Genomic DNA, 576,716 nt, shown 5'->3' with positions numbered 1-576,716 from the left:
GGATTCATATCACTTGATGTTACTGCCATGTTAATTTAATACAGTGTTGTGCATTCTACACAGCTGCTACTTAGCTAACTAAGAGACAAAATTGATGAAGGCAGTCCTCCATTTGGGAACAATTGATGTAACAAAGCTTTCCCACAGGAGAAGCAAAAAAGAAAAGAAAAAACCCTCCTCCCCCTTTCACATTCTCTTTTTCCAGTCATTTTCGTTATTACTACTTTTTAACAAACTCCTGAATTAACACTCTCTAGCATGAAAGCTTTTAATAACTGAAACTTTAAGGAAATCTGAAATTATTCTCCACAGATTTATGCTAAAAATGTCCCGGGGACAAATATCCTCAAAATATAAATGCGGATGATCACATATTATTATAATTTATTTCATTCCCTTCTAATGAAATAGGAAAAAATATTAATTTGGGGGCAAATCAAAACAAATTATCCTGTGAGGTTTTGGCTGGGTGTGTGTGTTGTGTTTTACGAAATTTAATTCTCACGTGTTTACTTTGTTTATTCCATGTATCTCATGTACTTAGTTTAAACATACATGCAAGTTCAAAACTGCAGGATCTGGAAAATCACCATCACAGTTTTGAAAATGTGCTATACACTGAGCTTCAATTTAAGAATACCTACAAAAATATATTTGCTCAGTAATGACATGTCGGTGTGGTAGAAACCTTAAAAAAAAAAAAAAACCTTCCTTGCAAGGATTAGAACTATGTGTTTCCTAAACTAAAAAATCACGGTTTAAGATTGATAGCACCATGTTATATAGATTTTCACCAGCATTTTAAATCCTTAATTCTGTTAAATCATATATTTCTAGTAACTTGAAAAAGCAAGCTCTCATGTTTCATGTGCAGTCACTGTCCCTGCCATAAGGCAACTTTAGGTTTCCACTTGTATTATCTTACATTGCTGGAACAGGAACATGATTCCTAGATGCAGAACTGTGGCAATGGGTTATGATCACCATTGATTTTCACCTATTACCCATAGCTGTGGGTAATCTGTGGCCCCCGCCCTTTGGAACATCTTGCCCCCGGAGGTGAGACAGGCCCCCTCACTCCAGGCCTTTCGGAGGGATTTGAAGACTGGCTCTGCCATCTGGCCTGGGGCAGGGAGGGAGGATATCAGAAATGGGGTTGGCTGGCCCCTTAGCGGCCTGGTGTGGCCCCTATCGGCCTCTTGGATTTTTTAGCTTTTTTAGTTTTGTGATGCTTCGTTTTTATAACTTTTAATTGTATTTCTGATTTTAGTTTGTTGTAAGCCGCCCAAGTCCCCCGTTGTGGGGAGATGGATGGGGACAAGTCAAAATAATAATAATAATAATAATAATAATAATAATAATAATAATAATAATAATAATAATAGCATGGATGGGCAATGTACAATCTCTCCAGAATCCCACCTATCTTGAATTTTAGTTGGCATGACCAATGGTTGGCTTATCAGAACATTTTTATGGAGAGTTTCTGCATTTAGACGTCATGCTTAGCTTAGCTCTAAACTAATCCTAAAATCAAGGATTGCTAGTTTGAATGCTACATGATTGATAAAGAAGACCTGATAGGTGCTTTTGCACCAATCAAGACTTAGCTTACCATGAAGTGTGATTATAGGATTGATAGCTTTAAAAATTCATGCTTTAAATTTTCAATCTAAAATTTCATATTCAATATCATGAATAAGATTTTGTCTCCCAAAATTTTCATTCAGAAATATGCATGATGAAACTGGAGAAGAGATGAGTATGTTTCAAAATCCACAAATGTTTTAGTTTTGCCTAAGAGTAATGAGTAATGTAATTTAAATAAGATGTAGATATGATTTAATGAGATTCTAGTCTCAGTATAAGAAAAACTCGATAGTTATATAAAGATTTTAAGTTCCATGTTCCTGGGAAGATTATTCTAGCAATATAAAGGAGAAAGACATTATTTTTCTTAACAGTGGGGCTACAGTGGTTTACTTTTCTAGAAAAGTTAGTTCATTTTTCAGTGGTGAAAGTCTTCAGGCTAGTTCTTCCATGAGTATAAATTGAAATCAGTTGAGCTATATATACCTTTTAGAGCTCTTCAAAATTTGACCCCTGAGGTACTAAGGTCTCTGTTTATATCTCATAAGGAAAGCAGAGCTTTAGCAAGTCTTAGAGAAACTGTAAAATGTAGTTCCTAATAAAGTCGCTACAATCAGGATGTCCCCATTTAAATATTGCCTCTGCCATGACCTCACTCAGTTATTGCTTGCAAGAGACAATTTCTCACCTCACTCCAGTTCACAAACCTCTCATGTGAAATATGAAGATTGTAATACCAAGTAAGCGGTATTTGTTATAAGGAATAGCAAACATAATTTATCTTGAACAGTCCAATTTTTTCTGCCTGAGGCAGAAGATAAAATGGTGCCCCTTTCCATTCAATATATTGGAACTGATTTCACTGCAGTTGAATCTCTCTTCCAAGTGGTGGTAAAATATCTTCATTGATTTAACCTGAAGACAATAAACGACCTTAAAGGGTACAGGGATTACTCTAAAGATCTCAATATCCAAACAGATATGTGAGAGGAAGTGATTCTGGAGGTACTTAGCACTTTGACTTTGGCTTAGAAACAATGCTCTTTCATTTGCTACTAAGGGTTCCTTTATAAGTTATATAACAGAAGCCAAAACTGTAAAGCAAAAAAATTAAAAAGTGGGAGGGTGAAGAAAACTATTAAATATTTGCTTTTTTGACAAGTCCTCCCAAGGCCCATTTAGTATGTCTACCAGTGCTGAGAATACTAAATATATCTCAATCTAGATTTTAATGTAGGTATGGCTAATTCATCACAAATTCTCCAAAATGTTTCATTCCTAACTTAAACTTTCTTTCTAGCCCCTTAATGTTCTTCAATATCTTGGAAATGATGTTTGCTTTAAGGCCTTGTCATTCTCCAGACTTGCAGTTCTCCAAACATCTTCCAATGGAATAATAGCAAGTTTCAGCCTGATCTATAACAATATTTTGTCAACCCCCATCAAGATTAAGGGAGGAAATAAGACCATTTCAGAAGAGTTTTGAGAGCAGGGGAGGGGGAAAGCATGAGAGAGAGACTCAGAGTAACTCCACCTTAATTATACTAGGTGTAAACAGTGCAGGAGAATTACTTTGGCAGGCTTTCAAGATTCTGCTACATTATCCTACTAGCACTAAAGATCTTCCCAGAAATCCAGGTGGTCCTTGGTTCCTGAGTTTGCCAGCCTTGCTGGGTTTAACATGTACCAACCATCCCCCATAGAGCTACATTAAAAAAAAAAAAGCCTGTTAATTTGCACCCCCAGTTTATTAGTAAATATAGCTCATAAACCATCTGTGCCTATACACAGTGTTCCTATTAGCCTTCAGCCTGAACCTTTCTCTTGAACATGCTTTATTCCCTGTCTTTCAGCTTCCCGTTAACCATTACTCCTGCAGTTTTGCACTCTGCCTCCAAGAGACATATCATTTCTTTATTAAGTAGGGAAGGGTTGCTCTTATTAAGCTAGAGGGAAGGAAGAAACATAACATCAAATTTACTTCAGAAAATAAAATTAATATTTCTTTCCAAATAACCCTAAACAAATTCTGCAATGAACATAGAGACAGAACATAAGGAATCATATCTATTAATATCCTTATATTAAGTGGTAAGAGAGGAGGAGGTTTTTTTCTTCTTATCCACACAGGGAAATTCCATATTCATATTTTCAAAGCATCCTTCCAAACTGATTCATTTTGCAATCCCAACAGCATCTTATAAGCCATTACGTTATAGTTATCCCTATAACTCTTGCACTGATTTGGACATTTATTCACTGAGAGTGGGTTCACACATCACACTAATCCAGGAGGATTCATCTTGTTTCAGCTTAGCATCTTTAGTAGTCTCAACTCTTGTGTTTTGTAAAACAGAGTTTGTAGGTTACTACAATATGGGAACTCAACAACTATGACTTATTCAACAAACCATGTTTAAATCAAATTTGGAATAATAGTTCCTGGTAGTTCCAAATAGTTCCTGGTAGAAAAATACTGACTACACCCAACTTCTGTTCACATGTATCCAAGATTGGGAGACATGGGAAGGCAATAAAGACTTTATATAAGAAAGGTGGAATGGAATAAACAACAATACATCTGGACAGATTAAAATGCTACAAAAGAGCAATGCTATACAAATATTTCATCCAAGACTATGCATTATTTGTTGATGAAGATTCTCAGTCATCCAGGTGGAATTATCTGGAGGTTGAGTCATGGCAACTGGAGTTCTTTTCTTTTGGTTAGATATGTCTCACTGCTTGTCCAAGCAGCTTGTTCAGTCTAAAAAGTTGGTTGGGGGGACCCCATAAATGTCTTCCAGGGTGGCTGCATTTCTCACTAACATGATGGGTTCATTAAAGGGACAATAGAAGATGTGATTAGTAGAGTAGACATCCAAGCCCATCATGTTAGTGAGAAACGCAGCCACCCTGGAAGACATTTATGGGGTCCCCCCAACCAACTTGTTAGACTGAACAACTGCTTGGACAAGCAGTGAGACATATCTAACCAAAAGAAAAGAAGTCCAGTTGCCATGACTCAACCTCCAGACTATGCATTATTCCATATTAAGTTCTATGTGCCTAGAAGTCAAGAATTATGCAGGATTCTGTTATATCATGTAGATATTGTATGCGTGTATGTATATATATATATATATATATTTATATATATATATTGTTTTTAAGTGCAAAGATAGTCAAAGAGTTATGTGATTTTTATCATGGTGTATGTACTGAAATAATGGCCAGCTTCAATGGTACCTCTGAGCCATTTATAATTTGTAAAATAAAGTTTCCTCACGATACAGTGTTGATTAGCTATTTTACTTGCTTCAGGCTTTAGGATGTGTTATCTATTATTACAAAGGCACTGAAAGCCTGCCACAAATTATAATATCATTCCTTTTATGATTTCTCTCCCATCAGCGTTTTTGGTTTCAAGCGCAGAAATGATCAAAAAGCATCAGAGAAATTTCACAGATGATTCTAATCATTTGGACTTGGATTGCCAGAAAAAGGAACCTGCTTCAGGAACCAAATATTATGGATTCTTCTGCTAGGGGGTTGTACTAGTCATTCTGTGAGAAATCCACATTTTGACTAAGACCAACATAAGTTAAGTTCAAGGAGATGCAGAATGTATCTACTGTAGCTGAATCTACATTGAATACTATCTCAAAATATGGACTTTCAAAGTTACCCATTTTACACACACAGCAAATACTATGCATTTTGAAAGTGTTTGGGCCTCCTTTTTGCACAGCTATACCATCTTCTACTGGCATAAACTTCCATAAAAGATCCCACCAGATTCCATATAGCAAACAATATGATAATGTATATTGTTTACATAATATTGCATGATATCATGAAGTGATTGCATACAGCAAATTGAATGGCCTCTTTCAGTGCCACCAGTAAGAAAACAAATATGAATATAAAGTAACCCAAATAAATGAAGTAACAAGCCCATTAAATTATGAGATTATTATACAGCACACAGAATTAAATCAAACTCAGTAGCCCATGACCAACTTTGTCTAGGCTTGAAAATTAAGCAAAGTCAGGCCTGGTTAATACTTGGATGGGAATTCCATCAGGGAATTCCAGTAGGCTAGACAGGAAGATTAAAAAAGCTGGAAGAAGGCAATGACTTACCACTTCCCTTGAGTTCCCAAAAAATCTGCATGGATATGTCCATGTGATCACCAGAAACTGAGTTCAGCTCCAGGATGGCAATGGTCATCATCATCATCAACAACAATACAATGACAATTTAGATTTGGAAGAGCATTGGGCAATAAGTCCTCAGTGTTGAACTGCCATCAACACCACTCATTTCTTTAATTTCTATGCTTCAATTATCTCACTGGCCACAAACAGGAGTATAAGCAAATATAACCTATTGCTCTTTTGCTTTCTCACTATTTGTCACTTATAAGCAAGCTCGAGGGGCTTTAGGTTATGATGCTGACATAATATCAGGATTCCAATACAGACATAATTAAAGAATTGTATTTATCTACTATATCTAACTTACAAACAAATGAAGGTCAATGACTACCAGAAAGGAAAGGTAAACATAGACCTCAAAAAGGCAAAAATGTGAAAATACAAAAGCAATTTCAGCTCATACCTGCTAATTGTCCACAAGTTTGAAGACTAGCATACCATGAAAACTGTTAGTGTGAGCTTCAAAAACCAGCTAAGCCACTGGCATTCAACATACTACTATTAAAAGTGAAGGCTGAGGTGCAGATTAATAATGGAGTCTAGCTAATTTTCTAAATGGGAGCAGACTAGGCACATAGCCATGCATCTTTCCAAATGTAACTTACAGATTGAGTTAAAAGAGAAAAAATAAACCTGCAGGTGCAAAACAAAATATATATAAATTTTTACAGGCACCAACTGCAGCTGCCAAAGGAAAAGTTGAGGCTTAAAAATAAATAAATCTTACTTATTATGAGGACAGCGTATACTCTCAGACTGAACAGAATGATGATAATAAATAGTACACGGCTCCATATTTTTTCCCCCAAGAATTCTGTTAACCCCCTCCTCTTTGATAGGCTTTGATACAAGTTATGAAATTCTTCTTTACGAGAACTCTGGGGAGAAAACCTATCAGACACAATCTCTCTTGATGAGGACAATCTGGACCATTTAGCAGCAGGATAATTAGGGTTGCACTCTGACAAATTCTGGGTAAAACACTTCCCATTCAGCAGCAGCTCTGCCCTACTTAGTGACTGATTGCTTGCCTCTCATAATTTGCAGCCCTATGAGGTCACTAGACAGTGACTTCACCACTTGCATTTTACACACAAGATCCAAAACCAAAAGCATCTAACTCACACTCAACCTCAACAACCTCAATCAGCAATCAATAGCAGTACAAAAACTGCTTTTGCTGTATTTTGCCTGTCAACGTGGAATGCTTCTTCCTTTTCATTCTCATGTCAGAGGCAGTAACAGAATTGGAAGGTCTTGTAGCACCAAGCACAGGACACTAGGCAAATGGAGCATTTTACCAATGATGATTACCCCCGCTTGTTGGTACAGGATGATTAGAAGGAGGAAATGATCTTCCCCAGGAATTACTGGGGGAGGCAGTGGCAGCAAGGCACTGCAGCAGTAATTTCAGTCAGAATAGTGTAAATGTGTTGTTGCCTTGTGACTCTGGAGAGACATGGCTGCTGACATCAACCAAAACCAACAAGAAATCTAACTCTACTGCCTTCTCCCAAGGTTTTTATTCTCCTTCCCGCTTTCACCCCGTGCAATCTGCACAGCAGTAGCTGACATTCCTCAGTAGCAAACCACTTTGATGGTAACAACTGACAATCATAGTCTGAGGACATTAAAGTGCGTGAAGTTACTTTTAACCAAGATTTGTCTTAGAAAGAGCGAGGAGGTGACCTTTTCTTGGACTGGGATTTACTGTTGTATTTGGAAAATATCTTCCAGGCACCCCAAATCACCATGAGTGTTCAGATTTATATATGGATCCCTTCTTTTAATTAGCCCATTAATATTTTAGTTCCCTTTACAGGATCTTCCAAAACCAACACAAAGTCATCTGCAAAAGCCCTTAACTTATAAGTTTCTTTTAAAATCTTTACTCCCACAATCCTCTCATCTTGTCTTATATCTCTATTCAATATTTCCAGAACTAACATAAACAAGAGAGGGGACAGTGGGCATCTCTGTCTTGTTCCTTTTTGTTTCTCACAGGCTTTTGTTAAATCTCCATTAACAATTATTTGTGCTTTCTGTGAAGTGTAGATCGATCTTATCCATTTTATGAAGTTCTCTCCAAAATTCATATCTTTCAGAACCTTTAACAAGAAAGCTGAGTTCAAATTGTCAAAGGCCTTTTCTGCATCTAAGAAAAGCAATGCAGCTTGTTTTTCATTATGTTGCTCCAAGTATTCCAAAATGTCCAACACATTTCTGACATTGTCCTTTAACTGTTTTTTAGGTAAAAACCCACATTGATCCTCATGAATAAATTCTTGCAAGATTACTTTCAGTCTATCAGCTAGGATTGTTGTGAACAACTTATATTCGTTATTCAATAACGGTATCAGGCTATAGTTTCTTGTTAAAATCAAATCTTGTCCCTCTTTGGGTATTAATACTATATTGGCCTCTTTCCAACTCTCTGGCATCTTTTCACCCTGTAGGATAGAATTCATCGTGTTTTATAAAGGTTGTAAAAGTTCATCCTCAAAACATTTATAATAAGAACCTTATAATAATCCATCTGGTCCAGGAACCTTTCTTTTTTAATCTTTTTTATAGCTTCAGAAACTTCTCGTATTGCTATAGGTCCATTCATAATCTGTCTCTGTTCCTCTGTAAACCTTGGTAAATTTTGTTTCCTTAGATATTCATCTATTTCCTCTACAGAGATGTCACTTTTTTTATACAAATTCGAATAATATTGATGAAATGCTTTTTGTATGACTGCTTTGTCCATGAATATAGTATTTCCCTCTTTTAATTTCAATGTCATTTTCTTTTCTTTTTCTTTTTATAATTTATATGCTAGCCACTTCCCTCATTTGTTTGCAAACTCAATTTTTTTTTTTTTTTTTGCTTTACATAATTCAATCAACACAAGTTCTAGTTTTTGTTGGAGATTTATATACAAAACAATTCCTTTTTTTTTTTTTTTTGCTGCTGCAGAAATACATTTTTCACTGAAATTTTTATGAATCAAAAATTTTATGTCCTTTTTTCTAATATGTGTCTCTTGTAAGTAAATTATATCTTGTTTCAATTTTTTCAAATAATGAAATATTTTTTTCTCTTTTGAGGAGCATTTGCTCCATTTATATTCTATTACAAATTAAGTATTTGTAATCTATCATCAAGCCAAAAGTTTATAAAAATCTATGCCTGTAACACCTAATTCAGTATCATCTCCTTCAATTTCTTGTTGCATCTGTTGGAGTTTTTGTGTAGTCTCCTCTGATGCCTCCATTTGTATCTCCTCCAATTCCTCTTTGAATTTTTCCAAAAATTCCCTCACCTTCTGAACAGAATTTAGTCAAAATCTCTATTGTTTAAGGGTAAAAAATCACACCGTCCAATTTGTCCCATCAAAATGGGATCTTTTTCTGCTTTAATCTGTCAGTAAAAAACAAACAAACAAATGAACAAACTCTTTTCTCTTATGCAAAATTGTAGTAGGAATTTGTTTAAGAACAATTATATCTCTATTATCAATCTTCAATCTTGCATTAAAATGCTGCTGCAAAAATTGATTTCTTGCCTTCTTCCTGACAAAGTGCCCCAAAACGTCACTTAGAACATTTCTTGTTCTTGCAAATCTGGAATTTATTCTATATACTTTATCAACTTCTGCCTCGATGTCCTCCTCTTCCCATCCAAAAAATTTGCCAGGGCTTTAATAATCATTTCTCTAATATCTTTATCAGAATCCTCTGGGATTGCTGTACATCTCAAACAAAATTCCTTCTTTCTCAATTCCAATAGAGCTAGATTATCTAGTTCTCTTTCCAATTCTCTACCTATAATTTCTGTCTTACTCTCTAAAATTTCCATTTTGTCATTAACTTGTTTTACCTCTATAGACACTTGTTTTACAGAGTTTTACATTTCTTCTTAATTCATCTCCTCTTTCATCTTTCAAGTCTTTCATCCATTCTTTTTCAAAAGCTGTCAATTTGGTATCAAGTGATTTAGTCAGTTTAGTATCAAGTGATTCTGCCAATTTATTACCCAATTCCTGAAACATTTTCTGAAGCAAATCTACTGTTATTCCTTTTTCTGCAGGTTGCTCCAGTGATCCTCTCCTCCCCTCCATTCTTGGTTGTCATTATAATATTGTAATCCAGAAAAGAAAGTATCTCAAACAAAGAAAAAAGAAAAGGACAAGCTTCCCCTTTTGTGTGTGTATGTATGTTCCTGTACCTTTAATACATTTGTCTCTAATGGCATTCTGTAGTTCCAATTAACATCACAATCCATATCTCCATGGCTATAGTCAGCATCACAGCCTGGTTCATATTACCTTTATCTTTTGTTTTGCAAAATCTGCCAATTGTCTTCACTTTTTAATAGTAAACAGAAAATATTCCCATGAAGGTCTCATTCATTTGTCTAATTTAATTCCAATTTATTCAAAAGCACTTTCACCAAAAAATAATCTTTCAAGATAACTGTCCCCTTTATTCATTTTAAACTTTCTTAGATCAGCTCCTTGTTAAGCTTTGTGCCATTTTTTTTAAAGTCTTTAAAACTCTTTTCTTTCTTTATTCCTTTGTAATCTGAAAGGAATTATAACTCACCAGGTGAGGTCTTATCCTGCCACTCTCTCTTTAGCTATAAATATCCAAAAGTGGTTAAGAAATGAGGCAGCTGAACTTTGTGTCCATATAACAGGCTGCCTTTACGGGTATGAGCTTGATTGAATTCCCTCAACTCCTAGCCACTCAACTCATGAGCCAACCACAAAAACCTCAGTTCCTGCAGTCTACTCACAAGGAGTGGCTGTCTGGAGTGCAAATGGGTGATCTCACAATCTCTCCTTTATCTTGAAAGACTTGCACTAGCTGATCTCCACTGACCTGGCCACTGAGTTCCATAGTATTACCATCCCCACTCCTTCAGGGAGGACTAGTTCACCATGATCCTCACTGGAAGTTCAAGAAATTTGTCTCTACTGCTTTCTCCCAAGTTTTTCATTCTCCTTCCCACTTTCACCCCTTGCAATCTTCACAGCAGTGGCTGACATTCCTCAGTAGCAAACCACTTTGATGGTAATGACTGACATTCATAGTCTGAGGACATTAAAGTGCGTGAAGTTACTTTTAACCAAGATTTGTCTTAGAAAGAGCGAGGAGGTGACCTTTTCTTGGACTGGGATTTACTGTTGTATTTGGAAAATATCTTCCAGGCACCCCAAATCACCATGAGTGTTCAGATTTATATATGGATCCCTTCTTTTAATTAGCCCATTAATATTTTAGTTCCCTTTACAGGATCTTCCAAAACCAACACAAAGTCATCTGCAAAAGCCCTTAACTTATAAGTTTCTTTTAAAATCTTTACTCCCACAATCCTCTCATCTTGTCTTATATCTCTATTCAATATTTCCAGAACTAACATAAACAAGAGAGGGGACAGTGGGCATCTCTGTCTTGTTCCTTTTTGTTTCTCACAGGCTTTTGTTAAATCTCCATTAACAATTATTTGTGCTTTCTGTGAAGTGTAGATCGATCTTATCCATTTTATGAAGTTCTCTCCAAAATTCATATCTTTCAGAACCTTTAACAAGAAAGCTGAGTTCAAATTGTCAAAGGCCTTTTCTGCATCTAAGAAAAGCAATGCAGCTTGTTTTTCATTATGTTGCTCCAAGTATTCCAAAATGTCCAACACATTTCTGACATTGTCCTTTAACTGTTTTTTAGGTAAAAACCCACATTGATCCTCATGAATAAATTCTTGCAAGATTACTTTCAGTCTATCAGCTAGGATTGTTGTGAACAACTTATATTCGTTATTCAATAACGGTATCAGGCTATAGTTTCTTGTTAAAATCAAATCTTGTCCCTCTTTGGGTATTAATACTATATTGGCCTCTTTCCAACTCTCTGGCATCTTTTCACCCTGTAGGATAGAATTCATCGTGTTTTATAAAGGTTGTAAAAGTTCATCCTCAAAACATTTATAATAAGAACCTTATAATAATCCATCTGGTCCAGGAACCTTTCTTTTTTAATCTTTTTTATAGCTTCAGAAACTTCTCGTATTGCTATAGGTCCATTCATAATCTGTCTCTGTTCCTCTGTAAACCTTGGTAAATTTTGTTTCCTTAGATATTCATCTATTTCCTCTACAGAGATGTCACTTTTTTTATACAAATTCGAATAATATTGATGAAATGCTTTTTGTATGACTGCATTGTCCATGAATATAGTATTTCCCTCTTTTAATTTCAATGTCATTTTCTTTTCTTTTTCTTTTTATAATTTATATGCTAGCCACTTCCCTCATTTGTTTGCAAACTCAATTTTTTTTTTTTTTTTGCTTTACATAATTCAATCAACACAAGTTCTAGTTTTTGTTGGAGATTTATATACAAAACAATTCCTTTTTTTTTTTTTTTTTGCTGCTGCAGAAATACATTTTTCACTGAAATTTTTATGAATCAAAAATTTTATGTCCTTTTTTCTAATATGTGTCTCTTGTAAGTAAATTATATCTTGTTTCAATTTTTTCAAATAATGAAATATTTTTTTCTCTTTTGAGGAGCATTTGCTCCATTTATATTCTATTACAAATTAAGTATTTGTAATCTATCATCAAGCCAAAAGTTTATAAAAATCTATGCCTGTAACACCTAATTCAGTATCATCTCCTTCAATTTCTTGTTGCATCTGTTGGAGTTTTTGTGTAGTCTCCTCTGATGCCTCCATTTGTATCTCCTCCAATTCCTCTTTGAATTTTTCCAAAAATTCCCTCACCTTCTGAACAGAATTTAGTCAAAATCTCTATTGTTTAAGGGTAAAAAATCACACCGTCCAATTTGTCCCATCAAAATGGGATCTTTTTCTGCTTTAATCTGTCAGTAAAAAACAAACAAACAAATGAACAAACTCTTTTCTCTTATGCAAAATTGTAGTAGGAATTTGTTTAAGAACAATTATATCTCTATTATCAATCTTCAATCTTGCATTAAAATGCTGCTGCAAAAATTGATTTCTTGCCTTCTTCCTGACAAAGTGCCCCAAAACGTCACTTAGAACATTTCTTGTTCTTGCAAATCTGGAATTTATTCTATATACTTTATCAACTTCTGCCTCGATGTCCTCCTCTTCCCATCCAAAAAATTTGCCAGGGCTTTAATAATCATTTCTCTAATATCTTTATCAGAATCCTCTGGGATTGCTGTACATCTCAAACAAAATTCCTTCTTTCTCAATTCCAATAGAGCTAGATTATCTAGTTCTCTTTCCAATTCTCTACCTATAATTTCTGTCTTACTCTCTAAAATTTCCATTTTGTCATTAACTTGTTTTACCTCTCTAGACACTTGTTTTACAGAGTTTTCCATTTCTTCTTCATTCATCTCCTCTTTCATCTTTCAAGTCTTTCATCCATTCTTTTTTCAAAAGCTGTCAATTTGGTATCAAGTGATTTAGTCAGTTTAGTATCAAGTGATTCTGCCAATTTATTACCCAATTCCTGAAACATTTTCTGAAGCAAATCTACTGTTATTCCTTTTTCTGCAGGTTGCTCCAGTGATCCTCTCCTCCCCTCCATTCTTGGTTGTCATTATAATATTGTAATCCAGAAAAGAAAGTATCTCAAACAAAGAAAAAAGAAAAGGACAAGCTTCCCCTTTTGTGTGTGTATGTATGTTCCTGTACCTTTAATACATTTGTCTCTAATGGCATTCTGTAGTTCCAATTAACATCACAATCCATATCTCCATGGCTATAGTCAGCATCACAGCCTGGTTCATATTACCTTTATCTTTTGTTTTGCAAAATCTGCCAATTGTCTTCTCTTTTTAATAGTAAACAGAAAATATTCCCATGAAGGTCTCATTCATTTGTCTAATTTAATTCCAATTTATTCAAAAGCACTTTCACCAAAAAATAATCTTTCAAGATAACTGTCCCCTTTATTCATTTTAAACTTTCTTAGATCAGCTCCTTGTTAAGCTTTGTGCCATTTTTTTAAAGTCTTTAAAACTCTTTTCTTTCTTTATTCCTTTGTAATCTGAAAGGAATTATAACTCACCAGGTGAGGTCTTATCCTGCCACTCTCTCTTTAGCTATAAATATCCAAAAGTGGTTAAGAAATGAGGCAGCTGAACTTTGTGTCCATATAACAGGCTGCCTTTACGGGTATGAGCTTGATTGAATTCCCTCAACTCCTAGCCACTCAACTCATGAGCCAACCACAAAAACCTCAGTTCCTGCAGTCTACTCACAAGGAGTGGCTGTCTGGAGTGCAAATGGGTGATCTCACAATCTCTCCTTTATCTTGAAAGACTTGCACTAGCTGATCTCCACTGACCTGGCCACTGAGTTCCATAGTATTACCATCCCCACTCCTTCAGGGAGGACTAGTTCACCATGATCCTCACTGGAAGTTCAAGAAATTTGTCTCTACTGCTTTCTCCCAAGTTTTTCATTCTCCTTCCCACTTTCACCCCTTGCAATCTTCACAGCAGTGGCTGACATTCCTCAGTAGCAAACCACTTTGATGGTAATGACTGACATTCATAGTCTGAGGACATTAAAGGACAAGAAGTTAGTCTTAACCAAGATTTGTCTTAGAAAGAGCCAGGAGATGACCTTTTATTGGACTCAGATTTACTGTTGTATTTGGAAAATGTTTTTCAGCCACCCCAAGCCAGCTCTCCACAAGTGTTCAGATGTATATATGGATCCCTTAAAAAAAAAAAAATCCCTTATCCACTGAGTTCAATAGGGAACTCAATAAGGACAAGTGGATTTGGGTGGTTAACTAGCAAGCCACAAAACAAAGCTTCTTGCCTTCTGTTTCAGGCTTTTGTATATTTTGTATCATTTGCATTCTATTTGATGGAAAAGAAATTGCTTATTTATTTTTCCAAGAGGAGAACTTCTCATGGGAGTCATGCCATTCCCTTAGTTATGAAGGGGCTGATACCTGACCATGGTTTCTGCCAAATTACTCATATTTATTCTTGTTGTACAACTCATTTTGTACATAGGAAACACTTATATACACACACTCAGATATTTCAGATTGATATAATAAAATCAATAGATGATTGAACATAGCATAATTTATAGCAATAAGGGTGCTTGGGCAGCTTTGTCCACAAGCTGGTCCCTGCTGGCATTCTTAGCATGCCATCTCCATTTCAGGTCATTTAACAAATCTGAACCAGCTACAAGATGTGTCATTCTCCCTAGGAGACACTAACCTGAACAGAACACTACGTCGCAAAAGGAGGAGCAACAAAGATCTGTTCTGAGAGCTTTTGCATAGTCCTTGTTCCTAAGGAAACCAGCTTCTCTCTCTTCTCTTTCTCAGTTCCTGTATTCATCTGAGAATTATTTCTAGATACAGTCACCTAAACAGATTGAGTATGGCTGTTGTGATTTAAAATGTTTTCCCCTCCCCATTTTAAATCTCTGTTTTGTGATCAGATTTATAGGCATTGGAGAAAGGAATCTGCATTTGAATAGTGAAGAGGCATGAATTCATAAGCAGGTATTTTCTGCAGTGCATAAATTTCATGCCATCACAAGGCCCTTTCCACAGGGAGTCCAGTGAAGCAACACAGGCCTTTGCCTAATCTTTAAAGGGGAAAATAGTGTAGATATTCAGTAACTAGCTTCTGGTCATGATAAGGTTTTTTTTCCTGTGAACTAATCAAGTTATCAAAAGAGAAACAGAGAAAGAAGCTTCTTTGATAGGTTAAGAATGGATGCTATTATGATCAACAGGTTGGGAATTGGCACCCATCTGGACTGTTTGGGCAAATGCTGGGATTGAAAGACTTGAAGAATTCCCTGGAGCTGATGCCAACATTCCTTTTATACATCAACCCACTCTGTTCAATATAGCCCAAGGGTAATAAGGATGGTGGGAGTGGCAGGCCCTTCAGTGTTGTCTATATATGATAGTCTACCACTTCCTGATTTGGCACACTTGTAGGAGGGGGCAGATTGTAAGCAAAAGAGAGAGTAGTAGTGGTCATCACTTAAAGGCTGATGGCACTAGAGGGCAACTTGCCCAAGGTGTGATCAAATGTAGCATCAGGCCTAATTATCAGTCTAGACAAGCTTTACAAGTTAGCATGAAACCTTTGGAAGCATTCATGCCTTGGCCTCAAAGTACACATGAGCATTATGTAGTTGCCTTTCCTTTAAAAAAAAAATAGAGTAAAGATGCAGTGGACTGAACTATATTAAAGCAACTGCATGTATGTACTGTATATGAGAAGAGAAACTCCTAACTACAATGGTCACTCACAAGCAATCAAAGGTGCACTGGAATAAGCTGGTTTAACAGCCTTGCAAAATGCAAGGAGAAATAAGGCCAAACATATTTGCAGGGCAAGTATATTCCAGAACATGTGCACTACCATTAAAAAGGCCTACTGCCTGGCACATTCCCCTTGGTACCTCTTTCAACAGGCTCTCTCTAGATGTTTAGACTGAACAGGTAGATTCCATTCTGGCAAGGCAATTCCTGACCTACCCAGTGCTATGTCATATAAGGTTTTAAGGGTAATAGCCACTCTTTGAAGCGGTCCCAATAGCCTAGCAGCAGCCTCAGCAGTGACCTTAGCATTGGCACCATTCTGCAATAGCAGATTTGTTTTGCTAGCAGTCTGGCTGCTGCATTCTGTACCAGCTACAGGTTCTGTGTCATCTCCAGAGGCAGCCCCACATATAGTACTTTACAGAAATCCAACTGCATGGTAATTAGAGCATCATCAATGCTTACTTCCAGTTTCCATCATCAATGCTTACTTCCAGGTAGGGCTAGAACTGGAACTAGAATCAGTGATGATGGCTGTTGTATTATGTATGACCCAATCACAACTGCGTGTTCTTCATGGCCATCCCCCAGCTCTTGAGTGATAGTGGCCTTAAAATTGGGCTTTTTGCTCATTCAATCCCAGCACTACCATTCCTTTGAAGCACAAGTTGAAGATAAAGTTTGCTTATTATCATTATCTCCTGGCTTTCCCTGTGTACCCTCCCCTGCCCCCACCCCATCCCTCAGTTCCTGTTGTCTTTAGACAGGCTATTTTTGAACATGAGCTTAGTGTTTTTTCAGAAGAGCAGTAGACCACTGTTCAGAAATAGCCCAGATCACAAGCATGAAAGAATGGTTGTGCCAAGCAGGAGCACCAGTAGTACAACTTTCTGATTCACTCTACACCTCATGTGCAGCTTCTCTGCCGAGCAACTTGACAGGTAGCTAAACACACCTTCTAAGCAGCCCACTCCCTTCATTAAGAAGAATGATGGGTAGTTTTCCCCCATCAGGTAAAAGGAGAAACAGCTGATAAAACCCAGCTTCTTTGCTTGACTTGGCCTGCAAGAAATACATAAGGACTGCATCTTCACAAGCCTCATTATTGTTGCAGAATAGAGGTTGGCATTGGGGGCAGCATAATTTGTGGTGGCATACTTTTTCTGCTAGCTCACAGATTGGTGGATGGGACTTTAATAAATCAGTCTGGAAGGAACCTAGATAAAGTACATATGTGTATATTGTATCCACAAATATACACATTTATATCTGTGGAGTCCTTGGGGTTCTCTGAGCTCTTTGTTTATATACAGTAGCTTGCCCTGTATATAAACAGAGAGCAAACCCCATTCCCTTCTAGCACTGAAGATGTTACCTAGATGGGTAATGAAATGTCTGCAAGAAAACAACCAAGCTCAGAGAACCCCAAGGACTCCACAGTTCAACCCTGATATATTCTCTTCTATTGGTGCATCTATATCTCTTTCATATGTATTGGAGACTCTAGAGCAAGGAGCAAATTCAGCCGTGGTTCCATTGAAAGCAATGGGCAAATTGACCAGTGACACTGAGCCTCATCCCATGATCCCAATTCATATAATATCTTTCATGTAACCTTTTTTAGTATTTAAGGCATCTGAGGTGAAGATACAAATTCCAGCTTATGTATGGGATTCCTAACTCATTTTAAATTATAGTGTAGGTTTCTATGCACATTTCTATTGGATATACATATTTATTCCTTTTCCTCTTTCATCAGAGTGAATGAGCAGTCTCTTTGCATAAAACTACTCTATATGCTTTAGCTTATAGTAACTCTCTCGTACATATAGACACATCTCTAGGGAGATAGATCACTATGAGCAATCATGATGCTTTCATTGCTGGTTATAAAACAATAACTCACTCAGCATCTGATTAGTACCACATGAAGGAGCTGAGAATGGATTTTGCCTTGTGTCAACAGTGCTAGAGATAAACATTTATTTTGATTCCAATTCACACTCTCTCCCCTATCATAAGCTTCAGTATAAGGACAGTGAAGTAAAATTGGAAAGCCAGATTATTGCAAAATCCTGAATTTGTGGAGAGATCACTGGGGAGAAAACAGCATCCACATGTCTACCCCAACCTTTCTCAACCTCCATGCATTTAGGAAGGAGATCTAAAGTGAGGATGTAACCAGTTTCACTGAATGTGTTTATGGCTATATGAATGAGAATCTGAATGCAGTTTTCTGAGAGACCTAAAGGATTCCAGATTGTTTTGACAACTATTCTCACATTCAGGTGAACATCTCTCCTTGATACCTTTCAATGAACGCAGGGAAGATGGAAAGAGAATGGGGCAGGGGTGCATGCACATCCTCTTGGTCTCCCCATTTGGAGCTCTGCATGCATTCAGGCAAATTCCTGAATGGTCTGCTGTGTTCTTCAAGCCAGAGACCCTAACTTGTTTCTTGAGGGAGGAGTGAAGAAGGTAGAACATACAACATGGTCCAGCATTCTGTTCCCATACTGACCAAGTAGTCTCAAAACACTGGCTTGGGAAACCCAGGTTTTTAAAACATTCTTCTGTTGTAAAAACTGCCCTTTCGTTCTTGTCCCATGTTTCCTATACCTATCCAATTCTTAATATGACTTCCTTTGTTCCATGATGAATCTGCTCAACACTTAACCTTAAACTAATCTATGAGCCACTGATAGCCCCAACCTCTTTTTTTATGTGATTCCTAGAAACCCTAAAGATTTCATCCTACTCCCCAAAATTGTAGCATTCCTAAATAACAATGGCAGGAATTCTACACCCACCCCTTTTTTTTTAAGGGAAATGGAAACAAAATAAGTGTTTCAAGGCTTAGCAGAGTAATAAAAATTTTACAAATCCTCCTCTGAAAAGACTACCTTGCAATGATGGTTTATGTCTTCATCACTTCCAGATAGTGTATTGCAAGATATTTTATATGGGGCTATCCCTGAAGGCAATTCAGAAGCTGCAACAGGTTCAGAATTGGAGGAAATAGGATAATCAGTGTTACAGTTTGTTGAGTTTGTTGTGTGGTTGCAGTCAACCTGCAAGCCCAATTCAAGCTGCTGGTTTTAAAAAAGTCCTACATGGCTCAGCCTTATGTACTTCCAGGAGCATCTCTTCCAACAAGACCACCTACCCTGCATGTTCATCTGTAGAGGGTTTGCCCTGGGTTCCCACTCTATATAAGGAGTACCCAGAGTACTTTCTTAGTGGTAGTCCTCACATTATGGAATATGTTGCCCTTTGGAGTTAAGAGATCCTCTCCCTCTACTTGCATTTCATTAAGCAGCTGCAACTATATTGTTCCAACAAGTTTTTTGAAATGGATTGTGGACTGAGCTGAGCTTCTAATTATTACTCTATTCTGTTGATGTTGTGATGGTTTTATTTTTTTTAATTATGTAAATTGCCTTGGGTAGTTAGAAGTAGGGTGGTATAGGAATGTTGTTACAAATTAATTAATTAATTAATGGGAGAGAAAAGCACTGAAAGATGTTACTTGTCCCCTCAGGTGGCATTAGAATATCCATGGCTGGTCCACTATGGCCTTGGCTCTTTACATAAAGTCAAAAGATAAAACTACACATTGCACATCTAAATAATATTGAAGCACAGACATTTTACCATTTTAGGATTGTCTGTCTTCCTCCCTCCCTCCCTCCCTCCCTCCCTCCCTCCCTCCTTCCTTCCTTCCTTCCTTCCTTCCTTCCTTCCTTCCTTCCTTCCTTCCTTCCTTCCTTCCTTCCTTCCTTCCAATTTTGCAGTGTTTTATCAATACAGGTATGCTTGCTGATACAGTATATAGATGGGTAGCAGGGAGTAGAAGAGAGATACATGAATAAAGCTGGAAGAACTGAAATGTGTAGCAAGTGATCTGAAGAATGTTCTATATGATTTTTAAAGTAAAACTGCTTTAATGAATTGATTGTGCCAGAAACAACTAGAAATGTGTACAAATATAGCTAAAGAGGCTTGATTTGCACTTGGGAGCTCCTGATTAACCTGGAGGTCAAGACTTTGATGTCCTTGATATCTCCACTGGGAACTATGATTCAGTGGCATGAAAGAGTGCAAAGTGTCAGAATTCTAAAAAGTAATATCCTCAAGAAATAAAGTATTTCCAATTCCCAGTTGTTCTGTGGTTGGGTATAGTACTGAAGAACCCATTCTCCTGCCATGTTAAGTAGCTTATTCTAGTTCTTCTTTCATAAAAAGAATTAATGGTTTGCGAGGGAAGCTCATTTTTATGAAAAAGAGAAGGAAACTCTTGTCATGATTTCATCTGCCCCATACCTTATGGGATGACCATAATTACAAGAGATTAAGGAATGCAAGCACAGATAGCATTCTTTAAGACTGTGAGCAGATAGTGCCAAAAGCCCTGCCTTTAATATGTTCCCTGCAATTTATTTCATTTATCCAGGCTTGTTATATCTCTGCTGTTACTTTTTAATCATCACTCCCACTAGGCATTGTTTTCCGATTGAGGCAGTAACTAAATGAACCGAGAATTAGATTTGCATTACATCAGCAGTGGGCACTGCAGATATTACTGACATACTTTAAAAAGAAAGAAAGAAAGAAAATTCAGACCAAACAAACAGGGAGCATTTCTTTTCCAGGAATGGATTCCAATTCAACTATTCAATGATGGAACAGCAGCATTCAGGTGACCCAGAAGGTTTTCCGTGAACAAGCTATTATACAAGATCATTAAATGATATCAAATTACCTGCTATTCTAAAATGTTTTTCTTTCTTCCTGGAGATTGATTTGATAGGGAAAGGAAAAGGATTGATCCTGGTATTGGAACAATGGCGAAGCACTTTAAGATTTGTTCATTTTCTGATTTAGGCTCTTTTCCATTCCAGAAAATCATGTGTGGGAGTGCAATCAAACACATCCAGAGGACATTAGCTTGGAAAGGCTTACTTAAATAATTATTTCTCCTCTATACCACGGCAAAGCTTCAAAGATGAGTTGGTTTGATCTGAGGTTGCTTTGAGTGAAGCATTCTTCAAAGCTGCTCCACAAAGCAATGAAACCTTCCACCTCTTAAGACTGAAGTGAAGCTGCCATGTTGTTTTGCTTCACATCACTCCAACTGTTGCTTCCTCTGGCACATCCTAGAGTCAGAACAAACTTTCTACAGAAGCTTCTTCCAACTATTGGATGTGCCAGAAGAGGCTGTCAGAGCAACACAAAGCATTTTGCCAAGACCAAATATGTTGCCTCTGTGCCTTGATGAGATACATGGCCTCCCCAGCACAAAGTGCCTTATAACTATCTTCTTCAAGCTGGTCCAGCCTATTATGAAGTTAATAATGAAAAGAAGGATGGGGAATATTTTGTTAACCACAAGCAAAGCTGAAGTTTTGGTAGTCAGAAGCTACAATCCACTGATGGGTGGGATTGTGACCCAAATGTGGGTGGAACCAAGAAGACACTTTTGTAAAATAAAACTTGTTTACAAAATGAAAGATTAAGCCCTCACCTGAAAAGGTTTGAAATTTGATTTTAAAAACTCAGGGCAAACCTTAGCTAAATTCTGGCTGCAAATTGCACTATTGAATTTCAGCCATCCAATGTGAAGAATGTTTGAGGAGCCACATGAGGACACATGAGCATGTTTGCAGCCAGCAGGCTACAGCTTATCCACCTCTACTTTAGAATGATGTTATCCTGGCATTTTAATGGACAACAACGCAGGGCTTCCTCCCTGCCCTTTACAGTGGAGCTCTTTAATATGTAGCAGTTTCCCTAAACATTTGGGTTATGCCAAGCTTTGAAAGGATGATTTTATGGAGATGAGATGGATTCAGCCTTCAGATGATCAAATTGTTGAAATGATATGAGTATTCAGGGGTGGCCTTTGAAAGTGATCTTGAGATTCAGTAGACCTTCTGGTTATGTAGAGCCTCAGGCATTAGGGAAGCTTGCCTTCCTTACGTGAACAAAGCCAAAAAGAGAAAGTGTGGTGTGGTGGGCTTTCTGAAACTGACATGAGTAGCCAGCCAGTGAATGTTATCCCACTGCAAACCTGCCTACTGGAGTGTGGGGCAGGGGGTGGGGTACGGGAACACTGCTCTGAAGTTTGTGATTCATTCTGCTCAAATTAGTCCAGCAGAGATGTTTGAAGGGAAAGAGAAACATAGATTTATTTTTCTTAAACCTTGCTTGCTCTTTCTTTTCTGAATCTCTACCATTCCTTAAATCCATATTCTTTTATCCTTCTCTTTCTTTAACTTTCAGTGGGTTTGTCTGATCTGTAGTATAGCCCTTCATAATGGGTCCAGTCTGTTTTCAGTTTTTCAGCTGTCTCCTTCAGTTTTTTCTTTCATTCTTCCCACTCCACAATTTTTATTTAAAAATCCTGTTTTATTTCTGCTGTTGCCTACATTTTTCTCCTCTTGTAGAGTGAGTTGAGTGCATCAATGGTTCTAAGGCAGTAGGATTGCTATTAAACTGTCCTGCATATAATGTAGACTTCAGCATTATACTGTACTATATGTACAATAGTGATAACAACATCTTTCTCAGTTTTTTTTTTAATTTTTACAAAACTTAGTGGGTTATTAACAAAATAAGCTAACCTTGCCCACAAGCCATTCCAACAAGCAACCCAGAAGAGAAAGCGGTCAGAGGATCATAAAGAGGATCTTTAGTGAGAGGTCATTTTTAAAAGACTTTAAGTTTTAAATCAGTTGCTTTTTTTTTTTTTTTTTGGAAGGAGTTTTCTTTTTTAAGTGTTTATGTTATGTTTAAGGCAATTTCTGCACTGGTTCAGCACAACTTTTTAATAGGCTGTTAGTTTAAAAGTGGCTATTCTGGAGGGATGGAAAGATATCTCACTAGGCTTATATGCTGCTTGAATCATATCTGACTCTGAGCTTCTGTATTACATCTACCTTGAAAGAGGTACAAGAGTCATATTACAAAAAAAAATTGTGGTGAAACCATTGAGAATATCCTTCTAAAATTTTAGTAGGGTTATTGTCCTCTAAAACACCTCTTATCTTCTCTATTTTTATCCCATGCTGGCAAAACACGAGGCAACTGCTGTTATTTTGACATTTCCTCGTCATAGCCTATGGTCTCATAATGTATAGAACTGAATCTTGAATTGGTTCAGAGCTAATCTTCTCATCTTTGAGTCTTGAATTACTAATCCCCGTTGAATCATACCACCTTTAAATCTTAGCTGACCCGGATCTTGGCTGCATCGTATTCCCTATCATTATCAATACGCCAGATACAGCAAACAATATCAAGCTAATGGACTTGTTTACTAATTTGAAAGCATTTTTCTGACAAGAAAGATCACGAGCAAGACAATCAGCAGAATAATTCTTGTAGTTAGTCATATCCTGAGTAAACCTTATCACATAGGTATACAGACAAGGACCAATCTATAAAAAGAATTCTCATCTGAGTGTTATCAAACTAAAATAGAGTGAACAAAAAGAAATGCAGACAAAAGGATTAGGGTTAGAAACATAGGCTAACCTTTTAAAATTGTTTTAAATCCCTTAGGAGAAAATGTGATTATTCAGTATTAGTCTTGATTTCTATTATCTTGTAGGTCTTCAAGGACAGATTGAGGAGATAGAAACTCACAAAATGAAAGCACTGTCCTGGCACTAACATGATAAGAGATGATATTTGTTCCACTTGCTAGCTTCAGTAACATTATAGTAAGAATTTGGACATCAACTGAATTCTCTTTTTTCATTCTTAGAAAATATTAACAATATTATAAAAGTTCCATAACAGCATTATCAGATTCAGTTCAGATTCAAACTCCAAAGAATCTTGCAAGACAGTTAAAGGTCTATATTAAATATTTTCCCAGCCACTATCAAATTACATTTGCAAAAGAAAAATTAAAAAATCCTTGTCTCTGTAGACATTCTGAATGTCACCAGTCCCACAAGTTTCTGCTTTTCCATGAAGATCACCGATAAAGTGAAACTTGTTAAATATCTAGTTCTCTCAGTATCTTCCATCTTATATAAAAAATGTATACCCATTGAATTCAAAGTGTGTGTGTGTGTGTGTGTGTGTGTGTGTATGATTTAAATTTATTGGCCATCCAACTCCAATGGACTCTGGGCGGCATACAAAACTAAGAAAACATAAAAACAACTAAAAGCATTGAATCACACAGACAGCCCAGACTAAAATAATCTAATAGACAGCAAAAACAGCAAAACAAAACAGGGGCCATCGAACAAATCATAAATGTCAACCCCAGGCCTGGGCCCAAAGCCAGGTTTTCAAAGCTTTCCAGAACCGCAGGAGAGAAGGTGCTGTCCTTATCTCTGTGGGGATGCTGTTCCAGAGGGTGGGGGCCACAACAGAGAAGGCACACTTCCTAGGTCCCACAAGATATCAGTGTTTAATGGAGGGGACCTGGAGCACACTCACTGGTACTGGGCAGGCAGAAACAATTGGAGACAGGCAGTCTATCAGATATCTAGGCCCTATGCCATACAGGGCATTATAGGTAATAACCAGCACCTTGAATTGTACTTGGAAGCCAACTGGCAGCCAATGCACCTCGCATAGCAGTGGTGACATATGGGCAACCAAGAGGCACCTGTTACTGCTCGCACTGCTGCATTTTGAACCAGCTGTAGTTTCCAGGTGATCTTCAAGGGCAGCCTCATGTAGAGCACATTGTAATAATCCAATTTTGAGGTTACCAGGGCAAGAGTGACTGTCTGAAGGGCCTCCTGATTGAAGAAAGGGCACAACTGGCAAACAAGATGAATCTGGGCAAAGGTCCTCCTGGCCACAGTTGCCATCTGCTCTTCAAGCAGTAGCTGCAAGTCCAGAAGGACCCAAAGTTGCACACCAGTCCTGACTGGGGAAGTGCAGCCCCTTTCAAGACCAAAGATGGTGACATCCCTGGCCCAGGAGGTCCAAACAGCCGCAGCTACTCAGTCTTGCTAGGATTGAGCTAAAGTCTTTTCTGCCCCATCCAGACATGAACAGCCTCCAGGCACTGGGTCAATACATTGACAGCTTCACCTGAGCCACTTGGGTTGGAGATGTAAAGTTGAGTATCATCAACATATTGATAATACTGCAGCCCAAACTGGCGGATGACCTCACCCAGTGGTTTCATGTAGATGTTGAACAGGAGAGGGGAGAGCATCGAGCCCTGAAGCATCCAATAAAAGAAGGACCATGGACCAAGTTCTACGCCCCTGTCAATACTGACTGGAACTGACTGCTAAGGAAGAAGGTGAACCACTGGAGCATAGTGCCTCCCACTCCTAACCTCCTCAGCTGGTCCAGAAGGATAATGCAATCAACACTATCAAAAGCTGCTGAAAGATCCAGGAGCACTAGGAGAGATGCACCACCCCCATCCCAGCTCCGCCAAAGGTCATCAGCAAGTACAGCAAGCATGACCAACTCTGTCTCTGTACTGTACCCTGGCCTGAAGCCAAACTGAAATGGCTCCAGATAATCCGTTTTCTCCAAGATCCTCTGTAGCTGTCATCTAACCACTTTTTCTAAAACTTTCGCCAGAAAGTTACAATTGGAAACTGGCTAATAATTCCCCACAGGGAAGTGTACAGCAATGACTTCTTGAGGAGGGGGCATACCACCACCTCCTTCAAGGCTGGTGGGGTCATCCCCTCTCTCAAAGAAGCCAAAACCACCACATAACCCATCCCATGACCACCTCTTGGGCTGCTTTAATAACCCAGGAGGGTTAGACCCAGGAGGATCTAATAAACAGGTAGCTGGATTGACAGACAAAAGGACTTTGTCCACTTCCTCAGGTAGAACAGAATCAAATTCAATCCAGATAAGATTACAAGACTGTTCTCTGGGCAACTCATTAGCACTTGCCCAGTCAGAGTCCAACTCCAAGTGAATCTGAGAGATGTTGTCTGCCAGATAGCATGAATATTCCTCACCACAGCCCTGCAGATGAACCTGTGCTGCCCCCCCTCCATTAGGGAGCAGGTCACCCCAAAACAGGGCCACTGGGCAGCTATCAGCAGACACAATAAGGGTAGAGAAATAGCAATGTTTTGCTGCCCTTATCACCACGATGTAGGCCCAAATATGGGCTCTTGCTCGTGTTTGGTCAGATTCACTGTTTGTCTTTCTTCAAGAGTGCTCTAGGCATTGCTTCTGGCATTTCATCTCCTGGAGCTCTTTGGAAAACCAGGCAGTACCCCAGGATCGCACAGAGAGAAGTCGCATAGGAGCCATCTGCTCCAGGGCCTCAGCCGCATGCCTACTCCAAGCTGCAGCCAAGGCCTCAGCTGAACTGACAAATCTTTTGGAAAAACCCCAAGCTCCCTCTGGAACCCAACAGGGTCCATCAGTTACCTGGGGTGGCCCCAGAGAGGCAGAGGACAACCAAAGAGTTGCAGTGATCTGTTTAAAAATTGAGATGATTCCTCTAGAATCTATGATCCACATATGCCAGCTCTATTTCAGTTTTCCAGCAATTCCCTGGCTGCCACAATCCTCTTTGGTAACCTTTCCTTGTTCTGGAAAGCCAGAATTTAAAATGGTCTACCCCAATGTGGGCTCTCATGTAAAGCCCTTCTGGCTTTGGGGCTATCAACAGTCAGTAGTGGGTATTTGATGATGCAATGGTATGTGGGAAAGACCTTGGGAGATGGGGGGAAGAGAGACTGTCTAAGGAATGGTCAGATAAGAGACAGCATAGCCTGCAGCTGCATAGTAGGTGGAGCAAGAGGCTCAGAAGGGACCCTCCCTAGTTTCTCGGGCTGTAAAGGTGAAGATGGGAGAATTGCACTTTCAGACTTTCAAGATTCTGCTAATGTAGCTTTACAATTAAGTAGGATTAGCTTATCTGGTCGTGTTTCCTGTCTGGTCTACCTGGTAAGGCTGACAAATATAGTTCTCCAGGTAGAACAAGGCAAATTAGGTAATTAATACTGGCAGTATATAAGCAGGAAACCTTTCACTCCAGCAAATTACCAATTCAATATTACCTGTCCAAAAACCTGTAGAGTTCCCCCCTCCCAATCCACTTAAGGTCTCGCCCTGCACAAAACTGGAGGAAAGATAAAACAGTACCTTCTTTGCAGAAGATGTGACCTGGAGGAGCCTGAAACAGTAGCACACATGTTCCATTGATGTCTTTTCTGTAGCAACTTGCATCCTACCCTTTTGACTCTGCTGGCTAATAGAAGTGCTGCTTATTCTGAGGATGATCCCATTTGCTTTTTATTGTCAGAACTGAACCCTAACATTTCTAGGAAAGTTGCAAAATTTTCTGAATTGCTCTACACTAGAACATATTCCCCTAATTTTTGGAACTTATAAACATACATATTTTTTTTTATGCTTTCTTTGCTTTTTGCTTTGTTTTTAGGTTTTCTGATACATCTCACTTGTCACTGATGACAATAAATTATGTTTATTTATATGAACAGAAATAGAGAGATAGAGATAGAAAACATACAGACACACTCTCAGTAGTTCAACACCAAGTATGTTATTATTTTATTGATACATTTATAAAATAGTTAATCGGTTTTAAGTATTTTGATTTTTCATATTCTACTATTTGCATTTATAGTGTTTAGCAGTCTGAACTATTTTATTCATTTCTATTGATGGTTTAGAAAATGTTTGTGTATTTTGATTTGTATAAAATGCTGGCCAGTGACCCCAGTAGATACCACTAAAGATACTACTCCTAGAAAAGCACCCAAAGAAAGCTGGGAATGTTCTAGGACATCCTTATTTATTGCTTTATTATAAGGGATCACCTTCTCCCAATAGTTTCTACCCATCTGATTCAGTCTAGTAGATTGGGGAAGCCACAGATCCCATCGGCTGGTGGGGACCAGAAGGCGGGCCTTTTCAGCAGTAGCCACTGCCCTTTGGAGTGTTCTTCCTTTGGAGCTCAGGATGGCCCCAACCCTGCTAGCCTTTTGCAAGGCTTTAAAAACCTTGCTATGTGCCCAAGCCTGGGGTCCCGAAAATGTTAGGGGCCCCACTACCTGTTTGCACTGTTAATTTTTATGTAATTATTGTGATAATTCTCAGATGCCTATATGTATAATTTGCAATTGTTTTAATGGTTTTAAGAATTGAAACTGTTCACTGCCCAGAGTCACTTGGATTGACGTGGGTGGCTACAGAAATTGCGGATGGATGGAAGGAAGGAAGGAAGGAAGGAAGGAAGGAAGGAAGGAAGGAAGGAAGGAAGGAAGGAAGGAAGGGTCGGTGGGTGATTGCTGGCAATGGCCCAGGCTGTTCAGTTTTGATATTCCAGACTTTGGATTTCTGATCAGCACTCAGCTGAACTAGTAGGAACCAGATGTCAGAATCTTGATACCAGTAGGAATGGATTATGCTCTATTTTACTCATTTTCTATCACTGTGAGTTTTAACTAGCGCATTTAACAAATATCAGCCAAAGAGTGATCGGTCCATGGCAACAGACTGATGGTAATGTTCTCCAATGCCAGATCACACTGCAACTGCTTCAAGACAAAAAACAGATCTAGTGTGTGACCTCTGGAATGTGTTGGACCTTCTATCATTTGGGACAGGTCTATGGTTGCCATGGAGGCCATGAGCTCTGAGCTGCCCCAGACTCAACATTGCCAGGTGGTAGGCTAATGTCCCCAAGGACCATGAGCCTCAGGGACTCCACCACTAACCCAGCAATGGAATCCAGCAGCTCAAGCAGGGAGCAGCAGGGAGGGCAGTACCCCAGCAATAATCCCAACTGTTCCTGAAGGCCTAATTTAAGCCAGAGAATTTCACATCCAGTTATGAGTGGAGCAGAACCTCTTAGAGACCTCAATAACTCACGGATGACAATAGCCATCCCATCTCCTTTCTCCAAGGTCACGGCTGGTGCCAAACCTGAAATTTCAATTTCTATTCCATTTTTTTCAGAACTTCCAGGGATATATATGCATTTTCTTGTTATGCTAATATAGAGAAAGTGATTATTATATATAGGGGAAAGCAATGTCCTGGTACAATGTGGATACTAACTGTCCATAATCACTATGGGAATCCCAGATACCATGAGTATTTGGATTGCTCATTTGCAATTTAGAGGACAAATTTGGAATTGGAAGGGGAAATCTGATGCCACAGACCTGTCTCCCAACAATATCCAAAACTGTTTCCAAGATTAGGATGTTCACCTTTAGATAGAGGGAAAAGGAGGTGTGCCCTAGTTGGCTAATATGTATGGCAAGACAAGCCATATTAGAAACATAGGAAGCTGTGTTATAATGGGCCAGATTATTTGTCCTTACTTTCAGTAGCAATTGGAAATGTTTCTCCAGAGCCTACATGAAGACAGCAAGACTGAACTTTGAACTTTCTGTATGCAAACTTCTTGTATCTCACTAGCATACAATTACTCCCTTCACTCATTTTAATACAAATTTAAATACATTTTTTAAATTTAAAAATGCAATAGAGAAAAGGGAGGAATGCAAACATCATTCTTACATAATTTTTCACTTACTGCTAGGAATTAGAGGTTATTGTTCCTGCCATTTTGAAATGGGAATCAGATGAAAACTTTAGCGCAAGTCTTTGAACAGGCATCAATGTTAAACAATAAAGGGCAGTGTTAAAGACTTCTATACCCTCTAGTAGAAGCCCAGAATGTTTTTTTTTCCCCTTAGTAATCACTTTTAGGAGAAGGAGGAATTCTTCTAACGTTGTACAGTAAACATTTCAATGGCCATAAATTGTTACAGTTATTGATCACCAAAATATACCTTGTTCATCCAAAATAGGTTTCTCTGTCTCTTATTACACACATTTGTATGGTAGGTCAACCTTAGCAATAGTTGTGTAACTTGTTCTCATATTTTTTTCAGTTCTGAATTGTTACTTATTCAATCTATATACCTACTTTTGATATTTTATATTTGAGTTAAATATTTAATTAGTCAGGAGATTGACAGCAATTCAATATATATACAAAAGCCAAAGATTACAAACCAAAAGAAAATCTATTAGAAAACCTGGCGGAAAAATACGCCTGGAGATCTATCTGTATATTTTACAGTGTAAATAGTTTCATGTGCTTGGCTTGGCATTTGGAAGAAACATCCAATATAGCAGTAGCTAATGTTGGATAATACATTCAACAGGTACCTGAATTTTGAAACAGAAGAAATTATTTCTTTGTTTTCAGTCTTCATATATTTGCAATGGGTAAACAACTTTTCTTCCAGTACTCCTGTAGCTGCTGGCCGTGATTGCTCAGTCAGCAGTCCTGAGTCCTGTAGCCCACCTGTCACCAGGTGTCCAGGAACTTCAACACCTAGTGTGGTCCTTACTGACCTGGGTGATTACTGATCTGGTATAGGTTTCTGTAAATTACATCTCACCATGTTGTTTATGGGAGAGACACTCTTCGTCTGGCTTCTCTGATGAAACCTGTTCAGTATGGTTGAACCTCTGGCATAGCTCTCATCCTCCTTGGAGCATGCAAGCCCCACAACCACATCAAGGTAGCACCTTCCTGGGGGATTATTATTATTATAGTTGGTTGCACAGTCAGCCAGTTGTTTAAACTGGATTTGGCATTTTTATCTACCTATCGAGTCCTTCCCAAGGACCTGGGATAGGCAGATGTTGTTTGATGGTGTTAAAGGTAAAGGATATAAGTTGTTCCCAGTAAAGCTGCCTTTTGCAATTGACTGATGGTGATGTTGTCAATGCCGATTTTCTTGAAGTGGTGCTCCAGATGTTTTGGGATTGCAACTAAGACACCTATAACTATTGGTACTATCTTTGCTTTCTTTTGCCATAGTCATTCTACTTCTATTTGCAAGTCTTTACATTTTGTGATTTTCTCCAGTTCTTTCTATCATCATCATCATTCGGGGGGGGGGGGTTATACTAATCTTTCCCTAGATAAATCATAAACTTTCCTGAATTGTAATAAGCAATAACAGAATGGTAAATGTTGAATTTTCTCTCACTTAGTAAAGGTGATTTTATGCAACTTTGTTGACATATAATTTTTGTAGATTCTTCTCCCTACAAAGCATGTAACATAGCAGGATCCAATGAACAGTTAAGATCATCTAATCTTATGCAGTGGTTATAGAAATACATGCAGAGTCAGGAACAACACAAGTCTGCATTGGTTCTGAGTCCAAAGTAGTTATGGGCAGTGCTGAAATCATGCCAATACATGGCTAGGTCATCTGCGTTTTTCTATCGAAAATGTGGTTTGTTCACATACTGAATTTTTCCAAGGTTTATATAGTCATAATTAGTGAAATAAATGATGCTTAATTGGGTTCACACAACATGCTAAACTATAAATATTGGTTTAAAACCATGAGGGCTGATTTTACTGTTCCAAAATAAAATAAACATTATGACTTAATGTACTATGCAATCCAGATCAGTGTAAGTGGCTGGAGAAACACAACAATTTACCATAAATGCTGACTACAGCTGTAATAATAACACTGTATTTCAGTTTCCAATATTTCTGTTCTAGTTGTGTAAGGCCCACAATTTACATCATGTAAAATCTTCTTAGTGACACACTAATTCAAAGAAATATTTTGTTCCTCACATATGCATAAGTAATCACATGCGTGCGCACACGCACACACTACTCACATATCATGTGCTTCATGGATTGTTTCTTTTCATATTTCAGCTGTTATCACCAATAATTTGTAATCTCAACAGTAGTGTATAAGATTGTATATTAATCCCAATCAAAGTTTAGAACAATGCAAAGTGTTTTTAGGTGCTTAATTTCTAGGCAATTAATTCCAGCTTTCCTCTTCAGTGCTAAAATCTGTCAGCTTGGTGTGACATTTCAAAACATCAGTTACCTGAAAAATGTCTACCCTGTAATTACATATCACACTGAAGAGGCATTTGTTTCAACTCACCCTTATGTGAAAATTGCCCAACAAAATTGTTAGAAAGGAATAATAAATTGCTGATGAGAAGCAGTCTGCATGCAGAAGCAATTTCCAGTGGATACCTCTACCTATCAAGCCTAATATCTAACCTTATCTATATAAAAACTACACCACATCATTAAACAAGTGTGTGCCCTTGTTTATGTGTGACTCTTATCCAGACAGCATTTGCTCTTGATTTAGGGGGCGGGGCAGTATATTCAGGCCATTACAGTTTGTCCATTACAACTGATTCTGAATATTCAAAACTGGAGCTGGAAGTAGAATTGCTCAGTTTATTTTCTATGGATTGTAATTAGTTAGCTAGTTCTATATCCAATCATTCTTCTGGAGACTCAAGGCACCATACATAGCATTCCATCCTCCAATTTTTCCCACAACCTTATTCTTGTGACGTAAGATGAGCTGAGAGAGAAGGACTGGCCCAAAGTTACCCAGTAAACTTCCAGAGCTAAAACAGTGCATTTGAGCCCTGACCTCCTTACTCCTAGTCCAACACTTTAATCTGCTATACCAACCACTGTGCATTTTTTTCCTAAACCAACTTTAGAAAATGCCAATAAAAATGCTTTATTAATAGTCTGTCAATGCTTCTGAATTCTTCTTGCTGCTCCATGTTAGCACCTGACTGCCTTGCACAATACAGCTACTGCTGAAATAGAAAAATCAATGACTCTCATCGTTTTTGGATATGTTGAGAAAGAGTACTCATAGATGGGTATCTAAATAAATTATAAAATATAGGTTGTTTTGGTGACAACGTGGTACAGTTCACTATGAGGTGTCACTGAAGGCATGTATTTTTTGTTTTCAGATTTCCTGCCCAATAAATATTGGCCATTTGAGCATTCCTTTCTCCCAGGTCTGCATTTTGGATGTATAAACTAGCCTATACACAGCCAACACAAAATGTAGCATACTTGATTCCTTCACATTTAGCAAGTGAGGATGCTGTTAGAGAAATGAAAAAAATGCTACATACTGTCTGTTGTGAATTGGGGGCCTATCATTGTCATCATCAACAACAGGAACATATTTAACTTTATTAAAATAAAGGGAGTTCTTTAAAAAAATTACTGTTACTGTTCTAACTATGATGCAAAACAGATGTTGCATTGTTCACTATCTAGTGTGTCTATACATTAATCAACCTCTTTATTTAATAGGAATTACATTATCATGACACATTGTAGTTTTTGTCTCTTAGCAACAAGCTTTTTTTTTTGTCTCTTCATCCAAGAGGTGTTACCCAGTATTTTAAAGTACCATTAATCCTTTGAATATTTATTATGACTCAATCAATCTTTTCCTTTATGTGAGTATGAGTTCCAATAAAAAGAATTTGATTCATTTCTCTCTCTTTACATAATTAATAAAGAGATGGATACTTTCAGTCTAACCCTCACCACAAGTGAACTTGTGCCACTCACAAAGGAGCAGGTTTTGTAGGCATTTAAGGGTCCATTTTACAATATCTTTAAAAACCTTTAATGTTTTCCAAAACCATGTATAGACCAGCTTTTCATTTTGGTTACATATATGTGTGCATCTCATTTTTAGCAGTGATAAATCTCAGGATACTAACATTACTCAGGGTTTAGTTTCCTTGGACGTAGGTTGGTAAAAGTAATAGAGATGTTATGATATAAAAATTATGTATATGAATATACTGCATAGTCTGGGCATAAGGTGAATATTAATAGACTTTACATTCCCAAAGATAATGTTCATCATCAAATTTCTGTAGGACCCCCCCCTAAAAAAAAACCATTAGATTTCTGCAAAGAATATAGGCAATTGCCTCCCTTTCCCCCCTACTGATCATAGAATGACTCTCTGCTACACCCGTACAGCCATCTCATTCACCTCTTCCTACTGATACCCAGGAGGAAAAAATAAAGTATTCTCTACTTGTTACTAGCCAATCCAAGTCTTATCACAAACACTTGGTCATAGTATTATAGGCCATAAATTGCCAGTAAATTACAATCAGCAACTCCCCCTTTGTTATTTGAAAAATGGCTTGCTCAGAAGTTCCACAGAGAGGCAGTGTTCATTTACTGGACTTTCAAATGTGTTGCAGCTACACCAGAAATAGATTGCCTCGACTTTCAATATAAAATGACATAATACAATTCCATAACACAAGTTCATGGGAGTAAGCTTCATAAAATCCAGTGAGAGCTGTTGTGGACTAAACAGACATAGGATTGCAGTGCAAGAATGTGATGACTGCCCACCTTTATACCATGATATGGAAGACCTCTTTGTTTGGCTTGATGAGTCAGAATTTATTCTGATAGTTTACTCTGCATTAATAAAACCCTTTTAAAAAATTTGCTCCACCTCTGCAAGTGGTGTTAAAGAGACTATTTAGAGCTATAACCACTATTTAATGATATCACCAAATAAATTGTTATTATCGTTGGATAAATAAATGTATTTTGTGGCAAGAAAGGAGAGAATAAGGATGCTTGTTTCAGCAAAAGCAATATCAAAGGCCAGATTGGAAGTAGCCTTTGACAAAAAACTCTGCGCGGAAATATCAGTGTTTCCCTCCAATGGTTATTGTCTCACTTGGCAGCATAGGCGGTCAGCTTTAAGCTGCCATTTAAATTTCCCACTATACTTCCAGCTCCTATGTAATATCATTCCAAGTTGTTGCACAAAATGTAGATGGAGCTCATGTTCAGAATGCCATTTAAATTTCCCACAATTTCGTAGATGTTTGAGGGCATTCTGCAAAATTTTGAAACAGAGATTCTTAGCCAGCTACACAGGGGAAGTAGGTGACGCTAATCCTGAATATCATGTAGTCCAGCTGTCAGTTCCATAATTCTAAAAGTTAGAAAGAAACTAAAGATGAAAATAAGAGGTAAAACTTTCTCTCCTGTGAGTTTTGGAAGCTAACTGGGAAGATATATTTACTTGTGCATTAGATTTTTCTTTGTTGCTGAACTTTAAATGGACAGGAAGATCTATGCCTTAGAAAAATAAAAGCAAGAAAGAATGCATAAAAACTAAATGGCAACATAAAAATAAATAAATAATCTTTTTGGTTGAACCGTATTTAATCTATATTTACTAGTATCTAGAAAATGCCTTAACTTTATCCTGAGATCAGGCAAATTTGTGTTATAAATACTTGTTAGTGAAAGAGAAAAAAGAGAGAAAAGTGAGTAAATAAAAACAAATTACTCCAAAAAGACTTATGCACCAAATCTAGAATAAAAACTTGTATACAGGATGCATAATGCTGTAACTTTATATTTTCCCAGAATATCTGTAACAAAGCATAAAAGTATTGTGAGACATTGGCTGCGTGCTCACAGCATAGTGAACCTGGTACTGAATTAACCCATATTCTAGGTGCTGACAATACATTAGGCATGATGATGACGATGATGATGATGATGATGATGATTTGTATGCTATTGAATCTCTTAGGCTCATGGCAGCTTGCAAGAAAGTTACATTAATTGACGGACTTAATTCATACAAAATAAGCCACCAAAAATAAATTAATAATAATCTAACTGAGGTTGACACTAATCTAGCATAGTATGCTATGCAACCGTCTAAATCTTTATCTGATTATTTAATTACTAATGTTTGCAAAAAAACAAAGGCAGAAGAAAAAAATGAAGAATTTGCATGAATAAGAGACTATTCAGTTAGTCTTATGTACAGACTCCTCTTCACGGGATATGTTCAAACAGAGGGTAGGTAGCCATCTTGTCTGATATGCTTTCATTTGGATTCCTGCACTGAATGCTAGCATGACATGACAAATAAGAAACTGACACATTGTGTTATGCATGCTTATAAGTGTCAGCCCTACAAGACAGGACAGATCAAGAAATAGATGCTACATACATCTAAAACTACCTTTATTAGAATGGCTTTAGCAACAGAATCTTGCAAGTCTGAACATACTTTCCATCCTTCTTCTTTTATCTTGAGAATTGGGGGGGGGGGAAGGTGTCTGCTTGAGACATTTTTGTAAACTTCTATCTTTATATAGGTTTAAGCCACGTTTATCTGTTCATTGGATTTTCCCTCTCTCTGTCAAGATCATCCGCTATACTCTTTGCATCAAATAATATAATGATCCTGATGCTGGTATCTGCTTCTGTGAAACAGATTCAGTGATTGCTATTGAATAATCTTTTTTCTTTATCTGTTGGCCTTTTCTACTCACTGAGTGTGGAATCATTATTTCACAACTGGTCAACCAACCTACTGGCCAGCACAGTAAAGAAGCACATTGATAACAATGTGAGCTCAGCCCTGTTGCAATCACAAGCCTGGAAAAATATATAACCATTAGTTTGTAACAGTTCACAAATATAACCAAAATGAAGCTAAAGTACAATTTCCAACCACTACCTCCCCATCTCTTAGATCCTAATGTCTCTGATTTATATTCCAAAAGTCAGAGTTGGATATGACTCTCTAAAATTTGTACCCCCAGCATAGTTCCAAACCACCTCAACAGAAAGCCATCAGTATTACTGGATATAGCATAACATTTCTGTCATGAGCTCCTTAAATAAATTCTCTTCCAAGGAGGAGCAGGAACAAGAGTGTGAGAAAGATACAGTGAAGTATTTGGCAAGTCCAAGGATTCAACAGGAGAGTTAAAACAGGCAACATGGCATCTTGACATTATGATTGAAATCCTTATGTATTAATATCATTCACACATACAAAAAGGGTGGGACTTCAGTCATAACACCACAATTGCTATCTTGCCTGTGTTCACACATACATATAAACACACATGGATGCTAGTGTACACAGCCATAAAAAAAATGCAGTGATGTTTCTGTTGGTATATTAATCCAGTGCTGATTGCAAAAATAAGTAATTCATATGCAATAATTATGCATAATGCAATAATCAGGTTGGATTCTTTTTTTATATTTGGTGCAATGTCATCAAGCTCAACAATTTTGAAAGATAATTTAGAACAGAATGAAACAGATCTTAAATATTGATTTTTCTTTCCTGCCACAGTTTTTCTGCCAAGTGTCACTAAACCTTATTTTTATTGAAAGTATATGGAATTGACTTTGTATATGATAAAGCTGCCAGGATACATTATGCTTTTTACTGAATTATATATCATTTCTTCTTTAGGAGAATGGCAGACTAATCTGTAGAAGTAGACATCAGTGTTGAAAATAACTTTGTATTAAAAAAAAAGTCTAATACAGAACTGAATTTAACCATTTATGGGCTCTAATTCTGCACATGGATTTAGAGAAAAAATGTGTTTCTCTTAATATAAAGCTTAAAAAATAGATCTTGTTTGTTTTGTTATAATAAGACTGGACTTTAAATTTGATAGAAAAGTCTATTAATTGTCATTCTGTTGAATGATACTTATAATATTGGCTATGTTTGCTAATCATTTGATTTGAGTAACTATTAAGATCATCTTATATGTAATATGAATATAATGTTACTTTGAAAATTCTAGTTCACTTTTACACAGCTTGTAAATCTCTTATTTTATTTATGCTTTGTTTCTTTTGTTTCTTGCTTTTGCTTTAACATATCTGTCAAGATAAAATGAAAATGATTTTAGAAAGGTTCTATTCACACATACCAGCAATTCTCAGGAGAATGCTAGGTTCTGAAAACATTCCAAGGTAGGAGGAAAATGTGAAGCAAAACTAGATGCTGACTGTTAGATGAAGACTGAAAAAAATAGAAGCAAAATAAAATGGAATGGATTTCCTTGGAATAAAGTATACCAAGCTAGAGAGAGAGAGAGAGAGAAAAAAACAACAGTGACAGGAAACTGCTAGATTACTCAAAGCTTTTTGGAGTAATGGGATGTTTGGAAATAGGTTGTTGTATTTAACTCAGCCAAGAACCAGAATCAAGTCTGAGCAAGGTCAGCTATGCTTGGGTGGAAACAGAAGCTTCTGGGGGTGGGGAAGACTTTCTGGGGGTGGGGAAGACTTTCTGGGGGTGGGGAAGCCTATTTTATTCAGATATTGAAACATCCTGCCCTTTGCCTGTAGCTGACAATGTCTTGTTGATCAACCCTTGATTGGTTGCTATTTCTGTACCCTTGATCTATAGTTGTGTTCACACAATATACTGATCACAATCTACCCAGCCATATTTTAAACTTGCTGTGTGAATTGGATATATGTTTTGTTTATGCACACCCAGACAATTGGATTGAGTTAGCCATGGATTATTTAACATTTATGCCAACACAGCCAGTTGATGTTTTCTCCTGGGTTTTGACCCTGACTATTTGGCTATGCTTTTGCTTGGCTATGTGGACGTGATATCCTCAATCTCTGATGAACAGTTTTCTCACCTACTGTTATCTAAGCCATTAAACAAATTGGGCGATATTGGGCACCTATTATAGGGCCATGTTCTCTATCATCAACCATTTTGCACAGAAATAAAATAATGGTAAAACCCTCCCATTCCAGAGCTTTAGAAATAAAGGCCATGGTTACTAGCTTTGGTAAACACTTTTATTAAAGAACTAGAGCTTTTTCCCCCTGTATCCTTAGGCTCTAAAAAATGAACAGCCATTTTCTGCTGGGTCCCCTAATTAGCACACTGTGATAAAAGATCCTCTTTTTTTTGGCACAGATGAAACAGATACACCTATAAATGAATCAAAATGATATCACTATTTAATCAAAAAGGTAGTTCCTGACTGTGTCCATCTATGTACAATTGTCTACAGTAGACATTTTTTCCCACATTTTGGTAGCTATCAAACAAAATTCAGTTATCGTGTAATAACGTATTATGGTCTTTAGGAAAGTCATTTACATAGAAGATCTTGGAACAACTAGGACAAAACTTTGATGAGTAGAATTATAATGGAGTTGTGTTAGTCTCTAATATAACAGGCATAGGGGAAAGAAAGACCTAAATTCCACTTTTTCAAAGCCATAAGGGGAACTTCATTAAATCTACCCTCTAAAACTATAATGGGGATGATCTTAAGCCATGCTGTGTAATCACTCTGCAGTATTCAGGAACAGTGAGCAACTCAAATTATTTCAAAGGTCTAGAAAAGCTGAATTCATTCCCTTTAATTTTACTAGCTAGGATATTACTTCATTCATTCCAGTATTCCACTAACATCTAATATCCTTTGTTTAAGGATTAATTATTCATATCCTAGGGAAATGCTGCTTCCTGGAAAAGTATATATAAACATAATTGTTCTTGTATGATTCACTTCCAACTCAATTAAAATTTGTCAACTAAAATAAGGGAGGCAGTCCTCCCAGTGGCTAATTTCAATCAAAAATTAAAAATTATAGTCTGCCCCTGGCCTCTGCCTTAGGAAGAATTATTTCCATTTGGAATACTGTATCTGATATAAGTAGTCCTTGTTTAGCGACCACAATTGGGATTGGCAACTTGGTCGTTAAGTGAAGCAGTTGCTAAGTGAAACTGCAACGGTCCTTATGATCTTACTCCAGCTTTCCTTTACTTCACAGACCTGTGAAGGTTGTAACTAAATTGATATAGAGTTGCTCTATCAGTTCCATGAAGATCACATGGAAAGTGATATATATCAACAGGGATGTAAAATTCTGCTTAAACACATCAAAACAGATGTGATTTAGTGTTGTACTCATCTATTTTGCATGAAGTAGTAGAGTTTGAAAATACAGTCCCCCATTACTACTTGTTAGAATAGTTGGAAATCATCACAAAGTATATTTAAATTGGAAACATACTAACATGAACAGTCTGGAATATTCCATATTAGAGAAACCTATTGAAAACTGCAAGAATTTCACCAACAGTTTATAATGATATTATTATCCTAAAAAGCCTGAAGGAGAGATATTTAATGCAGAGCTATCAGCTTTGTGCTATATATAATAAACAATAGAAATGTGGTTTTATATTACTGAGAAAGAAGCAGTACTATATTTTGAAACAGATGAGAGTTGTCAGATCATGTGAGACTTATGAATCTTCAGCATAATTTTAAAAATACTCTTGCAAAACTGTATAGTCACTGCAGTTGTAAAACCTATTAAGTATCTTACATGTAGCTACAATAGAAAGGTTAACTCATAAATTTGGGGGTTCAAACTAAAATCAAATTGTATTGTTCCCAGGTGCTAGCAAATGGAAATAAACTATATGAATATCATCTCCCATTTTGGAATGAACAGTGTATTTATTTTTCATTGAGAGGGAAATAATTCACTTGTATAATTTTACCATGATAATGGAAAGTAAATTGATTCCCTAAAGATCACAATGCAGTAGGAAAAAAACAACAGTATAAATATGCTATATGCTACAACACACAAAATACTTTAGGTCTGTTCTGCTGCTGCTGCTGCTGCTGTAACCAGCATTAAAGGTTTGAGGAAGCTTCATAGTTATATCTAAGCATTAGCATTCAGGCTGACCTAAAGAGCCTAATTTGATGAGGTGGTATCTGTAAGAGCTGAACCACCTCGACTTGTGCATTGCAAGTGCTCTTTTCAATTCCTTCATGTAAAAACTATGATTCTCCCAATTCTTCTTGAAGTTAGTATCCACCATCTTTTAAAATCCACGATTCCTCTCACCTAGAACATGAGTAGGGAACCTGCAGGCAGGTTGAGCTCTTGGCAGTGGTTGTATAGCCTATAGCTGGTGCCCATACCTGTTGTATAGTTCTTCAGCTCAACACCCCTCAATCAGGGCTGTGAGATAAGGACATTTCCCAGTACTACTGACCTCTCCCTTGTTTCCTTTCTTCAGTTTTCCCCTCAACAACAAATCCTGTGAAATAGGTTGGGTGGAGAGGGTGTTACTGGCCCAAAATCACCCAGTGAGCTTCCATGAACCTGAATCCAGGTGTCCCAATCCAACATTTTAACCACTACCTAAGTCCTATCCAAGGCTTTAACCACTACCCCATGCCCGCCAAATGTTGAGAATGTTCTTTAAAACCAGGCATATTTGTGCATATTACAGATTTTCCATACCCCAAATCTCAGAGGAGGTAGGCTCCTTTCCTGAATGTTGGCACTGTCAAAATTTTGTGTAACTGGACTGCCTGATGCTCTCTTGATATGCCCACATTCATTTCCTATACCTCTTCTTCTCTTCCTTTGCTTCTAAGGGCCTGTTCTTTAGCAGGCATACAAAGAGGTCTGAAACGGGGATTAGATAAATGGCTGCTGACATCACAAAGGCACCAAGTCTCAGTATAATGAGTTAAAGCAACGATGTTTCAAAGAGGGAATGGAATTTCACTGATTGCTTGCCAAAAAAAAAAAGACACAGAAGACCGTGCAGATAACAGAGAGACTTGCAGGTGTATTCTATCTTAAATATGAAGATCTGAAGAATTTGGGGAAATATTTCAAGTTCAGGATTCCTTCTTTCTTCTGAGCATGTATCCTTAAGGACAGTGTGGATTGCAGATAAGATTGATTGGCTGTAATTGTGATGCTGTCATATATTCAAAATCTTAACACAACTAGAAAACTTACAAATGTATTTAATAAAATATTGATATGCACGTCTGACAGTGTTTCTCCTCTGCTTCTTTTTCTTTTAGCTTCAACAAGCAAGCTCGTTAGCTTATCTAGTAATGATCAGATGTGAATTGGGATACTGTCCAGCACACATTACTAATTTACATGACAATGACAAGAGCAAGATTTTTCTACCAGACTAAATTTAAAACAAAGGCTTAACCAGTGAAGAAACATTAGGAATAATTTATGATGGCAGACGATGATGAAGCTGTATAATACTGTCTGACGGGAATGTGGAATTGATCCTACAGTTTCCTGGATGGAGTAATGAAGCCAGTCATCTCTGAGCATTCTGAGGAAGATACTTCCTGTAACGATATGAATGAAAACTAGATAAGGCCAGTATACAAAATGCAGCTTGACCTGTAAGGATATGAACATTTGAGAATGCAGCAAGCCAAGCTTGCCATGATGTTTTTAATGATGTTGCAGATGGGAGATCCTTGGCTAAGCTGTGTAATAGCTCATATGAATATGAAACTGCTTTACTCTGAGTCAGATTCTTGGTCTACCTACTCCAATTTTCCCAGTCAGGTGCTTAAAGATGTGTTAAAAGTATCACTCCTGGAAATCCTTGTCATCTAATGGCTGTGCTGGAGGTTTCAGGTTCAAAGAGAGTAGTCTGTTCTAACAGATGCCAACTCTCTAGGACTTCTTTTCCAGTTCTCTTCTTTGAGACACTTGTAGTTCAGATATCACCTACTCCTGCAAACAAAGCCCACTTTTCTATTCAGCTATTTGAAGTTCAACTGAAGTTACCCTAAATCCAGGCAAAGTTAATGTAAATGTCAAAAACATTTCAATTAAGCAAGGTTTCGTAAACTGTGAGTTGTTCACAAATATATGGAAACATATTCTAATAGTTGGCTTATCTCTCAATTCTCTGAGTTGCTCTGATGAAGCAGCTGCTCTTAGGATCCAACATAAACATCATGGCTGTATAGGCATAGCAATATAGTTATTCCTTAGGTCAGAAATGGGCAGCTTGTGGTCCTTCATATGTTGTTGTGTCCGTCTCTCACCAGACCTAGCCAAAATAGCCAAAAAATCCAACAACATTTGGAGGAATACACATCAGCCTTCCCTGCCTTATATCTTTTCTAGAAGATGGCTCAGTACCAGAATAATAGCTGCCTTTAAAATATCTTCATACAGTCATTGTGTTGCATTAAACTCACACTGTTTTGACAGGGCTTAATAAAGATGAAGTAGATGTTTGAGAGTTGGGCTCCAAAATATCTGGACAACCACCAGGTGGCAGAAAAGGTTTTTTTTGGGGGGGGTTGGTATTTTGTGCTGTGTCTAGTGATCACCCAGATTTTTGCAACCCAGATATTTATTTATTTATTATTAAATTTGTATGCCGCCCATCTCCCCCCAGTGGGTGACTCTGGGCAGCTCACAATTAAAATCAGAAACCCCATCAACAATTAAAAATCCCCCCATAAATACTTAAATAAATAATCCTTTAAAAATCAAATCTAAACAACAAACCCTGTACATAAATACTAAAAACATTCAAGATGACGGGGGGGGGGGCAAGGTCACAAGCCAACTCCACTGGTGTGAGCCCCCATCTGGAACCCAGGCCTTCTGGGATAGCCAGGATTTCACCCCTTTCCTGAAGGCCATGAGAGCAGGGGCACACCGGACCTCGGGAGGCAGATAGTTCCATAGGGCGGGGGCCACAGCAGAAAAGGCCCTCTGCCTAGACCCCACCAGTCGAAATTCCTTGACTGGTGGAGTCTCCAACATGCCCCTTCTGCTGGACCAAGTGAGGTGGGCTGAAATAACCAGGGCGAGACGGCTCCTCAGATAACCTGGTCCTGTGCCATAAAGGGCTTTAAAGGTGATGACCAACACCTTGAATTGGACCCGGAAGCAGACTGGCAACCAATGCAGCTTGTGTAACAGCGGTGTTATATGTGCCCTCCTAGGGGCATTCAGAACTGTCCGCGCCACCACATTCTGCACCAGCTGTAGCTTCTAGATAGTCTTCAAGGGTAGCCCCATGTAGAGCGCATTTCAGTAATCCAACCAGGAGGTAACCTCTCAAAACCTGGTTCTTTCAACAAGCTTGGGGATCCCAGGAAAATAGGGAGCCTGTGAGATGGCTGCACTATGTGTAGGATGCTGGTCCATTCTCCCACTATTTTAGATTGTTTAAATTGTTGTATTATAATGTTGTTTTATAATTGTTTTCTCGATTGCTTTATTGTACATGACCCAGAGTCACGTACATGAGATGGGCAGCTATCAATAGAGGTGAATATGTGTAGCACACAAACCAATAAAATCACTCCAAAATATCCTAAGTAAACCAAAAGACCCAGTAGCACAAGAAGAAAAAACAGGAGTCATCTTCAACATACAGTGTAAGGACTGTAACAACCACTACATAGGACAGACAGGCAGAAGACTAGCAGAGCCCATCCACGAACACCAACTAGCAGTCAGAAAACATGATGAAAATTCCTTAATGTCACAACACATGGACAGACTCAACCATACTTTTAACTGGGAAACTCAGCATTTTAGACCAAGCTAAATCAAAAAATGCAAGAGAATTCTTGGAAGCTTGGTATTCAGACAAGGCAGCAATTAACAGACACATAAACAGCATCTACATACTATTCAAAAGAGACAAAAGACCAGAAGACCATCAATCACCACCCAGATAAGCAAAGGTTACCACCAGGCACACAATCAAGCAGTAAACAGATGCTAATCAGGGAACTACCAGAGGAGCAAAACAAACCCCCCACCAGCACTGGCAAGGCAGGCCACAGCACATAAATAGAGAGCAAACCCCATCCCATTTTAGCACTGAAGATGTTACCTAGCCAGGTAAAGAAACGTTTGCAAGAAAAGAACCAAGCTCAGAGCATCCCAAGGACTCCACATGGATAGCTATATAAATTTAATAAATATATAAATAATATACCTAGAGGAAGGGTTTCATGCTAAGTCAATCTGATCTTTTTAGGTTTTAGAACCATTGGAGTGTGAAAAGGAAGAGATAAAGTTTACCTAGAAAGTTGGTTGATTCTACCACATTCTCAGAGTTGAACAAAGAATACATGCTATGTATTTTGGATTATTTGTGATGTGCTGCAGATCCTACCTTTAGAACAAGTGTCAGTGCTACTTTCTTGGTCTGAAAAGAAAGGCCTGTCAATTTTGAGTCAAACAGAAAAAAGGAAGTGTGCCATCGCTAAGGTTGGGAATAAACAAGTTCCTTTTGTTTCACAGCCTCTCACATGCAGAATGGTGGAGGGAATACAGAATACATTTGCTGTGCTAACAGCAGATTCCTGAAGCAGCACCTATGAGCTAAGGAGAATGTTAGCAATTATAGATCAGTGAAGGAGAAAAGTCCAATTACCTTGATCATATGGCTTTTGATGCTGCCACTTCTGATCCCCTAAAATGCCTTTTGTACTCCACAGCAATGGGGCAACTGTTTTTACAGTTAAAAGATGAAGGAAATCATTTGTAATGCCTCAAGAAACTACTTGTATGAAAGCCTATCAAACACAACTATTTTCTCAGCGAGTCTACTGCTTTGAAAAATTGTAAAAGGAAAAAAAAATTAGTTTGGGACCAAGAGCCTTAAGTTATATCACATCACTGCTTTTCATTAATTCCGGGGTATGAATTCCTCTTACACTGGTTTCTCATTTACATAATTACATCATCATCATACATAATTTCTTTTACATAAGGTTGCAGTAGATACAGGACTGGCAAACTGACCTTTGTTGTCTTACTGTTTATTTGTAAAGTTATCTGCCACAAAATGGCTTATAGCCACATTTATATCACCTTGGATTTTTAATTTATTTCAGAAGACCAACATATTGCATGGATTAGCAAAGTCAGCTGTACTTGCTTCAGGTGAGTCTTGCTTAAGCAAAACTGCTAAGTGAACAGATTATAACAGAGCATAATCATCACTAACAGACCCCCAAAGCTTAAATGTGCTCATTCATAGTATTTCAAATGTTTATTTCAGTGTGTTCTGCCTTTAAGGGACTGATCCAAGCTGCCTAACAGCAGATGCTTTTGAACCCAGTTGCAATTAAACGGAGCCATAAAACCACAGAAAAAAGACCAAAACAAAATGCAAACAGCTATCAAAAATAATTTTACAGCAGCTCCTAAAATCAGTCTCAAAAAGAAGAAACTGTATGGATCCAAAAGACCATAACAATTTTTTTTCAAAGGAAAGCCTTGGCCATTCTGCTCAAATCCATTCACTAAATATGCACATTGTCCTCTTGAAGCAAAGCTGCAAAAATCCCAAAGTGAGGTGTTGTTCTGATGAATATCCTGTGGCTGATGGTTGAATGTAACACTTGGGCAAAGTGGGAGCACACCAAAGAAAATGATGCTAGTTCTCTGAACATTTAGGACTCCTAGGGCTGCTGGAAATGGGCTTTTAAAGCAACCATGGAAAAGGAGTTGACAGATGAAAAGAAAGAGTAGGAGGTGTAAGAATAATACCATTCCAACACATCATTCAGAAAGCATGAGAGTGGATGACTTTAGAGTTACAGGAAAGAGATTCTGAAGAAGAAGAAGAAAACCTCAGAGCTTTAATCTGCAAAATATGATAGGCAATGTTAAGGCTGCTGCACTCCAATCTTTAAATCAGATTTGGCCTGAACAAGAGACAGCACCTTCTTCAACACCTCTCAAAAAGAGGATCATAGTCTTGCAATGCAACTGATGTAGCTGGTCACCCTGCAATTTTAATATTGAATGACATTCACATACAAGCCATTGTTTGAATACGTCAGTACAGCTGTGTTCAGCAGAGCAATAGCAGCAGTGTGTAACGTCAGTCTGCTAAGAAAAGAAGCTGCATTTGCAGCACTTTCGTAGGGAAGAGGGAGAAAAAGTGTCTAATATGAAAGGGTTAATCAACCTGTCAATCTAGATCAGTGTTTCTCAATCTTGGCAAATTAAAGATGTGTGGACTTCAACTCCCAGAATTCCCCAGCTGGCATGAAGTCCACACATCTTCAACTGCCAAGGTTGAAAGCACTGGCTTAGGTATTCCCAGTTGATGGAACCAGGGTAGCATATCTACCACATCCTTGGGTGTTCCTCTGGAAGCATGTGCTCCATTACTATTTTTCTAATAGCTCAAATTATAAGGAAAGACTTCCATGAGTGAGGTGGACTCTTCTGCCTGCATTTGTGCAGCTTTCGTGGCACTGTTATTGAAGTTGCTTGCCACTGGCTTCTTCTGCCACTTGTTTGGACTTAAACCAGCAATCGCCCTGGATTCCCAGATAATCCCCTAACCAAGTACTAATCAGGGCTACTCCTGCTTAACTTTAAAAATCAGTCAAGACTGACTAGGTGCTGCCATTTGCTGAGTCTTCTTAAACATTGCCTTACCCATATGTGTGATGTAGCTCTACCCAATATGTGGTCTTCAGCTCTATCCCCACAGTGATAAACACGGCTTTAGCCTTCAAAGTGTTTCCCATTCTATCTTATAGGGACAGTGGCTGAGTTCACCATTATACAAAGCATAGCTTATTTTAATTCTAGTTTGTTAAATAAGCCACAGTGGTTGGATTTATACAATTTATTAACCCCAAATTACATTAATATTATAGTTTAGAATGTTAAAGAAACAAAACAAATTGCATCATGTTCTCATTTTCTTAAGACTTAATGAATAGGTGAGTCAAAGTATGTAGAGAACCAGTCTGTCCATCCTGCCCCTTATAGCCCTGTATTCTGATTGCCCCCCCCCCCCACTTCTTCCTCTTTGTGGCCTTGAATTTAGGCAGGTCTGAAAAGGAACTGATTGTATGTTGGATGTGAGCATAGTTCTTGAACTTTGCTTTATGATTATCCTCGACTGCATACCTAGTAACCTTTATTCAATGAATGACCGGCACAGTTAGGCTGCATACAAGTTTGAGTCATCTTAAGAGAACACAGCTACAACTCCCCATGAGTCCTAACTGCCCCAATGCACAATTTTAGCCTTCATGCTTCCATTAAGAACACTTAAAAAGAGCTAATGTAAAATCAACTAAAATAAGAGGAAATGCATTTTTTAAAATGACATTGAAAAGGGGGGTCTTCAGAAAGTTGCTTTACTGAACGTATGTGGCTCTCCTTTGACCCCTTTTCAACGTAGACTAGTTAACATTAGATCTGAGTGGTTGAACTAGATGAAAAGAGAGGAAGAAAGCACTAGTCGTGGACATTTTAAGACTTTTACCTGTCTGACACTGTGTTTATAAAAGCTATATAAAAAATGAAGTGTGTATGTACATGCGCGTATGTATACACACACACACACACATATATGAGCAGATAAATTAATCATATTTATTTAGCAGTGAGAGTATGATCTGAGTTAAGCAGTATTCTGTGGACTGCTTCTGTAACAGTCTTAAACTGAATCTTCAAAGCACAGGTATATATATATATAAGAAAGAAAGAAAGAAAGAAAGAAAGAAAGAAAGAAAGAAAGAAAGAAAGAAAGAAAGAAAGAAAGAAAGAAAGAAAGAAAGAAAGAAAGAAAGAAAGAAAGAAAGAAAGCCAGTACCTATAAACAGAGAAATATATTCTCTTTCTCTTATATCTGGAAAGGTCAGATATCCATCACATTGCCCCAACTGCCTTGGAGGCAGCATGAGATCACACTCTAACTTCCTGCAATGCACTCTTGATTTATCACTCCTTTAGCTCTTGGCGATACAGCGTTTATTATACGCTGTTCACGTAAGCTATGATATATATATGCAGAAAGATAAATGTTGTTCTGTTGTATCTCCTACAGTAAGCCAGACATTCTAAAATATTTGAGAATGCTTCCATCATTCTGAAATACCATCTGATGCTGTGAATTGTTTGTGTTGGCTTTCAGCATTTAGGCAATCATACCCTTGGTACAAAGAAAGATCATTCATCCTGCACAGACTTCTAAGCATTACATTTGCTGAGAACAAATCATTTCTTTATAAATATGCTTCCTACTGGAATAGTGGTAGTGAGGACTACACCAAGACAGAAACTAAGGATGGTTTTTGTCCTTACAGCTCTAAAAATGCAAAAGCAAGACTCATCTGGGGTGAACTCTGCTGGGGTACTATCTTGAACTCAGAAGGAGGCAATGAAGCTGTCTGGGTTTCTTCTGTGCTATGTATATTATATTACTTACTATGTATTGCTCTCAAGAGGCTCCTGATTTGCTTTGTTGAGGACTGAATTCAACATTTTTCTGTTCCTTCAGTTTTGCTGAGCCTATTTTTCTTTTGAGTCAAGGAAACTTCCTAGTTCCTAATTGCCTTTATTCTACCTGTCAATTCAGAGGCACTCTGTTAATATTTTTAAATATTAGTTTCAGTTAAATGAAGATACAAATATCTAACAGCCTCCGTGCAGATCCTCCCTGAAAATATAATGTGGATGTTCACTTCCAGTACAATCTTTCTACATGCAGCTGATCTTACTTAATTACTCAAAATTATTACTATGAAAGAAGTTAATACTTCTTACTAGAAATTGATAAAATTAAAGGCTGCTTCACAATATGGGTAGGCAATTGGTAGTCAGAGACATAATGCCACCATTGTGACCTGTAGCCACAGATAGCCTAAGTGCCACATGGTTTTGTAGTTGAGTATGGGGAACTAATCACAGATGTTCATCTATTCACACACATTGGCACATGTTGCCTTTAAAAATATTCACATACCACACATACAAGTATGTTTCATGTTTCCTCTCCTAGAAATTAATTGCAGGTCATTGGTTCCTCATTAAAAGAAGGAAACGAACAGTGGGATCCTCCTTGCTTTCCATCCATAATTAATATATGCATGTATTTTCCAAATTTGTACCTACATGTTCCTAGTAAAACATCTGATTGATGCTGGGGCAACCCCAAAGGAAAACTCATTGATACATATTAGCGTACAGTTACTCTGCTTTTTTAACACAAGACCCTTTTATCTACCAGAGAGGTCTTGAATCTGATTTTCATTTTGTTTGTAAAGTTCACAATTCTTACCTAAAAAAAAAGTCATTGTAAATCATTGTAGAGTATAATTCAGTAATCAACAGAAGAGACACTGTAAAAAAGAACAAGCATAAAAGTTATTTCATTACCAGAATATCAATGTGCAAACTCCAGTATATATAAAATGCATCTTTCAGAGTCCTACATCTATCAAGAGGCATCACTAAACTTACACAGAGGTAATTTGGCCTTCTTCTTAAACTTTATTCCCTTGTCACATGAGTTTTTTAGAACAAGGAAATGCTTCTGAACTCTGATACAGATTATTGCAATAAACTATTCATTATGATAATACAACCTCTCAGATTGCTACATAAATTTAGAAAAATGAAAAGAAGTCATTTTGAGGTTGCATGGCTGACAGTGCATTATGTTTCAATGAATGCTTTTTCTCCTGCATGATTAAAATAATGTTTCACAATCTATGACACTTATCTGCCAGAAAATACACATATCCTAATCATGAAACTTAACAATTGCCTATATATGTTGAAAAACAATAGCCATGGCTTTAGGGAGAACTGAACCTGATCCTGGAGGCTTGCAGGTTTCATTCTCAGCTTCCTTATGAAACATCACTTAAAAGTCACAGCCTAAATCACTGTATACATGTATCAACATGTGTACAATCAACAGAGCCTAAGGCCTGGATTTCAAACTAAAGTATAGTTTAATGAAATCTGAAAGCAGGGGTATACTGGCTTTTTATGTCAGCTCCTGCTATTAAAACCAATCCCTGTGATACTTTATGGAAGTAAAAGTTGGCCTTTGAAGAAGCAAGATAGGACAGCCAAGAAAACAAAAAACAAACAAATGGATCATTGAACAAATCAATCCAGTCTTCTCACTAGAGGCACAAATGGCCAGGCTCAAATTATCGTACTTTGGACACACTATGCAAGGACCTAGCTGTCTAGAAAAGGCTGTAATGCTGGGAAAGGTGAAAGAGAAGAAGAGGATGACCAGCAGCCAGGTGGATAGTCTCAGTTATAGTGGCAATGAATGCACTGTTAGAAGGCTTGAAAGACCAGGTTAGATAGACCTGTGGACTACCTCCACAGATAGTCATGGAGAAAATCTGTGGTTGCTAAGAGTCACCCCCAACTTGATGGCATCTATCTACTGTATCTATCAATCATCTATCTCCATCCACATTTGTATAGCTATCCCAGAACAATGTTATCCTAGCCTTTTTCAAGCATTGTGTGTAAGACTTTTTCTAACACACGACTGGGAAGCAGATATAGTCCCTCCTTCCAGTGTTGATATACGTAGAGTAAATACCTACAAAGAAAGGGGTATTTGTATCTTTGGATATTTAAACATAGCTAGATATTTATGCTGCATGTACAGATGCTAGAGATTTAGCTATGGTGTGTCTTCAGAAGCCAGAAGTACCTGGTAAGGCTGCATTTCCCATCTCTGTGTTAGAATAAGAACTTCACAGAATATGTAAAGAAGGAAGAACAGTATTAATATTAGCATCCTGTCATGGAGAACTCCTTTACCATAGAAACAGAATATAAATGTGTAGACTTCCAGTTTTGTTTTATTTTTTACATCCTTTTTTACAAAGGATTCATAGGACTGCCTCTCAAGTGATTGTAGAGTTTAAATGGCATTTTTGGCCATTTAAAATTGAAGACAGATGCAACCTATCATTGATAGAGGCTTTTCATAATTAATAAGCAGATCCCATCAGAGGAGTGGGAAGCAGACAATAGCACTAATGGATCATTAATGGATAACTGCTTTAACTTAGTGGTGTTTTCCAGATAAGATAAAAGTTGAATTAGAGGGCATCTGGTCAGAAAGAAGTGTGTTTTTTATAGATGTTTCCTTCTTTCCACATAGGAATGCATATATAAGAGCCAAAATAAGCCCTGTTGACTAATATAAAAGGCTATTTTGTTCTTAAAATAGCCGAAAATATGCCAACAGAAAGCCCAGAGGACAACAGTAGCCTCCAATTCATGCTTTCCTGCAATTCTGTAATTTGGAAGTAATATATAGCCATTATGACTGGTAGTCATTGGTAGCCTAAATGTATCTTTCTACCAGCTAAAGAAGATGTATGTATTTATATTTTAAAACTATAAGGAGTCAAAACTACAATCAAATAATAAAAGAATAAAATCCACCCATCATCAAATTAAACATAGGATTCAAAAGATTTCTATGAAGAAACGGAGAATGTAAAATTGTAGATTGACATATATATTACTAGATTTGCACAAATGAATACATGGAGACCAATTAACAGAATAACTGTCTAACTGTTCCCTTTTTTTATATTCTTATGCAATTAGACCATTTAGCTGTTACAGCTTAATTGCTATAGGGATGTTTTCAAGGATATGTTTGACATCCAGGACCTGGGTGGATATCAGAAGTGTGTTCAACAAAACTGAGCAAGTTAATGCAGAAATAGAAAGAAAAGGACAGAAGGGAAAACAATATCAAGTGGTAAGGACTAGCAAAAGATGGATGTAGCCCTCTCAAACTAGAACTCTCCTTGTCAGATGCATAAAGTGATCATCTTCCCCACAAATATCTAATGGTGTCTGACTGAAAGGCAAGTGGTGGGAGCATCAAGATGTGATGATTGCTAAGTAGGTACCAAAGTGTACTCATCTGGGTTGGGATACGAACTTGGCTAGCTCCCAGCGCTCAGTGACTTAATAAATCAAATCCCATTTGCTCCTGAGATTCACTTCTCAGTATCTTGATGCCAGATGTGGATGCTTTTCCAGGGATTAATTTTCTCAAGGTGGATGTCATTTCCCCTAGCAGTTACGTTTCCCAGGATTCCTTGCACCTTGCCATCCTGCCTTCATACACTGAGCATACTCCGTTCTAATTCTGTTCCCTGTTGCCAATCCCAGTTCTCAACTATTCTGATATGAAGTTTGTTCATCTCTAATTATTATTCCTTAAAGTTGTGATGTGGCTATCAGTTTAAAATATCTTTTCAAAACTGATTTCATATGATAATTTATTGAAACCACATAGTAACATGCCAAAAGATAAAGATGTCAGAATGATAAAATATCTTGGAAAGATAACATACACCAGCAAGCATTAATGGAAGTGCTTTATAACAAGCACTTGCTTTTTTTAAAAAATGAAAAAGCACTGCAGTACTTTATTTTTGTAATACCATTACTCTAGTAGTTAGCAGATACATTCTCATCTTACAACAAGATATACATGAAGAGGTGTTCCCGACAGTAAGCAAAATACAGTATACATTACAATAGTTAATCTCTGTAATATCATGTACTTTACTTCTGTCATTCAGGAATTCAACAAGCATTTCTCCTTTTATTAAGGATCCAAGGCCAGCCTCTTGTGGAGGGGACACACCACCGCCTCCTTCAAAGCTGAAGGCACCACCCCTCTCTCAACGAGACCAACACCACAGCATGGGCCCAACTACAGGTCACCTCCCTGGCTCCTTTAGTAACCCAGGAGGGTCTGGATCCAATTTACAGGTGACCAAAATAACAGTGCAGTGAACCCTGTACCCTTCCTCCAGGGTCACCATCTCAAACTCATCCTAGGTCACACCACAAGACTGACCACAAGCCTCTCACCCAGTCCTGCCCAGTCAGAGTGCAACTCAGAGCAAATCTGAGCCACTTTATCTGCAAAATAGCTTGAATATTCTTCCTTTGAATGTTCAGTGATTAATCTTGTTATTTAAAGACTTCCTCCTAACCATGGAGATCAGAAGAATCCATTAGGGTGAAGGAAAGTCAGTTAAGTGTATGGTCAGAGACTGAGAAATGTTTTAAGCTGCTCCTCCATAGAAAGAGAACAAGCTGGAGATCATTGACAGCTCAGAAAACCACCTTCTTTTCATAATTAGTAATACTTCCTACTTTTAATTGCCATTTTAGGAATTAATTAAGAGGAAAGAAGAGAGAGAAATATACCCTTCCCCATCTGTTTTTTTACCCTTCTTAAATTAATTACGGTTCTGTACCTCCCTTCTCCCAGAAATCCCTATTAGTAATATAGTGCCAATATTATATGTATTAATATATTCAGCTAAGGAACAAGATACCAAAAATAATCTAATAGAGAATAACTGTGATATGGAACTCATAAAAAAGAATATTCCTATTACAAAGGGTTTAAAAGTCATATACTCCAAATTAAACTCCAGTGTATAAGCTTGCAATACTTACTATGCACAAGAATTAGATTCAGGTGGGGTAGTATTCCAATCAAATAAAGAAGATAAAACTTGATTAAAATCCCCAGCCATAATTATCTGGTCTATAACCAAGGTAAAAAAGAAATTCAAAACATCCATGTAATATTTCTGGGAAATCCTTAGTAGAACTGTAGTAATTGGTAAATGTGTTTATTAAAACAGTCACCAATTTTTTTTTAAAAAAAATATCCTCCTGGATCACGTATTTCTTGTTCCACCACCATTTTTGGGCACTTGTTAATCATAATTTCTATACCTCTTGCAGATTTTGAATATCCATTTATAAATTCTTGTCCAACTCATCCCTAGATAAGAGATTCTTCTCTTGAGGAAGGTTATGAGTTTCTTCCAAGGAAACAAATCTTGAAGTTGTACTCAATTTAGTAAGTTTCAGCCTTTTCTTGCGAGGGGGACATGGTGGCGCAGCAGCTTAATGATGCTGAAAGTTGCCGGCCAGAAATGGTCGACACTTCAGCGGTCCGAGCCCAGCTCCGCGCAGCAGAGCGAGCTCCTGCTTCCTCCCCAGCTCCTGCCAACCCAGCAGCTCAAAAACTGATGTGAGTAGATAAATGGGGACTCTCACCCCGGTGGGAGGAAAAATGCTGGCGGCGCCTTGCATGGGAGACGGGACCAGTTGCCGGGAACGCAGAAGCCATGCACGCCCAAAAAAGGCACGAAGCAACGGAACCCCCGCCTCCTGCGCTCACCAGCTGGGCTCTGTTCTAGGAAGGAGGCACTGGCAAACCACTTCCGAAACACCTTGCCTTGAAAACTGCAGGGACTTGTCCAGGCAGTCGCCACAGAATTGGTCACGACTGAGTGCGGATTAAAAAAAAAAAAGCCTTCTCTTGCAGGGATATTTAAAACCTTTCACAAAACTAGTAACAACTTCAAGTTGGGTAAAAATGCTAAAAGATATGTACAGATGCATACATGTACACATATCCATATTTCTGTAGGTCAAGAGGGAAAACAAGAACTTGGGGTTATGTCTTGAGATTTCAAAAAAAAAATTTTTTTAAAGCAAAGACAGAGAAAATCTCCCAAAACATTGAATAATAGCTAAAAAAGGATATCCATGATGACTTCCAAATAGATTGGACCGTCCACTGGAATGCAGCTAAGACCTAGCCCTTTCCTTACTCTCCTGACCACTGGCAGCCATCCCCTGCCTCTTCCCATTCATACATAAGATCATGGCCAGTGATGATACTGTTGGGACTAAGAAAACACATAACCTCTTTTTCAGATCAATCCATCATTCCCCAACACTCTCTCCAGACAATCTCAAAACTCCACCAAACTTAACATAAAATTCCTGACAATTTATTTCCTCCTACTTTTGACCCAAAACCTGTTCACTTGCATTCAGAGTTCCTTATGCCCAGGAATACATCCCACACCATCACTCCACCCATCTTTTGGGGAATGCTGGGAAAAGCCTGCTTATCCCTAGCATCAAGAAACAAGAGCACAGGCCAACAAGCTGCTCCTCTCTGGTGCAATATGCCTCACCCTGGCCTGCCTTCAATTATAATTTTGCAATGGGTCAAATGGGTACCAGTTCCAATTACTTGTCAATATCTCATGAGAGCTAAAGCAAGACCCATATCTCAATGCCAAGTTTTTGGGTCATTTGTAACTCCAGGATCCAGAAAAAGCCTTGTGATATTTCAAGGCTAACTAATTCCCAGAGGAATCCCTCCTCCACCACAGATGTCAGTATGAGATCAGGGGAGTCTTTCACTCAATAATAACTCTTGCATTTTTATAATAAATGGAAGGAACAAAGTCATTTCAATGGTAACACTTCTCCTAATTACAGACAATGAGTGCTTTAATTCAACTAGCTTTTAAAAACACTAGCATTTAAACATGTTTCCTTAATATGAATATTCAGAATTGAAAAGCCATCCCTGTATGGCTGGGTCTTCTTTCTTCTGAAACAGATTCAAGCCTCAAAAATTCTCTTTCCAGTTTCATTATCTCTCCAAAGCCTGCTGGTTTATGTACATCCATCAAACCAAGCCTCATTTTACAATTTATTTTTCCCTCTGACCACATGTTCTGCCAACCTTTTTCTACATAAAAAGAAACACTCAAATGTTAATTTGTAATAATTGATGGTCATATCATCCAGGATGTAACTTATTAAATAATTCTAGCTAAGACCCTACATGACATCAATAAAGGGCAGCAATTACAGGCATTTTAAAACTGACTTGGTGAAATGTGCAAAGATTTTCCAGATGAAATAATGCCATTTACAACAGCCCATTCATTCCCCCACCACCACCGCAATTAACTGCATATTATGTGAACAAATTTCTTCATCTCCTTAGACCTCATTATTCAGTAAAAAGGACAGAATTAAAAATATAGGCTATTTCCTACTACTGATACACAGTATTACTACTTATTTATGTCAACTAGTATGGCATACATTTTTAATACTGAAATTTAACTGCATGGAATATGCATTTTTAAAAAACTTGCCTCTCTAACATGTGTTCATTTACAGTGCTTTATTTGTAAAATGGGAAATGCCAATTGTCAATGCATCTCAGGTTAGCAGTACAATTTGGCAAGCCAAAAAGGGAGATGGGATTTTTTTATGGTGGAACCAAAACAAGAATAGAAAACATCATCATCTATGGAGAATCCAATAGACCTTGCACATATGCAAAATCTTCCTAGTATAAATAAGAAACTGTTTTTTTCTTTTCTTTTTTCTGTCAAGTAATTCTATGAATCCAAATCATTTGCATCTGATAATATACTCTAATCTCTAGAATTGGGTCTGGACATCCCAATTTCTTTCAGCCTCATGGCTGAAAGACATACTGCTTCGTTTCCAATTTCAGCTTTACAGTAAACCAGTGAAATAGGTTAGGCTGAGAAGGAATGACTGGGCACTTGAAACTGGGTTTTCCCAATCCTTGTCAAACATTTTAAATATTATTACGCATTAACATTTAGCCCCACGGTAATAGTAGTAGCACCCAAATTGCCTTGGACTCATCTTAAAAAGCTAACCAAAGACTATTAGTTCTTGCAGGGGTGAGCACCTGGAAATCCCATGGCTATAGTCTAGAGTGGGAAGTCAAGAAAATATTCTGGAAGAAGACACCAGTAAACAATAGTTGTCAAAGAAAATTACATAGCTGGCAAGAGTCAAACTAAACTTGAAGGAGGTTTTTCTCTCAATAGCAAGAGCAAAAGAAGTAGCACCAGCATTCAAGTTTAGAAAAGGTAAAATTGTTTCAATTGCTAGAATCCTCAAATCTGCAGAAAATAAGCCCTCTTTAGGTATCCTATGCCTGGATAAAGCCAACCTGTACACAGGGGAGAGTAACTCCCTCTCTCCCATATTATGAACCATATGAGGGTTCCTGTGCCCATGCGTCCAGTGAATCACATGAAGACCTCACAACAGATATCCATGCTACATATAGGGTCCCCTGTTGGAGAAAGATGTCAATACAGGTGGTCCTTATTTAACGACCACTCATTCAGCGATCATTCCAACTGACAACAGCAGTGAACAAGTGGTAGTTATGACCGGACTTTGTACTTATGGCTGTTGCAGCATCCCCACGGTCACATGGTCACAATTTGCGACAATGTGGAAGCTGGCAGGAAGTCAGAAGTTGCGGTCATGGGAGGTCCTCACTTAATGACCCACACAGTTCTCATTTAATGATGGCAACTGGGACTGCCAGAACTCCCATCGCTAAGCAGTATGGTCATGTGGTTTTTTGACTTACGACTGCATTGCTTAACAACAGAGTTTCCAAACCAAATTAGCGTTGTTAAATGAGGACTACCTGTACTGAGATGCAGCAAGAAGGGTCACTCCATATCACTTTCATATTGAATTGAATCAATTCCATAACTTGAGTGGAATTATTTCTGGGGATACATATGTCCAATTGTGCTACACACGTATTTCTTGCAAGATATTATTTATCTCTAATTTGGTTAAGCTTGTCCATTCTCTTTCAGTCTTTCCTAGATGGTGTTTTTTAAAATAGACAAAATGTTGAATCATGCCACACACATCAGAAAATGCAGATACTTTCAGAAAACATTTTCACCACTTCTTGTTGAGAAATAGTTTGTGACCTCAATCTGAATAGATGTCATATCATAATGTGATAGCGATAAATTTGCAGATAATGGCATTTCTTCTGTTACCCATCTGTATGGGCAGAATTTGTAAGTGCACTAGTTCTGGTATGCAAATAAATGCATAACTATTTTGATCTGAATGCTGATAGCTGTATTAGGTAGCATTGCCTAGCTATTTGAAAAGAGGTATTTATAATAATTTTTGTTGTCATATATATATATAAACCCAAAACCATGATATATGATTAGTTTTGATTGCCAAAAGTCACTTTGATCCTGGTTAATGATAGCTGGTGTAATTTGACTATTTCTTCTTTGAAACAAGCATAATGCACTAGCACTGTAAGTGAAACAATGCTGTAAAAAAAAAAGATGAAGGTCATGTATAATGAAAAGCAAATCCCAGTGTTTTATAGCTTAACTGATAAAATAAGACTGATAATTCACCTAAGATCATTTATAAGCCAAACATCCACTTCCTTTTCTAAGAAAAAGAAAGGAAAAATACTAAAAGCATATTGAGACATACAATGCAAGGTTAAAGTCAAAATTTAAAAGGCTGGCTTTGCCTGCAATTGCCAACTTTTTAACTTTCCTTGGGTTTCACTTGTTACAAAATAACATGCTGTTAAAAGCATAAGATCATTCTGGGCCTTTTGGAAACCCTAAATACATTGCGGCCCTAGATTGCTGAGTTTTTTCCTGAAATAAAAAGAGTATAAATATTCTCGTTCTTTCCTCCTCCTCCTCCTCCTCCTCCTCCTCCTCCTCTTTAAATTTTGCCTTTGAAATGTCTGAAATGTAAGCCCCAAATAAATAGTTGTTACCATTCAAAGAAAAGGTCTGTATGTGTAATTTGTCATTTTCCCCAGCCTTCTCACTTTTCTCATACTAGCAGCCATTAGTGAGAAAAATATGATTGTGAGAACTGTAGAAGGTGGGAGAAACATGCTGGAATTAGCCCACCCTCCCCAACTGCCTGCAAGCCAAAGTTGTCGCAAAGTCCAAAGTGTCATAGCCACCCTCCACACTCTCACTTACATATCATTTATTTGGGAATCATTTTCCTCCTCAGCTTCTGTTTATGGCAGTGTTGTCCAAACTTAGCCACTTTAAGATGAGTGGACTTCAACTCCCAGAATTCCCCAGCCAGCATGGCTGGCTGGGGAATTCTGGGAGTTGAAGTCCACTCACCTTAAAGTGGCCAAGTTTGGACAACACTGATTTATGGGGATGAAAAACTGCTGTCAGTATGGGAAAGCTTCTCATCCCTGAATGAAGGTAAGAAAAACGTTTTCAACCCTGGAAGAAGAGGAGAATCCAGAGAAGAGGAAGAAGCTAGTTATAGCATGGCAACAGCACTACCTCCATGTCTCACCTTTGGTAGCATTTTAGCTGCATCATCATTCTTTAAAGATTATTTTTCACTTTTGTTTATGAGATTAGGCTTGGAACTCTTCAGATATAGGTTCAATAGGTGCTAGAAATAGGTTGAGAGGGGTTTCTTTTCAGTTCAGTGACACAGTGAAAGTCTTAAAAGAAGGATGTCTGTCTGGCAGCATCAACCCTCCATCTCTTGGATCTGCGGCAAGGGTTAGGGTCAGCTATTCTTTGATGAAGAATGAAGCACCTGAAATGTGTTGTATCAGTCACCTTAAGACATGGACCAGCAACATTTGCAATTCAGTAACTTGTGCAAGGAAAGTCAAAAGCTGTCTTTAGATTATTTGAGGGGTTTAGCTGTGGTGTATGTATTAAATAAGAATAATTGCTTGTATTTCAAATCTGTACTTTACTCAGCACTCCTAATCCTCAGAGGCACTGGATAGGTTAGGACAGGGTGAAGGTTAGGATAGAATGAAGGTTCAGAGAGCCTTCAAGTTAGGTAAAATAGTTCAGAGCTAGGCTTCTCCATCGTTGCCCTCATTCTCTGGAACTCCTCCTGGTAGAGCTTCAGTCCACATAATCCCTCTGTGCTTCAAGAAGCTTGCAAAACCTTTTCTCTTTTCATTGACACAGGAGGAGGATGCTTTACCACATGCAGGTGGGATCTGTGGCACACATGGCCTATTTATATGGATGTTAATTCTGTGTGTATTGGGGGGTTGTGGGATTACTGTTAGACACCAGAGCCTTGGAAATGGGTGACATAGCAGTACAGTAAGTACATTAATTAATAATTAATATTTGCAAATACCAATACTTAGATTTCAGTTCATAAATCGTCCTCTTCCTGGGTCTTACTGCAGTTGAGGCTCGTTCGACTGAATCTCACTTGGCTGAATATACTTCACACTTCAATAATTAGTCTCTGTCACACATAGGAAAGGTTGTAGTTTACCATTCTCATCATCTTACAAGTTGTTCTTTTTGCAGGATAAGGATGATTACTAGGTCTAGGAGCATTACATCATATGGTGGTGACATGATTTAATCTTCCAATCAATACAGGTTGAAGTGATCTAGCCAAGACATAAATTTAGGACTTCACTGAAAATAGGTCACTAGGAAATATGACTAGCATGGAGAGAATGCTGTCATTGCAACATACATTCCTGTGTTTTGCAGCTCTCTTAGAAAGAAGCTAAACTGTCTGAAGTCCATTACAAACTTCCTATTTTCCCAAAATAGGGGAATTTTATCCTTCAAAATTCTATCAGCCACATCTCTAACTTATTTAAGAGGTGCTTAGCATAGTGTTTTTCTTCCCCTGATAGCAGACTTATGGGATGATCATTTGAGGAGTCCTTTGGAGATCCTTTCTTAACTATGGGTACTGATATAGATTTTTCCAGAATTCTGGAAATTTCCTGTGTTGCTGAAAAGTCTAGCAAGTAGTGGAGCCCACCATTTGGACTAGTTGTAATTAACTCTGGGATTATAAAATCTGGTCCAGAAATTTTCCCATTTCTCAAATGCCCTTTCAGGATCTGTATTTCCTTTCTAGGGTCAGGGGTCATCATGGAAATTTACTTATAATGTGAAATATAATAGGCTGTATGGAATGGTTATCATTGTAGATTAAAGAAAAATTGTTTTCTGAAGTCCCAGCAGAGAATTCTTCAGTAAGTTTGGTCATCTGTGTTCCTGGTGGCCTTCATTTCTTGCCTCTTCTTGAACCTCTGGGTTCTTTTGTTTTGTTCTGCTGGTTTGTATTCTCTCTTTATCTGGTACTGGTTGGGTGGGGGAGTTTTCTCATTACTTGTTCTATAATTTTTGTAAATACCCCAGAATGTTTACTTAAAAGCCTGCACCTCACATTAACTTACACATTAACATTTTCACCAACTGGATTATATGAAGAATTCACTTCAGAGTGTGCTGCTAAGAAATCTGTAAGAGAATCAACCAGAATGCCCTAGAGAGAAATAATCTCAGATGTTTCCATCACTGACATGATAGCCTTTTGTTTAATAAAACTCCAGGAGAATTAAAGAGAAGTCCTGTGCTATTTTCTCAAGTTTAGACTATCTCACCTTATGACTGATTATATGGAGGTGATTATCAACTGACTGAGAAATGTCACCATTTTTAACCGCAAGCAAATTCAGACAGAACTACAGTGGTAAGTGGTTGTTGGCCATTTGATCCCCAATGATAAGATATTTGGGGAAATAGATTTTCTAAAACTACATAGTCTACAGCACTGCTTCCATTGGAGGAGACATAAGTATATTCTCCAGGGGCATCTGAAGGCAAGATTCAAAGCCCAAGCAGGTCAACTGTAATAGGTAGGCTATTGAACAGTTTATGCCACTATCCTTGGAAAAATTATAGGGAGTAGAGTACTTATCCCTCCATTCACCCAATTTCCACTGGCTAGATGCTGTCAAGTCAACACTTTGAGTTAAAATCACCTAGAAAAATAAGAGGACTTGGGGAAAACTCATTATTGTATCCATTACATATAAATCTAATTGTTTCCAGATGGACCTGATGCCATTGGAAGTTTGCTTCAGTGAAGATCGATATTAATAAACAAGAGCTCCCATTTCCTGGTTTGTATTTGAAAAGCCATACCACAGTAGGGCAGATCAGATAGCTTGATTAATTCCATACTCTGAGCCAATCTGATGCAGCATGCCAATCCTGCCTTGGACCTACCTTTATTATTAGCTGAGTAGGCATGCAGAGAATACACTTCATATCCATTAATATTAATTTCTGCTTGGCTCCATGTTTCTTGAAATAATAAAATATCCCATAAATTAATTAAAACTTATGACCTTCCTGTCATTCTTCTTCCTGTTCCAGCCAACTATATTCCATGTGAGCAATTTCAAACTTTGGTTTTTGCTGAGCTCCCTAATAGATAAACTTTGGTTTATTTCTAAATGTGACTCCATGGTATCTGATAGTTTATCTTTATTAGGGCTCCCTGAATTATGTGGCCCTGCTGTTGGCAGTTTGTTGGCAGAGAACACAGCATGATGTTTGTGGTATATCTCCTTAAAGGAGATGACTCCCTTGCTACCATCTGTGTCTATAGATGCTAAATTAACAGGATGGTATCCCTTAATATACCTGATGTTTGATCATTTTTTACTATTAGTGCTCCTACCCTTCTTGAGTTCAATAGATTAAAGATGAAATTATCCCTGTTCAGATTATGGGGTTACACTGGCTGGATCCCTATTTAGATAATCCATGATTACACTGGCTGGGTTAGGTAGCATAAGGTCAGGGGAGTAATTACCCATCTGCTTTCCTAATTGGGCAGTTATAACCTTGTCTGCCCTTATTACATTTACATGAAAAAAAAATGTTTTCCTAGCATAACCACCTAGCATAACCCCAGTGTAGTTATCATAAGTCGTATCCTCCTTTCATTTCTCCAGATAACTTGACCCTCTAAACTGTGTGTGGGACTTGGATTTTCTGAATGAAAACTAGAACAGAGAATTTGGTACATTTAATACATTTGTTTTTGTATGTTTCCATCCTACATTTTTCCCAGCCCACAATTATCCAAACAGATGTAATGAAAATGAAATAACATTGGATAATGCATTGTCAGTCAAAACTAATAATCAGATCTAACCCTCCATTTCATCATGAAGAACCCAACAGTTGCCTGCTGCAACAACAAATTCTATAGGAATTCTTTGAAAGGTAGGAGGAACCTTGGAGAAGGAGAAACGCCAACTTTTTGAGAGGTTAGAAATCTGTATTCCACCCAATTTCTTTCTGAAAATGTAGACAGGTAAGAAGAAAGTAGTTGATGGGGTACATTTGCTGTCTGGAAAAAGTGTGTGTGTGGGCGTGCACACCTTTGAGTCAGTCTTGACTCCTGGTGACTGTCCCTGCAGTTTTCTGGGCAAGGTTTTTCAGTAATGGTTTGCCATTTCCAGCTTCCTGGGGCTGAGAACAAGTGACTGGCCCAAGGTCAGCCAGCTGGCTTCATGTCTAAAGTGGGACTAGAACTCACAGTCTCCTAGTTTCTAGCCTGGTGCCTTAACCACTACACCAAACTGGCCTGGATAGTAGAGTCCACATTTTCAACATTCTTTTTCAGTGAATTTTGTTGTTTGTCTTGAAATGTAAGAGGACCATTGGAGGGAAGGACTCCCAACTTGCCGGAACTCTTACTTGCTTTTCCTCAGAGTATCAGCCATTCTCAGATGTTTTGGCTCTCCATCAGGTAGCATCACAGACTTCAGAGGATGTGTGAGTAAATAGGAGTTTGGGAAAACCGTGATATTAAAATGTTTTGGTGAGAGAGCGTAGCTTTCAACCTAAACACCTCTTCAGCAACTTTACATGAAGATAATGATACTATTGCTCAGTGTGAATTGTGTTTACAGGTTATGTAGTCAACCCTTGCAATAGCCTTGAATGGGTCAGCCAATGGGGACAGGGACTGAATAAGATGGAGAAAGCAATACTTTGAGTCAAGTTAGATAACTGTTTGGCTTTGGATCATTAAAGAGCACTAGTTTATTTTTAACAAGTTGTAAATGTCAAACAGAATTATTTCCTTCTTTCAGAGGGCAAAAAGCACAATAGCTGCCAAGAGAAACGTCAGAGCTCCATAGTGAGTCTTTCAGGTTTTCTTCTTTATGGTTTAAAAACTGTTCTCTTAAGGTGGTACAACTCAGATAATGTGCTATAGTTTTCATATTGCAATTTTTTGAATCAATCTCAGGCCTCGGAGTCAAATCCTCACCTTCATAACTGGTCACTAGTCTTCTGTTGTTTTTGTTCTCAAAACTGAGCTTACCCTTTCGTTGATCACTTTCTTTATCTAGACTATTTATCAAATTCTTCAAATTTATTCTCCCCTTGGGTTGAGAAGTTCAGAGCTCTTGATATTTTGAGTCTTTAATGTGATGGTGTTTCTTATTAATTCCTTTATGGGATGTCTTACGCTTTCTTAACTTTTCTGCTCGGTCAGATGTTCTGTAATTAATGGAGTCAGTAGAAGAGTAGTATTGACTTCAGTTGGTGTCCTTGCCCCACTTTTATGTGATCTATATTCCAGTGGACCCAGCATTTTTGTAACCATTTCAGCTATAGTTGTTAGCAGAACTCTGCATTCTTTCAGAAAAGACATGATCAGTTGATTTCTAGGTCCCACACCAATTGATTTTTGCCTGTTGCTTTGCTAATATATGAGGCATCAACCATAGGCATGATTGTTGTTCATGTTCTTCAGAGTGGGCAGGCTCAATTACAGATTTTAAAGGCTTATCCTCTACTTCATTTGCCCCATCCTGTTCACCATTCACTACTCCATCTTGCACCTAACTCACTGGAGAAAGCTTTAAATTGGCTGTCAAAGTAGCTACCTTTTCAGAGTGAGTAATCCCAACAGCCAGATTGTTTACTGCTTCATTATGTACTAGAGTACAAAGGTAAAACAGTCCTATTGGCAAGTTTTATTAGTGTATTAAAATATATGTTCATACATCAAACACTCTACTGATCAGTCATTTGAGGTTGACTCTAATGCATTCTCACCCTCATCAGCAGGTATTTGAAGAGTGCCATGTGGGGAGAAAAAGTCTGTGATCTTTAGCTGGTTTATGCAGCCACCATTATCCTTGCTAGAAGCATTCCTTTCTTTAATATCTTTAAGAGTTGGCACCAAGCCTGCTCTTCTACACCCCCTCTGGCAAGGACCATCCTGTTGTGTTTTTCAGGGAAAAATGCAACCCCAAAATACTAAGGCAGAAAGCAGAAGCAACAGGACTGATCACCTTGTTGTTGTTTCTTTCCCTCCTAATTAATCTTTTGTGTGGTTGCATATCACTTGGAAGGTTTCTCTCTAAATTGACTTTTGACAATTTCCCAGGCCCATTAAACAGCCTAACACTGGAACTTCCACTTGTCTAGTTGAGGAAAATGTGGTGAACAACAGACAGACAAATGCACGTAAGTGTTGCTAAAAGACAGGCATAAAGTGTTGCTTTTTAACCATCCCTAAACTTGATTTGACCTGAAAATCATTTTGCAGTTCACAATAGAGAATAGGAACCATTTGGAATTACTGGAAGCAGCTTCTGTTGCTCTCAGACATTAATGTCCAGTCTGTATTTCCTCCCTCCCTTCCTCCCTTCCTTTTTTGACTGGGATTCTTCTGAAATCAATCAGTAAACATGTACATTTATATAAATTAATGTGTTCTGGGATTTATTCTTGGAAATATGGTAACCCTACCACCCCTTCTTTAAAGTCCAATAGACTGCTGGCAAAATCCTATGCAAAATAAGACCCAACTACCCAACTATTTTGGACTGCAGTCTCATACAGTTTGAAGACATTGACTATAGTGAAAAGACTGAATAAGTTATCCTCCTCACTACCTCCTTTATCAGCCTTCTCATAAGGAAACTAAACCATATCTGAACTTTGTACCATGAGATAAAAGTGTTTCATTATCAATTGATCAGGCAATATAAACAGTTTGACACTTTAATTTTCCATTCTAGAATATCATCACTATGATTAAATTGGAGCTGTTAGATGGCCATGTTAGATCAGGGATATTTACCTTTGGTCTTTAAGGTGTTTGTGACTTTAAAAATATATTAATTTTAGATTAATATTTTTAACTATAAAAATAAAAAGTTACACAGACCAATTTTTGATGCTTTGATTGGCTGCTTTAGTTCAAAGAAAATGTTTTTCTACTTGCATGCACAAATACCGTTTTATTGTCTGAAGCAGAATGGAATGGCCACTCCAATCCAATCCTTTGATTTTGTACTTGGCTTTGAATGATGTTGTGATTAAAACTTTGCCAAATAGCAAAAGCCTTTTCAAAGTTCTGCACAGCCCAGATATATATGAGTGTCTGTGTACAGAAACTTCTGTATCAGCACACAAAGAGGGAGAGGGCAGAATAATTTGAGAGAGACACCAAAAAAGGGAATTTAATTTGTTTCTTTTTTTTTTAAGCTGGTCCTCATTGCTATAGGTACCTGTATTATATACCACAGGAGATGTAAGGACAAAGGGAATCTCTCACTGAATTTCTTGAAGTCTTTGTGTGGGTGTGTGTTGGTATGATTAGAAGAGTTAAATTAGGGAGTGAGATCATAATATCGGGAGTAATAACTCCTGAATTGTTCTCATGATTTAAACTGAACAGTTAGGACTATTAGATCTGGTATAAAAAATGGCTACCATACAACTTTAACTGTTTTCTCTCATCAAGTGGTTAGCCCACCTTTTGCGGTCCAGATGTGCTAGGTCTAGAAGTGACTATGAGTCATGGACCTGGGGTTGGGCAAGTGAGTGAGAGAAATAAACCTCCTATTCAAAAGGAAATATAATGGTTTCTAATTGCAAGGAAATCTCTGAGCGTATTCAGCTGAACACACATATAACTTCCCTTCAGCTCTTTCTGAAAATGATAAAAATCTTTAGAGCTACTCAAAATCTTTTAGCTTCTATGAGTGCATGCTATATGCCTGCACAGGGCTATTTATGTCATTGGGAGAAGGATTTTCATAAACTGCTCAGCCAGTAGCCTCAAACTCTGAGCTCTCAATTCTTTAGTTGAAAGTTTCTGTGACGGTGACTTGAGAAGCTGCATGTTTTAACCTATGTATTTGTTATTGGTTTCCAGGGGCTTCAGCAGGCATAGTAGCAACACAATGAGGTCATTGGGACATTGCCAGAATGTTCTGCCATTTCATGACATGTGGGAGAGAGTCAAGGTTCCACGCCTCAGGTTCATTAAGCTTCCTGGAGGCATGGTCATTTGGATTGTGCATTGGGCATGCGTGTGCATGCATGCATACCAGTTTCCATATGGATGTCCTGAGACAAGTGATGCTGGTGGATCCATGCTGACTGGGGCTGATTTATTCATACTGCTTACTTGATGAATATTCCTCTTTTTTTGGAACACCCAAGTAAGACTGAATTCTACCGATGAAAGTCTCTTTTGAATCAAGCTTAATCCTTCCAAGCCAAGCTTGAATCCTGGTGAGGACATCCATGTTGTTTTCCAGGAAACAATATAGAAGCAGTTTACTGTTGCCTTCTTGTAGGATTTTCTTCTTCTCAGTTTAGCCTACAGCCTGGATAGTGCCCATGGGTCTCCTTCTGAGTACTAACTATGTCCAGCCCAGCCTAGCTGTGTTACTAATTAGTCCTATGCACTATAAACTTTTCCATGTGTACCTGTCATGAGTGTGCTCCCAATTTTAATTCAGAAAAATATCACACCTTACTATCAGTATTGAATATAACTTACAAGTGTTTGTTGAAAAGCCTTGCAGAGATTTTATATTTTTAGCTTATTTTTTTTTCCTAATAATGGTCTCACCCACTAATCCAGAATATGAAGGAAACAATTATCTCTTACTAAAGAGATTAAAAATATATGAGATATTAAAGCAAGTACGTTCTTTTCCGTGACAATGCAATATTTAGATTTATTTCCCAAGTGTCTCCTTTGTAAAAACTCTATGGCTCCTCGCTGCTTGTAGATTTTAAAAGAAGTTATAGATTGTGTTCATTCACACTGGAGAAGAAGAGTGAGTTATTTTGTATTTATTTTTCTTCCTCAGAATGTTAAGATTTAATATGTCTCCAGCCTTAGTTCGGCTGTTTCAGTACAACAGTTTTATAGCTACTTACTGAAATCATGGCATATTCTGACAACTGATCCATAAATTCTGGATTATTAAATGTTTCAGTCCAAAGATATGGAGAATTTTGTTGCATTGATAAGTGCATTCATCAATCCTTTATTCTCTTCAGCAATTGCAAACAATTTCTTTTCCTGAAAGCAGAGAGCCCTAAACATTCAGAACATGGAATTTTGTTTAAATAGATGCAATTATATTCCAATGGCAGTATAGCTGTATGTTGCATTTAATTGGATGTATCATATTATAATAATGGTGCAAATCAGTTTAGGATAATGGAGTAATGAAAGCTTTAAAACCTCTGTGTGTAAGTCCAAGCCTCTAATCCTGTTGAAGTGAATTGGGTTCAAGCCCCTTCTAATTTAAAGCATAAATTGTATATATTTACAGATTTGTTTAAATTATACTTTACTGTCTTCTTCTAAGACTTGGTATGGATAACAATAGTTATAGAATAATATAAAACTAGACCACTTACTGCTTGATAGAGAAATTCTCTATTTTTTTCCTATCAATTCTCACTCAGTATGATATAGGAAAATGTACTTTAGAAATTATTTCAAAGAAGAGATATTTGGAGGAATCCTCCTGGTAAAATATAGTGTTATGATATTTATTTTTGTTACCAGGGGCCTATTACCTGTAAGTGTCCTGCCTTTCATTGTACAATTATTTCTCTTGCCATCTATAGCCTCCTTGGCTTCCTATGGATCAATTTAATCCCAAGGAAAGACTTCATGAGGGAATTCCCCCCATTGGACCTTTTCAGTTGGAGAATGTTTCCTTTTCCTGGAGAAATTCAGAGAATTCTGAATAGAAATTCAGAATTTGAATTTTCTGAATAGAAATTCAGGGAATAGGAGATCCTATCCTCTTCCATTTGTTTAAGGGGAATCAGCCAAAAGCTCCTCTAGACTCTGACATTGCCTTCAACAGGAGAACAACAGGAGAAGGAAAGTAAAACTTCTCATTGTCCTTGGTGTTTAAAACTAGATTCTGTCTGATTTTTGCCTTTTGAGACTGGATTTTGGAGCCAATTTTAGGTGCCACTTCTTTAGAGTAAGGAAGTAAGGTATTGTCTGCTTATCATTCATTGATTACTCTCTTTGAAGTTCTCCAAGTAAATCAGGACATCCCAGTAGGGTTATGTTCATCAATGTAATTCTGTTAATGGAATGATACCCACCAGCAGAATAGATTATTCAAAAGGTTGGAGGTACCTTCAAAACAGATTTGACAAAGTAGAATGGAAGGAAAATGAGAAAGTTCACTGTACATGAGGAAGTCCTTCAGATATCCTTGGATGCAGCTCCCAAATTACAGTATACAATTTTCAATAGTTGGAATGTAAATATTTTAATTGATGCTAGATCCCCAGATTTGGTCTTGAGAACTGAGGGGGCTTCCTAAGTGCAACTGCAGCATTTGCAGGAATTAAAAGGAGGAGGAAATAAAGGAAAGCAAGGAAGTGAATGGATGCCTGCTTGAATAGCAGTTGACATAGCCCAAATGTTTCATCCTGATTTCCTATGTCTGAAATTTGTTCAGTGCCTACATCTGTTGAATTTAGGCTTCCACACTCAATAAATCAGATAGTCAGTGCCAATTGAAAGATAATGAAAATAATTATTCTTCCTTTTAAATATTTGCAAGAAGCATATTAAAGAGAAGTGTGTAGGTCTGTGTGTATACAAAATTATGCTGTTATCATCATCATCATCATCATCATCATCATCATCATCATCATTTTACATTTTGAATTCTGATCCTAGTATTAATACCTAATTTCATAGATATGTGATGAGTTGTTTATTTGGGCTGGAGAAACATATCTCTTTTTGATGGCACCATATGCAAATAATAAAATAATACTAGAAATGAACAGAAATGGCTTGAGGGGCAGATTACTATGTATGATTGTAAGATATGAAAAATGACATTCCGAATCCATTAGTTATTGGCTGCAGAGTGTCATTTTATAACAGATGTAGAGAACAATCCAATAATAATTAAAATGGCAAGCAAATGGAAAGTTCAAAATAAACAAATTGCTATTCACATTCTGTCACCTGAGAAAAAAAATCCCCTTCAAGAGATGACATCATGATTATATAGTGTAGACAGGCAATTGGATAAGCATGAAACAGTTTCTAATTTAATATTTAATAATCTACATTTCAGTAGTACAATGAATGTGCCAAAGCCTGAATACGTTTTAACTGTCTGGAAATACAAGAAGTGGGCAGGGTATGACACCCAGATTTTCAGCCAGATAGGTATTGCCCAGAATGGTATTTAGATGAGCCAATGGGTGGGCACTCTGTCCCTAGAATCATATGAGCTCAGTACCATTCAGCTATCATTCAACAAAATGTCATGATTCTATCAGTACTTCTCACGCCAAATGGTTGTTACATCTTACATTCCTAAATCATTCATTTGTGCCAGTCAGATATAATCAGCCACTTCTCTCTCTTTTATTCTCTCCCTCTTCCTCCTGTTTGCAACTCAAACATGTTCAAGTTAGAAAAGTGAAGAAACCTATTGATTTGTCTTGTTAAAGAACTGTGTACCAGAAGCAAATGTGCTTACTCTTTCCACAGAATCTTGGAGAGAACCCGGAGCCATGTTTCTTTGGTGAGATTCTTCATTGCTGAAAGTTTTGTTCAGATGCTTGTAATACCTTCCCATTAATGAAAATAAACAAAAACTCATTTTCCATATTATCAGGCTTTAGAAAAATTCATGATATGTTATTCAAAGTACTTCTAGCAACTGCCTAAGAGAGAGCGAGCAAGCAAGAAATAAAACACTCAAAAAGGTATGTATGGTTCCCATATAATGGCAATCATTTTTAGTAACATAAAAATAATTCATTTATTTTATATTTTACTTACAAATAGAGAAAAGTTCTATTAAGGCAGTTTTAAGGATTTCCCAAGAATGTCTAGTTCCTCATTTTGAGTATTAGCTGCATTGACTGTGAGGCTCTTATTTTTCTCACTTGCTTTTCCACTTCTCTTTCAACAAGGATCTTGAACATTTTCCATGCTTTAAACCTGGAATTATATGCAATCTCATATTGCTCCTAGCTTGTCCTAAGTAACCTGTGTTTAAACAAAGTAATATTTTCTTAAGTTTTGACATCACAGGAAACTGCGTGATTTCAAAATAAACTAATAGTTTGATCTTTGTTATACAAAAGAGACATGGGGAATAAAGGAAACGCACAAGCCTGAAGTTTATTCTCATGGTAGGAAACCATTTCTTCCTATTATGTAGACCCTAGCTTATAAAATAATTAAGAGAAATTTTAGCCTCTCCTGGGCCTATAAGAGATGGCTTCAGACTATTTATTGAGATGTGCATTATATCTGGATATACCTTGACTCTCAAGCATAAATAGGGTACTTCAGATATATCTATGTCCGACTAGTTGCTATTATATTGGGGCTAGATACTGACTTGCATGGAATTGCAGTCCTAATCTGTGTCTCTGAAGACTGGTGATCAGGTTTCTTCAGCATAGAGGGGCATGATATATCCAGTGGCTGAAGACTGACATGATACCTATTTAGAGGCACTATGTCAAGAAGGGACTGTAAGTTGTCCATTCTAAGATCCAAGGTCAATGTTTGCAGGCCAGTATCACCATCAGGAGTGTCAGGCCATATTTTCTATTGGAGGCCATGTTTCTTCAGAGATAATATGCTGGAGGCTGTATGGTGGGTTGGGCTGAAATGAGAAGTAGGTGAAGCCACCAAAGCCAGAAGTGAGCAGGGACACTAATTCTCAGTCAGAGTCTCTTTTTTTAAAGTTTCTGATGCTTTCTTTTTTCACTCTTTTATTTTCTTTGCTCTTTCTTCTAAGCAGCAGCCTATATCAAAGAGGAAAATATCTCTTACTGTAGCTTGGACCTGATCTTTTGCAAAGGACTTTTGAAATTAGGCTAAGAGCTGCATATAGATCTAGGGTGCAAGTTGCCCAGCTCTGCATAGATGGATGAACCAAAATTACAGGTAACGTTCCATAGCTTTTAAACATTGTAATGCTCTTTTCCTGGGTGCATATTTCAGAAGTGGGAGACAATGCCTAGGAAGGCTGGGGCAAAAGGGGCTGATCGTGCAGAGGAGAAGGGAAGCATAGGGGTCAATCAGGGGGGCTTGCAGCAAGGGCTTCAGTCCCACTGCAGGAACTTTTCTTGTAATCCTACACAACTGTAGTCATAATGGCAAGCATGTTCAAATATGTGAAATAGTCTTCAATTCCCTTAAGCAGCATACCATCAGACTCCACTGATCAACCATAACTGTACTGACTTGAATAAAATGCTATGACAGCAGAATATGAAAATCTTTTCTGACTTCTGTGCAGATGCAGTTTCAAATACATGTAGCTCATGTTGCAATGGAACTTTTTTTAAAAGACCATAGCAACACAATCTCATGAATATTAACTATAAAGTAGGACCTATTGTATTTTACAGGTAGGAATGCATAGTATTGCACTCTGAGTTAATGGGAAACTCATATTGTTCCATAAAAATGTAGTAGGAAACTGTATCAAAATGCTTTAAACTAAATAAATGATGGGTAGTGGATATTTACATACATTTCAAAACTGGTTTAATATATTTCCATATGCTTTTATTAATCAAATGGTCAAATATCTATCTACCAACCTGTACTTTAGCCTGTTCATCTATATCTATATCTATATCTATCCATCCCCACAATCACACAAATATACATGCACGCACACACACATACATACACATATACACACACACACACACTATCAATCAACAATTTTCTTAAAAGAAAACATAAGTAAGCTGAAGTTGGTGCTTGAACGTTGAACGTGCTTTGGAAAAGTCAGCCTTGCTCATCTGTGACATACATATATTCGTTCATAAGCAATGTTAAGTTACATGTTGTAAAGAATTATTCCAAGATTGTCCCATGTGTTTTGAAAAATGCACTTTAAGATTCATCTAGGAAACCATGTTATCTTAATCTTACCAAACCAGTTCTATCTGAACAAGAAGCGTTCTATCTTGATCCAGAGCTGCCTGGTTTATTTGTTATCCTTTAGGTGAGTGGTATTAATTATGCCTGAAATCAATATAGTAGCTAGACAGAATTCAGAGCACCATTTGTTTTGGAACTGCCAATAGACACCAAAAGTGCTGGCATAGATCATCCAATTCCAAATGTGAAGGGTAGTGTGCACATAGTAGCCATTACAGCATATACCTGAGAAACAGGCGAGCTCAGTTATTACTAACGAAGTGAATCAATTTCACTCATGTCTTTAATTGTTTTCCATGCTAAATGTCACTTTTCTGCAGTAGTTCACAATGTACTGCTGGATTCTCCTTAGAAAATACTTCCAGTACACAACTCTGAGGCAACAACTGACCAAAATCGGTACAGATTTGTTCGAGTTCAGTTAAACTGATCAAAACATTGGGGATGTTTATAAGACTGGAATTGTGAACTCAGATAGTTGCTGCTTTTCGAAACTCAGTTTATAAATGATGTAATTTACATGTTATGAAGTCCCAAGCACACAGCCTGAAGAAACAAATGAGGTTTTAGTTCAGTCAAAGCTCATGCCCTTTCATCTTAAGTTCCACTGTAGACAACCTCTTTCCCCTATTGTTTCATTTCTTTTTATTGTAAGTATCGATTAAATATTCTCCATTTCTAGTCATAGTGAGAAGTTGCAGTAACAGGCAGTTTAAGTTACTTTGGTTTGGTTTGGAGGACAGAGAGATTGGAACTGGTGAGCTGTTTTGGTGTATGTTTCATATTTGGCTTATTTACAAAATTTGTAAGTAGAGTACATCCAAAAGCAAACAGTATGGGCACTCCTTCTAGGCAACAGATCTGCTTCATGCCCTACCAAATACTTCTAACTTTCAGTTTCATGCCTCTCATCAGATCTGTTGCCAACTGGCTCATTTTGCTTCTTCATGTATGCCTTGGATCAGTCCCTTTCTTTATCTGAAATTTTCCTGCAATAAAGAATATGGAGCCCCCCCCCTTTTTTTTTTGTCTCCGACTGCAATTAGACATATGGAGCTGAAGACAAATCCAAGTTAAATCTTATAAAGAAACGAAATCCTTAAAATATGCAGAGATTCAGGTGGAATGAGAAACTATATATTTGGGACAGCAGATCAAAAAACTAACTTTTAGCTGTCATCAAAAAGTATCTAGCCTTCCTAAATGTTAGGATGAACAATGTCACTAGGTTTGTGTACCTGTCAACACCCCTTTGGTGGCTTTCATCCATCACAAAGATTGAAAACTTATCAGCTTTCTTCTAGGGCTTTCTCCCTCTTACAGTCTTCATGACAATTTTCTGCTTGTTCCCGAATCATATAATCCTTACAAAAATACATCCATCCTTTCTATTTCCTCTGTAAAACCTTGGCTCATTTCTTGAGGCTACTGCAAACTTATCCTGATCTAAGTCCTTCAGCTCAATCTAATGCCCATAATGTTCACACATTTCATCACTCTTATCCCTCATTAAATCCTATATTTTGTTCCCATTTTATAAACTGAAATCTGGTTACAGGCTTCTTATCAATAATTTCAAGACATTCCTTGACTGTGGTTCTTTATTCTTCCTTCCCAATTCATCAGTTCTACAGTTCTCACTCATCGCGTTCCACCAACTCAAACTTGCCAAGCTCTGCTGCTCCCTCAAATGACTTCATCCTCTGTTATTTGCTCCATTAGGGTGGAATTCTTTTCAGAATTGCCCCCATGATGTTGCCTACTTTCATTAAATCTTTCATAAAATCCCCTTCTCCGGTCAATATTTTGGCATTAAAATCTTAATCCCAATATTTTAATGCCATATATAATCTCCTAATGTTAGTACCTTGTAGTCAGGTGCTGCTGAACTACAATTTCCAATTTTTCTCCTCACTGGGAATTGTAGAGAAGCAACATCTGGAGAGCTACAGATTACCCATCCTTGCCCTACTATATATGCATGCAACTGAAATGATCAAATATTCCTTTTGTTATTCCTTTCTCCATTTTCTTTCAGTTGTTCTATTTTAACATTGCCAGCCATTTGACTATCTCATATTGTATAAGCATGGTATAAGCATGAAGTGGAGGAAAAATGGGAAGACAACTGAAGTCCACTGGACAATACAGGGTTTTTTATTTATTTTATTTATTTATATTTCAAATTTAGTCACTGCCCATCTCACTCAAAGATTTTTTGTTTGTTTGTTTTTTGGGGGGTTGGGTTTGGGTTTGGGTTTTTGGGTTTTTTTTGTAAATCAACAAATTATCTCCAGCACATTATTTCTTTAATGTGTTTGGTTGTCTACAATTCTTTGTAGGTTCTTTTTACAACACTTGGCAATCTAAATGGTGAGCATGGGATCTCTTCCCCACTCTCCCCTTCTTAGCATATGTTCTTGTGCAACTGAACTTGGAAGGTTAGAGATGGCATTTGGCATTCATTAGCAAGTTGCACACTTCAGAACCTACATACTCCACCTGGTAATAAAAACTAGATGGTCTAATCCAGTGTCAGGAGAAAACTAAAGTAATATTTCTTGAATATTTGTTAGACCCATGTTTAAAAAATGGATGATACTTCTGATTGAGAAAAGTACTGAAGAAATCTGTAGCTATAGTTGTGCATTTTCTAAAAGATAAACAGCAATCCATTGTCTGCAAGTGTAATAATGATTATAATAATGATAACAATACATTATCTTGTGTTTGAAGACTAAGCACAGAACAGTAACTAAGAAATTAGAATATGGAAAAATACAAAATGGAAACATTAGAAACTTAGGCAACCCTGACTCTAAGGAAATAGCAGAATGCCAGCCAAATGACAACTTAACAATAGAAAGAATAAATAAACCAGAGCCTATAACTAAAATGACTAAAACTAAGTGATGTACAACCTAAAAACAAAGGAACCCTGTCATTGGCACCAATCCAAAGACCACAAGTGCCCAACCTATTCAGGTTTAAGTCCCCTAAATAAGAAAAATTGAAGCCTTGACTTAAACACTAAAACGTTATGCAACAACTATCTAACTTTCATCTCCTTGATATTTCTTTTAGTTTTAATAGGCATAATCTGAAACTGCAGACAGTTCTCTAGAGGGCCTAGTAGCCTAAACTGCCTTTTAATTCAGTGGAGACAAACCAGACATTAGTCCCCCTTAAATGCTGTGTTAGTGCCACCTGGAAAATCTAAGTTGTGTTTATATTCAACTGGTACCCAATCAACAACTAAGACTTGTGTTTCTTGTTTGTATTTATTATTACTGATTTCTGGCCTTATAAACCTAAAGGAACCAAAAATCAGAGCTGGCATGAGATCAAATATTGTTGTGGAAGAAAACTGCCCTACATGAATCACCATCAAAACTCTGGAAGCTGTCCTCAGGTAAGTTGTCCAAGTTCTGACAAGGGCTTATAAGGATTAGAATAGACCAATGGGTACATTTAGAATTTCAAGAGCATGTCATGTGCTCTCATATAAATTTGCAGCCCTGATGGAGAGTGCCCACAACAAAATAATTATCAGATTGATCATGGATGGACACAAAATAAATTCATATGCCAGAAGTCAAACCTGGGAAATGGTGCCAAGCCACCTCTTTCTTTAAAGCAGTAGTATGTTTTCTATCATCCCAGGTGACATATTAATGTCCATCAGTTCTAGACTGCCTAATCCTGATATAAGTTGAATTTTCTATGTATTTATGTTTTTTACATCCTTGAAATATCCTTTCATGGATAAGGAAAGGGGGATGCAGACATTTAATTTAATAAAGCCTCTGTCTTCTAGTTTTGGTGCAAACCTTGAAATCTGAAGAAACCATCATTCTGCCATTTTCACTCATGAGGAAGGAGAGCAATGAGAACAGTGATTAGAGGTATGCAAAATATTTCTGGGTAGAAAAGTTCTAACCTCAGAACACTCTTTATATCTGTCATCTCTGTCAACATCTGTCCTAACCTTGAAATGGACTATTCCAAGTATATTGGATGTGGTTTGACCTTAACATGTGCAATTTTTGTCCTTAGATAGAAATCAGAATGGGACCTTGTAATCAAGATCAGAAAAGCTCATTAAAAAGTTTGAACCACCACTAGAGTGCTATGAACTAGCCGTTTTAAGATTGGATCTTTAAGATATTCCAGTGACCAAATAGAGTGATCTGAGGTCAAAAGGTTTGGCATACTTCCAGTATTGACCTCCTACACTAACCTCCTTTACTTGCTGAGTTTTCAATATACATGTTAATAACCAGCATTACCTGAAAAAAGTGATCTGATTTGCTTTAGGGAAGGCAGGCCATATCTATTTTTGTCTATTATGAAACCTAGGTATATGGATCCAGCCCAGAAAGTTGATAGTATACATAATTCCAGGAACTGGACACACAGGGCAGATTCAAATGGTCATTCAATGAACAGGAGGATACTTTACATTTATGGCACTGGGGATGGGTACTGTATTTTTCCGACTATAAGACGATACTTTTTTCTAAAATCCTTACCCTAAAAACTGAAGGGCGTCTTATTCAAGAAAGTCAGCCGAGAATCACGCGGTTGCTAAACTGCCCATACTTTGTTTCTGCAGAGAGGCTTCCTCCTGTTGCTAGCCTCCAATCACGAGTGAAATAGCTTGTCTCCCAAACAGACTTCCTCCATTCACGAGCCTGAGGTAACTGACGTCAGCTGATGCTGAACAAACCAATTAGAGGAAGGCTGTTTGCAGAGACAAGCTATCTGCAGTTTCACTCATGCTTGAATGTAATCAGTTATGCAAAAGAGCCTGGAAATAGAGCTGCAGAGAGACGGTTTGGACCTCCTCCCACTGAGTGTATCAGGTCAATGTTAACTAATTACTAAATAAAAATGTGTTCTGCACTATCTTTAAAATATTGATTTTTTAATTTTGGGCTGGAAAAGTGGGGGTCCTCTTGTACCTGGGGGCGTCTTATTGTCGGAAAAATACAGTATATGTGGAGAAAAAAGACATAAAGCAGACTATACTAAGTGTTACTCTGCATCGAGACCCTATTCCTTAATGTTACACATTAAATCTTTTTTGAAAAATGGTAGAGAAGCAGATAGTCTCGTAGTATTGAAAATATGATGTTAGATGGTAGGTAGAACCGGTCATGGAACAAGCGATTGGTTCAAAACAGGGAAAGGAGTACGACAAGGCTGTATACTGTCACCCTGCTTATTTAACCTATATGCAGAGTACATCATGAGAAATGCCAGGCTGGAAGAATCACAAGCCAGAATTAAGATTGCAGGGAGAAACATCAACAACCTCAGATATGCAGATGATACCACTCTAATGGCAGAAAGTGAAGAAGAACTAAAGAGCCTCTTGATGAGGGTGAAAGAGGAGAGTGCGAAAGCTGGCTTGAAACTCAACATTAAAAAAACTAAGATCATGGCATCTGGACCCATCAATTCCTGGCAAATAGAAGGGGTAGAAATGGAAGCAGTAACAGACTTCATTTATCTGGGCTCCAAGATCACCGTAGACAGAGACTGCAGCCATGAAATTAAAAGACGCTTGCTCCTTGGGAGGAAAGCTATGGCAAACCTAGATAGCATATTAAAAAGCAGAGATATCACCTTGCCGACAAAGATCCGCATAGTCAAAGCTATGGTTTTTCCAGTAGTAATGTATGGCTGTGAGAGCTGGACCATAAAGAAGGCTGAGCGCCAAAGAATTGATGCCTTTGAACTGTGGTGCTGGAGAAGACTCTTAAGAGTCCCCTGGACTGCTAGGAGGTCGAACCAGTCAATCTTAAAGGAAATCCACCCTGATTGCTCATTGGAAGGATTGATAATGAAGCTCAAGCTCAGATACTTTGGTCACCTAATGTGAAGAGAGGACTCTTTGGAAAAGACCCTGATGCTGGGAAAGATTGAAGGCAAAAGGAGAAGAGGACAGCAGAGGATGAGATGGTTAGATAGCATCACTGAAGCAATGATCATGAAGCTGAGCAAACTCAGGGAGGCAGTGAAGGACAGGAAGGCCTGGCGCGATATGGTTCATGGGGTCACGAAGAGTCGTACACGACTTAACGACTGAACAACAACAAGATAGATGGATGGATGGATGGATGGATGGATAGATAGATAGATAGATAGATAGATAGATAGATAGATAGATCTGAGTCATAGTCAAATATATGCATATAATATTATCTGCAGTTAAATGCACCCACATAAATATAGGTGGAATAATAAACAGTAGGCTCAGAGATAAATATTTCTTCCCCTTCCCCAATCACTTGTACATACTTCTATCTCAGGATAAATACTGCAGTCTATGGAAGCTTATCTGAGACTAAACTAATTATTCATCTTTGAAGTGCCATAGGACTCTGCTATTTTTGTTGCTTGTCTTCTCTGGAATGTGTTAGAAAAAGGATCTATATGAAAACCATCCTTATTGGAGTATTACTGGAATAGTGCAAGGTGATTCTGCTCTTGTTTAAGCCTTAGAGGAACTTTTAATCAGAGGTAGAGAAATTCTTTAACTATTTGTATCTCTTACTTTTATTTATTTAGAAGACCTAGAGGTGTAATGCTCCGTTAGACATTGTTACTGTATTTCAGCAGAAACAATGCGTCAAATGATCTTTTCCCCTAACAAACTGCCATAGCATTTCACACCAGGCTTACATTTTCGATAGAAGGTGGCAAATTCATTTTTGATGTCCCTTCTTTTAATCAGTGATGACAAACAGGTCATTAAAAGATTGCTTGCTGGACTGAATATCTTGTCATTTAGCACCGCTCTTTGAAAAGAGAATATGAGGGTTCACAGAGATCATTAAAAGGACTACCACATATTTCACACATCAGTAAGAAACCAGGGGGAACAAGAAACCTCTTCAGTTTCATAAATGCGTAAGAGGCTTAGAAGGAATGGAAGGTATGAGTCATAAAGAATAGAGAAGTTTTTTTTAAGCCTTTCCATATTATACAATATAATTATTTTAATCCCTCTGTAAAAGGTTTAAGGTTTCACTGGACTAATAAATACACCAGAAATAGAATTTGAAGCAACACCTCATGTGATCCAAAAACCTTTCAACCACCATTAATTTCAATAACCTATGTGATTCAGATCCCCGGAAGTGCACAGATACAAGCATGTTAACAGGCATTACTGTACTCACTTGAGTAAAATTAAAATTAAACACAATTGCCACAATCTGAAAGAATATGAGCAGAACAGCTGGGGCTATGTGTGTACAGCCCATTCAAAATAACAAACACGTTGCCAATCAGCTCCCGACTTCTCCTGAATCTCCCCCCACCTCCAAAAGACCTAATCACTGGCATAGGAGCATTATTAAAAGGTCTCTACCCCTGAAGCTTAAAATCCTATGAGGCTGAGAGCCACAGTTCCCTAAAAAGTCCATGGACAAAAGTGGGTTTGATATTTGGGACTGCAATTTGCTTAAATAAATTGCCATCCTCTTCACAAGAAGTGCTTCTATCAACTAGCGTTCATGGCACAGAACAGCACATTGCACAAAAGCATAAAATAAAGTGATATTTCACTGTTCAACGCATCTATTTTTCTAGTCTCCTGCATAAGGCCACCTCTTAATTATGCACATAAGGAAAGAGATCAGCTCAACAAAAGAAGGCGTTAAAATGTTTAAAATGCATATATCGTGTAATGCTTAAAAGCAAAATAAAGAGAAACAGTGCAAACAACAGAACAATTTAGGCTATTGTCCTGATAACTTATTAACTGCCTCATTCAATAGCAGCAAAGTGTGTGAGGAATCACATCCAGCACTGGATGTAGAGAAGATGGCAAATATCACGCTTAGATTCTTGCAAAAAAGATTTGCTTTATATTTGTTTGCAAGCAAACTGTTAAAGCAAGAGTGTTTGAAATAATGTCTTAAGCCTCTATTGGTCTCCCCATCATCCCTATCAGATTTATTGTATGGACATAATTTTATTCAATTCTAGATATCTGAGAATTGAGACATTTTGTCTTGAATAAATCTTGGCTTTGAAATTGAGTCTTGTCTGCAGGGTAGTCTGTATTTATCAACTCTTACAACTGAACAACAAGGAAGCTCAATGTGAAATCCATTGTTGTCTCACGTCTTGGGAAAAGATTATTAAAAACCAATTAACTTCTACTGTTTCCCTCTGTCCACTCAAAATGCATCAATGTCATTCCATAGTTCCATGTTCACCAACAACTGAATTTTACTTCTAAAATTTTCCTAGTGCCATTTAGGTTTTAACTATTTTTTCCGCTTGAGTCCCCCTCTATTTGCCATATGTTTTCCTGCAGAAAGAATATTCATTGACAAGAACCCAGCCATTCAGATATAGTCTATCTAGATTCTGTAATACTCTCCATAATATCATAAGTGCAACTCATCTACCCTGATGATTCTCCCACTTTTCTCTCACACCTCTTTCCTCATCAGGCACCAACTTTTGTGCATTATTGGAAAAGAAGAAGAAGAAAAAAAAAGGAAGAATTTTTCTCCCTCTGTCATCTCACCAAAGTCAGAGAGAAGAAGGTGATAGATCGATCTCAAATCCTTCATTCCCCAATAAAGAGAACAATCTACAATTAAGGCAAGGAGGAGGATGGGAGGAAGAAGAGGAATATCTTTGCTGCTTTGTGATGAACTATGAACAAAAGAAAATTATCCAGTCTATAATGCTCTTTTAGGTTTTGAGACAAGCATTACAAGTCAGCCAAATAACTATTTCTGATCCTGGAAGTATAAATGCTGAGTGCATAACAAATTCCAAGGGGGAAACCCTTTTGAGGGAGAAGAGAAGGACCTGTCAGATTGGATGGTGCCCTCAGGCCTTACATTACCTATCATTCATCCATAGCAAAACTTTTCAAGTGAAATTCCTTTCATGCTGATGATGTTTCATGAAAGCATCTGTCTGGAGATCTAAGATGTATCTCCTAAATGTTCCCATTTCTGATAGGATTTAAAAACATTTATAAATCTGGAGAATATGTTAGGGCTCTTTTAATATTAATGTCTCCTGATGGTTTGGCGGGTGGGGAAGTGCTGCAGCTGCTAAACTGGGAGGAGGGAGTCCACCTGGTTCCTCCTGCAAGATGAAGAAAAAAGAGAATTAGCCTGAGAATAATATACAGTAGCTTCTCTCCTTGCTGATGTTCTATTGTTAAGGGGATTGTTGAAGGCCTCAGATAAAGGTTACTGGCAAAAATATTGTGATTTTGCTCTGTAGCATTTTGTCAGCTTGCTAGACATTACTTCAGGTGAAATTCATAACAAGTCATTTCGAATTACAGTGAAATCTCAACTGAAGGAGTCTTAAAGATGGATTAGCATTATACACATCAGCAACCAAGGGTTAGTTTCTATGTGAAGAATACCCTTAACAACACTTTCTGTTTTCTCTCTCCTTCATCAGCAGGGAATGCCTGAAATAAACGTATTTGGGAGTGGGGAGAAAAAATCTGTTTTTAACTGCTTCTTTTTTTTTGGCCAGTCTACCACCAAGTGTTAACAGTAACAATAGGGACATCCACAGAGGAGGGTCAAAAAAGTCAAGATGAGGTCATATGGGCAACACATATAAAATATGACATGGATTTGATCATGCCATTATGACCTCCATGTTGACTTTTGACTGACTCTCTCCCCCATGGACTCCCCAAGTAACAACAAAATATTTCAGGTAACAACAGAATACTTCATGGTAGTCTTTAGGGGGAAAGCACTTTCTTTGGGCATCTCTACACTACAACTATTTTCATCCCTAAACCTTCAACTGTAGTTTGAAAGTCATCCACGATTGTCTTTACTTTGATGAGATGGCTGCATTGTTTTTAACATTAATTCTCTCCACTATCTTTTTATTAATAATGTTGTTGATGTCTTTTAATTGTAGTTTTTAACATTTGGATTTTATTCTTGTTTTTATTGTAAGCCACCTAGAGCCACTTTATTGTGAGATGGGCGGCTATATAAATGTGTTAAATAAATAAATGCTCCTGCTCACTTTTTTTAAAAAAAAATTCATTATCTTCATATCCTATCTTTATTCCAGAAGCTCAAGGCAGCATATATAGTGCTCCCTCTTTCACATTTCCCTCCCCCACACAACAATCCTGTGAGGTAGGTTGAGCTGAGAAAGAGAGAGCTCCACCCCAAATCACTATGTGAACTGCCATAACTGAGGGCAGCTTTGAATTTGAGTCTCTTTGGTTTTAGTCTAAAACTGAGGGGATTTTAAAATGCTTTAAAATGCTGAGAACAAAGAATGCAGATTGTTATTCTGTCCCAAATCATCACAGGTCCTGAAGCTCTCCCTGACCTGTCAATCCACTTAAAAAGACAAAAAACTGCTGAAGAGAAACTGACAAATATTGTCAATTTCAGCTCAGTAGTTTTGCCTGGGCAATTGAGAGTGCCCACCATCCTAGCATTTCCCTTACAATATCTGAGATTTAGAAACTGGAAACAAGGGTGAAGCAAGAGTTCCTTCCAATAGGGAAATGAAACCCCAGCATCTTAAATAAAATAATAAATACAATACAATAAATAAAACCATAGCTTTTGCAACCATTTCAACTGGACCACAGCTGAGCTAGAAATAAACTTGACATCATACAAATAGAGATGGTGTTCTAGGAGCACAAAGCTCCAGAGTTGCTTTCAAAATGGCCTTAGATCCAGTCTGTAGTCATTCTCAATATTTAGCTTCTGATCTGGAGATTGATCTTTGCCCGGTGCTATCTTTGTTATTGTCAAGCACAGCACAGTCATTTGTGGTTTCCATCTGCACAACTTTTTCCATATAACCCATGCAGATACAATTCAGTGGCTACCTGAAGAATCCAGAGACCCTGAATACATGTCCCTCTCCTTTTTGACCTAAACTTTTGCCCTCCGCCCTCAATATGAAAAGACTCATACGGATTTCAGTGGCCTTTGGAAACAAGTCCAAATATTAAACTGGTATTATTATGCATCATGTTGTTGAGGATTGGCAAGGCAATGCTCACAAAGAATGAATTAACCTCCTGAGGCTTTCTATTAAGAAGGATTGTGTCTCTTCAAAAGATAATTCTTCCATATTTGGAAAGTGAGTGGGATCACTGGAGTGCAATGCACAGCCAAGAAATCTTCTACCAAGGGAAGCACAACTATCATCACTGCAGAGACTTGTTCATGGGGGGAAAAATGCAGCGAGAGAGAATAGTTTTTCCCAGTAAGTGTCTTGATTTATTAACAAGGCCAACTGAAACTTTACCTCCTGTGGAAGGAAAGAAAACTAGGCAGAGGTTATGCTGCCAAATATTATAGATTTAGAAAATGAGTCTTTCTTAGTTTTGACAGAAAGGACATTAAAAAAATGATAGCCAACCAGTATTGTTCTGTTTAATCTTATCTTCTGTTCCCCATATAAATGGTGCAGTTCTGTCTGCTTTCAACCTAACTAATCAAATAGATATGATGATCAGAACTCTTATATCTGAATTCTGGGGGAAAAAAAAAAGGGTAGGCAATCATTTAAAAAAAAACTGCATTTGCTGAAATGTCCTACTCTCAAGGACACTTCATTGCATAGTAAAGACCTTCTGTCTGCAAACCAGTTGCTGTTCTCCAAGTATCCTCAAGGCCAGATTAAGTCCTCTTCCCCATCTAGTTCAATATTAATTTTTACAGTAATTTTATTAAAGATTACAGTTGCAACAATAGAACTAATACAAACTAAAAAAAGAATAAAAATAAAAGTACAAAACAGAAATAGAAAAGAAAGAAAAGGTAAGAACATCGTAAAGAAAAAGAAAAGAAATATACAAAGAAGTGACTTTCCCTTCATCACAAGTATAAACAATTTTAGTAACTTATCACCTTTACTTAAAATACAACAAATGATCTCTTCTTCCCATATCCCATCTCTTAACTAAGACAAATCCATAAGCATCATAATTTCAGTCCTCATCAGAAAAACCATTAAGACAGCAGCCAGTTTCTTTTGTATGTCCAGTGTAACATACAAATATTTTTCCATGTCATTCTTGTACCCTGTCATTTTTAAATCTACTTTCAAGTCAGTCTGAATCTTGTCAGGTAGAACTTGTTCCTTTTCCATAACATCTTTTAAACACAGTCTATCTATAGAGGCAGACAGTCTTAAAATTAACTTCTGGGTCCATTGTTCAAAAATATCCTTCAGTATGTCCAATGTTAAAATATTTTGCTTCATTCTGTAATTGTGAATTGAGTTTGAGTGTTCTTCTCCTTTAATTATAATCTTTAGTTCGCTCTAGTTCCTTCCAGTGTCCAATTCTTAAAGTCTGATCTTACTATTTTTTAAAATTCAAAACAAAAGCATTTTCCCACAGGAAGGATTCTTATAATTAATTCCAAAATCTTATTTCAAATATATCTGGACCCTTAGTCCATTTGTAACTTTCTAAAATCAAAGTTTTAATCACCCTTTTGATGTTTATTCCAATTTTTTTCTTTAAGTCTTTAAACTTGTATTTAAAATTTCGTTCACTAAGGATTGAAGGAAACCCACCCAGTGTTTTCAGACTTCTTGATCCAAAGGTTCATAATAGCTGAAAAGCAGTTAACAAGCAATTTCCAAAAGTGATTAGAAAAGGCAGCATGAGAACTTAGTGTCCTTTCAAAGGCATCAACCATGGTTTGAGCAAGATGGTTACTCCCTTGTCTCCCAGAGCTCTAAACCTGCCAGAGACTGTTGTTGTGTAGTCTCCTCATGAGGAACAACTGTCTGGAGCACTTGTGGGTGATCTCAAGTCCTCTCCTTATCTGGAGAGAAATTAATCGAAGACCTGGTCTACTCACCAGCTCTTCATTCTGCCATAGTCATCAGCTCCACCATTTCTTCCCTGGAAATCCAACAATGAGATAACATTTGGATGTGGCTCAGGCAGACACATCTCTAATTCTCTGAACTATAAGAAGTAGGAGGAGGTATAAACGAAGTACGTGAAAGGAGCGTCCTTTTGAAGGCACTGACAGTGGCTTGAGCAAAAAGATGGCTATTTCCTCATCTCCCAGAGTTCTAAATATGTCAGAAACTGCTGTCTTGTGGTCTACTCACCAGCTCTTCATTCCATTACAGTCGTCAGCTCCACTTTTCTCAGAGCCATCTTCAGTCTCCCATTTCTTCTCTAGAAGCCACTCTCATTCAATATTAAGAGCAGAAGGAAGTCAACTTTTTTAGGCATCGTGGCCTCCAAGAGCCTGGAGTGCTTTGAAAGGACTTCATAAAGAGGTTTATAAAGGGCTTCCATGCTCCTCACCTTTTCTACTAAAGGCTATGTCACGGGAAGCTATTACATTGCAAACAGAGGAGAACTTTTTTTGTTGGTGTTCAGAAGTCAAACAGTATTTGTGTTGTGCAAGAGATGGAGTAAAGAAAATGTGTGGTGTCCATTAAAGAGAGAGAGAGTTTAGTTTCTATTGTGAAGGAAAGAAGGAAATATCATGGGTGTGAGAGAGAATGAAGTTTGGTCCACCACAGACTACTTCTAATATGCAATCCCTAATCACCTTCTCATCAAAAATGCAGCTTTTAAAGGAAAGAAGATTTTCCGTTATCCACCTTAAAGATACAGTCTTTTCTATTCTTTCTTATACCCATCCCATGCCTGCCTCAGCATACTGATGGTTTTATAATGGCTTTTGTCCCACACCTTAACTAGCATTCTATCTTTTACCTTGCTTAAAGAAGTACGCAATGCAAACTAATGGATGTATGTTCAAAATATTGGGTTTTCATAGACCCTACTCCTAGCTAAATGTACATTGCATTGAATTAGATAGATAGATAGATAGATAGATAGATAGATAGATAGATAGATAGATATAGTATATTACACAGGTGCATATAGAATTAAGCCTTATTTTGCAGGCCAAATAATGGATTTTCTCCAGCAAAAATCAATTTATGTCAATGGAATTATGGGTGAAATATAAAAAAAGCAATGCATGGGGCAAATACTACTAGAAACTAATTATCATGTTGATGAACCAATTTTTGCAGACAACAGAGAGGTGTAAAATGTTGGCCTCTGTTTATTGGAAATACAGATCTAAATTCTCTTAATTATTTCAGAAATGTGGAGCAACTCTCTTGGTGAACCTGAAAAATAAGTCTTGACGCTGAACCTTCCTCAACAAAAGTACCTTAATTCATATCTGCCTTTGAATTCAGAAAGACCAAAAAGTCTGTCAAAAATCTGCTTTATTTAAAAGCTGGAAGGAGGCTTCAATTATTCTAAAGTGCACCTTTTTATTATTTCCATTTTGAAATCCTGCATAATTTGGAAGCAATATATTAGTGACCTCTAAAGCCAATGGAATGTGGTTCTCTTAACAGCTCCTTAAGAGAAAAACATTTGAGAATGCTGGTTTCCCCTTGTCTAGTACAAGCTGTTGCTTGCCTCAATATCTGAGAGTCGTATGCCTCTGGCTTTTAAAGCAGAGAAACAGAGTAACCAATGCTTTGCAGAATTTGTTTCCCCTGTTTCAATGCTGCTTTATTTCTCTGGCATCCTGCTTCTTTCTTCCATTAAAATTGAAGTCTAGCATTTATTTCCACTCAGAAAAGAGAAACCACTGATCCCACAGCTGAACAGGAGAGTCCAAATAAGGAAGCCACAAAGGAGCTTTAGTAAGTGGGATGAAGATTCCCTATCTAAGCCTTCTGGCCCTCTGCCATTTTCCAAGCATCAATATAATTTAGTCAAGCTTAACATCTGGTAGATTTATTCACTTCCATTGTATGCAGCTGGAGACCCCTTTTCCCCAAAGGATATTAAAAAAAAAAAAAAAAGTGAGAACAGTAAATGGTGGTGCTTCTTACTTCCACCCTGCCAGTCTCTATGCAGCAGGGGTTTTGAAAGGAGCATCTACTTCTTTGGCTCTGCTTTAAAAATTCTGCTGGGAGGGCGAATGTAAAGATAGCTACTCCTTGTTCCTTTTTTCCTATACTGCTTCTCTGAGAATTGACAATTGAGTATAATTATATGGAAGAAAAGGAAAGGGATAGGGAAAGAAAATTTATGAAAAGTTAAGGATGAACAGATTCCTCTATTTATTGTCTGTACATTCAAGCATAAATCCATTCCATTCTCTTTTCAGCTATTTAAAAAAAAATACCAAACCAATAATTTATTGAAAATATGCAACATCACCATAAAATATTTATCTTTCTACAGTTTTCCCATAAATATTCTGTGTGCGTGTGTGGGTGTGGGTGTATTTTGGGGAGGCTGAACTCTGGCACGCAAATTCAAAGAAACACGCAGCCTGAAGGAAAACTGTTTGCTGTGTCTTAGTGTGAGAAATACGAACTTGGTCAATTCACTGCCCTTCCTGCAGGCTGACATCTCAATGAGCCCTCCTATCTTGTTTGTTCCTTGTATATTTTTGCAGCTCGCTTATTTCTTTTGTTTCCCAAGGGGCACATGGCTTGTTTACCCATTCATAAAATTCAGAAAACATCTTAAAAATAATTGTGAAGCTATACCAGGCACAGCGGGTTAAGAGTCTGGTACTGATATAGTCATTGCAATGTAATGGGACCAGTCAACCCCAACTAAATGTTTTCCATGTAAGCAGTACTTTTTAAAACAGAAAACAAAAATGTATATTCACCAAACACTAGCAGAAAAAACTCAGTCAGATTTACTTGTCCATTCTTAGGATTTTTCCCCACTGCTGAATTGAAGTAGTATTGACCCATTTTGGAGTTAGCCGAAAATAAAATTGGCATGGCATATCCCATCCCCCTTGCTGATCCTTTCCTGCCTCTACTGGCCCTGTTTCAAGTCACTGCTATCCTCTCACTTCCCTTTAGGATAATAGGTATCGAAAGCCTATATAGATAGATAGATAGATAGATAGATAGATAGATAGATAGATAGATAGATAGATAGATAGATAGATAGATATACACACACACACACACACACACACACACACTTTAGGATTGCACATGGATGGTGTCAGAATTAAGGGGAAAATAATCCTTTAACATTGCTACAGCTAAGGACAGTTTAAGCCTGTCTTAGTCATAGGCAGGGGACAAGATGAAGGCAACTTCAGGGGACATGGCAGAACAAAGAGGTTGCTGAGGCAGGTTTGTGCTATGATTAGGTGGAAGGGAGGAAAAGACCTGTGCCTTTGAATGAGCAATGACAAGTCCCTGACCTGAGTTCCTGCCCTAAAACAGCACAACTCTCATCCCGGCTTGGAAGGGCATGGGTTGACTTTTATGAGAAAGGAACACTTAGGAGTGGCATAGAAAGAAGATTTTTTTCCCCATTGAATTAAGGCAATTATTCCAATCGATGAATCGCTTCTTTATGTCTCACCATGTGCTTCCATTCTATGTGCTTTGTGGATCATATCCTAGCTATAGAAATGGATTCGGTTTAATGGAAACTAGGAGCCAATCTTTTCTACTTTTGCCATCCTGTTTATAGGCTGCGGAATGAAGAAGGGGCTGCAATTATTTGAAGGGGGGTACGCAAAAGCCTCTCTCTGTTCTGTGCTGCCAATTGCACACACGGCCAGCACCTGATACAAACTTTAGGTATTTATTGCTGTCATAAATCCTTAACTGTAGTGATATAAATGTGTTGCCACCTGTAAACTTTCTGCTTAGAGAGTGCAAACACAAACATTTACTTTTCAAATAGTGCAGAGAGACCAAATGCCAGTTCAGAAACAATCCCAAAATGGTCAGGTTCGAGTACAAAATTCAGCCTGGTGATCCAAGGAATCCACAGTCACAGGCAGAAAGGGTGGAACACAAAGAGCCAGTCAAGCTGCAGTTGCTTTTATGTAGCCCCTATTAACAGCTTGACTAATTTGCAGAGTCATGTTTCGTTCTTTCAAGGAGACGGCTTAACTTCTTTGCTCTTCTTAATTGGCTGGGCTTGGGATCTTGATCTAGCCTGCACCTGTGACTTTCCAACTACAGGCAGTCCCTGTTTAGCAACTGCCTTGTTTCGCAACCATTCACCGTTACAATGGGGATGAAAAAGTAACTTTACAACCAATCCTTGCATTTGCAACCTTCACAGGTCTGTAAAGCAAAGGAAAGCTCAAGTAAGATCATAAGCAGCATCATGGTTTCACTTAGCAACTGCCTTGCTTAACAACCAAGTTGCCAGTCCCAATTGGGGTCGCTAAATGAGGACTACCTGTAACTCTCATGGTGCAGGCTGGTGTCAAGCTGTTCAGCTTCTGAATCTGAAACCTCAGACTGCCCATAAATCTGTCATCCCCAGGACTGCTCTGCCTCATTCAGACAATCTAGGGCATCCAGTAGTTACTGCCTCCAACTGGTATTTGCTGCCATCATCTCCTTTTCTTCCCCTCAGCTAGGAAAATAGGAGCAAAAGCAGGAAAACGCCCTCTGTTAATTGAAAAGACACAAGGGCAATTTAAGACTTATAACTGGTAGTCTGTCTACAGAGGCCTAGGTGTTCTAAGGAACTATTACCAGATTATAACCCCAAAGCCACAAACGAATACCAAAAATGTATGTATAAAATAATATTTAGTTTATTAAGAGTATGGGGGGGGGCATTGTTAGGCTTAATGAAACAAGAATCTGGATTCAAGAACAAATGTGAATAAAGAAACAAGTGGCGGGCTTACCAAAATCATAAATGAACCTCATAAAAAATAGCTGTTTAAAATAAGCAAGCGAGGCTCAAGCCTATCATATACAAAAAAAATAATAATAATAATTTGCTCTTTCTCTACTAGTCACTGTATTTAAATATTTGTGTGGGTTCAATTCCTTTCTGCATCTTGGAAGTCTCCAGCTCAACTGAAACTGAAGCTTTCAAAGAATAAAAGGCACAAGCAAACTTCTCCCTAGCTATTTACCCTCAAGCAGGGAGTTGCATTTGTTCAGGAATCTAGCCACCTGGCCCTCCTTAGTTCCATACTGGGGGGGGGGGGGGGAGAGACGGGATTATTTGTAGTCAGTTGTGTGTGCCTTCTGATTTAATGAAGGTCTCTGGAGCTTGCCTTGCCAGAGGTGGCTGCTTTAGGGCAAAAAAGTTTAGAGCAAATTTGACCATACTCCCTCTCCTCCATACATATACACTTGCTTAAATTCTCATTTACTAGATGGGAAAGTGAAGTTGAAAGGCCAAGGGAACAGATATTGGGCTTAGAATCAATAGAAAGTCATCTCAACTCCAGTTCAGTGCTTTCAAATGTTGTAAAAATAAAATAAACCTAATGTTACTGGCATTATTTTAAAGTGTGTGAATCCTTTTTGAGAAATAGTTAAATAAATTTTACTTTCTTCGTTACTTCATTTAAAATCCCACTAAAAGCTACTGTAGCCAAGTACATCCACCACAGCAGGAAAACTGTAACCTTTCCAAGCAACCTGTGAACCTCATAAATGATGGAATGGTTATTCTTCCACCACTAGTCCAATTAGATCTCAGATTATGCATGGCCTCCAACTAAGTGCCAAGCTGGGCCTATACAACTGATCAACGATAACAATCAGCAGCAGAGGCCAGTGGCACAGAAGGGGTGAAGCTCTAGCAGTTAGGGAGGAAGAAGTAAACATTTAAACAAGTACTGAATTTAACTCAGGGATACAGAACCTTTGCGTCCATAGGTTAGTTTAGGATTCCCAGCATCCTTCGTTATTGATCAAATTATTGATCAGAGTAGAAGTACACTTCTGAAGGACTACAGAGTCCCTATCCCTAGTTTCAGCTACAGCCTAGCTATTGATAGATCACTGAGTGTTACAACTGTAGAAATGATCTGGTACATTTGAAGCAATGACTTTTGGGGAGAGCATTGAAAGAGTGAGCTGTCCTGCATTTAGCTGTTTTGTTATTATATTGGGACCTCTTCACTGCCTTTTTGTTTTTCATTAAATAAGCGAGAGTTATTGGTTCTAAGATGACAAAGTTGGCCATTTTTGAGATTCTATATCCAGTCACAAAGCACAGATCTCTAAACCTCCACTCTGTAAACCAAGCAATTGTTATTACAGCAAAAATGTCCATTGGATTGGTTGGGCTGATATTATTTGATCCCTACAAATCAGGAGGCCAAAACAAGACCATCCAGGGATCTATATCCTCCAGCAGTATCGTTTTCTTTGCAAAATCCTCAGTCTGCCAATAAAAGAGCATCATGTTCCAGAACCAGCTGTTTATGTCCAACATTATTGCACCAAATTTGTGTAATGTCACGTGGGAGAAACATTCAGTAGATGAAAAGTCTGGCAATATTAAATGGAAAAATTGTTTGCTAATTACTGACATTGTCTTTCATATGGCAGTAATCATTTTGATTCTAACATCATTCTCAAAGGTAATATTAGTAAAAAGGCTCCTTTTTAGGTGTGATACTGCTGGCTGCGTGCCCATCTTTTGCTGGTCAAATATGACATCCATAGCCTTAGGTTGACTTTGCTGTGACAACTTCGTGTACAGGGAAAAAATATACCAATATGAGATAAGATAATGATGAAACTTATTCAGCCTCAAAGATAATTGTGGTTTTTAATGGAATTCCATTCCCCCACCACTTTCCAGGATTCTACAGATGGTTGATGTTTGAGCTTTCTCCTCATGTTAGCTCATGAACAATGTTCCAGCTTAGCTCAAAACCACTTATTGTATTACTATAAGTTTCTGGGTAAATATGTCAATTAAGGCCTGAGCTAAAGAAGTTTGATTCTTCCTTTCAGTAGGAAGGCAGAAAACCAGAAGGACAGTTTTGGGTGATTCTGAAACAATACCATTTCCACGGGTGAGTGAATGGAAATGTCTCAAGCTTTGCAAGGCTGGCATACTCAGAAACAAGAATCACTTCAGTTTCTGGAAAGATCTTTGTTGCTAGTAGTGTAATATAACAGAATCTTGAAAGCCCATTGGAGCAATTCTGCTGTTCAATTTATACCTAGCACGAAGTTGGCAAAATTGTTGAGTCTCTTTCTCCTACACCAAGGTGTCTCTTTTATAAGAGTCCCTTTTCATCTTCTGTGTTCCCAGAGTCTGCTAGACATTTCATCACAGTATGACATGGGAAAAATCTTTGAAGACTTAGGTGGATTTTCTTGTTCTATATCCCTTTTGTCACAATCTACTTATATATGGAAAAGGGACTGCACTTCCTTTGAATCAGTTGGGGAACATAGCTTTACTTTAAGTGAAACCATTGATCCACCAAGCCCAATGTCTTTGATATCAGACTATAGCTGTCTAGGGTTTCAGGACAGAGTTCTTCCATTCCTATGTGGAAATGCCATGTATTGTATCAGCTTTCTGGATGTAAAGCTGATGCTCTGTCCTTAAGCTGTGCCAAATGAAAATGTTCCAAAGGGCTGCAAGTCTGAAATGAGAGACTTCTGAATTAGCAATGCAATTGGAAAAGTGAACCAGGTATCAAATCAACCCATTACCCAAAGAAAGAAAGGTGGAAACCATTCCTCCCTCCCAGAAGGGACTGGCTACTAATCCATCACATGGCATCAGGAGGAGAAATAGGCATAGCAGTTTGAACCTTGATTTCACTATAAATAGATCTTGCACTGGATACATGACAGTTGATGGAATTCTTTTGTAATGGTTTCTTCAGCTTTTCTATAATAAATCTACTTATCAGACTTTCTTGTACCCTTGAGTGCCTTTCTATGTATTTTCAGCCCAGCTTATTGGAGAAGTCTGATCGTAGGTGTAGTTCAAAATCCTGGCCCTTGATCTTTAATGCCTTAAACAGCTTAGGAACTGACTCTCTTGCTGTGAATCTTCCTGTTACTTCTATCAAAGGACAGCTATGTTGAAGATACCCCCACTGCTAGAAGCTTGGCTATCTGGTTTGAGAGAGGGGGCTCCCTGTGAGGTGTGTTTCATTCCACATTTCCAGTAGTTAGGAAAATGGACAGAATGCAGAATACTCAAATTCTGAATAAATAAATACATTCCATAATAAATAAAGGAACAAATAATAGCGATGGATTTCTCAGTCAAATATAGAGTGAATGAATAATGTTATATTTCATTTAAATTAGAAATGATAAAATCAAAGTCTTACACTTAATGTTCTATGTTTGGGTGTTACATGACAAACGTTTATGTCAGATATCCTATCTCAGACTGTTGCTTAGACCTGTAAATGGTACTCAAAGGTAAATATGTGAAGCATGTTCAATTAAGAGGAGAAATTTCAGTTGAGAATTCCGCTTTGATCCCTGGTAAGATTGTTCCATGTTTCCATTGTAAGTAAGATTTCTGTTTGATTTGCATGACACTGTAATCATCCAGGCATTTCAATTTCAGTTAACACTGGAGAAGAAATGAATGACTGCAGGGAATGCCTTTTTAAAGAGAGTAATTTCAGCTATAAAATAATCTGCTAATTTGCTTTGTGTGATCTCATTACTACACAGATTTCTCTTTAAAAAAATTTGATCAAATATTTCACATAGCTCAAGTTGCCTCCCATGAAATGTTAAACTGGAAAGTGTTACTCCTTATTTAGACTCATTGAATATAGATGCTTTGATAGATGGAAAGGTTAAAAAAAAAATCCAAAGCAGAAACATTTAGCTATGTGAACTCCGTTTCAGTTATTATTATTCAGAGATGAATAAGTCATCTTAGCTGTGAACTTGGTAATTAATTCCTTGTACTCTTGAACTGAGTGGGAATGGAGTACATCTTTTTTCATTTCTGTTCCCAGACCATGCTGGTAACTGCAATAGCAAATCTCTGGAGCCTCATTCCATTGGGCACAATTTACAGGAAGCCAAGGGAAGGGTCTTAAAGCAGGAAACAAATCCAAGCCAAGCCAAGCCTTAACAAAGTTATCAGTTTTCTATTTAACTCACTAAGCATGTGATATGGAAAAGTGCCTCTATAAATTTAAAGGCTATTACAAGCATTCTGGAAAATGTTATATTTACATGGCAACCAGTTTATTATATTTACATGAACATCTGTTGCAGGTTCACTAAACCCCTAAAAGCAGATGGACATAAAGAAAAAAACCTAGTAATTAACAAAGCTATATGTTGATTAAATCAGCATGTGGTTAATTTTAATGATGGCTGATTTTAGTGGGGCTTGCAAGCAAATCTCTAAACTGATATGTTGATTGGTCACAAAAGCATAAAGAGAAGTTCTTGTACATTTACAACAATCTATCACTAAAGGGCCTAGTCTGCTCCATTTGAAGTTAATAGTAGCAAGTAATTAACCGATGAATTCGAGTCACGGCCATCATTGCTTTACAACTAGTGTCCTTTAATGTAGATATGTATTCCAAAAGGAGTTCGTGTAACTAGCCAGAAGACATATTGAATGTCTGAATCTGTAATAAAGAATTTCATGTAAGGTTATTTGTTTTTTCTTGCTTTAAAAAACATAGCACTATCAAAGATTCATGTCTGTAGCTAATCTACTAGACTCATTGGTAGTCTAGAGAAACTGGACTGAGTGAAAGTCTAACACAGATTTCTGTAACAAAATTAGAAATACACAGAATAAATTATGTCCGGTCTGCCAATTAGTTACTCTGTACATAAGCAAGAGCTAAAATAGTGTTAATCCTCTAATCATACATATTAATATGGCTTTCAACCATATTAGAATGTGCTGACTCGAAAAATCAATGGTAATGATCCAAAAGTAATATTTATTGGCATCATTGCATTAATGGCTCAATAAATACTTGAATACTTATGTTAGAAAATTGGCTCATGTTATTCTGCACTAAAACTTCTGAAGTAGTTTTATGTAGGTCAGATTTAGCTTCTTTAGAATGCAAAAGAATTGGAAATTTATCCAATAATATTTGCATTATTTAGGAATGTACATGTTGAGCATTATGACAGGCAAAAAAACAAGGCTGCAGAGCTGCATCTATACTTTCAATCCATAGGGTTTGCATCCTAGTCATTTTTCTCTCTGTCCTTCTCTTCCCAACTGCAAACTTTTCTAAAGATGGATATCACATGCAGAGGGATTCCAAATGATCACCTTAAAACTGAGAAAAAGACAACCATTCATTATGTACCATCAAAGTAACAATCCCCCCCCCCCAAAATATGTTTTTGCTTTTTCAAAAGAAAGCTGGTCCTATTGTGCATTCCTCCAGATTTGGAAACCTGAACCTAAAACCAACGGGATTTGGGTAACTCAGAGGCTCAGTATAACAACTTTAAATGAGCTAAAGATGGCGACACTGTGTATGTGGATGTTGTTAATGGTGCTCCGGAGAGATTGTGTAGGAAGATTTTTTTTCAAGGTTTTTTGGACATTGAGGTTGGTTTGTGGAAGTGGAGGACTGTGCCAATAGGAGGGCTGGGTCAAGAGGTTGGAGAACTGGAAGAGCAGAGAGTAGAAAGGTAAATAGAGAATGGAGAGTTGGTTGGAGAGCTGGACGGTGAGCTTGGAGTTGAAGACGGAGGAGAGAAGATGGGCAAATTTCATGGATGATTAGGACAGTCTTCGATGGTGGTGCCCAACCCCCTGGACTCCCAATGGACCCCTTGGACCCCAGTGGATGGATTGGATTATACCAGTGGACTACTTCCTTTGTGTTGTGATGAACAGCCAGAGCCGAGTCTGAGTCTGTGAACCTGAGAGTTGGCTGCTGCAGCTTTAGAAGATGGTGTGGACCCCATGATGGTGGCAGAGCTTGCAGGGAAGACAAGCTCCCTTGGCCCTCGCTGAGGCTGGCGGCCGGACCTACTTGCATGGACACTGGCATTGTGGAGTATGATAGACAGCTGGCTGGACCTTTAACTGACTTACTGGGTTTTGAGAGTCTCGGACCCTTGGAGGCAACATTATTTGAGGGACTTCAACCTGCCATCCCTAGGGGTGGGGTCAGAGGTAGCTCAGAAGTTCATGGAAACCATGACTTCCATGGGCCTGTTCCAGGTCATCCAGGGTCCGACTAGGAATATCAGTGCCATACCCAATTTGGTGTTCTTGTTGAAGTGGTGCTTCTTTGATCTGGAGTTGGTGGACCTATTTTTGGTCCCCTTGGCATGGTCAGATCATGACTTGGTAGCTATGAGCTTTTCTTCGGCCATACCCCTCCACAGGGAGGCTAGACCTATTAGATTGGTCTGCCCCCAGAGACTGATGGACCTTGATGGGTTTCAGAAGGAGCTGGGGATCATAATTGAAGACCTGCTGTGTAGTACTGCTGAGACCCTAGTCATAGACATCTGTTGCATACAAATATCATGCATGATAATTTATTCAAGGGCAGAAACAGAAAATGTAGAAAAAATGAAACTGTAGCATTGTCAGATATTTTCATCAGACAAAAGAGAGGTTGGGGGGGGTATAATTCCACATCCCATGGGGTAAAATTCCATCCATTGGTCTTACACCTGACTGTGAGATGAATGGAACTCAATAAGATTTATATCTGAGTAGACATATTTTGTATTGCATCCTTCATTTAGTGCAATAATGATGAATCAATGTGATCATTGCTTCTTTTGTACTATTTTAATTCAAGAATTTTCAGCAACTTTATCAAAATGCTCCCGAGCAAATGACAGAGAATTTCAACTGCGTACATACAAATGCAATGCATAAAGAAGCGACAAGCACAAAAACAGCCAAGAGAGATATGATCCTAATGAGACAACAGGAAGAAAAGCCAATCAGTAGCTCTAAATTCATCTAGAACAAATAGTTGAAAATCTGTGATCAGGTAACCAAGAGGAGTAACTCTGGGTGCCAGGTCCTTCTGGAAAGCATTTTGTTTCATGTAATATTAGATGGCCAATGAAAGCAATTAGCTTTCTAATACTGGCATGTTTCACTAAGGTTGAATATTGGCTTTGTTTCTGCATACCTAAACTTTTACATTCTTTTCTCCCCAATTAATCCAGCACATCTCTGGGTTACCACTGCCCCCTCCCAAGGTTAGGGCAAAATATCTTTCTTTGCTCTTCTTCTAGTATGTGAGAATTTTTGGTGTTGTTACATCTCATGCAATGACAGTCTTCCCCAACTTGGTACATTTTTTGTGTGCTGGACTGCAAACCCATCACTTGGCAGCCTGGGGAATTCTAAGCTGAATTATAGTCCAATATATATGGAGGGCACCAATTTGGGAAAAGCTGGTGTAGCAGATTTTTATCTTACTGAGCTTTAAAATGTTGTTGTAACTAATGCTTTCCTGAAGATGTTGCTGCAAATAAGAAAAGTTTATGGAACATTTAGACTGTAATCTTGACAAAGGAGAAATATAACAAAGTGACCTCTTCCTTAGGCAGAAGTTCAGTTCCAATTAAAATGAATTAACTGTCTAAAAAACACAACAACCCCAAAATGCTAAATGTAAAGCTCAGCGATAAGAAATCCCACCATATGCTACAGCACCTCTTTATACTCATTCAGTGATTACAAGGATCAACGAAACATTGTTAGAAATCATTGTGGTTCATATGTATGCTACTGCAGAGATTAGATTAATTAAGCTGATAAATCCCTAGCACAGATCAAAAAACATTTGACAGTGAATGAGAAAACCAAGGGAAAGGCAAGCAGGTTTTGCCAAGAAGCTTCCATCGGTCCAGAATGATTGGCAAACCTGCAGCGTTGAAGAAAGCAACAGTGGACAAAAATGCCAGGTAAGTCCAGGCTCAGAAGTCTGATCTGTATTGTGAAATTGGCTCTGAGAAACAAAAGAGACTTATCACTGCAAAAACAGGATGATGCCTGTCTTCTTCATGAATGAGGAGCTTTCCCTTTCCTTCTCAAGAAATATGATGCTCTTAAATGCCATTGAATGAATTTTAGTGGATCCTAGTTTGCCAATGTTCAATATAGTTTGAGAAAAGAAGGAGAATATGGCAATAGTCCAGCCAAGGGGCTTCTTCCAAAATAGATAGAAAGAAGAATGACTCTTGATTTAAGGTGAACTCTGTGGTATCCCTGTCTACCAACTGCTGTATTCGCCTTCCTCTTCATTACATTTGCGCAGATATTGGCACCTTTCCTTTTTTTTATTGCTTTTTCTTTCCATTAAGATGGTGAGAGCTTTCTCAGCATCAGGCCAGACACCTGGATTGTGAAAAAGAAGAGGTAAGCACTTTCATTACATGCCAGTTCATAAATCCCACAAAAAAGTTTGTATCCTCCTTAAAGCAGGTTTCCTTAAGTATGTCAACTCTCATAATCCCCAGCCAGCATAGCATTATTTTGGAGAATAAAGGAAGGAGGCTATGGCCATGTTGCAGTATATCATCACTGTGGTCAAATTGTTCGTTTTCCACATGTGTAGTTAGGGAGAAAGCAAAAGAGTACTAAGTATAAACAGAAGGGATGAAAAGAAGAGAAATCCTTGACAATATTCCTAGGTTTGGGACACTCTTTACCTTTTCTGGACATATCTTGCAGTCATATCTGGAGACAAAGAAACTGGACTAGGAGGATCTTTGCTCTGGTCTCAATAAATAATTTTTTATGATTCTGAGTAATGCCCAGCCATTCTGTTAGAAATGTGAGGGAAAATATCCCATGTCATAGCTAGCAAGCAGGAAATAGAAGGCTAAAAAGAAAAAAGAAAAAAGAAAAGGAATGTAACAAATGCTGAAGGGAATCTAGGACTGGAGAAGACAGCAAATTAGACATGAAATTGCAATGCAATTTGGCAGCATAAAAGGTCAATGCAATTTGAGACCGCATATGCCAAGAATTCCTGTCACAAACCAGGGAGGTTATGGCCTATTACCAATTTTGCATACTTAAATGTCTTGGCTACTGGAATGAGCTTTGTCAAAAAAAAAGAGCCATTTAAAATGTCTTGGTGTTTAACCAAAGTAAATCACAAACATTTCCGACTTTTCTTTTTTAATCTGAAACAGCTGTATTCAGACAACTCATCTATTCATCAACATCCAAATCAGGCCCTGCAATAGAAGATGAGGGACAGTTTCAAGTGCTCTAAGAATTGTCTTCTGGACCAGCCAAAGTCTAGAAAGTATTTTCTGGCCTTACCAGGTACCCATAACATGATTTCAGAACTGAACTCACTGAAAATGAGTCATGCTGATTAATTACATTTGTACTAGATATATTTTAGAATCTAAAACTCTTTAATAACATCTTCTTACCACTTGGTTATCACTTTCCTGTTTATAAATATATCTTTTTAATATGATTAGTTCCATCATCTGGCCTGTGTCATCTTTTCCCATTCCATCCCATATACTTCTACTGTATAAATGTCAGAAGACCAATAAAGAGCATGTTAGCATATCCACTCCCCGCAGAAATGACAGATCATCAGCAAGACCTTACCGAGAAAGGAATGGAGTGATCTTGAAAATGATTCTGTAACTCCAGAAGACAGGATCCATCTGACTGTTAATCTGGCCACCTGCTTATTAGAACCATGTCCCTTTTGGTTGGTTAAGGCTTCTCAGGAGGTGATATGTGGTTGGATCCATGCATTGCTGAATTCTACCTTGAAAAAAGGGGGTGATTCTGCCTGCTTTGAATGATGCAGTGGTGTACCACTTCCTCAAGAAGCCATAGCTGGATCCAATAGTTCTGGACAATTTTCATCCTGTCTCCAACCTTCCCTTTTTGGGTAAGATTGTGGAGAAGGCCCCTTAAGGAAACAAATTATCTAGACCTATTTCAGTTGGTTTTCAGGTCAGGGCATTGTTCAGAGATAGCATTGATTACACTTGTTGATGACTGCGGGAGGAGCCAGGACAGGGGTAGTGTGACCATCCTAGTTCTTCTTGATTTCTCAGTGGCTTTCAGCACCATCAGTCATGGTATCCTTCTGGACTGGTTATAGAGTCTGGGAATGGAAAGCATAAGATTTAGGTGGTTTTCCTCCATTTGCTCTGACTGGTTCCAGTCAGTGTTGACAGATGAGGAGATGTCTGACCCAAAGCCCATGTTTGCAAAGTCCATTGGGGTTTGATACTCTCATCTCTCCTGTTTAACATATACAAGAAACTATTAGGCAAGGTTATCTGTCCAAACAGGATCAGGTACCTATCAGTATGGTAATGATAATCACTGGTTCTGAATGGGGTGGTGGTCCCTTGTTCAGAGTTCCTCCTGGAACCCCAGCTCCTGCTCAGTGAGCAGGTGGCAGCTGTAGCTAGGAAGGCCTTTCCCTACCTGGTGCACTAATTTCACCCTTTCCTGGACCAGGAGTCCCTTTTCAATGTCATCATGCCGTAGTTTATTACCTGTGGACTATTGAAATGGGCCTGTTCCTGAAGACCACTTGGAAGTACATCTGGTTGTGAATGCAATGGCTCAAGCTGGGTATACCCTAGAACACCTTTGCAAGCTACATTGGTTACTAGTGAGATTCCAGGTGCAGTTCAAGGTGCTGGTTATCACCTATTAAGCCCTTCATGGAATAGGGCCTGGGTCTATAAGGGACTACCTCTCCCTCATCATTTCTGCCCCCTCTGTAAGATATGACTAAGCAGGTGCCCTCTATGTCTCTCCTTAAGCAATGTCATCTGCTGGGACTTAGGAAGCCCACCTTCTCCTCCACGGTGCCTGCCCTCTGAAATAACATCCCTCCATAGCTTCAGAATAACCCTTTCTACCCAGTTTAGCTTTGGTGCATTCAACAGAATGTATGACAAAGGCTTTAGATATCCAGGTCTTACCAATTCTTAGACAATTTCTAACCTGTCTTTTTCCACAAGTTCTAGGAAACTTGTTGTTGTTCTGAAATAGGAGTATAGCTTGTCTCAGCTATGGTATATTATTCCTCTTCTTATGCTTAGTTCTATGCCACGTCATTTTGTCTGTTTTTTAGGTATTGTCTTGGTATTAATTGTACACTGCCCAGAGTCCATGCTGAGTGGGTCAGCCTTTATAAATATCATAAATAAAGTGGATGTTAGAGCACTTACAGATATTTGCCTGTACATATGAAAGCTATAAACAGCATAAGATAACCACCTGCCCTGTCCCACGTATTTTTGCCTCTTGCCCCTTCTCCCGGATTTCTTCTCATACAGTAAAGGATTCTGAAAAGGCACTGTATGCTTTACACAGGAAGGCCTGGGAAAAAAAGAGAGTATGTCAAGGAAGAAGGAAGGATCAAGATAGCCCCTTCTACCCAGTTTAGCTTTGGTGCATTCAACAGAATGTATGACGAAGGCTTTAGATATCCAGGTCTTTTCACTATTAATATTTTAAGAGACATCTGTAACATAGAGACATCTCTATCTGTAACATAGAGATGTCAGAAATTCATGATGGTCTTTGGCAGATTTTATTTTGGAAATTAGTCTTTTAGGTTGTAGATTTTACATTCATCACAATAAAGCTTCTCATTTCTAAAATGCATAGATGTTGCAATGGTTTTCTCATCTAAAATAACACCTCTTCAATGTCAAGAAAGTTAACATCACTTTAGTGCAGACATTCATAAACAATTTTCTAGCAAATTCTTAGTGGAGACAAGAATGTATTTGCCCTGACATAATATTGAAGTAAATAGACTTTCTTTAAATTGAAACAGATTCTTTTCTTTTTTCTTTTTTTTTTGTCTTGTGCACTGGAGTGAGATTCATTTCCTAATCCTTTGAATTGGTGATTGCAGGCCATGTCACCCAAGGTTTTTCCCCTGCCTGAAGATTATCTCATGTACACTAAGAAAAGGGTATTATCTAAATACCTGCACCACATGCTCTATCAAAGAAAGTGAGGGGGAGTAATGTGCCATTTTGTTTCGACATGTCTTCTCAGTAGCAAAAAGTCTAAGATGACATCGCTCGATGGAGGTGAGGACAAGACTGTAGGCCTCATTTCCCCCTTTTCAGTTTCGGGGAGTAGAATTTTAAAACTGGAGGTTTAATGTGTCTGTGTTACTAGGTTTCCTGACAAAAATAGCAGATCACACTGTTCTTAACTGATATTTTGCTGCCTTTTTGTGGCATTGCCATGTTAATTTCGGGGGGGCATTAAAAATGGAGCTGGAGTGGCATAGAGTCCAGGAGAGATGCAATCCATATAATTTGCCCATCTCTGTTTTATACAGAAGGAATATGCTAACTGCTATCATCCTTCTGTCGTCATTCTTGACTCCTTCTACATGTGAAGGGCAACTGCTTGCAATTCCCACATTAGCATTCTTATCCGCATAATTTAGCCTTCACAAATGAAGGCACTTTTCCACCACAGACAATCAACTGTATATGTAGAGAGCCATGAGAAAAGCAATGGAGGGACAGGGCTTGTGCACTTAGGACCACAGTTCCTCCTCACATGAAGGATCCAGTGGTGTCTGCGGGGTGTGTGTGTCAAAACAATCAAGGTGGTGTTGCTGCAGCATGATTAAATGTGCAATATTGACAAATATGCCAAAGGGGTGAATCTTTTATCACGTTTCCATGACTGCCCTTTTGCCTCTTTTGACGTGCTCCCCAGCACATGCCTAAAGGACCAACCTGTTTTAGAACACCAGAAAAGGATTGAAGGGTTCAGGTCAGGGTTAGAGACCAACTAACACTATTTTATCCAAGGCTCCCAAAACATGTAACCTGCAGTCTCCAAAGTTAAAAGCATAGGATCCTACTATGATAGATTAGTGCTTCATTCATCAAAGTGTACAAATGGCAAGGTTCAGGTTAAGATAGTCAGATCAGTATTATGATTATGAAGAGCATGATTATGGAGAACTATAATCATGACAATTAAAATGCCCTTCATATATTAGAGAAAACTACAGATATCAGTTACAGTTTCATGGACTGCGCAGAAGGAAGAGGGAATTAAGATGCATTGTCTATACCTTCCTGGTGTCAGAAGAGAAGGGGAGGTAATATACAGATTTGCCATGGGCATCACAAACTCACTGTGAAGCAGAATAATTATTATCTTTATATAAAGCATTGCTTGTATATGTGAAATGCAGAAAGTTTCTTCTTTCATTTTTACATTATAAATATATTATAAATTATAGATATAATTATACATGGTACTATTTATACATTAAAGCTGTAGAATAACATTTTATACTGAATTTCTGTATTACGTTTTGTGCCACTCGGAGGTGTCATACCAAAACAAAATGCAAACTGACACCAAGTATCAGCTGAATATTGCAGTCTCTAAATTCTTCTCTAACTGGGTTTCAGTCCAGGCTTTCAAAGATTTCAAGTCCTTTCTTTGTCTCCTTGGCTTTGATGGGATTTAATTTGACTCAGATTGGCTGTGACTAAGCCAAGATATTTCTAGACTTTGGGGGGAAAAGTTCATCTTCTTCTCAGTCAATGCAAAATGAACCAGTTTGTCAGCACCTTTGCTCACCACTAATGATTCTATAAAAACTGGTTCAGAAGTTGACATCTATAAAATGAATGAATAAATAAATCACCTATGTGACAACATTCTGTTGAACTAATCTTGAGATAACTTTTTTCAGCCTTTAAATAGAATAACTGGAAAACACACAGATGACCTTACATGCTTTTAATACCTAGTGCCTGCACTAGCATATTCCACTGCATTTCTGGAGGTAGAAAGTCTTGTGCCTGAGATATTTTGTATTAACTGTACGATACCTAAGGCAAATTACAAATAATATTTTATTATTAGAGAAAAATATTTTCTTTTTTCCCCAGCATGTCACCTATCCAAACTCAGGGGATTAGCTTTACACCACCACTAGTATAATGAATGTCTCCTTGGTCAATCTTATGTTAGAGGCAACAGATTAATGGGAATCGAAGACAAACTACACTTTCCTGAATAGTAAAAGAGTAAAAGTTATTCAAAGGGATACATGAGATAGTCTGTCCTGGGAGCTTTTGGCACCATCTTTGACTTTCCAGATAATTAGAGGTGTTAATTTTATGGTATGTCAATCTGCTATCTTTTATGGATGTGTCATTAGCTAGTTAAATGCAACCACTTTTAAGCATCTGGATTCAGAATGATTTACAGCCTTGTTTTATTTGTAGCTGAATAGTTTCAGAAGGGTTTTCCTAAAGAATTTTTTTTTTTTTGCTTGTGAAAGGAAACAAACACAAAAGTGCAGGAAAGGTATGCTTCTGAAGCAATATGCCAGTATGCCTGTAAAACCAGTATACTTCTGAAATGCCCAGAAATGTCCTTCTACTGTAATTTCTTCCTGAATGTTAGAGCTCTGAATTGCAAGGCCTGGCTTCTAGATTAGAGATCCTGGATGAAGGTTCTCTACTCTGCATATGAGATTTTGCTATAGCTTTTAGTCCGTTCAGTTGCTTTGTGTCTTCCCCCAATATGTTTGCGTGCATTAGTAAAACACTGCAAAATTATCAGTGGCATTTGACTGTAAATACAGTGGCACTGAGATTGGTTTTGCAAGGCATTTTACCACTAAGCAGGTACACACATGCATATCAGAGAAATATGACATAATAGGTATGTTGTTTCAGCCATTAACAGTGATCGCAACCATAGTTGCACAGATTTATTATTCCACATACACGGATCAATGTGTGTACAAATGTGAAAAATAATAATTTTGAGACATTCTTTTACAGAAGACGCTACAGGACAAATGAAGAGTATTTGGACCCAGCATTTCCAAAGACATTCTGGAGCATTCTGACCTGCCATCTAGAGTGCCTCCAAGTACAGTTGTCATATGCACTTGTTGCTCTTTCACCTCCTCTTTGTTCTTCTGGGGAGCCAAGTGGGACTACTGAGAAGTAGGGGGACTTGGTGAGCACCAGGGTGTGAGGAGGAAGAGGAGCAGTGTAAGTGTTGGACTTGGGTGGCAGCAAGAAAAAGAATAGTAAGTTGTGGGAAAGCAAGCATTATGGTGAAGGTTAGCTGGGAAGAATGACTAGTAGGGAAAAGCAAGATTAGGGTACTCAACAGAGGGAAGAAGAACCTGAAATGCCATGCATGGCTCCAGGGAAATAATGCCATGCTTGTATGAAAAACAACTGCTGGAAAGTAATTGGGCAAGAAAAGAGAAGAAGTAAGCTTGGACGTAGAGCATATGGCTTCCTGACTGGGGCCTCCTAAACCCTGGCAGCAGCACCTCCCATAGTCCAAGAAATAAATGGAGACATTTGTACCACCTGCTGCTCTTTCAGGAACCAAAGGGATTCTTGAGTCAAGCTTTCTGGAGAACATACCTGGAAAATTACCAGGCACCGTGACACATGAACAGAAAGAGTGAGTATATCTGTGCTCCTCTGTCTGTAGCTGTTTTGCATGAAGCTCCATTATTTTATTTTATTTTTTCTCTCTTCATACAAATAGCATCAACTAACGAGGATGCTAAAACGATACTATGCTGTGCGTATTTCAACAAGGCAAGATGCTGGTGGAAGAATCCCATAAGACTATCACTGCTCTGTGATGGGTCAGAATTAACACACCTTTTGTCTCTAAGCTCTTCCTAATAAGGAATTGGAAATTCAAGACTCTCATCCCCAGTTGTTATTTAGCTGAGGGAAAGGAAACAAACCTTTGTTTCATTTCCTGACTGTGCACCTTTGATTACCACAGAGATTTGTTTCTCACTAAGCACTCTGGTGAACTTCATTATTAGCTGTTACCAATTTTATATGAGGCATCTGACCATTAAAAATTCCTTTTAACATAGTACTGAGCACTTAATGGCACTTAAAGAAGCAAATGAAGCTGCATTACAAGAAGCCCCTAATCAGGAGGCCAGAAAAGCCCCAATCATCTGGAGGAGTTTGCTTCACTTAATAGCAGATATGATTTAATTTTAAAACAGCTAAATTGAAATATTGCTGAGGATGTTATACAAATCAAGTGCCGACAAAGGAATTAAAAAGTTGGGTCTTACATCTTAAAGTGGAGGCTTTCGTTTAACCACAGAAAATCAAAATGTTTGGGCGAAACAATAGCTTTAAACAAAGAGTAAAATAACATTCAATATGGAAACATCCTCAATTAAATTGAATTAGGATCCAGGTTCCACATCACCTACTGTACATTCAAACATGTTTGTCAAGTATGGCCATAGGCCATATTTGCTGGGCCCATTCTGCTGGCATCTGGGATGAATTGGTTCTCTTGCACACTTGCCAGGGCACATATTTTAGGGGAATAGCCAATCTATTATACTGATTCATAGGAAGTCATCCAGAAAATGAAAACGTGGATCACATGCTTAACTCTGAATATCCCTTTGTTGCTGGATTTAGCCAAGCAGAAGATGGAATTCTAGGAAGATGCTGGGAATATGAGAATTTATTTATTTAAAGGCATTATTTGACAGAATGAACACAGGCCCTGGTTTTTGTTTTTGTTTTTGGTTTGGTTTGGTTTGGTTTTTGCAGTGGGTGGGAGGTGTCTGCGCAAAATATCCCTTCTGTCCTCCCTCTTTATGCCAATGGAAAGAAAATGAGCTACTCTTGTTTTACAGGTGCTATAGTTCTTCATCCTTCCTGGGATATTTCTGAGCCTGGAAGATCACTTCCTTGTGGACTTGGATATCTTCCTGCGTCAAACCATATTTGCATTCTACACAGATATGTGTTAAGCAATAGATCGCAATTAGCTTTAGTCATTTGGCGGTGGGGGAGGGGGGAGGCAGCTTTGTTTAATATTAGAACAGATTCATTGTGGCATAATCCAAGGCATTGGCACAGTATGAAAAAGGAACGGGCCTTCCCCTTTAGAGAAAGCATCAAACTCCTTGACCGGGCTATGGCTGTAGTCTAAATTGCACAAGAATACTAGAATACCGGAAGAGCCAAGTGTGCAGAATCATCAATGGACAACCAAGCCTCTTAAAAATACTTTCCCTTTTATATTAATGACCAGTGGGGATTTTCTGATGTTATGGAAGTCACGTGGTTTGAGAAGGGAGATATACAGTATAGATAAATACACAAGTGGAGCTACAGTAAGTCAAAGACCAGAAGTAGATGGAGCTTTTTGGTTGGTGTGGTTTGTGCTGTTGTTTTTCCCCTTTTGATAAGTGACGTCCCTTATCGAATGTCATTTATCATTTCATTATGGGCTTGAGATTTCAGAATACTTTGCCAGTTTCTCATTTGTGGCTCTCCGTGACAACTTCACATGCCAGTTCTGAAATTGTGGCAGCCATGCAAGGTCAGTTTTAGATTTCAAGGAATGATTTGAGAGAGGGACCTTTTTTCACCCATGTGTCACATGTATCTCTGTTAAAAAGCAGACAGTGATCTCAATCATATTTGATTTCAAATAGCCTCTCTCAGTCTGCCCTAAATGAAATCTAATTCGGTCCCCAAACAAAGCAAGAGTGTTTCTGGAATCTGTCACTCATTTAGACTGCTAAATCATTCATTGGGCTTTACAGTCATCTATTGCCCTTACTCAGATCTCTGAAAGATGCTTCTTAGCCTCCCAGAAATCAGGAAATTCAGACTGAAAATTTCTTTAAGCCACAGGAAAATGTATGGCTGGGAAGAAAACACATTGTAACTAATCCAGCTATAGAAAGCCCACTCTGCAATATTGCCTATAAGCTGTTTGGTTACACCACATTCCATGTGCCTTATAGGTTTACTGGAATGAATTCTGGTTGTGGGAGAGTGAAGTATATTGTAAGGCTGATTGGAAGATTGGATTCAAAGATTTAGTTGAATCACTTCTTTGCACTGAATCTTCTAATCAATTCTGCAATTTAGCAAGCTTACGCACAGGCATGCATGCACGTTTATCCGATCAAATCAACTCTTATTTTTCATACCTCGCTCCTGAACTTAACTGAGCATGGGAGTGAAAGGTGGCATCATGAGAAGCATTGCATGCTGAAGAGGGAGCCTCACTGGGAGGAGAGAGATCAGAAAAATAGATGCATGACAGAAACAATGCCAAATATATGCATTTCTAGAGACGCTGATGGCTCAGTAATGATGTGCTAAAAAACACAAGAGGATTTGTTCATAGATGAGAAGGAGTATATGGTTTCCTTTTAAATTCCACAGGTAATAACATTGTGCAGGTGGGGATAGGTGCATGGAAAAGAAGTACAGGAACCTTTCCCAGCTTCTTCTCTGTTGCACAGCCCACTGAAGTAGTAGAAGATTATTCTGGATACAGAAAACCTTGTATGGGACCTGAGAACAAATACTTCTCCTGTGAAAAAAGTGTACTTAAGAATCAAATGCTTTTGACTTTCTTCCAAGGTCTTCAAGTGCCAAATAGCTTGTTTTTATTTTTGATCTAGAAATGATATAGTAGGAATCTTCTTAATTTTTATTCATTTTTTAAATGGAGTTCTGTGCGTGCACAGCTTGTAGAAGTTTTTCATTCCCTCACATCATCTTCTGTCCATTTAAACCAAACGGAGCAAGATGCAGCCCTCAGACTAATTTCGTGGGACTCTTACCCTTCTTCTGTAAGAGATCAGCTCAGACCTCTGGCAAGAGGTATTTGTCTTTTCTCTGCAGCTTGTTGCTTGGGGGAGCAGGGGGTAGAGAGAGAGAGAGAAGAGCCAGATTGCTAGATTTTTATCTAGAAAAGAGTTTACTGGAAAGGGGAGAATTCAAGGAAAAACAAGGGAAGGTGACAGAATTCCAAATAAATCAATATACTAAGTCTAGCTGAATTAGTTCTTCAGTGCATGTTTGCATAAGATCTTGGATTTATGTCCAGAGTTCATTGCAGAGAGAATGGTTAGAAAGGGACTATAGGGGGTTATTGATTGGATATTATTAAGCAGGCTTTCCTTAGTGGGGCTGCCCCACTCTCCCTCCTTGAGCACCATCGGCTGTTTTATAAAATGTGGAGTGTCAGCAAAAGCTTATATTTTATTTTATTTTATCTCAGAATAATTTAGCAAATCTTTGGCTGTGGGTTGCTGATATCTCAACAGCAGTTTCTTGAAAAAAAATCTTCAACGTTCACTATGTGTTTCAGTTGCAATGTGTTCCTGCTTACATCTCAGCCATCCAAATTTTCAATCAAACCCTTGCAAGCAAACTAACTTTGATCCTGTTTTTTTTCAAAGTGCCCTGCCATAACAGCTTTTGAATGGCATGATCAAAATAGTCCAACGTGGAGGCCAATTCCCAGACCAATTATAGAAGGAAGAAGAGAAACATTTTAAGCAACAGCAGTTGAATTCAGAAAGTATGACATGAAAATGAGGATATTTGCCAGAGAAAACAAACAAATACCTGGAATAGTAAACTGTAGAGTGATCCACCAAATCCTTCAAGCTGGTAAGGGATTACTCTGTGTGTGTGTGTGTGTGTGTGTTTGTGATGGATGTGTATGTAGCTTGGCCTTCATTGTAAACCCTGTGCTATATAAATGAGTGATATATTCAACAAGTGAGCCTTTAGAGCCCAGAGCTGCAAAATGTTAACAGTATGAAATAAATGGATGTCAACTTTTCGTTCAAATGCTGATCATCACTGAGGGATGCAAATGTAATATTTTGACATGTTGAAATTAACAGTCACATCAATTGTTCACAGCCAATTTTCATGTGAATGTGTAAGACCCACTTTTTTTTTATTATTTGGAAATCCCTGAAGCAGATAAAATTAAAACTCTAAGGTTAAAATAAATAGAATAGTTCATAACTCAATACATAATGAAGCAGGAAAGAAGGACTATGTACAGAAGATATTCCTGATATGGCATTATGTTCACAGTTTATTATAGTCCGATAAATCAAATGGAAAACAGTATAAACGCTTATAAAAATACAACTACAAGAATGAAACAGTAGGATGAAAATAGCCAGGAGCCCCAATACCATGTCTACACAGATCTTATACAGTTTATATCAAATTCTAAGCATCCTAAGGCTGATTGAATAATTAGTTTAAAATAATCAAGATAAGGAAGTAGGGAATATCATCTTTGGAAGCAAAGACACCTGCTTGTCCAGGGACAAGAGGTCACAACACCTAGACATCAGGGTTACGATGGGTTGGTCTTGCCAGTGTTATGAACATTTGCTACATGTGCAGCAGTTTGACCTTGTGTATTTATGAGGACAGTTCTGCACAGGGTTGCCAACGATCACAGCCTTCTGGGTCCTATCCAGTTCACAAAGTGTATGGGGCATACCCTTTAACACCTCTACAAAGCACCTGTAATTGTGCTATTATTTATTGATTTATTGATTTAAATTTACTGGCTGCCCAATCCAGTGGGCTGTGAGAATAACCTTGAGGGAGAGGAGGAAAAGCAGCAGCCAAGGCAACCATCTGATGAGAGAAATCTGAGCCCAGAGCAGGAATGGAATTTGAGAAAGTGTCTCAGACTTGACCCTCCCTTGTTCTCTTTAGAATAAAGATGGGGGGGGGGCATGTTCAGAGTTGCAGGACTGTGTTACTGCAACCCTATAATAAAAATAGTTTTAGTATTCATGACTTGGGTGTTCAAGTCTGGTCTACCTCAAAGGGCTGACATCACCCATCCTGAATTCATAGGACAGAAACATTTTTAAAATGTATCATGAAGCCAGGTGGGCATAACAGTTGCAGGGTGGAAACCAAGTCCTATTAAACCAATTGAAATTGCAAATCCTTAAATGTGCAGATGTGTCAGTAACACATCCCGGCAAAATAATTCAGCAAACTCCATAAGATTATCAGCATTCCCATGTCAAAAACAAATAATACCCCCGCCCAAATTCCCAGGTGACAGACCTATTGATCACCCAAGAAATTAGTATTCCAAAGTATAGAAGGGAAAAAGACCAGGCGTCTGGCTATCTTGCAACCCAACCTTCAGCCATGGAGCAAAGTGCTCAGAGGTCAGCTGAGCAGGGCACATACCTGCAGCAGCCTCATGAAGCCAATCAGAGCTGGGCAGATCCCAGCCAATGCCAGCATCATCCCTGAAGTGACCTTGATTATCCATATGGTATGGTTTATGGTGGGAGAAGAAGAAAACCACCCCTTCACAGCAGAAGAACTTCCTAAGATGGCTTCCACCATGGGCTGAGGCTGAGACCGAGAAGACATGTTCATTGAGAAATCTTTATGCTATGGTAAGTGGGATGCAAAGGTGAGCCTCAACACTGAGTAGGTGCAGCAACTGACTTATAAGCATGGCAGCTGCTCAAAATAATATGCTACATCATCATTGTTGTTGTTGTTGTTGTTATTATTATTATTATTATTTATCGGCTGTCCAACTCCAATGGACTTTAGAACTGATTACTGTTCTCATGAAACAAATGAATGACAGAAAAATCCTTGAGGATAATATTTGTTTTCTGTCTTTATTGATTCACTAAAAAAAATTAAATCCCCCCAGAAACCTCTTCTAACTGTATATTTAGAAAATGTAAGAGCTGATCCCTGCCAGTACTGCAAAGATACATTTAGAGTGATTCTTTGTTTTAAATAGATGGTTATAGGGAAACCTTGCTATGTGAGAAAAAGTCACAGTCAAGTCTATGAAAGCAGTATGAAGACTTATCACAAACTGCAATGAGCAGCCCTTTTACTGAACCTTAATACAAGCTGTGGTCTAATGCCAAAAATATTCATTTCAAAAAAGCAAGGGCTAAACTACATTTTTAATTATGGCAATTTGCTTTCTAGCTTACACAGAAATTAATGGACCCCTTATTAATAAGACCCAGTGTATATTTTAGTTCTTATTAGATATTTATTCTTCATACAGAAACTTCTCACACTAGTATACAGTGATAGAGAGAAGCATGTTAGACCAGAACCTCCAATGTCCAGTTTCTGTCATAAACCGCCTAATTTCTCAGTAAATCAAGCATACAGACATTGTGAATCAAAAATGCCCTCTGCATTGGAGATTTTACCATCATCTGATTCCATGGCCTGAATAATGTCAGCTGACTTTACAAACCAACTGGCAATTACCTAAGTTGATTACTAGGCATACCATATCTGGGCTGCAAAAATCCAAATGACCACGATGTGGCAATCCAGAGAGAACTGTCTAACTATTTACCATTAACTTGTCATTTCTCTGGTGTTTGCAACTAACCTTTAGCATGCCTGCAGAACTTGACAATGGTTTGTTTTCAACTATGTTGTTTTTCTCTTTCAATTATCATCTGCTTGTGCCATAACTGGACTCAGCATCTACGACCTGTCAGAGATCTTGAACAAAATTTTAACCCTGACTTTAATTGCATGAGCTTTGGAACTGGAAGAATGCTACTTATGTCAGTTTGATCCTAAAAATCTGCTGTGTATTTGCCCATATGTTAAAAATGCTTCATAATGACTGAAAGCAAACAGAATTTATTTTTAACAGGCTATTCTTTTAATTTTTTTGCCACTTGTACGAGTCATTTTACATGCAAATCAGCGATAAACAGAAGTCCATGACTCGTTCATAAAACATCCTGGAATGGTCTGGTTTTTTTCTCTTGGAATGTGCAGATCCAGCCACTCTGGAGGGTGGTTGTCATTTATTAGAATATCATGAGCCACTTCATGGTCTAAAAGAATCAGTTTTGGAAAATAATGAAAACATTCCCCCATCCTACCCCTAATGGCTAGATTCACACATTATGGGAGAAAAAGGAAGGTTCCAGAAAACAAGGGAACATTATGGGATTAAATCAATAAAAAGGACATCAAATGGAATCCAAATTTGAATAGTTGAAGGAATAGGGCTAGAATGAGAAAGCTTCATAAAGTCAAACAAGAGGTACCTTTCCCATCTCTTCAAGATAGAAGTCCTATAATTTGGAAGATGTTACCAGAAAAGACATTTTCCCCCGAACTACTTTTCATCTGAGCTGAATGGAGAAGGCATTTCAGTGATGGCAGCCCTGGCCACAGAAGTTCTCTAAAGTGTTTGAACCAACTCCGAAGCCAATTAGGAAACCATGCAACTGGAACGTATGTTTCTACTTTCTCAACTAAACTAACTTTTGCCCTCTGCTGATGAAGATGCACGCATATTCATCAATCAAATGGGAGGCAAAGATATGAAACAAGAATCCCACAGAAGGGGCCACATACCCTTGTATGCCCGCATTGACGTAAACGTATCAAAAGCCCAGCTGCCCGGAGTTTCTCGCTTCATTAAAATGTCCTTGGTAAAACAACATAATTCCTTCGTGTCATCATGTTTTGCCAAATGGAATCATGACCTCAGCCGTGCAGAGAGGAGCGGTACCTGAATGTAAGCCCATAGCCAATGGCACTATTAAAGATGACAAGGCAAGTACAAGCCAGGTCTAATAATGAGAGACTTTTGACGTTTTTTTTTAAAAGATGTTCAACCAAACATTTAAAAGGTTTCATTTGTATTAGGTCTAGAAAGCACCCCTGGGGCAGGCTTAAGTAACTATGCCATTAGGCACAGAGCTGCAAATTGCCTATTAAGCCTGACTGAAACTGTAAAATTGCTTTTCACAATGCAAATTAATGTAAATAAGAACAATTGGTTACACATATCACAGACTATCAAACTGTCGACAGATGACGCAGTCTGCTTGTTCTCCTGGAATTAGCATGGTTTTAAAGCTATATTTAGCTTATATGGTATCCTGGGTATCCCTATCATCAGTTCTTCCCAAAATATTATGAACTGCTGAATCCATGGAGTAAACCGTATTTGGGGGAAGGGGTGTCTATGACAGATTTCAAATCTTTTTAATTGTTTCATTTTTATTTTAAAGTTCGTGGTTTATTTGTTTTGATTTAGGCCCAACAGAAGCACAGCAAGAACATTTGAAACAGACAAGCCCTGAAATGTTCCATACCAAATAGATGAATCTTCAAATAGTTAGATTCAAAGTCCCACGGTATACTGTCTCTGCTCATATATTGTTGTCACCAAGAACTTTAGCTTTATGTGAGTTTTAACACATCTAGGCCATCACCGTTTGACAGATAGAGTTTATACTTTGCTGCCTACTGAACTGGCCTCTCGTGAATTCTGATATCTTGACAATCAAATGTAAGCATTACAGTCGTCTGAGAAAATGCTTATCATTTCATTCTTTTGATGGTGCCATGGCATTTGGAAACAGGCACACTAGCTGCCTGGACCTACGAAAGAGGTACTCCAACTGAGACCAAGCAAATGAGGCATGGTGAGATCTTTGTATAGCCTGCTTAAGAAATTTCAGCAGCCATGGAGTTTGGGAAAGAAAGCATGAAAGCAGATAACACATTGATGCTGGGCAAGAATGAATCCATTTATCATATACTCCATTATGTTTAATCTTAAGCACTCAATGATGAAGTTTCAGCCTCCAACAAATAGTACCCAGGAGAGGAATTGAAGGCAGCTATCAGACATATGTGAACAGCAGACAAAGAACTAGCTGAGTAATCCTATGCATGAATTAAATGTTATTGTTAGGATAAGATTGCTCTTGAACTCCCTAGTGTCTAGAGTTCCTGCAAAATTCTAGCAATGGTAGTGGTGTCATGTGTTTCCTGCTCCTTTCTCCTATCCTATTTTCCAAAATTGGATTTTTAAAGCTTCCTATTAAATAAGTTGAACACCATCACAATTTAAACAGAGAGTAATGTAAAGATTATTTTTATGATTATATGGAAAAATGTACGGAGCAGCAAATTTTGGGCACTGTATTTCCTATTTCACAATGTCCAGAGCTGCAGAAGGGCTTCTTGGAGGAGGAGGAGGAGGAGGAGGAGGAGGAGGAGGAGGAGGAGGAGGAGGAGGAGGAGGAGGAGGAGGAGGAGGAGGAAGATATTGTTTGCATATTCCCTTATGCTAGTAGACTCTGATGGGCACCCAACCTACCAGTATCTTTCACAGTCTTAAAATTATGGTCCACACTGACCCAGCCTGGCTTTCTTCCAAGCCATGCATAATAACAACAAAGATGCAGTGAAGTAGTAAACTGTACCATCCAAGTGAAATCTGGAGGAATTTCTCATATCCAAGCAGTACTTTCAGATTGATTTAATATTTCAGGTAGTAGACCAAAAATTAAATATTACACATTTGGTTACAGTTGCTATTACCAGAACAAAATAAAGATGCAGTGCAAAACAAAGTGACAATATCACCATGAATAATCCCAACAACAGCAATTTCAAGGATGGTAAAATCAAGCCATTCTTTGCCAACTATCCCGTGCACTTAATATTCTGCTGGACAAATGACATTAAAAAGTTGCTATGGAAATGAGGGGGTAATAGACCAACAACTCTTCTGGAATTGAAAAGGGGATATTCTAATCTCCAGCACTATATTGCCATGTGGACTCCATAAATGCTCAGCATGAGTTGAAAAAGCAGGACATTAATTTTAGTGGATTACAGGACTGTTTGATGATTGTTGTGATCATCATGACCATCAGCACTTCACCATTCCAGAACATATGTTAAAAATGTGTATTATGATGGCATATCATGATGCATATCATTTATTGCAGTGTTGTCCAAACTTGGCCACTTTAAGATGAGTGGACTTCAACTCCCAGAATTCCCCAGCCAGCCATGCTGGCTGGGGAATTCTGGGAGTTGAAGTCCACTCATCTTAAAGTGGCCAAGTTTGGACAACACTGATTTATTGAGTCATTTTTTTCCAGCATGCAAAGTGGCCGAAAGCATGAACTTTAAAAGATTAAATCAAAATAACAATAAATACTATAAAAGATGTAACAATTGAACACAGTTTATTAGCCCATTAGTGATTTCTGGATTAGCTGATAGCCTAGAATTTTCTTTCACTTAGAATGGTTTACCATAGCTCTAGGCAACTGTGAAACAGTCTGCTTCAACTGGGCCTTCAAACCCTTAGTGGTATCATTAGAAGCCAATGATCTGAGCTTTTTCCTGCATTCTCCTGAGGCTACAATTCCCAATTTGAATTCTCTTTGTAAATTCTTCCAGAGCTAATGGTTTGAGCTACCTAAATCAGACAGGGCTTCTCTCCTGTCAAACAGATAGATTGGATTTTTAGAATTGAATCCATTGGAAAATAGGCTGGCAGTGGAACCACCCTACAAACGGTTGGCCCAGAAGGAACAGAAGACTTTCCACATGATAGTCTTAGTGCAAGGATGCATCATGAAAAGTTATGTACAACTTCTGCTTTGGGGCTTGTCATTAACAGTGGAAAATAGGATTTAAATCATAAGAAAATATGATACCATTGTCCCTTTGCATCAGCATGCATTCCAAAAATAAAAAGGTGTGATATAAATCTAAAAAATAATATAATTTACATCATGTTAGACATTTGTTCTGATAAAGTCACTATTTATAATGATAATACTTATTATTTACCAAAAAAAAACAAACCCTGATTGTAACACATTCTTTATGAATCATCTGTCATAGGTACATACTTTCTATAACTGTTTAAGACAATCAAAGTCTTCCCCTAACCTGATCCTCAGAAATTTTGGAGACAGAACTCCAAACTTTCTGCCAGCACATTAGCTGGAAATTCTGGAAGTGATCATTACAAAACATCTAGAGGAATAAGATGTGCCTTCTCTGTTGCTGTGCCTACCCTCTGGAACAACATTCCCCTGAAGATCCATACAGCTTTGAACTTGCTGTCCTTCAAGAGAATCTTGAAGATTATTGAGTCTAAATTGTTTGTTATTAATTTGGGGGGTTTTGTCTCAAGCACTATTGTTGATTTTAACCCATGTAAGCTACATAGGATAGGATAGGATAGGATAGGATAGGATAGGATAGGATAGGATAGGATAGGATAGGATAGGATAGTTGAGAGGGTCTGACCTAGGAGCGAAATCTGAATCAACTCCTCCACCTCCCACCCACACCCCCCAGTTTTACAATCATTGTGAGAATTAAATCTTGTATGGCCCATTCCTGGCTGGAAAACAATTTTCCATGATTTAACAATATGTAGCCAGGATTACTGTAATTCATATTCCACAGTTCTGCCAATGTCATCATTAAAGAAACGGCATTTGCTTCTGAATGTAGCAGCAGCAGCAGCAGCAAGTTGAGTAATCTTTAGCATCTTTTGAAATGAGCACACATTACCGTGGTCGTCAAGGCTTTTTGCTGAGAAAAGACTATAAGCTTTCCTTTCAGAATTACAAGCCTATAATGGCTAGGGGATTGATTATTTCAGTCAACTTTTTTTAAATACAATTTCACTATTATGGGTCTAGCCTAGCAATCCAATAGGTGACTTAGGACCATTAAGTCTGAATGATGTCCAATGGAGGAAGAGGAGGATTAGAGTGCTCTGTGCAAAGATCAGTAATTATAATGCTGGCCTATTTATTTTGTCTCTATCTCTAAAAAAATTATTCCACTGGAAATACAGCATTAAAATGTGTATTCCTTTTCCTTTCTATTCACTTTCATTCCAAAAGCATTTGTAGATTTTTTTTAAAGAAATCCACATTCATGTTCTTTATAAACAATGCTTTCTACTATAACATTGTGTCAGATTAACTATCAATTGCAAATCCAGAATAAAGCTAATCCATACATTCCTTGGATACCATCTAGTTACATGTTAAAATATGCACTGATTTCCATGGGGAAACTATTATATAATTAAATGGTATGGGATTGTAACTTTTTAGTAAAACATCGGAAAAGTATAGTCCTACGTTCAATCTCAGGCATCATTCACTAAGGAAAAAGGGGGGAAAAAAAAAAGGCTGAAATTTTGGAAAATTCCAGCTGATCACCATCACTAAGCATTTTGCCCACTATCAAGCACTTTGCCCAAAATAAGGATGTTTGTGACTGGGTGGTAGTTGGCAAAATCCTCTGGATACAGGGAGGGATTCTTCACAAGTTTATAGATCACTGTCTCCTTTGAAACTGGTAGCAGGAATATATTATGCAAGAATGCCCTTAAAACACCCTGGATTGACCTTGTCAGCCTTTTTGGCTCGATGTAGTGGGCTGTGAGAATAACCTTGAGAGGCAGGAGGAGGAGCCACAGTCTAGACAATGGTCAGAGAAGAGATATCTCAGCCCACAGAAGGAATGGGAAAGGGGGAGAAAACATCTCAGAAGGTACACTCCCTAGTTCTCTGGAAAGTAAAGGCAAGGGAGAGAAGAAGGGCTTTCAGACTTGCAAGATCCTGTTACTGTAACCTTATGATAAAGGTAATGTTAATACTCATGGTTTTAGTTCCTTGTCTGGACTACCTCAAAGGGCTAGCGCTTACTCAGATAAGCTAAAATGGGGAGGAATTAAGCAAGCATCAAGCAGACAAGTGAGCTACATATGTCTTATCCATATCCTTAAACCTCAAAAATTGAATCAATTAGAGCAGACAGTGTACAATAAACCTCATATGTACTATATCAAAAGTAGTGTTAGCATGAAGACAACATTATTTCAGGCTGCCTTGTAAATCTGTTATGGCAGGTCTTTGAGGTCTCCAAAGGCTTTCTGGGAAAATGACAGTAAGCCCTGGATAATTCTTATAGGTTTTGCTGGATATCTACTTAAGGACACAATGCTGGTTACAAAGTATCTTTTTGCAGCATTCAGTGTCATACAGTAGGTACAACTTTGTGTATTAATGTATGTTTGGTCATCCCCATAATGAGACTAGTTTCATTTGTATTCTAGTCATCTCTTGCCCTGTTTAATCACCCAGAGTTCCTTGGATAACCCAGATGAAGCCCAAGTTCCACACTACAGAATAATTGTGTAAACGGCCCATTCTGTTTGTCTGTTCTATAGGTCAGACGTTGGTCTGATCTTGACAGGGACTTCAGTCTATATCAAAACTTCCCCTCATATTCTGAGGTAAAATCTAAATCAAATATGTGCTCTGTCCTATCTGTTGGTCCAATGAAGTTTGAGACATGCCCTACTAGGACAACTTCAGAGTGAATGTTGAAGTCCCCTGGCCAACCTGGTCCAGTACCATACGTAAAACTGTCTCAGTCAGGAGGGTGGACAGAAGCGTGAGTGGAAACCAGCAGCGTCCACAGTCTGTCTCATTGATTCAGTACCAAGTAAATGTCCTTGTAGCCTGATCAGTTTGGAGAGATTTCTTGGTGTATAATATCTATTTACCACAGTGTTTCCCCATTGCACCCATGTGTCCAATCAAGGTTGACGGTGCACTGAGAAACTAGGTGGCCAGAGTTGGGACAAATCTGTATCATACCAGTACCTCCAGCCTGGCCTCAGTAAAACGCATCAGATCAGATCCTTCATCCCTAATCATGAATGAAGTCTTATTATGAACCCACCTGATATTTAGAAGCTAAATCATTAGGCACCTGGGGACAGATGCCATGGCGACCTAAAGCCATCTGTGTTATGGCTGTTTAATACCTTCTTCCAACCCCTCTCCCTTCCTGAGTGGTGATTACCTGAACTGGTAAGCTGCCAATCTCTTCCCACTTGCCAGCTATGGTAGAAGAAGACATTAGAAGTACACACTGCTTTCTTGGCATTGAATAGGTCATCACCATAATTGCTTCTTCACCATGTGCTCTTTCCTAGCCATCCTCTTGGCCCTAAAGGTGAGTCACGGATGGCTCTGAGATTTTAGTCTTCCGCTAATTGTAAAAGATTCTTCAAAAGGAATTACAGCATTAATAGATGTTCCTAAGAGACTGATATTTTGAGACTTTCAAAAATAGGCAACTCAGTTCAAATAAACATCTGGAAAGAAATTTTGTAATAAGATGATAAAAAGTAGGAAGAACTTTGACATACTTACTATACTCTTTACAGCAGCTGCACCACCATTAAAGGGCAATTTTGTTTTAATGAACTAGATTAAAAGCCCTATCTAATTTTAATAGCTAACAGTTTTTATAAAAAAACAATCAGTTAATACTAAAACTTTAAGTGCAAAAAAACTGGCTGAGTATATATTCAAAAGGAAAAAAAACTTAATTCATGTAATTTTAGTATTCCATATATTCATGATAGGGATGATTTATTCTCATATGTAAACTTTCCCACAATGTAAGTAAAAAGGTTTCATGCTACTTATTTAAAACTATCCTGCAAGAGAAATCCCAAAATGAGCACGGCTCAAAAACAATATATAAAGATATGCACAACACTCAAGCCTTTGTTCAGCATGGCATTTCTTGATCAATAAGAACTTTTGTTAGAAATGTAATAGCTGAAATCTCATCTGTGATTCTGGATATGCTAACTATTGATTCGATGTCCTTGTAATTACCATTGAAAGTATATGCAAGCCTACTCAGAAATCAACCCCTACTGAATTCTATGGGATTTACTCACAGGGAAGTTTGTATTCAATTGCAACCTAATATTTCCCTTTCTATGCTACTCTCTTTGGACTTGACTAAAAAGAAGTCAAAACAAAGACTGATCGTATTTTTCTCTGCAGCCATTTTTAAGGTGTTGGCTTTCTATTCCCACTTTTCATGAGGAGGTGAATGAGACTGAAGTTTCTAGTATTATTCCTTCTCTTGAATTCCTACCACTTGGTTCCATGGACCTTCGTGTTAAGGAAACCCAGGTTCAGGTCTCTGTCTGACCACAGTCAAGTGATTTGGGGCCAATGTAGGGCTTCCTTGTTAAGATGGGTGCTACAGAGAAGCAAAGAGTCAGAGTTTTCTGTATCTCTTTGCTGCCAGCTAGTGGCTGTCTGATTTTTGCAGGCAAAAATAGGAGTAAATAGTCATTTCTCACAATGGAGGCATGCAACCAGTGGCATCTCCCAGGGGTCTGTCCTAAGTCAGGTACTTTTTAATATATTTATAAATGATCTGGAATTGGGTGTGACTACAGGTAGTCCTTGTTTAGTGACCACAATTGGGACTGGCAGCTCTGTCATTAGGTGAAGCGGTCACTAAGTGGGAAATCACATCACCATGACTGTGCTTTCCTTTTCCCCATTCCCCCATCCTTTGGAATGTTCACCCCGGCGCTGGAATAATTAGCAAGAAAGGAATTAATATTCGTATTTACATCCATTGGAGAAGAAGGGATTACAAGAGAGTAAGCAGGCACACAATGTGGAATATACATTAAAAGGAGCACGCTCGGGGCTGGGAGCTGCTAGCGCACTATGCAAACAGCCCGGTGTATTCCCCATTGTGTGCCTGAAAACTCTCTTGTAATCCCTCCTCTCCAATCTCTCTGATCTGCGAGAGGGTGGGGGAGAAAAGAAACAAGCAATTTCTGTAGGCAATCTCTCCTGGGTCTGATCTGTTTTCTATTTCCCCCTCCATTTCACGCCCTTTCATTCACATTCCAAGACTATTGTAGCACACTGGTCTGTAACATTTGTTAGGTGTTTATGAGTCTTCATTTGTTTATCTTTTCCTTCCACACTATAACAAAACCTTTAAGCCCCGTGTACGTTCACTGAAGCCATTATATGAATAAGGCAGTGCTAGTTCAGACCTCTGGGAACGCTTTTTGGTTTATAAGAGTCCGACAGCTTAGAAGGCTGTACTGTAGCTTCATACCCCTCTTCCTTTCATTTGTAATTGTGTTTGTTTTTAGTGACAGATTTGAAGGGGAAAGAACCAGACATCTTTCCAATACTCTATTATTTTGATATAACAGTTAAAAAAAAAAAAAAAAAAGGTCTGGGGGGATGTGCCACCCGAGTCAACCAAATCTCGAACCCTGAGTCAAATCCATTGACTCTGCACTGGTTCTGTGTTTCCATGAAGCAGAGCAGTATTCCTCCAAAACGATCCAAATTGAGTTGGCAACACGACGAGACTCCTTTGTGAGCAATTTGGTGCTACTAAACATTACTGGATGGCCTCACCCACCACTTTTAGCTTTTGTTTCTCTAGGATGAGGACTATGGGAAAGGAGAGGAACCAAGCCAAGTGGGTGATATATCTATCTTCCAATTAGAGGAAACAGTTCACCAGGAGCTCTCCAAACACACTGCTTTGAGGAGGAATATTAGAACTTGCTTGCAAATGCCATTTTATTCTGCCCGTCAGCCAATTTATAGAACCCTTTTAAATAATCAGATAGTCACAATAAAAAAAGTGTAACTCCCAAATCCCTATACAGTACCTATTCTTTGGTAATCTGGCCAGTTTCTTAACATAGGGGCACCTTGAATCTGTCAAGAATTTTCATAGATATTCCCCACCCACCCACCTCCCAATATCTGTAAAAATTGTTATTGCACAATCCACTTGCACCTGTCAGGCTGAATTTGGCAGGCTTGATTGCAACAGAAGGGGGCAACCAAATCTGCAGTTTAAATCTAATTCTGCCAAAATGAACCCCCCCCACTTTTTTTTTTTTTTTTTTTTATGGAACAGCAATAGTTTCAGGTTTTGCTAGATTTGTGAGCAGGGTATTTGTTTTAATTTCACTTGCTTCTTTGATATTTGTTTGCATTATTTTATCCTGTAAACAACATTAGGAGTATACTTGCAATATTTTAAATAACTGAATAATAGATATAGATTTATCAGATACGCTTCTAGCAAACAAAACATTTTGCTGCATTGCCTATTTCCATCTTTTCTTCTTTGTCCTCCCCCCATCATCAATATTCCACCTCTTTTCCTTTTTCTCCTTCTCCTGTTACTCATTTATTTGCTATATTTTCATACTACCATATTACTGAGGACTCATGGAGGATATATGCTGGAAACTCCAACTGTTTCACGTTCTAAAAAGGGAAACATCAAATGCTGTGTTTTAGGGATATACAAATCTCATTGAACCAAGAATGGAATGTTATGGAAAACTCTGGAACGTTCTACTTCTCCTGCCTATGCAGATCCAGCTATTCCAGAAGTGCCCCAGAAGTAAACAACAATCCCTTACTTAAATATATAAATATTTATAATAACTTAACTGCTCCTAGCCTACTTTTCCTAGTAGAAGGCCTCCAGTCCAAGCTAATTCCTGATTCTGTTCTTTCAGGCCACATAATCTATTGGCTACATCTTCTCCTATTTACCACTTAGACTCCTATTGTACCACAATGCTCGCAAGAAAGTAACCCCTGCCTATTTTATAGAATTCTTTACTACCAGAGGTTCTTCTAGTTCCCAGTTTTCAGGTATAAAGTGAACAATCTTTCCTGGGTTTAGGAAGGTTTCTAATTTGTTCTTACCCTTCTGGAATGATTATATATATTAGGATTGTGAGTGCTTTGCAAATGATTTGGAAGAAGTGTTTAAGACCTCATGTGAGCCCAACGCTTCCCTGCTGTTCACTAAAGCAATCCCCTTTTAAGAGTTAAGCTTTAAGAGTTTCAAAAACTTTAATGAATCAACCACAGAAGGACTATACTGCATTTTTTCCTGAACTTGAAAAACTAAATACTGTAATGTTGATTACAATTCATATGGAAAATGCTTTAATTTTTTTAAAAAAATAATCCAATAATAACAATATATTAGGGTGAGCTGCACTTCTGTACTCTATATTATCAGATCCATCTTAGTTAGCAGTTTCATGCATCTGAAACTTCCCATTGTTAGAGATATGTCATGAGGAAAGTAAATTTAGTTCCTAGGATAGGGTCCAGGGATCACAGGATATGCTGGATTTCTCTGACCAAGGAGGAATGCCTATCCCTGTCTCCAAGGTTAACTCTTGAGAAATAATGGGAAATTCCAATCTTGGAAAACCCCATAAGGGAGCATAGTTGGGATATATGGAGCAGGAAGCACAGGGCTAAGAATCCCTCATATCCAAAGTCCTTTAACACTCCACTCTGATCCCAAATGCCCAATAAATGTAGAGTACCTTATCCACCCATTCTTTATAGTGGGATATCTAAATCTATATATACATTGAAGCTGGAGGAACTAGAAGGAAAAGTATGCTATTGTCAGGCTTCTTCCCAGCAAGCTGGACTGGAGCAGATAAGCAGGCACACAAGATGCAAGAGAAACTAAGAAGCTATTATGGAAAAAAAAATCCAACAACTGCTGTGGATCAAATGTGAGTTCTATTTTTGTTGTAATCAGTGGTCAAATTCTTGTACCCCCTTCTGCCTTCTTGCTCCGCATAAAGGGCTAAAAGTGAATTTCTTTTGGGCATGATGGACCGTTTCCATCTGTTCCTTGTTTTGGCAATGGTCAGATCTGAAATCAGGCTTTGCTTTTGACCATGTAAGAATTACTCCCACACCTTGTTCAGCATCCAGTTTTTGTTTTTGTCAGCAAGATGCTTAGAAATGCTGGAAGACTCCAAAGACAGCATAGAATTGCTCTCTAAAGCTGCTGTCCTATTCACACTCACTTGGAAGAAGTCCATTGAAGGAAGTGGGATTTTCTTCCAAGTACTGAAGATCAAGTTGTACAAATAGTTCTGTTATTGATAATTACTCCCACAAGGCAGGTTATTATTATTTGCTCTGCTTTAAAGCTCTTTTAGTGCGAGCATGGTTTAGTACAAAAGGCCATTTCATATTTCTTCTTTAACTACACATACGCATACACATATTGGACCATGATTCTTCAGACTTGAAGTATGAATGTATCCATATCAAATACATTTCAGATGAGAATCGTGAGAACTCAAATTATCTAAGGAAACAATTAATTGGCTATTCTGGACAAGCCTATAAAAGGAAGGGACCAACTGCTGGCTTATATACTATACTTGTACTGAAGTGCTTAACACTTGGAGCAGGGCAGGAACACATGCATCTTGAAAATGATGACTTCTTATAATTGGATCCTTGAGCTTATCTTAGTAGGAATTTGGGCAGAGACTCAATTAATGGATTACAGCATTGCATGTTCACAATAGTCACCATAGAGACTATTCATTTATTGCTCAGTGGCATTTCAATACGCCTCTCCTAAAAACAAGAGGTTGATATTTTTCTGGCTAACTGTTGTGCCAGCCTGGTGTCCTTCTGTGTATGTTGGTGATAAATAAATATGTGAATATGCACACACACGCGCGCGCACACACACACAGGTCAAGCAAATGACTTTCCCTTTTTGCAATTAGGAAGTCAAAAAACATCTAATGTGATTGAAAATATGCTTCCCACTCAAAGTGGCTTTTGATTGCAAAGCAATTTGCACAGCTGGGCAGGCCCCTAGGTGGTCCAAAGTGTGATAGGCAGGTGGTCACCTATTAGAGAGTAAAGGAATATGCAACCAATTGCCTATCTCCCTGGGATACGATGTTGCCAGCTATTAGCCCCTGTCACCATTGGTAGCAGGTGGCCATAAGTGCAAGTTTGGCTGTAAGGTAGATCTCTCATTATTAAATATTAACTAGCTAATTATGGCAAACTACAGTTTGATCTGCTTCTTATGGAAAAGGCAAAGAAAAATTATCTTTAGAATTTCTGCATATGAAGAGCTACTACAAACACCTCTGCAGGAAAACTCAGTGAGAAACCTATAGATCCCAGATTCCTCAAATCTCTAGGAATTTGAAAGCCACTGAAGGATGCCCAGATAGCAGGAGGATTGGACAAGTGTGGTTTTTATTACATTTTAGAGCCAGTTGTCACTAGAGGAAATAACTTAAAGAGTTATTTGTACTACCAAGTGAATTAAAGAAGGAATAAGAATGACTTTATACACTAATGATAACTTATTACAATAGAACAGGGTGTTTTCTAAAGCTTTTATATTAATTGAAATGTTGCATTAGGAGACTTTCCCCATTGCTGAATTGAAGAGCTCTCTACCCATCTTGGGGTCAACAGAAAACCATATAGGCATGAAATTTGATATCCTTGTGGCTGTTCCCTATGCATTGTTCAGGCATAATGAATGGACAGTCTAGAACACATCCTATACTACTGTAGTTAGGGCTATTAGCACCCTTCTTGGTGCGGCCATAGAGTAGAGTAGAGATAATAGCATCCCACTTCCCCTGGTATGTTGTAGAACTGGATAGAGAAGGTCCTCTTTCACCCACCACTGCCTCCACTGCCCTGTGTTGCTATTGGAAGAAGGATAGTTCTATAACCATGGAGCAACATATATGAAGAACATGGTAAGATGCTCTAACCCTGCTAGCATGGGTTCTGATTTGTTTAGGATCATAATTGTTTAGGTTCAACAAAGGAGAAGAAAGCGGCTTAATAACAACTGATTCCTGGGTCAAAGCTTAAACACAAAAGTCTACAGTATTCCCCTCTCTTATTTTTTAAATCACTTCACAGTTTCTAGCTGTGACTTTTGAGGCTCGAGACTAGTATTTTACAGGTCAGCCTATATTTTTTCTCAGATGATTCTCTCCTCTAGGCACAAAAAGCTTGAGTGACCTCCCACTCAGGCTAATTATCCCTGAGGCAAAATAATTCCATCCACTACCCTTTTAAAAAATAGCAAGAATCCATGCGAGACAGAAGTATGCACTAACAGAAGATTATTGAAGAGTAAGATGCAATGATAAACAGCAATGAGGCACTCTATGAAGGAGTGACTTTTCCTTGTGAAGTATAGTGAGAAACCAAGTATATAATATTCTATCAGTTTTTCCACTCAAAACAAAGCCTCCCACACAAGGAAAGCAAATATGCTGTCTTCTCCTCCTGTTCTGCCTTTATGGTGTAGAAAGTGACAATTCTACTGAAGAGGACAAACATATGATTCCTTCTTTTCCCTCCTGTCCTGGTTCTCCTTCAGAGAACAGTTGTTCTTGCACCACCACTGTGGCAGGAAACTGACATACTGCTCCAGGAGCAGGCATATGATGGGGAATGACTGTGCAGAACATCACTAGAAGATTTGGATTCTACAGCATCTAAGCATCATTGCTTATGATGGGGTCAGTCATAATGTCATCCCTTACCTCTTCACATTATTAATGTCCTCAAATCATAATAATCATGCTGACTAGACAAATCAACTTTCAGCTTTTAGAGATATGTTCCTATTTACCTCTTGGAACAGAGTATCATATAGCACGTTTGCAAATTCAGAGAAGCATGATAAATATAGACCATAACTGTGTGGATAGGACTACAAAATAAAGGCTAACAAGCCATCTGCTTCATGACACATGCTTTTATAAATGTCATGAAACATAACTCCATAAAACAGTATCATGGGAAGGGAGCATCTCTTCTATTGCAAAGGGCAACTGCTCTTTTTATTTTCTTTTTCTGCTTTTTGATAGGACTTGAATCCAGGGGTAAAAAATGGAAGAAAGTAAACCAGATAGAAGTGGAATGCGTAAAACTGGTAAAATAGAGCCATGTGGTTGGGGTAATTAACAAATGTAGTAAATTAATTAATTAAGGTGACCCACACATTTATTGCACCTCTCAACCACTTTTTCATAGTGGTTGTGATGCTTCCATTGGTCAAGTTGAAAGTGGAAATTTCCAGGGCATGTCACACTACTTAACAGTCTTGCTTTATCCAGCTAGAGGCATCTTTAGCATGTGGTTTAGGACAGCCAAACCACACTGGGAGTGTTGGAAGCTATATTTGTTGTTGTTCAGTCGTTAAGTCGTGTCTGACTCTTCGTGACCCCATGAACCATATTGTGCCTGTCCTTCCTGTCCTTCACTGCCTCCCTGAGTTTGCTCAGTTTCATGCTCATTGCTTTAGTGATGCTATCTAACCATCTCATCCTCTGCCGTCCCCTTCTCCTTTTGCCTTCAATCTTTCCCAGTATCAGGGTCTTTTCCAAAGAGTCCTCTCTTTGCATTAAGTGACCAAAGTATCTGAGCTTGAGCTTCATTATCTATATATCTATATATCTCTAGACAAACATTTTGAGGAAAACTGATTTACAGTGTTATCTTGATCACACTAAAGCATTTGGATTGTTAATAACACATACTTAGTCCTGTGATCAAGACTGATAGATGATGCATTGGACTGGATCTGCAAGATCCTGAAGAATTTGACTTATAATTCCTAGTCTGTTGCCTTGACTGTTGAGCACTGCTGGTTGACTAGAACATTACTTATGGAACTATGAAAACTTTTGAAAAGTTCAGATGCATAAATAGGTGCATGTCTATGTAAATGTGTGCACACATACACATACTATACAAATATATTCAATTTATACGGCTGCCTGCTCAGCATATGACTGGGCAAACAGCAAGTTAAAAACAATAAATTAACAATAAAATGGAAACACATCATATATGGGGCAGCACACATTTCCACAATAACAACCATCTAAAAACAGGCTCACCTAGCTTCCTGCCCCAGGGGAAAAGCCAAATTTTTAGTGCCTCATGAAAATCCATCTGGGTCAGACAAGCAGAAATATCTGGAGACAGTTGTCTCATAAATGATCTGGCCCTATGTCATAAAGGGCTTTAAAGATGACATCCAGCACCTTGAATTGCACCAAAACCCTACTGGGAGTCTATGCAAGAACTGGTGTTTTTGGGTATACTGAGGTGTGCCCACAACTATCTCTGCATCTGCATTCTGGACAAGTTGTAGTTTTTGACTGGTCTTCAAGGGCAGAGTCATATAGAGTATATTGCAATAATCCAAACAGGTGACCAGAACATGAATGACTGTGAGCAGAGCCTCCCAATCCTGGAATGATGCAATTGGTGCACAGTATGTGTTTATGGAAGGAACCTGCTAGCCATGGCTGCCACCTACTCTTCAAGCAGGAGCTGGGAGTCTAGGAGGACGCCTAAGTTGCATACCCATTCCATCCCGTTCCAGTGATGAAAAAAACCCAGATCGGGGGGAGGAAGAACCTAAAATCCACAACCAGTCAGTCTTGCTAGGGTTGAACCTAAGCTTGTTTCTCCTTACTTAGTTTCCACAGCCTCCAGACATTGAAAAAGAACCTTGATGTCATCACTTGGTATATCAACACTACTTTCATTTCTTAGTCTAGAAGAAAGAATAAAAAGTTCAACTCCTGCACTAAAAGAGTCCTATATTTGTTTTCATTTCAAATAACTCATAAAACACTATTACAAAGCACCAATCTCTAAGCTCATGAACAAAGCTTTCCCACTCTGTTTCTTCTTTCCTTTCCTTTCCTTTCCTTTCCTTTCCTTTCCTTTCCTTTCCTTTCCTTTCCTTTCCTTTCCTTTCCTTTCCTTTCCTTTCCTTTCCTTTCCTTTCCTTTCCTTAGCTACACACACATAGTTGGAAATAAGTTTATGTCATTGGTGGCAAATTTCAGCTCCAAAACCACAAATTCTGTTTCCATGCCTCCTGGAGACCCCTTTATTGAAAACTGAAGATACAATTTCTAGCCATTTTGAGAAAGAAAAGAAATGAAAAATATAGGGTAATATCAAATTAAGCTCCTGGCCACCAAAAATTGCAAATCCTTCATTTAAGTATTTATTTAATGGGTTAATTTATATTCTGGCCTTCTGCTGCTTATATACCTCTTAAAGAAACTATCAGTGATTAAACTAAGCATTAAATACAAGAAGAAGAGGGAAAGAGAAAAAAAAAACCCAGTAGAATAGAATAAAAACAGAAAGCTATAGAAGATAAAACAAAGATATAAAATAAAACACATTTTACCAAAAGAAGCTTAAAGAAAGTTTTATTGTATAACATACCACTGGAGTTGATCCACTAAAGGTGGATCAAAGTTTATCTTGCTGAAAGAGTTCCACAATTTATAGGAGGTCTTCCCTTTGACCCCCATTAATTATGCCTCCTCCACCATGGGGATACAGACCACATCCTCTCCATCAGGCTGGTACAGGAAAAGTTAAGGAGTTTAGGATGTTAAAAGTTATCCCCAAACCTTAGAATGATATATGGGAATGCAATGTAGCCTTGCAAAAGATGTGTAATAATATTCTATAAGCAATAGTCACTACAATTTTTGATGCTGCATTCTGGACTAACTGCACTTTCCAAAGACTCTTCAAAGATGGCCCTATTTAGTAAGCATATTGCAAGAATTCACAGGGATACTAGAAAATCATGTATCATCATGATTAGATTAGTTTGATCCCTAAGACCAAGCAGGCTTTTTAGTACCACCAGCACCAGATGATGATGATGATGATGATGAATCTTCTTCTTCTTCTTCTTCTTCTTCTTCTTCTTCTTCTTCTTCTTCTTCTTCTTCTTCTTCTTCTTCTTCTTCTTCTTCTTCTTCTTCTTCTTCTTCTTCTTCTTCTTCTTCTTCTTCTTCTTTTCTCTCTCTCTCTTTCAATATCAACCAGTGATTCAAAGCACCTATGCACCTGGATATTGCATTCTGGCTATCACATGATTATAATAAGACACAGACTACTATACACTTCACACCATGATATGCCACTCTGTTTTCAAGAGGAAGAGAATATCCCATATACAGGACTGTATGTCTTTCAAGTTTAGACCCCACTGCAAAAGTGCCTCAGCCATAACAAGCAGCAGCTTCCCAGGAACATAAGTTTTCAAAGAAAAAGTACTTGTCAATTCATGTTCATAATTAGGAAGACAGGGGGCTTGGACATGAATCAATATCTGGGAGAGCACCTGACAGAGAGAGTTTATGGACCTTACTAGTAATGGTAGAAATGAAGTTTTTGCTGCTTTTGGAACTTAGCCCATTCCGTGCCAGCCCCTGCTTTTTAAAATTCACTGTCATATCATTGTTTGTCACTATCTTCTGTATTGCTCTAACCTGTGCAGCAAAAGTATTTAATGCAATTTATTTTTACTGTCTGCAAATGCAATCCAGTGGGAATCTTTCCAATCATAAACTATGAGATTATAGTTCAAACTGCACCTCTACCACCAATGCACCAGTGGGACTTTCTTTTCACTTGGTACTTATACAATGTAACATTTCATTCTTGTTGTGGCCAAATCACGGCTCACCTAAAGCAACCAAATCATTGAAGATACAACATAATTTTATTAGCATGCGAGCAGTAACACAGTATATACTGAGCTCCCAGCAAAGCATTGGCACTTTGCTGAGTAGCCTTGATCAAAAGCAGAACCAGAACTTATGGATCTTTGGCCTACTACATTTCAAAGACAAGACAAAGGAAAAAAAGCAGACACAGTGTAAATTACAGCATGATATTGGAATGTTTGAGATAAACCCCTCTGGGTCACCTTATTTGTCCCCTCCCAGCATGCTAGCCATACTGCCTCTGCGATACAGTCAGTGAATATAATCAATTTGGTTTGCTGGGCCATGGGTTCCTGACTAATTCTTCTCCCTGTTGGCACTTAGGGTCAATTCAGTTTGCGGTCAATATTTTCTTACAAGGGCACTTTAAGCAGTTCACATGTATGGAAGGGGCATTTCGTAGGGTTGGTAGTGAATACAGCATACATGTGTATGGGGGGATACCTTTTTACCGCCACATTCCCCCATTTCTTTCCTTCCCCTTCAGATGTGCAACATGGTGAAGGAGTTCCAGATACCTAAGCAACAGAAAGCGATAATGAGTATTGTGACAGCAGTGTCTACACTGAGCAGAACAGAAAGAACAACACATTTTTATATCAACATTATACATACAAATGTGATATAGCTAAATAGAAGCACAAGGAAACTTAGAGATATATGACAATAACTTGGGCTTCAAATTATCTTCTATACTTTGTGCAATACCTACTCAAGCAAACTATTGTGTTTGTATCCTATATCAGTTTTAATGCCTTAGGTTAATCACTCAAGGGCCATACTTTATTCATACTGAGGTGTTTTTCATCAATTACTTTCAGTGTCAGACCATGAAAAGCTCACTCCACATTTAAACATTTATAGATCCTTTCTGCAATTCATATACTCTTAGATGTGGCAATAGTAGTCCTAAAACAATGTGAAGCAATCCCTCTTGGTGTAAATCCAGCAAGGGTTTTTCTAGATAAGGAGGGCCACTTCAGGGTACAGCTTCCTGAAAGTTAAGCACACAAACCAGTCCTGGCTGCTACCTGGAAGCCTATCTGGGGTCTTCACATACTGCAATACAAATGAATAGCATCTCCTTGTATCACATTTCTATTACCTTGAGGCACATGGGTTTGACAAATAAACCAAAATCCAGTAATCTTGCAAACTCTCTATTTGGAACAATATGCAATAGGCATTGATTTGATACCTTTGGCTGCTATGATTCCAATTCAGCTGATGTTTCTACTATTCTTCCAGTCCTCTGTACTCTTACAGGATCCTCTCCCGAGGGTTCTAACGTGGTTTGAAGGCTTGTTGGTGCCTTCAAGTCAGTGTTTGACTCCTGGCATCTGCCTGGACTAGTCCCTGCAGTTTTCTTGGCAAGGTTTTTCAGTAGTTTGCCATTGCCTCCTTTCTAGGACTGAGAGAAAGTGACTGGCCCAAGGTCCCCCAGCTAGTTTTGTGCCTAAGGTGGGACTAGAACTTATGGACTCCCAGTTTCTAGGAGGTGGTGTAGTGGTTAAGGTTTCTGATGCCTTAACCACTACACCAAACTATGGGATGGTTTAGGGGAGCTATTCTGTCTTAGCCTGAGACCTCAGTCCTAAAATAGGAGATACTAAATCTGACCCACATTCCTGAGTTTATGATGAAAGAAATAACAGAGAAATTCAAAAAGTAGAAAAGAGAGAAAAGGTGACATCAGGGAGTCATAAGAGTCTACCATTATTTTCTACTTCTACAATTCAGTGGTGACGTTGCAATAGCATTACTTGTATTGTCCTGATAATGATGTTAAAAATGAGGACATTATGGATGCTTTGAAAATGCTTCAGAACTTGTGTGAGTGCAGCACCTCTCCTGATATTCATTAAAGCAATCCCTCTTTTTTTTTCCAGGTTCTGCATAAAGTTGGCCAAAATTACAGCTGCTTTAAGGAATCCATTCATTAAGGAACTATGACTGCTAAAGCAGCTGCACTTTTGGGGGTGGGATGGTTCACGTGTAGCCCTAAAAAAGAGGGCCAGCTTTAGTGAATAGCAGGAATTATTGAAATCCAAAACAATTCTTCCCAATTATTTTTGAAGGCTACACAACCCTATAACATTATACAGATTTTGACTTTTAAAAGTACTGTACTAGATAAGTAGGGTTATTCTGTATCCCAGCTAGTTGGTCTTTGTCACTTGCTTCATACCTAGCTCTGGGTATTTAAAAAAATACAACAACAAGCCTTCCTAGGACTCAGAATGCAAGATAAAATTACACACACACACACACACACACACACACACAGAGTATATCTTATTACAATTGAAAAAATAAAAACTAATACAAACTAAAAAAAGTAAAAGAATAAAAAGAAAAATAGTGCAAGAAAGAAAAAAAAAGAAAAATAGAAAAGAAAAAAATAAGATCATAGTAAAGAAAAAGAAAAGAGATATATAAAGAAATGATCCTTCCCCCTTCCCCCCACTAAAATATAAGCAATTTTAGTAACTTACCACCTTCTCTTAAAATACAACAAATGATCTCTTCTTCCCATACCTCATCTCTTATCTATAAACACATCATTGAAGCCTCATCGTTCAGTCCTGATCAGCAAAAGTACATTAAGTGTTTTCAGAGATAACAAATCTATTTTAATCTTGATCATATATATCAGCTTTATATTCCTTCCTTTTACCTTTAACCATCTTGATATTTAATCCCTTCAAATGTTCTAGAATTTGCCTTTGTCCCTTCTCACAAAATTCTTTAAAGCCCTCTGTCGTAAATCCAATATAGGAAAGTTATCCAGGTCCATCTTTTGGTTTGTTATTTATGTCCATTTTAATTAGTAAAACATCAGCTGGTTTCTTTTGTATGTCCAGTGTAACATCTTTTTCCATATCATTCTTGTAGCTTGTCATTTTTAAATCCACTTTCAGTCAGTTTTGTCCAGTAAAATTTGTTCCTCTTCCATAACATCTTTTAAACACAGTCTATCTATAAGGGCAGACAGTCTTAAAATTAACTTCTGAGTCCATTGTTCAAAAATATCTTCCAATGTTAAAATATTTTGCTGCATTCTGTATTAGTAAGTCAGACTTTAATTGTAATCTTTAGTTCCTTTTGGTTCCCTTTAGTGTCCAATCTTCAAAGTCCCATCCTATCTTTTTTTTTTTTTAAGAATTCAAAACAAAAGCGTTTTCCCATGGGAAGGATTCTTAGAATTAATTTCAAAAGCTTATTTTAAATCCATCTTGACCCTTAGTCCATACTAATTGTACTCGTTATGTACACATAACGAGTACAATTAGTATGCGAACCCAGTGTCCTTTTAAAGGCACCAATCCTGGTTTCAGCAATCTGGGCTGAATCATCTCCTCATCTCCCAGAGCTCTAAACCTGTAAGCAACTGTCTGAAGCACTTGTGGATGATCTCAAGTCCTCTCCTTGTCCTTAATTCCTCCAGAGAGGAATTATGAAGAACCAGTCTACTTGCCAGCTTTTCATACTGCTGCAGTCATCACCTCAGCTCCATCTTCAGTTTGTCATTTCTTCCCCAGAAGTCTCCAGAATGCAAGATAAAATGTTGATTGGAATTAGCATGGTATTGTTGAGTTTATGTTTTCAGTTTCTTTATACTATGTTTTTATTTTTTAAATTCTGTCTGCTACTTTGGGTATTCATCAGTATGAAAAGATGAGATAAAATCAAATGAATGAATGATCAGGAGGTATTTGATCCCTTCTTTTTCTGCTATATCAGAGAAATCATATAAGGCATCCCAAAGCTCCTTCACCGGGTTGTAATTTTGTTTATGTGACAACAGATGAAAACCATACATAGGAGATAAGCATATTCATGGTATTAATTTAATCTGAATCAAATTTATATTAAATATATTACACTTCATTTTTGGCCTCACTTTTGGAGTGTAGCTTTGCCAGTGTATCAATCAAACCTTTGTTTGAAAAGGTTTGATTGATACACTGAAAATGTGATCTGAAAAAAAATGTGATAAACAAACCTGTGCCTGCTTTCCATTGTTTAGTCAATGTAAAAGAGTGTATATTATTATTAGCAAGATCATGCAATAGATTATTATGAACACAAGTGACACTATATTTGGGGAGAATTCAGATATTCTATTCAACTTGCTCATGATGTGAGTAGTGATTTTCAGGTGAATTATAGCAGAGAAGCTTGCTACCACCATCACTCAATTATTCAACCTATAATTTGAAAACTTGAAAAAAGTTTCTGTTTGTTTTATAATACCATTCTTGATTTTCATTTCTTTTTCCTTTTTTGAACTGCACAGCCTGGATGAAGGAAGTTATAGCAGATGCCATGTGGAGAAACATCTCTTGGGTGGTTTCTAACATTCAAATCCCAGCTCCTAGAATTCAGTGCACTGAATCAGCAATAACAAGCAAAACTATTGGAACTCATTAAAAAACTTCCTAATCAGTCTGTTAATTGAGGCTATCAGCTTCCCATTATACCGAGACAAATTAAGCAGGTTAAAATGGCTCTCAAAAAACATCTGCTGAAGCAAGTCAAAATTAATGATAAATAAAATTGAGTTCCCTTTGTGGTTGGTTTTCTTCCCTCCTCTATCCATCTGTACCTATAAAAAGGCTATCACAAGAAGCCATTCATTACTTGTCAATTCCAAACCGCTTTAGAATTTAGCCTTCCTAAAATATCTCTTCAACAACCTTTTCATCAAAGACAAACAGAAGGATTTGTTCAACCACTGAAGTACTGCTTCCTCAAGAGAGATAATGTAATGTGATGTATGTAACAATATGCATAGAGCTCAGAAGCAAAACTAACTATAGCAGAGGGAGGAAACCAGGAGAAGGAACAGGAAATGAAGATAGTATGGATTGTAAGAGAGGCAACAAGATCTCAGTAGGCCCAATAACTGCTTTTTAAGAATCTATTTTCATAAAATACTGTGCTGATGTTAAGTTGGAAGTTGTTCCATTGAATATCAATACCCATAAAACACAACAGATGGAGTATTGCATTTTGGCTGGGGAGCAATGGAATTGAGTTTCTGTCCAGCCATTTCCGCTCAGCCTAAACTGACTGAAAGGTATTATATCCTTAATTTCTTGCAGGAAGGCTATGATGCAGATTTGTAAGTTGTTGATTACTTGTATAGGAGCTAAGCTCTACAGAAGACCATTTAACCATACATTTGGATAGGCACCACAAACAAATCAACCTAATCCCTACAAAGAATCATGTAACAGAGATTTGCTTCATTCATTAGTCATGGGACCCCATGAGTGTGGCTTCTAACTGTGAAAATGTATGTAATTGTTGCTCAGAAGTAAATCCCACCAAGTTACAATGGACAAATGCCCTAATAAGTGGGATTTAGCTTGCAACCTAATCTGATGATTGAGGAGAAAATTAATCTTTTCCAATGACAATGAAATAAAAAACAGCAAGTATACTCACAGTTTATCTATCAACATCTCCTCTGAGAAGAAAGCATTGTTATCTACCTCCCGCCATCAGTATAGGAGAGATTAATAAATGGAAATTGGATGTGGTTTTCATTCATTTGTAAATGCCTTTTTTGGAGTCTCTGAGCAGGAATTGCATACAAGGAGGAGGAGACATCCATAACCTTCCAGATGTCACTGGATTGCCTTAGCCCCAGCCATAATTATTGATAATTAAGAATGGTAGGAGTGCAAAATGGCAGGGAGAATTCTGCAGATGTTTCAAGAATCTGAGACAACCTGCATGCCTCACATTGCTCAGATGTCACATTTGTCACCTGCTCACCAAGAGCGAGCTGATTTTTTTTTAATTTTTGGCAATAAAAAATTTTGAAGGAGGAAAAAAAATTCTCTACCCACCCTTCAAATTAGACACACAGAGAAAGCAAGAGCAGTCCTCTTCTTCATCTCCCTTCATCCAAGCTGTAGCACTGAACTGAGAGCTACAAGAACAAAATGTACTGTAACATCTGGGAAGATTTCCAGATTCATCTTGCTGGGAGAGATATACTCAGCACAGCATGCATTGAACAAGGTACTTTCCTGTCACTTTGCCACCAACCTCACCAGATAGAGCATTGAAGATTCTGGCTGATGCGCTAGAAGATAACTTTTTTTCCCCTTCTACAGCCAAGTATCATCAAGTTTCTTGGTAAATGAGCAAGTCTTGATGACACTGATAGACATGTCATTGTGGAGTAATCCCCTCCCCTTAAAACAGCTTGAGAAAGCTTTGCCTATATTCGCCAGTGGATGACAAATAGCTCTGAGAGTTCAGCTGCTTCACTGAATGCATTTTTCTACTTAGGATTTTGCTGGAATTTTTTTGTGTATGTGTGTGTGCGTGCTGCTGCTGCTGCTCCTACAACTGGGGATTTTTGTTTGCTAGTTTATGGTATTCTCAAATCTACAATAGCCCAGGAGCCATTGGCAGGAAGTCTCAGTTCTCAGCAGAAGACCAAAACTACAATATTGTTTTTGGAGCAATAGTGAAGCAAACAATCATAGCTATTTAAGTGAAGATTTTGTAAAGGGGCATTTTTCGTAAGGGTTATTCTTTGTTTTGGTTGGTTGGTTGGTTTTTTTAACACAATTTATAATGAATGAATCTTTGGTTAACTCAGGATAAGAAATATATTGAAGTATCATCCTTCACCAACCTTTTGCTTTTTCCAGTTTAGGGAGAATAACCCAAACAAAGCTAAGAGAGAAGATGATTTTATATATAAAATAAGACCAGATTTTTAGGTGTTCAGTATAGTAAATTGTATTATCTGTTCATCACCTCTGAGAATAGATAGAGATAGATACTCATCTAAATAAATTGATCTAGTAAAAGAACAAAAGGAGAGAAACAGAGAGAAAAAGAGGAAGACAGGTTGGTAGACACAGTGAGAGATACTGTTCATCTGTTAAGATCAAAATCTAATATTGTACAAATAAACAGTATCAAAAGTTAGTGGATCTTCAAAAGCCACATGTATCTTTCAGAATACAGCAGTGATGAATCACAGTAATGTTCTCATAGTATCAATCCAGTCCCTCAGCACAAAGGGTGAACACTAAGAAAAAATCATTTTCATAGATGGTTAATATGATACACCTCAAGCAAAGTCTAGAGTATTACCTGAGCAGTCCTACCTTGATAGGAACAGATTCAAGACAAATCTGAAACCATTACTGGGGAAAAGAAGTACATTCAAATAGGATTGTTTTCCAGATGTATCCCACATGCGATTCCCCTTCATTGCAGCTAATGCCTAGGGCAATAGTAGCTAAGTATGAAGGACAGAAGACAGGTAATTTATCATAAGTGATAGAGTATATTACCCATTGTTTATTAGTAAAATATGGTACCAGTGAAACTGTAGCTGTTCCTTGAGTGTGAATATCTGAGTACCTGTTGCCTGATGTCACAACATTTTATAATCATCTGGAAAGATATTTAAAATACCAATAATATCAGATAAGTTTGCCAGCTAGGGTTGAATTCCAGATGTCATACTATTGTCAGCCATGGAGTAAGTTTCAGGTCTGTGGGGAAACAGAAGAGGTTATCACTGATGTGACTATCCATGGTTCTTTGGAAGACCTAATTAGAAGTTCAGAAACAATAAAATATACCATTTTTAAATTATGAATCATCCAGTGCCTAGGCTGGTCTCTGGAGGGTCATTTTCACAGTAAATTAATCTTCCCAATGTCAGGCTTAAATTATCAGCAGTGACATGCTTGGCCACTGTATTAGCAATTGCAGCAACAGCAACTGCAGCAACAGCAACAGCTCCGCGGCAGGAAGGTGTGGTGGTGACACTGACATTATCGAAGCTGACACTGTATTAAATTGGTTTAAAATTAAAATAACTCTCATGACAAGCAAAATGGGGGGCAACTCTTCAGAACCTAAGACTGTCGTTTAAGTTGTAAGTTTGGTGACTTATTCTGGACGCTGGAGAAAGGGGGAATCTAATGAATATTACCTTTCGGGGAGGGAGGTGGTGGCTTGTCATGTAACTACACTCTGGTTGGGTTAGATATTTAAAAAGCAAACTAAGGAGGCCACTACAACTTGCTGCTTATCCTCTAAATATAAGTCAGTTGTCTGGCTTCTTCCTGTCCTAAGGGGGCAGACACTTACTATTATTTCTCTTTCTTCAGTGGAAGTGAACGGAAATTCCTTTCTTCACAAACAAAGCTAGGAGACACAGTGTGGATATTGCTGTGATGGCAGTCAGCCTAACTCTGCTAATACTGAACAGATTGACAAGAAAGAGAACGGAGAGGAGAAAATAATATGTCTTTCTCCATGAGGTGGATACAAATCTGTAGGATGCAGCCTCATGATCTAACAGACAGGAATATTATGAGATGTTTTCTTTGTGCACAGATCACAGCATCATGATACAGAGATTCAGATTAATAACCCTATCCCATTTTAGGCTTAGCCTGTTCCAGGTGGGGAAAATAAAAGCTGAAAGCAGTTTGCAGTCAACCCAGAAAGAATGATCAATAGCTTCTGCTTTGTGGCCATATCCTGCCTGCAGACATGAAAACAGTTGACAAAAATTGCTATTGGTTGTAAAAAGTTCAGGGAGAACATTTTCTTTATTTGAAAGAATGTACAAAGTCAGTAATGTCACAACGATGTGAAGTTGTGCAGGAGTCCCTTCAAGCCCTTGGTTCCTTCATGGCTTTCACCCAGGAGTTCAGACAGGTACCAAAGGCATGAAGGGTTCACAGACTGACATGTCTTCCCAACATGAACTACAGGAAGCAAACATGCTACTTTACCTACTTTACCTTTACCTTTCTGGAATTTGATCCTGGCTATTTATGGCAATTAGTGAACGCACTGCTGTGACATTAGGCTCTAAGATTCATTATAAAGACTGATGATTTATAAAAGCCACAGGAGAACAATAGAGAAGCTGCTGCTTGATATACTGAAGGATTTCCAGTCATCTTTGCTTAAAAGCGAGGAGCAGGAATTGGGACCTGTGGCTAAAGGATTGAATTGTTTCCGGGTAGTGGATTTTAGGACAATGAACTCCATTGCCTGTTTGCCAAGCCAAGGGATGTGCACTGCATTTTCCACTGCCTTGCAGGAACAACTGTATGCAAAGCAAGAAGCAAGAACACTTCATTATTTTGAAATGGTTTTTCTTATAAGGTTGCTCAAGTCAGAGCCTATAGCAGTTACCTTGTCGCAGCTGCTGGAGAATATACTTAAACTGCTTTAATAATGAATAATGGTGGATGCAAATGTAAAGCTATGTTGTGACATTGGTCAACAGATCCAGTTTCCAGGTCTTTCCTATATAAATTCCATAGGAGATTAAGGAATAAATAGGAGGAAAACATAAAAAAAATAATGATATTGTTTTCTTGAGAAAGTGTAGGAGACCAAAAAGAAGTGTCGGCATAATTAAAATAATTTGAAAAGAGAGTTTTATATTTGAGGCTTTCTGCAGAATGAATACTACCATGAAGATGACAACAGTCATTTACATTAAAGCAGAATTGAGAGATGAAGACAATAAGTTCAAAACACCTAAGTAGGAAAAAAATATTGTAGAATCTACAACAGAAACACAGCAAGAACAATATAGTAGAGGAGAAAGAAGTGAAGATTTCAAGTTCTAGACAGTAACAATAATTAAAATTATAAACAGCAAAAGAAGACGAGAGAGACCAAAGAAGAAGCCAATATGTTATGGTGGTCAAGTTGCTGGACCAGGACTAGGCGATCCAAATTCAAATCCACAGCCACTTATGGAAATGTATTGGGTAGCGTTAAGTCTCCCTTCAGCCAATCACACAGGGTTGTTGTGGGAATAAAAAGAAGGGAGATCCTAATACAAGCTGCCTTATGCTCTCACAAGACATAAATAAATCTAAAAAATATATAATTGATTAATCTGATGACAGGTGACTTAAAGAGAAAATGGAAGAAGGTAGGAAGTTCATAAAGTGAACATAAAAAAGAAATAAGGGAATCCAAGATATGGCCAGATATAGGATTTGGGAAGCCTACTATGAAAGCTTCTAAACTGATCTAAGGAAGAATCAAGTTGGAAAAATAGTGGGTTAATTAGACTGAGGAAGGAAAAAGGGAGATGCTGAGAAAACCAAAAACCACAATATGTAGAAAAAGAACTAAAAGAATCAGGAAGTCAGTAAACAAGAGAAAGAGTAAAAAATTGTACAGCATAATGCACTGATAGGGGACGCGGTGGCACAGTGGCTTAATGACGCTGAAAGTTGCCGGCCAAAGATGGTCGACACTTCAGTGGTCCGAACCCAGCTCCGCGCAGCAGAGTGAGCTCCTGCTTCCTCCCCAGCTCCTGCCAACCCAGCAGCTCGAAAACTGACGTGAGTAGATAAATGGGGACTTTCACCCCAGTGGGAGGAAAAATGCTGGCGGTGGCTTGCACGGGAGATGGGACCAGTTGCTGGGAACGCGGAAGCCGCGCACACCCAAAAAAGGCGCGAAGCAACGGAAACCCCGCCTCCTGCACTCGCCAGCTGGGCTCTGCTCTAGGAAGGAGGCAATGGCAAACCACTTTTGAAACACCTTGCCTTGAAAACTGCAGGGACTCGTCCAGGCAGTCGCCGCAGAATCGGTCACGATTGAGTGCGGATGAAAAAAAAAATGCACTCATACTGACATACTGATCCCATGTTGCTAACATACTGTACCTTCACCTTTAGTCAAAATGTAACCATTCAATTTGATTCACTTGTATGATTATATTGCAATGCAAGGGTAGTAAACACAGCTTGCAAATTCACCAACTAAACTAATAGTTGGATGATCAGCAGACTGCCTGTGAGTCAGGTCTTTTCAAAGGCTTTTGGGTTCTGACCTATTCCTATAATAGACATTAACAAAGAGAATATTAAATAGCATCTCCTTAAAATAGTAATTCATAACTTTAATGTATCAAACTGAAACAATTTTTGCTATTTTTTCAAAAACTAGCTATATTGAATTTTTAGGGTATTAAATATAATATCTAGTATTATGGAGTGCTAATAGATGAATTGGCTGAAGAGGATTAATTAACTAAGATTCTTTACTCAATTGACAGACTGATTAAATTGTTATGCCATGTCAAAAATTTTAATGAATAGCTAAAAATAAAGCTACAACCAATCAAATAATTACCAAAATGCGTATAGCAAAATTCAAGAGCTTGTCTTTACACTCAGTAGCTATCCCATCCTATAATCACAAAACAAACAATGCAAAAATAATAAATGAGTGCTGTAATTTGTCAAAGATTTTATGGCTGTGAAAATATGCGAGAAATTATAAATTGGGCTCTGTATTAAAGATCCTAAATCTAAGAGCAAAACTGTGCTGACTTGTTCGTGGTATTCAGCACATAATGATGACAAAACTCTAAAGGGAAAGAATAAAAGAACTGAGAGGGATGTAGCATGGTGTGCTAAAATTCTGTAGATTGAAAGAAAAATCAAAACTGAAAGTTGGAAGTATTGAGTTTGGAATTCTATCAAACAACTTGGCAATTTTTGTTCCCTTTGCTGACAGGGAATTTAAAGATATCTGAAGTGCACTATCATTGGGTTGGATTCAAATGCTCCCTAGTCCACAATATTCTTGTTTATTATGGGTTCGTAATTCCAAGAAATTGTCATTAGAATAGGAAATCAGGCAGATACCCTAAGATCAGAACTAGGCCAGATAGACTGAGATACACAGTGAAGGAGCTTCAGATAAGAGAAGAAATGAACTTATCAGGAGCGCCTATATAAGTCCTCAAAATTGTAAGTATAAAAAGTGACAGGGATATGTACCATGACATTTTCTTTTCCAGTCTCAATCTCCCCATATTTATTCTGAAGTGGAAATGCAGCTGCACCCAGCTAAATATCTTGCCTTGCCAGATCGCTGCCTTTCTGCTTTATAGCTTCTGGGTAAACATGGGTGGAGTTGGTAGAACCACAACACGCTTGTACTGGTCTATGACTGTAATAAACTGATTGATTGATTGGACCACAACACGCAGCTCCATCCTCACAACTTTAAACTTCATAAAGGGGCTATCACACTCATATCCCATAATCAAACAATCTATTTCCACAGAAGTCAACTAAATCCCTCAAGGAGGCTTCAAATAAGATCTGAACACAGTAGCTCATACTCTCATTATACATTCTCTGCATCTGTGGCAAGCTATGCCTCTGGGTATGGAACTTCCATCAAGTTCTCCTAGATTATTCTGAATAGCATCTAGGTTAATATACTCTAAATCTTCATGCTTTGTTTCAGACCAGGACACATCACAAGACATGCAGTTGTAAGACAGGATAATTGTGCAGCTATTCATGCATTTTATTTGCCACTAGGCCATATTCTAAATGTTCCATTTCTGTAAGTCCAGCAAGAATAAAAGACATATACAGGATTTTGTAAAATTAGAACTGCAATCTTCTACACACTTCTGTCAGAATAAGTTGCATTATGTGCAATGTGCCTTACTTTGGAGATACATATTATTGTATTATATTAAACCACAAAGGATGGCATGTTTTACAAATAAGCATCATTCTGCATGACAAAGTTGTATGAATATGTGTTTTTTCACATGCATGCATGACAAAAGCTAAATCTTCCTGGCCATATGAATTTATGAGATTTGTTGAAAGCTAAGTGGATTTGGGTATTATAATACAAATTTGGGGAAAGGATTGTGACATTGTCCCCCCACCTCCCACATGCAGTCCAAATTCCCATTCTTCCCAAGCTAAGAAAATAATGACAGCATAAATGTAATAAATAAAGTACTTGATGAATAGTGAGGATAACTCCATGCTACCCTAGTTAGCATGGTTAAGATTTTCAAGAAGGCACAGAAGAACATCTGCCAAAAATCTCATTGGCTCCCTAAGTCCTGCACTAATGACAGTGGAAAGTCTATTAACTTATAAGTCTGTGATGGGAGAAGGTAGTTCAGAGGAAAGACTTAAATGATTTCCATTACTCCTCTAATAGGGAGCTTTTCTGTGTCCTTTGGAAGCTGATTTTATGCACTCGTGTGAAGCAATAAATAATTTCCCCAAATGCCTAGTGACATCTCAGGTGACAGAGGAGGGTGGCCAAAGCCATAAATACTGAAATGGATGTTAGAGGAACAGAGTCTAAGTGGGAGACACTTTAGGGTTCAGGGAGTAGATATAACTGCTCAGAAACAATAGGACAGAAAACACAGAGGGAGAAAGAAGCCATGAAAAGCGGCATGAGGTGCTAGGCATGAGGAGAATGCCAGAAAGGAATCTGGACAATTAAATGAGCTTCAATAGAAATAACAGGGGAGCTATAGCTATCTGCATTAAATCGAGGGTTTGGTTGCTTCTCAGACATTTCTGTTTATTAAGCTTTGTTCTTCCTAAAGGAATTTACTTCAGGCCAAGAAGGAGCTCACAATACACACCAATATTACTCTCACTCTTTCTGAAGATTTCCTGGCAAAATAATTAAAAAAAAAAAAAAAGTACTGAAGAGATACTGTTTATGAATTATTGAACTTTCCATTTTCCATTCACATTCTAGAAAGCAGTATGAAAGTGTGAGGAGAGGAAGTACCATAATGCATTGAATTTCTCTATGCTTTATTAAAGTGATACATCAAGGAGTGGGCAAATCTGAGATGCACAAAAATGGAACATTTGCTTTCTGGAGAGGCCAGACAGAGATTATATTGTACATTATTTTAAATTCACTGAGTAGTTTTCCACTCTGAAACCTACCATTTAAGATCAGTTCCAAATCATTTCGGTCAATGCGAGGAAATTTACTTATATGGAACATACATAGGGGGCTAGACATCCTAAGAGTTTTATATTGTTTTTTCATGAATTTTATCTTTGCTGTAAACTGCCCAGAGTCATTTCAACAAGATGGGCGGTGACAAATTTGATAAATAAATAAATAAATAAATAAATAAATAAATAAATAAATAAAAAATAAGAGTTATTTTAAGATGTCTACCCTAGACACACATCACCTGTTGATGTCTGGCTTGTTCCCTACCTTGTTTTGAATTACTGCAACACAAGGTTACACACACACATGACACCCCAAATTATTCCCAATTCTAAACCCTTTAACTATGGGGGCAATAGCTAAATGTTACCTTATGCCAAAATCCAGCAAAAGTGAATAAACAAATTGCTGAAGTGCACATGAAGATAAATTCCAAATCCTGGAGAACACTCATTTAATGGTCAGATTTGAAATGGCATGATGTTGTCATTTGGAATATCAATGCAAAATAAAAATGTCATTTCTAACTCGGGGATGGGCATAAAAAAATGGTCCCAATTTGTTCTATGTTTTATTGAACTAATTATGCATCAAAATAGCCATTCAAGCCATAAATATAATTTCCATAATTGATCTCATCCTTTTGGTTTCTAATCACTCTTGCCATTATCAGATTTCTATGCCCTTGAAAAACAAGGGCAAATTGCATGCAACTGTGACAGCCTAGTTTAGACAGAGATATCCGTGTATGGTTTTTCTAAACTGCTAGTCTGAGGGATGTCAACCAAGCTGTGCACACTGGGCTTACTTCAGCCTTAACTGGGTTTTTACAAATTTCACAAAAACTACCTTTCCAAGTGTAAGCACCTTTAGGATTAGGCAAGGAAAGCAAACATTAGTATTTAGTTGACTCTTTTTAGTGATTGTTTTCAGGGAGGAAAGAAGGCTGAAACACAACTAGGAATTTCAAAAATATTCTAAATATGACATCAACCCACCAATGGATGAAATAAACAAATTGATGGTATGCAGACGTATAGGAACAATGGTATGCAGATGTATAGGCTCCAATATATGGAATACAGCTAAGCAGTGAATGGAATCACAGCAATAATGCTTAATTATTAAAGCTAAACATCTATTCTTTTTTCCACAGTCTATATTTATTCTTTTAATCAATGTGTAAACAGTAGAAAAATCTACTCTTGTTAAGTGCTTAACTTTTTTTGAGTGTATAACATAATTATAAGTGAATTGATAAGTAATGAAAGCATTAGCTGTTGTATAAAGATTATAGTTTTGAAGTCTGGTTAACACAATTAAATTTGATGTTTGTTTCACTGTCTTACTTTGAATAATGATAAGGCTGCTTCTGTGAAAATCCAAGCAGTACATTGATAACATTCTTCTAAATAAATAAACATTGTACTAAAGGTCTAATAACTGATACTATTCATTAATAAAGTGCAGTTAACAACCTCATTTTACATCTAACTTAACAATCTGTAGCATTTATATTAAGATATAGGCTTGAATTAGCTTTCCAGCATAACGTTTGGCCTGGTGAAAGACTGGCTGGGTAGAAGGAGTTAAATAAATAGTTATTGGAAATGACATCAACTGGGTTCACACTTCATGCTGATTTGGTTTTGGTCAAGCATGCTGCATGAATCTAGCCAATTTGTGATTAATACCACAGTCCTCACTTACCAACGATACTTGTGTCCAGGAACTCTGTCACTAAGCAATGTGGTTGTAAGGTGCAATGTCACATGACCATACCAACTTACAACAGCAGTTCTGGCAATCCTGGTTGTTGTCGTTAGGCAAATCCGGCCTGGTCACAGCATCCCAGAGCAACCAACACGAAGCCAGCTGGGTGACCTTGGGCCAGTCATTCTCTCTCAGCCCTGGGAAGCAGGCTATGGCAAACCACTTCTGAAAAACTTTGCCAAGAAAACTGCAGGGACTTGTCCAGGCAGTTGCCAGGAGTCAAGACTGACTCAAAGGCATTAAAAAAAAAAAAAAAAATCAGTCCTTCTGGACCAAAAAAAAAAAAAAAAAAGATAGAATGCAATATATCTAGGACAGAGGCATTTGAATTATTCATTGCATATAATTTATTCAACCTATTTTAATGTATTATATTCAATAAGACATTCAACATATTTTGTACATTTTCTGGCCAATTCTAGCAACACTACTAAATGTCTCTCTGTGTTACAGTATGGTGACAACACAAACAATGCAGCCCTGTATGTGTGACCCCAGGAGCCCAATTAAATTCCATCCACTTTGTTGTCAAGTATGTATAATCCTTTATCTCTTTATGTCTGGGAATAAGGTTCATGGAAATCAAGGTAATTTACTTCTGAGGAGACAGGTATAAGAGGCACTGTAACTCAGACTTGTGACTATCAAGAATTTGTTGTTTGTTACTTATATTCCTCTTTACCTCCCAAAGCCTAGAATTGTGCTCAAAGACAGTATATTTATTCATTTATTTATTTAACTTAAAATTAAAATATTAAAATTAAAATGTATGCCACCCCATTCCAACAGCTCTATGATTTGGAAGAAATGCTTCAGGCTTCACATGAGCACAGAACCTCTCTGCCCTTCATTAAAGCAGCCTCTCTTTTTTCAGCTTTCAGTGAGGGTCTCAGAAGAGGTGCTACTGCAGTAAGAATTGATTTATTTATACAGCCTCACCCTCGCCCTTGCCCCCAGGCATTCAGAAGCAATACTCTGAACAACCTTTCCCATCATTCCAGAAGCACAACTATGGCCTTGGCTTAATTGTTTATTTCATCATCTGAAAAAAATCACCTAGAGCATTCAGATTTCTCTTGGATTCCATAAATCTTAGCAGTTGCAGCCGGCCTTTATTGCTACAGACTAGGAGGGTAGATAATTTAAAACCTCACTGGCAGACCTCTTCTTCCCAGGGTTCCTAATAAAAGATAATTAATTAGGCTGCCATCTCCTAATAATCTTAGTCTGTCTAGCTGGGACACTCTTGGCTCTTCTACCCAGGATTTTCTTTCTCAACCAAGGTCTAGAAAAAGGGAAAGGAAGGTGCTTCAGTTCTTCCTGTCCTGTTGAACCTTTTGACCAAGCGAGTTAGGAGGAAGCTTTTCTGCTTATAATTCAGTGAAACTCCTAGAAGAACAAACCAGTGAGTCTGCAAGAATTCCAACATATACAGACAGCCTAAGGTAATCATAAAACGACTAGATCACAGATATGTTTAATCAGCTAACAACATTAGCCCAATATGTCCTAAGCCCAGAAACACAGAATTTAGCAAGCCTTGGGCCATATCAAATCGGTTCAGTCATCCTATCTAACTAGTGGCTTGAGATCTTAGGTTTCCCACAATGATCACTGTACATTGTAGAGAGGTAGTTAGAAAGAGATCATCTTAGCCTTGTGCTTGAATAAGCAGGGCCTCTTTGCTCCTCCTCTGCATTTTTTAAGCACTATCCTCAGTTTTATAGAATAATTGAAAGCCAGTCCTTTTGGGAGACTGAGTTTCTGTGCCCAGTCAGATAAAATGATGTTGTTCTATGTCTAGCCAGCAAACCCATCTTCCTAATGACTCTTAGTGGAGTTATAAAGATGCACTTCAGTTTTCACTGGCTGTATAAAACAATATTGCATGCAAGAGGGTTTTTTTGAGGGGGAAACAAAAGCTGAATTCCATTTATTCAGGCTTTTTAGGATAACCTTACCAGATGCTTTGGAGACATAAAGAATAGAATAGAATAGAATAGAATAGAATAGAATAGAATAGAATAGAATAGAATAGAATAGAATAGAATAGAATAGAATAGAATAGAATAGAATACTTTATTGGCCAAGTATGATTAGACATACAAGGAATTTGACTTCGGTGCAAAGAGCTCTCAGTGTGTTTGCATAGCATCAAGAAATAAAGAATAATAAAAATAATAATGTTATACTAAAACTATGCAGTCAGAAGAGGAGAATTGGAGGAAGAATAATGATGCCATACAGAAAAACTAGGGAGTTGCAGTGACAGTGGATGGATGTTGCCCCACTAACATTGGTTTACTTCAAATCTACTCTACAGTATTAGTGAAACAGCCCCAATGGACTGTCATTACAGCCATTAAGTCATGATTCCCTTTGCCAGCTTAAGCAGGGAAGATAATGGGAAGCAGGGTGGGTGGTACATCAACAAAATATACCAATACCAAATATGGTTCTGGTTTTATGGCTCAGAACCAAGAATAAATCTTTACACTCTGTTTCCAAAGGTGGTTCTCTGGTAAGTTTTGATAGATCACTACAATACCTTCTTGTTCATTCTCTGACCTATATTGTTCTGTACCAAATTCCAAGCTGGGCACAGCTATGACAGACCCAGCTTGACATTTTATCCAAGCCACATTTCATGATACAAACCACATTGGCTCTGCCTGGGGAAGATGCACAATCATCTCATTCCTCCAACTCTTCTGACATTTAGATTTAGACATTACAATGGCTGTAATGACAGTCCATTGGGGCTGTTTCACTAATACTGGAGAGTAGATTTGAAGTAAACCAATGTTAGTTATCCATCCTAAATGCCTCTTCTCCCATAAACCACATTATATTAGCATTCTTGGGCTTCCTTCTACAACCCCCTTCATGCAGAAACAAATCATCTACAAAATCTGCAGCATAATTATCCTACTCTATTTTATTCCCGGAAACTAAGTGCAATACAAGCCAAAATGCAAAATGAAATACTAAAGCAGGACCACATGCTCACTCATGCCTCCTTCTTTAAGTTTCCTTCAGTTTCCCTTTTCCCTGAGGACCTTTCTTTTATGAAAGACTTTCCAGAATGGTTAAGATTTTGGACTAGGACATGGAGAAGCAGGTTCAAGGCCTGCTTTAGGCCAGTTACTTTCCCTCAACCCAACCTACCGCACAAGATTGCCATTGTGGAGAAGAAATGAAAAAGTTCCTTGTGAAGGTCATCCTCAGTGGCTCTCACAGAGACCTATCCAGAAGCTTTTTACAAAAGCCTCTGCTTGTTGAGTTGTCCTGACTCGACCTATTCATACCACTTTCAGCAGTATAAAAATATATAGTTTCAACTTCCCTTCATATAGCTCTCAAGAAGTATGAAAAGGGGGCTTGCCTATTTAAATGCCAAAGGCAAGGCTGATACAGGTTGCCATTACAGATGTTAGATTTCAAGATTAAACCATGGTTTCTTGGTTTGCACATAATAAGACATTTTGAATCAACACAAAGAAGAAAGAACTAAAGAAGACAGAGTAAGGGAAGGAAAAAAATTGTACTCTGACTCAATACTTATTCTTAGCTTTATAGTGTGTTAGACTGAGACTGTAACACCTAAATTGGCCCCATGTCTTCTTTTTAAGCCCACATTTGTTTACAGTGCTAAAAAAAATAGTTGTGTCATAGAATATGCACAGAAACAATATAACACATATCTTCATTTTGTAATTAAAATTACTTGTCTTTGGAAGGACTGTGCATCTATATTTTTGAGAGGTTTTCAAAAATATCTTCCTTCAGTCTTTCTTTATACATTTACAAAGATGCTGAAAAGTAAACAAACAAATGATAGTCTTTTGAGTAACCATCAAAAGTAGGAGTGCCTAATTAGCAGAACTTTTGACTTTGGCACATCTAACCACTTCCATATGGCTGCCAAGAAAATTCAGTGCATGTGTCCATATAGTGTCAGCAGTGGCGTGTGAATTAAGAAGGTCTTTTAGGGCTATGCAAATCCTTCAAAAGACATTCTATGGAAAGGGCAAGACTCTGTGAAAATAGATACCGGCAGTGTCCAGGAGGAGGTCAACAAGTGAAGATGGCAAACAGAGCTATGTTATCGAAGTCCAGCTCCTTTTTAATAGGCTTGTGACACACATAAAAAAGGGGCAGGGCTATGACCGTGCAAGCCCTTGCCCCACGGATACCCTATATGCCATACCTTTTTCCAGGCTCCTATAGCGACTTCCAAAACCATTTCCAGCTGTTTTTGTATCCTTTTCTCTTTTGGTTGAATTCTAGATTGTAACTTTCTTAGAGCACAGATCTGTTTTCTTTGGCTATGTAAATTACCAAATACCCTGATAATAAATTTTATTGTTGTTATATATTGTAGCAATACATGACATAGTTCTCTGAACAACCATTAAATATATTGTTATTATTAGTGTTGTGAGTCAGGGCAAGTTACAAAGACAGCCTGAAAAATATTAATCAGGCAGATGCTGTACTTCTCCCCATCTGTGTGTCTATTTCACCCATAGAAAGCACGGCTCCTCTGGGGATTCTTACTTGACAGGCAGCAGGAAGCCATTGCTGTAAAAATGGAACATTACGGGTGAGATTTCTCTGGATACAATGCCTTGTCATTCACCTAGAGCCAGTAGAGTTGTTTATCTGTATTGTTACCAGTGGGACGAAGAAGACAAAAAAAAAAACAACAGAGATCGGGTGACAAAACATATTTTTTATAAAATAGAAAAACCCACTCCCCTTCAGCAGTGACCAGTGCAAATCAGGGCTTCAGATGTGTGAATGTGTATCTGCACAACGTACATACATATATTCACATACACACATACATATTTGACATAATATCTCATAATATCTGATGGCTCATAGCTGAATGTGTGGAATGTGTCCCAACACAGTGCTGGCTGGGGACTTCTGGGAGTTGAAGTTCATGCATCTTAAAGTTGCTGAGGTTGAGAAACACTGTCCCAACAGAAAGTATCATGCCTGATTTGATATGGAAGTTCTGTTGGTTGAAATAATGCATTCACACACAGAGCTCACTACTTGATTCTACCTCAGAAAGATGTGTGGCATGGATGTATGGAATCGCCTCTATCTGATTTCAGATTCACATTAATTTCCATTAATATGGACAGAAGCTAAGTCCAATAGTCATGTATAAAACAATAAGATAAAATCCACTGTATGACACACATATTAATAATTAAGAAGTGGACTAATATGTTAATGGGTCAGTCCCATGGTCTTAATAACTTTCAGTGCATTAGTACCCCAGAGCAAATGTTTAGGACTGGTTTGTAAAAGTATTAATTCCCCCGCACCATGATGGCCCCACCTTCAAACCTGGTAGAATGGAGAGTTTACCATGTTGTAGAGAAGGTGATTGATACTGAATTCTCTACAAGATAATTAGATGCTAATGTCATCATTTTGCCAGAATGAAATGAATGTCACTTCATAGCACTGCAGTGTAATACTAATTTCAGAGGGACTATAATGTCACCTTGAAATTTGCTCAAGATAATGATGATCCAATTGCAGTGTTACCCTATAAGTTCAGATATTCAGCTCCAGAATGGGAAAAAATAGACTACTCTTTTAAAAACACAAACTGATTAGTAATTCCAGATGGTATTCCATAAGAAAATATAGACATAAAGCAAAAAGAAGTGAATAAAGCACCTTGCATTATTTGGTCATGACACTTCATTCAGAAATAAAATCTCAAGAATTGCAACAAAGGTAGTTTGTATTTCTGCATTACTATGCTGCAGAGAATCCAGCAAGTGTTAAGGTATTGGATATGATGGTAGAATTACAGTATTCCAGTTAAATCAATGCAATTTAAAAGTACTAAAAACTGGTTGGAAAGTGACCAATATTATTTGCATTCTTTTTGTTTTCTTAAAAATAACATAGTGAATGGAGGGCAGCCAGCAATTAGAGTCCATCATTTGGTCTGTGCCTTTAATACCTGAATGGCGTTTTTTGCCAGGCAAGACATAACATTTTTTGAGAAGTAGCTATTAAAAGGTGTTTCATTTGCATGACTGTGATCCACACAGTGAACACCACAGACAAAGGCAGCAGCAACTCAGAAGTTTATTATGACTTTATTGCTACCATTGAATAGTTTAACTACATATGATTTTAAACAAGTCACCTGCAGCTTGGTGCAAGGAATTAAATATATATATATATTTTAATTGTAATGAAAGTTGTCAGAAGGATGACCATTTTCAATCAGGGAAAGTGGGGCAAATAATTTCCTTCCTTGTCATGATCCAGGCAGAAATCCACCCAGTACCATACTTAGCAGGTGAGCAAAAAAAATCCTACCTGAACTTTTTTCTCCGTCACATTACCAGGAGTGGAATGGAGTAGATGTTTCTCAGGAAAACAGTGGATGAGGAAAAATTACATCTTGCATCCTTACATACTGATTTCTTCCTCCTCCTCCTCCTCCTCAGCAGGATATTTAATGCCATATATACTTAAGCCCTAAGAAAAGCTGCTTTAACAGATGAAACATTACATCAAGTTCAAGCACTTCTTGAATGGATTGGAGAAATGCTATATCGGTAGCTGTCAAAAAATCTTCTAACACTTCTCTTTCCCCCTCTTCTAAAAATAGTTGCTACTAGGGGATCATTTTGTACTCAAGATATAGGTTTATGTCTCATTTCTCACATACATTCTTCTTAGAAATAGTATGTTGTCTCCAGGCATTAATGAGGCCAAATGCAAATATGATCTACCATGAAACACCACAAAAATTCCTATTCACAAGCACTGTTGGAAGAGGGCACATGAGGCTGAGATTCCAGACGTAACTTTCAAGAATGAAAATGTTCCTTTTTTTTCCCCACTGGATCTGAGGTGATGAGGATAGGAATAGGACGGGAATGGCAACTCCATAAGTGGAGGTCCAGAGGAAAAATTTCCTCTGATCTTTTCCCAGCTGGCTGATTATTCCAAAGTCCATCCCCATCCTCCTGAGGATCACCCCCTTACTTCTGCAATTCATGTCTACAATCCTATTTCTTGGAACTGCTCTACTTCTTTTTCTATGGTACCATGAGCACTGACCTCTGAAGATCACAAATAAAACATGAAAATATTACCTTTGGCATCTTCAGTTTTCAACCAACCCATCATTTTTTCCCCTCAAGATTGTCCATTCTGTTCTGTTCTCTTCAATCTATTTTTGAGGTTTCCCACCACATTCCATAGTCTATCACCATTTTGTCATTAGTGTTATTTGGTGTCATTTGATTTTATCCTTTAGGGTTTTTTGTTTGTTTTTGAATTGCTGCAAACTTTGCAATTCCTTTTAGCCCACCAATATCTCATTATTGTGCATGGATGTTGCCATTTTAAGCAGTCTGAACTTGCTACTAGTATATTGAATTGCCATGCTTCTACATTGAACAGAAGTGTGAATAGAGGCCTTCACACTAAACTTAAAAAAAAGAAAAGAATCATTATTAAACGACTGAGACCAACTAAAAGCATCAATAAGTACAGATAAAGAGCTATGGTCATTTCCCACAGTGCATCAATCTTTTCTGATTTTTATAAAAGACAGTAATCAAAATCTGGGCTCATTAGCCACTCCAAAACAAACAAAACCTTTTCATCTCTACTGGATTCTAGCTAGTAGCCTGAACCTCTGCTCCACCAAATTTAAAGAAAACACTCAAAATATAATGGGGTAAAGTATGAAATGGCAAAAGAAGAAGAAAAACTAAAAATGTGCAAAATGTGCTCAAAGTATGTATGTAAGCCTCCCACAAGCATAGCTTATTTCAGGAGGAAATCATTCTTCAAGTAAGGAGATGCTGACTAACGTTGGTGATTTGCTGCTGTTTTCTTCTTCAGTATAGGCAAGAGATGAGAAATGTCAGATGAACTCCAGTGATCGGTTACTTTAGCAGAAGAGATCCTTGCAATAAGATCACCAAACAGAGCTGTGTGGCTCTCCCCTCCACACAGATGTGTCTCTTCTTTGGATCCCAGTATCTGTCTTTAAAATTTAGTTACTGAACACTTTCAAGGGCAAGCAAATCAAGGTTTCAGTAAATAAATGTCCCTGCGGTTTGTGAGAAACAAGCCCATATGTTTGATGCTGAAGTGTTTTCTATTGGGAACTCTATGGAAACCCGATTCTTGAGAATTAGATGATTTCATGCCTCATAAGTTTAATACTAACTGGCGGAAATCAAAAGGAATTAACTTCTTTTTCTCTCATGCACAACTGTGTCAGAAGTGGAACGGCCCACTGTTGTGCCAAACACTAATTTTAAGAAACAAAAGGGAGAAAAGTCGTAAGCACTTGGTACTTTGGTTGAACTTCAAGCAATGATTCTGTTGTGTGCTGCAGTAGTGGTTTATGTAGCGTGCCGAGAGGAAACAATGATTCCTCACTCCAAGGAGAAAAATAAAAAGCTTTATATAAACTACTAGGAAACATTTCTAAAAAGGCTAACAATAGTAATAATCATAAAACTTATATAGAAATGCTTTACTGACTGTTCAAGGTTGTTTTTATGGGTTATCACAGTCATGTTTTAAACAACTAGAGTAAACTTCAGATTTTGCCGAATGGTGAACTGGATCAAAAATAACTTTATTATGCCAAACTAATTAACAAAAGGAAAGCATGTAAATACATATATCAGTATATTAAAACATGAAAACATAACTTCATATTTAAAAATCATACTAATAATTTCAAAAAGACAGTTGAGGGAAGAGGTGAAGAAAACACCTGGAATGGAAAAATATGGTGTAAACTGAATTTCAAAACCTTTGACCATATTGATCAAAGGTTTTCTTTTTTGCCTCTTTGTTAAAAATAGTTAATTCATATGTTGACAATCTAGACTTACATGTAATCTGTTGCTGAAAGTCAGGTATAGATTTCTCTTTCCATTGAAATACTCTTTTAGTCAACACTCATGTTGAGTCAAAGCAAGGTTATTCTGAATCTAAATGGGTCCAGTTCTGAATAGGGGTGTCTACTAAGAGGGTGAGGTCCAAAAGGAGTCAGGGCTTTGATTGTGGTTGTGACTGTCATCTTGACTTTTTTTGAAACCAACAAAAGACCCTTCATTAGGGTTTGAAAAATGTACAGAGACACATTTATGCATTTCATCATATATAAGAACACAAAGCTGCTATAAATAAGGCAAATACTAGAATGAGGAGAGGAGTGTCTATGTTTTATGAGTGACAGCTCTAATGTCTACTCACAATGAATGGGTTTACCAGGATTCTCCAATCACAGTGCTTTTCCCTGTTTTGTTTTATTGCTTGAAAAAAAAGGGGGGGGGGAGAGGTGAAAGGACCAATTTTATGAGACTAGATTCAGCAAATTCAGCAAAATTGACTAGCAGGGGAGATAAAAGAAAGGGCTCCATCCCTTAGCATTTATTGTGTTTGCTGCCACAACATCAGAGCAGATAAAATGTGGGTGAAAATCCTCTAGCCTGCCAGATTTTTGGGGACTGCAGTTCCACCACTCTGATCTTTGGATATGCTGGCTATGGAAGATGGTTGAGCAGTATCTGGAGAGGGGCAAAAGCTACCTAGATGTAAGGGCATTTTCTGTGTTCATTGGGATCAACCATGTAGTTACTATTTATTCTGAGCGGGGAATCTCGATGGCATGTCAGTTCTTCATCTGCCTAATCCATGCCACAGCAAGCTACAAACCAAACAAGAATGAACAAGCCACAAGATACATAGAGGATGCTTTGCTTTGATGATTCATTGTGGACTTCTAGGCATTTTCTTATTGCAGTAATCCAATGCTGCCTTAACTTCTGAATCCTGTTACAAAGACAATGCCCGGGAGATGCCTTAGTTCACAGCAGTATTCCCAGTTGCCCGCAGCAGCGTTGTAAGTGCAAAAACCCTGCCCAGCTCTTCACAGTTCTGTCATAACTGGGCATGCAACTTTTGATATTTAAACAATCAAAGTAGCCATTTGCACATCTTCGCCACTGAACTCCACAGAGTGTTGTGATAATTTAAAGTCTTTGCTCCAAATCAAGAGAGCAGAGCACACTGGAGAATTGCTTGTATTCCCATCATAAGAGACATTCAGAAAGGGTAACCAAAAGTCATCACCGCAGGTATGTGACCTGGTTTGCAGTACAATAGCATCTCAGTACATGAATGGTATTTAGCTTTGTCACTTATATTTTCAAAGCAGATCTTTGTATTATTAAATTGCCCCCTTCCTCCTCCCCCTTCATGTAATTCTAATCTTTTGCATTTTTATGTACTCAGTTCCTTAGGAAGGAATATATATATATACTATAATTGAAATGCCTCTTGGCTTTTTTGTATGATGTGTAGAGGGATGGTATTTAAAAGTCTTGTTGGATTTTCATTTTCTTTATTCTTGTTGTGAAGGTGCCTGATGCCTATTTTCTTTTTATTTAAAGAAATCTTAAAAGGGCAAATACAAATAACCACTGTTTTCATAGGAAATGCCATTGATCACATGACTCATCCTTCAAACATTTTTAAAAGTTATAAATCATTCTTGGCCTGGATTTTGAACATATAGTAAGCCTGAAACTACCTGCTATGCTTTCAGAGTAAGAAAACATTTAAGAAATATAGCCTGCAGACAGCCAAAGATGGAACTGGTTGTTCCCCCAAATAATTGATAATATTTCATTATTGATTTTCTCTGAATTAATGCTAGGTTGTGAAATGAGTTACAACTTTTTTCATTTTTGGAAAATATATTTCTTTTCATTTTTATGGTCTAAAAATATTGACAGCTTTCAGCAAGGCAATATATATAAGGAAATGTTCTATTATTCACCTGATCTCACTCCCTTATATCACAAGAGTAAGTTTCATTACACCTCCAATGACCTGCTCTCCATAGTTGATGGTTTCATTAGACTTTTCTATATTAACTTACATAATGTGAAAATTGGGAAATGTTTCATTTCTCGCATCTTTAAACATATTGTGTTAAGTTATAATAAGACAACAAAAGTACAAGTTCAAACTATTCAGTGAGCCTCAACATAAAGATATCAATCATAATGAGAAGTTGTCACTTTTAGATGTTAGTGATGCACTTTTAGTTATAAGAAATTTTCAGAAATTCACACTATTCTGCACTGTCACTTTCCTTCCTCCTTGCTAATTGAGAAAAACCATATGTGCCATATCTGAAAAGCAATACTGTGATAGAAAATTAATTTGAATCAGATCTAAGTGTAATGTTCTGAATTTGGATCCATTCCACCATTGCTGGACAGCAGCCACACAGAAACAACCTCATTGTGTGCAATGCAATATATAGCAAATATGTAGTGTATGCCGAGTGCTACATTATGTGCAGTAATTCCCACAACACTATTAGACTGATCTGTGTTATTATCTCTATTTATGGATGAGTTCCTGAAGCCACTGTGACTTGGCTAAAACAGGTTACTGAATTCATGGAAAGATTTAGGTTTAAAGAAAGTGGGATAGAACTGTCTAAAATTCTACACAGGAGCATATGCTAAAATTAAAACGGCTTATGATGATTTTCCATTGGCAGAAGAGCCTTACAGAATTATTGTGGTATAGTGTCAATCTAGAACTAAGAATACTCAAGTCCAGATCACTTTCATCAATGAAGCTCATTGTGATCAGTTATTGGCTCACTGAGTTATTGAAATGGGAGAACAGGAATAGGAAGTGGGAAAAGAAAACATAGTACATCATTTTGAGTATCTTGGGGTTGGATAAAAACATAAGAATTTGTATAAGAAACTTAAAAAATAACCCTTCCTTATACAACAGAAATTGGAATGACCTTGTTCTGTGTTCAGTAAAAGATTCATTTTAAGCATGAGAAGATGAGGACAAACAGTAGCCTGGCCATCCATGTGATGAAAGCCTTTTAGAAGTAATCCTTTGTCAAGCAATTACAAAATAAGGAAATTGAGCCATATGAGATAGTATGAATGTCACAGGTCCTTTTTAAACTGTACCCCATTTGATTGATTCAGACTCAAAAGATCCATCAAAAGCACTGGACCCTAGACACTTGGATTTTTATAACTGCCTATAAAGGTTGGGGAGATGTTTATTTTGGAAAAGAAAAAAAAAGCATCCAAGGTATTTACTATTGCTATTATACTATAGTATACAACAGTGTTTTACTGTTACAGACCCTGGTCTGTCTTTGAATCCTCTCTCTCTCTGGGATTTTTTCTATTTTTTCCCCCCTTTGCTTATTAATGGGTAGCATTAAAGCCCTTGCACCATCCCAACTTGGGTTTCCTTCACTGTGCCTCTTCTTTTTCCTCTGGACCCTTCAGTCACTATGAAGAAAAAACACCTTCTTTTATTTGTCTGCTTTCTCTGTTGCTACTGCAGAGCTTCCAAAACACACCCATCTCCTCCCACCTCTTCCCCCCACCTGTTTCAAGGTTGCAGCTTTTATAAGCAATTCTGCCACGGTGATGCTGGGGAGAAGGTTCAAAGAGGAGGGGAGGCAAGCCAGCCAGCCAGCCAGCCAGCCAGCCAGGTGCCTGCAATTGTTCCTCAACAGCCTGCTCTTCCACAATGAAGACGACACAACTTCCATTATAGCGACACAATCTATGTGTAGATTAGCTACACGTGTGCAGGCATATAGTTTTTAAACTAAGAAAAACTGTAAATAAGACTATAACTTAGACCCCAAACATATAAGATTCTCATTCACACTGTTTGGTGGGCAGTGTGAAAGGGAATTCCAAGATTATTAGTGAAGTTGATGACATTAGCAATTGTCTCACTCTTAGATGATTTCCATGGGCGAAAGACAGAGAATGCAGCTACTGCTTGATCTCAGTGTCCATGATATCTTCCTGGATATCTTTGTGAGCTGGGCTGAAGGCACTGTGTTTTATACACAAGGATTGCATGAAAAGTAATGCCTCCACCTATGTAACTTTAGTTTATATAGGGATGTTTTAACAATAAAATAGAAAACATCAGTAATGTGATCCACATATTCCTATGAAATGCCAAGGTTCAGAGTTTCTCTTTGAGTGATCTCCTGATTGTCCTTAATCAGTTAATCAAATTTTCTGATGTGAAACTATATGTTGCCCACTTTGTTCTTGATCACACAAATCAGCTGTTCCTGGTTCGCCATTTTTACATTTTTGGGCTTAGTAACACACAATACTCATGTCAGCATAGTCATCACAATAACCTACATTTGGTGGTGAATTTCAAGTGGAGGGACTCTTTCATCAATCAAAAATTCAATCATGGCATATTGCTGAAAGTACCCAGATGAGTAGTCACTGCAGGCTTTCATTTCACCAACAATAGCAACACCACCTTAGGAAACTTCCCACCAACTGAAGTGAAAAAATAGATGCTAAGGAACATTTTAGAGCTTGTAATGCCTCAGTACTGCCATCTGTTGGCAACTTAAAACACTGGTGGCATTACTTTTAATTCAACCCGTGTGTGTGTGTATGTCTGTGTATGTCTGTGTTTGCGTGCACGTGCATAATTTTTAAGAAAAAAAGGAATAACTATACACACACACACACACACACAAAGGGAGAAAAGAGGCAAAAAAGGAAAAATTAAGCAAAAGCAGATAAACAGAGGAGTTTACAAGCATCATAGAATCAGGTTAAATTTTTCAATACTTTACTAGTTTTAAATAATTGAATAATTATATATTTAAAACTACAAATCACTCTTAAAATCCAAGTAATACATGTATATGAATATCAAAAGTCATAGATATCATAAAATGAGATTAAGAATTAAATATTTTATGACAAGAGAAACCCAAATTTTGGATGTGGTACAAGCCCACATATAAAATTTGCCATGTGAAGTATTGTCTAAGACAGATGCTCTGAGTTAAACTGCTGGTCTTGTTTACTTTTGGTTTACTTTCATTTGGAAGCCCACTGCCAATGATTTGTCCTCCTGTGGCTTTTCTGCCCCATTCCCAATACCATTTGGAATAGACAAAGCTATGCAAGTAGTTAATCACAGTGTCCTGGATCTGGACAAACAGAACAATAAATCTAAAATTCCATCTTACTGTCTCAAGGACCTCTTTCATAGTTCTTTCACATTCCCCAATTACCTCTATGGAATTACTTCTGATACACCCAGAATAGCATTCATATGGACAAGGTTTAATGCCTTACCCTTAATGCTGATGGAGGAGAAATACAACATCCTTTATGTAGAATGTTTCTATGGTTGTTTCTGTAGTCAAATCAGGAGGGGATGTTTTACTTCACTGACCTTTATGCCACATCTCATAACCAAACTCTTATTCACTGTGTAGATTGGTTTGAAGGTAAAATTATTTGTTTTGACTTTCCTGAAATTTCCAGAAATGTAGTGAAGTTTTGTTCAGCTGCAGTTGCTGTTAGAAGTCTCTGGGTTTGATTCTTATGCTGGTTAAGGGCAATGAACTTCCACATGGTATATTTAATTTATCTCTATTGATTATTCTATTTTGTTCTGTTTTGATTGAAAGCTGTTAGCATATGATCACTAATCTCCTGTCACCTGCTTCTTCTTGTGGTCTGATTTTTTGGGATAAATTTTAAAAGTGGCCAAACTCCTGACTGGCTTATCTGGCCAACTACATTGCTCTACCATTGTTACAGCAACTGCTTTGGCTGACAATTAGGGGACAAGTGAGCTTTTGACATAGAAGATTCTAAAGCAGGTGGCACCAGGATATCTGGTGGAACTTCACTGTTATAGACCTGATTGATTGTTGACATTGTTGGGGAAATCTACTCCATGTGCAAAGAACTAGAGTATCATCCTGTTGGACATTAATGGTGGGCTTCTTTCTCTACACTGGAATGGTCTCTTTCCTGAAATTTGAATGTGCTTATTGTTACACCTTGTAGGTGCCTGTTTAAATGATCTCTCTTTACCCAATCCTTCTGAGTATGAATGGTGGATGATTCCTCCTCTCCTGCTCCCCCTGGTTTTATTTATCCTTCTTTGTTTTTACTGTATCTAGCTTTTAAAATTATTTTTAGTGTGTATTTTACATTCTTTAAATTGCTTTGAGAAACAATATAAATACATATAACAGCAACAAGCTAATAACAATGTGGGAAAATGAACATGCATGACATTTCCACCATTCTGTCTGCAATCCACTTATGACTTGGTTTCTGTGCTTAAATTGATTGGTACAAATTTAAAACAAGCTGATTATCACTTTGATAATATTACAAGCAGTCCATGTTCCTAATCAGCTAATCAAGTTTTTAAGCATAGCTTTATGTGGGAAAATAACATTTAAACTTAACAGTATGTTAGAGTGTTCCCAATCGGACAAAGAAGTATGTTAAAGCAGTTTGGGAAAGGGACTTATACAGAATAAAACACCATATATATTTGAATGATGGGGGCCAAAAAATCCCTTATTTTAAAGGCCCTACTTCTTAGAGCTGTTCAGTGCTTCAGATGTGAGAGGAAAGACCTGCTTCAGAACATGTGGGAGCATGAACACAGCTGCTGTGACTCATTAATGCAGCCACATCTTTTTCAGACTTACCAGGCTGCTGTGCAGAGATTTCTGCTGCAGCCACACAATAATGGGAACAGATGCAGCTTTTCTAATGAATCTGCAACAGTGCTGTGTTTACTCTCCCACGTTCTGCAACACTTCTTCCCTATTAAATCTGAAGCACTGCACAACCCTACGACTGTCATTAAAATTAGCAAGAAGTGAGGGCAAAAGACATCTAGTGAATTTGAATGTGGGGCAATTCAAGGCACACAAAAGGAAATATGTTTTCATACAGCGCATAATTAAGTTATGGTATTTCCAAACACAAGATGGAGAATTGCCAGCTTGGAAGAAATTAGATACATTTATCAAGGGCAAGTCAATATGTGACTACTTAGGCATACTCTGGCTATAGTGTCTCCCCTAGCAGTCAGTATATCTCTTGATATAATGATATATTTGACATAGCAGTTGCTGGAAAATATAATTAGGAGGATTCTTCTGCATCAATTGCTCATAGGTATCTGGTTACCCACTGTGGGTTCAGAACACTTGACATTGGTCTGATTGAGCACAGTTCTTAGATTCTTTAAACAGAAATGATATATTTCCAGCTGGAGTGCTTCTCTGTATAATTCTTGCTGAGCAATTTGATAAGCTTTCTACATAGTCCTGATATTTTATTGACTTTATATAGAAAAAGATTCTATAGTGAGTCCACCAAGGAATTCTTGCCTTTAAAATGACAGGCTCTGTACTGCCAATGTCACACCTTCAAGCAAGCTTCCCATCTGTTTATTTTCAAAGTGAGTCATTTGTGTTCATTTGTATAAACATACATTCACTGCCTGTTTAGACTGCTGCAAAGGTGCTGGGGGAGAGTTGAAAGCTATGATATCACATGCACAAGCCTATTAGCAGCACCAATAATTGTAGCTGTCAACAAGCAGAGCTGGGATGCTCAGAGGTCAACTAAGAAGGGACAAAAATACCATTGGGATTTTTCCCAATGCTTCCACACTGACCATACTCTTCCAAATATATAACATTGATCATTAATTTGTTTTTATAGTTTTCTGGTGCTTTGTAACATGAGGCTATGAGAAAGGACACCCTTTCACATATGGAATGTTACATCAGTGGTCAACCAGTTGAATTTGTGTTGGAAAATACCATGCCCCAAAGGTCACAGCTGAGTAATAACAACATGTTTTGCATCTAACCGGTCTCAGTTCACATCTTTTCATTTCAAGTGAAAGGATTTACTAGGAAAAAAAAAAAAGCTTATGTGGATATGCTGAATAAATAAAATTGGCTATGTAAGTGGGTCACTAGTTGTGTTATGTTGGCTAAGATTAAAAAGAAATAGAAGCAACAACATTCTTATTAGGCTAGCTGAAGATTCCCAAAACTGTTGCAAGCTTTCAAGAACTATTTATCTGGCAAGATAATTACCATCTGGGAGAGAGGGGAGTAGAAAGGGATAGAGGAAGAATATACCTGGTGTATAAGTCATGAAGAAACAAAGACTTCTTGGAAACTGAAAAGCTTGCAAGGCAAGGCAGCTTTTTGTTGGTCTGAAGGCAAAACTAATCCAGACCAAATTTTTAAAAAAGCATGCATTGTATAGCATAAAACACGTCTCCAAGTCTCTCTTTCCACACCTTTGCTATGTAATTACATATGAGATTTCCGTGACCAAATCACAATACTGTTGGATGTTCCTCCTAGGTCAGTGTTGTCCAAACCTGGCCACTTTAAGATGAGTGGACTTCAACTCCCAGAATTCCCCAGCCAGCTCATCTTAAAGTGGCCAAGTTTGGACAACACTGTCCTAGGTTATGTGACCAAGGACACAGCACTAATGCTAGCAATAGTTTCTGAGCAGTGTTTCTAAGAACAGGTGTCAAACTGCATGGTAAACAGCCCTGCTGCCTCCCCAAAATAAGCCAGAACATTCATTGTTGAAAACAATTTAGCTGATTTTCTACCCAAAGAATAATCTGGGGATTGTTATTTTGCTTTTCAACTGTTTTCAATAACTGTTATAACAGTTTACTTCTCAGGATGAAAAGCCAAAATTAGATTTTGGAGGGAAAAAGTTTGGATAAAATATCCAGATTCAGCAATGGAAAAAAGCCAATTCATTCCTAATATATCCCAGAGTTCAGACATGAAATCCTGGCTTATCTACCATGAACTATATAATATTATTGGTTCCATTCACCAAAAAAAAAAAAAAAAAAAGCGTGGACTGAAAGACTACTATGAACAAAAATAAAACTACTGTCAGCAGTATAACACTATTAATAACTGTGCTTTGACTGTAGGGAAGCCAATCTTATGAGGCGAACCTTAGATTTTCATTGTTTATTAGCCCATAGATTTGATTCTGAAGTGATCGTGATCTAAGAGGTTCACATCTGTTTGTTACACTATATTTGCAGAGGCCGGGAATTTTAAACATTTATTCTTGACTTCCTGGCAGCCAGAGCACTTGCTTCAATTTCCGCAGGGCATATTTTCTAAAGTATGTACTGCTTTTGTGTAGGGAATAGATGTACATTGTTATGTGTTGTGCACCCACATGCCTATTTTGTGTTATGTGATTGTAGCAGGAAGCTCCAATTTGTGGCCAGTTCCTTTTAATGTGCACAGGGCTTTGCTCGGAAGCTATTTCCATGTAAGAAATACACAGCTGAAGTAGCATAAGCTCGTAGACTGTTGCAATCTGGGAAAAGAAAAAAAAAAAAGGAGTATTTTAGTTATTTAAATAATTCCATCTTTAAAGCAAAAGGATTTTTCAAATTCCATGCTTCTGATGGACTCTGAATTAAATACTTCCTGTAGGTAACTACAATTCATCATAGCTTGCTGGTCGATCTTTAAAGCAAATCTGATCTATAAAAATCAGCTACATTTTTACTCCCTTTGTGATCATCCTTGTTATATTGTATCTGTTTAAAAGAAAAAAAGCCCTGGTCAGGCAAACAAAGATTCATTTTATCAACTACAAAGTAAAATTCTCCTCCAATTTGTTCAAGTGTTTATTAATATGAAAATCAAGTAATAATCAAATATTTGGTGGCTTCATCAAACATGGATACCTTTATAACAGCATCTTAATGATTGTGTTTCTGGACAGCTATTAACATTTCCTTCACAATTAAATGAGATTTTTGTGGCCATTTATTTAGTACCGCCTTTTAAAAAGACTGAATGATGCTGCCATCTACTGGAACGTTCTACTGAAAATTTATATTCAAAGATTAAAAATACATGGCATGAGTACATTCTTTTATATCATACTATGTATGTGTTTAAATAAGACCATAATATAAAATACTGAGTCTCAAAAAAAGGATTGGTCCCAAAATCTCATTGAAGGTAATGTTCAAAGCAAAGTGAAAAGATTCCTTTTCAGATGAAATATCTGAGGAATGTCAAAGAGGGACTAAAGGGTTTTGTACTTTGAGGTGAAATTGGAGATTCCTTTTCAAGCAAAATGCCTGTCTGAACTCTGAAGGAAGCAATAAATGTTTATAGTTCAATCCCATGTATGTCTACTCTAAAATAAGTCCCACGGAGTTCAATAGGACTTGCTCACGGGCCATTATGTTTAGATTTGATGACTACTGACAATACTCTGAGGGATTTTGGATATTACTACCTGGAACAAGGGGTGAAAATTACATTGGAAATAAATACAAACATTATCTGTGAAAAGTATGCGTCTTTCAGCACGTGGTGATATTCTCAGTTTGCATAATATACCCTTGTTGATCTCATCAAGAACATTTATAGGGTAAATGTAGCAGGCAAAATCAGATTTTTTTTTTTCTTTAACTGGGCTGCTTAACTGAATAAAGCTCACATTTCTATGTCAATTGAGAATTGATTTTGAATGAATCAAATCAGCCAACATGCCCACTGTTGCCATATTTTCATGATAATTTAGAAATTTCTCTGGGGAATGATAACACAAAGGAGATATTCTCTCATCCCATGTGTCTTTTTAGAGAAGAAAGGAGAGATGAAAAAAGAATAGAATGAGTTTCAGATATGACAGTAGCCATTAGACCTGGCTGACATAAACATGATGGGGCTTACACTGTTTGCCATAATATCATCTCCTCCTCCTCCTCTTAAATTTATCATTAGGATCATTGGCTGGGCATATACATAATTAAATTATAATAATTTCATGATTTTCCCTTAAAAATACTTTATTCATTTCTGCAGTGAAATGGCAGTTCTTCCCAAGACAGACACATATGGCTATTTATTGTTGTTAGAGTTGAAAGCTTCTGTAGGTCCACTGGATCCAAAGCCTAAAATTGCCTTGGTGAACTGCACTGAGCAACAGTAAACCTTTATGTAAAATATGTGGGAGATTCTTTTTCCCAGACAAAAATATAGCACTTTACCAAAAAGAATTTCACCTCAGCTGCTTCTATCTTGCATAGAAATAACTAACTCTTCATGTAATGTACATATAATGTACATATATTACAGCATATAATGTACATGGATTTACAGCAGTATTTATTTAGAATAAAGCATAATAACTTAAAACAATTTCATGCATTCATGTAGAACTTCCTATTATTTAAAAAAATCATCCAATCTCTTTGGTTTCTCCTTGACATGACTATAGCTGATCATTTTTGCTGGCCTTGGAAAACCTCACATTTTAACTAGTCTGTCATGGGTCCTAATACTTCTCATAAACAATAGTCTCTGTTTAATTTTCTATCTTCACATCAAATATTTTTCTACAGCAAGCATTCTATTTTTTTCATGCTCATTTTTCATTTCCAGATAAGGTTCACTAGAAATTATAAGAGAAGAAAATTGTTCATAAATACTAGCTGTTTTCAAAGCAGGTTTAACAACAAGCTGTTCAATAGACAGTACAAAATTGGTAGATTGGAAAGAGAATCTAGAAAGATAGATATTGAAATGTAGCCATAACAAAGGAACACACACATGTACTAAAACATAGCTTTTGAAAGCTAAATTGGAAATTCAATTAAGAGATTAGAGCAATAAAATTTCTTATACTTCTGTAGGGATAGAAATAAGGTAGCACTTATTGAAGAAGTAAAGATTACACAACCTAGTCTGCATCATCTTAATTGCAAAACTGGATATGGATAGAGGGGGGAGACTATGGCATGTCTGGCGTAAGAAACTGCAATACCAAATCTCCTTTAAGATAGAATAGGAAGACTGCCTTATAATAGGACTACAAGACAGGAATATTCAAGAAAAGGAAAAAAAGACATAATAGACAAAATACAAATAGAAATTAACATGTCAGAAATATGCTGGAAAGCCTTCACAGAATATTTAAATGGCACAGAAGTAAATGAAGATAATCTGAAATATAAAGAATCATTTTGTTTAATTTATATCAATTAAGAAAAATTGTATTTATTAATAATCAGATTAAAATTATTTGAGAGGCATCATATAAAATAGCAAAATAAATACAAAATAAAAAATAAACAAAAACTATGTCAGTGTTTTCTAGTCCCTGTTTATAGTTTGTAATTTTGTGCAACTGTCAGCCCGAAAAGGTAGAACAGACTAAGAAACCAATGCTGTATAGATCAGGACTACTTTTATTGTAACAGTTATAGTATCAGAATCTTGCAAGTCTGAATGTGCTTTCTCCTCCACTTTATCTTCGTGTGAACTAGGGAGAGGTTTGTCTGAAATGTTTTCTCAAGTTATTTTCTTGGCATGGACTCAAGTCCAATTTATCTGACCATTGCTTCCTGTCCTTTAAGGCCATTCCTCCTGAGCTCTACAGTAATGGACCAATGTAGAGAAATATGGAGATATCCTTGAAGAAGATATGCAGCAACTGTTAAGAAAACATGAATTTAGCCCAGAAAAATGGGAAGGGCTAAAAGAGAAACTCAAGACAGCCTTGCACTGACTTTCTTTGGTATAAAAGAGAAACCTGCATCTGTGCCTAAAAACTGAAAGAATGCTGTTATTGTTATTCTACACAAAAGGAAATGTAACAAGAATGAATACAATGGGGAGGGGGCATTTGTGTGTCTCGGAGATGTTTGGCAGAATGCTGATTAAAAGAGAAGAGGAGACAATAAGCAAAATTTGGGATGTGTAGTGCCGCTTTATAGTGAGTAGGGTGCGTGTAGCCAGATTTCCGCTGTTCAGGAAATCACTCAAAAAGTATGAAAGTGAGAAAAAAAGTTCCCCATATATTTGTTGAGTTAGAAAAAGCATACGGTACAGTAAATAAGCCTGAATTATGAAATGTTTACATGAATATGAAAATAAAGGTTGGCCGCTGAATTACAAAGTAGATTATGAAAGTATAGCATGCATGAGAATAAAGAGAATGTTTAGCAAATGGTCAACTTTCAGCAAGGAGTAAGACAAGGCTGTTTGATGTTTTTTTGGTTTTTAATGCATTTATGGATAAATGCATAAGGAATGCTTATGTTGACATAGATGTGATGGCTGGGGACATAAAAAGTGCACGTAGTTCTGTATGCAATGATGTTTTGTTGCTGGCTGATTATATAGAGAATATAATTGAGGGCTGAATTGCCAACAAATATGTGAAAAGTGAACATGTCAAGAGGAAGGGAAGACTATGGAAATTATGGTTGGATGGAGTTGATGAGATCCTCAAAAAGAGAGAGTTGAGAAGCTTAAAGAAAAGGCTGTTATGGAGCAATATATGGGCATGGTGAAAACAAGGATGATTTGCAAGGATAGAAAGGAATGAAGAAGTATCATAGATGATGTTTATATAGTTTTACCTATGTTTCTTATGCTTCTAATGCATTTGGCTTACTAATTCATACTCCTTTTCTGTCCTGTGCATAAAGTTGCTTACCCCAAAAGGGAACAGCATGATGGATATACATGTATGGAAATATATGACCTTACATAAAAAGCCATTACTTTATAATTACTACCAACTGTATATAAAAGTATGAAAAAATAAAAGTGCAAAAGTGCATTATTTTAAAGGAAATTAACAAAATTCCAGAAAATTAACAAATTAACCAGAAAAAATTGACTACAAGGAATGGTAAAAACAGCAAAGCTGACATCTGGTTCAGAAGTTGAACAAAAAGTATATACATACAGTATATTTAAAAGAAGAAGTGTTGATTTATTTGCATGCCACTACAAGTGGTGAGAATGATCCATAATCAGATCTCTACTAGTAGATCTACTCCATCAGACCTGCTCTTTATGTTTTCCGTGCTGTTTTGTTTTCCTGCTGAAAATCAAGTGGGAAATAGTTCAGTGGTTTACCATCATATTTCTAAATATGATCTTGGGGATTCAGAGGCCACAAATAAAGGGCCTCAGGGCCACAGACAGTCAATAGAGTGTGCATTGTCCATCCCTACCTTAAGAATAGTATCCAGGAAATGTCTGGGAAGCAGAAATTAGTCACATAGCTAAACACTGGGTGGAACAAAGCCTGCTGTAAACTATTCAGTAGATTTCATATGATAAATAATTGTTTGTTAACCATTTGATCTCAACTACTGTTTCTTGACCTAGAGAAAATATTTCAAAAGATATCACATGTATAGAAGTGCTGAATGCCAAAAATGCCTTAGGGAAAGAGTAGGCATGAATTTCTGATGATAAAGATAATCCTCTCTTAAAAAGCCACTGGGGCTATCAAATGGAATATATATGATTTACTGAAAAATGAAATTACGAGCAGAGGTTGAAAGTTAAAATCCATGTTTTTCTCTGATGAACAGCAATGATGTAATACACTAAGTAATTTTATTGTTTATCTAGCAGCTAATGGTCTTTTAAGTGTGAAATAATACCAAGCCAGGATATAACCTCTGTTATTTTTCCTGACTCAGCATGCTCCATCCTACCCTTTTTAATTAATCTTTATAAATATTACCTTCCTTTCCTAGCATTATTTCCCCACCATCACCAACACACAGATTTTTTTGCCAAAGTCTGCAACAAGGAATAATGATTTGGTTCTTTGTTGTAGCTTCCTCCTGGCTCTAAGGGCTTGGACTGGGGCTGGCAAGACAGCTACAAAAGATTCTCTGCCAGACAGAACCATTAATGTATACTTGGAACAGATTCTCCAGTACTCAAGGCTATGAAAAAAATGGCTGAGAATCCATTGACTCAAAAAGATGCTAGGAAAAGGCCTACAATTTAAACCTTGGCAAGTATCTAAGGCTTCATTCCTGTGTTCTGCAATAAGCAGATTTTCTCTATGTCTTCTTTCTTGTCTGCAATAAAACAAGTAGTATCTCAAATCTGTGAAGTATGGTTGACTTTTGGAGAATTGATATTAACTGCAGTGCCTGGTGTGAAGTCTGGCAGGGCTTCCAGATGACGCAAGAGAAATATTATGCTTAGAAAAATACATTCAGCTTCACATGGTCCTTATGAGAAGACTGTGAACAAAATGTGAGCAACATTTCAATATATGAAGCAGGCAGAAGGCTAAGCTTGAATAATATTTCACTTTCCAAAACTGCAATCCCTGTGGACAAACTATTACTTCATCATAGAATCTTAAGATTTTATATATATTATATTTTAAAAAGCGGGGGGGGGTTGACCCTAAAAATAAACAGTATCCATTTCCTTATCTGTAACCATTACAGAAACATAAATAGAGTTCGGAGCATTATGGGCTTAGAAAAGAAACAATACCTAAGAAGAAAAATTGGCAGGAAACTTTGGGCAAGTGATACTTGGCTTGGCTAATATAAATTTGGTTGGTGATACAAATTTGGAAAACAAGAACAATATTGTAACAAGTAACCAATCCTTAGCACTGTGTGCGTCAATTCATAATTAGAAACTGAAACCCAAACAAAAATCTCAACTGAGCATCACAAGAATATGACATGGTATATAAAACAGACAACCACTATAAAGAAGAAAACTGCTTCTTTACAAAGGAAATGGCAGGAACATCCCACTCTCTGCCGAAATCCAGAATGGAATCACACAGGGGGATGTTAAATTTTCATTTTTTCTTTTTTAAAAAAGTAGCCATTAATGCATGAGTTATGTAATGTGTAGCTTGGTCCCAGCTCTCTATAATACCATTCTCTGCATCCCATATGGATATACAGGGCAAAATAATAATTAAAAGAGAAGATCTCATCATGCCTATGGCATTACATCTAAATTGTGAAAAGAGCACTCCACAGAAAATGAAAGGACACATACAAAAAATGGTGGAGGTCTTTAAATGGCAGTACAAAATTAAAATATGTTGATGACTGAATTAGTAGAAGCAAAGAAATGCCTTACATCTCTCCTAGCAATTGCCTGGGTTTTCCATTCCTGTCCATGACACACATGGAGAAATATATATACAAAGAATTAAAGCAGAATCAACTAGAAACATAATTAATTACACATAGGAAAGCAGCTAATGAAACTAATCAAAGTACACAGCGTGTTAATGAAAGTTAGCAGCTGGGACCAAATTATTGCATTAGGCATAGCCAGAGAGCAACTGAAAATACATTCTATCGAGAGCTAATAGCTTATGGCATTGTTCTATATACAGTTACGAAGGAATCACTGAGGCAAAGCTCCAGCAGTCCTGCCTGCAATAAGTATAGTTAACATGTTTAATTGCACTCATGCTACTTGGCTACATTAGCAACCAGTGAATTTTCCCCCAATTATTTTTATATGGCATTGAATAATTTAATTTTAAAGTTAAATACAGAGGTAATTGTATGCATGCTTCAAATGTTTGCTGCTTAAAAGTCAACATTTGCTAACAATTAGCACAACAGGCTACAGCTGTGTTTTCTTCTTCATTTGGAAATGCTGAAATATTTCAATTTATGTATTATATTTAATCATCAACCTCTTTTTTCTGAGTTATCTCTCAAAATTAACACTAAAAGAAACAGATACAAGGTTAGTTAGAAGATGATTTAGATTTTTATCTGAAACATTTAAATGACACATCAAAATTAGGTTTATGATCACTTTCCATATTTTACATTACCTTCTTAACCATCATACTCTGCAATAGGCACTGCAGTGCCAGAACTGCCAATGAGAGGTAATGTATATAATTCTTTCATGCAGGGTTCCTTCGTGGCTTTAAGTTTTGCCTTGGATTGCTCAAATCTCTCCCTTGCCATTACACGCGTCACATATTTCCTAAATGTTTTCTCATGCATGTTTTGTCTTTGTAACATGTGTTGCCTGTGGGAAAAATGGAAAAGAACTCATAATTTTCACCAGTTCTAACTCAGACATTGAAAACATGACCATGTGTTCCACATGAATCCCTCCCTTCCATTGTTGTCTTTATCAGGCTTGGTAAATTCAGTATGTTCTTTTATTTTTCAATTTTAATTAATCAATTAAACAATGTCACACATTTTTAATGACACAAATAGAAGCTATAAGACCTTTAACCATCCTTTTTTTTTTCAATTAGTGCCCCCAACTATTCTGTGTGACCAAAGCTTGTTAAAAGAGCCTTTGGAGATTCCATTTCAAGAGTTCTTGTGCAGCACATCTGAATTCTTTTGCTGAAGTAGGAATGGGATTGGACAATCTAAATGGAACCGTATGAATATCACTTAGCTTCCATAATGAAAGAATAGTAAAATATTTTCCATGTATCTATGACCAAATGCAAAAGTCAAATGGACAGTTGCAAGACAACCATAGATACTTAATGGCAGGGAGGAATGTATTTACACATTTTAGCATAGGGATTTATTTTACAAATTACCATGCTTGTTACACAATAGGTCTAAAACAAAAGTAACTATCAATAGGCAAAGACTATTCATCAGGATACTAACAAAATATATTGTGATATTCAATACCCACAGTTCAGAAATAATGGATGCCATGCCTTGATGTATTATTAAAATTATATAATACATATAATTATACACATGATATAATGAATGGCACTGTAGTATTAACTAATGTTCTCTAAGAAATCTTTAGAAATGCAATTTTTTCTACTTGCAATCTTGTTAAAATTTGGGATACTTTATTTTTAACACAACGATTTTATCCATTATACCCCATTTAACAAATGGGACAGCAATAAACTGGTTAAAAATAGCTCTCTCTAGTTATAAATTGACAAGAGAATGATGAGAGAGAGCAAGTGGTAAAGCAGATAGTGTATTTGTGTAGTAGGGAGCTATACCTATTAGAGGAATATCAACTTGTGTAAATATCATTCCTAAAAATTATTAATACCTGATATAATTGGTGCACAATGCATTGCATGAATTGAACGATCTCAGAGGAAATTGATGAAAAATCAAATATCCCATAGAATGTCTTCCTTTATTAAAGAAGACATCTTTTTTTCAATAACACTTAAGCTTTCATATCTGAATCAATGTACTGAAGACTCCACTTCAGGCTCTGCTAACAAGTGCTTATGTATTTATTTATTTACTATTCCTTTTCTGTTGCAGCCCTTATCCTATGGAACATCCTCCCCTTGAGATCTGACAGCCCCCACCCTTCTGTCCTTCTGGAGAGCACTTAAAACCTGGTCCAGGTGTTGGGATAGGGTGAGACCAGGGTGGGATGAAGATGTGGGTGAATTAGAGAAGTGTGGCTATGGCACCAGGTTTTTCTGTTTTTATTTTTATTGCTGCTATTTTTATACTACTATTATACTTTTTTATTGGTTGTAAGCCACCGAGAGTTGTTTTAAGATGGGCGGCTATATAAATCTTTACAATAAATAAATAAATAAATTTCATTCGATATATAGCCTGCCTTTATTTTGTACAACTCTAGGCAGTGTTAAATAGATTTAATATTTTAGAATTTATGGTTGGGCTTTTTTGGGGGGGGGGTTACTATTTTAATATTCAGAATGTTAGTATAGAACCAATAAATAAATAATCAACCAGGGACACATAATGCTATAACATTTTAGATGTGGAATATACTCCATTTCATCCAAAAGGAAGCTGTTAGAACTTCTGGCTTCTATTCTTCCACCTGATTTTCCATAATATTCCCTCTTTCCCCATAGGCCACAGTCCACCCAAATCAGGAAGTCAACAGGAAGCATTTTCAAAGACTTCTGCAGATTTGTGGGGGAGAGAGATGATAATCTGAATCTAACTCATATCTTGAATGAGGAAATATATCGGTCAAAATTGAAATTAATGTCTCATTCCCCTCATTCCAATTGCTTTCCCTTTTAAAAAACAATGTAATTAATTATGCAAAAATAATAATTTTCAGTTAATTAAATTCACTTTTACAGTTTATGCTAGATTTTTATGCATCAATGTTTCATTAACTTCTTTCTGTAAAAGTAACAATAAATGTTGGCAAGAATAGACATTAATTTAATTAATTTCCTACAAAACACAACTAACAAATAAAGACTTTTAACTACCATACATTTTTCCTGCTGTACGGAATAAGCCAATGCAGAGGGTAATAGAGAAAAAAGAATGACAGTTCATATTACATTTCACCAAAAGATTATTTACTGACTTAATCAGGCAAAAGAAAATCTGCTGAAAAACAACAGAGTTGCCCATGTGGCACTAATGTCATAATTTAAAAACAGTAAGATTGTTCAGGTGTAAATGGGCATAATTTGATATTCGAAAACTTTTTGTTATTGTTGTTGTTGACAAGGTCACAGAAACTGAAATTTAACTAATTGTGAGGCCAGAGCTTCAGTTGGTGGCTGGGTAAGGGGGACCCATGGATAACTGTAAACCAAGCAAGAAACTAAAAGAAAATATTAAAAAATCTGAAATATCACTCATAGAACTGAACTAGAAGTACTTAGTAGCAGGTTTTATTACGTGCAGAATAAAATAAGAATTGAAACAATAATACATTACAATTAACCACAATTTCATAATATAAAGTAAGGCATTTTAAAACTAAAAGGTCCATAAAAATAGAATGTCTACACTTTTAAAATGACAGGTAAGGATTTATTTATTTATTTTAACACAAATTCCAGGTAAGAATTCACAGTATTTATTTTAACATAAACTGGGAAATACAAAGCAAGAAGTTGATACTTCCTCTTTCTCTGGCTCTAATGCACTAGAAAGCTGCAAATCAAATTCACTTTTATAAATACAGAAGGAGGGAAATGGAAATCACTCAGATTTCTTCTGTCCTCACTTTATACATGCTTTATGTTTTAGCAGTCTCTGATGTGCACAGTAATTGCTAACAAATGTTCCTGGCTGATGTCAAGAATTCCTAAATACTAGCTTTTTCCATAAATTACTCTTGTAATTAATTAGTGGCTAATATCCAATACCTAAGAAGTTAGACTAGTGGGTAAAATCTTTGTCGAAGCTGCACCACTGTTGTGACACATTGTGCTGAAAGGAAGTTTAGACAGACAATAAAGACAGTTCACTGGCCTTTTTAATTATGAGATTTTGTACATTTTATTATATATAAATTCTATGGAAGTTTGTTTTTTGCTCCTGTAATTCTCGTTTCTTGGTTTTACGTTTTATTTATAATTGTCCCAGGTATCCCTGGTTAATCTGGTTAAAATACATGATTCACCAAGCCCTAACTTTGTTACACTTTGGGCTTCCCTTATCTTATCCAAAGAATGTATTTCTTATACAATAATGTTTTTCAATTACAACACCATTCATAACAAGAAGACAACTGTATGTATATGTATACATACATATACACTCTAACACAAAGAAATAACCAGCTGAATTACAAGTTCCAATACCAGTTTAAGCTTTAATATTTTTATTAATCATGCTTAAGATCCAATTTTTAAATAAATCATTTTAAATAAAATATGAATAGTTTGTAGTCCTCCACAAATATTTCATTCTGTAAGGATAATCTCCTGTCTTATCTGGCTTTTGAAGCAAACGTAATTATATCTTCCTGACAAAATTAGCACTGAGTAATATTTTGCATCAATGACTATTTTAATGAGAAAGTATATCAAACCCATGAAACATACCAATAAGGCCCAGTACTGAGTGAACAGTTCATTCTTATGTTTAGCATAATTGTTTAACTAGTTTAATTACCTCATACCCACCTATATTAGCAAAACAATATAACAATAAGCATTTAAAAGAGAAATGGGATTATAATTAAAAATGGAAGAACAATTTCCTTAGACTCCAAGTCCAATGGCAAGTTAAGTTGGAAGTTGGGCCTTTGCACACCTTATCTTTGCTTTTCTACATAAAACTAAAGATTGTTTATTGATTTGAACAGGAAAAAATAATAGTGCTATTATACATGAAGATACAGTTGTGAAGGATAAATCCTTCTGCCCTAAGATATTGCTGAAAGCAGTTTCATGAGGATAAAAATTTCTCAAAAAACATTTTAACTATCAGCTTTATGAATGTCTTTGGCCCCTTCCCAAAATTGTGGTGGCTAACTACCCATCCTTGCTATTCCTATCGGCACTCTCCATCCTGCCTTTGTTGCCAGTCATTGCCAGTCACCTAACCTTTATCCATAGTAATAACATGCTTCGGATCCCCGCGGTAAAAGAATTCTGATTAGCGGAGTCCAGACGGCGGGCCTTCTCTGCTGTGGCCCCCGCCCTGTGGAACATCTTGCCCCCGGAGGTGAGACAGGCCCCCTCACTCCAGGCCTTTCAGAGGGACTTAAAGACATGGCTATGCCATTTGGCCTGGGGCAGGGAGGGAAGGAATCAGAATTGGGGTTGGTTGGCCCCTTAGTGGTATGTTGTGGCCCCAGCGGCCTCTTGGATTTCTTAACTTTTTTATCTTTTTAATGTTTGGTTTCATAACTTTTAACTGTATTTATGTTTTTTAGTATGTTGTAAGCCGCCCAGAGTCCCCCATTGTGGGGAGATGGGCGGGGAAAAATTAAATAAATAAATAAATAATAATAATAATAATAATAATAATAATAATAATAACCCTAGCAGATTTCACACACTTTAGGCTGCTTTTGGGTGGAGTCAGAAAAAGGGGAAAATGTTATGTTAGCACTGGTACAGCTAATGATAACTTAAGCCCATCTCATTTATAGGCTAAGAACAAGATGATGGCAACATCAACGGGACTTGGCAGAAAAACAAATGTTTCCAGGTCAAGTTTGTGGTGTGCACAGTTGTCCATGGCAGTAAGGAAAAGGGAGACAAGTGACAAACCATGCATCATAATGCAAACTCTGGCCTTTATCTACATGCATGAGATGTCCCAATGAATATACAAAATAAAGAGTTTTTATTGTGACATCTTGACATACGCTTCATTAGTTTGGCATCACCTTGGTGTGCATGGGCTCCTTCAGGGCCATGGTTAAGTGAAACTAAGGACATTTCATTTATCTCTATCAAAGAAAAGCTATGAGAGGCTTCAGAGAGAAAGTTGTTCACCTATACCAGAAAATAAATGAAGCCAATACCAACAATATGAATTACAAAAACATTTCCTATAATAGATATTATTTCCATCTATTTTATTCATCATTACTTCCCAAAGAATTATAGCTCAGTGAAACAGGAAATGTTTTGCATGCAGGGAACTGGTTCAGTCCCTAGCGTTTCCACATTCAAGGTTCTCAAAATGTTATTTTGAAAAAAAGCGGCCTGTGAATGAACTTTCTGTCTGTCTGTCTATTTGTAATCTCATTTTATTCTTTGGATATTATACGATTGCTTCTTAAGTATTATTTTTTAGAAGCAGAATGTCTCAGAATGTTGCAGGGGTATAAATATTTAAATAGATCCATATTCTATTTATTTGAACCCTCCTTAAAAAAAACTCTTAGATATTGCACTATATTATATATAACATTTATACCTCCCAAAGCAAATAATCAAATAAACAGACATACCTTTCCTCCTGAAAATGTTTATACACCTCTTTTCGCTGTTTTTGTTCTTGTACAATTTCTTGAAAAACTTTTTTTTTTTCATTTTGGTCTTCCAGGCTTTTTCTCCACCCATCAAGTTTTAATAAACCTCTAGTCAAAGAAGTATGCTGAGTGCTAAAGCGCTGAATGAATGAGTTTTCTATTGTCTTTCCTTCCTTCTTTTCTAAAAATTTATTATATTTTTTTTTCATCTTAATAAACAACTTGGATTTTCTTTTTTTGGACTCTTTAAAATGATCTGCAATCTTCATCTTTTTCTCTTCATAATTCTTCTGAATATGCTCTATTTTTCCCTCATGTAACTGACGGATATATTCTTTAGCTTCACTTTTAGCAATCAACATCCGCATAACATCTCGCTCCTTCTTAGCTTGCAGATCCAATTTCTGACTTTCCCAATATGCTTTTTCAATGGCATGTAAGGGGTGAAGTCTTACAGTTCCGTATGCTTTAGCAAAGACTCTCCTTTCAATGCTGCCAGGATCATGCATTGGCAAAGTTTGTGGTATAGGATATGTGATGTTACGCATGTCATGAGCAATATCAAAAAAATCTTTCTGTCTCTCTTCATATATTTTCAGTTGTTCATTCAGTGAATAAAAAGGCATTTTAGATCCTGAAAGTCTAAACGTAGTTGCCATCTCCTTACTTTCCATTTCAGTTTTTTCTCCCTCTATGAAATCTAACATGAAACAATTCAATGGTTATATTGTTATATCATAAATGTTTAATTTACTGACAAATTCATCATAAAAGTGCCAATATACCATTTATTGCCATGATTACAACTACATCCCATTGGAAGAGCAATATTGCTCTTCCAACTGATTTTAGGCTTATATGAATGAAGCAGGAAAGAATTACCTTACTATGAAATTCAGTCCTGAAATTTACAGCTGCCCATAACTCAATGGAAAAAACTCAACATTGTTGATTTGTTTTTACTCTCATTCACCTAATAAAAAATCATTCTGGACCAGTTAAAGCTCTTGTGAGAAACTCCCACAGAAACCAATCAAGCAAATTAATCAAACTTATATATTTCATTGTTTAAAGTTGGGTACAACTGCAACAATCTTTAATCATTTTCAAAGGTGTTTTGAGTCTAATTTATTCTCTTAGCTTCTGATTTAAAAGCTTCATGCTAATTACTTCTTTGTTCCTGAGCATCAACACTCATTCACAAATTGCAATAGCTAAGTCTCAGAAGTGAGGAACATTTAAGCTATCCTCAAGGACCCTTCTAGGATCACCCACAAAAAAAGCACCCACTGCAAGTCAAGTCCATAATTTTGTCCAGAACTTAAAGAATGTAATTCTGCTCTAGATGTACCTTTATCCTTGAGTCCTCAATCTTATTTGCTTATTTCCATGCTTGCCTCTCCTACCACCCACTAGATCAGCAGTGCTCCCAAGTTTGATGGGCTCTTGACATATTTCCTCTTCCCCTATTAGTTTGTATACCAGAAATGGAACAAATAATCCTCTCTTCCTTCTTTCCTGTATTGTGCAGTCTGATACTCCAGGAAGCAACTTCTGCAAACTACTTTACTCGGGTAAAGAAAATGATATGTTTCAGTCCTCTCTAATCCTGGCACTTTCTCCTCTCTTACCAGCAATGATCAGAGCAAATCCCATGTGAGGTTTGGGGCAATGTTTTGGAGGGACTCAAATGATAGTACCAGCAGAGGTAGTTGCATCTTTGTCTTTAAATACTCTTCTTTTGACCTCTGTTTGATGGGTATTATTTTTTCTAAATGCATTTCTTTACAAAAATATACTGCTCTTATTCAAAGAAGCTCAGAGCTATATGACCTTGGGTCAGCACCCTATCGTCCAGGCCTAGAGGTGAAAGAGCAATAGATGTTATTGTGCCCAAGCCTGCCCTGATTCATCAAACAGATTTTAAATTTCAGATAGCACCTAATGGCTATCTATTCTCTGCATGCACTGAGGATTTTTTCATTATTTTTTACCAGTCCTGCATATTTTACTTGTTTAACTTCTAATCATTTATAGGTAGATCCAGGTGGTAACCAGAAAAATGAGTAGGACTTGGAGAGACAAAGGAAACAGCAATTAGTTTCTGGTCCCCTCTAATAAATAAGTTTTTCCCTTAACATTAATTAACAACTATATGCAAGACACAGTACAAAAAACCACATGGAATTACAAACTAATTAAGACATACTGGAAAAAAATGAAAGAAAAATAAAACAGGAATTTTGCGTAATGGTATCAACATGGGTAAGGAAAAGGTGCCTGGCAGCAGATGGTGCCAAATACAACCTGGGAAGCTGTCCCATTTGGTGGCAAGCCAAGTCTGATTTTTTTTTTTACATCATTGCTGCCAAAGCAAACCAGAAACTGAATATATAAATGACTAAAGTAGACACACCGCATTTCATTTCTTCTATGTAAAAAGTGATTCAACATTTTGTTTGCTTGTCCTATGGTAAGAAGATACTTTAAACAAAGAACAATGTACTTGTTCTAGTACATTGAAGAATTTAAATATAAAATATTTAAGAGAGAATATAAAACTTTTTATGCAAGATATGTGACACATTTCTCTCTGTTATTGTCCAAGATAATAGATATTACAGCAAGGTTTCCTACTTAGAAATAAATCAGAATTTTTTTCTTAAAATTATTTATGTAGATAAAGAAGCTGCCATGTACTTATGGATCTCCCAGTCTATTGTCAGTATTAACAGAACTGATTAATAGACTAAAAGATCTGGGGTTTTTTTTCTTGTTTTCCCCCAAATCTCTGATTTTTCTAGAAAGGTGTTATAATTAATGCCAGCACTTTTATATAACAATAGGACAGAGTTAGAACAGTAATATTTTTATGAAACAATCATAGCGTGTGAAATCAGGCATTAACAAGTCCTTAAAGTTGTGATATTTAACTGAGAATTACTATGCAAGAAATTTTAACTTTCCTCTCATTGTACTATCAAGAAGTGATAAATGAGAATTTTAATTCAATAAGAGGACCAAGAATGGACTATTTAAAACCCAAGAAATGTATGTAGATAAATACACATTAGGAAATTTATGTACACAAATTAATATATTTCCAAATCAAGGAAGTCACTTTGGGGTAGTTGTTAAAAGATACCAGACTTGAAGGAGTTCTAGTCCTCACACAGGCACAAAATTAGCTGGGTGACTTTGGTCTGGCAAGGCACTTCTGAAAATCTTGCCACAAAAACTGCAGGCACCTATCCATATAATCACCAGGAATCAGAATTGGCTCAAAATATGCATTTTCTTATGACTTTCAAAGACATATTAGGTCTAGGAACCTGTGAGAAGTGGTTATGAAAATTCGAGCCAACCTTTCTGCCAAGTTCCTATGTACTAGAACTGAATAGAAGTTTACCGTTTATATCATTCTAGAAATGAATTATTTTACTAGTGTCTTGTATGTTAGTGGATTTAGTATGTGTGATACAAAAAGAGAAGAAAATATCTTCACAGATTTTCAAAATAGCAAAAGGCATCTGATTTATTTTCTGTAAGCAGGCAAAGTTGTAAGGAGCAGGTGTGAAGGGATATCAACACTTGTTTCTGTTTCTCCACAAATAAATCAGGAGTTGCTCAAAACCATAATTATGCATTTTACCTTTGATTTGAATTCACTTATTAATGGTCTGTGAAATAAACCTGGCCTATACAGCACACGTTTTTCATTTCATAATTGTCTGGCTCCTTTTCTCTTTCACTTATTTATCTCAAACCCACTGTATCTCTAACTATTCTTATCCCTATCCCTATGTTCAAACTTTCTATAAACTGTGGGTAGGTAATTGTCTTACAGCCAAGGGCCATACTTTTTCCCCTTATTTCTTCTGGTTATATGGGCCCACAAAGGACAAAATATTAATGCAATGACATCATAGAAGGGAGTAGGGTTATTTTTGAGTAAAATAAGTATATTAAGTCTAATGCAGTGTTTCTCAACCTTGGCCACTTTAAGGTGTGTGGACTTCAACTCCCAGAATTCCCCAGCCCCATGCTGGCTGGGGAATTCTGGGAGTTGAAGTCTATGCAGCTTAAAGCGGCCAAGGTTGAGAAACACCGGTCTACTGGAAGTTTTAAGAGCCTAACCAATAACTAACTAACTAACTAACTAACTAACTGCTGTACAGCTTCATATTCCTTTTGTAGAAACACAATTTTGTTCTATGCCTCTGCCTGAAAACTTAAACCAGAAGTCTGGTTATTATTTTAACTGTGTCCACCATTTGGAGTTACGATGAGGATAATAAATTTCAGTAGTAGCGGTTCACCAAAGTAACAAAAAAAAAAACAAAACTTTTAGATATTCCTCCTGAGAAAAGGATATGAGATGTTAAATTTAAACAGGCTATTATCCAGATTTTGCCTGTAGAAATGCAGTGTTCCAGATAATGAAAGCACTACTAAAGATAAGCCACTGTTCTGAAGATCATCAAAGTTATCAAGGGGAGGTAGAAAGAATTCTTAGGGGGTAGAAAAGGTAAGCCATAAATCAAATTGTAAGAAAATAACCCTGTAAGAAAAAAAAGTCACAGAAAATTACAAAATGTACATTACATCTTTGCCAAACACTGTTCATGAATTAATGTTTTTAGCTATTTTATTGAATTTTTTTCTTCATTGTCATAATATAATATTGATATGCCACAATGAACTATATATACTGCAAAGATGGCACTAAACATAATTGGTATCAGTGAAGATGCAACTGAAAATGTAACTATAAACTTGCCCCGTAATGTTTCTCATCACTGCACTGGCATAACTAAACAGAGAAGAAACCCATTTGCATGCATAGATTTTTCTCTTCATTAACACAACATAAAAGATTAATAATGAATTTCACATTGTACAATAGCCATTTTTATGCTCTGTAATGTACTAAAAACAAATTAAAATAACTATGTTCTATATAGTAATAATGATATTTCTTGTCAATTAAAATTTAGTTAATCTTTTCATTTGAAGCCACCTTGTACAATGGCCTACAAGGACCCAGAGATCCCAATAGTCCTCTAAAGACTTTCTGAAATCCAATTTTTGGAGGCTATTTTTCAAAATATTCAAAATATTTAGTTATCATCAATATTTGATAATTTTTTTCCAAACAACATCATTTCAGATAGCGCCAAGGGCAAGTAAACCTGTATTTTATTAACTTTTATTCTGTTCCAGCTCTTCAAATTACATTCCTCCTAAATCCTGATTTTCAGTTAAAGCTAACTAGCTGTCCTACTAAACAGGTGTGGCCTGTTGGGTTATCAGAAAGATCTTAACACCTAATCCTGTGTGCTATTTTATTAATGAAACAACATAATGGATGCTGTCTGAAGTCCACAGAAATGCTTTTAGCAAAAGACTTGGGTTTTAGAATATATCACTCACTGTAAAAGCATCTATGATATTCTTCATAAAGACATGCAGGTGCTTCATAAAGTGTAACTTGACATAAATATCTTTAGATAATGTCCTCCAGTTTAGGCCCTACTCTGAGCTGCCTCAGGAGAGATAATGGCATAAAAATTAAAGAAATAATATAAAATACCATGATATGGTAAGGATATGAATACATCTGATTTACAACTTTTATCTTGCCTTAAATGTTTAGTATGTTGTAGCCAAATTCATATTCGATTGCCAGTTCATATTTAACAGGGCTTGAATAGTGCTATTGATAATGAAGTTGCTTGGCTGTTGATGATTCATACAAGACAGGAGATACCCAGATGCCATTTGAAAATCAGCATTACATTTTCCTAACATCACTGGTAAATTAAAAAAAAAAAAAACCCACTCAAATAAAGTTTAAAAATTGGCAAAAAAGAATGCATTTATATCTATTTAAATAAAAGAACACAGTACTGGAATAGTTCTGGGATGTCATTCAGCATTCACAATTATTTTCCCCATATTGACAATGGCATATCATACTAACCTCTTTGGGACTGGGGGAACAAAGTGCTTTGGAGAGAGATGGGCATGCAAGCAGCATATTTCAACAACTCCTTAAATCAAAGTAGCCTTTCCCCAGGAAAGCACAGATTCTTATATATGCAGAATCACATGTTTCCTAGTCAGTCCTGCAATTTATTAAATTGCATTTGTGTGCATTTGTGTGAAGTCTAGCTTATAAATATTTGGCCAGCAGCTTGCCTTGTGTAGGAAATTTGTTCTAAGAATAGCAGGTCATATCTAAGTTTGGGCCATACATAGAGATAACACAACTTTTTTTTTTCCAGTTTTATATGTCCCAACTAATTTTGCTAATTTTGCAAAATGCCTGTCATTTTATAAACAAAATGTATTAACAATCTCTTCCTGATACACTGCACGTAAAAATGCTGATTATGTTGATTTATCTAGTCTTTTTATCATAAACTTTCATGCAAACATTTGTATGTAACATTAAAGCTTAAACACAACAATCTTAAATGGATAAAATTTGGATGAATAAGAGAATATAACCATCAGATATCAAAGTGAAAGAATTTTCAGAAATCTGTATGTACTGTAGAAATGGCACTTGTTATAGAAGTTAGGTAACTAACCCTTCCCTGTTGACCTTGATTTCTTCTGTTTAATCTTTTTCTTTTCTTCCAGTTTGAGTATGGTTGAGATAACAGGATGTTTTAATCTTCTTAAAGTCAAATGAAATTCTTTAAGATTGTTCATATCTATAATCTGTTAAAATCAACATTTCATTCATTAAAGATTTGAGAGAGCAAAATATCAGAATTCTTCAAACAATATTTGTTTTGCCACAGCTTTTTATTAGCTTTATTACTATACATTTAATGATCCAGTAAAATTATGCTAATTCTTATTTTCTTCATTTTTAGCCTTTTTTGAAAAATTGTTTGTCTCTCTAGGAAGCATCACGGTTTGCATGGATGAATGAATACTTGTTCCAACCTCACACCTCTATGCTCCTTGAATAAATTCCAGCTTTTAGACTAAACAACCCTTTCACTCATCATCTGTTACACCAAGATGCATCTCTTTGCAGCAAGTAGATGACAAGGGCACCTTAGCTTTATCTCTGCAAATAAACAAGAAAAGCTCTCAGTCTGAGCAGAAGCACATGCTACTCTTAGGGCATTTTAAAATTACTTCAGAGCTGCCTGAGTTGAAAACCTCTGTTTTATACACATCTACAAGTAGGAGCTATAGTTAAATGCAGATTGTTACTTCCAACCTTTACAGTAGTTTATCAGTGGAAGACATGGGGGTGGGGGTATTGTTTAATTAATTTAATTAACATAAATATTGATAAACATTAGAGAAGGTAATTCATAGCTGCCATATTGGAAAAAAACAAGAGTTTCTGAGGTCACTAAAGCCTGATTGTATTCTTGCTCGCAGGATGACTGAAGTGAAGGAGAAATGGGTTTTGTTGCCATTCCTCCCTTATCTGGCCATTTATTTTTAAAAGGAATTTCCTGTCACTGAAACCAATGGAAGGAGCCAACCCGTGCCCATTTGGGCAGATCTCAGGAAACTGGAAAGACTTTGGATATAATGGGTCTACATTATCTCCCCTGCCCCGTAAGCTTAGTATTCCCTTAGCACATTTTTGCCTCTTTCCAATAACTGAATTTTCAGTGAAAAAAAATAGCAGGATGGGCTGGGCTGACAGGGAATAGTGAATTGATTCCCACCTTTATCTCCTTGAACTTTGGAGGATGAAACCTGAAAACCCATACAGATCTTAGGTATTCCGTTCTAGCACTGAAGATGTTACCTAGCTGGGTAATGAAACGTTAGCAAGAAAACAGCCAAGCCCAGAGAATCCCAAGGACTCCACAGATCTTAGGTATTCCCTCAGAGACCATGGGATTCCAACATTAGCCTTTTAACTTTTTGTTTGAACTGATACAGATGGACTGGTAAAGAACACCAGATATTGGGGGTGTACACTGTTCTTTTGTTTAAGAGGAACACTCAAAGCATCTTACTATTTAAAACAACATGCAGGAAAGTAAGAAAAAAAAGAAAATTAAAACATGAAGAATAAAACTCTTGAGCATTAAAAGTCTGTCAGAAGAAAATTGTTGTTAGAAATTTCCTAAAAGCAGAGAGGGTAGTTGCTAAAAGTCAGCTCTCAAAGCTGAGAGCCAACAGGAGAATGTGACACCTTCAGAAGAAAAATTGAAATAGAAGAAAATCGAACTAATAAGGAAATCCCTAAGATTCAATTTATAGTCTTTTTCTATACAAAATTATGGCATATGACAGCTGAATTCTTGCATTATCTAGTGTCATTTGCTGTCCCTAAACCATTATAACAATTTAGTTATCGTGAAAGATCCATGTGCAGAAGCAAGCTTTTACTTACAGAACATTCCACAGAATGGAAGTCTTGGGAAAAATTAGAAAATACAAGGGAAAAGCAGAATTTAAACAGGTAGCTTTGTGGAAACTAATGTTAGTGAGTTTGCTAAAGCTGTTATTGTGGGCAATGACACTATAAATTGGAAGACTTCACATGACTCTTTATTTTTTCTATCATTCCTTGAACTTTAAGACTGTCAGCCTGTAGGCAGGGTTTGTTTTAACTAATTTATATTTTTATTGGCAGTATTTAAAAATTTAATTGTCTTATCAATAACAGTGCAGTGATGCATCTCAAATGCTATATGTATGTTTGATAGTTCAGCTTATGCCAAGCCATAAAAAAAAGAGGAGTTATGAAGACAAACATATCAGAAGCTGTGTTTGGTAGCTGAGTGCTTCAAGACATTGTAGAAAAGAGGAACATATCATTTCGAAAGGAGTTTTATAGAGACATATTTCTGAAATGTATATTCAGACTTTGATGATGCCTACATGGGAGAGCCACAGGCCACCATCACAGGAAGCAGTAGCAGATGTTGCTCACCACAGCTGAAGTAATTGCATGTCAATTTAAAATATATCATTGCAATTCCTAGTAATGAACAAGCCTTTTTTATTTCAATCCATTCACTCTGACACAGATTGCAGCCAGTTTGATTTAATAACATTTGCTCTTACTTTTGAATGTAATTTAGACATATCAGTGCTGAAATTCATTCCAATAGTTTATCCAAACAGACTGCCAGGATTATTTCATATCAATAAAGAATATCAATTAAGACATAAAATAATGCTAGTATGCTTAACTATGTTTTTTAGAATTCTACATTATATGTTTACATCTGTTAGTTCAGAGTAACATTTTCTCAATTTACTTTCTCAATCATTTTTCCCCCAGGATGCTGTACTGACTAATTAAAAAATGCAATCCAGAAACCAGCAGATTTAAACTAGGTGCAATTATTCAAGTTCTAAACATTCCCAGTTCCTTCAATGTCCACATATGGCTTAGTTTTTACCCCCTTGATAATTCTTCTCTGCGCCTGATCCATTTTGTCTGAATCCTTCCTAATGTGAGGTGCCCAGAATAGGACATAAAATTCAAGGTACATTCTGATTAAAGCAGAATGAAATACAATTATTACTTTGTGTAGTCTATAAACTATACTTCTGTTGATGCATCCTAAAATGGTATTTCCCTTTTCTGTAACCATAGCACACTACTGACACATATTTACTTTGAAATCAGCTACTATTCTAATATCTTTCTCACAAACCAGTGATCTGTTATTCTATATCTGTGCATTTTAGTTTCCTAACTACAGTGGTACCTCAGGTCACGAACGCTTCTGTTCACGACCAATTCGGGTCACGAACAGCACCGTTCGCAAAATTTTGCTTCCGTTCGCGAACGCCAGATCGGGTGATGAACAGGATCCGCGGCCATTTTCCCTCCCGTGACACGTGGTCGTGGCTTCCTGTAGGGAGGGGGACTCTCCCTCCAAGCAATAACCGCCTCCCCACCCGCTTTCCTGTCCTCCATGCCAGAAGTCACGTCGAGCAAGGTTAGCGTTCTCTCTCTTCGTACTGTACTTTGTGTCATATTTTTGTGGTTTAAAAAAAAAATACATATGGTTCAGAATGGATTAACCGTAATTACATTGAACCTTATGGGAAAATTTGATTCGGGTCGCAACCAAAATCGGTTGGTGACCAAATTTGGAGGGGTCAGAATGTATTAACCGTATTTACGTTGAACCTTATGGGGAAATTTGATTCGGGCCGCGACCAATTCGGGTCGCGACCAGAGTCGCGGAACGAATTAAGTTCGTGAACCAAGGTACCACTGTACATTATTTTGCATTTCTATTTGTTAAAGTTCAGATCATTCAACCCATTTCTTTAACCTATCAAGATCATTTTGAATTTTATTCCTGTTTTCCCAAGCATTAGCCCAATTTTCAGCATCCACAAATTCATCCAAGTCATTGATAGAAATATTGAGTATATGGGCCAGGACTGAACCCTCTGGCAACGCACCTGATGGCTTACACCAGTTTCATGAGAAAACATAGTTGAATTCCCTTTGAGTATAATTTCTGTATATTCTCTTAATTGCCATAATATCTAGCCCACATTCATCCACTTTGTTAGTCATGGGTACTTTATGAAATGCTTTACTGAAATCAAGATTTATTATATCAACAGCATTACCACAAGCTACTCCACTAATTACCCAATCAAAATACAAGCTAAGGATATACCTCCAAGCCATATTCTTAAATTCATGCTGATCTGCCAATCCCCAATTGCTGTAAGGTGTCCCAAGTGTCAATGCCAGACCGACTGGTTTGCAATTCCTACTCTGCCATCCCACCCTTCTTTCTCCCCTTTATGAAGTCTAGAACACTTGCTATCCTCTGGCATTTTACCAATTCTACTGGATTTCTCAAATATAATTAAGAAAGCATAATCTGTTCTAATCAAAAACTCATACAGATATAAAATGTACAGAAGAAATAAAAGGAAATTAAATGTCTCAAGAGTTACACTGACCACAAGAGTTTGTCTGGGTCCATTCTGACGTCTCAGAAAAAAGCCCATTTGGAATCACACTTGCTTTAACTTCAGTGCGAAGTCATATTTGTGCTTCAGACTGGTACAATTTTGAAAAATACAAAACATTGCAATTTTGGGGGATGATATTTATGAGAATAGTAGAAGCTTTAGAAACAATTTCAGAAAGAGGTGGAGAGGTATGGAAGCTAGACTCTTTTAAATTGTTTTATTTGTTTTGATTGGAAAGAACTAAAATACCATTTCTGTCAGGATAAACTCTATCAAATTCCAGACAGATTGAGGTAGGTTGCAAAAGACGTTGGTAGTTAAACAAAGGGGTAAAAAAACCCAAACCATTAACACCCCCCTGGCACTGTTTGCTAAGTGGTGCCAATGAAAACTAGAGCAAAAAAAAAAAAAAAATTGCCAAACTGAAAGACCATCAATGAAAGGAGTATCATTCTTCGTCAGATTTAAATTATATTTATTAAGATGATTTTTGAAAGATATATATATGTATTTATTTAAAGGATTTATATGTCCACTCAACTCACAAAAGTATGATTCTGACCAATGTACATTAATAAAAACAGAATTACAAAATTCCTAATAAGAAAATTGCCAGAAATCAACAAGAAAACACAGAGTTCACATGTAAATGTATATGTTCCTAAAGCATAAAACTACTGAAATTCAACCACAACAAGTATTCTGCTTCAGAGATGTTCCACAAAATCTTCCAACAGTATTCAGTGCCATTCAGAAAGCTTTGTGTTCAGTGCCCTATTTAGTTCATTTCCACATATTGTAACTAAAAGTTTTCTTCAAATGGTTTTTAAAAAATGATGAATTGTTCTCTTTATTAGAGAGTAAATATGTAAATCAGTCAATTTCATTTCTCTCCATCCAGTTTTATGGGGAAATGCAAACAGTCACAATTTCAATTCAGTTGGGGAAAATTCTAGTCTGAGATTCTGGGAAGCTGCCCCAGTCATTGTTAATAAAGCTGAGCTAGATGAACTAATGATCTGACTTGGTATAAGGCAGCTTTGTGTGTTTAAACAAAAAAAAAATCATTTAAACTATAAAACTATTGATAGAAACTCCATTAAGAGTTTAATTAAAATGTCTTCTGATAGCTTAATGGTTTGTTTTCTAACATTAAGCTTGCTGAACTAATAATTGGACACAAATTTACCTCCAAGTAAGTACTGTTTGGTATAAAACTCTCCTTTCACATATATTGTGTTCTTAAAACCAGGAAATAAATAAGGAAAACAAAGTCCCCCCCCCCCCAATTGATAGAATCCCAGGGACTCTTGAATTTCTTGGAGACCCTCTCAGATCTCAAAAAGAAGAAATAGGTTAGACCTTTCTCACTAGTATCCTAATAAGTAGTTTCCTAGGCAGGGCTCTTCCCACCAAGGTAAGACTTTAAAATGGGTGCAAAAGATTGGACCAAGTAATTTAAGAGCCCCCTCCTGCTTTTTGTACATCGGTGGCAGCAACAGCAGCACCACAACCATTATCATTCAGAAAATTTATTGGACTTCACTAGCATCCTGGCCTAACACCTGGGGGAAGAGCCAGGTCTTCACAGCCTCCTAGAACATCCATTGAGATATTTCATCAAATATTTGGCCAACCTATATAATTACCTTCCACTGCTTTTACCCAGAGATTTTATATACAAAAGTGAAGTAAACAGATTCAAACTCTCCATATTTATTCCCATTCTGACATACCCAAGTAATAGAGTTTTAGTTTTATCAGAGCAGAACACTCCACTATCAAAGAATTTTGATCAGTACTACGCATTGCTTTGCTATATTTTTAATGCTTTTCCCTGGATCTACTAACTTTTTTGCTACAATATGCAAATTGCAGATTACTGTAGTTTCTAAATTAAAGTATAAATAGCATACTTACTTGGATTCCAGGTGTACCTTTCTTAAGTTTTGTATGCTGTTCAAGCTTAACACTATCAGAGACAGAGCTACTCATGGAAGCTACGTGTTGCTTTTTTCCACCTCTGATGTAACGGTTATACCGCAGAACTTCACATACAGGACTCAGGCTATTAAAAAAATATTTGGCAATTTTATCTCAAGGAGTAAAAACTGGATTAATATTTGATACATTCAAAACAATATAAGTAATATGAACTTGATTTTTATACATTTTTCTTGCTGACTTTATATGCTGTATATATTTTCTAAAGCAAACAACCAGAAAATTGCCTGTCAAAACATTATTCTTATATTATTGAGAACACATAACCAAAAGCTGCATCAAACTGCTACTGACAAAAATACTGTGATCCAGTTGTCTTAATTTTATTTTAATAAGCAACATGTAAAATTCAGTTGGATACAATCTCTTTCAACCTCATATTATTATTTTAATGTAATTCTATGCGTGTTTATTCAGATATCCAAATATAGACAACAGGACTTATTCCCAGGTAATGGCACCTATCACTCTAATAACAGGACTTATTTGGCTCTAATTTACACATCACTAATATATATTATCATAATGCCCTCCATTAATCCATATACAAAAAATAATATATGTACCACAAATTTATGCACTATATTTCAACACAAGGAGAATGGCTATTTGGCCAAAATTAGCTAAAACAACCATTCAAGGCAACAAGTACATAATTCATGTTTAACGTGTATACTTTATAAGAGAATGACATAGTTAACCTATCATCTCTGTGCCCTCACTTACACACACAAATAAGTAGGGACTAGTATGTACTGCTTGTACTGTATGTGCTTATTCGTGTACTTATCCCTAACAATAGGGATAGAAACTGAAATGCAGAAGTTTACATTTGCCAAATCAGGAATGGATGAAAATACTTTAAAAATGGTAAGACAAGGAATTAGTAAGATGTAGCCAGACAACCCTAGGCTTCTGGTGAAAATGATAGGCCACATGGGTCATAAATAAAGCTGAAGTTCTTATAATTATCTTATTCCAGAGGGTCTTTAATTCCTGGTTAGGCACAGATATTTGAAAAACACAGTGTGCATAAACTGCCCTCCAGTCTCCAAATGTTCATTACAAATTCAGAAAGTATCTAAGTTTCAAGCTACTTAGATAAGTACTATGTTTATTTATTCCCCATCTTTTGCCACTCTAGGCAAAATTTAACAAAACGTAAATCAAAAATAGAATATACAAAGTTAAAAGAGAGTTTAAAATTAACAATAAAATAATTACTAAAACCATCTAATAATCACAAGACTGGTATAAATCAGGCCTATAGACATTTCCAAAATTCCGAGAGAGAGGAAGCCAAACATAATGCCTAAGGAAATGCCTTCTATAGCCTGGCAGTAACATAGGAAAAGGCCATCTTCCAGGTGCCAGAAAAATGAGCCTTTGACAGTGGTGGCATCTTCCCTTTACACATGTTCTTTAGGGAAAATGAGGGGGCTTGGCACTGTTCTTCTCCAGATTGCCTCAAGGAGATTATTCACTGACCATTTCATTCACTAACCATGTCCTGTCATTCTTCTTTAGAGAGGTTTATTTTCAATTGAGATCCTCAGCATTCAGTAACAAAAGCCCTTATTTGACTTTTTTTTAGCTTACTAATTTATGCACTGCTGCATAATTTGAGTGTCATGCAGGAGTCTTATTTAGAAGTGGACCCATTTTACTTCCAAGCTGAGGAGCATTTTTATATATCCTATAATGATAATACACAGGAGCTAAAATAATGCCTCATAATATGCAGTGTATATTCAGAAACTGGAGTACCTGGCAGTTCAACTGAATAGTATTTGTTTAATGGGCTAGGATCTATAATTAGAAAGACATTTCAACTGTACACTGAAATACCAAATTTGAATATCATTTAACTAAAACATTTTCCTCATCCAACAATCTTGTCAGCTTTCACAGGAATATAACATACTTTATAAATTTACTCATAGCTCCCATTGAATGTTATGGGCTTTAGTTCAAGTTTCATTTGAATTGAATTTATTTGTATTTATTTTATTTAAACAAAGTATATAACAGTCCAACTTCGAAATCCAACTCTGGGGGACTAACAAGGGATTAAAAGCAAAACAAGGTAAAGAATAAACATAAAAGAATCACAACAATACAACGTAACGCAACATAAACAGCAGCCCAAAATATACTCAAAAGGTTAAACCCATTTTCCAGATGGGTTCATCCAATGTCCTAACCCAGTACTCAGGGAAAAAACCAAGTTTTTAACACTTAAAGAAAGCCAGCAGGGTTAGAGTCATCTGAACCTCAGGGAATATGCTGTTCCAAAGGGCGAGCACCTTGGCAGAGAATGCACACTTCCTGGGTCTCATTAAATGGCAATTGTACCAATGGTTATTATAGACTATAGGATTATATTGGGTAGCCTTTGTCAGGCCAGCATTTCAGTCTCCCCCTCCTCCGAACTTCAAAATATGGATAATAATACAATCCATCTTATAAGGCTGTTGTAAGAATGACCAATTATATTTTTCAACTTAGTTTTTAACTTGATACAGATTTGAAGATGATGCCAGCACTTACTCTGATCAATATCACAGTGGCTAGGAAATCAATTTTAACTGTCTTTATAATCATCTTATTTATCTAGCTTTAGCCCAAAGGTTCATGAGTGGACACATAAATGTTTACTTAAGTAACCTTGTTTCCTAAAAGGGTCATAACAATTTAGCAGCTAAGTGTCCTCTTGTGAAGTTATACAGACAGAGTAGGGACAATAATAAGTTTTTTTTTAAGCTAATTAGCACAATGGATAAACTTTTCATTATTATATGTGTAAAAGCATACTATTAAGATTATCATTTCAGTCTTAAAATATGCATGCTGGTAATATCATTGTTATATTTCTATAATACCAGAGCTGTAGGAAAAAAGTGAATGACACAGCTGCATTTGTAAAGTTTTCAACATTGTCTGTAGATGCACAGCATGGTGCCAACATGTAAAGGCATGCATTTTGTATTACATATCTTCTGTACTCTCTCCAAAATGCATTGGGCTCATGGAAAGCACAACCGGAAGACATTAGTTAAAAACAAGTAAATTGTCACTTCCTTAAAGAAAATGTGACCTTCTGCCAAAATGATGCAGTACCTGTCACTCTTCATCAGAATAATAGCTTGACAAGTTTACTGTTGAAATATTTCATTTTTCTTGCCAAATAATGGTGTGTTATCAAACAAGATGGTTGTCAACATTCAGTCTTCTTTTAAGCAATACGATATATAGACAAGCAGTTATAACATGATTACATGGCTCTCTATTCTAAATGTTCTGAATTTTCCAAGAAGCCTCTTCAGGAAAACAAACAAACTCTTAGAACTTTATGGCAACCTCTCCAATCTGGCACTACTCAGATATGTTAGGACTACAATTCCTAGCATTCGCAAGCTGGCTGAGAATTCTAGGGACCGTAGCTGTAATGCATCTTGAGCATGCCAGCTTAAGGAAGGCCTTTACACAGTAGTCAGCACCAGTATGCAGCTACTTTTCACTGTTTATCACAGAACCTCAGCAGCACCTCTGCTTCAACCTTTGCTGTGTTTGCTATTTCTTCCTTCTAACCCATTAAGCCCTCTTTCCCAGCCACTGGGGCGTCTTCATTCGCTCCTGCAGGCCAGCCCTCAAACCTGAAGACATTATTGCAAAGCTGCATTACTTTTCTATCCTCTTCCTGGTGTCTCTCAGTTTCATCATATGTCTGAAAGTGGAAAGGATTCAGGATTATGTCCCTGTAGTACAGCCTTATGGCAGATTTAATGATTCCTTTTTTTGAAGTGCCAAGAAGGTCTACCTGAACTCCTCAAAGAAAAATATATGCAGTTCCTGAGCTAGTTGGGCTGCCTGAGTCCTATACAAATGACCAGCCAATCCAGCACAGTATGAGATTCATTGATCTAAACTGACAACCTTTCTAATCTTACTCAGTATAAGATGCTGGAATTGATGGAGAGTATTTTGACAGATGTGGTTTGCTTGGTTTCTGAATGCTTCACAGAGCACCATCTGTGTACAAATAATACAAAGGCACAAGTCAGTGCTTTTCATCTTATAAATTATGATGCTAAGCATGAATTTACCATCATCTGGTGTGGGGCATAGTTCACCCAGTACATAAATTTAGAATATCTTGGAGAATACACTTTCTTTCAGATATCACACTGAAAAGACCTAAGCAACTTTAATATCGATAATAACACTTCAGTAAGTCATTCTCTTCACCTTGTCACACTTACCACAAACCACTATGCATACTGCTCCCCGCTATATCACAACACCCATTACTGCTTTTTGGTAGCATATTATTTCTGACATACAATAAGAAATTAAGATGTTTATTTACATGTATAGGAAACAGCATCAGACACAAATAACAATGAAAAAATAAATTCCTATATATACAAAATTGCACTCAAATCAACAATGATAGTATTTTGTTCCTCTTCTCTGATCATCCTCTCAAAGAACTATGCTTCTGGAAGTCAGACTCTATATTTCATATGGCATAAATTTCTTTGATGCCTTGAATGAAAAATTCACAACTATAATGTTCTTTGTGTGGTCATGTGATCAATCAAATAAAGTGACTTATTCATCTGAGAAGCACTTTAACAGTTTTAGTAAACCATAAAGGATGGAAATTTCCAAATCAAATTTCAGATTTCCACCAAGTAAAAATCTTATGATGTAGGACTGTTACATCTGTGCTGCACCAATCTATATAACCACTAGATGTCAACAAATAAGCACCTAATAAAACTCTCTTTTCTGCCCTCTAGTGATCATCAGAATTATTGCAGATCTGGTAGCACTATTATAATGGATACAATATAATATACTAAATAGGCCTTAGAAAAATTGAAAAGGGAATATTACTTAATTTTTTAATTTTATAAAGTTTACTATTTGTTTTCATCCATATTCAATAAGATTTATAGATTTAGAGCTGAGCACACATTTATCACACCAAAAGAAGCTGTATATAAACAAGACTCTATTGAGAATGTCTAATTCAGAAGGTGGAGGTAATTACATGCAAAACTGCAGCAAAGGCCTTTTTCTCTCCATTAGCTCTTTCTGCTGATCTTCTCTATCCTTTACAGATCAGTTCTGTCTACTGCACCTGCTTTTAATCACTTAGGAAGCATTATACAGCAATCCTAAAGCCAGTCAAAGCCAGTCGAATGGCTGCTGGATCCATAAAGAACACAATTCTGTTGAGAAAGTAGTGCATCTGCCCTGGAGGTCCCCTGATGTGCTTATAGAAATTTCTGCAAGCACGTACTGCTGCTGTTTGTACTGGCAATGGGGCATTCTATGAATATCTCAAGGTAGGATATGGTATCCAAAACACCTTCATTTCCCAACCCATCTATGAATCAGGCTTGCAGCCTCAGCAATGATGTACTGGTATTCTTATTTTCCATCCCAACAGTAAATTTGAGAAATTAATAACAACGAGAAGGAAAACGCTCCTCCTGCTTGCTTGGCCAAACAAACTGCTAAGTTTAGGAAATGGCAGTTCTTTCATTTTAGATTCTCACATATACCTTTCTTCTCAATATTGATAAAGGAGAAAAAAAGATAACAGAAATACAGGGTGGAGAGGAGTAGACAGTAGCTACTGTTTCCATCTATTTGAACACAAGCCTCTTCTAGAAAAACTTCAGAAATGTGAAAAGTTACCTCACTTAATGATGGTATATTTGATATAATGAATATTACATGGAGACAGGCCCTTCATTTCATACATATTTATTAGACAATGAAGTTTTAAAGGATTCATTTACTCATGTTTTAAGATTACATTTGAGAAAAATTCTCATTAAGAATGGAATGTCAATTCTGCCTGCTAGAAATCTGCTTGACTACTTTTGCTGAATATAATTTAGTTTGTTGTTGTTGTTGTTGTTTAGTCGTTAAGTCGTGTCCGACTCTTCGTGACCCCATGAACCATATTGCGCCAGGCCTTCCTGTCCTTCACTGCCTCCCTGAGTTTGCTCAGTTTCATGCTCATTGCTTCAGTGATGCTATCTAACCATCTCATCCTCTGCCGTCCTCTTCTCCTTTTGCCTTCAATCTTTCCCAGCATCAGGGTCTTCTCCAAAGAGATCTCTCTTCGCATTAGGTGGCCAAAATATCTGAGCTTGAGCTTCATTATCGATCCTTCCAATGAGCAATCAGGGTTGATTTCCTTTAAGATTGACTGGTTTGACCTCCTAGCAGTCCAGGGAACTCTTAAGAGTCTTCTCCAGCACCACAGTTCAAAGGCATCAATTCTTCGGCGCTCGGCCTTTTTTATGGTCCAGCTCTCACAGCCATACATTACTACTGGAAAAACCATAGCTTTGACTATGCGGATCTTTGTCGGCAAGGTGACGTCTCTGCTTTTTAATATGCTATCTAGGCTTGCCATAGCTTTCCTCCCAAGGAGCAAGCGTCTTTTAATTTCATGGCTGCAGTCTCCGTCTGCGGTGATCTTGGAGGTGTACTTTGTAGAATCAATTGTTTTGCATTAATCAATATTAATACCAAACATTAAATGTTGTGTTAGAAAAACATATGCAGTTGAGTGGTGCAGAGTAGTCACCATATGTACATTTGCTCATAGACTAACATAATTGGAGACATATTCATCCTGACTAAAACTAGCAGGGCTGCATCTTTTCTCATAATGCAATGGTTATTGTTGAAATTTAATGTTAGAACTTCTGAAAAAGCATTATTTACATGTGTGGCCCATTTCTCCTCTCAAATCTTTGGTATGATCTTCAAAGCATCCTCTTTGTTTTAAAAAAACTGGTAATGCAATTTGTACCAAAGTTTAGTATTTATCCTTCTTGAAAGTAAATGTCTACAGTGTTTATGGTTAGGTTAACAATTAGGACAAAAATATTCAGGATGGTATGAATTTGAGGATTACAGGAAATTGTTAAAGTTAACATGAAAATTATGATGAAACTGATTAATTTACATATTAAATTATATTTTTATCTGTTTAACTGCCCCATTTCATGATAAAATGGTTTCTATTAGTTGATTCTGAATACTTTATCATAATTTATTCATATTATATCTAGCTGTCACTAACCAGAAGAGCTGCTTATGGCTACTTTCTATGCTTAGCCATGGATGTAACCATGTATGTTCATGGTATAGTCAAGTGTGCTTAATTATAAACAAACCATGGATGGATATTTTGCTAGCCTCGCTACTCAGTTGAAGGAGACAATATCTGAATCAATCTTAGGGTTTAGCATGTCATGAAAAAATGTTCTACCTAAATATGTCTTGTCTTAAATCACTTAGGCTCCTATCATAAGTAATTTTACTTACCTGGGAATTAACATTACTGCACTCAGTGAGATTTACTTCTGAGAAAGCACATACTGGATTATATTGTTAGTAGGTTTGTGGCAGAGTCAATAATTGAATTAGGGAGTTCCTCACTCTCAGTTTAGATATTTTAATTAATACAGACATTTTCCCACTTGTACCTAAACATGACACAAACATGCCCTGGCAACTTCTTCTTTTTTTTTTTTTGGTGCTGTGTCCACATGACATTGCTTTCATTTTTCTCTTCGTTCCTTAAGACAGGCTTAAATTTTCCTTAGCTGTACTGATATTAAAATAGTTATTCATTATGAATGCTTTTATGCTGCTTCTGTTTAGATTCTAAACTACTCACAAGCAGCAAAATACAAATACAGTATTAATAACCATAAAACAAACCACAGTCATAAAAATCATGGTAAGACTTCAGTCATAATAATTCATAATCCTACCATAATAAAACAGGGCCAGACATTATCAGAACCTCCCACTACACACCCAGGTACTTATTACTCTTCATACATCCATCTCCAACTATGTGCTAGAAAAGCCACCTTTTCCAAAGCTTTTTGTATACCAAGGGTGAGTATACAGATATTACATCTGAGGAGAGGATATTCCCTAGGAACGGAGTGTTTGCAAAAAATCTATGAGGCTTTTCCATCCATTACTCTGCTGATTCAAATATGGGTGAATAGCACTTCACTTCAGCAGCTTGAATTTTCATTATCAGTACTGGTGTTAAAATAATATTACACACACCCAATTCCAAGTCTGCCCAAAACCAGCCTCAGGATGTTTGAAATCTACTAGGCTTTGTCACTCGTTACCTTGGAGGAAAGTTAGGTAACTAACGTGACTAAATGCAGATCCATTGAAGGAAAGAAATTTCATCCTGCTATGACTGTTGATGATTCAAAGATGGGTGATTAGCATTTCAACTAAGCAATGGAGAAAGGCTCTGTGGCACACCCATTTTGATGTTGGCCAATTCCTTGTTCTCAGAAAATATACATTACCATGTGGTACGCCCACACACCTAAATTATCATATATAAAAATGCTAAAATAATTTTAACTGTCAAGAACTATTTCATAGAAATTACACATTCAGAATCAGACAGCCCAGTTGTAATTATTTGTTTTTGGTGAATAGAGATGCTTATCATTTAATCCTTATTTGAAGTTTTCTTTACTAAATTTAAAAATCTGTAATTACTTTGTATCTAATGACTCTACTTGTAACTTTTATATTAATTTTCTTCCTAGAAACAATGGCACATGTTATGATTGTTATAGACATTAATCTATTCATAATAATTCTAATTGGATTTCAATTTGCAGCCACTTCACTCAGCAGTTATAAAGCTAGTTTAGAAAAGTATAAATTGCACAAACCAAAAAAAAGAAAATAATGATGGTACTGTATATAATGTCAACTTACTTACTCTGAGAACAAAAAAGGAAAACCTCAGAAATCCTTATCAGGGAGAAAGGGCAGAATTTTACAGTACGTATTATGTCTGGGGTCACATGCATTGCTTTTGTGATTTTTTAATTAATAATTCTATATCACAGATTTGTTTCAGTTTATGCAATAAACTTAAGGATTCAATCTTAAAATGAGGCCAAGTATGTTAGTCCAGTCAAGATTTAGAATATCTTTGCTATACCAACTGGTTTTTCAGCACAAACATTTCATATAAATGTTCATAGAGCAGCAGGGACATTGATGGAAGTTTTCAGAATTAAAGAAATAGCAATTTTTAATGGCTTAACTCTATGAATATAATAAACACAATGTAGAACTATTAAAATCAGTACACTTTCCAAAGGCTATTAGTGGGGATGCAAACTGCAGAGTCTTGTTCTCACAACACTGAAATAACAAATAACAGCAAAAGTGCTTAATCAATGAATCAGTAACTATATATTTCAGTTCTAAATCATTCAATTAAAATCTGTTCAGGATTTCTCCATACACATTCGACAAGGCAACTTGAATTAGATACTTTGGTCTGCATGAAAATATTACATGATTAAAATTAAGTAAAAATAAACTTACCACAATGTTTTTCTAATTAAATGTCCTCTGATCCACCTCTGAATAATCAAGATTGGAGAATGATGAACTAGAACCTGATTGATCTTGGAAATTATATTTCTTACTGTTTTCATTTCTTCCTGAAATGTAGTATCCTAAAAATAAATCAAAGCAATATAGCAATGTTCTATCAAACTGCATTAAAGCCAACTATGCTTTAAAACTTGTATTTTTATATATTTCTGAAGGCAGTTATTTTGGATAAAGCATCCTAGTTATTTCTTTATATATTTTGGTAATAGATTGCCTTTATGTAAACCTCTTGAACTGAACTCTCCCATTCTCCGATTATATTTCCATTTATCATAGGAATAGAGTTTTCCATTGTTCTTCTTTTGCAAGAAGTACTTCATATATTTCTGCTGTACCGTGCAGCAGTTTTTCTCCATTTTAGTTTGCCTGGCTTTTGTCAATAGCTGTCAATACTAGAAGCGAGGATACTCACAAGTTAGAAGTTGATACCAATACTGCTAAGTACTAAGCAAGAGTAACAAATTCAGTAGAATTGCTACTTTCAGCATCATCCCACTCTGTCTTAGCAGGATGGATACAATGAATTATAATTCCTCACTAAGTAAATCTTCACTGATTCATATAAGGTCCTAATTTCTCTTATCTTGTTCAGTATGCACAGCTATCCTAAGGAACAATATAAAGGTGTTTTTCAGATCCCATTTGTATAAATCTGTTCCTATTTTATCTCTGACTGGGATTGGTAGCACAATGCCCAAGAAAATTGCTCTACCCCTGAACACCATCTGGGTGCATGGGATCTATATCTGCTAATTTAAGAACAATCTTTGTTAAATTGTTTATCAATGTACTATATATTTAATAAATCTCTCTGTGTGTGTACTTAAAGCATGAATGTTCTTCCATGATTATTCCCAGAAATGTATAAATAACTTGTTCTTAACAATTTTGAAGTGTAATATATTTTGTCTATCCAAGTATGTCATGAATAAAGATTCAAAAGGGATTTTTACGAATAGCACTTTTTTCTCAGTACAGAATTCAATACTTCAGAATTCAAACATAATCAATTAAAAATATTGTTGCCTTTCTATATTATTTAAGCATTCTAATAAATAAATGTTTCTTATTAGCATATGTCATCAGAAATGTGACCCATTTTTACTGGAAGCAAACTTCAAAGCAATAACATGTTATATGCTATTCACTGAAACTGAGCTGAGAAATTTTTCCTAACGATTAATTAGGATAAGTCAGGATTCATCTTTTCACAGGAAATGAAATTGTAAACTTTGTCTGCAAATCCATTCCACCATTTATAAAAATGCTGATCATTTGAAGTGTAGCAAAGTCACTTAATTTTCTGAATATGAGATAGTACTATAACCTGAAACTAATATTGGTTTATAACAGGGAATAAAAATACATCAGATTAGCATATTTTGGAAACAGCAATCCAGATCCTTTCCCAGAGTTGCTCCCCAAGCAGAGAGAGAAGTTTAGGTCTACCATACAGTGGTGCTTTAAAGTTTGTGAAACCCTTTTGCATTTTCATATTTCTGCATAAACATAAAATGTGATCTGTTCTCCACACATCCTAAAATTAGACAAAGGGAACCCAATTAAACAAATGAGTCAAAAACATTATACTGTACTTGTTCATTTATTCATTGAGGAAAATGATCCAAAGCTACGTATTTGTATGTGGCAAAAGAATGTGAACCTTTGCTTTCAGAAACTGGTGTGTCCCCTTGGGCAGCAATAACTGCAGCTAAACCTTCCTGGTAATTGTTGATCAGTCCTGCATCAGCTTGGAGGAGTTTTAGCCCATCCCTCCTTACAAAAGAGCTTCAACTCCGTGATCTTGGTGGGCTTCCTTGCATGAACTGCCTGCTTCAGGCCCTTCTACAACATTTCTCTAGGATTAAAGTCAGGATTTTGACTCGGCCACTTCAAAACATTAACTTCCTTTTGCTTTAACCATTCTTTGGACTTACGACTTGTGTGTTTTGGGACATTGTCTTGCTGCATGACCCACTTTGTCCTGAGCTTTAGTTCATGGACAGATACCCTGACATTTTCTTGTAGAATTTGCTGGTACAATTCAAAATTCATAGTTCCATCAGTGATGGCAAACAGAAGCTGCAAAGCAGGCCCAAACCATGATACTGCTACCATCATGATACTGCTACCATCATGTTTCACAGATGGGATAAGGTTCCTATGCTTGAATGTAGCATTTGCCTTTCGCCAAACATAATGCTTTGCATTCAAGCTAAAAAATTCTATTTTGGTCTCATCCGTCCACAGAACATTCTTCCAATAGACTTCTGGCTTTTCCATGTGGTCTTTTGCAAACTGTAGAAGGGCAGCAATGTTCTTTTTGGAGAGCAGCGGCTTTCTCCTTGCAACCCTACCATGCACACCATTGCTGTTCAGTGTTCTCCTGATGGTAGTCTCATGAACACTGACATTCACCTATGCAAGAGAGATCTCTAGTTCCTTAGACATTACCCTGGGGCTCACTGAGACCTCCCGGAGTATTACACACCTTGCTTTTGATGTGATCTTGGTTGGTTGACCACTCTTGGGGAGGGTAACAGTGGTGCTGAACTGTCTCTATTTGTACATGATCTGCCTGACGGCGGACTGGTAGGATCCAAACTCTTTGGAAAGTTTTGTAACCTTTTCTAGCCTGGTGAGCGTCAACAACTATTTTGTGGAGGTCCTCAGAAATCTATTTTGTTCGAGCCATGACACACTTCCACATTCTTGTGTTGTGAAGCTCAAACTTTGATAGTGAATACCCAGAGTTCTGTTCTTTAAGACAAGACTTCCCACATTCACACCTGATTATCACCTGACTCTAATTTCCCCTTCAAATGAACTGATAATCCTCAAGGTTTATCCACTGTTGTTATCTAGAAATCAGCCAGATTTTTTCAGCCCAGATATGTTATATCTAAATATGGATATATCCCAAGACTTCCATTGATTGGAGCTGAAGACTTTTATTACACAGGTCTCAGTCATTTAATGTTTGAATCCTACAAATGGGCATTCCGGGGCAAAGAATGGATTGCCTAGAGGCAACTGTGAATCCTCTAAAGTCAAGGCTTCTTCATTTGCAGAAGATTTCACAAGATCACCTGCCCCTCTAGGCCAGCCTGCAGCTTGCACTAATAATTCACCACTCATATTAGAAGAATGGAGGAGAGAAAAAAATATCTCCCATTTAATTCTAATCCTGAATGGTACAAACCAAGAGGACTTTGGAAATGGCAAGGAATAAACCACTTTGCACCTCCTCTATCTACTTGGGACAAAATCCTGTAATACTTACCAGAGATGGCTCCCAATGAATTCAATGCAATGTACTTCTGAACAGCCAGATACAGGTAATAGGGCTATGCTAAAAGCAACTCATGTAGAGTTATGACCACTTTCCACAATTAATACTCACACTGAGGTTTTTTATTTTTTTCTGAGAGAAGCAAATATTTCACAAATACACTTACAGGACTCCTCTTTTGAGAGGCAGAATCTTTGCCCACACTGAACTCTAATGCTAATTTGTACTGGCTGGAACACAGGTAAAAGCTACAGAGTGTTACAATATATCTGAACCTTAGTATTCCTAGGAAATCATACATAGTAAATTAAATTACTCTATGTTTACCTTTCCAGAAAGAGGGCAAAAGTCAACAAAAAAGTCCAGAGTAAATGGTTTGTATTTTTCAGGTAGTCTCCAACCTTCGGTTATTTCTTCATCAGAAATGACATAGTAGTCTAATGCCTTGAGTGAAAAAATGCTGTTAACAACAATGTGCCTATAGGCAATTTTCAAGCACAGTGGAGTGTTAAATAAGGTCAGTGCAATAAGATTAGGGCAAAAGGATAATGAGTGCACGTTTTCCAATGTTGAAATTCCGTTATCATGTAGATACAATAATTTTAAATTCTTCATGTTTCCCCAAAACACTGGACCAGGAAGTACTTCTAGCTGAAATAGTGTTGAAAGACAATTTTAAAAGGGGGGGGGGAGAAAAATGTTTTAGTAAATATATTATTACACTTGAAGAGTACAAAATTCTTCAAAAAGCACAACCATCAGATCTGGTCCATAACTATAATTTAGTACCAAAAGCTTGCCTTTTCAACTAAGAAAGAAGAAAAGCCCAGCCAGTGACCACCAACATACCTTTAAATCTGTAAATGTTTCCAATACAAAAATAACACAAAGGACCACATTCATGATGGCTGTGTCTAGACCAGTGTTTCTCAACCTTTATGATGCATGCTGGCTGGGAAATACTGGAAGTTGAAGTCCATGCATCTTAAAGTTGCCAAGGTTGAGAAACACTGGTCTAGGGGAACAAAGGAGAGGGAAGGGGAATCACCAAAATAGCTCAGGGTAAAACTACAGGCAATCAACAATGCCTACAGCAATTGACAGTGCTGTAACAGTGTATCAGTTAAAGGGAATGGGCAGAATCCCAGAAATGAAGCAGTGAACTCTCAGCTATGCTAGGAGAATCTCCAGGTATATTGGAACTTTAAAATTAGAATGATCCAAAAAAACTTCCTGAAATTACAAAATTCACCTACAGCATTTTTTTTAAAGAGCATTAAGAAGCTTCTTTATTAGAAATTATTAATGCCCAGACTTAGAAAACTTAAAAGCAATGGGGATAAATTGGTATAATCAGCTCTAGCTAGAGACATTTTTATCTAAAGAGACTTCTAAGATATTTTTTAATGTAGGAATTATTCTTATACAAGTTGTAACAGAAATAGTATATGGTCTATATAGGCCATTCTGTGTTGTATACATTTTAGATTGTGAATTTATTTCTTTATAAAAATAGTGTACTTTTCACAAAGTAAAGGAAATATCAACAAACAAAATTATGATAGAAAATGTATGTTGCATTGTCTAAAATAAGCATCAAAGGTAAAGACCTGAAACAGAGTTGCATGGGTGTTCAAAGGCATGATTAAGATTGTGTATTCACATAACACAGAGGGACAGAACCTGACATTATCATCCAAAGTCTGTAAACTTGAGCATTCCAATGGAATGTTTTAAAAAAGAAGTAAAATTCCACCCTTCACAGAAATATGAAAGAAAAAATAATGAAAAAATACAAGACATGAAACAAGACAAAAGAATCTTGATCAAATATTTTTCAGGCTGCCATGAGAATACTGTCATCTGGAGTGGGGCTATTAAGCATGAAACATTTTGAACTAAAAGAAAATACATCAATTTATAGTGCTTCAGCCACTTAATTTTATCAACATTAAGCCTAGAAATAAACATTAAATACTGAAAGTAATCTGACTGACTGCCACAATCTTTGAATATGTTCCCAGTGAAATAAAACCCTGGTTCCCTTTAACCCATGGTCATCACATAAAAAGTACCACTGAAATTTCTCAGGATACATTACAATCTATCTTAGTTTTCATTCAAGAAATACATATATTTCCAAAGGTGCTCATTTGGCCAGTTATTCAATAAACAGTTGGAATGACCAAAAGAATCATAATTGATTTAATGATCCATATGCAGTTTCACTAGAAAATTCCATAAAAATAAGACACTCCTAACTTGATGCAAACATTAGGAGTTGGTAAAATCAAGAGTTAGCTATGCTGAGTATACAGGACCATTGGCCATGTCATTAATGGACACTCATTTCATAACACCAGGAAAAGGGACCCTATGCATGGCATAGATTAGATTATTTCAACAAATTACACTTTTGAGGCCATTACTACTCACCTGATTACTATGGAGATCCAATTTAATTAAATTAATGCAATATTCAAGTGCATCAATATTTGTAAGGAAGTTACAAGACAAATCACATATTTTGAGTGAAGCACAATACGGCATTCTTCTCAAATCATTTAGGTACTGTGCACGTAGCCTAACCATAACAAGATCTCGCAGCTTCTTTGCATCACTTTCATCAGCAGTTCGGCCATATTCAAGTAGTAGTTTTTCAGAAGCACAGACAAGGTATTCTAAAAATTCCTCCTCCATAGTTATCTCTGTTATGGTTTATCCATGAGAGATCTAAAGGGGAAAAAGGATTACACAGTATGTTACATTTATTCAACTTTCCTTTTTTAAAAAAACCTTCAAATACACAAAGTAAATATCCAACTGTTTGATACAATACCCCCTGCTTTATAAAAAGACCAACCACAACAGGGAAATGAAGAAGAAGAAGAAAACATATTTAAGAGAGCATTTAAAAACATGTAAGCAACTGGGGGAGAAATGCCATTTTACACTATCAGATAAACAAAACACTACAGATTTATGCCACCACAAATGGGGCATAGAAATATTCTCAAATGCAAATTAGTGGTTTGTTTCATTATATGACATTTTTCCTTCCTGGGTCAAGTCCACCCAAAGAAACAAGCAAAAGTAGTAATATAATGACACTTTAAAAATTATATAATTCAGCCAATATAAATAGTATTTCCAGAGTTTTGGAATATTGATGATATAGATAGCCATATGATCAATAAAACACATAAATTAAAAGCTATTTGAAACAATTTTCATTTCAAAGCTTTCTAAATCCTGAAAATGCACAGACAGATTATTTCATAAAATTATACTCGGCAGAGGGTTTCAAGGGATAGGGATTCTATTGAGAAGTGTCCCACAATCTACAAAGGTGAGTCAACTATCCATGGCGTCAAAATGGCTACTTAAAGAACCATATTTTTTTTAAAAAAAAATGAAAAAATTGCTGTTTACCATTCTATTTATTTATGTGATGGTTTTTATTCATTACCCAGGCTTATATGTCACTTCAATCAAAACCAGTTCTAAGTACTATGTACTCCAATTCAGTAAACAGATTTCACAATACAACAGGATACAAACAATAATGTAATTTAAATCATACTATGCCAAGGAATAAGTTACTGAAAAGAGATAAACTATCACTTACTGCAGAGGGGATTCCCACCTCTCAAATGTAATAGCTTTCCTAAATACCAAAAGGGTTGGTGCTGAATTACAGCCTCTATTATTCCTGAATTTCATAAATTTAAGCCAGCAATCTTTTCAAGTGTGAAACTGAACTGGCACCAGGAAGACCTAGGTTCTAGTCTGCTATCAACCACAGAAGCTGATTGACTGACTATTGGTCAGTCATTCCTAACTCCCAGAGGAGGGAGTGCTATGTATACTATTTTGAGTTCCTGAAGATGACATATAAATCTAATAAATAAATATATTATCATTATGCAATATCATATATTTAAACTTTTCCAAAAAATTGACAGAAATTCAATATTTGCATTTGAGATTTTCAGGATTTCCTGGCCTTATGAACAGCAGTAGTTAAAGTTAAATAAATAAATCTGTCAGGCTTAACGTGAAGTCATAAATTCAGTCCAAATTTCATGCATGCATAGGCAGACTCACTGGGCAGACAGTGTTGAAAGGAACAGCAACCAATAAAGAGGGAGAATCCAAAGTCAAATCATGTAAAATCCCGAGGACAAGTCTTGTCAGCTAGGACCTCCAAGACAGGAACCCATGGAAGCCTTCATGGATCAGCATTGTTCCAGCAATCTCTGGTAAGAGTGAAAGAGGGCCTGCAATTTCCAAGAGAAATAAGTTGGCCAACCTTAGAGTGCTGGAAAGACTATTCCTAAAGAAAAAGCTTTTGGGGGGGGGGGAACTGGTTGTCCACAAATTGCGGTGTTATCTCTAAGTTTGTAGTTTAGAAGTGGTCTTTCAGATCAGTTATAATTTGGGGCTGTTTGCTGGATGTCTACACCAATCTTTGGACATCTGCAGTACCTGCTCCATATAAGACTTGCTCTCTTTGGAAGATAATGCCCCTGAGTGGTCTCCCAGTGTTGGACCCAGAAATGATACTAAGGGCTGATCAAACATCAGGGTATTTGAAGTGACTGATAGCTAGAGGTCAATATATTGGTGGTGATGCCAAAGTAGATTCACAGCTTACAGTGACAGGGTTCAGAAATGAACCCAATAAAATCTCACTGGTGCCAGCCACTACATTTTCTGAATTGAAGGATGGTAGGGCAGTAGACTATACTGTTAATAATTGGATCAATGGCTCTGGCAGGAAGAACAGAAGCAGGTCACCTTGCTGGCTCCTGAATTTTGGCTGCTTTGGTCTTACAACATCACACATAACATCTAATGGAACTGTTATGAAATGCAGGGCAGATATGGGGTTGTCCCAGTATTAACAGGAATAGTATAATCCACTATGGTACCAGAAATGTTCCAAATAAATTTGTCTTTGAGGGAAATCAGCTCAATTATTGTTCCATCATCAATTATAAATCCCAAGAGAAGAAAAGCTAATAAAATTCACCATTCTAAGGGTGATGACAATCCATAACAATTGCAATAAACCAAATTAGGAGAAGCTTTATAGTCCAGAGAATAATGAGACATAAATATCTGAATCACACTTGAGATGTTTATAATGTTAAAGGGAACAAAGCTCCAGTATCTCTCCCTTTCAGTATTGATCAAATTTGCATCTTTGTTGCTAACTGGAGAAATACTGGCAGATTTCCTGGGATTTGGTAAAGGAAATAATGATGGAATTGGAGTCACAATTACCAGCCCAGGAGTAGTAACGGGAAAATATGTTTCTACCATAGTATGTTTAGAAAGAAATGTTGGGTTGAATGCCTTCATCTTTTTCTTTACTGAAAAGTCAGTTCCATGCTTTAATATTATTTCTTCTTGTGGGATCACTTATTTCTAGGTGGAGAGACTGCCATGACTGTACTGGTGGCAGTGGTCAGATCATTTGGAATAGATGGGATTTCAAGGAAGGAGAGGGTTTAGATCCAGTAGGGTCTCATGATTGCAACTGTGACTGTTTCGAACTATTATCTGGTTCTGCCACCATCAAAGTAATTAAAGCCAAGATGAGCAACTCCTTCAAGCATGTTTTATACATTTCTGGCAATAGACACCAGTATTGACTACATCACCTTTACTGAAGCAGAGAAGGAAAAGTGAATGCCAATCTGTTGACAGAAGTTAATCAATTACATTACTTGGAGGACTTTCAAAAGGATGCTGTAGCAATTATAAATATCATGACATGGCATGAAGCCCAAGAGACCAATATCTCTATTTCTTCATCTCAAAAATTCTTGTCTCCCTCTCTCTCATTGGAAAAAAAGGGAAAAATAGAGGGAAAGAAGAATGATAGGTACAAAAGTAAACAGAAATTAAACAAATTTGAAAACAGAGATTTCAACTGTGCTGTTTATGTGGGAAATGTACAGAAAGTTTATCTACAATGTTTATTTATTTACAATGCCTATAATTTACCCCAGTCCTGCAGGGCTCTGTGGGGCATATAACAGAATAAAAACATGTAGTCATGCAGCCCAAAAATTAAGTATAGAAGCTGAATGTCCCCACTCAAGACTATTAGGGGCTAAAGAAGCACTGAAACAATGCAGTTTATACAATATTTAAAACATAGGGACTTCAGGAAGAAATTCTATAAAGGGGCTGTGTGTAGGGGCTGCCACAGAGAAGGCCTTATCATATGTAGTTCACATTTCATAAATCTCATGAATTGGAAAGGACTGTCAACGGGGTCTCTCCAGATGATTGGATCAGATGGGCAGATTCAATCCAGGCAAAGTGTGGCTGATATATCCTAATGCTGTGCCATATGGGGTTTTAAAAGTAATGACCAACATTTTGAACTGGGCCTAAATGCCTACTGGCAATTAATGCAGTGACTTAAGTATATGTGTCACTCTACATTGGTGGGATTGTCTTGCTGCCATATTTTGTATTAGTTGTAGCTTCTGCTACAAAAGCAGCCCTACACAGAGGTCACTGCAGTAGTCCAATCAGGTGGTGAATCAGGGTGTGGGTTACTGTGGTCAGGATGTCCTGGTTCAAGCAGAGTTGTACCTGACACGTGAGCAGAAGCTGGGTAAAGGCCTGTCTGCTTATGACTTCCACCTACTTGCTATCTGAGCAGGAGGTGAGAACTCAGAAGGATTCCCAAGTCATAAGCCACCTACTTCAGAGAGAGTACAACACTGATCAGAGTAACAACCAGAACCAATACTACTGAGTTATACTGACCAACAAGTAAAACTGATAGAATTTAATCAAGCTTGTTTTACCCCATCCAGATCCTGACAGCCTTCACACGCCGGTTTAGGATTTGCTTAGCATCTGTGGCTTGTTACCAACAACACAACTGCATATGTCCTAGGGAACTAATGGAAGAATGGGAGCATGTGTAGACTGGGCAAGCTTCATGCCTACAATTCCTCAGCCATAGCAGATTTCAGATAAGGATTTTGTGCAAGGCAAAAACTAATTGTTTAATGCAGAGAGATTATAATGAAGAATAAAGCTGTAACATGATTCTAAATGAAGTTCCTCAAAACAATGATGGCTGGTTAAACAGAGTTAGATTAGGGATGGGATTATGCATATTAAATCCAAGGGCCTCTTCACTTTATTTCTGTTCTCTCAATAGTAAAAACACTGGAAGCAGCTTCTCTATGAAAAGTGCGTCTCTATGAGATGGGAGTGAACAAGTTTATTGGAAGAAACAGGATGGCAACTGTATGGAGAGTACTCTTTTGGGCCTGCAGTCTACCCTATTGCTATAGAGTAGTTTCAATACAGCAATCAATCTTGCTCAATTGCTAAACATTTTTTTAAGATGTAATCCTTTCTAATTTGCACCATCAAAATCTCCCTTAGGTCACTGGAGATCGCTACAGAAGTAATTTATGACTTCTCTAGTCTTAACTGAGCAAGGCATAAAATTAAATGAGACTGTACTTTAAATTAATTTTATAGATCCATTCACCTCATGTCAATATGCTTTATCATGGTTTAAAGAGATGTCAAATTAATATTTACAGAATTAGCAAAGAAACTTCAAAAATATATTTCTTCTATATTTAAAGACAGGAAAACCACTCACAGTTTCCTACCTACAATATTATTTTAAGGGGCAGATAAAACAGTCATTTTGTTATGACCAAGACTAGTTTCAGACAATTCTTTAAAGAGAATTCTACCTTATTCTTAAGACTTCTTTTATTGCAGGATTTGTGCATGGTAAAACCACATCAAAGGGCACCACTGCTTCATTTTCTTTCATTTGCACTTTGTACCCTTATAATCTCCGGAAGACTAGGCATGAGCTCTTAAAATTAAAAAGAGAGTAAAAGTATCTGCCAAGAATCATAATATAAAATGGGCCATGGCACAGAAAAGAAAAAATTTACACACCAATAATCTTACCTCAAGAACTTTTCCTTAATGCTATTGAGACTACATACCTAGTCATAGTTACAGTTGAGATCCATCAGCAGAGACAAAAACAAAAAAACCCTATAGAACTGTAAAGTTTATTCAACTAAAATTAACTGATACATTTACTTTGCATCCCCAGTATTAAAATTAATGTAAATATGTAAAAATAGATTACCCCACCTGAAGAACAAGAAGCCTAGGCAGAATGTGCTTCCTGGTCACCTTTTCTCTGGTTCTTCAGAGAAGAGCATAAAAAACTTGTTTTGCTGGAAAAAGATTATGCCTGTGGAAAAACTGATAAATCAGTAAGTAAGTAGCTTAAATAAGGGGTTCCAAGTGACAATGACAAATGAATAAAATTTTTACCTCAAGCCACAAACACAACTAATACTGTTTTTATTTTGTGAACTGAAATAAATAATAATAAATAAACAAATACATTTGTGGACTGGTATTATTTTTGCTGAAGGCTCAGAAAATGCAATCACCTCTGTTGTAACAGGAGGATAGATAACATTTGGTTGTTTTTAACCCAGTGATTGCAAGAATTAAGGCCCATCTGGGTCATTCTCTTCAGAAGGCATTAGTTTCTGAGAAAGAAGCAAGCTGATTTGTTTTACATTATCAGGACTGTTCCCAATTATATTTCTATTACCATATTTCTATGATCAAACATAGAAATAATATAAGCTATTCAAATCACAAATCTGTAAAGAAAGGAATTTTTTTTTACACAACTGGTCCCTTCAGCTCTGGATAGCATTGGAAGGGTTATCTAGAATTCGGCGGGGGGGGGGGTTCCCCCTCTAAAATCCTAGGATTAAACTAGAATCTTTTCCTAGTAAAGCATATACCACTGACCTGTGAACCTTTAAGAGATCTAGTATATGCACACATATTGTTTAATGCCTTTGTGCAGCTGTGTCTACAGTACAATATGAGGAATACCCTATTTTTCTTTAATTTAGGGAATTTGCTTTGGCTGTACCTCATGAACCTTATGCTGATGTAGAGGTACCGTATCTGGGCTGCAACTATCCAGACAACTGCTAGATGGCAGCAAAGAGCTAGAACTTTCAGTATATACAGTATTTGATTTCTATTTGCAGACATCTGGGTGTTGGTTGCTCAGATATGGCAGCCCTATCAGTAGTAATCCCAATTATGTTAATTGGATTTATACTCTGGTCCATGTATATAGTAGGTGTAGGCTACAAGCTCCTAACAGCAGCAACAAGTGGACAAGTCTTAGTTGCTGGTGCCTTTGTCTGCACATGAATCCTCCTCTCTTTGGCTGTACTTCTCAAATATTATCCAACTACACTTATAGCGTGTTGTGTCAACTCAGCCTGTGTAATTAGTTCATGATTTAGGGCAGAGCTTCTTAATTTTTCTTCTCTCAGGACCGCTTCCCATTTTAAAAATTATGGAGGACCCTTTTGTTTATATTTATCAATATTTACCATATTAAAAATTAAAATTGACACATTCGCTGCCATACAGCTTCTCACAATTGTTTGATGGGATTCTAATATTGCATTATTTTTCAACATAGGCTGGCAAATACAGTAATGTTCATTTCACAGATCCCTGACAGGGTTTTGGGGGACCCCCAGGGGTCCTAGGACCACACTTTAAGAAACACTGATTCAGGATGTTAGGCAAACATCAAAAATTGAATTGAGCTAATCATGAGCAATCCAAGGAAGACTAGGCCTAGTAACCTCCCACCACCACCACAACCAAGGGTAGAAAGCAGCCTGGAAAAAAGAGCAATTGCTGCTGTGAGGAGTGACCAATACTGTACTTCTTTTTGCTCATACCCAGGCAGCGTAATTAAGAGAATTAAGCTCGCTGGGCCCAAAGAATCTCCTAAGAGAGATCGCTCCTTCCGTGACCAGATGCCTCTGCGTGAGAGATCATCCCAAAAGGAAGCAGTCCTCGTTTCCTTTGCACGGTGCTCTCTTAGTAAAAGATATTTGGGGGGAGATGGGGGAGAGTCAGAAGGTTTCCTCCCTCTCGGTTCTCCCCAAGCTCCGCAGCTCAGCAGCAGCAAAGGTTTTCTCTGAACAGCCTCAGCCTCCGGATCCCTTCGCTCTCTCTCCCCTCCTTCCAGTCGTCTTTTCTCCATGCTCCTCACTCACCGGCTCCTGCCCAACCTAAGCGGCCCGTCGCCCTCCTTCCCGAGGGACAGAAAGCGGACCAGACTCAAGGGACGCCTCCGGGTTGCCGAGCAACCGACCTCTTCCGCGACGCCCAAGGCCGGCTCGGCCCCGCCAAGGAAGAGGCGGTGGCATCGTCGGTCTCAGTGCGGAAGCGCGAAAGAGCTAGGCGGCGCGCGACCCCAAGATGCCCCTGGCGGGAGACGCGGAAGCGTGGCGGCGGCGGGCTACCCAGAAGAGGCTGGAGAAATTCGCTGGGATGAGAGGTGGCCCAGGGCTGCCTGCTGCTGCAGCTCGGGCGGCGGGGAGAGCTATCTTAGTTTGGGGCTATGGCAGCACCTTCTTTGGGTGGCTAGTCGGGTGGGCGGCTGTGGGAATAGGACGCCTCTGTAATTGCTAATGCAGAAAGCGTTCAGAATCCACCTCCTCCCCACCCCCCACTGTCTCAGTGGGTGAGAAATATTGGGGTGGCTTAAAATGCCAGTATGTTGAGCGTTGTGAGAAGGCCCTTCTGTCAGATTTCCTTGCAAACTATTCGACAGCACGCTCACGTGCCTTCTCACGGAACAGGCTTAGCACCCTTTTGTTGCCACTCCTAGAGCGGGATTTTAGCCCCCGGTGGAAAAATGGCACAAATTGTAAATCCAGATTGTGAAGAACTGGAGAAATGAAGGGTGCTGCTTGACATCCAAACCTAATAGATTATACTGAAAAGGTTGGAGCACATACCCTATCTCTTCCAGGGGAATGGCTGCTTTTTCCCTGCCTTTGCCTTTGGTTAAAAAGAGATAAATGTGCTCATGTGACAAGAAAATGTGCAATATTTTTCATTTCATCTCTTTACTTCTGAGAGGAAGGGTGTTGGTTTGTATGTTCATATCCCCAAAGATGTTAGTTGCTCTCATTTGGAGAGAAAGTTTTCTAGTGCTACCAGTTGATGCTGAAGAAGAATGTATAGTAATCTTGTTCCTAAGGGGAAGGAGCAGAAATCTAAAGTGAGAGCAGGATGACTTAACAATATTGGTCATTTGACAAGGAAATCCATGCATCTAATGAAGACATGTTCTAACATTCATCGTAGACTATACAGATACACCTTTATCTGACCTTTTCAGTATAACTCCATACATTCTCTGGATTTGCAATCACTAAACCATGGTTTACTTAACCATGGCCTCTTAAATGCTGTTGGCTGGATTTCTCAACATGCTAAGCTGAAATCAAACTGTTATAGTTTAGCATGATGTATGAACCCTGCTTCTGTTTCTGATGAGGTTTTGTAATCCGTTAAAAGTACTTTTACTTCTATGTGGTGGCAAGTAGTTGACACACAACTAATAGTTACATTCATATATAAATTGTATTTCAATTTGGATATGAATGTAATGTTGTAAAGGAGTGAGGCTCTCTGTAAAGGACTGAGCACATCAGTTCTCATACAATGTAGGAGATACAGTGCTCTCATCTTGAGAGAGCTAAGCATATCTAACCAATAGATAGACCCTGGAGAATCTATACATGCAATAAGAGCATTTTAGTTCTGTGCAAAGTAGGGGAGTGTAAAATTCACAGATTTGGGAACAGAATATTCCAGTGAACTCCAGATGTTTCTGTTCCCCTCCCAACCACATTTACTTCTGGAAACTGTCAAACCCCTTCCACAGTCCCCAAGCCTGAATTTTGCACAGCTATTGGAAAGCATTTAAAGGAGGTATTTTTCAATATGTTGGAGTGCATATAAAGCACCTCTTTTTGAATGGCTAAAGCACTTTTGTCTTTTGCAGGCTCACATGGACTTTCTTATGTCCAGTAAAAATTTTGCTAAAAGAGCAATCAGGAAAACATTGGTGCTTATGTCTGATAAAAATAGGGAGGTTGAGATTAAGACTGCATGCTTTGAAAATGATTTGGAAGACTGCTTTGGAATGCACAGGAATGCAAGCGCGCCCCCTTTTTAATACAGCCACATAAAAGACACAGCTATTTGAATCAGTCAACTCATTAAAGAGATGCTGCATTTATGTTTCTACACATTCCAAAGCACCTTTTCCAAATCATTTTCAATGCATGCACATCTTTTGCTGACACTTTAGGTAGCAAGAAGGAAAGCATTAATGGACAACTATATATTAGAATCAAGTGAACTTGAGACTAAGCAAGAAAATGGCTAAAGTTCAGTAGCTTATTGCAGCATAAGTAGAGTTGTAGGTGGGATATGGTAGAACTGGAGGAATCTTGGTTTGGGACAGCTGGAAGGTTATAGGAAAGTTGAATGGCCAGGAATGGCTGAAAACTACAAAATCTAGCCAGAGAGGTAAGGAGTAGGAATCCCGATTCAAGGTTTTATAGTCTTGTTTGGAGTGAGACCATTTGAAATCAGTTTGGCAATTGTATCCTGTGTAATGACATTTTTTTCTTTCCAAACAGGTAAAACTGTGCAGACTGGAGAATTTTGGGATGTTGTTGTAATAACAGCAGTTGATAAAAAGCAAGAAATAGCTTATCAAAAACAATTATCAGAAAAGCTGAAAAGAAAAGAATTGCCCCTGGGTGTAGGTTATCATGTTTTTGCTGATCCTCCTGGACCAAAAATTGGTGGGTTCCTATACTGCAATTGAGAGAAAATTAATAATTTTAGCAAAATAAAACAAAACATATACTGTACACACATATACCCATACACACATTCAAAGTGTAATCCAGTCCTAGCCATGGTGCCATGAGCATTCACAGGAAGGATGAGCAAGGCACGTGATGAAACTTATGCCAGAAATTGGGATAGAAATCCATAAGAGCAGGATTTGCACTGTGAGGTCATAATGTAATCTCGGTTTGCTGCGGATATCCATGCATGATGCTCTGTCAGCATCATGACTAGTGTTGAACTTCAACACATGGAGAACAGAAGGACTGGAAAGGCTGCCATCATCCAAACTAAATTAAGTACTTCTGTTTTCTTCCATTAAAATCCATGAGATTTAAAAATACTTTACATTAGCTGGCTTCTGCCTCAAGTTTGTTAAGTTTAACTTTTCAATCATCTGGTGAGCAAAAACTGAGGCAGTTTGTGGTTAAATGTTCAGTATAATTTGATTAATTTTCAGACAGATAAAAAGGTTCTCCTTCTGGTGCATATTATGACAGCTGTATCTTTTACTGAGAGATTTCCAGAATGTCATTAGAAGCTGAATTATATTAATTAAACTTCCTAAAATATGTTCAAATACTATTATTATGCTTCTTTTGATTCAAATGTGAAATTTCCATCAGTATTAATGAGCTGGATGTTCTTTTGGACAACATGTCATTTGAATAGATTCTTTTAAGGTTCTTTCCAGTTTAGGTAGTATTCTTATCAAATTTTATGGTGTATCAGACTGTGAAACCTTTTCCTTTAGAAGCATTCAAGGGAGAAAAAAGAGATCTGGACATGGAGATGATACATTTGATGGAAGCTTCATGATTTGTACTGCGTATCATTCAGTATCTTATAAAAATGCTCATGGCTAGTGAAAATTATTTACATTTTCTACTCTTCAATCCAAAGTTCAAAAATGTTTTTTTTTTCAATTTAATTTTGAAACATTTCACAGTAAGATCTTGACAGAAGAGAGTACTTCTCATAAAACTGGTTCATTTTAATCTTGAGAAGATAGTCTTTTCATTTCATTTACCTGATTTGGCAAATAGATAACATTTCCATAGCTGTTGTTTGTAACTCTAACATCAGAGGTCACAATCTAGAATTGCCAAGCATCTTCTCCATGGCCACTGTGAAAATGCAAGTAGTCAATGTTTGATGAGATTCAAGATTTCAGAGGTAATAAAAGTATCAATTTTAGGGAATAAAATGAAGTATTAATTCTTATGTAAATGCTCCTATATCAGGTTTACCTTTGGTCTGGCATTGAATATAGGTTATGAAGTTAAATGTATACATTCTTCAACTACTTTTATCCTTTAAGTCAGTAGAGAAGGCAGGTCAAAATCAGATAATCCTTTAGCAAAAATAGAGCCCAAATGTACATATGTGATCATTTATCCTATATTTAAATATTTGCATACCACTTGTACATGTTTTCACCAATGTTATCTTCATAATTTTATGAAGTAGTCTAGGCTGATGACAACTGATCCAAGTTTACTTAGTAAATGTTATGGTTTTGTGTGATTTGAAGTAGCATGTCTTTGAAAAGATAGATGTATCAATTGATTATAAATGAACCCTGTTAAGTGGTTTCATACTGCAAATGAATATCCCTGATATATTAAGTCTTTTGTTATTCCTAAATTTATGTATTGAAATATTTTGTAGGAAATGGTGGATCAACACTTCATGCCCTTCGGTGCATAGAAGAGCATTATGGAGATAAATGGGATACTCTCACTATCATATTAATTCATTCTGGTAATTTTTATCCATCAAATTATACTTCTCTTACATTATGTAGGGTGCATGTCTGTTTGTTTTTTCCCTGAAGTGAAGATGAATTGGGTTTCTTTCCACTACAAAATTATACTCAAAGTCAGATAGGCATATTTAGGGTTAAATCATAACAAGAAAATATGGTTCAAATTCTGCTCAAAATTCCTTAGAGAAAGGAAGGATTGTAGAACAAATAATAGTATTAATGACCCACAGAAATTCAGTTATTTATATTCACCTAAAGCTGGAAAGGATAATGTATGATATTGGTATACAGTATTGAATTCAGAAATTCTTTATGATTTTTGGCATGATGATTTTGCAACTCACTAGAAAGCAGCCATTTTAGTGTTACCATGCATTAGAATATGATGATTTTCTTTGATTTCTTAAACTGATGTTTGGAAGTAGAAGTAGACAGACAATCTGTAACTTCCTCCAGACAATGTAGAAGTACTGAAGATAGGAAAACAACCATTTTAAATGAAGGTTTACAGCAAATAAGTGAATTGCATAGATTGAGAGTTCTTCCCGAGTTTTCATAATGGAAATGCAGGATGCAGGAGTACCTTTCACCAGTTTAACATGTATATTAGCTGTAACCTGTCTGAAGAAGCCTGAATGTGTCTTGGTAATGCATTAGGCTCTCTATGTGAGGTAGCATTTAAAGAGAATTCAGCAACACCAGTTCATGCACAATGAAGCCATCCAGGTGTTGGTGGGAGTTAAACAGCATCACCTGCGCTAGATACAAATGTGTTTCTGAGTTCAGTACAAACTGCTAGTGTTAACCAGGAAAGCTTTGAGTTAAGTTTCCGCCCATACCAATGTGCTCACAATCTTTCTTTCTTTGCCATTTTTATAATTATTTTAACTCTTTTATTCTACAACTTTATATAAATAGCAGATTTATTTTTAGCATATACAATTTTTAAAAATTGTTTTGCTGAAATGTTCTGTAGACTCTGTAGACTGTCCAATTAAGGTGGTTTTATTTAGAAAATTCTCCAGGTCAATGCATCTCTGTTCACTTTCCTTGGGTTGGGCCTGATAGTCTCCTCTAAACAATTGCACAGACATTACTACTGGTTATATCTACCCTCCTGCTCTGCCCCCCATCATTCCCAAATCTGTTTTAGAAGGTATGGGGGACACTCTGAAACAAATGGTAAGGATTTGCAGAGAAAAGGAAAAAATGGCAGTTCCGTTGCATGAAGCAAAGAGCATTTGCATAGCATTGGACTAACCCTGTATTTTACAGAAACAATTGAAGCAATGACTATCTTAAAGTATGCAGTGTGCTAGTTTGCTTTTTGTGCAGCATCCAAAAGTAACATTTATGTAAAACTAAGGAATAATTAAGAATCCTGTCATTTCAATACGGTTGTATAAATTGAGGACAGCTATCAGAATTTAAATCTAAGCTTTTACTTGTTTTGTAAATATTTACATGTTTTTTAAAAAAATATTATAACCTGCTCTAAGCTTTTGGGATATTTATAAAACTAAAATCCACTACAACCTGGGTTTCAGATAGTGAATATTCTAAGGGTTATCAGAGGAAGTTATGAATAAGTGTGTGTATTTTCACAAATCTGTTTCATACATCAGATTAAAATATTTACACAAGATATTATAAGAATCAGCCTTGAGTAAAATTCTTTAGAATCTGGCTGTATATGAATATGAACACATGCAAGTTTTATTTATATTAAATAATCTTTAATTTTTGTGTTTTTATAAAGGTGGTTATAGTCAACGTTTACCGAGTGCCAGTGCCCTGGGAAAAATATTCACAGCTTTGCCTTATGGGGATCCAATTTACCAAATGCTTGATTTGAAATTAGCAATGTACATTGATTTTCCTGCTTATATGAATCCAGGTGTTTTGATTACATGTGCAGATGATATTGAACTTTATAATATTGATGCAACAGAAGTCCTAAGGTTTGATCAGCCTGGATTTACTGCATTAGCTCATCCTTCCAGTTTGACCATTGGTACAACTCATGGAGTATTTATATTGGAGCCTCCGTTACATCTGACAGAAAAAGAACTTGAATACAGATCTTGTCATCTTTTTCTGCATAAGCCTAGCATTGAAAAAATGTATCAATCTGGAGCAGTTTTTAAAAGGAGTAATTATCAGGGATCATCTTCTGGAGAACTAGGAGATTCACTTGTGGAATCTGAGTTTGTATATACAGATAGCTTATTTTACATTGATCACACCACTGCAAAACTACTGCTAGCATTTTATAAACAGATAGGCGTACTTTGCTATGAAATAGATGCATATGGTGATTTTATGCAGGCATTAGGGTCTGGAGCAACAAAAGATTATGCAAAAGTTGAAAAAGTTGCAAAAGAATCAGGTCTAATAGAAATAAGGGAGAAGATATTTACTGTACTAAAAGGTTTGCCTCTCAATGTTATACTCTTAAATAACTCCAAATTCTATCATATTGGGACTACTCGTGAGTGTTTGTTTCATTTCACTTCTGATAGAAAGATGAAATTGGAGATGGGTCTGCTACCAAATGTTTTTAGCATCTGTTCAAACACTGCAGAAGATTTGGGTAAATCAGCATGTATCATTCACAGTATGCTCAATTCAAAGTGTTTTGTTGCACCTGGTTCACTAGTTGAATATTGTAGATTGGGATCTGAGGTTTCAGTGGGAACTCATAGTATCATCAGTGGCTGTTCCATTGACACAAAAGCAGACATACCACCAAATACTTTCATGACAACCCTGAGCATAACAATTGATGGAGAATTAAGGTATGTGAGCATGGTGTTAGGCATAGAAGATAACTTGAAAAAGAATGTGGCAAATCTTGCAGATATACACCTATTAAGTTTTTTTGGCATTGGTCTTATACAATGCTTAGAGCTCTGGGGCTTGAGAATTTCAGATGAGCTCTTTTCCGGGAACAAGTCATGTCTAAGTTTATGGACAGTTAGAATCTTCCCTGTGTGCCCCCATTTAAGTGATTCAGTGAAAGTGTCATTAGGAATTTTAAACTCAATAAAAAATAAGTCCCCATTTAAGCTAGATGGTTTTAAGCTGTTGTCTATTGAAGAAATGCTTTGCTACAAAGATGTGGAAGATATGCTGAAGTTCAGGCAGCAACTTTATGAAGAAATCAATCTGCAGAAACTGAAAGAGAAATCTTTTATATAAAAGTGTTGAAAAATCATACTTTTCCCCATATTTTAATTCAATGAGGGCTAATTGCTTTCAAGGTTTCCAAACCCCAGAAGCAAGTACTATGCATATTTTTGTGTTTCATTGAAGTAGAAATAATGAAACTGCATTAAGACTGTTATTGTAGCATAACATTAATAATGCAAAAAAATGCAGATAAACTATGCTTTTGATGAAAACATTAATGAAATATTTCAAATCTATAAAAACACAAAGGAGGAAATTTTCTTTGCTCCATATTATGTTTTCAGTTTTTTAATTCAAGTGGGAAATGGAAGTTATTAATTAGGAATTTGATTGAAAACTACTTAAAACTTTTACAAAGAAAAAGTTACCTCTGACAACAAACTTACTCCTTACAAGTTTGTTCATTATAAATAGGCAATAAAGTTGTATTGTACTCTTAAATGTATGTTCATAACACTATTCTGTGTTTCATGTGTAAATTTCATCTTTATCCTGACATCTGTTTACAAGGCTGGGGTCAGGTGAAGCAAAATAGATTGAAATGTATAAATTAGGTAATCAAGATTCCTTAAACACATTGTTTAATTAACTATGCTTCATTGCTAAACATGAAATGTTATTGGGACAACTGTCAAATTTTTATCAATTATAGTTTCAGTATAGTTAAACATTATAAATAAAATACCCAAGCTAGATAAAGATTATTAATAGTGCCAGGTACATCCTGGCATTATCATTACCACATAATTATGGAATGCTTTTTCCAAACAGGTTAAATCCTAATTTAATATATTTTGGGCATCAGGGAAATGCAAAGCAAGTTTATTCAGAAGGAATAAACTCAGTTCAATTACAGGCTTGATCATCAGAATTTTTGGCAAGTAATATTTATAGTTAGCTTTTTAAATTCTTAAATATGCAGCTTCTTTTGACCCATTTTTGTATAATCATGTTATGATAAAAAGGTGATTTTATAATGCCATTTTTGTATAATGATCATGTCAAAATAATAAAAAGGTGATTTTAAAATGCCTATTTATTTGTTTAGTTGATCTATATGCCTGACATATATGACTGGGTGGCTTACAATAAAATAGATAAAACACACAATTAAAAAAAAAAAAGACAGCAGCTGGGAATCATAAAAACCACCATTAACATGACCAGGAGATGGGCTCCATCACATACCCAGGGCCCCAGGTCCAAGCATAAAACCAAGTTTTCAAGGCCTTGCAAAAGTCCTGCAGAGTCAGGGCTAATCTGATCTCTGGAGGGATGTTGTTCCAAAGGGTGGGCACCACAGCAGAAAAGGCTCTCCCCCTGGGCCCCATCAGCTGACATTGCTCAACCAACAGCACCTAGAATGTGCCCCTCCTGCTGGATTGGGTAGGAAGACAGAAAGCTGGGGAGGGGTGGTCCTGTAAATAACCCAGTCCCAAGCCGTGAAGGGACTTAAAGGTGACTACTAGCAATTTGAATTGTACCTGGAAGCATACTGGAAGCCAATGCAGCTTGCAGAGCGGTGTCACATGTGCCAAATAACCATCCCCATTAACTGCTTGCACTGCCACATTCTGCGCTAGCTGAAGTTTACAAATACTCTTCAAGGGGAGCCCCATGTACAGCATGTTGTAGTAGTCCAGTCTGAAGGTCACTCTCTAAGCTCTCTGACATCTATCTGATGAAATGTGACATATTATTGTTTTCAACAAATAAAATAGCTTTTTTAAACAAAATTAATTATAGTATTTGATTTACATGTTTCTATAGTTTTCTTAAACTTTTTTGAAAGGCTAATTTAAAAACATAAACCATAGTTCAGAATCTAACTAAAAGTTTGAACAAATAAAAACATTACTACTGTGTGAAAGTTCCAGGCATGAATCCAAAGCATAGAGCATTTTCAAAATATTCAAACTGCCTCTCAAGTGTCTTAAATTTGAAGCAATCCAAGCAAAATCAGTCTTCTCACAAAACATCAAATCCACCTTGTTTTTTATAAAGTTCATACATCTTTTTGTTAAATGTTACTACAAAAACCCTGAGGTGGAGAGAGGATTCATTCCTACCTCATGGAGAGCCATGAGGAGAAAAGAAGGAAAATGAGGGAAACAGGAAAAAAGGCGGGCTCCAAGCCTCTCCCACACAAAGCAGCAAAGCTAGGCCGCAACTTTGTGCTCGTGTGAGACAGGCTTGGTTGAAACCCCATATTTTCCGACACTTTTAAGCTTACTCAAGCTTTACGAGTTATGCTTAAAAGTGAAAACATAAGGATGAAGGGAAAGGAGAAAGAAACAGTTAATTTGCCTGAAATGCCACGCCAAGGCTGCTCTGGACATTTCGGTTCAGGCTTGGGGGTGCAGGCTCTGAGTTCTCCAGCAGTTGTGGTGGCTGGCACTACCGCCAGGGTGATGAGCTACCCTCGTGGTGCTCGTGGGCTGTTGGGTGTTGCTGCTGGCATTCATCCCAATGCATCTGCCTTGCCATGCACTTTTGAATAGTGGCTTATTAGATGGCCACCATATTCTACCTGACAGTCGGGCTCAATGGTGTGCAGCTCCGACAGACTTTGACCACCATTATTGGCTCGGTTGTGTCAGCTTGGCATCTTTGGACTGCTACTGACTCCACTGTGCTGGCAGAAAGTGAGGCACAGCAGGAATAGGTTGCTCTTAAGGCTAGGCCTGGTTGATGGGGGATTGGTCATCTGATTTGCACTGGGCCTATACTGATGCTATTGTATGGCACCTTTTATTTCCCAAGTCTCAATAAAGCCAAATAAAAAGACTTGAGACGAGGCTTCTTTAAGATAACAGATGTATTTTGATCAAGACACAGCTGGGTGACCCCAATCAACACATTCAGAAGAGAGGTTGATGAAATCACACCTTACAACACAAACATCAGAGACTTTATAGACATGTAAATCTGTAATCAGATAGTACATCCCCTCACACCCATACAAGGGATTTTTGGGACGGTCTGAGCAAGTGAAAGGTGGTTCTTAGGAAGGTAAACTTAAATGTAACTTATTCTTCTGGTTACCAAGAGAATGGCATACAAGATTTTTCTTATCTCTCTCTCTGGAATGCAGGGCCCCACGACTGTTGCAAAAGCTTGGTAAAACAAACAACTTGTATTCATCTAATTGTTTCTTCGAAGACAATCTGGCATTCAGCAAAGAGATAATTGGGGGGGGGAGAAGAAACCAGTGCTCTTTACAAAGCAAAAGCAAGTTAACCCTTTAGAAATAAAATAGAGTGCACTGTTACAGGTATGGTTAAACATTGTGTGAAGCATATATAAAATTGTGTATATATAAAATATAAAATTGTATATCAAAATAATGCCCTTCATTTCCTCCCTTTGCTTTTGAACATAAGATGCTTCTTATGTAGTCAGTTTCACAACTTGGGTTGTGACCAAGCCAGCACATCTAGGGGTTTGTGTGGCTGGTAAAGTCTATGGTTTCAAATCTTCTGTTCCTGAATTAGGCCTCTACCGGTGGACCTAATTAGTCCTTGAAAAGATCTGCTGGTGAAGCTAGAGAGCGCTGCAATTTTAGTTTAAGTCCATCAACTGAGGAAACTTGCCAGATATCTGGGGGTTCCTTCACCTGCTTGATCCTGGATCCATGCACCCAAGCTTTGATGCCTTCAACTTTTACAGCAGTGGGCGTGCTCAGGAGTACTTGCTTCGGCTCGGACCACTTTGGATCAGTGCAAGATGGGAACAGCTCCTTCACTCTGACCCACTGGCCTGGCTGGGCGATGGGTGGTACATCAGGAGCAACTGGCAAGGCGTCTCGAACCTGTAGTGAAATAAAAGATAGGACGTGCGCCAGCTTCTGCAAATATTGAGAAATGTTCTTTTCACCTGTCCATGCAGTTAGCACTTCATGAGATACAAACGGTCTCCCATAAAGCATTTCAAAAGGTGACAACATCAGTGGCCCTCTGGGCATGGCCCTAATACGTGTTAAAGCAAGGGGCAGCATCTTTGGCCAGGGGAGCTGGGTTTCTTGACAGAGCTTTGCAAGCTGAGTCTTTAAAGAGCGGTTCATACGTTCCACTTTGGCTGAAGCCTGGGGCCGATAACTGGAATGTAGATGCCAAGGAATGTCCAAGAATTTGCTAACTTGTTGAGTGACATCAGAAGTAAAGTGTCTCCCATTATCTGACTCTAACCCTTTAGGGACCGAGAATCTTGGGATGATGTGTTCCACCAGGGCCTTGACCACTTCTCCTGCACGTTGAGATGAGGCAGGAAAGGCTTCAGGCCATCCAGAGAACAAATCTACAAAGACCAAAAGATGATTTTTGGGTCCCTTTTGGGAAGCTCAGTAAAATCCACTTGCCAGGCTTCTCCTGGGTATTGAGCAGTACGAAGGTGGCCTGAAGGAGTAGATTTACCACTCCTTGGATTATTTCTGTGGCAGATAGCACATTGAGCCACAGCTGTTTGGCAGAGGTGCCTCAGCTTCTTGTTACTGTATCTTTGAGAAAGCCACTTGAAAAGAGGTTTGGGGCCACAATGGGCCATAGCATGACTTCTTTTGACAACCATCCATAGGATTTGAAGAGGTAACTGAACACGATTGTTAACAATCCACCATCCATCCTTCCACTTTCCTTGTGGATCAAGATGATCTCTTTGATCATAAAGAGGGGGTAGTGGGTGATCAGGCTCTATAGGAATGAGGGGTAAAAGCTGGTGAATTTCTGCAGGCATGACATCACCCTTACGAGCAGCTTGTTTGGCCCAATAATCAGCAGCACGATTGCCTCGGGAGATTTCACCTCGATCAGTCTGGTGACCTCTGCAATGAACTATAGCTAATTGAGTAGGCAAACGCACAGCCATAGCTAGTTCTTCAAGCAGTGGTTTCATCTTCAGAGCTTTTCCATCTGCCCCCACATAGCCCCGGGCTTTCCAGAGAGCTGCATGTGTGTGTGCAGCTAAAAAGGCGTATCTGCTGTCAGTGAAAATATTGGCTGTCTGCCCTTTGGCAAGATAACAGGCTTCTATAAGGGCTAACAGCTCAGCTGCCTGTGCTGACCAGTGAGAGGGCAGCTTACGTAACAAAATAGGTCCATCAGTGGTGACCACAGCCAAACCTGTCTGGCGGACCCCATTTTCAATAAAGGAAGAACCATCAGTCCAAAACTGACATTCTGCCAAGTTAAAAGGTTCAACTTGGAGGTCAGGGCGAATTCCAACAATAATCTCTAAAACCTGATGGCAGTCATGGGGGCCTTCCAATGAGCTAACCTCCTCTGATGGTCGAGGCAGGAGGGTGGCTGGATTGAGCTGCTCACAGCGAAACAGTTTAACTGAATCATTTTCCAAAATTAAGCTGGCATATTTAGTCAATCGGGCTGAAGTGGCCCATGCAGGAAGTTTTTGTTCCAGTAATGTCTGTACAGAGTGGGGTGTATATACATCAACTGTTGCTCCTAAAGAAATCTTTTCTGTCTCTTGAATTAAAAGCGCTGTAGCTGCAATTGAGCGAAGGCAAGCAGGCCAACCTTTTACCACAGCATCCAGAGTTTTGGATAGATAAGCAACAGGAACCTTTTCCGGGCCTAATTTCTGGGTAAGGACTCCTAGTGCACATCCTTGCTTCTCAGTGACAAATAAATCAAAGCCTTTAGACTGATCAGGAAGAGCAAGGGCTGTAGCTCTAGCAAGAGAGTCCTTTAATTCCTGCCAAGCAGATTGATGTTCTCCAGTCCATTCCCAAGCCATATTTTTCTGTGTGAGTTGGTACAGAGGCTTGGCAAGGAGGGAATACCCAGGGATCCAAAGTCTTGCATATCCAGTTATGCCTAGAAATGTTTGGAGTTGTTTGATGTTTGTTGGCACACTTAGGGCTTCTATAGCACTCAGGCGACTCTGATGAAGCAGCCGAAGGCCCTTCTTGAGTACAAATGATGCGTTGAACAAGATCCACATATTGCTGTGGAGACTCACGATAAGGAGGCAATCCTTCTCTCCAGTTAAATAAATCACTGGTAGTGAAAGGAGTGTGAATAAAAGCCAATTGGTTGCCCATTGGTACTTGTCTAAGAGGGGCAAGGAGATTAGGGTCCTGCCCCCGTAGTGGAGCAACAAAAATATCAGGAGAGTCCGTGTTGTAAACAAGTCCTGTCCTGGTATGTGAAGGGCTACTCACAGCCGTTGGTGACTGTGAAGCTGCCACTAAAAATTCTTGAGAAGCTGGCTGAAAAGCAGCTGCAGAGGTTAAAGGCAGTGGGGGGGCAGTCCCAGCTGCGGGGGTTGCTGCAGCAGCAGAGCCCGTGGGGGCTGGCAATGGAGATGCCTGAGGAGCTGATGCAGGAAGCGGAGGAGGGGCCGTTGGAGTACAATAAGGGGGGGGAAATTCCTCCTCCTCCTCCTCCGTTTTGTGCTTTAGCTTTGTTTCTGTGTCCTGCTCAGCTCTCGGCTGCAGGGAAAAAAGTTTTACAGGGTTGGTTTTCAGCCCACATAGAACTTGAAGGTCTGGGCGAAGGAAGAGGTTAAAGAAAAATTTAGCATATATCTCTTCCTCAATTCTGCCACTTGAAGCCAAAAAGCTGGCAAAAATATTTATGAACTCTCCATCAACAGTACCTTCTGGTGGCCAAAATCCTACATTTGGGCCAATATAATAATGTGGCCAAACGAGTTCACAAAAAGTTTTTAGTTTATTCTTTTTAAAACTCAATTTCATTGCAACTCTGGGTTTTAAAATGTCCCAGTGCTTAAGAACACGCTGCAGCGGCGTAGGGCTTTTTGCCGGCATAAAGCTTTCTGCCGCGGCTTCCTTCCTTGCTGTTTCACTCAGGCGGCTGTTGCTGTTCCCCATAGTGCCACCTAGTGGATTTTCTTCTTTTTCTTTTCTTTTTCCTTTTTCCTCTTTTTTTTTTTTTTATTTTTAAGCCTTCTATTGCTGTGAGTTATGGTGCGTGCTGCCTAGAGGATTTCTCGGGTCTTTCCGTCGACTCGGGATTCTTTGAGAGGCACAGGAAAATTTCTCGGGCTGCCTACTCCCTGTTCGTCTTTCCCTCGACGCAGGGCCTCAGCTCGGGATTTCTAGGAATTTCTCGGGCTGATTTTTCCTTCAATCAGCTCGGGGTCTGGCCAGAGTACCCTCCCTAATGTGAAATCCTTTTCCATCTAATAGTGCACCCTCCTACCTTGGAATCCTCCTCTAGGACAATATATTCCAACACACACACAAATCAACCACGCGGATCGTCGTGGCCTCTATCGCCTCACATGGGTAATAAGAGGAACCGCACTAAGATCCTCACACACTCACTTCATGGGCAGATCTCTAACAGAAGTTTCCCATGTCTCATTCACGCACTCACAAGGCACCACTCCCCACCTAATAAAAGCATACTCACCCTTCCCAATCCGTCTTTATACAACGGAAGGGAGAAGCCTCAATTTTGGAGCATTCAGGCCCAGCAGGAGCGGAGTCTGCCGACGGCGATCAGCACAAGGTCACTGGAAAACTTTCCAGGCGCGCGCTTGACATTGATGGATGGTCTCCGTCGATTTTCCCCGTCCGCTGTTGTGAAGGCAATGAGGGGGGCTTAAAGCAGCCTCCCCAAGGAATCCCTGCCTTCGGGACTCCTGGCTGGCTCGCCAAAAATGTATGGCACCTTTTATTTCCCAAGTCTCAATAAAGCCAAATAAAAAGACTTGAGACGAGGCTTCTTTAAGATAACAGATGTATTTTGATCAAGACACAGCTGGGTGACCCCAATCAACACATTCAGAAGAGAGGTTGATGAAATCACACCTTACAACACAAACATCAGAGACTTTATAGACATGTAAATCTGTAATCAGATAGTACATCCCCTCACACCCATACAAGGGATTTTTGGGACGGTCTGAGCAAGTGAAAGGTGGTTCTTAGGAAGGTAAACTTAAATGTAACTTATTCTTCTGGTTACCAAGAGAATGGCATACAAGATTTTTCTTATCTCTCTCTCTGGAATGCAGGGCCCCACGACTGTTGCAAAAGCTTGGTAAAACAAACAACTTGTATTCATCTAATTGTTTCTTCGAAGACAATCTGGCATTCAGCAAAGAGATAATTGGGGGGGGGAAAAGAAACCAGTGCTCTTTACAAAGCAAAAGCAAGTTAACCCTTTAGAAATAAAATAGAGTGCACTGTTACAGGTATGGTTAAACATTGTGTGAAGCATATATAAAATTGTGTATATATAAAATATAAAATTGTATATCAAAATAATGCCCTTCACTATTTTGGATCCACAGCCAGCCCTGATTCTTTCTTCACTCAAATTTGTGCACTTTTCGGATTTTTCTCTTCCAAATCTCTAGATTGTGGATTTTTGGGTGAACCCAGTGTCCTTTATCAGGCTTTGCTTGAGGCTATGAGCTTGTTTTGAAAACACTTTACTGTTTACTTTAATCCCACTTACGGGGATTAACACTCACTGGGTGGATTAGGTATTCTGCTGCTCAGAAGATCTCTATAACTTTCTTGTGTGTTGGCTTGAAGATCTGCAATTGATCAATTTCCAATTCCATGTAGCTTAATAATACCTCATCCATTTAAAAATATGTTTTCTATTGTTCTCTGTTTTCCATGAGCTCACTTCTTTGTAGCTTTATTGCATATCTCACCATGGAGAGTGGTAAGCAGGATTTTACCATTTTCAGGGCTTAGTATTTCTTCTTTTTCAGGACTAAAAGTAGATGATCCAACAAATGACACTACAGCTTGAATCAAGCACACTTCCTTCAGTAATGCAAGTTAGTTGCAAGTTTACTTGCACTGCAGAATATTGGGGACACTGATTATCTGAATAGATTCAAAATATTGAATTTTGTCTTTAATTTCTCATTCTTAGGGCAGCATTATCCATATGAAAATGTGTCTGTGTTCTGCAAATGTTCCACTTATTAGTTGCAAGCTCTTTTCTTGTCTAATTTGTTACATCTGGGCAATTCAGCTCACCAGAAAGGGGTAGTGGGTGGGGGTGGGGGGCTTGAGCTTGCTCCCCTCAGACTCAGTGTTTGGCACTTGGAGCGGTAGATTTTTGCTTGAGACAAACCCTTGTGACACCCATGGCTGGGGTGTTCCTGCAGAGCTCTCCCTATTTTCTACTTCCTGTTTGGCAGCCATGGGAGGTAAATCAACTTAGGCTACCTGGACTAGGGTGCCCCCATGTAAGAGACTGGGAGGGTGAGGAAAGCCTGGCCAGCAGTGACAGTGTTGGCTGGGGAGGGGCTGTGGTGTTTGGGAAGACTGAAAGTGTCTCCTGGCACTGTATTCTGTTTGATTGGTAGTTATTTTTTTCCTTCTTCCTTTTTTGTAATTTCTATATTGTTTGGTTTTATGATTGAAGGGGGGGGGAGGTTGAGTGGTTGCACCTCTTGCATATTGGGGTATACATGAGTGGCATATGGCCAGACTGTTGAGTGGAAGGGTGGGGGGTGGGGGAGAGGAAAGAAGTGTATTAGCTCCCATAGTACATAGGATTGAGGACATGAGGCTGTGAAGTAGGGGGATTTTGGTGGCAATATCTCCGCTTTGTTGGTCAGGAGACGTATAGTGGGACACACCAATTAAGCCATTTCAGGGGAAGAGAGACCTTCAATTTGTTGGCAACCCCTTTTTCCATTTCAGCTGTCTCTACCTGGGACATGCTGGCCAGATTATCGGGGTACCTGGCCTCAAGTTGGTGTTAGTTAATGCCAGGTCTGTCTGTAATAAGAGTGTGTCCATCTATGATCTAATGGTGGATGAATGGGCAGGGTTGGCATATAACACTGAGACCTGGCTGATGGAGGGCAGGGATGTCATAAATCTGCCCAGACAAGGTTTCAGGTTTTGCACCAACCTCAATACCAGAGTGAGTGAGATGGGATGGCATTGATATTACACCAGGGTCACTGTTTCCAAGGTGGCTGGGTGTGAGTATCTCTTTTTCTGGATTGGCCATAGGACAAGCTCAGGGACCTTTTGGTGTACCAGTTGTCCTGTTGCCTTTTAGGATGCTTTCTTAAGGTCTTGGACCTGTTTGCTGCCTTGGTGATGGACATCTCCCCTTTATTGGTACTGGGGGACTTCAATCTCCAAATGGATTGGTCTGGATCTAGTAGAGCTCATGAGTTCATAACCTCCATGACAACCATGAGCTTGTCCCAGGTCATTTTGGCTCCAAATCCTGAAGGCAGCCACACATTAGACCTACTTTTTGCCTCCCAGCACTGCTATGTGATCGAGATAGAGGGGTGTTACCATTTGCCCTTTGTCATAGACAGATCACTTCCTAGTCCAGATATGATTGACTGCCACCTATTTTTTCCACAGGACCCGGCCCATTTGGATGGTGTGCCCCAGATGCTTTATGGATCCACCTGGTTTCTGGCAGGCACTTGGGGATTTCCATGACAATCGTGCAGGTGAGTCAGCTGAGGGCCTGTTCACAACTGACCTGAGGAAGTGTCTCAGACCCTTGAAGAAATTGTTCCTGAGGCGAAATTGTTCCTGTCTCTGTCAGCCAATCTGGATCACTTATTGGTTCACCAAGGCCCTCCAAGAGATGAAGTGGCAGAAGCAGGTAGAAAAGAATGAAAATTGGATCTGACCAAGCACAGTTACATGTCCAAACCTGGGCCTACTCCAGGGCGATAAGAGAGGCGAAACATAATTATTTCTCCTCTTACTGCTTGGTTGTGTAGAGAGTAAGGAAGATGACCTTGACAGAGATATGCAGGCTCCATTGCCTAGGCAAAAGGGGCTAAAGCATTTTTTAAGTCCAGAATGTCCAGATATTGTTAGAAATTTTCTCAGACAGACACCTCCCTAATTCACTGAACTATCAGAAGGAGAAGGAGTTACACACAATTAGACTTGCAAGATTCTGTTATTATAGCCAATCTCAAAAAGTACTGTTGTAGACATCCCGTGGAGTTGTATTTATTATATGTATATGTATATATACATTTTTCTCATATCTGAAAATGCCTTCCATTGTTCTCCACCCATCCCCACCCCTTCATTTTGTTCTTGCAAAAGTCTTGTGAAATAGATTAAGCTAAAAAATTGAGGCCAGCACAAGGTCATACCTGAATCAGTAGTTGAACCCAGGCCCTTCTAGTCCTCATCACATAATCCAACTAATGTATCAGATTCCTCTCTCTTTGTTGTGTTATATAAATAGGAGTAAATAAATTAAGTGATGTAGATTTTAACATGCCTCTGGATTCACAATTTAATAATAAGCAAGGTAATTAAAATGATTAAAGACAATTAAAGCAAAGTTATGGCATTTTCAGTTTTGTAATGAAAGTCTTTTAAAATATTACTCAGTTCATGTTTTTATAAATGATAGCCATGTTAGCTCATGAAACAATAATAATAAAAATATCAATTTCAGGTTAATCACTATTATTATATTTATACTTTAGCCCAAACACCCAATGCTGCTAAAATGATGACAATTTCTAAAACAGTCTCTACCCTCAGTTTATAGAAACCATGACTCAAAAGAAAAGCTTAGAAGGAAGAAGGCCAGTAAATGCCACTACGTTACATGAAATCTTAGGATCTTGTGTGTCATTTTGTATGATGGGAGACACAGAATGGCTAAAAAAGGTTCAGGCCCACAAAGTATAATTCCATCTGGTCTCTGAAAAGCTTAGCAGTTAATAAGTGAAATTCCACAATAGCACTCTATGTTAGTAAACTGTATGGTCTCCTTTTATGGTTCCAATTTTGCAGGGCTCATATAGCTACTCTCTCATAGCTTTAGAACAATTCACTTAAGATCTTAACGTAGATCTGTCTGTTTCTTTGTCTGAGTTTAGTTACTGCTCTTTGTCAGGTTTAGTTACTGTTCTTTGATTTTTCAGGCTTCTCAGTGCAATCTAACCTCTTCTTCAAGATTAAATCCTTGTGTTTCTGTGCACTGCAGCACCAAGTACCAATTCAATAAATAGCCTACAGTTCTTTCTCTTACACAAAGCATGAAATATTCCAATAGCTTAGAGCAACACTACCTGTCCCTTCCTGACCTTGCACAGATTCCAGAAGCTTCTCTGTTAAATTGTTGCTGTGCTCACTCTTTCCCTTTTTCTGTCTCTGAAAAACTGCCACCTTTATAACTGGTCAACTTTCTAATTTTATTTATTTGGGTAGATTCAGCTATGATTGTGCTGGATCTCATTTCCCCCTCTTGCACATTTTGTTTGTAAGCTTAATGAATTATCATTCAAAATGGAAAGCATAAAATTTGGAAGAATTCCTTTGGACCATATCAGAGCACAGCATTTCTGTAGCATACATTAATTCAGATCTTTTTTCAACTTCTATGAAAGCCTAAAAATAAGGTATTTTTTTAATGGTCATAGTAACTTTAATGAGTCAAAACAGTTCTGCCATTTTTTTTAAAACAGTACACAACCCTATTAAATACTACTTTGCTACTTTATATAAAACCTTTTATCTTACTCTTGAAATATCTTTCCATTTTGGAGGCAATCATAGGATGTTAATAAACAGAACTGTTGTTATGTTAAGATGAAGGATATTTTCCATATAGAAAATTAATTTTGAAAATGTAAACTTGAAGGTAATATATCAGCTGTAAAACTTGATACTTATCATTAGTTCCTGATTCATATCAGCAAAATTATTTACCGATAAACGTATTGATTTATTTTTGTTTCTCTGTGTTCCAGATTTATTAATTTGATACTGTAGCCTATTTGCAGTAATAGTGGGTTGCTTATGCATTTACCTGATGATTGCAATCATGCTCAGAACTGATCGTATCTAACATCCATATAAATAAAGTATGAAAGCTTACTTATACTGCAAGTATGGCATTTACTAAAATCCACATCATCGTATTTGATAAATAAATAAAGTTTCTCAAATAGGTGCAGTTGTCCCACAATAAGTTTATAATGTTCAAACAGTTTTATGAATGTTTTTAAATTATAAACCATCTAATAGCTGAAGCAATCTGGGTGGTTCAAAATCATACAACAAGAAAATAATAACAAATATACAATCAAATATATACTCAAATCAAATATAAAATAAAATAAAGAGACCATACACTCTGGCCACTGGTAAGGCAGTTATCAAAATCTAAAACTATGTGAATTAAAATATGATTTACAGGCTTAGGACAAGAAAAAGATCTTTGCTTGGTGCCAAAATATGTTAACTTCAGTGCCAGTCAAACCTCTCTGGGAAGGCATTCTATACATAAGGTGCCACCATAGAAAAAAGTCCCTTGTAGAAACCCACTCCTTTGGTGGGGGTGGGGGTGGGATCTAGCACAGAGCCTCATTAGAAGATCTTAAACATCTGGGTAGGTACTCACAGAAGAAGCCACTCCTTCAGGTAACCAGATCCTAAGCTGTTTAGGGCTCTAAAAGTCAAAAACAATACTTTAAATTGGGCCTGGAAATGGAATGGCAGCCAGCGTAGATAGTGAAGTGCTGGCATAATATGTTCATATCAGCCAGTCCCAGTGAGAGGTCTAGCTGCTCTGTTTTGAAATAACTGCAGTTTCTGGACCATTTACAAAAGCAGCCCCTTGAAGCACACATTGCAATAACCCAACTGAGAAGTTACCAGAGCACGAGTAACAGTTGCAAGACTGTCTCTGACCAGATAAGTCTCAGTTGGTCAATCAGCAGTCAATCACTGACTTAATTGGTCAATCACTCTGTGGCAATGATGTAGCCAAGAGTGTCCCAAACTGCAAACCTGCTCCTTTAGGGTAAGTGCAGACCCCTCCAGGGCAGTCAGGACACTACTCAGTTGGGCAGGTGCATCACTCAAACAGTATCTCCATTTGGTCTCAGTTTGTTAGCCCTCATCCAGTCCATTCCCCTCCCCAAGCACTGGTTCAGAACACCAATTGCTTCACCTGCATTAGATAAAAAGGAGAGGTAAAGGTGGGTATCATCTGCATATTGATGGCACCTCAGCCCACATCCGTGGATGACCTCTCCCAGTAATTTCATGAAGATGGTAAAAAACATAAGGAATAAAATGGATCCCCGAGGGACTCCATAGCCCAATTGCCAATTACTAACTGTGTATCATAAATAACCAAGTTCACACAACATACTAGGCCAGAATGTGATTTGTTTTGTTATGGCTTATTCTGATATTTGAATGCAGCCATTAAGCTTTATGCATGTGTGAACCAAGCGATTAAAGCATGTTCATGTCTTAGAACAGTGTGTGAACCCTTACTACACATTTATCATAAATAAAGGAGGTCATATTTAGGATGGTGAACAAATACTTCCCTGTATAAATCTGACTGAATGTGACATGCCTCAGATAATAAATTCTTAAGGTTAATTTTTTTTCCAAATTCCCTCCTGATATTCTTTGGTGCCAGCTATAATATGATGCAATGTCTCACTAACAATATTTATTGCCAAAACTGTCCTTACCCTTTATCATGTGTCATTCAGAGGTTTAAACCTTTCTTCCTCCATTATCTCCCATGGTTTTATCCTTCAGATATTTCTGTTAGACTAACATTCAGAGAGGTTAGGTAGTTAGAAGAATCAGAAAAAGAAAGCAGAAAGGAAAGGAGTTACAGCTGCTTTTTGTACAGAATTAAAAATTGAAATTGAGCAGATAGTTCCCTACACACTCATGTACACTTACTACTACATAAAATGTTGATAACTCACTTGATAATACCTGGAAAAATAGTTGATGATGAATACTGATATTAAAATTAATATTTTTCCATGGTCCCACTTCCATGAGCAGCACAAAATGGGGAAAGGGGGAGTACCATGTACCTGGTTCATTTGAAATAAGGGGTCGTAGAATCCCTAAAACATTTGAGCACTACATGTATTTTTTACAAATATTCAAGTTGAGGATAAGAGAACTCAAACAGCATATCACTTCTACCAATTCTTCTATTGTTTCCTGACATTTATAATTTTAGTTGACAAAATGGCTCATTTTTTTTTCACTCTTCATACCTAGGCAACAGCTTTCATTTAAATACTTTTTTCAGTAGCATTTAAACAATAATCAAGAGAATGTCTCACACATCTTCAGAATTAATCCAAACATTCCCCCCAAAAAAATTTACAATGAATTCACTCATAAAAAGTGTGACTGAATTTGCAGAACAGTGTAAGAGATTTCACCTATGATTGTTTTGATACTAATTATCTGATTCCATACTGTTTATCTAATTCCATATCCACCAGGATACATTTGGAGCCATTTCTGTGGTGGCAACAGCTGCTGTAGATACATCCCGAGGTCCCTCATTGTTGTTTTAGTTGTTCTTTGCTGTGCGTGAAGTTATGAAATGGGTTAAAAGTGTCTGTAAGTACTTTTGCTGTGTTCAACATTATTTCCACTCCAAGCATTTAACATGCTTTTCTGCAGTACAGACATTTTGTAAACACAGCAGTTTTATATAGCCAGAGGGTGTCTCTTAAATCGCATTTCAGGGTTAAAGGCTCATCCCATCTTTGGTTTTCCTTTATGCCTCTTTAATTCACACAATTGTTCTTCCCCCACTAGTTAATTTTACAAGGAGAATCACTGATGTTGATAAAAAAAAATACAAATATTTAGGGCAAGAGGGAGGTGGGTTTTGTTTATATATTTTGTTATATAAAACTGTTGAGGCAAGCTTTTTGTTAGGATTTAGCTGTAAAATAACATAAGTTTGTAGCATCTTCTAAAAAGAAGATTTCTTTTTCTAAAGATGCCACTCCTTTGGTCTGTCCTTTGGATTCTCTGTTGGTTGCTGCTAGCAATGGCAGCTTGTTTCCTCCTTGCTGTTTCCTAAGCCCCAAGAGAAGTGCTTCTCTGATGTTTCCAGCCTTCAGGTTTTCTGGTCAATGTTTTGCTTGCTCTTTGCATTAGGGGATCCACAGTCAGCCTTTTGCAGTACTGGTGGCTATTTGGCTTCTCTTGCATCGTGACCTCATCATACAGCAAGTTTGCCACCACTACCATTTGAAAGCATTGGCCTTGTCAACTTACCTAATTGAAGATTAGATAATAAGTAAAATGGGTTGTGGTTCAAGGCAAAACCTAAACCTGGGAATGATGGTTTTGACTCATAAGATGAACAGCTCCAATCTACTTTCTGCTGAATCAAAAACCTGACTCTGGAGGGTGGAGGAGGGGAATGGTATGGAGGAACTCTATTGGATTCACGAAATCCATCCTCATATCCAGATAATCTTGGCAATCTGACCACTGTGAGTTGGCCCAAGCCCAGCCTTTGAATGAATAGTAAGTGAAAGGGAGATTAGGAATTCTCTAGCAGAATAGAGAGATTAGGAAAGACATATGGGAGGTGGATCTCAACCAAATTGTTTACACAAACTATTACTGGAAGCCTCAGGAGTGTTATAGAAGTGGTGTGAACTCCATTTTTTCCCCAAGTTAGTCTCTGAAATTGGGAATGATTCAGGCCTGACTACTCTTAAATCAACATCCCCTCCTCAAGGAGTCATCGCTCAACCCAACTAATCTGGATAGTTTTTGTCCAGTCTCCAACCTCCCCTTTTTAGGGAAGGTTGTTGAGAAAATGGTTGCACGGCAGCTTCAAAGGGCTCTGGATGAAGTGGATTATCTGGACTCCTTTCAGTCAGGATTCAGGCCAGGATATGGGACTGAGATGGCATTGATCACGTTCATGGATGACCTCTGGCAGGAGCAGGATGGGGGCAGTGCTTCCATTCTTGCTCTTCTTGACCTCTCGGTGGCCTTCAATACCATTGATCATGGTATCCTTCTGGACCAGCTTTGGGAGTTGGGGGTGGGCAGCACTGTATTGTGCTGGTTCTCCTCCTTCCTCCGGGGTTGGTTCCAGTTGGTGTTAGTAGGAGGGGAGAGGTCCAGTCCACAGCCCCTACTATGTGGGGTGCCACAGGGCTTGTTTCTCTCGCCCTTTTTATTTAACATCTACATGAGGCCGCTGGGTGAGGTGATCTGACAGTTCAGGGTGAGGTATCATCAGTATGCTTATGACACCCAACTTTATATCTCTTCCCCAGGCTGTCTGAGTCATGCCATGGATGTCCTATCTCAGTGCCTGGAGGCTGTTGGGGCCTGGATGGGGTGCAATGGGCTTCAGCTCAACCCAAGCAAGTTGGGTTGAGTGGCTTTGGGTGTCTGGGCCTCCCAGTACCAAGGTTCTTCCATCTTTGGTTCTGGATGCAGTGGTTCTGCCCCAGACAGACCCGGTGTGCAATCTGGGGGTCCTCTTGGACTCACGGCTCCTGCTGGAAGAACAGGTGGCAACCGTGGCTAAGAGGGCCTTTGCACACCCTTGGGTTGTGCATAGCTGCGCCCGTTCCTGGACCAGGAGGCTCTACCCACTGTCACTCATGCCCTTGTGACTTCCTGTTTTACCAGGAGTGGTAAAGTTAATTGAATTGATCCCACCTCCCAGTGACCACATGAACATATTCATGCGGTTTTCTTGGCAAAAGTACCCAAGCGATTTATCACTGCTGACTTCTGGGATATTTCTTTAACTTCCCAATTTAGCCTAGACCCCTGGAATTCCCTCATGATCTCCTGTTCAATTACTAACCAGGTGCAATCCTGCTTAGTTTCTGAATAAAGGCAAGGGTGAATAGCTACTGCCACCTACTGAAGCAACAGAAAGCTACTATAAAAATGATTAGGTGTTGTGAATGATACAATTTTTTTTTAAGGAAAATCTGCTCATCCCTCTCTCCAATTAATGAAGAAACCATGGCATATGTGAACTAGGCATGTCTTTGTGCCATCATTAGCATAAAAATCAGATTATGCAGTCAAAATGAGGACAATATTAGGAAAGGAGATGTCTTGTCATGACTGCATTCCTCAAGAAATAATTATTTGATTCTTTGATTCTACATTTACATTCAGAACAGACATGTGGAAGATTGGTCACATTCTTATGAAGCATTATTATATAGATGATTTTAGTTTTACATACAGCCAAGCTGAGTGTTTTATTCATGTCAGCTTGCTTTATTTAATTACTTTAGATGTGTCATGAAATAACCAGGCTAATAATGAAAATTATCCTAGTGATTTTCTTGAAAAGACAGAGATTTTGGCATGCTGGAATTTAATGCTATGTACTTGGAGAAATCCAGTAGTAATGTATGGCTGTGAGAGCTGGACCATAAAGAAGGCTGAGCGCCAAAGAATTGATGCCTTTGAAGTGTGGTGCTGGAGAAGACTCTTAAGAGTCCCCTGGACTGCTAGGAGGTCAAACCAGTCAATCTTAAAGGAAATCAACCCTGATTGCTCATTGGAAGGATTGATAATGAAGCTCAAGCTCAGATACTTTGGTCACCTAATGCGAAGAGAGGAGTCTTTGGAAAAGACCCTGATGCTGGGAAAGATTGAAGGCAAAAGGAGAAGAGGACGGCAGAGGATGAGATGGTTAGATAGCATCACTGAAGCAATGAGCATGAAACTGAGCAAACTCAGGGAGGCAGTGAAGGACAGGAAGGCCTGGCGCAATATGGTTCATGGGGTCACGAAGAGTCGGACACGACTTAACGACTGAACAATAGCAACAACTTGGAGAAAAGGCTTTATTTGTTTTAGTAAATTCTTCAAGAAGAAATTGGGAATTATGAAGATAGTATTAGAAGTTGAGAAAAATAGACTAAAGGTAGACAGTGCTGTGCTAGAAACTCAGGAGAACTTAAGAAGCTGGTTGTTGGAAAATGCTGAAAGTAATTTGGATATAAAAAGACAATTTGTTGACTTGCAAGAATGCACACACACACACACACACACACACACACACATACACATGCATGCATGCATACATACATATATCACAAAATAGCTTATTAGTCCATCCTCCTTTTTTTCAGCCCCAATACAAGTTTTCTATCAGCTTGGTGGATGCCATGTGGCAGACGACTCCCATGCGAATGCCATTCTTATAGAGTAGTAACAAAAATAGCAGGAAGGGGATATTGCATACTTATTTTTATCTTCCATCACCTTGACAAGGCAAACACCTGTTTAGTTACATAAAGGGCTGATTTCTTGTATTTAAAACAGTGTGTTTCATTGTTATGATCCTTGATGTATTAGATTATAATGAAGATAACCTGAAAATAAAGGAAAATGTCATATCCTTTACATACAACTGATACAGACATTTCCAGTGCTAAAAAGTCCAATTATCTACTGACTTTGGCTGAAGCTGTGTTAAGCATTGTTTAACCAAAATGAAATTCAAAAAGAGAAATTTAGATTTGGCTTATTTATAAAATCAGATCTGCCAGATATACATTTTCAGAAACAAATGAAACTTTTAAAAATTTATCAAAGAAGTGTATGTGAGTTTAAACTCCTTTTTGAAGATACTATCATACCAAATGATACTGTTTAATATTTGTTAGAAAATTGCCTGTTTTTAATTAAAGTGCATTAAATGTTTATTGAGAAGATTTTGAACAGTAGGCAAAAGGACTGCTTGCAAACCGCCTGTGAATATATCCAAAATAATTATGTGGCTTCCTTTCTATTCTGCTTATAAGAATCACTTTCCTTGTCAAAGTAGACCAAACCCCTCTGGTTTACCAGTCATTATCCAGCTGTGACTAATGAGATGTTGAGAAAAACAAGTGATGAAAGATGCAGATGATGAAGGCAGAATAAAAAATATTCTCAATTTAGATTATATTTTCCTTATCATGGCTAAATTCTATCCTTGATAAATCTGAATAATCCTTAACACAAAACAAAACAAAAAAAGGTGGTCACATCTTTATCTGATTACCATGTTCACAACTTAATAACATACTATTAAATTAAATCTTAAATTAAATTAACTGTGTATTGCTTGAATAAATATTTACATTAGGCTTACATTTCATTTGATGATCCCAAATCTAGAACTTGTATTATTTTGTTTGCTATACCATTCATTATTTTATAGACCTTCTGACATGTTTGTCAGAGCAGAACAATCTTAGAAAGGATTATGAGATATTCATTATGAATATTCATCCAGGGAAAATTCAGGATATTCAGGATATTCAATAGATCATATTGCTGTCTAGCTAGTTGGAAGCTTGTTAGCATATTCAACAAGTGTACTTCAGAATGTTGTTCTGGGTACTTACTTCAATAATACTCATTACCAGTGAGACCAGAAAGACTTGGTGTGGATTTTGCTATAGAATTATGCTGAGCTGAATCAAGAAATGCCTGTCAAAAGGTAATGCAAATGAATGGTGTAAAAAGCTTTGGATCAAAGGCTGAATGCCTCTGGATAACTGAATATAGACAATACACATTTGACTTGTCAATAAATACCCTGTTGGGGAAAAAAAAACGCAACAAAAATTTAATGACTAGTGATCTTCTCAGGGGTCTGAATTGCAAAATGGAACAGTGCCAGGGGCAACAGTCTGGCCTAAACAACAGTTGCATCAATGCAAATACACTTTAATCTGTTGATTAAGCTAATACAATCAATGAAAATAGACCAGCATTGGATGCTAAATTCATAACTCTTCAAGTTGCCTAGCAACACAGACCAGTGTTGAGTATATGTTACACTTCTCCCATTCTATCACCCTCTCAAATGTTTAGAAAGCAATTAGAGGGATGATAAAAGTACATGTTACTCTTGGTTTATGGGCAATAATTGACTAAAATACTGGAGCATTTGCTTTGTGAAACAAGTAAAGGACTTTTTCAGTTGGCAGTGGTGTAATGTTTCAAGCTCATATTATTGTGGTTGGTGTTTCTGAGGTGAACATTTTTATCCCAAGGTATTGTCAAAGTCAATGCTTTCTAACTCTGTCAATTGTCATTTTAAATAATTAATCTATATATGCCAGCATGAAATAAGAAACAGCTATAGGAAAGATTCATAAATGAATGAATAAAATATTGGAATAAAAAAATGAACACACATATAGGAAGAGATGATTAAAGATTTGCAAGCCATCCATGTAGATGAAAAAAGGATATACCCTTAAATTTTAAAGTCTTTCTTTAATTCATTCTTCTGTTTTCTAGCCCTTAGAGGTAGCCAAGGTTATATGGTACACAAAATTCATTACAGCGTATTCATCTCTGGTAACAAAATCAGCTACATTAACCTAATTTAGAACCATGACTACATATGGTGGGCTTGTAGTAAAATGTTATAAAAACCAGGGGAAAATAATGGCTGTGTACTGACATTTATTTATTTATTTATTTATTTATTTATTTATTTTTATTTATTTATTTATTTATTTATATTTCAAATTTGTCACCACCCATCTCACTGCAAGCAGCTCTCATATTTCTTTTTGATTAAAATCATCTAAAGGTAACAGGATTGTGTGGTAGGTCTCTGCATTATCTGCTATATCTGCTATATAATCTGACAGCAAGGATTAAATAATTTGCAAGACATCCATGATGATAAGTGATATAGATATACACATATGTATGTATGTGTATATGTAGAGTTTTGGGGAGCAAACTAAAAAAACCCTAACCCAAATACATTGCCTAGAGAAATAAAAACACTAGGCTCAGCTATTATCAGTTAGATACTGGGAACACTCAGGTGTGAGTAATGTTCGAATAAGTAATAACATAGTGAAAGTGTTAACCTAAAGAATACTAACTAGAGTGCTAGGAAATAACAGACAGAACTGGGAACTCAGGGCTTTTAAATAGAGGCTGGAGAACTATAATGCCTCTGATACGGTTTCTTCAGTCCTTTGTTTCAACACAAGGGTGCCATTGTCTTTGGACCCATTACTTCACCAGCTCAACTTACCATTTACCTTACTATGCACATTAATACACACATGCTATAACTCAATGAATCTGAAGCAAATCAGATGGATATTATAATTTGCATTAAGTCTATAAACAAGGGACTCTAATACCTCTCCTCTTTAGACTTGTCTTTGCCTCCAGTGTCGATCAATAAACCAAATATATATAAAAAATTCCCCTCTCATCCCTGTGGGTGGTATGTGTCTTCCTCAATCTCAGGTTCTCTGCCAGAGACCTGGGAGTCTGAGGGTTCTGCGCAGTAACTTAGCTGTTCCTAGCACTGCACTCTTCTGGACAGAGAACTCTGATGTTGTTCCTGGGATCTGTTGGAGCCATTCTCCCAGCTTAGGAGTCACAGTCCCAAGTGCTCCTACCACCACTGGGACCACTTTGGCCTTTACTTTCCACATCCCCTCTAGTTCCCCCTCCAGGCCCTGGTACTTCAGCTTCTCATACTCCTTCTTCCTGATGTTGCAGTCACTTGGCACCACTACATCTATCACCACCGCTGTCTTCTGGTCTTTGTCTACTACCACGATACCTGGTTGATTGGCCAGTACCTGCCTGTCTGTCTGGATTTGGAAGTCCCACAGGATCTTAGCTCTGTTATTCTCCATGGCCTTCTGTGGAATCTCCCATCTGGACTTGGGAGGGTCTAGGCCATACACCGTGCAGATATTCCTGTACACAGTGCCAGCTACTTGGTTGTGCTATTCAGTATACACTGTTCCTGCCTGCATATTACACCCTGCCACTATGTGTTGGACTGTCTCTGAGGCCTTTTTGCACAATCTGCACATTGGGTCTTGTCTAGTGTGGTAGACTGCTGCTTCTATGGATCTGGTGCTTAGTGCCTATTCTTGTGCTGCTATGATCAGTGCCTCAGTGCTGTCTTTTAGTTCAGCCCTTTCCAGCCACTGATAGGATTTCCCAATGTCAGCCACCTCAGCTATCTGTTGATGGTACATCCCATGTAGGGGCTTGTCTTGCCATGGTACGTCCTCCATTTGAACTTCCTTCCATGTCTGCTGCTGCCTCAGGCATTCTGTCAGCAGCTCATCTTTGGGTGACATATTAGTGATGTACTCCTAGATGCTCTGGGTTTCATCCAGGACAGTGGCTTTGACACTCAACAGACCCCGCCCGCCCCCTTTGTGGCCGGTGTACAATCTCTGGGTGTTGGACTTGGGGTGGAAACCTCCGTACATTGTGAGGGCCTTCCGGGTTTTCACGTCGGCAGCCTCCATGTCCTCCTTTAGCCAGCTCACTATACAAGCAAGGTATCTGATGACTGGCAGGGCGTATGTGTTGATGGCATGGATCTCATTCTTCCCATTGAGCTGGCTCTTCAGGACCTGTCTTATCCTTTGGTGGTACTTGGATGTTGCTGTCTTCCTTGTCTCCTCATCATGGTTCCCATGTGACTGTGGGATACCAAGGTATTTATAGCTGGTCTCTATGTCTGCTATGTGGCCCACTGGTATTTCCACCCCATCAGTCTTAACTACCTTCCCTCTCTTTACTATCATCCGCCCACACTTTTCCAGTCTGAATGACCTCCCAATGTCCTCACTGTAGACCTGTGTCAGGTGGATCAGTGCGTCAATGTCTCGTTCACTCTTAGCATACAGTTTGATGTCATCCATGTAGAGGAGGTAGCTGATGGTGATTCCACTCTTGAACTTGTACCCATATCCAGACCTTGTGATTATCTGGCTGAGGGGGTTTAAGCCTATGCAAAACAGCAGCAGGGACAGTGCATCACCTTGGTATATGCCGTACTTGATGGCCACTTGTGCAAGCTGTCTTGAGTTGACTTCCAGTGTTGTCTTCCACAGTCCCATTGAGTTCTTGAGGAAGGTTCTTAGTGTTCTGTTGACTTGTATAGCACTAGGCATCCACACATCCATGTGTGTGGCATTGAGTCATAGGCTTTCCTGTAGTCAATCCAGGCTGTGCTCAGATTGGTCTGCCTAGACCTTGAGTCTTGGGTGACTGCTCTATCTATGAGGAACTGTTTTGAGCCTCTGGTGTTGTTTCCAATGCCCTTCTGAGCTGTGCTGATATGCTGGCCCATATGGAGTTGCAGCTTGACAGCTATGTTGCCTGATAGAACTTTCCATGTTGTGGGGAGGCAGGTTATTGGCTGATAGTTAGACAGTGGTGTTCCCTTGTGGGGGTCTTCATGATCAGCACTGTCCTTCCTTGTGTTAGCCAGTCTGGGTGGGACCCTGCTGCCAGCAGCTGGTTCATCTGTGTTGCTAGGCATTCGAGCACTGCTATTAGTTTCTTTAGCCACTAGGTGTGGATCATGTCCGGGCCAGTTGCTGTCCAGCTGTTCATGTTCTTGACCTGCTGTTGGATGTCTGCTACTGCGATGGTGACTGGTTCCTGTTCTGGGAGATTGCTGTGTTCTGCTTTCAGGTCCTGCAGCCACTTTGCACTGGTGTTACGTGTCTTCTCTTTCTCCCATATGTTCTTCCTGTACTGTTCAGTTTCTGCTGCTGGTGGCTCAGCTGTTACTGTGTGGTTGCACTCTGGCGGGAGTACACTTTGGATGGTTCTTTGGAGAACAGGGCATATATCTTCTTGGCCTCTGCTTCTCTAGTGTATCTCCTTAGCCTGGCAGCCAGTGCTGTGAGCCTTTGTTTAGCAGTCTCTAGGGCTTCAGATGGATTCAGGCCCATATATTTTTTCAGTAGCCGAGTCTTATCCTTAATCTCCACACCCTTCTGTGGGTGACTGAGTTGCCTTGATCTTAGCCTCCAATCTCATTTTCTGGGGGGGTAGGGGGGGGTATATACTGCTGTTTTTCTTGAACATGTAGCCAAGCATTTCCAGGATTACAGCAGCTGCAGCATATACTAGTTCATTGGTTTAAGTTATGGTGGTAGTAGGGATTGCCTGGAGGACTCTATTGGCATCTTCTAGCAGCTGCTGTGCTCTGTAATGGAGGGGGTGGCAGTGACATTCCAGCTTCAGGTGTTGGCTGTACATCCAGTTGTTCTTCCAGGTCTGCTTGAGTCCAGGTTGTAATGTGGAGTTGGTCTATCTCAAGTTGTGAGAGCAGCTTCCTCTTCACTATGTTGAAGCACTGGGTAACTAGTTGTTTCTCAGTTAGTGTGGATGTAGGCCTTCTCTCTATCCATAGTTCCTTCATATGTTTCATATATCCCCTCTCATGAGGTCTGCTGTTGTAGTAGCATTCCATCAGTTCCAAGTTCTATTGTCCCATCCATGAATGGTTTGTTCCAGTAACCCACTTATCATCAGTTTGTCCTGGTTCCCCAACATCTGATGCAGACCCTGTTAATCTGGGTGACATCCAAGCCGGCATGACTCTCTTAGTTCATGTCACTCTCATATTTGATGTAAGCAGGTGAAGCATTAGGGGGTCTTTGCCCAAGGACCCCTACTGATAAGGATTTGAACCCCGGTCTCCTGCATCAAAGGCGGTGCTCTAACCACTATGCTATCCAGACACTATATATATATATATATATATATATATATATATATATATATATGAAAAAATCAATAATATAAATATATATATTTCTGAGTTGCTATCTTGCATCTCATTCCAGTTGGTGGAATAAACACCACAAGCCAAAAGCCCCTGCATTAGATAGTAAGAAAGAACAGTTGTTTGCTGAAACTTTTATTTACATTATTTTTTCAAGTTATACACGCACATACACACACAAAGATGAGAAGGTGAGAACCTCTGCACTAAACCAAATAAAATATGCTTATCTGAAGCAGTTCTCTTATCTCCTCAACCATAATTCTTATATCAAAGACTGACCTCCTCCACTACCAAGCCATACAAAGAATACTATTTTCTAATATTCTATTAATTGGAATCGATAGATTTAATACAAAAGAAGTCATGCAAGGTGGGTTTTCAGGGAGAGGGTAGCTGGAGAAAACATTCTGGTACCTACAGTTTTCCACAGCAAAGCAAATAAAGTCTTTGTGTAAAGAGATAGAAGTGGATCTTAATCTCCCAATGTAATGAATTTCAAAAAAATTTGAAAACAAAATTAAGCAACATCTTAATTTATATCTAAAAGTAATTGCACTTTGATAGCACATTATACTGTACTTTGTTAGATGAGAAGTAGGAATCATTGGGTTACATTCAATCTAAGAGTGGGATGGAATGATGCTTTAAAAAAAAGTCAAGCAAATCTTGACAAATCACAAAAGAGCAAGAGTATGTTGGTCTTTGAGAATGCACTTTTAATATTTTGTTTTATTCTGTGGTTTTTATTGATTATTCTGTTCTTGATAACATACACTGCATACATACATGTGCCAAATAGGGTGGCTATAAAAATTGATTAAATAAATAAATAATTAGTCTCCCCACTTTCCTTTTTTCTCCCTTCTTTGGGTATTTTGGATTACATCATACAAAGTTTTGCAATTAGCTGAGCTAATATACAAAGTTAAGAAAAGGGAAGGGATAAGAAGTGTGGCCAAAGGATATTTCACATTAGAATAGATTGAGGGGAAAGGACAGTTCTTTGAAGAGAAGAAGTTATGCATTATGAAATAATCAAATGGGTGAATTATTTTAATCTGGGCAATCTGTTTAATTGATTACTGACATAATCATAGTCATGTAAAGCCACAGCAGAGATTAAGATCACTTCTCAACAGAGAACTCTCTTCTCTTCTCTTCTCTTCTCTTCTCTTCTCTTCTCTTCTCTTCTCTTCTCTTCTCTTCTCTTCTCTTCTCTTCTCTTCCCTTCCCTTCCCTTCCCTTCCCTTCCCACCACTTTTCCACACAAAGCCATTGTGAAGTGTTATTCAAAGCCTCCCCATTATTTTCTTAAACTTTAGAGCAAGTAAGAAAAAAATGAATTGCTCTTCTTGTAGTACTGATTCCTTGTATTACAGGGGAGGAGGGATAGGTTGTAGCTTCTGTTTTGATATTTAAACAAATGTTAAAAGGCTAAATTTCTTTCAGAGTGCATCTTGGGTTTTTATCCCAGTGAGATTACAGCAAGACAAATGCTAGCCACAAGCAAGAGCAAGCTAGCATTTATTCTTTCTTTCTCCTCAAAAATCGGTGTGATTGGGGATTGTACTTCCTTTTTTAAACATAAGAGGTTTGTTTAACCTTTAAAAGGCTTCTTTCCTATAAGACACGGGCTTGATCATATAACATATGGTGTGTGTTTTTTTTCTTTCATGCAATAGTTCTACTATAATTACCACTGGAAAGCAGGAGTGGTTTTTGTGCAACTAATAGTGGAAATGAGTGAAAGGGGCTAAGGTTTGTATGCTTGTCTATTCATAAGAAGAGCAATATTCCAAAAACAGAACAGAATTTGATGTATGTGTGTTGGGGGGCCGGGGGGAGAAGCAAGCTGGCAAAAGAAACATGCAATCTGAAAATGGGCTGGATCTGGGTGGTGCTGCAGAGAAAAGAATTTCAGGAAAAAAAATCTCACAATGCCTTCCTATGGAGCAGTTAGGCAATGGTTGTGAATGTTACCAACTCCTTTCTTCTAAGCCCCTCCCTCTTGTCCATCACATGACCTAGAATGGCAGTAATTTTAAGAACATCCTTTCCATACCTTGATGTTCTTTCTAGCTAAACATCTTGTTTGAAGGAAAATAGATAACAGGGATCTCTGTTTCTCGGTTAGGAAAAAAATGTGAGGCCTGAAAATTTACCTGTCAAGGTTAGTAAAATAGAGTTTTTATCTCTAGGCTCCATCACAGTTTGTCCACCTCTAGTCCACTTTGAGCCTGGCTGGGCAACCTACAAGGTCTTAGATTTACAGGGTGCACCAAATCTGATCAGGATTTGCTAAATCTCCTTAGCAGACCGAGAAAGTTGAAGGTAAGTTTTCTCTCAGGAACATGATATTTAGAAGACTGGAAGAATGACCTAATGTTTTGACATTTGATGGTTTCATGAAAGCATCCCTATTCAGGGTTGGCCTCAGAGTGTGGTCAAAAAGTTAAGATGGTGGCCATGACAGTATGATCAATGCACACATTAAAACACACACAGACACACAGGTGGAGCTTCAATCACGCTGTTGCAACTGCCATCTTGACTTTTTTAAACACTCCCTACAAACACCCTTGTCCACATTCATAATGTTATTATCAAGAGTGTTTATATCAGGCTAAGGAGAAGTGAAATTTACTGTATTGATAAAGGCAATTAAAACTCTCTTCCTTGAAATTAGGTGGCTGAAAAACAGTGGTTAGGGAAAACCCAAGCATGAATTAGTTATGACCAAACTTACATTTTTTTATAAGATAATGCAGAGCAAATACTTTATTGTTCAAAGGTTAGTGTATTTCTCTCCACTTTGCTTTGCACTTGACTCCCTTTGCTGAATTTTAGGGATCTAATTAAAAAAAAAAAAAAATCATCAAGCCTGAAATTTATCTCCTCCTGGCTTCGCTTATGTACTGAATTTGTGAAAGTTGTTTAGCCATATATTTCCATTTCTGATTAGAAGCTGATTCATATTGGCAGATGTATGCATTTAATAGAGACATAAAGATAGTGATTTCAGCACAGTGGTATATTTCATCAGTATGAATAAATACCTTTTTATTGTTTTGCTCGATACTTGATAGTGTATTCCCTGCTTTCCTCTGTGCCATTGTTACATGACATTCCGTTTGGCACTCAGTTTATTTTTAGGCACAAGACTATCAAAGTGTTTTTTTTTTTTTTTTCCTTTTCCCTTAGTGGGATTGTCAGTGATCTTGAAAAGGAGTCACATTACGTAGCACAAGAACGTTCTTGAAACAAAGAAGAAATATTGAACAAATGGGAAACTATAAATCTAGACCAACCCAAACTTGTACTGGTAATGTCTTTTGCTTTTTTTAAAAAAAGAAATATGAATGTATTATCAATAATTCATTTTAATTTGCTCCCTGGTTCAAATACCAGGTATTTATTGTTGATAGTCCAGTTGAAGAATGGCATGACTGAGAAATAGGTTTTCCTTTCAACTGAAAGGATGGCAGAGTCGGGACTGTACTGATTTAACTGAGATGTTATATAAGCCAAGCTATACAAAAAATCAAAATTTTAAAAATTTATACTTTGTGCTTTCCATATTTATATAAACTTATAATTATCTAGAATAATATATCATTATATAATAAAATATTTCTTTATAAAATACAATTGTTTGAATAAACAAGAATTAACACATATTTCTGAGATGGAAGAGAAAACTACGACATATTTAGAAGTGATCAACCAGGGATTTTCAATATAAAAATGTGATTTTCAGATACCCAAAGGTACTTAAGTCAAGATATGTGTAACTTTCTCTTTTAATTGTAGATGAATGGAAGAAAAAAATTAGTGAAGCATATGCTATAATCATTGAACGATTAGAAGATGACCTGTTAATCAAAGAAAAGGAGCTTACGGAGCTGAAGCACGTCTTCAGGTAAACAGTTCTCTGAATGTTATTTATTAAACTGTTTAAGAACAACATTGAACCAGATTTGTTTTTAACTTCCATTGTCACATATTGTTAGGATTAAGGAGGCCATTAAAGTACTCTAAGAAAGCAGAACTAGACAAAGAAAACAGAATCTAATGAAGAGTTTGTTTGTTTATATTTAACTGTACCTCAGACTACAAATACCATAACAATAGTGAGCAATATTTGATATGTATTCACCAAATCTATACACACACACACACACACACACTCATTTATTTGCAACCATAGGTTTTAGCAAAATTTGTTTAAAATTACAACAATCCGTATCAGTTCAATACATCCCCTCTAATATTAACAGCACTATTTGTCAACATTTGCTTTCGTATCTTCCTTGCAGCCATTGCAAACAATGCAACTTGTTTTGTTACATGTTCATCTACATCAGTGACAGAAAATAGATTTTTTCTTCTAGACTGATTCAGTTGGATTAGTAAAGGCATGATAAATCTAGCTCTAGGTTCCTGATATAATTTGCAGTGTAATAAGTAATGGATCAGATCTTCCATGTGTGAGTTATTACAAATACATAAACGGTGTGTAGTTGGTAATTCTTTATATCCTCCATCTAAATAGGCTGTTGGCATTGTTTGAAAATGGAATTCTGTGAAAGATTGTCTCAGGGAATGGAATGTAAGAGACTGTAAATAATATAACATTCCTTGTCCATCTTTAAAAGATCAATACCACTTGGCCAACTTAAGCTTATATACCTGCTCTCTATCTTGTCTAAAATCTTTAAAAAATAAGTAGTCCTTCAATAGTGTATGATAATTTATGTCATTCATCACTTCCTGATCTAACCATAATTGTGAAAATAGTTTTAGACAAAAATATGCCCATCTATTATTGTTAAATTGTTTGTGGAGGCATTTTTTTGCCAAATAAGCATTGAGCATAAGGACTAGTCTCCTATAATATAAGATTATTGCTTTCTTTACCATTATATTAATTGATGGAAGGCCCATTTCTAATCTCAACATTGCTGCTGATATACATGTAAGGCTAAGACTGATCTCACAAATTTATTCTGAACCACTTCTAATTCTTCTAGTTTACTGAACCCCCAAATTGGGGTTCCATATATCAACTGTGAGATTGTTTTTCCCTGGAAGATCTTAAGCTCAGGTTGTACTAACCATCCTCCTTTTGAGTAGAAGGAGGAGCAAATGGCTCTCATTGATCTCATGACATTTGTTCTCATTGATGCTATATGTGTTTTCCATGATAGTGTTTCAGTAAACCGAATACCCAAGTACTTAAATGACCTCACTTGTTCTATTGCCTTACCATCTAATGTCCATCTATGTCTCTTTGGTCTTTTGGCAAATGCTACTACCCTGGTTTTTGGAATAATTTATCTGTAAGTATTCTTTCCTAGAATAAATGACAAATTCTGTCAGGATTCTTCTCATTCCAATTAATGTCGTCAATATGAGTACCATATCATCTGCATACAGTAATATAGAGACCTTTCTACTTCCAATTGATGGAGCATAAAAGGAAGGATTATTAAGGTCTTCTACAATGTTGTTTATGTAAAAATTAAAGAGGAAGGGGGGCAGTATACAGCCCTGGTGGACACCTTTTGTGGTTTTAATCTGCTTTGTTAGGGAGCTGCTCTGGTTTATCCAAACTTGCATGTAAGTGTCTTCATATAATCTATATATTAGGTAAAGTAATCCTCTATCTATATTAGTAGCTAAAAACTTCTCCCATAATTTTCCTCTATTTATTGTATCAAAGGCAGATGATAAGTCAATAAATGCTGCATACAGGCATTTTGAGGGGCCATTCATTGATTTGTGAATCAGGTATTGTAAAGTGAAACACTGATCTATAGTACTATGGCCCTTTCTGAAGCCTGCCTGTTCTTCTGCTATAATCTGCCTCATAACTGCCCAATCAATCTGTTTAAAAGATACCTTGTATATAACTTACATCCTATGTCAATGAGACTTATAGGGCAAAAGTTAGCACAGTTTGTGAAATCCCCCTTTTTAAATATTGGGGATTACTACACTGTTTTTCCAACCTACAGGGATTTGCCCAGTGCCATTGATATAAGTAAACAAGGAGGTGAACATAGGAGCCCACCAATCAGGAAATGCCTTGAAAATTTCTGGTGGTAACTTATCCTCTGGCAAGGCTTTGCCAGCTGTCTGTTGTGAAATGTTTTTTTTAACTTCTGCAGCAGTTTCTGGGGGCCATTTTATTTATCTGTATCCATTAACTGTTGGTTTGATATTCTAATAGCCTCAAATTTATTTTTAAAATAAGCTATCCAAACTTCAAGTGAAGTCTGTGCTTCTGTTATTACTTTTATTTCTCTCTGGCCTTGGGAAACTAGTTCCCAGAATTTTGTATCACTGTTTTGTAAACATAATAATAATTCTTGCCACCTAGTCAGTGCTTAATATTTTCGGCATTTATCCCTCACTGTTGCTACCCTATCAAGTGATTTCTCCTTCTTAATTTGTCTGATTAATCTAGGGAATTCCTTTCTTTCATGTCTACATTCATGGTTAAACCACAAAATTCTGGTTTCATTTTTGCTTGCCATGGTTTACACACCAGATGTTTAAAATTGCCAACCACATCCTCATATATGATATTTGCATTTTCAGGTTTTTGAATAAGTATGACCCTCTGTTGCAGCATTGTTGGACTATATAGTGCTGATCTTACAGCTTTGGCCAAGGGGGGTGTCCACTTTAATTGTTTCTGATTCTTTATAGCATCTTCTATATTGTGACTCTCTTGTGCTATGTTATTTCCACATATCCACATTAGGTCCAGGGCAAGTAGTAAGTAATCACTCTCTGGTCTATCTATAATATCAAAACACTGTACTAATGGAATCAATGAGGGCAATATGAATATATAATCAACAACAGCTCCCCCTCTGTAGCTAACTGATGTATAAGAACCCCTAGATTGATCCCATTGTGATCCATGTAAACTGACCATTTGTAATTTATACATCAATTTAAGTAGTTCTAGACTGTGATTATTCTGGATCTTATTGTGTGATATATGACCCAGAGGGAAAATTACCTCCATTTCAAAAAAGCCTTTATCCTTTAAGTTCAATATTTCCAAACCTGGACCAATTCTAGCATTAAAATACCCACAAATAATTAAATCTACACTTGTGGGATGATGTAACATATCAACTAATGGCTGTTCCAGGTTATCCCAATTAACCTGTTTTCTGAGTGGCACATAAATGTTAACACATATTAACATTCTCCCTTTAAACTTCAGCCTCAGTATTTGAATTTCATCTATATCATAATTTCCAGGATTAATTACTTCTATTCTCACATCAAGATGTACTGCAATTAGGCTCATTAAACCCCTTTTAGCACGTCCCATCTTTTGGTTCCTCTTGGCCCATTTATAAAAACACATATAGCCAAGTAATGCTATCACATTATTTCTCACCAATCAGTTTTCTTGGAAAAAAATCATATCATAATCTTTTAGAAAATGAAAAAAATCCCCATCTATACCTTTACCCACCCACCCAGCACATTTAATTGTAGATGTCTTCATGTTAGTTCTTTGTCAGCTCTGTTGATTAACCTCATTTTGGATTTGGCTCTGATGATTATTTTGTCTACTTTTCTTGCAAAGTTGTTCTTGTGTTGAACTATGACATATCTTTTGGCCTCTGGTCCTTTCTTTCTTTGAAGTATTTGAATCATCCTCTGGCTATTTCACTTATTCTATTTAGTTTTAAATTCCTTGAGTATCTTTGTAAACGCAATTATTTTTAACCCCAGGGATATTTTGTGTGAACTTGTATATTGCATCCAGGGCTTCCTTGAAGGGTCTCAAGTTCGATTCTAGTTGCTTTGCTCCGTGCACTTCTGCAGTTGTCTTGTAAACTCCTGCACTATTTATCTTCATTGTCTTATCCATCTCAGCTGGCAATGGATTTCATGATGCTCTGTGAATCATGATTATGTTCAATTGTATAACTATGTTCATTAACAGTGCATGTTGCTTTGCCAGGGCACTATCTTTTGGTAACACACGTGTTATTCTGAGGTTTATTTCGGCACTACTTAAGCTTTTCCCCCGTTCTGTTCTTTTCTTAGCCAGGTTGTTATATTCAATATCCTCCACTTGTGATATACACTTTCTCTCCTCTTTCACACAGATATTTCTCTCTCGCACATTCATACATCATTTTTGGCTTTTTCTCCTTTGCACACTCATACACATACAGATGTGGGATTTGGGACTGCACAGGATTATTTTGTTAGTCAATACAGTGTTCTGTAGTGTCTTTGGCTTTTAGATGTCCCATAGATGCCATAGTAAATGGTGGAAAGTCATATCCCCTTAGTTTTGTTTCTGGAGAGCTTGTCCACCTAGTGATATTGCTCATATAAGGTTAAGGGGGTTAAATTTTCTGGGCAGAATAATAACTTCAGCTGGTTCCTCTTCATATCATGTAAGTTTCACTCTAATTATAACTGTGAGGCATCTGAGTTTTCTATATTCCATTTTCCTCAAAATAAGAAACCTCCTTTTCATATTGTTTGCAATTTATATTTTATTCAGGTTTTGGTTGATGATCTATTTGTGAATTTGAATAGTGAGAAATGCGGTGTATTTACATGCAAGTCCATGGAACACGACGCTTCAGCATACAACTAAATGCTGCATATTGAATGGGAAGGGACCTTAGAGAGTAAATTAATTAGTTTGACTTTTGCTATGACCTGAGCTGTCTTCATTGTGTGTATTTGTGGATTATTTTTGGCAGGAAATCTATGCTACTCATCTGCAGGAAATGATTGGATGTGCTGGGTGGTAGCAGTAACTTCTAGTGCAGTCTTTCAAAACATTGTATAATAATTCTGAAGCTTAAATTATATGTACACCTACCTATCAACCTGGGTCATCATATTTTGGTGAGAGGAACTGTTGTGCTGTCGAGCCTCATGCTTCCCATTTTCTTTTGGTTTTCCTGAGGCTGCATAAAGTGCACCAGTATAGTTCGATTAAAACAACAAGGGGGTACTAAAAACAATGAAAGTTTGTTTTAGTTTCACTGTTTTACAGAAGATGCTACTTGGGTGTCAGAATACCAAGTGCCAAATGTGGACATTCCTGCTTGCAGCTCTGTAGAAAGGACCACCATGTTTCTATAAAATGACAGTGTAGTGCAGGGAGGAGGATAGAACGGAGCATGGTTTGGCCTTATTCTGTGCATGAAAGGGATGTTCATGTTCAGGAAGGCAAATATTGGACTTTGGTTATAGGCAGCCCCTGAGTAGCATCTTCCATCTTTGCAATGTGTTTGTGCATTCTGAAGTATATTGTTGGAATGTATCTAAAGTGCTACATAGTGCTAAGGGGAACCCTTATGCACTCACTTGGATTAAGTTTTGTTGAACTCAGTGGGGCTTAATGTCGACAGATCTAGATTTGTGCTGTAATTTCATTGTGGCCAGTGGCTGGATTGCAGGATTGCAATTATTTGAAATATGTTCAGTTAAGCTCAGTGATTAGGAAGTTAAATTCTGTTGAAAGATGCATCGTTTCAAGGGTAGAGAGAGAATATGTATACAGTAACCAATATTAATCCCAAAAGCAGATAGCAAAAAGTTGCAAGCAAACACCCCCCTCCAGCATACAGCTTGAATTTTGTTTCTGAATCCTAAAAGAAGGGAATACATCCAGCAAACAAGACATTTATAAGCGAGTCTGAAGCAGGATTTGACATCTCAGGAGCACTTTTCCCTAAATCTAGATTGAGAAATACTTCTAAATAATGAAAGCTGACTGAAGATGCTTCACTATAACTATCTTATTTGTATACAACAAAATAAAACATGCCACTTTCATTACAAAGACAAATCAGGGCCAATTTCTGATCCAATATCATTTATTTGTATTTATTATTTATTATTAACACTTCTGTGCCACTCCATTCCAGAGATCCTTGAGAATTTGATTAGAAATTCTAATTTTGAGAATTTGAGGATCAGTGCAAAGATATGATGATGATGATGATGATGATGATAACAGAATCATAACTATTATCTTTTGACCATATCAATTCATCCAGTCCATTTACCAATGTCTTTACTGGTAATAGTAGAAATCATTTAAATACACCTTCAACCTTCAATGCTGTTGTTTGTTTATTTTAAGAAAACTCCTCAAGTAATAGCTGGGGTAGGAAATATTTTAATCAGGGGGAAATATTTTAATCAAGTATTAATCAAGATAAGCTTGAATGAATTAAGAAACTCATATATAAATGAAAAATGAGATTTTCTATGCAATTGAACAATAATTTTGTAGGAAAAAGGCAGTGGAGAATGAAATCTATAAGAATTTTTTAAAGTGATAATATAATATATAGCTTTGTAGTACAACAATATGCTAAAAAAGTTTCCATTTAGCAAATGCAGCCAAAGTAATCATTTTAGTGTGTTAGTCATACTGACACTGCCTCCAGAACTGTCATGCTTACAATCTCATTTGTATCCAACCCATTTTTGTATGCTCAGCTTTTCTTAAGATATGAGAGCAGGGTCCAACGGAAGCAAGATCAAATGTTAGTCTTTAATTTGAATAAAATTCTGAAGGTTTCACAATCTCATCATTTCTCATTGTGTTTTCCTAGTTGCTACAAGTTTATTGTGCCCACAGTGGGAGTGAGGGTGAAGAAATGAGGTAGCCGACACAACAGAACTGGATGAGTAAAATAATCCAGGCTATAACTTTAGTAATAATGGATGACATGTAAGGGCAAGGGCACAGACCTTTTCTTGCCAAGTAGGAAATGCTGAGTAGGCATTACCTGAATTTTACTTTATTTATTAGTGGACTCTAAGTCACCTTGCAGAACATAAAACCTTCACAAAGCAATTCTATTCTTCTTCTTCTTACGTTCAATGGTCTATGAATGCATGGATTCCACTGTCATCCCAACCAAAACATCATGTGACTCCAGCCCTCATTATTTGGGGAATGGAAGGAAGGAAAAGAAAGAGAAAGAAAAAAGAAAAAAAAGTTTTCAAAATATTTTAACTTTATTAAATATCATCACAGATTTATAAACAATGTACTGATTGTAATCAGTATATTTTAAGAATTGCTATTTTTAGGCCTATACAAATTGGCCATAATCCTCCTTGAAGCATGATCTCAATACAACTGTTGGTTCATTCTAATTTGAGATGGTACTTCAGCTTGGAAAATCAAGGCATTCCATGTTGATATTTCAAACTTGATACATAAATCAACTTATATATTTAAAATATGCTGACTTGCTAATATATGCCCATACATCCCTTTAATTGTCAGCATCAAAGGAGAAAGAACATTCCTAAACTTCAGGTGGGAAGATATATAACCTTGCATAGGGATGATACAAAACACCAGCCTCATCTTATTTATATAGTCATAGAATAAACTAAGAAGAAGCTTTCATTCTGGTTATCCCAGGAAATCATTACACAACTGATGACCAATCACTGGTCTAAACTAAGGTAACTATATAGCCTATATTCTGAAATCTAGACCAGCATTCAAAATTTAAAAAGAAGAAAATTTAAATACTTTTTGAAGCAGTGATGAAGTTTTAGGCTGAATAGCCATGATCTACTTTTCCTTTGTTCTGACATTTTTTCCAGCAGCTGGTAGCTGAACCTTCAAAGGCAGGGTAAGCTGCTCTCAACAGCTCATAGACAACTAAACTGGGCTGACTGGGCTCTTGTATTTGAACCTGGCAAGCTGATCTCTAATTGGTCCATGTCATGGGAGTCCAAGACAGCTGGTTCCTGATTGGTTCCATGTCCAATTAGTCCATGTTGAAGAATTCCAAGAGTACTGGTTTCTGATTGGTCTGTCTTTGAACCAGGCTGCTGGTTGGTTCCTTGTGTAGGTAAATTTCTGATTGGTTTATTCTGGAGAATTCCAAGACAGTTAGTTCCTGATTGGACTGTTTTTGAGCCAGGATACTTCTAGGTGTTCTTTCTGGTAAGGTTACTGCAGATTCTTTTTTATTAGATAAGAGCTATTAAAATTAGTGTGGTGTAAAGCTGGAATCCATGCTTTATTGATTTTCAAACTCTCCTCCTTTCTGTTGAAATTGTTGGAATGTTTATAAATCTCAATAGCCTCTCTGTGGAGTTGCACGTGGTAGTTTGATATGGCTGCCAGTACCTGTGTGTCTTGGAATTGGACTTTGCATTCGATATAAAGCAGAGCATATTCTGCTACTGCTGATTTTTCAGGTTGTCCTAGGCAATAATACCCTTTATGTAATGTTATGTTTTTGTTTTAATTGTTCTTATTACAGGGTATATTGCCTAGAGTCTGAATTATTGGTTTGGTTTATAAATACTGTGAATACATAAATAAATAGACAAACCCAAATGTTCATTAAGGAATTGGAATGTATTATTTTGATCAAATTTACGTTTTGGGCAACTTTGCCACCTCTGTTGAATGTAAAGCTAGTCGGAACACAGGAAGGGCAAGGTCAGGCTTATGAAATTAGAGGTAACCAAGATTAATTCTGAAATTCAGTATCCTCTGCTTACTGATGGCGATACTGGTTGGGAATTCTGGAAGTAGTGTGTAGTAGTAGTTAAGGAGTTACATTAGCACTAGGGCGACCCAAGTTCAAATCCACTGTCAACCATGGAAATTCTCTGGTGAATTTGGCCCAATCATTCTCCCTCAACTCAACCAACCCCACAGGGTTGTTGCAGTAGGAAAAATGGGAAGAAGGAGTACTGCGTATGCTGCTGTAGAGAACCACAAAGATAACCTTGGAAAAACTATGCAATGGCAGTTAGCAAAACATGACTTAAACCCAGGACAGGAAGAAAACGTTAGAAAGAAACTCAAAGTAGCTGTGCCTCAATTCTCTTGTATATAAGAGAGAGGGAAGGAAAATGCTGTCAGGCTTTCAAGATTCTGTTACTATAGCCTATATCAATAAACTAGAGTTCCAGTATTACTTGTGGAGTCTGTTTCCTGACCTGGCCTGCCTCCAAGGGCTGACGGCTGCCTTGAGTTCCTGAAGGGCAGGAAGGATAGAAATCTAACAAACAAAGGTTGGTTTAAGATGTTCATTTCTCCTCTTCGTCTGAGATATTGTGACTTCCTAAGGGGTCCATATGAAGAGAAGACTGAGAAAACTGGAAACAGCCACATCCACAGCAAACTGCAATAATGTCAAAATGACAATATGAAACATCATCACCAAATGCCACCATTATGTACTCACATCTTGACATCTGATGCAAGTTGCAAATTGCATCACTTGTGTGATGATGTCGTCACACCCATTTTGTCATTTGCACACGTACACATGCACACACCCCTATGCAGTAAGGAGGGAGAGATGTATGAGGTTTTCATTGTATTGCAAAGAACAATTGAAAACTTCAACCACCAAGAGCTGTTTTCAGTTGGGATGGGATACCAATGAGATATATAAATACATAAATAATACACAAGCCACTCTCTGCAAACACAGAGGGACTGACAGAGATGCATCATAATGCAGGAATAAATGAGTGACTATATTTCGCATATAATCAGGGCTGGTTTGTTTTAAGATAAGAACTTTAAGGGCATCATAGACTCAGCACTCATACTCAGATATAGACTGACTTCTACCACATTCATGCAGTTAATTTGCTGAGTGTGTAAGATGAATATAAATTTGCCAAATGTTCCACCCATCTCTCCTCTCCGTCTCATCTGCCTGTTAATACTGAACATTGCCTCTGCCTAACCATGGCACAGGCACGCTCTGGAAATCTTTTATCTGCTGTCCCCCCACATTTCTTTCATCAACCCGTGAGTGAGACAGCCTTGTTCTTGGCTGTAACAGTGTTGAAGGGGTGTTTCCTCCCTTATTTGGACATCGTCCTAAGGCAGCCTCAAGGTGTATAAAATCTATTAGGCTTTGCCATCCATTACATTGGAGGGGGTTGGCAGTGACTAGGAGGAAACACAACAGAAGGAAGGCAGGATCAGTCCCAGGGAGAGGAAATTTCATGCCACTATTGGCTTCGGCTTACTCAAATAGTCCTGGATAGGCCTTCAAATCAGCACTGGAGAAAGTCTCTCAGATAGAAATCATTGATCACAAACCACCTTCCTTTCTTTTTCTAATTACGGTGTACCTTTTAAGATAACGCTGTTGAATATTCAGAAAAGTAATCAGATGCTTAAGGAGAGAATATTTAAAACAAACATACACCCACAAATGCATTGGTAAATTGGTTGTGTTTTTATTTCTTATGTAAGAAAGAAGAGAAGGAAGAGAAAGAAGAAATTGGTTCAGAACTTTTCCACAACTTGTTTGCCAATTGATGAAGTAATTTGGGACACATTGCAAACCATAGCAGCTTTGTAATCCAGTTTTTGAATACATTTTGAAACTTGATATTCTAATAAAACCTCATCATTATTTTAATTATTGTTTCTTTTTCTGTAACAATGCAGTCCTAAATCAATTGAAAATAAGGATGGGAGGGAATGTCCAGTGAAAATACCGATAAATATAAAAAGCACTACTTACATGTATTTACTAATTAAGGATCTTGGTGAAGTTCAGTTTATATATTGTGTTTGTGCTAGTTTTCCTAACTATATTTTCATTAATGAATTCTGTTTTGTTCCTCTGACATACAATAGTAAAAGGAGGTCAATGAGTACAGTTAATGAATCATAAAACTGCAGATTCTGTAACAATTTTAGTCTAGCCTGCATTTTTGCTAAAACATGTGTGTAACAGGTACAAATGCTGCAGATCAGTTTTTAATAAGATCATGTACCTATATATCCTACGTGAAGATCATGATATTAGAAGTGCATTACTAATAATGACTTCATTTTAATTATTCACTTCATCCACAAACTTCTTTAGGAAGCACCATGAAATCCTTAGGCTATATTAAAATATACCATTTCAATAGCAGTAGAGGAAAATTAAAAGATGAATTGAGCTTAGAATTTTCTAATACATCACTAATATTCAGTGGCTGTAGAAATTGCCAGCACAGTTGTATGGTGCAATTGTATAGAAAGTGAGGGAAAAAATTGGAGAAAATAGCACATCTCTCTTAAGGTTGGATATTGTTTAAAATGAAACTCTTTTAATTATGCCTATAAAATGGAATCTTCAGAGTAATAGTAAATTGCAATGAAATGTCTACAAATGTTTCTAGATACGATTTTTTAAAAAATCAACCTTTTCATAAGCAAGCTGCAAAATAATGTTATAATTTTTTAAAAGCATTCTTTGATCCATATTTTCCTTGATATGAGATATTAAGGTTTTAAGGCAGTCAGGCAGTAACATGGGTTAGCTACACAGAAGGAAGAAAAGAAGCACTTCTCAGAGTAAAGGAAGGAACCCCATCTGAGGGAAAAGCTGCAGATTGGGCAAAGGTGTCTCTTAGGATGCTCATATTTCACCTGATCATTGCCTTTCTGTCCTGGGAGAAGTGTGGGTCAGGGTTCCTGGCACCAGAACTTTAAAGTATTCCCTACTGACATCCGCAACAGAGAAAGGCATTGGTTGTGCTCTGATTATGATATTATCAAGCCAGTGGAAATCTATGGCTGGATTCCGTTCTCCAGTCCTGAACCAGCTTGGTAAAAGTGCTTATGAAAAAGGTCTTGGAAGGAATAGCAGCAGGATATGCCTGCCAAAAAACAAACAACAACAACAAAAGAATGGAATTTTAAGATGAAGAAGCATATTTTCCAAATCACTGGATGAAACCATTCCATTTATTCTGTTTTGGGCTGGCCCCATCTCAAGTACTATGTTCTGTTCTGGGCACTACGTTTTAAGAAGGATTCACAGCAACTGGACCTGGTTCAGAGAAGGGCAATTAGAATAATCAGGGGACTAGAAACTAAGTCCTATGAAGAGAGACTGAAGCAGGTGAATATGTTTAGCCTTTTAAAAAAGCTGAGGAGACACCAGGATATGATAGCAGTCTTCAAATACCTGAAAGGATGTTAGTCAAGACCTGTTCCTTCTATTTCTAGAACCCAGGACAAAGAATAATGGATTTAAGTTATAAGAAGGCAGAGTCCTACTGAATGTTAGAAAAAAGCCTTCCTAACAGTAACAGCCATTGACAGTGAAACCAATTAACAAGAATGGTGCTGGGTTCCCCTTCATTCAGTGTGTTCAGGTAAAGGCTAGGTCTACTTTAAATTGGATTCCTGTGCTGAGCAAGGGGTAGGACCTGGTGGCCCATAGAATCATTCTTTGCTTCTATGATCTTAAACAATAGTTAGCAAAAAGAAGATCACCATGAATAAGCCTTGGGTCACATCCTCCCTTCTGTCCTCTAGCCTTCCCTAAGAGGCATTTGGAAACTCTTACTATCATTTTTCTTGATAAGCTGTATCCGGTTAAAGATCATGCTACATTTGTGTGGTCCTCTCCTTCTGCCTTTCTTTGTTATACCTCTTTAGACATACTGTCTGCCAAGCGAACAGATCAGCAAAGGTAGTCAGTACTAACTATGGGTAGTTCTAGGAAGCCAGCTTCAGAAAGCACACTCAGAAACTGCTTATAAGGAAACCTAACCAGGTTGTTGACTGAAATGGCACGGCACACAGTTATGTGAAAGTGAAAGGGAATGCTTGGTAATTTCTCCTCCCAAATTGCAGAAGGAAGACTGGTTAGGAAAAGTGTTTTGAGCTCACTTTAAACTAGAATCTGTGCCTCTTCAAATGCTGTTGATTTTTCAACCAGTATCCCATTTCTGTTCACCCTCTGGCTGGACTTGTATGGAGCTCTACCTTTACAACATGTGTAAACACAGCCATGGTCTTTCCCCAGATTCAGGAGGGTTAGTATTAGGCTGACTTTCCTCCTGACTATACCAATGAAGAATAACACATAACAAATGACTATACAATGACAAATAACAAATGACTATACAAATGAAGAATAAATAATAAATACTAGATCAAAAAATATCAAAACTGAAAATAAACTACAACACAATAAAGCAGGGGGTGGGAGGGAGGGACAAGATAGATCCCCACAATCAGTCAGCTGGGATCAAAGGCACATTGAAATAAAATATATTTAATTTGTTTATGGAACTGCAGTAAAGTGAGGGCTGCATATAATTTCTGCAATAATTGTGAAACAATATTTCACAAATAGGGGTACTACAAAGAAGGCCTGCAATCTCACCCTTGTCCCATGTACTTTCTGAAATGAAAGTAGTGAATAGCAGTTAAAAGACCTTTGGTTTTTGAAAATGTTGTCTCCCATATCTTTCTGAAAGCATGACATATTTTCTCCTTTTTTAGAATTTTCCCAATAAATGAAAACACACCAAAAGATGACAGTTAGAGTTATCTATGAAACCTTTTTCTTTCAGCTCTGATGAAGCCTTCAGCAAAGTGAATTTAAATTACCGTACAGAAAACGGGCTGTCTCTTTTGCATCTGTGTTGTATTTGCAATGGTAAGTATTTCAGCCAGTATAATCCTTGCTGCCATGCTTAATTATTTTACCTGTTTTTAATAAATCTCAGAAAAGCTATTATTATTTTTTAATTTTCAGCACTAATCCAGTTGAATCATACATAGTGATCAGGTAACAATAGCAAGATTGCTTCAAAAAAATGGAAAGAATTACAGATGATGATGATGGTGATGATGATGATGATGATGATGATGATGATGATGATATTTAGAAAAGTCGTCTTTTGGGCCATATGCCTTAAACTAAACAGTTATAAATTAGAACAGGAACAAAATTAAAAAAGAGCCATGGGGAAGAAGCAACCATAGTTTTCTGCTAATGTAAAAATGGGCCATTACTGTATTAATTTTAATAAAGAAATAATAAGTTACAGGTTTTATAGTATCAGTATTGAAGAACTCATCCAATGATGTATGACAGAATGTCCTCTAAATGTTATGGGCATTTTCATCTTCTTCTGTCTTCCGTACAAGATGTATATGTATATGCACATTCAGAATCTATTCTGAGTCACTTAATCCTCCATAGCAAATCAGGACGGATGGTTTATAAGAGCTGCAGGGGGATATGGACAATCTCTTGTATTGGAATATACCATTTTATTAGTCAAAAGGCACAATGGAGTTCAATCCAAGTATTATTTAATTTATATAGTTTATTTTCCAACACAGTATAATAAGGGAAATGTCCAAGTGATTTCATCGGACTTCTAAATTCAAGTATATTACTAATCTGAAGGATACAGATTTTCATTTGCTTGTATCTGATATCTTTAAGTTACTTCTGTGGCCAATATTTATTTCACAGGACATAAAACACATATTCGAACCCTTATGTTGAAAGGACTGCGTCCCTCTAGACTGACAAGAAATGGATTTACAGCTCTGCATTTAGCAGCTTACAAGGTAAACAGTATTACATTAATTATATCTGATTTCAAAAGAGCTTGATTCTCGTGTTTCCTGGAGGATATTTTTTTCAGTAGATCATTCCATGACAAACTTTAATCAAGGGGAATATCCATTAGTGCAATAACAGAAATATGGGACCTTAGACAATGTCACATTATTGATCCATCTAGCTCAGCATAATCTTTACCAGCCTTTGCCAATCTGGATGTTTGTGACTACAACTCTCATAATCTTCAGCCAGTGTAGAAAATTGTAGTGCCAACACACTTGTTTGGATAACACTAATCTATATTCAGTAGCTGTAGTTCAAGTTTTCTTAGAAGTCCGTTTTTCAGACCTACTTGAGATGCTGGGAAATTTCTGCACACAAAACATGTGCTCTACCACCAAACTTCCCATGATATTTTTCTAAATAGTGATGTGCTTTTCCACATTTCAGGACAATGCAGAACTTTTAACAGCTTTACTGCACAGTGGAGCTGATATCCAACAAGTTGGTTATGGAGCACTTACAGCTCTTCATATTGCTACAATAGCTGGTCACCATGAGGTATGCTCTCTTACATGTATGTATTGTAACAATAGTCAGAATCAAAAACAAGATAGATGTAAAATGGGTTGTTCACAGTGGTGGTCAACCACATCAAAAGGGCAGGTGTGACTGGGTGCTGGAAGCCCTGCTCCTTTTTAACATGCATTGTGTGTATCACATGTAAAAAGGGATGTGGTTTCAATTACCCAATAGCATCTGCCATTTTGATGTTGATCTATTCCTTTGATTTGGAGCACTCTTCCTAATGATTAAGTAGATTTATCTTTCATTTAGAGATGATTTGTGGTGCTAAATGTTACTGAGAGTTTGTTTCAAGAAAAGGATTTAGAAATGTTTTTAAATTTCTAAAACATAAATTTAGAAACATAAATTTCTAAAACACCTTAAAAATAATTGCTCTTTTCTAAACTGAAATGCTATCTATAAATGTCTAATGTATACATGTTTTTGTATACTTTTCTGCTGTAAAATTAAGACGAATATTATGTAAATACACTGCCTGGAAGCTGTATGGGTTTGGAAGGGGAAGAGCTGTCTCTGATTCAATCTTACCATGACCAAGTGGCTGTGGGTGTTTGGACCAGCCAGATCTGGGGATGTTCCATCTGTGACTTTGGATGGAGTAGCACTTCCCCATTCAAATGTGGTACACAATCTGGGGGTCTTCCAGTAATCACAGCTCCTGCTTGATAAGCAGATAGCAGCTGTGGCTAGAAAGGCTTTTGCACAGCTTCATCTGGTGCACCAGGTGTGCCTTTTCCTAGATCAGGAGGCCCTTCAGCCAGCCACTCACATTCTGGTCACTTCACAGCTTGACTACTGCAATGTGCTCTACACTGGACTGCCCTAGAAGACCATCTAGAAGCTTCAACTGGTCTAGAATGTAGTAGCATGAGCAGTGATGAGCATGCCTCGGCATGCCCATGTAACATCTTTGCTTCGCAAGCTGCATTGGTTGCTATTTTGTTCCCAGGTGCAATTCAAGGCCCTACATGGCATCAGACCTGGTTACTTGAGGGACCGCCTATGTCCCATAGAATCTGCCCAGACAATTTGTTCTGTCAGGATTGGTACACACAGGATTCCTTCCATTAAAAATTGCCATCCAGCGCACTTTCTCTGTAACAGTGCCTGTCCTGTGGAATGAAGTTCCCCCCAGTGGCCAACACCCTGCTGTTCTTTCAAAGCCTTGAAGACCCACTCGTCACCCAGGCCTTTGGTGAAGATGATTGAAGCCTATAGGCCAATTGAAAGCGATGTGTTTACATAGCCTTTTTAAAGGCCATCGTGGATTGTATTGGAAAGTGAATACTATAGACCAGTGTTTCTCAACCTTGGCAACTTTAAGACCTGTGGACCAATATTTAAACAAATATTAATTCTTTGGGAAAACGATAATTTAATTCTATCTTATCATGAGATTGTTACAATTGTTACGTGATTTATATGTTTTAAATTGTTATTGTAGATTACCCAGGGACTACAGTGATGGGTGGTCTAAAAATTATATAATCAAATAATAAAAAATAATAATACATTTTACAAGGCTAAAACGTAATGAGAGGATAATGTCCTGAGGGCTTCAAAAACCCCACCTCTTGCATTTCCGCTGCTGTGATTTTTTGAAAACAGATACATGCACATAACACAAAACAAAAAAACATGAATGGAGTGTGAAGCACTGACTGAATGTCCCTTTTTGGCACACTCTTGGTCTGTTGGAGAAACACTCTGTTATGTTCTCACAGTGCCAAGCTACAGGTCAGCTTCAAACTGTTTTTGAAGAACTGGAGAGTGGAAGCAGCAGTGTGGATGGGCCATTAATTACACATTGGACAGATTCAGATGATACACTAACTATGGTTTATGGGTATATCATGAATGCAGTTGATTGCACATGTAGCTCCTTTCTCTGGCTCTGGGCAGGACTGCACAGCTTGCCAACTGCCATCTTTGGCTTTGCAAACATTTTAGGATTCTTGTCTCATCTGCCAGCATCTCTGCTCCAACTAAGTAGAAGGCCTATTCCTCTGATTAGCAGAGCATAGAAGTTACGAGCAGATGACATGGCAACCATAAAACAAATCCAAAACTAGCCAGCAATGGCCATTGGGAAGCTCTGTCTGGCTGCAGGAAGGTGCCAGCTCATACATCCATTTGTGTTCACAACAAACGATATGAGCATATATTCCAAACACAGTTCTCTTATTACTCTGTTTCGTTTATCAGTGAAACTTCAGTTTTCAGTCAGAGACTATACCAGCCTTTCTCAACCTTTTGACCCTGGAGGAACCCTTGAAATATTTTTCAGGCCTCAGGCAACGCTTGCACATTCAGGCTCAAATATAGGCCAGAAGTTACAAAATTGTTACATTTATTTCATGTGCAGGCCTACATATAGGCATTAACAGTGTTTTTAAATTAAAAATAAAGAATGAAACTTACCTTTTTAATGTGAAACCTGCGCTTGTTTTTTGCTGCACAAATACTCAATTCTGGGCCGAACTTGGGTTTTGGAGATCAGCTGTGTGAAATTTTTGGCGTTTGTGGGTTGTGGTTTTTTTGGGCTATTTTGGGCTACTTTTAAGGATGTGTACAGTTTTTGAGTGATATATCAAACTGTCATGAATGTTAACTGCAAAATGCATTGCAGGGATGCAGATGACACCAGCACACTGAGTTCAGTCAGCTCGCCTCCTCCCCTCTCCCTGCACCACAAGCACCTTGTTCCCTATATCCAGCTTCCCCTTTCTCACCCTTCCTTTCCACTAGGACCCCTAAAGGGGGGGCTGATGCCTTGCAACCTCCAACACCCCTCCCCTTAATATTTGGACTTCTCAACCTCTCCTGAACCTCTCCAAACCTTCCCCACTTGCACACGCAGGCACAATCCCTGTCCCCGCCTGAGGTTTGCGCATGGTCCGGCAGGCCAACCCAGTGTTGGAGGTTGGAGGGTTTTTGTTTGGTCTCTGCTTATCACTGTGATCTCCCAGGGAACCCCTAGTGACCTCTTGAGGAATCCTAGGATTCTATGGAACCCCAGTTGAGAAACCCTGGGCTATACTGTAGAAATTGTTAATGTATAGATTCTTGGAGACTTCTGGGGAAGAAATGGCAAACTGAAGACAGCTCTGCTGAGACTGCAGCAGAATGAAGAGCCAGTGAATGGACCAACTCTTCACAATTCCTCTCCAGACAAGGAGATGACTGGGAATGCCCACAAGTGCTCCAGACAGCTGCTGCTTGCTAGAAGACTGCAAAAGAGCAGTCTCCAGCAGGTTTAGAGTTCTGGGAGATGAGGGAATGTCACTGTAGCCCACACTGCAGTTCGGCGCTCTCAAAAAGGACAATGGCTTCTCCTACTTTCTTTCTTAATCACTTAGGAAATAGCTTGTTAACTACACAGGAAGTCAAAAAAGTCAAGATGATGGGTGCAGCAGTGTGACTGAAGCCCCACCCTTTTGTATGTAACATTGTCACACCCACAAAAGGATCAAGGCTTTGATTGTGGGGTCATCATTTCCATCTTGATTTTTTTTACACACACATCCCTACCTCAACACTGCTGGGTAAAAATAAGGAGAGCAACCCTTCTGAAATCTGTTGAATGAGAATAATGTATCACTAAGATGGCATACATAATAATAAAAGTCCAAAAGCTCAAAAGCAATACCTTTATTATGCCAGCTGGGTTTGTATGATAGTTGAAAGTATTTAACTTTCCTAAAACTCTTCAGCAGATAGGATGGTTCAAAGTCAAAAGATACAATTGTTTATCATCAGTGTACTGATGATATCAAGCCCCAGACTGGTCGTTGACCTCAGCCAGTGGTTTCATGTAGATGTTGAAAAGGAGGGGAGAGAGAATAGAACTCTGTGGGACCCCACAAAGGAGGGTCCTGGGGCTGATCTCTCCCCACTAACCAACACCAACTGAAACCGGCCATGGAGAAAGGAGGAGAACCACCATAAGACAGTGCCCCCCCAACCCATGAAGCCAATTCAGAAGGATACCAATAGCTGAATTTACTCCATCCAACTCCCTGTGATAATCTCTACTGTATATCATAGTAGAGTGTTGCAGCATCACTTGTAATAATGAGAAATGCTGAGTTTAGACAGTCTTGGGCTTATTTTATACAACACATTAAGGTTCATAGAAGACATACAGAGCTCTTCACCAGATGAGCTGTTGCAGAAAGTGATTCCTGATGTAGAAAGATTAAAAACCACTACATGAGGCAAGTGTTTATAAATATACCTGTCACGATTCACTGGTCCAAGTCTTCCCAAAACAGAGATCACAGAAAATAATCTCTGTTATAAAATGCTTGGGTGAGATATTTATAACAGCAAATCATCCACAAGATCTAGTAATATTATTTGCAAAGTTACATTAGTCAATAATCTCTCCAATTATACATTCTAGTGTTGCTTTGAAATGTGTGAAAATGCTTTGCTGTGCCCATAAGAAATACCAATTAACTCCCTATGTTTCTAGGCAATGAGAAGGCTGTGTTTTAAACACAGCCCTATAGTCAGTTGCTGTCATTCCCTTTAAAAAGGGAAAGAGAAAAAAAGTGTATATCTAATGCAGTATTTCTCAACCTTGACAAATTTAAGATGTGTGGACTTCAACTGGGGAATTCTGGGAGTTGAAGTCCACACATCTTAAAGTTGCCAAGGCTGAGAAACACTGATCTAAATACCTATCCTTGTCACTCTCACAAAAGCAAGCACCTTGTCTCTGCCTTTTAAGCTTATCTGTATGTGTATGTACAGGTATACGTATACGTATAGGTATACATGTGTCTGTATGTATCCATGCTGTTTTCTAATCTGCAGTAAAGTGACTTCCAGGAATTGAGGAAATGGATAACTTTATAGCCTGCTGTAAATCACTGTTATTGATGTGCACGTGCAGTACGTTACCGATTTCATATCTTGCTGGAACTGAACTGAGTAAATGTCAGGATCAGGATCTAAAATGATGTGCAGTGTTATAAATCGATCTACTGTTTGATGATGATTAGAAATACATCTAAGAACTGGAAAAAATGTTATTTCATTTTCTTCTCCAGCTTTATGTTGTTATATCTGCAGATTAACTAGTCAAATACCTCAAATTTAAGATTAGTTTGAATCATTTATATTAAAGGCATCAAGTCCAAAAAGTCTTGGAGTTTTAAGATGTCCGCATATCATAATATTGGATATGTCCATAGATTATAACATATATTGCATATTATTTCTTACTCTTGATATTCAATTATATAGTAAGGAGAAACAAATTCGTGTCAACACTGCAAACATACAGTATGAGGTCACTCTGTATGTGCCTTATTCCAAGTATCAGAAATAATCTTTCCCTGCCTGAGAAATATATCCTTTCTTCATTTGAATGTCAGTCTGACATTCAGAGGACAATCCTGTGCATATTTACTCAGAACTAAGCTTCACTGAGTTTAAGGGAACTTAGATCCAGATAAATGAGTTTAGAACTACAGACTTACTATTGTTTCTTGGTAAAAAATGGTTCTCTTTCTATCTTTATATATACAGAAATACCCAGACAGAAGGCACATACAATATCTAAGCATAATATATTCAGGTACTGTATGTTATATCAAGTATGAAGGATGCACACATATAAAATTTGGCATGTGTTCTTTCTGAATTAAGAAATGCAAGAGGCAATTTATTCAGCTGCTAGCTAAAGCCAAGGTTGACTAGGAGAATATCATTCATATTTAGTATTCATATATCAACAAAGATGTAATGTCATGGCATAACTTACATTTCTGTTTATATACAAAATGATTACAGTTAAGATAAAGTGCTTTCTAAACCACAGTGGCACTTTTATTTCTAACAGCAAAGTTTTACTGAAACATTCCATTAATTTAAAATACTTTTATTTCATTGGGACCATCTCATAATCTTAAATCCTGGCCTACTGCATGTTCATTAAACTCTAGTTAATTTCTTGGGATTATTTCGTTCTTCTCATCTAGTGTATTCAGTGGTGTGCTACCTGGGGATAAAATCATTCACTGTGTAAGAACCTTATGCTATCATAAATTTAGTAACAGCTGCAGCTCTGGCATGTTGGCAGGTTTGGATGAAATAATGAGATGAAATCCATCCAGTGCATAATTAATATGCTTAGTATTTCTGCTTGTATTTTATACTAAAACCAAGCCCAACCAAATGGAACTACAGTAACCCAGAATTAATTATTCTTTCCACATTCACATCTTATTACAAAGAGAAATCAGATTTGCATGCTGATAAATATGTTGATATGTGTTCATGAAAATACTGGGATGTTGCATATTGGTGTTTCCCACAATTTGTACACATATTAAATGAATGGGAAGATTCAGGCTGAAAGGAGGGATACAACATTTTAGTGTGGCAGAATATATGTATAGATATGGGTGTCCCAGAAGGTTTGCAAGGAAGCAAATAATGACTTAAGTCTGATGACTTCATCACACAAATGCTACAACTTATGTAACCACATCAGACATCATAATATATATACACAATTGCAGCATTTGTGTGATTGCATCATCATTTCTATGTCATCATTTTGATATCATCATGGTTCATTACAGATGCTGCTGTGAGCAAATAGTTCTCAGCCATGTGATGACCTAGAAGTAGGGTCTGACCATCCTCTAGTTTGATGCAAGATCAAACTGAAATTGAAACTTGTATCATACTGCCACCCACCACCTTCATTCCAGCTGAACTTGCCGTAATCTCAACAATACCAAGAAGCATTTTGTATAGAACTACACAATAGATTTGATACCTGTGACCAAATGAAGGTAATGACGTGGAGAAGCACTTGCTAGAAGTCAGAGACATCATCAACATCTTGACAGAAACTATCTGCCCTCAGATGAAGAAAAAAAGTCACCAAAAATGAATAATGGATAACAACATTGACTTGATATAAGAAAGAAATAACATCTAAGTTTGCAAATCTAACAAGACAATACAAGCAAATAGCCAGAAAGATGCATTGAGCCTTCCAGGGAATATTACTGATTCAGAACATCACTTACACCAGTCCATTTTGCAAAGTGCCCTCTTGAATTGCTGTCAACCATCCTTGTCTATATCCCTGTTGGATAAATATGCTATATTACCACCACTTGGTCTAGTGGTTAAGGCACCAGGCTAGAAACCAGGAGACTGTGAGTTCTAGTTCTGCCTTAGGCATGAAAGCTGGCTGGGTGACTTTGGGCCAGTCACTCTCTCTCAGCCCAACTCACCTCACAGGGCTGTTGTTGTGGAGAAAATAGGACAAGGAAGGAGTATTAGCTATGTTCGCCGCCTTGAGGTATTTATAAAAATAATAAAAACGGGATAAAAAAATCTAAAAATAAATCCTAGTTAAGTAATGAAGATTCAGCACACAATGTAGATTGTTCATATTCAGCTATAGAATGTGCAGAACTTTAGATTATGAGCAAAAAGAAAGAGTGCTCCAAAAGCCGAAGTAGGAACTATAGAGTTAACAATTCCAGGTTTTAAGTGCAGCTGAAAGAATGTGCAAACCCAATGTGGAAATGTTCAACATTTTAGGAACCTTTGGGTTAAAACTGTTGGCTGTACCAACTGGAAACACGCTTTTCAATTGATCCACAGTTTTAACTGTTACATTGTTCTCTAAACACCATCATACAATAATGTAGTTCTTTTCACAGCATTGAAATTATTACTGCTGGAAAGGCATTTAGAGAATTTAGCAGTGAATATCACAAAATGTATACAAACGCATGAACAATGCAGTGTATAAACATTATTGTGGCCTCCCTGGAATAATGTCTGGTTTTAGTGGTTTATTCAATCACTATCATGGTGGTATAACCTCCACCTGACAGGCAACCATCAAGGTCATCCAAAGTCTGTTCAACTGAATATTGGCTGTTACACAAAAACGTTGTTGTTATTTTTATTATTCACTGGATAAATTATAAAAATTCAGGAAAAAAGTATAAATAAAGTAAAATAAAAGCATATACTTTAAAAAGGTAAAAATTATATTAAAAAATCAGAAGGCATCATTAAACATAATTAAAATATCAGTAGAACAATATAAACGTCGTTGCCTTTCTAAACCATAATAGAGATACCATAGTTTGACCCTATAATTCCTTAATATGAGTGATAGTAAAAAAGCCCTGGATTATCTAGATTCTTTTAATTATTAAATATATGGATTATCTAGATTCAGATAACCTCAATTGTCTTTAATTTCTCAAGTAACCCTGAAGTAGCACAGTTTCCAATGGCATGTTTCAGCTCCAAGTTCATCCAACCACCCATATGTGGAAGAACTGACCACCAAAGATCCCACTCCTTTAAGCATAAAACTAGGTTTGGAGATACATTATCTGGATTAAGAATTTCTTCCTCAGTCCCAAACAAGGAAGAACTAGAACTTTAATTTAAAAAAAATAGTTTAGCTTTGTAAAACTTTCTTCCAAGGATGTACTGCAATTTTAAATGAGATTAGTATGACCTGTGCTTTAATTGACATGTGGGTATGAGGATGAATATCTTGCCACTCGAGAAATCTCATATTCATTCTACATAAAGCAAGAACAGTAATTGTTTTCCAATTTACCTCCAAGCATTTAGCTATACTTCAGGATATTCCAGCATAGCAATTACCACTTAATGTAGACTGGATTTTGTCTAACAATATGGAAATGCCTACCCAACTATATCTAATTCTGAAAACAGAGTGAACTGCATTCTTTCAGCAGCAACATCATGGGGTAAATAATGAGCTGCCAACTGGAATTACAAGAAGAACAATAAGCATTATGAACCTTATGTAAAGAATCTACATCTGTCAGACAGTTGTAAGAATTAACTTGAGCCAAGTGATTTTTTCCCCATTTCTAATTTGAGCTTTGGTTGCGTACAGAACAATTGAAAAGATGTAAAAAAGGAACTACAGTAAAACAGGGCTATAGAAAGAAAAAAAAATGAAAAATCAGGAAATGTTGGTATAGCCAACAGGTAAGTATTTAATTTTTTAAATATGTACATGCTTATTTTTATATGTATCTTTTAGGTTTATTGCATTCTGGAAAATTTTGCTGACCGAATAAGGCTGGGGAAAGGAGAAAGAACTGATGGATGAAGTTTCTGTGGTTCTAGAAGTGAGGAGGAAACAGGGCACTGAAATTATAGGACACTGTTAAAAAGCATGTAAGGCTCAAGTAGTAGAATGTGAGGGGTGGAAAGAGATAGTCTATAGCCAGGTCTCCCATCTATGCAGAATCATATAACTATGACCATGGATTGTGTAAATTCACACACATCTTGAATTCAAGTTGAATATTGTGGCTCTTTAAAATCATGTGTTAAAAATTAGTGCGATGCAAACTGAAGTCCAGCCTGTTTTCTTTGGGTGTGCTTGACCAAAATAGTTAATTTGAATTGTGGAAAGTCCTAACTTATTCATAGACAACAAGGATGTTTGGGATACTGCCTAATCACATCAGCCTGGTTTCACTAGCAGAAGTAACTAGGGTATTAGCAATTCACCAGCATAAAAAAGGCTAGTCTTAGGGGATATTGGCACTGCCAGATTGCCCTTTTATGAGTAAGGGCTGCCAACGGTTTCCTGAGGGCAGGAATGAACGTTGTCATCTTCTATTCTAATTCAGCCCACCATGAATGCAACCTCCACCTGTATTTTCCTCCTCTGGGTTATAAATAGTTTTTTCCAGCTTGTGCTAGCTCAAGCATCACTGCTCGGTTTGCCTGCTGTACTTTTTATGTTTTAAGCAAACTCCTGCAGTCTATTGCCTACTACCCCGAAGCAAGAAAAACCCTGCTTCAGGTCTTTCTCAGTAGCTTAGTGCTTGCAACGCTTTATCTTTGTTTGTTTGTTTGTTTGTTTGCTTGTTCAATTTATACAGCCACCCATCTCCTTTTGTGACTCTGTGCAGCTTACAATTAAAAAAGAAACAACACCTAAACAAAAGCAAAGAAATAAAGCAACTGTACAAACAATACAAATGTTAAAATAATTAAAACAATTTAAAATATATAGTGCTTGACATGCAACATTTCTCCAATTCAGACTCAGCAGAATCTTTCTTGCTTGGTCCCTTGCTTTTTTGCTTTGCCTGAACTCCCTACTCTTCTTCTGGACTTTTTCTTTCTTTAGTAAGTTCACTGGTACCCCAGTTCATCATTTTTCTAGTGACATGTGATCTGGGACTGTATCACAAGTGACTGGAAAAACAATCCAATAGTGCACTGGTAGAGTTATTAAAAAAAAAAAAAGCTGAATGAAAAATGGGGAACCTTAGGGAAGGAAAAATAACTTTAAACTTAAACCATTATGTAGCCCCATGCTTGCAGCCTCAGATCATTCTTTCGTATCCGGTGGCAATGTTGTAAAACTCAACAATTTTGGAAAATGATTCATGTAAAATGAAGCAAATCTTAAAAGTTGAATTCCCACTTCAACCTGCAATATTTTTAAGTGTTTGACCCTTTTTATGGAAAAAAGCTAGCTACCTCGTGGGAGCATGGTTCGATGTCTAGAATATCTCTACTTCATATCTCAGAAGTAAATCTGATACAGAATTTAATTCAAATCAGAAACCATTCCTAGGTTACAATTTAATACATGGATTTATACCATCTCCAAAATTTGGGTTTCTCTCAGCACAAAGTCTATATTTTAATTTTATGGGATTTATAAATTAGAGTAGACTTTTAGTAATATGGACAGAATTTATTGCAGCTCAGATTTTCATTTTATGATTTATATTGTGCTGGCCATGGATTGGGATATTTCTCTTTGCTTAGAGCTTAATAGCAATGTTCAAGCTTTTAGAAACAATAATATATTCAGTTATTCACAATCAATTAATTACATAGTACATAATTATAATTTCTATGACATTTGTGAATTCCTTGTTTAATCATTTGAATTTTATTCTTTTATCCTTTTCTTTTACCCTTTTTCATTCCCTGTTTTCTTCTTTTTTTTCTAAATTGTCTAATAAAAATATATTAAAAAGAAACAAAGAAATTATCAAAATGCCACAATAATGATCTTTGCCAATAGGCCTGAGTTGCAGTACTGGATTTTCAATTATTAAATGTTTTGAATATCTTGGAGCACCACCTTACTTCTCAGGATGCATGAAAGTTCAAACTGATTTTGCAACATTGATAGTCCAGAGATTGTTAGTAGCCCCCTTGAATTTTTTCTGTATTCAAAGGGTTGGGTTGTTACTGGCTGTTATAATTAGCAATTATAATCATAATTACCAATTATTGGCAGAAGGAAAAGCAAAATTTCAGAAGGCTTACTTCCATATATATTTTGTAATAATTTCTAATTCAGGAAAAACAGGCCACGCTATTAAAGTTGCATTTCCTTGGTCTGTCTGTCTCTCTCCCTCTCTCCCTCTCTCCCTCTCCCTCTCCCTCTCCCGCTCCCTCTCTCTCAATACTTACTCTGCATAGGTTATGAGCAAGTTGTAGCAGCTAAGAATTGAGGTTATAGCCCACCAACAAGACACAGGCTCTCAGAGGAAATTTGAGAAAGATTTATCAATCTCAGAGGAAAACTTATTTATTTATTTATTTATTTATTTATTTATTTATTTATTTATCAAATTTATACGCTGCCCACCTCACAAATAAAAACCATAAAAACAGTAAAAAAAAAAAACTTACAAAACAAAATTAGAAGGCAGATAGAGCATCCTCAACTCACCAGCCACCCCCGGTGTTGGGAGCCCCCATTGGATCCCCAAGCTAGTCAGCTGAGCCAGGTCTTAATGCTCTTCCAGAAGGCCAGAAGAGTGAGGGCCAATGTCACCTCAGGGGGCAAGATATTCCACAGGGCAGGGGTGATGGCCGAAAAGGCTCTCCTCCTAGATCCCACTAGTCAAAATTCTTTAGCCTGCTTCCAAAATGCAGGAGAGGAAATGCTCGATTCAATATCTTTCCACGGACAAGTATTATGGGGCATATATAGTAACATTCCATACAAGGAGTATATCTGACCTTGTGAATTAGGACGGATAGAAAATGTTGTGCATGTTTTATTGTCCTGTACCGCTACAGAGAGTGCTACATCAAGTATATCACACCTCTTTTGCTGCAATTTCCACACCATTCAGAGAAATTTTACACTTCTTTACCTCTTTCAAACAAAAATAATTCTGTCACACAAAATGTGGCAAAATTTGGCATGACTGCATGTAGAGTCCAAGGGGAGACAATATCAAGATTAGCTTTTATGTCAGCTGGTGACTGACAGTTGAGCATAATTGAATTCCTACCTTCTTTGTATTGTGTGGCCTGTAATGCTGCTGTATGAAAGAGCACAAGGTGAAGAATACCTGAAGCCATTTTATTTTCTTGGAGTTTTACTCATTTTATGAAACCCCAGTAGTTTTGCCATAAAATTTATTAAGAGATTATCAGTTTATAGTATAGTATTTTAAATAGCACACTAATATTTTAGTGTTTTGGCATTTCAAGTAAGTATATTTTAATAGCAGCTCATTACTGCTATTATTTTTTCCGATATATTTTCTGTACTCATTTTATTTTTAGCCTATTTATTTGCACTTTTATGTACTCATCTACATACTCATATTTCTCTTTTCTTGTCTCAATCTCTGTTTGTATTTTACCATTTTAATGGGGTGGAGAGATGCTCGTCAAGTACTATAATAATGGAATGGAATGGATATTTCTCCATGTCATGGTGATGGTATATTTTACTGAAAATGTTCCCCTATGAAGGTACTCTATACTTGAAGGAGTATCTAGTTTCATTCCTGTCTTTTTTTAAGATACGAAGGAGAAAAGAGTGGGAGGCTTGAAATTATTCATGAAAAGTAAACATCTGGATCCCTAACAGTTACCTCAAGACTTTTTCTAATTTCCTTATTATGATAAGATGTATTCCAGTGTATTTAATTTATAGAAACTACATCCACATTAACTGCTATAGATATATATGGGATATGGGGTCCTTGTTACTTTTGTTAGGGTGATTTGTAAGTACCCATGCTGAAATGAGGGTTACCAGATCTGGATGCAAAAATCTGGACAACACTAAATGGGAGCAAAGGATTGGAATTTCTCTACCTCTTTGCTGCCATCTACTGGTAATCTGGATTTTTTGCAGCCCTGATCTGGTAGTTTAGCAGAAACTATGTATAACATCTACTTTTGAAGTGCTAGAATGTAACAAGCTTCTGGGTTTCTGCACTAGAGGGCAATAAGACAGACCTTGTTATATCATATTAGGAAAAAAGGCACAATTCTCTGAATTCAGAAGAATGTATGGAGAAAAATAGTTTCAGAAGGATGGTTAGGAAGAAGATGGTTTAAAGTCATGTTATCACCTTTTTGATAACAAAAAATTATCAAGATAAAAAAATATAAAGAAACAGTAATGGAACAGGGATAGCTACAGCAGCTACCACTTTATAAGGAGATTAGCAAAGGAAGTGTAAGAAAATATGGATCATTTTGTAGAATTTACAAAATGAACTTCTAATTGTTTCAAATGATTTTATTCTATGTTTATTTAAATGTGAATTGAATTATACTATAGTTATTTATGTTCTTGGTCATTATTATTTTTTATATGCCACACAAAGGATTACATTGCCAATGTAGAACAATTTATTCATATATGAAAATCTCAAGGCCCCATACTTAATTGGAGATACATAAGTACAACTTTTGATAATATTTAAAGCTGTCACAATTGTAGAAATCAATCTGATGCATTCAGCCATGTATATCACATCCATAAGAAGAGTCCTACAGGGTCCACCATCTTCTTACACACAAGGCCCCACTAGTCTCCTCTGGGAAGTGAGACAACTCCTGAGGGAATTTGCAAGATGGGCAACCAGTTGTACTAAATAAGGTGCAAAGGAGTCGCTTTAATTTACTGATTTAAGTTTACTTAGCATTCGGATTGATATTAGCATCTTGCTATCAAATCTACTCCAAAACCTATAGCCCATTTCCATGACCTCACATTTCCTAAATCATAATTAGTGAATAAATGTGAGTTCTGCCAATAATTTTTGATTTGGGATAACTAGGCAAATTCCTTGGTAATTTCCAGATTCTGAAAAGATTTGACAATATACAAGTTTGAGCTTTAATTTTTAATTGCAAAAGGAGGACTTGGAGGGAAAAATGACCCAATTAAACCTCATGTTTCATTAAAAATATAACAAGTTGAAATCTAATATATTTTTTTGCTTCTGGGCCTTTTAATAAAAGCAACTAAATTGCTGTATGTTCTTAACATTGTACAGATAGGGAAAAAAATCATTTTGAAATTTTGCCCCTCTGGCCTTCCCTTCCCTTTTTCTCCCTCCTTTCTCTTGCCTTAAAAAAATCATCTTTCAGTTGTCCACACAAGGAATATAATCTTCAGATATAGACCCTGCACATATTTTTTTTAAAAAGATCACCAACATTTACCTTCTGTTCAACCAATTGTCATGAAAATCCTAACTATGATGATTATGTAGTATTAAGTAGCTATGATGTCCCTGGTTTGAAATTTACTTCTGCTGAGAACTAAGTGGATTGGGGAAATCAGTCTCAACACGGGAGAATAGTCATAATGGCTTACAACTTTGTGATAAAGATTAAAATAAGATAATTGCAAGCACTAAAGAAGATTTGGACTCCAATTCTCAGAATCCCACCCAGAATGGCCAGTTAATGCAGATTCTGCTAGACTTGAGAACCATAAGATAGCTCTTTGTTTTTAACTTGGCCCTGAACAGAAGCATTTATTTGCAACTTGATTATGATGCAATCTAAAAGCCTATGAAGAAATAGAGGGGCCTAGAGAAAGGAAGGGAAATATATCAGTCTCAAACTGGAGCTGAGTCTGGCAGATTACTTCATGCCACATCACCTGTGACTTCTGAAAAAATCAGTGAAGACACTTATTTCCAATAGACAACAGAGGTTAAAAGCTTGCACAAAATTACACAACATAATTCTTACTTGGTATATATAAGTCTTTTTTGTAGTTGCACTAAATATATTCTATTTGCCCAAGCATCATTTTAAATCAAGGAAATAAAATAGGTGCGACTCTTCATTTGCTAATAGGGAACTTATTTAAAGTCCATTACTGATGAAAAAGGGTTAATATTTTTCTTTTGTTTAATCAGTTGATCAGTTTGATCTGGAGTAATTAAGGATTCCAACTTTTCTGTTTATCCCTTTTTATAAATTTTGAAATGACATTCTTTGAAAATTGCGTAACATTTAATATATGTAGAAATGCTAACATTCTTCCTTAAGAAAATATTAAAGAAATACAAATACAAAATCCAAATGGTGTTGCCCTCTCCCTGCACCAGAGCAGCCCATCCTGGTTGATACCATAACATAACTTGTTTGGTGTCTCTGGTATATGAAACTGGTCTGCTTACCACCTGCACCAAAACTGCCAACTTTGGTAATAAAATTCCCTGCAGCCTGTCCTAAAGCTTTGGAGATCCTTCATGCACACTCAGGGGCTTTGGGTTCAACACCTCACTTTGTGTGAGATGGGTGGCTATATAAATACAACAAATAAATAAATACAAATAAATAAATAAATGTGAGCTGTGGGATTCTCCAGAGCCCATATCCAACCTGGGAGACTCCTTGGTTCTTAGACAAATTTACATTAACTGATATATAAGGCAGACCTGTAGAAGGCACCACATATTATAACATGTGAACATAAACAGAACATTTTCTGGTTTTCTATACTGCCTCCCAAAAGAAATCAGTTACTTTTCAAAGGCTTACTTTTTATTGATTTGCATATCCATACAATTACATAACTATAAATTATTCTAATAGCAAGCTGAGGTAGCAAGTGCTATAGCCCTGAGCCTGGCAAAGTAGAGGGAGATATCAATATGATTAAGCAAAAGTACAACTCTCAAAGAGAAAGGAAAACAAACAGCAACAATGACCTAACAAGGACAGAGCAAGTTCAATAGGCACTCAGTATAATATCGTTATGGTAAGAGTAGAAAAGAAAAATGGAAACACTGTTTACTTTCATCCTCATTTGTCAAGGAAAGCTGCAAAACTGATCAGGAGCCATCTTGAGCAGCCTGGGATCCAAATTTCAAACAGAATTCAGGTGACATGAGAAGAGGAAGAGGCTACCTTGAACAATTTTTTATTGTTATGATGTTAACACAGTATAGACAGGCTATATTTACATTATCATAAGAACATTCCCAACAAAGTGGAAAATTGGGAAACTGCTGGATTTGTCAGGAGGTTTTGTTGGTGGGGTTTTTTTTGCTCTTCTTTCACAGAATCTTAGAATGTAAGTGTTGAAAGAGACCTTGGAGATTATCTAGTTCAGGGTTCAAGGATGGCTGGCTAGGGAATTCTGGGAGTTGAAGTCCACTCGTCTTAAAGTTGCCAAGGTTGAGGAACCCCGATCTAGTTCACCCCCACCAAATACATAAATCCATTACTACAATATCCTTGATTGATGGCTACCTGGCTTCTCTTTAAACACCTCCAGTTCACCACTTCCTGAGGCAGTCGGTTCCATCATTCAATACAGCTCTTAGAATTTTTTTCCTGATGTCCAGGCAAACTCTACTTCCTTGTAATGTAAACCCATTCATTCTTGTCCTGTCTTCTGGAACAACTCTGACCAGTTCTGCCCTATATTCTTACATGATAGCTCTTCAAATACTTGGAGACAGCTATCAAGTCTTTCTACAGTGTTTCCTCTCTAGGCTAAGTCTACCAATTCCTCCTCAAATCTTATCATCTTGGTTTCAGTCATCTGGATATACACCAGTTTGTCAAAATCTTCCCTAAAATGTGATACCCAGAAGTTGATGCAATATTTTAGATGCAGTCTGACTAATGCAGAATAGAGACGAAATATAACTACCCTTAATCTTTTCTGTTCTGTTCTGTTGATGCAGCCTAGGATAGCATTTGCTTTTTTTGCAGCTACATCATGCTGTTGATTCATGTTGGCTTATGATCTACCAAGACACCTAGATCATTTTTGCACGTACTGCTGCCCAGACTAGTCCCATTAACTCATGCTTTTTATTTTCCCTATCCAAATGTAGGATTTTACATCTGCCCCTGTTGAAATTCATCTTGCTGGTTTCTACCCATTGCTCCAGCTTATCCAGATCCTCCTGAATCTTGATATAGTCCTCTAAGGTGCTATCCCAATTATCTTTGTATCATACGTGAATTTAATAATCCCATTTTCTAACCCATCTTCCAAGTACTTTGTAATATGTTAAAACAGCAGAAGCTTAGAAAGGAACTTTAGTATGCCCCTTGACACTTTGCTCCAGCTTATTAATGTAACACATATTAAGTATGATTGTACAGCCAGCACTGTACCCTTCTAAAAGTTGTACTTCTAACAAGTGCTATGCTCCAAGTTCTCTTTCTCTAACATTATAGATCCCAAGATGATGTGGTCTGTTCCTTTCAAAAGTTCCCAGTGCTTTACCTATTACCTTTTACCTATTGGTTAGGATCAGATCTAGGTCAGCCAATCCCCTTCTGTCTTCAATTTCCTGGAATATGAAACAGATAGCAAGACCTCTGAGGAATGTTTGGAACCTTGCAGACTTGGTCAAGTTACTTTTCCAATGGATGTCTTGGTAGTTAAAATCTTCCATTATGACTTTGTCTCTTTCCTGAGAATGCTGTAATCTGGTCCAGGATAATCATTATCCAGATTGCCTGCCTGGCTTGGCTGTCTATAAACACACCCCAGCATAATATCATTGTTATCATCCCTTTTTTGTATATTTTCCAAATACTTTCAGCTGGATTCTGGTGCTCTTTTTGGTTTAGAAAATTGGAGAATTTCTAACACCAGGGGCCCAACCCAGCCCAGGTTAAACCAAATGCCCTGGTTGGAAGAAATGGAACACCAGCATGAAAACAAGATACAGAGATAGCATTATACACAAATTACCATTGTGACTGAACCCATAGTTCAGCAATGCATTAACATGCAAAATTAAAAAGACTATTAGATGTGATAAACTGTTGATGTATTATGTGACAGAAATGTTATGGAAATCAAGAGAGCTGAAAGATACATTAAATATATGGTGATATTTTCTCCATTAAGCAAATTGTAATTAGACACTCTAAGGATTAATTATATTAGCAAGCTCATTCAGATGCCAGTATAAATTGGGAAAACATTATATTTTGGAATATTTAAAGTGTTTACATGTTTTAATATTGAATATACCCATTATCTAATTGTATTTATTAACAGCACTTATAACCATATATATTTATAGCACTATGTTTCAGACTTTATATACTTAAGAATATATATATATATATATATATATATATATATATATATATATATATGTACACACACACACACACACACAATTTTATATATTATAAACAGCTGGATAGCGTAGTGGTTAGAACACCGCCTTTGATGCAGGAGACCAGGTTCAAATCCCAGCTGGTACCTATCTTACCAGTAGGGGTCCTTGGGCAAAGACCCCCTAATGCTTCACCTGTCTACCTCAAATATGAGAGTGACACAAACTAAGAGAATCATGCCGGCTCGGACGTCGCCCAGATTAACAAGGTCCACATCAGATGTTGGGGAACCAGGACAATCTGATGTTAAGTGGGCTACTGGAACAAACCATACATGGATGAGATGAGAACTTGGAATTGAAGGAATGCTGCTACAGCAGCAGACCTAATGAGAGAGGATATATGTAACGTATCAGGGAACTATGGATAGACAGAAGGCCTACATCCACACTAACTGAGAAACAACTAGTTACCCAGCGCTTCAACATAGTGAAGAGGAAGTTGCGCTCAAACTTGAAATAAACCAACTCTGCATTACAACCTGGACTCAAGCAGACCTGAAAGAACAACTGGATGTGCAGCCAACACCTGAAGCTTGAATGTCACTGTCACCCCCTCCATTACAGAGCACAGCAGCTGCTAGAAGAAGCCAATAGAGTCCTCCAGGCAATCCCTACTACCACCATAATTCAAACCAATGAACTGGTATATGCTACAGCCACTGTAATCCTGGAAATGCTTGGCTACATGATCAAGAAGAACAGCAGTACATACCCACCCTGGAAAATGAGATTGGAGGCTAAGATCAAGGCAACTTGGAGAGAAGTCAGTCAGCTGGTGGAACTACAGAAGGGTGTGGAGATTAAAGATAAGACTTGGCTACTGAAAAAATGTATGGGCCTGACTCCATTTGAAGCCCTACAGACTACACTAGAGAAGCAGAGGCCAAGAAGATAAATGCCAGCAGCGTAAACTGAACAGTACTGGAAGAACATATGGGAGAAAGAGAAGACACATAACACCAGTGCAAAGTGGCTGCAGGACCTAAAAGCAGACCACAGCAATCTCCCAGAACAGGAACCAGTCACCATCACAGTAGCAGACATCCAACAGCGGGTCAAGAACATGAAAAGCTGGACAGCACCTGGCCCGGACATGATCCACACCTACTGGCTAAAGAAACTAACAGCAGTGCATGAACACCTAGCATGAACACAAGGAAGGACAGTGCTGATCATGAAAGACCCACACAAGGGAACAGCACCATCCAACTACCGGCCAATAACCTGCCTCCCCACAACATGGAAAGTTCTATCAGGCATCCTAGCTGCCAAGCTACAAGACCATATGGGCCAGTACATGAGCACAGCTCAGAAGGGCATTGGGAACAACACCAGAGGCTCAAAACACCAGTTACTCATAGATAGAGCAGTCGCCCGAGACTCAAGGTCTAGGCAGACCAATGTGAGCACAGCCTGGATTGATTACAGGAAAACCTATGACTCAATGGATCGGTGAATGCCTGGCACTATACGAAGTCAACAGAACACTAAGAACCTTCCTCAAGAACTCACTGGGACTGTGGAAGACAACACTGGAAGTCAACTCAAGACAGCTTGCACAAGTGGCCATCAAGTGCAGCATATACCAAGGTGATGCACTGTCCCCACTGCTGTTCTGCATAGGCTTAAACCCCCTCAGCCAGATAATCACAAGGACTGGATATGGGTACAAGTTCAAGAGTGGAATCACCATCAGCCACCTCCTCTACATGGATGACATCAAGCTGTATGCTAAGAGTGAGCGAGACATTGACTCACTGATCCACCTGACACGGATCTACAGCAAGGACATTGGGATGTCATTTGGACTGGAGAAGTGTGGCAGAATGATAGTAAAGAAACGGAAGGTAGTTAAGGGTAGTTTTTTTATTAGAATTCCAAAAGTATGATCCTTTGATATATCTTCTATCTGTTAGGTAGCCTATTCCAAAGTAGCTGACAGTTGAAAGTATTTGCCAGTTCTGGATAAATTGTACCTAGAGGACATGACTGATAATATCAGGGTGTATTAAATTGGGGGGAAAAATGGGCAGTACTCAGAATTCATCATATTTTGGTTTGGATGGCTTAATTAAAAGAAGGTAATGATAACAATATTAAGAAAAAAAATTCCATATTCTTCAACGTTTTAACACAGAGACATATAGAAGCTTTAGGCCCAATGGGCTTTAATTGTTAAGCTATCTTTCTCTTTTTAATTTCACCTCCAAAAAGTCAATAATAATTGATCAGATTGTGTTAGAAGACTATCTTTCACCCTTGCCCAAAAAAGAAAATGTGTAGTTTATCTTCTGTAGCATTTGTGGACAAAACTCTCTAACCCTTAAATAAAACCTTAACTGATGATCTCTTGTGGAATTGGACTTAATTTGATTCAAACACTATTGATATCATTTTCTGTGGAGTGATTTAACAAAGCAGGAATAAAGAAGAGGCAAAGGTTATATTGCTAATAAAATAAATTGGTTAGGAGAAGAGAAACTGAAATGTAGCTAGTTTCAGAGGTCCCAATTAATGTGATAGTCCCATTATGAGTAACCTTTTTGTTTCAGAGCAATTTTAGATATTAAACTGTGCTTAAGGACCAGTCTAAATAAATAAATAGAAATGAGAGAGTGATCTAGCCAAAAGGGAACATTTTAGAGTCCCACTGATTGCAGTGGGACAAATCAAAGTGAAATTTAAATTTCTAATTTTGGCTAGATCAAGCTGTCATTTATTTAGATTTTTTTCCAAATAAATAATAGGCTTCTGAGAGTCAGAAGTGTAGTGGTTAAGACCCCAAGCCAGAAACCAGGAGATTGTGACCTAGTGCTGCCTTAGGCACCAAGCCAGCTGGATGATCTTAGGCCAGTCACTCTCTCTCAGCCTTAGGAAGCAGGCAATGGCAAACCACTTCTGAAATCTTGCCAAGAAAACTGGAAGGACTTGCCAAGGCAGTCACCAGGAGTCAACACTGACTCGAAGGCCCAATAAAAAGCAAAAAAAGAGGCTTTGCCAAGTCACAGTTTTTGGGTTTAAAGACCAGTCTAAATAAATAAATAGAAATGAGAGTGCTAATATGCTAATGTTGGCTAGAGCATGCTGTCATGTATTTAGATTATTTTCCAAATAAATAATAGACTTCAGCCATGTCACAGTCTTTGTTAGACCTTCAGTTTAGGACAAGTCAGGAAAGAGACAGCATAAGGATTACAGGAATACTATTTATTCCTGTTGGATATGTATTTTATTTTTATTTTTTTTATTTATCACATTTGTATAATCACCCATCTGACACAGTGATTTTGGGCAGCATACATAATAAAACAATCCAATATATAAAAACCATTGAAAGCAACCAATTTAAATTAAAAAAATAAAAAAATGAAACACAAAATGACAGAAAAGCATACAAAACAGTATTGAATCAGCTATCATATATCCATCTAGCTGGCTTCACTCTATCAAGGGATCCACAGGCCAGATGACAGAACCATGTTCTGAGGGCCTTCCAGAAGGCCAACAGGGTTGTGGCCAGCTTCACCTTGGGGGGAGTGATGTTCCACAGGGTGGGGCCACAACAGAAAAGTCTCTCCTCCTAGGTCCCACCCAACAAAATTCCCCGGCTGAGCGGACCCATAACATGCATCTCCCACCAGACCTGATGGGACAGGTAGATGTAACTGAGGAGAGGCGGTTCCTCAAATAACCTTGTCCCATGCACCAGCTGAAATTTCCAGATACTCTTCAAAGGCAACCCCATGTAGAGCATGTTACAGTAGTCCATTCAGGAGGAGACTGGGCATGAGTGACTGAGAGTAGAGCCTCCCGATCCAGTAATGGGCTCAACTGGTGCACAATATGAAGCTGTGTAAATGTCCTCCTGGCCACAACTGCCACCTGCTCTTTGAGTAGGAGTCGTTAACCCAGAAGAACCCCCAGATTGCACACAAGGTCTGTTTGGGGCAGTGCAACCCCATTCATCACCAAAGATGACAAATCCCCAGATACAGAAGGCCCCCAAACCCAAAGCCACTCAGTCATATAATAACAGAATCTTGAAAGTCTGACAGTTTCCCTCTATTCCCTCTTATACCAAACAGACTCAGGTGGGGTTATTTTGAGTTTGTTTCTCAGGCCTTCTATTTTCCAAGGACTGAGTAATTTTTTATTTTTCTTTGCTTGTCCCTGTATACCTTCATCAAGGTTATTTCCTCATCCCCAATGCCCTTATGCTGTAATATGTATATATCAGACAGGACCCAGACATAGAAAGGTGGGTATAGCCTATGAGTGAATTGACCTAAGGAGGAGACCAGTTTGCATTCTATGTTCCTTACTACATGGGGAAAAAAATAAAGCAGATCAGTATATTGAGATGTTTATGCAAACAATATGGGATGTACTGACTTTGTAAGATTTTATGCAGGACTTAAAAGGGAATCAGCAATGGTTTCAGTAGCTAGGTGCCTTCTAAGATATTGCTCTAGGATAGTGGTTCCCAACCTTTTCTATGCCCCATACCCCTAGGAAATGTTTGATTAATGTTTGCACCCCCTACAAAAGTAATATCACATCTGAAGATGAAGAAGTCTAATTTCTAATGCAGGTGAACAAATTGAACTTAAAAAAATAACCTTTTAACTCAGTGCATAAAATTGTCGTACCCCCTGAAATTCCATCTCGCACTCCCTAGGGGTGCGGGCACGCTGGTTTGGGAACCCCTGCTCTAGGAGATACAGTCTGCTTGTATAAGTAAATAGAGTGCAAGAGTAGGCAATCTGATGCCCTTCAGATGTTTGGGCTGCAAAAGCCATAATCTTTTGCTATTGGCTGAGGGCCATACTGGTTAGGGCTCATGGGAACTGAAGCTCAAACATCTGGAGGACACCAGGTTGCCTATTATTACTATAAGAGTTGTAGTTTGAGAAACATAGTCTCTCAATAATTAAATATCCAAGAACTTAAATCCTGCTAACATTTTGTGTGCCTAAACATGTGGAGTCAGTGGAGTATGCCATCTTAATGGAGGCGTGAAGTAGATGGGGTTTTGTTTGTTCATTAATGAAAAAAAGATCTGCCAGCAGAACAGGCCCTTCATACTCACTGACCATATTCTAAATTTGGTCTGGAAGGTTGGGAATTCTCTAGAGAAGATCTAAGGTAGGTGGCAGGGTACAGGATGCTAGAAGGAAAAGGCAAAGAGGGTTCTTGTTGCATGATCATTAGCTTGCATTATTAGCCCAGAGCAATCAGAGACACTGAGATCCCAGGACAGTGGAAGTCAATGTTGCTGATAGGACTGACAAGCTATAGAATGTGTATGAGCGAATGAATTAAGCCCCAGGTACTGAACAGAAGAATAAAGAATAGATTTGTGGGACAATAACAATATCAGAAGGGTTTTTAACTCTTATGTATAATTTTATCTTTCAGACATGATGAAAATATGAATCTATGGGGGCCAGGGGTCTTTAGGAATCGGATTTTACAATTTAATGTTAGTTGATTTTACAACTATGTTCTTGTTGTATATAATCACTATCATTTTATTCCAAAAAAAGGGGAAAGTTAACACTTAGTACTTGGCTATCTTCACATGTCATTGCATAACAAATATATTCTGCTTAGTTCATCTTGCAAATAGAAGCTCTTTCTAAGCTTTGTAGAGAAAACTTCTGAACTGTATCCTCTGCATCCTCCGATACCTTAATTGCATCACAAATATCTTTACGGCCTTCTTAATTGCATGTTTACTCTTATTTGTTTTTGGTACCATTTTACAGTATGGATCTTATAGTTGAAAAAATAATTGGGGTTGTGTGTGTGTGTGTGTGTGTGTGTATGTATAACTAATTTTTAAATATTGTCTTAAAATTAAGATTTGTGTTTGGCTGTCTTGCTATGTTTGTTCACTAATTGTTGAAAGGAATTTTGATATTGCTGAGGAAGCTCACTTCAGGTTTGTTTCACTAACAAAGATTCGCAAATACCTCTGCTCCTTTGCCTCATCCCTTTAAATTATAACCATATTTATGGATATATCAACCAGAGCTTCCAAGAAGCTTTCTTCATTTGTAGATGAAACCTACAATATTATCCTGTAATGGAAAAAGCCATACAAAGCCTATTACATTCAAGCAAATCACTTAATCCCTTGGCAGAGGATACCCTGATATTCTGAAACCTTCAAATCAAGTAATACAGGCAATACCTTGTTCATCCTAAACCCACTGCCTACCCCAATAGTTTCAAATTCATATAAGCCTGTGGCTAGAAGGTAGTTCTTACCAAGCATTTCATGACTGAGAAAGGAGCAGCGTTAGCGATTCTGTGAGTTCTCAGCTAAACTACGCAACTTGGAATAACCTTATAAAGAGAAGTATATACATAAAATTGCAATGTGAAACCAAATGAATTTGTTGGAAAGGCAAGTCTTCTTCAGGTGATACATGACTATAGAATCTAACATGTGAGGAGAATTGAATGGCTTCACTTTCTCCAAGTCATTCTGGTGATGGTACTGAATTGCTGATCACCACAAGCCCAGCAAGGTTGTCTGCAGTGGAAAGTGTTTGTATATATAAGAAAGATTCCATGTGAGTTGAAAACCTGAAAGTATCAATTTTCAGCTCAAGTAGTTCTAGCTCAAATATTTGAGAAGGCATCTTACTGAAGACAAGTGTGCAGTTCTGATGGATGACACTTGTTTGCTGATGTCATAGCAGAAGCATCTCCTGATAAGGACATAAAGTAGTTTCCAACCTCCACATGATCAGCTCTACATGATCAGCTATTGGGGTTATGTGAAGGTTTGAAGGAATGCTTTGCTTCAACAAAGATTCAAACAAAGCAACCTCTGAAAGCTACTTTGTGAAACAACATGGTCTCCTCACTTTTGAGAGTGAGACAAAGAGAAGCAACCATATTGGTTCACTTTGTTTTGCTTCTGAGCCCTCTGAGTTTTATCTTGTTAAGCTCATGCTATGGGACAAGGCTGAGAAGAGTCTTCCTCTTCAGATGGCCAAAGTACTTCCAGGCTGGGAAGGACTGTGATGTGCAGTGAAGGTGAGCAGACTGGGACCTCCTTTGGTGCATGCCATGAATCTGAAGTTATTTCAATTAAACTTACTTAACTGCAGTTGAAGACTTTGCTATGCCAAGTTTGATCATAAATGGGGAATTTTATTTACAGTGTTTCAAAAAGATGTAGGATCAAACCACTTGTCTTGGAGTACAGGAATTAGAGTTCTTGAAGCCCACATTATATTCTATTTTATGTACAATCCAGTGAACATTCTGAACATTTAAGTTGATGTGAAATTAATGGACCTATTTAAAACTAGTGTTTTATGAGTTGCACTGGCAGTTGGTTATAAAATATTCTTCATCTTTCAGTATAAGAAGTATGTTACTTTTCAGCAAATATTCCAGAAAAGTCTCATTTATACCTTGTTTTTTATCATTTTTAACAAGCAATGATGCATAGTTTAGCACTATCCTGAGTGAATATTGGCCTTCTCAATGAATGTGAGAATGCAAGATAAAGATCCCTCTGTGCTTTAAGAAACTTATAAAAACTTTCCTCTTAAGCTAAAAAAAAAATGTATTTACTGTATGGTGTGATACAGAACATTCATTTAACACACACTCACACATGCACACATATACAGCATTCCAAAAGTAACATTACACAAACACAATTATTTAGTTATTCTAACTAAAGTATTTCCCTTTCCATTTCCTCCTAGGCTGTTGATATACTTCTACAACATGGTGCTTATGTTAATGTTCAAGATGCAGTTTTTTTCACCCCTTTACACATTGCAGCATATTATGGTCATGAACAGGTATCGCAAAAGTTGTCACTGTTTGGTCGTAGATGGGGACTTTTACGTGCAGCGTGTTTAAGAAAGTGACATGGCCATGGGTTTACCCCACACATGCATTTGAAATAAATTTCATTTGAAATAAGCAATTTCAACCTTTCTTGCAATAGCTCAAGAGATGCTGGGACCCAGGCCCTGAAGTTCTGAGATTGGATCCCACTCATAACTCCTAAAATGCTGTCACAAATGGCTGCTTAGAATAATCTTGTTCTCTCAGTCAGTAGGTGGGCACCCTACCCCTTGCTTCCATTGTTATGGAGTCCTAATCAATAGTGCCATTCAGAACAATAGAGCGTGGATAGTAAGTGAGGGCCACTGCTCATTGTTCTTGCTGCTGATGATGTTTGACTCTCTGTGATATGCATTCATGCTAGAAGAAGAATATGGTATTTAATAACACCCAGGAACCTTGGGATCTTGCTTGACTATACAGACAAGTTCTTTAGGCACTGTATATTTCCTGTGGTGCTGAAATGCTACCTAGATAAAAACAGAGAACCATCCAGAAGTAATCTGAAAAGTGAAACCTACAAAACAGGCAGCTGAAAAGAATCTAATCATGCATTCAGTTACAGTAACGGTATGTGCAATGTTTGCTTTTCTGGAATGCTTCTCTTTGTGATTTATATAATTCAACTCATCCAGTTACATTAGAAAGATCTTTATGTGTAGGACTTTGAGGCTGATTTACTTTGTTTTGGTATAAGTTGCTTTGGAACAAATAGTCACAGTTGGTGAAATTATGCTAAAATGCATATGGTGCTTTTATGATAAGAGTTTTGGCTTTAGAATGTAAAGTATAGCTAATTTCTGGGCAGTTGATTTTATTTTACTATTTAGATCAGTAAGTAAACTAATAAGCTGTTGCCAGCTCTTACTGTGTCATTTTTTTTAAAGGAATGGGGACTCCACCTGTATTAAATAGTCTGCCAACATGCAATTTCATTATAAGTCAAGACTACCAATCTTGATTCTCATGATAACTGTTAAATGCAGTATAACATCGTTTTGATGTTACAAGAAAGAACAGTCCCTAATACTAAGGCATGTAATAATACATTTTCTTTTGATTTCATAGAAAATGTAAATATAGCTTTCAAATGCCATGCTGACTTATAAAATATTGTCAGGTAACCCGACTCTTGTTGAAATTTGGTGCTGATGTGAACGTGAGTGGAGAAGTTGGAGACAGGCCTCTTCACTTAGCTTCAGCCAAAGGATTTCTCAATATTGCAAAGCTTTTGATGGAGGAGGGCAGCAAAGCAGATGGTAAGTTATTAGAAATATAATATTGATGTTGTGTTTTAGAGATCTCCAATTCATAATATATCTGATTTCTTAAATCTATATGTGAATTGCAATAGTTCTATTCACTACAGTTTCTGGCCATATACTTCCTTCCTGTGGTTCTTTTCTTTCTAACTTGTCTTGATATTCTTCTACTCTTCTTCTTTTGACTTTCTGATGAGATTGTTGCATTAGCTTCTACAGTATATGCTTTGTTCTCTCTGCAAACTGAGCCACTGAGGTAACAGCAAAAAAGGTTTAGACCAGACTAGGGCCACTGTATCTGAGCTTCAAAGATTCAGAGAAGCATAATATGCAGCAGAGTTAGATTAATCTGTTCCTCTTTGCTGCTGTCTGGTGCTTTTCTGGATTTTGGCAAGCCAGAAATCTTAGCCTTATATCAAACCAACTCAGCCAATGCCAGTCCATGATCTTTTTCAGTGACACCAGGACTACATCACCATCATCAAACCGCCTGACCTCTACAAAATTCCTTGGGATATTAAATATTTGGGATTGAATTATTCTGCTTTGTTGACTTATTTTTACACAATAATGGTATCTTATTTGTAAAGCACCATTAATGTAAACTGTAAAGTAACCAGAGACAGAAGAGGAAACAAGCAGGTACTCAAAAATTCTAAATTGCAATCTAAATGTCACCAATGGTAGACAATGCATTAGAGGACAAGAAGAAAAATAAGCAGGATAAACATAGTCAAGTGCAGATTCAGTTCAGTAAATAATTTGTTTAGAATATATTTAGGACTACCAGATCTGGGCTGCAAAAATCAATGTTAATATAGAGTTTTGCAGAAAACTCTAACTCATCCTAGATACGATAGCCCAAATACAATATCAGATCAGGCCATTTGTCCATCAGCCCAACGTTGTCTATTTTGGTTGGCAGCTGCTTGGCAGCCTCAAACTAAGTTTGCATCATGTACTATTTAAATCCTTTTTAACTGGGTTGACCAGGAATCTTCTGTAAAGAAAACATAAGCTGTATCTCTGAACTATACTACTATCACTTCTCTGGGGAGGCCAAAAGTCTGAAGGAGTCTGGTAGCACCTTTTCAGATGAATATATTTTATTAAAAGGCATAACCTGTTGTGAACTACAGCCCACTTTGTCAGATGCATGCAGTGGCTCAACTGATGTTGGATTTAAATTGGGGTGAAGTGGAAGGAAAAAGCAGGGAGGGAGCTTTAATGGTGTCTCTGGGGAAGGTGCATTAAAGATTATTTAACCAAAGGCTTCCCAGAAAAGCTGACTTTTCAGAGAAGTTTTGAAGAAAAAGAGAAGAGTGGCCACAAATAGCCACTCTTTGCGACCTCTTTCTTGCGAGGTAGTTCTAGACACAAAAGGATTACTGGAGAATTGGTAGCAATCTTTAACAAGGAAGATGGTGGAGCTGATCTCTATGACCACCATTCTGCTATTGTAGTGGGGGGTTTTTTGCAGAAAGAAAGGGCATGGTGTTCATTTAGGAGTTTCACTCTTTCTGTCTGGTATCTTGCACCTCTTTCCATAGCAAACAGACCTTGATTAGATGCATTTGCCTCTAGAATGGAGATGCAGCATCCGTTTTTGCTGCTTCAGTGCTGTCTCTGCAGCTGCTGAAAAGACAGCATCTGCGCTGGTGTCTTTAAAAAAAACAAACCCAATACTTTTACTCTTCAACCACTTGCTTAATAGAGAATTTCATCACTTACATAGCTAGTCAGTCTGTGACTCCATCTTCGGTAACTGCCCTTTTTATATTAAATATGCTGATTCAGGAAAGATTCCTGTGGGACCAACATCCATGTAATTTTCTTGGCAACAGTACAAAAATGGTTTCCCATTGCTTTCTTCCAGACATATTTAACTTTTCAGTGTAGCCTGCAACCATGGAATGTTGCCAAGGTCTCTCAGCCAAGTACTAACCAAGCCTGACCCTACTCAGATATTTTCTTAAAAGACTTCTCCAGTTTTTCCCAGACCACCCTGAAGCTTTGGTCTTCCCATTCTTCTGCTCCTTGTTTTTGTAGTATCATTCTGCCGTGTCAGATTGGAACTCACAGTGGTATATTCTCTTCCTACTCAATAGTACTGTCGGTATGAATTTAACATATTCTCTGTGAGTTCTGAATATATTACATATCTCCTACTCCTTCATTAAAAACTGTAGGAGCAGCATGACTCAGATTTGTAAGTAATTCTTTTTTCAACCAAGAGTCCTTGATATTTAAAGCTTGATGTGTGTGCACTGAACCAGTATAATTATAATACCAGGAGATGGGGGAAGAATAGAAGAAGAGAAGATATGTTCACCCACCATACCAGGTTAAAAAAAAAAGGTCTTGTTACCAGTTTGTTAGTGTATTCCTAAAGAGAAGAAATCAGGACATTTTTACAGATGATATATTTTAAAAGAAAAGAGGGAGAATGAAGCAAGGAAGCTAGAAGATGAAAATGTTGTATTCTCAAAGCATCATATCTAACACTTCAGATCTCCATGGCAACTGAGGACAAAATTGCAAGCTTTAAATGAAGAAAAATAATTTATTATTTACAATTAGCCTTTGAAATTCACACACACATTGCTTCAGTACTTTGACCTACCTGGTATAACATGTGTTGACTGGTCAGCCATTTAAGGCCAACCTTTCAGATCCAGAAAACCAAGAAATAGGACCAAATGCTATTGAAGCAGGACAAAAAGGTCCAAATGTTGCCAAATGGGACTAAACATTTGCACAATGAAAAGCGGTGTCAAGGGTTTCCTTCTCTTTTTCCTCTTGGGAAAAAATCATAAGGATTTTGTCACAAACACCTTGGCCACCCATTTTTAAACAACGGTTGGGAATTTTAACTAAAAATTATTCTAGCAACAGTGCTTAAGAGTCTGACTGTGAGAAAGAAGGAAGGATGCTTAGGAGGGGATATGTTAGGGGCCTATGACTTCTATCTTCATCTGGTCCAGATTGCAGTGGTGTGGGCAGTGAAGGGCATGCCTCAGTATGCCCATGTAACACTTCTGCTTTGCAAGCTGCATTGGTTGTCAGTTTGCGTCTGGGTACAATTCGAGGTGCTGGTCACTACCTATAAAGTCCTACATGGCATAAGGCCTGGTTACTTGAGGGACCGCCTGTCTCCCAAAGTATCTGCCCAGCTGATCTGATATGGCAGGATTAGCACACTCCAAGTTCCTTCAATTAAACAATGCCATCTATTGGGACCCCAGAGGTATGCCGTCTCTGTAGGAGTGCCTACCCTCTGGAATGAGATTCCCCTGAGATTCAAATGGTCCCCACCCTACTGGTATATCGAAGGCTCCTGAAGACTGGCTCTTTGCCTAGGCCTTTGGCAAGTGTGATTGAATCCCCTTTTCTTTGTTCCCATCCTGGTTCTTTATTTCTGCCATCTTTGCTTTTTTTTTTTTTTTTGCTTTGTGTGTTTTCTTGTTTTAAATGTTTTTAACAATTTGTAAACCACTCAGAATCACTAGGAGTTGGGTGGCATATAAATTTAATCAATCATCATCATCACCACCACCATCATCTTTGCTGGGCCCTAGTTCTTAATTTCTGTCCCATTCATCCTGGTTTAAATTAGATGTGGCAGAATGTCTAAATGGAAGGAATTATTTTTTCAGCTGCTTTCTAAATCTTCAGCAGTGAACCCAAAAAGAAGAAACGACAGAGATTTGGGCATGAAAAATATTTCTACTGACAAAGATTTAGTAAATTACTGAAATACGGTTTAGATGCTTGCATGATTGTGGACTGCTTTTCTTTTTCAAATGGGTGAAAGTTGATTTCTTCTCTCCAACAGAGTCACAGGACTCTTCAAAGTAACCATTATTGCGTGTATACTTTGGGGGAAGGTGGGTTGAGTAGACAAAAGAATCTATTTCTAATTCATGTCACTTTTACATATATTGCTTTTACCAACCTGTTCCATTCCATTAATTTGTGTCTCACGTTAAAATTTACATTTAATTTCATATTTTAGATGCATTTTCAAAAATCCTGAGCGAAGAAAAACAATATCAGATATTCATAAATTATACAAACCACTAGATAAGTTTGTATAGGCACACATTCCTATATGCACATTAACCCAGAAGATACAGATCTGATTGAGTTTTATTAGAATTTTTAAAGTCTTAATTTCTCAATAGAATATTGCTTGCAAATTTGAATCTAGCCAATGCAGAAGAATGTTTTAACACTAGTTTTTCAAATGTGCTTGTTGAATGATTAAAGCAAAAGATGTCTGAATGGATGATGCTCAATTATCATAGTGTCCTCAATCTCCAAAGAGAATAGTGACAGCCCAGAGGGTTCTTCACCTTCAACTCTAAAAGAACAGATATATATATAATGCCACCTACCTGTGTAATTTCCAACAATTACTAAACCTCAGCCTGAATGAGGAATAATCCTGGCCTAAGAACTGCACCATCAGAGAAAGACCAGCTCCTTTTTCAGAGTATTCCTTAAGAATCAGGTGAACAATTTCAACTCACTTTCAATTTGCTATATTTACTAAAGAATAAAGCAGAGAGAAATCAGAAGTAGTTAGTTTCAACTGAAATCAAATAAAACTAAACTAAAGCACTGCTAACTAAAGCTTACCAAACTAAATACCTAATTTATCAAGGACCTTAACCTTTGAAAATACTGACAAAGTGATTCACCAAACAGGATTTTAGAGTCCTAGGGCTTCCCTGAGCTTGGTTGTTTTCTTGCAGACATTTCATTACCAGGCTAGGTAACACCTTCAGTGCTAGAAGGGAGTAAAGTTTCCTCTCTGTTTATATACAGTAGCTTGCCCTGTCAGTACTGGAGAGGGTGATGTTTTTTCTTTTGTAGTTATAATCTAAAAACTAATGTTTTTTCTTTGGTAGTATTAATCTAGGAACTACTGTTTTTTCTTTGGTAGTCCTAATCTAGAAGCTACTGTTTTCTCTTTGGTAGTTCTAATCTAGAAACTATTGTTTTTTTTCTTTAGTAGTCCTAATCTAGGACCTACCAAAATAAAAACAACACCCCCACCCCCAACATTGACAGGGCAAGCTACTGTATATAGAGAGCAAACCCTACTCTCTTCTAGCACTGAAGATGTTACCTAGCCAGGTAATGAAACATCTGCAAGAAAACAGCCAATCTCAGAGAACCCCAAGGACTCTACAGTTCAACCCTGAGCTACATATATACTCTTCTATTGGTAAACAGGATTTTCTAAGGGAGATGGGATTGTTTTCAAGGAGGGAAATTCAACTTGACCAATCAGTGGAATGAACTGATTAGGTCACTTGGAGGTAATTCTTATAGCACCTGTTTTATCATAAAGATATATACACATTTCAAAAAGAAAGAAATGTGTATATACACAAAATGCACATTTCAGGTACCTCTTGTTATTTAAACAAACTGTGTTAACATCCATTCAGCGCTGGGGCTGGGGGTGGCTGGGGAGGAAATCAGTTTACTAGATAGCTGTACTCACAGGAAATATAACAGAAATATGTTACATATTTTCAGATAGTAAGCAATATATTACACATTGACAGATACTGTTCTTCAGAGGGGGGGGGTTTAAATATGGCATTTGCTAAAATCCTTATTATTTATTGATTGGTTAGATTGATTGATTGATTGATTGATTGATTGATTGATACATAGACTTATCCCTGCCCATCTCCCCGCAATGGGGGACTCTGGGCAGTTTACATCAAATTAAAACAAATAAATACATAATTAAAATTTATAAAAAGACAAACACATCTACACAAATGGAAAGAAGAGAAAAAAATCCAAGAGGCCAATGGAAGCCACCCTAGGCCTCTAGGGGGCTAGCCAACCCCATTTCTGACAACCTCCCTCCCCGCCCAGGCCAGATGGCAGAGTCAGGTCTTCAAATCCCTCCGAAAGGCCAGGAGTGAGGGGGCCTTTATTTATATCCTACCTTCCAAGAATTCAAGACAGCTTGCTTCACCAGAATGTTAATCCTGTAAGGGTTGAGAAAGAGTCAAACCAGAAGTCACCCAGTGAGTTTCCAGGGTTAAGGTTCAATTTGAACCTGGCCTCCCAAACCTAGCCCAACACCTCCATCATTTGGGTAACTTGATATATGGTGTATATTGTTCAGTTTCCAATTAATTATGGTGAAATATTTATTTTTAAATGTATGTAAAACATCTCTGTGTTTTCCCAATTGATGTAATTATGTACAGCCAGTTATATTATTAAGTATAGCCAGTTCTGATTAGATATATCACTATGATATGATGATTAGCAATATCAGGATGATATATAATCAGTATGAAATTCCTAAGTACAGAGGAAAGATAGTATAAATCAGGGAACATTACTTTGAATTGGTTTTGTTTACCCTTAATGCTATCAACACATAGCAAATTTGGCTATATTTTCTCATCATTCCATAGAAGTCAAACAGAATTCAGCATAATAAAGATATCAAAGCAACAGCATATTGAGTAATAGTTGTTAAGTGAACAAGTAAAGGAAATGTTCAGTAGGTATTTCAGGATCTCAGAAAGTGTTAAACATGCATATGGACATATAGGCACATTCACAATATGTACACATCAATATTTGGAATATATGAATGAACTTCTTTTCTATTATTTTTAAAACCTTGAACGCTTGCACATACTTTTGGTCAGTCCTAATAAAAGTATTGTACAGCTGCGAACTTTGGACCTTATTCCCATGAAATAGTGGCCTTATTTTGCTTCTTAAATTTGCAGTACTGTTAAATTCAGTTTGCCTGTGGTAGTCAGAAGAGGCAAGCCCTTTATCATTTTTTTATCTATGACACATTTGACTGTTCTTACTTGTTACAAGCAGCTGTTTCTTGTAACCCCATATTTTATAAGTGGAGTGCACTATAATGTCACTGTTTAGTTCAATATTGGATTTTGTAAAATCCATTATACAACAGCAGGCTGTCTTATTCATACACAATAGGAACTCTCTCAAGTTAAGGTCAAATGCTGCCAGTGCTGTTTTATGTTTAAAATCTTTACCCATGTGGGGAATCCAATGGTAAATTGAAATGTTTCTGGAAAGATAGTTTTTCTGATACTTCGTGTTTTGCATATCCTCAGGCATATGAGACCTGAATGTTGACACCACCTTCCCAGAGTAGTTTATCCTTGAGGTCATCCTGTCCATGTCAGAAAAGAACTAAGTGAGTCAACATGTTGCCCTCTCATCCTGAGGTTGTACCTGCCTAGATAGCTGATGTACAACACTGACAGGAAAAATAAGATTCATGAGGATTTTTCAATATTTCTGTAAGCCACTCCACATATTCTTATAAAATTGGGATATTTAAACTTTCAGCTCCTGTTCTATTGCACTATATGCAAACTTCATATGCTGTAGAGGAATGTATGTCCATTACTAAGATTGTCCCTTGATCCCCATTCTGGGACTGGCAGACTACACAATGTGTATAGATGTCCATAAAGGAAGTATCTGAGGAAATGGAATATATAACCCTAAGGTTTGTTTGTTTTTTAATATCTCCATGTATAAAGTCTCTGTGGCTAAGTTTGAACAGAACCTGTCTCTCTAATTTCAAATACTATGTCTCCTTTCTACAATCCTACTGAAACTATGAAAGACCTGTTTTGTGTCAGACTTGATATGTCCAACTGACTCTGTTTCTGTTACTTCAGTTTCTGTATATAATGAAATGCAAACTGAGATGCCAGACTTCACTTAATTTTTCCTTCAGCTAGCATTAATATTATCCACTTATATCCACTTACTTGAGAATCTCATCAAATTCAGTGGAAATTACTTCTAAGTAGATATGTATGGGAGTGTATTGTATAGAATCTGTAGAGATCTCTGTAGAAATGTTCCTGCATGCAGGTTGCTAGCAGTTTCAGCTTAATCCATGTTTTCAGACTCTTATAATGCTGAATCTCAGTAGCTGGTGCTATAATTGCAAAGCAGGCACCAAAATTGAATCTCTACGAACCAACTGTTTTAATTTAGGGATACCATATATTCTAATTTATACTATACTACATATTCTAATACTAATACTATATATTATAATTTAGGGGAAACTATATATTCTAGAGTACATCTCATAGATCTCAAAGGTAAATAAATGGGCCTGCTGTTTTCTATACTGGGACCCAATTCATAAACACTGTTGAAGGTTAAAGTCTGTACCTGAAATTTAGTATAGAAGACTCTAAGAAACACCACCAAAGTCACAGAAATAATTTTTTAATTGTGCTTTTGAAGATTCATCAGAAAACATGCCTGATTAGAATAGATAGAATATAGAATGTTTCCCTGCAATACAACTTTCAGGTTATGAAAGTCTGTGATGGTTTTTATCAGATTAAAAAAAAAAAAGATTGGAAGCACAGCTAGGAATGTATAAGTCTATCTTGTCATTGCCACAGAGTTTTACATTTCCATTTTTATGGTCATGAAAATCCATGCTCTATGGAATGTCAGGCAAATCTTTGCTTTTAAGTATTGTAGGCTTAAATGAAATGTGCATTAGAATTCAGACACTATCAGCTTCTTTCAATAGGACATGCATTCAGGCAGACATCCCCATTTCAACCCCCCATTTAGCTTGCATAAGTGCTTGCATATTTAACTACCAATATATTTTTAATAGAAAGTAAATATGATGGAATCAGAGAAATGTGGATTCAAGGTAATTATTCACATGAAGAGAATTCGAACATTCTTATTGGAAACCAATCTATTCAGACTATCACAGCATCTTAATTGCAAGATACAGATCAACCTACATCTCATTAATGTCAGAATACATGTATTCAATCATTGTATCAAATTAAGCATTTTTCATACACAACATTGTGCATGCATTGTGTTCCTTCATATATGCACTTTTAATGTAAATTTTCTCCAGATAGTCATATATGTCTACCCAATATTAAGTCAATAAATATTCTGAGAAATCAGTGACAGTGTAGGAGGTAGAGAAGACATTTTGTTTCCAGGGAATGAGCACACAGAGCAAACAAATAAGGATATGCAGCAGATTAAGCAAGGCAAATTGAATGGAAGATCTCTAATTTTTCCCTCTAAATAGGCAGTAAGTTCTCCCTTTAACTTGACAGCCTGATACAGGAACAAGAAAAATGTTTCTTCTTTCTTTTCAATGGATGTCGTCTACAACAGTGAAGTGAAGATGAATTAACATGACCCTGCAGTCATGATCTGCCATGCTTCTGGCATGTTGTGTGCCTGCCTGAAAACAGTCTGGCATATATTGGCAACAACTGCAAGATTCCACTGATGTTTGAAGAAAATATAAAATGATTAGAGCAACAAATAGCCACACTTCAGCTCCTAAGAGAAAAGAAAGGTTGATTAAACCAAATAAGTATGGGCTTATGGGAAGGAAATCATAGGGAAGTGAATTTAAGGCACATACCAGTAGACAAGAATGACACCCAAAAAAGTGTGTAGAACTGAAGTACTACTGTGACTCAGAAACTACTCTAAGGCCCTTACTTAAGAAACAGGGGAAGAAAAAGAAACATTGTTGAACAAGAAGGTGGGTCCCTAAAGAACAGAGGAGATATGCCTCTTCTGGCAAGAAGACAAAGAGAAAAGTCACTCTGCAGTGTGGAACATGTCTTGGACTCAGTGACCTAAATGGCCTCTTCCAGTTGCATGAAGCTCTAACATACCACTTGTGATCTTTTCACCAAAACCCCAGGTTGGTAAAAAAAGTTACATGTGCAGTGAGAAATCCAAAATCATACAGCGGGAGTGGATAATACTATTGATAGGAATCCTCTCTCTCCTTGGGTGATAGGTTTTGTTCACCTTTCTTGCTTCAGTCTTGTAACTATAGACTTCAGTTGACTCCTACACACACAATCACTAAGTGTAGCCAAGCACAAAGGAAGTCCTGAAACTGCTAGCCATTGTACAGTGACAAGGTAGTTTGTTGCTGAATATTTTCAATACTTAATCAATCTAAGTAGCATGCTGGTTATGCATCTCTTAATTACCTCTTTCAAATATAGTGATGACACAAAGTGACAATCGACAGAATTTTAGCCAGAGATGTTCACAGCTTCCTGTCACAGTCTGAAATTAGGTAATATACTGTAAGTCTAGGACTGCTAGAGCTGCATTGAAAAATTCAGACCAACACTAGACACCAGCAAAGAGTTAAGAGTGTTCTGTATCTCTTTTCTAGTGGTTATCAAGAGTTTTGTAGCCCAGATCTCATAGCCCTAGTAAATCATTGCTATATTTTTCACCAAATCTTTTTCTACAAATGGGCTCCTCTCCAGGCTTTAATACATCCCTTTATTTTCCCATAGCTGTATAAGGCCTGGCCTATATTTTTGCATTTTCACATTCATATTATGGACCTCAGTTACTTCCAGCAACCAGATAGCATGCAAGGTGAGAATATGATATGCATCATGTCTCATATCCCTTGCTTGCTTTCTTCCTGATGACATTTGCACTAGGCATTTTATCTAGAATATTCTGTTAAAATAGGGATCTGTTATGAGTTACATATTTTTCTTCATCTGCTCCATTTTTTCATATAAGCGAATATGTCAGAGATGGAAGGTTTTCAAAACTGCACCTGGGATTTTGACTGCCAGCTGAACTACGGCAAGAATCCAGCAAAGGACCATGGGCGAAACTCCAAATCCTTTGATGTACACTTATTGCCAGATGAACAGCACAGATGTTTTTTTATGGTGATTGCTGCTTTCTTACCACTTCTTTTTAAACCTTATTATTTGAACTGAATATTTTGTATGGATCGTCATTTTTAAGAAATATTTTAACTAAATTCAGTTTTATTATTCTTGTTCCTTTCACATTCTGTACTTGTGTTATCTAAGAGAACTGTTTTTATGAGAATTATTTCAATGTTCTTATTTAAAATGCTTTCTAAAACATTTTTAAAATTTATTCTACTATATAAGTAAAGGAGTATGTGAAGAAACTATTGTGTAATTTTATGAACTCTTAGTACTGCTAATAAGTAATGCATCCATTTTATTTTTGGCAAGATTACTGGATTCCATGCCAATATATTTTCCATACCAATGTAATACAAAAAAACAAAAGCAGCTCTTTTTCCAAACTGTGTTTGGATTCATTGTTACAATTCTGAAAAAGTCCAGCCTACTTAATTACAAGCTTTTGAAATCTGATAAACTTTCACTGAACTGACTTCAATGTCCAAAAAAAATTGGAGTGGGGGAGAGATGCAAGATATTGATTGGAAATGAAATGTGTGTTTTAAGCAGTACTGTTTAGCAGAAATAATGTCTTTCAGAAGCATTCCTGACCTCTGTACATCAATTTCAAGTGGGTTATTGCATTTATGAGAAATGAAAAACTCATCACTGCAAGCCAGGAATTGGAGAATTTCTGTCAAAAAATAAAAAGCATGCTGTTTCCTGGATATTCTTTATAAATACTTCACTAGATCAAATTCCCCTAGGAGATTAATCCAGTGTTTCTTATGAAGTATACCAATGATAGCTCTTGATGGAAATTGTGAAATTCTACTTGGATGTCAGCTGGAACAAACTTTGAATTTAGAAATTCCAGAGGCATCTGGAGTGATGGAAATTTCTGAGATTCTCCCATTTTTACTCTCCTGATTCCATCTCATTACTTTTCTAGGGAATAGAGTAGGCAAAGTAACTACTGAAGCCAGTTTTAAAATGCAGCAGTTTAACACATAAGTAAACAGGAACAGCAGTGCTGTTTCTGAGGTCATACAAGCTCAGAGTAAAGATAGTGTCCTGGTTCTAAAAAGTGCTGAAAACATACAAGAACTCAGTAAACAGAGTTCAAATCTGCATGGAAGACAGATAAAAGAAATATGTATGTATGCCAAAATCAGTATTATTAGGAAGGCTATTTTGTTTGGTATTATAGATCAAAAAGGATAGAAAAGAATTCTCCCTTTGGTAGGCAAAGGCCAAATAAATACACTTATTTTGCACTTATAATGTGTGTGGTGGGGGAAGAGTAAATGATGAATACCATCAGCTTCAGATTAATCATGAATGTCAATGTCAATTAATCAATGTCATTTATATGCAAATAATCAGCCTAGAAAAAGATTTATTTTCAATTTCTCTACAGAACATTTTTAGAAGTAACTTTATTTCAGCTCTTATTCCTATATACTTATGTCCATACACGTGTTTACATTTACCTTCCCTGATTTGAATAAGTCTTTGACATAGGTCTCAATTATTGCTGATACTCAGTATGAGCATTAATGTATTTTAAATAAAGTATGAATTCTCCAGGCCACAGAACATTGTTTCCTTACACTGAATAGCTTTGGTTTCTCATTCATTTTGTAATAACCTGGGTGCTTGTTTCCTTTAACACCTGCCTTTTGGATCATAATTTCGCTCTGCATAGTTAATATGTAAGGTAGCAGGATTCCTGTGAAAAGGTCATTAACTCAGTAATGCTTTTTTATTTTCATTGACTGAAAACCCCACAATAATACTCAGCAAATATAACTGCAGCAAGAGTTGATTACAGTACAGACTACGCAATTACATGAAAAAAGCATAAAAGATCAGCTGTGGGGTGCAAAACTCTTGTCAGCCACTCATAGTATTTGAGAAACAGTGTGTTATAACAGTGAACAGGATAGGCAGGGTGTCTGCAGTGTACAGTAAAAAAAAAAATCAAGATGGTGCCCACAACATTGTGATTGAAGTTCTACCTGTTTTTAATGCTTACATACATGCAACACACAAAAATACATGTGGATCGTTGATCACACCATTGTGTCTGCCATCTTGACTTTTGTGACCACACCCTATGGACACTTCCGTGTTGGGCTTGCAGCTAAGCTAGATCTTATAACTGGGTCCCCAATCTATGATTTTTATTTTGTTTTATAACAGATTAAGCAGTGAATACTCCTTTACCAATGTAGATGAGAGAGCAAGGTGCTGTTTGGAAGAATTTAATCTCTTTCCCCACTGTCCATGCAGGTCAGAATCATCATCCCCATATGGAGAACAATAAACAGGATCAGTTGCAGGACAAGTTGGAAGAGACTATTCTCCTTAAGGACTAGTGTAGGATAACTTTTGTTGGTTTTTATTTTCTTTCATTTAATGTATTAGATTTGGCCACCCACTCCAGAAGACTCTGGGTGGCTTACAAAAAAAAAAAAAAAAATGCAAAACCCACATAAACAGGCAGCCTGGACTAAAACAGCTACAACCATAAACAGTACAAAAATACAACAGGGGCCCCACCAATACGTAACAATCACAGTTAAGCCTAGGCCTGGGAACAGAGCATTGCTTCTCTTCTACTTTATATTTCAGAATTACTCAAGAATTAATGGACATAAACCAGGGGTATGAGCTCAGTTAGAAACTGCCACAGAGCCCTTTACATCCCATGAAATATCACTATGGACTAGTGTTTCTCAACCTTGGGAGCTTGAGGATGTGTGGATTTCAATGCCCACTTCTTCTGGGAATTGAAGTCCACACATCTTCAAGCTGAGAAGGTTGAGAAACACTGCTATGGACATTCAGTGAGGATAAATTATTCCTACTAATAGGAAACAAACTGGAAAAATAGAAAGGGGGTGCAGTCCGCTGAAGTTCCAAACAACTTCATTAAGTTCAAGTTCAGATGGATGAATCTCTGAAAGACAGCTTCAGATTTCTGTTTGGTGCCTCAGTTGCAGCTCAGTTGGGTTGAAGATTTTCTTCTGGATCAGCAGCCAGAGAGAGGACTTCCTATCATGGCTTTGGGTCAGATAATATTTCCTTTTTAGCCAAAAAGGGAACTCTCTCCCCATAATAAATTAGTTTTGCTTAATGTTTTCTAAATCAAATGTCTTGATTTAAAACTCCTTCATTCAAATGCACAGATTGCTCATGATTTTGATTTGGACAAGTATGTGTTTGCTTTCCCTTGGAGCTTGTGGTTAGTTTACTGGTCTGGGACAGTGTAAAAAACTATGCTCTTTTATTTTCTGATCTTTGGGTAAGCTTTCATCTGGATTGACCAAAAATCTCTGAGGAAACAGTGGATGTATGTTCCTGTCTTATGAGATCAAATTGTGTAGAAGGCCACTTGAGTTCATCAGATTCTCTGCATTTCTGATGAGGATTTCATAATCTATACCTCACATCCATGATCCATGAGAAAGCTTGATTTAATTATAGCTACTTATTTTTTTCCTTCCTTGATTTAATGGCAGTGAATGCTCAGGACAACGAAGATCATGTTCCTCTCCACTTCTGCTCTCGATTTGGACATCATGAAATTGTCAGATTCTTGCTCCAAAGTAATTTTGAAGTCCAGTCCCATGTGGTTAACATTTATGGAGACACACCACTACACTTGTGAGTAACAAGCAATCCAGGGCCTTTTTTTCCTTCAGCCTGCACTGATTTCCAGTTTTCCTTACTAAAAGCAGTGTGTTGATATTTTTCTCCCCAGGGCTTGCTACAATGGAAAATTTGAAGTTGTAAAGGAGTTAATTCAGCTTTCGGGAACAGAAAGTCTCACTAAGGAAAATATATTTAGTGAAACTGCCTTTCATAGGTACTCTGTTTTATGTTTGAGTTTTCCCTTACCCCAAGTCAAAAAAGTTACTGGATTATTCTGTCATTGACAGGCTTTACTTGTTACTGGAAACGTTACTGGAAAAGCCTGGTGACCCTAATTTTATCTCCTTTTCCTGTGATGCTCACCTTGTCATTCCCAGGCCTTGATTTATGCACTTATATTACTGTTTTCCATGCTACAAACCATTCTGCAGCTACAAAATACATCTGATGAGTCTCAGGACAAGGCAAATTTGTACTAAGTATCATTAGTGAGGAAAACATCTCGATGGCCAGAGCTATAAAGCAAAGAAATGATACAAATACAACACCCAAAACTTAAAGATAAAACCGGAAGTAATTTGTGCAAAGCAAGTAACATGTTTCCTCCTACCTGCTAAAAACTTTAACTTGAGCAACAGGACTTCACTGCATTAGAATTGCATCAACAGTATATGCAGAAGTTCTGAATGTATTTGTATTTTTAAAAACCTTATATCCTTACCCTTTTTTTTTTTTTTTAGAGCTCACTGGCTTATATTGAAACATAATTGCAACATAAATAATAAAATCTGGGTAAAACTGTAAAAATCAGAAGGTAGTTCTTTCTTCAAAGAGGTGCTTTCTTTCATTCATATATGCAGTGTTTTCACATATATGGCTCAGCAGAGGCATTTGGAAGTAAGGGTGGACTTGCTTAATGTAAATGTTGTGAATCACCATATAGGAAGAGGCATACACACACACACACAAGATTTCTCTATACATCTAAATCTTAGGTAGTTATTTCTTATACTTTATTGACTAAGTATTTTCAATAACTGATTTATTTTTGTTTTCAAAAAACTCCTAATTCTTTCAGTGCATGTACCTATGGCAAGAACATAGAACTGGTGAAATTTCTTCTTGATCAGAATATAATGAGTCTCAATCATCAGGGTAGAGATGGACATACAGGTAGGTTGCTAAGGATCAGACTGTGTTGTGTTTGTGCAAGGACTAGGGAGAGAAAAATGGGTAACAAGGATTAGTAGATTTCTCTCCCATGTTATTTAACCAACATATGAAATCACTAGAAAAACTCGTGGAGGGGGGAAAAGCTAATTTTCTCCATTATATTGATGGATTTCTTTCCTGTGAGCTCAGGGATGAACACTGCGAAAGCCCACTCTGCAACTGAGCTGTAAGAGATAAGGCAAAGGAAAGCAAGCTGCAGCTGAATATGAACAAGACAAAATTGTTTCCGCTTCTAGGCTGAATTGCAGGATTTGGCAGATTTTGTCACAGTTGCCCTTAGGTATCAAGTTCATAGCTTGGATTTGGTATTGGTGCTAAAGAGCCAAACATTAAATGAGTGGCAAGGAGGAATTTCTTATCAGCCTTGCCTCCAGTCCATTCCCCTGCCCAAGCTTCAGAATGCCAACCGCTTCACCTGCATTAGATTAAAAGAACAGCCAAAGCTGGGTATCATCTGCATGTTGATGGCACCTCAGCCCACATCTCAGTTGACCTCTTCCAACAGTTTCATGAATACGTTAAAAAGCATATGGGATAAAATGGAACCCTGATGGATTCTATAACCCAGCCACCATGAGGCAGAACAGTAATCCCCCAGCACAACGTTGTTGAAATGGCAATCCAAGTAGGAGCACAATCACCTAAGCACAATTCTAAGATGATCTGAAATGGTGGTGGCTGGTGCTTTCAGGAAGTGCTGCATTATCTCTGTGTAAAGATCATCAGTGGGCCTCCTGTTGCTGGTTCTGCCACAGATACTTTTGATATCAGTAGTTAACTCTATTTGTCTGTGTATGTGTGTATGTGATAGCCTTAGTGAACACAGTGAAATTGGAGATGAGACTTGCAGTTTACTTCCTTATTCCAATTTACAAGTGGGCTTAAAATATATCTTATTACTAAAAAACTTTTGAATATTCCAATGTTGCATACTTTTTAATGTTTTTAATGGTTAAACTGATTTTTATTCTGGATAAACATGTGTTAGACACCTAGCACAGCTGAGAGCAAGGTAATCTACAGTGAGGCTCTAAAAAGTAAAGATTGTGGTGCAGCCTAGCAATCAAAGCCCTGTTCTTTGTCTTCCATGTGTCACGATGCATGTAAAAAGAGATGGGGCTTCAATCATGCAGTTGTGTCCACCATCCTGACTTTTTTGCCCACACTCCACAGATGCCCCTGACTGGATGTATATACCACATGCATTTTTAATTTTTTATAAATAGAGAAAATATCAGAAATATGCAGGATATGAAGTATATTCAAGTTGAGGAAGTATGAATTCCTCAATTTGAGGAATTTTTTAATATGTTCATATTAAAGTGGAGTTAAACAACTCTCTCTCCATCGTGGAGTAACCCTACCTTCTCCAGGGCAGTAGTGTAGGCTGGGAAGTTAAAAAGACATTTTGGTAGAAGGAAATGTCAAGAAAACTGCAGAGACCTATCCATACAATCAACAGGAATCAAGCTCACCCAAAACAAGTCTCCCCTTCTTTCTTAAGCCCTTTAAATCCATTTTATTATTCCATAGCCCTTTATACTGTTATGAAAATCTTGCTTATAACAATGCTTGTTTCCTCCTCCTCCTCCTCTTCCAGGGTTACATTCTGCTTGCTACCACGGCCATATCCGTCTTGTCCAATTTCTACTGGACAATGGAGCCGATATGAATCTAGTAGCCTCTGACTCCAGCAGGTCCAGTGGTGAGAAAGATGAACAAACCTGTTTGATGTGGGCCTATGAAAAAGGTAATATTATTTGGGTACTCCGCTTTATGTATTAAAAAGAAAGCTTTACAAATCAGAAGAGCAGAACAACTTACAGTCTACTGAAAATGGCTGTCCATATGCATCTGCTCCTGACACTAAGAGAATGCAGAAGACCAAGTATTGGATTTATGCTCTCAGAAATGCTAACACGGTAGCCAAAGCTTGAATTCCACACCAATTCAATCTTGACCTTTCTCAACACCTATAAAATAAAAATCCAAAAATCCATAATTGCATCCCTGAGTTCAGAAAAGGCAATATCTGTCTGTAAAGTATAGACAAGGCTTTTTAAAAGTCTTTTTTTCTCTGTTATCACTGAACAAGGTATCACAGACAGCATTACAATGCGGTTATCCATGGAGTTCATTACGAAGTCAAGGACTACTATTGATTTTATGTGGAAGGAAACTTCGGTTCTCCTGCAAAGGGCAGGAGCAGAAACCTCCTTTAAAGACAGATAGCTATCCTTGATTTCCTGCAAAAATGCTGCAAAAAAGCTGCCTATTACATATTTTGCAGGTCTGGCCTGGTAACACCTCAGCTCTACTTCTCTTTGTCCTCCAAACTTAGCTAGAAAATAGTTGAATTCTGGAAGCTATTTCCTTTATGCCTATCCGTTCCTGAGCCAAAATATATTTTGACATTAAAATGTGCCCAAATTCACATAAGCTTCTGTTCATTCTGAAGTCAACAGCCATTCTTGACAGTGAAATTTTTAGAGGATATAAATTCCAGATTGTAATCTCATGTCATTTGGAGTAAATTCCAGGATACTTATGAGTGTATTTCAACCCAGAATTATTTAGCTGAATAAATATACTGGTACATTAGAAATAGCCTCTTTTTTTATGAACTGCCAATTGCTTTATCAGTTGACTGATTTATTACATTTACATATTCTCTGAGCAGCATTCAGCCAAGTTAAACAAAAGTAAAATATTTAAAACATTCAAAATATTGTATTTTTTTAAAAAAAGAAAATATTGTTTTTAAAAATTCTCCTAATCAAAACATCCTAAAAGAATTACCAACTCAGATTAAAACCAAGAGCATTATTTATTCATGTTTATTATTTAAAAACAGAGCAAATGATGCCTTACATTATGAGAAGAGATTAAACCTGGCTTTGAACAAGGGCACAAGTGTGTGTGTATGTGTGTGTGTGTGTGTGTGTGTTTCCTCCCAGAGTTTCTCCCAGTGTGACTGTGATGAGGTATATTATTGCCATATAATGTATCCAAGAATGCAAGAAGTTTCGTGGTACCTTTAAATTCTAAGATAACATTTTATTCAACAGCAATGCTGTTTGATATTTCATGATGTACTTTTGAAACAGCCATCCCTTCTCAGATTCTTTGTTGGCAATGTGGTACTTCTGTTCTTGTTTGCTTATAATGACAATTGCTATTTTTCAGGACACGATGCTATTGTCACCCTTTTGAAACATTACAAAAGACCCCAGGATGAATCCCCTTGTAATGAATACTCTCTACCTGGAGGAGGTGTGGTGTCATTAAACTATTCACTTTGTGTGGCTAAAAATAACCTAATAGATACTTTGTTCGGAAGAACTAGATAGCTGTGAGGCCAGTCAACGTAAACAGCCCTGAAACCGTGCAGCAAGAGTTAATAGCATAAGCAGAGATAATTGCTGACTGCAGAACCTAATCAGTTTCTTAAGGGCCAGATGGAATAATAAGGTAGGAGAGAAGGATGAGATCAGCCCCTTAGCAAGAGACTATTATAATGCACCTGGAGAACAAGCAGGACACTGAGAAAGGAAAGGCTAGAGAAATATTAGATTATGGTAAAGGAGAAGAGGAAAAACAGGGGCTTCACCGATGGCTGTAGGCTGAGAGGATAAGAGGCTCAGGAAATGAGAACCTAAGTGAATAAGAACAGGATTGCCAACAGTTTATAAGGTAAGGAAATTCCAGGAAGAGCTAAGAAAATGGAAGCTATAGAGAATGCAGAAAATCAGTCAGGTAACACTATGTAAGATATGGCTTCCCTCCTACAATGTCTACATAGAAAATGAGTAATTATAGACTTAGGAGTCTATTCACTCTTTCAGTAAGCAAGGAAAGATGAGGATGCTCTGATCTCATTATGCCTTTATAGTAATTGTCGGTAAATGGTCAATTATACGTAGCAGAGGTCAGTCATTGATCTAGTAGGTCCCACCATGTCCCACTAACAAGAGATTATATCTCATAGTCTATTTAAAACAGACAACAAACCTGAATCAAGTTTTAATTTTGAGAAAACAATTTTACCATTCCATATTACATGTATGCTTAGGGGACAGAGGGAGAATCCATTTTGTGACTTTTTCTGTTATTTTCCTTTGATGCATTTCAAAGGATATTGCATGTTATGACTGCTGGCTTCAGCCTATTCTTTGAAGTTAGTTTTACAGCAACCAATGATAAATGTACCATAAATAAGAGTGATTTGATTGATTATGTGCCATCAAGTCATTTTCAACTCCTAGTGACCACATAGATAGATTTTCTCCATGACGATCTATCCTTAACCTGTTCTTTCAAGTCTCCCAATGGTGCACTCACTGCCACCGTTACTGAGTCCATCCACCTTGCTGCTGGTTGTCCTCTTCTTCCCTTTCCTTTCCCAGCATTAGAGCCTTTTCCAGAGAACTGGGTCTTTGCATGTGTCCAAAGTATGATAATTGGAGCCTGGTCATTTGTGCCTTGAGTGAGAACTCTGACTTGATTTGTTCAATGATCCACTAGTTTGTTTTCTTGACTGTTCATGGTATTCTCAGGAGTCTTCTCCAACACCAAAGTTCAAAGGCATCAATACTCGTTTTATCCTGCTTCTTTAAAGTCCAACTTTCACTTCCATAGAGTATCACAGGGAATACCATGGCTTGCATAATCTTTGTAGGTATAGACACATCATTTGAATATATTTTCCAAGGTCTTCATGACTGTTCTATCAAGTGCTAGTCTATGGTGTATTTCTTGACTGCTTGTTCTATTACTGTTGATGGTTGATCCTAAAAGGCAGAAGCTATCTACCACTTTGATATCTTCATTGTCAATTCTAAGGCTGGTTATTCTACCTGTTGTACCTCATTAGTTTGGTCTTCTTTATATTTAATTTTAGTCCCATTTTTTCACTATGCTATTTGACTTTTAGTACTAGGGCTTGCAGATCCTTTGCATTTTCGGCTGTCAGAGTAGTGTCATCAGCATAATGCAGGTTATTGATGTTTCTTCCTCCAGTTTTAAAACCATGCTCATCTTCTTCCAATCCAGCTTCCCTTAATATATATTCAGCATGTAGGTTTGAATAAATAAGGGGGGAGTATGCAGCTTTGTCACGCTCCTTTGCCAACCTGGAGCCAGTCTCTTTCACCATGTTTTGTCCATATTGTGGCTTCCTGACTTCTATATAAGTTTCTCATGAGGACAATGAGATGTTCTGGGATTCCCATTTTTTCTGAGCTGATCAGCGCAATCAAAGGCTTTTCTATAACTGATGAAGCACATACTGTTATTCTTTGGCTTTCTCAATTATCAGCAATAGTGCCTTATGGTCCTCAGCCTTTTCTAAAGCCATCTTGAACATCTGGCATCTCTTTTTCCATGTATGGCTCTAATCTGCATTGGATGATCCTAAGCATTTGCTGACATGTGAAATTAAGGTTATTGCACAATGGTTTGCACCCTCCTTTTTTTGGTATTAGAATGTAGATTGACCTCTTCCAATTGGTTGGCCACTGTGTTGTTCTCCAGTTCTGATGGCATAGCTTGGTTAGAAATTTGACTGATTCTTCTTCTATAGTTGTCTGCCATATTCCAGTGGGTATTCCATCAGTTCCTGTAGCCTTCCAACTTGGTAGTGACCAGATTGCTGATCTAACTTCATCTTCTAGTAGTAGAGGTTCTTGTAAGTAAGGAATATTTTGGATGTTGACATCTCAACTGTATAGTGTTTCAGTATATTCCTTCCATCTTCCTTTGATCTCCTTTGAATGGATTACTATCTGCCCATTGGTATCCTTTAGCATACCAGTTTGAGGTTGGAACCTCCTTCTGAGTTTAGATGTTATTGTAATATTGCTTCTTGTCTCTTCTAACAGCTCTCTGAAACTCTTTGTTAAGTTCTTTTCTGAGATTTTTGTCTTTCTCGGCTTTGGCTTCTCTTCTCTTCTTGGCAATTTCCACAGTTTGTTCTGACGCCCAGTTTGCTTTCTTCTCTTTCTTCATTTTTGGTGGTCTCTTTTCACATTCATCCTTAACTATTTCTAATTCCATAATTCATATGGTTCTCTATCAATGAAGTTCAGGACTTCAAAGCAATTCCTGATGTTCTCCTTGAAACTGATGGGTATATGTTCAAGATCATATCGTGAAACTGGCTTTCTTTTTCTTCTTTAGCTTAACTTGAAGCTTGCATGTGAGCAGTTCATGGTCTGTTCCGCAGTCAGCACCTGGCCATGTCTTTGATGCTATAATTGAACTCCTCTACCTCCTTTTAGAAATAATATAGTCAGTTTGATTTCTACATATTCCATGTGGTGATGTCCATGTATAGAGACATCATTTTGGTTGTTTTGAGGCAGTGTTAGCTATGAAGAAATCATTGGAGTGGCAGAAATTGATAAGTCAACCCCTGTTTCATTTCAGTTTCCTAAGCCATACAATCCAACTACATTTTCCTCTTTCAAGTTTCCAACTTTGACATTCCAATCTCTAATCACAAGCAGCACATTATTAGGATTCAGTTATAAATACAGACATCTTTTCTTTAGTTTCAAATATCTACTTTCTGAATAATTTTTATTATTCCTTTCTAACCAATTCCTTAAGAAGTCAGATTTCTTCAGACATGGTATGAAGAAATTTGTTGGTTTAAGCTATGTGAGAGGCTCATAAAAATTCAGCACAAAATATCAGCTAGGAAACCCTTTCTTAAAGCAAATTAATTTCTGTTGTACCAAGCCCAAATGATAAACTTTGCTAAGAAAATGGCTAATGCAATAACAATACTGAATCCAGTCTTAATTCTAAAATAATCAGTGGATTGTTTTAAAATTGATTTTAACAGAGCCAAGTGTAGTATAGGGGAAATTAGCTAGTGAATGTCCTTCACAGATTCTGCATGTCTCCGGTAGGTAATCATGTCTTGTAAATAATGATTGTAAGCAAGAAGCATGGTTTATAAAACCCTTCTTTGAGTTTATGGGTCATGAGACTCATCCAGTTGCTCCATAGTGGAGGTACCTGGTCTGAGAGCAGCCTTCATTACAAGGTAATGTCAGGTCCTTCCTTGCAGATCAATTAATGAAATAACATCCAGTAAAACTGCTACTTTTCCTCTCATTTAAGAGTGGTTATAATGTCAAAATCTCTCAAACTAGGGTGATGAGATCTTCTTGTGCAGCACAAAGTATTCTAATCTCTCCTCTCTGAAAGCACTCCAAGTGAGGAAGCTGTTCAGGGCACATTCTATGCAAGTAATACCTTTCTCCCATTGACGCTGTCTAGAGGGTTCCCTTTCTCTGATGTAATACATTGAATAATTCAGGGAAATAGATTGGAATGCCTTTCCTCTTCAAACTATACATGATTATTTCTTAGGATCATCTGTACTTCAGATTATGATTAATAAAAACTTACAGTCCCATCAACTTTTTTCAGTACCTGCTGTTTGCTGTGAAATATGGCTAAAAGCAGCCTTTTGAATCTTGTTATGGATTATCTCCATTACTGAAGTCTCCTTAAAACCCAGTCTTGGTCTTCTAATGTATAAACTGGAGTTCATTTTGTGAACCTCAAAGTATTTCTATATAAGAAGTTTTCACCATAAACATAGCACTAAAAGTTTTAGTAAAACACTAAATCCTTGGGTTGCATACATCTTTACCAGCTTATTAAATATATGAGTTCTAACACTATAGCTGTTACAAATCTATCAAGTTTCCTCAGCTAAAATGAAATTCTATAAAATTCTAGATCAAATGTAGAACCTGCCCCTGCCTGCAGTTACTTAAAGCAGCCATGCCTTTTCCTAGGATTGCATTTAATTCAAGGGGTGGCAAACAGATGCTACATTTGTATTTTTATTCACTTCAAAGGACCATTTTGTCTTCAAAACCTAAACACTGCATAGACCTAAAATGTACCAGATATGATTACGGTGTCCCAGCCAGATAATTCTCATATCCACCTCTGTTTTTTCAGCAATTTTATAGTCATTTCTTTAGTTGTTCTAACTTACTAAATTAGTTTTGTGTCTTTTGGATGTCTTCTAACAACTTATTTATACAATAGTACAGTACTTTAGTTAATTTTATTTTAATTGCCTTATAAAATTGTCTATAATTGAGCTGATGGCCGTAATAAAGATTTGATTGATTGATTTTTTGACTGACTGACATCATCATTGCTTTTCAAAGCATGAGTAAATAATTATTGCATGAGCTAATTTGTTAGCTTAAAGAGAAAATTATTTAAAATACTATGCATTTTTTGTAAAGACTTGTAAGCTTCAGTTTCCTTTTTTTATTTCAGATGGATCATATGTGTCAGTTCCTTCTCCTCTAGGGAAGATTAAAAGTATGACTAAAGGTATTTTGATTACTAAGGATTTTCTTTTTAATATCTCATCACAAATACATTTATTATAGGCAGGGCAAATTTTGGAGAAACTGGTTTTATTTATTTATAGGGGTTTTTTCTCATTCTGAAGTTTTATTAAGGCTGAAGTGGGTTAGATTTGTCTTCCCAACATATCCACGGGGACATTTAAATCGGTGAGAGAACTACTGAGCCTTTTTATCTTGGATGGGATACTGCCTACACTACCTGTTCCTCAAGTGAGGCTTGCCAGCTTTTCCATTCAAATCTTCCATGTATTTGAGACCTTGCAAGAAATTTAACAGGCCGAGCCTTGGCAGCATCTCCATACTAGGGACAAAAAATATACCTTCCATTTGTTCCCCCTGTAAGATACAAAAATACTATCAGAAATAAGGCAGGAAACCTAAGCACTATAAGCTCAGCAATATTGAAAATTGGTAACACCAGAGATGAGGCCAAAATAGAAAATATATTTTATTTCAAACCTGAAATAAACCATTGCAACCCAAACGTTCTGTTGAATTTGAGTTGGCCATGGGGTGATGGGAAAAACTCAGACAGATTTGGGTGTTCTGTGTTGTGTTGAAACAAAACTCAAAACGATTTCGAGAAATAGTGAAGACTCAAAACTCTCTTTGAATGCAAAAATCTGGATGCTCGCTAGATAGCAGCAAAGAGATACCAAAAGCGCTGGCTCTTTGTTGCCACCATGCAAATGTTTGCAGCTAAAATAGGGTAGACAGCCTAGTCTGCCTTGAATTAAGAGTAGCACAATAATTTGCCTTAGAATGTAAGCATTAATTGAACTCTGTGTTTTTGATCTCATACAAGATACAACCCTTTCAGATCAACTATCTGTTCCAGGGCAGGAACTCATCCTGGCATAAAATACTACATTCTAGTCAGTCCAGTAAGGGGTTATTTTAAGCAATGTACTGAAATAAAAGTCAACCTCAAAACTCAGGGCAGATCCATACTTTCTGCTTGGCCCATCACCAATATGGGCCACTCCCCGCTTGCTGAGTACAGGAGAGAAAATGTCATCCTCCTCCCACTGCCACCCCATTGCAAACGCACGTCACACCTGGGCTTTCCAGCTTCAATTCAAAACTGCTGTTTTCTGACCCAAGCCAACATAAACTCTTCACAGTGGATGGTCTCCAGCAATTTGTTCCACTCCAGTAGCAGCCCAGCTCCATTTAGCTGCAGTGTTTGGCGCACCTCCTCCCCTCCAATCGGTAGTTGCCACCCTGTGCAGCCATTCATCCTGGGCTGCCGAGCTGTTATGTTATCTGCTGGTCAGCAGTTACTATTCTATTTTTTTATATATAATCTTGAGGTTGTTCAAACAATGGTCCATTAATGGAACTATCCTCGCCCCTAGACTCTGATGCTCCATTCAACCCTTACATTTCCCAGTGGGTACCCTTTCTGTTTCACTCCAGGCTGAGTGAAGCATTGTCCCCTTCCTTTCCTACCCCCTCCCTAGAGTACTGTAAAGCTTCCCTTCTCTTCCCTTCCTTGTAATGTATGTATGTATGTATGTTGGAATGGAGTAACAACATTATTTCTATAAAGCTGAATTATCAGTAGGAATGAAATAACGACCTGTTCCCTACTGCTTTGATTATTGTAGCATGACAGCAACAATGGTACCATAAGGGGGAAAAGGAAAAACAGAAGAGTCTGTGTTAGTATTAAAGGTGATAATGTGAGAAGGAAGAATGAAGGCATCCATGTGTGTAAATATCTTGGGAAGAAGGCAAAGCAAGGGTAATAGTGAGGAGGAACAATCTCTAACAGGAAAAGGCAGGCATTGGTACAGCAGTCCACACAGGAGTTGATCGGTGAGATTTGCCTTCCTTGTGTGGATGGGAAGGGAAGAAGCAGACAAATGATCAATCAGGTCTTAGACTCTGTTGCCAACTCACTCAATCCAGGCTGAGATTTCTGAAGTTGGCTTAAGAAACAGAGGGGAGCAGCATGGCAGACAAGCAGCTTAGGTGGCAGTGCAGAATTGCCAAAAATCCTTCATTTAGTTTTAAGGTTGGAATTGAAGCTAATTTTCAGAAATGGTTTCAATTAACACCAATGCATTGTATACAGCAGTTAAAATAACAGCCTTCCAAACACAACGGTCAATTTCTACTTTGCAGCTGAAGCAGTCAATTTACTCTCTTTCTTGCTGCAGCTTGTTACCAAGACAATATAATGTGCATAAACATCTACAGTCATTTTTCTGGCTAGACTCAGTCCAAGGCTCAGGACTGGTATACACAAAACAGCTTTTTATGAGAATTAACTCTATACAGACAGGAAGGGCAAGAAGCAGGGGAATGACCAATCAGGTCTTCCGGTGGGCATAATCCAGGCTGAGACTAGCTTGGTCCTGTTGCTAACCTAATGCAACCCAGGCTGGCATTCTGAAGCCGACTTAAGAAACAACTGGGAGCAGTGTGGGAGAGAAACAGCTTAGGCTGCAGTGCAAAATTGCCCTCAGAACCGTTGACTAGTGTTTCCTCTTTGGAACATTCTCTTTCTGGAGGTTTGGTGGCACCCTACCTATTGGCATTTTGTCAACTAGCCAGAGGAATGTTGTTTCAATGGGCATTTGGCCCTTAGAGTAGTTATAATAATGGGATGCCTTTGAAAGACAGTGGTAACTATGTATACGTCATACTTTTGTTTTCTTTGTGACTTTCCAGTATCCCACCCCAAGTCCTTGTTGACTGGGTCAGGGAATAAATATTGTTAAATAAATAAACAAACTGGGATGGAAGGCTAAGAGAGAAGCTCTCAAGGCAAGCCTCTAAAAAAAAAAATCAGAAAAGGAAAGCTCTCTGTTAATTAAATACATGCACGTGGGTATCTAGTGTTGGTAGCAGTTCTACCAGACAGACAAAAAAACTAATTGGAAGAATGGATTTCTTCAAACAAGCAAACAGGGATTATTGAGGGAGCAATGGATTTTTAGGAGATGAGAATGCTCTTTTACATTCAGTAGGAGGCTTTGAAAAGCAAGGAAGTGAAGGGTTGGGGAAAACTTCTCTCACTCTCTTTCTCTCTGACTAAAAGTACCACCCATTCCATTACATTAAATCAAAATTGAAATTTGAACAGAATGGACCACCGATGAGGGTTAGGAATGGAGCACAATGTGCTGGGGTCATTCTCCTTTCTCTGTGGGCAGTTCCAGTGTTGGTGGGGGAAATTTAGCCTGACCCCCTGATGTGTGGGGTACCTCAGGGATTGATGCTCTTCCCCCCTCCCCCATTTAACATATACATGAAACTACTGGGTGAGATCATCCTGTAGTTTGGGGTGAGTTATCATTAATATGCTGATGATACTCAGTTGTATACTTTGACCCAAGTCAACCAACTGATCTTGTGAGCTGGCTGTGCCCATTCCTGGATCCAGAGGGCCTCCAGGCAGTCACTCATGTCCTGGTCACCTTGTATATGGACTATTGCAATATGACCATGTAATACCTTTGGTTTATGAATTAGCTTCCAGGTGTAATGCAAGGTGCTGGTTATCACCTATAAAACCTTTCATGGCATAGGACCTGGTTATCTGAGGGACTGTCTATCTTCAGAGGTTTCTGCCCTTTCTGTTTGGTCAGACAGAACTGGCATGCTTGGTCTTACCACACAAACAGTGTCTTCTGAGGGGACCCAGGAAATGGGCTTCTCTGCCACTGTGTCTGCTCTGTGGAACAACATTGCCCTAGAGATACCTATGCCTTCTACTCTGCCTTCATTCTAAAAGTCATTAAAAACATAGCTTTTCCTCCAGGGACCTCATAGGGTTTTCTCTGCTGAGTTGAATGTTTGACTGTTCTGGACATCTTACGTGTCTTTTCTGTTTCCCTTAGGGTTTTTGTATTGTTGTTATCATTGCAAGCCACCCAGAGTTGTCTGGAGTTGGGTGGCCTAATAAGAATAAATAAACAAACAATATTAGCTCATAACTCATTCTTCAGTTTCTCTCCAATGGCAGTTAGATCCAGAATGGTTCTCTTACTGTGACATGTGTTCTTTAAATTCTTGCTGATTCACCCAGATCCCACTTCCAGGCTAAACCAATAACACTAGGGTTATGACTAGCTCTTTCTGTTGTACCAGTCCAGACAGGAGAATTCAGAAGATAACACCCCAGTTATAAGAGACAAGAGAACAATGATTATGTCACCTAAAACAGAACAAAATACTCAAAATATTTGATATGCAAAGCAGTCATATTTTGGTCCAAAACAAAGCATCACCATCAAAATATCCCAAACACAAGTATTTTGTTCTATATATGAGCCACTTAAAACAGCTGTATTCAAACCATTTTGCACACCTCAAATAAGAAAGTGCCTAATTCCATCCTGGCCTAATTTCAGTAAGAGGGAGGAAAATACAGATGAGGCAAATAATAATGTGGAGTGAGATGGAACATATAAGGATGTCAAAGCAAGTGGTAAAGTCTACCTTATAATAGGCTATGCTTAATAAGTAATATTTAAAGGTACTGTGCAATAATCAGGGTTTAACATGTATAAGCCACTCCACATACAACATTTCCACTATTTCCAAGTTAGTTGTGAAGCTTCATGCTCACATTCCATTATCAATGTTGGACAGAAGAGACTATCAACTTTCTACCGGTGAGCTAAGGGAATCAGTGTAGAAACAGATCTAGAGCAGAACCTTTGAAATGAACAGAGAGAGTTCTCAACTGGCAGGAAATCCTGCCTTGTCCCACCCCTGGCTTCTCATACCTCCTTCCTATACTGCAGTTCACATGCCTTGGTGCCACACCACCATCTCTCTGCTCTCTTTAAAATAAGCGACGCAATGGTTTTCTTTTTGCTATATTGGTGCAATAGCATAGTGGAGACTATGAGGCATATGGCTCAAGCTGAGTGTTGATTTGTGTTTCTGCATTGTCCGTTGGAGGAAGCAGTTGTCAGCTGAACCATGGAACTCAGAATGTCCCCATCAAGAACTACTGTTGTGGTGGGGACATTCTCAGGACTCTTTGTAGGGACATTGTGGGGAGGCTGTGTGGAAGTACCTTAAAAAAGATGTCAGTGATTTAGATGGTTGGAGGTTTGGCTTAAATTCAGTAAGAACTGTAGTTGTGAAAAGTTCTGCATGGAGCATAAATTATTCATTTACATTATTGCAATATTTCTTATGTCACTGAGACATCATTCTTACTGAGAATTGGGTTTTTTATGTATTACAAAATTAGTGATGATAGCAACATAAGTGTAAATTTTATTTGATTTAAAACACCTTAATTTTAAGAGAGTCTTTAAAATTATGTGTATGTTTGAGGCTAAAATGAGTTGATCGTTCTCATGATGCATGTCCTTTATTAATTTTCTTCCAAAATAAAAGCTCTGGGTGCCTTAAGAGTTTTACCCTACCCATGTAATCAGAAGTCATATTCAAATGTTTCTTTAAGAAATGTTTTGATAAACCTCTTATAGCACAGCATGTGGATCAATAAGTTAGTCTGCAAATTCAGTTGTGTATCAAATCCAATTCCAGGAGTCACTGAACAGTAGATCAGAATGGCAATAGAAACAGCTTCGTAAGCTTCTGTTAGACAGAAAGGGAACTAATTCCTTGTATAAAGGATTTTCTGCAGCCATTACATGAAGCAGATAGAATATGCATATGAACAGAAACACTGTTCTTTTAGTGATAAGCTTCTAAACCCAAAAAGCTCCAAGACAGATAGGATGTTGAAAATCTGTTTATTATATGGATTAATTGTAAGGTACTAAAACAAAGAGTAGCAGAGGTACTGGCCAACCAATGTATAATAAAAAAAAAAGAGGTGCAATTTATTTATTTGTTTTATAGTATGAAAATTTGTTTTATAGTATGTAATTTATTTATTTGCTTCTAAATTCAATGCTTTTACTAAACAATTTTCCTTTGCAGAAAAGACAGATGTTCTCCTACTCCGTGCTGGTTTGCCATCCCATTTTCACCTCCAGCTTTCAGAAATAGAGTTTCATGAAATTATTGGCTCAGGTAAAAGAAAGTGGAAAATATGTTCATTTTAGTATACACACACATACACTTATCAGTGTGTTCTTAATCTGTTGCAGGATCATTTGGAAAAGTGTACAAGGGAAGGTGTAGAAATAAAATAGTTGCAATCAAGCGGTAAGCATTAATAGTATTTTCTATTCAATTATTTTATTAATTAATGTTTTTGAAGTTGCATTCTTAAAGCTATTTTTACATATATATTCCTTTTCTTTCTTTATCTATCAGTTACCGAGCCAATACCTATTGCTCTAAATCAGATGTCGATATGTTTTGCCGTGAAGTTTCCATTCTGTGCCGACTCAATCATCCCTGTGTTATCCAATTTGTTGGTGCTTGCTTGGATGATCCAAGTCAGTTTGCCATAGTCACTCAATATATATCTGGAGGATCCCTCTTTTCACTGTTGCATGAACAAAAAAGGTAAATTGACCTGCACCAAGTAAATAGCTCTTCCCAATCATTTTAATGTAGAATGGATTGGCCATAGGTCAGCACTCAAGGAGAGTTTCATGCATGGCTGTCCTGTGCTTGTCCAAAGGCCCACACTGGCCCTAGCTATAGTTGGCTGGAAGAGAGAAGATGACCAAAGTAGACTGAGCTCCTTAGTGATCCAGTGTAAAAGGAAAGATGAAGGAAGGAGATGAGGCAATGAAGGAAGGACTGTGGAAGATGAAAAGAAAGGATATAAGTGACACTGGGATGAAAGAAAGTAAGAGAAAAATAAAATGTACTAAAGTAAAATATAGGCCAGTTTTTCTCAACCTTGGCAGCTTTAATCTGGGTGGACTTCAGCTCCCAGAATTCCCCAGCCAGCATGCTGGCTGGAGAATTCTGGGAGTTGAAGTCCACAAGCCTTAAAGCCACCAAGGTTGAGAAACACTGATATAGGCAGAACTAGCAGTTGGGAAAGCAATGTAAGTCAAGAGAATAATGAGGTTGCATCTTACAGCAGAGAAATACAAACCAGACAGGCAGGAGTACCCTGAATGCAGGGACATTGTCAGGCAGGGTTCAGAAGCTATAGAGCCAGCCAAAATTTCACCTTCAGTCCTGAGCTGTGCTTTTCAAGTCCCCAGTAAATGACTGCCACCACCTAAGCATTCCTGGTAATCATGTCTTTCCTTTCATCCCAAGAACATTTAGAGAGGCTGAAATACATATCTTACTTATATTTTCTCCCATGACATACCAAGGCACACAGAAACAGTTGCCTGTTACAGAAGACCCAATGAAGAAATAGGAGATTTAAGCCCATAGTGATCATTTGCCTGATATAGGGGTTTTGTTTTTATCTGAGTCATGGATTGTTTAATACATCTCTCCACAGGGAGGCTGTGACAATTACCTTTGAAAAAAATTATTGAACTTTTCTCAGTCATATTGATACAGATTCCTCAATGAAGATAACCAGTTGGACAAATAGTCCATGTCTACATTTCATTCTGGCAGCTGTTGTTTCAGGGGACTTTCTTGCTTAAGTCAACTGTCTTTCTATAGACATGGTTATAAGTATGAGGTGCAGACTTAGGCATCCTTTCCTTATCACAATGAAACCAATATGATGTCCATCATGACATCATGACACAAGCTCTGTTCTTTTTTTATTTGTGTTGCAATATTGCATGAAAGTCTTTCATCCTTGCCCTCCAATGGACTGCTGTGCATACTGAAATGTCACTTAATGCCATTACCACCATTATTAACCATACGCCGCACTCTCCATCGCTGTGCCTGGTTTAATTGATTTACTCATGATGATTTCAGGGATCTTACTGGAGATTAAAAAAAAATCTAAGAAGGAAAACACTAAATGAACATCTCCCTTCCTGATTTGATCAGTCTCTCCATTCCACAGTTTCAATAGAGTTGGTTCAACATCTGTATTTTTAAAATATGACTAAAAGCAGTCAGCTAAAAATATTTATGATTGTTATGTAGGAAATAGTAGCTGAATCATAACGAATCTTAAGCAAACGGGTTTCTACATTTGGCCATCTATTCTGTCCATATTGATTACCAGATACGTTGGCCGTCTGATTTTGCTCTCTAACATTGCGATTTGCATTAGACAGAAAAATACAGGAAAGGATTGTGCATAACAAGTGGGTTTAGGCTTCCTTGATGAAAATAACAAATCTATCCCTTTTATGTCTGCCTCAGGGGAGCTGCCATTTACCATGAGATTAAGTAAGGCATGAGCATAAAGATAAATCCCAGGAACAACAACATGCACTGAGGTTGGGGGGCAAGGTGGACAAATAATGAGATCATGATATCATTTCACAAATAATGCTACTTACATACTTGCATCAGACATTGTGACATGATTGGCACAAACTGCATAACTCTATTCTTTACACAATGCACTTGTCATCATTTTGACATCCTAGTAGCCTGTAATGCTCATCACGAGGGGTGCTCTACCTCAGTGTTGTCCAAACTTGGCCACTTTAAGATGAGTGGACTTCAACTCCCAGAATTCCCCAGCCAGCCATGCTGGCTGGGGAATTCTGGGAGTTGAAGTCCACTCATCTTAAAGTGGCCAAGTTTGGACAACACTGCTCTACCTGGTCTTTCCCCCTGTTCTCTTTTCTAAAAATCATTGGGCTATCAAAAACTATTATTAGAAGATATTGGAAGAGGAGATAGAAAACAGTAGAATAACTTATCTAAGTTTTAATTAAGAATAAACCTATTTCAAATTTGAGATAATTTCTTATTTTAAATTGCTCTGAGAGACAAATTGATTTGCTTATGACAAATACTAGTTATCAGTCTAGTTACTAATCAGGAAATCTGACAAATTCATTTCACCTGTCTCTAATTTGACAAAAACAAATCTTTTTCTTTTCATTGCAGGAACCTTGACTTGCAGTCAAAATTAATCATTGCCGTAGATGTTGCTAAAGGCATGGAGTATCTTCACAACCTTACCCAGCCAATTATACATCGTGACTTAAACAGGTACATTGCTCTTTATGACACTCAAATCAGTTACCATAATTCTACATGTATGTATTATGTATGATGACAATATCTTCAACAGTCAAATGCTAAAATAGAAACTTTCATTTGAAGATTGAAGTACTTTCATAACTGAACTTATATTGCTTTAATAAACTGACCAATACTGTGTTCAGACAAAAGACAGTTTGATAACAACGGCTTGAACAGATTTAAGGAGTACCTGAAAATGCACATTTAGGTGAAGTAAAAAAAAGAAAAAATTGGGGAATACCAACCATCCATATTCCAACTTTTCCTTCAAATGAAATAAAGACCACAGCTCTGGTACCATTTTGTTGAATGTGTCAGTTCTAAGAATGCCTACATAAAATTCCAAAAAGAGGACTTAAACATTATTTATATGTAGTTCCTATGGTCCCTTGGACAACATCCATAGGATTGATTATTTCCATTCCGTCTGATATTAAACTTTGGCTTAATATCCTTGGATCAAATCCAGCATGGAGTCATCTTTCTCTGCCACTCTCTATGACTATCTGCATCAAAGACTGAAAGGAGTGTGGTGACTTGAGTTGCACTGAGACCAAAAAACCAGAAAACCTGGTCTTAATGTGTTCTCTCCCACTCCACACAATAGAAACTCTTTAAAAATGGAAAAGGGTGAAAATATACTGATGTATCTCTCCTCAGTTCTGCCCCGCTGGTCTTCAGAGCATTTGGTCAGAGTAATAGAATTGTTCTGCCTGACTGTCTTTTGTCTCATAGCCAGGATTCCTTTACTAAAAGGAAGTTCCAATAGTACAGAAGAAACTGCCAGGGAGAAAATGTGATATAAATAGTCTGTTGCCATTCTCACTCCATGTTTCTCAGTGCATGTGACTAGAAAGAAAAGGCAAGTAGAACAGGAGAAAGCCAACCACTGTAGATATTGCATGGAAGAAAGTGTAAAGGTTGAAGAAGAAAAAAATTAGATCTGTTTATCTCTCATTGAGAGATAACTCACTCATCACTGGGAGATAATTGATTCCATTTCAGCTTCTTGAAGTAGACCAGGCCTGTCCCTTAGCTTTTCATGGAGAACTCTTATGCTTGTTGTTCAGACGTTTTATAGATACTTTAGATGTTTCTTATCCTGTCTTGTTGGCAGGCTCTGCCACTTATATAGGGGGAGATGAAGTAGCCCACTGACTTGGAAGTGATCTTCCCTAGCTCATTTCTTAAAACCTCCTGCATTTTTTGAATTTCATTGTAATAATTAATTCCTAATCTGAAAGGCATCAACTGTCTCTCACGCTTGAGATAATTTTGGAAGTAATTAATTCATCCATCCTGATTTATTAACTCAGTGGGAGTGCAGGTGATTATTATTAGAACAGCCCCCCAACCTGCTTTGCATGACAGACATTTATTGAATCTGATATGTAAGAAAACCAAAATGTACCATTTGCGAAGAAAGAAAGGTTTTGATTCTTATGTTCTGCTGATACTCTCTTTAAAATTTTATTTATTTATTTATTTTAGCAATCGAAAGTAAGTCCAAGCCAATATTTTTCACTTTCAAAAATACAGTTTTCCTAAATTAAATACTTTTCCCCCTTCAGACTACCTCTTCTTAAATCAACTGAAGTCAAACAAACATAACTAAAATAAAATGCTTTCCACAATCAAGGACATACTCATACTTGCAGAAGAAAGTTGCTAAAACTAACAGCTCCCAGTAGTATTTGATGTACTTCTCCTGAGAAGAGACCTTCCTTGATGGGATGGGAGAAATTGAAGATGGAGATAAATCTGGTTTATAGTCAGGAAGATACTCAGGTTACACTTTTCTGAGCAAAGGACAGAGAAATTCACTTTTGTAACCCTTCTTCTCCTTACGTCATTCTTAGATCTGCCATCTTATATAAACTAAATAAATAGTTGTTGCTATTTATTTATAAATATAAATATTTTTTTCAGGCATGTACAAGGTTGCAAGAACAACCACCATTAGAATAATTATTTTATGTACATTTTTGTCTCATGTCTGGAGATGAACTCAGTGGAAGCTCCAGAGGAAAGCTCATGGTGTTTTAGACTATGGCTGTATACATTTACTCCTGATATTTGATATTAAATTCAAACTTATATCAGCTTGCCATGTGGATATGAATAAGAATATTGGTCATAACAAACTCACGGGCTGAGATAAATAATAAACACAATTATAGGATTTTTCTTCCTTCCAACTGCCTGTCATCTTTGTCTATTAATCTGTAGCAAGCTCAAAGCTTTGCAATACATTTAGCTGCATTGAAAGATTCCAGGGCTAGTAGCTCCTTTGTCAGGGAATGAAATGGGATTTATCTCTTGAAGCTTTGTGAAGAAACAGAAATGTCTTGCATTTCTAGTCTGTGTTAGTAGTGTGTTCAGGTTCTTGTATCCACAGAGTATTAAGAAGAATGGTATAGTATAGTTCATTACATTTTAAGATCAATATGAGACTTCCATTCTGTTTTTAGCTTAAATCTGTTGTATGTATGCCAGCACTTCTGGCAAGATAGGAGAACAAAAATGGAAAGTCAGCTCTCCGTGGATGATAAAAATAATCATCATGTCTGTATAGTTGCATGGAAGACTGAATGCTGTTCATGGTATAGACCTAACTGCAGGATTATTAACATTCTTACTTACATGTTTCTAATGGCTCAAAAATTAGGAACAAAGTGCAAGATGGTGGAGGTTTCCTTGGCACACAATTGCTTTATTCTGCTATTATGTCTGAATATAATATATTAATAGTAGTAAAATATATGCAGAGATGTATTCCAGCTCTGCTCAGTATGTCTCTATCTTCTCTGCATTAAGTCAAGTGATCCATCACAAGCTTCTATTGATGTTCATATGAACACTCAAATAATGCTATTAAATATTAGCTATCTTATAATATATGCAAGTAGAAGCTTCCTGCAGATCTTCATAGTAATATGGTAAGTTTCAACATATTGCAGGTATAGTAGTGAGTACAATAATCATGGTTCTCCTACTCACGTTAGTGTGCTATACAATATTATTGAGTCATAATTCCTACTAGCTTATTCAGATCCACCAAGAGAACAACTTAAATCTAGACTTGTGTGCTCTTTTATTTATTTAAGAAAATATATATAGCCTCCTTCTTACATACAAAGTACGGGAAGCTAACAATTGTTTATTAAAACAATTTAATAAAACCTTTACAATTCAAGCCAAAAACCAGAATTAAAATAATCATAATAAATTCAAGGCACCATGTAACACATTCAGCTACACAAACTGTACCTGTTTGGGCTCATGTAATGTCCTGGCCCAGGACCTGGGGGAAAAGCCAAGTCTTCAGAGTCTTCTGGAAGGCCAGGAGGGTCAGAATCTCAGGGAGGAGGCTCTTCCATGGGATAGCCACCATGGCAGAGAAGGGATGACTCTACGTTCCACAAGATAACTTTGTTTAATAGAGGGGACCTTGAGCATACCCACCATGTCAGATCTGATGGGACAGGCAGAGACCCTTGGAGATAGTAACCCCAAGTAACCTGGCCCTGTGCCATGCAGGGCTTTGAAGGTGATAACCAGCACCTTGAATTGTATCCAGAAGCATACTGGAAGCAAATGCCATTTGCGTAACAGCAATGTAACCCAGATAAACCTGGGTAAGCCTAAAACTCTGCATGCTATTGTATTCTGAACTAGTTGAAGCTTCCAAGTGTTTTCTGAGGACAGCCCCATGTAGAGCACAATGCAGTAATCCAATTGGGGAGTGACAAAAACATGAGTGACAGTGACCATGGCCTCCCAATCTAGGAACAGGAACGTAAGATGGGATTTGTGCTAAAGCCCCACTAGCTTTTTGAGGACTCCCAAATTGTGCAGCACCTCTGTCTGGGGGAGTATTCTCCATTGAGAGTTGGAGATTAAAAATCTCTGGATCTAGTGTGCCCCCAAAATTCAGATCCACTCATTCTTGGTAGGATTGAGTCACAGCTTGTTTATCCCCATCCAGACCCTCACAGCCTCTGGGCACTGGTTAAGCACCTTGACCGCATCACTTGTCAAGCCAAGGGTGGACATGTATAACTGAATATTATCAGCATACTAATGATATTTCACCCTGTGCTGAGAGATTACCTCCTGTGATGGAATGCTTCAATGAAGGCCACGCTTGGGGAGATAAGCATTGCCTTAGCCCCCAGCAGGAGCATGGGAAGGTTAAGAAGATGGGACTGGCACCACCCTAAGGAATTTGCGAGGTTTTGCTTGCTGGCTTGAGAAGTTTAGATTCAGTCTGGCAGGATTCTGTCTTGTGGTTGGAAGCTAATAAAAGCTATTGAACTAGACCTGTACTGTCTCGTGGAGTTCTTTGGGCTGAACCTGACATCTCCCCCAGTGGTGTCAAAATATTCTTATATATTATTAAATATTTGTGTTAAACAGGAGTGGTGTAGAGTCAAGCCCAGAGGCACCCTATGTAGAAGGGGCCTAGAGTTAAACCTCTTCCCATACCAACACTGAGTGAAACCAGCCCCAGAGAAAGAAGGAAAACCACTACAAAACAGTGTCCTCCACAGTTATCTGATATGTGTGTGCGTCTATGTGTGTGAATATTTGCATATATAAATGCAGAATTGCATATAAATATGGCTATAGGGTTTAGAGGAATACCCCAATAAATATGGCTATAATATTTAGAGGAATACTAATGGCAGCATTCTAAAAAATATGAGCCTGAACTTCAAATATAACTAATGGCTGATACAGTAGAGGAGGATCAATGTCAGGAGACCCAAATCTGCATTCCGAAGTACAGCCTTTTGTAACTAATTATAGTTCATTAATCAAATGAGGTGGAAAACCTGTCATTAAGCTTTTGAATAACCATTTCTGAACAATTCATAACCAGAATTTCTGCACCTGACAGGCAGTGAAAATAGGAACTGTGTTAAGTATTTATTGTAGTATAAAATGTTCAGTGGATGCTGCCTGTGTTAAGTCCTTACATTGTTATATATTTTCAGTGATCACTGTTCCCACATATTTTGCTGTTAAAATATTCCATCTTAAACACATTCTACAGAAAATTACGACATGAAACACCAGCCTGATGCTACAAGCTCCTTTTCTTTTGACTGGAAGAAAAGTAAAAGAAAAAGTAAATCTAAATTTTCCATGCCTGATACATATGAATTATGAAAAGTTATATTGGAAGGAATCATTTGTGTGTGAAAAGTAAGAATATGTGGTGTCTATGTTGCATTCTTTTTTGTTCTGATGATGGATGTTTTGGAAATTTTATATTCCTATATCTTTTCACATCTTCTCATTTTCCTTTCTTTCATTCATGGCCACCTTGGGTTTTGGAAAAGGAGAAGACTACTTCCACATTTTCTTCCTTCTTGTTCTCTATCCTTGAATTAATTTTCTTCCTTGCTTTCCCACTGTTATTCCAATGTATCCTCAGCATTACTAGATCTTTCTCTCACCACAGACAAGATTAAGTTTCTCAGAGCCCAACTAAGATTGGCCTTTACCTAATCATAAGTATATAATTGTTTAAAATTCTTCCTGTTTAGATTCCTCAAGACTTTTGTTATGTGCTTATATCTCCATAAGCCCTGTTTATCACTGTATCTAACCCTGTCCATTGTATTTAACCTTTATTGCTCTTAATAGCTTAATCCCATGCCTACTAAAACATCATCAGGATGTTCCCTCTGTTGTTATTTCTCTTATTTCTTTTCCTTTATTTGTATTATCCTATTGATTTAAAGTTTGCCTATGCAACAAGAAATTTATAAAAACTTACAGGTGAAACTCGAAAAATTAGAATATCGTGCAAATGTTCATTTATGTCAGTAAGGCAACTCAAAAGGTGAAACCAATATATGAGATAGACGCATTACATGCAAAGCAAGATATGTCAAGGCTTACTTTGGTATAATTGTGATGATTGTGGCGTACAGCTTATGAAAACCCCAAATTCATAATCTCAGAAAATTAGAATATTACATGATATCAATAACACAGGGATTGGAAATAGAACAATATCGGACCTCTGCAAAGTATAAGCATGCATATGTACTCAGTACTTGGTTTGGGCCCCTTTTGCAGCAATGACTGCCGCAATGCAGCGTGGCATGGATGCTATCAGCCTGTGGCACTGCTGAGGTGTTATGGAAGACCAGGATGCTTCAATAGCAGCCTTCAGCTCCGCTGCATTGTTCGGTCTCATGTCCCTCATCTTTCTCTTGGCAATGCCCCATAGATTCTCTATGGGGTTCAGGTCAGGCGAGTTTGCTGGCCAATCAAGCACAGTAATCCCATGGTCATTGAACCAGGTTTTGGTACTTTTGGCAGTGTGGGCAGGTGCCACGTCTTGCTGGAAAATGAAGTCAGCATGCCCATAAAGCTCGTCTGCGGAAGGAAGCATGAAGTGCTCCAAAATCTCCTGGTAGACGGCTGCGTTGACCATGGACTTAATGAAGCACAGTGGACCAACACCAGCAGATGACATGGCTCCCCAAATCAACACAGACTGTGGAAACTTCACACTGGACTTCAAGCATCGTGCATTGCGTGCCTCTCCATTCTTCCTCCAGACTCTGGGTCCTTGGTTCCCAAATGAGATGCAAAAGTTGCTCTCATCAGAAAAGAGGACTTTGGACCACTGGGCAACAGACCAGTTCTTTTTTTCTGTAGCCCAGGTAAGACGCTTCTGACGTTGTTTGTTGTTCAGGAGCGGCTTGACAAGAGGAATACGACATTTGAAGCCCATGTCCAGGATCCGTCTGTGTGTGGTGGCTCTTGATGCACTAACTCCAGCCTCAGTCCACTCCTTGTGAAAGTCCCCAACACTTTTGAATGGCCTTTTCCTGACAATCCTCTCCAGGCTGCGGTCATCCCTGCTGCTTGTGCACCTTTTTCTACCACACTTTTCCCTTCCACATAACCTTCTATTGATGTGCTTTGATACAGCACTTTGGGAACATCCAACTTCTTTTGCAATTACCTTTTGGGGCTTTCCCTCCTTATGGAGGGTGTCAATGATGGTTTTCTGCACAACTGTCAGGTCAGCAGTCTTTCCCATGCTTGTGATTCCTACTGAACCAGCCTGAGAGACCATTTAAAGGCTCAGAAACCTTTTGCAGGTGTTATGGATTCATTAGCTGATTAGAGTGGGACACTTTGAGCCTAGAATATTGAACCTTTTCACACTATTCTAATTTTCTGAGATTGTGAATTTGGGGTTTTCATAAGCTGTACACCATAATCATCACAATTATACCAAAGTAAGGCTTGACATATCTCGCTTTGCATGTAATGCGTCTATCTCATATATTGGTTTCACCTTTAGAGTTGCCTTACTGACATAAATGAACATTTGCATGATATTCTAATTTTTCGAGTTTCACCCATATATCGTAAGCTGTAGGGAGGAGTATGTAGCCAAATATGGAGAGAAAAACCTGTGATACACTTCTGCCAATTTCAGGATTTAAAAGGAAATGTCATAGCCTTTCAACCTGTCTGCAAGTGCTGCAAATTTTCTTAACAGGGATCAGTAATGAACCAGACAACAATGACAATGATTATGACTTCCTTGCATCAATACTGACTTCTTCAAACTGGAACGTACTTCTAGAGAGGCAGAGTTGCTTGATTTTTTTTTTCCTTAAGTTGCAGAAGCTTCAATGTTCTCCCATTATATCCTGATAGAGAATTAATTCTTACTTTTTAATATAAGCATGCAAATGAATAAATCAATGAATGATTTCATGCAATAAATATAAAAGAGAGATTTCTCTCTTTTCTGACTCTCCACTTTTGCATCTACAGTGGAAGAAAAGATGTACGACAGGGACATAGCCTGTCAGTATTATTGGGCACTTCTGTATTTTTGCCCATTCTGCTTATAGAAGAAGTACTCTCATTATAAAGCTGTTTCTACCTGTATTGCTCCTATATGTATAACAGTTATTAAGTAATTCAGCAATATCCTCTAGGTCATATTTGTACATGAAATCAGTTCTTGAAAAACAGGTACAGAAAAGTTTCTTCAGAAATGTTTCATGTACCCAAGCCTTTTTTTCCTTTGATCGACTTAGGTAGGATGGCCAAGCTAAGTGTTTAAGGAAAGCCATAGAAAATGCTTTCAATGAACTATTAGCTGCAATGAACTAGTAACAACTTAATGAGGTAAGAAGCATATGGGTTTCTAATGTAGCAGGATAATCAGCAGGAAAGACCCCTAAAGCGGGAGGAAAACAGTTTGTAAAATAACATTTGGATACAGGTTGGAAGGGTGCTGGCTTTAATGTGCACTTTCTCTGACATTCTCCATGTGCATTGGATTACAAAATAACTCCCATTATCTGGCTAGGAATGATTGGAGTTGAAGGCCAACACATCAGGAATAGGAAAGCTGATTTAGTGAGTTTAGTGATTAACTAGATAGTGAAGGGGATGTTCCAAGGAGATGTATTTTATCTATACTGGTATCCCTAATCTTTTTGGACTAGTTGACACATAGAAATGTTTCGGTTACATTGTGAGCACTCTAACAGAATGTCAGCCACAATGGAGAATTAATGCTGGAGAGATTGCACCCTACCATCATCACCTTAAGTATCCCTGAATGCTCCTTATCATTATGGTTTGCCTCCCCCCTAGAAGTGGGCCCATTTTGAAACAAAGCACTGATCTGGCTTCCGATTTAATGTTTGGGTTAAACAAATTGAAATTATATGCAACCAGGTGAATTTAGAATCTGGAAGACACAAATGGAAGTGTTCACAACTACATTGGTATCCATATGCCATGTTGTGTCCCAGGATCATTTCAAATTCTAATTAGGGTTTATTTTTAAATCATATAATTATTTTTCACTATCTAATTTCTAACTTCTCATCACAATTAAGATTTGAACAATCCTGTAGAGCTTAACTTGAAGCTGATAGCTTGTTATAAAGGACAAGTATGCAACTTATGGTTCACGAGACTATATTTTTTAATGTAATGGAACAGGGAAATCATTAAATATATGAAAATTATGTCAATTATATTGAATTCATTTTAAATTTAAATTAACTTTAATTTTTATCCTGGCCTCACCCACTTTTTAGAGTGTGACCCATTTGACAGACAAGTTGTGGTCTGTGGCACCAAAAAAGTTGTGCACCTCTATTAAAAGAGTTTACTGATAACCATTTTCCCTTTCTGTCAATGACGTGGAATAATATAAATATGGGAATGATTATTAACATTTAAGTACTTTGAAGAAACATTGTTTCTTATATGTACACTTGGTGAAATCTGAAAATCAGATAGTGTTCACAGACTGAGTTAAATGTGCTTGCCTCATTAGTTGATACAAAATAATATTCTTCATTCGTACATTCACATTTAAGAAACAACTCTAGCATAATTTTGTGGTCTTGATGTTATAGGATTTGAAAGCTAACAAATGCTGTTGATCTCTATCAACTTTTGAGAAAATCGCTTCTTTGTCAAGAGAACATGGGGTAATGAAAGCACCATAATAAAAAGAAAGACACTGTAGCATATCAGACTTATTTTAAAGCATAACAGTTGAGTATGTCAAGACCTAGCTTTCTTCATGACTAAGCCTCATTTATGGGTCTAACGATTTGTGAAAGTTTGTAAGAACTGGCTTGGGGATTCAGATAAAAGAGTCTGTGGCAACTCTGTAGTAATGGGTATAGGTGTCTTCAACTCTTTGTTATATATATATAAAAAAATCCTCTCATAAAATCTTAAAATAGCAGTTGCCTTTCATTAAAGCTTTAGTGTATTAAGGTTAGAAGGATCCTTCACTGACCCCATTTCTTTGGAAGAGAAAAACACATTTAATAGGCATTGCCTGTCTGTTGCTGTGAAAGACACAGTATCTGGCAGATTGAAGAACTACTGGATTTTGTAAAGGACAAGATTGATTACATGCGTCTTCTAATTCTTTTTCTAATTCTTTTTTCTTTCCACTGTTTTCATAGAAATAATGGGAAAGGGTATTCTTGACCACACTGTCTTCAGATGGGATGGCCTTAAGAGCAAGACAATTTAGTACTGAATCTGATGAACTCTTTATTAACCTTGTCTGGGCTCTGCTGAATTTCCCCCCCCCCCCCCTTATCTTTCCTGAATGCAAGACTGAAAGAACTACTTTTCCCCACATTCTTTTCCAAAGTTTAAAGTGCCATTGAAGCTACAGTGGTTTTAGAGAGGCTTCTTACTTGCTTTGTTTCTATTGGTCTTGTGGTTATTTTTTTCCTAGATGTGTGAGTGTATAAAAATGGGGGTGGGGGGATGCAATGCGCATGGAAGAGGCTGACAAATATATTTATGAGAAAATTCTTCTGCCTTTGAAATAATTGATGAAGCAGCTTTTCAAACATATTGAATCCGAAGAGATTTGGATGATTGTATTTGAGAAGTCAAAAGCGAAATAAACTTTTCTGACAGAGATCACTCTGCAAACTAATAAGGTATCTAGTAATGATATTTTTATCACTATAAATCTGTCTGCTAAGAGTATAGCAAAGAAATGTATATCCAGAGCAGGAATTGTGAGACACCTTTACCAAATGAAGAGTAAGACATACTTTAAAGATCTTACCATAATGGTTAATATTCCTCTTTTATCTCACCACCTTTCCTTTTGGAACACAACAGTACAAGTGAGTTAGCACTTGGAACATCAGTGAAAAACCATTGAATATTTTTAACCTTTAATGTTTTAAATAAAACTTAATATTTTCCCTTGACAAGTGAGCGTACGAGTGGGTCAAAATCATTCTGCTTGTCATACTCAAATTGTCTATACATTTTGATAAAAAAAACAGGTGCAGGAGCTGAAATTGAATTTATTGGAAACGAAAGAATTCTGGTTATATTGCATGAAGTCAATTTACTCTTAAATTTATCACGTTCTGTGGATTTGCTTAATATGATGCTGAAATCTTGAAGGTATTGATTTATGGAAGTCCTAATTGGGAAATTTAAATTTTAACTGTTTGAAAAAAGAAAATGAACTCCCCAGTTTTCCTTGTAACCTAAGCAGTAATATGGGTAATGCTGTGCTGTTTTGTAAGAGCTATCAATATTCTTTGCACTTTCCCTTTATCACGTGACCTGCTACCAACTAGTTCATTTCTTCCTTTTCAAATACTATTCTCTCCTCTAAATCTATTTTGCTCAGACAACATTTCTGATAAATGTCATATGGGAATTGCTGTATCTACATTCATACTCCTTTATGTTATAATGTGTGTGCCTTCACAGTCCATATAACTTGAACGCAAATAGAGTAAGTAGATACATAAACCTTTTCAAGTATTTTGATCTCTCCAGAGTTATAACATGGTCAAAAAACTCTGGAGAGAATCTTGGTTCCCAGAATCCTTCTGGTTCTAAGAAAATATTGTCAGATACTCTTGGCTTTTTAAATATACATGGAAATTGTGTGTGTGTGGGGGGGGAATACTTTGTGCAAGTAATGAGTGGGTGCTATGATTTTCATAATATCTCTATAAGACAAGATCCATTTTAAAGAGAGGAACCGCAAAATTGGCTATTCTCTCAGCAATATTAAGTTATGATAGAATCCACACAACAGAAAAACCTTATTGGTTTAATGAATGTGGAGAGTGCCTTAGGGCTTATCTGCACTGCAAGGTTGCCCTATTGCTGGTACAGGCCAGGAACCATTTTTTGGATGGCAAGAATGGATGACCTCATCTCCTACTCACTCTTCATCCATTGCAAAAATGACCTCCAGATGTATTTTCCTGCTGTACTTTCAAAGTCTTGTTTTTCCTGATTCACTTACCTCAAAGGCTGCTGCCCATTTTGCCTGAGACACATTTTTTTCCTCTTGGCCAATCCCTGCACTTTGATCAACCACTTCAAGAGGAGAGGAACACTTCTCAACTGGTTCAATGGTTGCTATGGTCTCCATTATTCTCCAGTGCTAGTTTTAACAATGGTGGTACAATAGCAGAGTTGTTATAACACTTGCCTTGCATATAGAACATGGCTGGTTCAAAACCTGACTTAAAAAAAAAAAGCTGACAGATGCAGCATTTCATCATTTCTCCATTTCCTGGAGGTATACCTAAAGTCATTAAAGAAATGGTGAGATGGTGGACTGGTTGTCTTATTAAAAAGAAAAAAGGAAAGGAAGCCCAGTGGCAAGGGTAGGTAGACTGGGGGGCGGGGGGATCCTGTGTTTTGAACAGACAACGTTCTGTGTACAAAGCAAATTTATAACCACTATATTCTTCTTAAGACTAACTCTAGAAGGCATTAAAGACTTACAGGGTGGAAGAAAGGATTTTTTAATTTTATTTTAAAGCTGGGTTTTTTTGTGTGCCTGCATATATGTGCATTTTAATGCTTTAATTTTGTATATATAAATATAACTTAATTTTGTGTAGGTATATGTAGATATGTGTATTTTGCAAGCTGTTAACAGAGTATCCCCATCTGGACAGGATTTTCTTAAAGTGGCTCAGAGTCAACCTGGCATGAATACAGGTCAGAAGCAGCTTAAGGATGTAGCACAGATACTCCCTTCGTAAAAAAATAAATAAATAAATCAGTACTTACTCCACACGAGAACACACTCTTATAGATATACTGAATGTTGGAGGATCTTCAGTGAGTGCATTTATACATTGGCTAAATAATATACTGTATATACTGTAAGAAACCCTGCATCAAGTTGTGGAAATACACTGGTGTAATGTATTTCCCCAGTATTAATTCCACCTTTGGGGAACTTTCAAGATTTAATACATACATGTTGTAATACATATAAGATTTAATACATACATGTTGTAATACATATAACATTTAATACATACAAAGAATGCAGAGGAGGTTTCCAACAGAATTCTACTCTGAATTTTTCAAAGCCCAAAAGATAACCCCAAAACAGAGATGGAGTAAATAAGGAAAACCTTTTGATATAATATTTATTGAGTAGATAGTTTCAAAAAACACAAAATCCCAGAAACTCAATGTATGTATTATGCCTTGAGAGCAGTTTTGCAGTTGTCTGTCAGAGACAGGATTTACTAAAGCCTTGCAAAGGATGGGAACTTGGTCATTCATCATTCAGACATGAAGAAAGATATAGAAAAGGGCAATACTAAGGCATAGGAGATTGACTTCATTGCATCACTTTTCTTAATCTTTCTAAGGCTGAAATTTGCCTAGTGCTTCTTGGATCATATAAGCAGTTCCAAAAAGAACATTTGAAATTCTCCTGCATAGCTATCATTAACTGGTTTAATGGTCAATCTCTTTCTCAGGGAAACTTATTATTATAAGAGGACAGCCCCTTTTAGCAGTAAATATGTCATTTCATCAAAGTACACTTCTCAAAATTATAGTTGGCAGAATCAAAGACAAGCTTTTGTTTTTAGTCTAAATATGTGTATATGTGAATATTCTCAGAGCCTTAGAAATATTAATTGAAAGTGAAATAAATCTCTAATTTTTAACTTTGTATTTACTAATAGTAAAACTGGGAAAATAATATCCTTTAAATCCTGTGTTGATTTATGCATGTCATCATTAGTAACGGTATTAATAGTAAGTTGTAATAAATTTAATAGTATTTTATCTGTGTAATCTATAATAATTATTTACAGTACTGCACATATTACAAAATAAACCAACACAATATACAAGATTTGGGGTACATTTATCACAGAGGCAGGGAACTTTTTAGTGGTTGGGGTCTGCATTTCATTTTTGGCACACTTTTTTTCCCCCATCTCTACCAAGGGGCACAACTGAAGTTGGCAGAGATATTTTTGAATGTGCAGGGATTAGGAGAGGACAAATGATGAAAAACGTGTATTAAACATTTCAGGGGCTTATTATATTATTTTGCTTTTATTTTAGTAAAAGCAAAAGAGAGAGAGGAAAATTTATATCACTGAAAATCAGTGATCCTGCCCCCGAGTTCCAGGAATGCACTTTGAGGAAGCTTTGGAACAGAGAAAAGGGGGTATTGCTTGTTGCTAAATGTGCTACAATTTACCTGAAACATGTTCATTCCTCCTCTCAGATTGTTCATTTAATGTAATCACACATTAGAATCCAACAACCTGTTCCTGGATTAGAACTAGATTTTCAAGCTGAGAGGACTGCATAACATCCATATACAGTGATCCTGTTATAGCTGAAGATAGTTCCACTAGCAAGCTTTTTTATTTTGGTTTAAGCAAGTGAAAATATTTCTCACTAAATCTCTACAGCAAGAATGGATTTCGAAAACTGCTTTCTGGATGACTTTGAAGCCAGCCTTCACTGAAACAAAGGAGGTTGTTAAACAGTACCAAACTGTTGGACTTTTTTGTTTTGTTCTACCACATAAATAGAGAGTATTTGAAAAGTGGAGATTCGAGAATACTTATGATGGTGAGGAGGTTCTCCTACATGTCCTTACAGTAGGCATAATATTTTATATCTGCAAGAGTAGGACTTTGTGCTATGTGCAAGTATATGATGGTCATTGAAAAGAGCAGTTCTACGGTTCATGCTTTTGCAGAATACATCATAGGTTGTCAAATCAAGCACACACGATGAAGTAGACCACTGGATGATGACTGAACATTTTTCATTAATACATTTTACTGACAGCTATTTGAGAACCATAATATAGCAATCTAGACTAAGGGCAGTTGCCTACCATATCCTCCTGAACTGCTTCATTGACTACATTATGAGATATACCATCAAGACATTCAGAAAGGAAAAGGATTAGGTGCTTAGTGTGTCTATGAGAAATTTCCTAGTTCCCCATAAAAATTATCAAGCAAAATTTAAATCGAAGGAAAAGTAAAACATTTACCAATCTTTGTTTTTAGAAAAAAACGGTTTTCACTATCACTAGGGTTTTTTAAATGTTATTTCTAATAGTGAAGTACAAAAAAACTATAACAGCAACAGAAAAAAAGAGATAAATGATGGTTATTCAGTGAAGAAAAAAAAAACTATGATTATTAAAATAGATGTGAAAAAAATAAAGCCAATTAAAGAGAGATAAAGTTCTACATAATTCAAAATTAATTTAATCCATAAATTTATTAAATTAGACTATATAGAAAGAATTGCTTCATCTTCTCATTGTTAAAACACAGAGACCTTACAAAGATAAGAAATTGATTTCCTGGATTCATTCCTTAAAGTCAGGATAGTAAGTTTATTTCCATTTAAGTAAAATTATCCTCTTTGCCATGACCCAGGTTCAAAAGAGCCAAAGGTCGTCTTGAAGGAACAATTCCATATTTCAGGCATATAGTTCAAGATGTCATTGAGGTACTTAGGTATACTATTTCTTCTCAAAATTGTATTGATATGTGTAATGATTTGAAAACAAGACAAGTCTGTAAAACTAGTTACAGTATTCCAATTCTTCATTCCACAATTCAGATATGTAGTTAGTACCAACTTTCATTTTACTTTTTAGTTCCTTTTAAAACTGAATTGCTGGTTTCTATGCAAGTGCTGCATCTCTTAAGGATCCTAAAATTGCAAGTACCTTGAAGGTTACTAGGGTGTGTGGACCATAATGTGTTTCAATTGTATATGTTACCCTTTCAACACACAACCTCTCAAAATCTTTAAAAGAACCATTAGAAATCAACTAACTTAATGTATTGACCCCTTGTTTAGTCCAAATATTCCAGTAAAACATCTTCTCCATTACTGTGAAATTTAGTGATTTGGGATCAAAACATAATTGCTTACCTAATAATGGCTTTCAGGGCTGGAAAAAAAGATTGTTGTTTAATGCATCTGAATCTTAAAACTTGCCAAGATTCCAGAGGTATAACATACTTTCCAAATAGGTCTAAAAAGGGGAATATTTATAAAAGGTCTTGTTCCAAAAGAACATACTGTACATGTTAAAATAAAAGCCATGATTTAGTTGAAAAACTGGTAGGTTGAAGCCACCTTTATCATACAGTAACCTTAATTTGGCCAAGGATATGTGAGGCATTTATTCATCTCTGTAACGTAACTAATAGGGATTAACACTGGAATCCCTCTTAAATTAATTACATTAATCTCAATGCAGTATTCATTTTGATAACATTAATTTTGCCCCAAAGATATAATGGAAGTTTTAATATTGATTTATAACTATTGAAACTGCATTTATAGATTTAGACATATTTAATTAGACATATTTTGATATATTTCAAGAAAGACATAAACCCAAGTATTTCATACAATGTGTACAAATTGTAAATCCTAATCTCTTGCAGTAGTCTAAAAATATAGTAGATCCCAAAGGCAGAAAATTAGGCTTGTTCTGGTTAAGGTTATAACCAAAGTATAATTCATATTATTGTATAACTTCAATAAGCTTTTGGTAATATTGCTGTATAATTATTAAGGATAACCATAATATCCTTAACACATGAGAAATTATATTCAGTATTGTAAGACTGTTTAATAGAGGGAGCCAATGGTTCAGGAACCAAATTGAAAATTAAAGGAGACAAGGGACATTCACGATGGGTGTCACAGTGTAACTTGATAAGTCAAGACACAACTTTATTTGTAATAACTCTAGCCAGGTTTTGCTATTACTAGTGAAATGTAGAGTCCCTTTTGATTCATTTTTTGCAATGATGAAGAAAGATTGAAAGGAAGATAGATTTTTTTCTTAAACCAGAATAAAGTAGTGTATTTAAAAAAATTGGATCACAATATCCCAAGTGAAATAATGGTTCTTCATAATCCCACCAAAATTTTGTAGTAATGATACTGTTATGATGAACAAGTTCATCCCAAACACCATTTCCAATCACTCATTCCTTTGACCAAGCTAATCAGTGTTGATGATAAAATTTGCCTATTTGTTTCTTATCCAGCCAATCTCTACATTTTTTTAAAAAGTATGTAGCTCCACAAAACCATAATTCCATTTCTGTATTCCAAATGCAGAAGAAAAGAAAGCATTACCTTCTGTGAAGGCATTTTTCAGATAATTTCTCCCTTTAGCACTTTGCTCTACCTTAGCGTATTTTAAAATGGGCCTGTCTCTGTCTGAATAGATGACAAAGAGTGCCTCACAATGCAATTGCATTTCACTGGGCCTCAGACTGATACACTGCACAGGAGAGTTAAAATATGTTGCTGTTTGAGTTTCATTCCATCTGTACAAACTCAGCATTAAATCACTGCCAACAATAGAGATGTTGCAGGGCAAACTGGACCATGGGGATTCTATTTTCACAGGCAGTAAATAATATTTAGACTCCTATCTTTCATAAAAGGCCAATGAAATGAGGTGTCCAAGGCTCAGCTATAAACACATTTATTTCTGAGTACTTGCCAATAAAGCATGTGATGAAAGAAATACAATTAATAGAGTAGACTGAAAAAGAGGCAGAGGATGATATAGAAGAGGGGCAGCCATGTTAATCCCAGTTTCTAGGATAGGCAGGACAGTGGAGGTGCTAAACTAGTACTTACAACCAGCAACAACATGAAGGCCACCCACGTGAAGCTAAGATGGGAGTACCGCTGATCAGTGGCTCATCTACCAATGGAGATTATGTTTAATTTGTTCTGAGTGGTATAAGCAGTCACTCTGAGATCTAGCTTTTCTTCCATGGACTAACCATGGATCATAGGAAATTGTCCCTACTGTATTAGACCATTGGACTATTTAGTCCCACCTTAATTGAAATACTGGGCTAAGCAGCTACCTGGGGCTTCAAGTTGAGTTTTGTAGCCAAATCTGCAGATGCCAGAAATTGTACCTGCAACTTTGTGTATATAAAGTATGTACTACACCGTTAAATATTATTGCAATTTATAAATTAGACTTGGCAAGACGGAAAATAACAGGAGATATTGAGCAATTACAAACTTCCTACAGTTCTAGGACTAGTGTCATGGCTCCCTTGGATTTCCTGGGGAATAAGGATGAACGAAGGATGGTTATGGAGGCCACTGAATCTACACGGTCCATATGATTGCTAGCAGCACTGAATCAAAAGGTTGAAAAGTACATCAGTGTACTTCTGTCAGTGATGTGTGCAAGGAGGTTCAAGAAGAGTTCAGTGGGGGTGCAGGTGATGGTCTATTTGGAAAATACTATTACTCCTGAGTATCCCTGCATTCTGAGCAAAGCTAATTCCTACCAGATAGACTGAGACAGAAGTTTGAGAGCTATGATATAAAAAGCTTTCACTAGAATAGTCCAGTTCAGGAAACAATGTCTGTTTCAGCCTTGCTCTGATTGTCAAGGACTCTGACTCAATCTGCTTGCCTAGACTTCTGAAACTTGACCAGGCCCTTGATTAACCCTGTGCCCAGTCTGTTGTACTGACAAGGGCTGCCTCTGCTAGTCTGAACTCCAGACTGGGCTTGAGCATCCTTGCTGTATTCTTCCTACTGTAATTGGCTCTTGTGTCTGTGACCTTGGCTTGGTTGAATATGCTTTTTTGCTAAGACCCTCTGAAACTGGGCAAGTGCTACAGCTGATGGCATGCTCCTGTGTGACTCAGCTGGGGATGGGAGTGGAAGGGAAACAGCAACATATTTTTAAACATGCAAAAACCGATGGAAAGGCTGCTGTTCTAACTGCAATGTTCCCATCTCATTAACAGCCATAGGATAGCAATGGGATGCAGAGAGGAATTATGCTTAAACATGTTTATATGTTTATTTTATTTATTTATGTATTGTTTTAGGTTGTTATGAAGCTTTTAACTGTTGTTATGTTGTATGCCGCCCAGAGTCATGTGTTTGTGAGATGGGCAGCTGTATAAATATGCTAAATAAATAAATAAATAAATAAATAACTACAGCAGTTCCAGAGCATGGGAGTGCTATGGATCTGTGAATGGACTGCTTCTCTCAGAGTACTCAGATTGGGAGGTCAAAAGACAATAACATTCTGACATCAAAGGAATAAAGAACAGAGGTTTCTTCAAAGGTTGAGAGAGTAACTGAGGTTGGAGCTTTCACTTTGAGGGAGAACCATTTTCTGCTCTCTGAAGTATGCTATGAACCCTAGAATGACCACAGAAGTCCTACTTTAATGGCCTATAATGGATGGTTGATGTTTCCTCAGTTTTAAGAGATTCATTTGGAATCTGTATGATATCCCTCAGAGCTGGAGGAAGATGACGTGCTAGCCTTGTTAAAGAGGAGATAACGTATGTAGCTCAGGGTTGAACTGTGGAGTCCTTGGTGCTCTCTGAGCTTGGTTGTTTCCTTGTAGGTGTTTCATTACCCAACTAGGCAACATCATCAGGGCTAGTGAGTGTGGGGTTTGCTCCCTGTTTATATACCTTATCAAAATTTATATAACCTTATTAAAATTTGTCGTTTGGTAGAGCTGGAAAAAGAGACAGAAGAGTGACTGGGATGCAGAGTTCCGTTTTTGGATTGCTTTCAGATGCAATTCATTGACTGTGAATTGATATCTTATACGAGAAAAATATACAGCACCCTTTTGCTCATCTATATACAGTAGAATCTCATTTAACCAACCTTTGCTTATCCGACATTCCGTCTTATCCGACGCCCCTAAAAAAAACACAACACGCATAAATTGGCGACGAGAAAAGTGTGCCACTTGTTTGCGAGCATGAGTGTACTCTTTCTTGTTGCTCCTGACGGTGCGGCGCCGCAACACAAAAATCGATTGCAACAGGCTCAGCGGATTGGGGTTTGTTTGTTTTTTTACCGCACTCAATCGTTATTGTGTGTTATCCGACATTTTCACTTATCCGACATTCTGCCAGCCTGTTTATGTCGGATAAGCGAGACTCTACTGTATTTTTTATTCAACAAGAATTCTTAACAAATAATATATTGTTTTCTTTGATGCATTTACCGCTCGTATATTATGCTGCCTGTGCACTGGATCTGAAAGCAGTCTATAATACCACATATTATCATAACAATTTTTTTGCAGTGTGCATGCTAATAAAGCTTGAGAGGATGTTTATATCTAGGTCGTATCAAAAGATGGTGCTGCTAAAATACCGTCAAGTGTGATTATCGTCTAATTGTATTGCTTTGTCCTGTAGTGAATTCTATTGTAAGAAAGAAATTCCCTGAACTCAGAAGAAGCTTTTAAAGGGTGTTGGGGACTATAAAAATCTACAGAAGGACAGGGACAGAGAGAAGTGATCTGTAATGTTCCAAAGAATATTCTCTAGCTCTGAAAGTGCTAGAGAGTCACAGTTAGTGACAATGCCAATTTGAATTTTTCCATTTGCTTCAGAAGTTCTTCTCTGATACTTAATGTAAGACAAAATTCTGCCATTGTGAAGTCAACATTCAGAAGTCTTCATACCCAAAGAGAGAGCTGCTGTTTGCTGTGACCTATATGACAAATAGGGACGTGTAAAAAACTTCCATTCAGAACCTTCTGTAGCACTTTAGATAAGAAACCATTTTGGTTCACAACCTTGGGCAGGTTTCATGTTCCAGTTGGGATCTCTGGAAGAGCTTCAGTTCATTGTTTTCCAAAGTTTTGCATATTTCTCAGTTGATAATAATGGGGAAAATGGTAAGCTTTAAGTTTTGTGCAACTTGAATGAAGTTGACAATAATGACAGCTGCTTCAATGTAAGGGAACTTTACTGGGGGAAACTGTTTTCTTTATATTTGAATGCAAAGTATCTAATTTTGCATTATTGAACTAATACACAAACTGAATTTAATTAAGGTTCACATTTTTCCAAATTTTGGAGGGCAATGTGCTAATAACATTGTATATTAAGTCTGTACAAAAGCATGTGAACTAGCACATACAAAAGTGTAGCTACTAGGAAAATGATTTGAAAAACTGGTCATTCGGCAAAGCTACCAACAAAAATATATATTATGGGGAGCAATGCCATTCTCACAGTATCATCACACCAGGAGCTGTGTGTGTCGCAGGGGGAATTCCTGGGAATATAGTTTTATGATGATAACACTGGAGTTTGGAGCCAGGCAGTTCCTCCCTGGTAGAAGGTTTATTTCATTCCACTCACACACACCCTGGCTCCCTACTACTATTTATATACTACTACTACTATACTGTTGCATAGTATAGTATATTACTATTACTATACTACTACTATACTACTATTACTATACTACTATTATACTACTATTATTATACTGTTGCCACACTATTTCACACAGCTTTTAAAACTGAACAAAGAGGATGCTTTGCACTTCCCCCCACAATGAGTATCATATTTTTGTGAACTGACATAAAAACAAATGCTGGTGGAGCTAAGGATGAAGATGAAAATGGCAAGCAGGGCTGGAAAGAGCATTGGTCAGCTTATCCAGAGGGCATGGCATTTTACAAACAGTAGTGAAGATAATCACAGATCAATGTGAATCAGTTCTTCAAATTTTGTGGAGTTAAAAAAGTAATTATGTGAAAGTGCCCTATATTACAGCTTCTTCTGCAACTGTAATATTCAACCAAGGGCATTATTTTTAATACTATTTCAATATCACTTACAACTGTAGCCTAAAACAGCCTTTACCAATCTGGTATCCTCCCCAAACTGATATAAACAGCCATTGTGGCTGGGAATTATGGACACTGAAAGTGCAAGGTTGGAGAATGTTCTCCTAAAAGACTTCCATATATTGCTGGAATGCTCTGTAATCATTTTTATAAGATAGTCGGTTTAAATAAGAGATTCTCAATAAATGTCACTGCTAATTTGTAAGGGATCAAGCAGTTACCTGATGCATGTACATATTTTGTCCTGCAGATTCATTTGTGTAATGCATGGCGATTTTGGTGATGAGGGGCTGAGAAGGAACTTATAAAGATAAAGGAGCTTAAAAATAGAGAACAGATGGCACTAGAAGAAATAAGGGGAACTAATGTATGAGGAGGAACACAGATGTTTTACAGGATGGAACTGGTTTCACACACCAACCCTGGCTTTAGTGTAAGGCTTTTCACTATAAGTGGCAGCTGGGGAAGGTAGAAAATATAGACAGTGAGAATAACTGTTTTCAAAACCTTTAGCAAATTTATTCTTACTCATAGGAGGGCTTCTTTTCTCCTCAGTTGCCATGCTGGCCTGCCTGGGTCACCATGGAGACACTAAGCCTTCACGGGGGCCTAGCCAGACCTTCCTCTGGCTTCTCTATCATCTCCCCAATGAGACAGCAAATGTTCTGGCTTTGTCCATCTATCTTAGGTTGTGTTGACCCAGCACTACTCCTTTCAGGCTGAGGTGCAATCTTATTGAAAGTAAATTACCAACACTGAGCACTGTTCACAGAGTAGATAATTGCAAAGGGGAAATAGTGGAAATAGTAATAATTTTATTTCATGGGCATTTATAACTAAGTGTAATACAGATAAATTTATATAAAAATAAACCAATAGCACAATAAAACAATATAATAATCAGTTTAAGGCATTTCCTAATGAAATATAATAAACAATATAAACAATTCAATATTAGTCCAACGTGAGTATAAATCTATAGCAAATAATGAGAAATAAAGTTTTCTGACTCCATAAACCCTCTGCAAAAAGAAGTGTTTTTAAGGGCTTTCTTAAACTTCAAGAGATTGAGTTCCAGACATAATTCAAGGGAGAATCTGTAGAGAGGAGTGAAATGGAGCCAACCTAAAATGTGAGGTGGCAGTTTTAACAAATAGAAAAACTTATCATCCTTGATTGCACAGTTGAGCGGACCCCACAGAAGCGTGCATTGCAATCTTTTTTTTTTTTTTCAAATAACTAAGTACTCCTGTACAGGAATGGGAAGCAATTTAAAATGATAATGTTCCTGAATATCCAACCAATGTAGGAGTTGACCAAGGGAGAGAGAAAGTGTATCAGGAGAGATCTAAGATCATATCAGCTACACTATTCTGAGTGCGACCCAGTCGAAGGAATGCTGAGTTAGGAATGCCTACTAAGAAACTACTACAGTAATCCAGACACAACGCTATCAAGGCATGGGCTAACTACTCACCTATTTTTAAAGTAAAGTATGAATAACTTCTCCAGATACTTAGATGATAAAAATTATAATTTCCTGTAGTTTTAAAGTAAGCTTCTCATCAGTAAGAACTGCCAAATTACATACCACAAACAATGGCTGCAACTGACAATCCTGAAGAGTAAAGGAAACAAGCAAAGGTGTGAGAGAGGGATGACTGGGATGAACAACAAGCTCAGTCTTTTCCAGATTTAATTTCAGGTAGTAAGAATTGGAAACCCCAGTTAGCCAGTTAGAGAGGAAAGATTACACTGCCTTATTGAAAGCCAAGGCAAAAGAATAACCTTAATATCACTGGCACTGATATGGTAGTTAAAATGAAAGGAAGAAATTAAAGAACTATTAACAATGTCCACAAAGTAAACAAGGGTGGATCTAAAACTGAACCCTGAGGGACGTCCACAGACACCTGGAAGGGCTAAGAGTAGAAGTTTGTCTGGGATTTCCTGCTCTGAGCTTGGTTGTTTGTTTGCAGACATTTCATTACCAGACTAGGTAACATCATCAGTGCTCTACTTAAGCAAACCTGTGCAGTGAGAAATACAAGACTGAAATCAACAAGAAACTACCTTATTGGAGCCTAATGAACTCAGAAGAGATAACAGGATTATAACAAGATTAATGATAACAAGATAACAAGACCAAAGGTATCAAATGCCTCAGACTATTTGTCTGAATTATTATTTGGCCAATAATGATTTCCTTTATCAATATCAACAAGTTGTATACATACAAATGGCAGTTATAGTAGCAGCCGTATGATGGCAACAATTGGTGGCCACATAACATCTTGTTTCTGTAGGGTTTTCCTTCACCATCAAAACCCAGCAAATTTCCCAAACTAGGTTTTTAGGATGGGATGACTATTGTTGGCAGGATACTTTGTGTGCCCTTAACAAATGTGTAACAAGACAAGTGTTGGGCCATGTTGACTCTCAAACTGAGATTCAAATCCCATCATTGGTATGCCATTAATCAGTTGTTTCTCTCAAGCTTAACAAGTTCATCTGGAATATAGGGCAATAAATTGGGAGAGGTAGAGAGAAAATCATGTACTCTTCCTTGGATGAAAGAGTTTGTTGAATGAATTCTATGCATATTCTATGACTCTCTGTTGAAGAAATTAGACTAGGTTAGCAACAGCTTGCATAACAGAGCCCACGTTTTGAAATAGTACTCAGCTGTGTTAAGTCTTCCCAGAGGCATGCCTCTTTAAACTCTTTCACCCCTCTGCAAATAGCAACAGAAGCTTTGGCAATAAGCAATATCTCCTTATTAGCTCACCCTTTCACCCAAAGCTAAGATGCAGGATAACTTATCTCCAGACATGTGAATAACAGCACAGGCTCTATTAGAGTTCTCCCCATGGGCGTTTCAGCTGTTCATTCCTGTTTGGCTGTGTCTTGGCTCACATTTCCTAATAATGAATGGTTTCTCTGGCAGGGTTACGTGGACTCAACTCACAGAAGTGAAGTCCTTGGAACCATGTCAACAGTCTTTCCATGAAACAATTAATCATGCATCTGGACACTCATGAAATTCAGCCAGTGGAACCTACACCATCAAAAAAAAAAAAAAAACTCTGACAGCCCAATTCAATGGTTTCCCAGGGCCTTCCCAATGTGGCAGCACTACTGGGGATAAAACATGCCAGATATCAGACAGATAAATTCAGAAGCTTTGTGCAAGAAATATATTTATAATTTTGAAGTCATTTAAAAATAACCACTACTTTCTCCTGTTACGTGGTGGAAAAATTCTGTGACATTGGAGAGCAAATCTGTAGTATGAAACCTACCAAGTTAGAGAAGATAAGGTGCAAAGGCTTCTGTGGTAAGTCTCATAAAAATTATAGGTCGCTCAATAAATTGGAAACCATTTGGTAATAGTCTGGAACTTGACAAGTTGAATGGATAGGATATTGTGAAGGGAGGGTTTGTCTGGATATGCACAAAGGCTTCTCCCTTTCAAGTATTCTGCTGGTTTGCTCTTATTAACACCTTCAGTTGATTTCTCGTAATTCAGTGCTCCAACCAAATTAAATTTTGGCTGATTCTTGGGACATTTGGCTCTTAGTCCAGCCATTTCATTACCCTTAAGTCCATTAAAAGACAAGTGCTAGCATAACCAACAATGTCTGTCACATCTTCTCACTGGCTGAAAATGACAGCTTTCCAGAATTTATAGGTAAGAATGAATGCAAAACCCTTCAAACAGTGTAGCTAATGAAAGAACAATTCTTTCTCATATGACTGACTCTTGAACTAAACATTATACCTTATTGCCAATTGAAATTGTGGCTCTCTCAGAATTTGGAGGAAAGATCTCATTGTAATGTACGCACTAACTCCAGAAGTGTCAGACAAACAGAATCATCCCATGGAGCCTCTGAGGAGACACCTATTGGTTCTCCCCCCCCCCCCATTTCCCAAAACTCAGAACACCCACACCAATTTCCTGTATGGAACTACTTGGAATCCAAAAGCAATTCTTTCTCCTGTGTCAGTGAATTCACCATCAGAGTTCCGAGGAATTTCTAGCAAAATGCTCTCTTTTGCTTATCATGCAATTCTCAATATATAGAATTAAAAGGAGAGCAGATGGGGAGGGGGGGAGAGAGATGTATACTGTCTGTCTTTTCTCAGACACCAAAGCACCCACTGAAGCTTAAGAAAGCACTAGATTTATTTCTGATCACTTTGAAAGGAACCCTGCTTCCCTTTGAGAGAGAGAAAATGTTTCCAAACATCCATATTTGTCCCAGAATTTGTCCAGATCTAATACACATTTCTTCTATTCTTCCACATAGCAAAGAGGTAGAGCTCGTGCATGATGATGCGACTCTTTTATGATTCTACAGACGCTGCTGTGAATAGCTTATTAAACCTTAAAGCATCAGTATTAATTTCTTATTTACTTTGGACATATAAGAGATTATTTGTCACATGTCCAGTGTCTAATTATTACATGAATTTTTTCATCTAAGTATATGCAGACTAGAGAAAAGCAGTGCCATGAAAATCTAACATCAAAGGCAGCTGCACTAATGTGGTTTACAAAAATGGTAAGGGGCTTGGAGGCTAAATCCTACAAAAAGCAATTAAAGGAACCTGGTGTGTTTAGCTTAAAAAGAGAAGGCTAAGGGGACACATGATAGCCGTCTTTCAATACATGAAGGGGAGTCACAGGGCAGAGGGTGTGGATTTATTCTCCATAGAGAATAAGACAGGAACTAAAGGATGGAAGCTTTACAGTGACAGATCTAAACTTGAAATAAGGAGGAATTTCCTGTCTGTGAGAGCCATTAAGCAATGGAACATTGAATGCCTCCTGAAGTTGTAGGTGCTCCATCGGTGGATGTTTTCAAGAAAAGATTGGACAACAATTTGTCTGTGATGGTATGAGGATTCCTGCACTGAGCAGGAATCCTCATGGATTAGATTAATTAGACTAGAAGACTCTAAAGTCTCTCCCAATCCTGTGATTCTATAAATCTGTTTTTAGAAGCTTTTTAGAAGCTCCTCTGTTCTGCCCTCACTTGCATAGCTATGCAGGAAAGTCAATATTATACAGAATGTAATTCAAATATTGATAAAACCAATAGGAACCTTTCTAGTATGAGTGGTCTGTATAATGTAATAAGCTATTAAGTCCAAACTACTTGGGAAATGTAACCACTTACTTCCTTAGCCATTAGCTATGATGATCTACTGCATTATTAAGTGCAAAGTATACTTCAACTGCAGCCAAATTATAAATTAATGCTGAGCTGAATTGGGGCTCCAGCATTCATGGGAAGGTGGCAGGGTTTTTTCATTGTCTTTGAGTTGGAAACACTTGAATCTCATAAAGAGTATGGACAACAGGAAGGGGAACTTGCTGATGACCAATTATCTCATTTTTCTTATTTTCTTTAAAATGTCTCCATCAATACTACAAGAATGGGAAGGCTTAATGTTTCTATCTTCTTCCATAATGATCGCGCAACATAAATTGGCCACGTGGTCAGTAAGAGGTCTTATATCAAATGGAAAAGGAGAAATGACTGTGGATAGGAGTAATTCTTTGACTATCTTCTTTCTCATTTTCTTTATATATTTAATAAAAGATTTGGAAATGTTGCTGAGCTTTAGATTATTACTAAATATGGGTTAATTCTTTTGCAAATTAATTCCTTTTATATTATTTATAAAAAATGAAAACCATATCCTAGAAGCCACCCCTACAAAGCCCAAAACATCATATAAGCTAAACATTCCTTTTTGTTTTGATGTCCTTTATCCTTTCCAACAGGGCATGTTTCATCTTGCATGGATTTTATATCTCTCAGACTCAAAGGATAAAATATCAGGGAAAGGGTATTTTAAAGGCGATGTCTCCCTATACTACAAATACAGCTTTGATATTGAAGTGGAATAGTCCACTCTTCCTGCAAAATCTGTATACCTAAGTCCCCCCTCCTTTTTTTTTTTTTCATATAAACCTTCTTGTTCTATTTATTGGGTATCTGTAACAAGAGTAGATAACATTTTGAGATGAGACCTTTCTCCTTCCTATCCAAAAGGAGCACACAATCATTTTTAACAGGCTTTGCTGCCAACAAGAGATCTGTATCAGCTGTGATGAAGTGAAACAAGAAGCCAGTTATGGCAAAAAGGGAAATGTTTTAACATAGCATATCTAAACATACATGCACAGCTGAGATAAAGGAGATGTGGAATAGGATGGATTTTATGAATAAAAGTAAAGAAATAGGTGATAACCTTCCAGTTACCCAGTTATTCCAGTTATCCAGTCTGTGATACAAATATTGCACTAGGCAAATGTAATACTAAAAAAAAAGGGGGGGGGAGTTTCTTTGCATCCCAATGGATATCTGAAATCTAATAGATGCTCTCATTCATTTCAGCCAAATTTTGTGATAGTAGAAAATGATAAAGCTATACCAGTGAATAGTGAGAGTTATCTAAATGTGATTGCCAATATATATTTGGGTATAAAAATATAAATTTGGATATTCATAATAGTTATTCAGAATTGTCAGCTTTCCTGTATGAATATTGATATTGCCCCAATTTTGGCCATAAACAGGCCCTGTGAAAGATCCAGGGAGACCTGAGCCACCGGTAGCTTTCCCTGCCCCCAGTCATAAAAACGAATAAAGGGTGACACATAAAAAATAAGGCACTAAATGTGATCTTCATTTTCAACTCAAAGACCAAGTCAAACAGCCCTCCTGCCTCCTCCTACCAGCCCACTGATTGTCTTGGGGAGAGAGGGAGAAAGGGAGAGGGAGAGGGAGAGAGAGAGAGACTATCTGTATGTATGTATGTGTGTGTGTGTATATATATACTGTGTATATTGCTGTTAATGATCCATTAGGCCAATCCAGTTCCACTTTTCCTATGATTCCTATGATCCAGTTAGATGACATGTATTCATTGAGACACACTTCCTTGAGTGTGTCTAGTAAGGCAGTTTCAGAGTAGAGGCACAAATAGAGTTGTGTTTGTTGCCTTATGTCTGACATGCTAGATAGTAATGTGATTGTCAGACTATCATCCAAGTGTGAATATTGCAAATGCCATGGGATTTTGATGGATTTCAATAAATTAACATGTGATCAACAACAAATTGTTGTCTTTTAATGAAAATATGGAACCCATCTGTATAAGAACTTTCAAAATCAGAAAATTTTAATTACTAGTTAGCTTTAATTTAATTATAATTGTGTTTAAGGAAGTTCCTTATAAAAACTAATAATTACAAACATGTAATTATTACTAAATCTTAAAAATAGTGATTATTTGATATCATTTTAACTTATGGAAGAAAAGCTATATAAATTAAAAAGAACCCCTGCTGAATCCCTTCTGAATTTTCACCATATTTATTATTTATTTATAAGTTTAATCCTTAAATTTGGGAATGACCTTGGGAGATGGGGGGAAGAGATGCTGCCTAGGGAATGATCAGATAAGAGGGAGCATAGCCCACAGCTACATAATGGTAAGAGAAAGAAACTCAGAAAGGAACCTCTCTAATTTATCAGGCTGTAAAAGAGACAGCAGGAGATCTGTACTTTCAGACTTGCAAATTTCTGTTAATACAGCCTTACAATAAAGTATTATTAGATGAGTAGAATTAGCTCATCTGGTCGTGGTTCCTGTCTGGTCTACCTGGGAAAGCTGAGATTGCTTCATTTCCAGAACTTTTGAAATTGAACATAAAATTGTCTTACATTTAGACCCCAACTACCTTCACCCCCACCAGCACTTTACATTGCTCTGAGCAAGGGAACAAAAGATCTTAGATTGCATAGAGTGGCAATACAAACCATTCAATGCATATACAAACTGTGAAGAAGCATAATATTAAGTACTAAACTGTTATCAGTATTTTTTTTTAGTATTCAAATAATCCATATCTTTTAAACACTTAACATGAGTGGATGGAACTAATCTTCTTCACATATTTAATATGCTTTAAGTTACATATATTATCTTGACAATACCCTTTCCAGCATTATCTACAATTATGTCCAGGTTGGGTAGAAGTCACAGGTTTCCATAGAAGTCATAATGACAACATGTTTTCTATGCTAAGCCAATGTGTTCCCCCTTTTCTCTTCTTGATGCTCTCTTTTTCTCTTTGTTTTTTTTTAATTTTTTTTTACTCATACAGCAGGAACCTGCCAGAGTAAGGACAGGTTGCCTTGCCCAAGATTCATACTGTATGTTTGCAAAAGCCCTTTAAATATTAGCCAGAAGGATCACATGTGGCCCAGGGCTAGAATTTGTTCATTCTTGTTTTCTATGTTCACCAAAGTAAATCCCACTGTGTAAACTGAAACAATTCCTGTATAAAGTGAGAATTAATCCTCAACAATTTATGGCAGCTTGAATCCAAACAGTCCACTGTATAACACAGATAGGATATTGTTGGAAGATTCAGCCCTTGTATTTTCCTTCTTCACATAAATGACAACATATTAACGGGACATTTCTCCTCTTCCCCACCCTCATAAGACATTCTGCTCCCTTGTAATATGCTGAATATGAGCAGACTAATTTTAGAAGTAATATAAAAATGAAATTGCTACTGTAGGCTAGCTTATAACCTTTATTCCCAACCCATTGTCAGCTCAATTGACAGAAAATTGAATCTACTGCCGTGTCTTCTGTTATTAATCTACAAGTTTCTGGAGCTACTGAAAGAAATTCAAGATGGAGTGAGCATGAGCGTGTTCTGCTGCCACCTTCTCTTTCTTTTTCTCCCCTGCAATAAGAAAGCATCATGTTGAAGACAAACAATAAAACAAGTGTAAGTTCCCTAGTACTTTTAAAGGACAGAATGGTATTGTGTTATAAGGCAAATCCAGATCTTCTGAAGATATTTTTTTAGGTTCCTTAACCCCACTTAAGTATCGCAATGCTCTTGAAATCTTTAAGTGATCACAGTTTGTGTCTGCCTTTGAGGGATGTAGCCAAGAGACTCAAAAAGATTGATTTCACTCAAGGGTCACTAGCATCCTGTGAGGATTAAGGGACTGTCAAACTAAAAGGTTCTCACATTTTCTTCCTATCTTTTGAAAATTAAAGGACTTTTTATTTAAAAGAAATTGCAGTTATACTACTGAGCATCCACTGTCCAGTTAAACTTTCAGTTCAGAAAGACAGTGTCAGAAGTCTCTGCCAACGTGTTTCCTTTTAAAAAAATGCTGAGGAAATAATAATGCTGTTTAAGATAAAATAAGATGTATAAAACACACTATCATTATCTACCCTGGCAGTTCTCCAACCTGCTACTGTTTGTTCTTCTTAACCACCGTACCTTAGTACTGTAGTATCTTTCTAGAATGAACATGTTCAATTAAGCTCATAAATGTAAATGAAAGGTATAGCTAATCTATATCCTTGAAAACACAAGAAAGTGTAGATGAATAAGGATGACTTAGTTGAAGTTTCAAGAATCTACACCAGTTCATTTTACAAGTAGATGTCCTTGGTAGAGATATGTAAAAGAAGCCTCTATAAGAAATACCATGAGTGTTTTAAAAGAATACTTGTTTTCGTCAAGACTCCATAGACAGAGAAATTGGATTTCACTTTTAGAGAAAGTTGGCAGCATCTCTAGTCCTTGAGATCTCAAACTGTGGACACAACTAGACAGCCATTTTAAAGTGCTTTCCTCCAGTCTGTGAGCGGGCAGAAAACAATTCTTCCTCAGCAACTTTGCCAGCAAGTGGTGCTGTCCTTATTGTTCTGTATGGGACAAGTTAAGGAAAGTGTTTGATGGATTCCCCCACCTTTGTTTCCCTTCCCATCAACCATCACCTGCCAGCTCTCCATTGAGTGGGATGGGGTGGGGATGGGTGAGTGTAAATGGATACATAGAATGGAGTATAAGCTACCTGTTTAATTGCCCAATTAACAGATCGCAGTCATGGAATTGCTCTGTACCGTGTTAGCTATCAAATGGTGTAGGTCCAGCAGATTTCAGAAAAACACTAACCTTGTGTTCTAAGGCAGCCCAGCTGAGAACATGCAGGAGGGAGCGAATGATAGCAGGTCAACTCCACTCTCAACTAGTGCTGCAAAGGAATGGAAGTACTGGCAGTGAATGACTATGGCCAACAGGGTCTGGAAGTACCCTATAGAATAGGCAAAGTGGTGCTATTCTCACCACCACAATACTAAAAATAGCAAGTGGCTTGATTGCAGTGAGGTATAAATTCAATCAATCTATCAGTCAATCAATTTAACTGCCACAGAAAACCTCATGTCCACAGAAGCAGTGGAAAATCTGTAATGCTGCCATTGGTGACTGAACAAATTATGCACAGCTGGTAGAACCTGGCTCTTTATTCCACCTTAAATTGACTTTCTCATGGGACTCTTTCAAAAGAATGGTAAGGTCATGTTTAAAAAGCAGTCTAGAGTTCTTTTTAAAACAGTATACATGTGGAGCTTACATAAGACTTGACAAGCACTTCCAGAAACACTGGGCAGATCTTAGATGGGTAGGTGCTTCTACAGAAGCCAGGGGTCTGGTTTTTCCTGCAGCCTAAGCAAAATGGCCAAGGGTGCCTGAATTTGAATTACAAATTTTAGCCTAAAGTGTTGTGAGAACCAAGTCTTTAACCCAGTTAGTTTATGAGTCATTGTGTCACACAAAGCTAGACAATTGGATTAACTGAATAAATCATAGGTAAGATACTAAAGTGCTGTGAGCATACAGGTTACCTATCTTTCTGTCCACAACTATTAGCAATTGATAATCTCTATGCAGTGGGATGTTTTGTTTTGTTTTGTTTTGTTTTGTTTTGTTTTGAGCAATCTTGCATAGGATTAGCATGTAGGATTTTGATCTTAGTGTCAACATTTACAACCTTAGGGCTGTTACTTTTGGACCACAATTTATGTCTGCATTGATGAACAATTCCAAAGAAATTTCATCTATGCAGCCTTGTAAATTTTCTTAGATCACTTATCAAACTTTTCTTTCTTCATAGCCTACTTTTGCAATTGTCTACACAATTCTTTATCACATGATGGAAGAGAAGTCCATCTGTAATCTTTCCAAAGGGTGTTACTCTGACTATCTTTCAAGACATGTTACTTTTTATTTATATGTTTGTTGAACTGGTAAATTCAGGCAGCGCAAGGGGGAGCCCTGATCCAAACTAATTAAACCTCAAGATCCTGGAGAATAGGTTTGAGATTCAGCAGTCATGCAAAAGGGATAAAGAGAGTATTCATTTATTAGCAGCCTAATGTGCAGAGTAAAATCAACATAGTTCAAAATAGTCCTGGTTTTCTGTTCTGCTTGTATAAACTATCATGGAAATGCAGCCGCTGAGTTGATTATGACATTTGTACAGAAGTGTGAATTCTTGTGATACACTTGCTCTCCAATCAAGTAGTAAGGAAGGGCAAGGTGACCTTGATTTGTCTCAGTGAAGTGCCAGGTGCTGCAAAGGTGACCTCATTTGCCTTATCTGAGACAAAAAGTCAACATGGTTTGCTCAGCAAGGCACTTTTCCATCCTTTTTACCTGTGGAAAAGAATGAAGCAAGATTTTGCTTTACCCTTAGAAGTGAGGGGGGAGTGTTGCTTTGCAGAGCAGCTTCAAGTGAGTAATTCTCTCAAACATTCATTGAAGTGATGCAGTGCCCTTAAAATGACACAGCCAGCTGGTACATCTTCCAAGTGCATGTTGAGGCAAATCAGAGTTTTGGTGGTTGTAGTGTTTCAAATATTAATTAAAACACTTATTTTTTAATTCAAATTCAGTCTTATGAATTGAATCTTAGAAATATCTGTATACTACCAAAACTCTCGGTCTGTAACGTTCAATTGGGTGAAATGGTCTGTCATAGGGCAACAACGTTTGAACCAAGGTACCTCAAACAGCCTAACTTACAGAATGTGTATAAAACCTGGGAGCCATTACTCCTGTGGGATTGAAATTTGTGGCTGCTTCAGCACTGCTGTGCTGCCGTGCTGCACAGTCAGCCCAGGTTACATGACTGTCATACATGTATCCCTGACCTCTTTCCCACCTTCCCCTGTCCCAGTCGGCTGGCAGCAAGGCCCAATGGGTGAGTGGTGACTGGCTGCTTTGGAAATGAGGCAGAAATTTGAAATCTCTTAATGGCGGTAAGCATTGAGGAAAGGATGAGGGAGTGACTTGGATGCTTGCTGGCAAGGTAGGGCTAGCTGGGGGATGTGGGTGGTCAATGGGTGAGCCCTCTTCTTCCCTTGGGGACATGTTGGAATGGGGAGTGGGGGTGCAGTTTTCCTCATGGTCTGCAGTTCCCTTTGTTCTATCTCCCCCAGCAAAATGGCAGGCAGTTTTGTGGGCCAGCCAAGGAGGAGGAAGAGGCTTTGCCAGGGCTCTTCTGAGGGTCATGAGGGGAGGGCAAATGGCACAAGCCTATATTATATGTGGGAGGGAAGGAAGGAAGGAAGGAAGGAAGGAAGGAAGGAAGGAAGGAAGGAAGGAAGGAAGACAGACTGATGTTCCCTGCCAGCTTCCCAGAAGCAAAATCAGTGGGGAAGCCAGCAGCAAGTTGTAAGTCACTCCCACTCCCACTGCTTTTTTGTCCTTGATTATTCTGTTTCTCTGTTTAGGTATGGAAATACCTCTGAAACAATGACCCAACAGGTCACGGGTTGTCTAGTGTTTAATGTTTCCCATATTACCCCCCACATCCACATCTTCTATAAAGACATAATATTGATAGTTGCAGACTAGGGCTGAGCAGGCAAAAAAGTGCTTTGGAACCTGTGGGCACAAATATATCAGTCTGCAACTCCTTCACCCATACAAATCTTTCCCAGGGTTGTGCTGCAACTATAACCTCACATTCCCAGGAAAAGATACAGCTGTTTTAAGGAGTTGCATGCCATGTGATCTAAGGCATCTTTTTGCCTTCAAAGATCTGCACAGCCCTAGCACAAATAATATTTAAATAGAGTTTCTCAGTTTCACAATGTAAAATAAGGACATACGGTGGCCAGTAGCTTCTTTCTAAGGCTCAGTGATGGCAAATGCCAGCACAGCATGTGAACCCTTACTTTCACATTCTTTGGCCAAAAATCATGCCACTAAACTTCAGTGATGCTATTTTGGAGTGATTGAGGAACCCAAGGGGCTACATGAAATCTAGATGTCATGGATGGCCCATCCCTATTTTATATGATTTCCAAAGAAATCACTGGATGAATAAACCCAAATCTGTCAAGGAGAAAAGCTCTAGGGTTAGTGTTGTCACCAAAGTGTCTGTGTTCATATGGGTGACAGTGAAATCCATAGTGTTCATCTAACCATAGTGCTGTCCTAAAATGAATCCAAACAAAAGTACAATTGGAGGCTAAACTGGCTGTCTGTTATGACACCTGGCCTGACTGATGTGATGTGGATATAATGAAGACACTCTCTTTAAATGACTGCTTTAAAGCTACTTTTAAAGAATAGCTAAATGAAACAGATGGGCAAATGCCTCTCTGACATCTGAGTTATCGTATCATCTTTCATTGAGCAGATTATTTATTTATTTATATTTCAGATTTAGTCACCACCCATCTCACTCAAGAGCAACTCTGGCGGTTTACAGTAGCACAAGAATAAATATTAATTAAAATACAATAAAAAACTATGTTCATACATAAATAATGGCTTCCAAGATACTGATGGTAAATAAAGGTTATGGGAGCATCTTCAAGATGCCAGCCAACCCCAGGGTTGGTTGCCACTCTTCTCACCCCATGCAAGTTGGCAGAACCAGGTCTTCACCCCTTTCCAGAAAATTGGGAGAATAGGAGCCAGCCTCACCTGTGGGGGAGAGTATTCCATAGGGTGGGGGCAATGGCAGAGAAGGGTCTCCTGGGCCCCATCACTCGGCATTCTTTTGTCGATGGGGTTCGTAACATACCTTCTCTGCCTGACCAGGATGGGTTAATGTATTGGGCATGAGACAGTCCCTCAAGTAACCCAGTTCCATGCCATGTAGGGCTTTAAAGGTGATAACCAACACCTTGAATTGGACCTGGAAGCAAACTGGGCACCCAGTGCAGCTCCCGCAGCAAAAGTGTAACATGTGCCATCCTTGGGGCACCCAAGATTGCCCATGTGGCTGCATTTTGAAGCAGCTGTAGCTTCCAGATACTCTTCAAGGATAGCCCCATATAGAGTGCATTGCAATAGTCTATATGGGAGATGACTAGAGCATGAGTGACTAGGGCATGAGTGACTGACCAGGTATGCAGTCAGTATGAATTTGGAGGTTGAAGTCCACACAGCTTAAAGTTGCTGAGGTTGAGAAACACTGATGTAGACAGCTTTATATTTGCTTTAGTTACTGGTCCAGTTATACTTTTCTCTAACCTGTGCAAATTAATTCTTCTGAACCTCTCATAACTAAACAAACCTTTTCAAATTGTTATATATGCTAGAATCCATAAGCATTTTTGGCCTCTTTGCTGAAAGTTCATTGGTGGGATTATTTCATGAATCACTGATTTGATAGCTAATAACAGGTTATCTATAATAATCTATAAATAGTTTTCTCCTCCATTTGAGAACTTGGAGCATTCATGGGAAAAGGGAGAATGGCATATCTTGAATTCCTTCAAAGTAGGCCTAAGCCTTCCAAGTCCATGTTGCAACAACATTGGAACATCAAAGTATTCTTTCAGTGGTGCTATTAGCCAGCTTCTAAGATGCAATTCAGTTGATTTTTCTATGTATGATCAGCTGAATATTAATCATCTAAGTTTGTGAGTGTTTACATGGGCTGGGCAGCACTTTGGAACTGAAGAGAGAAAGGAGTTTCAGTTTCCCAGGATCCTGTGGCTGTCGTCTGAGCTGTAGGGCAAATGGGAAAATATGTTAAAAGAACCCAGATGGATTCAACTTAATTCATTCATTTATTTTTTCAGTTTATAGACCAATCCATTTCTGAGTGACTTATAATTGAGTGGTAATTCAGTGGCTTAAAATTAACAAATTAAAATTAAAATAAGGAAAATGAAGAGCAAGATCAAATCAATAGCATTTTAGGAGATAGGGATCTGTTCCCACAATTAAGTTGGGTATTTTTCAACATTCCTACTTGTCATCTCTTAAATATAATGCAGCAAGGGACTCTTGTTCCCTTCCACATTCCTAATTTTATTTGTCCTTTATTTGAAATTCCATACCTCAGATCCCAAATAATAAATAAAATCAATTTGGTCACATGGTGATAGTCCAGCTGTAGTAGAATCCAGTGCCTCTAACTGTGCTGGGATTCAGAAGCTTAGAAATTCATACTAGCTTTGTTGTCTGGAGATTCATGGAGTTGAAGTCCCAACACAGTTCAAGAACATGAAGTTACAAAAGACTAGTAAAGTCAATGTACTATATTTACGTCTTTCTTATCAAGGGAAGAAAGAGCCTGTAAATGCAATTCCCAAGGTATTCTAGACACAGTGCTACTCATGGAAGGGATATAAATAGACATCACACTGGGTTGATTATGATACTTCAGACTTTCTAAACCTTACATAAATGTGCAAGAAGAAAAAGAATATATACCATGGTTCACACAGTTCTATTCTCCCTGCAAATGTTTAAATTGGGGAGCCTCATAATATTTGTGGGGATATAATATATGGAGAGTTGCATGTGACTATGTTTTGCATTTATACACTTAAATTCTAGAAAAATGAAGTTTGCCTAGTTACTTTTTCTAGACCTGCTTATATTTGTTTCTGCTCTGTGACTGGATTTTTGAACCAGGATTTCCTTCACTCATCTGCCTTTTATGATATTTGTATTGTCAGCCTTGATAGCTGATAAACAATCAGCAAAATATTCAAGAAAAAAAATAGAGGACTGTTGGCTCTTCTTGATTTATATTGATCATTGCCATTCTCTGTATTGTCTAATTTTGAGTCAAACCATATGGAGTAAACTCCATGCAGTTCCCACAAGAACCAGCACTATTGAGAAAGTGCAGCAGTCAGTGGCTATGCTAGACAGATTTCCTCATCTCTTCCTGATAGTAAAATCTGGCTGATGTCTGTCGTACTGAGGCACTAGACAAGCTGTCAAACAAGGCTTGTTAATGCTTACATCTTTCAACTGAGTAATTAGGCTATCACCCAAGCTCAACTGAAGGACAAACCCAGTATATAGAGTAAAGGCAGGAAAGGCAGTTGCCCTGGGTCCTGCAGGCAGAAGAGGCCCACTGGGTTCCCCTTGCCTCTCCCCTCTTGTCCCACCTTCAGTAAACTTGACTGCATACGGGAGAACTACTGTATCTGCAAAAAAATCAGACAACCATTAGTCATAGCAGCAAAGAAATACATTACGCTCCAACCCAGTGCTGCCATCTAGTGGTCAGCCGGGGGGTTGCAGCCACAGATGCAGGCCACACCCCCTGCTTTTTGAAGCCCAAGTACAGGGACCAAGAGGACTTCTAGCAGAAGAATAGGCCAGAAAGAAGGAAGCAGCAACTGAGAAAAAAGCCTCCACCACTGCAGCTGTCACCAGTTAGTCTTCTGCTGCCACAGCATGTTCTGGCAGTTTCCCCAGTGATCCATCTCTCTTAACTTCTCCCTCTTTTTCATTTCCTCCTCCTCTTCTTCCTTGATCCTGAAGAAATAAGGGAAGAAACAGGGAAATAAATAAGAGGAAGGGAAAGAAATAAAGGGAGAAATTTGGAGTGTAAAAGAACATTCTAGCTGTTTGCTACCATCTAAAGGTTATTTGGGTTTCTGCAACCTAGAGGAGAGGCTTGCCTACCCTCCTGAACCCAATTGTTCTGGCTCAAAGTGCACTGTTTCAGGATATCACCTGGTAATGTCTAGTGCTCTTGGATGGTAGAAGTGAGTACCAGGTTGGATGGAGATTAATCCCTGTGTTCTGTAGAAGCCATTTTTTTTTTTGTCTGCGCTCAGTCATTGCTGACCCTGCAGTGACTGCTTGGACGAGTCCTTGCAGTTTTCAAGGCAATTGTTTTTCGGAAGTGGTTTGCCAGAGCCTCCTTCCTAGAGCAGAGCCCAGCTGGCAAGCGCAGGAGGCAGGGTTTCCGTTGCTACGCGCCCTTTTCGGGTGCGCATGGTTTTTCGCGCTTACCGGCAACTGCTCCCAACTCCTTTTTGCAAGGCGCCGCCAGCATTTTTCCTCCCACCGGACTGAGAGTACCCATTTATCTACTCACGTGAGTTTTCGACCTGTTGGGTTGACAGGAACTGGGGAGGAAACAGGAGCTCACCCTGTTTAACGCGAAGGCTGGACTCAAACCGCTGAAGCGTCAACCATTTCTGGCCGGCAACTTTCAGCATCATTAAGCCGCTGCGCCACCGCATCCCCCTGTAGAAGCCATACAATATATCTAAATTCTGCTGTTCAGAAGGAAGCATAAGGAAAATTATTGCAATACAGAGGTGAGTATGAAGAAATCTTGCCATCAGATAGGAAGCTAAAATGCTGTAAAATGAAAGAGGCCAGTGTAAAAAAGTTGAGTTGGAATGAATATTTTAACAGAAATTTGCTTTGCACAACAAAATACCTTGAGATGTGATCTTCTTTTTCTGAAGCCATTTCAAAGTTTATTATTGTCACCATCAAAATAATTACATCTAATCCTGAGTTTCAGATGACTTTTCTAGCATTTCCCTTCCAAATATTCTTATTTGTAACAACAAACCAGCACCCCACCTAGATCATAATTTCATATCCTGACTTTTCTATGCATGTGAATCAGTAACATTATAACATTATGTCAGTAACATTCCCTGAAATGCTTCCATGTGGAATTATAAATTTAAACAAGAAATTTATAAAGCAACAACTCCCATAAGGAATAGCTAAATGCCTTATTACTAGTAGTCAAGCTTACTAGCATCAGTTTCATATGCTATAAACTACAGTAGTGAGACGGCAGAAGAAATGAAAGGAATATTAGCCAACCTGAAAAGAAATATATCTGATCCATATAAATAATATTATATGCTGTTTATCAAACACTGATTTTTGTTAGACCCCTGTAGGCTGATTTAGAAAAGTGTCTAAATTTGGCTGACTGCTGTTTATTAGGTATAAGCTTAGAAACAAGCAAGAAACTCTGCCAAGATGTCTTATAACTTCTGCCTGACCTTCTGAATTCAGATTTCTCCCTGAACTAATCTCCTTTCAATGAAACCGGGTCAGGGTGTACTTAACATGTAGTTCCAGCATTGCAGTCACATTCCCAAACAGTTCTCTTCTTGACCTGTGATAGGGAGAAGAGTATGAAAACATGTGACCACTGAACCATTGCCAAATTTATATCCAGGTCTAAAGTACACAACTGCCATGTTTCCAATTAATTTAATGACATTTTAACAGTCATTCCTGCCTTTGTGTTCACCTCATGAGTGTTTGAGCAGTCAAACAATTTATGGAATATAAATTGCTTCATAGACTATAAATGCCTCCTGTTATTAATGGGCAATTCAATATTAATACAAGGTGTTTCAAAATGGGTTGTATTACATACGGGTTCAACTATTACTAAGTCTGACTCTACCCAGAAAAAAGAAATTCCATTTTCAAGTATAATTGGACATAATCATTCAAAATTAATTAGATATGAAATAGGTCAAATCTGGCTAGTGAAGCAATTTTATCTTGTTTTCCATTGTCCCCATCCAATATGAATCCAGCATGACAAAGAATTGTCCACAGTTTGACTCATATGTAAAAAACCTTGGATTTCTATATATATTTTAAGTAGTTTTTCTTTCGTTCACTTAGAATTTTTTTATATAGTCATTTACTTTACCTATGTACCATCCAAAATGGCAAAGTCCTTCATATTGATTGACATATAAGACGAAGCAGGCAAATATTTTAATGGGAGAGTGTTTTACAGACTGTAGGCCACCCTGGAGTTGGCCACATAATGTGGAAGGCAACAATCTGAAAATAACTGAGAAGGAATGTATGGGAAAACACACTCCTGACTTTTTATTGTACAGCCTAATCACTCCGTATAAGGACTTAAACTGTAAATATATTCCCAGATCTAGATAATTTTCTGGAAACCAATATGCCCTTGGAAAATACAGATTTTGGCCATTTATGACCTAAGCATTGTATGGGCCAGGTAAGTAGAATATGGCAGCAGACCAATATGTCAGATAAAGGAACTAAAGGGACATGAAGAAAATGTAAAGGACAGCAGTTGAAGTTTTCAGTGTTCTAGCACTGCCACCACCCTAGATGACAAATTAGGGGACAACTAATCTGTTCTAAACACTAACCTGATTACTGAAGTATTGTAGTAACACAATAACTTTTGTATTATTTTTGGCATTGTGTTTTCTGTTGAGATAACAGCACATCAGCACATACATTAATGTAAGAAGATTGTGTCTGTAATTTCCCATGCTTAAACATGACTGATAATTTCCACAAAATGCACATTTTTGCCACACCATCTAGCACATCTGTCCCCTCATCTGTAAAACTGGTAATGCATTTCTCCAGTTCTTTTGCATCCAAAGCTGTGCTGTAAATTGATGAGGAAGTATCTCAGAGAACTACTGAAAAACATTTGTAAGTCATCCCCCAAAATCCACATCTTGGGTTGACAGCTTTGGGAGCACCAGACTTGCACTACTAGAGGGATAAACCATATTACGGTCAAATAAAAAAAAAAATGCATTTCTTCAAGAACAAAAATAATTCTGCAGAGCCGGATGAGTACAGAATATAAAGTACTCATAACATACAATGTAAATTCAAAAAACGGATATCCTCAGAATACTAACTTTTAGAACTTTTAGAATACTAACTCTTAGAAGCTCCATGTTCAAAGCTAGTTGTATGTGTAAATTCTGTAGGTGCTGATTTTACTATCTTGTTATCCTTCTATGAAAAAATAGAAATTGACCCTACTATCAATTGTAATCACAGAGGAAAATAGGAAGTAAAAACACGATAAACGAAATAGGAAGTAAAACAAAATCAATGAACTCAGACTTTACAAAGAAACTCAGCAGTAGCACTTGTGATTTGAAAACAAAGCCATTAACTTGGGCTAAAATGGCACCTATCTGCTCTTTTCTGCATCAGAGATTTAAAATCAGAATAAATAGGTAAAATAAGTTGGGACACAAAATTGTGGGTTTTCTATTTGTTAACCATAAAATATCAATATTAACATAGAATGTGCCCTACGAAAAGTTCAGTTGATTATTTTGGACAAGCAGAAAGTTTAAAATGCAGAATTGAATCAGGAAATCACTATTTATTTGAATCAATAGCTGTTTTATTGATTTATTTTATTAGATTTATATCCCACATTTCATTCAGAAGCTCAAGGCAGCATACAGATCATGTGTGTGTGCACACGTGCGCACACACGCACACTCAAACACCTGTTTTTCCCCACAACAATAAACCAGTGATGAAAGTTATGCTGAGAGAGAAGGACTAGCCAAAAGTCACCCATTAAACTTCTGTGGACGAAGGTAGACTAGAATTTTGCTCTCTTCACTCCTAGTCCAACATTTTAACCATTACACCATACTGCCTTTCCGTGAGCTGAATCTGCATGACTTCATTTATACAACAGAGAGTTGAAATCCTTATTTATTTATTTAGCCATTTTTTATAGCTGCCCATCTCTCAAAATGTAACTCTGGTCAGCTTACAAGCATAACAATTAAAACCATATGACAATTCAAGAAACACTCAAACATAAATAAAATATAAACATGAAAAACCACAAGCTTGCAGAGAACAACAATCACTTAACCTCATCTAGCCATTTTGCAGGCTTGCCATGGGATCTCCAAAGCTGATGGAGGGAGCACATTTGAAGGGCTTTCCAGAAGGCTAGCAGGTATGGGGCTAACCTTACCTTGGAGTGAATGATGTTCCAGAGAGCAGGGGCCACAACAGAAAGGGCACATGACAGATGGAACTCCTTAGGAGAAGGGACCTGGAGCATACCCTGATGGGACAGGTAGTTGGAGCCAGGAAGAGACAGTCCTTCAAATAACCTGGTCCCATGCCATGCAGGACTTTAAAGGTCAAAAACAGTACCTTGAATTGCACCTGGAAGCAAACTGGAAGCCAATGCAGCTTGCAGAGCAAAGATGTAACATGTGCCCATCCTAGGGGCACAAATCACTGTCTACCCAGCCCCATTCTGCACCAGCTGAAGCTTCCAAATGCTCTTCAAGGGCAGGCCCATATACAGCGCATTACAGTAATCCATTCTGGTGGTGACCAGGGCATGAGTGACAACGAGTAGAGCCTCATGATCCAGGAAGGGGCGCAACTGGTGCAAAACACAAAGCTGTGCAAAGGCTCTCCTGGCCACGACTGCCACCTGTCCTCGAGCAGGAGTCAAGAGTCTAGAAGGACCCCCAGATTGCACACCAGGTCTGTCTGGGAGAGCACAACCCCACCCTGTACCAAAGATGGTAAATTCCCAGATCCAGAAGACTCAAAAATCCAGAGTCACTCAGTCTTGCCAGAGTTCATCCTTACAGTCTTATGTTTGAAGAAAAAAAAAATCTTAAGTGTTTGGGAAAGCAAATAAAATCCATAGCTAAGGAATTAAGATACATGTTTTCTTGGAATAGTGGTAACCCAGAACCCAAGATCTGAACCGAAGTGTAGATTGTGAGTGCTGCAGATGTTTTCCTATGCATTCTAGCAAAGCTTCATCAGCGCAATGGCCCAGAAGATACATCTTATAATGAAACAATATTTAATTAGTATTGATGTAGAAATGCAGTATTTCATTTCCCTTTTGGATCATGCCAGTCTGGCATTCCTGTCTGAGCCTATTGCAGGGCCAAACCATGTCCAGAATATTACAGATGTTTGCTTTTCTGAAAGATTCACTTGCGGATAATAGCTGGAGTGGCTAGACCTGTGTTGCTTGGGAAAAGGGAACATTTTTGTATTTTCCTGAACATGTTTTGCATGTTGTTATTTATCATAGCATTTTGCAAAGTAAAACTATCAAGTGACGCTTTTCTCTTTTTATATTTTTTTATATTAAACACTTTCCTGCAAGTAGCATGCCTAAATGCATCCAGGGAATCAGTGGCCACAATGTAGCTACAGTAAATCAGTCTGCTAGGCAAAGTGTGGTATCTTATTGTAATTAGCCTTTAAGGGAAGACTCTACTCTTCATGGATTAATGGAGCATGTCCTTTGTAATGAACAGCAGATAAAGGCTGAAATACATTGAATGGCATAAGCTGATCCAATCATTTGACACAATTATCTCTAAAAAGCATAGGAAGGGATTTAAAGATCTGCTGGTTCTCCTTAACAACATGCAGCTCGTTAATAATATCCAAGGAGACATAGTTCCTCAAGTTGAAAGTAATTCTGATAGGTTGCCTGTAGTCAGTTTTGGTGCAGACACTAGTCTATCCAGATGGGGAGCTACAAACCTTTCGATCAAGGATTTTTCCCTTCAGTGCAACTCTTTGGAATTTCCTACTCAAGGCCCAGAATCCTAAAAGAACAATCACAGCATCTTGCATATTTTAATGAGAAATTCCTTTTGTAAATAATACAACCCAATCCCTAGATATAAAAATAGGAGCATATAAAGACGATAAAGGGAAATCAGTGATCCCACATAGAATTTTAAAGAAAATCAGGAGTCTATATAAGTAAGTTGCATATTATTTGCAGGAGTATAATTTGGGCTCCAGAATACATGCAGTATTGTGGATAGGATTGTTTAAGACAGAATTCCCATTAGGTTAAGTGGGGGGGGGGGGGTTCCCTTGCATATCTCTCCCTTTTTTCTCTTGGGAGTTACAGTCTATTTTATAGAATGTTCAGATAAGTGAAAGTTGGTCTCTTAAAGAAGGTTGACTATTGTCAACCTTGGACTATTGTCCAATTAAGAGATACATTCCATCTCTGATAAGATTTAATCAGGAAACCCCAAATACCTCATGGCTGAACCCTTCTCAATGACCCCATAAAGCTATGAATCAGTTCTAGCTGTTAAAAGAATTGTGTGAAGAACTCTTATAACTGAGATGCATACTAAGAATGTATACATATTGTATTTTTTTCAGGCCTCCCACCATGGTTCTAATTTACCAGAAATAAATTAGGGAGGATATTGAACATAAACATATTGAGGTTTGCTATAAAAGGAATACTTCTATTTTTCCTCTACCTTCTCCATGTATGGATCACCATGTTCTGTTTTGTTTTTTAATCAATAAGTAGATTGTTCAAGTTGACGAAAAGGCAGGGCAAAATGGTACTTCATACAGGTTTATGCATTCTATTTTATGAAAAGGTAAAGAGTCCAGAAATAGTTCTCTTCACGTTTGGCTTCCTCTGGAGAAGAGAGAATTAGAAACTCAAGCACAGCAAATTAAGCTGAAGTTGACATGCAGTCTTGAGAAGCAGCAGATCTGCAACTTCAAATCAGATTTCTAGAGAGAAGAATCCCAGCCAAGGCTGGGATGGCCTTCAAGCACTCCAGATGTATCTCTGTACCCAGAAAAATATATCTCATTATCATTAATTCTGAAAAAGAAATCTGACTTCCTGAGCCATTAGGAAATTCTGCTTATTAGAATCTTAGATTCTAAGAAGGCAAAGTGGAAGGTATAGTCAGACAGTAAGCTCTTTGCTGAGAAACAACTAGATGCATATATTATCTGCTTTCCTATACTTGATATATCTTTTTCTCACCACAAGTCATTCAATCTGCATTATGATTTAGAAATTCAGGAATATTTGAGCTGTATCTTAAATAGCAATTATACATTCAAAGTAGAACCCATAGCAGTGTCATATATCAAAATTCTCTGTGGAAAGATTACAATGAGAAATTGAGAATTTACCATACAGCTTATTCTACAGACAGTATAAACATACAACGGACCATGAAATGACTGCACATTTAACACCAGAACCTATTTCACTCTTTAAAAGTGGTAATTTTGTATATTGCAGATAAATTTTCATTTTTAATAAGTTATTAATTAGTGATAATTACACTGCCCTGTATAATCAACTGCACTTCTTTTCCTGTCATTCCTGTTAGGTTTTATCCCATCCTGTAGTATGTATACAAGAGTCTATAATTCTTTTGTAAATGTCATTGCAAATGATATTATTTTTGACAAAGTTCAAAAAGCTCTGAAATTTCAGGGTGAAAAGCTGTCTTGTATCCAGGGTAGAGTACAAAGATGAAAAGAAAAGCATAAGCACTTGTTAAGGGAGCTGCCTTTGAGCTGGGCAAAAGCATAACCCTTCAGCTCCTAATTAGCTACACCATCCTATATTCAAGGAACACCAGAACCCTCCGGCATGGCTTCAGATCTGTTCATCACCTGAAATGTAAATAGAAAGCTGGTACACTTGTTCCAAACTCTGCAGCAGGAGTTTATTTTTGTGGAGGTGCTATGTATATATGAAAAGAAATGATACATTTCAGCCCATAAGGGTGTGAGAAACAAATAACTCTAAACCACTGTGATTTCCTTTGAACTTTCTTCTTTTTTTAAGTACCAGTTTTCGGTACATCTTCAGATACAAGTCGATTTAAACTGTTGGAGGCTCATGATACATCCTTGAAGCTTCTGTTTGCTAGAGATAGGATGAGCCCAGTTTTGTGTTGCAAAGTTGCCAAAAAATGAGTCTGTTGTAATGAAGTACATCAAGTCTTGTTCTGGATAAATAAAAGCTTCTCATACAGCAACAGCTCTGCAGATGGAACATTCTGATGCTGAAGCTTAATGGCTCCCTTGTGTCTTTTCAGCAGAAAAGTTTATATGTCTGAATATCCCAATTTCTATACTTTCAACTTCTCTAGACCTTTTGTCTCTGCTTTACTTAGTCTTATTTCTCCCTTTTTGCCCAAACTCACTCTGCCTCTTCTGTCACATCAGATATAAGTGATTGTTATGAAATTCACCATGCTGACTTTGGAAGTTTTAGTGGCATAAGCTAGCACAAAAGATGGCCCAGATAAATAAGCAACTGGAAACACAGTTTACTTTCTTCTTAAATTTTGCTGGCAAGTTTTGGAGCTTGCAGTGAGGAATTATGGTGGACTGACATCTTTGAAGGAGCACATCTGCTGGTCTGAGAAATCTCTCTGGATCAAATAGAGATCATGAGATAACCTACTTGTACACCAGATGGCTGCTCCTCATGAGTAAACTGCAGAAACAGTGTTTGCAGTCAGCTTGGGAATTGAGCAGCTGGAAGTCCCAGAACTTCATCTATGCTCACAACTGTGGGGTAACCTATACGGACAATAAGCCCAGCCATCCTCATTTCTTAATCACTTTGGGAAATAAGTAATCTACAGATAGAGATTTCCTTTATGGAAAAGATAAGATTAATTTCATTGAGTTAAACCTTCTTTCAGGATTACAAAAATAAAAAGAGACTTTAAGGATTTAAAGATTCAAGAATTTTTTGCAAAAAGCTTAACAAAAAGATTTAAGAAAGTTTTAAAATGGATAAAGGGGACAGTTACTTTCCTATTTTTTATTTTTATTATTTTTATTTTTGACAAAAGTGCTTTGGCATAAACTTGAATTACGATAGTTAAAGAAACCAGACCTTTGTGGGAATGCTTTTTGTTGACTGTTAAAGATTGCATCTAATTGATAGACTCTACATTAAAAAAAAAAAAGGTAATTAATTAGACTGTGATGTTTCATTGCTATGGTGATGTGGTTTGTGATGTGGCTTGAAGTTATGGAGAGCCATTGGAGATGAAAATGTTAAAACCACAGAAAGATAAAAGAAGGGGGAAAGTAGGGGGGAGCTTGCCATTTCCCTTTGCTTGTTTGAGATATTTTCACATTTGGATTATAGTATATTATGGCAACTACTAGAAAAATTGCAAGAGAGGGCAGGAGGGAATTGCTAGAGCTGCAGAGAAAATAATTACACCAGATTTGCTTCAGAAATTATTTGAATAATTGGGCAATAAGATAGAAGCTTTTGAAAAAAGAATGGATGAAAGACTTGCAAAGATGAATGAGGAGATGAAAGAAGAAGTTAAAAAGATATAAAGTTTTATAAAGCAAGTATCTAGAGAGGTAAAACAAATAAATGATAAAGTGAAAATTTTAGAGAGTAAGAAGTTATAGAAATTTGGAAAGAGAATTAGATAATCTGGCTTTATTGGAACTGAGAGAGAAAGGATTTTGTTTGAGATTTAGAGCTATTCCAGAGGTTACTGATGAAGATAATAGAGAAGGGATTATTAAAGTCTTGGGAAATTTTCTGGTTTGAGAAAAGGAAGATATGGAGACAAAAATTGATAAACTATATAGAATAAATTCTAGATTTGCTAGAAAAAAAATGTTCCAAGGGATATTTTGGTGCATTTTGTTAGGAAGAAGACAAAGAATCAAGTTCTACAGCAGCATTTTAATACAAGACTGAAAATGGATAATAGAGATATAATAGTTTTGAAAGAAATTCCTATTAGAAAGACTGAAAATAATTTTGCAAGAATTTATTAATGAGGATCAATGTGGGTTTTTACCTAAAAGACAGTTGAAGGATCATTTTAGAACTGTGTTGGACATTTTGGAATATTTGGGACAACAATGAAAAAACAACCCACATTGATCTTTTTAGATGTAAAGAAGGCTGTTGACAATTTGACCTGGACTTTTCTGTTTAAAGTTTTGGAAGATATGAATTTTGGAGAGAATTTTATAAAATGGGTAAAATCAATTTATACTTCACAGACAGCTCAAATAATTGTTAATGGACATCTAACCAAACCATGTGAGAGGTTAACAAAAAGGAACAAAACAAGGTTACCCATTGTCCCCTCTCCTGTTTATTTTAGTCCCTGAAATATTGAGTTGGATGAAAGGGTGGGTATTGCTGAGAAATACAATACTGAAGTTAGAAGAACATGATCTGAGATTTGGGTGGCATGGATATTTGTGGTATGACAAAGCTAAGATTAATGTAGATTTTAAAAATCATTATGTCAGATATGCCATTCTGAGAATATGGAATAAATACAAATCTAGGTTATGCCCAAAAACACCTTTGTGGCTCTCAGCCCAAGAAGCATTTAATAGATGAGAGATGATAAGTAGACATAAATGTTTAATTTATCATGATATATTAGAATTTTTTCAAGGGGAATGTAAAATAAAATCAAGTGAAGATCTGATAACATAAGGATATACTTGTCAGTGGTTTTCTTATGTACAATTATCAGAAAAGTTTAAAGTAGATAAAAGATGTTATGGTTTTGAACAATGTAAGACTGAGTTTGAAATAGAATTATGTACAAATGATGAACATGTTATTGCCAACATGTATAAACTTTTGTTGAAATTTGAGACAGAAAAAGAACAGGTGAAAGAATGTATGACAGAATGGGCTAAAAATTTTGGTTACAATATACAAATGGAACAATGAGAAAATATGTGGTTGAAAGGATTGAAATTTACATTATATTCTAGTTGTAAAGAGAATTTTTATAAAATGATGTACTATTGATATATGTCTAGAATTTATAAAGGTACTTCGAATTTATGCTGGAAATGTGAACATGAAGGGACATTTTACCATGTTTGGTGGACATTTAAAAAAATCCAGAAAATTTTGTGTTTTTTTAATATAAATTTTATTTTATAGTGTTTGGTGGACATGTGAAAAAGCCAGAACATTTTGGTTTTTTCAATATAAATGTTATTAAAAGTTTTATTAAAATGTTGGATACAAATACATACACTAATTCAGAAGATTTTAAAGACTAATGTACATTTGAAACCAGAGGCTTTTCTTTTGGGACTAATGGACAGACAGCTGGAAAAAAATTCATGGAACTTTGTTTTTATATATGACAGCTGCAGTGAGATTATTATACGCTCAAAAGTGGAAAGGTTCGGCAATACCTACAATGGAGGAATGGTTGGGGAAGATTATGGAGCTTGTAGAAATAGCTAAATTGACTTCCCTGATTAGACAAAAGACAATATCTACATTTATTGCTGACTGGAAACCCTTTATAGACTTTTTGCAATAAACAGAAAAAAATGAACTGATGATTTGTGGTTCTGATGATTAAAAAAACCCCTAGATAATAGAAAAAAGAGAGCTTTTCTTTTTGCAACCATAGAGTGATCATTTTGTAGCCATGTTTGTATTTGCTGCAAAGAAAATCGGAAGCTGCTTCTTTCTATTGCACTTTTGTCTTTCTTCTTTCTCTCTCTTTTCCTTTTTTTCTCTTTCTTTATATTAGTTTTTGTTCGTTTTTATCTTTTTAAAGTTTTTAATAAAATTTATATTAAAAATTAAATTTTGCTGGCAAGTTTTGCGCTGATAAAAGTGAAAAACTATCACAACTAACTAAGCAGCAGAGCAAGTAAATATTGGCACAGAATCAGTCCTGTTTACAGTTCCAGTTCTGAACTGTAATGCTGCATGAAACCTCAAAGCAAACTCACCAGACATCAATTATGCTCGATCAAATTTATGTAGTTTGAGCTAGACCTTTCAGTGCTACCTCTTGACATACATATACCCAGAGGCAAATTACACAACTAATAACTAGTGGAGAAATTGTGGTCAAAACAAAAAGCCCATTTATTTTAAAATGAATACAGTAGCATTCATTTACTGACCCTTACTTCCTAAGCTTGATATAGCAGCAGTAGGCCCATGATTAGACGAAAATGTGAGGCGCTGCTGAAACTATGCATCTGTGGGGATACTGCAGTTTCTTTAATGGGAAGGGATTGAACTCTTTCTTTGAACTGAGATAGTGAGTGTGATGGTGATAGAATGGAAAGAAAAGCAGGTGATTTATGGGTGAATGAAGCACAAGCATCACCCTTGCAAGTCATTCCCTTTACTTTATCCCCATTATACTTCTAGTTTCCTGGGTCAGGGGGGGAGGCATTTTTCATATCCTCAAAGTTGCTTTTTTATTATTTTTAGCATCAATCAATAAAACTAGTAAATAGAAACGAGAGCTAAGAATTGGCCTATGGATGGGATTATAGCATTTTTAACAGGTGTGTGCCTTAGAGCATATAAATACATGCAAATTCAGTTGTAATAGTAAATGAGAGACGTCTGAATCTTAATTAAGTAATTTCATCTTACACATTGGATTTTGTCATTTCAGAGATGCATTAACAATTTGCCACTCTCATGCATGAATGGTTCCATTGTGAGGCTGAAGAGGTTTTTTGCGCTTGTCTCTTTCAAAATCCCCAACATTATTTTCCAGAGTTGCTCCTGGGCTGTTAAGAAAAGCCGCAGAAGTGACTAGAAGCACTTCTACCCTTCCTGATTTAGTTTTGTAGCAGCATGTAGTAGGACCAAAAAAGAAAAGGCTGTCTGACATATGAACCTGTATGAGTTGCCTGTTTTCAGTTATTGCCCTGGAAAGTAGATGGCTACATCCATGTAGTCACTTTTGAATGGAGGGAGTCCTTATGTTTGTCATTTAACCCAGTGTTTGGGGTTCTGGTGAAACACTTAGCCATAAACTGACCTGTTGGGTAATATATAGTTACCTATATATTCAGAGTGTGGTATGAATATAGTCATATTGTATTTTCTGGCCAATATGTCTTTGAAATAAGTACATAAAAACTGAAATCTTATGCATGCTGACATAAAAATAAACCCAGTTAGTTCTCAGCAACCCTACATGGTTTTTTATTTTTAAATGACAATCTGATGAAGCCTAGTAATAGAGGTAAAATTTATTTTATTTTTTTCTAACACAAGGGATAATATTTCACCTGGTTAATATATGTTTTGAATTCCAAAATGTCTAAATTCACCTTTTTGTTGAATATGGACATTTTATTATTTTTATAATTTTTCTTCCATAACATTAATTTAAGAGCTGGACTTATAAAGAAGCAGGGGATCTGCCAGGAGAGGAAGAAGGGGGTCAAACAATGAAATACGTACAAATGCAAATAACTCGTAAGTCATGCAAATGCCATGAGTTATGTACTTGCATCAGACATTGGGATGCAAGTTTGTGATGTGTGCATTTGCATGATAACACTGCACACGTGTCTCCATTTTGGTATCATCATGGCTTGCTGTGGATGTCAGTGTAAAGAGGCCTTTATTTCTGTATCTAAAGGTACCGAGGAACTTTAGTTCTATAAGGCATGCTGGAGATCTTCATCCAACTACAGCTGTTGAGATTTTTGAAGGCAGCTATGATTATTAAAGTAGTACAAAATTTATGTTTATTGTATATGTACTCTTCTAAACTCAATATCCCCTTCATGGATCACTGCCTTGTCGTGGCGAAGGGGCTTGCGTAACTCAGTGAAGCCATGAGCTATACCGTGTAGGGCCACCCAAGACGGACAGGTCATGAAAGAGAGTTCTGACAAAATGTGGTCCACTGGAGAAGGAAATGGCAACCCACTCCAGTATCCTTGCCAAGAAAACCCCATGGACAATGTTAAAAGGCTAAAAGATATGACGCCGGAAGATGAGCCCCTCAGGTCGGAAGGTGTCCAATATGCTACTGGGGAAGAGTGGAGGGCAATTCCAAGTAGCTCCAGAAAGAGTGAAGCGGCTGGGCCAAAGCCGAAAGGACATTCAGCTGTGGATGTATCTGGAAGCGAAAAGAAGGTCCGATGCTGTAAAGAACAATATTGTATAAGTACCTGGAATGTAAGATCTATGAACCAAGGCAAGCTGGATGTGGCCAAACATGAGATGACAAGATTGAACATCGACATCTTGGGAATCAGCGAACTGAAATGGACGGGAATGGGTGAATTTAATTCGGGTGACCATTATATCTACTACTGTGGGCAAGAGACCCTTAGAAGAAATGGAGTTGCACTCATAGTCAATAAGAGAGTGGGAAAGGCAGTAATGGGGTACAACCTCAAAAACGACAGAATGATCTCAGTGCGTATCCAAGGCAAACCATTCAATATCACAGTAATCCAAGTCTATGCCCCAACCACTGATGCTGAAGAAGCTGAAGTTGACCGCTTCTATGAAGACCTACAACACCTTCTAGAACTAGCACCAAAAAAAGATGTCCTTTTCATCATAGGGGATTGGAATGCTAAAGTAGGAAGTCAAGGAGTAATCGGAATAACAGGCAAGTTTGGCCTTGGAGTACAAAATGAAGCAGGCAAAGGCTAATAGAGTTCTGTCAAGAGAACAAGCTAGTCATAGCAAACACTCTTTTCCAACAACACAAGAGACGACTCTACACATGGACATCACCAGATGGTCAATACCGAAACCAGATTGATTATATACTTTGCAGCCAAAGATGGAGAAGCTCTATAAAGACAGCAAAAACAAGACCAGGAGCTGACTGTGGCTCAGATCATGAGCTTCTTACTGCAAAATTTAGGCTTAAATTGAAGAATGTAGGGAAAACCACTAGACCACTCAGGTATAACTTAGATCATATTCCTTGTGAGTACACAGTGAAGGTGATGAATAGATTTAGAGGATTAGATTTGGTAGACAGAGTGCCTGAAGAACTATGGACGAAGGTCCGTAACATTGTACAGGAGGCAGCCACTAAAACCATCCCAAAGAAAAAGAAATGCAAGAAAGCAAAATGGCTGTCTGATGAGGCTTTACAAATAGCTGTGGAAAGAAGGAATGTGAAAAGCAAGGGTGAAAGGGAAAGATATAAGCAACTGAATGCAGATTTCCAGAGAACAGCAAGGAGAGATAAGAAGGCCTTCTTAAATGAACAATGCAAAGAAATCGAGGAAAACAATAGAATGGGGAAGACTAGAGATCTCTACAAGAAAATTGGAGATATCAAAGGAACGTTTAGTGCAAAGATGGGCATGATAAAGGACAAAAAAGGCAGGGACCTAACAGAAGCAGAAGAGATTAAGAAGAGGTGGCAAGAATACACAGAAGAACTATACAAGAAAGATCTTAATGTCCCTGATGTCCACGCTGGTGTGATCGCCGACCTTGAGCCAGACATCCTAGAGAGTGAAGTCAAGTGGGCCTTAGGAAGCATTGCTAACAACAAAGCTAGTGGAGATGACAGTATTCCAGCTGAGTTATTTAAAATACTAAAAGACGATGGTGTTAAAGTGCTGCACTCAATATGCCAGCAAGTTTGGAAAACGCAACAGTGGCCACGGGATTGGAAAAGGTCAGTTTATGTTCCAATTCCAAAGAAGGGCAATGCCAAAGAATGCTCAAACTATCGCACAATTGCACTCATTTCACATGCTAGCAAGGTTATGCTCAAAATCCTACAAGCTAGGCTTCAGCAACACATGAACCGAGAACTACCGGATGTACAAGCTGGGTTTCGAAGAGGCAGAGGAACTAGAGATCAAATCGCCAACATTCGCTGGATCATGGAGAAAGCACGAGAGTTCCAGAAAAATATCTACTTCTGCTTCATTGACTATGCAAAAGCCTTTGATTGTGTGGATCACAACAAACTGTGGCAAATTCTTAAAGAGATGGGAGTACCAGACCACCTTACCTGTCTCCTGAGAAATTTGTATGCGGGCCAAGAAGCAACAGTTAGAACCAGTCATGGAACAACCGATTGGTTCAAAATAGGGAAAGGTGTACGACAAGGCTGTATACTGTCATCCTGCTTATTTAACCTATATGCAGAGTACATCATGAGAAATGCCAGGCTGGAAGAATCACAAGCCGGAATTAAGATTGCAGGGAGAATCATCAACAACCTCAGATATGCAGACAATACCACCCTAATGGCAGAAAGTGAAGAAGAACTAAAGAGCCTCTTGATGAGGGTGAAAGAGGAGAGTGCAAAAGCTGGCTTGAAACTCAACATTAAAAAAACTAAGATCATGGCATCTGAACCCATCAATTCCTGGCAAATAGAAGGGGTAGAAATGGAAGCAGTAACAGACTTCATTTATTTGGGCTCCAAGATCACCGCAGACAGAGACTGCAGCCATGAAATTAAAAGACACTTGCTCCTTGGGAGGAAAGCTATGGCAAGCCTAGATAGCATATTAAAAAGCAGAGACGTCACCTTGCCGACAAAGATCCGCATAGTCAAAGCTATGGTTTTTCCAGTAGTAATGTATGGCTGTGAGAGCTGGACCATAAAGAAGGCTGAGTGCCGAAGAATTGATGCCTTTGAACTGTGGTGCTGGAGAAGACTCTTGAGAGTCCCCTGGACTGCTAGGAGGTCAAACCAGTCAATCTTAAAGGAAATCAACCCTGATTGCTCATTGGAAGGATCGATAATGAAGCTCAAGCTCAGATACTTTGGTCACCTAATGCGAAGAGAGAACTCTTTGGAGAAGCCCCTGATGCTGGGAAAGATTGAAGGCAAAAGGAGAAGAGGACAGCAGAGGATGAGATGGTTAGATAGCATCATTGAAGCAATGAGCATGAAACTGAGCAAACTCAGAGAGGCAGTGAAGGACAGGAAGGCCTGGCGCAATATGGTTCATGGGGTCACGAAGAGTCGGACACGACTTAATGACTAAACAACAAAAACTCAGTATTACAAAAAGGTCCAAGACTTTCATGGGAAGGCTCTCTAAAGCTTATTTCCTGAGACTTGTGAGTCTCTTGGGAGAAATGCTATTATCAATGGTATGCATGCATAGAGTTGAAATTTATTCCTTGGCATTATAACTCCCCCCGTTGCATTCCCCAGCGTTAAGTAAACTAAAAGCAAAGCATTTTTGTTCATATTACCCTCAATAAATGGTTTTAACCACAAAACAAATCTCATAATTCACCTCTTCAGTCCCAGTGGTTACAGGACAAATCCACTAGATTTAGCAGTAAGCTTTAAATACACCTCCACTGACAGATGTACAAAAAGTTAGGGTTCTGCTATTCTTTACCTTATTGGAGCTTCTTGTTGCTATGGTTTCGAAGATTTAATTGAAATCAATTTTGTTTTTACTCACTCTGTATGGTTAATGCATTTGTTTCCATTCGTGCTATTTACGATGTTTGGAGCCTTCAAGTGAAATTTTGATGGTGGGGAAGATGATAAACAAATACAAGGACAAGGCACCCAGGTTAATGTACATACTTTTTAAAAAATAAAAGCAACATATGTAAGAGCAATGAAGTCCTACTGCTTTGCTGTCAAAAAAGGGATAGGCTGATCTCTAATAAAGCCTTGCTGAATATAGAGACATTGGAAAAGACACAGAAAAAGCCAATTGTATTAGAGATAGAAGCACTTTTTGAAATGAAAAAGAATAGGATATTAATGGATGGAATGAGAACTTTATGAAATTATGAGCAGTGTAAAGAATATAGAAAAAAAAGTGGGTCCTGTCTTTCCACTTTCTCTTTCTATCTTATGATTACCTAGAGATATTGGGGGGGAAATGTGGCAAATCAAAGTGGACAAAAGCAATTTATTTTCATATAATTCTTTATTATAGGATCCATAGATTCAAAAATATAGAGATGCTATTTAGGATAGGATTAATTGCTAATAATTGCCAGCAGCATCTTCTGGTGGGGGGGGGAGGTGGCATGGTGACAGTCATGGCACCATGATTGAAGCCCCACCCCTTTCTAGTGCACTGATACCTCATACACATATGAATGAGTGGGGTTTTCACAATACTGAGACCACCCTCTTGTCTATTTTCACCCGCCCTGCAGACATCACTGATAATAGCTTTTATGAACATCATCAAAACCTGTTCAACATTGTCAGTCTCCAGCAGGGATAGCTAGAGTTCAGTGGTGTCCATTCCACTGGAAACCATCCCCCCCCCACTCCACCCAAAGAAAGCCATCAAACCCTTCCCCAGATATGACCCTTGAAATCCTATCATTTGTATGATGCCATTATGCTATTGCCAAACCCAGTGTAGTATTTGACACACCAACACCCACACACCAATTGTTACGTTCACCTCCAAGTCATGAAAGGTTGCCTGGCATACTCTCTAATACTCTCAAATACAGCATTGGCCCCTTCCAGAATTGTGCATCTACTGCTCCCTTAATTTCCAGACAGCGCTGTCAATGATGGATACTGCAGTAGAATACATCTGGAGGACAGAACCGTTTGCAGTTATTTTTTACCAAAATTGTACCCTCTTTGCCTTGCATAACTTCCACATGATTGGATGAAGGAGCATTCACACATTGTTTCCTCCATGTGTTGACTGCCAAGACTGTTTTAAGGGGATGACAAATTTCCTGATGCTTGAGGCTATTGCCAAATTCCTGAAATATCTTCTGCATTTTCCCTGGATCTCAGTTGTTTTTGAGTGAGCTCACAGTGGGCAGATGTGTTCATAAACGAATGTTTTAATGATGTGATGAGATTAAAAATAAAATCTGATTTTCACAAAATCCTTGGAGAATTTCCTAATGTGCCAGGGGCTATGCCTCTTCACTCATACAGGTTAATCACTTTCAGTAGTGCATCATAAAGTGATCCCACTTCACTGGATACCTAATTTTCTCAGTATGGCGGGGAGGCACTATATGCCTTTTGGGAACAATTCTTTTGAAAAAATGAACTATATAAGAGGAAGTAGTAGTTGCCTGGAATCAATGACAATGATTAGAGAGCCAGTTTGGTCTAGTGCTTAAGACACCAGGTTAGAAAGCAGGAGACTGTGAGTTCTAGTCTTGCCACAGTCATGAACGACACCTGGGTGACTTTGGGCCAGTCACTTTCCCTCAGCCCAACTAACCTCATGGGATTGTTATTGTAAGGAAAATAGGAGGAGGAAGGAGTATTGGGTACGTTCGCCACCTTGAGTTATTTATAAAAATAATAAAAAGGTGGGATAAAAAAATCTAAAAAAAAATGACAAATCTTTACATTTAAAAAAAATAATCTGTGTAAAAAGGCTTAAAGTAAACAAATGCCCAGTGGGCAACAGAGAAATGTTTATCCAAAAGGAAGAAAACTGAATTTAAGATAGTTGCCCACCCCCCAAAATATTGTAAGCACAGACAAAACTCCTGTGTGCTGCCCGGCTTTCCAACCTTGTCAATTTAGGACTGCCAACACCAGATGAAAGGTGAATATTCACCCCCCCCCCTTATGTGTGTGTGAGAGAAAGATACTTGTGTGTATGTGTACATACACCTCAGCCAAAAGCCACATCTCCCGTCTGCATATACCAACCATATACCAACCATTCTGTCACAGAAACCACTTTCATACACAAGTACTCACATACATATCCTCACGTTCCTTTCTTTCTAGAAGTACTTTTTAAAAAGACATGGATTAAAAAGAAGGGAAGGTCTACTGAGAAGAAAGGAGGCTACAAATACTGGAAATGAGGGGGAAAGTAACTGTACAGGGACTGAAAAGAAACCCTGTTGAAGCATTACAAAAATGGGCTAAATTGAATCAGAAAGAAGCAGGGATAAGCTGTTCCTCTCCTAAATTGGACGGTGATGGTTCGACTTATCTTTAAAAGCACCCATGTTAGCAAGGTCTGCAATCATTGGCATCTTCTCTTTATTTGCTTCATTTCAGTATCTTCTCAGCAATTGTAAAATAGGGTGGGGAGTCGTTTTACAAGTAACTGTTTGGGGCCTCCTGTCTCTACAATACTGCAACTAGCATATGCACCTGGTCGGAATACAGTTTCCTTGGCTACCGAAGTCCTATCCAACTAGAAGCTTGAATCTCAGCTAATATTAAGTATCTGTGCCCTGTCAAGCTGGCCAATTAACAGGAAGGAGAGTAAACAGAATGTGTGATCAAGGACAAGGCAAGATCTAAAGTCAGGAGCTTTTGAGGGACAGCATTCAAAAACAGCCACACGTTTAAAAAAGAAAAAGGGAGATACGTATGCAGTGAGCATATCTAGGAGTAAAAAGTAATGAGGAAGGCAAAATTCGTCAGCAGAGGGATAAATATGTGAACCATCAATCAGATGGTTGCAGAGATACCATTTTAGGTTTCGGCAAGAAGGGGTAGGTAAAACAGGCAGAAGAACAAGATTCACAATGCAGTGGAAGGATTTGCTTTGGGGTATATTGAAGATAAAACTCAATATGAAACATATATTTTAAATTTATTTAACTGCTGAACTTTGTACACCTCAGTAAGTATGGATAGATAGACACTCCTGAGAAATGCGATATGGAACTGAGTCCCCACCTTATTAAGGCTTACTAAATGGCATCTGTGATTGCTTCTTGCTCTTATGCCTTTTAGGCACATCAAGAGCCATTTCATAGTTTAATTAGCTGTGGATTATATCATAATTGGACAAATATATTGCATTAAGGAAAGGAAAGGAGTGAAAGGCTTGGGATAGCCCAGCTATATGTTACATACATTGATTCAGTTGACAGGATTTATTCTACAGTTCAGCTAAGTAATTGTACCTGAATATACAAGCATAAAAAATAGCAAGAGAAATAAATGCAAATAGAATTGAAGGACTGGGGAATCCCTTGATTTTATTTATTTGTATATCAAATTTGTCACTGCCCATCTCATTGAAACAACTCTTTTCCATCAACGTGTTAACTGTGGGTAAGCTTGGAATCTCCCAGCTGATCCATCTTATGGAGATCTTATGCTGCTGAGTAAAGCAAGTGCAAGCAGGTGTTGGTGGAGCTGCAGATAATCTCCTACTAGCGAAAGACTGACTCTTTTCCCTCACTTGCAAATGTTTGAAATACCATGCCATGAATCTTGTCCCCCCCCTGCCACTGACACACTGATCTATTGCAGATTTGAGTTTTGACACGAATGTTTCCTTTTCATCCACACAATAGAGGTTTTGATGTTCTCTCATAGTGGAGGACATAGGGCAGTGAAAGAAATCTAGAAGGCAGGTGCGCAATACTCATTAAGCTCTCTTGCTAGCATCTGCCAATGCAATCAAGCCATTCCAGAGCTAAAAAAAATTCTGCATGTATTGGAGAAGGTTCCATCATTACAAACCAGAGTCTTTCTGAAGGCTATTCTCCCCAGGGCGGTTGCTGCAATGATTTTAAAGATTACCTTGTCATGAAGAGGTAAGATCCATGTAAATCCTTCATAGTTTTTTTATACAAAGAGGAAGAAAAATCCTAGGAATGTGTGATGAGAGTCTGTGAAATTAAATCAAGTTTTCAAAGAGAAATTAGCCTTTTGAAATCAGCTCTAAATAGCCTTCTCCTTAGGAAGCTTTTATAGGTGTTGACAGTAGTCTGCTCACAGCTGGGTTCTGCAGTCTTTTCTTACACTCATTTATGCCATTGTAAATTAGGAGTGGCCCACTTTAGCTGAGTGGAGCTTAACTGAGAGGATAATCAGGTCTTCTGATTTTATTGAAATGTTATCACTGGGTTCAGTCCCAAATGTCACCATCTTCATTGCTCCTAGGTAATGCTGTCACATAATTAATAAGACTGTTACAGATGATCTTCCACTAATTAGGCAATATACTTGTTCTACTTACTAATTAAAGAATGACTCTGACATTTGGACTTACTAAACTGTCAAGCTTTCAGGTATATGTGTGTGCGTGCATACACACACACACAATGTTTTATATGTGTGTGCAGGTGTGTATGTATGTACACACACACACGCAGGTATGTGTGTGTTTTTTCTAATAATAACTACCTGCAAAACCCTAAAGGCTACTTGGTAAAAAATAAGACACTGCTTAGGTATAGTATATGAGAGCATGATATAGTTTCTTGCACAAATTATTAGTATTTTTCTATACGTCTAATCATATTTATGATGATATATATATTTCTCTCTCTCTTTCTCTCTACAGTCACAATATTCTCCTATATGAAGATGGCCATGCTGTTGTTGCTGATTTTGGAGGTAAAATATTGGGGATTTAAAAAAAAATCATAGTACAGTTTCCCATACTCTAGAGCAGAACAAGATGCCATAATGACTTTGGACTGGTGGACACTTTGGAATTTTGACAGCATATCCCAGGTTGCTTTTAAATAATTGGCTTTGGCGAGTCATTAAAAACCCATTTGCCAAATGTCAGTGTGGGGAGGAAGTTTTTTACAACTATCTCAGGATACTTCTTGCTATTCCTAGATTATGTTTTTTAGGCAGAAAGGACATATAGGAATCTATTTTTTTTTTTAAATAAAGGTGACGGTGGCAAGTACTAAGAGAGCTTTTCTGAGACACCACACTATGGACCTCAGAACCACACTCCATTCATGAAACAAGAAATCTGTCTTCTATGCTGCATTTTGTGGTTCAGCAGATTTCTTGGGGGATTCTGGGAATCATAAATTGGGTTCTGATAGGTCCATGAAACCCACAGCCTCCATTTTGCCAGCCCTATTATTCAAACTACCTTTTTTAGGAAGACTTAATTAAAATTAACTGTAGCAAAACATTCTCAAGATACACTGTATTTCTGCATATTTTTCACTTATGATAAACTTGAAAAATAGTCTAGATTGAAAGCGGACAGTCTTATTGTCTCAAAAAGCCACACGTAATGGTAGGTTGAGGGGAGGGGCTTCTTACCTATCACAACACAGAAATACAAGCAAATCTGAGGCACACAGTCTTGTCTCCCAGTCTCATAGCTAGAGAGCTTTCTCCTCTGTTATTATCTTCATTCACACCCCACCCCCATACATACATCTCAGTATACAGGCAGGGGAAGTTTAAAATGCCTTTGTAACCTCCCACAATTTAGCTAATTGGTGCTTGCCATAACGGATGAAGAAAGTCTAGATCAGTGTTTCTCAAGATGTGAGAACTTCAACTCCCAGAAATCCATACATCTTAAAGTGGTCAAGGTTGAGAAACACTGTTCTAGATCACTGTACTCCTTGGCTATTTCCAGCACCAATCAGCTGGGGAGGAGATGGTAACCAAGTTGGGAAGGCTTGTAGATCCCATGGAATACCAGCCAAAGGCAGCAGTGTGCCCTTATATAATCCAGATGCCTGTTCTAATTTGGATCTGCCACTGGTTCCATTTTCAACATGCAAATACAATATTAAGGTGTCTTGCCATTTCTAGAAATATGGATAAAAACCTGTTTATAGGTTTTTGTATTTGACAGCCCCACTAGTAGCCTCAAGATGGTTTTGTTTAGCTTTGGCATTCCCTAAATACGTGGACTTCAGCCCCCACAATTCTCAGTAATGGTTGTGCGATTGTATAAGATGATGCTGTAAAAATTGTCATTCCCCCATCTCACCAAACCTATTTTTGCCCCAAATCTGGAAAAAACTCCCCACCCTCCAGCAGTAATGTGGATGTATGGAAGAGGGTTGCAGTAAGGAAGCAGAATTGCCCTGCTTTAAGCTCTATTGAAAAAAAAAATTCTCTCAGTAGAAAATTTGATAATGATTTTTATCCTTAATTTTTAAGGTATTAATGACTCCATGTTGTTTTTCAAGATTACATGCACATGAGTGAAAACTACACAGATAGCAGTTTCTTGGCAAGCCTAGAGTTTTCAGTTATATTTTACCATTCCACACATATTCTTAGTATTGCAGGTCCAAAAAGACAGGTAGTTATTATCAACTATTCTGGGAGTTAAAATCCACACATTGAAAAAGTACTCAGATTAGTGAAGATTGCTTTAGAGAAGCCAGAATTCCAGAACAATGAATGAGCTGGTAAAGAAGGAATGGATCATGCCATTCCTCCTCTATCAGTCCACTTGACAGAAGGCATTTTCCCCGAGACTGCTGCAACAGTGATAGGCTGATTTTTTTTTTTTTGGTTGATCTTATAGAGGAGAAAGTCTTTCTTCCATTTCAACAAGGAAGCATACGACTATAACTTCACAGCTGGAGATTTTCAAACATTTTTTTAAAAAGAAATGCAGGGTTATGTATTTCATATGGTGAATAGGTTGCTATTTGAAGGTTCAAGCTGAATCTTTAAAATCATAGAAATATCGGGAGTTGAATCAGCCAGGGGGATTCTTCCATTAATACATCTTCTGCTGCCCACAGATCTTCTAAGTCTATCACATATAGGGAGAAGTGTGTGTGTGTGTAAAAATGCTAATTAGACTGAGTGAAAGAATGGCAAAGGCCATTATAAAGGAACAAAGAATTAATGCCTCTGGTTCTTTATCCCTTGTTTTGTTCATGATTGTAAAGATACAACATTTCCATCTAGCAACTCTTATCTGTAGGTCTTCATATAAGAGGACACTGTGATTAAAATAATTTGAGTGAGATGGTGGTGACTAAATTTGAAAAATAAACAAACAAACAAACAAATAAATGCCTTTAAAATGCCAGAAATAAGAAGAGCTTGTACAGGGTTTTCTGCATTAGGAGTTATTACAGCTGACACTGTTAAGGAGCTTGGATTGAAGCACCTCTTTTTGGTGGCATTTTGAGGCCTTGATTGCTGAAGTATTCAAATAAAAATGTGTGTTTTTACGAAATTATATGAATTAATGTTATATTCTATGAAACATACCACACTGAAACCCAGCTATGGTATTACTGCATTTCTGTTTTGTTTTCATATAGCTACTTACTTTTTTCCCCCACTAGCTTATCTGCATTAAGTGATACTGATTTAAATACTCTCCTCCCTTTGTCTTTGTTTTAATTTTTAATCTCAGAATCAAGATTCCTGCAATCTCTGGATGAAGATAATATGACAAAACAACCTGGGGTTTGTCTTTTGTTTCTCTTTAACATTATTATCATATTCATATATAATATATAATATTACACACACACACACACACACACTCACCCCAAACCTAATATAAGTGGATTTTCTTCTTCCAAAGTCCAGGCTACAGTATAGTGTGTTCCATTGTTTCTTTTCTACATTAATTTTCGGTAGACTGCTTGAAATCAACAAAGATTATTGGGTAAAAAATGTTCTTTCTGCTTTGCTTGCAGAAATTGGCTTCTAGTCTGCATCAGTAATTACCCTAATATTAGCTTATATTAGCAATTGTTGTTCAGAATCATACTGTAACTCTTGATGGACAAGCTTCCCACCCACTCCTGTTTACATCATAATTGTTTTACCCTTTCCAAGCTTTCATAAAGAACTCTAAAGAGAAAAAAGTTGGGTTTTGCACTGAGAATTCTCACAGATACCTTGCAACATTCGTGCCTTTCTGAGAAAGTCCCTTTTCTCAAATTATCTTTGCAAAATAGAGTGGGAAACAGTTGCCTGGGAGGGGAGAGCTTAGTTGCAGTGGTAGAAACCCCACAGATTAGTGAAGATATGAACCAGAACCCTCTGAAAATTTCCTCATTTCTTGTTGCTATATAAATACCTTGGTCAGGCTTCTTGCAAATCTGAGGAACTAGGATTTTTGCCATTACAAGTAGTTCTCGCCTAATTACCCTAGCTGGGACTGAAATTTCCATCACTAAGTGAAGTGGTTGTCAGTGAAACATCACGTGACTACATTGCTTAGTGACAGCAATTCTGGTAGTCCCAGTTGCAGTTGTTAGGTCAGGACCGTGCCATTATTAGGTGAGGATCTCACGCTTCTCCTACACTGCCATGCTCAACTGCCCCCATTCACCTATCTCCCCACCATCTTTACCCTTCTGGCCATCCTGCACTCTGCCACCACCCCCTACCCCTGCCATCCCCCACCTCTCCCAGCTGACCTTCGCCGTCTTCTTCCTCCTGCTGCTGACCAGGCACGCCCAGACAAGGCAGCTCCTGGCCCTTTTCCTGGCCTTGCAGAGGCCTCGCAAAGGCTTTGTAAAGGACCAGCAGCTGCCTTGGCTGGGCACACCTCAGCAGCAGCAGAAGAAAGGAGACAGCAAAGGTCAGCTGGGGGAGGCAGGGGATGACTGGGGTAAGTGGCGGAGTGCAGGGAATCCAAAAGGGAAGAGATGAGGGTGAGATAGGCAGGTGGCGGGAGTTGAAGCGCATGCTGCAGCCATAAATGCAGGCAGGCTGCCAAGTGCCTGAATTTTGATCACGTGATCACAGGGGCGCTGCAATGACTGTAACTTCGAGAACCGGTCATAACTATCATTTGTTCAGCACTGTTGTAACTTCGAACAGTCACTGAACAAATGGTCATTAAGCAAGGACTACCTGTAGTCATTATAACTGGGGTTGCTGACTTCATCCTCACTTGCAAAGAATCAAGCCAGGGGCTCATTTGGAGTACTGAGCTGCTCAAGAGCACTGTCACCATTTCCAAGGCTTAAAAGGGGACAGAGAAGCCTATCAGAGGCCACTGTGCCTAAGCCTGAAACTGACAGTGAACATACAGTAATCTGCACATATGTGAAGAGACATAGTATTCAATCATTTGTAGATTCAGTGTTATTAGTGTGCTATATTTCTCAAAGAACACATGTTGCTCCTCTGTAAAAGGACATGTTGCAGAACTGATTGCAGACAGTCTTAAGTAAAACTGTATTTCAGAGTAGAAACGTGTACAATGAAAAGTGTTCTGGTTTTTTGCAGGCAATGAATCTCATAATGCAATCTATAATGCATTTGCTGCACGAATTAGTTTTAATATGGAAACAACCCAATCACTATCCTTTCCTTTCATTCATAGAATTATTTTGTTAGCATATTGCCAGAAAACAAGCAGAAATAAAATAGAGAAGAGATGGGCTCCCTTGTGAAGAAACAAAACATACAGTTATTGCATTATTGATGTTGTCTTGATATATAGAATCTGCGCTGGATGGCCCCTGAAGTATTCACACAGTGTACGCGGTACACCATAAAAGCTGATGTTTTCAGCTATGCCTTGTGTCTCTGGGAACTGTTAACAGGAGAAATTCCATTTGCTCACTTGAAGCCAGGTAAGATGCTGAGCCAGTTTAACATCAAGGTTGTTGCACAATGAAATAAATGTTTGCATATAAATAACATTAACTTGGTTTTAGAGGAATTATTTAGAGGCTTGCTTCTTTGTTTATTTATTTATTTATTTATTCTGTTTCATATTATGGGGTTTCAGTTTTCACATAAAAAATGCAGAGCCAGGGTACTACAGTCAAGCCATAGTACTCCTTGAAATCAGGACCTCATCTAGGAAAAAGAATTACACAGGCAACTGAAGAGCTGATGCTGACAATTTGCCCTTAGGTCCTTCCTCCAAACGGAGCTTATCAAATGCATGACATGGTTCAGGCTTACTAGAATTTTAATATTCTTTTGCTACAGGAACTGGTGTCTAAAAGATAGCAATATGTTGATGAAAAGGTACTACAAAACAGAAGCAGAAAAGTACCACCTCACCTTTTATATAAAAGTCTCTATGACATCACAGCCAGACACTTGTGCTGGGGGACCTTCAAAGCTAAAACTGGGCATTACATGAGTGAATCCAGTGTCAATTTTAGAATTTTAGAATTTTAGAATTGTATAATTTCAGAGGGACCTTGGAAATCATCCAGTTGACTCCCTGTTCAGCACAGGGTCGGTATCTGGATGCATAGTAACATTTGCCAATTCCGGAATATATTTGAATGTTCTTTTAAAGATTTGGGGGTGGGGGGAAGATGGTCAGTAACCTTCAGTGCATTTGGTGGAATCTGACTCTGATTCTTTAAAAAAAAAAAAAAAAGATAAAAGAAAACCATGCACATTTCACTAACTTCATTTGGATCCAAATACTGGTTGCTGTTACCACTGCCTACTGAACCTAAGAGGTTTCTGGGGAAATCAGCCTACTGTAGTGGCTGAGGAAGGTCTATGCTGTAAATTGGTTCTGTGGAGCTGATCTGCAGAGAAGTATAACAAAGAAGGCATGGGGCAGAGAAAGGAGCATCTCTAAGGAGAACAGCAGTGTCTTCCTTTTCCTTCTGCCCAGCTGCCTTTCCCTACTGATTTTTTTTTTCAGGTTTCTCCTTATTGTTATTAACAGCCAAATGCGTTCACAGTGCCAACGGTCTTCTAAACACCAAGAAGCTTGCAGTCTGAAGAATTCCCCTGAATCTTCCTGTTCTAACATGTATCCATTGATTCTCACTAATTAGCTTCACTTGTCTTGCACAACAGCTCTCCATCCCATTTCTCCATTGGAGATGGCTGATCTTTTCAGAGTCATTATTCCTCCAATGCATTTAAAGTTATATATTTATTGACCCTATGTTCTTATATTTTGTCAGTGAAATCTGAAGAAAATTCCTTTATTTCCCTTCCTCCTGAGAGCTTATTAAATCCAGATTCACATTTCTTCTGACATTTATGGAATTATTATTGTTTCCTTAGTCCATTCTTTTTTTTTCCTTCTCTCTTTTCCTTTTTAGCAAAACTTTTTTTTTTTTATTGGTGGCTTTGCTGGCATTAATTTCTTAAATCTCTTCAAATAGAGGAATGAGGTTTTGATATAGAGTATGGATGGCCATTGAAGTAGCTTTGCAACTAAGTTCACGTGTTTCTTTTTTTTTATTAATTTTTATTAAATGAATTTTAACAGAATGAAAACAATACAAATTTAAAGGAAAAGGAAGGTAAAAGTAAAGTAATTAGTAAATAAGAAAGAAATAAAAGAAAGAAGACAAGAAAAGTAAAAAGAAGTAGCTTCTGATCTTCTTTATAGCAATTATAAACACATTTATATTTTATCCTCTCTCTAAAGTTACATCATGGCACCCTTCTTTCCATACTTTACCCTTTCTAATCATCAGACCCATAAATCATAAGTTCATTTTTTTCTGTTTTCAGAAAAAAAAATCCATAAAGGGTTTCCAATCACTAAAAAATGTAGTTGTCATCTTTGCCCTAATCAAACAAGTCAGTTTCTGTCATCTTCACCAACCATTCCTCCATTGTGGGTATTGGGTATTTCAGAGTCTTTCAATCTTTGTACATATAATAATGTCACTACAGTTACCATGTATAAAAACAATCTTCTATAAGTCTTTTTTAGCTGTCTATCCATCAAGAAAAGTTCTGGTTTCAGTTGAATATTAATTTTTAAAATGCTTTGTATCATTGTATGTACTTAAACCCAAAATTTTCTACCTTTTTCACAAGTCCACCAAGCATAATAAAATGACCCTTCAGGTTTTCTACATTTCCAACATAGATTTGAAGTACCTTTATACGTTCTATATAGTTTTTCTGGTGTTACATACCAACAGTACATCATTTTATAAACATTCTCTTTTAAGTTGTAACATAATGTGAATTTCAGTCCTTTCAGCCACATATTTTCCCATTGTTCCATCTGTATATTATAACCAAAGTTCTTAGCCCATTTTATCATATACTCTTTAATTTGTTCTTCCACTTCAAATTTCAGTAAGAGTTTATATGTTTTGGCAACTACATGTTCATCATTTGTACATAATTCAGCTTCAAATTCTGTCTTATGTTGTTCAATTCCAAATATCCTTCTCTTTATTTTAACTCTTTCTTTTAACTGTACATATGAAAACCATTAAAAACTTAATCCTTCTGCATTCAATTGATCTTTTGTTTCATCTTATATTCTCCATGTTCTTGTTCTAACAGCTCTCAATATGTTAACCATTTCTCTTTGCCTGCTGTTTCTTTTCTATGAAATGCTTCTTGTGCTGAAACCCACAAAGACTTTTTTAGGCACAGCCTGAGTTTGCATCTATTCCATCTTCTCAATATGGCACTTCTAAAATAATGACTTTTAAAATCTACATTAATCTTAACTTTATTCTACCATAAATAACCATGCCATCCAAACCTCAGGTCATGCTCTCACTAAAATTCTCTTATTTCTCAGTAATACCCATTCTTTCATCCAAACCAAACAGCAGGCTGCAAAGTACCATTTCAAATCAGGCAATCCCAATCCTCCTCATTCCTTTGCATCTTGAAGAATTTTAAATTTAACTTTTGGATTCTTCCCTTGCCATATAAACCTAGATATATATTTCTGCCATTGTTTAAATGCTGCATCAGTTGACAAAACAGGTACTGTTTGAAACAGAAACATAATTCTAGGTAATACATTCATTTTTAGCACATACATTCTCCCCAACAATGACAGCTGTAATTTTTTCCATCTTAACATGTCCTTCTTGATTTCATTCCATACCTTAACATAATTATTTTGAAATAACACACAGTTCATATTAGTCATAATAATACCCAAGTATTTTACTTTTTTTTCAACCTTAAAACCATTTTTCCATCAGTTGTATTTTGTCTTCCATTTTCATATTTTTTGTTAACATCTTTGTCTTTTGATTATTTATTTTAAAACCAGCTAACACACCAAATCCTTTAATTTTTGCATTAATATTTCTATTCCTTCCAAAGGGTTTTCCAGAATAATCACCAAATCATCAGGAATTGCCCTTAGTTTATATTTGTCTTTTAATCTTCACTCCAGCAATTTTATCATCCTGTCTTATATCTGTATTCAATACTTCAAGAGCTAGAATGAACAAAAGTGGAGATAAAGATAAAATCCTTTCTCCTCCATTGTGATTTAACAAATTTCCTAACATATTGGCTGGTTTCACACAACATGTTTAACCTGAATTAACTCATTTTCTGGGTTCACAATATGCTAAACCATAGACTAACCAAGATGACTAGGTTAGCACAATATATCAAGGTACAGAAAACCTAAACAAGGCTAACACTAGCCAAGATTATCCTTCTGTGCAAATGTACTTGGTGGGTGTTTCTCTGCCCTGGTTATGCATGTTAGGTGAACCCAGCTAATGTTTATCAGGGAACTGTGAGGCTTTCTGTTCCCCCATCAAGTTATTTTGGGTTTCTCTTGTAGAATGGAATTCTGGATAGTGTTGTCCAAATTGGTATATGATATGTACTCTCAGATATATCAGTAAGAAAGGGAGATCACTCAATGCCATCTTATCTATAAAACATACTTCAGTCATTATGAAGGATCTGTGGTCAGAGTAAATCTCTAGTATTAATAATGTCTGATTCAGTCCTGTTAGCTCAATTCACTGCATTGAAACAATTGCTTCAAAAGATTTCATAACTGCCTAGGAATAATCTAGACATAAGATGGAGAAGTACAGGAAACAAAGCATTCAGATTAAGAAAAGGAAGCAGACCTTTAGGTCTTTGAACCAGCCCAGGATATTTTGAGACACATGCATTACTGTCCCCAAGGTCACAATGACCACTGACTAAGTCAAGCTCTGTACAAAGTAAGAATCAAGAAGACAGAGAAGGAATTTTATTTGATATGGCCATTAATAGGTAACTTTCCCTTCAGCTCTTTATTTTCATTTGGCTCTGTTCTTTGGAATTCTCCCTTTCTAAGAGATATAATTCCAGTTGTTAAATGCTTGTGAGCTTCTTATTCTTTACTATTCCATACTCTCTTCTGACTAAATGTCATGTCCCTTACAAAGATTTCTAGAAGCAAGGAAGAATTGTGTTTTCCTCTTTGTTAGGAAGAAAGAGAGAGAAGACAAAATACGAACGCTGCCTACTGAACACTTTTTGACCCTAGTCTTTAACTCTCTTTGGAAAATCAAGGCAATTGGTTGGGCTATTAAACCATGATGAATTTTAAAATATGTTTAAATAATACAGGGAATCAGATAGAAAGTTGGAAGGGAAGCACTTTAAAAAGAATAAAAGAATCAATTGGCATGTGCTGAGAAATTGTTTAGGTTTTATAGTACAAGCATAATAGAAATAAAAAGGTAACAACCCATTACGTAAGCCATAACTGCCAACCAATTAAACTACTGCGATGGTGTTTATCAATTAGGCACAGCCTGTGCTGTGGAGCAAAAGTTCTTTGTGAAGATGAATTACACTTAATAGCTAGTGTAAATCTGAATGAATAAACCATTTAGGGCTGGCATAGTAGCTTCCTTTTACTATGTGGGTATAAAAGGTCATATTGAGTTAAGTCCAGAGAAGCATAAAGCATGCTGCTATGGCTATGCAAAAATCAAAACCTTTGTTTCGTTTTGCTATATTGTCTGCAGTGGTGGCTTAGGAAAACCCACTGGAGTATTTATGAGATGAACAGGCATATGAAGATTAATAAAAATAAATCCCAGTTGAAGTTGAAGGTGGAGTTTGATTTCCAGAGCCAAACTTGCTGCTCAGATTTGTACATCAGTTAATTTTCAGTGTCTTTATTCTATACCAGAAGGTAACTGTGAAATTTATTTCTAGACAGTTGCAAATTTACCCGTTAAAACTGACTTGCTGCAATTCACTATGATTAACTGAGAAACTACCAGAGACTAAACTACAGTCTATACCTCTATCATAACACGGAGACAGAAGGCAGTTATCCCATATTAAATATAGCATAAACCAAGTAGACGGGATATATTACCACAGAGGTGCATTTATAATACTGTAGAAGAATGGTGAAAGAAAGAGACATAGTATAATGGGATCTCCTTCAATTTCTCAGTTAGAATATAAATCCTACATTAGGTAGAATTTCCTATATGTGACACCTCTCCCATTTTTTTATTATTTTTAAGATATGATGACACCCTACCTAATTTTAACAGTAAAAACTGTTGATAAAAAAAATATGGTAAAACTTAACAATTGTACTGATTACATTACAGGACATATGCAAAACTTTACTTCAGTTATTTACAACAAGACATCTTTCATCAGTCATGTCTTTAAAAACCACCACAGGAAAGTTTTGAGAATATGGCCTGCATGGACAACACTTTACGCGTCCTTATCCTTTGAGTACCACACATACAAAAGTTTATTCTGAACATAAACAAGTTGATCCATATAAGTGCAAGTCATATAGCATCTAACTGTATTATTTATTCTTCCTATGGCAGTCGTCATATTACAATTTTAATAGTGTTACAACATTTATATTCAAAGCCCTATGAACTGATGGAAAATAGAGTGACTTCCTCCTCTAAATGCCTCATTTTATCAGCTGGTGGTCCAATACTAAAATTGTTAGGGATCCACCTCCAATGATTTCAAGGGAGTAAGTCACCATCTCATTCTATCACCTCCTAATTAATCTGATCTGTGATCCTATCCTTAGAAAAGACTTTCATTCTGAAATATTAAGGAATGTTAAAAAGAAGGAACATCCCTAATGAAAGGGAAACAGACCATTCCCTATTACATCCAAATTCTCCTTTCTCTAGTTACAGAGGTAGACCCTGAACTAAACAATTAAGTAGCCACGAGCTTTCCCCAATGGGGAAAACTTTATGGCAGCAAGAATGATAGAGAGAGATTTGATGACACATTCACTGGATTGGCCAGCCTGGAGGATTTTCTTCTCTGAGGCATGGAGTCTGAAATAAGGTTACTTTAAAATGGAACAATTTTCTGTTTTTCTGCACAAAACAGAGACAAGATGTTAAGCCTTTGGAAGGCTAACATAATTTCAGTTCTGTAACCTTTAAATGTTGGCTTCACATTCTCAGTCTGCTTTTGGGGGTGATCAATAATTCAGCCTTGTCATGTTCTTATTTACAGCCGCTGCAGCAGCTGATATGGCTTATCATCACATCAGACCTCCAATCGGCTATTCAATTCCCAAGCCTATCTCCTCTTTGTTAATGAGGGGCTGGAATGCATGTCCTGAGGTAAGTGGGTCCCCTCCATGACTTTTCAAGCCCAAACATTGGCCATCGTTTCTCACTGGAGAAAGAATGGCAGATCTGCAGGCCTATTGCTTGTATCTCAGTGTGTGCCCATATTCTGCATGTACCTCCTAGTTGTTGGGATGCAGTAACAGTGTCCTGGCTTGCAAGATAATCTCTAGTCCTTAGTTTGCATAAAATAGTATCAGCATGTTGGGGGTTAAACTTGGGTTTTGGTCATGTTTATGACATACTACCCAAAATATGGCAAATTTGGCATTACTTGCCTTACCATTAACAGGGAATGCTGCATGTGGCATAGTTGTGCTGGTAATCTACTCTATCTTATTAAAAATCTTTATGCGAAAGTCTCAACTGACCAGAGCCATGATGGGTAGTAGAAGTAAATATCTATTGGTCCATCTGGTGATGATTGTGGTGTATGGAAGAGTAAAATTTGGAAGGTAAAAGAAATAAATGATAAAGAGCAAGTATTAATAAATGAAGTGATAAATAATATAACGATACAGAAAATGAGAATGATAGAAAGATGTTGCACAATGTTTATGCAGAGAAAAATAGTAAATAACAATTATGATTAAAAGAACCAGAGAAATTGCAGAGCAATTTTAATGGAAATAAAACATTATTTTCAAAGTGGGAGAAAAGTCTGAACTAGGACCCTCTGGCAGAATAGAATTAAAAATAAAAGTAAATAAATGTTTTGAGATGAGACTGGCATGGAGGGGCTGGAAGGAATATTGTAGAGGTTTATATGGGAATGAGAGAGATGTCAAACAATGCAACTGAAATAAATGCTATACTGTAAATGTTAATTTTCAAGAAAAATGAATGGAAAGAAAATCATAAATGATGTCAGAATGTTGAAAAATGATAAGGCTTGCAGGTATAGTGTGCATAACTTGAGAAATGTTAAAAATATGCAAGTGGTTTGCTTGTGGAATAGCTGTGCATCTTGCTTAATTTGTGTGTGAAGACTGCATCTGCAGCTGATAACTGGAAGAATGTTGTTATTCTTCCCTACATAAAAAGAAATGTAGGAAGTGTGCTGGAGTACTTAGAAAGCGAGTCTGGCAAAACAAGGAGAGATAGGGTCAAGCATGGATTATGGATGCTGAATGAATGTGGATTGAATGCAAAAGTGAGTGATTAGTATAAAAGAAGTACCTTGAGTGGTTTGATCATGCAGAGTGAGTGAATAAGGTTTGAATAGCAAACAAATATATGATGGAAGAACAAATGTGTTGAAAGGAAGAGGAAGACAGAAAATAGTGGTTGGATGGAATTAATGAGTTCCTTCAAAAAAGCAAGGTGAGAAATTTAAAGAACAAAAGGAAATGCATGAAGTAATTATTGCAGTGTTTCTCAACCTTGGCAGTTTGAAGATGTATGGGCTTCAATTCCCAGAATTCCCCAGCCAGCATGTTGAAGTCCATACATCTTCAAAATGCCACGGTTGAGAAACACTGGATGTGGCGGAAGCAAGGATTGTTTGCAAGGATAGAAAGGTAGGAGGAAGAATAGTGAATGGTGTTAATGCAGTGACAATTTCCTGATAATCTCCCACCTAAGTACTAACCAGATCTGACTGCTTACCTTTCTTGAGATCAGCCTTATTGTATACATGTAGGGCTATAATCTGCAGCATCAGATTTTTCCATATCCTGATTGAAGTTACTGGCATTTTTTCCAACATAAAACAGAAGATCCTGGTACTTCGCAGGTCTGTAGTAGCCTTGGGCTGCCATCTGACCTCACTCTGAATAACATGGTGTGAAGAAAAAGCCTTTCAGGAATTGAAAACTGAGAAAGATAGCTGGAAATTGCCTTTTTGTTTCCTTTAAGACAATAATAAATGAATACATAATGTTGCAAAGTTACATACATTTTAATTGATTAGAACAATAAGCTAAGCATTATATTTCAGAACTAATGTCTGTACAGCATATACAAATAGTAAATTCACCAAGGGTTGATCTTTATATAGCAAAATCAACTTCATTATACAAGAAGGAAGTAGCTGGTGGCTCAGGAAAATACCAACATTTTGAGAAAAAAAATTAAAACCTTTATGAAAAAAATAGGGATTTAAAAAAAATATAACTAACAGCCAAATAAAGACTCAATAAGGGCAGAACACTGGCTGGATGTTGCGAAAAGAGTGGAATAACATATGGCTGGAAGTTGCACACTGCAATCCTTCTTGTGGACTCCTGAGCTTGTTCAGTTTTGAACAGGGACTCAATTACAAGGGTGGGATACACAATTAAAGGGGTGGGCTCCACATACTAGTTTTGCCCTGAGCATTTTCAATCTCTTCATGTTGCATTCAACATTTCCAGTCAGTTTCTAACCATGCTCCCTTGAATGCAAGGAAAAGTCCATGGTGAGCATCTCCATGTGGAAGTCATTGGGGGGAAAATGACATGCACACTGACAATGTTTACTGAAAAGGACAATGAAAACCTGTTATTGTTTTCCAGCCTTCCTGTCTTTAAAAGCTGCCTTTTAAGTAGGTGAAGTTTTCTTTGTATGATATAAGAAAAACTTCATAGCTAAATTTCTGCATCTCAGTGTATAAAATGTATAAGAAATCACCATTCCTCACCCTCCTACCCCCCACCTTCAAAAGAGGACAATTTAGGTGCTGAAAGGTTTAGCTGGAAGTGAGAAAGAGTAAGCAAATTGTCAGTGATTTTCTTTTCTTTACATTCTGGGAAATATCATGGCCATATTTTTCTGATAGCTTCATCAAAGAAGGAAGGAAGGAAGGAAGGAAGGAAGGAAGGAAGGAAGGAAGGAAGGAAGGAAGGAAGGAAGGAAGGAAGGAAGGAAGGAAGGAAGGAAGGAAGGAAGGAAGGAAGACAGACTAAACCCAGATTATAATATCTTGTGCTGCTCAAAGAGATTGATCCCATGTTGTTAATGTGGTAGTACAATATTTATTTCTCAAAACCTTGAGTTAAAACAATAAGTTAATTTAAAGCCTTTGCTTGTCAGAAATTGATTATCTCAATACTTTGGTTAAATATTTTCATATTGTGAGGGATGAGAATAGATAGCTCCATCTACTGGTTAAACCTTTTACAGTTTCTCTACAAAGCAACAGCCACACTACATAATGAGGCATATTCTTTTTTGTTTCCTCAATCTTGCACTTTCATGCTTCCTTTATAATAATTTTAATAATAGAAATGATAAGCTATCCATGGGAAGTCAGTCATCACATCTAGGAAGGTATTCTATTTTGGCTACAGGCAACCAAACCAGTCCAGGATATTCTGCTGCTTCAAGTTCTCTTTTAATATGTCCCACAGACCAAAGCTGAATTTTAGGGCCCTTTCTCTCAGTCATGTTCATGTGCATTCTTCCAGTCCTTGAGTCAACCAAAAAATATGCTCACAAAATTCGTAGTGCCCTAATGGCCAAGTTGTAATCTGCCCTGCCCTAACAACTTTACTGCATGACAATTTAAGGGCAGTGCTTGTAGACTTTCCTGAGTTTATTTCCCTTCCCACCCAGTGTCACCAGCTGGCAGGAAAAATAACTACCGATTTGTTTCCTTAAAGTGTGATGGGCAGGCTTGGGTAAGTGTGGGCAGGTGCCGAGGGCGGAGGCTTTAGCCACTCATCAAACTGCCTGAGTGATAGATCACCAAATGCTCTGTGCTGGTGACCTGTCACTTGAGCTATTTCTGAACATGGGTCTACTCCTCTTCTAGAAGACCAGTCGATCTCTGTCCCAAGAAGCCCAGCTGACAGATCAGTGGACAGAGGAATAGTACAAGAGAAAACACGAGAGAGCTCTCAAGATGCATTGAGTGACCTCCTTCCAGCTTCATCCCAAGCCATCTTCTTACTCTATTCACCTATCCTGGGCTATTTTTGCATAGAGATTTACCAGGATTGCTACCAGGTTTGGTAGGTTTTCTGGTCTTCCTGTTGCTTGGGCTAGAAGAGGAGATTTCTCAATGTTTCCAACTTCCAAATATCCCAAACCAGTAAGGGTGGATAATGAGTATTTGCAGATAGCAGCACCTGCAGGTATCCCATGGAGTATGCAAAATGGCGTTAGAGTGGACAAAATGGTACTGCTTCCCTCTCAAAGTAATAAAAACAGAAGAAGGAGCAGCCATGCAAAAATCTTTGCAGTAGAAGCAGCATAAAATCTTTAGTTCATTAATTTGGGTTAAGAACCAGCAATAAATGAAATACATCTCTTTCCCACTTTAAACTGACTGGCAGCGCCCCACCATGACCGCTACCACCACCACCACCCCACACATACACTTTTTCTTTTTCTTTTTTTGTAACAGACAAGTCTGCTTGTCTTTTGATAGACCAGTGAACACATTCTTAATAATAGGCCTCGTGATGTTCCAGAAGACTAGAATACCAGTGTATACGCCAATGTATGTAAGGAGCCTTGGTATTGCTGGAACTATACCTTGTGAAGCGCAGTCAAGTGTAACATGGGCTGATGCATCAACAGAAACAAAGTGTCCAGTTTTTCCTTCAGCCTGAGCCAAAATGGTCATGAAAGGCGGTACTGAGTGACTGGAGGGAAGGGGTGTGCCTCCCATAGCTTCAGTCTGCCAATAGAAGTTCAGCAGATAGCAGACCTTAACTTCATTATCATCATCAGATTATGCATGAGGTGTCATAGATTTTATGTATGCCAACACTTGTGTCAGGAAAGATGGAAATGTCTAATTTAAAACTGGAACAGCTAAGGGTGAATTTAGGGTGAATCATCCCTCTCAGAATGATTCTGCTGGCTGGGAAGTAACAAGAGAGGATTTTGTTTTTAGTCTTCCCAACAGAAGAACCTATTGGCTTCAATGGAGGGTGTATTTATTCGGAATAATGGAAAGAGAGAGGAGCAAGAAGTGTGTTCATGTGCAAGGGAGAAATGTATATATGGCACAGAGGGATGTGTGGTGCATGAGATTTTGGACTATACGTGTCTGTGTGTGTGGTGTGTAGTGGTGCATGCAGTCCCTGAAGGTATAAGCTGCTCTGGTTTTCATTGCTCCAAAGATTACTTGTCCTTAATGAAGGGAAGAGAAGAAGCAGGATGTCTCTGATGTGTCATGACAACAGGGGCTCCATCCCCATCTTTCTCAGCTCAGCAAAGCTGGTTTCAGAAGCATAGCTAACGTTTCAAATCCACAGTGGTAGCCAAGCTGGGAAACTATTCACTTTCTTCCCACCACTATCCTATACAACTCCCTTAGCTCCAAAATACTTATTCCACTTCTTCATGGTACTGACCAGCCAGCCTATGTTCAAAGTGGCAGAGAGGCTTCCTTTCCCTCCCCTATTTCATCACAGAAGCAGAAGGCTGGAGGGTGCTGTTTGGCCAAGTCTGCACATTACCTGGAACCACTCTTGGGTGCTTCCAAGATTGTAGCAATATCCTGAGACTCATCAGTGAAAATGCTCTAAGCATTTCCTAATACATTTTTTTTTTCCTGAAGAGTTGCCTCTTTGCTACTTTCTTAAAAGATTCAGTATAATGTTGTGTGTTCTGTTACAAAACAATACAGAGCTTTTAAAAAAAAATAGAACATAGAAAACGATGGACTGCAACAATGATCTAAATTCTGCAGATACTTGAGTGAACAGATGATAACCGTTTCGAAGAAAAAGGGGAAAACAGCGATCTTCAGTACAGAAGTATTTCATTATTTTATAATGTACATAATATCACATATGTTATTAAGAGCAACCATCTTGCTTCCTTCATTTTACAGACTTTTTTTTTAATGTTTGGAAGTTTGATGTAGAAATACAGTATCCCAAACAGGACATATAACAGCCTTCTTAACAGATTCCTTTCAGTGAAATTTGAGCTGTGGATTTGTGGGTGGTCAGTGAGGGAAAATGAGCATTTCTAACATTTTCTTCAGGTACCACATTTGGAAACAGTCCAAAGTCTCCAACAGCAGTATTTTCTTGAGGAAAGCAAAAAAGCTCTCCCCTTTTTGTATGAGTTGGACTAGACCTGCATCAGGTTTCAGCATCCTGCTTTATATAAAAGTTAGTTAACATCTCTGTCAATCCTATATCCATCATATATAATTTGAACCTATTATTTTATGATATGATAATTTAAAACTAAATATTTTGTGTCTTATCAGCCCTAATTTATGCCCATAGGTCTACTTCTTATTGCACATTTCTTCATTTTCAATTCTGGTCTGACTTTCACCAGCTCTTTGGTTTCCATAAAATATTGCATTAACATTTGAAATTTCTGATCCAGTAAATGTGGATTTTCATACTGAAAAGGTGGTTTTATCTTTGAAGAGGACTAAGGAAGAATGTAAGTGTTATTTGAAATATTTGATTTGCTTTGTTCCACCTGCAAAGGAAATTCTTCATTATAATCAATAGATGTGGAAGACGGTGTAGGCATGGGAACTGAGATTTCTGCTTTATTTATACTGCAAGAAAGTAAAGATGTCTCAGTTCGTTGCTCATAATTGACGTCTTTAAACTCTGCTGACAAAGGAGGCTCTTGATGTGTAACTAGTGGCATTTTACCTTCTTTATGTTCTGTGCTGTCTTCATCAAATGGATTATCCAGATTTTTTTGCAAATTGTGATCATTATCCATATGCACATTATGGTTCTTTTGAGGATCCATGTTTCCATTTAGATATAGGCTTCCAGTTTCAGAAGAATTGGGGATGCTGAATGTATTAGAGATTATGGCCACCTTGACAATATTTTTATGCAATGCATTGGATTTGTTATTGTCTCCTCCATCCCCAGCTTGTACTCCTTCTTTCAAGTCTGTTGAGTCCATTGGTGTATTTGGAATCAACTCATTGTTGCTTTCTGTTTTAAAATCCGATCTCAGTTCCTGTGTTAAGATTTCATCTTCCTCTCGGATGTTAATTTGTAGCCCTTCTTTAATGGCTTGAGAATTAGGAAATGTACTACTCGAGTGAACTGGAGATATCAGCCTATTTGCATCCTTTTTTGAGATAATCTGATATGCATTTGATGGTGGTATTTCCACAAAATTTTGAGACTTCACACTGGATAGATTTTCTTGCACAGATTCAGACTCACTAACCTTTTCCTGCCCTACCAGTTCATCTTTCCTAGTGAAGTTTTCATTCTGCCCTTTTAACGGTTGGTCTCTGAAGTGATGTATACTCGTGCTATGCATTATATGTTCCATTTTTTGCTGAGAGTGCATATAATCTCCATTGCTGGGTTTCTGAAATTCAAGATTGTCTGCTTGGCTAAAAGAAGCTGGAGAAAGACAATGGTATTTTTCTTCTGATTCCCTTTGCAGAGAATTCTGATGAAAGAACAAGACTTCAGTATCTGAAGTGTCACTCTTAAGCTTTTTAGAACCCAATGATGTAGAAATATTATTTGCTATATTTGGTGAAATATTTGGTGAGTGGTCAGATGAAAGAGGAATAATGGGAACAGTCATTCTTGAAGTTCTATTTACTGAGAATGTTGGGGAAGTAGTTGGAGTTTGTAAATGCTTGGTTGATGAGGAAGCCTTCATAATATTCAAGGCAGGAATATTGTTAAAAGAACCTGAAATGGATATTTCTACATCCTTGCTATTTTCTTCAGGCACTTTTTCAACAGCTGCTCTATTATAAATACTGTCTTTGCTGTTTTCTAATCTCTCTTGAGTAGCCATAGAATATCCTGAACTCTTTTTTCTTTTCCTCTTTTTTCCTTCCATTTTGGAAGTATGTAGCAGTCTCATAGGCTGACAGCTTGAGCATTGCTCTAAGCTTTTTTTATGAAGAAATTCTTTTGGCTGGATTTTTCCTTTTCTAAAAGGATGTAAATTTAACTTTACAGTTAATGAATTTGGTCTTTTTATGTTTATTTTGTACTTTTGAATAAATTCATTCTCTTTTTCCCCAGGAGGACCCATGAGAGGGGAAGATGGTTTCCTTTCTTTAATTTTTGCTTCTGAATCACTAAGCAATGTTACCCAAGTAGGAGATTGGTTTCCTTGAATCCGCTCATGCCATCGTTTGTTCTGAGGAAATCTCTTTTCACTTAAACCACTGGTTGTCACATTCGCCCTCTTTATGGTTGCCAGATCAGGTATGTTAAATCTAACCTTCTTGAGCTTCTTGGTTTTGATCGCTGGTGATAATGGTATATCTGCAGCATTCACACAGCAGCCACCTGATCTTGTGCCCTTGGCTTCACTCTGTTCTGCCTCCAATCTCATCCTTTTGCCACAGTTCTGTTCCTTTCCTTTTGGGTAGTCTTGATTTTTATCACAGTCTATGTACTTACAGATAAGGAAGTTGTCTAGCTGTGGAGAAATATTCCTGCTCCTTGCTAAGAATTCACATTGTGATCTATGGCTTTCTAATGCTGCTTGCACACAGTGTTCCTTTGACTCTTCTAGTGTATCTGTTGCTGATGACAAAGCTGTAATTAGATGCCTTTGCTTGTAAGACTTGAAGCAGTCATCATACTCAGTCTGAGATAGAGACTGACACAATTCATTTGCTAAATGTTCCCCAAGCTTCTCCTTTGCCAAAGCATCGGTAGGCCTTGAACATCTTCCTTGCAGTGTGTCACTTCTGATTCCTGCTAAATAGCAAATGTTGAAACTTAACACATGTACAGGGAGTTTTTATACACTGATTAAGCAGATGTTTGGAACACCTTTACCAATGATGCCCTCCCCTGCAAAAATAACTTCTCTGGGACAACTGGTTAATCTTTGTCTTCCTCTGCAAAATATAGTCACCTGAAGAAGTGCTGACTTATGCATTCATTCAGAGTGAACATTTCTTTAAGATCTGAAGTGAATGTTTGGAATTAAAAAAAATATTGTCCTTGACCAGAATTAATCTATCGTGTATGGGTTATACAAGATAACAATATGATAATTCCTGGATATTAAAGATGTAGCTGGTTTGTTGACTCTATTATTATTTATTGAGTATTATGATGGTAAAAGTCAAACAAGTCTCTGAACTCTCTATTTTCTACTCATTCTTCCCTCCCCCCACCTTTTTTCTTAGCATATCTCTTATACATCTCTGAGCTTTTTCCATTCCCTTCCTCTTTTTTACTTCAATCAACCACCTCCACATTTTCCTTGTTCCCTTTTTATACCAACTCTTGCCAGTGATTTATCAGGTTTTGTCCTTCCCATTCACCAACTATCACTCATTAGCCTCATTTGTATGACCAACTGAATGTGCTTTTCTTTCTTCCTCTGACCTCATCACCTCTCAACCTTTCTATGCCAGGAATCTGCTCTCTTCATCCAACTTTAACTACCTTTTTGGTACTTTTGTCAGAGATCCAAAATCAAAGGAAATGGCTGAATTGGTACATTACATGTATCTATCCCACACCTCTGCAGTAAGCTTTATTCTATATCTGTGTGGCTACTAATAATGTATTTAGTCCACACATCAAAATCATTGTTCCACTGCAGATAGGTTATATTGGCATGGGAGCGAATCACATCTCTGACTTCTAAACTCTCTGAGTTCTCTTGTTCAAATGTTCTTGGATCCATGAGCCTTAGACTCCAGCTTTCATTTCTCTGTCACAAGATGTTGTGTATAGGAGATCAACTAGGACAATAATCAGTAAAGACTGAAGGAATGTTTCCATTTTCTCTCTCTGGAAGAGAACTTACCTTGATTGAAATTTGCATCATCTTTTAATCTTGCATTTAATGAATCTTCCTCAAATTGCCCAGAGTTTTCTGAATGTTGAGTTCTTTGGAAATGTTTTTGAAGCGGTAGCTCTGTTTCATTAGGCGCCACTATATTCCCCGAAGATCCTTGAGGGAAAGACTGAAGCAGTCTACACTTAAGGCATAAGAAATGGTTGTTTTTCATTGGTTCATTCTCACTTTGAATGCTTCCAAACGGGATTTTTAGGTCTGTGCACTTACACTCTGGCTTTATTGTTTCTTGATGACTATTTTTCTGTAAATATGGCATTTCCCCACCAGCCCCCAACCCTGACATAACTTTTATTTCATTTTCCCAAGTTAAGTGGCAGTTACAGTATCCCTTAGTGAGGTAATTTCTTGGCTCATGACCACATTGGGATTCATCTAGGACTCTGCAACAGCAACTTTCTGATGGGTGTTCATTTGCTTTGCCAGGTTGAAGTTTCCTGTTAAAGAAGGCTAAAACTAGGCAAGTGAGACCAACACCTCCTGTAACAAATAGAAGGTTTATCAAGGTTTTAAAGTAAGATAAGTAAAAGTGTTCTCATTAGACATTAAAATACAGCTGTAATAAAACAACATATCTAATGTGATTATCCTGCAATATGATATTATTGAATAGAGCAGAAGAGGAGAACTGCATAGGGACCCAATTAAATTATTCCCTATATATATATATATATATGTCAATGATTTTGCATAGAATATTTTTCAAGGATTAAATGAAATCTATAGTACATAGAAATACATGGCCATGAAACATTCTCCTGCCCTGCTGGTTTTATACAACTTTTTTGAAGCATGCCAATTAATTTGAGCTTATGTATAGGTTTCAGTAATGCACAAGTAAGACTGAAGTAAATAATACAAGCAAAATGGAGGAAAATGTGGAGGGAGTTAAGTGTCTATTGAACTTCAGTTTTTTTTATGTATATTGATGGTTTGCTATTCCAAATAAAAAGCTACTAAGCCAACAGGTTTTATTTGGCTCCCGGGGAGTTGGGGGAGGAATATTTATCAATTCATTTAGCATCCTCAGCTTTTTTTTTTTTTTTATCTTGGCTGTCTCCCTTCCACATGCGATGTGTGCTTAACATTTCTTAGTTTGTGAAATGAAATAAGATCACAGTCTAAGTTGGTATAGCTTCAGGCAATGATATAGCTTCAGGCAAACCTTTCGCTTCCCAAAAAATATTTTTAGATGTTTCTATTTAAGGACAGAGATTACTGTATTGTCAGTTGAGCAGTGCTGAGGGTCATATCAAAGAAGCAACTAATCCGCCATTCCAAAAGAATGAAATACATCCTACACCAGGTGCAGGAGAGGGCACTGCTCAATAAGCATATGAGAGTTGACTCCTGTAGCATGTTGGAAGCCAACAGTTGCAAATATCTTGTTAAAACAAGTAGGCTACATGAACAGCGTAACATGAACAGTGTAACGCAGGATCAGACTGTGAACTCTCCTGTTCAGCTTATGAAATGAGAAATTGTAACTCAGAAGAACAGCAGAACAAATCACTATGTTGACTTCATCAGTACAGCTTGTTGTGAACACACATATATATTTACTGGGCTTCCAACAATACTATAACAATAATTAATCTGCGTGGAGCTTTTTCAGTTGTCATTTGCAAATCTCTTAAATTAAACTGCAATAGTAGGGTAGAAACACTCCTTACAGAACAAAAAAGGAAAAAGAGAAATATTGGATGGAACAGAATCTCCACCGAATAAACCAACACTGGCTGCAAACAGCTTGCTGCCTCAGCAGCAATGTCTAGGGGGAGGGGGAGGGGTCCAAAAAGTCAAAATGGCAATGCTGACCTCTCAGTCAAAGGGGAAAGCTGGCATGTTGCAAAATGGCAGCCTCCAGGATCATCTATCTGTCTATGGGTCCAAATGGGCCTCATAGGTTTTCTTAGACAATACAATTACAGCCAGCTGCAGCTGAGTGCTTTGTTTCAAGTATCTCCACATGCTCATGAAAAAGCAAAAAGTAGCCATAATATAGAGCATTGCACAGGAGAGGGAACTCCAGGAGTGGCAGGTAGTTTTCTAGCAAGTTGCTGTTATGAGTTATTCCCCCACCCCACCCCCAATGGCCATTTTGTGAATGGGCAAATCCTCCCATCAAAATTCCCTATATGCAAAAAGATTATGCAAAGCCTGCTTTGGCTTTTGGCAGTGGTGGTCACAACACATCTGGATGAACATCAGGTCAGGGAAGCTTGATCTTGATCATTTTGAGGAGTCAGAATATTCTAAGTCTTGCCCTATGATTTTTTGACTTCATGAACAGTGAAGAATGCCAATATAAACATAAAAGAAACTCAGGACCAAGCAAGTAATACTCTGTTAAGGGAATCATTACCTACAAAGGAGAAGAGTGCTACCAGTGCAATGTCTCGTCCATAATTCTTTCCCTCTTTTTTTAGAATTCTGAGTGGTGGTTTCAGTGCAGACTTACAGTTGACCTCTGTGAGTTCAAGCAGATTTGTTACTGATGGGTTTTCAGAAGCCCTGCAGTTCATGTTTTCAGGATTCCTGAGTAGTTTTGATGAATTCACATATTTCCGTAGGAAGGAAGCTAAATCATAAAGCTTGCATGTGCAGTTCCACCAATTCTGGTCCAAACTAAGAAGTTTTAATTGACTAAGTGGAGAAAATGTGTCAGGGATAAGAGCTAGCCTATTTCTAGAAAGGTCTATTTCCATCAGTTGAGGCAGGCCATGGAAGGCATTCTTTTCAATGGAGTTAATGAAATTGTTTGATAAATCCAGGATCCTGAGGTTGCCAAGATTTGCCATCTCAAAGCTGTCAGCATTGATGCTAGTAAGCTGATTTCCATTTAAATGGAGTCTAATAAGAGCCTTTGTGTTCTTGAACCAGGTCCCATGAATGGTACTCAAAACATTGTTGCTTAGCACCAGCACCTGAAGCTTCTGAAGTTCATGAAACGTGCTATATGTGATGGAAAAGCTGGATATTTGATTCTGGTCCAGAAGTAAAGTCTTCAGTGTTCTAAGTCCAAGGAAGGCATCATCAGTAATTGTTTTAATCCCATTAGTACTGAGGCTTAGTAAAGTTGCATTAAGCAGGAAGGAGAGGTTAAATCCTTCTACTGAAATGATACTTCCATCAGTAACAATCAAAACTTGGGTAGATATAGGAGCAGCTATAAGAAAGGAATAGAAGCATAATTCTATTTCTATATGCGTACAGATTTGTAATTCACACCCTTTGCTTTAATTCTAGTCATTTTGTGCAGTTTAAAGGAAGATGGGGGAAATGTAATAGCAGAATTGGGAAGTAAAGAAACATGGAATTTAAGATTTAGGTCGGTTTGGGAATAATTTATGAATAATTAGCTACTTCACAATATACAAATAGAGCAAGATGGCCAAATATGTTCCTATCAGCATTCAGTATGCTTGTATGCCATAATTATAAAAATACCATGTTTTTAAAACATGGTATTTCTAGGCCTCATATCTTTAAATATTTTTGAAAATGCAGTATAAAAATGTAAAAACATGCCAAACTAAAAGACTAGTAAAATCAAGCCCAAAATTTGTCTGCTATGTAATCTGAACAGTTTATGAAGTCAAGAAAACACAGTAAAATAGGCCAATCAATTTTTCAAATCAAATAACATTTTTATAACCCCTTTTCACCTTATTTTAAAAAAGAAAAATGAGAGGGAATTTATAGTTACAATCCTCAACTACATGGGAAGAAAAATTGACATTGAGGCAACTATGGAAGCTGTTCAAAAGATGAATTGAAAGATTATTTATAAATGTACCCAAATCAACAAGAAGTGATCATCACAATAATTTTCAGTGAACATTTGAAAGGGCCTTACTGAAATGGACTATACTAGTGAGTAGACATTATAGAGGGGTTTTGGTCACAAAGTGAGAATCTTGCTAGATAATAAAGTAGTATATTCAGTGTGTTTGGAGTTGCCATGTGAATTTCAACTATTTGCAAAAAAGCAATATTTCATCTGTGTAAAAGACTTTTGGCATAGAACTTCTTCAAGTTAGAATCTATTTTCAGTTTTGCAGTCATATACCAAAAAATGTTTACACCGGGAATGAGAGTTGCAATGTGTATACATTAGAAAGGTGGGATATATATATGTGTGTGTTTCATAAATAATGTTTCCACTATCCAGTTATTGAGACAGATGTATAAAATCGGGTTATTGCACAGGCTTATTTCTTATTAATGGTTTCGCTGCACATCTAACATTACTGGCAGAACATTTCAGAACATATTCTGGATGGATGTCCATTATGAGATCCCAATTCCCCCTTATTATAATTGACCTTATTTCATAGAAAGGGGTGAGTCACGGCTCTTATTCTTTTTCGTATCTTTGGCTTGTATAACCTATTGTGATCTTTCAATTTGGCTGTGGAACAAATTTGTCTGCAGCCTTCTCTGCCTTCATCAGTTGGCTACACAGTTCTAGACTTTCCTAACAAATAAATGGCAGGCATAAAAAGTGCATTGCTATCAAAATGTTCTGGGATAATAACGTCTTCATGGAGGAAAATACTTTTCCATACACATGGGAAAATCTTGTAACAAAGTAGCCCAAAACATTGCCATAGAATATCCAGGGCAGACAAATATGATGGCTAGAGTGGACCAATTTCTTAATCAGAGTCTCAGAACTCTATTGTGCCAAAGGCAACTCTTTATTCAACCTCTCTCAGCGGAATAGCATGATCAATCTCCCGTCCTCTCAGGATTTAGCCCCCACCAGTCTCCATGGTTGTTCAGACACTGCCTTAGATTCATCAAAAACTTCATGCAACATTCATTCTTTACCCATGTATTAATAATTTCTTTCACTGCATTCCAACATGACCTATTTGTTCTAAAAACAGAAAACCATCTGTTCCACTAGACGTCACAGTTAATGCATTGCTTATTACAATCATTTGGCGGAGGGGGAGGGAGGGCTGTAATATTCAAGAAGAATTCCCCTTTTTTCTCATGGATGTGAGAAACCATCAGCGCTTTCATTCAAGCATGGGACAGGTAGGCACTGTACAAGCTTCCCACATGCTGTTCGGCCACCCCACCTCAATCCTGACCTGAAGCTCTTGAGCCTTCCCAGGAAGGCACCTCTCTCCTGTGTAGCAATGGCATTTGAGCTACCTCACCAATTTACTGCTGCTAATGTTTATCTGTGCTGGGAGGTCATGCGCTGTTTTCCCTTTACAGTATGGATTTTATTTGTCTCAGGTAAAAAGTAATAAACCTGATGGAGGGTGAGGCGTGCTGTTCGCTTATTGATGCCTTGAAGGATTTCCCCTGGGTTTCTCATTAATGCATCAGAGTATGGCCCCTTGCTGCGATGTGTATTGCTTTCAATCAAGTCCTCTAGAGGATAAAGATTAGCTAAGTTTTAGCCTGCATATCACACAAGCACAAACATGATGGATGGATGACTAGAGTGCTACTGTTGAATGAGTAACCATTTTAGCAAGCTGAACATTGGTTTTTACAGTGAGTTAACAGCACTGTTTTTGTGACGTTCCTTTATCATATAACCAAGTTTGGACTCTGAAATCTACAGGAGCATGAAGGAAACTTGTAGTAAAACTAAGCTTCTCTTACATCTGCCAATTGTTTCTTAGAACAGATAAGCTGATCCTCTTTTCTGCAATCCAAGTATTACAGGCTTTAAAGAAACAGAGTTCTTTAACAGTATAGAAGTATTAGCAGCGCACAGTGCCACGCTGCAAATGAAAATAATTTAATTGCTGATGCAAGGCCTTGAATTCCAGCATGTCAATATATTAGGCTGTAAGACTTGGTTACGGTATTTGCTAGAGGAATGGTGTTACCTAATCTAATATACTGTACAGTCCTGCCCAAAAGCTTAAGGCAAAGCCTTTAGATAAAAGACTAGTTTTGCCTTTAGATATTAGTAGTTATTAATTAACAGTAATTTGTGACAACAGCATTGCACAAGCAATCAAACTGCACAAGAAGCCAAGCTCTGCAATGGAGCCAGTTGTTAACTTAAACAGATTTGTAACTCATTTTTCACTGAAGTTTTAAAAAAAGAAAAACTACTGTATATATGATAGGAAAAAAAATGACCCTCCCCATCTTTGCTTTTGTTGAAAGGATGTCCTTACAGTCACTCACACCTTGGTCACATTGCAGTTGGACTACTGCAATGAGCTCCACCTGGGGCTGCCCTTGAAGACCACCCAGAAATTACAGCTGATCTAGAATGTGGCAGTATGAGCAGTGATGGGCAAGCCTCAATATGCTCATATAACACCCCTGCTATGTGAGCTGCAGTCGCTGTCAGTTGGCTTCTGGATGCAATTCAGTGTGCTGGTTATCACCTATAAAGCCATACATGGCACAGGGACTAGCTATCTGAGGGACCGCCTGTCTCCCGTAGTGTCTGCCTGCCCTGTTTGCTCTGAGAAGGTTGACTTGTTTGGGTCCCATCAATTAAACAATGCTGTCTAGTGGGACCCAAGAAGTGGGCGTTTTCTGTTGCTGCACCTGCCCTTTGGAATAGCATTTCCCCAGAAATCCAGATTGCCCTCTTCTGGCTCACCTTCATCCAATCTTTAAAAACTCCCCCCCCCCCCGCCCCAGGGCTAGGTGGTTTGAGCAGGTCATCTACTTGCTGATATATAGTGATACTGAGATATATGGCTGCGGTTCCCCTCATCTGCTGGTTGTGTTACGTATCATGCAGTGTGATGTTGTATAATATTGTGTTTTTAATCATGTGAACTTACCCAGAATTGTTCTGGAGTTGGGCAGCCTAGAAATATGGCCAATAAATAAGGAAATAAATACCCCAAATGAGGCTATGTCTACTTATCCTAAAGCAATTCTTTATTTTAGTTTCTCAGGTGCCACAGTTCCAGTTAGTGGTTCCCTGGACTAGAGATACAGGAGTAGATTATTCTCTTCAGTTCTTTGGTCCTATTCCTATGTACATTTCCTCTTCTACCAACTTAGAGTGTCCAAACACTCAGAAATATGCCACAAACCGGATTTTTAGAAGTTTATCCACTCCATTCTCTGTCAGGCTTAACTTTGGTCTGTTCCACTTCTCTCTTTCCCCACTACCCTATCTTGGCTCAAAAACTCAAGATCATCACTAGATGACAGCAGAGAGAATTTTGCGTATCTTTTTGCTGGCATCCATTTATTTATTTATTTCAGGACCTATATGGCCGCCTGTCTCATACAATGACTTTAGGTGGCCTACAACAATCCATAAAACATAGTTTAAAACATACCTTTCCCTCCAGGTGTCAGACCAAACCTACTTACAGATCAACCCCCTATCCTAGCCCAATGCTTGGGGGAAGAGCCAGTTCTTCACAGCCCTCCGGAAGGCTGAAAGGGTAGGGATCCCTCTGACCTCAGGTGGGAGGCTGTTCCAAAGGGCTGGGGCAGCCACCAAGAAGGCATGGCTCCGAGGTCCCATCAGATAGCAACACTGCTAGGGAGGTGACCTGGAGTGCACACACTCTATCTTACCTAGTAGGATGGGCAGATACCCTCAGGGAGAGGTGGTCCCACAAGTAACCTGTCCCTGTCCCATGTAGGGCTTTAAAGGTGGTAACCAGCACCCTGAATTACACCAGAAAGTAACTGGAAGCCAGTGCAGCTCACGCATCAATGGTGTGATTCAGGCAAACCACAGGGCACCCAAAAATGTGCCACTGCATTTTGGACCAGTTGCAGCTTCCGGATAGTCTTCAAGGGCAGCCCTACGTAAAGTGCATTGCAGTAATTCAAACGGGAGGTGACTAAAGCATAGGTGACAGGGAGCAAGGCCTCCCTGTCCAAGAATGGGTGCAATTGGCGCACAAGACGGATTTGTGCAAAGTTATTTATTTGTTTGTTCGTTTGTTTGTCAGATTTATATAGCTGCCCATCTCACAAACAGTGACTCTGAGCAGCATGCAGCAAAGCTAAAAGCAATTAATACATCTATTTGTTCTAGTGCTGGGTTTTTTAAGTGGAGTGAATCACTCCTCTTTATATTCCTCTTTCTTTTGCCATGTCTTCCTTTCTCAGGTTATTTGGTGTTTCTGTTCCTTATTTTATTTTATCTATTCTATTTATTGCCTCACCCTTCATTCTGACCCCAGTCTTGCCCTATGATCTGAATAGCATTCTCTATCTTGCAATTGTTTTTAGCATATCCCATATTTCTGGATCTAACATTTTGTTCACAGTTCTACAAGCTGCTGATCGTTTTTTGCAAATGGACACATGTTTTGTTTTGAAAGGCATGCACAAGTGTCTAATGTACTTTTGGGGGGACGGTGCTTTCAAATTAGTGTTGACTCCTGGTGACTGCCTGGACATGTCCCTGCAGTTTTCTTGGCAATGTTTTTGGAAGGGGTTTGCCATGGCCTCGTTCCTAGGGCTGAGAGAGAATGACTGGCCCAAGGTCCCCCAGCTGGCTTTGTGCCTAAGGAGGGACTAGAACTCACAGTCTCCCAATTTCTAGCCTGGTGCCTTAATCACTACACCAAACTGGCTCTTAATGTACTATTTAGCTATCAACTATAGTCTAGGACAGTAAGACATGTGGACTTCAACTCCCAGAATTCCCCAGCCAGCATGGCTGGCTGGGGAATTCTGGGAGTTGAAGTCCACACGTCTTAAAGTTGACAAAGTTGAGAAACACTGGTCTAGAAGTTATTCCTATCATCACTCAGAAAGTTTTCTAGAAATCTCTGATTTTATGAAGCAATTCTGAGGGGGGAAAAGCAATAACAATTTTGCATGCTTCTTGGTATGACCAATCAAGATGATATAGAATATTTTCAACATTGCTTTGAATTGCCTTTAAAGCACAACCTTGAATGAGAACTCATGGGTGTTAACAGGAAGTAAGGAAAAATTTTACATTATTCCCTGGAAACCACTGACTTTCACACAGCTTTCAATTACAGTGTGGTTTAATTAAATTGCCATCAATTCTTCCACGTACAACTTTCAAAGTCAGGGAATTCATCTTAGAAAGTGGAAGTTTAATTTGTATTGATTTTGATTAGCGCTTAAAATCATTGGGTCTTTCTATCCTCACAGCCAAATTAGCTTTTCATTAAGACTAGAGCAAGCACAATGGTGGCCATGGGTAAAGCCCTTTCTCACATAAGTATTCCTTGAACATTCAACATACTTAGAAGAGATTTGTTTGCATTTCAAGAAATTAACATGCCAATGGTCCCCTTGGCCATTGATTGTTGCCATGCTAATTCTACAAAGGTACAGAAGGACTCAAGTAGAAACTTTGTGTTTATACAGGAGGCAAATCCTTACAGAGACAAGAAGTATCCCTGCCTCTTTGTGGCCCTAATATTAGAGATTTTTCATAATATAAAAGATATAGAACAAATCAGCTATATAAGAGATTTTTAGTAAAGAGCTTCCTATACAAGACCTCAATTATTTTACTCATTACTCATGGCACTAGCCTAGAAACCTGCATTTTTGTTTCTTAGTCCTCTTCTAGTGAAATGTTCCTTTTTAATGGATTCTTTCTTAAAAGACACATATTGAATATATTTTCTACAAAATATTTTGTACAATATATTTTGTACAAATACAAACCTATGCACTTTGCTTGGAGGTCCATAAACAAGATGTAAATGATACTTATCCAGCAATGTTGCCCTGGCTTATTGGGTCATTTGTAAGCATTGTTCATCTGTGCCCATTCAGACAGAATGCTTTTATAATCAATATGCCAGATTCCCTCATGTTCCTGGCTCTCAGATGTCAACATGGCCTGAATGCCATATATATCTTGAATTAATTATGTACGTCCAACTGACAACTTAGAGTCCTTCTGGACAACATTCGATTCTGGTTCTGATAGACTCCATGTTACACAAACTTTAAAAGATGTCCAGTATTTGGCTTTCCACATCAGTTCCCTTTCTACAATGAATTCAGTTTGTCTTCAGAGGTTTGTCACAACATCCCCACCATACAGAACATGAACAGCACTTCTCCAGTCCTCAGATATGATCCTATTCTGAAGTTTCTAGGGGAAGGCTTCCTCTTCTTCTACCTCTCCTGAAAGCTTTGCCATTTCATTTCCCTTTGAAAAAGGGATAAGTTTCCCAAAGGCTAGTCTTTACATGGCCCATGATCAATTCTCCTCTCCATTAGAGCACCTGCTCAAAAATGATGATGACAGTGATTATGATGATGATTAGCTAATGTCATGTGGTTCCTACTGTTGCCATATCCAGGGGCTTCTGTTTATACTGTCTATGATAGGTTTAACAAGATGGCTGTTTACCCTGCTAGTGATATAATAAAGAATTAATGTTCTGCATCTGCTTGCTGCCATCTGGTGGTCATCCAGATTTTTGCAGCCCACATTTTCTTTGTATACAAACTTACTGAGAAGCTCTTTTGCATACAAAGATTTATTTATTTTATTTTATTAATAAAATTTATACACTGCCCATCTCATTGTATAAGTGACTTTCAGCGGCTTACAAGTATGCAGTACCGTCTGTTTTCTTTTCCTTTTTCTTTCAAATCACTTTGCAGTGCTATTTCAATACTTGGATCTTGGGTCAAACACCTTATCTTTCTGGGTGAAGTGGGAGCTCCAAAACTGGGGTAGACTTGAGCATGGAAGACTGGGACAATACTGACCAGCAAATATTGTGACAGCAAGCCCTGAGGAAAAAGGCTGATCAAAATAAGAGCAAAAATCAGGATGCTCAGGAGCAAACCTAATGGAATGTTGTTGATTTGTCCCTTTGCCATGAGTCACTTGCCTGGAAGATCAATGTTTTACTGTGAAGAGGCCATTTCACTGGCAACTTTATACTGAAAAAAGGGGAGCAAATAGAGCATTTCAGAATTCTGTCCATTACTAAGTTTCTATTTAACATCATTATAGGCAAAAAGAGAGCAATATGACTTCCTTGATTGCTCTGTGGACAGAGAGGTGGCATCTAAACTGTAAAAATAAATAAATAATGACAAGCAATAAGTGAAAGGCATTATTAATTATCTACTGCTTTAGCCACTATTAAGCTACGATTTTTTACTGCGGACAGCAGTAAGATTTTTTTTTTCCTTTCCTAAGAATCAGCAGACAAGCCAAACACTGCTTTAAATTTGTTAATCAGGTGTCTTATTAAATTGTTGACTTAAGCAAGCAATACGTAATGAACACAGCCACTGTATCTTGTTAGCATTTCCACAGCTCATTTAGCATCAAGAGTGGGTGGGAAGCACATTCTTTCAGAATTATAATGCACTTTATGATGCTAATCTGTATCAGTGGTACATCACTTAATCTTGCTAATGCTGAAAGATTCCTTGGCAGGGTTATAAGGCAATTGATAGCTCATTCAGCCAGCGGACAGCTTGAACTTTGCACAAAATGTGGACAAAACTTATTAAAATGATCTATTTTGTTTTTCTTAAAGCGTTTGGCTGAGTGAAATGACTGTTCTCAGTAACAAAGGTTTTCAATTACCTCTGAAGGGCTTGAAATAGTTTGGATAAGGCCCCTAGGCAAAGAGAAATGAAACAATGCTATCATTCTTCAGTCAAAATGTGAAAGGCTAGCTCTCTGAAAATTTACCTCTCAGCAGCAGGCACAAGAAGCAGTCAATACAATTACAGCTGGGCTGTGTGAACTTACAGTACAGAATAAATATGAGTTCTCTTTAAAGTGTCTGACTTGGTTACCTAGTATATATGTTAATCCTTGGCACAGAGTAACATCTTCAGAGCATACCATGCATGAAGAGGGGCACGGTGCTATTAAGTGAATCAGCATAGCAAGTAGAATGAGCAGGGCACCTACAAGGGAAAAAGAAAGAGCATATAAAAATATTGTGGCAGTGACATTTTTATTCTTCTGGTAATTATACTGCTGCAGATCTACAATGAAGAAAATTAATCACATTTTTTAAAAAAATCCTTTTAAAAAGGGAGATGTTGGTGAATTCTGCAGGGTAAACATGACTATAAGTTTCCATTTTGGATTTCTTAAATCACAACTAGACCAGACAATAGAAAGCAGAGTCAAATTTTGGACATGAACCTATTAGATTTCCATTTATGTGTGCTTTGAACTATGAATTTGTAAAGCATTCTTTCACTTACTGTTGGATACCCACCTATCTGACATTAAGACAAGCACTATGTGGTAGTCAAAGTATGCTACTCTTTTTTCCTTTACTGAAACAAAGCTTCAGGAGCTGAAAAACACATCTAGATAAAGCATGTTTTAACATGCATTAAGGTGCTATCAAGTTGTAGATGGAAAAGTAATTTAAACAATGAAAAGAATTCTATTTATTCAGAAAGGAGTAATATTATGTACAGTTTTAAGTAGACCTTTGAAACTGAACAAATAGTGAAGTAAATAAGAAAAACCTGTTTGTTAAGTCCACAGGTTTATTTAGTCCAGCTTCCTTTCCCTAAGTGTAGCCGCTTCTCAGAAACTGAGACTATACGGTGAAGGCAAGACTTCCCTATTGTCTGACCTTCTGCAATGTTGCATACTGAAAGCTTCCTCTAGCTACCTATTTTGCCTAATGGTACTAGTCTATTCTGTTTTAAAATCAGTTAAGCCAACAGTCATCATCATACGTTGTGGCCATGAAATCCATGTGCTAAAATATGTAGAAATGTATTATTTTGTCTACCCTGAATCTATTACCAATCCATTTTATAAGAAAACCCCAAATGTTAGTATTATAAGAGCAAGAGAACAATTTCTCCATGCTTTTTTCATACAATTCATAGTTTTCTAACCCTCTTTCTTACCCCTATCCCAAAAGTAATTGTTGAATCTTCAAATACTTCAATCTTTCTTTAGAGATGATCCAACCTTTGGCTGCTGCTTTCTTCAGTTTTCCAGGTCTTCAGTACTCTTTTTGAAATGGCGGAACAAGAATGGTACACAACAATGCCATACCATAAATTCAGTCTGCTCCTATCCATTTATTTTCACTCCATTTTCTAATAATCACTAGCACATAGAATTTCCCTTTTTTGGCCACTTCTACAAAGCAAACTGATATTTTCAAAGGCCTATTTCTAAATCCTTTATCACAAAGTGTTATAGACAACTCAGACTCATCCATACATATATACAATTACACTTTATGGCTATTTGCTTTAATGTGCATTTTACATTCTCACTTTCTTTCAGGTCACCATCACCATGGATCCCATAAAACATTTCAGTAGTTTGAATTGTAAAATAGATAATTTAGTGATGTTCATAGAAAGACACATCCTTCTATAATCACTAAAAAGTTCCTGTGGAGAATTATTTCCTGTCCTAAATAATGTGAGATGGGACTATAGGGTTGATGGGAAAGAAAGAATCAACCAAAATTGGATTTGGATCATAAAATAGGAAGTTCTACTACTCCCCTCCCCTCCCCTCCCCTCTCATATAATTCAGGGAGATTATCTCACCCACCCAGTCTTCCAGGGACTTGCAAATGCCTCCAGGATGGAGGAGATGACAAGAACGTTTTCTTCCATGAACTTCCTTAAGTTAGTATCCAAACAAGTAATCTTCAAAATTACAAATATCTGCTTGCAAAATGTGAAAAGCATTGTCACAACATTCATATTGTTATTGTCTTGCTGTATTTGCAGGGAAGACCTGAGTTTTCTGAAGTGGTGTCCAAATTAGAAGAATGTTTGTGCAATATAGAGGTAAGAACAGAACCTGTTTGTCACAAAATATGGATGGCTAGTTTTGAACAATTAACAAGGATTAATCAATTCCTTACTGAGAAAAAGTCAGATATAATTTCGAGATAGACTACTCTGTTTTCTTTTTAACCTAAGCTATTTGTTTTCTTTACAAACTAAGCTATTTGATGAAAAAGAAATATAATAAATACCATAAGAAAGAAAAAACTGCTAGCTCATCATGAATAGAAATACCCAAAATCCTCATTATTCTTCTGGGCTGGAAACAAGGAGTAACTCTGAAAATTGAAGATGGTTTGAAAAAAGCATTATTTTCTCTAATGTACTCAACAGTCTTATTTCTTTTAGCCCTTTGTCAGTTCTGTCTGAACAATTTTTTCAGGTTTCTTGAGCACTGCAAAAACCCACATAACTTTTTAACAGCAACAATTAGGGAAACGGGTGTACGCACCACAGGCATCCATACATTTTTCCTTCTAACTATAACAATACTGTTTATTAACTGGGAAAAAACAGCCAATCAGAATGTACCCTTCTTGGCCAGTAGGTTTGTCCTCCACTGATCTCAGCCAATCAGTGATCAGCTACTGGCTAGCAGTGGAAGGCCTTGCCCTGTCCCTTCAGCTTTGCATCAAAAAAAACAAGTACATTTATCTGCCCCAACAAAACAATTAAAAAAAAAAAGCAAATTGGAAAGAATCTTACCTGTCCACCCTGGTGCCATATCGCTGCATGACAATTCTCTATTTACAGAATGCCCCTTCACTCAGCCCTGTCACCCTGCCATTAGACTGAGAGACTGGTGAAAGGAGATGAGTCAGACTTTGTCTCCAATGGACCCATAATCACATTATACAAACCCCCAGAGTGAAATGCCTCCAGTCCTGTTATGTCACATTGCTGCTAAAAGTTCCCTATCTGCAAAAAAAAAAAAAAAAAGCCTAGTGACTGCAACACAGGAAGAGAGGACCAAGTATGGTGGACTAGATATAGTAAGGATGTCAACTGTACTCTACAAGGCTCAAAGCTCTCAACAAATGGACCGAACCCCCTGTCTGGTAACATCCTCAAGAAATAAATAGGCAGCCAGAGTAATTATAACTGTCGCAAGACCGGTGCAACAAAATCCAGCTATTAATCTACTAGAAAAAAAATTAACTCATGCATTTTATACCTATTGCAGTTTTGGCCCCATTTTCAAGGACAATTGCACGTGGGCAGCACATTAAAATAATTAGACCAAGTTAAGGGCAAATTTGTCCTTTATCTTCAACTCTCTGGAGAAAATCATTCTAAACTGAGATCTCCCACAGAGAAATAGAGCGGACAAATCTATAAGTTATGCTACAACATAATGACCAAACTACCTTATATATAGCTCAGTCTTCCCCCTTGTAACCACTAAAATGTTACAAGACATAGGAGTCTGGATTGACATCGTAGTGTGGACATGAGTACATGCATAAAAAGTTTTTCCACAGCTAATCTCCTAGACCACACCGAAGCTCCTTGCTAAATAAGCTTAATTAACCAAATGTGATTAATGTGATTTAATTAGCAAAAGCAAGGTATATTTGCATCTCTTTAGGAGAGCTTACAGGCAATTTAAGTCAAGGAATTTCAGTTTTTAAAATATTGTACGCCGTATCTTAATGATGTTCTTTCAGGATTATACTACGAAACAATCCAAATATTAAAATTAATGAACTAGAATTAATCAGCATTACCATCAACTTGCCATGCCCTGTAGTGCCACAATCACTTCTTCCATGCCACTGGAACATTATGCAGAACTGCAGGTCATATAGGAGAAGTCCTAAGTATGGGAATAGCTTAAACTATCAAGCCTCTGACTCAGTGGTAAAGAAGAGGATGACTACGTCACTAAATTATATAAGAAGTAACCCTAACCCTTAAAAAAAAAACCTGCTGCATTTGAAATATCTTTAATATTATGTCTAGAGCTCCCTAATTCCCTAAGTACAGGTAGAACTAGGGCCACGTCTGTGTGTATGTATAAATTCATGTTCACTGATTGACATACTGATTGTGATTACAAATGCTTCAAGTCTTGGATTGTTTTTGTTTTGTCCCTTCAAGTTGGTCTTGATACCTGGTGGACAAATCTATGCAGTTTTCTTGGGGAGATTTACAGAAGTGGTTTGCCGTTGTTTTCTTTGTAGGTCTGAGAAACAGTGTCTGGCCCAAAGTTACCCAGCTGGCTTCTTGCCTAAGGCAGGGCTAGAACTCGTGATCTTCTAGTTTCTAGCCTGATGCTTACCAAACTTGCTCTCTTCCAAGGCCTTTACTGTCATCTTTCCCATGAATCTAACAGCTGTATTCTTGATCTTGAAAACAAATTCTAGAGCTAAGCCCTAGTCTGACCTGAGCCCTTATGCTTCACCAGGGAAAAAGATACCTTTCAGCAGGACAAAGGGAAGGACAAAAATGGATCAAATGTTTTCTAAAATAAATGGTTGAGCCAGCTGAACTTAACTTCAGTGTATGAATGATAAATACTTGATGTACTATAGCTTTTGGCCAGGAGTAGACAGCTGATAATAAGGAAGATATGTTTGATTTTAGCAACCAGTTCCCGGAATTACCATCTGTGTCTGTGCATTAGAAAGGTTTTCCTTTCTTTCCAAGTATTTCCCCTCACTTGAGTGGAAGGGTCAGAGCACCAGCTCCCATCACCTATTTCACTTTCCAGGCTCTAGCAGCAGCAGCTTATATTATGTGGAGATGGAAATACTTTCGAGAGGGCTCTGTGTGTGCATTTGTTTGAGGGGGCAAAGTCAAGCAGTATATCACCTGTAACTGCTGGCTATTCTGATATATTGGCAGCCGTTCATCTGAATTTCAATCCAGGAGGTGAGTTTGTATACATTTCAAGACCAAAAAAAGAGCAATATTTAGCTGCCCAGGCCCATTACATTAACGAAAGAATGCAAGATGAAGTTCCAATGCCATGTAAAGGAGTGTTAAGCAGAATCTTAATCAGTCATGTGAACTGAGGCGTGAAGATTCTTTGGATTTTTGCCTCCCTTTTCAGAAAATGAAATGTGCTTTTTGATATTGCTTCTTTAAAAAACGTAACACTGTGTCATAGTGTAACAGTTGTCTGCTACTTCTTGGACATGTTTGTTGTCTATATCTGAGAAACTTCCTTCGGGTCTACAAGCATAAAAACAGAATTATCCATTATTGCCACCCTATAGAACCTATTTACTAATGTAGGAAAGAGACTGTATTCAGTGATTATCCTGCTCAGACAGTAACGTCTTTCACATTAAGTAGAATTTAAAAAAAAAACAATAAACAGGTTTTCACCAAGATCTTGATCTTTTTAATGAGAAAACATGCAAATTCCAACTCTTTGTCCTATGGATGGGATAGTAAATCATATCGGTTCCAATGGGAAAAAAATCTGTTCTATTCATGCTGTAGTATAATTGTCCAGAAGCTTGTGATCATGTATGTGTTATCTAGACTAAATGTTCACCTAAAAGTCTAGTTAAATCCCATCATTGGGAGGTAGAAATAACTGGTTCTGGGCGACTGGAAGAAAACTATTTATATTTCCAGAATGAACAATGAACAGCCATCACAAAATCTGCATGTGTTAGATGGGTAATTATGACTTGCAAATAGGGATTGTAAGCAAGAAGTATGGTTTTGGTTCACATACACTTTATATAATTAACCTATAACTTCCTGCTTCCATAGATTAAGGCATGGGACTCCTCCAAGGGCTCCACAGAGGATGCATCTTGCCTGGGAACAACCCCCAATCCAAAGTAATATCGGGTCTTCGATCAATCAGTAAAATAACATCCCCTAAATTAATAAGAAGAATAAAAATAATAAATAATAATAAATATAATAAATAATTAAATAAAAATTTAAAAAATAAGATTGATCAGTAAAATAACATCCAGTAAAACTACTTTGACTCCTCTTATTTAACAGTGATTACAATCTTGGAATCTCTCAACCTAGGGTGATGAGAACTTCTTGGGCAGCACAAAGCATTCCACTCTCTCCTGGCTGCTAAACATCCAGTAGAAAGTGAGGGAAACTCTTCAAGGCACATTCTATGCAATTAATTCCTTTCTCCCATTGTCCGAGTATAAGAAAGGGGATGTTGGAAACTAATATTTATCTATAATGTTTTAGTGGTCTTTCTTTCTTTCTTTCTTTCTTTCTTTCTTTCTTTCTTTCTTTCTTTCTTTCTTTCTTTTCTTTCTTTCTTTCTTTCTTTCTTTCTTTCTTTCTTTCTTTCTTTCTTTCTTTCTCTCTCTCTCTCTCTCTCTCTCTCTCTCTCTCTCTTTCTCTCTTTCTTTCTTTCTTTCTTTCTTTCTTTCTTTCTATTATTAAATAAGAGTGGAGATCTTGGCACTCAGCTCAGAGATACAAATCCTTTCTCACATTGTTAAAACAACTTAATATATTTTTTATGGTTGATTTCTCATGATTACTGAGCACTAACTATGCAATCTCAGTAGTTTCTTTGTCTACTTGCTGATATTATATTTCTGTATCTACTATGTTTCCCTTTTTCCTTTTTTCCTTTTGCATGCTCTTTTCTTATTTTAAAAATTATTAATAAGTAAATATATATGTGTTTGTGTGCGTATATGTATATGTATATGTATGTATATATTTGTATATGTATATGCATACATTTCTTCCACTGAGTGCTACACTACCTAGAGGATTTCCTTTCTCAGGTATAATACATATGCCTAATGTTGTTTTATACATGAGTAAAATCCCATTTCCCACTTTACTATGCATTGCATCATTTTACACATGCGTCAAATTCTCTTCCAATTTATCAGACATTTAGATTTAATGGATACCCCTCCCATTATTCTGTTAAATTGAGAATTTCTTTCATTCTGATTATCTTTACATGCAATTGAGTTGCTAGATTGCAAAAATTTAAAAAATAATAATTACATTTCCTCCTTCCCACAGAAAATACTTCATAGGACATGCTAGTATTAGCATTAAGCATGCGAAAGTTGCAGCTCTATTTATTTATTTATTTACCAACATTTTTATAGTGCCTATTCTCATGATTTACCACCCCCTTCTGTGTAATGCATATGTCATATACTTTCCAGCTATCCAAAAAACTACAGTCATTGTTTTTAAATGCATTGCTGTAAGATAATATTAGGTGCATATAGATAAAATGACCTCATTACAGTAATAAATATAGCAATACTGTTAAGTCCATCACAAAGAAACCATACATTTTCTAACAGGCAATCAGAGAAGGCTGATTTTCACTCAAAACATGTTATAGAGGACTTAATCCCCTGGACAAAAAAATACAGCAGAAAGTTTCTCCCAGGCCCAGATTACGATGACTCTCCTCTGCTGGACAATCAGAAACTAGCATGACACCATAAGTGGAAATAGCTGAGGACATTAGCAAAAGCACTTGTGACACATACGAGGGCTATCAGCCTTTCTTATCAGACTGTGGGGTTGTCATAAATAGGTACTGATGATATTCTCTTCCTTAAATCCAGCTGATGTCACCAGCCTCCAGTAACAGCAGTGGTTCCCTGTCCCCATCCTCCTCATCTGACTGCCTAGTCACTAGGGGATGCCCTGGGCGCAGCCATGTTGCTGCTTTGCGTAGCCGTTTTGAACTGGAATACGCCTTGAATTCAAGAGCTCATGGGGCATGGTCCCAAAGGTAAGTATAAAAACCACTTGGATTCCTTCCTTAGCCTGTGAGATTCAAACAGCTGCCTGAACTTATTCTTGACTATTTGAATAGCTGTTAGCACCTCATAGAAGAACAACATGCTTGAAAGCATGACAGAAACAGAACACCCAGTAAAAGCTTCTCTTTGTAAACCAGAAGGTCAAAAACATTCCAGCAGCAAACCAACTTAAATCTGGGGGTTTTCCAAATGCCATCCTGCTTTTCCTGCTTAGAATTCCTTCTCAGACCTTCTGCATAAATAGTCAGTCCTCATATATTTGTTTGTTTGGGCATTCCTATATCTCCACTGTATGTACATCATCTCCATTTCTCTCTTTCTTTCCCCACTCTTCCCATTTTCTTGAAAGTCATAGGGAAGGGATGTTCTTTGATTCTGCCTTGATTGAGTCAAGGAAACCCATCAAGTCACAGCTGTTTGCCATTTGGATGGCCTTTCTGTATGATGCCCCTAATCCTTTTACTCCATTTGTGTGATATTATTGGCTCTGATTGTTGGAGCTCAAAGCAGCCAATTTTCCATGAGAAATAAGAGCAAGCATAATTCAGGATGATATTTGAAAAATGTATTTAAAATGGAAGGCCTAGGGCTGGCAGGAGGTAGAGAGAGAACTGTGGGAGAAGGAAGAAAACTGATTGAAAATGAAACTCTGCAGCTGAACGGAATCTGAAGTGGAAAGTGACTGAGAAAAGGGAAGAATTAAATCAGGAAATCAAGAAATTAGTATAGTTTAAGTTTTTGGGAGGGAGATTGGTAGTATTATTTGAAATTTGTAATCCTATTACCATTTTGAAGAGATGAATCCCACAGCTAGTTTTCAGGGAATTTGGTGCAGGCATTTTTATGCAAGTAGCCTTTAAATTTTTTTTTTTTTTTTTTAAAAGGAAAGTGTTGGTAACTTGTTTTACTTTTTGGCGGAACTGGAGAATTTGCAAGTATTATTGTTTTGCATCTTCTGAGAAAGTGTTTCAGATTGATCAGTGCAGAGCTTTATATGTCCTAGTAGCTTGTTCAGACTTCAAGTTGGTAATATCCCTCCTAGAGATGTTCCTAAGGAAGAAACATGCAATATCAGAAAGGATATGTTCAGAAGTTTCCTCCTTAAGGATCATGAAAGGTAATTTTGGGAATAAGATCAAAAAAGGTAGTTTTACTGACAGTTTATATGTTATATCATAATGGTACCCCTAAGTAGATAATTCTGAAAAATTTCAAAAGTATGGTACATGGAGTAGGAAATGATGATTAACATGACCACATATATATTCTCAAACATGAGAGATCCCTGTATTGAATACATGTTTTTGCAGCATTGTGAAAATTGCTGAACCTGCAGGCTAAATATGATATTAATCTTTCTTTTAGTCCTATCGTTATAATTTGCTAAAGCTGTACACTAAGGGTTCTTGATGTCATTACAACAGAAAAGGCTAGAAGGCACAACAAGAATTAATATGCTGTGTCTACCATTGACCATTTTCCCATTAGTGAATTAAAAGCATCTTCATAGCGTCATCCTTCCATTGCTGAAGTGACATACAGGTTTTTCTCATTACTCTTTTCTCTTGTTATGTTGAAGCATCAATAGTTGGATGACTCTAGAAGACCCTAAGTCACAAGTGGGGAAATGATCTCTAGTTTCATTTACCATTTGTCATTCTGCTTTTGCCCCACCAATTCCAATGGGCTCAATCTACCCCTGAAAGCAGTTCTCTGAAGTTCTTAAAAAAAACCAAAAAAAATGCAATTTGTGCTTTCAGATTTGATATCACAACAGCAGTGGAACTAATCTACTTTTTTCCATGTTAGATCTAGAAGGCCTGCTATGTAGTGGCAACAGAGAGAAACAACTACAGAATTCTATATTAGATTTGCTTCACCCTAGTAACAGGGTCAGTGCCATAACTAGCACTGGAAAAGGAATTGATGGGCTTTTGTGTCACATCAGTCTAGATAAACCAGTGTTTGGCTCAATCTGAATTGAGTAAGTTAGCAGGGAGGAATATCACTGTGCTTCAGAGATTCTAGCTGCTGAAACATCTTCTTGTGTAACACTGTGGACCTTGGGAGATGTCACTGCCATAATTTTCATTTCCTGGGCTAGGATAATGTGCTTCTGTAAAAGCTATGGCAACAAGCAAGGCTCTTTGGCCCATAAGTGCTGTACTGATGTTATCGGCATACCCAGCAATGAAGATCCCAGGTAGACATATAATTTAGTCTTCTTGAAAGAATCAGTCTACCATCCTTTTTCATGAGATGAGCACAAACCATTTAATAACTGTTCGTGCAGCTAGTACTATAGTATCACTAATGTACTATGAGCATGAGTCAAACATTGATATCTAAAAACATCACAGCATATATCATTCTACTTGAAGTAAATCCAAAACCATAATCCATATACCAAGAAATGCAGTCTAACTTTTATGTGTGTCAATTGGGAGAAAAAAAATCTCCTTTTGATAATTACGCAAGGGGCTGGAAGAACAACAAATTTGTGAGGAAAGCAACAAGATTCAGGGCGTATTAGAGGATTTTATATTAGTTCCCCTTTCATGCTGCAGCATGTAATAGATTTGCATGAAAAGAATAAGCGAGTGACACATTTAGGTTATACTTTGGATGCCCAAGAGGGTGAGAAAAGTAGTTATCACAGCAGCCTCCCTGCTACTGTAATTTAATGTTCACGACAGTGCGCCACCCAAGCTCATTAGCTTGTTGAAATGGGTTCCTGTATAACCCAAAGGGTTGCAGAAGAGTTCCCCCTCAAATTCTGTGCAATACAAATTAACTAACTCCAGTCCTATAAATAAAACATTGAAAGAGTTACCCAGAGGCAAAATATAAAGTAAAATGAAGATGGTTTCTGCAGATTCAGTGTTTTTTTTTTCCAATTATACGACACACTGAGATGATTAATGACCTAGCTTTCAAATGACAATGGTTTCTTGAGGCTTTAATTTTTTAAAATATACAAATTGAGTGACTCTGTGCTATGTGCTCACAACTATTGCAGTACATTGTTACACTCTTTGCGTCTCCCAGCCCATCTGAGCTGCACAAAGTACAAGGCTGCACACAATGGCAAAGAATATTTGCCTAGCTGATTTCACTGTGTACCATATAACCCACACACACAATTAAGGAGGTGTGAAATTACCTACTCAGTTCTTCCCTTGTAAATATGGTCCATTTTTGTTAGTAAAGCTACACTGGCCCAATGCCACATGAGCCTCTCCTTGGGATATGGCTGTAGTATGTGGGGGGGTGGGGGAGGAGACAGACAGACAGACAGACAGACAGACACTGATGGAATGGTGGACTGACGGACTGACTGACCAGATGAGTGAGATGTATGCTAGAGCATATGCAAATGCATCCCAGTTCTCTCTCCCTCCTGCCAAATGTACTAGCACACATGTGCATATACACTTATACACATATACCAATTTTCTGATGAATTTGATGCTGTCCCAAGCTTGAGAGTTGGACAGTGCATGGATGATGCTGTTGCATTACCCATAGCTGTGGTTCCTTCCCCTCTGGCATCTGGCCACAGCTCAACTATGCCCTGGCTGCCTCTTTTTTCTCCCCCCACCCTAGCCTCGTAGCATTGCCGTCATCTTATCCCCAATGCACGCCTAATGCAGTTTAAAATCATCCTCAGCTATTCTGGTGTCCAAGTAGTGTTTTCCCTTTTAAGCAGGCAACAAGCCACAACAGTTTTGCCATGAGTTCAATCAGATGTGTTTCACTGGCTATTGGGTTGGTGCTACAACAGGTGACTTAGGGAGTGGGATCAGCCTACCATCTGTTGGTTACTTTAGAATGGTGCACCCTTTTCCCTCTGGCCCCTGAGCATCTCTTCTCTTCTTCTTCCAGGGCCAAGGCCCTCTCCTCTCCCACTCAGATCTCTGAGCTGATCCTTGGAGACCTAGATGGCCTGAACAGGAGATGTCCAGTCATGGTTGCAGAACACTGCATGCTGAACTAGGATATAAAAGCTGGCTTTCTCTCTGTTCCTTCATGGCACAACTACACTGTTGTTCAGGCTGTTTTTGAACATTAATTTAGTACTCTTTGGGAAAGCACTAAATTCTTGCTCAGGATTGGTGCAAATACTTTGTATGGTTGAGTTCAGAGAGAGCCCAACTATTAGTTGATATCAGCTGATCACAGGCCTTTTTTTTTTTTAACATGGTTTAGCATTGTTCTGTAATAGAGTCATCCTGGAATAGCACCATTCAGAATAGCAGTATATTCTGAAGGCACTTGGGCAAAACACTTGCCCTAAACCAGAGTAAGCTCTGACAGATTGTTAATCCACCTGTTAAGCTGTCTGTCAAAACTCGCTTCTTTTCCCGGCCCAGGCCATGTTAAGGGGAATGATTGTAGCTGTTTTCCTGCCAGTTGTAGACATTTGGTGGGAGAGGAGGGAAACAAAGTTGGAGGAATCTACCAGTCCCTTTCTTTATGCTTCTGAGAAGATGTATTATTGAAATCCTTGGCATGTTCATTTGGTGACAAGTAGATGTAAAGGGTTTTAATTCTCTTAATTAAGTTTGGTGGATTGCTCTGCTGGGAGATCCCCAGATGATGCACAGAGTTGCTTGGAGGCAATAGTGACTGGGTCTTTTGTGAGTGGATGGGACTGTTTTTTTCAACACCCAGAATAAAAGGGCAGAGAATGAGAAAGGGGGGGGGGAGCTATCTGTTTGAAATAGAGGCTGCCAACATAGGAATGGTGGTGCTCCCTTACTTGGGCTGGAATCCTAGGAGTATTTATCTGAACCATAATTTGAACTTGGTGGGGGTTTGTTTCCTCTGGAGGAAGCTTGCCAACAATCTGGCTGCAAGCTTGCCTCTTTCTCTGCATGTGACCTCAGAAATCCTTTTCTTCCTGCTGCGCTGCCTCATCAGTACGCAAGTGGCTTCCCTATTCCAAACATAACTCTAGTACAGGACTAACTGCTGAAAAAGAGATCCCAGCATTAATCTGAAAGGTTTTACAACTGGCCTCTTTTCTCCAAGGGGCAAGATAGCACACACAAAAATCATCCAGTCCAGTGCAACTCTCCAGTTTCCCAGCCCCACAGGAACTCATCAGCACAGATGGTGGCACTCCCAGCAACTTTCCAGCTTGGCTTAGCATATGGCTGTCTTTGGAAGAGGGGGAAGGTGAGACTCCTGGCCTGTTGCCTTCAGGGGTATTCAGGAGTGGTGGGTTGATTTTATTGAAGGAACTGTTACTGTAAATGCAAAGGCCCTTGAAATCTTGGTGAAACTGCCATCCTCCAGGCAAAATGAGAGTGAGCGTGACCTCTCCCCTCAAATTTGTTCACATTGGTCATGACTCTTGGTTTGAAAACTACTGCCTTAAATGAAAACATATGATGCTAACACACACATAGAAGAATTCTGGAATATTTACATCCAGATTGGAAAAAAAATCACTACCTTTTGCACAGGCAGTCTGTGTTCCACCCCCAATAGCTGGTCATAGTATGCAGTCATTGCTAAATGTATAACATTCTGTCACTTAGATAACTGAGTTGCCCTTTTGGCTTCATAGTTTTATGTGTGAGTAGAGGTAGATTAATAAGCTCCACTACAGAGAAATATTTGAAAAGTAAGTGAAGCTGATGACGCGTTACTTTACACTTTAGTGGAATTCAACAAATCTAATTCTATTATCCTGTCAAGTTCCACCAAAAAAGATATGGACAGCATTTTTCTAATTAAAAAAAAAAAAGAGGGAACCCATAATTGACCCTAGCAGCAGTAAAATGCATCGACAGGGTTCACCTGTGTTAGATGATGAACGGCTTTTGTTTTCTCCAGATCTTGGGAAGGAAATAATATACACAATGATTAATTAATTTTCCATAACGTTGTATTTAACCAGTGCACCCTTTTAAAAAGAGTATCAGTCATTAGCTAATGATTAATGTTTTTTTTTTAATCTAACTATTCAAGGTTTATGGTAACCAATTCACTGAAGGTAGACTAAATGAAAAAAAATGTTTTCTAAATGACAGAACTCAACTGAGATTTTTCTGGAACATTTAAAAGCCAACAGCCATTTTTTATCCTGCCCATTAAGTACCCACTTTGGTCTAATAAATGCAGCTTGGCATTCATGCTTTGAGGAGTTCAAGCACAAGCAGTAAATATTCTGCCAGGTTTGTGAACTTAGTGGTATTTAAGGAAGAAAGTAAGTTGTGAGCTGTCACTTGACTTACAGGTGGGCTGTGAGTGAAGGTGAAGATATGTGGATAAGTACATATACAAAGGCATGAATAATGCGAATTCCTGTTTATAGTTTTATTTTCATGAAATAACTTCTTATTAGGTGAAATTTTATATCACGTGAAAGTAAAATTTACATATTGCTGAGAATCAGAATAATCCATCACAGACAGTTACAATGCAAGCAATTTACAATCTAAGCTTACACAGAGAAATAAAATCTGAACTATATGCATTATTGAATCATAGAGTTGGAAGGGGGGGTTGTGGGCTATTTACCCCAATCTGCTACCTAATTCATAATAGATACTATCCAGATTCTTTTGAAGATACCAACCTACTAGCCTTCAAGGTAATTGGCTCCATTCAATAATTGCTCTTATTAATATGTTTATCCTAATGTTTCCTTCAACTTTCCAGCTCTTCCAACTTTTTCTTATATTCTTTCCCATCTCATAGATCAGCTTCCCTGCCTCCATTCTGTATGTCTTCCTCTATGATCATTCCAGTTTGTTTATATTCTTCTTAATGTACAAAATTCACAACTGAATACAGAATTTAGATTATGCCTGCTGTAATGCCTGTCTACTGCAAAATAAAGTGGAACTATTATTTCTTTGTGTCTTGCAAACTATTATTCCCTTGTGCCTTGCAAAGGATTATTCTATTAATACAGTTTAAAATTTCATTCACCTTTTTAGCAATTGCCTCTTATTCCTAACTCAACCCATCTATGCCTACTCCAAAACCAACCGCACTGAGTTCAGTAGGGCTTAATTCCAGGAAACTGATATAATGTAAGTCTGCAGCTTCAGCCTTTTACCCCTCTCAAACCCAAGAAGACTGGAATTTGTTCAGTGTTTCAGTTTGCCAAAGTTTTTCACTTGTCAGAAATCTAAAAAGGGGGCTGTTGTACTTCTCTTCCACCAAACAGCGGATGATGCAGCCTTCCGTACAGGTTACAGCTCATGATTCATGCTTTCCTCTCCATTTTGATAGCCTGTCCCTATTCCTTCTTGCCTGACCTTTTCACATGGCTGAACAGTCTCAATCTCATGACTCTTTGATTTGTTCTACACTGTCATGTGTACAGAAGTACAACCATCTCTTTCACAAAGCAAGCTTGTTGTACAAGCAATTTGATAAGCTTTTCCAGGCCGTAGGAAGATTCTGGAGGGAAAATCCAAAGATGCTTTCTTCAAAAAAAACTCTTCCATTTTCCAATTCTAGCCAAAGGATTAAGCATTCAGTAAGTATGTGATATATTGGGGGAGTGGGGGTGCATCTACTGTAGCCTTCCAACATTGATGCCTTATACAAAAGAGTGGTGCTGAAAGCTGTTCTCCAACATTTTGGAGAAATGTCATCCAAAATTATGGATGTTTTATGTGTTTTAAGTATATTTATAGTTTTAATGTTTTTTGTAAGCCACCCAGAGTCCCCTACTGTAGGGGAGATGGGCGGGGGAGAAATCCAATAAATAAAAATAAATAAAATTTGCACAGATGGACTATGGAAAAGCAAAGCAGGCCTCTCTCACCTGGCTTCCCCATGCAAAAACACTACAAGCTTGTTAACCCTCTTGCTCTTTCAAGTCTAGGAGTCATGGCCACTGGCTCCATCCTAATGAGAGTAATCTGGGAGTAATCACATTGGCTCTGAGGTGGAGCTCAGCAAACGTGTGAAGAAGCTACAACACGGGAAAGTAGCATCTCTTGTTTTGCAGCCATACTCCCATTCCTTCAAGCCAACACGAACATTTGCCTGTAGCTTTACAAGGACAGGAGGCAGGGAAGGATGTTTCTCAGCAGATGCTTTTTTATGTTGAGCCTTAAAAATGTTGCATGAAGGTCTTTAATGAACCATGCGAAGCCAGTAACCACCGAATGACAGTGGGCTCAGAGCACCAAGTAGTAGTTAAGCAGCAGGGAGACTAGTTTCCAGCAGCCCAGCTTCAGGGGATGCCGCCTGCACATTGAACAAGTCAGACTCCAAATGAGGCAGCTCTTCCAAGCAGATATAAATAAAAGATGTGATGTTCCTATGGGAACCCTTGGCATATTGGATTACCTATTCCCCAGCTAGAGTTTCTTTTCAGTTCTATTTCTCCTACACTTCAGGGTGTGCTTTTAGAACACCGAGGACAGAACTGCATTTTTCTAACTGTACCTACACTGTGGTCTTCGGATTTCCTTTTGAAACAAATATATAATCATTTTGATTAAAAATTACAGTTAAAAGGTAAAAGCTAATATAAACTGAAAAAAAAGAAAGAAATACAAAGAAAAAATAGAAAGTGCAGAAAAGAAAAAATAGAGAAAGATAGAGAAGAAAGAAAAAGAAAAGAAATATAGAAAGAAATGACTTCCCCCTTCATCACAATAAGTATAAACAATTTTAGTAACTTATTACCTTCTCTTAAAATAGAACAATTGATCTCTTCTTCCCATATCCCATCTTTTATCTATAAGCAAATCCTTAAAGCCTCATTGTTCAGTCCTGATCAGCAAAAGTCCATTAAGGGTTACCAGAGACAACAACCTATCTATCTATATCAAATAAACCAACTTTATAATCCTTCTTTTTACTTTTAAGAATCTTGATCTTTAATCCCTTCAAACAATGTTCTAGAACTTGATTTCTTTTCATTTTTTCTTTGTCCCTTCTCACAGAACTCTTCAAAGCTTTAACAAGTCTCTTTTGTAAATTCAATATAGGAAAGTTATCCAGGTCACTCTTTTGGTTTGTTATTTGTATATCCCTTTTAATTATTAAAACATCAGCTGGTCTCATTTGTATATCCAGCGTAGCATCTTTTGTGGCCTTATGATTTCCTGTCCACAGACATGGACGTGGATGAGGGGATCTGGAGACATAAGGCTGATGCTCCCGTGCCAATGATTCAATCAGAATGGCAGGACCTTCATGCAGGCCTACCAGGCATGGGCCTCAACATATGAAAAAAGATAACATACAGAAGCTAGACGGTCTTCTATCTTTGACATAAGGATAAGACATAAAATATGCATGACCCATATCAGGAAGGACATTTTAATCTGTCAAACTGTTTATTTTCATGGGAAGCTGTGTTCCAGGAATTCCAACAAAGCTCTTTCAATTACCTGCTACCTATTCCTTTTGAGCTGGCATAACAGGAATTGCATTTGGGTGCTTCTGCATCCAAATCAAGTGTTCTCCTCCCCATTTATCACCTCTGAATTCTAAGATTACTGTATGGTCTAGGGAATGAATGTGCTTCCTAATATTTTTTGCAAGCTTTGGCTGAATAACAACGATATTTTATGCATTTATCATAAACTTTATATAAAATGAAGGTGGTTTGTCATTTTCAATCTTAGTGAGTGGAAAAATTTACCAGACTTTTAATGTTTGAGAGACCAGAGTAGAAGGATTCTAGAACCAGGTTTAGCCTTAATGCCATTAATTCATTCCCCAATCTATGTGTCTCAGCATCTCTTCTACACAGATTTGCAGATGTCAACTTTTTCCCAAAATGTTTGAGTTTAGGCCTGTTATTTAGACATTAAAGTTTACCACTGAATGAGTATTTCTTTACACAGCATGTAAAACCATGTGCATTAAAAGGTAAGTAGAGTGTTCTAGTCTGTTGCTTTTTCAAACAATAGTTTGGAAAAGCTCAGTGAGTTGCAGTAGCTTTAGAGGAGAATTGGTAATATAACAGCAGAAGTTTTTAGGATAAATAAACTTTAGGTTAGAATCTGGAACATGCAGTGCTTTGAATTCTGTTATATATTAGTCTACATTAACACATCTCTTGAATGCTCAGGTACTGTTTGTGCTTAGTATAGATGCAGCACTAACATGTTTCTTCATGTCCTACCTGCATTTAATTTACTTTTTGTGCTAAATATTCCCGAATTTAATGAATATATGATCTGGACATGAATTTCAGTTCTGTCTGTGATTATCTACATTCAACCTGGCATCTGCTAGATAAAGCTGGGCATAAATTGACTTTGTCCACTCTGTGGACAGAGAAATTGGGTGGATGATTTCTTTGAATTTCTCCAATGGACTCTTATTGGCAACAGTAACATTTATACTGAAAAAGAAAATCAGTGGAAATTTTGGGTAAGGTATTTTTAATTGGGTTTCATTCAAACATGGGAAACCGGAAAGCTACAGACTGGTGGAGAGATGGTAGCACACTGAAAGTCAGAACATTTATTTTTACCTCTTGGACATTTCATAACTATCCAAAGGCATGAACACCACCTATAACGATTTCATCAACATTCTTTAAAATTCTGTTCTCCTTTGAAATAATTCCTGCACAACTTCTCTTTCATCAAAAATGTTTGGAAAAATGTTTTAGAAAAATGTGTTTGGAAGAACTCACTTTGGTCATGTTGGGAATTTTGAGGCCTACTGTCTCATCTGGGCATCCTTTTGGAGGCTGCCAATTTCAGAAAAGTTGATCTACATGACTTTCTGATGGCGAAAGATGCCTTGTTTGCTATGAGCTGTAACACGTGTCTTCAAACAGTGATCTTACTTTCAAAAAGTGCAATTCTTGTATGCATTTCTTTGCTTACTCTATGACATGACAGAGAGAAGAAACATGAAAAGATTATGTATGTAGCTAATTCAGTATTAATTACATGAACATCATATGACTGTTAGAATGTTTCTGGAGAGATAATTATTTAAAAATCTCCATCTTCAGTATTCATAGAGCTGCTGCATCTGTCCTGCTTTATGTCATCTATCCACCATGATAAGGAAGGTTTTTGTAGTAGCTTAATCTATGCAATAGCTCTTAATGTGAGGCTTTTTATAGGAAAATGTGTATGAAAGGCAACAGTCAGAGTGATATCCTAGTAATTTTCCTCTGTAATTTTTTTCCAGTATAATTGACAATAACATTTGATAACTTTTGAATTAAGAAGCCTAATTCTGATTGCAAGCCTTAAAAGGAATCATTTTTATGAAGCTATTTCAGTTATTGAGGCTTTGCTATGAAGGATTTCATTGGTTTTGATTAAAAAGATTGGTAACTAATTACATGGTTTTATGGCCTCTCTTATTGGAAACTAAGGCACCATTTTTAATAGCTCTGCAGCAAAAATTCTTTAGATGGGCTAGAATTAACCTAAAAAAAGTAAAGGGGGTCTATTTGATAGAAGAAGAAAAGCTCAGCTTTCAGATTCTGGAGATGACAAAATTCTGTTCAGAAGTGGTAGAATCCACCATTGGTAAATAAAGTAAAAACACCAAGCCCCTGATTATTTTATTTCATACTTGGTTTTTCTTACTTCTGAAATATATGAATTGGCTTTTATTACATAATGCTCTGAAAATATCAGCAGGATCCCAAACCAATATATTCCAGATTTATTTATTTAGCCTAATTAGATGGAATATATCCAGAAGTCTCATTTCAAGAGCAGCCAACAGCACACTCTTAGTTCTGAACACATTCCAGTCTTCTACCTTCTGTTACTGAATATGTTCTGAACAAATTATTTGCATTTCCCTCAGTAACATTCCTAGTATGTTAACCAAACACCTTGATGAGACAAGTTGCATCACTCTGAGAATATATTTGCCTTCTTAAGGCTGAAATATCTGGCAGAGAGCAATTGTATTGGAATTATGATTTATTCATGATGCATTTTAGAAATACCAAGATGCAAGCTTATTTACTTGTCTGAATGTGTGTGCATTTTATGTTTAATTAGCAGTTTTGGTTAACATCTCGAATCTTTACCTGCACAGATACCATAGATGCATTGGTACATCTGTAACCCGTGTAATTAATTTGGGCCATGGATGTGAACCATTTTTCTGAAGATACATCTTATACATCTCTTTTGATAAACATTCTAAGCTGATGGATCAGATAATGTTACCAAATGATATCTCTCCACCAAGAAATTGCCTTCTCTGGAAGTGTGTGGAGTGTGTGTTGGTACAGTCTGAGACAATGTCAACTCGCTGAGAGCTATTTTGAATAATATTAGTGATTCTGATTTTTGCATTTGACCTTGACCCTCATTAGATTTTGTTGCCTGGGCACACTTTTGTAACTGTACATTAGTTTTAATTTAGGTAAATGTGAAGTTGGATTAGTGACACAGACAAAGTATGGCTTCTCTAATAGCATGAGTGAATAAATGGATTGAATTAAGTAAATAAATTTCAATTCAGTAGAGACCTTGCCACACTAATGACGTGAATTCATTCTTCTACTACCCGCAGAGTAGAGTTGCAGGACAGGCATTATATGGTTGGGGTTCAACTTATGAGTCATATTCTATCGCATGCATACTTGGTTTTAGAACAATAAACAAGATTGATATTGAAACAGAATGGCTGATCTGGATGATTGCGGTATTAAAAAGAATTACTTGTTTCAGAATAGTCTTTACTTTGAAATGGTTGAATATTTTTTAGCAAATATTATTAACTGGTTATAATAACACTGTGCTTAGAGTTTAATGCATTATTTGCCTATTCAGATATTAAAGGTGGTTTAGCCTATATTTCTTTTTAAGATACTGGATAGTAAACAAAAAACATAAAAGTTCAAATATGCTCAATATAATACACTTAAAATCCATCCATATAGCAAAAAATAGATCAGGCAAAGCTAAAACCATGCAACCTGGTGAGCTCAAGGTAGCTTTATTCTTTGGTTTCAAAAAGAAAGAAAGAAAAGAAAAGAAAAGAAAAAAGAAAAGAAAAGAAAAGAAAAGAAAAACCAATCTCTTTTGCAATGTGGCAAATAGTTTTTAACACTGTCAGGAACTCTGCCATTTACCAAAAGTTTTCAAATAATTCCACTGGATGCACAGAATTCTTTAGAAGCAGTAAGTTTGATCTTGGCATCTGAGCCTAGTTAAATATAGTGTAAGGGTAAACAATTATTAATCTTCATTTTATTTCTCAGCATTGGCATTACTATCAGAGAAGAGAGATTTAGATGGATAGACAGATAGACAGTCCTACAAACAGTATGTAAAATATTGTACAGGGCAAATGGATGGAAATATTAATATCCAAGGCAACCCAGAGTTGCAAAATAGTCCATTTTGATGAGACCTATATGGATCTTGTTATTAAGCAGAAATGTTGCTACCTTGGCCTTATATATTCATTTAAATGGAAAGCCGGCATATTTTAGCAAGAAGAAAAAAAGCAATATGAATGTTATGGGATAAAAAACAAAATATAACCTTATAATTGTGAAGGTTCCTACAGATAGCGACAGATATGTTTATTTGCTATGTTTCAATGGGATTTATTTCCAGAAAGGTATCTTTAGGAATAAACAGTTATTTTTCCAATAGTGGGAAGGTAACCAATGAAGACACAGAATTCTTACCTGCCATCAGTTTGAAATTATCCTGAACAAAATCACCATGGATTTTGGCGTTGCTGGAAATCATCTTGAATTTGTCCTTTCGGCCCCAACTTCACAAAAGTTGTTTGAAGATCATTGTTCTTTGGAATTACTTCAAATAATTCCTTACTTTGGGAGAGCGCAGATGTGTCCTACAAACAATCTGGCTATTAATGGGTAGTTGGGCAGCTACTTTCCCATTCAGAGGGAATGCTTGATAATGATATCTGCCCATCAGCGAACAGCTGGCAAGGGCAGGCTCTATCTGATCACTTCAGAGGAAAAAGGAACGTATTTACAGGGAATAATATTGGGATTTGCTTCAAAAGGGTAATGTTCTGTTGAAGAAAGAAATTAGCATGCGTGAACCTGATAGTACAGATGTAAATAAAATATTTATAGTGTATTGGATCTGTCACCTCAAATTGCTAATAACACTGAAAGCAGTCCAGACACTGGGGCAAAACTCAAGATCGGAAACAAGCTATTCCAGAAAAGTTTCTCTCAGTCTATCCATGTTCTTCTTCTCCTTCTTTTCTTCCAGGGCAGTGGTTTCATTGTAAAAGGCATTTCCATATTTTGACTGAGAAAATAGTTTATTTTTAAAGCATGCTGGCTCTGAAGCAAGCTCTAAAAGATCATCTTGTTCACCACCTCTCTCTTATGCATTTGACAGCGCTGGTCAGCACCCTTCTCAAGGCCTTTCTCTGGAGGAGATGAGAAGAAATTTTCAATACCCACCTATTGACCGAAATGGTAAAATATGACTCTTCTTTAACAATAATAAATTTTATTAATGGACTAATAATGTTTTCTTTGGAGTGAAATTGATCCCAAAAATTTGTAGCACACCAAAAATAACAAATCAGGAACTTTGGTAATAGGAGATGCTTCTCCTTGAGCTGTGCAACCCCTTCGAGTGGCTTAACTTTAATCAAAGTGTTAAACCAAGTACAGGTAGTCCTCATTTAGTGACTGCAATGGGTTCCAGTGAAATGGTTGCTAAGTGACATGGTCACTAAGTGAACCATGTGACACAGAGAGAGAGAGAGACTGTGAAGATCACTGGTTGCTGCCATCTCATTCAGATAAAGTTCTCTCATACAGCATCCTGTGCCTCACCGGGGTTTCCCCTCCCCTTTTTTTTCCTCTTCTCAGAGCAGAGAGATTCCTTAAATAAGCGATCTCTTCCTAAGCTGCTTTTCTCTGCAGTGCTTGCCTAAAAAGTTCTAACCATGAGTTAACAAGCTCAGCTCTGTGACCTTAATTAGTTGATTACTGTAAAACCCTCTTGCTGGCTGGCAGCTGCTGCCTGAAACTGACTAGACCTTAATCAGTTTCAACTGAAGGCTTTTGTTATCCTAAATGTTGCATTGGTCCAAAGTTACTTTTTCATCACTGTCGCTATCTGAGGAGGACCTGTACTCCTTTAAGGCTGCTCTGCAAACTGGTGCCTAGGATCTACTAGAGGCTTGGCACAGCACTGATAAATGTCAAAGGAGCCACCTGAGAAGCTCCAAAGTAAGGCGCCATCCCATTAATTAAACTAAGGATTTTACTGGTATCAAGGTTGGGCAAGAAAGAAATATAACACTTTTAATAATTAACTGTTGATCCAATTCTTAAGCTTTGGAGTACAGGAACTACCCACTACAAGCTTGTGCAGGCAAAATGAGGAGCAAAGCTCAGAGTGAGTTTTGACAGGGCTCCCATCCTGCCTGCAAAAGTATGATCAGGTTTCAAAACCTGAGTACTCCTATTTGAATGTATTATATGAAATAGGACCTAAATGTATTTATGAGATTATATTATAATGTATTAGTATGCATGTATATAATATACATTGCTTTGACTTTCTAAGCCAACTAGTTATAGAACTTATGTGCCATATCGAGATTAAGTTTCACTGAAACGAATTAATGTTTTTTAAATTAGTTACTATAGCTAATTGCTTCAATGATTTCAGTGTTACTGCTCATGAGTAACTTAGTTAACAACAAGAATTAAACTTTTTGAAATAATATTTTAAAAAGCAGCTGATCTGGATAGCAATCACATCCCAAACAATGCAACATCTGATATTTGAATTAAAGGTGTTTTGTGCAAGTATCTCTGAAAGTTGGGGTGGGGGAAGAACAAATTATGTTTACTATTAACTTTAAAGGGGTTATTATGTTTTCTCAAATATTCTTTGAATATGGCGCTTACGACAAACCTACCTCATGGTCTTTGCACACTGGGCCATATACAGAAGACACTTCCACCAACACTTTAGGTAAAGTGGCCAAGGAGAATTGGAGTGGCCTCCCTCAACACTTTCTTTGGATGCAGTGAGAGGAATGCCTCTCATTGTTGTCAACAAGGATCAGAGTCAACAAGGATCAAGTCAACAAGGATCAAAGCGGATCATTTCAGTGATCAGAGCTGAGGTGAATCTACCAAGTGGCACCACTTCATATAGGCCTGACTTCTACTACTGATCATGTCTGGAAAGGTTATAGTAAATTCCAGGAACCCAGGAAAACTGTAGCTGAGATCCTTCCAGAATATTGTGAGAATTCCTACCACAGCCTAGACCTATAAACATGTCCACTGATTTCAGTGCTTCCTTTTCACTCTTTATCTTGAAAGATTCCGGAGATTAAGAACAAAAAGAAGGGATTAAAATTTAAAGAAATAAAATTTAAAATATCCATGGTAATAAATAATGATTGTGAGTTTTTGTTAGATGTGGTATTGAATGATGTGCACTTTTAAAATGATACTGGCTTTTAAAATGATACTGTAGTGACTTGTCAATTCTACCCTGATGTGAAAATTGGGATCTTGCCTTCTGAAAACCTTTCTGCCGAAGGTAAGAGGTTTTTGGATTGCTGGGGCTTCTCTCTCTCCGTCTCTTTCTCATTACTTTTTTTTTTTTCATTTTATAAGTGATATCTTCACCCATGATGGTCTTCATGTTCAGAGATTTGGCGACTAGGTTAAACTGGCATATATTCCATGAGAAGAATAATTGTAGCACTCACATTTAACCAGTGGCCCAGGTGATAAATACTCTAATAGTCAAACTGGTACTTACAGTATAAACTATTGTTACAACAATAATCCAGGATTAAGGGCATAATTATTTCTGGCAGACTGCTTATTGTTGACAGTTGAATCTTCCATTCGAGGTCAAGATACGTGTATTAAAAAATCAAATAGAAATGTGACAGGGTATTAAAATTTCCTGGCCTTAGTTTTCCATCAGCCATCATCTTAAATGGCTAACATGATTATGCATATGAATGGCATCCCATCTGTATGTTATATTTTACTTCTATCGTTTTCCTGAAAAAAAAAAAGACTTTAAATGTGGTTATTTCAGGTAATAAAAGATGTGGCCAAAGCATATTTTATGTGGCAGTGCATCTGTGCACTTCTGGAACCAGACAAGACCTCTGTGCTCTCTTTCTATGTACAGAGGCTTGACGAACTTAGAAAGAAGATGGACAAGGTGTAGCTCAGTTGAATGGCATTTACGACTAGCACTTGTGCTTCATTTTGTTTTCTACAGGTTACGTGTCAGATCCCATGAGTACAATGAGGTTTCCGTCCTGCAGCAACAGCGGCAGCTTTGAAGACAGTGGCTGACAGCAGGAATGATCTACCTGAAGAGAGATTCTCCACCAATTGGCAGCAACAATTCTTCCTGTGTCGCCACGGTTCCCAGTCATCATACATTACAGCAAAGAGCCTTATGTTGGCTTGTTTATTTACTGTTAGCTAATGCTTCCCCCATAAATTACCCCTTAACCATTTTTTTTTCCTGTTCCAGTAATTTAAAGAAGGTGAGGAAACATAAATCAGCTAAGTTGCAGAATTTGGGGGAGGAGGGTGTTCACTCTGGGAATGTACTGTATTCATGCCAGTAAAAGTAATTAGTGGGTCTGATATATATTTTCTCTAGTACGTATGAAGAAAGGAGGGGAAAGTAATTGTTACACTGTAGGAAATCACAATCTTAGGACTCCCCACAGTGGATAAATTACACTTCCTTTCTTACTTCCATGGTAGTAAAGAAAAATTATTGTTCCACATATCCTGTAGGATTTGTTTGCTTTCCTTCTTTTTCACCTACACATCCTTCAATCTCATCCATCAGCTAAGGTGGCTCTGTAGTCCCTTTTCTGGAGCTCTAGACCAGTCTTTCTCAACCTCAACAAACGTAAGATGTGTGAACTTCAACTCCCAGAATTCTGGGAATTGAAGTCCACACATCTTACAATTGTTGAGACTGAGAAACACTGCTGTAGGCAATCACCTGCCCTTCTAATGTAATAACCTTTATATCTTCCACGGGTCTTTTTTGCTTCAACTATGTTGAAGCACCCAATAAATCATCCAGAAATTTTTTTTAAATTAATTTCTTGCAAACACTTTAAATTAAAGCTGGAATGCAATGCAGCTTAATGGCATCATTCTAAATGGTTAACTGGCTAATATCAGATGCTCAGGCATATCTTCCTTTGTTCTGTTTAGGGTTGCCAGTTTATCCATTTATTTTAATCTTCTCCTGAATGATCAGTGGGATTTGCAGATACAGTATCAGCACAGAGGTGGATGCAATTCAGAGCATAGGCTGTTTACAGTTTTTCTTGAATTTTGTATGATAATATTGTTCCAAGGCTACAGTGAGATTTAGTCGGATTACTGATCAGTTCCCTCCACCATCAACAAGTTAGTCAATTCACAAAGCTGCACATGTTATAGAACCTTATTGTAGTCCAGAAGAAAATAAGCAAAGCATCTGACACCATTTGGGAATTCTTGCCTCCTTCCCATACCCAGACCTAGATATCATAGAAATAGATCAATGATATTCTGTAAATTCCTTATTTGACATTACACTGGCCTCTCACATGAAAAGACCACTTATATGAAAAGGAAAATGTGTAAAACTGCAGAAATACATTCTGACGAAGAATGTCTACATGTATATGTGTATATTTGGGTGTAGGAGTGGATGTTCACCTCAGAAGTGAAAGCAGCAGCCATGATGAAATGGAAATAACCCCTGCCCCCAAGGTTACCATTAAAAAAAAAAAAACTACAGGTAGTCCTCATTTAATGACCACAATTGAGACTGGCAACTCAGTCTTTAAGCAAAGCGGTTGCTAACTGAAAATGCAAGTGTGCTCATGATCTTACTTCAGTTTTCCTTTGGTTTACAGACCTGTGAAGGTCGAAAATGCAAGGATTGGTCACAAAGTTACTTTTTCATCACCATCATAACTGCAAACGGTCATTAAACAAGGCAGTTAGACTACCTGTATTTATGTATTTTGATCAAATGCAAACTGCCTTCAACAGACTAACAAAGGAGTAATCAGGTTTTGAGCTGTGTTGTAATTCTGTTGTAGAAGATTTTACAACACTGAATGACACTAAATGAAAGAGGATGACTATGCATGTATATAACCTCTTTAGAATACTGTCGCACAAAAATTTAAAAGGCTGGAAGCTCAAGGCTCTCCATCTGACACAAATACTGCTCCACAGTGTCACCTGGTGCTCCTAAGGGGAAAATGCCATGTACAACATTTTCAGAGATTATTTTTGCTGTTCTAGGTGACACGCTTATACATATGCATGCATGCACAGATGTGACAAGGCTATGACCCAGGGGATTGTGGGCTCTGCAAATAAACAAGCTAAACACAAAGAGCATTTTTGTTTCCTCCAAGTTTGATGCATTATACACTGTGGAGATATATATAATGATGAGAGCCAGTTTAGTCTAGTAGTTAAGGCTCCAGGCTAGAAAGCAGGAGACGGTGAATTCTAGTCCCACCTTAGGCATGAAAGCCGGCTGGGTGACTCTGAGCCAGTCACACTCTCTCAGTCCACAATGACAGGCTTGGGCATCAAGCTGGTAGGTCAATTCCTTCCATAACCAATGGATCAACATTTGGTTGATCTGAAAAAAGTGGACCCTGCACCTACGGGAAAAATGCTTGGAAGATAGAGATAGAAATAGAGATAATTCAGAAATTAAACATTTCATATCACAAGACAAACTCTGGGTTAGCAGTTAAACTCAAGAGCTGCAGCAAATGCTTAAGGGTCTCAGAATCTAGAGGTTAATACAATGCAAAGTATTAAGATGTCTTTGTATTCAACCATGAAAAATATACTAAATTCTGTGAAAAATATGCTAAATTCTGCAAATTCTGTCCGTTGCCCCCTTAGTGGACAGTATATGCTCCTTTTACGGGTTGCATTGCAATGAAAAGTACAATGAAAATTGTGAAACCTTAAAAACTAAAGATTATCGCAATAATGTATGTTGTGAATCGTAATCCACTTGACCAGATGTGCAGCATTTCATACTGAGAATGATCCGAAGCACAGCTTTCAATGCAGGGAATGTCATGATCTTTTCCCATGACCCATTACATGTGGCCAGTCTCTTCCAAAGAGTTGATACAAGCCAACAAAGCAGCAAATCAGTTCCCGAAGATACTTTCGATTCATGATAACTATCCTTGAGCATAATAACTGCATAGAGCTGACATGTAACATCGTCGATTGTATCAGACAGAAGTCAACAATGAGACAGTGTCCATGACACCACTAGAAGTTACCCATGGGCTCCTTAAATTGTTAACTCCGGTATACAGAGAAGTAGAGAGATTTTCCTACCTACATTAACCAGATCGTTAATGTAAGATTATTTGTGTTATGCCATATGACTGTTTTGCTAATGGCTAGAACTGATATCTATTTCTTAAAGGTGTTCTACCCTTTTCTCTCCCCACCTTTCCCCCAATACTTTATTCTTCAGATTATACCTAGTGCATGTAATGAAGTTGACTGAGATCTGTGAAAATGTATGTCATCATAAAATCTCTTTGCTGTTTTGCTGCAGCAGACTAATATAACTACTCCTCTGGAAACTGTTTTTTGGGGGGGAGGGGAATCTTTTTAAAACAAAATGTGTGTTTTTTATTGCAAGTTCATTCCCCCTCATATTCTCCTTTTCTCCAAGCTTCTTTTTGCCTGTTGAGCATCACTGAGCCTAAAAAGCACAATTAAGACACCCATATATGTGATGCAGAAAGCTGAATGTGAACTCTGATCTTTTCTATTTCACAATAATGAGCAAAATCTGCAGAGAGGAGCAAGGGAGAAGCCATGAATGCATTGACAGTTGGGGGTGGGAGAGAAACATCTGAGATGCTGGAATAATGGTGAGGAAGAAACATCAGTGGAAAAGAAAGTGAGCGTGTGTAAGGAGTGATGGCAATTCTCTAGAATACTGGTGAGAAACCTGATCTTAAATTTCACCGTGGGAAACTCTGTTCTCCACCAGAATTTCTCAGATGATGGCCACTATTAAAAATATAGTCCATCTTTGGAGAAAGATACTAACTGCAACCCAGTTTATACTTGCTTGAGTAAATTCATTTTTCATTTTATCCTTTTTCATAAGGGTAGTTTAGTCTTTTTCCCCCCCTTTTTCTTTTACTTCCTAGAAGGATTCTTGTGACTTTGACAGCATCATGGGAGGAAGAAAATGCAACAGGTGCAGTTTTTCAGGACCTAAAGTTGTTGCAACAGGATTCACTTTTTTGGGTTGGGTGCCTGTCAGCTAGCAAAGGCATGGGAGCTTGCCAGTAAAAAAAAGAAAAAACCAACCCAAACCAAATCTCTGTGCAATGCATCTCCATTAACAGGTCCACTCAAGTGTGAGAAATTAATGAGGACTAGAAATAGAACAAGAGGAGCAGCAAGAGGAAAAAGCTATTTTAATTGCCTGATCCTGTTGCCAACATATGACCCTTGACATTCACATGGGATTGGTGTTTCAATTGCTGATTCTAGATCGTTGTTATTGTAGACTTTCATAGTTTGAAATGCAAAGCATTTGACAAAGCCAACTGGTTGGATTCAAGCAAAGCAAACACGTTGTTTTACTGGTAATTAATATAATTGGCTATTAGAGGAAAACACTGCCTCAGTTAATTGGTCTCTATAGAAGAAATATCAGGTCTTTCGGGGAAAACATGCTGCTCAGAAGTGCTGAGTTATTAATTCAAATGGATTTTTTTAGAATCAGAATGTAAAATCCAGCCTAGTACAGTGTACCCGTGTTGTTGCTGAGGTCAAATTAGACTTGTCCCTTTCCCAGGAATGAAGTGTATTTGAAATACACGCACACATACACACAATTATCTCACCAAGGTATTTTCAAGTTCATTCAGTTACCAGTAGCTGTAGCATCGTTACTAATTGTTGGAAACCTGTTTGAAAATCAGAGCTGTGATTAATTATATGGCGTTTTTAAAAACGGCCAAGAAGGCAGTATATTCACCCAGAGCAGTACTACACACATGCTTCAAATTAGTTTTAAAAAAAGACTTTGAATTTTGGCAATTGGTTGGACTGTACCTTGACAACCATGGACCGTGCATGAGCAATTTTATCAAGTCCTAGTGATCCTTCCAGAGTTTTGCCCCTTTGGGATTTAAAAACAATATTAACATGTAAATGCATTATCTGACTGTATGAGCTCCATAACTGAGAAGTTTTTAATTTAATTACTTTCAGGTTTAAAATGCATTTGGCCACTTAGCCATGGGCTTTGACCACAATCTGGAAAACAAAGAATCATCTTTGACATTAACCATCTGCATGATCTGCCAGTTCTGTGACTTACAGTGCAAACATAATTCCAATGTTGATTTGATTCATAATGACTTTGTTATTACCCTGAGTAACGGGATTATGGAGAGTTTCCAAAGGGATAGTCATGCTACCCTTTTTCATCAAGAACAGCACATCAAGTCTAATATATTTATTATTGCATAGGATTGAGTGGATCACAGTCCATTCCCCCAGTTAGACACATGGAGTCAAGTACAGTATGGAATCTCTATCCACATATCCATCTAAAGGTATAAACAACTGAATGGCATATTATGTATACATATTCATCTGTACATAAACTTACGGTATAAAAAATTTGCCTGTTAAAATATATAAATAAATGTATTACCTTGAATCATGGGAAAAACCTATAAGGGGCTATACATTTAGGTGGATACACTATATATTATGGTGGATACACTCAAATATTCAGAAATATACCTTGTTTGGGTGAAAAACAAAACATGCTTCAATTTCTCTTCCACAAAGAGAATTCCACCTTGAAAAAAAATATTGCATAAAACACAACAGAGAACACACACTATCTGAAATGTCACAATGTATATTTCTGAATATGAGAAAGTGTCACTTTGATTACACTGAATATATAAAACTCACACATAAGCACTATCTATATAATTTTTATTAAGAATTTTGATTATCATAGTAAAATCTAATACAAACTAAACTTTGTTTGTAAAACAGAATAGAGAAAAGCAGTAAAAAGTGCAAGGAAAAAGAAAAAAGAAAAAAGTAAGAATATAATAAAGAGAAAAGAAATATATAAAGAAGTGGCATCCAATCTTCATCACAAGAAGTATAAACAAATTTGTAACTCTTCACCCTTTCTAAAGTTACAAACATTTATCTCTTCATCCCAAATTCCATTGCTTATCTATAAACCAATCCATAAAGAATCATCTTTTCAGTCCTGGTGTCAGCAGAAAGTGCATAAAGGGTAGACAGAAGTAACAACTTATCTTATTTTAACCTTGATCAAATAAACCAACTTCATATTCCTTCCCTTTATTTCTAACAGTCTTAATCTTTAGTACATTCAAATACTGTCGTAGGTTTTGACTTCTTCTTTGTCCCATCACACAGACTTCTTCAAGGCTTTAACAAGCCTCTTTTGTAAATCCAGTAGGAAAAAATTATCCAGGTCACTCTTTTGGTTTGTCATTTTTATTTCCCTTTTAAATTTTAAAATCGCAATCAATTTCTTTTGTAGATTCAGTGAAACATCCTTTTCTAAATCATTCTCTTGGCCTGCCAGTTGTAAATCCACTTTCAATGCCACCTCTATCTTGCCAGATAAAATTTGTTCTACATCTGACATTTCTTCAATACCATCTTTTGCCCATAATATCAACATTGTCAGTAATGATGTCTGCTTCTACGGATAATGTTGATATTATGGGTACTATTTTCTGATTCCATTCTTCAAAAGTCTCCTTTAGTATTTTTATTGTCATAACATTTTGCACCATCTTGCAGACCTGTATATCTTTCCTCTACCTAAAATCTTTAGTCCCCTTTAGTGTCCAGTTTTTGAAATCATGAAATTCTTTATGTTATATCTTGTAAAAACCAAAACAAGATCTATTTCCCACAGGAAACAGTACTTTATAATTAATTCCCAAATTTTATTGAAAAAATTTCAATATTCCAGTTTTATCTGGACCCTTAATCAGTTTACAACTTCCTAGGATCAAAATCTTATTTAGCTTTTTGCTGTTTATTTCAGATTCTTTAAATTCTTAAGCTTATAATTGAAATGTTCTTTTGTTCATGATTAAAGGCAGACTCACCTGGCGTTTTCAGACTTCTCATTCTAAAGGTCTCTAATAGCTTAGAAGTAGTTAATGAGCAATTTCTGAAAGTGATTAGGAAGTGAGGTTTGCAAACTTAGTAACTTAAAAGTCTCTGCCACAGTTGTGAGCAAGATGGCTAATCCCATCGTCTCTCAGCAAACTCACAGAAAACCACTGTCCTGCAGTCTCCTCCTGAGAAGCAGCCATCTGGAGCACATGTGGGCGATCTCCCATCCTCTCCTTATCTGGAGAGGTTTCAAGGAATTGGTCTGCTTACTGGTTCCTTAGTCTTTGGACTGGTCATCAGCTCTGCTTTCTCAGAGCTGTCTTCAGTTCACTATACCTCCTCCGGAAGTCTACATATGCACAATCTCTATTTTAAGTGAAAAAGAAAAGATATTTTTCTGGGTATTTTATGTCTCATAAGATGCCTTGGAGATCCCAAAATATTAGAAATGAAAATCAAATCAGGTATTAATGCTGGTTCCTTAAAGGTATGTCATGCATGCTTCAATTTAACATGTCATGGTGCTGCAAAGAAATTATAACCCTTACAAAAATTCTCTGACACATATAGTACTGTGCAAAAGTTTTAGGCAGGTATGAAAAAATGCTGTAAAGTAAGAATGCTTTCAAAAATATATATTGTAATTGTTTATGTTCATCAATTTACAAAATGCAAAGTGGGCCAACAGAAGAGAAATCCAAATCAAATCAATATTTGGTGTGACCACCCTTTGCCTTCAAACCAGCATTAATTCTTACACTTGCACAAAGTCAGGGATCTTGTAGGAGTAGAGTCAGGTATATGATTAACCAATTATACCAAGCAGGTGTTAATGATCCTCAATTTCATGTGTAGGTTGAAACACAGTCATTAACTGAAACAGAAACAGCTGTGTAGGAGGCTTAAAACTGGGTGAGGAACAACCAAACTCTGCTCCTAAGTTGAAGTTGTGGATGACAGTTTCATGTCACAGGTCATACACCATGGCAAGACTGAGCACAGCAACAAGACACAAGGGAGTTATACTGCATCAGCAAGGTCTCTCCCAGGCAAAACTTTCAAAGCAGACTGGGGTTTCAAGATGTGCTGTTCAAGCTCTTTTGAAGAAGCACAAAGAAATGGGCAACATTGAAAATTGTAGATGCAATGGTTGGCATTCAGGAAACTTAATGCAGCAGATGGAAGACACATCATGCTTACTTCCCTTTGACATTGGAAGATGTCCAGCAGTACCATCAGCACAGAACTGGTGGAAACCAGTGGGACCCAGGTACACCCATCTACTGTCTGGAGAAGTCTGGCCAGAAGTGGTCTTCATGGAAGAATTGCGGCCAAAAAGCCATACCTCTGATGTGGAAACAAGGCTAAATAACTCAACTATGCACAAAAACATAGGAACTGGGGTGCAGAAAAATGGCAGCAGGTGCTCTGGACTGTCAAAATTTGAAATATTTGGCTGTAGCAGGAGGCAGTTTGTTCGCCAAAGGGCTGGAGAGCAGTATAATGATGAGTGTCTGCAGGCAATAGGGAAGCATGGTGGAGTTTCCTTGCAGGTTTGGGGCTGCATTTCTGCAAATGGAGTTGGAGATTTGGTCAGGATCAATGGTGTCCTCAATGCTGAGAAATACAGGCAGATCTTTATCCATCATGCCATACCATCAGTGAGGTGTGTGATTGGCCCCAAATTTATTCTGCAGCAGGACAATGACCCCAAACATACAGCCAAAGTCATTAAGAATTATCTTCAGCGTAAAGAAGAACAAGAAGTCCTGGGAGTGATGGTTTGGCCCCCACAGAGCCCTGATCTCAACATCATCGAGTCTGTCTGGGATTACATGAAGAGACAGAAGGATTTGAGGCAGCCTGCATCCACAGGAGATCTGTGGTTAGTTTTCCAAGAAGTTTGGAACAACCTACCTGAGTTCCTTCAAAAACTGTGTGCAAGTGTACCTAGAAGAACTGATGCTGTTTTGAAGGCAAAGGGTGGTCACACCAAATATTGATTTGATTTGTATTTCTCTTCTGTTTGCTCACTTTCCATTTCATAAATTGATAAACATAAACAATTACAATAAATATTTTTGAAAGCATTCTTACTTTACAACATTTTTTCACACCTGCCTAAAACTTTTGCACAGTACTATATATAACAATTAAGCATACAGGAACTATTTTTCCATCACAGCTCTATTCATCATAGCACAAAACACAGGATTAGAGCTCTCACCATGAAGTGAAAATGAACCTTGCATCATCCATTAGAATGTTCATAAATCAAATCAGATCACGTCATTTGGGTCAGTGACAAGTCAGCCTTAAATCTCAGACTCTGTGTTATCTCTCTAACATTAAACATTTGTCCACAATTGTGAAGGCTAGATTGCTGCAATCAGATGAATCACTTTACAGCATAAAAATAAGCATTATCACTTTCTAGTATCTGCAAACCAAGGTCCTGTTAATAAAAACTCTGGGTGAGCCAGCAAAACAAAAACCTCATTGGCCATTCATATTACCTGTGAAATTCAGTACATGGTTTGTTACTTGGGGGGGGGGGTGTATTATACATGTTAATAAAAGGAAAAAAATAGGTGGACAAAGCAAGTTTAACAAAAGTAAAATACTAAAAAGTAAATTAAAAAAAGGCAAAGAAAAAAAGAAAAGTAAAAAAAATTAAAAGCTATTGAATTTCTGAATTCCCTTCTTTCTTTCATATTTGCTAATTTGCAATATTTATAAACATTTAGAAGCCAAAATGCAGGTGATCATATCTGTCATGCTGTGTGATGTGTTGTATGGATGGGAAAATTCAGTACATGTTTCCTGTTCTTCCTTACCAACTGAAAAGCTAACCCTAATTTCATTGAGTAGGGGCTTTCCCCATGGTTGAGTTAAAATGCAGTCCACTCATCAGTTTGCTGTCTCTGTTGCCAATCCTTAGTCTGTTTCTACTGCTTCTGTTGCAGGTTATTTCAATTACCTGACTTCACTTCAAAGGAATAGGTGGGAAAGCCAGGGGAGAGCATAGCTGTTTCTGTGAGTCTATTGCATGTTCCAAATGGTGGGGATGTCTAAGTTAAATGTCCACACTTATTGGGATCAAAAAAGTTAACATGGTGGGTATGACCCTCATAAAAAAAGTTGGGCCTTTGACCATGTGATCACAGCCACTAACCTGTTTTTTTTTTACCCTCACCCACCCCTGGAGATGCTCCTGGGTACCGCACATCTCCATGCAAACGCAGGCATTTATGCACATCAGTAAGACCAGTCAGAGAGGAAGCAAATCCCGCCTTCTCTTTTCTCCACTCACACACATGCTCAAAAATTCAGGAGTCTTTTTGATAACTTTCTTCCTTCCCTCTTATATTCCCTTCCCAGTTTTTAAACAGGTGGGCTAAGAAAAACAAGGCCACATATCCAGTAGGTGTCATAAACATGTTTTAGCATTATCACTATCGTTTTCATATATCCATTTCAGATTGGTGGGAAACTATGCTCCTGAGTTTTAATCATCATGGTTGGGATGGAGGGCTCTGGCTGTCTACAAAAAAGGGTCCCAGACTATATGTCACTGTGGGGCCTTTAGTTGCCTGGTCCTGCTTTTCAGCATAGCTAACATGATTTTTGCTCAGTGCTAGCATAGTATAAAATCCTAATATAGAATCCATAATAAGGCAATGGGAACTGATTCCATAAACATGAGATTAAATAGTACTAAACTAATGCTTTTGTTCTCAAGTATTAATATGTGCTGCTTTGCCAACTTCATGCTGGCAAGTTTTCAGAATAAATGCTGCCAGACAGATGGTTAAATGACACACAGCTTAATGCTGTGCCTATTCACTCAGAAGCAAATCCATCAGATTTGGTGAAACATGTACTGCAGTGACAAAGTGTTCTGGAGTACTGTATGCCGAATATCAGCAGATTGAAAGCAGGGCACTTGTATCAACAGAATAATATCTTTCGAGGTGGGTACTAATATCTCTGCGTGTAACAACAAAAGTTTCCCAAATCCCTACTCCAATTATCCTATTCTTTTACAAAGACATCAAAATGAATTCAGACAGGAATAAAGAAACAGGAGTATGCAACTAGAAGCCAAGCACCTGCTGAAACTGGTACTTGTGTAACCCACTGCTGTTTTTCAAGTTACATTGGCTGGATTGGGACGCTATGTTAACAGTACTAGCTTAACCAGGTTTTGTTGACCATATCACAGCTGATTGGGTTCATACAACTTACTAAGCCATAAACCATGGTTTACAAACCCACAGTAGTAAGATTCACACATTACCTTAAACCAAAACCAAACAAAGCAGGTTATGGTTTAGAATAATATATGAATTAAGCCATTATAACCATAGGTGTCCATGGCAATGATTCCAAAATGACAAAACTTGTGTCATGACATCATGATACAAGCTCTGCCCTTTTGCATTTGTGTCACAATGTCACAGGTAAGTACATAAGGAATGGAGTTTTCATTGTGATATCATGTTTCTGTCATTTGCCCCCTCCCAGATATTTATAATGTTAAAAAGGAAGAAGCAAACCTTCCTAAAATCTCCAAAACAAGGAGCATACAGTTTTCTGAGATGAAGGGTATCATCTTAAGAAGAATAAATTTAAGACCTTTAACCAGAATGGTTTCTAATGTTGAAAGGCTAGCTTCTAATACATTATCCTTGCAGGGTTCATAACAGCCAATGGCAAAATCATAAGAAAACTATGAAATTAATGCAGAACACTGATACAGTCTGGCATTGATGGATTTAGTAGTGTTACTGATTTGGTATTCTGGCATCATCCTTTCTCCCCAGTTTTTCAACCTTAAACGTAGTGTTCAGTCAGGAATCTTTGCTCCCGCTCTCTCTCATTCTTTTTCATGTGAACTCTACATCTTCATGAGCAGATGTATGCAGAATTTCTGCACAATACCACAAAGCTTTGTAGAACTCTGGAATCCATCATATGTAAGTACTTTTCAAGGTAGTTACACTGACAAAGTATGTAACCTGTCTAGAAAATGGCTGAATTCCAAAGAACCCTGGGATAAGATCCATTGCAAAAGAGAGACTGTCAGTCCCCATACCTTCCATTCATGCAAGTGTCAGTCTGAATCCAAGCCCATGTCAAAAGGAAGTAGAAAGATGTAACAACATCTATGTCTGTAAGAATTATCTTGTTGATTCCTACAACAGCAATCTGATATGTTATTGGTCTTTAGAGATGATGCGGCTCCCCTTTTAGCTATGGTCAATATCAGAAACAAATTTGGCTAAAGCTTCTACATTATGTACAGAATTAAGTTCAAGACCAATGACAATCTTTTGAAAATCTAATCAGAAGGCACCCACATCCCACGTTTTGGAGCATGTGAATGAACCTAAAGTGTCTGCCTTGCCTATGCTAGCTTTAAAAACAACAGATCAAATACAAAGAGGAAAAGAAAGAAGACAATCACAATATATATAAGTTTTCAGATCTGTTTGCAGGTGTTTTATTGTTCTACATAAAGACTTCAAGTGACTCTTACTGTGCAGCAGAGTTAGCTGGTTGATTTTGGGAAAGTTCCCATTACATAATAATTCTCTGTTTTATTTTGTTTTTAAAAGAAATGTGCGGCAGCTGTTGTACAGGCCTCACCATTATTATTTTCAGAATTATAAAGGAATGCTATTAATGGAATAGGCTAGATAGTGTTTCATTTGTCTGGAGCAGTCCTGGTGCATAGTGGCAGATGTTAATCCTGTGTGTGAAGGAATCAAAGAGGGTAGTTACACCAGCTGGCACCGATCTAAAATGATTTCCTTGAAAAAAGTTACTAAATGATCACGGTAATCAGAACAACAATGGAACGATGAATCGCAAGCATCAGAAGAATGTGAGAAGATGCTTGAATAAGTCTGTGTTTCTGCCAAGTCTTGAGGCAGCGATGATGAGATGGGAAGTTCCAACCCCAAAGCATTCTGGGGAAGCAAAAAACACAGTATTAGTTTACAGTGTATAGAGGATAATTCTTTGGAAATTTAAAAGAGACAAGTACAGTTCCAACATTTTTTAAAATAGCTGTAGATTCTTAAGGCAACCAGAATGAAGATTCATTTTAATCGAGCCCATTAAAGACGTGCATATTCTTTCTCAACTTTAGTGAAGGATGTGGCTGTCTTTAAATCTAAGGACTGTTCAAAGTGCAAACAGTCATTAGCATAACATATTTATCATTCAATATTTAGTTTCTGATTACCATAGCTTGTGATTCAGAATTTGAATTTGGGGAAATGTAGCACTTTTAGAAGCAAACTATCTAAGCATTTCTGCTGTACATTCATATCAGGAGGAAGAGATCTAAGTTAATGATCTGCTGTAGCTTCCTTGGCTTTTGGATGTTTGATAAGTAGAGCACTTGCTCAACACGCTTCTTCCAAGGCAAAAAACCCCCAACTTTAAATGGCTTAGCTACCACAGAGGTCATTATGATGGCTGATACTCCAGTGCCAAATGCATTCTTGCCCTTGCCTTTGTCCTTGCCCTGAGGTGATGCTTACTCTCAGAATAATTCAAAAATTAAAACTGATATTTCATTGGCAAAAGAACTTGACAATTACTAAGATATAGGTGGTCTGCCTTTCAAGGTGGAAATGACAGTCAGTGGTTTTTCATGCAGGCTTGACCTGCAAAGAGTTCCTAGTTCAGTCATGGCAATCACAAAAGATGAAAGCCTCAAAGAGAACAGATAATATTAAGCTGATTCCGGACAATTCCACATAGCAGGTTAAGCTGCTTATCTCTCATGTTTCTCTTGGCTGTTCCTGAAGCTGACTTTAAAAATTCTAGTCCAGAATGCAGTGGGGTGTGGAAATGCGGCCAGGTTGGTGGAGTATGGGTTGGTGAACCACAGCTACCACAGGCCTTGATTGGTCATTCTCCTGCTTCTTGCCCTTCCATGCAGGGAAGGCAAGTCTTATCAGCTCGCCCTTGTATGGGCTAGTCTACCAGGGTCTTCCTCTTCCTTGTAGCAATTGTTGCCTTCTCCCTAGTTCTTATTCATTTCCTTGGCTTTCCAAGATGTTTGCATAGATAGATGTTTTCACATCCCCTTCCCATACTGTCTCCTTTAACACTAACAGAGATCTTTTCTTATTTTTTTCTTTTTTTCCCTTATTCTATTGTCATTGGTCTGACCCTACAGTGATCAAAGCAAAGGAATCAGGGCATTTCTTCATTCCTAAATGAAACTGTAGGTCCACAGAAAAGAAAGAAAGAAAGAATCGGTAGTTCAGCTGTATAGAAGCAGAGTAGCATTCACTGAAACTTTGCAGCTTCTTTCCAACATACCTGGCTTGCAACTTAAGGATTTTAAAAAAAAGGTGGGGGGGAGGAAGGGAAGGGAAACTTTGCAGTAATATAAGCAGAGGATAGGAAAGCAAGGAGAGCTTGCTCCACCCAACATGGGAGAAAACAGAAGGATGCACACTGGGAGATGTAAAGATCAAATGGAGTGATGAGCAAGGAAAGTCAACTGAGTAGCAAATCCTTGCTGAATCAACTGCAGGATTATCTTTACAATGTTAACTAGACCAGGATGAAATGCCTGCCCTGGGCAGCAACCAGCTGTTGGTGTGGAGGTGGCATACCAGGCATTGTAGCCAATCAGAGCTGGGGCTATTATTGGATTAGAAGGAAACGCTAATCCTCTGCTCAGGAAGGCTTTAGGTGGGGATGGGGGTGGCATTTGCAGTGTGTTGGGAGTAGGTGGAAGATGACCTATACCTGGACTCAGGTAGTGGCAAGTGGCCTTTATGGGCAGTGGGGCAAGCAAGAAGTGTGGATCTGGCCTCAGTCTCAAGTTAATGGATGGCCTCAGTCTCAAGTTAATACTCTGCAGGCAGCAGAGTATGAGATTACAACTAGAAAATACTATAATGTGATATGTAGCTTTTATATCACATTGATTGTCTGTGCTGCTTTAGAAGAACGGAGATGTGATGATAGACCAGACATGGAGGTAGGGAAATGTAAAGGTTCTACATCTGGAGCACACCAGGTTGCAGAATAATACTTATGAGTTCAATTTTAAGTTGGGGATTTAGAAAGAGAGTTAATGGGGCCAAAAGGACATATTAAAGTACCTTATTGATCAGCAGACCAAACTGCCAGTGTCAGGGAAATTACACATGAGTGCTCGGAATGACAAGGAAATAGCTCAAGACAACTTTAGCATTTGGAAAAAAGAGATTGTTCTCTCGCTTTCTCTTCCCCACCAGATAAGAACGATTTAAGCAAGATCTGAATATGAAACAGAGAAAAGGGCAGAGAAATTCCAAGGTCTATAAGCTAGTATCATCTATGGACAGAGAGGTGCTTTTCTCTGGATAACTGATTGGGCAGCAGTGAAATGCTTTCTTAGAATGCTTAAATTGTATGTTTAGCTATTTTCAAATAAGCTCAAGCAGTACTGAACTAAGTATGTCATCAATGATCTCCTCCATCAAGGGAAACCAAACCCAGGTAAGCACTGTCCACCAGAAGGTCTACCTTCTCACCACTTGGGAGATCTGGTGTATAATCTATTGCTAAGAAGGAAGTCAGATAACTAAAGGAGCTATGCAGAAAAAAACCAAACTTTAATTAAACACCAGATAACAGTATTGAAAGCATTACTACAGTTGAATATAACTAAATCTTGCCCCATAAGCTGCTGTAAACTTTTCAGAAATCATGGTTTCAAGGTGCTAAATAAATACGCAAATAACCTACTTACAGTACATAACCCTGACTTTCAATCATTTTTTCTTAAAGAATTAAATATATCTCCCCAATGAATTACTGGGATTAATTAATTCATATAAGGTTGAGCAAATAAACCATGACTTGTTCAACCATTTAGTTTATTGAAGAAATGTTCTTGGCTGAGTTCATATATAAATGTACACTATACCCCACAGTTTACAAACCACTGTGGATAGCTTCAGATAACATGCCATACCATATTATGGCCTAGTGCAAAGCAGGCCTTAATGTAATGTAATGTAATGTAATTTAACTTAATTTGTTCCATGACACACTGGGGCTGCAGCTGAGATAGTAGACACAATATACATATATATGTATGCAGGTATGTATGTTGCATCATGGGATCTGTAATGCATCGTGGGACTGGGAATCTGCCTTTGAATGAGGAGAGTGACACACAAAGAGATGTGTTACTTGGCTTGTGTAAGCCCAAAAGCTGTAGATTTTTTTTTTCTTACTTTCTTTCTTTCTTTAACTTTGGCTATTATGCAGCACTTGCTCACCTTCAGCCTAGGTTACTATCTTCTCAGTCAGATCCAGTAGGATCTTGGTAATACTCTCTTTCATATTGCTGGGAGCTCCAGAGAATGGTATTTGTCATTGCGATCGTTTCATCTGTAGCCTCCTGCAATTCTATTTCACTGCTTTTATTTCCATCTTTTTCTTCTGAAGCAGATCCAGTAGGATCTTGGTAATACTCTCTTTCATACTTCTGGGAGCTCCAGAGAATGGTATTTGTCGTTGCGGTAGTTTCATCTGTAGTCTCCTGCAATTCTGTTTCACTGCTTATAAGTCCATCTTTATCTACCGAAGCAGATCCAGTAGGATCTTGGTAATACTCTCTTTCATACTGCTGGGAGCTCCAGAGAATGGTATTTGTCATTGTGGTAGTTTCATCTGTAGTCTCCTGCAATTCTGTTTCACTGCTTATATTTCCATCTTTTTCTTCCGAACCAGATCCAGTAGGATCTTGGTAATACTCTCTTTCATACTGCTGGGAGCTCCAGAGAATGGTATTTGTCGTTGTGATAGTTTCATCTGTAGTCTCCTGCAATTCTATTTCACTTCTTATATTTCCATCTTTTTCTTCCAAAGCAGATCCAGTAGGATCTTGGTAATACTCTCTTTCATATTGCTGGGAGCTCCAAAGAATGGTATTTGTCATTGCGATAGTTTCATCTGTAGTCTCCTGCAATTCTATTTCACTGCTTGTATTTCCATCTTTTTCTTCGGAAGGGATTTCTTCCAAAGGCTCCCCTATTCCTTCTTCCTCAGCTTTAGCAATCTCAGTGATCTCCCTTTTTTCTGCTACTACAACAGCAAAAAAATCTTCCATCACAGCACCCTCCTGAGTCAATGCTTCTTCTGCTGATCTTCCCACTGGAGGTTCTTCTTTATCTTCCACTTTTTCATTGATCTGTGATACTTCTGTTATCAATTGCTGAATCCCTATTAACAGAGCTTCTTCTACATCTGCAAGTGTTATCATTCCTTCTTTTAGCACCTCTTCTCTTGTGTCTGAGTCATCGTCTTCCTTCTCTTCTTCAGGAGCTATGACTTCCTCCTGCACTTCCATGTAAAGAAATGTTTCCCTTGTTTCAGTCTCATCAGATACTTCAAATTGGAGACCAGCTTCATGATTCATCCCCTGCTTTTTATTATCTCCTCCAACAAATGCTTCTTTTCGTTTCACTTCTGCTATAATCTCTTCTCTCACTAACCTTTGCTCTCCAATGATGGTTTCTGTCAGAGATCCTCTGACCACAGAAACCACTTCTCCCTCTGCTTCTGAATCTTCCGTCTCTTTAGCTTCTGCCTCCTCTTCATGTGCTACCTCAGCCTCTGCTTTTACAGTTTCTGCCTTCCATTTAACCTTGCCTTCTGCCTTCTTTTTAATTGTCCTCTCAGCTTTTGCCTCTTCGACTTCTAATTCCCTTGCAGCTATTATATCAGACTCTGCCTCTACGATTTCTGCTTTCCCCTTAAGTGTCACCTCAGCTTCTGCTTCTTCAGCATCTAACTCTCCTTTGGGTACCATCTTAGTTTTGACCTGTCCAGTTTCTGCCTCCATTTTAAGTGCCACCTCAGCTTCTGCTTCTTCAGCACCTAACTCCCCTTTAGGTACCACCTTAGCTTTGACCTGTCCAGTTTCTGCTTCTCTTTTAAGTGTCCCCTCAGCTTCTGCCTCTTTGAGTTCTAATTTCCCTTTAGGTATTACATCAGCCTCTTCCTCTATAATTTCTCCCTTCCCTTTAAGTGCTTTCTCTCCTGCCTTCCCTTTAAGTGTCACCTCAGCTTCTGATTCTTCAACTTCTAATTCCCCTTCAGATATCACATCAGCCTCTGCCTTTACAGTTTCTGCTTTCTGTTTAAGTGCTACCTTGCCTTCCATTTTCTTTTTAAGTGTCCCCTCAGGTTCTGCACCTTCGACTTCTAATTCCCTTTCAGCTATCATATCAGATTCTGCCTCTATAGTTTCTGCTTTCCCCTTAAGTATCATCTCAGCTTCTGCTTCTTCAACATTTAACTCCCCTTTACGTACCATGCTAGCTTTGACCTGTCCAGTTTCCGCATCCCTTCTAAGAGACTCCTCAGCTTCTGCTTCTTCAGCTTCTAACTCCCCTTTAGGTACCACCTTAGCTTTGACCCGTCCAGCTTCTGCTTTCCATGTAATTGTAACCTCAGCTTCTGCTTCTTCAGCATCTAACTCCCCTTTAGGAGCCACCACAGCTTTAACCTCTCCAGTTTCTGCTTTCCATTTAAGTGTCACCTCAGCTTCTGCTTCTTCAGCATCTAACTCCCCTTTAGGTGCCATCTTAGCTTTAACTTCTCCAGTTTCTGCTTTCCATTTAAATGTCACCTCAGCTTCTGCTTCTTCTGCATCTAACTCCCCTTTAGGTGCCATCTTAGCTTTAACCTGTCCACTTTCTGTTTTCCATTTAAATGTCACCTCAGCTTCTGCTTCTTCAGCATTTAACTCTCCTTCAGGTATCACCTTAGCTTTGACCTGTCCAGTTTCTGCTTCCCGTTCAAGTGTCACCTCAGCTTCTGCTTCTTCAGCACCTAACTCCCCTTTAGGTACCACCTCAGCTTCTGCTTCTTCAGCACCTAACTCCCCTTTAGGTACCACCTTAGCTTTGACCTCTCCAGTTTCTGCTTTCCCCTTAAGTGTCACCTCAGCTTCTGCTTCTTCAGCATCTAACTCTCCTTTGGGTACCATCTTAGCTTTGACCTCTCCAGTTTCTGCCTCCCTTTTAAGAGTCACCTCAACTTCTGCTTCTTCAGCTTCTAACTCTCCTTTGGGTACCATCTTAGCTTTGACCTCTCCAGTTTCTGCCTCCCTTTTAAGAGTCACCTCAACTTCTGCTTCTTCAGCTTCTAACTCTCCTTTGGGTACCACCTTAGCCTTGACCTGTCCAATTTCTGCTTCCGTTCTAAGAGTCACCTCAACTTCTGCTTCTTCAGCTTCTAACTCTCCTTTGGGTACCACCTTAGCTTTTACCTGTCCAATTTCTGCTTCCCTTTTAAGAGTCACCTCAACTTCTGCTTCTTCAGCTTCTAACTCTCCTTTGGGTACCACCTTAGCTTTGATCTGTACAGTTTCTGCCTCCCTTTTAAGGGTCACCTCAACTTCTGCTTCTTCAGCTTCTAACTCTCCTTTGGGTACCGCCTTAGCCTTGACCTGTCCAGTTTCTGCTTTCTCCTTAAGTGTCACCTCAGCTCCTGCTTCTTTAGCATCTAACTCTCCTTTGGGTACTATCTTAGCTTTGACCTGACCAGTTTCTGCCTCCCTTTTAAGAGTCACTTCAGCTTCTGCTTCTTCAGCATCTAACTCTCCTTTGGGTACCACCTTAGCCCTGACCTGTCCAGTTTCTGCCTCCCTTTTAAGAGTCACTTCAGCTTCTGCTTCTTCAGCATCTAACTCTCCTTTGGGTACCATCTCAGCTTTGACCTGTCCAGTTTCTGCCTCCTTTTTAGGAGTCACCTCAGCTTCTGGTTCTTTGGCTTCTAACTCTCCTTTGGGTACCATCTTAGCTTTGACCTGTCCAATTTCTGCTTCTCTTTTAAGAGTCACCTCAGCTTCTGCTTCTTTGGCTTCTAACTCTCCTTTGGGTACCATCTTAGCTTTGACCTGTCCAATTTCTGCTTCTCTTTTAAGAGTCACCTCAGCTTCTGCTTCTTTGGCTTCTAACTCTCCTTTGGGTACCACCTTAGCTTTGACCTGTCCAGTTTCTGCCTCCCTGTTAAGAGTCATCTCAGCTTCTGCCTCTGTGACTTCTAACTGCTCCTTAGGTCCCACCTCAGCTTTGGCCTCTTCAGTTTCTGCCTTCCTTTTAAGTGCCTTGTCTCCTTCTGCCTCCCATTGAATCTGCACTTTCCCCCCTACCTCTTCTTTTCCTACCTCCCCTTTAATTTTAACTTCTCTTTCTGCCTCATCAGTTTCTGCCTCTCCTTTAAGTGCCATCTCAGCCTCTCCCTCTTCAGCTTCTGCCTTTCCTCTGAGTGCTATCTGTTCTTCTTCAATCATTTTCTTTCCTCGAGACAATCCTTTCATTTCTCCCTCTAACTCTTCAGCCCACATCTCTCCTTTTGCCTTTTCCTTCCCTAATGATTCTTCCTTCAGCAATGCCATAGCTTCTAAGCTAGTTTCAGTAGAAAGCTCTTCTTTCTCAATGTCCAGTTTCTCTTCTAGAGGTGCCATTTTGGACATTAGGCTCTCTTCAGTCCCTTTTTCTTTCTCTTTCTCTGAATATGGTTGGTCTGCTGACTTGCTTTCCTCAGTTATTTTTGAATGTTCTTCTTCTGCTAAAATAACCCTTTCGGTTTCATGGTCGAGGAAGGCCTCTTCCACCCTAGGCTCTATTTTCTCGAGGGCTAAATCTTCTGTAGATATGGCTTTCATCCCATTCACATCTTGGTATAACTCTTCATCCCATCTGGATGAAATGCCTTGGATTATTTCTTCCATCTCAGAGGGAACTTTTCTATCACTTCCATCACTTACTGCCTTTTCATCTCTGGAGAGAACATCTCCCACTTGTAATTTCGGTGTTGTAAGTCCTGCTTCTGTAAGGGAAATGGAGCTCAATTCATATTTTCCCTCCTCTATATTTTCATCTTCCCTCAAAAATGTATCATCCTTTCTTTTCTTTTCCATTATGCTAGCTCTTTTTCCAGCCTCTACTGTATATTTTTTCTCTTGAAAAGTTACCTTTTCTTCAGGTTCAGTTTCTCCCACCTTTTCTTGTACCTCCCCTATAGTAATCTTTTCTGCAAATGTTGCCTCCAAAGCTTCTTTTGTCTCATATTTTCCTTTCACACTTTCTTTTGCTTCATGCATGTCTCTTTCCACCATCTTAATTCCTCCTAATTCTCCCGTCTTTAAAACTTTTGATGCCTCAGTTACTTCTTCTGTACTTTCTTCTGCCTCAGGGGTCTGCCATCGCACATATTCTTCTCTCTTAGCTGCTCCTGGCTTACTAAACTTTGTGTCTTCAACTTTTTCCTCTTCTGATTCAAATCCCCCTAGAACCTCCTCTCCGTGAGCAGCTTTATGTTTTGTTGCCATTCTCTCTGCTTTTGCCCTGCTCTCAGATGTTATTTCTTCCTGGGGTGTTATTTCTTTTTCTATACTGGCCAGGTCTGATTCTATGGGTTTTTTCTCCCATTCTGTTTTACCTGCCACAAGTTCAGGCTTTACTGCCTGGTCTGCTCTAAGGCTTGCTATATTTTGGGCTAGCAATTCTTCTGTTAGAGCTGCTTCTTTGGGGCTTTCCCCATCTACAGGCTCCTCTTCCTCAAGTACTCTTTCCTTGTCCACCATCTGTCTCTCTTTTTTCATTTGCTTGGCAGCCTTCTGTGATTCAATTCTTCCTGATTGTTTTGCCAAGGAAGCTCCATCTGGTACTATTAAAATAAGCACAGTATGAGTTGTAATTGTGACAACTTTATCAGTTTGGCATTTTAAAAAATACATTGACATATATTTCACCTGCCCTTGTTGACTCAGCCATTTTGAGTGGATAGCCATTGGTGGCTTTGCTTCTTGGATTAACTTGACAGCAGCTGATTTGTGAAGGATGCTGCAGTACAATGGTAAACTGGACAGGTTAATTTTATGGTCCCACATTATTCTACATAAGTTAAGAGTGTCAAGGAATCTTGCTCTACTATGGCTCATAATTAGTCTAGTTTGCAAGCTGCCTGGTATTCCTCCTATATTACTAACTTTGCTGGTGCTTCTTTTACACATAACATTGTCAGAAAAGCCTTCCTTTTCCAAGAGAACTGACTACTACAAAGTATTGAAAAAGACTGGCCTTATTACTGAAGTTGGAGTACAAAAATGATAAATCAATATGACATTCTTCAGTCCAGAAAAGGTCCATGAAAAGAAAACAGTTTTAGAAGATTTGAATTATAGGAATAGAAAGATTTTGAAATGCATTAAATCAAACATTAAAGGTCAGTGTGTACACACACATATCCAAGAATGATATATCTTGAACACAAATGTGGCCCTACATCAAAATACCTGGGAATTTATTCTAAAATCAAATACTTTAGATACATCATATTCTAGCCACTAGATAATAAGCCCAGTCTTAGTTGCTGAAATGAAATTATTGGCCACCTTCCCATGGTTTTGTGTCTATATAACTTCAAATACAAGCATAAGGGGGAAAATGCATGGATTGAATAACTGACATAATTACTTCTTTCCAAGAATTGTAATGTTTCCAAAAATTTCATTCCAAAAATTGTAATGTTCTCGATCCCCTGGATCTATCATAAAACAATTCCTAGCCTTTAAAAAAAGGATATGGAAGTACATTTATAAATATACATTTAAGTACATATGAATGTGACTTTTCATGTAGTTAAAACAAGTAAATTAAAAAATGCCAATTAGTAGGATATGAGAAATAACCACATGGGAACAAGAACAAGGTGTCTACAAGGGGTTAAAAAGTTAAAATGGGGGCCAAAACCCACAATCAAAGTCCTGTCCCTTTTTAATGTTTGTTGTGTGACACATGTAAAAAAGAGGCAGATCTTCAATCAAATGGTTGCTGCTCCCATCTTGATTTTTTGACCCCTACCTGCAAATGTATCTGACCAAGAATCCATATAACTGCTTTCTATAAATATCAGCAGAACAACATAGGATCTGGCCAGGAAGAATTGTGACGTACAATAAAATATTCTGGCCTGGATGGGAGTAAATCACCATTTTGTGAAGCCAGAAAAAAGACAACAGAAAAAGTAAGAGCGTGCCATTATCAGAATATATTACAGAAAAATAGTGTTAAGCCTATTTGAGAATAATGACTCCTAATTTATGTGGGATTTGGGATTTACTTTTCCCACTGATTTCAGTGAGAATTATGTGTAACAGGTAATGCAGGACTATATATAAACATAATGTCCAGTGGACTTTAATGGGATTTATTTCTGGATTGTTGCCTAATTCTGTTTATACTAGTCTTTTTCCTTTAATTGGAAATACTAGTCAATGTACTCATTATCAATTATGTTAAAAAATCCAGTCATAAGGATAGAAGAAGAAATATATAAATATCTGACAAGATTTCATGCTAAGGATTAAGGAAAATATTATAATGGAATCTATAATAAGATAGATTCTTATAGACTTTTCTAACCCGTATGCTTGTATAATTTCAGTACTTGGCACTAAAAACTATTGGAGCTGAAGTGCTGATAGCATCCATCTAGACCTTTATGCTGTATGTGACTTTCAGCGAACAATGCAATCAAATCAGACATATCTTGGAATCAAAAATTGCTTCTTAGGGGAACAGAGCAAAAGAAAGTGCTTATAATTCAGCCAGGGGAATAAGGAAAAAGAACAGCAGCATTATTAAGAAAACCTCCATTTGCCTTGTGACAAAATGGTTTATTGGAGCCAAATTTGTATGGTATTGTATGAAGTGGAAGAAAGCATCTAAACTGTTACCTGCTGGTCAGTCTCATCAAGAGGCTGCCAGGCTAACATGTATCTCAGTGTTAGGGATTTGGATAATTAAGGCCCAAACTAGACATTATGGAAGACAGGAAACTGATACTGACCTTCATTTCCTCGTAACATCAAATAAAACTCCACATCCATATATATTCATAGGTGGTACTTCCTTGCTCTTCATGAACATTAATAACATGATTTGTTGAATAAGTCCCAAGTGAAGGTCACACATAATACTAAGCCATAAAGCACAGTTTACGAACCAAAATTGCTGGGTTCCCACAATAGGCAATGGGAACTGCATAAAGTATATTGAAAATATGATTGCACCACCTGATATGCATATAATACTTCCCCTCTAACAATAGCATTAAAACTTGTCGGATATTTATATTTTTCTTCTTCTATCCTTATGACTGGATTTTGCATGGCTGAGATTTCAAATCACTATCAGGTAGAATAAGCCAGCTGTTAAAAATTTGACTTGGACTCCACCCATTCTTAAAACACTCTGGAACAGGAGCTGGGCATTATATATGGAGGCCCAGAAAGCTGCTTTTGGGGGTTTCTCAGAGGTTTCAATAATTTAAGACAACTTCATCTCAGTATTATATTTTTTCTTATAGTGTACAGCTGTAGAAGAACCTGACTTGTGACCTGAAGTTTACCTTTTGCTCATGTGATAGCAAAATTCCCAGCCAATATGCTCTGTAAAATTGTTGGATAATGTAAGACATGAGGAAGCAATCTCTGTCTGGTGGGAAGGGGGGGTCTTTTTTTTTTTTTAGTTGACTTCCAGGAGCTACAAGGAACATATTTGGTGATACAATCTTGTCACCATACAGGTGATTAAACACATTATTTGTAAGGGTTGGGAGGGTTTGGCAAAGTAAAGGATAACATTGATGCATTCAACCTCAGATTGACTACATCCATTTGAACTTTAATTGACTCAGGAAAAAAAGGCTGTAACTACACTGCCAAATATCAGCCATTATGCCAGCAAAGATAATCTAGGCTATTTTGGAAAGCTCTTGGGACCATAAATTAGAGGCTGGAGAAGGCCCGATGAGGCCTTTAGCTGCTTCCCCTGAGTTATATCTGAGTTCCCTGCATATATAAATGTTTTGTAGCGCATAGGTTGATGTGCAAGGAATGGGCTGAAGGTTAAGCAGTTTCAAGGATCACTCTTTCCCTAGGAAGACAGTATTTGACAGTAGGTATTGAGACAGTAGTTATTGAGAAACCTTTTTCCCTATGAAAGAGAGAAAAAGAAGAAAAATATGGAAGTATAAAACATAAGGATTAAAAATCAATTAGACATGGCATTTAACTGGAAAGAAATATTAAAGATAAGCTTCCATGCAAACAGCTGAATTTACCTTCATGTTTTTGAGTAGCAGTTATATGTTCTTCCTCATCCTCTGTACTGTAATCACTAGGTTCAGGTTCAGAACTCAAAAGTTGATCTTTTGCAATAGCCTCAGCTATTTTCTCTCTGACCGATTTGCGATCTTCAAAAAAAATAGTACCGCAATCATAAAAGGAGAGAGCAAAAAGAGAAAACAAAAAAAAAAAAACCCTTGAACTTAAAATGAGCTTACAAATTACTCTACAACTAGCTAAGGATGGCAATTAAGATCCAGCAAAGTTCTTCACCATAAAGATGAATTATGCACACGTGTCAGCAAACGTCATTCTTTCTTTAGGCAATGAAAATTTCATGCAGCACTATCTTCCCCATGCAAAAATTACACAAAGCACTCACCGCCTTCAAATACCACCAAGCCATAAGGTCACCTTTGTTCAGAAATGGTTTTAATTTGTGCACAAATTAAAAACAGAAAGGTATCCTGAAGGCAGGATACAAACAACAACAAGAGCAATAACAACAATACAATTGAAAAGCTATTATTCCACCACAGATAAGCTAAGGGCATCTTTGAATACTAAGCTTCCTGACACAATTCCAACAGTTTTGTTAATTCCTTAAGAAAGTAAAATAGCTTGCAAGCTCTGTCTCATTTGGATGCATGGGAAGGGCTGAATGCAAATCCCCACACGTTCAACATGTGCATATCCGGTTCTGCTGTGCAGAACTTCCACCACATTATTATTAGGGTCTGTGACAGCTTAAAATGGTACTAATATTTTCACTGCAACTTTAGGGTTTTCATAATAAGGTTATTTACATTCCACTTGTTTGTAACAAAATATGCATTATTAATATCACATTCCTATCAGCTCAGAAACCACGATTCCTGGAACAACAGCGCATTTTTTTCTTCTGTCCAAAATGACATCAAAGGAGAGAGAAAGAAATTGCCCTGTAAGTCAAAATTCTCTCCAGCGTTTATGTTATGCCTTTTTAAAAAGGAAAAGACTGAGGGTTCTCCTGAAGTACAGACACACTATTCATGCATTTTGCAGTAAAACCTTCAGCAGCACTGCATCACCTATAGGTTAACGTGTCTATAAAATGGTTAAGCCAGTTTGGTGCATGGAGATTCCTTTATTTTATCTCTACAATGTAAGCAAGATGGATAAGGCATTGCCATGTACAGTTTAAGGCTACAATGGATCCTAAACAACCTGCCACTGATCCAACCATAGATGTGAAGAATAAATAGCCTGCAACTAGCAGTGAGGATCTCCAGTAACTAGAAGACTCTCTTAGCATATATAGTTTCTGTGGGTTGATGTCTCAGCTTTCATTCCTTTTTAGTGTTAACATCTCGTCTGAAAAGTTTTTGTCCACCGTGGACATAATCAATTGGTGTGTTATCCATGTTGTCATTATGACATGGGTACATATATTTGCAGAGGTAACTGTCAACCATTGATCAATAAACCCTAGACCTAGCCCTAACCCTAAACCTAACCCAGGTTTTTCAACCTTGGCAACTTTGAGATGTGTGGACTACAACTCCCAAAATTTCCCAGCCAGCATGCTAACTGGGGAATTCTGGGAGTTGAAGTCCACACATTTTAAAGTTGCCAAGGTTGAAAAACACTGCCCTAACCCATTTGGTGGTTAAAAAAAGATGCATGACAGCCAAAATGAGCAGATGTAATCAATTAGTGCATGAAACTCACTGGCAGGCAAAAAGTTTTTGGCAGGCAAAAAAGGAACAAGAGCTGATGCTTCTCTCACTGGATTTGGGCAACCTGCTAAGAAATAAGATTCATTCAATTTACAGAGCTTTGAGAGGTACTACCTGTAATACATTTCCAAGGGAGAATATCCTTGTATCATTTTCACATATATATGCTTCTTTTATATGCCTCTTCTGGGCATTCCTGCTACTCCTCTCCTGTGAACTTGACCTTTTTTTCTCCTTTCTTTACTACTCTACTATGCTGGCTATTGTCAAATGTTACAATCTGAGTCCTGCTATAAAACAGGGGAGTCATTCTGTGTATGGATGACTGTTCTGATTTGTCTGAATAAAGGGACCTGACTAGACTGATCAAAGGATTTGTGCTTCAAACCAGTCTTAGAATCTGATCCCCTACCACAACTAATTGGTTAATTAAGCTTTATATGGTCTTAATGATTGAATATCATTAGGTTGGATATACTGCTGTTCCCAAAACAATTCATTGTATGCTGATCTTCAAAATCATCCATTACAATGTTAAATCTGTCCTCACATTCCCATTCAGAAATTTTAAATAACAACTTTTTATTTGTTTGCCAGTACATTCATCATGGCATACCATATCACCTACTGCCCGGTAAAACTTTTTTTTAAAGAGATGTTGGTAGTTGAGATTTTTACTACCCTGAACTACATCAGCAGAATCTGAAGACACTACTAAATGCTGTAGTAACTCAAAACTAAAGCTATCAAACAGTCATTTGATTATCATGGTCATAAGTCTGAGCAAAATAGAAATGATGATATTCTTTTACACTAAAATCTGTGGCAGGCTACTGAATCAACCTACATGATTTCTCCATGCTTGCATTTAGCATTAGAATATTTAATCCTATATGTATGCTTATTAAGTGGTTAATAACTTCATTCCTCAATTGTACTTAAATATTCATCTCATCTAACAGTCTAATTGCAAAGTCACTCATATTGAAAACCTAGCATATGGATGAAGGAAAATATTTCAAGCAACTAAACACCTATAAATAATTCAACATAATTATCCAGAACTGTATTTTTTTCAATCTTCCTCCATGTTTTATACACAACAAATTGCAAGGCAATGAAAAGCAATCCAGCACCAAGATGTTAGCAAACAATTCCCATTTTATAACCTTCTGCCCATGCTGAACTATTAAATCTAGCAACACAAAGCAATATGAAACAATCTATCAACATCTATTAAACCAAGCAAGAACATAGTATATCACCATCTGAAGAACATATTCTAAACCACAAATCAAAATATTAGCATGACTTATGGCTTTCTTTCATGTCTGCATCACCACTGATAGCATGCTAATTAGTATTAATTGATTCACTCTTACAATATTTCCTTTAATTTACAAGCTAAATTAAAAAAAATAAAAATAGAATACTTCTGTTTTTCTTGCCAATGGATCTGATGCAGGAAACAGGAATAATCTGTGTAAATAAAAATCCATATTTTATGATTCATGGAAACGATCGTATGGGTTAGAATTCTGGATATTGTAGCCCAATATATTTAGTGGACAGTTTGGGAAGATTGGATTGGACAATGGTAGCCTAGATGGTCAAATAATCTGACCTAGTATAAGGAAGGATTATCTAAATTTGGTAATCGATAGTCTCCATAATCATGAAAAATGTGAAAAAAAAAGCAACCCTTGTATTTGGGTCTCCCAATTCATTGTCCCAAATGATAAAAATACACAAAGGTTTGTTTTAGATATTATGTTTCTGAGTCTTTACAAAATACACACAAATCAACTGCTTTGATACAATCATCCTTTAGAATTTTGTTCTTTTTGTAATAGTTCTGCCAATTAAGATTTCAGTGATGATCACTATCAAGTCCAAGCATATTCACTGATCTAAGATTCATTTCATCTGTTTGCCCCTGCTACCAACTAGGAATGAAATTAATTCAGTCAAAAAATGTCCCATGCACATTAGTGATAGAGACAAGAGAAAGACTCACCAAAGCCATACAGGTAATAGTACTCCATTCCAGCACTTAAAAAAATAAGATAACACAGCAATTTCAAGACAAAACTCTGCCAGTTATCTCGCAGATACAGCAAAGCAAAACCTTGCCCCATTCAAGGATATTAATAGATTTAGGAAGATTCAAGCAGGGTTCCCCCCCCCCAGATGCAATATCAAAACGCAGCACAGAAAAATCAGCATTCACTTAAGAATCACCAAAACACACTTGTATTTGCCAGACCCATCACAGATCTCTCGGCAAACCATACTCACCACCTTCCTTATCTTCAGAAATCTTGCTTCCCAGATGTCCTTCTAGAGCACTCCTTTTCAAATGCACTAACTTATCCTTCTCTTCCTCCTCCCCATCTTCCCTCATGTTTATGTCTACCGACCCTATATGCTTGAGTTCCTCACGGCCTGGACTCATGTCCTGAAGGTTCATCTCCACCTTTTCTTCATAGAAGATATCTGGCACATTCTTGGTGGCCATGTTTTCTGTTTCCCCCAAGTTTTCCTCTTCTTCCACATCAGTTTCCTGACTTCCCTCTCGTTGAGATTTGGTGGTTTCTGTGTCATATTCTGAATGAATGTCTGTATTGTCTTCCTCATCCTCACGCTTCCTGGTTTCAGACTCAGATTCATTTTCGCTGCTGTATAATGTGCTGCTGCAGGAGAGGGAAAGCACATGCTTTCTATCTACAAAGAGTAAAGACAATTACATTTTAATGGCATCCAATCTTTGTAATCATTACTTGCCAGGTCAAATAGAGAAACCTAGAATTATGCATGAAAAAGTGCCTCCCTCCATAGAAATGCAAAGTATTGTTTAAGTATTTCTAAAGCAGCCCTTAGGTGATCTCCAAATGTATAGGATTAAAAATGCCCAGAATTCCCAGCCAGAATGCCAGAAGGTATAGCCACAACACGTCTGTGAAAATCTATTCTTGGATGAGATGTGAGCATATATTGGATCTAAATTTCAATTTCAGGCACCTATTATTGTTACCTACATGTTACAGTACAGTTACTGCCAACTGATTCAATTTGTCAATTAAAATCAGTTCATCTAAGACTATTAATCTGTATTCTAAGAACTGGTTGCATCAAGTAAAGGAAACAGACTCTTTATGTCTTTCCCAGTTCCATCTTGGCTGTGACTTTCCTTATGCTGCCTGTGTCCCTCCATCTGGCCCTTCAGTTCCTGTGTGCTCCACCCTCATTCTTCTTTCTGCTATTCTCTTGCTTCTACCATGAGAAGATTGGTGCCAAAGTCTAGCAACACATACACAGACTTTTCTAGTAACGTCACCAGAGAAATGCTATTTTTTAAAAAAAGGAATCAAACTAAGGACCACAGAATTAATTTGGAAAATGCTGCACCTCCCCAATTTTTATTTTTCATTTGCCACATATTCTTAACGAGCAATATCCATTTATTAGTAGATGCCTCATAGTTCAACTGATCAAGGGAAGCCATAAGAATTTTGTTCTAAAAACACTACTGTTAATGTGATAACATCTAATTCTTGTGCCTTCCATTTAATGCAGTTCTGACTTCTAGTATGTTTCAGGTTTTGCCTGCTGTTAATGACAATTAATTGTGATTTCTGAAAATATTTTAAATTGTTATTTCCATTTGTGCTGTTCTAAATATTTTGCAGGATTTGCAGATTTTTGTAAAATAAACATGCTCGCTGGAGCTAAAATGTATGATCTTAGTTATCTTTTGCATTACACTAATGTAATGCAATGTATTTTACAGCCACTGTTATAAAAATGACTGCATCACCACTGAGAGGGTCATTATAATCTTAATTTTCCAGATGGGAAAGCAAAGAACACATAACTAGTCAATATATACAGCCAGTCAAGAACTTGATGAGAGCTAGAATTTGAGTAATCTGTGGTCCAGATCTGAGTAATCTGTTGTCAAGCCTCTCTCAGCTGACAAGGCAAGAATGTGTTTCCCACAAAATGAAGGCTCAGATAAATAGATTGATTACAGCAAACCCATGAAGCCATTAGGAAGAATTCCAGAGACTCTTGTGTATCAAATGTCAGCCCTATTTATAACAATCAATATTCAAACTTCTTGCACCTCTTTCTCCTGCCTGGTCTACATAAAAAGCTACAAGAGAATCTCTTTTCAGCAGGAGAGACAATTTCCAGCTTTCCTCATTTGGGCAATGGACTGATATCAGGTTGTTTACTTCTGACCATTTGCAAAATAACTTTCATATCTGTGGTCCAGCTCTAATAAATGGAGACCATCAGCTATCACCTTGTGTTTTAACAGGAAATAGGGAAGCTCAATGCCCCATTTCATGTTCACCCCTATTTGAAATCTACCATAAACCTGCACACTTACACAAAGCCTATGGCGAGGTAGGGCAGGAAAGGGAAACCTCCTGGTCAATGGTCGTAATATGGCCCATCTAGCCCATGAGAGGTCACACCTCTTCCCTCAAAGGCTCATCCTTTCCCACTGTTGCTGACTGGCCTTCCACATTTTGCCTCTGTCCTGCTCTTCCTCTCAGAGGGAAGAAAACATGGTTTGGGCAAAACCAGCAGCAGCAAATCCTGGCTCTGCTCCTGCAGAAGGCTTGCTCCTTTTCCTCCAAGCCTCACTCTTCCCCTCCATGGGGGAACAGGCGGCTAGTGATGGAGCAATGAAAGGCCAACTCCACCAATGTACCTGAAATTCTGCTACACAGAGACAGTTGCCATAGGGAATCGCCTTAAAGGCTTCATGCCTCTTTATGGGTTTGTGTGAACCCAAATGCTACCTCAGAAGAGGATAACAAAATAGAAGCCGAATTTGATAGTATTTAGATTTAATTATCTATGGCAATTAGCCATTGGTGCCTTCTAATACTATCAAGCCACCTTCAATTTCTCTGCCTTTTTTATGTTCTTTAGAAACAGTGAGAGAATCATGACTAACATGCTTTTTCTCTCACCAACCAAATGAGGCTCTCATTTAATCTCTCTCTCTCTCTCTCTCTCTCTCTCTCTCTCTCTCACTCACACACACACACACACAGTGCATTGTCTGTCCATCCACCTGAAAAACACACAACTGACTTGGGGCTTTATATTATCCCCCTTTTTATACAAGGCACTGAAGTGATGCAAGTGGGAACTGAAGTCAGTGATGCTCGCTCTGCCATGGCTTATGAGGAATATGCAAAATAGCATTAGATTTAAATCTCTAAGTATGTAAAAAGCCATGGTATCTTTGAGCTACCCAGTTCATTAAAAATATAACCAGAATTTTAGAGAATATAAACAGACTAATAGCAAAATAGCTGTTTGCTGCCCTCAGCAAAATACCATGAAATGCTTTCTAACTAATGAGTCCTTCTGATTTATTCACAGGATTATGACCTACCAGGATCTGAAAAACATAAGTTCCATGTCTCTGACCAGCTCTCAACAAAACAATGGGAGGAAAAAATAAGAGTGAAGATTCCTCATCTATCTAGAGAGGTTATTAAAATCTTCCACATTGGGAGAAATTTTGCCTTCAATTAGACCTGTAAGTCCACAGCTGTCAAGAATAAGCACAGATTTTGTGGATCATTGTTCTGTTGTATTTATATAGAAAATAATTCTACTACTACAGCATTTGAATTTGAATTTTTAGTCAAAATAAATAAAAATACATACTCCCTCAAAACTTTCTGTAACTATTACCTGAAAATAGATAGATAGATAGACAGACAGACAGACAGACCAGCTCTTATTCCCATGAAATACCAAATGGTATATTACCCCTAGGTGAAAAGGTACATTTCTCCTAATATCCTCAGCCATGGAAAGGAGAGGAAACCCATCACGTGATGCATCTGGTCACTGTGTCTGAACAGTCTGGCATAAGATGCAAATGATGCTTTTAAATAAGAAACTGTAATGGTATGTGGGAAAGACCTTGGGAGATTGGGCGGGGGGGGGGGAGAGATGTTGCCTAGGGAACAATCAGATAAGAGGGAAGGGAGCTCGCAGCTGCATAATGGACACAGAAAGAAACTCAGAAAGGACCCTCCCTAACTTATCAGGCTGTGAAAAGAGACGGTGGGAGATTTGTACTTTCATATTTGCAAGATTCTGTTAACGTAGCCTTACAATGAAGTAGAATTAGCTCATCTGGTCATGTTTCCTGTCTGGTCTACCTGGGAAGGCTGTCATCAATTTTGCAAGTACTATCTCCTGGATATAAGATCCTGTTATTCTACCCTACAGCAATAAAGAGCTGTCCTGAAATTCCTACCATACCTGCTTTTTTTTTTTTAACTTTACCTACTTTGAAGGGCAGACAACAATCTTCAAAGCCTCTCAGTCTTTCTCTCTCCCCTAACTTATCCTAATCAAAGTCAGAGTTATTTTGAGTTTCTTTCTCACATTTTGCCCTTTCCCAGGATTGAGTAATCTTTTCTGAAAATTCCCTCTTAACAATTCACTCATTCCTCCCCATTCCCAAGGCGAGGTCTACATTGCTTCCCAATAACAAAAGCTGAGGTTACTCTACTCCCAGCACTCAGGCTCTCTCCAGGAGGTCAGGAAAGGACTCTGTTATACAGCAAGGTGGGTGTTACCCAAACAGGACCCTCTGTTTGTCCCTAAGATCAAGCATCGCAAACTGGGATTCACAGCCAATCACCTCTACTGCACAACCCCTAACCACAATCTGTGCTACCCCATCTCCTCTATTCTGGTAACGCAGGTCTCAAAATCAAGTGGAACAAATTTCTGAGAGAGCTATATCAACAAGCTCTTCCAACCAGCTCTTGGTAATACCTGCCAAGTCTGCATCTAGGTTGTAGACAAATATGGTCTTATTACAAACAGACCTGGTGTTTACTTGCAGCAAGCCACAACCACAAGGGTTCTGGTCACCTGGGCACTGATTAAGTAAACTGGGCCAGAAAAGGAGGACACCAAATTGCCCATCACCCATTCCCTAGTACAGCTTGCCCAGCTCCTCCTGACCATATTTATTTTGTGATCAGCTACAGTTCCAAGATCCTTTTCACAAATAAGATCAAACTGTCGTTGCAGAGATGGTAACAGAGCTCTCTTTCAAAATTAAATAGTATAGTAGCAGGAAATCTCTGCATCCTAGAAACCCAAAGCAATTAAAGCAGGGTAGGGGAAGAATCAAAGAAGCGGTACATGGCAGAAGACAGTTGTGAGAAGAAAGTTCTCCAGGCATTGCTTCTTTAGGTGGAGTCGCTCCACAAAACTTTAAGTGTCCTTCATAGACCAAAGACGTATATGATACAACATTCACTCTAGTACCTAGGAATCCCTATACTTCTTTTTTTCTTTTGGCCCAAGGTAAAGGATATACTTAACATTGATAATTTTATTCTGAAGTATAGGAAGTATTTGCCATTCCACCTAATGTTGAAACTTCATATTTACTTTTATGTATTGCCAAATAGAATAGCCTGATTCAAATCCTCTACAACTTTAATTTTGCAGAAATGGAAAAGTATGAGCTCAGGGTAGTACTTAATTAATTCAAATTATTCAAATTAAATCAGATTTTGTTTTGGTTCAAGTCCTGTCCACTTATTTAAGCTGTTGAAATGCCTCCTGGCACACTACTCCAAGATCAAATGCCATCTTCAGCTCCAAGAAAGATAGACAGTCTTGTAATAGCAGAAAACTCAAACATAGAGAGAATGCCACCTCCTGAATGTTTTTGTTTTCAGTAGTAAGTTAGATAAAGGACATGGACAAAGAAAATATTAGCCGTGATGAGTATATTTTGTAAACACCCTGTTGATGCATGGTTCTCCCTGTGTACTTTGCAAGTGTGTCCCTTTTTCCTTTTACTTCGCACACTGTGAAAATGGAATATTTTTTGGCTGTCTTCAGAGCAGAAGCGAGAAGAAATGTATGTTGCTATTTCACACAAGTCTGGCATGCACTGCATACTTATTCAGCTGAGTCTTCCTGGGTTCAGGGGGCCTTACTTCCAAGTAAGTATTATAGACTGCAATTTTTTCCAACTCTCCATTCTGAAATTATCAGCATCTCTGCTCTTTTCTTTCCTGGATTGCTGGGCAGACACTTTACAATGAATGATACATTTTCAGTTATAAAAAGAACAAACACCTCCAAAGAAGAAGATTGTTTACATGGTGACATTAGTCATGTAGGTTTGTGTAACAGAGATTCTTCATCATTTCCTAATGGTTTGGGTAGATCATTTGGCAAATGAAGCCTTATTTTTGCAATGCCCATGGAGTAGAATAAAATGACATTGTTCCGTTCCAACAAAGGATTCTACCAAAGCAAATAAATTACACAATGTCAAATCAAGGAGCTAGAAGAAATCAAAAGAAAATTTAGATTAAGACCAGGGTATATTTCTTCAGATACAAATTGAATTCAGCCATGGCTATCCATCCAGGGACCTGAAGGAAATGGGGGTGGAGTTTTAACAAATGTCTAAATGTTGCATAGACAGTAGGACCAAAGAGGAAAGGCAATGGACTGTTAAGGGATGGCCCCTGGCCTTCCGGTTGCCATCGCTGGTCTGGACAATCCTCTGCCACAAAGTGAGACTCCCTACCCACCTCCGTATAGCATCCATACCATGCAGACAGCAGGCGCCCTACAGAAAAATGCCTCCAGAAGAGAAAGCTCTACACATCTCAAGCAAGTCACCCACATTCATTTGGAAGCAAAAATTAGCTGCTAATTACTTTCCCAAACACCACATATGATCATTTTTGAAATTTAAATCATATCAGTGATCCAGGTCTGAATAAAATCTAATAAAATGTCTTTGAGACAATGCAACTATACCTGATATCTTGTGGCCATGAGCCTGAGAAGAAATGCCAGATTTTTTAAAAAAGAAAAGAACATGTAATTATGCCTATTAATGATTAGCAATGCTGCAAGCTGATTATTTGTCACAGTCACTGACTGTGTAAAAATTTGGGCTCGTCTTGATCAGAACAAAGCTTTTTTCCCCATGCAACCAACTCCAAACCTGGTTTGACAGCCTGAGTTTGCTGTCGCCGTTTGTGCTTCCTATAAAAACACTGGATCTTTCTGGCAGCTGCATCCATTTCCCAGGCAGTTGCTTTACCTTTGCCTATATTTCACACAGAAGATATGAAAGTAAAGGCAACATTAACATTTGGCTTGAAAAAATAGTGTTCCCATGTATGGCCTATCAAAATGGGAAGAATTTGAGGGGCAAGCAGGAAACAGAGAAAGCTTGGTATAGCTTCACTGGCAACGGTGGCATAAGTTACAGCAACATCAGAAAGAAACAGGAAGGAAGCAACTTTGCATCAACAGAAAGCCAAAAAGCTGGCAGCTTCCATAATTTTGCAAGCGTGTGCTGCTTTAGATCCCCTTCCATACTCTTTGTATTAATAAATGGGAAATGAGATACATGCTTCCCACTAGATTATTTATGAAAGCGGGTGGCTGCGAATACATACAGGAAATAATTATCCCCATCAGTTATGCTGACTGGAGAGGACAGAGGTTACCAAAAATATTATTTATGCTCCTGAAACAAATTCTGCGGCATTTTAATCTCCCTGTGCTAATAATTATCAAGGGTTCACCACACTGAGCCTTTGTACGCTGCTTAGAACCCATCCGTCCCAAGAACGTGTATTTTTCACCTTGAGGTTGGGAGCATTTCATTGTGAGAACAAAGTGAGGGTGGGTAGAAATATTGGACCAAAAGGTGCTGTGCTGCAAGATCACAGAGAGAGGATGAGAGACCTCTACAACTGCTGAGAGAGACACAGACAGACAGAGGGAGAGGCAGATGGAGAGTACTCTTACAGGACTTGACACTTTACAATGCTAAAGTGACATCTACTGGCTGACCTGCAAGAGAGTAGTAAAGAAGTGGGAAAAAAAGTATGCCACCAACTCAGAAAAGATTATATGTAGAACAGGCTACCGTTCATGCAACTAGACTTTGCAAACAAAGTGATCGACTCTACACTGGCCTTGGTTTTCTTCAGTGCAAAACATGGGTTATAAGCTATTTGAGTTTATAAGAATATACCATATTCCCACCTTCCCAGTCTCTTCTGCAGGGAGCTTTTGTTAGCTAAATGGCATAGATTCTAGATGGCATAGAAATTATTCAAAGTTCTATTGACAGGAGCTTCCTAAGAACCCTAAGATTTGCTTCTGATTTCATAGTAGTACATAGAAGAATAAGAGAGGAAGTAGCACATAGCAAGGGTGAGGGAATGAATGAGGGAGATTTTAAAGAAGATAATGAGAAAGGAAAGTTCCCCCTATTCTACCAGCCTTGATTTGTACAGAGGAGAATAAAGTCTATTCTATTCTACACAAGACAGGACAATTCACAGTCCAGATATGCAATGCAGACACAATTCAGAACAGAAATTATAATATTTCACACTATAACCGGCAACTTAATTCCCCTTCATACACTTCTCTTTGGTTTAATAGACACGGAGCCAGGCTGAAAAATCATCAAGGAAATGGCCATAAAGGGAAACCTCACCTTGAGAATCTGCCCTGCCCTGCCCTGCCAGATTTTCTGGTGTTGTTGGGGCCCATCTGAATATTCTCAGAAAGCAAAGGGTTAACATATAAAACTAGGAAGTCATTCAGAGGACTTTCACTGCATAGTGGAAATCCAGCTCTAACTGGTAGCTAACCATGATACTCAAAATGAAGAGTCTTCTGAAACTGTGAAATGTTAGAAAGATATTAGATCACTGTACTTCAGTTTAAGAAAAACAACTAACCATGTTTCCTCTCCTCTTCCTCTGTGTTGCTCTCTGTATATCCCTCACTTTCATCTCGCTCACTGTCAGAAGCCCGTGAAGATTTCTGTGATGAGATTTGTTTCCTCCTTTCACGGTCTGAATTATCTGTTTCATCGTCGGTGAGTGACCTTCCTGTTCCACTCATTTGATCACCAGCACGTGCTTCTTTATGAACTTTCTCAACTGATTTCTCTTCATCAGCTTCAAAATCTTCATCATATGCTGAAATAAAGTGACATGTGTATTGTGAGATAGGAAATTGAATGCATATTATTACTGGTTCTCATTAACCCCAAAAGGGTTGAGTCCATTAGCTTTTGTTCTCCTTTGCATTTGACCCAACTTCGTTTCTTAAAAAAAGCAACAGCATCAAAGTTAACAGTGGACTGAAACTGTACATTGTGTAATTCTGTCAAAAACTTATTTTTGCCACTCCAATAAAAGGTGCAATGAAGATGTTGCCAACTCAAATATAACCTTTATCCTCCATATTACTTTACAATGATATCTATGAAGAGTGATTGGAATATAAAACTACTATATATTCTAAACCCACAGTGTTACCCCATCGTAACACTACAAACGATCTATTAGCAGGAAACAAAATCACCTGTATTTTTGGTAGGTATAAATCTCCTTATACAGTATGGTGTTTAAATACCTAACAGTTTTAAATGCACACCCTTCAAAATCTAATACTTGAAAGAGACCTATGCATTCATGGAATATAACTCTTTTTTACTACCCTCCTTAATAAAACAAAAAGTTAATGAGAAACTGTTGCATCAATCAGATTCATTCTAGGGGCCCTGTGTGACATTTTCTCACTTCCTCAATTTAATTGTCCACCATGCTTTTATTCCTTTCATTCTTTTCCTCACATATTCAAATGACAGAATGCCAAGAAGCAAGGGAGGGATCTCACGAGGAACCATTTAAGGAAATAAATTATTATCAGTGGAATGTGGCTAAAGCAGCATAGATCTGATTATGCTGATCCCTCTCTTTTCTGCTTGTGAAACTCCATCAAAACAGCTGGTACAGTACAGCGTTACATTTCCTTTACAAAGTGCCAATGCTTCCTAAATTATGTGCAGCAGAGAATCTCATCATGTCCATCTATCATCTTTTAGACAAAACCGGTTTTATTCTCCTAGAAAATATTCAGTTCCTGTTGCACCCAGGATTCAGCTTAGCTACTTTGGCTTTATTGATTGATTCGATGATAGGAATGAAATAATAACAGCCACCTTGGGAACTCTGGGAACTCTAGTTTGGCACATCTGGAGGACAGTAGATTCAGGATGGCTGTTTCAAATCAATTCAGTTTAAGGGATTTAGAACTTCCTTCATGCAACTTATTCTGACCAACTTGCTTTCTCTTTTCACACTGTACCTTCATGAGCAGCACTTCTCTGGGTATCCTCAAATTCATCAATGTCGCTTTCTTTTTTTTTTGTCTCCAATTTCATTTCTCCAGCATGTTCTGCAAATCCTTTCTTTGCTGCAGGAACTGAAGGAAACTGGGACAATAAGAATTTCTTTTCCTCTCTCAGCTTGTATCTCGCTTCCTCTTTCCTCCAATCTTCCTGCTTTGCAGTATCCTCAAGAGTCTTCTTCTTTGGAGGTGTAGGCTTTTTGTCCAGGCCCATTGCAATGATACATCTGATAAAAGTTGAATATATTATTATGAATATGTACCACTAAAAGTGTCCTGTTCTATGGATGACTAGAAAATAAAAATGGAGAAAGTTCCTTTAAAAAACAACAACAGAAACAGAAATAATACACAACAAAAAAGATTTCTGAATATTGGAATTGTACAAGTATTACCAAAATAGTTGGAGAAATTCCAGAGATTGTTTTATCAGCTAATTGACCCTAATGTAAAACTGTATCATGGGAGACATAAGGTTCCAATTCTTTAAACATACACATATATTTATTTCAAACACCTTGGCAAATTCAGAGTCCTTTTTTGAGAGTGGATAAATTTCCATCTGTCAGTCCACTTCAGATCAATGGATTCATAATGCATTAACAGGAAATATGGCAGAGTTTTTAAATGTCTTTTTTAAAAAAAGGAATGGTGGATGAAGCTTAACTTAAGGGAAAATACAGGGGGAATATCAATTTTGAGGGCAACAGCCAACACAATTTTTCAGAGAAAAAGCAAATGTACTGATTTGAGGAAAGCAAAAGACCAACTATTCTCCAACTATTCAAGATCAGAATTTATTGGGCACAGAATGAACAAAAGCATTAAGAAAAATGTTTTTTGGCAAAAATTTCTGTAAAATTGAATGAATGAATGAATGAATGAATGAATGAATGAATGAATGAATGAAAAGATTTCTTCCACCATTCCCCAATTAAATTCCAAATTAAGAATTCAAAGTTTTGGGGAGAACTAGTATTCCAGATTCAGCTATAAACTTAGAATGTGTAGAGGCAGTTTATAAAAGCTTTATTTGGTTCATTTTGGCTCCAGTCTGTTGTAATTTCCTTAATAATTGTGAAATAAAAAGAAAGGTTATTTTATGGGTTAGCTAAAAAAAAAAACCCCTAAGAAATCATTAAAGCATAGGAAGGAAGGCCAGTCTCACAATGGATGCATGGACACTTTTTTAAAGTCACATTCAACGTAACAAGTCTTACTTGTGAGTTTTACTTGTGAGTCTATAGCACAATGGTGAGACCACTGCTGTTTGGTTAGTCTATTGACTAATTATCTGGCTAATGTTTCAACTGTTATTCTATATTGCAGTATTCTTTTAATTCTGTACGATCTATACTATCTTTCCTTTAATTTGGAATATCATCCCCCCAGAGATTAGATTGGCCCCAACTCTGCTGGCTTTTTGAAAGACCTGAAAACATGGTTTTGCCAAGAGGCATGGGGACCAGCGAATGGGGCAGAGCCGGCCCAGGGATTGTACTGAGTGTTATTGTTATCTGTGATTACCACGGCTATGAATTTTATGAATTTTTAATGACTTTTTTTAGTATACTTTTGTACTCTTCTATTCTTGTTTTCTTAATTGTTGTATTGGGGGGGTTGTTCTTTTTATATTTATTTTAGTTGTTTGTAAGCCACTCAAAGTCATACATATGAGATGGGCTGCTATATAAATTTGAATAATAAATAAATAAATAAATTCAACACCACCCATGTGTTGAAAGATAGCTAAATAAACATAATTTTAATAGGGACTTAACATTACACGCTCAATTGCTTTGCTCTTGCAAAGGGCTACAAAGTAGAACGGTTTTATGGTAATTGGGTTTCTTTCTACTATCCCAATGGTTTGGTAAGCTAGAGAATTAAGCGCCATATGGTTGGGAAGGCATGATCTAAATCAATCAAATCAATCAATCAATCAGAATAGCCTGCAGTTGGAATAAAAAATAGTTTGCCTATAGGGAAGATTACAGGAGTTTTTAAGCAAAGCAAACTCAATGAAAATGATTAAAATGTACAACAAAAATATGTCATAAGCAAACTGTTCCCCAGATAATTGTCTGAAGCATTTTACTATTCTCATACCTGATTTTTGTCAAAATAAATTGGCATATAAACACATCTATATGGCTAGACTGGAAATGTAGTGAAAAAGTATCACCATTGCTCGAATTTGTATGCTTTCCACTCCTCAGAAAGCGCTTATCACATTAGTGATAGCATAACATTTACATTAATCATGCAAATCTGAGTCTGAAGAGGAAGTGAAGTGTTTCTGGATGGTGCAGTATGCTTATCAGAAAAATCATTTGGCTCTCTGGGGGTTTCTATTTCTTTCCTTTCCCCATTTTTTTTCATTGCTGTTTGTACAATATTTTTTCTCAGTGGGAAAATGCGCATGACTTTTTTGGCCTGTTGCTGCTTTGCACATCAAAGAAATGAAAATATTACAGAAGAAATTGATGTGGTCGATGTTTTGATTTCTGGCAAAAGACATAAAAAAGGTTCTTTGCCTAGACTAAAAATAAATGCCATATTCTTTTATTTGCACAATCAGCATAAATCAGTATCTTTCTCAAACAGGGAATGCCCAGAAGAGCCCACCTTTTGAAAGAACAATGGAATAGATGAACCAACTTTCTGTATTTTTATCTTACATTTCTTTGTATTGTACTTCCTAAACATACTTTGAAAATATAGGTTAAATATTGCAATGCCCACAAATTGTAAATAAGTATCTTACTGAAAGGAATTTGGGCCCAGAGTTGAAAAGGATTCAACAGCTATTATGTTCACTGCTCTGTGATGTGGAATTGAGCCACAAATACCCAAAAAAACCAACCTACAAATGCCTAGACTGCAGGGGGATCTGGGGAAATAGAATTTCAAAACATATCACGCAAAGGATGCCATGCATTATGAGCAAAGAAAACAAACTATTTTGAGCCAGACTAAGACATTACATTATACTGATAGATGTTTTAAGTTTACTGAGCTGAAATCTATACCTCAATGCCTCTTATTTCAAACTGGCATTCTGATTGGTTACTTGCCACCAAACACGTAGAGTCTTTATTGTCAACATCTTCAGACCTTTGCTTATGGAACAAAGTGTACAGAATGGGAATCTTCATAAATGCAGCTAAAATTATTCACACTACTGGAAGGCTTGCCTGAATTAGGTCCCTAATCACATAGATGATTCCGATTATGTTCAGCTGAACATGCAAAGGTTTTTCCTTTTAACTTTACAATCAAAACCTGAATCTCTGAGGCCGTAAGGACAATCTGCTGGTAACAGCCTTACTGTGCCCCACCTTCCCTTCAAATATTCTGTGAACTCCCAAATAGGCTTAAGTATGTTTCAGTCTTCCTCTGCAGCTTTCTGACTAAAGTGGATATAAAAATTAGATAGTTGGAAAAGATTTAATCCATCCCATTTTGTAGCCTAAATAAATGACTCAGAAGATGTCCTATTTACTAAATAAAAAATAATCAAATTCTGACTATATACAAAAATGCAAAATGTATCTTGAAGCTGAGGCAAAAGAGAACTGAGAAATTTAGGGCCTTGGATAAGTCTTCCAAAATTTTCCAACTAGAATCAACTGACAGAATTGTGCAATTGGAGAATTAACAGAAAAGTTTGCTAATAACAATTTTGGAATCAAAATAGGTGCAGGGAGGGTCAAATATTCCACAGAAGTTACAAATACAGAGGTTCTCCTCTGGCTTTGAATAAATATTACTCATAGCAATTTTCTTTCATTGGAGTGCTCCAACAATTGCTTAGTATTGATTTTTATATGGTTGTTATCAACAGGATTATTGATCATATATAGCCATTTCAGTCCAAAGCTCAGGATCAGTTTTTTTGGTTGAGTCTTCTTGTATTCCTAGAATTATTCATTCTAGCCTTGTAATTTAGACCTACAGAGATCAATTTACTGTAAAAATAAGAAAGAATGGTGGATGCCCTAAACATTGGTGGGATACGCTTTCTTGGGTAGGAGAGACTTTTGCTTTTTGCCTTTTGCCATGTGTTATTTAGGCTCCTCTTTACACTGACACACTGAGTAGCTACTTGCAAATGAACCCCTAGATGTGAGTAGCTACATATGACCAACATTCCAGGTTGTATCAATGCTATTGTGCTATGCATTGGACCTTGTCAAAAGCTTCTCCCATGTAGGGGTTTCTTGGGAACCAAATGGGCCTGACACATGGACCCAGCTCTGAGGACAAGATGAGGAGCACAATGCCACTCCTGCTTCATCAGATCATTTCTCTGAACATAAACAGATAGGTGTACCATGCCACATAAAACTTATAAAGTGGGTTCAGACTCATGGAAATATAATATATACAGAGATTTATTCATAAAATATAATTTATTTTCATATTAAAGATGCAGTGCAACTCTCTGCTTTGTAAGACTTATATGATTTTTCCTCTAGAGCTGTGATCCAAACACTCCTTAAATAGACATCTGATCAGGTCTACCGCTTGAAAGAAAAATTTGGTGTCAAACTCAAGGCAACGTTAATGCCTCAGAACAGCTTGATAAATATCAAAGCATACCTATAGCAAGGAGATGATCTTTCCACATCAACGAAACCAAAGTATCCATGCTTGCCTCCTAGCCGAGTACCTTTCCGATGCTTATATTCACAGCAAGAACTTAATCGGTCAACCTGAATTCCATTGAGGTAAAATGTGAGACTGAAGGGAAAGCCATAATGCCTCCTGGAGATAAACTGAAATGTTTCTGTAGTTGAGAAAAAGAAGAAGAAGAAGAAAAACATTGGGGACTTTTTGACCACATTTAAGATAGACAAGGAACTGTAGACGAGCATATTAACCCTTCTCCCAAGACTGTACTGCTTCAAGCTATAAGTGGCGTGTTTCAAAGCTGTCCCAAATCAAAGGGATCAGATATGCATAGAGAGGTATACTGCTGGGAGAAATCCAGGCTCCAATTCTCTTTGGTGAGCTTTCAAGATGCAGAAATATTTCATATGAAACCAAATAATATAGTTTGGGAAACCCATCCCTTCCCACCCCATTGTGACACACTTGGCTCTTCATCAGGCCTTCAAGATGTTGCTGAAACACTGTTTGCAATAGCCTTAGTCAACACACTGAATAAAGGTTATTGGGAGTTGGAGTTCAGCAACATCTAACAGGCAATAGGATCTCCACTCCTGCTCTACTATATGCCAAATAACAGATCAAATCCCCTGCCACATTGATCAAAGTATTCTGTAACAGAAGACTAAAGAGCAAACAACGAGTTCCTCCACAGAAGGAACTTTTCTCATCTCTTTGGTGAGAGATGTCCCTGCTGTGTGTGAGCAATTACTGCCTCACAGGATATGTAATTTAACTCCAGGTGTTCCTTCACAAGTTTTTTTTTTGGGGGGGGGAGATAGTATTTTTATGGCTTAATCTAAATTTGCAGTTGAAGCCAAAAAAATAGGTGAGGCAATAAGGAGGTGGAAAGGATCAGGGGGCAGCCATCCAATCACATTCTGCTGCATGGTCTGCCAACTTTCAACTTTTTGAAATCTTAAACTGTAAAGCAACAGGCTGGGTACAATTTGGAAGACAATCCAGATTCAAACAGGAAAATCCATCAATGGACTTGAGATTGGCACCGTTTTGGCTCCGGGCTGGAAATCACCAATGTACGGCAAATGTTTCCTATAAGACATTTGTAAACAGACTGTGAATTAAGCCTCTATGGCAGTGCTTCTCAAACTTGGCAACTTTAAGGTGGGTGGCCTTCAACTCCCAGAATTCCCCAGCCAGAATTCTGGGAGTTGGAGGCCACCTACCTTAAATTTGCCAAGTTTGAGAAATACTGTTCTATAGCATCATAGGGACCCAAATAATCCCTGGACTGTCTTCCCCCATATCATTTGGCCCATTCATCAAGGCTAATCTGAGACTTTTGTTTAGGTATCCACAGTTCTTGAAGTCAAGGTTATGGTAGCATCCACTTTTCAGGAGGATTCAACAGGACTTATGTTGCTGTAATTCTGATGTCAGACAGAACCTTGTTTATTCTCTGGGTATATTATGCTTTGTAACCTTTCAAGTCACTGTTGGGAAAAAATGTCATTTGCTTTCCAGATTCTATTTGTTACATTTTATCTGCCATTCATTTTGTTATGATATTGACTTCTTGATGGTAGTGGTTTTATTTTTGTGGAAGCCACCCTAGGAGCATGATGTGCTGAAAGTTGTGGGAACAGAATTTAACAAAGGGAAATAAATTCGTAAATACAAACCAAGCTATAAAAACAATCAGCTAGTGTTAGCTTCACCATTCACACGTTCACATATCATTTCCTTGCTACAGGTCTAAACAGCAACATGCCTTATTTTGCTGTTAAAATGAAGTAAATAAATAAAAACAATAGCTTTCTTTGGGTTTTCCTTGTCTTTTATCAAAAGTGCCCTGCTTGATACTATTATTTCCCTATTGTCAGAAGCTTTTGAAATAATACCACTCCCTCTAATCTGATGAATAGTAATAATAACAACAATAAAACTCACTTCCAAGCAGACATTAAGATGCAACTTTTTTTCTGCATTCTCAAGATCCACCCCCACCCAATCCTCCATATGCTTACTTAGACCTTTATTGTTCTTCTAGTCAGATCCCATCCCTAGACTATTCTAATCTGTGCTTTACTTAGAGTCAAACAAGGCATGGTGCTACTGTCCCCAAAACCTGGATCCCAGTGTAGCAGAGGAGAGGGCTTTACCTCAACATGGAACAATCACAACAATATACCAGCTAGTTACACTAAAGACTTTATGCCACAGGAGGGTTTTTTCCCCCATTGCAAATAGCAGAGGTTTATGTGTTTGTGTGTTTGTGTGTAGGAGCACAAATATTCACTAGGATTACAATAAGAAGTAATTTAGTTTACATCCCACTTAGGATCAAAGCCCTCAAATTTCCCATTTTTTAAAAAAAAAAATCACGCAATTGCTAATTGCATGAAGATATCTTCAAGTAGTTGGTCTACTTTCCAACTGCTGCCTTGGGCCACTGCAGTCTTAAACCTCTGCGCTCTCCATGTCAAATTTTATTAGTAATGCCTTTTTTAAAAAAAGTCTCTTACTTTTGAGTATCATTTACTGCAAGTCTGCTATGCTTCTTTTTCTCTTCTCCAGAAACGTGTCTGGCTTCGTTCAGTAGCTACTTCAGTACTTTCTGCCATTCAAATGCATATTTATGGATCAACCTTTCCACTCTTGTTAGGGAAGTTGTTTTCCTGTCCTCCTTCATTTTTTTCTGTAAACTCCCCCCCCCTTTTTTTTTAAATCCATGGCTTTCTCAAATACCACTCCAGCTTCACTTTAACAGTTTCTTTATTAGCAACTGATTACTTACTCCATTACTCCTTGACCTCTTCCCCTGTGTTGACCAGTCAGTCTAATACAGATTTAAGTCCTTTGGGCATAGACTACATTATTTCTACATTCTACATAGTGCCTAGCACTATGACAAATTAAATAAATGATAACTAATGATGGAAAAGCTATCATTCCTCAGCCATAGCCCAGGACCATGGCATGAGATTAATTCTACCCAGCATGCTATTCTTCCCTCATTTCTGCTGGCAATTATACCTGGAACAGCTTTGCTTAAGTCAACATCATCACCATTGATTCACATTCAGAATCAAACCTCAAGTCTGCATTCATTTCCCTTCTGGAGCGATAAACAGTTCACACTGATATATTATAGCTTCTTGTACGTAGATAATTTGGTATTCATTTTACCCCTGCAAGCATTTTATTAACCATGCATCTCCATCCAAAAATTAATCTAACCCACTGCATTTTGTTAAATCACCCCTGTACATCCCTCCTTCCATAATTTGCAAAAGTAATTGCAGCCTCATTTTCAATCATGAAACAGTAAATCTAGACTTGGTTTGAGGCAGCTGGAATATAAGTCCCTGGACACACATAAGCAAACTGAGCTTTGCAGAAATAATTTTGCTACCACTTCAACAGTTTATCCATATAAAAATAAGAGGTTGCCAGAATTCAGATGAATTCTTGGGCTTTTTTCAGGCTCACCTCCCTCCAGCAGTTTGCCTCTATACACACATAGATTTTCTCCTCCACAGTGTTGTTGATAAATTTTTATTTCCTCTCGATAATCTAAAAGGTCGTACGAAAGGTGCACGGTTTTTCCCAAGTAGACCATGGTAACATATGCATTGCTTTGTATTTGAGGCTTGTAGAATTTTCCAGTGTCCTACATAAAAAGGGACAAGACTCTAGTGAAATACTTGAACTTTTACACATTTTCTCCTATGTTATCCCATCCTATTTCAAAATCATTCAGCAGTCACCCACTGAACAAGTGCTAAAATTCAAAGGAATTTCTACCATCCCAAATATTTATTGCATGTACCACAAAAAAGGCCCTCCAAGAAAAACATGCTGAACTAAAATCTGAGCTTAATTTGGCTGTGTAAGGGTTTGCTGTCTTCAGGATAAATGAAGCTGCCTCTGACTGCCTCTGACAACCTGGTCTAGCATTACTGAATGATTGGCATGGGTTCTTCAGGAATTCAGACAAGGGTCTGAAGCTATCTGGAGATGCCAGTGATTGAACCTAGGGTTAGGGTTAGGGTTAACCTAACACAAGTCATGGCTCTCCCCTATATGTTAATATAGCACAAAACGAGAAAAAGGTTAATTCTAAGGTATGGATCAATAAGAACAGAATCATAAATAAAACCTTTAATTTCATAATGCCTTTAATATCATAATGCTTTTCTTAAAACTATTGTGAGACCACTCTTTAAATACAGTACTGGTTACTGCAACTGCAAAAGAATATTGTAAAACTAGAAAAGGTACAGAAAATTGTATCTATCAAAAAAAATACTGGAACAACTGGAACTTTTTAGTGAGAAGAAAGCTGAGAAAGAGGAAATGTAATTGGAGTTTATAAAATTAGGTATGCTATGCGGATGTAGAGAATACTGAAATTAGGAGTCATCCTATGATTCTGAAGGATGGATGTTCAGGACAGCAGAACCAAAGTCATTATTCATACCAAACATAAACAACTGCATTTGAAGCTAGAAGATATGATGATGGTACCCATATTAATAGTTTTAAAATAGGATTAGACACATTCATTGAAGATAATATAGTAATTCTGTATCACATTGTGAATAGCTCCCATATTGGAGCCTCAGATAAATCTAAAATCCTGCTGGAAAAGCCTGAAAAAAATGAAAGAAGAGAAGCATGGCATTTCAGCTATATTTACTTCACTGGAGCCATCTGTTTTCATTTTGTGTATTTTATCTAACTGAAACCAATGGAAAGGAACATTTGGGCCAGCTCCAGAGCCCAGATCAGTAATCTGTAAGGTCTACAGGCCCAAAGGGCATAACCCAGCACACCCTTCTTCCCTTTTTTAACAATGGATTTCCAACTTTGAAAAAGAACTGGCATGGAAATATCTTGGTGGCTATGAAAAGGATCCAAAATCAGACCTCTCTCCACCTTGGAACAGAAGATTTGACAATTCCTATGTTCTCTGAGACAGTTTCCCAGCAATCATTAGACTACAGTCTAATAAAGCAGCATTACTGTTCATTGCCAAGAGTTTCAACTTCAGAGTTGCTCAGGAATCAAAAACCCTATTAAACATCAGGAAGTATACAAATTATCACTCTCTCAGTATATCCAGGAAATGCCTCACGAGTTTCCCTTTTATTTTCTCCATACTGAAATTCCAGTGCCAAGGAGTCAAGGTTTATGAAGGCTTCTCTGAGGCTGGGAGGAGAGATCTGACTCAGATCTCTCCACTGAGATCTTTGATGAGCTCTGGATCATGAATTTAAAATATATAATGTCCTCCAGGCTTAGAAATTATAAGATTGCAACCGAAGGCTATCAGTGGATTATCATTATATTTACCACTAGCTTCTGAGACGTTAGTTGGAGAACAATAAGAGCAGGGCTTCAGGTATGTGTCCTGCCCTTGGGCTTCTTTAGGTATTTCATACATCTCTCTCTCCCCATCCAGGTTTGATCCCCAATCACAGCAGCAGGATTGTGCAAATCTTCAAAAACATCACTTTGACAAAGTATTTCTTCAAAATACTTTGTGTGCTATCCACTTCAGCAAAGAGATGTGGATCTAAGATACTTAAATCACACAGCTGTAAGTTGCCAGTCATTGGAAACAAATAGACTGAAATTGTCTATCTTACAGAGAGCCTCTTTTTACATACTTAACTGAAATTCACGGGATTTCAGTTAGTTGCCTGCTTGTATTTTATTTAAAGTCATCGTCCTCAGTTTTGGATTCACATAGCATAAAATCTGTTCATTGAGACCAAGGAACAGATATGCTTCCTGACATAGGTCATTACATACTTGGGGGAAAAGACATGGCAACAGAGTGGAAATTGTTGGGTTTATGAGTGATATTCCAGCGCTTGCAGATTCATCAGTTTGATTGCCCTTAACTTTAAACTTTGTTCAAGAATGTTACACTTAGATCTCTTTGGCTACAGATAAACAGTATATCTTCAACCTGTATAGCTTTCAGTTTATTAGTATAATAGACATCATATATAATATTTTGTCTAAAAGACTAAAATTTGTATATTTAAATACAACTTCTCTAGCTAGTAGGAATATTCAACCCTCTGCAAAAAGGGTCATCTTTCTTTTCCAAATTATTAGTTGTATCAATCTGTATCCATGTTCCTCACACTGGAGCCTTCCCCAAAATAGAGCAGAAACATTCAGATGGCAATTCCTAGAATTCACAGCTAGCATTTTGGCACTGCTGTAGGTTGGGAAAAGGCACTCTATATTCTGAAAAATACTTTGAGGAAAGCTTGGACGAAATAACAATAAAATTAGATTCAGAAGAATGATTTAGAATGTTACATTTATTTATTCAAAGGAATGATATTAGGAACAAAACCAAGGTTTTACAGGAAACGAGAATGCACTTAAGCAAACTTCCTTTATTTTGAAAGATGTATCTGTGTGGGTGTTTAAAAAAGATGGGAAGAGGTATTTCTTTAGCAAAAAAAAAAAAGCAAGGAATATTTCAGCACATCTTCATATGCTTAGTAGAAGAAATTAACGAAATTACTTATATAAGAAAAAAGTAGAATAGTGGGAAGAAAAAGAATAATCACCTTCATTACCAATTGATCCAGGCCTTGTGATGAAGTTGTAGGGCGAAACCGTCGACCTCTTGCCCCGGATTTCATGGTGCTGATGTTTTTGTCACTTCTGGGCGGTTGTGGAACAGGTATCATATAATTGTTAATAATGGGAAGTCTATATGGGGATACTTCAGCTGAATAATCCATTGAATGCACAGGCCTTAACAACCTTTTGTCCCCCTGGAAAAATTAACAATATTAATATTCATTAATACTTAGACTCACAGAGCAATTGAAAGTTGTTTAGTTAGAATTTTCCATTTATTGGTTCCATGCATGAATAGCATATTTCTTCTTTTTAAAAACATCTAAATTTCCTTGTTTTCAGCATGGATTCCTAGTTAAAAGGGATTTTTCATTCCTGGACCCCATTTTGTAGAAAAGAATTAAGGTTCTTGACAAGTATTAACAAGGCAGCTCATAAGTGCAACAAGATCAATCAATCTTTATAGGCCTGTGAGTCAGATTCCGAACTGGAGGAGCAAGGCTTGACATGTTCTGAACTTACAACTCAGGAGCCAGAGGGGTCTCAGGTATCTGCTCCTCCTGTTGGAGGAGGAGCCTGCAGTCAGGTAAGCTGCCACCTGTTGCAGGAGCACAGCAGAAGGCCAAGTCACCTGACCTAGAGCCTGAGCAGAAAAAGACCCATAGCTCTTTTTCTGCTCAGTAAACCATAGCATGCCTGAATCAGTGTATAACTTGGGAATCAAATTTCTTCTGGCAAACCACTTTCTAACTTCAGACTTGACTTCCTGGAAGTATGCTGCTTCTGATTCCCTGACTGACTTTTGGAAAGACAAGATACTTCTCAGCTCTGATTCCTGCACCTCAAATTTATCTGCACAGAACTTCAGCTTCTGAAATAAGGTTGTTTGTATTTATGAAGTATTTTGATCTCATAAGCGTTCAGAAGCTATAAGCTGACTCCAACTTAATTCAGCAGAACAGTAGTCCTGGGAATTAGGGCTGTGCAGAACTTCAAAGAGGTGTTGTTCCCTCTTTCCCCCTCTCCATTGTATTTGTCTATATATACATGCCAGAAGCTAAACTCCATAAAGGGCAGAACCAGGATAAGAAAAAACTGAAAATTAGCTACCCATAAATAAAATATATCATTTATAAAATTAACTGATTCCCCATCTGTGTATACCAACCATTCCACAGAAGCATAAAAATAACAACACATTCCTCTTCCAGCAGAAACAGCAAGTAAAGAAGGAAAAAAACAGCATAGATTTGGAGTAAGGGGAACTGCACTGAGAAGGGGAGCCACATTGGATGACAATAAGAAAAGAAGAAGTACCTGAAGAATGAAAGGAAGGAAAGAGAAAGAAGTCATGTCTGCCCATTACAGGTGAGCATTCAGGAGGCAGTATTTTCCAAGTAACATCTAATCTTCAGAAGCATCCATGATCTTCAGCAGTGAAATCCTTTGCATCTCTTCTCCCTTCCTCTACTTTCAGCAGCTGCTTCTCTTCTTATCGGGGAGATGACCCCCACACCCATTTGCAACTAATTGTAACAAGTAAGTGCCCTTCCTTGCCATCAGCAGAATTCATTCTGCATTACTTCGCATTCTGCTATTTAAAAAAATGTACTACTGTAGATAACCCCTTGTGTTTGATTGTACAAAATGACTTTATATTCTCATTCTTCCTATTGTAGTACATGTATAAAAAAGTAAAAGCTAACCTCACTGGCAAACTGATCTTTTTCAAGGGTGAGAAACTTTGGTCTGGAGCTCAAAACAGGCTTTGGTGAACCTTCTGTCATGACATTTCCGTACAGGGGCTGAAGTCGGACCGGCTGTTGTATGTTTCCTGGAGCAGTGCTTGGTCGAGGATAAGTAATCTGAACCATTAAAAGAAATGGAGGTAAATGCTTAACATGGGTTGGGTAAACTGGTACTCTGTAAGTTTTTAGTTACAGCTCTAAATATCTAAGACTACTGGATTTGTAATCAAAAACACTGAAAGGATACCACGCTGCCTATCCCTGACTTAAGAATATGTAGTCTGTGCACATTTCTGAAAATGAAATTGCAATATGTCTACAGTTTGACTTTTTTGTTTCAAAATGGATAGATGAAGGTTTTGCATCCATATCAATTTATATTCCTTAAACTAAATTGCAGAAAAAATGCAAAACTATTCACGGGGTCAAGCCAATATTTATTTCATTCAAATATATATTCAAAAATAGCTATATTTTAATACAGATATATTTAAAGTGGTCAAATTATATAGAAGATAATAGTATAAGAGAGTTCTCATGAAATAAAGCAGGGGTTTTTTTGTATTGTCATTCCACAATAGAGAGTACAATTTCTTTATACCCTAAAGGATCAATTGGGCACACACTTAATTGGAAACATGAATAAGTTACATGAATTGTAAGAGAGCTGGTGTGATATAAAGAGTTTTTTCTAAATGTTGGGACTGCTGTTTGGGTCAAGGCTAATTTAATTGTGTGTTTTTTAACTCATGTATATTTTAAGCCACCCACTGCCATTTTGGAGTTGGGTGGCCTTAATAAATTTAATAAATAAATAAAATAAATAAAACTTATAGTACTGGCCTTGGGGAGCCAAATCTCCAAGTTTCCTCAAGCATCAAAACTCATAAAATGACTATAGGCACCTCAGTCTTTTAACAAGCCATATCTTGCAAAGTTGTTATGAGAATAAAATAACTATATATGGCTCGTGCTGAGCAAAGAAATCTCCAGGGTTTGTTTTGTTTTGTTTTGTTTTGTTTTGACCAATTCAGTCTGATGAAAGAGAATTTGCTTTAGAAATCATTTCAAACTGGAAGAGAAATTCAAAGGAATTCTCTTAGGTAAAATGGGTGTCGGGCTTGTTAGTTTCCAGTTAGCCAAGGTCTATTTGTGAATATCTTATTTTCAGTATTCAAACATTTCTTCAGTGGATTTGCAGCCTTCCTGGCTTCCCACATTTCACTAAAATCCCAACACAAGATATTATAAGCAAAATCTTTTCAACTGAATTTTTCAGTAGTGGTCCTGCTGTTACCAGTAAAAGGGACTCCTCCTTTGATGAAATTCTGAAAAATTTCCATCCAATTTCTCCATCTACAAATTTGGTGGAGATGTGCAAAAGGTCATATGCCCAAATCCACGTACAGCACCCTGAGATCCTTTGAAGCAAAAGGGAATAAAATTTTCAAGATAGTTTTCTAGCGCTACAAATTTGAAAGGTATTGCTTTGATTCCAATTAGACCATGGCTGCAGCTCTGGGAAGCTTTATAAACAGAACTGAAACAGGACTATCTTTCATCCTGCAGGGCCTCACTACAGACTCACCAACTGACTTGATTGTTCTCTGTCACCCAACCTGCGGCGTCCAAAGCGATTTCTTGGTACACTGGGTGGATGTGGGGGAAGCAGGTGATGTGTACCATCTACTGCCTTTCTCGATCGTTCCACCTAAATGAAGGAGAAACGATAGACCTGTTCAGACATTACACACAAGTGTACAAGTTACCTAACAAGTAACAGTGAGCAACCTCCTTCTCCATCTCATGCTGGTGACATATGTGCACAGATAGTCTCCATTCTTACAGCCTGATGGTCTCTAGCAGGGACCTAGTTCTAGATATGAAAAATTCCATGTGAGCCACAGTCAGGCTCATGTAGATTCATGCAGAAGCAATTCTCAGTAGAGCTAGTGTGGCTGTTGCAGAGAACTGTACTGTAAGCATATGTCTAAGGGAGGGGAGAGTGTTTGCTGCTCAGCCAGCATTAGTTTGAGCATGGAAAGGTAATGCCTGAACATGGCTTGAGATGCCTGAGTAAACAATATTGTTAGGAAACAATGCTCTCTAGGCAAAGCTCTTTGTAAATAAGATCTCTGCCCAGCAATTCAGCCAATATTTGCAGATCCCTGGAGAGAATCATGACCAGTACCTGAACCTTCAGATATTAATAAATTGACTTTTCTTTTTTTGCTGCCTTCCAGTCAGTCTTAACTCCTGGTGACTGCTTGTACAAGTCTGTGCAGTTTTCTTGGACATATTTTTGGAAGCAATTTGCCATTGCTTTCTTCCTGGGGCTGAGAAAGTGTGACCAGCCCAAAGTCACGCAGCTGGCTTCATGCCAAAGGCAGGCCTAAAACTCATGGTCTCCTAGTTTTTAGCCTGGTGTCTTCAACCACTACACCAAACTGGCTCTCAAATTGGCTTTTATATTTATATAAATGTATTTATGCCTCACCGTGAGAAAATGATTAGGAAACAGTAGCAGAATTAATTTGTTTGTTTGTTTGTTTGTTTGTTTGTTTAGCAAATTTATATAGCCACCCCCCTCACCGAAGCAACCCTGGGCAGAGTACAACAATATAGCCAAATGCCCATCATGAACAGAATAAAAGACAAAGAACTAGCAGTCTAATTGCTATATATAGGTAAAAGGAACAGCTTGCAAAATCAGCCCAAGCATAGGGCCACTGAATTTGGGCTGCAAAAAACCAGGACAACCATTAGAGGGCAGCCAAGGAATTCAGAAAACTCTAACTCTTTGGCGCTATCTAGCGACCATTGAGACTGTTGCAACCCAGAGCTGCAAACAAACATGTATCTCTTAAGAGAAGACTTATCAATGGCAATCAGTTCTAGTCCTGGAACAAGTCCAGAGTTCTACTCACACAGAGAGAAATCAGTACCTTGATTCGCTGGGTACGCTCTCGCCTTGCAGAACTCTCAAGTTTTCTTTTTATCTCAACCTGATGATGTCGCTAATAGGTATATTTTAGAAATAAAAAATAAAGACAAAATCACATTTCATATCTACTGTACCATTATATCATTACTGGAAGCGATGAGAATTGGGCTATTTCTCATCACTACTCTGAGTTGTTACATCTTTTCCTCTTTCTTCCCAATCTTTGTGATGCTTTTTCTTCCCTTGTCATAATCTCTTTTGGACAGTAGGACTGAGACTCTTTCTGGTTTTTATACCTTGCTCTGGCAGCCTTTTGGGGGACTGAAGAGGACGATGTATGGTTTGCGTGTGTGTGGGGGGGGGTTGTTTTGTGTTGTTTTTTGATAGATAGCAAAACAAAGTCCCCCACCCCAATGGCTAGACAAATTGATTGTGTAGCAAGGCTCGTGTCAAAGGCAAGTAAGTGGATGTCACGCGATTAAAGCACATGACTTTTATTCAAATAGCTATTACTAAAACGTGCACAAGTGCTATATAGCCTTTAAAATCCTCCCATATCCAGGCAACCTATTCCCTTTCTATTTCTTATTTCTGTTTTTTCAAATCGTATCTCCCAGCAAGCAACACTCCCAGCCTAGTTGATAATGATGATTTATATCCCTTTTAAGAACACAAGCAGTAATGTGAGAACACAGAAGGGATGGGATGGGAAAATTATATAATGCTTTAGCTGTCCATGGAATTTTATAACATCCAAATGTAATTTTAAGTGCACACACAGGGGCAAAATGTGGTGCCTGTTTCTGTAACATGTCCCATTTTCTGCAATGCATCACAGTAATTAGGGGGGCTTACAGAAGAATGGAAGAAAAAAGAGGTGGCAATTTCCAAGCAGTCCAAACATTTCACCACTGTAATGCACAGTGATCACATGTTGGATAATTAAGCACCGCAGTTCACCACTCAATAATGAAGTAATTTTCTGAGATGAATGCGGTGAACAAATCTATCACGTATACCACAGTAAGTGGAGAGGACTGCTTAAGTATTGAAAATTTATCTGGACAAGTACAAGCATTTTTCCGATGTTTCTTAAAGTTGCTATTAAAAATGGAGCATGCCTGGTTTCCTTTGCAAGGAAGAATAACAAGACACTCTATACCTAATGAGCTCTTGTGAAAATGTCTTTTATATGTAGACAGCAGGTGCTAGGTGTGGAGTGTCATGTCTAACTTAATCCTGAGAGACAACCATTTTCGCAAGTTTTTTAGGTAATAGGCAATAAGCTTGTATGTGTAAATCCTTCAGGGATTTGGATCTAGTAACACTTCTATGAATGTTATAACCTAAAACTGAGATCCTCAAAAATCTTTGAAAAAAGAACCCAGCAATTTGAAAGCCATTATTTTAATATATGTCCAACTGTTCCTAGGACTGAGCCCTTTAACAAAAATGTCAGTATCTCCTACCTTCAGCACATAATGCTTGCATATAAAATAGAAGTATGAAAAAGGAAACTTAGCTGCATTCAGATGAACTGCTAAGGGTAGCTTATTGTAATATGCACTTGCTCACTGTCAAGGCCCCTCAGAATAGTCTCTTCAGAGGAGAAGCAGGCGCATGACAAGGATAAAGAACCTGGTGAGATCAATCCTGAAGATGTAGTGCCTAGCTCTGATGCCTTGACAGAATTACCATCGACCATCCTTCACCATGCAACCCTGGATTCAGTCCCTGAGCCACTATATCTAGATAGCAAAAATCCACACAACCCCTAGATGGCAGCAAAGACACAAAACCGCTTAACATTTTGATGCCATCTAGGGAGTCATCTAGATTTCTGCAGTAGGCAAAATTCTAACACAGTGCTTATTACCAACATCTAACTTTATTATGTATGTGAAACATTTTGTCTTAATCCTGAATAAGACCTTGCTTGGTCTCTTGCCTATCAAGAGATCTAAGTATTAGACCTAGATTTTGTCCCAGGACTCTGTTCTACCTAGGACAGGACACTTGTACCTGCTGGCTCCTTTCCCCATTTGTAGCTAATTTAGGACTTGCTGTGTTCTCTGCATGGTATTTTGAAGAACAAGCTGAAAATAAAACATGGGTGCTCTCCTTTTACATGCTCCCAGGAGCACCTACAGAATATACAATAAGACCCAAAAAAGCTGTACTGTTCAGGAGAAAAAGCTAGTGAGCTTAAATAGACCTGTTCAACCATATTTGTACAGCTTACTATGTTGTCAAGACACACCCTTAATTAGTACATCAAATCTAAATCCTGAATGTGAAATCACAAGCTAGAAATGTGGACATATTGGTATGTGGAATTCCCTAAACATGGAATTTCTCCTCCTTGCTTTCTACCTGCAAAGTAATTAGGTTTGTTTATGAAGATTCTCAGTCATCCAGGTGGAATTGTCTGGAGGTTGAGTCATGGCAACTGGACTTTTCTTTTTCTTTTTGGTAGAGATGTTTCGCTACTTGTCCAAGCAGCTTCTTCAGACTGAAGAAACTGCTTGGACAAGTAGCGAAACATCTCTATCAAAAAGAAAAAGAAAAGAAGTCCAGTTGCCATGACTCAACCTCCAGATAATTAGGTTTCAAAAGATCTTCCATTTATGAATTCTCCTTAGCTTATGCACTGTAATCACATGACATTCCCCTGGCACAAGAAGAAAACCTCATAAAAGCCTTCTATTTGTACTTAACTGCCTCATGGAAGAAGAAGGGTCTGTTTGTAAGAATAAATAGATATGTGTTGTCATATATTGTGTATGATGGATGGATGGGCCCAAATATAGGTGTGTATGTATATGTTTTTGAACAAATGAGGGAGAGAGAGTGCTGGTACCCCGATGCAGTATAGCTACATCGGTTTTTTTCAACAGCGATCACAAAAAGGAAAATGTCACCAGAGGGCCATTTGTTAAGGATTTTTTAAATAAACAAATAAATGATTGCCATGGAAAAACAACAAATAGATATTGTATATGCCCCAATATCATTCATAAGTAAGTAAAATTCTCTGATGTGTGAGATGATCAAAATCTTTATGGGGTAGCCATACTCTTCTGCTACCACTTCTCATATTGGAACAAGTTTAATTTACACTCAAAATATATATTACAGTTTTTGTAACAAATTTCCTCAACATGGTGCCCTCCAGATGTTAGGGATTAAACCTCCATACTGGTTGGGGGTAATGGAAATGTAATCGACTATATCTGAAGGACCCCGACTGAGATGAGCCACTATTTTTCATTCCAGCAGAAAATGCAGAAACAAGCAGAAACAAGCATCATCATTAAAAGCCACCTGAGATCTCCTATTTCCATTCCAAGGGCCCATGCCCCAACATTTCTTTTTCCCACACCCAATTTAGTTCTTTCTTTTTACCCCCAACCTTACCCCACTATCCTTATCTATTCAATTTTGCTGTTTATCTCAGGAAAGGAAATGGGGGGAAGGGGACATAACATTTCCCTTATACTCCAAACCAAGTAAAAAGTTTCCTTTGCCATCATTTGTCTTCCAATGCAGACTCCAGACTCTTTATGTATAGGAGGAAGGGTAATGGAAGTCCACAACAAAATTCTCTTTGGGAATTCCATTGGCAAACTGTTAAGAACTACTGGCTTAGATGATCCATAAGACTTCTTCAAAGTTTCTGGCTGTACAAGGTGTTCCTGATGTTACCAGCTGTTTGACCAGCCAGGGGGAAGAAAAGTGATAGTACACTGCTAAATAATCTCCATGTTTGTGCAAGTGTGTATGTGTGTGCACATCTGACTTAGGTGGTACCTCCTTAGAATTCTAAGATTCTAAGACAGTTGGTCTCAACTGCTGCTTTCTGTTCTTCAGAGAAGTAGCACATGGATTTCTCAACTTTGCCAAGAACCTGTATAAAATGAATGCTGACCTCTTAGCAAGGCTCAGAGATCCAAAGTTCTTAGGAGTCTGCTCCTGAACCATATATCTGAGTTATAGGTGAAACCATGGGAAACAGCAACATCACAAAGGAAATCAGAAGGTAGAAACAATTGATAGATGGAACCAAGCTAGATGAGGCCTACCTCCAGCCATGTTTCCACCTTTTGTGTGAATGAAATAGCATCTGCTCCTCCCTGTCCTTGCTCACTCTTTGTATCTATGCTTCTGTTTGTTCTTGCCAGTTTTCCATGACCTTTGGTGTTCACATGGGTAGAAATAAGCATTTCTCTGATGGGCTGTGACCAGTTCTTGAGTACACAGATGGGACATGACCTCCTGCTGCCTTTCCCACAGGAGATGACTGTGTGGAATCTAGTGACCAAGGGATCCTTACATTCTGAGATCTTGCCAGTTTATTAGTTCTGGCCAATTACAAGTCATTCTCTTTGTTTCTTCCCTTAACTTTCTTTCCTGTCAATATGAAATTACTGGAAAAGATATCGTTGTTGTTATTATTATTTATTTCTAAAACTATGGATTATCTTTTGGCAACTAATTTATCTCTCACTTAGGGCATTCTCTTAGAATTTATTCTACATTAACAAATCTAGAATAAATGAAATTACTGACTCTATCATCATAATTACTAACACAAGTTAGAACCACAGACCCTCCTTAGGTTAGAGAATCAATACAGATTACTTTTGAAATAAAAATTAAGCCTTAAAAATGTTCTTAAAATTAATGTCAGGCTTCACACCAATTAATCACAACTTTTCAGATGCTCAACCCCTTACTCAGGAGTTGACTTATCTTGGCGGAAGACTCTCTGACGTAACTCAGCTGGATTAGAAACTTTACTGCAGATAAGCATAAAGCCTCTAACACAACAGTTGATTGTCCATAGCAGAGCAAGGAATTCAAAGCTTTATATATCTATGTTGCAATGTTTAAACTCTCAGCTTCCCCACCACCACCACCACCACCACCACCACCACCACCACCACCTTTCTAAGCTAATGGACTCTTGGCTAGTCTCTTGATAGCCTTGGCAGCTGGGATATATTTTCATAATGGTTCTCTCTAGCCTGGGAACTGCTGGTTCCTGCCTTGCCAGTTTCATCACTTACAATTAGGACAATTCTTCTGCTCTAATGTGTTTTAGAATTTTCTTGCAATTTGGCATCAATATTCTATTCATCATTACTAACCGACAATAACTTTCAAATATGTGAAAAATGGGTAATTACAATATACTGATGGGTTACTAGTCAGTGGTCTAGATCTTCCACCAACCTAAACATATTTAATGACATTTCCACATGTAGATATTCTCAGAAATCCCAAATATGACTATGAATATGAGTTTTGAGGAGAGTAGCCATAATACAACCATACTTCCATATCAAGGACTTTGTGGAATATGGCTTGAGCCAAGCATTCCCGTATATAATTCTGATGATCCTTCTTCATGGCATTTAGCCGGTATTCCTTGTCTGATATTATTCTTCCACTTCTTGAGATCTGCCACAAAGAAAACAATATATGCAGACAGTGTGTGTTGGGGAAAGAGGATATAAGGTTTATATAGCTTCTCACCATAAACTAAAGAATTTTCATCATAATCCTCTGTCAGCATGAAGATTGAGATAAGCAAAGATTTCCCTATACTCTCTAGCAAAAGTGTGATGCTCTACGTAACCAGGTCTTTGTTATATATGCATCAGAGAGACTGGCTAGGTTCTTCTATCATGAAGTTTTGCTTGGTTTTTAGTCAAACTAGAATTTTAAAAAAACAACAGCACTCCTCTTGTCTTCTAGGGAAAAAAAACATCATAGAGGAAATGCTTTGCATATGAACTAAAAAACAAGTCCTCTTGAGGTCACTAGGGCTTACCTCCAATAAATAAGTATAGGATTGCAGCCAACCAAAACTAATAAAGGAGTACTGAAATCAGCTAGTGGCTCATCTTTTTTTCCGTGTCTGTATTTTCTATCTATTACAGAAAAGGTGGGTATTTTTTTTTTTCATCAAAGGCCACATTTACCCACAGGGGTAAAATGATAGGCAATATGGTGAGCAATACTGATGAAACTAGCGGGTGGGGATACCCATCTTCTTTCCAACACCCTCCTTTCTCTTTCCCAAACATGTGGTATAGGGAGTTGAACTGGTTTTCTGGATTTAAAATGAGCCCAAGAGGCCTTTGTGACCCACACATTCCTTATAGCTATGTTGGTTACTGTAAGCAGAAGGGGGCTTCTAAAATCCCAATGCTGAATTGCTGGAATTTAAATTTGGCATCCTTTTCAAAACACTCACATCCTTTCAAGCATTGAAGAGTAGCCTTCCAATTATCAACTGGAAACATGCACTGACACACCAGATTTATGAAGCCACTCAAGAACAAATCATGCCTGAAAAAGTATGGAACAGCAGCCTGGTAAGAAATAGCTTAATATTAAGCTTTCTAGTTGGTGCCATTCATGGGTAGTAATGATTTAATATAACTATGCTAAAAGCCTGAGCTCTGTGCCAAGATAGCAAGTCTATGTAGAACCTAATCAATCCATGTCACCAAAAGGTCTCCTATAGCATTAAAATAGGTTGCTGCTGTATTATTGATAGTGAGCCAGGTTTATTAAGATGGAACAAAGCTTCAAATTCCATTAATACTTCTTCATCAGTCATTCCCAGTGTGTTAGACATCTTGAGCATAGAACAGACTTATTTAGTTTCAAATGTCACTTGAAAATGCTAAGTGGCTCATTTGGTGGCATGATTCTCCTCTAAATGGCTTTTATTCAAATGCTTTTTGACCAAGCAGTCTACTACTCCATATTACCAAGATTACCTATTGGATTCTCATTTTATCAGCATTTCCTGTTTCCTATACAGCAGACCAACACACACACACACACACACACACACACAAATCCATAGCAGTTTTAATACACTAGAATATTGCCTTCCTCCTTTGAAACTGAAGACTGTCCCCTCCCCCCTTACTGAGCAGCAGAATCTAAGACACTTCTTTACAAGTCATATAATCTGAGCAGCTGCATAGAGATCCCACTAGGTTAAATTACAATCCCAGGCACACAAACTAGATAGCAAATATCATTCAACTCTGTAGGATACACCTCTGAGTAAATATTCATCCTGGGTGTGTGTAAGTAAACTGCATGTATGCCTGAGTTGGTAGGATGCAGGCAATAGTATGTTGGCTTGCAAAGTACCCCTAGGTTTTATATCTTGGCTTGCATAAAAGTGAGTGAGTACACATGGAGTAAAACTAGACTTTGGTTACACTTATGACATACTAACCAATGCTGTAGAAGGGTATGCTACATAAGGCACAGGAACAACTAAAACTGATAACCTATAAAGAATAATACTAGAGGCATTATGTGAAATCCTAAATTGACCAAAACTATGATGTGCAGTGGAGGTCGATAATCATGAGCCTATTTGGTGACAATTATGGCATGATGAAGATTGAAACTTAGAATGTAAGAGAGTGAATGGTAATGAGCATGAATTAATGAATGAAATTAAAGGACAATAGGGTTTGTATTTGTGAAACTGAGAAAGGAAAAAATATAGTAGATCTGAATGAAGGTGGTCTGATCTTGTGGAACAGGGTTAACAAAACATTCAGGGAAATAAAAACATAGGTTTAATTATAAATGAAAGGGCTAAACTGAGTGTCAGAAGATATTAATTGGTGTCATCTAGGTGTTGTAGATGTGAATGAAATTAGGGATTCATATATTGATGGCAGCTGCATGTTACACTCCAGGCAGTGGCATCTACAGGGGAAACAAGGAGAGAGGGTCAGACTAATGAAAGAAGCATTGTGGCACTACAGCACATGACCTGATCCTTTTCTACATCCATCACAATATTTCACACATGCCCAAAGGGGAAGAGCTTGCAGCACAAGCTAAACTGTGCAGCTAAATTATGCAGATGTCACTGATTCCAGTAAATGGACTTCATAGAAGAGCCAAAGATAAGCTTTTGGAAAAACTGTGCAACATTCTGAATGAATGCAATCCAGAAAGAAAAAAAATATTCTGTCAAATGAAATGAATGGATGATGGCATCTAGATAAGAGATTACAGAAGTGATTCAGTGACCAAGAATGAATGAGAATGAAGACTGTTTAGTGAGCATCTGCATTGGAAAAGATACATTTCTTTTGAACAGCTTCTAGCAGTAGTCTATTCATGCATATACATGGCAAAAGAATTAATATATCTAAAACATGACTGATTTTCTTATTTAGAATGAAAGCCTGAGAGAATTACTGAAAGCTAGGAGGGTGCTAAGAGGTACTAAATGTTGGACAGGGCACTCTTTGATAGTGTCAAAAGTGAATCCTGAGGGGAAAAAATGGCTGTGAAAGAAAAGGAAAGATAGGAAGATGAAGGTAAAATATAAAATGATTGCAGGAAAGGAAAGTACGAGTTTGTATGAACAATATTATAAGATAGATTAATTTCTCAACAGAATTAATTTGAATTGGAATTGAAAATGGACATAAAGGAAAAGGATATGGAAACTGCTTGAAACAGACTGAAAATAATTATGTTACAGAGAAAGCCACAGACGTCTGTGGGGTAATGCTAATAGGAAGTTTTTAAAAAGGATGCCTAATGGAATGATGAAGTGAAAGAGGCTGTGGATGAGAAAAAATACTTGTAAGAGAATGATTGTTGCAAAAAAAAAATGATAAGAAAAAGACATTGTAAAGAAAAGGCAGAGCAATTTTGATTAAAATAAATATTATTTTGGAAGTGGGGAAGAAAGGCTAAATATAGAGCTTCCAGCAGAGTAAATGAATTAAAAATATAAGTGATGAAATGATTTGCAATGAAGTTGACATAAGAGAACTTCAGAGATTTCTAGAAAAAACATGTGTCATTGACAAACTCTATGTCAAAGAATGGAATGGAATGGAATGGAATGGAATGGAATGGAATGCTATAAATGCTGGTATCCAGGAAAAAAACTATGATGAGGAAACAAATGCTGTGAGAATGTTAAAGATTCTAAGGCTGTAGGTATAGTCAAGAGCCAGCTTGGTACAGTGGTTAAGGCATCAGGCTAGAAACCAGGAGACCATGACTTCTAATCCCACCTTAGGCACAGACAGCTGGGTGATCTTGGGCCAGTCACTCTCTTTCAGTTCTAGGAAGAAGGCAAGGGCAAACCATTGCTGAAAATCTTGCCAAGAAAACTGCATGAACCTGTCCAAGCAGTCACCAAGAGTCAACACCAACTCAAAGGCACATACACACGTACAAAAAAAAGGTGTAGATGGTATTACTGGAGAAAAGTTAAAATACAGATGCATGCCTAGCAGAATAGTGTTCAAAAGGATATGAAAGGCAACAATGAGCAGAATTTGGGAAGTAGCTATACATTAAGCAAGGGGTATGCAGGCTAGAGTTTTGCTCTTCAACAAGTCATTGAGAAATGCATGTATGCAAAAAAGCAAGTTTCTTGTATGTTACTTAATTTATAAAAACTGTATGGTATAATGAATAGGCTGGAATTATGGAATATTTTGTTTGAATGTGGAGTTGAAAGTGGTTGCTGAATGCAATAACAGCAGTATAATAAGGTAGTAAAGCATGGATGAGATTAAATGGAATGGTTCGTGGTTGGTTCCACACTGCCAAAGAACTGAGACAAGGATATATGATGTCCCCTTGATTATTTGATGTATTAAATATATATGGGATGATTGTGGTAATGTTAGAGTGGTACTTGTTGGGGACATGAATGTATGTGGAAGACGAGAGTATTTGCGACTGAGACAGCACATGAAGTAAATGATTGCAAGTTTTAGCTAAATGGCAAAAAAATAGTATAAGAAATTTGTGTACCATGGCGGAACTAAAGACGGGGAAATATATGGAGGAATTTGAATGGGTCTATAGATGAAGAAATGGATGAAGAAATGTGAGAGAGGTAGTGAGAGTTGAATTGTTTAGTTATAGAATTCTTTGCAAATAATAATGTTTGGATGCTGAATTCAATAAAAAGCAGTATATAATGTAAGTAGAGGGGACCTGAGGAAAAACTTGCAAATAGTTCAGCATTGAAAGAAAGTAAGACAAGTCCATTTGATTGTTTAATGTACTGATGGATAAATTAATGGGAATGCTAATGGTGATGATATAGGTATGCTGATAGGGAACATACATGTGTATATACTTTTCCATGCACATAATGCCATCTTGTTGGCTGAAAACAAATTATTTGTTAGACTTAGATATATTGTTAGATATATTATTTGATGCAGTGAGGAGTATGGACCTGAAAATTAATATTTCAAAGAACTAGGCCATTAAGTTTATCAGGGAAAATAGAATAAATGATTCCAAAAATTAACAGCACATAGACTAAATTGGGTATCTTACTAGATGTTTACTAAAGATGACAAGATGGATGGAAAAATCTGAAGATGTTTAATATTGGTAGAGAAGTAGTGGGCAGTGAGAAATGAATGTCTATTAAAAGAAGTGAAAATGGTTTTGTATAAGAACGTGTTTTTGCCTACTTTGTTATATGGTAGTGAGAGTTGAATACAAATTGAATATAGTGGGAACATGAGTGGTGAGTGGTAAAACAAAAAGAGCATCGAGCAAAATGGGTACTGAACAAATGTGGATTGAGTATACAAGTGAGTGACCACTATAAAAGAACTAAGATGGCTTGATCATATACAGAGAATGAATGAAGATCAAATTGCAACACGAATATATGAAGAATGAATGGGTCAAGAAGAAGACCAAGAGAGCCATGTTGGATAGAGTTGATGAGATCCTCAAAAAGAGAGCAGTGAGAGGTTTAAATAACAAAAGGCAAGATATGAAGCAGTGCATGGATGTGGTGGAAGCAAGATACTCTGCAGGGACAAAAAGATACAGAAAAGTAAAGTCAACAATGTTGGAGTAAACTAGATTTATTCCTTTTCTTATCTCATATCTTTTGTTTCCTTGGATTTCTAATTCTTACTCCTTTTTGTTCTTGGCATAATACTGTTTACTCCCAAACCGAATAGCATGATGGCTACGTGTCTATGTATGTTTGTAAACATCCACAGAATTCTACTGTTAAATGCTTCCTGTTTCCAGTTTTATAGGCTTTCTTGAATAAAAGGGAAAACAATGAGTAAAAAAAAAAGGCCTTCTTTTCTGATATTGGGAAGTATTATCTGCTCACTGCAAGCATAGCAGATTATTATGGGAATGGAGGAGAAATACATCATTTCAAGACAAATACTAAAAAAGTTAGCTCCATATCTACAGGCATGCACACTCTTATCTTTACTGAATGTTGCATTACCAACACAGATGAGCATAGCACAATTCTTCAACTAAAATTCAGTCTGATTGTGATTTAGGCTTAAGGCTTTTTTTTCCAGAGAAGGTTAAGATCATTTAACTCTATAAACAAGCAGAAATGACAATATAAAGCAAAAGAAACCCCAAATCCTTCCACTAAGCAGAGGATTATAACATAAGGGCAAGACAGTACAAAGAATGGATATTCCAGATGGACCTATTTCTGTACTTCTTCCTGCACTATTAGGCATTTAATGAAACACGGGCTTTCTAGGATGTGCAGCAACACGTGCATTAACTGTTTAAGGTCCACTGAGAGTCATAGTCTAAAGGTATACAGAGAAGCAATTCTAGCCCTTTCAGACAAGCAACTGAGTGGATTAAGATGGTGTGAAAGTGCCCTCTACTGGTAGAAAGGATATTGGCTGGTGGGGGAGGAATATCATCAGAAAGATCAAACCGAAGATCTAACTAATCCAGCATTCTAATCTCAAAGTGGCTGACCAGATACTTCTGGAAGCCACAAGCAGGACAGGACTGCAATCGCATCTTCTCATTTATGGTCCCCAGCAACCAGTGTTGACAGGCGTTTTGTCACTGGTACTGAAAGGAATATAAACAGCATCATGATTGGATTAGCTCCCATGAATTTTTCTAATTTACCAATGTGATAGTGATGGCTAGAGTGGTCAAACTGGGACTAGAATATGCAGGTCGAAGTCCCCACTCAACCTTGAAGCTCACTGGGTGACATTGACCCTAGCACATTCTCTGTCCAATCTATCTCTCAGCATAGCTGTTCTGAGGATAAACATGAGCGCTAATCCCATGTACACCACCTTGAGTTCCTTAAAGAAAAGGCAGGATACAAATGAAATAAATCAATAAAGCCACCCAGGTTTGTGACTACCATTTCATCATCCTCAAAAGGCATACTTATACTACAGAAAGCTTAGGTGATTAGATTTTGGATGTGCTGAATTGAAGGCATAAGTCATTCTTCCATTGTTCTCAGGCTACTTTAGATATTTTTCTCTCCCACAGATTTGAAGGAGAAAGACATTTTTAAATTGGTGAGAGAAAAAAAAAGGAAAATAGCCCAGACTGGTTTTTCTGTCTGCAGGCTGAGCTCTGCATGTCAATGGGGTATTGCAGGAGATTCTACTTTCCTGCAACATTCTCTAAATTCAGTGTTTCTTAACCTTGACAACTTGAAGATGTGTGGACTTCAACTCCCAGAATTCTCCAGCCAGCATGTTGGCTGGAGAATTCTGGAAGTTGAAGTCTACACATCTTCAAGTTGTCAAGGTTGAGAAACACTGCTCTAATTCATCTGTTCTCCCCATCTTCACCCAATATTAAGTGCAGAGAATTTAGTTCAGGAATCCTACTCATTAACTTCAATATCTATAATACTGGAGTATGAGTAAATCATCATGTTGCTAATGTAACTGGAATACTTCATTTAAACACATGTTTTTTCTATATTCTAATGTTACTCTGTTCTGGGAAGAAGCAATTACATGCATTAATTTGATTTTGAAATAAAGTTTAATATTTTTCTATGCACATGTTCTTTTGAACTACCTACCTGCAACATAGAAATTGACAGCTGGACAACAGAAATGGATTCTCTGTGCCCTTATTATTACCAAGAGATTAATTCTTCAACATTGGAAAGATAAATTTATAGCCCCAATTATTCAGTGGATTGAACCTGATGTTACTTTCACCCTATGAATGAGTTGCCTACAGTCATAGATTATGCATGGACAATTACAATGAAATATGCAATTGTAAACCAGTTTTATTGAAACAGTTATGTAAAGAACTTCATATATATGCATGAGAAACTGTTATATATACAATTTATCTTGTAACTGCATTTTTTTGCTTTTGTTTTGTTTTATTGCATTTTTTCTCTTAGTCTTTTTTCTCTCTGTTCTGTTTCATTAAACAAATAAAGCAAAAACAAGCTTATAATATTGGAGTAGCCAATATTTCTACTAGTTGTTCCTGTTCCATGGCACATGGCTACCAGGATAACTGAAATATTTCGATTTGACATCTCTGCTTTTTAATGTTAGATGCCACACATCCCTCATCTTGGCACATCTTGGTTTTAAAGAGGGGCAGATGCTGACTAGATAACTGTTGATGGCCAGATGAGATTTCCAGGTGATAGCATGGGTATTGACAGGAGTGAGGCAAGGGGCAGGGATATGATGACACACGTGTCATGACATTTTGATACAAATATTTCATGACATGTTGTAACTGATGCAGATTATGTAATTGTCATCAGTGGGAAAATGACATGATATAAATGTTGTCATTTGATACCACTGTGGCTTGTAACAGACATAGGCTATTTTGTGAGAAGCAAACTGTACCCCCAAATGAAAGGTGACATCAGAGGCCAATGTTTTGCTTCACTCTCACAGACTGCTCTCTCAGAAGTAGAGATTGTTCTTAGGAACACTGAAATCACTATAATGGTATTACTCCAATAGAAATAACAGGAAACAGCCATGCCAATGACTGTATTTCTAGGTTACTATTCTGCTTCCAAAATCAGTCGTAATTTAATCCCTATTAAAACAACCTTGCAAATAACTATTTGAATAATGGTGGTAACTTACCTCATCTCTTCTGTAGGCTTTTTCGGGTTCCCACTATCTCAAATAATAGTAACTGTGTGATGATCCAAGTCACAACTCAGGTACATATGGCATTCTTATCATGATGTGTGAGAATTCCCCTACAGCATGATCTTATGGATGTTTACTCAGAAGTAAGTCCCACAAAATTCAGTTGGACACTCCACAGAAAGTGAACCTAAGGCTGCAGCCTTTATGTATATTGGTTACTATATTATGCTGTCACATTAATTGGTAACTTTGGGTGCTGTCACAATGATTTATGACAACTGTGATAAAAGTGATATCAATTGCACTGCTATGCATTTCCAGTAAAAATCTGTTTTGGCTAGATCTGATTAAAGTAACAAGCCTATTTTAATAAGCTTGAAAGAAGAGGCGTTATGGAACAAGCAAAGAGGGAAAAATCTTCAACCATTGCATGATTACAGTTTTGGACATAGGACTTCAGTTCAAATTGTTACACAGCTAGCTCTTTGGATAATGCAGAGCTGGTCATTTCTCTTAATATAACTAACTTTACAAAGTTTCAGTAAAAGTGGGGGAAATCATATCTATCCTCTTACTCCTGGTAAATAAACAGATAAGATAAATCTAGAGAAACTAGGAAGTATTTGCATACCTACCAGTCCTGATCTCCGCAGATGACGTCTTATCCTAGTGTTGCTGAAATAGCCTGCAAGATGCTTGTCTGTTAAGCTGTTGTAATTTGCAAGATATCTGAAATAAACATACAAGCATGGTATGAGAATATAGTTTTTAAAAATAGAAAATTAAAGGGATCCACAATAGCATAGATGTCAAGATTATTTTTTTCAGAATTATGAGTGGCTCTGCCCAAGCCTAGAATCCACCCTAGAGGCCTCCAGCTAAACTGAAGTACACTTTCCCTCATCCCCAGGCTGCAATGCATTGACAGTCTGGCTAAAAAATATGAGAGTCAAACTGCTGTGTCTAACGGGGGTTAGGCTGGGAAAGGTCCTCTATGATTTCATCAGGCCATAGTGTCTGATATAAATACACCAGCATTGGCTATTAGCTATTCCCAGCTTAGCTTGTTAGCTCTAAATTGTGGGGGGGGGGGGGAATGACTAACAACAGTCACAATAATTTATAGTTAATCCTTAAACAGGCACAGTGACCAGATGAGAACTCCCTGATGTCTATACATGGTGCATTTAAAACTGTACCTGTATTGCTACTTTGTGTGTTCTACAATGGTAAAGACATGAGAGAGACAGACTAAAATAGTACCTCTTTTAGATATCAAGCAAACCAAGGAGGTACCAGCACATCATAATAAAATGATAAACACCTGAATGGGCTGAGTCATCATTTTTTCTTCTCTTTTCTTCTGCATTAATCCTACGCCTTTGAAACTAGATTACATGCTATCAGGATCTTTAGTTTTAATAAACAAAAAAACGCTCTGATGGCGAGAGAAAAAAAAAAGGAATAAACTATTCTCTTTATAAAAACATGACAAAGGCAAGAGAATTACAGGAAGTTTATTTTTGGTTTCACAATAATCCCACAGGTAGCCTACACGAGATAAATTAAACTTTAAACACACAATTTAGTTTGCTGTGTTATGCCTGGTGATTAAACATGGGTGCTATAGCAACTGTTTTATGTTACTTTCTTTATCCTGTTGTTTGCATTTGCATCTGAAACTGCCAGATTACGGTAATTATACCAAATATTGATTTAGTGTGTTTTGCTGGCTCTGGTGTTCTGCGTGAATAGAGGGGGGGAAAGGAACGCTTAACCCAATATCCTTTTATTTACTTCCTTCTCAGTATTTCATGGCCTACCTAACAAGCTAAAATACAGCAGATTTATCCACTGTGATTCAACATTAGCTACTCTAAATCAGGAAAGAATAAGTCAAACAAACACTCAAGTCAAGGTTTCAGTCTTTACATTGAAAAGACTCATTACAAAAGACAAAAATTGCTTCTTTAGTGTATTAATGCCAGTAGTCTTAATTGTCCTAATTCAGAGTTAAAGAAAGAAGAAAATGGGGACATTAGTGTTTGTCAAATAAAGAATGGAAGGAAGTGTTACTGAAATAGAAGGCTTTTTTCTTTTTCTTTTTTTTAGAAGATATATATCAGAGGAAGCTTAGGCACTGTGAAAATGGTTCTATAATCCCCTAAACTTCCTTTTGACTGTCACCACTGGGCTCAGAGTCAGCAACTCATATGGAGAGTGACAACCCTGTACAGCATCGAAAGGAGGAGAATCAGGGAGCCGACAGATGTATTATGAGTCAGTGGAAACAGATTTTGGTAAAGGCTGCTTTGCCAGGCTAAGCTGCTGAGAGATACAAGGCCACCCAGATCTTTCTGGAGACTGGAAACCAACGAGGTAGTTCAGAGAAAGGACCTGGGAACCCTGGGAGTTTAAGCTAGGTGTTACAGCAGAGCGGTTATACCATTATAAAAGTATAATGAGGAGTAATTTTGGAAACTAAGTGAAAGGCTGATCTGGTTGCTGTCTAACCACAAGTTTGTCCATGCTGGATTCTTGGAAAAAAGCAAGGTCAGGCACTGGGTATTTACACTGGAAAGTAATAATATGCTTCAGAACAATGAGGGCAAAGGAGCCAGTGGCCTTATGGTTGGTCAAAACCAGTAGTTAGTTTTGAGCATGAAGGAAAATGAAAATAATCCTGACTGTTGATACATGCAAGTACAGATGCATGGAGGTATGGAAAACAAAAAGGATTGCGAAGATGATATCCAGCTACCTAAAGCTGCAGATTCTTCAGGATTATGGAAAACAAACCAGCCCATTTATAGTACAGCTATGAGTTAGCTGGTCAAGATATTTGCACATCTCCACATCTCCACAGAAGCATCTCATTTTAACATTAACCATGGGAAAAAGGGCATAGGCAATTTGGTTCTGGTTCTCTGAAACCACCTGGAAAATTTTTATTTTTCCTAGCAGCCATCAGGTTTAAGACTTTGCTCTTTTCTAGATCAACAAAATGTCGATAAAATCTAAGAGAAAAACTGCACACGTACAAAGATCTACAGACCTAGCTCATCTGCAACAGAAGGCTTCTAGCTTTGATGAATAGCTTCTAGACAGACCTGGAATTCAGTCCCTTTTGTCTAAGAAATTAAGTAGTGAGGTAGCACAGTTCATAGGAGAGCCTAATCTCTCAAACCAAATTAGCTTTTCTGCCACCCAGGGACTCCAATACAATGCCATATAGTATGACATCACTCGCTGCCTGCATAGATATAGTTTCCACCAACTTAATGAATTGTGTACCTTTCATTCAAACATGCACAAATTATTGAAAACCTAGGTTAGGCTTTCTTTTCTAAGTGCTAATAGCAAACTATTGTAGAGATACGATGTTTACAGTGCTGAAAAGAGCAGAAGGGAGCAACCCTCTTCCTAGTTACCTGTTCCTGACCATTAATGGAATACTACTTGTTTACCACAATCTTATTGATCATACCTGAGGATAAAAGTGAATAAAACATCTTCACGTGGGGTGAGGGAAAACGTGGAAATAATTCATTAAGAAGGAACATGCTAGTCAAGATCAAAAGCCCATTTCATTTCAGTCTGCCTACCAAACAGAACATAAGAGAAATGGCTCTCTCCCACTAGTGTTCCCAGTCATTATGATTCAAGGCCATGCTGTCTGATTCTGAAGGCTGTATAACGTCATTATGATCAGGAGCCATTCAGAGCTTTATCCTTCAATCAATCTGTCTACACAATTAAAGCCATCAGAAAGGATGCCCATAACCACATCATGTGGAAGTGAATTCCATAGTTTATCTATGCTGTACATGAAGAAATCCTACCATTTTCTGGCTATGAACTTTCTAGCATTCAACTTGGTTAGATGATCCAGGTGTGCCAATTATGAACAAAAAGAAAAGTGTGGCCTTATTTTCAAAGCTTTATTTTAATATGTTGTGCAACTAACAAAAGAGGGTTTTAAAAAAATTATTCTAAAAATGTAAACTCACCTTACCTACTTGACATTGTCTTGATGTAGCTAGAAGATAATCCTTTCTCTAGGATATGGACCAAGTGGTTGCATGGAGAACGTGACACAGTGGGGGCAAGAGAAACATTAATTAGTCATCTCTAGGATGCTTTTTTCTTGCTTTGGAAAAGACTGGGCACTGAGCCTGATTAACTTACACAGTCTTCAGATGTAAAATTTTACATGAGGTTTTACCACCAATGTTGAAAAAGGGTTCCAGAACTCTGGTCATGACAGAGTTCACTTGACGAAAGCAAAATATCCAAGGTACACCACAAGAAGGCAGATTTATATAGGTACCTAAAATCACTTAATGACCATCAGTCTACACTTGTAGTTGTGCAATATGTTGATTCAACTACACTCCCAATAGCTACTTACTTCCAAGAGCAGTATCTGTATTGACTTGTCCTCTGCTGTATGACTTCCAAATTCTGACACTCCCACATCTACAGTAATCATGGTCAATGATGGAGGAACCCTACATCAATTACAAGTGGCTCTTTGCCTCTTTGCTACTGATTTCACTTACAAAATTAAACACTTAAACAAATCTTTCAACGACATTTATCAGGGTCATCTCTGTTCCTATCCTTGCCCCTGCCCCTTTCTGTCAGGGCCAGCCCAAGAACAACAGGGAAACAGTCCAACCAGGTTCAGTTCTTTTATTGCTTACGCCACAGAGACAAAATCTTGCCAGACTAAATCTATACTATTGCAACTAGTGGATATACCCTGGGAGATCCTAGGGAGTGGCTATTCTACACCTCTTACACTTCCCATGCTCCTGCTCTGGACTGTGTTGTCTCTTGTCTCCTTGCCCTTCCTGGAATGCACCCCCTCCCTCCTGAGAACCTTGCTTTCTACTGCAATCAACTATATTTACCCACTTTAAGCAGGCAAATATGCTTACATATATTAGGACTAAAAGGGAAAAATCAAAATCAAAAGTCAGTATTAAAAGAGGCACTTTTAAAAACCCCATGAACTATCAAATAGCTGATTTTGGGTGATAATACACTCTTACTTATTGAAATAAGGTTGTTGTTTTTTGCTGACAAATCTTTGTTATCCCCAGCTGATTGGTATAAGAATAAGCAAAGGCTTGCAAAACTATGCTATTAGATTAAGTTACTCTCAAAAAGTTTCAATTACTACTTCCCTTTTCAGCTACTATCCCTCTTCTTTGGAATAGCATTCCCCAAAAGAACCACTTGGCCCTGATCTTAATAGGCATTAGAAAGGCTATTAAAACCTGGATTTTCCATCAGATCTTGGAAAATATGGGTCATGAAGCATTTTCTCTTGTGTTATGCTTTTTAAACTGAGTGTGTTTATTGTTCCTGGCCTGGAATTATGAGTAAGTTATTACTCGTCTGATTTTTATTTTGATTTTTAATCTTATTTTATGACACAGACCATGAAAGCTGCTCAGAATCGCTGACAAGTGAAGTGGGATGTACGACCAGTAAATAAAATATTTTATTTAGGAAAAGAAAAACTGTCCAGAAATAGCAATAGGTCAAAAACGAGGGAGTTAGGTGCAAGGTACAAAAATTACATGGCGTCAATTGCTTACTGGACACAATTTAAAGTGTTGCTATTGCATTTTAAAAGGCTTAAGGGCAGCCTCTCACATTACAAAGTTGTTAAGATCTGCAGGACAGGTCCCTTTGGAAATGCCACTGTTAGCAAAGGCCGGTCTTTGTGATATGAATTAAAAGGCCCTCTCTAGAGCTGTTTCTGGGCAATGGAACACACTCAAAGCTGGGTGTGAGAGTTAGTTCTCACACAGTGAAAAACAAATATGACCGCTGCAAAAATAAAGGATAGATGGAAACAGACCAGTATATGCAAAAGCAGGGGACAAGCAGTTCCTCCCATAAGGCAGGAAGGAAAATGAAATACAAGAGGGTTTGGACTTTGTTTCTACAAACTTGTTCTTGAATGACAGCAGACACTACCACTTTTTTTTTTTAGTTATATTTCCTAACTTTCTCTTATCATAGGTGTTTGGAATTCTTGCCTATGTTGTTTCAGTTCTGCTTGATTTGGCTCAACTTATCACTGTATTTGGCTCCCACGAAATGATTAGAAAACCTGTAAAGGCACATCTTTTTATCCAGGATTTTAGTTATTAAAGACATTTAGAATGAATGTTATCATTAGTTTTCATTGTGTTTTTAATTTTTTATATTCTATTTTTGTTTTCTAAATTTTGTCAACTGCCATGAATATTTATCAGAATAGGGAGGTAGAGGAAACCATTGAATAAATAAGTAAAATGGAAGAAAGGTATGCATTAGCAAATAATGTGGTGATGTTGCTTTGCTAGAGCTATTTTCTGTAGCACAACACAATTTGGGATAAGAAGAAACCCAACTGGGCTGGCAATCTGACTCAGTAGTAAAATCCCATGCTTGTCAAATATGATGTGTGTTCAGACCTCGGCAAATCCATTTGCTGCAATATAAATGTTGATGATGCTTTTACCATCATCAGTTTAAGATTTTAGCCTTTTATTACAACTTTTTAAAAAATATAGTTCATGTATTATAGTTCAAAGGATGCTTTTTAAAATTCTAGCTGGAAATAAAGATATTTCAAAATGACTTCAGTAGAAAAATAATTGGATTTGATTTAATAATAAAATTATTATTATAATTAATAATAATAATAATCCTCTAATACAAACATTGTTTGAGTAGATTAGACCACAAACTGTTTTTTTCCTTCTTTTTCCTGATATATTTTTATTAAACATTAAAAAAGATATATAAACCAAAAAATGTTAACCAAAGAAACAGAAACCAACAAAAGATTATTTTAAAAAATTGAAGTAGTGAAATGTGCCCCAATAACTTAATTGGATTCCTGTTCTTGTTTTCAAAACAAAATTACAAATAAGGAATTAATATTACGAGTTTGCAATATAAGACTGAACTCCCATGTCAATATCAACTTATATGTTCTACTTTATAGTATAATATTACTTTACTATTTTTTCAAATCAATTTGGACATTTAACTAACTCACTTGTTTCATATTGTTTTATGATTCTATACACTTGTTACGCTGATATCAAAGTTCCTGTTTTATACTGGAAGCTGCTTTGAGAAAACTACCCTTAAAAAGTAACTAAGATGCATACATAAAGAAGGAAAAAACCACTAAGGCAAAATTGTTCCCAGAGTTTATATGACTTCTTCAGTCTTACATAATAGTTTTGTCTTGTACAACCAACACTGTAAAGAATTATTTTTGAAAGAAACCAGAAAAAACTAAATTTCCATAAGCCAATGAATACAAGAAGGTCCAGAAGCAAAGGAACATACTTAGGACTGCACTCTTAACGCATTACCTAATTGTGCATTATTTCCAGTTAACTATAAAGAAAAAATTCCCAGCCTTTGCTTTGCAAACAGAATAAATCTACATTAAATAGGAAAGTGAATGTTACTTACAATTAACCATCAACTATCTGCCCAGAGGATATCTTCTGCCTTAATTTATGTAAGAAAGGAAGCCCATCAAATTATGCACAAACCACAAACCATTGAATTTCGGACACGGGATCTCCAGTGGTGGGGCCACTAAATCTGAACTGCACACATCTCAAAATCCATTACAGGGTTGCAAAGAGTTTCGTTATCTCTCTGCTGCTACCGAGTGGTCTTCCAGATTGTGGCAGCCCGGTTCTGTTAGTCCTACTCATAAGGCAAGTTCACAGGATCAGGTTCAGTTTTATTTGCAGGCTCTGTTTGTGAAAACACCAAAAGGACCTTCGCTCAGCAATCTTAGGACCTATAAATTGTTTCTGTTCTGAAGGTTCCCATCAACTTCCTTAATTTTGTACGAATTAATTTTGTACAAATATACACATTTCACATGTTCAATTTGTAAATGAGTTTTTTCTTATAGTTTTTTCAGCTGTGAAATTTTTAACATGAAGAAAGGGCACCAGTATGTTTATGAATATATTAATTTCCAGAAACAAAACTGTCAGGATACTTGCAATGCAACCTCTGTGAAGAAAAGAAGCTATTACTCTGCCTCAGATAAAAAGTCACTATGACAGAAGTGCTAATTAGTTAATCTGAACTAACTTTCCAAGGTAGGCTGGAAAAGGTCCTGGAAGATGGGGAAGTTAAAGGGCAGAGAACGTAGAAGTTTACTGATTAAAGAAAGTTGCCAATTATAAACAGAACCTTAAGATCTGGTAGAACAATAGATGGAAGGTGAGGCTTGAAGGAAGAAGGAACAAGGAAAGGAGGCATAAAGAAATTAATGAGAAGGTACTGAAATAATATCACTGTGGTTACCATTAGGAGATCTTGCAGTGAGGAGGAAATTGAAATGCTAGGGGGATGATCTGAGAAGGGGAAAAGGTCAGTAGATGGCGAAAACAATGAGTGGGGGCAATCAAGATAAAGATAGGAAGAACAAAGATGGCCTAGAGAAAATCTCCTATAAGGTCATGGCAAGCAATCCATGACAAAGTCAACAGCAAAGGAAGGCCTGGCAGATGAGCATGAAGGCCACAGCAGGGCCACACCCCCTTTCCCAGCCTAGTATATTGGGACTACAATTTCTAGAATTCCCAGTCACTGTGGCTTATGGCTATACTGTTTGAGAATGCATGGGGAATGCATATGGTAATCCAAATGCATGGGGATATCAGCATGGTAAGCAAGACTGATATATACAATGTAAGGATTATTTATCTTTAATAATAATTACATAGAATGACAGTTTTGTCCTCTTGTGACTTCTACTTCTTACTGCATCAGCATAATCTTTAAAAGGACAACATTCTCCAAGGTGACTTATCTGATTGACTACACTAATGCAACTATCCAGGAGATTTCGATTAATCATTTTTCCCACTGTACCTGAAAGCTAACCTACATGGTCTGTGCTCTCCACGGGGGCGGGGGGGGGGGGGGGGATCTCATTGTGCCAAGAAAACTTAACTTATTAGAGAAGTCTGCATAACTACTTTTTCCATGATGCACTATTTTTCTACATGGATGGGCTTTTTATATGAAATATTTTTTTTAAAAAAAATCAATCCTCTGCTGCAGTCTGAAAGAGATAAGACTTATACAGAAAAATTACAGATTCTATGCTAATTTTTTCAATTCATGAAAACACAAATGTTTTACTCTTCTCTATATATTTGTATATACATGCACTGATGCATTACATGAGAATAACAGTTTATGAGCAGGAGACTGATCCATATCCAGTGTTACAATTTAAATGCTTTGAAAACCAGGGACTGATAAATCTAAATAACTGTAATTTAGGTTTAGTGCAGTATGTGGACCCTGCCATTATTTTCTAGTGGAATATTTGATTTGACTACTGGAACACAGAGGTGTACACACACACACACATTTTTTTTCCATGATGAAAGTCAGAGTTTCCAGCCATCAGCATTTGGTCAATTGTGAATTTATTAAGGTTGCTTCATATTTCCTTAAAATTTGATTTCACAATCCCTCAAGAATTAATTAGAAAACTTTCAGTGTTGACTATGAACATTCAACTTCAAGGTTATTAAGTTTCTAATGCACCAATTTTACAATAATTTAAGTGGGCTGCCTTTATGTTTTGCATTAATTTAATTTGGTGGGGGGTTTTTTCCTTCAGAAAGGTAATAAATATAAGGGATTGTATTAACTACAACAGGCAAGTTTTGCAATAGGACAAGCTCTTGAGCCATTCACCTACTTGCTTAAAATATTTATTATGGTTCATTAAACAAACAAAAACTTCATCAGAGCAAAGGGATTTAGATTAGTGTTTTTTCTCATTCTCCTTGCTTGAAAGACTTCATTGACAAACTAGCAGGAGCTGCCAAATCTATATTCCAACAGGTTATCCAAAATGAAGAACATATCAATTTCATTCTGAGATCCAGTTTTCGCAAATTAAAAGTGTTCCTCCATGCTGCCTGCCACTCCATCATTCCTGAAGAAGATGGATGAGCTTCGTTCTAGTTCAGTGTTTCTCAGCTTTAGCAACTTTAAGATGTATGGACTTCAATTCCCAGAATTCCCCAGCCAGCATGCTGGCTGGGGAATTCTGGGAGTAGAAGCCCACATATCTTAAAGTTGCCAGGGTTGAGAAACACTGGTCTAGTCAGAACCCTATTTAGTCTGAAATGTCACACGCTAAATAGCATCTCCTTTACCTGTGATTCAGGGAGGCTGCCTACGGCTCTGGCTGCTGAAGTGACCTGTGTCATCACCAGCCTGTTCAATTTGCAAAGAAACAGCATTTTAGTAACCGGGAGAAAAAGCTTCTGCTCTCAGAGGCATAGACAGAAAAGTAGTTTTAAAAAAATGAATTAATCACGCAGCCGCTAAGGAGATAGATAGGCTGACAGCAATGCAAGAGATGGCTTTGATCTCATCCCGTCCACCCTCACCGGAGTATCTGGAAGCTTCTCACTTACCCAGAGTGAGGATGACTCATGCTTACAGTATAGCTCTTTTTGGTGAGGGTTTGATGCACTGGAAACCCAAAAGGGCAAACAGGCTGGATGCTTTTAAATGAGACCGTTCATTCTCAGCGCCTGCAGAGGCTGCGCTTGGCTCGCGTTGCCCCGCGCAAAAGCCCCGACCCAACTGATGTCCTCAAGGGGGGAAACCCTCACCTCACCTCGCCCCCGCCCCCCAGCTGCCGGTATCAACGCAGATCTTCGCGTTGCTAAGGGAGGACCACGTGGTGATGCTTTGAAGGAGGTGGGCGCAAAGGTCTCCCTTGACCCAATGAAGTGGGAGGCTGCGGAGGCTCTCTCCGCTGATAGGGGAAACTGAAGTGCCCGTTTCTGCTCTGTGGCAAGCCAGTTCCCCAGGCGCCTGTAACCCGACGCGGACAAGCATTAGAGGAAGAGGGAGAAGCCAAGCGAGCTGCTTGTCCTTGCGCAGTTGTCTTCTCCAACTCGGCTCAGGGGTTCGTTTTATACATAGAGGCATTATTCTCACGCGCGAACGCTGGTTAAGTTAGGATTCTCCAACTCGGGGTTGGGGTAAAGGCTGGCCAGCCGCTTCCAGAATATGGAAATCACTTGGGTCTCCGGGGAAGGATCAGGCCCGACATGTCAGCAGCAGTTTGACTCTTCTAAAATCAGAACTCGGAAAGCTGTGAGGAAGCGCGCTGTAGGGGTGCAGCTTCCACAGTTTACAGAGGTAGGCACCTGCTTCTAAGGCATTTGCAACTAAAAGAAGCCGTGGAGAGCTCAGTAGAGGAACGGGAATGGAAGGGTAGAAATGAAAAACAGTGTGTGGGCTTAAAGCTCAGTTACAATTGGGAGTAAACAGATCAGTCCCAAACACACCTTTATTCTGACTGCAGTGCAGAAGCCATTCTTTCACTTGCCCTGCTTCAAAATACACTTTGTAGCCAGCTTCGGCATCTACCTTTCAAGATAAAGTTTCCGTGCTAAGCCCTTTTAGTAAAAAAGGTAATTGTAGAAAGGAGCATGGTTGAGGTGGATAGAATCATGCCTAGGGTAGAGATTTCCCTTTTTGCTCATGATTCTAGAACTAGGACTGGCAGATGATTCAGGAGGGAATAAAGGAATTGTTTCTGGACACTGAATATGCTGGCTGATCTTGAAAGGTTAAACAGGGTTCGATTTAATTAGTACTTGGATAGGAGACCACTAGGAAGTCTTAGAGGTATAGGATGGACTAAGAAGTTAAAAAAAAAAAAAAAATCCCATAAGAAAGTAGGAGCAAACCCATTCTGAATTGTTCTCAAGAAAACTACTTGGACTTCCACTTGGAGGAAGGGGCTACTTTTTAACATAGCATGTAGCAATGGCCACATGCTTTGATGATTTTCAGAGCAACTAAATATATTCACAATGAGACTTCTACCCATTATTACTCCTGATAGTTACACAAAATGAAGACAGACAGTATGCTATGAATGCCAGGAACTGAAGAACAACATCAGCTTCTTCATAGGCTTTTTGGAGATATCTATTTAGCTCTAGTGTGATGTGGTGGTAAAATTGTTAGACTAGGGAGATCCAGGTTCAAGTCCAACTTCAGCCACTGGAATTCACTGATTTTGGGCCACTGACCTTCTTGACATAACCCGTCCCACAGGATGGTTGCTATGGGTATAAATTAAAAAGACCCCCTCTGTAAGCAGATAGAGAGAAAACGGCAGGAGCCCCATTCTCGCGGTAATTCGAAAGACCTCATACTCCAAATTGCACGTCCCATTCCTTCTCCAAATAGCATACTCATTCTCATGACACTTGGGTAAAACCAGGTTTCTGAAGGATCACCAGAATAGGGTGCGCAATTTGGAGGAGGAATGGTACAAGCAGCTTGGAGAACGGTGCAGCTGGCCTCAGGAAGGAGGCCTGGCACAGCCAGCAGTTGCCTCGCATATAGTACAGTCAGGCCAGGTGCACCTTGTCAGCAGCAGGAGGAAAATAGCAAAGGTCAGCTGGGTGCGGCAGAGTTGTGGAGCACAAGGTGGGTGGGGGAACTGGGGTTTTGCACAATGGTGCTGGGGTGGCTGGCTGTGGTGTGGGGCTTCAGGCATTTCTCAGTGGCAGCAGCGGCACTGGGGCTGAAGTAGAGGCCTGGAGGCGGTGGCAGCTGGTTGAGACTATTGAAGGCCCTGGGCCTCTACTTCAGCCCCAGCCCCAGCACTGCCACCAAGTGCCATTGTGCGGGGTGGACAAAAAGATATAGATGGGGGAAGAGATAGGCAGGTTGGGGGAATTGCAGTCCCCCTACAGTCACAAGGGGCTGGGGCAGCTGAGGCTTCCAGGGGCAGGTGCAGCTTTGCACTTCACTGCAGCACCCCCCCAGCTTGCATGTGGCCTGCACCGAGCCTCCCAGGGCCTCCCTGCCCCCCCCCCACAGCACCCCTACGCTCCTTAACTGAGACTCCCTCCATTTAATGACCTGCGATTCTCAGTTAACGATGGCAACCGTGAGTGCTGGGATTGTGGTTGCCAAGCAAAGTGATCGTATGATATCAATTGTGGTTCTTAAGCAAGGACTACCTGTAAAATTGTAAGTCACAGTTACTATTTTCACTTAGTGACTGCCACTCCGCTTAACAATTGAAGGTGAAGTAAGGTCATAAGCCTCTCATGGTCACATGATTTTCCACTTAGCAACTGCAGTGCTTAGTGATCAAGTTATCAGTCCCAGTTATGGTCACTATGCGAGGACTACCTGTATAGGGTATGATTCCTCTGTTCTGTAGGATGCAGGTCTTCTCTGTAGTTTATCAACTGCAATAAAGGAACTCATCAAGCCAGATCAAGTCAGAAATTTCTAGCTGTTACTTAACGTGGCATACAGAGTTGATGTTTACTGTCATGCTCATTGTAAAGTCTTGACAGTAATGAACCAGTTTCTCACGTGGATAATATATGTGTATTTGGAAATCCAGGTCAAAGGAGTGTGTAGTTAAGAATGTAGTTCTTAAAATGGACACACAGAAATTTGTCACATTTGTGAGATGAGTGGCTATATAAATTTGATAAATAAGCAGGCAATCCCCCAAAGTCTCTATCATGCTTGTAATGCAGCAAGATGTCAGCTCTCCTCTTGGTTCATCACATGGAGTCCCTTCATGTAATTAAACAGGCTGCATTTCCAGTCTGATCCACAATCACTCCAGTGCCTGCGTGTTAATACCTTATTTGCAAAAGCTTCCATAGAAGCTTGGTTCCAATTGCCAGAGAAGCCTATGTACACTAAAATCCATCTTTGAAGGCTTCCTTGACTTAGATGTCTATATACAACTGGTGGACTTTAGGATGGGGAGATGTACAACCTTAGAGGTGGAACTCACAACTTAGCCCCATTTCCCCTTCCTGTGTGGGGTCTTCCTTCATGGGATTAACATACATACAAAACATTCATATTTTACTGTATAGAGAAGAGGTCAGGGATGCTGTCCCAAATGGTAGTAAAAATGTAGAATATAAATGTATCAAATACCACATAGATAAGGAAGGGGAATAAGTGAGGCTGAAGTAACATAGCTGGATTTTACCAGTCTAGAAATGGCACTGAAAATCACATATATTTATAAGGTCAAAAAGTCTGTAGAGCAGGAATGGGAAACTGCAGTCTACCAAACATGTTGTTTCTCAAGAGGATGCTGGTTGGACTATTATAAGTTGTAGCTCAGCAATAACTGAATGACAGAGAAAGAATATTGGAGAACCAAGTTTTAAAGGACAAACAGGAGTAGAAACAAGAACATTCTGGTCTGCAAAAAAGAAATGGCATCCTCAAGAATATTTTCCAATATCTGATCAAAACAAATTATTTTCTTTCTTCAAAACTCTTTCTTTTGAAGTCCTATAAATTTCTCTCATTCCAAGTATGATGAGGAAAAGAATTAGAAAGCTGTAGAAAACACAGACTGCCAAACAAAATGTGTTAGAAAAACACAGTGAAAATTAAAGAAGATGGGGCTCGCTGATTGAAAGTTATCATTCCATCCTGCTAACAATATCAGGAAAATGTGCAACTCCACTTCATTGGCTTTACTTTTCTACTAGCACCTAGTTCCAATTTCAGATAGAGATATACCAGAAGGAAGATTTAAGCTAAAAAGAAATAAGCTGGGGACCTGTGTTCTGTTCTTCTGTTTCCTACATTCATATTACTGTGCATAGCTCTAAATGTGAAAGGCTACCCATATTCCCTTTGCTTCCTACTATCCAGTTTGGAAACCCACATTCTTATGGAATAAAGAATATATTATCAAGAATTTTAAAATGCATACAAAGGTTAGAATAAGAATCCAAATGCTAAACAAAACAGAGTTGAAGTATACAAAATTGATACTGTCATTTTAAGTTTATTTCACTGCAAACACAGTCTGATCCATATAGTCACAGCAAATAAATCACCAGCACTTCATACTTAACAGCTGGACACTTTTTATAACATGATGCTTATCTGTTTGTATGCAAAAGTATGAAGCAGGCTTTTTTATGTCAGCATAAATTGGTCCTCCAGACCTTGACACTTTTACTACACTATATTAATCCAATAGCTTGTATCTCCTCCGAATACATTTATAGCATTGGAATCAGTTTATTGCCTTCATAAAGTTCATATGAGCTCACAGGATTTCAGACCGATTTGTTTGCTCATTCTTTGTGAAGGGGGTTTGTGAAGGGGGTTTGTCATAGATCTTGCAAACAAAACACAACCTATTTAAAAGGAAGGTCTCCAATAATTTCCATCTTTCTTGAGAATCCCATGAGCATCTCAAGTAGAAGGTGTGAAATTGTGTTCTGGCAAATGCTGTTACAATTATTTTCCCCCATCGCAGTCAAAAGCTATGGAGAAGAAATGTGTTTAAAATAATACTAGTATGACACCTTCTGGTGGGAAGTCAACAAACTCTCATAATTACTTTAACACCACTGAGAAGCCTCACCAATAGAAAATAGGCAGAAGAACATCTCCACAATGGTTTTAAAAACTATGTATATTTAAAATTCTCTCTTCAGATGGTTTGGACTAGAATTCCAGGAATCCCATGCCGAGTGAAATTTATAGAAACTGCAGTCCAAAATACTGTAGGAGAACAGAAGGTTTGGACTAGAATTCCAGGAATCCCATGCCGAGTGAAATTTATAGAAACTGCAGTCCAAAATACTGTAGGAGAACAGAAGGTTTCCTATCCCCGCCTTAAATCATGCTTTCTTTCAAGCTGAAGGCCCTTATAAAAACATAATATGCATATTTACATCCAAATTATAATAAAGGGGCAATCCTGGCCTCTCCTTCAATCTCTTCCAACAAGAGATTGTTGGAAGCTCTACAGCAGTGTTTCTTAACCTTGGCAATTGTAAGATATGTGGGCTTCAACTCCCAGAATTCCCCAGCCAGTCTTGCTGGCTGGAGGATTCTGGGAGTTGAATTCCACACTTCTTAAAGCTGCCAAGGTTGAGGAATACTGCTCTACAATTTTTATGCTCAACTAGCCTAAATCTGCCCCAAGGTTAGGCATGTGCTCTGGGACTGGCAGACCTCAGAAAGCTTTGGCTCATCAACCAGTACTCGTCAGGGGCTTTTCTACATTGGAATAATTTTTCTAGGCACGTGATCAGCAACTCTCTGTGTGGTGTTTGTTAGAATATATTAAATTTCACTTGGGAAGCAGTATTTACTATAGAGGAGCCACAGGCTCACTATAAAAGAAAAAGGGGGGAACAGGAATCTCATTTCCCATGCTTCTAGTCTCCGCCTAAGTCAGTTACAATGCTTTCAATAGATTTTGTTGTTTTAATTGTCTCCTTATTTTTCCTTTCCCACTATCCATCTACTGAGAAACAGAGAACATCATCTTTCTTCTCTTTATTGTTTGCAGTTATTTATTTACTTGCTTACTGTACTTGTAGGCTGCTCGTTCCTGGAGGCTCTGGGTGGCTAACAGCGTCAAGATAAAATAAAATAATACCCCAAGTACATATAAAAAACGACAAACTCAGAAAAGGTTAAAACTAAACATACAAATGCCACACATCTGCAAACTCTGCCTTCAGTTATAACATGCCATCCACCTCCTGTGCAAGATGGAAATGATATCTTCACCATTTTCCTGGAGTCCAAGAGGGACAAAGCTGACTGACTACCTGTCAGGAGGGAGTTCCAAAGAATGAGGGCAGCTACTCAAAAGCATGGTTTTGAGGCCCCACCATGGATGGGATTTGGAAGGAGTTGACCCTATCCGATCTTGTTAAACAGGCAGATGAATACAGGAGAAGGCAGACCCTCAGATAACTAGGTTCAGGGCCACACAGGGCTTTGAAGGGACCACCAGTATCTCGAATCACACCCCACAAGTTGACTGGCAACCAATGTAGTTCCCAATGCAGTGAGGTCACTCAAGTATATAGGGACATACCCATTACTGCTCAGGCTACTACATTCTGTAACTACTGTAGCTTCTGAATGCTTTTCAAGGACAGCACGTTGCTGTTATTCAGACAGGAGGTGACTAAAGCATGAGTGATGTGAGCAGAGCCTCCCAGTCCAGGGATAGTCACAACTGGCACACAAGATGTAGCTGTGCAAAAGCCTCCTAGTCACAGCTTCCACCTTGCCATTAAGCAGGAGCTGTGAGTCTAGAACTTGTTAGCCACCTCTAAGCAGGGAAGTACAGCCCCATTCAGATTCAAAGATGCAATTTCCCAGGAATCATTAGGTCCACAAACCCAATTCCACTCTATCTTGGAGGGATTCAAACTCTGTTCCTCCCCAACTTATCCCTGACAGCCTTCAGGCAATGGATCAGTATTTCCAGCGCATCACTCATTTGGCTCAGGGGCAAGATGTATAGCTGGATATCATTAATATACTGGTAATACCAAACTCTGTGCTGCCAGATGGCCTCTCCCAAAAGTTTCACCCAGATGTTAAAAAGGAGTAGAGAGAGGAAAAATGGTTTTGCCATCTTGCTCCTCTTTCTTTTATTCTAGGCTCATTCTGTTGTCTGTTGTTTCCATTATATTGTTTTTATACAATCTGGTGTGATGTGAGCCACCCAGCGTCATTTGGAGTCAGCCAGCATTAAGTAAAATTTAAAAAACCTCTCTGAAGCACTCCGCAGAGTTGAGGTCTTCTTTTCCACCACCACCCCCCACTGAAAATGCCCCTTCAGGAAGAAAGCCACTGCAAAATAGCTCTCTCCATTTCAATCCCTCAGAGACAGTCCAGAAGGATACTGTGGTTGATGGTATCTAAAGCCACTGAGAAATCAAAGAGGACCAGTCCTTGATCTTTCAATCTGCCAATCCCAGTCTCCCCCAATCCCATTCTTTCCATAGGTCATTCACAAGTGTGACCAATGCAGTTTCCATGCTGCATCCTGGTGTGAAAACTAACTGCAAGGGCCCAAATTATTCATTTCTGTCACCAGAGAGAGGGAAGCTCTTGCAAAATGGAAAATCTGAAGTTTAGTCTTAGCTGTCTCCCAGGGCTCCCCTCCAAGGTCCAAACCCAGCGATGTCCTCAAATTATCTTGCTGGGAGCAGCATCTAAGGGATCAGCACTAATGTAATCTAGCAATTAGACTATCTTAGGTCACTTTCTCATTCCAGCTGATAGTAAGACAACTAGGCACCCAGGAAGTATGTTCCTCCAAACCAGCCTCTAAAGTGATTCAGTCTCTGTAGTAGAGTGGCTGGAGACTCACAATTTAAAGCCAGACCTGTACATGCAGCTCATTTCAGATATGATCAGATCTCCTATAGCCTGCACAATACTTTTCTCAGAGGTCTCATCTGCTTCCGCTGCTGGTAGGGTCAGGCTTCTGCAAGACGTGGAGAAGTCGCCAAAATGGTGACTGCCAGAATGAGATTGCCCACAACTCCAGTGCCAATGGCTAACCAGCACTCCAGAACCTAGGACAAAGTTCCTGGGTCCAGGCAAGATCGGCAGCTCAGGTCACAGCACTATGCTCCTTCATAGCAAGCAGGCCAGCAAATGCCTCAACAGCTCTTCCAGCCACCTTACACTCACCTTTCCCCCAAACCTTCTGGCTGTGACACTATGATGGAATAAAAAGAAACAATAAGAGCATAAAATGACCTAAACAAATATATATTAAATATCTTCTTCCTGCACAAATATATTTGTGTAGAAGCATCTAATCTGATCACAAATGAACCTTTTATGAACAGGGCTAGACTTCTAGAGATTGTAATGATGATGCATCTATTTGTTGACTTCTATTGTTCTCTACAGGATTTCTGTGGTTTTAAAATTGTAGAAATGTTCTCTACAACATTCAGACTTGCAAGATTGATGTCAGCCTTGCGAGGTAGTCCACACAAGAAGCACATTCAGAAGTACTAGCTCGAACTTGATTGTAAGGTGACATTAACAGAATCTTGCAAGTCTGAAAGTACATCTCTCCCCTCCACCTTGCTTTTAGAGTCCAAGAAACTACAGACGGTCCCTTCTGAGACATTTGTCATACCCACATTTCTTCTGTGGGCTCAGCTGCCTCTTATTTGACCATTGTCTAGTCTGTGGCTCTTCCTTCTGTCTCCAAAGGTCATTCCCACATACCATTACATCAACAGGGTTTTTCAAACTGAATTTCACAGAACCCTAGAGTTAGAGGAAAGACTAAGTGCAAAAAAAAAAAAAAAAAACCTTCAACACAACCAATTTTCTATCACTAGAGCTTTCCCTCGATCAGGCATCCTGGGAATGTTTTCTTTTAACTGACAAATTCCATGATCTGAAAAAGTTTGAAAACCCATGTTCTGCAGCATTTAAAACAGTGCTGCAGTGATGATATTAGCCCTGTCATATAGTTACTTAGAATAAACTTCAGCATGATGGCAGTTAAGCAAGATCATCCGTAGCCTGAGAGGATGGATTTGTCCACCTGCTTTGGTCAGAACAGAACCATATTTACAGAATTTAGGTTCTATTCATTACCACTGCTAGTGGCTTCCATCACAAACTCAAACAATTACTATCTGGCTTTCAAAAGTAACTGCTCATCTTCAGTAATGCTTTGAACTGAAAACTGCGTAGATCATATCAATAACTTGCAAGTTATAAAACCATAAGCTTTTACCAGTTCGAGAAAGATTATCCTTCAGCACTAATACTTGATCCTGCATCTGTAATACATTCAGGTGAAACAAAAAATCCAGAAGTATACATCAGTAGTAATAATGTATATACTAACAGTGGCTTATCTATTTGTTTAATCAGTGACATCATCAAAGTAAACAAACCCCACGTGATGCAGATGTCACCAGGTCATGACCCTAACTGGATATGACGTGTATACCACCTCTCCATGTGATGCTGGAGTCACAAGGCCATGACACTTACCACACATGACATGTTGAACCTAATCCCATTAAGAAAAGGGTGACAGTCAACCCCAGAGTGCATGATTAGTTTAACTCCAAACCTAGCCCTAATTCCTATGTGGATTCAAACCAAAACTAAATAAAGTGAATAATTAACAGAACCCTAGGCTGCACTGTATTTAGGAAGCAAACCCTATTTTGTACATTGTGAAATAAATAATAGCCTAATGATGGTTTTAATTTTTATGGAGTTTTAAAATCAGTGCCTTGAATGCAGGAAAAAAAATTTGTTTAAACCACAGCAGCCCCAGAGTGATTAACTTAACCCTAACCCTAACCCCAACTCTAATCCTATATGGATTCAGATAAGGCCTAAGGGAAATGAAACCACAGACAGCTTTATCTTTTATAAAAACTAGACACATAGTTTGCAAATTTTAAAACTATTACTTTTATATTACATCCAAATGAAGTTATTATATGCAAGAGGTTCACAAAAGAAGATCCTGATTGCACTTTATGTGTCAGGATATAAGAGCCCTGGGGGATTAGGCTAATGATACATCAACTTCTGCATTCCTGGTCCTAGAATGGCCAGCAAGATACATTTAGGAAGCTCATAAACATTGACAGGCTGGCAGAAAGAAGGCCACCCAGCATCTCATTCAAGGCATATTGCCCAATTATCAAGAGCCCAATTCTCCTTAAATCCTACCAATCTCTTTTTAAAACCATCTCAGTTGGTATCCATCACCACAACTGATGGCAACACATTGTGCACTTAGGTATGCCTTCCAAAGCCTGGTACTTTCTAGATATCTTACAGCTGCAACTTCCAGAATTCCTCAGCCAATATGGACATTATCCCTACCTGCTGGGAATACCAGAAACTGCAGTTCCAAGCACAAATGGAAATACTTGCCTTAAGGAAAGCTAGTGTCAATTTCCCCCCTCTTTTTCTGAGCAGAAGGACTGCGTAAGTTGGGCACATGGATGTGCCTACGCAGTAGTCAAGCCACACCTCTCCAGCTTGCACAAAAGATCAGCAATTGGATGACCTGGCATTCTGTTGTCATTACTGCTAAACATATGGTACACTAACAGATGTCAACTAATGAATGCAATTGTATAAGATAATAAAACAAATGATTTATTAGCTCCATGTCTGCTGCTTGTTCGTTTCTAAGGGAACAGGATTCTGCAATCCGTAAATCTCAGAAGGTATGCCATACTGATATTTCTGCATTGGCCTAAATATATTTTCAGCATTTTCATGAATATAGAGAGCCAAAGCATGATTCAGCAGTACAATCCAAATATTGTTACAAGGGCCCATAGAAGAAGAAACAGTGCAGTCTTTCAGAAAGGCAAAGGCAAATCATTTAATCACGTGAAACCTGATACAAATATTTAGATTTGTTCTGCAAATTCACACCAGTTGTATCTGTTGTGTTTTACTTCCACATCACTTTTTTGTATAGCATTTCAAATGCACTGCATAAAGACGGCAATCAGCATGTATATGATTACTGCAGAGGAACTTAACAAAAAGAATTAACGTGTAAGAAGCACCATCTTCCCCAAAGCCCCTTTGCTGTGGATTATGTCTTTATGAGCCTCTGCCACTTTCTCCATTGGATATTCAGGGCCCAATACTGGTTTCAGCCAACCAGCTTCTATCCCCGCAAGAACTGCCATTGCGCATTCATGCATCTCTTCCTAAATGGAGAAGAGAACATTTAAAATCAAGGCAGACATCCTGTCCTTTCCAGAAATCAAACTTATGTGTTGATACTGTTGGGAATGTCAGCATTGATCTATTTTGTCCAGTGAAGCCTTATAAAAGCAAAGACCCAAACATTCCCTTCATTAGCCAGTCCAAAGCTCCTGAAAAGGAAGTAAATGTAAAGTCCCCCCAAATGGAAAAGTTCACACTGTATGACTAAATGAAAGACAAAACAGAAGAAAGGATAGAAGTTAAAGAAACTTCCAGAATTCTCCATATGGAGGCAATCAATTGAGACTGTGTAACAAAAAAGATAAACAGCTCAGCTTAACCTATTATGTCACATCATTTTAGTTTTTACCTTAGAGGCAGAAAATAAATGAACTCCTCTGATGCTTGATTCTTTCCCCATAGTATCCCTAGGGTTTATCTCAACTGGGCCACGACTACCCACAATCTGTCATAGAGAGGGATGAAAAGAAAATTATAAAATAAAATTCTTTATGGTAAGCCACTAATTAAAAAGTGGAGCTGCTTACTTACCATCACTCTTCCTCCATTTGACAGCAGTTGCAAGTCATTTGCAAGGTTGACATTGGCTAACATCTCTATTATCACATCTATGCCTTGGGCACCAGCAATTTCCTACACAATAAATAAATCAGCTGCATTGTGAAACCATGGAAGACTGGCAGATTTTGTCATTCATGAATTGTTACTGTTATTTTGTGGAGTCTTTGGTTCAATAGAGTCCTTCTATAGGTACTGTTATTTTCTATAACTTACTTTTAAAAATCAAAATATATACAGTATTGTTGCATTTATCTCTTACCCTACCCATATGTTAAGGGGGGTTAAACACATTTTATTTTAAACAAATTTTAAAAAGCAATCAGGGGTATCAAGTGCAGCAACTCTAGAAAAGAAAGATGACCAGGTGGGGAAGATAAGCTCCAGCTTCAGATGGATACAAATGGTCATTTATAATTCACATCATTCATATGAAAGATTCATAATTCATATGAAAGATTTACAAGCTTCTCATTCATGATAATAGGTACATTTTCAGTATAGTCTGATACGTAATCTTGAACCTACCCCAGCCCAACCATGTATTTTTTAACTTTAAAAAGTCCTGCAAAGTTTGCCACCAAACATTGCAACACACATTACATCATGTTGTAAATATGGAAAAAGTAGGGAGTGATCTAAACAAAAAATGAATGAGTAAGTTGGTATCAAAGACTGAGAGAAAGTTAGCATCTAAATATGTTGCCACCTGCAGTCCAAAGCAAACATATATTTATTCAAAAAGGGAGAAATGAAATGAATACATACCTTTAAGGTTATAATTGGAATAAAGCCCACATAATTCCACAAGATGTGTAAAACATAGTAGGACTGCAATCTAAACTTGCTTACCTAGAAGTTGAGTCCCCTTGAATTAAATGGAACTTATCTTTGAAAGGTTACAGGTGGGACAGCAGACTCAAATTACCTTAATCTCAGCCAAGTAATCTGTCTTCCTGTGATTAAATACTTTGCAAGCGCCATTTTTCAAAACTAGGTTCATTCCTTTCTCTGTCCCGGCTGTGCCCCAAACCTTCAAACCATAAGCTCTTGCTATTTGGCATGCTGCTGTTCCAACCTAAGAAACAGAGAGGGAAAGCAAAGTAGAGAAGATAAGTAGTAGTAAAGTTCCCAGCATAATAGTATCATGACAACCGTGCATGGGAGACATTCAGTCACATAGCATTAACCTCTTAACTATTACTATACTTGTTATAATATTCAGTGTGTTTATAGCTCACCCTTACTTGATACCATCTGCATGAGACAATCTACTCTTTCTCTTAACAATAGTGCAAACATCATCCCTGAAACAAAAGCAGGCAAATGAATAATTAAATCAACCATAAGGGTATACTATTATTCTTTTTCAGATAGTGTGTAAAATCTATCTGCTCAATTGCCATTATAATGCAACCATTCCCTCTTCAAATTTCCAAGGTATCAGCTTTAAGCTACTCCTTAAATACTACTCTAAGCAATTCAGAGACCCCATACTTTTCAATAAAGGAGACGCATTTCCAAGCAACACATTTCCAAGTGTCTTTTTTAATGCTTAAGAAGTTGCTAGCAGAGGACCACTTTGTTGCAACCCTTAATGCATTATGGGGGTACTATAGGATAAGCACTAAGCATATTGTATGTGAAATGTATCAGATTAGTTGAAGCCATTAAATAATTTGAAATCAAATGTCATTCTACTTCACATAATAGGATGGGCAAACTAGAAATGTGTTTGAGAAAAATTACACAAAGTTCGGAATGAATATGATCCAATATTTAAGTGTCATGGAAAGATAAGACAAATCAAGAAAAAGGGAATGGGCTATTTGTTTGTTAAGTGTGTGCAGGAAGGTATTTGGCAGAATTCTGGTTTAAAGGTACTAAAGGTAACAGTGGACAAATTTTGGGAACTACAGTATGGCTTTTTGCTGGTCACAGGGTACGCAGGCCAGGTTTTCGCTCTTCAGCAGGTGGTGAGAAATGTGTGGATTTCTTTATAGTTGCATACAAATCCTAGCAAAAGGGTTATGGGTAGTGTGATCTGTTGCATGGAATGAATATTTGTCAAATGAAGTGAAGATAGCTGTGTATGAAGTATGATTCTGCCCACCTGAGAGTTGAGTATGTCAGGGGAAAAAAGCTGAACGCAGGTGAAATGGGCTACTGAAAGACTATGTTTTGTAAAACAAGAAGAATCAAGAATGGATCAGGGCTGAACAAATATGGGCTGAATACAAAAGTAAGTGACTGGTACAAAAGAAGAAAACTGAGATGATCTTGTCAGACAGAAGTATAAATAAGAATGAAATTGGAAAAAATAAAGGATGAGTGACTGAATTAAGCGGCAGAGGCAGATCGAGAAGCTGTAATTGGATAAAGTTAATGAGAACCTCAACAAGAGAGAGGTGAGAAGCTAAGGAACAAAAGGCAACTTGTGAGCCTGTGTACAGGTGAAAAAAATAATAATTTGCAAGGATAGAAAAATACATATAGATATAGTGAATGGTGCCTGTGTAAACTACATTTAGGTACTATACTTTTCCTGCCCTTTTTCTTATCTCATGCTTCTTTTGGGGTTGGGGCTTAATAGTCATTATGCTTTTTCTGCACTCTGTGTAATATGGCTTACCCTGAAAGGGAATATCAACCCCCTTAAGAACATGGTAAATCTTCCCTGTACATACATACATACATGCATGTGTCAGAATCCTCGCAAGATTTTATAATAGATTATTAGATGGCTAGTTTAAAAAGTGGCTTTTTACATGCTGCGGTTCTGCCATTGTAAAAGGGGGGGCGGGGAGTAGGAATGAGAAACCGTTTAAAGTAGATGGCTCCTTATCACAAGCTCTGGCATGCTCAAGGTCATACCAGCAAGGGAATCAGAGGACCAAGAACTAAGGGCGATGTGGGGGGGGGGGAAAGTAAGAAAAACAGCTTTTGGCGCGCTTTTGCTCAGTCTTAGCAATGCTTTGGATCTGTACACTTATTCTCAATAAATGAACTTTCTTTTGAATCAATATTGGTTGCAAGGAAAGTTACTGGATTTGGGATCAACAGGTGGCAGCTCATTACATTTTGCTAAGACTCCCAGTGCAGACTTCCACCAGGGAGATTGCCCTGCGGGGAGGCCAAAGCCTCACGTTGACCAGGACCAACTGAGCAGCGGGATGGCTGACAAGACCGGTCCCCCCTCCATTGGAAGTGAAGGTGATAACCCAGGAGGAGCCGGTGCAATCGTCGTGCCAAGCCCGAGCGGGGGCGAAGGCAATGGCGACAAGGGGACGGGGCCCTTCAATGAAAGATCGCATGGGAAATTGGAAGGGCAGATGGGGTCCCTATCTGATGATGTGCGAGCGCTAAAAGCAGCGGTGGATCAACTGCTTGGAGGGGGATTTACGCCCCCACGCGAGAGTCAGCGGCACACCAGGAGGTACAGAGGCAGCAGAGCAGTCGGCCGAAGGTGAGACCTCCAGCGAGGAGGAGGAGGATCTCACACCAAGCAGAGCCAAGAAGAGCCCGATGCAGCAGCAGGGCATCTCCATGAAATTTGGGGGAGATGTTGAGCAGCTGGCTTGCTTTATCACCCAGGTGCGGATCTACATGGAAGGCTATGGGGGTCTGTTCTGCAGCGAGGAAGAGGAGGTCTCCTATGTGTCCAGTTTTTTTGAAGGTATGGCTGCAGAATGGGTGGTTGGCCTGCACAGGGCGAAGGACCGGGCTTTAAGGAGATTAGAGGATTTCATGGCGGCTCTCTGCACGCGCTTTGAAGACCCGTGCGTGGCGTTTAAAGCATGACGTGACCTGGAAAGGCTGAAGCAGGGGTCCAAGTCAGTATCAGAGTACACCTAGGAATTTCGGGGGTTGGCTCAAAGGCTGCCTCACGTGCCTGAAGAGCTCCTGATCGAGTTCTTCCAGAGAGGCTTGCAACCCGAGTTGTTGCAGCGCGTGGTGTGCCGGGGTTTCCCCAAAACCTTTAATGGATGGGTCGCTATGGCCGGCGAAGTGGAGGAGCAATGGCGCACCATAGAAGCAAGAACCCGACTTCCGCCCTTACCCGGCACAAAGAAGGTGGCGCCCAAGGCAAAGACCAGCGCGCCGGAAAGTAGCAGGAGCCGGCGCGTCTGTTTCAACTGCGGGGAGCCGGAGCACTTTGCTGCTGCGTGCCCTAAAGCAAAGACGGAGCAAGGAGGCAAGAAAACGGAGCGGAAGGGGCCGAAGTCTTCGAAGCCCAGCAAGAAGGAGTCAGCGGCAGTAGGCAGCGAGACGGGAGCTAGAGTGGCAACACGCGGTGGCGGCAAAACCCGGAAGTTGTTAGCTCCACTCTCTCTCCGACAGGCGGCTGCTCTTCCAGAGAAAGAAAGCAGCTCACGAGAGGACTCGGAAAGCAAAGAGATGGGGGTGATTCCCATTAAAATTTGGGTGGAACTAAGGGTGGTGAGGACGAAGCGAAGGGCAGAGATGCAGGCGCTGATAGACTCTGGCTGCTCCCAAAATCTGATTAATCCCGCCCTCGCCCGGGGTTTGGGACTGCAGTTAAAGAGACTCAAAACCCCTGTGATTTTTACCCAGCTGGACAGATCCCCAGCAGGGGGAGGCCCGGTGGAGTATCGTACTGAAGAGCTCGAGCTAACCATGGGGGACCATAAAGAGACTATTAAATTCCTAGTGACTCCCATGGCAGGCAACCCAGTGCTTCTGGGCATGAACTGGTTAAAAAGGAAGAACCCAGAAGTGAGCTGGGAGGAAAAGATCTTGCATTTCCCGAAGGAGGGGGGAGTGCAAGTTGAAGGAATTACCAAAACGTTGTCAGATGAAGAGATGGGCGCTGTGAGTAGGGAAAAGGCAGGGGAGGCTGCAACTCAGATTCCCAAGCAATACCTCGACCTGCAGGAGGTGTTTAGCAAAAGGGAGTCAGATCAGCTACCCCCCCATCGCGCCTGTGACTGTGCCATAGAGATTGAGCCTGGGGCTAAATTTCCAACGAAGAAAATGTATCCAATGACACCCAAAGAGTTGGAAGCCTTGCAGGAGTTCATTGATAAGAATCTAAAGAGGGGCTTTATTGTACCTACGGATTCTCAAATTGCTGCACCGGTGCTATTTAGGGAAAAGAAGGATGGCTCCCTACGTTTGTGCACAGATTATAGAGGGCTAAATGCCATTTCTGCTGACAACCGGTACCCACTCCCTTTGATGAAAGACCTGTTGGCCCATTTATCCAAAGGGAAAATTTTCACAAAACTGGATTTAAGGGAGGCGTACTTCAGGGTGCGAATCTGGGAAGGCGATAAATGGAAATCCGCCTTTAACACACCCTTGGGGTGTTTCCGTTATGAAATAATGCCGTTCGGATTAAAAGGAGTGGCGGGGGTGTTTATGCAACTTATAAATGAGGTGTTACAAGAGCATTTATACCAGGGGGTGACGATATCCTGATTTACACTGAGACCATGGAGCAACATGTACAATTGGTCAGGAAGGTACTAAAAAAGCTACTGGAGGCTCAATTGTATGCCAAGCTCTCCAAATGTGAATTTCATAAACAGCAAATTGATTATTTGGGATATAGAATTTCGCATCAGGGAATTGAAATGGACCCGGTCAAGGTGAGGGACGTCACAGGTTGGGAGGCTCCCAAAACCAGGCATCAGCTTCAAAGTTTCCTGGGCTTTGCTAACTTCTATCAGCAATTCATACCCAACTTTGCCCAAGTAGCACTCCCACTCACTGATTTGTTGAAAACCAAGGGCAAGGACAAAGCGAAAGCATCAAAACGTGGAGCCCCCCTGGTTTGGACTAAGGAGTGCCAGGAAGCTTTTCAAAGTTTAAAGCGTCTGTTTACGGCTGAACCGATCTTAAAGCACCCTGATCCAGAACAGCCACTTGTCATACAGGCAGACGCTTCGGATGTGGCAGTGGGAGCTGTGTTGTTACAGAAGGGGGCAGGGAGGGAGCTGTTTCCATGTGCATACATATCCCGGAAATTTTCAGAAACTGAGAGACGCTGTTGGTGTGGGAAAAGGAAGCGTTCGCAGTGCGCTGGGCATTAGTTTGCTGGAGACACTTGTTAGAGGGATCACCCCATCCCTTTGAAATTTGGACTGATCCCAAGAATCTAGAAGCTTTGACTGCACCGAGGAAGCTGTCACCCAAGCAAATGAGATGGGCACAATATTTTCATTGATTTAACTTCTCCCTGAAGTACATTCCTGGGGGGAAAAAATTTCTGGCAGATGCCCTGTCTCGATTGCCTCAACAAAACAGCAAGCAGGAGGAAGTAGTCGCTCCTGTAATTCCATGTACCCAAGCAGCCCTAAGAGTGGTCACCAGAGCTCAGAAAAAAAGAGGTGAAGAACAACCAGAAGGAGAGTTGTTGAAAAAATTAAATGCCCAGATTGCTCAGGATGATTGGTTTAAAAGCAACAGCCAATTACTAGTGAACAAGCAAGGGGCATGGTGGTGGCAGGATAAGCTGTATGTCCCTGCAGACGCTAGAAAGTGGATCTTGCAAAGAAGTCACAACAGCTGAACAGCTGGGCACTTTGGTTTTGTGAAAACATTACATCTACTCAGGCGTCAATTTTGGTGGCCAACAATGAGAAAAGATGTAGGGGAATATGTAGCTACATGCCCCACATGTGCAATGGCCAAAAGGAGAGGGGGCAAACCAATGGGGCTTCTACAGACAGTAGCAAACCCAGGGGCTCTTTGGAAGCAAGTTTCCATGAACTTTATTGTAGACCTGCCTGAAAGCAACAAGAAGAGAGTTATTTGGGTAGTTACAGACCTTTTTTCCAAACAAGCACATTTTGTGGCATGCCAATCCCTTCCATCAGCCCCCAAACTGGCTAAGTTATTTATTTGTTGTTGTTGTTGTTGTTTAGTCGTTAAGTCGTGTCCGACTCTCCGTGACCCCATGAACCATACTGCGCCAGGCCTTCCGGTCCTTCACTGCCTCCCTGAGTTTGCTCAGTTTCATGCTCATTGCTTCAGTGATGCTATCTAACCATCTCATCCTCTGCCGTCCTCTTCTCCTTTTGCCTTCAATCTTTCCCAGCATCAGGGTCTTTTCCAAAGAGTCCTCTCTTCGCATTAGGTGACCAAAGTATCTGAGCTTGAGCTTCATTATCGATCCTTCCAATGAGCAATCAGGGTTGATTTCCTTTAAGATTGACTGGTTTGACCTCCTAGCAGTCCAGGGGACTCTCAAGAGTCTTCTCCAGCACCACAGTTCAAAGGCATCAATTCTTCGGCGCTCCGCCTTCTTTATGGTCCAGCTCTCACAGCCATACATTACTACTGGAAAAACCATAGCTTTGACTATGCGGATCTTTGTCGGCAAGGTGACGTCTCTGCTTTTTAATATGCTATCTAGGCTTGCCATAGCTTTCCTCCCAAGGAGCAAGCGTCTTTTAATTTCATGGCTGCAGTCTCCATCTGCGGTGATCTTGGAGCCCAAATAAATGAAGTCTGTTACTGCTTCCATTTCTACCCCTTCTATTTGCCAGGAATTGATGGGTCCAGATGCCATGATCTTAGTTTTTTTAATGTTGAGTTTCAAACCAGCTTTCGCACTCTCCTCTTTCACCCTCATCAAGAGGCTCTTTAGTTCTTCTTCACTTTCTGCCATTAGGGTGGTATCGTCTGCATATCTGAGGTTGTTGATGATTCTCCCTGCAATCTTAATTCCGGCTTGTGATTCTTCCAGCCTGGCATTTCTCATGATGTACTCTGCATATAGGTTAAATAAGCAGGGTGACAGTATACAGCCTTGTCGTACACCTTTCCCTATTTTGAACCAATCGGTTGTTCCGTGACTGGTTCTAACTGTTGCTTCTTGGCCTGCATACAGATTTCTCAGGAGACAGGTAAGGTGGTCTGGTACTCCCATCTCTTTAAGAATTTGCCACAGTTTGTTGTGATCCACACAATCAAAGGCTTTTGCATAGTCAATGAAGCAGAAGTAGATATTTTTCTGGAACTCTCGTGCTTTCTCCATGATCCAGCGAATGTTGGCGATTTGATCTCTAGTTCCTCTGCCTCTTCGAAACCCAGCTTGTACATCCGGTAGTTCTCGGTTCATGTATTGCTGAAGCCTAGCTTGTAGGATTTTGAGCATAACCTTGCTAGCATGTGAAATGAGTGCAATTGTGCGATAGTTTGAGCATTCTTTGGCATTGCCCTTCTTTGGAATTGGAACGTAAACTGACCTTTTCCAATCCCGTGGCCACTGTTGCGTTTTCCAAACTTGCTGGCATATTGAGTGCAGCACTTTAACACCATCGTCTTTTAGTATTTTAAATAACTCAGCTGGAATACTGTCATCTCCACTAGCTTTGTTGTTAGCAATGCTTCCTAAGGCCCACTTGACTTCACTCTCTAGGATGTCTGGCTCAAGGTCAGCGATCACACCAGCGTGGACATCAGGGACATTAAGATCTTTCTTGTATAGTTCTTCTGTGTATTCTTGCCACCTCTTCTTAATCTCTTCTGCTTCTGTTAGGTCCCTGCCTTTTTTGTCCTTTATCATGCCCATCTTTGCACTAAACGTTCCTTTCATATCTCCAATTTTCTTGAAGAGATCTCTAGTCTTCCCCATTCTATTGTTTTCCTCAATTTCTTTGCATTGTTCATTTAAGAAGGCTTTCTTATCTCTCCTTGCTATTCTCTGGAAATCTGCATTCAGTTGCTTATATCTTTCCCTTTCACCCTTGCTTTTCGCATTCCTTCTTTCCACAGCTATTTGTAAAGCCTCATCAGACAGCCATTTTGCTTTCTTGCATTTCTTTTTCTTTGGGATGGTTTTAGTTGCTGCCTCCTGTACAATGTTACGGACCTCCGTCCATAGTTCTTCAGGCACTCTGTCTACCAAATCTAATCCTCTAAATCTATTCATCACCTTCACTGTGTACTCACAAGGAATATGATCTAAGTCATACCTGAGTGGTCTAGTGGTTTTCCCTACATTCTTCAATTTAAGCCTAAATTTTGCAGTAAGAAGCTCATGATCTGAGCCACAGTCAGCTCCTGGTCTTGTTTTTGCTGTCTGTATAGAGCTTCTCCATCTTTGGCTGCAAAGTATGTAATCAATCTGGTTTCGGTTTTGACCATCTGGTGATGTCCATGTGTAGAGTCGTCTCTTGTGTTGTTGGAAAAGAGTGTTTGCTATGACTAGCTTGTTCTCTTGACAGAACTCTATTAGCCTTTGCCCTGCTTCATTTTGTACTCCAAGGCCAAACTTGCCTGTTATTCCGATTACTCCTTGACTTCCTACTTTAGCATTCCAATCCCCTATGATGAAAAGGACATCTTTTTTTGGTGCTAGTTCTAGAAGATGTTGTAGGTCTTCATAGAAGCGGTCAACCTCAGCTTCTTCAGCATCAGTGGTTGGGGCATAGACTTGGATGACTGTGATATTGAATGGTTTGCCTTGGATACGCACTGAGATCATTCTGTCGTTTTTGAGGTTGTACCCCATTACTGCCTTTCCGACTCTCTTATTGACTATGATTGCAACTCCATTTCTTCTAAGGGTTTCTTGCCCACAGTAGTAGATATAATGGTCACCCGAATTAAATTCACCCATTCCCGTCCATTTCAGTTCGCTGATTCCCAAGATGTCGATGTTCAGTCTTGTCATCTCATGCTTGACCACATCCAGCTTGCCTTGGTTCATAGATCTTACATTCCAGGTACCTATACAATATTGTTCTTTGCAGCATCGGACCTTCTTTTCGCTTCCAGATACATCCACAGCTGAACGTCCTTTCGGCTTTGGCCCAGCCGCTTCACTCTTTCTGGAGCTACTTGGAATTGCCCTCCGCTCTTCCCCAGTAGCATATTGGACACCTTCCGACCTGAGGGGCTCATCTTCCGGCGTCATATCTTTTAGCCTTTTAACATTGTCCATGGGGTTTTCTTGGCACGGATACTGGAGTGGGTTGCCATTTCCTTCTCCAGTGGACCACATTTTGTCAGAACTCTCTGTCATGACCTGTCCGTCTTGGGTGGCCCTGCACGGTATAGCTCATGGCTTCACTGAGTTACGCAAGCCCCTTCGCCACGACAAGGCAGTGATTCATGAAGGGGAAGTTATTTATACAACACGTCTACCGAGCTCATGGTGTCCCAGAACGAATAATTTCGGATCGCGGGGTCCAGTTTACTGCCAAGTTCTGGAGGGCATTCCTAAAACTATTGGGGACATCGCAAGGCTTGAGTTCGGGGTACAACCCCCAGACGGCGGGATCATGTGAACGTCTGAACTCAGTGTTAGAACAATATTTGAGATGTTTCATTAACTACCAACAAGACAATTGGGATGAACTGTTACCGTTTGCTGAAGTAGCTTATAATAATGCAGTGCACCAAAGCACTGGCCTCACCCCTTTTAAAATAGCTACAGGACAGGACTTTGTATCAATCCCAGAACTACCTAAACAATCCACTCAAGTCACTTCAGTTGATGAATGGGTCCAACAAATGACACAAGCGTGGCCTCAGATTGCTGCGTCGTTGAAGGAGGCCAGAGCAACGTACAAGAAATTTGCAGATGCTAAGAGAACCCCAGAAAAAGAATGGAAAGTAGGAGATAAGGTTCTTTTATCTACCAAGCATCTTAAATCATTACAACCTTCCAGAAAGCTCGCTCCAAAATTCGTAGGGCCTTTTGTTATAGATAAAGTAATTAATCCAGTTTCACTACGATTACAGATGCCTGCTACCTTTAAAAGAATCCATCCAGTGTTCCACTGCGACCTGCTTAAACCCTATAAAGAGTCATCTCAATGGCATCCCTCCCCAGCACCGCCTAAACCAATGATGGTTGAAGGAGAACAACATTTTGAAGTTAAAGAGATACTGGACAGTAGAAAGCATGGGGGGCGGGGTTCAATTTTTAATTCAATGGAAACATTTTCCCAAATCAATGGCTGAATGGGTTGACAAGAAACATGTAAAGGCTCCACATTTAGTTAAAAATTTTTTATGAGGTTTATCCTACAAAGCCTTAACAATTAGAATGGTTATTGTATTATGTTTCTCTTTGCTTTTTCTTTTTTAGAGTGAAGAAGAGGAATCATCTGACTGACACCCTCTTTTGTGGAGGGGCAACATGTCAGAATCCTTGCAAGATTTTATAATAGATTATTAGATGGCTAGTTTAAAAAATGGCTTTTTACATGCTGCGGTTCTGCCATTGTAAAAGTGGGGGGGGGGGAGTAGGAATGAGAAACCGTTTAAAGCAGATGGCTCCTTATCACAAGCTCTGGCATGCTCAAGGTCATACCAGCAAGGGAATCAGAGGACCAAGAACTAAGGGCGATGTAGGGCGGGGAAGTAAGAAAAACAGCTTTTGGCGCGCTTTTGCTCAGTCTTAGCAATGCTTTGGATCTGTACACTTATTCTCAATAAATGAACTTTCTTTTGAATCAATATTGGTTGCAAGGAAAGTTACTGGATTTGGGATCAACAGGTGGCAGCTCGTTACAGCATGTTTATTTAAAAGATTTAAAGGATTTATATGGCCACCAATTCACAAAAGTGCAACTGTGGATGGCATACAGCAATAAAAACAGAATCACTTACTCCTCCACTTGCTCCATGGACTAGGACAGTTTCTCCTGCTTTGGCAGATCCTCTGCAAAAACATAAAGAATATTTTGAACATAACTACTGTGTGACAGTTTCACATTATGCGGCCCAAAAATCTAATGTTTATATAGCCAGGGAAAAAAACATCCATTTGAAATTATATTTAGTGGACTCTTGACAATTAAACTGGGATCAGTTCCGCATATTTTTAATTCCCTAAAAATCCTTTATGGCAACTACAGGTAGTCCTCATTTGGCAACTGCAATTGGAACCAGCAACTCAGTCATTAAGCAAAGCAGTCACTAAGTGAAACCATGACTATGCTTATGTTGCTAAACGAGGCCTACCTATATATTTAAGTGACTGTCACTATTTATATGTAAAAAATACAGTACAGGTAGTCCTTGCTTAAAGACAGCAATTGGAACAAGAATTTCCGTTGCTAAGCAATGCGGTCATAAAGTGCGATGTCAAGTGACTGCATCATTTAGCAACAGCAATCCCAGCAGTCCTTGTTGCCATTGTTAAGCAAGGATCACGGGTCATTAAGCAAGTACCTATATGCAACTTCCTGTCAGCTTCCAACTAGCAAAGTCAGTGGGGAAGCCAGCAGGAAATTGCAAGTCCCAGGTAGCTCACAAGCAGGCTGGTGGGCAGGTAAGTGGCTGCTGCCAGGTGGGGGAGGGTGCACAGGCAACCAGTGAGGCATGAGCACATCCAGGCCAGGGGTGGCTGCTGCCAGGTGAGGGAGGGTGCGTAGGTGGCTGGGCCAGGGATGACTCCTGCTGGGTGGGGGAGACTTACCAGAGCGACGTGCAACCTTCCCTGCCAGCTTTCCCATTGACTTTGCTTGTGGAAAGCCGGCAGGGAAGGTCGCAGATGGCAATCACATGACCATGGAAGACTGCAACCATTGTAAGTGCAAGCCAATTGCCAAGTGCCCAGACCGCAATCATGTGGCCATGGGGGTGCATGGAAGGCCAGAACTTCAAGGACCGGTCGTAAGTACCACTAATTCAGCACTGTTGTAACCTTGAACAGTCACTGAATGAATGGTCATTAACCAAGGACTGCCTGTATGCCTATAGAATAATACTGTCACTGAGGTGATAAGCAAGAAATATAATATTAAGAAACAAAAAATATTCATTGTAGATCCTAGCCTTTCCAAACTTGGTAAGCCGCATTACAATTCTTATATTCCACAGCCAGCATTTCAGTTGGCTAAGCTTCTGGATGGTACTGGGATGATGCAGCCCATCCTCTTTGAAGGGCACTCATTTGGAAAATGCCAATGTATGTTATAAATTGTATAGATTTATATAAAAATGTATCCATGTATGTGTCTGTGTATCTATCTATCTGATCACTTGTATAATACCAGCATAGGTTAAATAACAAACCAACAACCAGAAATATGCTTGCTTGCTGCATTACCGACAAAACAGTATTGAATGAATGTCTCCAGCAACCTCTGTGAAGATTTGTTTTTATATTGTTACTTTTTCCTGAGGCTCAAAAAGGAAAAAGCACTTAAAAGTCATAAAGTGCTTACAATTCTAATTCAGGATGAATTAATAGGAGTAAATTTGGAAAGCAAGAAAGGATGGGGGGGAGTATGTCTTAGTTAAGACTTAAAAGTAGTTTTAGGAAATGGTATCTTACTTCTGAAAGAGGGCACGGTATGCAGTAAAATATGGAATTCCGATTGCAGCACCTTGCTTGAAGTCCAGTTTATCAGACAAAGGAAAAATGTTGTCAACTGATGTGACAGCATATTCAGCATAACCACCAGAAACAGTGCCCAGGGTAAAAACCCGGTCGCCTTTCTAACAGGAGCAAACAAATGCACAAGATTAATCTAAAGTTTGGGGGGAGTTGTTTCTGCTTTTTGCAAAGTATGCACACAAAAAAAGAATGAAATCCAGACAAATACAGTTAGAAGGGAAACATAAGGTGAACAAAAATGCATATATATCTTAAAATACCATTTGTTTTTAAAATACCAGCAAAACAACAAAAGTGAGATCCAACTTCCCAGATTCCCAGATTTTAGATAGATTTCAGGTAACTCTTGATGCCTGAAAACCCACCTACTTATATTAGTAGGCATATTATTTGGAAAGGACCATGCAGAATTTGTATTTCCCCCACAAAACCAAGGGGGAAAATTGGGCAGTGGTATCTTCTTTTAATGGGAATTCTAGCTATTAGCAGAATGATGCCACATTGCACACAGAAAATAAGGAAAATCAAAATATTCTTGGAACTCGACCATCTGAAGCTATTTCTTCAGTCCAGTGTGTAAATCTTACACTGTTATTCAGAGAAAAAGAGACTCTGGATAGCTAATAAAGGTAGGGCAAGCAATTCAAATAAACTTTTAAGTGGAAATCCTTAGTAAATACTGGATGGGGGTATTCAGACAACAAAGGAATAGTCAAATTTAAAAAAAAAAACAAGACTTTGAATGCAAGATGTAAATGTGCTTGAAATAATTTAGCTTTCAAAGACTACACTTCAAAGACAAACTGGCAGTAATAAAATGAAGCGATGTAGCAAGGAGTGGCAACAAATCAAATGTCACACTTAAATTTGGGGAGGTGAGGTATGGGTATCAAAGCCAGAAAAATCAGATAAGAATCTATTTCCCAGGCCTAAAATTTTAATATTTTAGCGAAAGGAAGTGAGCAGCTAGCAACCCAATACCTTGAAAGCAGTTACATGTTCTCCAACTTCTTGTACTACTCCAGCTACATCTGTGCCTGGTGTATATGGTAAAGATGGTTTCCTGCTATAAGTTCCAGAACGAATATAGGTGTCTACTGGGTTAATCCCACATGCATGAACTTTGATGAGAACCTGGAGAAGAAAAAATATGTTTAATAACTCAGTTCAAACATAAGGAGGATACTTTTAGGTGTGCAACCCCATACCTGTCTCAGGTCTCTCAGATCAGAGATAAGACTGCAATCGCCCCTGATTTGGCTCCCTCCCCAGAGGCATTAAATCATAACCCCCAGCATCCACATGAACGTGTCAGTCATTGAACAAGACGACTTGGAGAAATATCTTCTCTCCTATAGTCCATGCCCCAAGAATCAGCCTATTTCCTTGCTATCATCCTACTAACTGGGAATCCACATACAACATGTCGGTGGAATATGTTCCAGACTCTTGATGTCAATGTCAATTATCCATATGCAAACGCTGGGTTCCTATTAAGCTGCAATTGCCATTATTTTCATTGTTTTACTTTCTGAAATGGAATTATTTGTATTATCCTCTCAAATTTTATTCAACCTGCAGCTCATTGTGCATTTTCATTATCTGAGTACAACCTCATGTTTAAGAATAGTAATAACAGTAGCAGTAGCAAAAGCAGAAAGATTCCATATTCTTTGTTTTTACCTGGTTCTCGTTTGGAATTGGTACTAATGTATCTAGCTGCAGTTTGAGCACTTCAGGCCCACCAAATTCAAACACTTTTATGGCTCTCATCAAATTTCTTCCTGTTGCCATGACAACCTGAAAATGCACAGATATAAAACTACAGTATCTGAATATCTGCTGCCTTTTTCACTTCAAAGAGAAGCAAATGACTTGCTCTTCAGCTGCAATTTAAATCAGTGGTTCTCTACCTATTTCTTTCTGTTTTAGTTTATATACCCCGTAGGGCCATCTGATTCTTAGCCCTAAAAGGATAAAATTCCACCCACAATGTGAAGAAATCATGAATCAAACATAGCAAAGTATGTATAAACAAATATATCACTTTGAACTGGCATCATTCATCACATCTTCCGAATTATTTACTACATTGCAAAGTTAACAGGACTTTGCAAGGGAACAAACAGAGTGCTAGATTAGGATTGGTGAGTCCTTACTGAACCATGAAACTCACAAGGAGATTACCACACAACATGACCCACCTCAGAGAATTGTGAAAATAACCAGAAGGGGAATACAACATGTGTTACCTTGAGCTCCTGGAAGGGTAGAATCAAAATACAACACAGATTGAAAGATCCTGGTTCCAATAAAATCTCAAGGAAGGCAAAATCAACAAACATTCAAATTAGGATAACAGTGGCTTTGATCTGACAGGCAAATAACTGGCACCTTCTTTTCCTTTGGGGACCAAAAGAAAACAAAGGCATACCTACAGCTTAATAATACTATTCATAACATAGGATGATTACTGTACAGTATGCTGAGTTCTGCTCAAATTCCATCCAAATGCTTATTTACAGGGAGAAATCTTTCCTGAACTCAAAATGACTGGGTTTGCAAACCATGCTAGCCTGCGATAAAATGAGCCACTGTTTTGTTAAATTGGATTTAGTGAATTATGTGATCTAGGCCAATAAAGGACAAATGTGCAAACCCTCCTCCCCTTTAGGTAAAATGCAAATAGTCCTCGGTAGATGAACACATAAATAGCAACAAAGGGCTAGGCAGTGTTTTAGATTCAATCCCCAAAAAGTGATTTGGGGTACATGGGAGCATGAACCTAGTACTTGTGTGAAACACCTTAAAGCAGCCTTGCCTTTTCCTGAGAACACATGGCTGCAGATCAATATTTGCTCCTTAGAGTACCAACTATAGAAAATCCTGATTTACACAAACTGAATGTTGCAAATTGAATTAACTAATTCACATTTTGTTGCTTCATTTCATCTATTCAAGTGAAAAATTTCAAGGTTTCTTGGCTAAATCTACATGGTGACAATCCTTATGTCATTTTAATTTGCTCTGTTTCATATTCTCAGTGAAGAGTATTTTCTGGTTTAAAAAACATATTGAGCCCATCCTTTTGCAAAAGCACTTGTGAAACCAAAATAAATGAAAATTTACAGACACACCAATGATATATATCTACAAATCGTATCAATAGAGATGTCAGAGATATGTTGATATTTCTGAGAGCAGCTGAATCCAATTCTCAGTGGTCAGAGTCAGTGGATCGCCAATATCTTGAAACCATTTGTACACATGATCAATAGGAATTGGTTATTACATTCTCAGAAATAAGAATTTTGTCCATTTCAATTGCATTAAAAACTATTCTGCAAAATACGTTACACTTTAATCAAAGCAAATTACATTTTTTTTTGCCATTTCTGACACAATCAATAGATTTTAATGGGTGAATTTGATTTTTTTGTAAAATAAATGTGCAAGAATAAAAAAGTTGATTTCAAAATTAAGTTTTATAACATAAAGAATAATCTAATATTGTTGATAATTCATAGAATCTTTGTGCTTCTGGTATGAAAAGGAAGCAGGTGGAAAAATGATTTGCAAGGGCAGTAATATTCAAAACTCTAAGCCCACTTTCTATGACCTCTTGAAGTTGCTCATGACTTCCATGGGGATTACAACACATAGTTTGAGAACCCCTGCTTTGGATGGACACAATGCAGTAATACAGAAAGCATTTCCTGTTGATTTCTTTGTCCATTTTAAACATATCTAGAAGCCCAACTAGGAGTGAAGAGTCAGCCACTACAGTAAGTACTATACATTCTATATATACCAGTCTTCTTCAACCTGGCATTCTCCAGTAGGACTGTAAACCACTTTAGATCCAGTGCCCTGGAGAGTTTGGGAAACAAAGTACTTGTCTGAAACTCTTTAAAGCAGGTATTTTAAAGTCTGCAGCTATCTAAAGTAGCTGCTTTAAAAGAATTGCAGATAGGTACAAAGTTCGCACATGCTCTGAATAATGTTTTTGGAACTGAATTCAAAGCAATGCACAGCCTTGTTCTCCAGATATATTGGACTACAGATTCCCTTGTCCTCAACCACATTAAAAAGTTTTCCTTGCTGAGTATCTCAAGAACTTATGTGCTAATATAACTATACCTCCTCCTTGTAAATATCAAGTTTCTAACAAGGAAGAGGTGGTTGAGTTCCTACTCTTGGACTGGAACCCCATTATCATGAACAAAGTTGCCAAGTTCTTATTGGCAGCTATTGTTATAAGGGTTAAGATGTCCTAATCCTGGAATTACTGTATATAATGAAGAAGTTCTTTCATTCTTTTATTTTAAATTTATTGTTATTGTCCTGCTCTGTTTGATTTTGTTTTATTATGTTTACTTTCTATACATGTAAATTTTAACTAGTAGGTCCTTAGGGTTTTATTTGTTTCTATTGTATTTAAGCCTGCTTTTAGATGTTGTTTTATTTAATGTTGAAACTACTTTGTTTTTTGTTTTATCCGCACTCAATCGTGGCTGATTCTGCGGCGACTGCCTAGACGAGTCCCTGCAGTTTTCATGGCAAGGTGTTTCGGAAGTGGTTTGCCATGGCCTCCTTCCTAGAGCGAAGCCCAGCTGGCGAGCGCAGGGAGGCGGGGTTTTCCATTGCTTCGCGCCGTTTTCAGGCGTACACGGCTTCCACGTTACCGGCAACTGGTCCCATCTCCCATGCAAGGCGCTGCCAGTGTTCTTCCTCCCACCGGGGTGAGAGTACCCATTTATCTACTCGCAGATGCTTTCGAGCTGCTGGGTTGGCAAAAGCTGGGGATGAGACAGGAGCTCACTCTGCCACATGGAGCTGGGCTCAAATCGCTGAAGTGTTGACCATTTCTGGCCAGCAACTTTCAGCATCATTAAGCCACTGCACCACCGCGTCCACTTTGTTATTTACTGTAAGTAAATAAGTAAGTAAATAGATAAATAAACTGTAATTTAGCATTGTGGTTTATAAATGATCATAGCACAAAGGTCTGAATTAAATCCCACTATTTTTAAAGATATCCTGTGGCTCTTTGCTGGACTCTCAATTGTTCCATTTTCTCATTCTGCTATGATTTCCATCTTCTGCCTCAAAGATATAACATATAGTTCACCAGAGTCACTGAATTTCTATGTGGTCCTTCTTTATCCCTGAACTATTTGAACTGCCAAGAAAAGGGTTCGCTCCTTCTACAGGACTCATGGGTCAAATTAGCAAACACATTAGCTTTTAAAGATGCCGCAGGAATGTGCAAACATGATCCCATCCATCTTGGAAGATACCACACCTATATTGGTTAATGCTAGTCTTCAGCGCTAGTAAATTGTTGATGTACAATCTACTGCATGAGCATTTGTCCAAAAATCACCTTAAATGGGATCTATTCCAAAATAAGGTTGTAGGAATTGTATCCCTATTCCTATTCTCTTTGCTAGGCTACCAAATCTGTACTTACTAGAAATCTGGATGCCCACATGATGGCAGCAAAGAGTTTTGACATCTCTCTGCTGCCATATAGTGGGCATCTGCATTTCCACATGACAGACCTAACAGTTTTTTTTTTATTCAGAACATAGCTGTGGTGCCATTCAGTGCAGATTTCTTCTTAATTAAGCAACCACCATCAAGACTGCAATTTTTCTGGATGTCATTTATGGAGTTTTGTCCAGGCGGTCATGCCTCTTTTAAATTATGTATTCTTTTCAAAATTGTAAGCTGCCTAGAGTCTTTCTGGAATTGGGTAGCCTCAAAATCCAATAAATAAAGGAAATAAGTATTAGATTTCAATCCTGCACATACCCAAAGAACAAAATAGGACTTATTTCTGAATGGACATTGCTCCTGCAGTTTATTGGTCTGGAATGTCTGCCAGGAAACCTCCCCAACTCTACACTATTACACAATGTGAATGACTGCCCTTTGAGCAAGGACAGGTGGCCCGCTGGAAATTGCAGGACTGGAGCTCCAGTCAGCACAGCTAATACTAAGCGCTGGAGGGGGCTGCGGCTGAACAACTAAAGAGCCCTGGCTCCCGGCTGTACTAAGCAGCTGTCTGGTCCTTCTGTCCTTCTCTTTTCTAACAGAAGCCTGTTATAGACCCCCAAAGCGGGGGGGGGGGGGGCGGGGGAGGAGAGGAGTGAAGCCACCCTTGAATTGATCTCAGCTTCTGGTGACTTCATGGTTGTCCAGGTTCTTTTCTAGGGAACAATACAAAAGTAGGCTGATGTTGCCTTTTTCCAGTTTTGCTGACTTCTCCGTCTAGCCCTGGTGGAGAAGTCAGAGTGGTGTAGGGGTTAAGGCAGTGTTTTTCAACCTTGGCGACTTTAAGATGTGTGGACTTCAACTCCCAGAATTCCCCAGCCAGCATGTGCCAAGGTTGAAAAAGACTGGGTTAAGCTGTTAGACTGGCACCAGGGAGACCCGGGCTGTAGTCCACCCTCAGCCACAGAGGCATCCTAGATGACTTTGGGCCAGTCACTTTCTCTCAACCCAACCCATCTCACAAAGTCATCGTGGGGAAAAAACAGGAAGAGGAAGCACTAGGTAGTTCCGTAAGACAGGCGGGGTATAAATCTAAGGGACATCAGGCCTACAATCACAAGTCAAATCATGCCGCAAACCGCCGTTATAATTTTGTACCTCTCGGCTCACCGTCGTCTTGTGTTCTTGGGTAAGCCGAGATGACTCTGCGGGGCCTTTGCTTCTAACGAAACACGGAGGGAGGGTAAAACCCGAAAGGGGTCGTAGGGCGTTTACTTCCGAGTATCCGGAGATCCGGAAATAAGTTTGTCCCAGGCGAGGCGCCATCCGGCTAAGATGGCGCCTCCCAGAGACGGAGACCATGAGCGCCGCCATTGCTGCCGTCTGGGGGCGGGGAGGAGGAAGAGCCGCCGCCGCCGCCGCCGATGGCCGATTTTAAGCACTGGAAAGAGCAGCGGCTGTCGCGCGCAGACGCAAGCCGGAAGGGCAGCGTGGACGAACCTATAGAGGGGATCGTCCGGCTTCTGAATGGCCGCGAGACTTTCTGCACCACCAGCTCGTGCTCGGGGCGCGTGGTGGTGCTGGAGCAGCCCCCTGCCGCCCACTCGGCCGCGGTAAGCCCACCTTCGGCCTCGGCTCCCTTTTGCCCCGCAGATGTGAAGCCGAGCTGAGGTTGGGTGGAACCGCTCGGTCTCCTCCTCCTCCTGCTCTGTGTTCCTGTGGGGTTGTTACCTGATAAAACAAGTGCCTGGGCGTTAACGCACTGCTTTAGGGAAACCCTCCGCCGGGATAAGGCTGTACCCCGTCTGGGTTGCAAAGCTCCGCGCGGCCACTAGACGTCTGCAAAGGGTTGGGATTTTCTCCCCCTCGTTGCTGGCGCCCGGAATTTTGCAGCCCAGAGTCTGGAAGCCCCGTCCTGCGTAAAACTGGGTGGGTGCTGAGTCAACACCACTGGTCCGTCGGACAAGCCGTTTCTGCCATTCCCGTTCGTGCTGTGAGAACTTGATTTCATTCCTCTTTCAGATTGTTGGAATTGAAGGAGGAGCTCAGTGAACTGAACACTGAAAAGCCACCTTTGGACAGATCCCCTGAAATATTCCAAAGGGTAGAAGCTTCCTTTTTTTTTGCTTTTGCTTTTTGTGCCTTCAGGTTAGCGTTGACTTCTGGCAACTGCCTGGACTAGTCCCTGTAGATTTCGTGGAAAGGTTTTTCAGAAGAGGTTTGCCATTGCCTCCTTCCTAGGGCTGAGAGAGAGTGACTGGCCCAAGGACACCCAGCTGGCTTTTGTGCCTGAGAAACTCACAGTCTCCCAGTTTCTAGCCTGATGCCTCAACTGCTACACCAAACTAGCTAATTGTCCAGAATTCTTCACCAGCGTGATAATGATAAAGCAGAAACACCCAGAACCTGGTGAGATGCTTTGGACATAACTCACATCTTACAGTCCCTCTAAAAAAGGAGATGGGACACCTCATACATTAAGTTAGTCGTAGGTGCTTCAGGTTGCACCTGACATACTGAAGTATTGGCCTAACCCTCTCTCCTTTTGAAATATAATGGCAAGATATGCCTTATTCCGAGTTTTAAGTGCCACTGCTTCAACCCATTCAAGGTTTGTTCTGTCAGAGATCAATGTGATATGAGCCCCACAAACATGACTAATTACTCTTTTTTCTCTAACTAGCCAGCATGTGCAGCTTAAAACTGATTCATTTGCTGCGTTTTATTCCCCTGTCCTCTGGCTTTTCTTCTTCAGCGTGTTAGGAAATTCTACCGTTTTAATGTTGGAAACTTGGGGATACAGCAAGTAGTTCTGAATACATTTCTAATCTAAGAGATTTGTACTGTGTATCAAACTTTTTTCTAACTAGGATACTGTTGGCTTTGAAATACAGAAGCAAAGCTGCACTTGGCTTATGGTGACCCACCAATTATGTACTACAAAAGATGTGGTAAGGGCCAATACATTATTTATTACACAAACTTTTAAAATGTTGCTTGTTCTGTATACTAACAATATTGTAGGAATTATCAAGTTTGTATAATTCATTTTATATGACTAAATTAGTAAGGAAAGAGGCCTGCTCTTCCATGCCATTGTCTTATGTTTGTGACTCATACTGGTCTTTATCAATCGAAGTAAATAAATGGGAGTTATTGTATCTCCTTTTTTATAGAGTGGTGAGGAGTCATTCAATGAATGATAGACATGACTGGCTTTCTGATGCTTTTTCCATCATAGATTTTTAATTCATGTGTAATGGCTACTGCTATCTTAAATTTGAGGCTATCTAAGAAGCTGAATATATTCAAATGATCAAATCACCTTATTTATTTCAATATTTTAAATGTTTTGATGATGACTTCTGGTGAAGTTTGTTCCTATCACCAGAAGTCATCATCTAAACATTTAAAATATTGAAATGTTTTGATGATGACTTCTGGTGATAGGAACAAACTTGTTTTAAAGCCTTAGCAATAACAGATTTTTCTGGAATGGAGAAATGCAAGCTTCTAAAAGGAACATGCACATTTATGTATTATTGGGAGCTTAGATGAGACATGTACCAGTTTCCAGTATTGATCAGATAAGGATATATACTCCTGGTTGCACAAAAATAGCTAAAGATATTTTAATATTTATTTTATTTGTATTTATTTATCTCTCCCCGCCCATCTCCCCCCAATGCAAATACAATGCAAATATGACAATTGTCATCTGTACATATTAATTATTTTGATGAGGTCTAGTTTTTGTTTTGATTGTTTAAAAATATGGGAAAATGTTACTGTGTTTCATTTAAAGTTGACACAGCTGATTCCAACATGAGGTCTAGAGGAGGTTCGAGCTGCGTTTAAGAAATAGCTGCTGAATAGCATAAATATACACTTCATTTTAGAATAACAGTAGCCATGATTCTGCATTGGCAATAGGATGAACTTCACTCCTGCCTATAAGAAAATGTCTAACTGAAGTTACTTCTAGACATTCTGTATGACTCAGTAGAAAAAATAATTTGTCAAGAGTTAACTGCCTATAAAATAAATTTCATAAATTGTAGTCCCAATTCATAAATAAATACAGTTGTTGAACAATTGTACCCAAAAAGCATGTATCAGTAGTTCTACATCCAGCTGGAGAGAAGCATCATGTGGCATATTACATGGCTGCATTCTAGGCTCTGTGCTGTTCAGCATTTCAGTAAATGACTTGGACAAGAATATATGATGATCAGATTTGCGGATGACACAAAGATAGGTCAGTGGGAAACATCTTAGAGAGCAGTATCAAAATCCAGAAGGTTCTTGACAAGCTGAAACAATGGGAGGAATAAGCAAGATGAATTTCCATAGGGACAAATGCAAGGTCTACATTCATTTAGGAAAAATGAAAGATACGAGTATAGCATCAGCAAGGGACTATGTTGGGCAGAAGTACATCTGAAAAGGAACTGGATATCTTGGTAGATCACAAGTTAAACATGAGTTAACAGTATAATGCAGCTGCATAAAAGCCAAATGCAATCTTAGGCTTCACCAACAAGTATAATATCAAGATTAAAATAAGTCATTGTTCTTTCTTCTGCATTGGTCAAACCTAGAATGTTGTATCCAGCTCTGAGTACTGCATTTTAGGAAGGACTGATGAATTTATAGTTTTGATGATTAGAAAGAATAGGTTATAGAAAGAAGGGGATTGTGATATAATCTTAGGGAGGTTTGATTAGAATTGTATATATAACTGCCGAGAGGAAGATCAGAAGCCATTTCTTTATATTTCTTTTCATGTTTTCTGTTCTTTTCTGTTCTTTTTCATTTTTCTGTCTCCTTTTTTCTTTGTCTCTTTTTTCCTTTCTATTTTTTTCACATTTACTATATCTTTTTCTTTGATTGTACTTCTTATGTAAAATCTTTTCATAAAAACTGTATTTTAAAAAAAGGAAGGACTGATGAACTGGACCACATCCAAAGGAAAGCAACAAAGATGATAAGGGGCCTGGAGGGCAAAATGTACAAGGAATGGTAGAAGGTATTGGGTTGTTTAACTTGGGGGAGAGAAGACAGAGGGGAAACGTAACAGACAGCTCTCTTTAAGAATCTGAAGGGCTGAAATATAGAAGATGGGGCAGAATTCTTCAGAGTTCTGGAACACTGTTTAAACTACAAAGAAATAGTATCTGGTCAAACACCAGGGGGGAAAATCCTCACCGCAAGACCTGCAAGATACCTACCTCTGAAGGTGATGGCCCCCCTTCACTGGACATGTTTAAACAGAAGCAGGAAAGCTATTTATCAGGGATGCTGTAGAAGTGGATTCCAGCCCTTGGCAGGGGGTTGGACTAAATGATTTCCAAAATGCCTTCCAATCCTAACATTCTAGGATATTGTGATCTGAAGAGGAAATAAAAATTGATTGAATGAAAGCATTCATAGGGAAACAGTGCTTTGTATTATCCCTTTCTTCCAAACACCAGTTTTAAAAAATTAAATAGGTCAATATGTAGATAAGATTTTTACATAAAGTAATAAAACATTTGGGGTCAGGAAAGTTTTTGAAGTATTCTGTAAACATGCATTATCACTCTAAATGTGTACTTTTTTCCCAGCACTGCAAATCTTGTAGCTAGATCGAGTTTATTATTTTTCAAGGTATTATTTGAATGACATCTGGAAACTGATAGACCAGATTTGATCAGAGGCTTTTCTTAAAACTGGATGTGCAGACCTTAGAGTTATAGCTATATCATACAGCATCAAGATTTCTAAAATTCTATCATCAGCACACAATCTTTTGGAAAGTTAAATCCCAGCAGAATGTTATACTAAAGAGAATAAAAACCAAGCACAGCATATACCAGACAGAGTATATGAGTATTACAACATGTAGAAATGTATTTTAATTAGCAAGTCGAATCAGCTTCTGTCATGCAGTGTTTTTAGATGCTAAATAAGCTGCTTATATTTCATTGCTAACAGATGTAGCATTGATATTAACCTTTTGCTATTTCTTAGCTTACAGCCTTGCAGAAAGCTGCAGCTGATGCCATCTTCAAATTTGAACCATTTGTTCTCCATGTACAATGTCAAGACCTGCAAGATGCACAACTTCTGGTAAAGCAGTGTGCTTAAAATACTATTATTGCTACATAAGTAATGTTTTATTCCTCCCTGTTTTCACACCTAAAGGCATTATCTGAAGCATTATGTGTTAAATAACTCGGACTGTGACAATGCTGATGTGGGAAATAGGTTTTCTATTGTTTCTACAGATACAATGCTCATAAGTGAAAGCGTGTTTTGTTGGTATTATGATGCGGAATGAGAATTTCAGAAACATAGTTCTGTATGGCTGGCAATGTTTGGTGGCTATCATCAAATTATGTAGTCATTACTCATCAATACTTGATTTTGGCTATGAGCTTGTATCAGTAAGGAACTATTGTAAGCTCCTTTTTATTATTTTGATTCACATCAGCAGGAATATGCTACATTTGGGTCTTCTTACTGTTTTACTATGCTGTAGATAATATAAACAGAATTAAAGAAAGGAAGAGATCACAAGTATGGACATTTTTAGAGATCAAGATGTCTGAACCCTGAAACATCTCATTCCAGCCTCACCAAAAGTAACTTAAGCTGTTCCAATCTGACTAGCAGTACTCTAACCTTTTAGCTGGTTTTGATTGCAAAACAGAAATCAGAATGGCCAGTTTTGAGGTAGAAATACTTCCAGTAAGGTGAAATCAGTACTGTTCTAAAGTCAGAATATTTGCACTTCAAAATGATTTGCACAGCTCTTTTAAAAAGACATTTTGTCTCTAATTGGCAAGTTGTCCATTCTAAGTTATAAGCTGCTTTTAAGGCACCATGATTCTTCATAATTAGTTTTAAGCATGCCGTGATGGGTTTGCTGAGAATTTGCTGAACTGTTACTTCTATTTTTCTGCTTCAGAACATGGATTCACACTGCTATGGGCCTGTTATTATAAACATTTGATTATTTACTTTTTGAAGTACTTCTTTCTGCTATACAGGTAGTCCTCGCTTAGCAACTGCCTCATTTAGTGACCGCTCACAGTTAACAACAGTGATAAAAATGTAACTTAGCAACCAATCCTCACATTTATGACCTTTGCAGGTCCGTAAAGCAAAGGAAAGCTGAAGTAAGATCATAAGCACAGTTGTGGTTTCATTTAGCAACCACTTCACTTAATGACTGAGTTGTGGGTCCCGATTGCAGTCACTAAATGAGGACTACCTGTAATATTTTGGAATAATGCAGAACAAAATCTACTTTTTTGATTCAGACATAACAAATAATCTATCTTCCTGTAAATATTTAGGAGAAAAATCAGTATTTGAAAATACACTTTGTTTCAGTGTTGTATATCTTTCCAAGAAAGTTCTTAAATTGACATTATATTTTGATGAAGTATGTTGTTTATGCCAGCTGTTTGGTCTTATCTTTGCAGCACACTGTGGCTATAGAAGCTGGATTCAGAAATTCTGGTATAACAGTTAGCCGGAAAGGAAAAATTATGATGGTATGTTGTTTTTTCTACTTTGACCGAAGGGATATGTGCAGCTCCTCCTGAGCTCATTGCTAGGGTGTAACTGCATACAGACCACACCAAGGTGAACCAGCATCTCTACATGGAAATTAAGTGCATGACCATCACAGGCCCCCTGATGACAGGAACACTTCTTTGACTTGCTCTTGTCACAGCATAAGATGACCATCACCATAGTACCCAGTAATAAACCAAGTACATCACATCAGTGTGACAAGTTTTGAAAATATATGTTCTAAATTGACAAGTTGAATCAAGTCCTTAAAAGCTTTAAGTCAAATCTTGACTGCAGCCAAGAGTCCCAACCATTTTCAGAAGTAGTCATATATTAATCATCAAAACAATGTGAAATATTTGGTAATTACTAAAAAAAATAAATTTTGTGTGTGTGTGCGTGTATATTCCTTTGTCATGTCAAATATCTTTTCCATTAAAGACTAAAAGATTAAGTTTAATGAATTTGCCTATCCTTAGAACTGTTTCCATGTCAGACCTCTTAAAAAATATACTTTATTGCTTTATTATACAAGAAAAAAGAGAGGAAAAAAACCCCAAAAAATAAAAGGAGAGAAAAAAAAGTAAAAGGAGTAAAATTCCTCCCATTGGAGGGAGATGGGCGGAGAGAAATTTAATAAATAAATAAAAACAAAAACATACTGTGTTACATATAGGAAATCATTCAGCCTTATTTTTAAACACCGTTAAACCTTGACTACATTGACCAGTCTTTCCATTACACTGCTAGAGAGCCAGAGCATAAACAGAAAGCAAATAGGTATTAGTGAACCAAGGATGTAAATATGCATCCTTGCATATGCAAAAATTAACAACACTGAAAAATAATCTTTCTAGCTGCTCCCATCCTCAATAAGTCCATAATTCTTCATTTAATAAGTTGCAAGTTTTTGATATAGAATTCAAAAATGTATTTACATCTTTTATAAGATTTAATAAAAGCTGGTTAATATGTTTCTCCTTTTGCATCAATCTAGGCTGTCCGAAGTACCCATTGCTTAGAAGTTCCATTAACCCAGAAAGGAAGACTAATGGTCAGTGAAGAATATGTTGATTTTGTAGTTCAAGTTGCTAATCGGAAGATGGAAGAAAATGGGAAGAGAATTGACAGGTTTGTTAGCAATGTATAAAATGTATATATTTATATATATATATATATATATAATTTTAAATTACTATATATAATAATAATGTAATAATTATGTATATATTAAAATCTATCTATCTATCTATCTATCTATCTATCTATCTATCTATCTATCTATCTATCTATCTATCTATAAAAATAAAAAAAATTGTTGTATGCTGCCCAGAGTCACTTTGTGTGAGATGGGCGGTTATATAACTATGATGGATGGATGGATAGATAAAATCTCTCCCCCCCCTCTCTCTCTCTCACCCCCACCCCCACCCCAGACATTTTGTATTGGGTGCATTAAAAACAAACAAACATACATATATTAGGGTATGTGTGTGTGTCTATCTCTTCCTCACCTATACATGGAAAGTATTTGATAGTAATGGCAATACGTTGGCAGAGTTTAAAGTGATCAAAACATGGAGTACAGCGGTTTCTTTGAAATCCATGGTCCTGGCTTTACAAAATTATTATGTTAGTGCCTTATGCTGTTATACTGGTTCTTCAGTGTATGTCTTCAGTGGACTATCACATACTCTAATACAAAAAGGGGTATGAATTCCTCTCTTACCTCTCTGCTGTTCTACCATATAGGAATTGTAATAATATATAGTTTTGTGGCTTTCCATACTTTACTCACTGGGTCAATGCAAAGGCATTGTAATGTGTTATTATTATTGCACCTATTATTTTGTAGGCCCCTTTCTCAGGTATAGGTGAGGCATTCCATATATGACTCTCTAAATGTCTCCTGGACCTGGAAAACGAGCTGTCAGCTTGGGGGCGGAACATTTGGCTTGGCTTGGCTTGGCTTGGCTTGGCTTGGCTTGGCTTGGCTTGGCTTGGCTTGGCTTGGCCTGGCCTGGCCTGGCCTGGCCTGGCCTGGCCTGGCCTGGCCTGGCCTGGCCTGGCCGGGGCCGGGGCCTGGCCTGGCCTGGCCTGGCCTGGCTTGGCTTGTTTACTATATGGATCTGCACAGGGTGATTTGGAAGGAATTCAGATTATTCAATGGGTTTTTCTCCTGAGTAAGGGTGGATCGGTTTAATGAGTAACCTTTGTGAGAGTCACTTTGGTAAGGTTTGATCTCTGCTAGACTCCCAATTTTTAGGATAACAGCATAGCACAAAAAGCCCCATTAAACTAGTTCTACTTCTTTACATTTATCATTTAAGTACCATATTAAACTATACTCTATCTTCTTGCATAGATTTAATTAAGATGATGCCATCTTGTGAATTTTCTTTTTGTGCACTGCTCTATTTTTAGGACATATGTTGGTTGCTTTTGATCTTTGATTATTAGTCTTTTTTTACTCTGGAGGTTTTATTTATTATACTGTAGATGTTTTACGGTTGTTTTTCTGTCCTGCCAAGAGTCTTATGATTGCAGTATGATAGAAATTTAATAAATGCTGTGCTATTTTAGCATCTCACAAATCGGTTGAAAAAAACTGTTATTCAACTGTGGTTTTGCATTCTTAGATTGTTACTAGTGTTCCTGAGCTGCAGGTTCTGTCTTATGAGAGCCAATTAATTGACTTGCCAACCTGAAATATATTTACACCTTTGTCTCTCTCTAGATTTTACAGCTCTTTGAAGTTTGCATTAGAAAACAAGAATCACTCCAAGAGTTCTCCTTCTGAGGAGAAAGAAAAAGGAAATGGCATGGATTCGTGTGGAAGAAAAAAATCTCAAGCAACCAAAAAGGATGGCAGAAGCCCTTCTTCAGACAAAAATCAAAGTTTAGAAAGTGAAGACAGTAGTCAAAGTAATACTAATATTTTTCACTGAGATGTGCTGCAAATAGAGTTATGTGAAGTAGCCATATACCCATTATGTTTGTATAATGTTGTTTTTTCTTTGCTCTTTATAAGAGCTTAGTAAATTATTGTGCTCTAGAAGATAACATGTTCTTGATACAGTTTACTTAGGTTATTAGCAAGGTCTTAACTGCCACAAAATATAAGTGAACTTCAAAACTTTTATGGACATTTTTGGACCCGGAGTGTGCCTTCCCTGCTGGAACATGTGAGATGGGCAGATAGCCTTGGGAGAAAGTGATTTTATTTTTTTACACGGGTAAAAAATGTGCAGTATCTCCAACTTGTACCTAAGACATGGCCCCAATAAATGCTGCTTTGTTCTGTGTTTTTCTTATTTAAAAATGTTCTTTAAAGGGTTAAACACTGTTCTGAGTATAACCAAAGAAACCTCTGCTATTAAAATTACTTTGCTCTTCCTCTTTCATTTAGTATGGATAATTGAGACCATAAGTCCACTTCTGAGAGCAAAAGTTCTTCCGTGTTTGGAAGGAAAGCAGGAAACAAATACATCCTTGATTAAGCTACCGAAATAAATAATTGTAAGGAGTATTAACCTTTGCCACGGTTGATAATCATTTTGAGACGTTTCATTACTTCCTAATCTACACATGACTAGAACTTTATTCTTTTATGTATATCTCCTTAACTTCATCTTTCTAAGTTATGTTATCTGGATGTATGTGAATGTATTTCACCAAAAATTACAAATAGCTAATACTAGATTTGAGTAGACTAATCATAGGCTATGTCCAGCCCTGTGAGTTTTATTTGCACTCGGCTACACTTAGTTTACAGCCATTCTTTGCCCTACATCATCCTCACACACAGCCAATTCTGCATTTTTCCAAATTGATGTGCAAGTCACACAGCATGAAGGATACATATAATTGCTGGAGGTAATATTCACCAATAAAATGACATCATTAGATATAACTCAGCTACTACTTTTAAGAGTAATCGGAAAATTTTTGATAGGAACATCCAGAAGCATAAATAAAGTGTTACTGATTAATTATTAATATTAATTATGAATTACTGATTAAAGTGATGATCATTGTATTGGTGCACTCATTCTATTTGATTCAAAAGCTAACTTAGAACTTTTTAAGTATCGTACTAATATGCATTCAAAAGGCATTCCACTGGTTCAGTCCTCATTTTTATGCTTTATTTCAGTCTTTTGCAATCTGATGCCCTCCAGATCTTTCAGACTAAAACTATCATTGCCTTACCCGCCCAGCATAGCATTGATGAGGGTTTTCAACTCACCATCTAACTATATATAAATGGAAGACTTAAAAGTTATAAATTGATTTCTAAATCAAATATTTGATTTCTAGTATCTACAATAGACTCAATATGAACAAATTGTATATTGTAAGCTACTGGAAGCCAAATGCAGTTAATGTCAGCAAATATCAAAAGTAGATGGTTTATCACGGTTATGCTAAATATATCCCAGACAAAAAAAACCAAATACCTGCTAAATAATGGTAACTCCCCCACATAAAGATTAAAGAGAAGAAATGTAGGCAGTTATGTTTTTCAGAAGTTTAGAACCTGAAGCTTTAAATTTGTAATGTGAACTGCTTGCTAGTTGATGAATGAACATGGTCAAAGACATTTCTAGATCCATCTGTACCTAGAAGATCATGCAGTGAAACTCCTGAAATTCGTGTGTTCACTGCTGCAAATGATTCAGAGGAATTCAGAACATGAGTAGACTGATCATCTCCCAGGTTTGGCAAAAAGAATAGGTATCTATCTTTGAATGGGGGATTCGTTCATTCCCCAGTCAGATGTAAGAAAATTAATTGCATACATTGCATATGCAAAATTTCAAGACAACCTATGACTAGTACATAACTCCTAGTTATTGATTTGGAATTATACAGTATATACACACACATACTGATTTTAACAAATTGTTATGCTGTTTATTGATTCCATTCAATTATCATCCTAGATACATTTTATGGATGTTTCAGTATCTGTTTTATATGGTGTGAATGAGGATAGTTAATCAGTCTTTGCAAGGCCCTTCTAAAGTTAACTGGCTCATGCAGACATTGTAGAAGATGATAATGGCAAACTGGTGTCTGCTACATGACTTCTCTGTCATGGCACCTGGCTTATGGAACAGCCTCCCACCAGAATCTGGAGGATCTCAAACCTGGACTTCTGGAAGGCTATGAAGACCTGGCTCTTCCCCCAGATGCTGAATCAGGACATTAGCTGAGTCCAGTATAGGTGTAGTTGTGTTGTGAATCTGTTATGGTGCCTCAGTTATTGTACTGTGGTTGCGTATGTAAGATAGACAGTCTTGTCTAAATAAATAAATTCTCTAAATAAATAAATATTGTTGCCAAGAAAAATAATTTGACAGAAGACTGATCCCAACTGTGGTATAGGTGTACACACACACGTCTTGAATTACCAGTTGCCCCCAGGTTGCATTTCTTCCATCAGTTTGATTCAGTTGCAACATGTTTATCCAAGTAAGACAACTTACCCAAATAAGGAAAGGTCAGTCTCACACCAAAGTATATTGATATACAACTAAACATCTTGTTTTGGCTTTGGCAAACTGATCTTCTCAATTTTTTTTCTTTTTTACCTTTGAGTATGTTGTCCATTTAATATGTAGGTCTGAGACAATCCACCTGTCACTGATGGGAACTAAGACAACAATATGTATAAAAAGTGGGATATCATTAACTAAATTACTATTACATCTCCAACTGAATAAACTCTAACAATATTGTGTCCAAACTACAGTTTGCAAAGTACAATCAAATATTGTAACTATAATTACTATCCGCTACTTCCCATGGCTTAAATTAAGCAAAATCCTAATTAAGTAATGAAGCATTTTTATGTTAGTAGAAACCAAGGAAGTCCAGTACTTGTCCAAGAATCTCATGGAAGGGTATTTTGAACATGTTAAAAAGCCAGAATACACCTGGATCTCCCTAATTTGATCATGCAGTTTTTAATGGCCCAATTAATCTGGGAATTGATTTCATTTTGGAACAGAATAGTTGTTATACAGTGAATTGTTTATTGCTGCTTACAGACTTTCAATATGTGGAAGCGATGCATATTCCAATTCATATCAAGTTGCCCATTCTCTGACAAAGATGGTGGCCATTCATTTCAAAACACTGGAATAAAGCATGTCCTGGGCCTGTCCTTTAACTAAACGATTATGTATTGGTGTAAGCCATTCAATAAATGCAAACACACAACATTTGTTAGCTGGTTATGAATCGATGAAAGGAGTATTTTGTGGAAGGACAAGATTATCATCCCAAATTTTAATATTACATTCCTAAAGTATTGTTTCTACATGAGATTGAAACCAGTTCTGAAACTGCAGTGTCTAACAGAAACATTTGACTGATCAGAAGGCCAGCCGTGATAAATGAAGAATGCAGACCAACCCACACAAAATTATGGACCGTTAAATTCTGAATTTGGGTATGTGGGTTTTTTGGTTTCATTTTAGTGAGGGGCCACCAGGTGGCGCTATCCTACATAGAGTTAGCTTAGAGGTTCCTGTTCCAAATTTTGTACATGAAGATGTATCAACAAACAAATAAAGGGGACCTTAGATTTGGGGGGGGGGGGGTTGTTGTTTTGTTTTGATGTGGGAAAATGGTTTCTCAGATAATTCACTCAGAATGCCATGATATTAAGCTGACAGCAGAGATAAATGGAACATCTAAAGCCTTAAATATTATGCAGTCATAATAAATAAGAATGTTAAATATGAATATGTGTGTTTTCATGTATAAACTATAACTTGATTTAGACTTTTACCTTTCTCACAGAGCAGATATATTTAAGATATAAAAGAAATTAGTGGATTTTTGCTGACTAAATTGAAACCTGGCCAGGCAAGCCTCTGTGTGTCCACACAGAAGTAAATTCCATTTAAATTATACAGGATGGCAATGCAACAATTTTCTGTGCAAAGGTTTCTTTATTCGTAAGACTGTACAGTATAGTGGAAACAATTATCATTTTTATATACAGATAACCCTGGGAAAACATAAATAGAAGGAACTGTCCACAAAAATACACAGAATCTTAGTGTGAACCTACAATCCTGTACTCCAGGTTTGATTGTCATTAAATATGACCAGATAGAGAAAGGCAGCTGATGCGGACTACTGATGTTCTTGGTCAAAGCAGTGTTAATAGTAATTTGTATTTATATTTGTAAATCTATAACAATGCACATGGAGCTTTCTGGAGGGTCAGACTGTAGGTTCTGCCTCAAGTAGGTTACAACATAAAACTCGACATGTGGAAAACAACCGAGGAAATATAAATAAGTACATCAGGAATAACAAGCTTTGGCTCTCTCCATGATGAATTACATCTTCCAGCATGCCTCACCCGTGACCGTGCTGGCTAAGGCTTTAGAGCATGTGAAGATGAAGTCCAGTAGAACTTAGAACTAGTCACCGGTGCCAGACGCTTCACAGAAATGATGGTTTAAGGATGGATTATCAGCCACAATAGCTATTTTCTGCTGGATGTGTATCACCATCAAATTAGTTTGTACTATACAGATCTCCTGTAGTTGTCTCTGAATCCAAGTCATGAGGCTGTCTTCCAATGAGTCTTGCTTCTAATCTGCTTGATAACTAACTCTCAAATGCCTCTCCTATACCCCTCCAATACCCCAGTAAAAGTTCAACAACCATACTACCTACAGTCATTTTCATTGGACACGTTAAGAACAGAACTGAAAACTTTCCCCAGAGAGTTTGCTATTCTGCCCTGCTTATTTTCATATTTCTATTTCTAAGAAAAATGAACCTGCTGCATACATTGCCTGGTGTCCAAAGACCTATAACCATGCTCTCCCATCAGCATGAACATACCATGCCTGGTTCCATCAACCTCTAACATCCCTTTGCACCCCATCTGCTGAATATTAGGGAACCTCAAATGCAGCATACGAGGTGGCGTAAAGGATGCGACTGGAACGTGCGCTGTGCTCTCCCAGAACTGCTTGTGCTTGTACATGGATTGTGCAAATGTTACAGTTCTCCCATTTTGAATATTCTCAGCTCTCACAAACATTTTAAATGCACACACAGTGTTAATATTCACTGAAAGTATACAAGAGTTAAATATTGTTCATAGAGCAAATTAAGAGATATAACTGTTCCCCAAAATCTCAAATATAAGTAGCCCATGATTAAAATAAGGAGGACTGGTTCAGGATAGTACAAAAGGAAACCGAGAAGTGTGTAAAACCTTGGCCTGGAGGAGGAAAAGTTAATCCCACAATAAATATGACAGAGGAATGCTATTTTGAAAAGTAAACCTATTGTTATTCAAACACCCTATAATATTGTATCAGGGCACAGGGCTTGTGTGAGTGTAGCAATTCTCTGTTAATTCATTAGTAATTCCCTATTATTAATCATTCTCTATTATTCATGAAAGTAGCTCAATTTTTTTCTGACTTCCACATGAACCTGAAAAAAAGATTATGATGCTCTGAGGAATCCACATGTTGCAATTAAGGTGAACGTTACAGTGATAGTACCATTTCTTCAGGCTTGTTTAAAAAGTTGGAAAAGACTCAGCTCATGCTCGAGCAAGATTCAGAACACAACCTTGGAGGCATTTTCAAAGCATATGTGGAGATATATATAGATATAGATATAGATATACATATAGATATACATATACATATACATATACATATACATATACATATACATATAGATATACATATACATATACATATACATATAGATACATACACACACACACACATATATACTGTGTGTGTGTATATATATATATATATATATACATATACATACACACACATACGCACACACATATATATATAGGATTGCATAGTTCTGAATAACTTTGGATCAATTCATAGTTTGAGTCCAAGCATTCTCATAAGACTTTAATTTCCTCATGGAAACATTATAAAAGTATTACACTCCTGATGCATAAATACAGGAACTCATTTATTCCTTACTTGATTAGTCAAGAATATTCAGCACCAATGAATATTCAAAAGCACTGAAATGCCTTATAAACAGCTAGAATGTATGAGAAAAATAATAAAGCGTACATAGAATGAAAATTAAGACTTTCACCCAGATTAATTTGCTTGAACTGTAGCTGTGAACTTCTATTGTTCTCTAACTCATGGGCTTAAAAAATGACCTTGCAAACTATATGTTTGTATTTATATTGTAATTATATTTGTGTTGATTGCCTGGCCAAGAAAAACAGAGATCCAGCCATTAGCATCAAAGAGAAATCAAAGAGAAAGAAAATCACAAATTAATAAATAATCGTACTACTATCATCTAAATCCCATGTATAAACATTACAGCTGTCCATTAAAGACAGTTTGCGTAATTATCAGTTGACCATAAGTTTAGGACTAAAACTGTCTCCTATATATTTTGGACTATAAAAGTATTCCTATTTATTTTTCTGAGCAAAGAACAAAAACAAAACCTTTCATTATTATAAATTTGCACTTTTAAACATGAGGTGCATGTATTCTGTGCACAGAATGGAATCCCTCGAGTGAACGGTACACTTTAAGCTTTGGAAAAAGAAACTGAAAAATTAGCCCATAGGTGACGATTACACTTCTTGTATGCCTTTAAAAACTTTAGCCTAGAGAACTAGATATATGGATTATGTCATTTTGAACTTTTTTTTTATTATTTAAATAATGCTTTTCTAAACGGTATAGTATACCACAGAGCTGAAACCAATGGTAAAAAATCAATCTGAAGTGGCAAATAAATATAAAATTGTACAACTCAAAAGAAAATTTTAAAAATTGGATTTGGAGGTAAATAGTAAGCTTGCTGAGGACATATCTGAGGTTTGTGAATGAGTTTCAAATGTTTTGCCCATTGGCAGACATTGCCTTTATTTAAAATGACAGTTTGAATATAGAAAATTAGTCTAATGGACATTTTGAAAAAACTAGTAATAGTAGTACTTTCTTACAGTCACTAACCAGAATTCAACAAATTAGCAACTAATTATTTTTTTTTTTTAATTTCAGGAAGCCTGGTCAGCTAACCGTCTGTTTTTAAATGGATACAAGTCCCCCTCACTGGCAGCAATCCCTGGAACAGGACAAAGCTGATTGAGTGAGGGACCGAGTTTACAAATTTCAACCAAATTACATTCTAAAATTACATAGCTGTTGGAGTGCTACGCACCGTCCACGCCGTTAAAATTTAATAAAGGCTTATTACTACTGGTCATAGTAATAAGTCCCAAATCAAAAGCTAATGGGCCAGAGCAGAACCTTAGTTAAGTAACCATATGTTTATTTATCCTTCTGCTTCTATAATCATTTCTGGTGATTTAAAAATTATAATTCAGCACCAGCTAGCATGATTCCCACTCTTATGCAATTTTCCTTTTTTTTAAAAAAAAAAAGTCATTAAAAATAAAGTGATATGACTTTCTTCAGTCCCCAGAAGAAATGGAAAAACTTTGAAGCTAACCTTTTTGTGATGTAAACATTTTAAGAAATGTGAAAGAATAGCATTTGGTAGCATTGAGACATCTAAAAGTATGTTTGACACAAATCCTAAAAATCAACCCCACCAATTCCCTTATACTTTTGTTTCCAAATATTTTTCATACCCAACATAGGGTTCTCTGTGTGTGTCTGTAACAGGAATTTGCATAAAACACAAAAAATTGACCTAATTGCCAGTGATAAATTTATTATTGTTATAATATCAAATAATTCAACATATTTGTGTTAAATTTCCACTGGCTACAAACAAATCGTTTAAACAAAGTCAGCAAGTTATACCAATTTCAGACTTGCTGAATATAAAAAACATAGACTGTTTGTAAGTCCAATAATAAATACATGGTTCATCATTTAAAATATATGAAGACTTGAAATACATGAACTTTTTCCACTGGGAAGATGCTCATAAAAACGTTATCTTACAGAATAACACACATCAAAAGTGTGCTTTTCACTAGAAAAAACGATACCTGCAAAGATGAGTACATGGGGAAAATTATGCACAAAAATGAATAGAAATATTTGAGCAAAACTTCTCTGCCTGAAGAGTGGGGCCAAACTATATGTACAATCTACACACTGACTGCAATTTGGAGAGAAATGCCAATGACATTTGGCAAAGGTATCATCAACACAATGATTGCACTCCGGGGATAATGAAATTGACTGAATCACACATCCCTACCCTCAATTCTTAATATTTTAGACTGTCTTACATACTTGTGCATTTAGTATGCAACAATCTTTACATATACCAAGTAAGAACCTCCATTCCTCCTGATATTCTTGGACTACAAGACTCATCACACTGTTGTATCATGCTGGCTTGGGCTGATGGAACTTCCAGTACCAGGAGGCTCCAGATTCTCTACTCCTATTCTGTACAGTGAAGGGTGGGGAGGACTGAGGGTAGCAGTTTCAGCCTGGCACTTCAAAAGATTATGTTTTGTATCCACTTATAACTCTGGCAAGATCACATGTTTTATACACGTAGGAAATATAATATGTTACGATCACTGAAATAATTTTATGTCAAACACAATTTGAGCTGTTTTCCTAGATGCATTTACACAAACATTTAAGGATATATACACAGGCATATGTCTGTCTTGACAAACTTGACAAACTGGCAGTAGAAAGCATTGGCAAATGACAGGTATTTTCTGCAGCTGCAGGACACAGCTATGACTCAGCTTATGGTGCCAGGGACATCAGCCAAAGCTGTAAATACCTTTGCTCCAAAACTATATTTGTGTATGTCCTGCTTATAATTCTTTGACTATTAAAACTCCAAGAGAGCTAACCAAATATAATAGCAATAAAATCCCACAAATATTCACACTTTTAAAGACTATTAAGGGAGAGTCAACATCTAAGAATTTAAGAATTAGTATCAACTAATGTATGCAGTGACTCATCACTAAGTTCTACTGAACTCAAAGAGATTTCTTTTTAAGTGGATACCTATTGGATCGCACCATAAATATATGAGGTGAAAACAACATTTTTAAAAAATGGCACCTAGATGCTGTCATCAGGATCTGACAAATTATTCTTGGGAAAGGGTTCCTCCTCTAAAGTACAACTATTGGCCGAGTGTGGTATTAATCAATAGAAAATATTCACATGTGTTCTTAAAATATTTTGCTTCTTTAAAATTTCACCATTTACTGAAACTACTCAAAAGTAGGCAAATCATAACCTCATGGAAATGGCTTTCTACTCTTCACTTTCCAGATCTTACACTGCATTTCGGTTCTATTAAACTGATCTTGATAAATATCATATCAGCAAATGGTTTTGGACTTTTTAACCTAGCGTTCCTTCTTTTAATATAATTTTATTTATTTACCTGATCACAAACCCTTCATCTTATTTCCAGGCAATGAAAACAATCCTGAGGCAGTGAGTAAAAAATGTTTTAAAATTCATTCTGGAGGATGGGTAAGGATACATTTTGTCTGGTTCCTTTTTTGCACTCGTTCAAAAAATAATTTCCACAAACTCCGGCTCACTTTACGTAAGAACAAAAACTTCAAGCATCTTGATATTTAAGCTCTAGTGGGAGGACAAATTATGCACTGTTCAGTATATTTTCTTGTTTTTGTAGCAAAACCAAGTGAAGCAATCTCAGCATCCAGAATAAAATTATATGCTTACTTTCACCACAAATGCTGTTTACCTACCTTAATTGTGGGTGGGATAAAAGAGGCAGAATTGTTATCTACTACCTCTAATATTTCATTTAATATTTTTCAGTCTTATAATTGCCTATACACTTAAAAAAAATCTCTCAATTTTCTTGTGAAAATTATCTTTTCCTGAAAACCAATACTTTTGCTGACAAGGAAGTAGATGTTCACTTAATCAGAGAAGACAGCAGGGTTAATTTTGAAACTTAAGACTCTACAGTCCAGCCAGTTTAATAAGAATCCCAAGGACTAAATGATTTGAAGATTTCAACTATTCTACCATAATTTATGTTACTGGCAGATAGTTCAGACCATGCTTTCGGTCTAGCAAAACATACATTTCACATTCTATGGTGGATCCTTCACTTCAGCAGAACTTCTCCTGAAAAACTATGTTGATGAGAAATACATTTTATATGATGCATCAATAAAACCACAATATAAACTACAATTCTTTGCAATTTCTTTTATCTACTGAGAAGTAATTTTGTAAACATCATTGTACACATGCTTTGCTAGGAGTTATAATGAAAATTACAGTGTGAGTTGATTGAGAGTTCCTTCTTGAGCTAAAGAATCTTGAGGGAAACAGAGCGTTTTAATGAATACAATTTCTCAACACCTATGCATATCCCTTATTATAATATAAAGAATAAAAC

General features: G+C 37.9%; 6 protein-coding genes and 2 long non-coding RNA genes across 26 annotated transcripts; 2 read left to right on the top strand and 6 right to left on the bottom strand.

The window, feature by feature from the left end:
• Positions 1 to 97,731: 97,731 nt before the first annotated feature.
• On the bottom strand, positions 97,732 to 101,216 carry LOC148214170 (uncharacterized). Its single transcript, XR_015798433.1, has 3 exons — positions 100,533 to 101,216; positions 99,608 to 99,780; positions 97,732 to 99,293 (listed from the first exon to the last, which is right to left on the bottom strand). It is a non-coding gene; the product is annotated as an uncharacterized LOC148214170 (long non-coding RNA).
• A 58,778-nt stretch (positions 101,217 to 159,994) lies between these two features.
• Positions 159,995 to 214,869, bottom strand: LRRIQ3 (leucine rich repeats and IQ motif containing 3). Of its 4 annotated transcripts, none has more exons than XM_088154192.1 (11): positions 214,738 to 214,869; positions 212,774 to 212,876; positions 208,715 to 208,887; positions 207,044 to 207,340; positions 204,935 to 205,258; positions 201,244 to 201,377; positions 191,734 to 191,881; positions 185,460 to 185,592; positions 178,843 to 179,563; positions 173,009 to 173,211; positions 159,995 to 165,712 (listed from the first exon to the last, which is right to left on the bottom strand). In XM_088154192.1, exons 4-10 carry the CDS (start codon positions 207,305 to 207,307, stop codon positions 173,013 to 173,015), a joined length of 1,923 nt encoding a protein of 640 aa, XP_088010318.1. In that variant the 5' UTR covers positions 207,308 to 207,340; positions 208,715 to 208,887; positions 212,774 to 212,876; positions 214,738 to 214,869; the 3' UTR covers positions 159,995 to 165,712; positions 173,009 to 173,012. The 4 variants fall into 4 exon arrangements, with proteins under 4 accessions (XP_088010318.1, XP_088010319.1, XP_025021372.1 ...); XM_088154193.1 differs by having other exon boundaries at positions 212,769 to 212,887; positions 214,738 to 214,865; XM_025165604.2 differs by having other exon boundaries at positions 212,774 to 212,887; positions 214,738 to 214,865.
• On the top strand, positions 214,870 to 449,117 carry LOC103062694 (serine/threonine-protein kinase TNNI3K). Of its 4 annotated transcripts, XM_088154191.1 has the most exons (27): positions 214,874 to 215,021; positions 217,183 to 217,350; positions 219,071 to 219,163; positions 251,510 to 251,618; positions 265,088 to 265,173; positions 266,002 to 266,099; positions 266,545 to 266,655; positions 292,868 to 292,966; positions 294,136 to 294,274; positions 308,562 to 308,706; positions 308,804 to 308,908; positions 309,773 to 309,867; positions 311,528 to 311,677; positions 313,114 to 313,200; positions 318,241 to 318,297; positions 324,255 to 324,347; positions 324,425 to 324,482; positions 324,594 to 324,788; positions 327,228 to 327,332; positions 387,632 to 387,684; positions 390,440 to 390,492; positions 392,492 to 392,624; positions 399,232 to 399,341; positions 422,745 to 422,804; positions 428,351 to 428,520; positions 442,867 to 442,946; positions 445,747 to 449,117. In XM_088154191.1, the coding sequence occupies exons 1-27, from the start codon at positions 214,943 to 214,945 to the stop codon at positions 445,821 to 445,823; spliced, it is 2,808 nt and encodes a 935-aa protein (XP_088010317.1). In that variant the 5' UTR covers positions 214,874 to 214,942; the 3' UTR covers positions 445,824 to 449,117. The 4 variants fall into 4 exon arrangements, with proteins under 4 accessions (XP_007426558.1, XP_088010317.1, XP_088010314.1 ...); XM_088154188.1 differs by lacking the exons at positions 214,874 to 215,021; positions 217,183 to 217,350; positions 219,071 to 219,163 and adding an exon at positions 250,901 to 251,021; XM_088154189.1 differs by lacking the exons at positions 214,874 to 215,021; positions 217,183 to 217,350; positions 219,071 to 219,163; positions 442,867 to 442,946 and adding an exon at positions 250,901 to 251,021.
• LOC148214169 (uncharacterized) lies at positions 225,160 to 230,446 on the bottom strand. The gene is made up of 2 exons (XR_015798421.1): positions 229,751 to 230,446; positions 225,160 to 226,170 (listed from the first exon to the last, which is right to left on the bottom strand). It is a non-coding gene; the product is annotated as an uncharacterized LOC148214169 (long non-coding RNA).
• On the bottom strand, positions 405,336 to 422,316 carry LRRC53 (leucine rich repeat containing 53). The gene is given in 6 exon segments (XM_088153252.1): positions 405,336 to 405,684; positions 405,687 to 407,953; positions 409,023 to 409,169; positions 411,439 to 412,242; positions 420,813 to 420,926; positions 422,277 to 422,316. Coding segments are annotated over 6 exon segments (3,417 nt in total). The 3' UTR covers positions 405,336 to 405,639.
• A 9,050-nt stretch (positions 449,118 to 458,167) lies between the features above and the next one.
• Positions 458,168 to 522,669, bottom strand: ERICH3 (glutamate rich 3). Of its 6 annotated transcripts, none has more exons than XM_088153110.1 (16): positions 522,239 to 522,669; positions 515,376 to 515,473; positions 506,130 to 506,255; positions 500,794 to 500,865; positions 499,437 to 499,559; positions 497,807 to 497,965; positions 496,094 to 496,294; positions 492,978 to 493,158; positions 489,456 to 489,642; positions 484,809 to 485,077; positions 483,392 to 483,634; positions 481,630 to 481,734; positions 474,891 to 475,316; positions 470,871 to 471,002; positions 462,008 to 467,411; positions 458,168 to 458,677 (listed from the first exon to the last, which is right to left on the bottom strand). In XM_088153110.1, the coding sequence occupies exons 3-15, from the start codon at positions 506,202 to 506,204 to the stop codon at positions 462,031 to 462,033; spliced, it is 7,554 nt and encodes a 2,517-aa protein (XP_088009236.1). In that variant the 5' UTR covers positions 506,205 to 506,255; positions 515,376 to 515,473; positions 522,239 to 522,669; the 3' UTR covers positions 458,168 to 458,677; positions 462,008 to 462,030. The 6 variants fall into 6 exon arrangements, with proteins under 6 accessions (XP_088009236.1, XP_088009234.1, XP_088009235.1 ...); XM_088153108.1 differs by having other exon boundaries at positions 496,085 to 496,294; positions 522,239 to 522,668; XM_088153109.1 differs by having other exon boundaries at positions 496,085 to 496,294; positions 515,380 to 515,473; positions 522,239 to 522,668.
• Positions 522,670 to 529,621: 6,952 nt separating this feature from the next.
• Positions 529,622 to 557,387, bottom strand: CRYZ (crystallin zeta). Of its 5 annotated transcripts, none has more exons than XM_088154506.1 (9): positions 557,253 to 557,387; positions 551,937 to 552,053; positions 551,235 to 551,387; positions 550,191 to 550,354; positions 548,519 to 548,570; positions 537,855 to 538,004; positions 536,900 to 537,001; positions 536,718 to 536,813; positions 529,622 to 536,349 (listed from the first exon to the last, which is right to left on the bottom strand). In XM_088154506.1, exons 2-9 carry the CDS (start codon positions 552,045 to 552,047, stop codon positions 536,185 to 536,187), a joined length of 993 nt encoding a protein of 330 aa, XP_088010632.1. In that variant the 5' UTR covers positions 552,048 to 552,053; positions 557,253 to 557,387; the 3' UTR covers positions 529,622 to 536,184. The 5 variants fall into 5 exon arrangements, with proteins under 5 accessions (XP_088010632.1, XP_088010628.1, XP_088010629.1 ...); XM_088154502.1 differs by lacking the exon at positions 557,253 to 557,387 and adding an exon at positions 556,911 to 557,126; XM_088154503.1 differs by lacking the exon at positions 557,253 to 557,387 and adding an exon at positions 556,923 to 557,126.
• Positions 557,177 to 566,623, top strand: TYW3 (tRNA-yW synthesizing protein 3 homolog). Of its 4 annotated transcripts, none has more exons than XM_025174359.2 (7): positions 557,231 to 557,365; positions 557,775 to 557,856; positions 558,647 to 558,703; positions 561,765 to 561,863; positions 563,225 to 563,296; positions 564,316 to 564,449; positions 566,056 to 566,623. In XM_025174359.2, exons 1-7 carry the CDS (start codon positions 557,280 to 557,282, stop codon positions 566,264 to 566,266), a joined length of 741 nt encoding a protein of 246 aa, XP_025030127.1. In that variant the 5' UTR covers positions 557,231 to 557,279; the 3' UTR covers positions 566,267 to 566,623. The 4 variants fall into 4 exon arrangements, with proteins under 4 accessions (XP_007440216.2, XP_007440215.2, XP_025030127.1 ...); XM_025174358.2 differs by having other exon boundaries at positions 558,623 to 558,703; XM_007440154.3 differs by lacking the exon at positions 557,775 to 557,856 and having other exon boundaries at positions 557,177 to 557,365.
• The last annotated feature ends 10,093 nt before the right edge of the window (positions 566,624 to 576,716 follow it).

The sequence above is a fragment of the Python bivittatus genome, unplaced genomic scaffold, assembly GCF_059951505.1.
Source record: "Python bivittatus isolate LINGU-HERP-01145 unplaced genomic scaffold, Pbiv_v1 ctg000700_np1212, whole genome shotgun sequence".
NCBI classification, from domain to species: domain Eukaryota; kingdom Metazoa; phylum Chordata; class Lepidosauria; order Squamata; family Pythonidae; genus Python; species Python bivittatus.
Note: the sequence above shows the minus strand (reverse complement) of the source record. Positions and strands in the feature narration are given on the sequence as shown.

Excerpts from the sequence above, each read along its gene's own strand:
- LRRIQ3 (XM_088154192.1), bottom strand. The coding sequence starts at position 207,307 with ATGGAGGAGGAATTTTTAGAATACCTTGTCTGTGCTTCTGAAAAACTA. Across the intron at positions 205,259-207,043 it reads TGGATCTCCATAGTAATCAG|CTAGAAGTACTTCCTGGTCC; the intron begins GTGAGTAGTAAT and ends ACACTATTTCAG. Across the intron at positions 185,593-191,733 it reads AAGGTACACCTGGAATCCAA|ATTATAGATATGAACAATCT; the intron begins GTAAGTATGCTA and ends TGATTTTAACAG.
- LOC103062694 (XM_088154191.1), top strand. The coding sequence starts at position 214,943 with ATGCCCCTGGCGGGAGACGCGGAAGCGTGGCGGCGGCGGGCTACCCAG. Across the intron at positions 219,164-251,509 it reads TATCATATTAATTCATTCTG|ATGAATGGAAGAAAAAAATT; the intron begins GTAATTTTTATC and ends TTTTAATTGTAG. Across the intron at positions 324,789-327,227 it reads CTGTTGCATGAACAAAAAAG|GAACCTTGACTTGCAGTCAA; the intron begins GTAAATTGACCT and ends TTTTCATTGCAG.
- ERICH3 (XM_088153108.1), bottom strand. The coding sequence starts at position 506,204 with ATGAAGAAGGATCATCAGAATTATATACGGGAATGCTTGGCTCAAGCC. Across the intron at positions 481,735-483,391 it reads GGAAGAGGAGAGGAAACATG|GCAAAGGTAAAGCAACTGCC; the intron begins GTTAGTTGTTTT and ends TGTGAAATATAG. Across the intron at positions 475,317-481,629 it reads AACTCAGGCTGTCAAACCAG|ATAGAAAGCATGTGCTTTCC; the intron begins GTTTGGAGTTGG and ends TACTCTTTGTAG.
- CRYZ (XM_088154502.1), bottom strand. The coding sequence starts at position 557,126 with ATGGCGGCGCTCATGGTCTCCGTCTCTGGGAGGCGCCATCTTAGCCGG. Across the intron at positions 538,005-548,518 it reads TCCATGGAGCAAGTGGAGGA|GTTGGAACAGCAGCATGCCA; the intron begins GTAAGTGATTCT and ends TCTGTTTCTTAG. Across the intron at positions 536,814-536,899 it reads CAAATGGAGGAAGAGTGATG|ATTGTGGGTAGTCGTGGCCC; the intron begins GTAAGTAAGCAG and ends TCTCTATGACAG.
- TYW3 (XM_007440153.3), top strand. The coding sequence starts at position 557,177 with ATGGCCGATTTTAAGCACTGGAAAGAGCAGCGGCTGTCGCGCGCAGAC. Across the intron at positions 557,366-558,622 it reads CTGCCGCCCACTCGGCCGCG|GATACTGTTGGCTTTGAAAT; the intron begins GTAAGCCCACCT and ends TTTTCTAACTAG. Across the intron at positions 558,704-561,764 it reads TATGTACTACAAAAGATGTG|CTTACAGCCTTGCAGAAAGC; the intron begins GTAAGGGCCAAT and ends GCTATTTCTTAG.